Below are 576716 nucleotides of genomic sequence, written 5' to 3' on the forward strand. Positions count from 1 at the left end.
TTAAACTTCTATAATCACTCATTCATTGTAACAGTACAGATTTTGCCTTCTATTTCAACATCCCGAAGTGCATTGCGAACATTTTATGAATTAAAACTTGTAACAGCACTGTAAGGTAGGAAATCAGGAATAGCATCATATGGTTGATGGAAATCAAAACAAAAAGCACAATTTTGCTAGCACTCATGTCTCAAATGACCTGGTACTTCTCTTTAAAAAACTGTATTATATTTCTATGCTCCTTTTGCTTGGTGATGAAGCTGTCCCAGGAGTTTCTGCTTCTTTTCTTGCCAAAACACAGACTAGTGTCCTCAGCTACTTGTGCAATTCTTAATGAGGGTACACTGTAAAATTGGAGTGGTGAAATTACCTGGATTTAAAATAGTCCTAATACCTGTTCCTTCCCTAAATTGTTATCTTAACATGGCTTATTTATTTATTTCCTAGCACAGTGACCATGTGGTTGTGCTGATGCAAATGAATGGGAAATGAACCACAAAGGGACAAGAATAGGCACCTGCTTATTAGAGAGGACACCTCTAACAATCTGTATGGGATTGTATACCATTGCTTTCAATTAGCTTCCTTTACTAAAAGGCACAAGTAAAACCTGTGCCAAACCTGGACTTTGTGGGGGAATGGAAGTTTAAAAGTCTGTCTGTGCTTTATGCATGTAAATGTAATGGATTCCAGTGGATAAGTAAACCTCCCAACTGAGCTCTAATATTACACTTCTCTCACAGCCAGGAAAACAAACTGGATTCCTAGTATAAATACACAGTTAAGGCTTTGTTCGGACTTTCATAACTCCTAGGAGTGAATTGTGGCATACTCTTAAGTAATATATATCATCCCCACTCTTCCAGGTCCTTGGCAATACATGCCTTATGTATGTTCATAGAATTGTAGGGAAGGGACCCACAGGCATCATCAAAGTCCAATCCTTGCCCTGCACAGGACAGCCCCAAAAATCACAACATGTGCCTGAGAGCATTGCCCAAATGCTTCTAGAACTCTGCCAGGCTTGATGCTGTGTCCACTTCCCTGGGGAGCCTGTTCCAGTGCTCAACCACCCTCTGGGTGAAGAATCTTTTCCCAGTACCTAACCTAATCCTCCCCTGACACAATCTCAGGACATTTACTTGGATCCTGTGACTGTTCACCACAAAAAAGAGATCAGTGCCTGCCCCTCTTCCCCTCCTGAGGAAGTTGTAGACTGCAATGAGGTCTCCCCTCAGTTTCCTCCAGGCTGAACAGACCAGCCCTCTGGAGGGCTTCCCCTCCAGACCCTTCATCATCTTCGTTGCCCTCCTTTGGATGTTGTCCAATAGCTTAATATCTTTCTTCTATTGTGGCACCTGAAACTGCACACAATATTTGAGGTGAGGCTGCACCAGTGCAGAGCAGAGTGGGACAATCCCCTCCCTTGCCTGGCTGGCGACGCTTTGCCTGAGACCCCCAAGGACACAGTTGGCCCTCCTGGCTGCCAGGGCACTGCTGACTCGTTGTTACAGTACACTGAGTATCTCTGCTACACATGATTGTGTAGAATGGCTTCTGCTTTGGCTCTGGAAATAGCTTTCATCATGCAGTAAACAGACACAGGTTAATAAGTAGGAATGATCACCACTTTCGTAAGAGGAAAGATAAAGGGTGAAGCTGTTGATGTACTGAAACTGAGCACAGGCATGCTATTAAGTTCAAAGGACCCAGGATTTCAACCAAGAAATCAAAAGCCCTCTTACCTTTTGCAGAACAGAGGAAAGCCAGTGTGAGAGAAAATGTGACAGAACTAGTCACAGAGGTCTCATCATGATTCTTAAAAAATACATGGTCTGAAAATTATTAGCAGAATATTAGGCAATAGTTAAAAAGTCAGAAAAATATTAAATCAGATCAAAATTACATATCAATCAAAGATGTTTGTTTATATGTATTATTGTTATATAACATGAGAATGTGTATTTTATGAAAACTTTGAAGATTTATGTGAAGAAAGTTACTTGTAAACTCTTTAAAAAAATCACAAAATGGAGCAGTGTTGAAATGTCAATTTTGAGATTGGAAAGGTGAGTTTTCTGACTCAGTCTTTTACTGAAGACTTCATTCCAATCCTCAGAAACATCTGTGGGAAGAGCTGTTAAAATCAACTGCACAGAACATCCTCTGTTTTTAGAAAAAAGGCTTTCCTGACATAAAATGATCAGTTCGAAGTGTTCTCACCAACTCTAATCACTGTTGTTGTTCAGCTGTGCCAGCAGCACTGAATGCTTTGCATCCAAGGGAACTTCTTGCTTGTGCTCCAGTATCTCAAAATTTTAAAAGCAAGCAAACAAAATAGGCCAAGAAACTAAGAGAGATAAAGGAACAATGAGAAAAGAGAAATTAAAATAGTCATGGAAAAAGGGATTATGTGCCAGAGAAGGAAAGGTGGGAGAAACTACAACCCCTAGAACAAGTTTTGTTCTAGATTAAGAGTATTAATATTTCCAGTCTGTCTCAGCAAGCCTGCAGTTTTCCTCTCCATCTATGTTTTCACCATTTTCCCTTACCTTTCTCTGATAGACTGGTAGGGAACCAACATGCAAAGCAGACCCGAAAAACTGAATTGACTACTTTTTGCAGATCCAAAGGAAAAAGTAGAATATTTTGGTAGAACCAGATCAGAAATAATTTTGTTTGTAGGTCAGCTGAGGAAGAGCTCACCGTCTGTAAAATCCAAGAAAGCTCGGATGGCTGTGGGCAAAGAATGTCTAAGCTTCCCCACCCCACCCTGCTTTTCCCCAAACTACTGGCAAGAGGTAGGGGGCAAACCACTATGTGAAAGGGTGGGCAAGAATGGGCAGGATGTTGAGTAAGGCTTCTTCACCTTTTACATTAAGTGCATATTGGCAGTTAGACACCCTAAGACCAGGTAGCTGTTTAAGGATCTGAAGTCAACTGCTCCAACTTTTTTTTAAAGACACTATGCCACAGTAGCAAGCCAAAATATATTACAAAGTACAATATGGCTTTTACTGTAGAGCACTGAAGGGCTTATCTACTGCTCAGGTACTCCATTGAGGAAAACAAGAGCACAGTCTGAGAGAAGTTGAGCTTAACAGTTACGAAGACTGTTCTTTGCTCTGAACTTAAATGGATGGAAGTGGCCCTTAATGATTGCACTTAGAGTAAAACAAGTTGAAAGAGATGACATTGCTGCCAGAGGTTACCCTGCATGCATTTTCACAATGAACAAACTAATATTTATCATCTTTGTTATCATACCTTCCACATTGATCCCCATTCGCAGTAGGTAAGGGGACTTGAGAAAGTGATGAGGGAGAACAGTAGGAGAGTGGCTTTAAATATTATAATTTCTGACTATTAAATTGCAGCATCCAAATGTATTAATGGTTTTCTTTAATGATGTAGACCAATAGGCTTATGATTCCTTCTGAAGAACAGTAATATTCAAGGGTATGTCTCTTAATGTGCTTTCATAACACACTTGTTTACTATTCTAGTTTGTTTTATACAATAATGTACTCAGATCAACAGAAGAAGAAAACAGTGCCTGTGATAGTTTGTGGAAGACGAAAGAGCTTGTGTTTCATTTCAGAGTAGCCCTACTGTTTAAAAGCGAATTGTAAGCTGCTTAAAATCTGGCCAGGTGGTATCAACTAGAGTGATCTAGCTGATGAATATAACCTGCAGCTCAACTACTTGATGCCCAAAGTCCAGTTGGTGACAATATAGATGGAACGTGCTGAGAAACTAAGTACTGTGGAATTGCTTGTTAAGGTAATTTGGGCCGAAAAGAACGTGAACTGACCTATAGCCACCTGTTTTGTGTTTCTACAGCCAAATGCTGTGTTCTTCCACAGAACTCATTCCCACACTCAGAGCTGCTGGTATAAAGCCTTGCCAGTAGTTTTCCACTTCATCTGTGATTTCTTTTCTGGAAGGATGAGATGCTTATAAGAAAGCTGAGGCTAAGGAAACGTCACAGCGAAGCATTATGGAAATTCAGTATCACTGAAAAGGAAGGAATAATAAAGAAAGTACAAATGTTGGATGAATGCCCTCCATGCTTCAAAAGGTTAAAGCATAGCTAGAAAAGAGCTGTTTTCCACTCCTGAATTTTTCTTTCATCATTAGATGGGAAGAAGCCTTGCATGCTTTAATATTTTCAACTTTCTACAGAAGTTGTGTGATGCAACTCTTCTTTATACTTAAGGGTTCCAAGTGTCTCTGTCTTATTGCTCCCACTTTCTGTGAATCTTCAGCTTATAACATGCTCAAATTTAGCTAGCCAAGAGGGAGTTGTTTGGAAGACTATCTGAAAATTACGTGGCTCGTGCACCACTCATCAGTGGAGGAGTTATTTGCAAAGGGGTAGTTATTTTATTTCTTGTCTATTTAATTGTGTTAATATATAGTAATGAAATTTTTGTCTGTCAGCCCAAAAGCTCCATTACTTTCAGTTAGAGAAAGGAGTCTGAAGTTCTCAAATGATGTTAAACTCCATTCTTTCAAATGATTCAGTGTAAGATTGATTTAAATGGAAAAAGAAACAGGGCAGAAAGGAAGCCACTCTACACAAAGAATGACTTAGCTGTTGATGTCAGAGCAGGCTATACAATTTGAAATTAAAAAAGTAGTTGATGGGAGGGATGCATTTTTGTGAAAATTTTCATGACAAATGTTCCCATTTTTCACCTGTTTTTCCTTATATTTTTCACAAAAGCTGACATTGTAATAAGCCTCAGCAATTCTAACTGCCAGTGAACATAGGGAACAGAGATTACTTTCAAGAGTGGTCATTGCCAGACACAGGAATTTGAAGAAATGTCAGTGCCATTGCCTACCTTTGAAACATACATGTTCTTCTCCAGATTTTTCTTCTTTTCCTCCCTTATATTTTCACATTGAAGTCCATTAATTATTATCCAGTGTCATACACTTAGCAGACGCCTCATCTTTTTCTTAAGAATATTATAATACCTGAAAATCCTGAGAGTTTTTCTTTAAATGAATATATTTTCACTTGCATTTTCAAAGATGATTTTTTTTAAGAGATTCCATTAACACACACACAAAAACTGTGACAAAAGTGTATAACAGACAATTGCAAGCCAGAATCTTACATGAGTGATGGCCCCTCCTTCTTTCTCAGGACGTGAACAAGAGATGTGTCTTGCTAAAAGGAATCTCCTGGGAAATCTAAGTTAAACCACCTCTGCCTCTTCTGGGACCACTGTATTCCTGCTTATACCACTATAATTACCATGCATGACCCAGCGGCTTAAGTCCCTGCAGCACCTAGGAGAAGCTGCCTGCAATATTGCTGATAGAACTTGTACTTCAGAGTCAAAGACTAACTTTTGTAATTCTGGCCTATTTTTAGCCCTGCTTAGGTTTAAATTATGAACCCATTGTCAAAGTCACTCATTCAAACTCTTTTTCTCAAAATATTGTCAGAATTGGGACTGAGCCTAATAACTCAATAATTCTCTCACACAGCACTTTGCCTTATGTAAGTTTGATTTCTCATTTGTTTGGAGTAACTTAAACTTCTGTTTAAACTTAAACCCTGACTTGGGCTAGGAAGACACTTGACTGATCAGTGAGCCAGAGGTCCTGCCAGGGGGGCGTGGCCACAGTAGATAAGAGAGGCACACATGCAGGCTCCCTCTTGCCCTGGCCTGCCCTCCTGGAATCTGCCAACATCTGACCACTTGGTCGTAATTATATTTTTCACTTCTGTCTTTATTATTTCTTCTCTTAATTGCTCTTCCTTTACTCTTTTCTTCCTCTTGTGGGTAACATAAACACCTGTTTTCTGTATTTCACTTAAATTTTAATATTTCACTTGTAATATTTCACCCACAAGTTGTGGGTTGGTGTTTGCCCAGTAGCTTGCTATTAAGTACAATGCTTTTGTAAAATATTTTCCTTGGTTGTATGTTGTTCCTGTAAACCCTTTTTGTCAAACTCCCTATTTTCTCACCAAATTAAATGATACGTTTTAGAGAAAAGTGTGTAGCTTTTTCTCAGAACATGAACTCAAGGTATGAAAGAACCAAAGGCTTTGCAAGAGGTCATGTGGGCAAAATCTCTTGAAGTCTGAAATGAAAGTGTACACCCAGTAAAGCTTGGAGCTTCTGGACTGGGGTGTAACAATGCTCTAATGCTCATAACTTAATTCCAGCATTACCTTTGTTTTTACACACATTTGTATCTGCACATTATTCTTGTCAGTAGGAAAGTACTTTCAGTGATTTATCCTAAGCTAGGAATACCAGAACATTAGCCTTCCTTCATTACTTGGTCTATGCATTTTCTTTGTACCCTCCATTTAGTGCTTTGCACATTGTTTCTCACTGTAGGGCCTTTGCAGGTTAAAAGGAAGAAGCCATTATGGAGGACTGTAGGGAGGAAGGGGCTAAAGCCAGAAGATTGTCGAGGAGAAAAGAAAATAAGTTGTTTTTAGAATTGTTTTTGCTCAAGAGATTTTTGCAGCTGGGGAAGCCTGGAAAAGATCAGTGTGGGAATCTTTGTACTCTGTGTTTCCTTTGGGTTGTTTCCTGTCAAAAGAAATGAAATTCTCTCAAGGAAGATAACAGAATGTTGTTAAAAACTTAAATGCATGCTTTCCCACAGGCTTGGGGGGAAGGGAGATAAGAGACAGAAAGTTAGAACTGTGAAATCAACCTAGTGAGCCACTTGCGCATGTGTCAGGCCTTTGACATGTAAGGCAGGGCACAGGCCTGCGTGTGCTCTTTCGTCAGCTGCATGATCATTCTGTGACACAGTGCAGTGTATTCAGGGTTCCAACTTCAGAATAAACTTTTCATCAGTACCTTAGCTGTGGTTTCATCCTCTGGGTTTACCTACATGTATATAAATTCTTACAAGGACATAAGACAGAAATCCATATTGAAAACTGAGAAAACAGTATACATACAAACTGAATTTTCTGCCCTCAGTGTTTGCTAAAATTAATAGTGTTTTAAGCATTGGCTTAATTACTGAATGAAAGGTAGTTTGTAAGATGCAGTAGGGTCAATAGAGTCTTTACTTTAAATGTTATAATTAAAATAAATGCTGCTTTTTTACCACTGCCAGAAGTTATCAGAAGAAAGAAGGAGCTTTTTATAAGTAGGGAAATCATTACAAGCTGAATGTCTTTATACACTAGTTTTAGAAGCTGTCCGTAGCTAAATAAATACCAAATACTCTTTTGTAATGCAAGGTAGGTTGTATGGTTCAGCTTTAATAGCTACTAACTCATTTAGCTGGAGGGTGACATGAGGCTAATCAAAGGTCACCCGATTCCTGGTTGATGTTGAATGGGAGTTGACAGCTTTCCAGAGTAGCACACAATTCATAAGGAATTTTTTTTTTCCCACAGGAGCAGTATTCTTCTGGGATTGACACAATGCTGAGTTTCAAAACGATTAATTCAAATCCTTAAAGACTCTGCAAAAGCAGGCAACTTTTCAAGTCTTATCCTGGGGAAGAAGTGTTCACCTGACAAGGAAATTCTGGTTTCAGGCAAATTACTGAATTCCAGCAGCAATATGTTTCATAAACAGCAGCAGGAATCAGGGACCACTCATGCAGCAAAATACAGGCTGTGTAGTTTCAGTTTAAAATGACACAGGCCACATAATCTAATGGAAAAGAAGTATGTATTTTTGCATTCACAGAGACAAAACAGTAGAAAACCTAAGAAATGACAGGGAAAGTATAGGAATATTTGTGTTTAATATTAGGCTCATTGAAGGAAGGCCAAACACAATCCTCAGGCTTTGATTCAATCACTTTGCCACAGAGGGCAGTTGGGACACCTTGAATGTATATGATGGAGACTCAATTTACACTTCCTTACTGGCAGCTTTTAGGTAAATTCCCCTTGGTGAGACCTTAACTGTACCCAACAATATTTTTTAACTTAGAACCTGACTTAAATGTGGCTTCTAACCATGTAAATATTTTCCAGCACTCCAAATATATAACACTGCAAATGCAGCACAGATAGTCAGTGTCCTTTTGTGCAGTCTTCATCAGAACAAACAATTACAGAGGTTTCTTTGCTTTTACAATGACCAAGTTGTGTCACTGCACTGTGGCATGTAAGTGTTACGTTTTCATTTCCAAATCCTGATTATCTGAGAGACAAAAAATGTGTCTGGGCTGGAGATTCAGTGTGCAGACTCTTCTGGAACAGGCTCTTCAGGGAAATGGTCACGGGCCCAAACCCGCCAGAGCTCAAGGAGCATTTGAACAATGCTTTCAGGTACGTGATGGGATTGTTGGGGTGCCAGGGGCCAGGAGCTGGACTCAAGATACTTTTGGGTCCCTTCTAACTCAGAATATTCTATGATTTTATGAAATAAGATATATTTCAAATGTGCACAGTCTTTCCCAAGCACAAAAAACTTCCAGTGAATGAAAAAGGACAGGTTAAAATACCTGCCCTTACTTTTTAAAAGCCCTGTATCTGACAACATCGTCATCATCATGGTTCACATCATAGGCTTCACAAACAAAGATTTGGGAAAGGCTCTACCCACATTTGCTACAAGCGCGCTGGTGGCTAATAAGGTCAATACGAGACAGACAAGTCCGGTTGCAAAAGGCACAGCAGAAAGACTCCTTAGGTGGTATCAGCAAGACACCATTCTTTCTGTGTTGCCTTTTCTCCTCAAGAGTGATCCTGCGAGTGTTCTCAAAGGAAGCAGCAGTGTTATAGATGGCGTGTCTCCAGACCTCCCAATTGGAGGCCAGAGTAGACCAGTTATGTTGATCAATATGGCCAAGGCTGAGATATTGTTTCAGGGAGTCCTTGTATCTTCTCTTCGGGGCTCCTCTCTTGTGGCAGCCGGTGGCAAGTTCACCATAAAGCAAGATCTTAGGGAGGCGGTGGTCCTTCATCCTTGAGACGTGTCCTGCCCAACGCAGCTGTGTTCTCAGCAACATGGCCTCAATACTTGTGACTGCTCCTTGTTCTAGAACAGATGTATTGGTCACAAAATCTGACCGGTGGATGTTTAGGATTGTACGGAGGCAGCGTTGATGGAAGCGTTCTAAGAGTCGCAGGTGGTGGCGGTAGATGACCCATGATTCGGATCCATATAAGAGAGTAGACAGCACTATGGCTCTGTAAACACTGATCTTGGTACTTTTCTTCAAGTGTTTATTTTGCCAAACTCTTTTATGGAGTTTTCCAAAAACACTATATGCCTTTGCTAACCTGTTGTCTATCTCTCCATCAGTCTTACCGTCTGAGGAGATGAGGCTACCAAGGTAATTAAACTGCTGGACTGATTTGAGCTCTGATTGGCCAATGGTGATATGGGGATGATGGAAGATTTCCTGAGGTGCCGGTTGATAGAGAACTTCTGTCTTCTTTAGGCTGACTTCCAGCCCAAAAAGCTCAGCAGCCTCTGCAAAGCAGGATGTTAAGCGTGGCAGAGCTGCTTCTGTGTGGGTGACAAGGGCGGCAGCATCAGCATAAAGCAGCTCACAGACAAGATGATTTAAGATCTTCGTATGGGCCTTCAGTCGCCTTAGATTGAATAGGCTTCCATCAGTACAATATCAAATGTAGATACCATCCTGATCATCGAGGTCTGCCATGGCCCTTTGGAGCATCATGCTGAAAAAGATTGTGAATAGGGTTGGTGCGAGAACGCAGCCTTGTTTCACACCATTAGTTATTAGAAAGGGCTCAGAAAGTGCATTTCCATATCTGACTTGGCCACACTGATCCTTGTGAAGTAAGATGATAATTTTAAGGAACTTGGGGGGACATCCTAAACTTTCCAAAATCTGCCATAGACCTTTTCTGCTCACAGTATCGAAAGCCTTGGTGAGATCAACAAAGGTTGGATAGAGACCTTTGTTCTGTTCCCTACAGTTCTCTTGCCATTGTCTGAGAACAAACACCGTGTCTGTGGTACTCCTGTTGGCTCTGAAACCACATTGGCTTTCAGGTAGAATTCCTTCTGCTATAGCAGGTATTAGTCTGTTCAAAAGTATTCTTGCCAGGATTTTGCCACCAATGGAGAGCAGAGTAATACCACGGTAATTTGAACAGTCTGCTTTATCTCCTTTCTTCTTATACAAGGTGACGATGACTACATCATGAAGGTCTGATGGTAGTTCACCCAGTTCCCAACAGCACCCCACAAATTTAGCATGGAGTGCTTGGCCCCCATGTTTCCAGACTTCAGGTGGAATTCCGTCAACCCCAGCTGCTTTGCCAGTTTTCACCTGTTGTATGGCCTTAAGAGTTTCTCCCATAGTAGGGGCAATATCCAATTCATTCTTCACCAGTTGTTGTGTAATGTACTGAATTGCTGTGTCTTGGACTACACGGTTGGTACTGAAAAGAGTCTGAAAGTGTTCATACCATCGATTCAGAATGGAGGTTTTATCTGTCAGAAGCGTTTGACCATCAGCGCTGAGTAGAGGGCTTTGGATCTGGTATCTGGGATGGTGACTATGATCACTGTGGAGGAGATGGCCACTGTACAGAACACAGTCAGAAATGTTCCTCTGTATCTCCATTTATAGCACCACTCTGGATTTCTGCAGCACTGGATTTGAGAAAATTATTGAACTGAAAAATGGTATGTAAGCTTCACTGCTGCCAATCTCTTACCATTACAACCAGGTTACAGGAACATGGTACTATACCCTCCCACAGGAGAAAGATGACAGAAGATCATTAGAATTTCTAAATACTTGTACCAAGGAGAGAAAAAGAAATCAACTGAAACTAGTACTGATTCAGAAAGGAAAAATGTCACTAAAAAATCTGAGTGAAACTTTCCATTCCATTTTAACAATTTTTTTAAAAGTAATTATCAATAGCTAAAATGTTTCAATTTTTACAGTTTAAAATTTCAACTTTTGAAACTACTGAGGGAAGAACTTGAATGGCAGGCTTGTGAAAATTTATCTGGTAGAATTTTCTGAGTTTTTCTTCATTCTCATCATCCTCTCTTCACTTGTTCTCTATTTTGTGTAATTTCCACTAGCTTTTTTTTGTACAACTACACCTTTCTTTAGTATATACCCTCTCAAATTCTGACATCATCCCTCTTTGGTTTGCCTGATATCCAGAACATTACTTGACTTCAGATGGGCCTCCCTGAAGCCTTCAGTATCATCGTGACTTACATCATTAGTTAGCCACCTCGGAACTTTGGGAAGCACAGAGTATCAGCAACATTATCAGACCAGAAGTTCTTTTTCTTTTGCATTTTCCATTCTTCCCCATCTTCTCTCTTACCTTTTCTTTTGGCTTCTCATTGCTGATGAAGTAGAAATGCTGTTTCAGAAAAGAGAACGTTTCCTCCCTTAAGTATCTGTGCTGGTAGTTAATGTATATTAAAACCAAATTATCTCCAAATAGTTCTCCTTTGCCTTTTCCCTTCCCCTTCCCCGATATATTAGAAAGCTGCACTAAAACAATTTGTAGGCTAGTTTTCAAAGGGCAAAGTCTCACTTAGGACTCTTTTATTCCTGATTAGCCTGACCACACGCTCAATAAAGCACAATTAAAGATCTGCCCAGCAGTGAGAGGGTAGGAACTCAAGGGAGGAAACCATGGCCTGATTTGTTTTCTTTCAACTATTTTTCCATCACAGTAATCAACATTATTAAGGTTATCCTAAGAAAAAAAACAACCACCAAAACCAAAATCAAGTGCATTCTAGCTTTCTTCAGATCTTTAGTTTTCACTGTTGTTCCTAGTTTGGATTTTGTTGCTGTTGGTTTGGTTTTACACTTCAATATTTTTGTTGGGGTGTTTTTTGATATAAAGCTCAAGTCTGTGAGTAGAAGGGAAATGTTTTCTTGCACAAACATGTTGCTATATTCATCCTTTCTAGTGCTATCTCCTCTGAGGTAAATTGATTAAATTTGCAGAGACGTAGTCAATTCCAAACACAGCAGGCAACTGAATTTCTAGACAATGGCATTGTCCTACTTGTCCTCCACCTTTGTAGTCCAGTAGAGTTAAAATAAGAGGAATGAGTGAAATTTAGTTTACTCTCAATTGATTTATGTGCTCTTTAGGCAGTAGCAAGCAATTGTCCCTTTCTATACAGATCTACGTCACCATTTTGACAGGAAAATAGCAAAGAGACCACCAAAATGGACAGTGCAAATTATTAGACATTTAGCATAGGAGAAGCACAGCTTGATTTTCAATAATTTGAGAATATGTGTTATAAGTTAGTAAACTAATATTCCCAGAACCATCAGCTGCTGAGGGTGGAATATATGTAATAGTGTTCTCAATATGGTGGAACTAGTCAGTTAACATACATGTAGTGTGGGAAGTGGCCCTTCACACAAATATTAAGTAAAAAATACACTTTTTACAGTTGCATGTGATGATTAGGTTCACAATAAGATAACAACCCTACTCAAATAAATAACTGAAATCTTTTAAGTCTATTGCCAAAGAATAGTTATGCTAAATATATACCTTAAATATTTGAGACAGGAAGGCAATATAACACAACAAGAATAGGGCAGATGGTTTAGGATCTAGGGAGAGATGAGAGGAGCTGTTGCTTTCTTTAGCTTGCAGCTCAGCTTCCCGAGGTGAGATGTATCCCACCAAGTTACTTGAACAGTACAGACCTTTATTACCCCCATTTCTTGCCCAGGTATCCTTGTACTTTAACACCTAGTGTTATCAATTTAATCTAATCTATCCAAATAAAGTCTAGAGCCTGAAGCAGGGGCTATGTGTTAATTGGCACTTGAGCATCATTTTCTGTAATGCAATTATGCTGGTATTGTCTAGTGGACAGCTCTGGTGACAGATGCAAAGGAACCCTGCTAGCCTGTGGTAGCCAGCTTCTGCATTGCCAGCAGCATGCAAACTAGCTAGCTTGTAGGCAAAGCTCACGCAAAATATAATGATAGCCAGACGCTGTCAAGGGCAGCAGACAGCTGATGATAGCAACACATGGTCCTGTGCTCTGATTTGCCCACAGCAGCCCTCTGGAAAGTTGAGCTGACTGCTGCTGATGCCAGGAGGAAAAAATGGAGTACATGGCATGCAGGTATCTGCAACAGAAAGGTTTCTTTTATAACCATCCCTACTTTGAGCCCTTTGTTTGGGCACCTTGAGCATTGCACAAGCAGACTTTGCAAGCAGGGTATATACTACTTAAAAGTACAAAGCAACTATTTATGGTTATATTGTTTATGAGCTCTACCATGAGGTCTCTGGAGGCCAAGCAAAGGTCTCTCACAAGGCCAAGGGTTGGCCCTTGCTGTGACTTGAGTTGATCCTCAGTGTGGCTAACTTGCCTTAGTCCAACCCTTTGTAATATTTTCTGCTTTTCATGATAATTTTTCCTCTCTAATCTTTAAGACTCCTTTCTCAACAATCCAGCCTCTTCAGTTTTACTTCTTATCTCATATGGCTCTGCTCTACAGACTGTTTCATATCTCTTCTGCACTTCACAACTTCTTTAGCAGCCTAAGCCAAAGTTAGGAAGCTGGGACATATTAGACCTGAGCTGAACCATGGGGTGAGAGGGGGTGTTAAAATGGGCCCACAGAGCAAGTGGGTTACAGATACTCAGCTGACCCTGGACCAGACATACTGAACCTTTTACTCATCTTTCCCTTTAATGCCTTCCCTCCAAGGCCCCCTAATGACAATAGTGGTAAGATGGTACAATGAAACAGACAGCAAAATCCATTTTTACCACTATCACTGAAACTCCATTAACTGCTTTGCTTGGAGTGTATCCTGGCCAGAAGTGCTGCAGTCACTAGCAAGGTATTGTAGCCAATGCACCCTATGACAGCATACAGGAAGCCTAGGGGTGACTTGGTGTTGGATGCCCAAGATTATGTAGGGATGATATGAAAATAGTCTCCTCTTTTTCTCCTGGTATCTCTGAAAATAGTCTCCTCTTTTTCTCTTGGTATCTCTGAAATCTACCTCCTGCAAAGAGCCCTTTCATCAGAGTTCCTCCAGCTGAGCAGAATAGTATGCAGACAAAAAATAGTTCAAATGTTCTTTCCTTTTCTTAGGCAACTGCGTGCCAGGTATGGGAGGATGACCATCTCTACTAACATCCCGCTTACTTAAGCATAAGGTCTTACCAGTGAATAGAGAGAGCAGAGTTCCCTTTGCAGGACTGGAACAAAACCAAGGAAAGCCACGAGTCTTTCTTTGAAATCGTCTTCTGAGATTCTGTGTTAAAGGAGGCCAGAATCCAATTTTCTAACCTCTAATTTTAGATGTGCTAAATGGTATTATAGATAAACATGACTTTTGTTGCATGAACTAGACTTAAATATAATCATAACTTTTGCTTCAAGGCATAAACTGATTATTGAAAGAATGAAGGAAAAAGTTCTTTGCCTCAGTCCATGAGTTGCATAATGCTGTCAGCTAAATATAATTAATTAAGTCTTTGAAGCACCAGATGCTAGTTGTTTCAAGAGATAGAGAATAAAAAGCTACTACTATTTGCCTAACCTTTGTGGGGTTTTTGGTAGCTGGGTTCAGAACAGTTTTCTTTGGTGGTTATTTACCTGAGGAGGTCCAAAATGTTAAAATGCTTGTATTAATCTAGAAGAGTAGAAACATCTCGGCTTCACTTTACAGTCACTGAAGATGATGGAAAATTTGCCAATTACTCCAGTGGCAACAGAATAAGGCTTTTAATGGAAACATGCAAACCATGATAAGAATATCCCAATGTTTAAAATGAAATTCACTGAAAACTCTCAGGTTTTAGAAATAATCTGATCAAATATTAGAAGAGAAGAAGCTATCCAAACTTAAATGTGTATATAACAAGTTCTTCTCCTTTATTTGTTTCCTCAAACATTTAATTTACTGCAAAAACATTATTCAGCACAAGTGAATATAAGGATTTATTTAATATCTAATCATTAAAAATCCCAGTCAAACATCGCAAATTTTGCTAGTTTAAGGCTGAACCATTCAAAAACTTTATGCCTTTTGCCCTATTAACATAATTTTAAAAAAGACAAAAAGTAATGGTATTTGGCGTGTGTGTGTAAACATGACAAAGTACAATAGATGTAAATGTAATGTTTCCAACAAGAACAAAGATGTGAATAGAACAGACAGCAGAACTCCTTTACCGCAGGGAGGCTTCAGTGAGGTGTTGCTGAGTTCCCAGACCTTTACATATCACCTCCATTGCACACAGGAGTTGTCTGGATTGCGTTGCTCTACATTTTGTATACTTTGTGGATTTTGGAACAGTCTAATTTATCTCTTTCCTTCCCTTTCCTTAAGCTGCAAGTAACAATGTCAGAAGGATTTAGATGAGAACATAAGGAGCAGAAATTTTGGGTTCAAATGCATTTTGGCACACTTTGACAGTTTGTTTTTGGGAAGCCATAACTTATTCTCAGCACCTGGGAATTTAAAAATTGCATATGCGCACAATTAGTATTTGACAAATAAAAGATTGCTGAACTAAAAATATTTTTATGCTCTGTCAAGCTCAAAAGTTAGTAGTATAAAAAGCATATTCAACCCTGTTATATCCAGCCTTCTCACCCCCACCACTGACACCCCCACTTTGTTCTACCAGCAATACTACACGTCTCCCAGAGACCAACTGGTATCCAGAAATATTTTCTGAAATATTGCAGCCATATGTGCAGGTGTTTAAAGACATTTTAGTAGGGCAAAAGAAAACTTCACAGATGACCCATGGGCTTTTGTTTGTTCAGCTTTGCTGCACAGAGAAGGCCAGGGGCAACACTGACACCTTCTGATAAGTGATGGGTACATCCATTCCCTTGCTATTGCAGAGAAAGAAGCAGGATGCTCTCTGCATCTGCAGGAGTGGGTGGTTCTCACATCTATTTCTATTCTGTTTCTGTAGTTTCAGGCATCTCCCCAAGTCCTTTCAAGCATTGCATCTTTTCAATATTCAGTTTGATGCAAGTTTTAGCTAAGAAGACACAGCAGAGAAGGAAAACAGGGGGATGAGGGCTGGCAAAGACCTCCACTGGCAGAATCTATCTGTAGGAATAAATGAAACTGTTGGTGACGTCTTCCCATTTTTAGAAGTTCAGTTGCAAAATAATGCCAAGGAATGCCACTTCCTGCAATGTAGGAAATAGATTCAGAAAGTCAACAGGTCATTGGTCACTGCAGGTAAAGACCCTGCAGAAACAGATGTGTTTTTCCTAAAGAATCATTTATAAAGAGACACAGATTTTAACTGCAGAAAGAGACATAGAAGATGGTTAAAGGAACAGATAATAAATACAAAGGCTTGGGCTAAGCAAAGAAAATTTTGCTTAATGCATTTGAGTTGTATCACGTTGCTTATGGGAGAAAACCCAAAACAGAAGATCTGCGTGTTCAAAAATCTAAAAAATTATGTTCACTGAAGTGAGCGTAATGGGATTCTGTTTGCTGCAGGAAATATGGGTAAGACACTGACTTTCCACTCATATTGTCATAGCCACAAGATCCACTTAGTGCTAGTGGATTTGAACCTCCTGTTTGTGTTTGTGTTTTGTCCAGGAAAGCACACACCTGAGATCAGTGTATGATAAGAGTATACATTATAAATTATAGTAAGATCAAGTAACCAGTAGGTGGATTAAGAGTAAATGGCACTTGATATGCTCAGATCAATATCTTGCTCTTGTTCTCCCTGAACACATACATCACAACAGGTCAGGCTGCATGCAGAACTTGGATGCCTGTGAGGATAGCTTCCTTCAGAAGCTGTCTATTCTGCAGGTGGAGAATCAGGGGAAGTGTTAAGGGATGCTGGTCTTCTTTCAGTCAATGCACCAGAAATGCTTTCCAAAGAAAAGTACAGGAAGGGATGATATATGCTGCTTTTCAATCTGCCATTGTATAAGGGCTCAGGTGCAAAGTATATATATATATATTTATATATATATATACGCTCCGTCTATCACACACAAGAAATTACTAACTATTTTTAGGCAACAGTATTTCTAGGATGAGGCTTTGCAATTACGATTCTCAACTGATAATATAGGGCTCAGGAGTCCTAGAGAAGAAGGGTTTTGAATAACAGCAGGTTGCCACAGTCCGAGGGGGGAAGGGAATGGGACCGTGACACAGCACGAACAGGTCCGGAGCAAAGGTAGAGGTGCAAATGGAATGTTTTATTGAGGTGTACAGGGATTTTATGAGTTCAGGCGGGGAAAGGGCTAGAACATGGGGTGGAGCATGAGGCAGAAAATCAGAGGAACAAATCAGAGTAGGGACACAGGTGAAGGGGGAGGAACGTGGGAGGAACCGGGGAAGGAAAGGGCGAATGGTAACTGTCTCCTATCTGCAGCTTCTTCAACCTATCAGAGAGAGAAGCAGGGAAGCAGGCATGCCTGGGCATGCCCGGGAAATACAAATCCCGGGGAAACATACAATGTGTATATTTATAAACACATAAGAACTGTAAAGTCCGTATCATAAAGTCCTTTCAATCGCTGTATATCTTTTTCCATTCCTGAAATCGTTCCCATTCTGATTCCTGGTCCTCCACAGCAGATATCACCTCTTTCTTCAGCTAAATAGCCATAGCAGTCATGATAACTGGAGGGGTCTAGTCAAGTTTAAAAGTAGCACTTGATTAGTGAGGAGAAAAATTAAATGCATGAGAATTTAAAATCAGGTTGTAGAAACTCACTACACCTGTTCATGTTTAGCTCTCTTAGGCTTTTTTTTTTTTGACATCGTTCATATCATTATTTCTCATATTTAGGTGGTACTGAAACACTGATTTTAGTCTGTTTGTGCACATGGTGACTCCAGTATTGCCTAGAATTATGAAAGAACATCCTTCTAAAGAACAGTTACAGTCAAACTCCAGCTGTTCAGCCTTGCTGAGGACTGCCTCAGCAACATCTCCCCAAACTGCAGTAGGAGCAGCAGGGTATACATTCTGGTATTTGCAAATTGTCTCTGTGAAAAAAATCGTTAATATTAATTTCAGGAATTTCAGAGCAAAGCCATTTAACAGAGTAAGTGTTGGGAACCTACCAAATGGACCTGATTTGTGCAGAAGTCTATATCCAGTAACAGTTTTAGTACAGGAAGCTTGTTTTTTATGTGTGTATTCTGCCCCACCTTGGCTTTCATTTTTTCCTATACGGCTTTTATATGATAAAGCCTGAACATGAAAAGTAAGCTTGGTCATTTCAGTTGTTTTTTCTTGCACACTTGCATCACTGACTGCTACAATTACTGCAGCTGTATACAATATCAACAACTTTTTTTTGCACTAATGGCATTATTTTCTTGTTCTTCTAAGGAATGCAGTACCTTATTCTCCTAATGAATCATATATACCAAAAACATGCAGAAAACAGTACTAATTTCTCTAGGGTTTTTCACATAGTCTATTTCATGTAATGGAATGATGAGGATACAGTGTATTCTCTGATGGAAACTTGCATTTTTAGGGTGTGAGAAAACAGTAGCAGAATATAACTAACTCTGTTTAAATTTTAAGCAACACTTTTAAAATTTCCAGAACATTACAGCAACTCTATAAAAAAATTTCCTTATCTAAGCCCAGTATCACAACAAATAAAGAGAAATATAAATGTCGGCAAATAATCTATATAACTATTTAGCTTTTCAGCTTACAAAACATTTTTATTGCTATGAATTAATTCAAAGTGAAAAACAATAGGTGTCCAACATTAACAGATGTAAATCTTTAAATCAAAGCACGCAGCATAACACCCTTTGAAAAATCCAGCTTTTTTTTTTCTGTCCAACAATTAGAATTACAGTGGTTATGATCCAGAGATGCCTGTGACGTTTGGAGGCTAATCTTGCATGGTAATGAAAAATGGCAAATGTAAAAGTTAAGGAAAAAATACAGAGGGGACTAATACCAGGAGAAAGTTCAAAGTCTTATGTTGAACAACACGCAGCAAAAGTTGCCAATCAGGAGAGCACTAGCAAGATGTACACAGCTATTGGATTGGGCAGGAATCCAGTGGGCCAGAACACAATTTCCTTTGCTGGGGGATACAGTAAAATTGTAGTGATGGCAATATGACACAGCTGAGTAAATGTTGGGATAGAGTTCACTATGTAGTATATAGCAGGGTCCTTCCATTTAGCTTCCTACACTTTATGTTTCCCAGAAATGCAATGACATTTGTATGTGACACAGAAGAATTCAGCATCCATTAGTCTGCCATCATAGAATCCCAGGTTGGCAGGATAGAGCAATGCCCCTTCTAAGGTCATATATTTTTCATTCTTCTTTTAATGTTCATAAATGCTTTCATACATTTCTGACACTGACAGAGAAAAACTGCAATCTCAATAAAAGTATTGAACCCTAAAAATTAGACTCAAATTTATGTGGCAGTTTAGAGACATGATGCCTCAGTCCAACAGACACACGTTTTGGAAGCACTGGCAAGCCATTACCTGATTAGGTTTCTCACGATTACAACACACTGCTGCACACCTAGAAAGAGTTCAAAATTACTCAATCTCCTAATTTTTATGATGCATCATGCTTTTTCTTTTGTTGCTGTGCCTCCAATATTCTTATAGTGTAATGTTTCTTTAATTTGAACTTATATTCTAGGTCATCAATTCGGTTGTCCAGTGTTATTGTCCTAAGGATTTACAACCAGATCATTGTTTTTTAAGCACTATTTTTCTCTGCTTTTAGTTTTGCCTCAGCTTTCTGCAATCTGACACTATAATTGCTATTGTGGTCATATAAACTATATCACTCAGTGCAATCCTGTCACAATGAGCAAACCCAGTTTTACTTGGTAAATAAAGTGCATGTTTCCAGATGCTCAGATATTTTACATAATAAAACAAAATGAAATCAGATCAAATCAAACTGGATCAAATAGAATTAGAGGACAACTCTTCTCAGAAGAAGAGGTTCAGTTCTGAAGTATTTCTCTTCCGAGAAAATAATCCTCACTGCATCCGTTCACACCAGGAGTAATGTAAAAAGTTTGAAGGCCAAATCAAATAAGTAGGAGCCTTGGATTTTGACCTTAGCTCTTATCATAAAAACTCTGTCACTACCCCAGTTCTACAGCCCTCAAAACTTATGCCTACCTTGAAATCAGAACAGTGTGCAGGGGTGTCCCTCCAGGGTTGTTGATGCAGTAACTGCTCACAGGACAAAGGACCTGTTTTTTTCACAGCATATCATCTTCCTGCACATGCATAAGTGAGGTGTGCTGCCTTCTTAGCAGGCTTTTTCAGAAGTATCCATAAGACTTAATGCTGGTGGTATCAGAGTACTGGTTATGGCTGGGAGGGAGTTAATTTTCTTCATAGTAGCTTGTATGGGACTATGTTTGAGATTTGTGTCCAAACCAGTGTTAATAACACAGGGATATTTTAGCTATTGGTGAATGGTACCTACACAGGGTTAAGGACTTTTCTGTGTACAGAATATCGAAGTTCTTAATTTTGTCCATGACAGGTGTAAGTAGAGGTGAGACAGAGTCCTCCAATTCTCTTCTGTACTTCTTGCAGCAAGAACATACTTTTTTGAAAAGTACATTAAAAACTTTGCTGCTCTCAGCTGATAAGTAACGTCCAAATGATTATAAAATATCTCTACCTATATGATCCTTAATTCTGCTTGGTGCCCCTAGGTCATATGAAAACACCAAATTATGCAAAAACTGTGTGCTGTAGGGAGATTATGAGTACTAACATACACAAATGATGCTTTATTCAGGCAAAAAAAAAAGTTTTGAATACATAATTTTTGTTTTAAAGGTGGGGGGAAATCACCTCAGTTAAATATTATTTTCTGCATTATGCAAACTGGGCATTGTCATCTTCCTCTTGCCCTTGAACCCATCTCTTCCAACAGCCACATCTGTTTTGAATAGCACCTTTTTCAGCCACCACTGACAAAAGTCCTGTATGCCCACCTGCCCACGGTGACATGACAACAAATTAACCTTTTTTTCTTTTTTCTAGTGACAGGAAAGGGGAATAAGGGAGCAAAGAGAAGAGGAAGAACCTGTAGCAAGCCTGGTTCATGGTTCAAGCCTGAAGGAGCATGGAAGGCTGCCTGTCATGCAAAGCATCTGCAGCAAATCCCCCAGACAACCCTGAGGCAGCAGTAAGGAGGGAGCTGGCTAGAGATGGGATTTTAACAGATGGTTCTGCTGGAGCAGATTAAGCTTCAGAGACTTGATATCTCAAAACAAGAGATGGAACATGAAAATTAATCCAAAACCATAAATGAAATTAATGAAGTTGGAGGAGAAACAGTCATTTATATATAGGGATAGGGTAAATGATGGGGGTTTCATCTGAGAAGCTATGATTAGGTAGATCAGGAACCACAGCAATAAAGCTGAAATGCAGTTAGAACGTGAAAAAGAGTTTTGGCAGAGGAATCACTGAGAATTCTGGTAGTCTTTTGGGTATCACTGCTGATAGACTTTCAGATGGAAGTGACATAAAGATTATGAAATCAAAGTTGTGTCAGATGTGAGCTAGGTGACATTAGAGATGAATGTGAGACATGAAGTGAGGATACTGAAGCTGTGGCTGTCAAACTCTCAAATCAAATGTTATACCCCCAAAATATATGAGAATCAAGTTATCATGACCTTTCTATCATGACATTAGCTCATCTGTTGTATTCTCATTTCCAGAAAGTAGCAGTTTTTATTTTATTTATTCTTCTGTAATAAGTAAATGCTGGACTACTAATCGAATAGAATGCTACTTGATCAAGATTTCTTTGGCATAGTTCTCCTTCCTAGTGTGTCTGAGTGCCTTATTAATAGCTTTCAGCTTGTTTACATTTAAATTTAACTCATATTAGAATTCATGTATTCCATTGATATACTAATCTCATTTTATGTCAATTTGGGAACTGGCTACATCCCTGAATATTCTGTACTCAAAACTATTTAAACATGACAATATCTTATGATCATCTTAACAAATTAATTGCAAAAGGTTAGCAATCTCGTGAGCGGCTGAATTAATTTATCAATATGATTATGTTATAATCCACATTTGTTATAAATATGTACAGAAAGCATAGTGGGAAATTAAAACAAAGACGTGGAGTCAAGCTTCGTTTACAGCAGTAGCTTCAGGTGGTCAGTGTTTAATCAGTACGACCTGAGTGGATTAAGCTGTTAGGACAGTCAGGTTTCATCCACCAGCTGAATGCTGTTTGACCATGAGTAGAGTCAGCTGCAGGACACCACATGCTTTCTAATTCCCTGAGTTCAGGAGAGAATTGCTCTTAGCTCCTGGCTCTGGAGGTGAGCACAGATATTCATACATGATGGAGCTACTGCAGTGGCAGATTCTGTGGTACCAGACTGGCCACTTTTGTCCTCCAGTTGTTCTATCCTTTGTATACTGCAGTAAGGAGTGTGTTACTTGGCTATGTTGCAGGAAAGTAATATGGCAGCCAAGGCTCCCTTTCTGTCTATTATAGAGCAATTAACTACATGGGTGTTTGCATTCATAAGTAGAGAAGAAAAAGTTAGCAAAAGTGTTGTATTGTGCAAGTAATTTATTATCCACAGCTGAATCTGAGGAAAGTACATGGGAGTCTACCTTACCAGCCCCAGCTGGAGAGAATTGCTTTTGTATTTGTTTCTCATCTTGATTTTTCTTAAATTTGAAAGATTTGTTCATTCTGCTTAAAATATCCTATCCAACACCACTGATCTGGTAAAGCAGAAGAGGAGGTCTGTGTGTAATGGCTCATTCCAGGAAGCCTTTCCAGGGGTTGCACTAACGTTGTGCTCTGAGAAGTTTAACATCCTTGCAACTACTTAGTTTTTAAGTCTGATATTCACAAATACCGTAGAAGAAGGACTCAGCCTCTGAGTAACTTTCTACTTTATTTTTAGTCTCTCTGAATCAAGTGAGAGGTGAAAAGTGGGAAAGGAACTTATGCTGGGGGAATATTTTACAAATGTCGATAGGCTGTCAGTAAAGCACAAGAAACCAAAACCGTGAGCTGCTCTGATTCCCTTCACCTCCTCTGGGCCCTTCTGTGTCCCAATCATACACAAAACTCTCACTTAGAAGAAAAGATTTGTGGCAAAATTCCTATGGTTGCTGCAAGGCATTGCCAAAAATATGGGTTCCTTGGAGCCAGGAGGTACTCAATGCACTTTATTAGCCCAGAAACTCAATAGGCAGAGAGTGGTGTGAAAAAACTCACATTATTCTTTGCAATAATTAAGGGTTAATAAGTAATTAAGAGTAATGACAGGTATGAACAAATACATGCTATATTGCTATACATGTCCACTGTTTCAAGGTTATAAGCTAGAGACATAAGTAACCTAACAGCCTGATGGTATTTTTAACAGCTGATTAAAAGTTTATTGAATGATCTATTCATAATTTACTAACTCTATGCAAACTGTTATATGTACTCTTAGATTACAAATCTGATAAAGTTATTAGAGAAAAAACAATTCAGCACTTCCTTTAAAAAACACAAATGCAGTTTAAGTAATTTTAATAAAAATTCAAGTTGTTTTGTTTTGAAGGGAGGGAAAGGAAACAGAGAAGCTATTCTGTTTTGTTGAAGCAACATGTGACATTTACAAAATCCTCTTATTTTAAATAAAAGAGTACTTCAAAACTAGTCTTTGAAATGGAAGGAACATGGTTTTCTAAAGAGATTAAGCTTTTAAGGAGAGATGGGTGGCTCTGGAAGACCTATTGGAAAGGAGTGGGATGAACATGACTTGCTGTATGGCATTGAGACAGCACCACTTCATTTCTGCACTTCAGAAGAGTATTCTTTGTTTTTTTGTTTCGTTCTAGAAGAGGATGATATGAACAGCAGTGTCACTCACTGTTTCACAAACATTTGATAAAATATTTGTCTTTAAAATATCTTACTGTAAGATGTCTTTTTTTTCTTTTTTTCTGACTTACACAAGAGCAGGAAGCAAACAAATTGTTTACTGCTCATCAGTTGTTGACATTTACTGTAGTTGTATATATAAAGAGTGATAACAATAGGAGAGAAAAAAACTTTACATACCAGGACAAGAGAAAGGTCAGATTAATACTATCTGCCATGTGGTTCCTGCTCAAGAAAGAAAGTGAAAAAACTGTAGAAAAAAGGGACAAATGTGATCTATTGTGTCAGAAACACAAGTCTGAAATAGATTTATTGGTATTGTTCAGCATGTAGACAAGCTGTGACAGTGACAAATATACTTTCTGAAGGAAATCTAGAGGTTTGGTTGTTGTAGGCTTTTTTGTAGTCAGGAGGTACCTTGCCTCTGTCCTGTCCTAATTATCTAGTAAATCAACCATTTTAAAGTATCTTCCTGAAAAGTGACTTTCTCTACAATATGATATGGCTGTATGCTTTTAGTATGTAACATGACCACCAAAATATGGTCTTGTGCTTAAACAAGACAATTCAGCAGCAGTTGCAGAAAGGCCTGAACACGTTTAAACAGAGCCCTCTCTCAAAGCACGTAAGGCCAGTCATGCCAGTGCCTGTGCATCTACCATAAGGCACGGCAATTGCAACACAAAGCCCACTTGGTGCTAATGTGACTATAGGGGAAGCATTTCCAAGCACCAGTCTCCCTCAAAAGTGCACTCCCAATGCCTTGGAAGTTTTGCAACCTCTATACTGCTCTGCAGCCCTCTGTGGTTGCTACTGACATTGCTGGTCACAGAGCAGAAAAGATGCCGAAATATTATGCTGTGAATGCATGGGAGGCAATTTCCACAGTGAAAGAGCAGGAGGCTGGCACCAAAATATGTGTCTTATGATGGATATAAAAATGCGTGATACCTGACTAGTGTGTCCAGGTGCAGAGGTACGAGAGGAAGAATTGCAGAGGAAGGAAGGGCAGAAGAAGAGTAGAGGTGGCATAACTGTAAACAGCTTCCTTGCCTTGGCCTGGGGCAAGTAGGGAAAGAGATGAGAGATAAAGCTAATTACCTGAGCTCTCAGGTAGGCATCTCATTTAGGCATCTAGTAGTTACTTTTTAGTCAAGAAGTATAATAGCGCCAGAAGCTCCTCTGTCCTATCTTTTTCATGTGTCATAGCATTAGATGTTTATTAGAGAAATTAGGATCTAATGCTTGTAAGAGTCCAGGGTGACTAGCTTCATCATGGACAATTACCTTTCAGACTTTCATGTCTGGGGTGCATATTGACCATGCACGGAGCTGTATCCCTGCTATTTCTCAGTAAATACCATAAGTGGCAATCCCAGCAGGTCCTTTTGAATGCAGGGTCTCAGTGAGTCATACCAATCAAATCTGTTTAAATCTGCCTCTGGTTTGTGCTTTCAAATATCCTTATGTATTTTCACTGCTAAATGTAGCTGTTCAAACCACAGTTTTAAAAATACAGTAGAATGCTTTGTATCTTCAAAAAGCTGGGGAAAAATAAAATAATGAACAGTCAGTCCCATGATGAGCAGTTTAGATTCATATTACCTGCCTTTTTCTCCAGTCTTTTAAATTCCTTTTTCTCAATTTATTAATGGAATGAAAATCTGTGATTTTTTTTTCAGGTCAGTTCATGAAATGAAGTGGGAATATGCATGTAGCATTTGTATCATATAAATAGTTACCACTTTTCTGCATCCTTTCAGTCTCACAGCTACAATGCAGCAAGTGGACTTATTTTTTACTCTGTTTGTTATTGTACTCAGCTGTGTCATACAAAAACACAATTTCAAATTACATCTTACCGCTATCCATGTACATTGGTTTATCTCTAAATTTTCTAGAGAAAAGGGATCAAAATGTTACTCTAGTCCTCTGGAAGCATAAGAGATTTTATTCTATTTTGCTGAAGTTAATATAACTGCTGCTATGTACTTAAATAAGAACAGGAGTGGACCTCTGGTCATTTCGGGCTCTGGTAGAAAGAGAGATTAAACTCAAGATAAATAATTAAACCAAATTTCAAAGAAAGGTAGAAAATAGAGAGCCCAGATAAACAAGAACTGTGAGAACAGGATTAACACAAGTTAAAAAAAAAAAAAAAAAAAAAAGAAAAACATGGGGTTTATTTTGAATTTAAAATACAGATATGTAGTACACAGGTATTTATTACATAACTGAGCTACCAATAGTTTCCTTGTGAAAATCTTTAGTCAGAAAGAAATGAAACAGTAAGTATAAAATTCTCAGGCATGCCCATTTCTCCCAGTAAGTAACATAAATGAAGACATTGAAGAGAGTGCTAAAGGCCAAGGTCTCATCAATTTAAGCTCATCTCTTTTTTTACTTTTTAGTGGGCTTTTGTTTGGTTTTTTTGTTGGTGGTTTGGATTTTTTTTCTTAATAGTGTGATATTCTGAAAGTTTGGGAAGTGAGATAGTGAGTGTCACCTGGTAAACCAGGCTCAACGCCTTTCACTAATCAATGGTCCATTGCATAGATAAAGAGGATGGTTGTTCCACTGTCCCCTAAACAGAACAGATTAAGAAAGACCAGCATCAGAGTGTGCCATGGGCAGAACTGCATGCTGTGAAAGAACAGAAAGCAAGAACTTAAATCAAGTGATCTGTCACAGAAACACCATTTTCAAATTACCAGTATCATGTCTCTTGTCCTTCCTGTTTCTTTCTCTCTCTGACTTTAAAAAAAATCCCAAACACTCTAATCTTGGATCTCAGACTTTGCACTAAGTCATTTCAGTCTGTTTTTTGGTGGATTTTAATTTTTCAGTGAGAAAAAGTTCTCACTGGAAAATTTCTGTCCAGTGGCAGTCCTAACAGGAAAAGCTTCTTCCTGTAACTCGCGAGTAAGGATTGGAATTGATTAGTGAGGTGACGGCAAGAATTAAGCTTTTTGTTCAGTAGATTTCCTGCAAACTATTCATGTAAGAAGACACAAATTGGGAATCATGCCTTCCCCCATAGACAGATATTTTGCTGCTCCTTGTTCTTATGTGTTTGCAAACAAACACACATGTACACCCTCCTAACACCACACACATTTTATTATCAATCTAAGGAGAGATACATATCGTAGCTTGCATGCCTACTTTCTATGCATAGGAAAATAGTATTTTTTTAATAAAAGGAGATTTAAGACTCCTGATTGGATCAAGTTTCCTTCCTAAATGCATTAAATCCATCTGCACATTTTTCACACTTTTCTGATCAGTTGTCCTCTCTTTTTCTCACTTTCCCTTGGTCTCCAGTTACTATCAGTTACTATCAGAGTGGAATCTAGTGCTGTGCTCTGGTTCTCCACCTCTGGCCAGACTGTAAAGTGTTCACTTCGCTTCAAGATAGCCTCTATTCTATTTCCTATATTTCCTCTATTTGGAAAATAGTCTTTTATCAATACATTTTTCAAACAGTCATGTATGACACAGAAATATAGGAATTATGAGTAGATGCACTGAAGGTAGAATAATAGAAAATAGGGCTGGAAAAGAGGCCAAGAGATCATCTACCCTACAGAAAGACTAGAGCAATCTACCTGTTTCTAGACCTGAGAAAGTCACCTTACTTATTCTAGCCATCTTTCAAGGAGGAAAACAAACAAGCAAACAAACAAAACCAAACCCCAAACCCACAAACAAAACCAATCAACCAAACCAAACAAAAAACCCCCAAAACCTCTATATAGAGCCTTTTACTATTTAACTATTCTGCCTGCTGTAATTAATTTCCTAACTCCTAATCATTTTGCAAATTAAGCCTATTGATTCTTGTTCTGGCTAAAGTGAATATGACAAGACAGTTTATCATCATAATCTTGGAAACTAACCTTCCATGTATTTAAAAATCTATTGTCATGACTTTTTTACTCTAAACTGGATAACTCTGCTCCTTTAGATTTTCTTCAGAAGTCATGTCCTTTAGTCATCTGATCATTCTTTTTCTCTCTGTTTTCCTTCAGCTGGATCTTGTGTTACAAACTTCTCCCACTGCATTCGTATCAGATCCAAATAAGAGGGTTATTCCAAATCTTAAAATACAGATATTTGTACATACTAGTGTGATATTCATAGGTTGGTTCTACTTTTCCTTGTTGTGTTTTTTGGTGGGGTTTTTTTACAAAATAATTTTATTTTTATATTTGCTCACTCTGTCATCAACTTCCCTCTCAGGTTTTAGCCTGATGCTCCCTGTTCTTTGTCTGTAAAGATGATTATTTCTACATAGTATAAAACTTTACATTTATCTTTATTAAATTACAGCTACTTTTCCAGACCACTTCTCCAATTTGTCAAAATTGTTTTGACTTTTAATCCTGTCCCTCAAAGTATTTGCAACCCTTCCCAGTATGGAATGGGTTTTAAAAGTTTTTAAAGCTGTGTTCTCTATGCACTGTACAAGGTCATTAATTTAAGTTCTGAACAGTAACAGCCCCAGAAGGTTCACTTCAGCTTGGAAACATACCACTGACATGACTCCTTAATTACATTTTTCCAAACAGTTATCTGGATGTTTACATTTCCCCCTTTACCAGTTGCCTGCTGTGTATCAGGTGGTTGTCCCAGTTTTACTAAGCTTTGCTTTCCTAATATTTCTGTCTGGATAAACCATGGTACATCTTCACAAGGTAATATTCCTTTTCACTTTTATTTTAGTTGTAAAATCATGGAATTATTCAGTCTGTGGGTCCTCCCCAGTATTTTTTCTAATTGATAAAGTTTAGTTTGCTGATGAGATTAACACATGAACTCAAGAGATAATATTTGATTACAGTGGGGGTTATTTATTTATTTATTTATAAGAAAGGGTGTTAAAACCAGGGAAATGAGAAGGAGCTCCTAAGAAGTTAGATGATCTCTTCTAACCTTCACACTTAATATCCTGCCAGAGTATCAAATTTTTTGTCCCAGTTTTATCTGTCACTCTTCCTGACATGACATTTGTCCCCTTATGCTTGGGAAGTACCAGTTACCTTGTGGGTGCTAGTATAATATAATCATTAGCAATAATATATATATAAAAACACCCGTTATTGGATTGATCATTAATTTATTTTCTGCATGATACCAATAGATTTTAGTGCTTGGTAAATGCAGTCAGGTGAATTCTTCATTTAGACAGTGTCTTTTTTTCATGTTTTAGTTCACAACATTTTATTTGTACAGAGAAAGAAAGACAGAGAGATCTGTCATCTGCAAAACTAAAAAAATTAAATACAGACAACCCTGGAACTGAATTTTCTTGGTTACCCTGTTTGTGGTCAACTGTACCATGAGCATGCCAGATAACAGAATATTTCAGGTTTTTTTGTTAGGAATCATTCCTCTAAAGTATTCTTGTTTTGAGTTTGTTTCCATTCCACATATATATTTCAAATAGAAAATCATAAATAACACTTCATATCTAAAAGCACTGCTGTGTACCAAAGGTGAAATCAAAATGAAACATGGATATATCAGATTCTGATTAGTATTTGTGTCTTACTCAATATTTCTTACAGTAAATCAATCATGTTTGACAATAGATAAGTAGAGGGCCACTGAAATTTGTGGACAAATAATTTTAGAAACATATTCAGCTTGTGGAGAAGCATGAAGCAGTGCAACTACCAGCCAGTATAAATGCAGGGGATTTTTTTTGCTATCTCTCCCTTCACTCTCCGGTATTTGCAACAGGTACTTTATTGTAACATTATAAATTAAGTGAAGGCACTTCTCTACAGAAAAGTCTTTTTGTCTCTATTCATACAGCAAAATTAACACAATGGAGTCAGAACCTAAAATGGAGCCAGTTCTCATCTGGGAATGAGAACTAGTGAAATAACAATAAAGGTAATAATAATATTTTCAATTATTAGTGTCATTAGAAGTTAGACATATTGCACATTCAAGGTTTAGGACTGGAGAAATTCTGCGCCGTAAAAGACTCTGCATAAAAAATGACCCAAATTCAGTGATGAGTCAGACGTGGTTATACAGAATCCAGAAAGTCTAATAGGCTTTGGGTTTGACACATAGCTCAGTTTGCACTGGTTAATTTCACTGCTTAATATAAATCTCCATCTATTTCTTATACACTGATGGTATTGGATGCAAATTATGACTTTTTTTTTATGGAACTCTTATGTTATGCAAAACAATTTAGACTTTTGTTTGTATTTTTTAATTATAATTTTCTCACTGCATCTCAGACTATTTATGTGTACATAAGAATAAGCTTGCTAAAAGAGTTGGATGAGTGAAAGACTGTAAAATATGTCTCAGTCTGAAACACTTTGTTTTCTATAGAAGCTGGACTGATGGAAAGATTCACTGTTAAACTTTGAATGAATTCACTAAGTTTTCTTATCTATTAACAAGATAACTGGTTCCAGCTTTTGCACAGAAATAGCTACTACAGTTTTTTTCTTCCCAGAAAAGTTTCTTCATCATAGTAGTGAAAGGGCTAAATGGCTTTTTTGAACACCTCTGTCCACACACCCAGCATACCTCTGTCTCTCTGTCTAGTGAGACCAATTTTCGTGGTGGTGTGCTTTCAAACCTCAGAAGTATGACCAGAAAGGATGTTTGTGTTATCACTGAATGGTATAGGATATTATATGCCTGTCCACATATTTTAATGGTTTTCCAGTTCCCAGCTGTCTTGTCATTCTTTATACAGTATCACGCCAAAATTGCAGTGGTAATTGTGAATATTGTTACAGTTAGACAGTCTAGTTAGGTATTTTTTAGCCTTCATGTGCTTCCAGAGGATAAAAATCCAAATTAAAATGCCCCTCCAAATAATCCTGCTGTGACAGCTAAGGCAAGCAATACATGAGTAATCCAGTAGCGTAATATACAATGCTAAAATGTACTATAATATTTTGCAAAGATTGTAGCATTTTGTGTTGAAAGGTCTTCCATATGACAGCTCTTTCTTTGCAGTACATGACCTCCTCTATAAAACGTTGGTTTTGAAGAGCCATGGTATAACAAGTCTTTCAGTTCACAAAGAGGGATGGCACAGGCCACAAGGAGCTATATTCCTGTATTTTATAAAAGCAATTTCATTACTGTTATGTATGACCCAACAGGGTGTTCACATTCTGAAACAGTGAAAGCTATCCCTATTTTGCTTGACCTAACAATCTGAAATTTCAGAAGACGTTAAAAGCTGACTGTTTTTTAATTTTACCATTGTCTTAGTGAAAGTGAAAATAAAAGCTGTTTAATAATTCCTAAGAAGTACTGCTTATATTTGCCAAGTTTTAGCCTTTTTCATGGATCAGTGTGCATACTGTTTTTTCTTATATGAAATGAAAAATATTAGTGGCACTAGTTCATATCTGTCAGGGTTAAAAATACTATATTTATATCTCATTATAATCCATTTATCAGCTTCCAGACCCTGAGTGCCCTGGGAATGTCAAAAATCCACATCATGTCTCTGAATGCTGGATTTTGCATTTGGATATCTGGAGTAGCAGGAAAAGTGTACAACCACACGTATTATAGCAAGAAAACTCCCTGTTGACTGCATAGCTGCAGGGGCAGCTCAGAAGAACACATTTTTCCCAAATGCATGGCATAAATTAAAGTCAGCAAGTAAATTCTGTATCTGCTTTTATATTTATTCGGGTTTTTTGGTTTTTTCTTTTTTTTCTTACTTTTCCCAAAGAGAAGTGAAATGTACTTATTGTCTAAAGTACCAAGGTTTGGCTGAATCACAAGTCCCTGTGGCAGAGGATGAACCACTGCCAATGGGTCTTGCACATCCCTGGATCTGAGCTTTGTGAAAGAGGAAAGATTAGAAGAAATGCTTAGACTGGAGGTTGATAACAGTGCCTCAATTACAGCTCAGGATGCATTCATAATTTTCTCAGATCTTAATGCTCAGAAAGAAAGTTTATAGTTTAGAATTCAAAAGGTTTTTTTCTTCTGGAAAGCCAGGATATTTTTTGGGACTATCTGATCCACGTTCATTTGGCTGAGAAGGCACAGTATTTTAGTACTGAAATCATTCAGTTAGTGACAAACAAAATAAAGGTAAATAGTTAAGAAGGTAATTTTTTAGCAAAGTTCTTATTAATACATGCATTAAATAGGAGTATGAATTAAGTTTACATTCATAAGTCTTATTGGTTAGAGTAAGATTAGAATTTAGCCATCTCTATAAGTTATTGAAAGTCATCAAATGTATCTATAGTACAAGAAAACATAAATAATTACACTCACTTTGGGGGGAAAGGAAGCAATACAATGTAGTAACATAGCTAAGAATTTAGAAAAACATGTGCCTTTAGCAATGGAGATGATGAATCACTGAATAAAACTGCCCATATGAAAGAATAGCTTCTCTTTTGGGTGGGTCAAGTGGGGATGCAGTTTCAGAAACTCTGTTTGCAATGCAGCATAAATCCAACTTACTGATCTCAGCACTAGGGTAACTGGATTAAATTCCTGGGCTAGCAACAGAGCAAGTGTCTGACTAGATGATGAATTGGTGCCTTCCAAACTGAGAATCTAAAAATTTAAAAAATCCACAAGTCACATACTCTCCTAGGAAATGAATGCCATTTACCCAGCATGTGTACATGTATCTACAAGTTATCCCCACATGAGTAATGGCTAAGGGTTCCTATTTCAAATGTGTTGTGAGTCAAAAGCCCACTCAAAAATGTTCATTCTCAAATAAGTTGGCTATGTATCTGGTAGATGAACATTTTAAGTGCATGTAAACACTAAAGGACAAATTGTGATTCATAATTCGTCCTACTGAAGATAAGGCACAGTGGCAGCAGATTTTCTACTGCCACTTGATAGTGCTAAAGACTATTGCAAGCCCAGCTATTCATTTGACTAGAATGATATTTTTAGCTTTATGTTATGTATATCTTGCACAGAAGTCCAACACTGTATAAGTGGAACAGGGATGATTATATAACATGAGAGGTAGACGTGAAATACAGTAATGTTTTACACACCACATGGTGATATCTCCAAAAAACAAGACTTACTGTGAAAAACAATGAAGTAAGGAAAAAATATATACATGGAGATATTTTTATGCAGCAGTCAGTGTTTTAAACAAACACACAATGATGTACTTTGAAGTGTCTCAGACATCTCCTCAAAATTTACAGTGCTGACAGCTGTCTTCAGAACACTGCAAAACTACAGAATTTAGAAAGCTTTTTTTATAAATAACTCTAAATCTGAAAACTTACCCATTTTTGTATTCAAAAACTATTTTTCTAGTCTGAAAGATTAGCCCCAAATGAAAAGGAGGATAAGTCTTCAATTCCTCTCATAGAGTATTTTTCACACCACTTACCCATACACATTTCTGGATGACAAAGTCTTACCCTGTGAGTCTGTCAATTCTAATCTATCAGCTGATATACATATATACTTTAAAAAGAGAGATTCAGAAACATTTTTCTGATTTTTTTAAAAACTCTGGTATTGCACTAAAGTTTAGATAAACCTAAATCTCTTAGTCCTGTTCAGGGCCAGGAGTTGGACTTGATAATCCTTGTGGGTATCTCCCAACTTAGTATATTCTGTGATTCTGTGATTCTGTTTTTCAGGGCCAAGATTTATTGCTACGAAATTCTAACTGCCAATTCATTAAAGGGGAAGACCATACAATTTCCAAAGTAAGATATGGTAATATCCATTTTTCACCATACAGCAGGTATTTGTGCTGTATTAAATTTTAGTTAATCGAATTTGGAGCCAAAAAACATTAAACAAACCTTGATACTCCTAAGAGTCCTTATGTCCATTTCACAGTTCATATAGTAGAAAATCACCAATAATAATGTTCAACCTCACTAGACTTTTGGATTCAATTTGTACCATGCTAAAATCACCCTTGAAACTTGATTTTATTTTTGATAAAACTGTATGAACATTTCCAGAAGAATTCTTGTGAACATTTCCATATTCTTATTCCAGAAAAACAGATTTCTTGTAAGTTTGAGGCTCATAAAATATTCCATTTTTTGTGTTGATGTTCAGTGCATGTTCTTAAATGTATAAATCATACAAAGAAAAGAAGACTATTTTCAAAAAGCAAATATCCTTATTTTTATTCCTGGCTATTTTCGTTGGAACCCTCATGGAAAGAAGAATGACCTTCAGTTAGGGATAGTCATTCTTTCAGAATTTCAGAACCAATTGCTGTCCACGATGGACTCGACTTGAGGAGCTGGCAAAAAAAACAAGGAAAGATAGGTCTCTGCGTGTTTCCTGCTCAGTTATTGCAGAAGGTGATAAGCAGTGAAAGAAACAAGTCCCTTACAGATAAGAAAGATTGGTCTTTAGTTGGCAAAGGCAGTCTTGGAGAATGGTTCTCGGTTTCTGGTTTTGTGGAAAAGCTTGTATGTCCTGATGAGTGGCTCCAGACTCCACTGTTTTGCACAGGTAACCAGTGCTTCCACGTGTTTCCATGCCATTCCTTCCAGCACCTTTGGATTTGCAAGCATAGAGGCAGAAGTAACTAGTTGTTACCTGGAGCAGAATGATGGGGACAATAAAATGATAGCGGAAGAGTTGTCTAACTCCATTGTCTATAGCTGGCATAGGAGGCAGGACTGGGGATCCAGCAATGGGGGCACAGAATGTCCCCTTCCAGGTCTAGGTCTCCTGAGGTACTCTGCATCAAGTCCCCTTCAAGAATAATATAGAGATGATAGGAAGGGATACTCAGTGCGAGCGTGTGGTGGTCAGTAAATCATCCCCTCTACAAGTTCATTCATTTTGCCCCTCCTTTTTTCTTCTCTTGTATTTTGAACTGTGTGCATCCTTTTTTTAATCAGCTGCTACTCTAGCTGTGAAGCATGTAAATACTTGCAACCACCTCTGTGGTTTTGAATGAAGACTAAAACGTTCAGAGGCAATGAAACATGGACCTCAAGCAGAGGAGGAGAAATATGCTGTTTGGAGAGCATAGGAGAGTGAGTATGACACAGCATCTCTCCTGGAAAAGGGGAAGGGGATTGGGACAGTTAGCACTGCTGTACTGTGAACTGGTGGCATGGGCTCCGCTTCTCCCTGGAACTTTAGGGATGCCTTTTCCCGCCTTGCTGAAGGAGACACGATATCTGCTGACACAAACCATTGCTGATAGCAGAGAGGCAGAAAAAGGGAGATGATACCACTGTTGACAGGAAATTAGAGTGCTTGGCATTGCCTTTGAAGAATTGCCACTGATGCCTAAAGAGAGGATTTTACGATGCCACTGAGCTAGGTAGTTTGGTCTACAGTCAGAGGGAGCCTGAGCCAGCTCTGACTACTCCCATCAACAACTTACAGTGATGCAAAGTGGCCTCAGTGACTGCACATGGCATATTGGTGAGCACCATAACCCAGCCAAAATGAAATTAAAAACCTGAGTCAGGAATGGGCTTGGATAGGGCACTAAAAATAAAACCAAAGAAAAACCCAACCCCAAGAGAAAATACTGAGATTAGAACCAAGCATTAATCCTATGCACTGGACAAGGGAAAGTTCTGATGTAGATTAAAGCATGTATTTGATCATGTAGAACAAAGCATGACCATGCAGCTGAAGACTGTCAGCAGAGGCAGTGAAGATGAGGTTATTCTAAGGCTGCAAAAGTAGATTTCTGACATTTTGCTTCTTTGGAGAGATTGGTTTTGGAAACTTAATGATGTTCTTAGAAGGTAATTGTTCATAGTAGTGTTGTATGAAAATAAAATATGAGATTTTGTGAAACACTACCTTGTTAATGAGTATGTGCTTATAGCAAGTACTTAGCTCAGTGACCCGTTTTCTAATTAATTTTTCAACAGGCCCAGCAACTACATCCATACTATAGTGATATATTGTAGTGAGAAGTCTTATTGTGCAGGACATTTTTCCAGGGTAATTTTGATAAGAGATGTTATTTGATACATTAAATTAGTTTAACTCCCAGCATAGCAGGAACCCTTCATATCTTGTAGAACTGCTACTGTATTTAGGGTGGTTTTGTCTTCTGCATAAAATGCATGTGAAATGGATACTATTTCTTTTGTGTTTCAGACTATGGCTGGGTACGTATATCCATACCTGCATCAGTTCTACATGTTGCAAGGTTCCATACCTAGCATTGTGATATTCTGATGACAATGTTTAACCACTATGACCCAGAACTCTAGTCCTGTTTGAGTGACAATTTGACCATGGAAGGTTGGCCCACAGGTTCATTCCATAAAAAACCCAATCACAACAGGTGTATTTAATGTATCATCTATATTTCAAACATTACACAGTGTTCATTTCACCTGTCTTTTTCTGCTGTACTAATAAAAGAAAGCTGCTGTTCTGTATTTTACTTAATCAAAAAAATGTGAAACAGTGTGTATCTGACTAATTTCCCTCTGCTTCTTATTTTCTGCTTTGTGTTTTCCACTGCTTTTCTCATCATGATGGTCCCCATGGTGAAACTGCTTATAGACAAAGCACTGAACTTAGTGCTACAAGGATCAGGAATTCCTCAGGGGATAAATGCAAACTGTTGTTCTCATTTTTGTCTCTATTTCCCTGTTTTATTATAAAAATGTATTTTCATACGGAAGTTCAGTACAGGCTTACACGCAGAGATCAGATCGAATTCAATTTGGTTTTGTAGTATTCTGCTTACAACATTTGAATATCAAGTATTTGTTTGAATACTGACTGTTTAAATATAGTCTATATATGTGCAGCATTTTAGAACACTTCTGATCTATCTAACCGCATGTGTAAACCTACTACTAAATTATCATTTTTTCAGCTGCAGATTTTTAGACGGGATGTAATTAACTTTTAAGACAACAGCTATATAAGAGAACAAAACCAAAGGAATTTTGAAATTAACAGAAATACTTCTGACTTTTCACTTTTATCTAGTAACACTTCCTAGAAAATGTTTGCAGGGGGAATTTTCAAGAGGTAATCACAAAGGGGTCTGCTAAGTGACAAAGTGTAATGACTTTGGAACTTTAGGATCTCAATGACTGCAATTAATTTCCAAACATTTTATTAAAATTCCATTAAAATTGACTTGATTTTTATGCTTCATTAGAGGTACAACTAGACTGTTTACTGCCAAAAAGGGGTAATTATGCTACTATTGTTAACAATTTCTCATTCTTTAGTTCTTTGAGATATGGGGAGCTCAAAGTGTTCTTAACTGTAACTCAGAGTCACCAGGCCTTCCTTTCCAGGTAAAAAATGAGAACAGAAGGGAGAACTTCAGAAATAATTGCTACTTTGAAAAGACGAACAAACCAACAAACCAAAAACCAACAAACAGTTCGTAGACCCCAGTGCTAAATACTTCAAAATTTCCACTAAAATTTTTTGGCACCATTGCTCTCTCTAAAGTACATATATTAGTTTATAGGAACTACTTTAAAAGGATGTCCAGGTGTACATTCAGTCCTACATCTTTGTGAGCTGTCTGATATTAACAATATTGTTCCTTTTAATCTGAAAAATAACACCATCTCGAAAACAGAAAAGTAGTCTTGCAATAGCCAACACAAGTCCAGTTTGGGGAAAGCTGAGATCTGCTCTTGGCTCTGTGATTGACTGAGGATTTGTTGCATAAAGTCTTTGTTTTCCAATCTATAATAAAGGAAAATCATTATGTCTGTACCTCACAAGGGTGTTGCAAACCTAAATTCATTCCTATGTGGCAACTGGTACAACATGATGGAAACTCAATATAAATTGTTACACATATTCTGTTACCCCCAGTGGAAGGCTTTCATCCATGAAATTGCTGCCGTACAAGCAGAGCTGGACAAATTACAATAGGGGAAAAAAAGCTTAAAATAAAAAAGTTTTAGCCCTGGAAAGTGAGGCTAAATCATGAATGTTACAAAAACTATGACTAGAATTTTGAAAAATTCGATTCCCTCCAAAAGGAGATGGATAGTCTCCATAGGCATGGAGGCAACTGAAAAGTAACATAGTAGGAAAAAAAAAGATATATGGTATTTACTATTAGTTGTTAGGAAAATATAAATGCTCAGCTGAGGATTATAATCAGCATACATGGGTGAGATAACATCTGTGAAAGGTGTCAGTTTCTCAAAGTTCATGTTTATATAACCCCCTCCACAAGAGCTGCCTCAGCTGAGCCCTTCCCCTGGGGAGAAGGGCTGTGGTATCCATCATAATAAATGTGAAGATTTTTTGGCCCATTTCCATAGAATTTTATTCTTGTTTACATCTGCCAAGGTCTTTCTGCAGATGCTCTCCTAGGTGTGACGCATCTCTTTCTCCTTGATATTGTCTACGCCTCTTATCCATGTTTTGCAGGTGGATGTTTTTGTCCAAACACCTTGCTTCTTTACTGAGATTTGCTTTGAAAGTTATGTAGAGTGAGGTTTGGAGCAGGGGCTGTTTCTGTCAGGGTTATGAGCTATCCATTCAAAGGAGAGAATGTTTTATAAATATAATGTCAATGAATACACTTAGTGGGTTTTCAGGACAGCTAATAAAACTGATTGGCAGGTGAGCTCTACCTCTTCCTTCTATTGCTTGTCAACCTCTCTCGGCTACTGCTTGCTAGACCCTGTGAATCTCATGTATTTCTCTCTCACTTGGAGCCTGCCCTAAAGGTGGATCCACATCCCTGTACTTGTTTTGTCTTTGCAACATTTTGTTGCTGCTGTGCATACCGATGACTTTTTGAGTTCCTTGCATATTGAGATGCATGGCCATCCTTTGGCCACACAGTTTTGGTGAGGGCATACTTTACAATACCTGCAGTAGAAGAGTGGCATTCCATGTAGTGAGCAGCTGTACATTGCCACTGGGGCCACAGATCCTTCAGTGCTGCTGTGATGTGCTGATGGCGGGGTACAGCGGTTCTCTGAAAGCTCTGCATGGAGTCCTACCCACCTCTTGGTGGCCTTTGGTCTATGCAGATGGCATGGGCTATGTTCAGGGTTGTGGTGTCAATATCTGGGTCTAGAGAACAACACAGAGGCTGCAGGGTCTATCCCAACCCTTATCAGCTCCTGAGCTCCTGAGCAACCATGGTAAATTACTTCAGTGGATTTTGTTGTGGACTTGCCTGCATCCCAGGGCTGTGAAACAGTGCTTGCAGTGGTGAACATGTTTACAAGTTGGCTATTTTTGTTTTACTAAAGAGGTTGCCCTCAGCCCCTTGGACCACACTCTTGATTTTGCAACACACCTTTTCAGTGCCATGGGCTGTGTGGAGACAAATGGAGAGACCTAACTCAATTCTCAGTTATGGAGGCAGCTTTAGGGTCCGTTAGGGGTACAATATAGCCTTTTCAACCCATATCACCCACAGTCTAACAGTCAGACCGAGTAGGTGAACCAGATCCTGAAGCCATATCCCTGTTATATTAACTGTCATCTGGATGACTGCATTTATCTGCTGCCACTGGCAAAATTTGTCTGTAGCAGCAGTGTCTGCTCTTCCAAGTAGCAGACCTCTTTATACATCCAGTATTGTTTCCAGTTCCATGACCACATAGCACAGCTGTCCAGGAGTTTTTCCTTTAGGACTCCTCTTTGGTGGTTGCAGAATATATATTTGTTTCCTTCTGAACAGCCGGAAGAAGCACAGGCTGCTTACCAAGATTATGCAGATAGGCATCTGCAACCAACCCTGTACTTTGGGGCTGGAAACTGTATTTATTTGTCAGAAGGTGTTGTTCAGTGCATCCTTCTTCTTGGTTGGACCACTGTTACTTAGGCCCATATAAAACTGTGAACCAGGTTAGACCATTTTCATCAGCAACTTCCACATGTTCTCAGAACTCACCCTGTTGTTCACACCTCCCTGCTGAAACCCATTCACCCAAATACCTTCAGCAGCAACCTTGTCTACCACCTCTAGTGATGGCGGTCAGAGGGAATATCACATCTGGACTGTTTTGGATTCCAGGGTGTTGTGAAGTAGCCTGCAGCATTTGTTTGACTGTACAGGGCATGACCGTAGTGGGAATTGTATATAAATGTGTGAGCAGGAATTTCAAAAACTGAAAGGTAGTTGTAATTAGAAATTTTAGAACTTTTTCTAAAGATGTAATTAACTCTTGAAATAATGTGACGTAATTTATATATTTAAAATCCAATCAAAGAGCTCATCAGCTATGTGTAGAGAACAACTATGTTACATTAGGCATGCAGAGAAGATTCTTTCATTTCAAGGGATAAGTAGAATCACTGGCAGAACTATCAGGAGTTATTGCAATACTAAATGCAATGGAAATAGAAAGAAATTATCCATATGTTGCACGGTAGAAATTAACAAGAGCATTGCATCCAAAATGGTAATTGTCAAGCAGGGAATGGCTGAAAAAGTGAGGTATATTATCCTATTTAAGGTGTATTTTTTAGTGTTATGAGCAAATTCGGTGTCAATGTTGTGATTTGAGTCCCTGTCTCAGCCATACTGTCCTCAAATGCAGTTTGAGTTCCTGCCTCCACCACAGTCCTCAGAGTACTGAACTGTGGCTTGATAGGCACAGGCCAGGCCCAAGTACAGGACAAGAAGCTGCTGGTTTTGATCGGGGTAGGCAAGGCACCCTTCCATCAGGTGATGTGTCGGTTTGCTAGGGTCAAATACCTGTTCAGGTGTGAAGTTCCAGGTAATGGAAGCTGTCAGCCGCTCTAGGAACCTGCCCAAATCCTTCCACACACTCTGCCACCTGGGAACTGAGCATCTTGGGGCACATTTTGATATCTCGTTACCTAAAGTTTGTTTTCTCTTACACAAGGATGACACCAGATTCCACGAACCCCATAGTGTGCCAAGAGTATTAGTTAATATTATTAACAGTATTAAACAGGTTAAGTAAGGATGAGCAAAGACCATGGGAGACTTCATTATAAAACCATTCACATTAATGTCAGACAGGGAGAGGAAGGTGTATTCCCTTATCTTCCCCAGAAGATAGCTCCCCCAGCATTACAAGGCCATCAGTGTAAGGGCAAAGCACGGAGCCATTGTTTATATTAATATATTCCCAAACTCAGCAAAATAAAGCTATAAGCAGCAAAGCCAGCAAACTCCATGTCCCTCACAGGAGCTTTGCTATTCAACAGCTACTATTACTGTAGCATGCAATATATATATATTACTGCCTTTGTCTCATCCCTGTTCAGGTGCCAAAAAGGACTGTTGTGAGTTGACCTTGGCTGGACACCAGGTGCCCACCCAGCCACTATCAGTCCCCTTACTAGCTGGACATAGGAGAGAAAATAAGATGGAAAACAACTCACAGATTGAGATAAGAGAGTTTCCTAAAGCAAAAGCAAAAAGTTTGTCTGCACACAAGCAAAGAGAAAGAAAAGGTTTACTCTCTATTTCCCATTAGCAAGAGATGTTCAGCCACTTCCCAGGAAGCAGGGTTTCAGCATGCGTAGTGGATACTCCAGAAAGCAAACACTGTAAATAATGAATGCCCTTCCTCCTCTTTTTCTTAGCTTTTATATCTGAGCTGACATCATATGGGATGGAATATCCCTTTGGTTAGTTTGGGTCAGCTGGCCTAGCTGTGTCCCCTCCCAAGATCTTACCCACCCCAGCCCCTTCATGGAAGGGGGGAAATGTTGAAAGACAGTGCTGGTGCTGTGCCAGCACTGCTCAGCAGTAGCCAAAGCATTGGTGTGTTATCCACACCTTTGTAGCTACCAATGCAAAGCACAGCACTGTGAGGGCTGCTGTGGGGAAATGAACTCCATCTCAGCCAGACCCAATACATCCAAGTAAACAACATAGAAATAAAAAGAGAAGAAAAGCCCTAACAGTAATAAGGAATGAGAAGGTGTTGTAATTACTGTAATTTAAACACCTGAAGATATCGCTGGATCTTTGAGCTATCCCAAAGTTAATTTTCAACTATCAAAAAGCTACAGAGAAAATAAATATGTACTATTTGCAATATTGTACAGAACATTCTGAAAAGGAAAGAAAAATACCCATGTATAAGTATAGATGTGAGCTATTATTTCAGAAAGGTTTTAAAAAGCATTGCTCTGCAGTAGTTTAATATTCTTATTCTTAATAATACTTGTGAAGGTTGGTTCTTAAAAAATCACAACTTGCAACCAAAAGACCTGATTTTCCTGTCACATTCCACTTATTCAAGCTTCTGCTGTGCTGTGAAATCAAGAAAGAGAACAATTTTTCCCTCATATGAATTATCCTGCCAGGTGAAAAAGCCTTCCTTGGTTATGTTCTACAATGCCAAAAAGTTGAAATGCTCATCTAATAAAGGCAGCACAGAACTAGGCTCTTATAAACTGTTGGCTTTCTCATATTCCATCACCAGTTTTTGCAATACATACTGGAATGTGAATTTCTCATTCTTTGTTTTAAGCCATGGTAGCCCCTATTGAGTTGCAAACTTCCTTTTGGGACTGTTTGAACCTGGCAAGGTTGAGAGATGTCCTCTTCTGTTGTCATCTCTTGTTGACTCCAAAGCCATCTTAAACAGACACATTTTTGTCATACCTGTTTTCAGAGAGCAAAATGTATTCCAATCCCACCAAATTGTTCAATATCAAACACTGGGTTTGAATTTATTTCCTTGATCTATATATTATATTGTTACAAAGAAGAGCCTAGTAAATATCTAATATCTTCCTTTTCTTTATCAAATTCCTTAGAACTCTTAACAATCCACACAGATTTGGGGGGAAATGATCGAAAATATTTACTCTTCTCTTTTCTTTATATTACATACGCAAAGTTAAAAAGTGCAGGTCCAAAATGATTGCATTGACCCATGTGTGTATACACAAAAGCTCACCAGTAAATTTTTGACAATCTTTTCCTCACTTATTTTTCACTTCAGTGAAAGCTTTTACTATTGCAGCATTTATTTAATCTGAGAGACTGATTTTTCTCTCCATTTTTAATTTTTTCACAATTAAAGAATTGTTCATTTAAAAGGTTCTAGTATTTGGAGGATATCAATGATTTCTTATTTATTTTAGCCATTCCTTATTCTAATTTTTAAATTTTATTTATGAACTCTCAATTTTTTTCCTATACAGTAGACATGATGCTGTCAGAGCCATCAATATTCATCACAATTGATTTCAAAGCAGATGACTCATTAAAATAGTAGATAAATTGGGTTTCCATTGTTAGAAACAGATAGGATATTTACTTGTATTCTAATTACAGATTCCTCTTCTCAGGTTATCTGAAAAGCAGGCTGTGATTCCTTCTTTTCCTCTGAACCATGCTGCTTTTCTTACCACAGCAGTTTGCTGCTCATTCACCTCCTGTGTCCTTTTTTTGTGTCCCCTCTCTGATACATGTATCTCTCTTTCTCTCCCTCTCTCTCTCTCTCTTCCTCTCTCTCTCTCTTTTCTGCTGCTGTATTATAACAACTGCAAGAATATCCTGCAACATTAAAAAAGCACAAAAATTGCCCAGTACAGCAAGGTTTTTTTACCATCAATACTTATGTTTGTGTGGAAAACTCCAATAATTCTAGACACAAGTGACTTTTTATTTAACAAAACTGTGGCTTGGTAGGGATTCAGGTTTTAAAATAAATTATATTTTTTTTTCCTAAAAGTAAAAAGCCCAAAAGCAAAGAAATACCTACTTGTTTCTGCTTTTCTTGTCCTTTTTCTTTTATTCTTGGATGAGCCTAGTCAAGGTTATGGATTCATTTCTTGCCTAGCATTTCCTTGCTAAATCTTTTGTCCATACTTTGCTCTTAACTGCAGTCTGACAGTCTCTGAGAGGCTCATATAAATAGGGCCTGGATGTGACTGGTAAGCTGAGGAAATCATGGAAATTTTATCCTTGATATTCAGCTAGCTGAATAAGCTGCAGGAGAAATGACTGTGGAAAATAAAATACATAGAAAACTGACAAAAACAGGTTTACAGGTGAAAGAACTTAACTGGACTTAGGTGTTTGGGATGAACAACCTTCTTATTCTTTCAGAGGAGCTGTGGGGAGATTTCCTGCCTTTGCAGTCTGATTCCTTGGGGATTCATATATCTGCTTCAAAGATACTAGACAGGAATTCTATAACCTGCCTTTACCTCTGTTTTTTTACTGCTGTCACCTGGAAACAAATATGTGTTTTTAAAATGAAAAGGAGTCACAGGTAAGTATGAGAGTAAATACAGTAGAAGGAATAAAATCTGCTTCTGAACTGTTCTAATTATCGTCACAAAGATTTTATGTCAACCTCTTCAGATTCATAAACTGTGAATTGAAAAAAATTTAGATATTGTCTATGGCCATTATAAATACAGGTAGGAGAAGCATTTATTTTGTGTTTATATTGACGTACATGTAATAAACAAAAATGGCATCACAAATGCAATTAATCCTGCATTTCACAAAAGAGAGTCCTTTGTGAGCTGAATGAAGTAGTTACATAAGGTAAGAATAATTTTATGTTTTTTCTCTTAGGTACAACTGTGTTTTCAACCCTTCAGTCATTTGCATAGAAACAGCAGAGACTGCGTTAAATATACAACTCCAACTTTGGAAAATTTTTGTTGCCATGTTCCTACGTTCAGCTTATTAAATATTTTTAAGAATGGTAAAATGGAACGGTAAAATAACCACTGTTAATTAAAAAACATTGTTTATTTCATGTTGTTGTAGCCATGCTGACTTCAGTTTGTGAAGTGACGCTTGTAAACATGAGATAAATTACTATACTAGTGAAAATCAGACAATCTTTCAGACACATAAGCCTTTTCTGAATTCCACTTACAAACCTTCATTTGCTTGTGCTTCAAGTCTATAACACATTTCCTTCTGTGTATAAAATCCATCCTTTATAATGAACTCCTCTAACCTTCCCACCCCCGCCCCCCCCCCCTTTTCTGCAGATATGTGGTGTTCTCTTTGAGCTCTAAAAAATGTTTCTCATTTAAATCAACATCCATCAGTGGTTTGGAACCCCTCTCTGCAGTGGGATTTTGTCCTTTCCTTTTGGTTAGTATTATGTACAGACAAAGAACAGAACAAGGACACCATGTTAGATTTATAACGAAATAATGTCAAAATGGTTAATGCAATTCACCAGTTCAATAAACTGGATTACATTTTAGTAGGACAAAAGATCAACTAAAGTCTATTTATATTCATTGGGTGAAGGCTGTACCAGCAACCACATAATGCATTCCTTGTCTTTGGGCTCATTAGCTGTGCCTATTAGATTTGTTAGGTATCATAACATCCAGATGTTTCTGGACAGCTCAGCTGACATTTTATCCATGTGCAGACTATATATGAATGGATAGCAAGTAAAGAAGTGCAATAGCTAGTGTTGGGTTTCAAGCATTTTCAACACTGTCTGGGTTTGAGGTTGATTTTTTTTTCTCCCTTCAGGTTTCTCAGAATGCATGAAAAGACAGCAAATCACCTTTAGAAAGCATGATTATTCTGTAAGTAAGCTGCACTGAGCAGTTTGCCATCTCTCTTCGTACAGTATCTTTATATGATGAGAAGAATTCACACCCAGGGCACACATTATCTAACAAAAATGTTGTCAACTTTTACCAAGAAACCTCACTAAGCTCAGGCTGAGCTTTCATTTAAGCAGTTGAACCCTTCAGGATTCCTTTTTTGAACTCATTTTAATGCATGACATGTGCTTGTAGACAGGTGATTTTGAATGATATGTTCTTGCCACTCTTCACTGGAAGGATATGTAAGGAGTTTGAGAGTCCTCCCACCATTCCTTCTCTGCTGAATACCATTCAGTTATGGCAATTCTGCTCTCCCTTTCTCTTCAAAAGTATTGAACTTAGTGAAAGGCAATGGGAAGTGCAAATGGGGTATGTTAAGCATAGCATCACCAGCCAGTCAAGGGAGGTGATTTTTCTGCTCTACTCTGCTCTGGTGTGGCCTCGCCTTGAATGCCGTGTGCACTTTTGGGTGCCAAAATAGAAGAAAGATATAAAACTATTAGAGAGTGTTCAAAGCAGGGCCATGAAGGCAGAGGGGACACCGTATGAGGACTGGCTGAGGTCACTTGGTCTGTTCAGCCTGGAGGAGACTGAGGTGAGACCTCATTGCAGTCTACAGCTTCCACTTGAGGGGAAGTGGAGGGTAGGAACTGATCTCTTCACTCTTGTGACCAGTGACAGGACAAAGGAAATGCCATGAACCTGTATTGGGGGAGGTTCATTTTGGGTATCAGGAAAAGGTTCTTCACCCAGAGGGTGTTTGGGCACTGAAACAGGCTCCTCAGACAAGTGGTCAGAGCATCAAGCCAGATAGAGTTCAACAAGTTTTTGGACAATGCTCTCAGGCACATGGTGTGATTCTTGGGGTGTCCTGCACAAGGCCAGGAGTTGGACTTAATGTTCTTTGTGGGTCTCTTCCAAATCAGCATATTCTATGATTCTATGAAGTGCGAAATTTCACCTATACTGGTATTCTTAGTACTGTAGAATAATTGCTATACTCAATACACATTTTAAACCTTGACTCCCTTTCCTATTTTCTTCAAATGTTGCTAATGAGAAAAACTCTGATCCTAAGTCATTAACACAGGAAGAGATTTTGTCATCTTTATCTTCAAGTTCTTCAAGTTTCCTCTATGGGACATATCTGCAATTGTTATGCACCTACACTTTTTTATTGAAACAAGTGGAACTATTCCAGTTTACACCAGTTAAAGAATTAACCCGTTAATTCAATATAAGAGGGAAGAAGCAATTAAGTACTGACAGCAGAATCTGTTTATCATTTTGGGGTTCTTAAAAGTCCTATGCAGGAGCAACTAACTGCCTTCTGAACAGTCTAAAGGAAATATAAGGAAGATGACAGAACCTGTCCACTGATTAATTCAGTGTTCTCCAAAGTAAAAATGATCCTACCTGTTCATTAATAGACAATATTTTGCTGCCAGACATGCCCTAAGACATTTTTGGAAAGACAAAGAATTGCAGTTCCTTCAGACCACAATAAAAGAGCCGGGAAATTCGTAAGAGAGTTCAAGTGAATTTCTTTGAATTCCCAAGCTTTAATTACTGCATTTGCATAAGTTTGTCACCATGTGGGCTCTCCATAGACTGTTTATTTCTTTTTTTCTTCTTGTCAGCTGTCAGAGCCTGGGGAGTGAGCTTTGTTGTACTGATGAGTGCTGCTGTGCTCTGACATTCACATTTTATGAGAATGCATGACTTAGAAATGAGATTTGGTACATCATCATTTAAACATTGTGCTGGGTGTCCATGATCAATATTCACAGTAAATATCATGCAGGTGTCTGGTTTGAATGATAGTGTAAATCCACACACGAACCAAAACCAAAAGCTCAGAATGAGGAAACCAGTGTTGTAACCCCAGCTAAAACAAAATTAACTCATTGCGCTCTCCAAAAGCAGTCAGCCTTGGGCATTCACGGGTGAGCAATGCATTCAGCTAACAATCAGTCTGCTGCTTGGGCAAATAAATAAATTTTGAGATCATCAGCCATTCAGAGCTATAAGAGCAACCAAAGTAACTTTTGCCTAATTTCAAAACATACTCAGATATCATAGTTTTGACTTTTTTACTTGAATGCTAATGTTTTGGCTTTTCAGACTATTGAGGAGTGATTCGCTTTTCTTCACTTCCTTGTTTTCCCCCTGCTAGACCAGCGAATAGAGCATAAAAAGGAAATAATCCAATGGGGGTAAAAACAGAACAGAAAAACCTATAGAAGGAGGTGATATGAAGAAAAAAATTGAATATAAAGAAATACTTTTTCATCTATTGTGTAGGTTTCTTCCCAAATCAAAATTGAATATGCTTCTAAAATATAAATTGAAGCTCCAGCAGAAGTTATAAATATGATTCAAAATTAAATATATAATATGCTTTGTGCTTTATATCATGTAACAAGAACCAAACTTTATGATCATAAAGATGCTTTTTATCTGTGACCCCACAGAAAGTACATAAAAGCTAACATTTGCTCCAACTTGACTCTTGTGGTACTTCTACTCCAAAATAATAACAAAGGCATCTTTTTTTTTCAGTGTAAACTTCTTTGAAACAGAATTGCCATTAGGGCAGAGCAACAGATTTCAGTCAAATAAACAAGATCTTTTTATTTTTATTTGAGATATTTTTGACACTGTCAAGAAGAGTTGAAAATTTTGTAAACTTTTTGATGTCTATTTCTGATCTTGCTCTCTGAAACAGGTTATATCAGCTTGACAAAACATTTTTCTCAGACAGATAAAATATTTCACAGCCTTTGTCCTCCCTTAAATGACTAGAATTACATTGAAGATTATTTTAAGTTTTCAAAAGAAAAACAACTCCTTTTCCAGTATAAATGATTCAGAAATTTCCTATAGATCATATATGGATGGGGGGAAATAAGCCAAACACGTATCATGTAGGTTGTTATTAACATGTGGTCAATGAATGTGGGTTATAAGAGGTCAATATTTCAAACTGCACATCAAATGTGGAACAGATGGTAGTACTACAGACAGCAATATGCAGTGAATTTTATTTTTAGCTATTCTCTTCTGACCACACTTAAGATCAGTCTGTCCTTTGCTGTTCTAAAATCTTCTTGATGTTTTTTGACATTCTAAGTCTCAAACCTTTGGGTGGGGGAGTACAGGCAAACCCATAAAAGCTGACAAAATTAATTACACTTTATTACTCATCTCAAATGTTTAATTAGTCACATTGTACCTGATTAGATAAAAACTCTTCAGCATCCTCTAAGCCTATAAAAATTGGAGTGCAAAGTGACTCTTAACACAGCAGACAATTCCAGTTGCAGTGATTTTTTTGCTCCTTTTATAGAAATCCACTGTCTCTGTACACACTACCTCCCAGTAACCATGGGAACAATGTCCACTGTAATTTCTTAAAGTGGAAGTGCAGCCAAAGTAATTTCATCTATAGGAGAATACATGAACATAGTTATACCCTAATTATCCTATATCATGTCTCACATTGCTTCTTACACTTTAATATTCTGTGTGCCTGAATGAAGAATTAAACCAGTGACCTTTCTTCCACTGGTGATTGTGATACATGAAACTGCAAGTGGGTTCAAGAGTATTGTCTTTTGTAAATGGAAAGTGATGAATCCTCATCACACAAGAGACAGCAAACTTCAGCACCAAATCCAATCCTGCTTTCTATATCTTTTTACCTATGTAATATTGCTGTCATTGGCCTCATGGTAAAGGAAGGGCTTGGTCTGCTGATGGCAAACTGCTGCGAATGGGGGGAGGGTCTGTCCTAGAACCTGCATCTGCTAAGATATGGGCTCGGCTGCACCATTTCAACACTTCCACCTGCTGCTTCTCCACTTTCTTTTTGTGATACTGTCTAGAAAGAAACAGGCATGCCCATCGCTCTCATAGCATCACCAGAAGAGGGGTTTTACTTTCTTCTCAGACAATCGGTGAGCAGCATTCAGTAAATAAAATGTTACAAAAATTCAGCTTGAAGATGCACTTAAATTGGCTCTCAAAGGACCGAAGTCATACACCTTGCTTAATCATAAGCTTCCTCTCAGGTCTCCTTTGGTTTCATTATTTTTCTCTCAGTCCAGTAATGTACAGTGAATGGGGAAAAGAAGTTATTTCCCTGCTGTACTTCCGAGCTTCTTCTTTGGTCCCTTTTTCCCTGTTCCCCCATTTAACTTCTCAGTAATTCCTCTGAGCTTCAAAGTACAGATTCTAGTACATAAGCCAAGGAGATCTTGATGAGAATTGATTTTTAGCCAGCAAATATCACTCCTTAAATGCCCAAAGGCTGTTTAAACTCAGACAGAATGTTAGTAAATGGCAGAAAAATGTGCCCCAACTTACCTTGAAGTACTGTTATCTAGTTTCTGCTCCAGAAGTTAGCACAGATAAATGCACAGCAGGTTTTCTCAAAATCAAAAAAGGCTTTAAAGAACTTCACAGTTGTCTCCTCATAACACGTAGGCACTTATGGTGCTCTCGAAGAACCCTGTAACAATTTATTCTTTTGCTGTATATCAGCATCATATTCTGTACTATTTACAAACCATAAACTGATAGCTTTTTTCCCCCCTCTGCTTCTTTCCCAAACTGTCAGAGTGCTTTTTACTTCTTGTTGCCAGTGAGACATATGTTACTTTGTCTGAACTGCCCTCTAAAAATTAAAATATTCTCATCTCTGGGGACTATTTGAATAAATTTTCAGGAACTTCCTACAATTGGACGGTCATAAGTGAAGTGTTTCCATCTTTAAAAATACAGAATATTCTTGTATGCTGGATTTTCAGCATCAGAAAGATGTGCATAGCCTCCGTCTGCTTTCATTTGGAGCATAAAATCAAGAAAAGATATAAAAGATTTGAAAAAGACTAAGCTGGCACATATAAATCATAGAATCATTGAGAAAGAGAAATATTTCTGCTTAGAGAATATTTCTACAAAAAAAAAAGGAGAGTACCTGAAACATTCCCAGCACCCAGGAACAGCAGAGGTCTTGGGTTTTCCCCCATGGCTGCATAGTGTCCTTTTGGAGGCTGGCCTCCACCACTGTCCATATGTACCTCAGGATACCATGAATAACCCAGAGCAGCATGGCAGGGAGCTGTGCTCTCTCAAACTGTTTCAGTAAGGCAGCTGGAAGGACTCTCACTACTAGGAATACCAGATTCTCTATGTGGTTATTCAGCAATATGGTAAGAGAAAATTTAAGGGTAACAGAATAAATACCTCGCTTAAAATCATAGCACTGAAGTATTGGAACAACCATCAAAAATTAGAATGAAATGTTAACATTTAGCATTTACACTAAAATCTAATCTACATGTGGCTTTTTTTTCCCCTTCTAGATTTGCTCAGGGAAAAAGTCCCCCGGGTAGATGGAGCTCGTTAGCCCTGTAAGGCCATCCATCTAAGAGAAGGTCACTCTATACAAACCTACGTCCTGAGGACCTCACTGCCACCGTCCAAGCTTGCTCGGCCCCGGCAGATGAACCTCAGGATTAAAGGGTGGGCTCAGCTCAGCGCACACTGTGTCTCACCTAAAAAATCCACTACGCAGGCTCGAAGGGTAAAGACCCTTCCCAAATCTTTGTTCGCGAAGACTGGCCATACATACATTTCAGCTTAAAGAGTGAAAGAAGGAGCAAAAGGCTGCCCCTGTACCTCTTAAGTAACAGTTTCAATAACCACAGTTCCCTGGTAGATAACCTTTTGCTTTACACCTTGCTTCATCAGCCATTCATTCTCCTTCTTCCTGCCAGCATCTTCTCCTCTCATTTTATTAGAAACTAATGAAATAGTTACAATGTAACTGTTATTTGCTGTTATTATGTCTTGAAGAATACAGACCTGAAATGACTGGTTCGAAGACAGCTACACGTGTTGTAGGACTGGTATCTTTGCAAGCTTCTTAGAGGGTACACGTGACATTTGATCCTCTTGCTTTCTTTGTGTGGGAGTTTTCATTACTAAAGCCACTAGCCTTTTATGTTTGAACATATGCATATCCCCTAAGCCAAACAACCCCGATGTATTTCCTCTCTAGAGGCAGAGAAATCAGTTTGCAAGGTGTTTTTATTCTTTGTGCTATTTCTTCATTTACTGGTTTAATAACATTCTCTCTCTGCTGGTTGTGCTATTCATTCATGGTTTTCATCCACAGTGGAGTAGGACCCTGCAGAGCAAATCTGTGGAGCACAGAAGACAGCAGGGATTAAGAATAAAAAAATTGAAAAATATTTCTTTTATTCGCTACCTTTTAAATTAGTTATGCAAATGCATTTATTTATTTAATTTGTTTGTTTTCAAGTAGACAAATGTAGAAGGGGGAAATGGTCTAATTCTCTAGATGCTCTTGATATAATTCATGGGGAAAAAAAGATTCTGATTAGATTTTGTTTCATCAAGTAGTTAATAGATACTTCTGCTCTATAATATTTTTGACAAATACAGAAGACCAATTATTCTTTCCTTTGCAGGGCTCATATTTTCCATCTCCGTGGTTTAGGTCGTGCTAACAAGAGACATTTGTTGCATTATTCTTTTTCTTGACTACATGACAATTTTAATTTGAAGATGGATTTTTAACTTCCATTCAAATAAAAGTTTATAATCAATCTTTTGTGTTGCCAGAGTATACGTAACTAAATCTCATTTGTATTATTTCTGTTATCTGTAACTGTATATATAGTTCTTAATGGTTTTCCTCAGCTCTATTTTTCAGAGGCTTAGCCATATTGGTACAAAATAACAGTATCTTAAAAACTGAAATTTATTTATAATGAAGGAAAGCATCAGATTCAGCCAATGAAACCTTTTATTTAGCTCTTTTAATTTTTTTTTACATTTCAATGCTTCATTCTTTGAATATAAATTGATGACACTTTTGAAATGAAAGCCATTTGAATTAAAACCAATCTTATTGAGTAGAAATATATGTAAAAATAATCTCTTTTTTAACCTGTAAATCTTTGTAAAAGAGTGGCAAGTATATTCAAGTGGGTTCTTTGAATTGTTCTGTGCATACATCCATACACAGAAAGGCACTGAGCATTATTGTAGCTCTGCTGCAGGACAGAACACTCCCAAAGTTGCCAAGGATAACAATGGTGCAGGCACCACGCACAGCTGCACTCTGGTGAGGACATTTAACTGGACCAGGAGGCTGGGGTGGGGGAAGTGTTGACAAATGGCACCATCAAGATCTTTTTCCTGGAATGCCCACCAGCTTTGTGGTGAGACAGGACAGTCTGCTGCTCTCTCTAACCTTGCTGTCCTGCCTCCTGTCAAAAAGGGAGATAGATCATTGTCAGGACAAGATTCCAGTTCTGCCATGTAGGAGCTAATTCTCCAGCTGTTTGTGATAGGAAACCTTAATTTACTCTGGTTGAGAGTTTGGGCAGAAATCCTCCTGAGAGGTGTGGGGTTGCATTTATTGGCCAGTTCAAGCATTTTGATAAAATACCCTCAAACTTTATAAAGAAGGGTCAGGGGAGACCCTAAGCCACATCACCAGGCTGAGCATGGCAACATTAGTACTTCAGTCCAGAGATTTGTCTTCAGTGTAGCTGCTGTGCTACAAAACACTGTTCCCTGTAGATGTCCCCAGCTGTCACACGGCCCTTTCTTCTATGTTGCAGGTCAGACCACCTGACAAAAGCAAGCCCACTATCAAGCCCTCTAAAAACATTGCAGGTCTGAGCCTGAGATTAGCTCAGTTGGTTAGAGCATGGGTCTAATAACACCAAGGTTGTGGGTTTGATTCCCATATGGACCATTAATTGAAGAGTTGGGCTTGATGATCCTTGTGGGTCTGTTCCAACTCAGAATATTCTGTGACTTTGAGTTTCATCATCAGCAAAAACAGTGTTCCATCCAAGAATTATTAGTAGCAACCATTTAAGATGGTTGTATATCCTGCGGTTTTTTTATCCCCACCAAAATGATATTTTAAAAACTAACAAGCATGTTTGAAGGAAACAAGTGATGTACATTTCCTCTGTCAATGAGCAGCAAGTATCCAGCTGATCTTTCTGGTAATCTGAACTGACTACCGCCCAGGAGAGTAATTTTTATTAAGTCATCCTGACAAAAAATATTAACCCACAGGCCAGTTTCCAAAGTTGGACATCATGAATCAAGATCTCCATTTTGTTTCCAGGCATCAACAGCACCACTTGAATGCCAGACTACCTGTTTGAGACTCTAAAGTGCTCGGGTTTTGTGCAGGGCATCATGACTTAAGTGTTTATAACGTTTGGAAATTATATTGGATTTTTCCAAAATTAAATTATCTCATTTAACAGGGACAAATCAGATCTGATACTGGTTACCTTTACACTTTTGGCTTGTCAAACTGTATTTATTATCCCTTCTCACAGTTCTGAAGGCAGCTGGTGATGCTGTCACTTCCCCTAGCTGCTAACTGCAGCAGCATGGGACAGAGGAGAGCCATAAAGGATTGGCTAGTAATGTGCTATTTCCTTTCCATTTCATCGAGTACTCAAGTTTCTGTCTAGCTTTAAGTATTGTATTTATTCTGTAAAGTACATGCTTATTTATTCTGTAAAGTACACGCACATGCTTTTTCCTAAATGCTATTGAAATTGATAAGATTTTAACAGGTACATAAGTGTTTTGTTCAGATAAAAAAAACTCCCTTCATAATTAGTTATTTCTCTTTACCCATTCTGTCCAAACATATGCCAACATGTACACATACACAGAAATGGAGGTACTTTTAAGAAATACCAATGTCAGATTGCCCCATTTTCCCAAGAACGCAGAAAATGAGTCTGCAATGGAGGAGAGCAGAAGAGCAGAAAGGGACTGAAGTCTCCAGATCTAGAAGAAAGCATATGAACAGTATAGACCCATTAGCAAAAACGTCCTTGGAAGAGTAAGGCAGGAAATACATTCCTACAAGAGAACAAAACAATGAGGAGAGAGAATATGTAGGCTTCAGGAGACATAAGAAGAGGGAGATGTTTATGGGTTTACCTGTATGTGCTGTACCATAGCATATTTGCCTGCCCACACAGAAACGTGTTCACTAGCAAATCCTGATATCGATGTTACTTTATTAAGAAATGTTCAGGTTTAAGGAAACTATAGACTGAGCTCCCCTTGTTTCTGATAGTGCTGTCTCAAACTAATTCCATCATGAACTCTTGCACACTATTTTTTTAAAATGAATTCCCATTTCTTTAGCAAACATCCTCCTAGAATATTTCTTGGACTAAAATAAAGTTCAGGACACCCAGCAGAGGACATCAAGAGGAAGTGATGATAAAGATTCAGTCCTGCTTCTACCAAGAGGCATTATGATCCAATGAGGTGGGGAAATGAAGCAAGGAAAATGAAAAAAGGGATTAAAGAAGGTGGCTAGAGATTAAGTTAATTCAATACAATGCCAAGACAGCTTTTCCATGAGGTTCCCTAGTGAAAGTAATGTTAGGTAGTTTGAAAGTAAAACGTTCAAGGAATAACAGCAAAAAAACCCAATAAGCATTCTCCTTTCGGAATCATTTTACTCTGAGGTTGATAAGCCATTTTGCTGGCACAGGCAAGTGGAATCTGTACTTCAAGCCAGAGGAAACTTAGAATTTACCTGTCAAATATTTATCTGGCTAAAAGAATAAAAAATACTGAAAAGATTCAAAGTAAGATTCAGATTATTAAGTTATTTTAATTTATAATGATAAAGCAAGGTTTTGAAGCTGTTTCAGTGAATGTCTCCAGAGAGGGTTGGTTACCCACCCTCTTCAAGTCCAGTATTTTCCAGAGGTCAAAGCTCAAAAAGTGTGTGACCATCATGATGAGATTCAGCTGACAGAAATATGTAGCCAGTGGCAATAAGTAGCCTTTGACCTTCAGCTGGCTGTAGCGCAGTGAGTAAGATCTGCTAGCCAGATCTGTCTGTAGAAGTTGATATATATTTTTATGAAGCCTGTTACGTGACTCTAGACATCAGTAGATAGGAAGCTGTAAGCCTTTTGATGTTCCATTATGGGAACATTTGTAAAATATTGTGTTAGTACCAATTTTCATTTCTTAACAGCAGAACAAGCCTTGAATTAGCCTGGAAGAGTGTCCTTGAAGATTTGTATGGAAATCTTGAGTTTGCAATTGGTTATTTTGCTGTTATTGACTAACTGAAATTCAATCTAGATTGTATAATGGTTCAGGTAACCCAGCCACATGGCATCATAAGATTACAGTGTAATTTGGGCTGGAAGGGGCCTCAGGAGGCCTTTACTCGACCCCATGCTCACAAGTTCAGAACAGACTGTCTGGGCTTTACCCAGAGTATGGCCTTCAAAACGTCCAGCTACAGAGACTTCACATCCCCTGTGCTGCCTCCTCTACTTGATTGTCCTCATGGGAAACATGTCTTCTGTCCAGTCTAAACCTCTTCACCTTATGTCTGTTGCCTCTCAACCTCCAGATGTGCACCACTGGAAGAAGCCTGGCTCTGTATCCTTGCTAAGCTGCTTGTAGGTGCTAGGGACTTCTGTGTGGTCCCTGCAAAGAAATTCCGTAGCCAGGTGAATAAACCCCAGTCCCTCATGCTCCATCCCTGACCATCATGGTGTCCCTCCACTGGACTCATTCCAGTTTGTCAATGCCTTTCCCATACTGCAGAGCCCCAAACCGGATGCAGTGGTCTAGATATGGTCTAACAGCTGCTGCTCTAACAGGAAAAAATCAGTGTGCTTGGTCTGCTGGCTGTGCTCCTGCTGACACAGCCCAGGGCACTGTTGACCTTCATTGCTGCCAAGGCTCACTGCTGGCCTGAGCCCAGCTTGCTACCCACCAGCACTCCTGGGACCTCCTCTGCAGAGCAGCTCTCCAGCTATAACATACAAAGACTACACAGGCTACTCCATCCCCATGCTGAACATAGAACTGATGAGGTAACATGTTATTTCTTTCCTTCCTGACTTTACTGGGTGAGTAGTCCTACTTGGAGGTAATGATTTGAGCAAATATTATTCTAGATAATACTCAAGGAACTGGAACTGTGATATGTGGATAAAAGACTGACTTACGAAGATTTTAATCTGTTTTTTAAGATCAAATGTTAAGGATTAAATAAAATATAATCACTCAAGCATATCACTTGGAACCTATCTTGGTGATTTTTAGATCTTTTTTTCACTTTGAAGATCTCTAAATATTTTTTTTTTTTTGAGTGCAGAAAACTCTGAGTAGGGAATTTAAATCCATTGACAGTGGATTTCATTTTCTTAATTATCACTCACAGAGCTCAAGGTTTCAAGGAGCACTGTTTGAAAACCAGTAGTAGATAGTTCAGCAAGCAAATGCTCACCTCAGGCCAATAAGTCAGGAAGCAGCTGGAGTAAAGGCAGAAGTGACAGATTATGTGGGCTCATGGTTTTTTATGCTTTTCTTGACCAGTGAATTTAAGACTGAGCTGTTTAACTTAGATCTCTACTCTTATTTATAAAATTTGACAGCACTCTGCAGAGAATAAATATGCTTCAGTGCTGGATCCAACTACCTAATGAATATAGAGATGGAAATGGGATGTGCAGATGCATCTGTGCACATAATCCATTCACAGCGTTAATGCAGAGAGAAGGCTGTAGCTCTCTATTGCCCCCTCAACTGTCTGAAATCTGTTCCCACTCAGTGTTTTCTGTTATTGAAGATAAGCACCTCCTGAAAGGTAAAACCTGAAGAAAATGATTTCCCAAAAGTAGAGAGAAAAAACCCCAATCCTGCTCTCAGAAAAGTGATGAAACATTGAATGCAACATTGACCTCTCAAAATCATGAAAAAATATTTGAATAAGATCAATGAAAATATTATACCTTGCCATTTTTCCAGCTTTTTTATCTCTGAGCCAAAGTAGAGTATTTTGGTTTAGAATTGCAGAAAAGGAATAATTCAACTGGAAACTTCTTACTATTGCAGGGCCCCAGTCTTTGGCACTCACATGATTTTGAAATTCTTTCTCTGCTTTGTTTACAAGTCAGAGACGCCTCTTTAAAAAGTACATAAGATGATAAATTAATAAGTTATAACTTGTGAATAACAGATATTTTATCAAGAAATACAACATTATGTATGAATACATAGCACAAATACATTTACATATCCAAATAGTCCATAACTTGTTGAAAAGCACAGACTCAGAAATATGATGCATGGAAACAATGTTTTATTAACAGTGAAATAAAAAATAAGCTTAAAATGGGTTTCTCTCCTGAGGGCTGAGTAATCAGATCTTTTTCTCCCTTTCTTGCTCACATCTTTTCTGCACTCACATTTTTGCTTTTCCAGAATCCCTAAGAGAAGAGTCCTGTTGTTGCTTGCAGTCAGATGATACAAGCCTGAATGCAAGAACCCCAAGTTTTTCTGCCTTGAACTGTCTCATTGAAGAGAAACATACAGAGATGGTGCAGACGGTTCTTCAGGCTTCCCTCAAGCAAGAAATATCATAACTTCCCCCCTTCCCCAGGGAAAAAAACCCAAATAACACAAGAAGTATTTGCAGGACTTTTCACAGTTACTGGAGCTTATCACTCTAATTCCCCATTTCAACCAAATGTTCCTCTAGTCTCTACCACTGTAAAGAATAGGCACACAAAAAGATATTGGCCCATACCTAACGTTATTCTTCAAAACTCATGTTCTGCTGCCACGTAACTGTAGGAAAGTCCAGCGTTTAAAAGGTAGTGGAGTGGGGCTTAGAGCCACAGCTTAGGCTCTCTGCTTCTGATCTAGCCACTACAGGTTCCTTTCATAGTTAAAGGAGAGAATCAGACTCTCTAGGGCAGCTTTCACCCTATCCTAAGCCTGATGTCTTAAATGGGCCAGTTGAAGATGTTTTAAACATACTCCTGCGTTTCCTGAGCATGTAGTGAGCCTTTGACACCGTCTCCCACAGCATACTCCTGAACAAGGTGGCAGCCCGTGGCTTGGACAGGGGCACTCTGTGCTGAGTAAGGAACTGGCTCAGGAGGGCCGGGCCCAGAGAGTGGTGGGGAACGGTGCTGAATGCAGTTGGCACTGTGGTGTCTCTCAGGGATCAGTGTTGGGCCCAGTTCTATTTAATATCTTTATTGATGATCTGGATGAGGGGATTGAATGTACCATTGGCAAATTTGCAGATGACACTAAGCTGGGGGGTGGGGGGGGCGTGTTGATCTGCTGGAAGGCAGGAAGGCTCTGCAGAGGGACCTGGACAAGCTGGAGAGATGGTCTGATTCCAACAGGATGAGGTTCAACAAGGCCAAGTGCTGGGTCCTGCACTTTGGCCACAACAACCCCATGCAGCACTACAGGCTGGGGACAGAGTGGCTGGAGAGCAGCCAGGCAGAGAGGGACCTGGGAGTTTGGATTGACAGGAAGCTCAACATGAGCCAGCAGTGTGCCCAGGTGGCCAAGAAGGCCAATGGCATCCTGGCCTGTATCAGGAACAGTGTGGCCAGCAGGACCAGGGAAGTGATTCTTCCCCTGAACTCAGTGCTAGTGAGGCCACACCTTGAGTACTGTGTCCAGTTCTGGGCCCCTCAGTTCAGGAAGGATATTGAGGTGCTGAGTCAGGTCCAGAGAGGAGCAACGAGGCTGGTGAAGGGACTCGAGCCCAAGTCCTATGAGGAGAGGCTGACGGAGCTGGGCTTGTTTAGCCTGGAGAAGAGGAGGCTCAGGGGAGACCTCATCACTCTCTACAACTACCTGAAAGGAGGTTATAGGAAGGTGGGGGTTGGTCTCTTCTCCCAGGCAATAAGCAGTAGGACAAGAGGGCATGGTCTTAAGCTGTGCCAGGGGAGGTTTAGGTTGAATATTAGGAAGAAATTTTTTACAGAGAGGGTGATCAAACATTGGAGTGGCTTGTCCAGGGAGGTGGTGGATTTGCCATCCCTGGAAGTTTTTAAGATGAGACTGGATGTGGCACTTAGTGTCGTGGTCTAGTAACTACAGCCATGTTGGATCAAGGATTGGACTTGATGATCTCAGAGGTCTTTTCCAACCTGGTTGATTCTGATTCTATGATAAGCAGGAGGTATATCACATCTCTTATCAAGCTAAGCAGATGGCTTACCACTGCTTTTTCAAGGCTTCTGAAGTTTGTAGGAAAACAAAAAAAGTTCGTATCTACTGGGACAAGGACTAAATAAGGTGGGTAAATAACTGTGGTAAGATTGACTGGATCAAAAGCGAAACACCTTCATCTGTGCTGGTGACCTCTGTCTCCCTCTGTTGTCACTTTACAGCAGAACAGGAAACCTGGGCCATCCATCCACACTAAAAGAGATGAGATGAATCACACTCTAAACTCACCCGTTTCTCTCAATGACTAGAAAAAGTGAACTGAATCCCCCCTCTCTGGGACAGATAGGAAACACTGCACTAGCAACTGTTGAGGGTTTTCACATCAAGAATAAGAACATCCATCTAAGGAGATTATGACATACAGATTTAGAAGGAGTTATTTGGTGTGAATTATGTTCACATGAACATCCTGATAATATTGACCCCAGAAACTGAACTCCAAGAATTCTAAATGTATTAAAAGAAGTAAGCTGGCTTATATTTGAACTTCAGTATATGCTCCATAGAAAATCTTCAAAGTCAGACAGTGAAAATTATGCAACATTTTTAATGACTTACAAGGAAAGATTATGGGACTTGCTTAATGGAAAATCTTATACCTAAAGAGGAAAATTTAGCATGAAAATTAATGCAGGACTGCTATACAGAAAAAAACCCAGTTACTGAATGTTGGAAAACTGTTGGGAAAAGAAAGTACAGACTTCCTAGGTCATCAAGATTATTCCACCACCATCTTAGTAAGCTATGCCAAAGGAACATTTTTGTAAACTCATTTTAAAGCAAGGCAATTTCGCTGCCAATTGAAAGAAGATCCCAAATCCCCACTTCTCTAATCAAGAGAAAACTTTTCTCAATTTCTACATTAAATTTATTGATGGTCCTCATGCACCCTTCAAGCTAAATGATAATACCCCTCATTTGACTGGCTATAGCTGTCATGCCTGTGCTTTCTTGTGCCATTTTTTTTCTCAGTTATGGACATATTGAGCACTAAAGACCATTTCATTTTGCCTCCATTTTGACTGCATAGTCATTTGCCTTTCCACAAATATTTTTTTCCATTGGTCCTCCAAATGCTCAACAACTGGAAACTAAGCTACAGTGTATAGTTACCTTCAACTCATAACTGCATTTTAATCCTTATCCATCAACACCATGCTGTTGCCCCATATCACCTCTCTTCCTTTCTTCTGTTATTTGTGCAATATCCCTGAAATATGTAACACAGCTTGATTTTTTTGCCGTACTTCATTTTCCCTCTATGTTTTCCTAGCCTCTTAGAAAAAAATTTCCTTGCATTATATTATTAACCATACATATCAGACCCTCTTAGACCACCAAATATCCTCCTTAAATATTCTAACAGAGATGGACTTTTAGCACAGTGACAGTTTCTAAAAGCATTCAGGTAGGCTTTCTTTTCATGGAAATTCAGAACAAAAAATTATTTGAAATCTTAAAAATCACCTTAATATTAATTATTGTCTGCTCACCCAAAAACCTTGTCAAAAGAAAGGAATATGAACCAAAAATGCTAGATTTTGATAGATAGAATGAAATACATATGAACAGAAAACAAACTTAAGAAGGCAATCACGGGATGCATTTAAGGTAAGGCCTGTTGTGAAACAGGACTAATGTGTGACATGGTGAAGCAGGGAATTGGGTTGTAAGGGGTGCACCTTGCCTCTGTGTTGGGGCAGGTCAGAAATTTGATAATTTTTCATTACTTTCATTTCAGGAAGTTCAAGAAATTTTCCATAAGGAAATGATGGAATAACTATGACAATTTTCTAAGTTTCTTTCAATAGTGAAAGAATAATTTTGGTCCAATCAGGTAATACAATTTTATAATTATTTCCTCATTTTTTAAAATTTCACTTAAATTTTAACAATATACATTTTAATATAAGAATTATATCACAACACACACACACACATATATAGGATATTTATTGCAACCTTCCACATCACTGAATCTAGTCTTATCTGATTGAATAAAATTGTACATACATATTTCTGTATGAATAATTTTAAAGTTTTCTTTCCTCATACATTTTTATTGTTATTTTTGTTCCAGTTGAGAATGAAATAAGTTCAGAAATGTCTGAACTTCCCCTCTGAGACAAAGTCTAGTTTTCAACCACCTCTTCACTTACTAACAGTCTCTCAAGGCAAGAAAAATTATCAGAAACACTATTTAAATAAATGGATGGGTATTTAACCAAGAAATTGATAGATTCAGGTTGTAATCAACATAGTGCTTCCATGAAATCCTTTCATGTTCAATAGTATTTGTACAATTAATTATTACTGTTGTAAAAAAGACATTAACACATAAATTGAACACTTAGGATTCAATTTTGCTCCAAGATACTTAAATGATTCCTGTTGTCTTCAACAGGAATTGTATGTGCATAACTGAGGAAAGACTGCTGCTATTAAGAAGCACCATAAACAAGCAAAACAAAAAAAACCCAGATTGTAAATGGATACTTGTATTAATTTTGTTAATTGTTTGCAAACAGCCAAAGCATTGTTTGAAATGATAAATGCTATATTGTTCTACGTGTGTGGATAACTCAGACTCATCAATGTTGCTTGATAATTCTGTCAAGGATTAGTGGTGGGGAAGCCTCAGCTAAATATTGAGTTTCAGTTCAGGTGCTTATTCAAAGTAGTTTTCATCTTCTCTCAGACTATCTCTCTGTGTGTGTACAGAAGTTAGGCTTGAAATCACACGGTTCTCCTCTTTTTTCTGAGAAATAGGAAAACAGGTGAGGAATATCCTGAAGACTGCATCCTTTTAATTCCCTTATATTTTGATTTCATTAAAGTAAAACCAAAAGTCTTATTTCCCTTGGCTTAGGGAAGAGGAGGGTACAATAGAAATAAAATTGAACAGGAACATGTTACCACCCAACACAAAGGTTCATGCTCATCTGGAACAGTATATTACCATTGGTAGCCCATTTTAAATACGAGACATGAGAAAAATGAGATTGGGAGAAAGAAGATTACAGGAGCTTAGGCACAGGAGAGAATAAAAATTTGAGCCCTGTTTTTCTCTGAAAATAAAACACCTAATGAATGGCACACAATAGATTTTTAAAGCTGGAACTTAAGCAAATGTCTTGATAAAAACAGACTGAAGGACTGAGTGGTTTTTGGGGCTCAATTCCATGTATAATCACCTTGACCACCTAAAGTGCCTCAGGGCTTCTAAGGTAGGCACACAGAGCTAGCAGATATGACCAGACACCTACAGGTGGTCAAGGCCCTTTGGGGAAGCAGCTGGAGGCCAGGAAAAATACCTAAGGTTGTCTTGGATGGCACCAGAGGCCTGTGTTTAGGTAAATCAGTCCAATCCTGGCTCTGATCTAGGCCGATCTGTTTTGAGGATACCTTCTATCTATATGGATTTGTCTTCTGCCAGTATTATCACTTAGTGCAATTCCCACAAAATCTTCTAGAGCTGTATAAATCCAAAAAGGCATGCAAGTGTTCTTCAGGTATACAAATATATTTTAGCTGCTCTCATCCCTTGCTTCATGTGTCTGCCCCTGAACATGACCATAAATAACCATACCCCACATCCCCTGTGTTATACAGGTATTACCTAGGCAAAACTAAAGTAGCTCTACCACAAAGTTGTAAGTTAGATATGTTTCCTAATTAGACCAGTGGGTTGATACCTACTATTGCTCTTCCTGTATGTATACGCTGCAGTTGAATTTCCTATGTTATTCCTTAATGGTTTTAATAAATTAGAAAAGTCTGGAAGATCTCTGAATGATATATGTTTCAATAAGACAAAATTAAATTAGGGAGTCATGATTAGATAATTTTCTTAGGTTCATTGTTTGAAATTCTTGATAAATAATTGTTGCCTATATGGTTCAATCCTGATCTAATATAACGACCACAATGAATGTTTTATTAAGAATGTTGAATTCATGAACTACAAAATTGGGTTCATTCCCAGTTACTAGCTGTGGGGACAAATCATGTTGACTAAGTATTACTCAGTGATTCAACAGAACATTGAATAAATATATTTCACACACCAACTTTGACTATTTCAAATGACCATGTGGAGCTGCTAACATGTATTCTTCAAAAGAAAAAAGATTTGCAAAGCTCTAGTAAAATATATGCAACATTTTAATATGATGATAGTAGGTCTATTCTGTCCTACTGTTGCAATCTGACATTGAAGTGGCTTTTGTTCAGTTTTCTATGGAACAACTAGACCAAGTCCTCAGAAGTAACTTTGGTCAATTTTTCCACATGCTTTACATGGATATATCAAAATGAAAAAAATTGACAGCTGTAATCATTTGAACTCTTATGGAAACTATCATATGAAATGCTAGAAAATCAAAATATTAGATCTCCCTTCCATTTCCTAATATAACTTTAGGTCACAAGAATGAACAGAAAGAATAGATTCTCAGAAACCTTGAAATGTAAAAATTCATCATAGGTATAGAATATGCCAATACGTCAAAATCTCTATAGAATATAGAACTGGAAATTATTTCTCCTTCACTCTTCTTTCTCTGTGCAATGCTAGGGGTATCCCTGAGCTGGAATTGACCTATAGATGAATTTTTCAACCCAATATTATATTTAGCCTAGTATTTTATTTAGCCATATATCTGCTTATTAACCAAGGCGCTATATAATCCTTTGTATTGCTTTGAGAGTACACATTTATATTTGTTAGCACAGCATATTATTAATAATCAGTAAGGCTTGCCCGTGTTATAAATGTGCCCTTCTTTCCAGTAAAGGCCCTGGAAGCAGTAGGCCTCACATGGTCGCAGCTGGTTCATATTTGAGATATAAATGTATCTGTAGTTCTGTATTTAGAGACTAGTCAAAGCCATGGGGCATTTGATAGTAGTTGGGCCCTGGCTAGGCTTCAGGTGAAACCAAGGGGAGAAGAAAGCCAGATTGTGTTATGCACCAATCGAGTGATGTAAACTGGTTTGTTTAACACTATACAAGCTGGACTCTCTCACAGCAAAGATGGAGGCTTCGCCTATGAGTGGATGCACTGCATAGGATTTCCCAGTACTGGGAAGAGGTTCTTCAGTCCTTCGCTGTGATCAGGGGCCTCCCCAGCTGATGTGTGGATCTGGATGATAGTAATGTATATAGGGTAACTGGTGATGTATCTCTCAATCACTATAGACACTTTTGTAGTAATGATTAGATGCATTGTTAAGTGTATCCTTTCATAAGCCACTGTTTCTTTTGCAATTCTTTACTGTTTTGCACTACAGTAAACATATTCTTTGAAGTTGGTGTCTGTGTTCCTTCAATCCATTCTCATTCCCAAGGCAAAATAGATTGGCAAAACACTCTGCAACTATAATCTGAATTGCGCCTCATTCTGAACAACGCATGATGAATTAGAAACCTCAAGAAACAAGGATCGTTACAGTTAAATATTATTAAGCAACTTCATTAAATGAAGCATCTAGATTAGAACATGAATACTTTAGAATTCATAAAGCTCGAAAAAAGCTCTGATGTGAGATTTGGACATATTGTAATGGGTTCTAAATTTAATCCATCTTTTTTCTTTACATTTTGGAGAAGGTGAAAAATATATTCTTTAATAAAGTTAAGTTCACCTCTTTGCATATTGAGTATAAACCTGACTAATGAAATTACCTTTCAACTTCAAGCCTCATTGTGGTCTGCTTTTAGATGAAAAATTATGTGTTAAATATCCTTGAAAACTGACTCCCACATAACCGTTTAACCATGTATCAGTCATATATTACATAAGCTGTGGAAGCGTTGTTTAACAATAGTACATTTGTGTGCCAGCAGAGATTTACCACTGAAAGAGAGAGTAGGTCATATGAATATCAGATTGAATTTTCTTCCTTCATATGTTAGGCATTGCAGCACACTATACAGTCAGTGTCTTTGAGTTACAATTTCCCTTTTATAAATTTGGACAATAGCAATCAAATAAATACTATGATCAAAGCACTGGAATGGCTTCACTGGCTGGATTCCTGATTGTCTGGGACAAAATAAAAACACAGGCCAGTCAAAAGAAGAGCCTCAAGAGACATATCAACTCTGACAGCTGAAGACTCAGCAGACAGGTTTTTGAGAAGAGGTGGCCTTGACCTTCTCTAAGTCTCCTGTCAAAATAACTGATTGGGTTTCATATAGACTGTCCATCACATTTAGCCCAGCAGGATGCTGTAGAGTTCAAGGTAGGGAGCCAGTTGGAACAAATGTGCAGTACAGAAAAAGAGAGCATGAAATTGAGGGGTTTAGGGCAGCAATTTAACACTCAGCAACTCCCAGGAACTCTTATCTCAGCAAGCTGTGAAAAATTTAGTTTCTCATTTGTTTCAGCCTTCCAAAGACATCTTGTTTGCAGAAAGAGTTTCCAGATGAGGCTGCCAGGTCCTCATCAGTGCTGGATAGTTTTCAACTGTAAACAGTACGGTATAATACAACAGCTTGTGACTGCACAAACCCTCTTTCTCAGAACGCTTTTACTGTACCAGAAGATTTTCTGTTAGATCAATTTGGACTCACTTCGCCCTCTTGTCCCAGAAGTAAGTGGAACATCTGCAGTAAAGGAAACACTTTTCTCACTCAGCTTGTTGTGAATACTTTTTTGGCATAGTTTATAGTTTTGTCTGTTCTTACTTGCTGAATTCAAATTACTTTGAAACTGTTATACTCTTTTTGTTGTTCTGCAACTTTGCAACTTAGTTTTTTTACCCTCTACAAAAAGACAGTGACTGTAGGCATAAAGAGTTTATAACATTGCTTTCCGATTCTGGCCTGGTCCCATACTAAAAAACATAAAAAGTCTCAATACTAAAAGAGAATTTAAAATCACTAATGTTGTAATTCATATAGACCATATAAAGAAATCTGTAATTAACACAGTAAATACCTGTTTTCTTGAGAAGTAGAGGTCATTTCGAGAAGCAAAAAAAAAAGCAGCTGTAAGTCTGCAGTTCTACTTTTTTCAATATTCCATTGTTTCCTTCAAATAAAAACGTTACAGTCTTACCACATGTTTTATAGCTCAACAAGAGAATAACTTTACAAAATAATTTTCACAATTCCCACACACCCTTCTGTATATGTATGTTCATCTCTGTAGGTAAAGATACCTCATACATTCATGAAGTATATGACAAACCAAACTCAGCTTGCTGTGTCAGACCTAAGGTGAGATGGGTTGCCTAGAACTGTGAAAATAACACACTTTCACACCATACTGACACACCCAACCCTTTTGCCTTCAGTTGTTGAAAAGATGTTAATAGCCATAGAGTACGCTTTCTGATCTCAGAAAGCATCCTTCTTTTGGGTTACAGCACGGGCATTTGCAAACATGGCTAATTTGTGTCACTTTCCATTACTGGCAGTTCTTTACCCTTTCTCAAAAGAAAGACAAGCAACATTTCCAAACTTTCTAACTCATTGAGTAACTAGAAACACAAAGCTGTAGAATGAAGTCAAACAGACTGGGATTTACTGCTTACAGCCCATACTGGTGCCCCTGTCATCACTGCTCTGGCTTTTCCCAATCATCTGTACTCTTGAAATGCTTCTCAGGGATTGCTGATAGGATTTTCAGCTAGATTGTTGAATAAATAACCTCCATTGTTCATTGTAGTGTGTCCATTAGAAAGGGTTGATCAAGATCCAGTAAATCCACTCTGTGAATTATGGTGCCCTGCCATTCCTGTAGTTTTCCTGCTGCTCAGATGTCGGAATAAAATCTCACAGTCTGCATCATTGTCCCTACCTCCTTTGTAACTGTGTGATGTGAGACATTGTTTCAGCAATCTAGTTATCACAATCAGGAAGCACAACAAACCTGAATTTGTAGGGTAAAGTGCTTGTGGTTTCTAAACTCACCAGAAATATATCTGAGGGCTTCAGAAGTTCATTATCTCGGCCTAACAGGTCAGTTATCTCAGATCATTACAGACTTTTCCTACCCCAAAATCCTAACCCAATATTAGTAAACTAAATGTTGCTGCATTAAGAATGTATTTAAAAGATGTGCCACTACAATGTTGAGGGACCCTGAAACCAGCATCATACAAACAGGTGGGATATAGAAAATTAAAGACCAAAAGCATTTACATTACAGAGTCAACACACTAATATCAGAGCTGGAGCAGACTGGAGAGAAATTCAGATTCAAATTAAAGGCTCTTTTGGATAATGTATTCAAAATCAACTAGTCTAATGTTGTCTCAGTACATTTGACATGCACAGATATACAGAAAACCAAACACGCACTGTATGCTGCATTACACACATAAACCAGGAATCCTCTGTTTCCAAATATCTGTTTGGTTTTTTTCTGTGACCCTTTCACTGAAAATCCGAGCAGGATATGTTCTAAAGGTATGAATGTAGGGTAGTCTATGGGACACAAATAAGTTGCTTAGAACCAAATATCACAAAATTATCAATTTCTGAAACTTGTTGAAATATCTAGGAATGAGTACAAAGGACAATGTTAGGCTATAAGAGAAATTTTTCAGTCCTTTGTAAAACACATAAAATACTGTCTTGAAATGTATCACAGAAGACATCTTTAATATCTGAAATGAAAAATTCATGGAATGGGTGGGGGAATGAATGCTGCAGTTCATTGTCAGTCACTCAGACATGATGGTGATAAAGGTCTGTAAGTGTCAAGATAGATACTTAGGACATAATTGTGGGATAATTTAAATTTAGGGAAGAGGTGTGGGACAGTTCTTTTATTCCAAAGTGAATGGCTTACTTCTAATGGAAAGCAACACTAATTAAGATAAAGGACAGGACATTAACACTCAGTATTAACATTATGAGCCACACCAGCAATATGCCTTCCCTCTGATGTGAGATAGTTATTTATGGTGCCTGTGGTGCAGCAGAGCTCTCCCTCGCATACACATCAGGTATCAGGCTCCAGTATACATATCTTCAACAAGGGAATTAAAGAAAACACCAGCTGGGTATGGGTCTATGTGCAGTGGAAACAAACTGACCAGAAAACAACTGGGGAGATTCATCTGTCATTCATGAAGTTAAACAGTCCTTCCTTCATGCCTCACAGCTTTCAGATTTCTCTGGATTTCTCAGATTATGTCTAAAGGGAAAGGGTAGCACCTAACACCACAATCCTGGGGCGAGATCCAAGCATGCCTCAGCCTTGCTCATGTTTGCACAGAGGACCACAGTAGCTGGACCAGGCAGCCACAGCAGCTTTCAGTCAGAGCCCTGGTATAGGTGAGATGGCTAAAGAGTCCGGGAAGCACTACAGCAGTCAGACACCTGAGACAGCTGTGGTCTTCCTGGCCTATCATCCCACTGAAATTTAGGAGCTGAAAAGTCTCCAAGGCTCCATAGACCAGCCAAACCAGATTTTGAATTATAAAGACTGGCAGCTTTTATTAAGACTGATAACGTTTCTAGTGCTTGCTAATATAGCTCAGCTGTTTTCATATATTGGGCTGGCCGAGTGAGGCATAGCCCAGTGAAATTAATGTAGTGGTCCTACAAAACCCAAGCAGTTCATTTCTTTTAAACTCTATTAACAAAGATATTGCCTCTTATTTAACTAGGTATAACATCAAACATAGTGTAACACTTCCACAAATGAAAATTAACATAAAAGCTATACTAATCATAAGGAAAGTATTTTAACAAGATTGAATATCTTTTCCTAGAAACAGTGTGTCCTGCTGGTGTCCCAGATTGTGTCCCAAATGCTGTTTCTCTTCCCCACTTTCAATTTGAAAGATGTTTCACTCATCTCTGCTTGAAAGCTATTCTTTATTCCCTTATGTTCCCATCTACTTCTGTAGCTGTATGTCTTATTCACTGATGGCGAACAAACTTTAGATTTGTTCTCAGATAAAGGGTTTTTGGAAGATAATAAAGCAAAGACGAAACTGTGCGTAATGATGCATGTTGCACTAATATGTCCTTTGAGCACAGTCATCTCAACAGACATGACTTTTCAAATTCCAGGAGCACCAGAGGCAAGCTCAGGTGACCATTTTTATTGAGAATTCTGGTTTTCTTAATCCCACCTCTGATCTGACTCTTTAAGAGGCATATAAGGGCAGACTTGGTATACTTTTTGCTATTTTCAGGTATGTTCTTTGGCATAACAGAGACAAATACAGTCTTAGCTGGAATCTTTTGATATAAAAAATAGCAAATTAATAGCAATATTTTGTACAAGTTTTCTAGTAGAGGCATTAGTGTTCCCATCTGACTGAGCCTAACAGCAACTTTTCTGTACATTGATATATACAACTTGAGATACTGACTTTAATACACACATTTGCTTAGATATAGGGTAGTGAAACTGTTCTTTGACATTTTAAAAAAAACCTGTCCAATTACCAGAAAATATAGACATTCCTATGCTGTCACATCTTTCTATGCTTCACTGTGTTGTTTGATATAATGGTAAACTTTCATGTCCATATTTTCTGGTTGTGTAAAGTTGAATAGATCACTGAAGAACCAGTGCAAAAAAATTAGTCCATAGTTACAAATAGTCAGAGCACAAATATTCAATTGTCTAAAAGGGGTTTTCTAGTTTTATCTGAGCCAGTAGACTTAATACAGGAGCCACTGGTGTATTGTTACAGCCCTTGTTAGAGAGGGAGTGAAATAGATTCTTATTACTGCCCCTTCAAGCCATGATCAACAACCTGCCTATGATAAAATTGCTAATATAGAAGTATTCTCAGAAATACTTTTCCACTGCTCAGATCTCAAAACATATTGGGAAAAATAATTAAAGCAACCGATCAGCCTTTTTTTCCAATCATTTTTCTATTCACTGTACTTATCTGCTCTGTAGCAATGCTCCAGCAGAAGTGATGGAGGTTTCCTACCAGTAGACCTGATAATCTAGTATGTATGAAATGTTTCTGGAAAAGAAACCAACAAAACAGGGTGTTTTTTAGACTGAAATTTTCTCCAGCAGAGAAGAGAATTGAACTTCGGCATCCCACATCTTTAGATGAATGCTTTATCTCCTGGGTGTTATACAAATAATAGGATGGGTTGGAAGAGACAACGATAGCCAAATAAGCACTGGTGGTTTCTCTGAAACAAAGTTCCCAAGTGAATTTAGACACTTTCTTGACATCCTCAAAGAAGAGTCCAGGAAAAGGAGGAAAGTAGGAGCCAACTTTATCACTCAGTGTTGCAGACATGATCTTCAGGATCGTGAGCTCTTTACCTCCCAGCTGACCAAAACCCTTCTTGTACTGAATCCTACACAGAGGCAGTGGGTCTAAACACAGCTCATGCTGAATTTCTTTACTGACAGTCTTTCTTTCTGGTGGGGAAAAGCAAAGGTTTTCTATGTTGTCTGTTGTGGTTATAAGCTGCAGCCAGAAATGGAAGACAGATCAGGTCTCCTCTCCATGGTGACCAGTGCTAGATGCCTCTCCCAGTACTCTTTCGGTTATATTTCAATTCCTAAAGCTGCATCTATCCTCTTGACAAATTACACTGCTATTACTTATGGAGCTAATGTGTGCTTTTATAATACCTGTGAAGAGTAAGTAGTTTATGTTTCAAAACACACTGAAAGTAAGGTAAGCTTAGAGAGTCAAAGTTAATATGTTTTATTGTCATGATTCTATTCTCACATACTTTTTCTGAAATCCATTTCAGACCAGTGACAGATGGAGATGGAGATACAGCTTTTTTTCTCTTCAGATAGAGCCAATGACATAGTCATTCTTTTCTGACTAATGGCATATGAGACTATCTCTGGGGAGGGTGTGATAACATCACACAATTTGAATAAGTAGCATCAAAGATTAATTAATGAAGACAACCGAAATACTTTGTCTTGCCTAACAAATTGCTGTATAAGAAAGAAAATGTACAAAATAACACTCAACATTTACACCAGATCTGGACCAAGTGGAAATGTTTCCATTGACTTGAACAGGTTTTGTATTCAGTCAATTTGCTACTATTTGGTTTTAGTAAAATAATACAGCATGGCAATGATTCCTGTAGGGTTTTTCTTCTCCTTCTATAAATTTTCTAACAAAGAGCTCTTTAAAGCTGTTCAGTGATAATTCTATACCTGTCTGACCTATATTGTCTGTCCTGAATTAGATGACCTTACAGTCTGCATTTCTCACTCACTAAAGTCCACTTCTATGAGCTGAATACATTCAGAAATATACTTTTCATCTCTAGTGGAATGAATTCCAGTTGGTAAGCAAAATTTAAATTTCAGGATTACAATATTTTGCCAATCAAGAAAACAGATAATTTCTCCTATCAATTGTATCTAATTGTGTCTCTCAGCTGAAACGAGGAAAGAAGTCATTCTGAACATTTTGATAACAAGTAATATTAATCAGGAAGGAATAATTACAAAGAAATAGAAGTAAATTAGGTTTGCCTCCTGACAGCACTGAAGTGAAAAATGAGTACATAAAAAAGGGTCCACAGTAGGTATGAGAAGAGTATTTGAGTGGAACACAAGTGCACTTGGAATGTAAAAGAGAAACAATAGTTCAGGGGCAAGTTTCAAGAAATAAATGTGTTTTTTCCAATTTAAATCTGGTTCACTGATGTATAAACCAAGTAGTTACCCAGAAGAGAAGGGCTTCCTGTGATTTTAGAAGAAATTACATTTACTTTGACTTTTCTTTTTTTCAGTAGAGCTTTGTTGGCTTTAACATTTGCCTTCTGTTTCTCAATTTGCCTGGTGTGAAGGTTAAAAATCTGTGTCCTATTTCAAAGATTTTTAGGCTATTTAAGGATTTTAAATTCAGGTGAAATGCTATTGTAGTCCCAGTTAATAATAAATATTACTTCTACAGCTCTACTTATGAGATGACTGCTATCCAAATCATTTATCTAACATTAGCATGTCATTGATGTGTTGACAGAAAAGATGTAAGAGGAATAATCTTGGGTCCCCTGCAGTCAATACATATTTTAACACTGACATCAGTGGAACCATTTCTGCAGACTAGGACAAGATTGTGGAGACTTTATCTGACTTCTTAAAACTAGAGCTGACACTAAAATACTAGAGTTGTTTCTCCAAAAATATCTTGAGTTATCCTTCAAAATGTCATATTTTATTTTATGAATTTCAGCAGTAATTGCAAGTACATTTTGTTCACCATGAAGCTGCATTACTTCGAGAAAGCAAACACCTCCCTCATATAAGATGCATGTCACACCTTCTATAACAAATTGCTATGTTGATTTTTCTATAGAGACTAGGAAAGGTAGGACTTAAAATCCCCAGACAGATGGAAATGGAAGAAAAGTAACTATCTCCCAGGAAAACTGTTAACAGAAAATCTGCATGAAGAGATGAAATTAATTAGGACGAGCTTTACTTCATGCAAGTAACTGCTTTAATTTACACCTTCTAAAGCATATAACCTCACAGTTCAGTCAACAGTATTTGAGTTGGTGATTTCTCATGGAAAATGTTATATGCCTCTTTGAATTTCTATGCATCCATCTTAAAAGTACAATCCCACATATAAAATAATACAAAAGATAGAAAAATGACACCATCATTGTCAGAAAGAAATTTAGAAAAGTGCAGAAGGTAAAAGCTACATTCCAGGGATCAGATCAATTTTCTGCATACTAAAAATCATTTTCAAAATCAGGCTCTATCTCTACTGAAACACTTAGTAAATAAGTTTTCTGAAAGACTACTGCTGCTAAAAATGTCAAAACAATAACTCTGTTTCAAACATTTTAGAGAATTTTAAAAATAATTGCTAATAAAATATGTCTCATGGAATTAAAGAAGGGGAGACTCTTGGGTTAATGCATTCTGAAGTTTGTGACTTCAAAACTTTTAAAGATGAATTTACAAAGCATTTAAAAATAGTACTTAGAAAAATGCGGAATACATTAGACGACCACATTTCCATCAACTTTCGCTGTAATAAGGTTCCATTAACATCAGAAAAAAGCTCATAGATCAATTAGGCATTTTTTTGAAAATAGTACATTTTTTCTCATCAGCAGTTCAAAGCTTGGCAGGATAAAATATTGCCATGCGTATCTTTTCTTATCCTGTAAGAATCTACTTCCAGAAACTATGACCTTCAATCCCTTCTATTCTCATGGCCTCAAGCCACATTTACAGCCTAAACTGAAAGCTGTAAGCCCAGAATAATAATATTCCATCTTCCCTAATTGTTCATTGTCCTTAAAAAAAAAAAAAGGGAAAAAATTCTTGTCTCATTTTTACTTACTACAGAAAAAAAAGTTACTAATAGATTTGAAATATACAGTCAAACATTACCCTAATAAAAATATTATTTACAAAGTTGTTTATGTTAGAAACTGTAGATTTTTCAGTATATTCTGCAGAGACAGAAAAAATCTGGATAATTACTTTCTCTCCTTCTTTTAGCTAGAAAAATATTAAAGAACTAAGTGAAGCAATGTCACTAGCAAACAAGGTTTGACATAACCAGTGTTTTAAATATGCATCCAAATATAACTAAAAAATGTGAGACACATTAGACAAGCAAAAAGCAACATTCAGATGACTTGAATGCTGGTAAATATTCTAATACCATGGATATATGTAATTTGTTGCAAAAGACAGTACTGTTTAACAGTTAATTTTTTTTTCTAAAAAATAAGTATACAACATTACTCCTCACTCTTTCAAACATTCAGAAAATTGTCAAATGATTATAAAAATACATTAATCCAAGATACAGAATTAAATATTAAAGCAACTTACACATTACTCTCTGTATCCATGCTATCACCATTGCCCATCCACTTTTCACTTCATCTAGCTCATTTTACCTTGACAACTCCATTTCTTTCCTATGTGATTAATAGAATTTTAACTTGGGATAATTGAGTTCTGTAATTAACATTCGAGACTCCTGTGCTAACAAGAACTTGAAATACAGGACAAAACTCTTTCTTTCTCTCTGGTAATCATTCTTCTGGCAAATGATAGCCCCAAAAAGAAGAAGGAGGGTAAAAAAAGAAAAAGGAAAGGGGAAGAAAAGTAGAGATACTGGAAATCCTAGCTCTTATCCTGCATAAACTTATTTTGTCTTTTTGAAAAGCTGTGATTTTTTCAGAGTAGTCCTAATTATTTTGTATTATCTTTAAATCTCTGCAGAGACAAAGTTCATTTAGATTTGATAATTTGAGGGTTTTCCTAGATCTAGAAAAGTGTATTTTTTATCTTCTACTATATTTTTTTCATAGAAATAGAAAAGCATTTTAGCAAAAACATTCACTTTTACATTAACTGCAAAAATATTGAGGCAGAGATAATAGTAACAACATTACTATTCCTAAAAAAGGAACCTTTAAATAGAAAGATTAGATTTTAAAATTTTGTTGTAAAGGGAAAAACATTATATATTTTGGGAAGCCCTGTTTTCTGTCAAAACAAAATTAATCCCCTCAAAATTCACTATTCATTTTTGCTAGCCACAGTAATAAACTGTTGGAATAATTTACTACTGCCATAAAAATGCATATGCAAACACTTGAATTGCCTTACTGTTAAGTCTTGGACTTAGATATCATTCGGTCCACAGAATAGTAATATGCAACTCCTCCACAATGGGTACAAGAGTCAGATGCAATCATGTATTCATTTGTGCAGACACACTCTGATTTTGCAGATCAGTGGCTCATGCAAGCAGAAGGGCTTCCTGTAGCTCAGTTATTCAACCATGAGCATCTCACCAGAGATGAGAGGTCCCTCACACACTTGCACTGAGAGTTCACTACGTACTAATACAGAGAAACACTTGAGGTTAAGCCAGGAAAGAAAATGAAAGCAAATCCTTAGCCTGTAGAGTCTGTGATTCCCTATCCCCCTCTTCAATCAGACATCATCTCCTCCAGTTCTTGATAATGCTTTGTTCTATGACCACTTAATTGGATTATTGCATTTAAAAAGACTTAGTGCAGACTTTCAGACACTGTAACAGTATTGTTGCTTTTGGAGGAAGATTGATCTTTGACTTGGGAGCTCCTGCACCACAGACTCTGGATCCCACAGCCTCTGTGGAAATATAATGTTTTCTTTGCCTCTGTCTTCAGCACTGATTATAGGCCAAGGTGCCCTGAGCTGGAGGGCCACGCCTGCAAGAATGACAACTCCCAGTCGACCCTGAAATTGTGCAGGATCTCCAGCTGGATCCCTACAAATCTATGAGACCTGATGCAATTCATCTCAGAATCCTCAAAGTGCTGGTTGATGTCAATGCAAAACCTCTCTCAATGATTTTTGAACAGTCTTGGGAATACAGAGAGGTCCCACCTGACTGGAAACTGGCAAACATTGTCCCAGTTTTCAAGAAGGGCAAGAAGCAGGACCTCAAAAACTACTGTCAGCTTCACTTCAGTGCCTGGCAAAGTCAGGGAGAAGATTATTCTGGGAGGTATTGAAAACCACCTGAAAGACAATGCAGTCACTGGTCACAGTCAGCACAGCTTCGTGAGAGGAAAGTCCTGCTTATCCAACCTGATTTCCTTTTAAGACAAGGTAACCCATCTAGTTGATCAAGGGAAGCCAGGTGATGTCATCTTTTTGGATTTTAGTAAACTTTCGATACTGTCTCTCACAAAATCCTTCTGGACAAAATGTCCACACACAGCTGGATAAACACATCATGTGGTGAGTGAGCAATTGGCTTACAGGTAATTCACTGAGGGTAATAATGAATGAGATAACATGAGACTGGTGACCTGTCATTAGTGGGGTTCCAGGGGTCTCCATCTTGGGCCCTGTGCTCTTCGACATCTTCATAAATGACTTGGATCCAGAGCTGGAAGGGAAACTAAGCAAGTCTGCAGATGACACAGGACTGGGAGGAGCTGTTGACTTCCTCAAAGGCAGGGAGGCCTCAGAGAGAGACCTTGACAAATTAGAGAACTGGGCAGTCACCAACCATATGAAGTTCAACAAGGGAAAGTGCCGGATTCTGCACCTGGGATGGGACTATACTGGATGTATGGGGAATGAGATGTTGGAAAGCAGTGCCATGAAAAAGGATGTGGGGGTCCTGATCAATGGCACACGGTCTGACTCTTGGGGAGGTCCTGTGCAGGCCTACGAGTTGGACTCCATGATCCTTGTGGCTCCGTTCCAGCTCAGCATATTCTGTGATTCCGTGATTCTGTGATATGATACTGTTCAGTAGCCAGGTAGTATCTCCTGGTCCCACCACCTCTTCCTTATGATCTTGATGATGATACAAACAATAAAGTAAAAGTTCCAAAAAAAATCCCTAAAAGGCTTCCAAATCACAGCAAGAAAGTAAAAGACAAATGATTAGCAAATAATTTTGTTGCCAGAAGGAGCATTAGCCAGAGGTGTCTTGGTGTGTAGGACTAAAGAAGCAAGTCCCTACAGCTAGCTCCATGTTACCAGGTGTGACATTTCCATACACACAAATGGCAGTGGGACCATCCATGCACTTCAGCACTGCCCCATGCAAACGGAAATTGCACTCAGTTCTGTAAATGAGGAGTTTCTGTGAAGCACAAATTTTACCCTTTCCTCCAGGTTTGAAGAAGGTTTGCTGCTTTCCTGTCTGCAACTACTGACTGACATGGCTCAACACAAAAGAGCAAGTCTCCTACCCCTTCAAAACCCTTAAACAAGGACCTGCTATAACATTTCTCCCTGGCTGGCAATTATTGGAAATATTCATCTCTGGAAGCATCATAATGTTTGAACAGGTTTCCTTCTCTCTTGGCAATTAACATTCCTTTCCAAGCATAAATACACACCTGAGTCTCAGTCTTTAAAAAATAGATTTGCCAAACCTGCTTTATCAAACTGCCCTTTACCTGGGTGTTATTGTGGCTCTGTAGATGGCTTTCTCACTTTGGGAAAGAAAGAATGTGAGTTCAGTCCCAGAATGCTGTTTGATTACAATGCAGAATTTACATCTCTAAATTAACACACATCACAGACTAAGCAGCACTAATACAAACCCAAACACCTATGGAAGACAACATTGAGGAGGTAACAACCAGGACATTACCTTGACAAAAATTGCTACAGCAGAAATTAACAATTCACTGCTGTATAAACACCTCTGAGATTCAGAGAAAGGAAATTACTGCTTCACAAATTACCATGACTCTGGTAAAGTTACAGGGCTCGTATTGCACTCTTCCACATCAGTTACAAGTAAAGTTAGCAATGTGTCTCATTAAAAATAACAACAACAAAAACAGAGTCAACAAAATTTTGATCTGTAACTATTGTATTACACACAGAGAAATAGTGATTGAGGGTATTTTGGGCTGATTAACCAGACATGTTACTGAGTAGACACACAGGGGAAGGAGGGAGTAATTGTTCCGCCTTACCTTAGCCCAGTGATTAGAAGAACCCTTAAGTCCTGTGGGATGTACTTGGATATGCCTACAGACATACATCTGTAAATCAGTGTTCTGAGAGGAACCATGACGTTCTTCCCAGCCCACAGACTTTCTTAACCATAAGGTATACCCAGCAAGATTTTTTAACAACCTGCTAGGGCTCATCTTTGCAACATGCTGTAGCCATGTGCCTCCCTATGTGTGGGTTTCTACAGAAGCAAAGATACCTTTGAACTTTGATTCCAGTCATATAAAACAGTTATATTCAAATCCCAATGTTGCATTCCCTGGAGACACTTCAAAAATTGTATCTGAAGAATTTGGAGGCTGCACTTACTTTTGTGAATATCTAAAAATAAATACATATAATTATATGTACATGCTGAAATGAAAATAATTTTTGTCACTATTTTTATGCATCTTTATTTACAAAAACAACTTTTCGAAATTTTTAGCTTTATGTTAGGGTGCATGACTACTTCTGAGCTTTCTTTAATCCTGAATAAAGATAGAGCAGTCCATCTTTTGGACCCCATAGACCAGTGTCCTGTCTATTTTACCACTGCTGGAGAAAACAAGGACTCTCAGAGTGACCAAATATACCTTAACTTCCTGACAGCTCAGAGGTGTTGACCAGCATCCTCAAAGGACATCTTTGTGATGATGGAAATGTACTGCAAGACAGGAGGCAGTGGACAGAGCAATCAGTCACTGGTGTAATGTGGTCTTCCAGAATGGGACAGGAGCAATTTTTCTGTGTCACATGCACAGCATGAAGGGGAAAAAAAGAAAAAAAAAAAAAAAAGGACTTTCTTTTGGTTTTGTGTTTGTTTCTTGGGAGTTTTTTTGGAGGAGTTACATTATTTGGTGGTTTGGTTTTGTTTTTGTTTTTTTTGTTTGGGAGGGGTGGTGTTTTCTTGGTTTTGGTTTCAATGACAAAAGGTCTAGATTATCCAATTCCCAAAAAAATATGCTGTTTGTTCTAATTTCTACTGCATTTTCTTCAGTTACTTGATCTATATCTGCTGGATCTCTGATGAATGATGCAGTGTTGAAGGATGCAACTCCCAGCTCTGATGAGAAATTTTTTTCTCACTCTGCCAGACTACCAATACCTTTCTCCTAACAGCTAGTGTTTCAGGGATAAAGTTTTGTATCTTTAAGTAAACAGCAGTTAAAAAAAAATATTGATTAGCTCTGGTGTGTGTGCCACAGCTGCCAGAGTCTCTCAGAGAACCACAGTCCCAGAAGGCTGTCCCTTGAGTAACAAGGCGTCCAGACTGCCTCTGTTATGCCCTGTCACCTCAGTACCATTCAGGACATGTGACTCTGAAGGTACAACACTGTTTTGTTCATGGGACATTTGAGGAGGAACTGTGCCTAGCAGAGCCCTGATCTTCCCTGTGGGCCCCATACTCATAATTTGCAGCAATGAAAATTTCTTGATGGTGTTTGCAGCAGGTTGGCAGGAAGATCATGGTCAGTGAAAGAAGAAAAAGAGAATGTAGGATGACAAAATGGGCTGACAGGCAAAGGGAGGTGCAGCCAGGGGTTAGGGTCTGCGATGAATGAATGAATGGAACGGCCAACGCCTCCCCTTTGTATGTGTAAAAGTGCATGTGCCACCAGAGAGGGGAAACATTGCATACCAACAACTTCACCAACGGGTCATGATATAATTACACATCAGAGCAATGGTGACATCATCAACCAGCCAATGCCAGCAGCTAATTGTGGTGTCTGTGTTTTTCTGCTGCACTACAGCCTGCTTCTTCATAGGCACTACAGCCATGAATTATTCATTATACAGCCACCCCTATTTGATTGTCAAACAGCTTTCACAAAATACAAACCCGAGCTTAAAAGTGGATTTTGCCAGACCTCATTTAAGCTGTCATATAAATCTACCTTTTCAATTTATGAATAAGCAACCCATCAGTTTATCTTTTCTTTTCATGATGTACAAAGCGAAGAAATTGGCATAGGAAAGCTTTTCTTTCCTAATTTTTTTCTGTCTTTGCAAGCTAGTCTCTTAGAAAAGTAAAAAATATCAAAATGGATACATCTTTTGCACTTCTCAAATACTATCTGCCTGCTGAATAAAGATTTTCTGATTTATTATAGAAATGTATTGACACAAGGGAAGAGAAAAGAAAATAATGGGAGACATTTGTATGCTTTAGTAAAGTCAACTTAATTAGCATGTGAACCACACAGATAAGTATCATCACTTCATAATGTACTCAGTCTGGACACCAATCAAACCAAACAAGGCAAGCTTTTCAAGCAAAACCATTTGTCACAAAGTGAATTTAAAAAAAAAGACCAAGGCCAACTGCAGCAAACTGGGCACACTCTGTTATTGTTCACTACAGCCATTGCTGAGGGCAAATGAAACTATCCAGTTTAATCGGCCTCTCACAAAAAATGTACTGATTCTTATAACCACACTGAGCAAATAATGTAATTTATATTACTGTCCTGAATACAAAAGATGTAACAACTTTACAAATTCTAAGCCATAAATCCATTTGCTTCTTTTTACTTATTCTATCTACATATACAAAGGAGAGGTAAAATTTACATTAACATGGAGACTCACCTCATCATTTCTTCTCAGGTCTCTCTCCACAAACCTGTCTACTTTCAGTCTGTGAGATCCTCAGGAAAGACACAATCCTTTGTTATACATCCAGGCATGGCCCAGGATTCTATTGAAAATGAAAAACTTGCTCTCAAGAGATCTGACATCAAGACTTTTTCCTTTTGGTTTTTTTTGTCCAGAAAGAAAGACAAAAAGTAAAAAATATGATTTAAAATATGCTAAAATTTACTTAGTTGTGTCTAAGCATTTAGTTGTGATATTGTTCAAAAAGAAAAGTTTTCATTACCAACACTTTCTACACCATTTTGGGATGCGTTGAAATCTCCTTCCTAACTCAAGCTACAGGAATGTCATATAGAAAGTAACGCTTTAGATGAAGAGTGTTCCCAGTAAATCAGCCAACCAGCCTACTTCTCCCACAGTGCACGCTGCTTACTTCCTTCAGTATAATGATGTTCACTCAAGAAGATATAAATATTGATATTGATCTAAACCCAAACATTAATCTCAGACCAGGAAATGTAAAAGACTTGTTTGACTTCTATGTTGTTCCCAGTAGAGCAATTATTCCAAGACTGATTGTTTCCCACCAAGGAAAAAAACATCGAGTTGAGAGTTCTACAGGGAAAGTGTTTCTTTAGAAATTGTTAATCAGCTTGCAACAACAGGAACAATGGTAACAAAAAGAATAAATACCATAAATATTACATAGTGTTACAAACCCATTATAAGTCTTTTATTTCAGATAAATAAGGGACACTAAATGGGAGGGGATAGTGGAAGTCAGTATTCTAAACTTTGGAAAACATACTTGGGGCTGGTAACAAAATAGCTCCAAAAGGAATAGAACAATGAACAAAGCATTTGCAAAAGAATCAGTAGAACAGAGTGAGAAGCCTCACAGGGCTCTTCATCCCCCCTAAGAGTCTCGCTTGTGACTTTAGTAAGGGAAGTCCCACAGATTTACAAAAATTGAAGAGAAACTGAAGATCTACAAAATAGCTCGAAGGTCAAGGATATTCCATGTTCTTAATTAAACACCTTGATACTTCCTTCAAAACATTCTTGAAATTCCTTCCACTGCAAAGATCACCTACTGCAAGTGTTTAGCTCTGATGTGTGGGAAAGCTCAGACACAGAATAAGTGTTAACTGGCCTTTACACTTCATACCATCTGGCCCTCCCTGAGGAATGCACTTTATTTTTGATACCAGCAATTGTTATGGTCTATTCCTGTCCTATCTGTAAATGAATTAATATAAACCCTTGTGAAATGAAGCAATGTGGTACTAAATCAGGTTTGACCTTTTAATGCTTTCGAAAGTGTTAAGAGTTGGCTGCATTTCTAAATTTTTGGCATTTGTTCAATAATATCCTTTTCTCTTTTTTTGTGCTTTCTTAAGAAACGATCTGGAGTAATTATTCATTTACTGGGACAAAGAGATGACCCAGAGTAAGGTGAGATATTTTAATTGCTTCAGAGAAAAGCAAGTGTTACTGTTAAATTGACATCACTGTAAATATTCATTCACTTGTAAATACATTTTTGTACAATTACTGTTAGCTAAAGACAATAACTTTGTTTTCCAGGTATTGAACAAAGGCACCTGCCTCAGTACAGCATCTAATCCAAGTCCTAGGCCAAAGAGTTCCCTTTTTAAAATACCCTCCAGCATCATCCTTTCTTTACCTCAGGACCTCCCATTAAGAACAATCCAAAGATTGCTTAAGAGAACTGTATTAGATGTCTTGATCATTGCAGAGACCTCACATGTAGAGTTTACAAATGCATTAGTAATGCCTCTTTATAAAGAGAGAAAAGGTTAAAAATAAACAATTAAGACTGAGCTGGTCAGAGAAAAGGAGCAACATACGACTTCATATCAACCTGTGAAATCTTTTGACTTTCAATGTGAAGCCACAAAATAAAAACCATTTATCAGAAGTTGTCTCAATTCTATGCTGTGAAAACCTCTAGAATTTTTTCAGAAGTCTTTGTCTTTCCAAATTTTCCTTCTATTGGGGAGCTATGGCTATTTTCCAGGAGCAATTTCAGGCAGGGTGTCATCCCACCCCATGCCCTGCCAGCATACATCATTTGCTCTAGTGAAGTGGGTCCACGCTGCACAGCCACACATGAGGATAACCCACCCTCAAGCTCACTTGATTTTCAGATCATTTTAGTGCCCACCGAGTTCATATACCAAACATCAGGGGTATAACTTTCCCTTTAAGATGGGTGCAGTGCACAGGGACACGTAGGTGACATGAACACAAACTTCTGTGCCCTGCTGTGCACTGTAAGCTGTTGTAAAGCCCCTGTAGAGGAGCCCAGCATTTGTTGATGAAAGGTGGGTATGGAGTCCAGCACAGACCCACAGCACCACAGAAAGAGCTGCCCTCTTCCGCCTGGTTGGGACAGCAGTTGTTTCTAGAACTCCCCACTGCAACCCATGGAGGGCTCCACACTGGAGCATGTGGATGTGAACTGAAGGAAGCTGCAGCCAGTGGAGACCCCATGCCAGAGCAGGACTTGGGGCCCCATAGGGAACCCACACTGGAGCAGTCTGCTCCCAGAAGGACTATACCTCATGGAAAGGACCTATGCTGAAGCAGTTTTGAAGAACTGCAAGCCTCAGGAAAGACCTATCTTGGAGAAGTTCATGAAGGACTGTGTCCCATAGGAGAGACACCACAGTGAAGAGCACGAGGAGACAAGAAAAAAAATGAACTGACTGCAGCCTCATTCCCTCTTCTCCTGTGCCTCTTGGGAATGAAGTAGAACCAGGGAAGTAGGGAGGAGTGCAGAGAAGGTGGGAGTTTTTAGATTTTTTCTTATTATCCTACTCTGATTAATTGTTGATATATTAAACTGATTTTTCCCAAATCGAGTCTGCTTTGCCCATGATGCTACTTATGAGTAATCTCCCCATCCTTATCTTGAGACTCCCCTGGCTTTTCATTTTATTTTTCTCCCACAGTTCTGTCGAGGGGGCAGAATAATAGAATGGCTTGCTGGGCAACTGGCAGCCAGCACAGAGACATTGTATTCCTGTGGATTGCTTTACATGAGAACAAACCTCCTTTTATGCCTTTTTTTTTTTTTGAGCTGTGATAACTTAAGTGCCCTGTACAGGCAAAGCAACTACAATGACCTGCTTACAATAGCTGTAAGGTTCTTTTCCATCCATTCTAACAAACACACGTGTCTTTAAATTCCTGGTACATAAACACCACTTTTCAAATAAAATATAAGAAAGATTGGATAAAAATGTAACAGAAGTACCATTACATTTGTTGTAATGGCATATTTTTTTTCTTATACCTCCTTTCAATATTATTTTGGCAGTGTTATTTTCAGATTCTCATATATACTTCAGGTTGTTCTCTTCCTATGTGTTTATTGTTTTGCAGGGCTGCATCTGAAATATTTAATGAAAACAAAAAGTACAAACACAGAGCAGAATCTGCATGTTTCTCCAGTGCTACCTGACCTCTGGAATTGCTTCTCTTATCTTCATTAACGACTAAGAGAATAATTAGGATAGCAGAAGAGCATCTGCACCATTAATAGGACATTCCATTACTTTTAATCACAGAAGATAGACCCAGATTGAGGAAGACTTTACTGGAAATAGCTTTCACAGGAGCCAAGGTGCCTCCTCCTCAGAAGGAGATTCCAATTTGCAGATAACTATACACATATAGAGGACAATGATCTGATATGTATCTGAGCTGGATGGGATTGCAAATATATTCCTCAACTGCCTATAGTCTGTGTTGTATTTAATGAGCTTCATCTCAAAGTCCTTGCACCAGTTCAAAGCACTAGTTCTGTAGCTCTCATCAGAATTCAAGCACCATCTTTCTTAATATACCATGGCCTAGATATAGACCTGGTATGTAAGAAGAACATAAGATCAATGAAAAAAGGTTGAAGGGCAGGAATTTTAATGTTTTGATTAAACTCTGCCTGTTTAGTCTTGAATTCTGTTTCAAACTCCTTACAAAACCAGCAAAAACAATACTGAGTTTGGTGGAAATCCCACATATGTGTATCACTGAATAGCCTAGGCCTGAATATAAAATAATGTTCTTCAGAACAAGGGACACTGGAAATACAGAGGAAGAAATGTTTCTGAAAGGTAAGAGCTTCTTGGTTGTTCCACTTTTATTTGTGGTATGATAGAAAATAAAACTTGTTTTTAGCAAAGAGAAAAATATATAATGCAAGAAAAAAAATAATGGTCAAAATAGGGTAGTCTTACAAAGATTTTTAGGTTGTTATATCTTGTCCTTTGATTTTAGAAATAGAATTTACACACAGTTTCTCAGGAGCACTTCACTACAAAGAAGATAGTTTTGTTATCCCAGAAGTTTTTGATTGACCTTTTCTGAATCTGGAACTTGTATACAAAACAACTGTGGTAGCTGACAGGAATCACTCAAAACCTCTCAGTTAATATCTATATTCCCAAGAGTTTGCCAGGAAATATCTAACTACTTCTACTCAGAGAGTCACAGCTTCCTGAATATTTCCAACTATACAGTCATTGAAAAAACACACACATTTTTGACATGGCAGCAACCAGACTGATTTCTTACACATAACTGCAAATCTTTACAGGACAAATACCTACATCTAAGTTAATTGATTTTGGCTCCATTTATGATTAAGGGAGAAAACTAGGTATCTGTAACATCTGTACTGTTGACTTATTTTATTTCTACTCTAGGATAAGTAACAATTTAGAAGTGACAATTTCTCTCCACCAACTACAACAGAAGCATGAGATGTATATATGTCCATTGCTGCCCCCTAACCATTCTACTGGTATATTATTATCCTTTCATGATTTTTTTTCTTGTACTCTTCTTTCAAAAGCTACAGAACACCTGTCCGCTTTATTATTTATCACTCCTCCAAGAGTTTTGTCATTCACCTACACAAACTAATATTTTAAATTATTTTCTTCCAGGATACAGATGAAAGAAAAATGGTTGGCAGCAGAAAATAAGAGCTGATTTCCACAAAGCTCCACTAGAGACACACACATGTGATGATGAATCTTCATTGCCAATGGCATTTGGAGAGCTATCTGTCAGCCAGGCAATAATGCATTAAAAGTATGTCATGTTGATTGTATCACTTTTTTTTTTTTAGTCGAAATGCCAGCCAACGTAAAGTCAAAACCAATTAGGGTTATATTACATTGACACTAATACTTTTACCAATAGATATCAAATTGCTTTAACACAATCTATTTTCAATAACGTGTTTTAATATAAATTGATCATATTATGGTCCTATCATAGTTTAAAATTTATAGGTTGTTTTATATTTTTTTCCTGGGGAAGTTACCAAGGGAATAGACTTATAACATCCTAGGTCATTATTACTGGCAGGATAGAATAAATGACAACCCACAGTGGTTCTGGATACTGGAGTGCATTTAAGAACCTCTGAGATTAGAGCTGTTGACTTACTTGATTACTTTACATATACACTGCATTCACTTGATCCCACAGCATTTTCCTAAGTATCAACTTCCTTTCCCATCAGGGAGATTGCTGCTGGTCTGGGAAGGTCAGGTAGAAAAATCATTCTGGTTCCCACTGTGCTGCTGCTCACACTTACGTCCACCAGGAATTATTGGCCAAGGTCCCTGGGTACTCCCCAGCATTTTTCTCCCTGTAGCTGTCCCATCTTGGGATCTTTCCCCATTTCTAGGATCTTTAGCACCTCCTTTCTAGGTTTCTTTTTCTCCCAGACCATTTTTCTCTAGGGACCCTTCTTTTCAACACCATTTCCTCTTTCCAGAATCCTAAGCCCTTGCTTTTTCTCCTTTATAAATAGTGTATGTGCTTAATAATCTGGCACAATGTGTGACCAGCTCCCTAATTCAGTGGTTCTGTTTCATGTCTTCCTATTAAGTGCAAGCTATTTTCTTCACTTATGACATTCTTTTTTTTCTATTAATAAATAATGCTCCTGACTTCTTTCAGGCCTCTAAAGCTTATCTACTGTTGTATTGTATTAATTAATTAATATTAATGGCCCAGAGAAGTCTTCAGCCAGCTATTTAAGAATACTAGAAATCCATATTTTCATTTTAAAAAGAATCCAAATGTAGTAACCTCTGTTCAGTACTCTTTTTAGTCAATATTGGAGTAGAAAATACTGCATCGCTGTGAAGTAATCTCACACAGATATCCAGCACATTCAGCAGTTTCTCATGTCTGCTAGTTTTCCTCTGAACATCTTGTTCAGTTAGCTGAAACTCAGAACAGCACCTAGTAAGTGGTCTAGAAATTGAACTGTACACTAAGGAAAGACAAAAGAAATTAAAAAAGCTTAGGTCCAGAATCAAAGTAACAAAGAGCTATGTTAATGAGCATTTCCCTGTTGCTAAACAGAGAGTGAAGATGCTGTCACAGGACGGTGCTGGCCTACAGAGGATGACGAACCAAGGGGGTCTCACTACCCTGAGCTGGAAGACCATGCCTGCAAGAATAATCAGCTCCCAGTCAACTCTGAAACTGTGCAGGATCTGTTGCTCCAGCTGGATCCCTACAGATCTGTGGGGATGATGTTACAGGAAGGGTGCTGAATAGCACCTTGGGAGACGTAGTTTCCCAAGTATTCTATCATATATGCAATGAAGTGCCTTGGTGTGATTGGTTGTTAAGGTCATGTGTTGTGACGTGTTACTATTGGAACCCACATATAAGCTGTTGTCTTATTTGAATAAACGGATTTGGTTGCTGGAACCCTGAACTAGCCAGGTCTGTGTGGGCTTATTTATTCATTATATTAATAAAGCCATACAAATCTATGAGACCTGATGGAATTCATCTCAGAATCCTCAAAGTGCTGGTTGATGTCAATGCAAAACCTCTCTCAATGATTTTTGAACAGTCTTAGGAATACAGAGAGGTCCCACCTGACTGGAAACTGGCAAACATTGTCCCAGTTTTCAAGAAGGGCAAGAAGCAGGACCCTGAAAACTACAGGCCTGTCAGCTTCACTTCAGTGCCTGGCAAAGTCAGGGAGAAGATTATTCTGGGAGGTATTGAAAACCACCTGAAAGACAATGCAGTCACTGGTCACAGTCAGCACAGCTTCGTGAGAGGAAAGTCCTGCTTATCCAACCTGATTTCCTTTTAAGACAAGGTAACCCACCTAGTTGATCAAGGGAAGCCAGGTGATGTCATCTTTTTGGATTTTAGTAAACTTTCGATACTGTCTCTCACAAAATCCTTCTGGACAAAATGTCCACACACAGCTGGATAAACACATCATGTGGTGAGTGAGCAATTGGCTTACAGGTAATTCACTGAGGGTAATAATGAATGAGGTAACATGAGACTGGTGACCTGTCATTAGTGGGGTTCCAGGGGTCTCCATCTTGGGCCCTGTGCTCTTCGACATCTTCATAAATGACTTGGATCCAGAGCTGGAAGGGAAACTAAGCAAGTCTGCAGATGACACAGGACTGGGAGGAGCTGTTGACTTTCTCAAAGGCAGGGAGGCCTCAGAGAGAGACCTTGACAAATTAGAGAACTGGGCAGTCACCAACCATATGAAGTTCAACAAGGGAAAGTGCCAGACTCTGCATCTGGAATGGGGCAACTCTGGATGTTCGTACAGACTGTGGAATGAGATGCTGGAAAACAGTACCATGGAAAGGAACCTGGGTTTCCTGGCTGACAGCAAGTTGAATATGAGTCAACCGTGCCCTGGCAGCCAGGAGGGCCAGCTGTGTCCTGGAGGGTGAAGGGCCTTGAGGGGAAGCTGTATGAGGAGCGGCTGAGGTCACTTGGTCTGTCCAATCTGGAGGAGACTGAGGGGAGACCTCATTGCAATATACAACTTCCTTGTGAGGAGGAGAGGCAGGCACTGATCTCTTCTCTCGGATGATCAGTGACAAGATCTGAGGGAATGGCCTGAAGCTGTGTCATGGGAGGTTTAGGTTAGAAATTAGAAAAAGGTTCTTCACCCAGATGGTGGCTGGGTGAACACGGAACAGGCTTCCCAGCACCAAACCTGACAGAGTTCAAGAAGTGTTTGGACAATACTCTTAGGCATATGGTGTGACTCTTGGGGATGGTCCTGTGAAGGGCTAAGGGATGGACTTGTTGATCCTCCCTTCCAAGTCAATATATTCTGTGGTTCTGTGATTCTGTGACTGTGCTTCTGTGATCTCACCTACCCTTGTGGAATCATGGGGAACACTACCCTATATAAGTACCTTGGCTGATAGAAAATAAAGCTGAAACCAAATGAGACTCCACAGACTTTTATATGACTGGCTTTTCATGTTGGTAGCAACTAGGCAAACAGAACAGATGGATTGGTTTGGGAAGAAGTTAGGAAAACTCCAGCGACGTTAAGGGAAAGAGGATTTAGTAGCAAGGCGCAATACAAAATCAGTTTGTATATAGAATGATTATGTAAAGAACCACAAACTGTTTTTCTTACTGAAAAAGAGTAAAACCTCTCTTACTCAAAACTTTAAAAAATTATGAGAGAAATTAATGCTTTAAACTAAATTACACTATTTCTCTACCTGATAATTATGGAATTGGAAATCTCAGAGGATTTTCAGAGTAGACTCCATGGATAATTCATTTTCAAATAGACAAACTAGGTACTAAATACTTATGAATAAGTTTTACTATGTCCATAGAGTCTTTGCTGTGAGACAGCTGGTCTTATAAAACAAGAATTTGGTTTCAAAAAACCAGAAAATTTTCTTCTTTTTTTTTTTTTTGGTCTTTTTAAACAGAAAAACATTCTATAATTAAAGTGATTTAATTACTGAAAGGGTATTTTCTTTACGTATTACTTTTATCACTACAGAAATCAGTCTCAGACAAGCAGAGCTGTTAAAGCCAGGCATGTAGGCAGTCGGGGAAGGAAGCTGTGTGAAAGACAAAAGATTGAAAAAATATTTACATGTTTACAACAGCTAAGTGATGTGTAGCTAACTGATATTGTTAATCTCACATGATCTTACAGAAGTCCTTTACATAACATAGACCTACTTTATCAGATCATCCTAAATTGTCAGTCATCTCCTGAGGCTCACTCAGGTGTTGGGGACTGAAATTGTAAATTCTACATTTGGTTTGGTGTATATTGTATGATTTTATATATATTATGCTTTATTCTTTACGTATGTGAATCCTGTATTTTCATTGGTCAATTTTTGGTGCAGTGTCATGCATATTTATGTTTCTCTTTGTGTGGTCATTATTTGAATGCTCTGCCTTAACTCCACCCTTTGTTCTAGCACCTTCCCTACCTTGCACTATATAAGGCGGGAACCATTTTGTGTTACAGCTCTTTCTATCCTGACTCCACACCTGAACAGTTGTCTTCCCTTGAAGACAATAAAACCTTCTAGCTACCTTCACCCCAAGAGGTTACAGGCTTGGTTTCTTTTCTGTGTCTATTCCCCGCACTCAGGTGTACAGACTATGATGGTAACTTGCCCGTGTGTAGGCAGTTACCAAACAGCTAGACAGAGTTACCAATGTTTAGGTATGTTAGGGTGGGCTTCCTGTTGCCTACATACAACCACTGAAACTTAAATGGGATATATCAGAGTCAGATAGATGAAGGACCTTTGAGAGACATTCACAGCCCTGTGCTGGCAGCTGAAAACCATGAAGACCTCAGCACAGGGTACCTTATGCCAGGACAACTGAATCTTACATCTGATATTCCAAGCTGTTTGTCTAGGTACCACTTTGTAATAAACAAGATATTGTTGCATTATCTAGAAGTCAAATCTAAATTCCATTTGGCCTTACTTGCATAATAAATCTAGGGATGCCATTTCAGGTTTTTTCTCCCTTAAGATTAAATTTTAAGTCAAACACTGTCAAATTTCCATATCAGAGGAAAAAAATCAAGAGGAAATGAGTCCTGTGAGTCAAAAAATATAAAAAGTTGCTCCACATGCAGAGTAAGCACATAGGAGTGTAGTCTGTTGTGCAATTTGATAAAGGAGAAGTTCATTATCAACAATCTATTTATTAATGAAACAGACAGGAAAATCATGAAAGGAAAGTCATATCAGAGATATTGTTCTCCTAAGCAGAATTCTGAATGTGTTTTTCATTAGCACAAGGGTATAGATAATTGTAGATAACAACTTGTAATGTCAGTAGGGACAGATGTTTTCTAAAATGTAAATAAAATGTATTTGAGAAGCTATCATCAACAGGAATTTGTCTTTCCTGAATTAAGCATATTAATGATTTTGCTCATTGTAATTAAGCTTTTCACTATCAACTGCCCCACCATTCAGGCAGAATTCACTCTATTCACATCATAAAAGACTTCTTTAAAAAAAAACCAATTTATTTAATTTGGCAACTTAGTGTACAATAATAGAGTTTAATATTGTTGACTTTGAATTTTAATTCTTTGGGTTTCCTCTTCACTCTCATTGGCAATAACTCTTTGATACCTGGTAGAAAAAGTTACATTTGAATAAATTCTCCAGCAGATTCTATTTTGTCATTTCTAGTAAATTTATTCACCTTTTTTTCCCTAGGGAGTAACCTTATGAGCTAATCTCACCTTTTAAAATTTACTTTGTTCTTTATTTGGCCCCAAAAGTAGATGTTATCTGAGTATTTTTTGTTGGGCAAGTCTTCACAGCTTTCCCCCTAACTTAGGCAGAATTAAGTTAGAAATGTTCATTAATGTACTTGTGCAATTCTAGTTTGTTCTTTTGCAGTAATAACAACAAAAAGATCATTAAATGGAAGAAATAATTTGAAATCTCTGGTCAATCTCTGAAAAAAATAAACTTATCAATATCACACAAGATGGGAAATCGTCATAATCATGAGTCATCTCTTGAGATTAAATCTCATGGTTAAGTACAAAAGATTAGGGCTTTGTGGTTAAGTACAAAAGGCAAAGACCTCCATTTGATCAGGTTCCATTTCAGGCAGGTCTTCCCTACGTGGCTCAGCAAAAAGCAAACTATCTTACTACTTTGTGCCAGTGACTTCCAGTCTCCCATCTGTGAGTACCAGTGTGGGATGATGGACAGAGCTAAACCTAGAGGGGATTCAGAAGCTGCAACTGCCTGGATGGACTGAGGTCCACATGCTCCCCAGTACAACAATAAACATCTGCTCAGAGAAACAGAACAGAGTGTGAAACAAAGTGGAGACTATGTGGCCCCCCTCCATTCTAATCCCAGCAAAATGGGAGAACACTGTGGTACTAAGACCGTACAGTACCTGTCTGATAAGGGAGAATCAAGATGTTCTGCTGCTGAAGCCAACAACCATGTCCAATCCCCTCCTCAGGTGTCAAACCGCGACCACCCCCCCCACCCCCATTAGGTACACCAATCAGAAATAAAAAGTATTTGTGACTAGAGCCACTCAAACTCCACCCAAACATAAAGAAAACTCTACAAAAATAAGTTGGGGATAAGGGGAAAGGGAGAGAAGACCTTCACCAAAACTACTGGGATCAGTCTATGGGCTGAGTTCATCTTCTCCCCCCACTGAGGGATGCCTTGGGTGAGAAATACTCTCAACGCACAGTAAATGCTGCTTTTAGAACTAGAGCTTTCGCTTGTGCTTACCCCATAGCATATCATTACTTCGTATCAGAACTGGTGCTTGCTTAATATATGTATCAGTAGAGTGCATTAAACATAGTTTTGCAGTAGACACTGACAATCTTCAAACCCTATTAATTTGTCACAATTTGTATTAATAAAAAGTGTTATTCCATAAACTGTTAAAATGAGTCCTTGCAGTTGCCGGTGGCAGATGACACCTTGACAAAACTTGCTGAGGGGTCCTGGCTTTTTTGAGTTCCCCCTAACAAGGGAGGTTGAGATACTCTCCGATCTTGTGAATCTGTTGGTGAAGGGTCTTGCGAGACGCTGACAGACTGTTGGGCACCAGTGTCTCAACTTTCCTGTGGGACTGAGGAGCAAAAATCTGAATTCCCACCTTTCATGTGTCAACCAGCCAGACCACAGTGATCTCTGAGCAGGCAAGTGGGAAGCCTTGGGTCAACCTCTCCCCTGCAGAACCAATGCATACAGACCTCCTATGTTAACAGCCCTGAAAACCTAGGCTTGCCCAACAGTCTCCAGCTAGTCTGTCCTCTGAAAGGACTCATGTCATCATCTGTGATTAAAGTAGGTTGTTCAGAGTTCGAAGAGTAAAACTCTTTCTGGAGAACTGAGTTCTTATTGTCTCTGGTCAAGAAGTTACTCCTCACCCAACATCTTATTTCCTTATTAACTGAACTGTGTTCTACTTCTCTACCCCAAAGCAAGTCTTCCTTTATTTTATGACCATGAAGAACTAGCTGTCCAGACCACAGCTGAAAAAACTGTAACATCAGTATATGGGCTGCTGCCTTTTATCCATTCTTCTTTTCATGTCCCTGTCAGTCATTTCCTCTTGGGGTACTTCTCTCTTTTCTTGGCCTACAAGCATTCAAATGTTTTGTCGTGAGAATATGGTCCATTCTTTTTCCAGTTATTGGTTAGCCATTCAGCTTGAGGTGTTTTTACCTGTACAGAAACAATTATTTCAGGAGTGTTTAGTAGAATCTTGGTGGTAGTGCTAAACTCGGATTTTCAGTTGCTGATTATTCATATGTTTGAAAGATGGATGGTTTCAGAGAGTCTGTTATGATCATACACTGGTTTAAAGCCTCTACAGGTGTCTTCAGGATCTACTACCTTTCTCATCCATGCTGTGACAGAAAAATAAACTGTTGACTTCCTCTTCCTGCTTCTGCAGGAATTCCGCTTCTGCTGTCATTTATATCAAATAAAAATAAAAACTTCAAAATCTCTGGGCCTGCTTTAGTCTAACATTAGCATTAAATTACAATGCTTTCCAGATAGCTTTTTAATTTTTACCTCTGGGGATTAAATGTTATTAAGAAATTCATCTTCTTACCAAATATGAATAAATGTGTCTTAACACAGATGTCATATCCTGCATGCCACTTTAACTGCAAGACCCTAAGAGAAAAAAGAAAAAAAAGAAAAGTCGCCTTTCTCAGAACTGCCTGGCTTATCTCTTTTAGAAAAAAGGAGCAAAATGCTAGGACGAATTTAAAGCTTCAGTTCTATCAGTTCATGGTTGAATGCCTGAGCTAGAAGAGTCCACATGCTATAACCTATGTTGCTGGCAGGTCAAAGGACTGTGCTGCCCCAGAGAAGGTGGATGGAAGCAGTCAAGAAAGACATTATTAGTGGGCTAATTCTCCATATTCATCATTGGATGTAAGACTATCCTGACCCTGGTTTTCTGCAGACACCCTCACACTGTGGATCATCACAGGTAAGAGTCTAAGATATATCTATCTGGGGACAGAAATAAATCACATCCTGGAAGAGACCCTAGCATACAATGTGTATGTTCACTGTATTTGTATTACACTAAATCTTTTTTCTTAAGTTGACAACACTGAGATCATAAATTACACATGCAGGAACCCAAATTTTTAGCACAGTATGATTATCATTTCACATGAATTATTATCCTTTCTCTTGTTTGGGGTAATTTATATTCCACTAGCAGTAGACTGGCACATTTTTTTACTGGAACTATTTTAAAGTACACCTGGGGTTTTTTTTATAAGATCCTGCACACTTAATTTACTAAATTTTCATATTTTTATCTTTAAAAAAAATTATTTGCTATTCACTTGGGAGTACTTTTAATTTCACTGCATTGTAGCAATGTATAAGCTGTATTGTCTTTTTTTTTTTTTTCAAAGTTAGATAGCACTTTGCTTTATTAGCTGAACAGAAGTGTATTATTTGCCAAATTTGTGGAATACAAGGCTGGCTGCTGACTGTGTGCTATTTACCCCAGGTAATAATAAGGTGTTCAATCTGCTTTTTCCTGAAGATTGGTACATAACAACCTGCTTCTATGACATGATAATCATGACAAACACATATCCAACAGGAATCTTCCACAACATAGATAAATATACACCTCACTGAAAGAACAGTTTCACGACCATGGTATTGTCCCAGCTTGCTGATGACCTAGGAGCTTCTTCTGATGGCACACTCACCCTATGACTCTATAAGTAAAATGTTAATGTGCCACCTAGTTTGGATACTGTCCTTCAGGCATGTCTGGAACTGTGCTTCCAATTCACTGTTTGGATGGCAATCTTTCCAGGATGGTTGATTTTGGGATAGTCTCAGAATTTTGGGATAGTCTCTAGAATTTGGATGTGCCCTTCTGATGGATACCTGCTAAACTATAGTTTGACAGCTTGTTACAGAAACTGACACTGAAATTAAATTACAGGCTTTCAGTGACAGCTGAATACAACTCCAGACAAACTATCTCAAAAAAAAGTTCTAGGAGAGCTATAACTGAAACAAAGAACTGCACAGAAGAGGATAAAAAGGGCCATCCAGCCTATAGGATGGCTTGCATCTGAGAGGAGCTCCATTAATTTGATAATTTTGTTTTAAAAGGAGAGAATCGGGAAGAATAGAGAAAGATATATTAAAGGACTATCAGATCATTAAAGGCATGGAGATGGTGAATGGGGAACATCTGCTTACTGTTTCTCATAACACTAGGGAATGTCCAGTCAGATGAAGAAACTACAAACAGATTATCATGCAGAGTTATTCATATGTTACTTCAGGTTAGAGTAGACAACTTCACAGCCATCATTACAGGCTTGGAACTTTGCTAAGGGAAATAACCTAATCCAAGGATCAATCAAACAAGTTAGTCCTCTAATGCTGTATAAACTGATCTGCAAGGGACTACAAAATCCTAGATTCCCAGTAGTCAGACAGAATTGGAACCCACTCAAAGTCAACCATATCTCTTAACCAGATTATACTCATGAATTCATTTTTTATTTAAAAAACCAAGAGCATGGAAACTATGCTGAAGGGGAAAAGGCGCACATGGACAATGGTAGCTGCTATTCACTTGTAAACAAGTCCACTCAAGAACAGTTGTGATTTCACGTGATGAGATTCCTTTCATCACGTACTTGTTGCGCTTTTGAAGTACTTGAAATAGTTTGCTGCCTTCTTCATTTTTTAGGATTAATATATGAAGGTTGTTTAAGTACCCTTTAAACCAAACATGGTATAAAATCTAAGTCCTCCCACTCTCCAGTCCATTTAGCTATAAATCACAGTTGTTGTCTGTAAATTCAGTGCACAAGCTGATTACTGGGGTATTAATGATGTGGTTAGATATTACTTGTGTTGCAAAATATGTGATTACTGAAATTCTATAACAAGCTAAAGGAACTGTCTGAGCTGCAAAGAATAGAGTGGTTTAGCCAGCATGATGGATGTATGGAGTTTAATGAAAGAAATTCCCTTTGTGCGTCTGCATTAGAGACTATGCATTAGTCAGAACCAGGCTGCATGATCGTGAAAACAAATTTGACACTCTTTTCTCTGTGTTGTAACTGGCACATATAACCAAAGAATAACTTTTCTGATTGAGATAAGAGGAGAGGAATGAAATAACTTGATTCTGGGATGCAATGCTCTCTCCAAATTGAGTATCAGTAACAGAGAGCACTAGGGTACTGGCAGCTACCCATCTGTACCCTCAGTTATGTATTGAGCAGTAGTGTAAATAAGGATTTTAATCAAAAGAAACAATCAGCTCTCAGTTGTGATGCTGTGACACTGAAATTCTTGCTGGAAGATCTCTCCAACCAAATATCTGAGTGATGCCTTGGAAAAGGATCCTGAAGGGAAGCTGGAGAACAAAGCTATCATCTCAGCTCAGAAGTGACAGGCACTTCATTTACTTTTCCTTCCTCTCTTTTTTCTTCTTTTTTGTTTTATTTCTTATTTCTGGGGGTTTTTTGCTGTTGTTGGGGTTTGAGGGAGATTGATTTATTCTTTTTTTGTTGTTTGTTTTTTCGTCGGTTGTTTGGTTTTTTGTTTCCCCTTCTTTTCTCTCTTTTCTTTTTTTCCGATTCTACAAGCAGTTACCTAGCCTGTGTTTTGCTGGGATAAATTTATTTTCCACTGCAGTGTTTGTCCAATAATTAGCCTGATCTCCAAATGAACTGCCCACTAAATAGCACTCTTGTTTTGACAGAAAGGGAGAATCTGATCATAGCACAGTCTGAGGTATTTTCAAGCTGTGTCTAGAGGAACAGTTCATTCCTTGTCATCTCAATCTGTTTAATGTTGCTTTGTTTCTCTGAAACTTGGTTTGATTCCGGTCAAAACCCAGGACAGAAAATGTACTTCCCAATCCGTTCTCCACTTCTGCAGTGAGCATTGCATGATGCTACTCTTTCATATGCTGCCATGCAGCACATGGGGAGAACCCATGGGGAGATTCCTGAGCCTCTTTGGATCAGCTGGGCAGCATGAACCCACCAGCTGGTCATGGGCTAAAGAGGTGATATCCATTATGGTTTTTGATATTCTCAGGTTTGTCATGAAGCTGCCACATCCAGACAATCCTGAGAACAGAGAGACTCAGAGAACCACAGAAATGCACACAAGCAAATACAAAAGACGTGTCTTGAAGGACATACATTCAAAAGAGGCTACGAAGGATCACAGCTGTAGTTATTCCTGACTTGTGACACTGGGCGGTTTTGTCTGGGGCAGTCTGAGGTTACAATAATAGTAAATATTAATAACATTAATATACATTGCCACATTGTCCAGGGTTTGGCCAGGATAGAGTTATTTTTCTTTGTAGTAGCTTCTTGGTACTGTTCTGCATATGTGACCAAAGCAGTGTTGATAACACAGTTGTTGCTGGAAAGTGCTTACACAGGTGAAGAACTTTTCTGCTTCTCCTGCTGCCCTGCCATCCAGCAGGTTGGGATAGAAGAAGATGGGAGGGAACACAGCTAGGACAGTTGAAACCAACTGACCTTCAGGATATACCACAGCTTACAATACCATGCGTAGCAATAAGAGTTACGTCTGCCTTCCCCGTCTGATACAGCTGATGGAGCTCTGCTGTTCTGGAGACAGCTGAACACCTGCCTGCCCATGGGAAGTAGAGAATGAATTTTTATTTTCCTTTGCTTGCATGTGCAGCTTTTGCTTTTCTATGAGTTTTCTCAGTTTTTCTCTTGTGATTTTTCTCCCCACCTCACTGGAGGGGAGCAAGCAACAGGCTGTGTGGGGCTGAGTTGCCCACTGGCACCACTACTTCTGGTCTCCTTTGATTTTTCACAGCACTACGTGGAGACAGATTTGGGCCAGGTAGAAGATACACACCTTCACATAGAAGGATCCAATTAATATTGCCAGGGGGCAAGAAGCATTTTGAAACACCTGGAAATAGTATTTCAAAATACTTTTTAAAAATAACATTTAAAAATACTACTAATAAAAGCTTTCATCATTATTAAAATTATGCATTTGATAAGATATTAGCACTGAAAATTTTAAGTTGTTTCATAGAACATACCTAATTGCCAACGTTTTTCATTTAGCCTTAAATTTATCTCCCATCTCAAATTTTCTTCTTATTCATGCAGGGGAAAAAAGGCCAGATATTATAGGGTTAAATCACATTTTGTTCCTGTTGTATCACATAATATATTCTCAAATGCTTGGTGACAATGCACATAATTACTTTTTAATTTTTTTTCAACATCCTTTATAAATATTACATGGAAGAGCTCCTGACTATTAAGATTAAAAGCTACTTATTTCAGCATACCTCACTGAAAGGATAAGCTGTCATTTTTATAATAGAATCCAAATCCTGTTTATTTGTTTCAGCTGGTGCCTGCATGAATCAAAGGCATTGGTGGTAATCTGGGATTCATGGGATTGCACTGGAAGTGTTTGACAAAATCTGCTAAAAAAAATCTGATCACATATGAAAATGTAGTAGTAGATTTTCCAGTAGACTTTATGCAGTACAGCTCACCTGCAGACCATAGTCGAGAGGAGCATGGATTCATGCTGTCCCAGATGAGCACGTGGAAGTGAAAATCACCACCCTTGTCCCCCTGTCTGAGTCTGTGTATTGGGTTTGTGCAGCTAGGCTACAGGGGTGGCTTCTGTGAGAAGCTGCTGGAAGTTTCCCCCATATCTGGTAGAGCCAAGACAGCTCCAGGACAGACCAGCCTCTGGCCAAGGCCAAGGAAGGCCAAGCGAATCAGGAACAATAGTAACGCATCTGTGATAACATATTTAAGAAGGGAAAGAAAGTTACTGGGCAGGGGAAATTTGCAGCCAGTGAGAACACATGAACAACAATGCAGACATCAAGGTCAGCGGAGAAGAAGGGGGAGGAGGTGCTCCAGGCGCTGGAACTGAGGCCCCTGCAGCCCGTGGTGTGGACTGTGGTGGAGCAGCTGTGCCCCCACAGCCCATGGAGGACCGTCGGGGTGTAGAGACCCACCTGCAGCCCTGGATGAGACCCACGCTGGAGCAGGTGGATGCCTGAAGGAGGCTGTGATCCTATGGGAGGCCCATGCTGAAGCAGAGTCCTGGCACAGACCTACAGACCCATGGAGAGAGGAGCTCACTCTGGAGCAGGTTTCCAGGTAGGACTTGTGACCCTGTGGGGGCCCATGCTGGAGAAGCCTGGGCCTGAAGGACTTCACCCCACCGAAAAGTGACCCACATTGCAGCAGATTGTGAAGGACTGTTGCCTGTGGGATGGACTCACGATGGAGAAGTTCATGGAGGACTGTGTCCCGTGGGACGGACCCCACGCTGGAGCAGGGGAAGGACTCTTGTCTCTGAGCAGCGGCAGAAACAACCTGTGATGAACTGGCCACAGCCCCCATTCCACATGTCCCTGAGCCACCTGGGGAAGAGGGAGGGGCGAGGGGTGGTGTTTTTAGGATTTATTTTACTTCTCCTTATTCTGCTCTGATTCCATTAGTAATAAATTTAATTAATATCCCAACTTCAAGTCTGTTTTGCTGTGACAGTAATTGGTGAGTGATCTCTCCCAGTCCTTATCTCAACTCACGAACCCCTCACTATAGTGTCTCTCCTCTGTCCAGATGCAAAAGGGAGTGACAGAGCAACTTTAGTGGGTACCTGGTGTCCAGCCAGTGTCAACCTGCTACAATCTGGAAGCTAAGAGGAAAGGGAAATTGAAAACTAGTTTAAAGGTGACTTTGGAACTTGTGCAATTGATTCTGCAGGCTCCAGTTCTGCTTCAGTAGTCCTGCCACAAACTACCTGGTTGTGGTAAAACCTCAGAGCCCTCAAGTTTCAAGTTGTTTCATGAGTTTATTCTCCCTTCCTACACTCCTTCAGTTTACTGCAGCTCTGCTTTCCTCTGCCACCCTTCAGAAGCTCACTGCACTGCAACGTCTGAGGAGGGGACTGTGGCTGCACTGAGGTCTCTGTGCTCCTTTGACCTCTCAGAAACCATCCCATTGTGTGTATTAACTTCCTGGGAGGTTCTGGTTAACCACCCAGGCTCAGGTGTTGAATTTTTAGGCTTTTTTTCCTTATTCTTATTCTTATTCTTATTCTTATTCTTATTCTTATTCTTATTCTTATTCTTATTCTTATTCTTATTCTTATTCTTATTCTTATTCTGTGTTATATCATGACAAGAAAGCAGCTTCAAGACATGCAAATTCTAATATCTAGCTGCCTATGATTCAAGTCCAAGGAAAATATATCTGCTTATAGCCTTGTAGATTTGGGAATTCTTTTTGAAAAAATTTCAAATACAATTTCTTGGAGCATAGCTGTACTTCCTCTCTCGCTACACTTCCCTCCCTGCCCCCCTCTCCTCCACATACTGCAAAGTAATCTTAAAAAAAAAAAAAAAAGAAAAAAGAAAAGCCACCTAGCCTTTTCCCCATACCATTTTCATTTATCTTCTGAGCAAGGCAGTATACAAATGCAGTGCAGTGTCACTCGCCTTTTGAACAGCTTTTCTTCTATTCAGGTTTATTTATCTTGGTTTGCTCTGCCACAGGCCATTCTGTCATTCTTAATTTCAGAAAATAACTCTTATTCCTCTAGATCAAAGAAGAGACACTCCTTATAAAAGCTGGTGTGCTGGTTGCCTTCCTGATCTGTCCTTGTGATCTCGCGCTGACAGCATCTGCAGTGAGTGTGCTTCCTGCTTTCAAGCCTATGGAGCCAGCCTTGTCCCAAGGGGCCTGATGCAGATCTCCACATCCCATAGGAGGTCCAAAGGGTCTGTGTCATCAACAGTATTAGCAACTACTGATGAGCCAGCTGTATTGGTCCCTGCAAAGAGCTGTGGTTCAGCAGCAGCAGTACTGTCTGGGAGGGCAGACAAATACTTGACTCTCATTTTGCAGCCTGTCAGGCACAAATCATGAGGATCAGAAGAACAGCTCTTCAGAACCACTCAAAATTGCCTGCACTTCTCAGACCAGATCTAAATGACAGGAAAAGAGTACAAATCTCCATGTGGATACCAGCAGACAGCTTTCCTGTCTGTTAAAAGTCTTCTGGGAAATACAGTCTTTATAGCTCTCTGTAAATAAGTTTTACTGTAGATGGTAATTTCAAGAAAAATTTTAGTGTTGTACATGCAAAGATTTTTTAAACATAGAATAATTTATCTGACAAACACAGAGATGGAAATGTGGACCAACTTCTTAGTATGCTGTGATATCCTCAGAGGAAGCACACCATTATATAGTTGTATGATGTGGAAACAGCTCTTGAGAGAAACCGGATACTTAGCAAATGACATAGCCTAGGTTCTGGAAATGATAACTAATGCATGAGAATCTGATGTTATGTTCCCTTGACATTATGTTCCCTTGACGTGACATTGACAAGTACCTACTTGTGCATGCTACCAAGCTTATGTCTGCCTGGAAGTGTGATTCTTTACCCAATTCAGCCCATACAGGGGAGGGTAGCTACACTGAAGTTTGAAATTTACTAATGTCAGATCCCTCCTCACACTACTCTTGGCTACTAGACCTTACTAGGCATAGGAAAAATGAAATGATGGATGAGTTGACACTTGTGCACTCAACAAAGAAGGTACAAGAGGAAATTCTGGCTGTTCTCAGCAAAAAAATTCTCTACACTGTGACCCTTGCCATGTCCTTCTGCTTGGGCAATCACTTATATCCAATAACATGTTAGGAGTTGATCCTTGTAACAAATGCATTGAATGAATCTCAGCTACCTCTGACGAAAGTAAGATCTGAGATGTTCACTTATTCCTGAAGAGGCCAACTGTACCACTAACTGGCTCAGCAGAGGACTCTGCTTGGCACATAGTTCTGCTGTGTTTGATAGAAGCAAGCAGATTCATCACAATCCATTCTCATTTTTATTTTTCTGTATCATAGGGCAAATTAAATGTTCCAATTCTTCTATCTCATTTCAAGGATTTTGATTGCCAGGTAGAAGAGAAATGGTTGATTATTCTAAATAATTAAAGAATTTTCTAGTATGAAAAACTTGCATACTTTGCAAATTGAGATTCATAATTCCTGAGTTAAAATGATTTTATTGTTTGACCAAAGCTAGTTTTTTTTTTCATAGAAATATTAGAACTTGACCATATGTGTCATTTTTATAACAGACAAGATAGGTTTGATATTTGCATAAGTTCAACTTCGGACAATAGCTGTATTTACTGTTTACATAATCAGATGTCAAAAATTATGCAATAACTAATTTTTTACTGCCACCTTGTGGTGCTGCGGGCTTTTGATGACAAAAATGAAAGAATGAAAGCTTATGCAAACCAAACAGAAGCAAAGGAGTGTATAATTATACTGATATTTTTTGTCTTTTTATCCTTTTTTCCCCCCCAATATCATCTGTGATGCTGCTTGTAAAGATTTACTTCCAGCTTTTGACTTCCTTAATGTAGCTCTTTGTTGTCATTTGTTTGTAGTATCACCACACACAAGGTACAAACCAAGAACAATCTATCCTGTATCCACGAACAGTATCTGAACGTGGTTTTTTAAGAGATTGGAAAATATCTCAGTGCTAAACCTTGGTTTTTATTAAATTTTTTAGCTGATTGCCAGTATTAGTTCCTCAATTCTTCTAGAATCTAAATTTGGCTTTTTGAATGCTTTGTATATTTTGTACAGGTCCTTTTCTTATTGTGCTATGTTGAAGATACTTTTGGTTGTCAGTCTAGCAGTCATAAATGCCTGAGTGACATGACACTCACAGAAGCAACTGCCTATGGCTTTACTAAGCACTTGAAATGAAGCACTCAAAATGAAGCACTTGCAGCCTATGTGTTTATCTGGAATACGACAGGCTTGGAAAATCTCCCTAGATACATCAAGTGATGTTGCAGACCTGTTTATATTATCTGCTGGCGTTGATTGCTTTTATTTTCCTCTACTGTAGTTCTTGTGGAGAGAATCATGTCATACCCGTACTGTGATCCCTGTTTCAAGGTTGGTATTGGATACATTTCTCATTGCATACATTTTCTTGTTTCTGAGCAATGCTGAGTTACACTTCTACTGCTTCTGATATCTGGGCTTTGTTAAATCCCTACTTACAAGAACATTTCCTGTTGAAGCAGTGCTTCAAGGCTGTAGCTATAGTGTGTGCGTTCTGATGGGGCTCTTTTTTGAATCATGACCCCTTCCCAACAACCCATTGAAAACTGTTGCTGACTAACAGTTCATGAACTCAGACACACCAGCTACATCATGTCCATTGGTAGGAAATTGTGCTTCAGACAGTCTAAGTCCTCACTTCTGCTTTTTTTCCTGTACCATGAATTGGTTTCAAAATCACTGCAAATCCATGGTGGATTTGCAGCTTGCAATGTTTGGTGAGTACGCACCATATGTTAGGTGACACCTCTGGGTTAAATCTATGTGAAATGGCTATGCTAAATGTGGAGGACTAGAGAAGCATGTTGATTTATTTCAACTAACAAAATCATTCATGGAAAGAAAAAAAGGGGGGAGGGAGGAAGGCTGATCAGCAGAAGCTGATAAAAATGACAGTTCTGTTTATTCAGATAGTTATGAATGAGGCTTTAATCCACCCCTCTCACTTTGAGAACAGCCCAGATTAGTGTAAAAGGCATGCCACCGTGGCAGCAGAACAGGTGATGATACAGTGGTAAGTGACCTCCTCTCCTTCACACAAAAAGACTCCCAAAAATTCTGCTTCCCTTTGGGAATTGCTTTAACCCCTACATGTGTGGAGGATGGTTTTACTGTGGCATTTGGACTGGCCCTGTGCTTGGGAACTGCATAAATCTCATTATGCCCTTTCACTTTATATTCTTCATTTACTTCTGCATAATCTATCAGTTCCTCACGATGAGGGCTGCTGCAGAGATTAAAACCCAGTGTCTCTGCTGGGGAACTCTGGCACAACTGCCAACTCTCCCGAAAATTTCTGCATGGCTGCTAAAGTATCCCCAATCTGCTTGCCCTCTTCTCCTTCCCCATGAGCTAGTAAGAGGTCACATCTCCCAGGAGGGTGCCTGCCACACAGAGGGCTGCTGTTTTTCATATGTTTATGAATATTTCTCAACATGCATTGTTCTGACCATAGAGAATGGAAATTCCTATATATGTCTTTGTTTTCCTGTGCTTTTTCTCTTGTTCTTTCAGTAACTCTTTCTTGTTCTCAACAACATCTTCTAGATTTCAGCACTTGACCTGCTACCTGAATTTGGGAGTTAAGGGTCTATAAGAAAAAGTTGGAGCATTTAGAGGTTAGGGACCAGTCAGGATGAATTTCAGTTCTGATTCTGAGGTACTTTTAGAGAGAATTCTTTGGAAACATTTGCACAGGAGAAAGCTGTGGGACTTGACAGGGGAAACCAGGATAGAAGTACAGGACACCAGTCCCAGGTAACATAATCAGTGGATTAAGAGAAGCAAGGAAAAATGGAGATGGGGCAATTGAAATAAAAGATGATAAAAGATTGAGGTATTTTCAATGGATTGGTTTTTATAACCTCTCTTCTCCTTTTGACCATCCCATTTTTTTGCTCATGAAGGTAAAAATACCTCTTAGTGCTTGCTGTGCATAAGAGCTACAAATTGATATAGAATACAGTTGTTTTGGTTTTGGAGATTCCTTTTTGGAGAAAGAGATTTTTTTTTTTGTGGAGGAGTGCCATCAGCTGGAGTAGTGCACCATGAAGAACCTAGATCAGACCTAATATCAGGAACCAGTCTAACAGAGGAAGATCCACCAGTTTATAACATTTCTTTGTATGGAAGACCAGCAAAATATGAACATACCAGCAGCAAAGTCTACCTTTTCCCCTTAAAAAATGAATGAGCTCAAAGGTTTATGAAACAATCTCATGTCTAAGTCAAGATCTATGCTAGCATAATTTAAAGTAACAGAAACCAGTGATTTTCACAGCTGATGATATCTACAAATACGTATTATCAGTTGAAAGAGAAGAAATAGAGAAAAACCTGGAAGAATTATTGTGACTGCAAATATAGAGGAAAAAAAAGGGGATAAGAGAAATTCTCTGAAAAAAAACCCCAACATTTTAATCAGATATTAGGATGTTGAAAACAATATGAAAGAACCACAGCAAATAATTACAACCATAAGATAAGATAGCAGTTTAAATATGTTTGTTTTACCAAAAATCACTATTACAGCCTCATTCTACTGCCTCAGCTGATGGCAAACACAGCATCACAAGTAACAACAAAGTGCCAACGGTGTGAAAAATCTGACCATGGCACTACATAGAACCTTGAAACCATCTTCAAAAAAAGGAAAAGCATGACAGTGACTCCCCACATTGCTTTGTCTGATTAATGAGAAAGTGGTGGGGTGTGAAGCAACACAGAAAACCATTGCACTGACTGTTGGAGTGTTTTTTGAAGAGAAATTTACAAAAGAGGTAGGAGCCAGCTTTCACTTAGGCACAGATAAGTCAAAATTACTGTTTCCACTGCAATTTCTAAGCAGAAAAGTTGGTAGTTTAAGAAAGACTGTTAATAAATTCTACCCCTTCACAAATACACACAAGACACCAGTCAGCAGGAAGCTTGAGAATTTCATGATGGCTTTTCCTGGTCCTCTGGGCATTCAGGAACTCGTTCCTGATGCTGAGGCCACCCAGACCAATCACCTATTGTAGGGCTAAAACCTCGTGGGTCAGCTGTCACTGCACCTCACAACACTAAGCAGGACTGGGCCTACACTATGCACATGGCTGAATGGGCTCTCCCCTCATGCTTTTTTCAGATTTTACCTGCCTTTCACTGCTCTGTAACACTAACTGTCTTCATCAAGATGTAGAAAATTATAAAATTACTATGCAGTTAAGTCACAAGTTTCTGTAGAGAGCTGACAACCCAAGCGGGCAAAATAAAAGGTGGATGAAAAGAACTTTTGTTTTCTTGTGTCATCACTCTGGTTTATGTTTAGTGTCAAGTTATTCTAGACAAGTACAACAATTTCAGGTGTGTTTTGTCCTTGTAAAACCTGAAAAAAATCACAGGGGGGAACAACCCAAGAGCCAACTGGAGTTATATTTAAGCCAGACTGCTGAACTGGAACTGCTGTAGTAGTATCAACAGATAGCTTCCCTCTCAACTGAACATTTGTTCTCAGCTTCTTCATTGCATTTGATACTGTCTACCACAAAATATTTCTGCTGAGTGAGAGAATAATGACAGCCATTGCAAGTATAGTGTAAAAATATACTGAGGCCCTCCAGCAGGGTAGCATAACTTTACTTTAGTTGTGAATACACAACCTTATGCAGTCCATTGTGCAAATGCTTCCCCTAATTTCTCTCAATATGGCACAAAAAAATTAATCATTCTACTGTCTTTGTGTTGTGTCTCTAGACTGCCCCAGTGTGGTAAAAGACAAACTGTACTCAGTGACATACTCCAGCAGGACTGAGCCAGTGTAATATACTGAAGAATGAAACCTGTAGAGTTTAGAAAATTCTGAGTGGCAGAAAAAAATTGGTTTGTTTCTGCATTCTTTACCTAGGGGTGATTTTGCAGTACCTATGGGTGCCTCCTTATGTTGTCTTGGTTCTTTCAAGGTGGAGCAACTCCTGGTGTGCACACTTGCAATGCCTTTATCTACACCACTGCTCAAAATTGAATGGTTCCTCTCCTGGAAAAAACTAGCTGGAAGCTGTGAACTGTCATGTGTAGTATCCTGTCATTAATGGGGAAATAGGGTAAAAAAACATACTCACTTTTCATACTGAATTTTTCCAGTGCTGCCTTAGGAACTTCTGCAGAAGAATGTATTATTTTAGAAATGGCTATGATTCTGCACACAAATGCACCCCAAGAGAGTTAAAGACAAGAAGGTGAAAAGAACTCTGGTCTTGCTTTTGCATTTTTCCCTGTGACAGTGCTGTTTCTGACACAGCTGTATATTCAGAAATCTGTGTCTATACTGGAGTCATGCACATTTCTAGAGAATATAGTTTCAACAGAAGTTGCTGTCAAAGAGCTCCTCAAATATCAGTTTCCTTCAGCTAAAAGATAAAAGGAAAACGGCTTCAAATGATGGAGAAAGATCCCATTCCACGTGGTCACAGGTGCATCCTGAGTTTGCTCTGATACAAACCATTAAGTAAATTCCTGTAAGGGGAGAAGACAGATCTGCATTAGAAGGCATACACTCCACGTGCAGTTCTCAGTGTCTGACAAAGACAGACAGCTGAGCCATGCACTGAAAGTGACATTTTAAAACAAACCAAACCAAACCAATTTTTTTCATAACAGAGGATACCAATTGGATTTTCAGTGGCCCAATAAATGTGTCCATACAATGGCAAACTGGAACAAATCTAAAAGAACTATGAACCTATCAGAATTATTCCATTGGGTTATGATTTAATTATTAATCAGATGAAAGCTCCTAATTCTCATCTTTAAAGCATCAAACACCAGAGTATTGCCTCAGGCTCTGAAAAAAGCCAACATCTGCAATGACATTCCTTAACAGAACTAAACTTTTTACAATAATACTGATGAACTCATACTCAAGCTAAACAACTTTCTCAGTGAGAGTTTGAGATTTGGAAATGTACTCTCAGGGGCAAACTTCACAACTTTGTGATAAGCACAAGTCACTTCTTCTTTGACTTTATCTCTTCTAATTTAAACCTATAGAAATACACATATAAAATTGCAAAGCAAAAACTCCACTCACATGCTTCTCGCTTCTCAAAGTACAAGAAACAGATGTATAAGTACTCTTTTAGTGTCTTCCTGGCATCTGTTCCAAAACTATCGTGATAAGAACAGTACACAAACCACTCTAATGCAGAAAGATGTGAATGAAGCACTTTGAACAGAGTTAGATAAGGACTGCATAATTTAACTGGAAAAGAACCTGGGTATTCTGCACCCATTGGACCTTACCATCTTCTTGTAATACCGATTCTTAATGATACAAGATGTTCTCCTAACTAAGAGAAGATCTAAGATTCCTGTATAATCTCTAACTTGATCATTTAAGAAACTCTTTTGATAAGAGACAGATGCTTGCTTCCAAGGATTTGGGGCTAAAGGTGATTGTTATAACACTGGGTAAATATGTCAATGAAAATTCATATATTTTCATCATTGTGGGGGGTCAGTAACATCTCAAAAGAAGCAAAAAAATCTCTCCTACATTTAGAAAGCAAGATTACTTCAGAAAAAAAAAATACATACAAAATGCATATGGATACCACATATTGCCATGATGCAAATAGTTAAAATCTAATTTGTTTTGACAGTTCTACTGAAAATGAAGGCACAAATATATCTTCTGATGTATTGAAACAGGCTAATAATCAGTTACGAATTTCACTGTGATTGTTATGCGTCAGTTTATGCACTGCTTAATTTCAGAAACATTGTAGGATGAATGAGAATGATTTTATCCAATTAAATGATTGTGATGAACAAGGAGTGATTAAGAGTAATCTGATCTGTCTTCTCAAATGCACTGCAAGTATGCGTCCAGATACACGCATTCTGAGATAGGAAGAATTTGTTTAAATGCGAATTTGTTTTTACGTTAGAAAGGAGATAAAATTAATTAATCTATAATTGTATCTATGGCACCAAACATGTCTTGTGAGCTGTGCTACCTTGTGGGTCACACATCTTAAATTTTGTGTCCCGAAACTTAGCATTTCAAGCTGACAAGAGACTAAGATTCAGATGCTAGCTTGGACCTGGGGCACAGTGCAGGAAACCAGGTGAACATGTCCTTCTGTGTATTCCCTCAACAAAGTATCTAAAACAGGTGTCTGGTTCCCTAGAGATGCATAAAGAAACTAATTTCAGGGTTCTTAAGTGCCTGTACAAAGTCTACTAATTCCAGACTCCCTATCTAGTCAACAGCAAGCATGGCATTTCTGGAGGGTCAGTTGCAGTTTCTGAGATTAAATTGCCGTTTGTTGATGACATCATACTGAAACTAATATGGTTATGTTTCATGCTTGGCCATGTCAAGATGTGCCAGATGATCTGTGCCTTTGGGCCAGATTTCAGAAAAGGATATGACCACCTCAAATGGAAATATGCAATATATGTAAGCTGCCTGTGTATTGAGCAACACATAGAAGACATCTTTAAAAATCCAGACAGAAGCATCAGTATCTTTCTTTTCCAAACAAGGAAGATTCACTCACCACAAAGAAGAAAACAAGCAATAACATATCCAACAGTGGAAAAGCATTAGCTGTGGTATTGTTTGAGCTCTTTGATAGCTCTTTTGGTGATGTTTTTCAACAGAAATTGGGCAGCTGTGCATTTTTAAAAGATTTTCATTACCGAAGAAGTTTCTAAACACATTTATAAATCTGGACATAAGCATCCTCTAGAATGTAGGCTGAAAAGAAATTTGATTTTCTTAGTAGAGGAAACAGCTATCAGATATGATTTGCAAGGGTTACACATTTTATACACTGCACAGAATGAAATTATATAAATTGTCTGGTATCAGCCACTCCAAACTGGAGCAACGAAGTGACAGTATCGTGTATATCATTTTACCTGGACAATACAGAGTGAAAATTGGGATTTTGGTATGTCTCCTCCAAACTTCTAGGAACTTATTCAGAGAAAGAGATTTCCCAGATGATAAGAAATAGATGTTTGTCAAACTACTTGTACTGCCAAATTAGTTTATTGGATCCAGAGTGCAGAGATGCGGTTTACCTCTTCTGCTGAACAGAATAGCTAAAAGCTAATTTAAAAAAAAAAAAATTAGATCAATATTCTGAAACTAGTGAAGCTTGAAATTTTTCCTTGAATCAGGAGTTAAATGTCTGTACAGATGAAGATCACTTACAGGAGTCTTAAAGCAACAGATAAGAATTTGCCTTCCACCTGTAACACTCTTGCCTCCTCACCTGTTTTGGTAACAGTAGTGGTATACATTTCTTCAGCTCCCACTTCTAACTCCAGAATCAAATGATTCACCCTTCCCCTAGTATCTGCGACAATAATCAATATTTCTTTAAAAGTATGCTGTGTAAGACTATCCTAAAAATCTACAGTAGGAGTTTTACCAGCTGATTCTTAACAGCATGCCTGACAGTTGTGTAAAGCTAATACAATGGCAGTGAGCCACTTCTAATAACACTGAGGTTTCTGGCTTAAATCCTCTTTTTCATTAGAGGTCTGTGAAAAAGTAGTTTAAGTCCTCTCTGTTACAAAGAACTGTGAGTGAAACAAGAAGCAATCTAGAGTAGATTGAGTCAAAGTAAAGTTCCCAAAACTAAAGTTCACATTAGCCTTTTGGGACGTGTCAAGAGCTTTGAACATGTGATACCAGTGAGACAAATCTATAATTTGTGGCATGAACTACTTATGGAAACTGATTCTCTCTGCACAGTCCTTCTATTGGTGTCTTGGCATCTGGAAAACATATTACCAAATAAGTTTCTATTCCCCTAGGTTTCACTCTAGTTTTTCTTTTTTTTCCCTAAAAAATAAGTTTTTGCTATAGGAGGGAATTGAAAATGTAATATGAATATTTTCTAAATGAACCCATTTACACGTGTTGACATAGCTGAAGAGTCTTGCCAAATAAGGTCTGTCTCTGATTTGCCTTCTCCTTTCTGCAAACAGTCCTGTGGGAGTTCAGGAGAAGGGAAGATCCTATCTCCTCTTTATCCTCAACCTGTGCATGTGGCTTACTCTAAAAAAAAAAAAAATTTGTCCTTTCCTTTCAGGACAGTCAAGCACTTAGTAACAATAGGCCAAATGTGAGAATGGCTTAGGACATCTTCCTAGGTGTTTTTTAGGTACCTACCTATCCTTCCTCTTTTTCTTCTTGTAACCTAGCAAACTACTGTTTTATCCTCAGGTCATTACTAAGTCCCTTGCAGACATGTCTCTTCCAGAAGAACACAAGCTGACTGATTTAATCTGCACGGACATTTCAAAGAACCAGCAGAAAAGGTACTGCCTAGAGAATCTGAAATATTTAATACTCATGTATGTATTATCAGATGAGTGTTTGGGTTGAATTTCAGTAGACATTGCTCCGAGCATCAATTCAGAGAGACCTACAGGAGAAAAACAAAAAAACTGAAAATGAAAACATGATAATGTGTAACTAAAAAAAAGTTCAGCCTTTCTGAGCAGAAGTGTCCTCACAATGCTAAAAGTTACAGCCTTTCAGAGTGCAGTATTCAGTATCCCTGAAATGTTTCTTCACCCTTCGATACTGAAGGGGAAAAGGAAGCACAAAGACAAAAATGCAGGGCTTTATTCTCCTTGAAGTATATTACAGGAAGGGAGGATGATTATGAATCTAAGATGATTAAATACTAATGGCACAAACTTCACAAGTGATGAAATAGCCAAATAAATTCCCAGAGCTTTAAACCAGACACATTTAGATTAACAGTACTTCTGTGAGACAGTTTGATAAATGTCTTGAATTTAGCAGCACTGCTTTGTCCCCACTTCAGGGACCTTTGACTTTGGTCACTGGCTTAGTAATTGGACTGGTTTACATCTATGCATTGTGAGATGTCATCTCCATCCTCTGGATAACATTCTTTGTAAAAATAATAAGTTTATAGCACAGATTTTCCAGAAAGTAAGACCTATAAGTTGCTGTTTCAACATATCAGTATCAATAGCATTCAAACTGTCAAAGCCAGATCTCCTTTGATAATTTCCAGAGTGAGCACAAATGTTTAGTTCATCTGGACTTCAGGTTAAGCATTTTGAATTCCTGTTGCTATTCATCAAAATTTGATTGCTTTATCATGGCAAAACTGAAATTTTTATTTTAAGTAATAACCTATTCTATAGACAACAATATTGACCTCAACTCAATTATTTACAATGAATGACACTATTTATTTTAGTTATTCAATCCTGATGTTCAAAAGTAAGAATCATTTGGCAGTAAATTACAGTAGTCCTTTCAAAGTAGAGTTGCTCAGACACACAGGTATTAAGCCATGAGACAGTGCTCCAAGAACACCCATGCAACCCACAAAAAATACCTACTGGACAAGTTTTGAGGCCACAAATCATACATCTATATGCTGGGCAGACCAGGTTCATCAATACCAAATACTGCAGAGAAATTTGCCAACAAACATTTTTTGTATTTTTTTCAGCATTTACTCTAATGAATAGTTTGCCAGCACTTGCTACCTCACACTTTCTCCACAAACCAATCTATAATTAGATACAGTTAAAATTTACTAAAAAAATTCAAATTTAAAGCAAAATTTGATTGCAGCAGTTGGAAAGGTAGTTCAAATTATTTTTCTAGATCTTTTTTTCCTATGCTTCTTCTTTCTCTACAGAGAAAAAGATCTGAAGACCTGAAGTTTTACTATCTAAGATCTTACTAAATGTTCGTTTCAGATTTCCAATATTTCTCACTGGTAGAGGCTGCCCCTAGCACATCCCATCCCAATCACTGTCACACCACAATTCTTTTGGCATTTTTCAGAAAACATATGTTTTAGAACTTTTCTAACAATGAAGCAGATATTTCTTTGCCCTTTGATTTATTTCACATAATTGACTTGATAGCCAAAATATTGTTTAACATTTCAATTTGTAAGGAAATCTATTTGACAGCATTCAATGAAATATGTTTAGGTTTTGCTGAGCACAAGTAAACACAAAATTTGCTGGTTTTTTTTTGTTAAGAACCCTTGCAGCAATGCTTCTAAAAAGATTTAGTAGAATTATTTTGTTTGCTTCATTCTTATTTTACAAATGCATATGATATTTCAAAGATTGACAGTGCCATGAAAACCCACATCACCTCATGATGCCTATGTTATGGATACTGAAGTAGGAAATTTTTCAGAGGTATTAGATGAAGTCTTATTTGCTTTAAAAAATAAGTTAGCTCAGGTTTTGTATAAAAACTGAGCTCTGCTTACCACAGCCCTAATGGGAAAAATCCAGCACATGCCTTTAAGCACTTCCTACAATAAATCTATATAAGAAAGGCTTCCTGAATCTGATGTCCTAGTATATAAGCCAAAAGAGAACACACGCTTTTGTTAGTGATCCCGTAATTTATTCAGTACCTTATCCTTCTAACCTTCTTCAAGTCTTAGTCTATACATTGGGTTGATAACCCAACCAAGTGAATCACTTTTATCCATATTTTTGCTTTGTTACTGTTTCTTTAACAGGTAAATAGGACAGTAAGAAGGTTAACAGAAATTCATATTATGTTTCCAATCTTCAAGGTTTTTAAATTTAATTGGTGATTTCAAATGTGGTTCTGACCACGACCTTGATTTTGTCTTTAGACTTTTGCACTGCATGTCAGAGTTTATGTATCCTGACAGATCATCCCTACCTCCATCAACTATTGGATATTGCAGTGCATAGTTTAACTAGCATTTCCTGTCCATGGAAAAGATTTAATAAAATGGTGAATCTGTGTTACTGTCAGAAATAAACTAATTGGTCTATGTTCTTACAATAGAAGGCAGCAAAACTAATCAGATACTTTGGCTGTTTTAGTTGAAGACAAACAAAAGGCACAGCCTCGTGGAGAACAGTGGAATAGGGTGGCCCTTTTCTGAAGTTCTCTGGGGCTGCCCTGCTAGTGAGCAACACACCTTTTATATAGTAATTTTGAATATTTCGTTAGCACCAGCTGCGTAATTTTATTAACAGATTCTTAAACTATGTGTATTGAACTAAGCATGTTTATTAGATGTGAATGTTGATTCTTAATTTCAAAAATGTTTGGTTTCACCAGTTTTCCATTTTTTTCTCTGTATTTAGCTTTTTTCTGTTCTGAATATAAAGAACTTGAACATGTGACCTTTAGATTTCATTGGCTCTCCTTACTGTCAGCAGTTAAAAATCTCTTGCTTGTATTGATATTTTTTGTCCTGTCTTAACTTTTCTTGGATGAACAAGCAACACCTGGTCAGAACGAGGTGTTTTTCAATGTTCAAAACTCTTGCAGTTCTTTTCTTTTTCTTTCATCAGTTTCTCAGCAGCTTTTTAAAGAACGAAAACAAAGTCTGACACATCATTCTGATAGTAGTATCTCTTAAGCTATTTTCAGATATAGCAATGTTTCTCTATTTTTCTTGATACTCCTTAAGAATTATTTTAGCCTTCTAAGGGTCACTTCAGTGCCAGTTATTTTCCTACCACAGTGTCTAAATTCTCTGGACTAGCAGCCTTCTAGGATGCAACTCCTCCTCATGTTACAATAAACACTATGTTTTGCTCCTAGCTGAATGATACTGCATTTGGAAGAATTAAAATGTGTATATTGGGATACTTCAAGTGGCAGTTCAAAGGCTATATTTTGTTTGAAATTGACAGCAAAATACCTGCTGGAGCCAGTGAGCCTGAGCAGATTGCAGTGGGATAGTTCAGCTATTGCCAATTCTAGCATGCTGTCCAGAGTCTGAGAAACCTGCTCCAGCCTGTGAGACCTGGGATATTGTTAGCAGGCAGATGAAAATTAGCCTATCTTACAGCTGTGCAGGGGATAATAGGATCAAATACGTTACTAATTGTTAAAAAGTGTGGCAACACTAATTCCTACAGGAATTCCTAGGAACGACTGAGAAAAAAGAAGAGACTGCAACATAACACATATCCTTGCTGTCACTTTCTGGCCATACCCAGAGCTTGGTAAGAGTAACAAAGTTTTTCAGTACCTCCTTTTAATCCACTACCAAACTGATTTTTGAGCTCAGTCAGCAAATTACTCATTGAAACAATAGCAGCAATGAGTGTGGAAAACAACAAGGGAATAAGAACATCAGAGCAGTAACAAAATAAACCACAGACTGCACAATCACAGTGTAAATACCTGCAAAGGTTTGTCACCAATCTTCTTGGGGCACATTGGTGTGTAATGACACATTGCAACAGACATGGCACTGGTCTGTGCTCTGATTCAGCTCATTTATTATGTATATTTGAGATAACATACGTTTGAGAATTAGTAAAAAAAACCCCTCACATAAGTATTTTTGAGCTAATTTAAGGGCAAAATTCTTCCTCAGATACTTGCTGAATGCTATGGAGGCTCACCTATGGAAAAGCAGGGAATAAAACAAAGCGCATACCTCTCTGGGTGTCCTAGAACAAGGTCAAATGCAGTTGCTGATGGAAAGAAAACTCTTCTTTAACATCCATCTAAGGTGAGTATTCATGGCATTATTGACACTGTGAAGAAAATGGACGATAAATTCACTACGGCAAAAATTTCATCAAAATCATCCCAAAAGTTGTGCGAATGTATTTCATTTGCTATTAACAGTGACTGAGATAGTGATATCCTGTACACATAATGAGAAAATTTCAGTCAGGACAGGACAAATATGGACAAGAAGACAAACCCTACAAGCCCCCCCCCCCCCCAATTTTTGATCAGCCCATACCAATGGTTATGCACTACACCTGTAATATCTCTCCTCCACTGGTAGACGAATTTACTGAACACCTGATGGATGACTAAAATAAATGAAAAACTGCTACTTCCAAAATGTAGTCTGTGGGGTGTGATTATCAATCTTTTCAAAAAGTTCATGTTTCATTTAAAAGCAGATAATCAGATTTCTGTTCGGACATGATATGGAGAATCCTACTCCATACCAGATAGGTGTGGAGCACTCTCATGACAGAATCAAAACTGGTTTTAGCTCCTGGACATTTCTTCCATTCAGACTTTCAAGCAGATAAACCATAATCAAAAATTTTATCAAAAATTGGAGTCTTTCAGATGCTTTTTAAATGCCTCATACATCACTTTATATTTCTGTAATGTGGATAATGACTTTAAATAATCCACTGTGTTGCAAGTGCCCATTAAGTTGCATCATTAATGTGAAAGGATTTTTCTGATATTTTAATGGTTAGGCATGTTGTATCATTGTGTTATATTTGGTTGGTAATAGAAACTTTCACACAGTTAATTACAAAACAGAATTTTCTTTTTATTGTCAGAGAAGCTATGAGTCTGAAAGACTCAGCTATGATAAAAGGCAAATATCAAAGAGGGGAGCCTTGTGGTTTGACCTCTCCAGAACTTACATCTGATCAATATAGAACTGTAGGCACATTAACATTTTATGAAGAGATGCTGGAGTTGTTTATGGAAATTATATTTAGCTACTTTTTGTTTAATATGTTCTTTACAGATTTTTTTCCCACATTCTCTACAATTGTAACAGGGAAAGTTCAGAAGGGTGCTGAAACTGAAACCATACACCGTTGAAAACTCAACAAAACCAATATTTATTACCAAGAGGTGGTCAACAAAACGAAAAAAAACGAGAGAGAAAGGAGGAGAAAAATAAGCCCTCGGTACGACTCTCCCAGTCACCCAGGTGTTGCTTATGAAGTTATCCTACCGACCCAAAATGTCTGGAATTACCCATAGCAGAAGCTGCATTCTCAGAGTGTCAGCAGGCTCACAAGATAGCGGGCGTCACCGCAAAAGGCAACACTGTCCTTTGATGTGAAACTTGCAACTAACCCAGAATGAGCTATCTGCTTTTTATACAATTAATTACTGATGTCTGCCTGGGCAGGTGTGGCCAGCACCGCCCAGCTAGAGGCCTTCAGTCCCACCCCCCGTTATGCAAGTGGCATCTCTTCTGTGCATGTGTGGGTACCTTGGAATTCCCCCCGCGCTTGTGCACTAAACCTCAGGGGTCTTTTCTAAATGAGTCTGGGGGCTTACTTCATCACCGTCCTCTTCATTTCCTTTTTCAAGTGCCCTTGGAAGGCAGTCAGCCAATAGAGAGGTATCAATTAAGTATAGTTTATACAAGATGCTCCCTTCAAGGACGAAGTTCTGTTTTATCAGTGCTTGTTTTCTCATAACTTGGCAGGAAAAGGATAAACTCTCACAGGTGGCTAGGCCAACCACAGACCAAAAAATAGCAGCATCTAATTGAGCATGAATGCAACAATATAATCTACAACTGTTTGATAAACAGTCCAGGTGGAGAGTTGTCAAGCAATCCGTACATTTCTTTCACATATTTGAAATCTGTTATTTACATTGAATGAATGACTTTCACTCATATTTATTCTGTTCTCTGAAAATACATCTGAAAAAATGACATCTCTGTTTCTTGTGGATTAATATTTTTATAAAGAAATTATAAGTGTAATTTTTTTGTTTGCAGAGATGAAATGTTAACAAAATTGAGCATATCCACACCTGATTTTTTAAAGCAAGGATATTTCTGCTCAGTTCCTCAGACATACCCAGATTCTCACTGATGTGTATGAAATACTGTTTCATCTGACTTCAAATGGAAATGGCAGGCATTTCAAGTAAGGAATAAAAAGCCTGTTCACCTCCTTTATAGCTTTCATAACCATTTAGTTAGGTGACCTAAAAAACATTTGAGCGCAGATTATGTGAGGTAGAGCAAGAGAGAAAGAGGTAAAGCATCATAGTAGTCACAGCTACATGACAGAGAAACCAGTCCTGCAGCTGGATCCACCTTTGAATATTACTGAACCTTCAGTAAACAAGAAAAAAAATAAAAAAAGTTTCACGTTTAATCAGCAGTTATGCCCCTATGCCCCCCACAATACTTCCTACAGAACCATCAAAAGACTTCTATTACTTCTTTTCACAGCCTTTCAAACCATTCCTGCTACATCAAGCCCACACCCTACTCCTGTAAAATTTTGCACTTAACAGCTGCAAACACTTCAATCAACTGAAAACCTTCTAACTAGGAAGGAAACCTGCAACGTGATAGGTCTCAGATTTTTCTTCTAATATTTTTGTTGCTGGCAGCATTTTCATGGATACAGATTTGTTTGCTTCTTTGTTTTGTGAATATCATACAACTAGTTATTGCTGAAAGCCTAGAGTTTCTCACCATTTGATGAGGTCCACGCAATGCTTCCAGCACACAGTTGTATCGAGGCTGGGAGCAGGCTGGAATGTGAACCTAGATCTGGATCTGCAGTATCTCTCTTGGCATCATCTCCAGTTACCATAACTCCATCTGAGGACTATGAATAATAGTCATCCCCAAATCTAGCAAACTGGCATGTACATTCCTTTTGAAATAATAAAGTGCTAACTGGAGTTTTAACCTGTGCCTGCCAGAAAGGCAGACCCTCTCTAGTCTAACCTTCTGCTATGTAGATATCACTGTGACAAATACATGAAAAATATGGTTTACACAAAGCACAAAGTACAACTGACTCTGTTTTGTTACTGCCATATCTGGATGAAAAATACTTAATTTAGCTTTGTCCATTGTTCAAGGATTTCATATTTTCCTGGAAACACATTCAGTCATCCCATCTGGGCATCTGGATAGTAAGAAGGAAGTCACTAGGTCAGTTAGGAAAATTCCATCTGAGATCATCCTATATAGGATTACAAAGCTAAACATTTTTGCCTCATTCAGAACATTTTTAATTCACATGGACTGCATATACTAGCATCTTATGGTCAGAAGTCGACAGTCCTTAATTAAGCAGAACATCCCTCTGCCTCCAAAAGTGGATCTGCCTGACCAGAGATTGATAGATTGTCTAAGTGAAGAATTGTCACATCCCTTTCTAGTCAGCATAACTGAGAAATAAAGAGACTAAGATCTTTAAGACTTCTGAAATTATATAAATTATTAGCATTATTAGTGCATCTACAAATACTTAAACATCTTGACATTTAATCCTTTGTTAGAGCATAAGCATAGTATAAAATATTTGGGTTTTTTTTAAAAAAAAAGTGTTACTAAATAACACTGTATTGTCAAATTTGAAAAGTCCAGGGATAAAATCTGAGTTTTCATACTCCTTCTCTACAAATCTTTTCCATGTAAGTATTTATTCCCCACACAAGCGACTGTCTAACCATATATCTCCTGGGCTCCCACTCCTCACCTATAAACACAGTTTGTTTAGCATCCTCCCCTCTTCAGCATCTCTCATTAATTTCACAGAAGGAGTAAGGGAAGTTCCCCTACCAGAATCAGTCATCATTCTCCAGCTCCTCCGGCCCTTGCTGCTGTGTGAGCCAGGCCAGGTCAATAGCCCATCAGAGGAGATGAAGGAAAGAGAGAGCAAAGCCAAACCAGAAAGAGACAGGAGTGCTCTGTTGTTCTCTGCACCAAGGGGAGAAAACTCAGACCTTCTGCAAATCCTGAGGCAGAGACTTTCCCTGCAGAGTGGCTGGATGGAGATAAGTTGTTCAGTTTTGTTTCCCCTTCCCTGATGGCAACCATTTTATCAATGGTTGTCTAGGAGTCCTGCTTGTCTAGATATAAAAAGGAAGGGGAATGCACTGAAAGGAGTGTGCGACAGACATGCCGCTGCAGTGATTAATGTGCTCATCCAAGCTGGTTCCTCACCACCTAGTCAATTAATCAGTGTCCAGTATTTTGGAAGTTATTAAATTTTATACCATTTTAAACATGCTATTACCATAGGCAGGCTTACCTTTGAAGTGTGATGTCACCAATTCTGAGTCTCCTTTCTACCTCATTTTATTTCTTCACTGCCTGCTCAAACATATATTGTTACAACTACTGCTGTGCTGGGTGGGTAATTTCAGTTTCTTGCTATGATCTCTCTAAGGATGAATTCTGGCAAACGCGAAATATGTGAAGGACATTTTATCCTTCATTTTGGTTGTAGTTCAGTAGTAGTTCTGGGAGTTACTTACTCCTGCATGAGGGGCCCAGCTCCAACACACAGAAGGCTATAACCACCCAGCTGTTGCTGGGAGGTAGTTTGTGACCAGCATCTTACTCCTGCCGGAGCTACAGTAAGGTGGAAGCTATTTTCTTTATGCCTGAGAGGAAATGGAGGTCTATGGTTTGATCCTGAAAGAGCTCCAGCAAAAGGGAATTCATATCCATTTCACCATGTGACTGTGAAGGAGGCCGTATGAAAGAAGCGGACTGAAGAACCCCACAAAATATTTTAGTGAGTGAAAGACTTATAACAAAACTCCATAATCTGACCAACTAATTTTCAGCTTTCCAGAGGACTTTACACAGCTTTTCTCAGACTTCACTTTTCCTTCTCTAAGCTTCTGTATTTGGCTATATTCCTATGACAAAATAAATCTTCAGCTTGGTTATTCTTATTAATGATGTCAGCCAGGGCATTTTGCGGCCAGAGATTCTCTGTGCTTGAAACAGTTTTTAGCAGATTTGATAAGAGATGCCAGGCAACAAGCTCTATTTTGAGAAGGAAAACGATCGATCATTACCTCTGCACAAGAGAAGAAGAAGGCTACTTATTTAAGTGAAGGCTATGAATAAGTACAGTACTTTAGCTGAGCAACCTTTTAGAAGTGGCAGAAAACAAAACAGTACGGGGTCATGAAAGCCAAAGTAAGTAGGAAACAACCAGGTCAAACATCACCTAGTAGAGATGACAAGGTTCATAAGACAAGCCTTTGGGACACTGTGCTTCATCTGCAGGTGAGATAAATTGGGGAAGATTCCTACCTCATCCTCTACACAGAACTCCACCAGTCTCATGTAAACTTTAAACTAATATACACATGGGTATGCACACAAATGCATACATACAAATGTATATGGTGAATTCAAACATCATTCTACCTTGTAATGCACCAGTAACTGGAATTAGTCAAGCAGAAGGAAAAGCACACTACCGCTGTTCTGTCATATTTTGTTCTCATCTGTCACTAATGTGAATGACTGAAGGAGTGGGACAATGAAGCTTAGACCTGTATTCCTAATCTCAAAGCATTCTGAACAACATCTTCATCATCTTCAGCATCAGAGAACTTGTACTTTCAAGGACAAAGTAAATTTAAACAACAATATCTTGTCCTTGGGGTGAATAATTGATCAAATGAAGATTAAGTTAGTGCTTTATAAAAGTATGTTGTACTTTAGAGTCAAAATGCCAAACAGAATTTCTTAGTCTTTTGTGCTGAAAGTAAACTCTTCATCATTTGTGTCAAGGATTTAAGCTACATATGGGGCTGTCTTCAGCAGAGGTATCTGAAACTCAATCCAAAATTTGAACTACTTACCTAACACTTATCAAGCTCAATATCAGACACAGTAGTTCTGATTGCTATCTGTATCAGACACAGATAACAACTGTTTAATCCACAAAATAGTAAACTACAAATAAAGATAGGAAGTGCTTTGATTTGATCTTTAGATACCTAGTTGTTCTCATTGTTAAATACCATGAAAAAGGCAACAGCTCCCTGATGAATCATTAGAGAAATCTGGTAACAGTAAAAGAAAAATTTTTAAAAATATATTCAAGTAGGGGAAGGGAGATCTGTTACAAAATCTCATGAAATGTTTAAACCCAAATGTTCAAAGAACATGAATTCAAAATGAAAGTGGTTCAGAAAAGGATAAGCAGAGAGTTTGCCATAAAAAAGTACACACAAAAAAGATTTGGCTTCTACTCAAATCCAGCAGCATAAAAGCTGAGAGATAAACCTGATTGATTTCTGTATCCAGTCTAGGGGAGCAAAGGGAGAAGAGCAGGAAGGTGAAGGTCTCTTAAAAACAAGTCTCTTAAGAGCAAATACAAATGCATTGATTATTAATACCTTTGGCAGGAATTGGAAGGTTTCTGAACTTCCAAGTACTGAGGTTCTAAACCCACCTTCTAACATAGCCAAGAACAGAAAAAAAACCCAGACCCTTACCGGTTTTAAGACCCTGAGAAAGTAATCAATGCATTTAATGTTGCCATCCTTCATTTCTCAGAGCCTCGACTAGACAGTGAAGGCCAAATATTCTGGGTTTGTAAAGCCTAAAACCAGCCTTTCTTTTTTCTACACTACTTGTCCTCACACTTCTGGCATACAATGGTTCAGTGTAAACCTTTAATTTTTAAGGTAATCTTTGTAACACTTCATCTTCTTTGTCCTAATGTGTTTTCTCTACACAGAAGCAATGTTTTCAGAGAGATTGATTATATAAAGTTTTACTTGAAGCCAGCTAACAGAAGATGCATGGTGGCTGGGACACAGGCTTGCCATGTACTAACCCCCAGTTAAATAGCAACCTTGCAGCAGATCTGGAGTAAGTCACAGCTTTCCTATACTGTACCCATCCTGTGGCTACTACAGCCAGCTGTTTGGAATATACTGGATCATTTTGTAAAAGTATCTCCCTTTTATTGTGCTAGAAAGGTTATTAGTGCAAGTGGTCTACTCTGTCTCTGAAGAAAAGGAACAAAATTGCTGTGAAATGCTATGCAATCCATACATATGCAATGTAAAGAAAAAAACAGGAAGTCAGTAAAACTAAAATCAAAAAACATACAGCCGTGGACTCACTGAAACAAAATTGCTTCATTTGGGCCCATTATTTCATGTGCACCAGCACTCATAATCAATGACCTGCCATTTTCTTCCAGGTCTGAGCAGCAGCCACCATGAGAGGAGGGCTATCATAATCTGTGTCCTAGCATAAAACTGTTTGGATTCACCAAAGGCTGCTCTGAATAGAAGAAATCTCCAGAAAGAAAGGAATTTCTGCAGTTGTTATTATCCAAATTTCTGTGCGTTTTTAGTAATCATGTGTTTACATACATCTTAGCTTTCCAAGAGAGGAAAAGGTACAAGATTACCTCTCCTAGGACCTTCATTCTCAGACACTTTGGACAGGAAGCATGTGAGAGCATATAGTCACCACAAGAATACATCTTCATTGAAAACCAAGACGTTGGTGGGACATTGCTGGAAATAAGACTGTGTTACACATGTACTTGAAAATGCTTGGTACTTCACTAAGGTGTCCTGAAAAATTCTAGAGTAATGTATTCAGTTTGAAGGAAATAAGAAGGGGTGATAGACAAAGATCTGGATGTTCGTGGCCACAATAAATTTTAAGCACTTCCATATTTTGCCCGTAGTTCTCAGCCTTGGTCAGTTGCAGGTGAAAACTAGGGTGACATTAAGTACACAGCTAAGATTAGAACAGAAGAGCCAACCTCTGGCTTGCTCAATTAGTGCTTATTTCAATTCTTTTTGAAGTCATTGCAAATCTTTCTGTTGACTAGAACAGCTGAATCAGATGCTTCAGCACTGAAGTGAATCACAGATTAAAATAAAAGTACTGGTATGACAACCTTTTATAAAATGAGTTCCTTCTGGGTAGCAGAATACTGAAGTACTGCTGAGGCTATATCATTCTGTCTGAGAAGTGGCTGGACTGGCTTTGTGTATTCCCTAAGTTACATTCACTTGGACTTATTCCTTCAGTGGTTACCTATAGGTTCATCAGAGACAGAAACTGCAGCATTACTATTTATATACTAGCTGAGGATTAGGCTTTGATTTTCACTGAAGATCCTTGGAAGAGTCAAAAATCTTTATCGGTTCATCACATCTTTGGTCCCTGTAGGACAGAAGCAAAAGTTACTCTATCAGACATAGTCAAACATATGAAGCAAAGTGTTCCAGTGCTTGCTTAGGAAGTGCAAACTCGCTGGGAATATAAATAGTTACTTATTATGCTAAAAAGGCATCAAACAGTTCAGCCTTCTTAACATCATCTATTTGTAGTTATCCTCCTTTAAAAGTAGTAGAGATTTTTTTCAGTTTGCCTCTTGATCCTAGTATCCTTCTACACGATTCCTTGCTGCAGCTGGTGTCCCTTTTACGTGAATCATTCTGTTAGCTGTTTTTTATGAGTTTGCCTTTGTATGCTGTTGCATATATGTTCCCATATTTCCTCCATAATCAGAAAGAATTTGTACCCTTGTCAATATGATTATAGAGGGCTGCCAAGTTGTTTTAACTACTTTCTTCCCTTCAGTCAGTTTCATAAAACACCTTACAAAGCGATAAGCTGAGTTAATCACAATTCACCTACTTGAAATCCATGGTTTTAATAACATTTATTCTGCATTCCTACTATAAGGATTGTGAGTAAATAAACATAGGCTGATGCACACACACTGAAAAATTTAAGACCAAAAAGATGAAGTCCATACATTAAAAAAAACAAAAACAACCCCCATAATTTAAGCAAAGAGGTAATTAATTCAATGCTGAAAGTGAGTCCTACTTACCTCACTCAGTAGCATCTCAGTTATTTACTTGAACAGATAAGCAACTGTAGGCTACAATCTGTGATTAAGGCAGCCTAAAAAGACAAGCGAAAGGTAGGCAATGACGATTTACTGTTCTCAACAAAGAAAACTGGGTTTGGGGAAACCACTTTAATTAATTTGAATTTGGCACTAAAATATCTCTTGTGTTACAATACTTAATATCATGTAGGCATCAATATGAAAATCACTGAGAGGATTTGAAAGGGCAGAAAAAGCAAGGGTTAGATTATTTTGGTGGATTGACCCTGTCTGGATGCCAAATGTCCACCAAAGCCACTCCCTTCCTCGGCCAAGGAGGGGAAACAAAATATGTGAAAGGCTCATGGGTTAAGATAAGGACAGGAAAAGAGCACTCGTCCATTTCTATCATTGGCAAAACATATTTGTCCTGTAGAAATTAGTTTAATTTATTAACAATCAGATCAGAGTAGGGCAATGAGAAATAAAACCAAATCTTAAAATACACCTTCTCCCCACCCCTCCCTTCTTCCAAGGCTCAACTTCACTCCCAATTTTTTCTCCCTGTTACCAACTGCAGGGCAGGGGGATAAGAATGGGGGCTGTGATCAGTTCAGCACACATTATCCCTGTTGCTCCTTTCTCCTCAGCAGGAAGACTCCTCACACTTTTCCTCAACTCCTTCTCACAAGTCTGCTGTTCTTCAAGAACTGACCCAGTGTGAGTCACTCTCACGGGGTGGAGTCCTTCAGGAGCAGACTGCTCTGACATGGGTCCCCCAAGGGGGGGACCTGCCAGCAAACCTACTCCAGCATGGGCTCCTCTCTCCATGGGGTCACAGGTCCTGCCAGGAGCCTGCTCCAGTGCTCGTTTCTTGCAGTATCACAACTTTCTTTGGGCATCCACCTGCTCCAGTGTGGGGTCCTCCATGGGCTGCAGGTGGATGGATCTTTGCTCCACCATGGACCTCCAGGGGCTGCACAGGAACAGCCTGCCCTCACCATGGGCTGCACCACTCCAGGTACCAGTGCTCTGCTCTGGTACCTGGAGCACCTCCTTCCACTCCTTCACCAACCTCAGTGTTTGCAGAGCTGTTTCTCTCACATATTCTCACTCCTCTCTCTGGCTACTGTTGCACAGTTTCTTCCCCCTTCTCTTATCCCAGAGATGCTACCATTGTGGATGGCGAGTTCAGCCTTGGCCAGTGGCAGGTCTGTCTTGGTACCAGCTGGCATTGGCTCTGGATGTGGGGGAAGCTTCTGACAGTTTCTCACAGAAACTGTAACACCCCTGTTACAAAATCCTTGCCATGCAAATCCAACAGATTTATGTAAAAAAAATTACTACTATTAGTATATTTCAATTGTGCATGTGTATGGATATTAAAAATATCTCTGAATGACTTATGGAAACAGTTGCTGGTACTAACTGTGATAGATTCCTCCTAAAATTACTTCCTTTGTCTATAATAAAAAATACTACTAGCTGAGGAAAAAAAGTCTATGGGAAGTCATACCATTAAAAAAAAAATCCAAATACTTTAGAGGAAAAATTAAATATTCTAATAAAAATGTACTTAAAGCATAAAAGATTTGAGGTTGAAATTTAGTAAGCAGAGTTACTTTACAAGAATAAAATTGAGGTTTTGGATTAGAATGATCTGAAAACACTGAACACATTAAACATGACCTTTAAGATTCAATTTTCAGTGTGGGAGTGTGAGGTTAATGAAATAGCTGAAAGATCATATTTGTAAGAAATCTCCCTGCTGGTGGAAGTAATATTAGTATAGCCAAAGCTGTTAACATTCTCCACAGTCAGTGGACTCTAAGGTCTGACATGTTATTTATTTGATTAAGTGTTTTATTTTTGAGCGCCATTTTTTATATTTTCTTTGTTTTCTTCATGTTTTCCACGATTTCAAGTGCAAAAATAAAAAGGTGACCTTTTGGCTAGACCAAAACTCTAGGTCCAAAACCCAGGGAGTATTTGGATTGAGAGAGAACTTGTTGCTTATCATCCTACATTGGAAATGTTCTTGTAAGTACCTGAACTGCAAGACAGGTATTAAAATAGCTATTTTTGTGTATGTTGAAAAAAAGTTTGTCCTTTCTTTAATCACTCAGTGTGTTTCTACATAATATTTGCTCTGTAGTTTGTAGATTTATTTCTTCTCAACAAATAAGCCTCTGGCTTCCAAGCTCAACAAGTAATTTGGTTCACTAATGAAACCATACGGTTAAATAATACCCACAATAAAAGGAAGAGGAATTAAGTACTAAAGACACTAAAAAATAAAATCTCGTTGTGAAGATTAATACAAAAGTTGATGATTCACATTGGGTTTCATAATATTTCCTCAACAGAACTCATATATTATTACCCCAATGTGGAAGATCAGTACCATATAGTAGTCTGAGGGCTGCATCAGGCTAGGACATTTTTTGGTGAGGTCTTTAACCCAGGTCCAGTTGACATAATAGGCCCTCTATTTCCCTTAGAAGAAAATTGCCCACAATGATAACCCATTTTTTCTTCCTCTCGGAAGTGGTTGTAGCAGGGGATGTTGACTCTTGACTGTGATGACACCTCTGGTGTAACTGGACCTTCATTCTCTTCATCCTTTGGCTGTCCTGTGTACAAAGCCTCAGACCTATTGTGCAGAGTTACCTTGTGGGGTGAGGCGGGAGAAGAAAGATTTTGATTGCCACTCTGAGCATGGACTGCCCTCCATTTGCTCCTTTCTTTGCAACTGCTACCTTCTCCTTGCTGGGGAGAAGAGGATCCCCTTGATTTTGAATTATTTCTTGTGGCTGCTTCCATCTCAGGGAAGTCAGAGCTTCGTTCCACAAACCTATTTCCCCTTCTGATTCTCTAATACTCCTTAACCTTTCTACCTCATCCAGTAACTCTACTAGCAAGAGTCAGTCAATCACCTGGTATCATGATACCCTGCTTTCTCATTCCAGTCCTTTGTCTCAAATATGCAGAGACAAGTTGAGTACCATACAGCAAGCTAATGGCTTCAGGTTGCTGAGTGTGCACAGCGCACAGCCCTCATACTCAGTTCCACCTGCTCCACCAGCGTTATTCTTCTATGTATCTCACTTATAACTTAAATCTCATAGCTCAGGTCACAACTCAAAAACATTCGCTGTCTTCTCTTCTGCATAAGAAAGCAGGTATGTTTTGGTGGGCAAAGTCTTTCCATATTTTTGTTGCCCCATGTCCTGAAGGCTATTCTTGTCCCAAGCCAGCTTTGATTTAGCTCTTTCATTTCATTCTTCTTATATACTCCTTTGATCTGACCTCTTATTTTTGGGTTGGCCCAGTTGGGGTGCCTAAGGTGCTCATACCAATCAATACACATCTGTTTGCATTGCCACTCGAAATCTATTTTTCAGGGATCCTCAGTGTAGCACCAGCTTCCTTCTATTCAAGTTTTTCTTTCTAGTTTCTCCCCAGAGTCATCACCTGACCTCTCCATGTTTACACAATTTACTTGAGACTAAGGAGGGTGAGTTTTATGCCTTCCTCTGTCTCAAGCTAGCCTTTTTGTCCCTCAGTGTCCTACTTTTTCTTTAGTTCCTAATTGGATTTTGGTCTCCCACTTCCCAATTCCACTTTTCATCCCTCACTCCCGGTCTCTTTGTCCTTCAGTCTCCTGAACCTTCTTAAAATCCTGATGTGGGCTACTAGGCTACTATTTGCAAGCTCCTTATCCTAATCTACTGCCTCTGGCATACCAAACGTTTCCGGCATTTTTCTGGCTTTTTTTAGTCAAATCTCTTCTTCCTAGTGAGGGGGCACCAGCAGGAGAAGCAGAGTGCATTCATGGAGGAGAGCCTCCCAAACCTCCCCAAGACATTCAAGCAGCAGCAGATCGGTTGAGTTCAGCCCAGACACCTGCGTTGGAGACATACGCAGATGGGAGGTGCTACGCTGGTATCCGCCAGAGCCACTGCTGAGAACGTGCAAAGGGAGATTTTTTCTAAGCCCTGTAAATTTGCCAAATTTACGAAGTTTCTCTCAGGGATAGTGCAAGCTTCATCCTTGACAGAACAACTGGACCTGATCAGCTATCCACACTCTGTGTGCCAAGATTCAGATCATCTTATTACAAAGGCACGGAATTTCCTTACCACAGCAAACATATCCCTCTCCCTTTCATTTCACTCTCAGAAGCTGCAAAAAAAAAGCTAATGTTAAAATTTTACAAAGAAAATACAACATTCCATGCCCAGCAGCTGGTAAGAAAAGCTTAGCCTTCATCGTCTAAGTCTGGTAGAGTTAAAAGAAAACAAAAACAGAGACCTGCAATAGGAAATGTCAAGAAATGTGAATTATGGGCAGTCCTACTGATATCCCCTGTACAAAAGAAACCACAGTAAATTGCCTCAATTTCCCCTCAGTTTTGTTTTTTGTTATTTTGCAGTATTTTTCCTTATATCCCAAACATATGGATATAGCAAAAACTCACTTGGTAGAGCTATTGGTACACTTCTGTCAAGAAAGAGGGATTGTGGCAGTGGACCTGTGCAGGAGCTGATGCTATAAAGTAATGCTAGCTATTGGATACAGTAGAAATACAGAAAAACAGTTATACAGGTATAAAAGAAGGTAAGTAAAGTACTATCATTTCTTTCTGTTCTCTCTTTGTGCATGTTGTTCTGTTGCCTTAAGACTGAGTCACTCTTTGCTCCAGACAGGCCTATTGCCAACAGGGCTATAACAATTCATTAACTAAAAAACTCAGGTGTTATTTCTAGAACAGTAGGAACTTTAATTCTGCTATGGGTTTTATAACAGCTTTTAGGGATAGATTCCAACCACTGCTTTATCATCTATTCCTATCTTTCTTTCCTTTTTTTTTTTTTTTGGATCATTGTGGAAGTTTTCCACTTTTACGACGGCTATCACAGCCATTGAGATAAATTTGATAAGCTGACTGCCCAGGTATAAATAAATATTCTCCCTTTCTTGCTCTTATTTCTCAGATACAATTTTCCTTCTCTAATCTTCACACACTTTTTTTTTTTTAGTTCTTCTCTTCCTCATGCATTCCCAAATGCCAAGAAATTGTTGCCTTCTTATAATACCTTTGAAATCTCTTTGCAGTCATTTCCACTGCAATCCCACTGGTGCCCACTCTCTCTGCTCACATGACACTTTAAGTCAGTGAGCAAATTTTCCAGCTGTGCTATTTAGCATGATGCAAAACAAGCTGATTAGTAACAGCAGCAGCAACAGAAGTAATTAAAAAAGAAATACAAAAGAATTAAAAAACCCCACTCCTTGAACACAGTTTCCCCCTAACACTTAACACTTCTTCCTTTTAGAAAGAAAATCAACATTTTGAAACTAAATGTTTGCCTACAGATATCTGGTGAACTTAAAATTCGTCTTCTGTGTATAAAGCACTAGAAAAGTATAACAGTTACTGGATCTACTAAATTCAAACAGAAATGTGATAGTGCCAATAATATGTATGCAGGTATGTATGTGTGTACATATATGTATAAATTTATGTATCATTTTTTGAAGAGCATTTTTTATTAAATAAAAAATACTGAGTAATCAATCTTTATTTTTATGCGTAGCACATCTTAAAGGATTGTAAAACAAAACAGATAAAAGTCTCAGCGACAGATAAAACAGAACTATGTTAGACAACTATTTTCAGAAGCGTGAAGCCCATATGAATTATGAAAACAGCATTTGATTCAACAGAGAAATATCTTAAACTTTAATTAAATGCATGAGAAGATGTGGCTGACCTAAAGTCATTAGAAACAACAAAAACCAAAAAAGCCAGCCTCCAAACTGCAGAGTATGAGAGCAGAAATTTTTGCTATTTTCAATGAGCCTTACTGAATCCTGTCAATTTGAAACCACAAGAGAAGTCAATTGAAATATTTCTATAAAGAGTAGTGAGATTTGAACTGGGCACTAAATGGAGAAGTGGGCTGTTAGGAGAAATTCTGTAAATTCTCATTCAGAATATATATATAGAAGAGTTTGTAAAAACTAATCATTCTTTCCAGACACTAAAGGTTTAATATCTGGATTCCCAATGATGATACATTTATTTCTGAAGATGGTCTGTACTGTATTAGCTACCTACTCTCGCTATATTTTCTGAGAGGGAAAGTAAAAAGAATGACAGAATGCAGTGAGAAATAAAATGCAATACGCCTTTCGGGGTCTTCTTATTTAAAAAATAAAGGTAGACATGCAAGAAGGAATTGAAATGTAGCTGGAACACTGGGGAAATCTGAGGTCCTAGTTCCTGAAACCTTGATTTCCACAATGTTTTTAACTGGGAAAAGTGTAACTTAAAAAAACTTAACAGTGGGGCAGCTGCCTTCCAGCTGAGTATTCTAGTCAGAGGGTTTGACCTTCTTTCTCCCTGGTCTCCTTTTGGCTCCTTGTACTTATATATTTTAAACTGCTTTGTATGCAGCACCAAGCACCAAATACAAGAAAGTCTGACTGCCTTTTAGCTATTACCCCCTTGTTGAGTTTTGAAGAGAGCTTAAATCCCTCCTGGCCAAATATTTCCCAAAAAATGGATCTCCTCTTCCCTTCCCAAGTATTTGAGATGTATCTACAGCAATGGAACAGGTCTGGTATGCATTTGGACTTAAATATCCATACCCATTACTTGCCAGCATGTTCCCTAGTACCCCAGCATCTTTTGACCAAACTGAGATTTCCCAGGTTTAGGTCTAAGATGATCCAGATGTCCTTTCTAATAGTTAAAATGAATGAGATCACTTTTTTTTTTCCTCTGCAGGAAAGAAATACAATAAAAGAGGTTAGCCAAATAAATGCATGTTGTGAAACAACTTACGCTCTTCTGGGCAAATGGCTGTTCTGGGTCATTTTACTTATTAGTACAGACATAGGCAAAACCCTCCTTTATGACAATCAGTTTAACAAAAATAGGCTATGGCTTTCTAAGCCTATTTCTTAATTCCAAATTCACAGAGACACTGAATCTTGCACAAATATCTCAATCCACATTGAGATAGGATTTTATATTTACCTGGGGCTTCCTCTTGGGAATTGCAATCCAGGCATTTAATTTCACTTATCTAGCATGTAAGACATCTGAGCACATACTCCCACATTTTGAACCCCATTCCCTAAAGAGATGGATGACAAAGCTTCAGGTTTTATATTGCCAAGCTTTCTGAAATGCCCACGTCGCTTTTTAATTCTCAGCCAACATATGCTGCTAGCTAAGCCTGAGTACTTGTAGCTTTGCTTCATTTCTCATCTGCTGTCATTCCTCCTCTTCTAGGTTAATTTCTTCCACCTCTCATTTCACATGCTAGTAGAAGCAGAATATCATCAGGCAGACATCACTGAATATTTGTTTTTATCCCTTCACTTCAGTTGGTTGCTGTTAACAAAATCCTCTCAGGGTAATTTGAGAAGTGTCCTTTTACATCACCTTTATGCTATCATACTCTGGAAATGAACTGTAAGAGAGTAAAAAATAAATTCGTACAAGCTTACTTTTTTGGTTTTCCCCAACAGATTGTGTAACTGCTTGTTTGGCTTGGGGTAGTGTATACAATGCACCCCAAGAAATACTTACATAACAGAAGAAGAAGGACATGTTCTAAAATCATCTGTTAAGGATAGGGAAAATGTGGAGCTGCCTTGGCCTACTTAGTGAATGTGTATTTCTGCATGTAGGAGCTGAGAAATGAAGGGAGCAGGAGGTTAGATATGACAGCCCTATCCCTATCCTGAACTGACTACCCATTAAGACCAACTTGAGTTGCCAGTTTAGGAACAGAGGCCCCCCTGCTTGTTAAAGCTGGTCTACGGGATGAGCTCTGAGGGATATGTATTGGTACTTGGCCAAATTAAATCACACCTTTCTTTGCACTGAGCCTTCTTGCTCTACAGATCACCTTGCAGAGGAGACCTGTCATTTTCAGCACTGGCCTGTCTTCTAAATATTTGTGCCAACTGCTGTATTTCAAGTTCCTTAAAAATCCCAAAGGACCCCATCTAGGTCATCAATGATTCCTTATTTGCAACTGTGGTTGCAAAAACTGCAGTCTCATTTACCAAGTGTTTAACCTTTTAAATCTGTAGCATGGACATATGGAACTTTTATGTGTGGAACTTTTAATTGATCTCAAAACACGTTATGAGGGTCATCTGGCATTTTTTCAGTTTCTTTACAGATAATTGCCCAAAGTGACCTATAAGGACAGTGGCAGAGGTGGAAAAAATACACATCTCCTGAGTTCTCCATTTTCTAGACATTTCCCAGGAAAGGAAGAAAATGAGAAGAGATGAGAGATCTTTAATATCTACCTGAAAGTCACTCAGAGACATGCAAAAAGAAAGCTGTATTTTAATGAGGCCAGGGAAGGCTAAAAGCTCTAATTGTAAATGATGCTTCTTTCAGAATCACAGAGCTCTAAGGCCTGTTACTACACAGCCCTTGAAAATATTTCAGGTTTATGAGCTAGAGCTGAGACTACTTGCTGTTCAGAATAACATTTATTTTTCAGCTAAAGTATTTTGCAGCCACACAGGTAAAAATCTATGCCAAAACTTTATCTCTTCATACTTTGATGATATGTAAAGGTCATTAGAGATACTTTATGTCTCTAGTTAGATGCAATCCAGAATGGCAATAGGTCCCTTAAGCACATAACATTAATGCAAATTGTGCAGTCCTTTCTGGAAATGCATCCTGTGGATTATAGCCAGATAACTGAAAACTTGTCATATTAGTTAGCATAGAGTTCCAGTCAAAAGGCCTTCCACCCAAATTCTCCTTCTCTTCCCCATAATAATTATCTGCCCCAGCCATGAATGTGTTTTTATCTCCTGTGTGTTGCTAACCATCAGAAAAAAGTTCCTGAGTTGAGGAAATGGGGTGGGACTGAGGGAGTGAAGAAACCCATGAATAAGAAATGGGGACTCTGGACCATCTGTTGTTAAAACACAGGACAGATAAATTCAGATTTATGCAGGATAATTTTGAGTTCCATCTCTAAATTGTGCTTGATGCTTCATATTGTTAAGAACAGACTTGGCCTCCTGTATGCAGTTAACGTCCTTAATTTATTTTGGGAATTACACTGTTTCAGAATTGCTAAGCGACTCAGAGTCAGCAGATGATGGAAATTGAATCAGTCCACACTGTCCTCAAAACAGTGAAGTCACTGCTCCATTTTCTCACACCATTATAAAATATCTAAAATATAATTAGGACTTGGGCTTGAGGACTTCTCACATTACTGGAGAAAGAGAGATTTCATAGTTTTTCAAGTAATGCTAGGCATCATTTTACCACTGTTATTACACACATACTGGTGTATGTCTGGTGCTGTAGTTTGTCTCCACTACAGCATAAGAAATCTTGGAAAATATAAATGGATGACTAAAATACTATATTCCATTCTTTGTTTTCTTTCCAGGTAATAGAGTTACTTACTTCTTTGATTTGACAGTAATACATCTTTGATTATGACAGTAATACATTCTGTCTCCATTTGTGATTTTTGAAGCAATGGTATCTTCTGGTCAGTGTCCTCTACCATTTACAGTGTATCCTGAGGACATGCTGGGACCACTACAAACACATACAATTTAAAAATACTTCAGGGATGCTCTCTATACACCCAATATAGTCCTTTGTATTGCTCAGATATTTCTTTCAGCAGGGCAGTCAGAATAACACAAGTTAGAAATTGCAACTCTAAATTGTTCAACAATGATGTTCCTGTGTGTTAAAGAAAACCACCATCAGTCTCTGAAGATTTCAAACACATTCTGAGCCACCAGAATGATGACAAAGAGACATGTTACAAAGAGAGATGAATTCCTATACTGACTTACCAGCACTAATATACAAATTTTTTTACACGAGGACAACCAGGAAAGATTTATGCATCCATTTCATTTTCCTACAAATCAAGTGGTAATATTTGCATCAGAATTCCTACCAAAAGTTAACATTTCTGAAATAGGAACTTTACAAACAATACTAAAGTCAGTTAATCTCAGCTGTATAGGAATATATAAACTGTGCACATATGCATATATGCATATATGCATGTGTCCATTTATGTGCTCTGTGATTAACGTAGTTGAAAATTGCCAAAGAAATTCTATTCACTAAACTAGAAATGACCAAATGCATGCAATATTTTTGATTGCCAAGTAAGACTAATGACAATACTTACCTGGTTTCCAACAAATGAATGATCTGTTTGTTTTTCAGCTGCCAGATGGAGTGGAATAGTCTGTGTCATGCATCTAAGAACAAGAAAAATCTCTAAAAATTGAGATTTGTGTTTGATTGTTTCTGACAAGATCATTTTGTGCCTCCAAATCATGTACATTTGTGATTCCAGCTTTCAACAGAACAACTGTTCATTTCCCCAACTGTCTCCTAAATAAGGCCGTATGATACAATTCTCTGAAAGAACATACCAAACCAGAGCTTTTTACTGATTGAATTCTAGGTCACACTATCTTGTATTTATCTGGTGGTATCTGAGAGTCTCTGAGCATTACCTTAAACCCACAAATAGCTCTGTTGGTTTCTACTAGTACCAGGGCAGTACTGTGTAAATAAGATACTGAGGACTGTCTCCATGAGGTGTTTGAGAACTGCTCACAGTTTGGGGGGGGGCTCACAGTGCTTCCTACTGTGCTTTGATCAGAAAATAGCAGGACCCAAAAGAGTTTGTAAAAGATGGTTTTGAAATTAGTGTTCTTAAGTACGGAAGGAAGCATGGGGTTTAAGTAAGCCCAGCTGGCAGCGCTGCAGAAGGTGCCTTTTACATCTGGCTGGCATCAAGGAGCCACACTGTGATCCCCTGACACAGCTGGACATCATCTCTCTTTGCGTGGAGGAGATGGCACCACACAGGGACTAAAGTGCAAACGGAGTTGCTGCAGTCTGACCCTTTTGCTTGTATAATTAGGGTGATCCGAGGGGAACAATACATTTGAAGTTACAACTGCTGCTCCAGCTACATCCAGCAAATAGTTTCACGCGTCCATGAAGACAGCATGTGTCATGACATTTGAAGTCTAATAAGCAACCTGGGAAGCTCTCCAGAACAAACTGTGTATGTTTATGTGCATATGTATGTATCTACTTTTAATTTGCATTCAAATCATTCTGCTTGTAATTCATTGATATTTCAAATCCCTTTCCCCTCACTTCATAGACCAGCAAGAACTTATTATGTAAAAGAAGTCAAAAACATCTGGTTTTCACTGCTGGAGGTTGAGATGTATACAAAATTCTACTATTATATCCTTATTGATAGATAAGGACATCTGGAGAATTTTCAAAATCCACAAACATGAAGAATTTAATCTATTGAGGATTTTACTGTGGTAGATAACTAAAAACCCACTGAGAATGAATGAAGGAATTAAATGAATAATAATTATTCTAATATAGGTAGAGTTGCGGAGAATTCTTATTTCTTTGTATTACAGGACCAAATATGTCCTGTAATATGAGTTATTTAAACAGAGAAATGAGACCCATGATGTTGAGAAACGCTGGATAGATGTGGATCGCTTAGATTTTAGTGTTTCAAGCACAGATTTAAAGGCAAAGGTTAGTTGGCTTTATAATTAAAGTGAGGCTGAAAGATCTGTCAAAAGAATTTTCATATGCATTTTACATTATTCTATGACATCCAGTGTTAATATTTTAGCTCCAAATGACTGATTCCATTTCTCCTAGTGAAATGTAAACTTTTTTCTATCGAGTATGGATCTGTGTATACACATTTATCAAATACAGATGACTAATTCTATCTCAAAATCACTACCAATCAAAAACATTTCTGAGAATTTTTTTCTCCTTTAACTTGTGAATAAATGGTTTATAATGTCTGCCTTCAGCAATTTTTTTATATGAGAATTATTTCCTACGCCTATGAACTTTGAACATTCTGCTCCTAGAGTTTTCCTTTTGTTTCTGCCTAGCCCCATTCCGTGTGACCATAAAACGGTCCATGCCAAGGTTGACTTAAATTTGTTTCTTTGTGCCATCTGGTGGAGATTATCTGTAAATGCACAATAGCATGTCTGAAGTATTTCCTCCAAGGTTACATCGGCAGGATTTTTCTCTTTTTTTCCTTTTTTTTTTCCCCCCCAAAACAGTAATGGCTCTGGAAGAACTGTAGCTAATGTGAACATTTATGTTTGCCCCACTTTAATAATATGCTACATTTTTATTTCCTGCAAGAATAGAGGAGCAGTAAAGTTAAATTTTCACCTTGAAAAAAACAATTTTAAAGCAGGGTGACAAATCGTTCTGTAGTTTGCAGACAATTCTGTATTTTGAGAGCTGTTACATTTACTTCACAGTCTTTTTCTGTAATACTACTCCAGTGAAACAGCCTTATGGTAAATCAAAAATAGCTAAAGGTTTCAGGAAAACATTACAAAAGTCATCAAACTGCTAGAGTTCTCCTTTGGTAAAAGCAAAACTTTCTGCATTTCTCAGTTGTTTCAGAACCTTCCATGTAGTAAAATGTCAGATAACTAAGTAAATTAATACTAAGTTAATGTAGCTTGCTGAAATATTTTACCTAAAGTCCCTACTGCTTACGCAGAAATAGTTATTCTTCAAGCTACAGTTATCTTTTCTATTTACTGTCACATTTGTATTTATATAAATGTGATTTGCTCCACTTAAGCCAATGACATAGTATATGTTCACCTCTAGTGCTCTCCACAATACTACAGTTTCATTACTTTTATTGGTGGAAGTTATTTTTATTGGTCATAAAGTCCATGAAGCTTATTTTCTAAAGAGAGAAGGGAAAGGGTCAAAATTACTTGCTAAAACACACACACACACACACACACAAAATCCTTCAGGATTTTAAATTTTCCTGGGGAATTTTCCCATTGTTGGTCACTTGAGTGACAATCACAGGTAATGTTGGTAAATAAAATCAAATTCATCCTCTAAGTAAAGTAATAATAAATCAATTTACATTATGATACTTCCAATTTTAAAATTAGAGATGAGAGACTTCAGAATGCAGTTCTCAGTGAACTTAGTTATTTTCCAACAAAGTTTATAATCCTCAACTTTATTAGATGAAAACATCTCTGTTCACAGTATAAGCCTGCTGTGTATCAAATCCCAATTTTTTTCAACATGTTCTGAGCCTATTGTGAGAGAAAGTCGTATTTGTTTAGGATTTAACTTCAGCTTTCAAAGCTTAGATAACTGCTACACTGAAAGTCTCTCACATCTATGCATTCATGTCTGCCAAGAATTACTTTACCAACTGTGTCTAATTTAGCTTTTGTGCTTAATTTCTAGGATTAAATTAAAAACATATGGCCCCTGAGTGCTAAAATGACCATAAATTAGTCTTACATATTGAAATTAACACAGAAAAATATTAAAATGAAACTGAAGTACATTTTTTGCTATATACCATGTCTTTCATAAAAGTTAGCATGATGGTGTGTGCAATTGAGTAATCTTGCACTACGGATCTAGAGACCTAAAAATTCATCTCTCCAGAGAGTCATCTCCTAGGACATAGGGTACTTTTGCACAGAAATACACAGAAAGATTTTATGTACTTAATTGCATATGCCAATAAATCAGACAGGAAGAATATTAATATTTAGATATCTGCTGAAGCTTACAGTGCAGTTTAGGGCATAGGCCCTATGAATTCCATAAGATTTAGGCACTCTTCTTTCTGCGCCCTACATGCTCTCACAGTCTCATCTCTCTCAGCTCCTCATATAGTCAGCAAAGAGATGCTTGTCTCAGCATACAGGAACAATCAGAGGTTTAGAATTTAATTTAAAGAAATGCTGATTTGATTCTCATTCTTTTTTCCTAGAAATTCTCATTGAGAGGAAGGGAATTTCTTCCTCAGACCTTTTTCCTAAGATTTTCACATGAGATAGAGAGATATCCTTACTCTACATGCACTTCTTATGAACAAAGTTGGGACTTGCACAAACAAGAACAGTGGACTTGCACAGACAAGAACAGTTGCCTTTATGAGCAAGTGAGACTTGTGTAAATATGGAGGGATGAAAATCTTCTCCTCATTTAAGCTCCCTTAAAGACATAACCTTGCCTAAGTGAGACACAGGAACTCATTAATTATAAGATAGTTTGGAAAGAGGGCTTAAAGGATTAGGTCAGCAATATGAAACTTCTGTCATTGTATTGTAACAGGTGGACAGTTCATCAATATGTATTTTTTTTTATGAGGAACCTCAAGCACCTTCAAGTGTTTCTGATTTAGCTCTTCTGTCTGTAATGGCTGATAAGTACCCTCCATCTTCTTCATCTCATCCATTCTGCTTCTCATTCCGTGATACAGTAGTCACCAAACCATTCTTCAAGAAAGCTATGCCTGTAAGCATAAAGCAAAGTACGCAGAGAAATCAAGACAATGCAATTGGAGCTGATTTATTGCTGCCTTCAAGGCTTTTGTTCAAGAACTCCTGCTGACTGTGGGGATAATAAACTATCATTAGGTCACTGGAATTATGTCAGAATTAACCCTATGACCTTAAGTTCTGTTTGTCCTCCTACCTGACTCGCACAAAAAAATGTTTTTCTAACAAAAAATTGTTCTATTTTTATGTGAGAAAATCAAATTACATTGCTGAGCCCCTCACTAACGCATCAGCTGCGTGCAAGAGAAAGTCTGTGCCACAGCAAACAAAATCAAGAGGCACTAGCTCAGTTTTGCCCTCAATTATCCCAGATTTCTATGTCAATCTGCACTGTAACTGCACTGTAACTATCCTGTTCCTGTGCGCCTGAGCTCTGAGCCAACTTGCTTAGCTTTTTTCTGTTTGGCCTCTCTCTCCTGGCTCCCTGATCATAGCTGGAGTAGTGCAACTTACCTGTGCTCTGCTCTGCAAAAGGATGGTTTTTTCCTTCCTTTCCTATTCACAGCTAAATGTCAAAAAAAATGGTGCAGGGGACACTGCTGCTTGTCATGGGAGACTGAGGAAAGACATTCAGGGAAGCATCCTGTGCCCTAGGTTGGTGGTTATGGAAGGAGAGGGCACCAATGTCCCACTCATTAGGCTGCAGCTTCCCTCTGGTATCCTACAGAGGAATGGGAACTCAGCCTTGGCCTTCTGAGATTAAGGTCTCAACTCCACCAGGAGGAAGCCCAAATTTACAGAAAAACAAAGGAAGGTATGCAAGAAAGTGGGAAGCCAAGAAAACCTCCACAAATACTACTTTGTCTCCAAGATCAGGAGTCAACAAATTTGCTAGTTCTAGAAATAATATTTTTAAAGCAAAGCATGAGTTATACATGGGCTCTGAACACACTTTGTGTACCTGTAACATCTCTGAATTTATTTTCATATTTAACAAAACAGGATGTAGCACTGCATATATGAATCCCCATTATGATATTTATGCTATACCTATAGCTAAAGATTATTATTAAAAATTTAGGTTTTTGACATCATAAAACTCTGCTGCATTTGAAGTATACCCTGTTAGGCCTGACTCTTTATGATCTTTATGATTAATTTCTGTGATGAAGAAGAACCATATTAATTTTAAAAACAATAAACAAACAAATAAACAAAAACCACAAAAAACAACGAAACCCCCAAAACAAAACCAAAAAACCAACCAACCAAAAAACCAAAACAAAACTCCAAAACCACAAAAAAACCCAAAATAAAACCCCCGAATCAAAAAAAAAAAAAAACTTGAACCACCCATTGCAAAAACCTTCCCAAATTAAGAAAAAATCTACTGAAGCAGATTAAAAGAAACAAGTCCTTCCTTCTCATCAGCCTGGCTTGAACATGCATGTGGTTCTTTTCTAGGATTCGATATATATTTTTCTGTGAAAATTTTGGGGGGTGGGGTTTTTTTTGAAGGGAAGGAGTGTTTGTTTGGGTTTTTCAATTTTTGCCCATGTCTGGTTTGTCTACAGCCACCATATATTTTGCTATGGTCCAAAAATCAGTTTGTGTCAGGTGTGTCTCTTGAACTTGCTCAAAAACTCCTTTGAGTTGTGCTGTAGTGTTAGAAGTGAACTATCATAAGAGGAGATTCCACTCAGCTTAGAAGAAAATATTAGCAGTAAATATTAGCAGGACCTAACCCCTCCAGCTAGATTGAAAACAGCAAAAGTTTTTGTCTCCTTCGTAAGTCAAGAATCATAGAGCCAAAGCAGAGAGAGAAAAAGATAATTGTGTTTTTCAGACTGCACAAGCCCTTCACTTAGTGGAGAAATTCCAGGGTCTCCAAGAAAGTTGCAGTAAGCGTGAAGTATCAACAAGTTCTTTGTAAGCACCCTTATGCAGACCTTTCTGGAAAACAGAAATTCTGTCTTCTGAAAGGTTTCAAGGAATAGACGGGATTTTTTTTTAGAGGTATCAGAATGAAATTTTAAAGGTACTAAAAATAAATGCAAATCAGCTAGAAAATGGGGAAAAAAGTCTCCAAACATTTAAAAACTCTAAGAGGAAGACCAAAAAAATGTGCTGCTTACCTCCAGTGAGTTGTAGCATTTAATGCATTCTTAAGACACACTGAGAAATATTTAGAGCATTTTAAGCAGGTGAGCCAATGTGATTGCACAGGGAAAAAAAATCACACTGCCACATTGTGATTCAATTTTCCAACACAAATACCTTAGTTCTGCTAAGGTATTTCCTCTAACAAGAAATTACGAAAACCACATTTTATTTGCTATAATATCACTGACACAGTACAGTCTGCCAAAGGAGACATGACAACAGGGAGCTTTCAAAAGACTGGTGCTTTAGTCATGCACGAAATTTTTCGCACCGTCTAATTTTCAGCAACTTATTCAAGTACTGAGTGGCAAGTGAGATAAGCTATTCTAGCCCACTGGAGACAGTGTCCAAATCCCAGCATCTAGACTGAGAGGGACCAAGACAACAGCTTTGTTTGAGCAGGTAGTAATGAGAGGCGGTGACAGGGCTGAGCCCCATAGCAGGGCACTGTAAGGGTCAAAGGACCCCCTGGCACCACACAGCAGGAGTGCCTGCATTTCAGGTCACCCTTCCCAGGAAAAGCACAAGAGCTGCCAAGGGAAGTACTTGAGTCCTCACCCCTGAAGGTCTTTAAAAGACATGTAGATGTGACACTGGGAGACATGGCTTGGTGGCAGACTTGGCAGTGCTGGGTTAACAGTTGGACTTGATGATCTTAGAGGTCTTTTCGAACCTAAATGATTCTATGATTCTAAGAGGCTGTGTGAGAAGGCATGCAGCACCATGTGTGTTTGTTAGCTGGCCATGTTTGAGCTGGTTGAGAAGAGAGCGGTGCCATATTTTTCAGAGGCTTCATCTGGAAGCTCTTGCTGGTCAAAGAGAAGTCAGGACAGAAGGATGCAGATCCTGACAAACTCCTCAGCTTCAAGTGATCTTTAGCTACACAAAGTCCTTCACAAAGTCCTTTGGATTTCTCATGTGCCTCAGTTAATTTAGGAAAGTAAATGCTCCATAGCATGAAGCTCTCAAACCTCTCAAAAGCAGATATTTCTAGAAGAGAGAAACCGGGTCACAGGTGTTTTGCATGGCTGAAGAGCTGTGCTGCAGGCTGCCAGCATCCTTCCCAGCACCAGAAATGTCTCATTTCCTTCTGAAAAACCTTGCCGTCATAGAAGGAATAGTGATGCCTCCCCCCATCCTACCCCGTCTACCCACACAAATGCAGCTCGCTCTTTGGCATTTCTCAGCTACCCACATAAGAAAAGTGACAGATTTGAACTCCATCTGTAAGAGACAGACCCAGACCTCAAGCCTTAGGCTACTGGTATGAGATGACAGGCCTCGTTGCTGCAGCATGTGAGATAAATCCTGCTCATCTCTCCCAGGAAAGCTGGTGTACGGCTTCAGATGTAGTTGGGTTCAGGTCTGCAGCAGTAGCCCTGGCTCAGGAGGCCATTGTCTGGAGAGATAGAGAATTTCAGACAAATCCCTGTGCTTGATGTCTGAAACCCTTCTCAGCACGTGTTTTTTCTTGGCAGCCTAGAGAGTGTGGCTTCTGAAACCACCCATGCATTTTATGTAAAGTATATGCCTATATGACTACATATATACGCAATTTATATACATACATGCAAATCAGTTTCCAAACCCTCGACCTCTCACCAAAAAAATAAAACCAAATCCTACCAGCACTTCTCCCATCCTGGGCACTTACTTATTTCTAATTCTAAATCTGACATCAAAACAGATGGTAGAGAATTAGCAACCCTACCAGTTTCCTGAAAATATTGGTTTGTATGACAAGCTAAAGGAAAAACTAATGATCCAGCTCTTCATAGAGAATCAACTAACAAGAATAGTGATGGAAGTCTCAATGAGCAAGAAAGTTTTATTTGGACTTTGTATCCTATTAGACATAGAGAGCTCATCCAGAAGTCAGGAAGGCCCTGGGACATAAGTGTAAGGGTCTAATAAAGCTATCACGATCCCAGCTATGGGGGCAAAAGCTAGAATGATTCATTGAACATGCAAACGCTATTTAAGGGTCTTGGGGGTTTAACATGCTAATGAGTAGGTAGGGTTATTCCAAAAAGGGGTTTCCACAATCTATTAGCATTTCCAGTAACAGGGGTGACATAAGGGGGAAAATGAATTTACATTTCTTGGATCCAGTATTTACATTTGGGGGAAAAAGGATTTGATATCTCCAGAAAACAAGATTATACTGGGGAAGGGTGGTCAGCTTTTCCCGAAAAAAGGATTGACATAGGGAGGGAGAAAACAATGAGATATCTGATAGAATCATGCAAAGTCTCTTCTTCCTGCTGGGGGAGATCAGGACAATCCACACAAAATGAATGTCAATGGATCATGTCTGGTCTTTTAGATGATGGGTTTTTTCTAGTCCCTGTGGCCCAAGGTTTCCTGTTTAATCCTAGCAGTTCCTTTTCTGTTGGTATCCGAATTTCAAACTGCAACATTAAGTGCTGCTATTTCCTCTGCTAGCAGAGCAGCATGTTCAAGACTGCTTTGCAGAGCTGCATGACAAGCCCTACTTGCTTTGCAGAAAGCTCTTTGGCCTGCCTGGGTCTTGGATGACACACCAGAGATCAACTTGACCCTAATTAATAGATGTTGCACTGGATATAAATACAACTTACTGCCAAGGGACTATCGATGATTCTGTGTGTGAAGACATAAATATATTCACTCTTCAGCAGGAAAAAGAGCTAGTAATGTCTTTATCTACAAATATCTATAGATATCTATAGATGTCTTTATCTACAACATACTTCTAAAAGACATGGGACACTTCAGAAGAACTGAATGTTTGAAAGCCTGAACCATACAAGAATGGTTCAATGAAAGCTCTGTGTATTAATATTTTAGACTCAAAATGTGTGAACAGTAAATGAATTTTCATAAATATTAGATTATTCTAAATGCATTCATCATGCAATTCATCTATCATTTGTGCACAACTTAAAGGCAAAGTCCTTCTCAAGATCCTCTTCATATGCCAGAATTAGACTTTGATGTTATTCTGACTTGTCTGACTCACACATTCTTCCTTTTCCTGACACAGACAGCAACCGTTGCAGAATAATGAATTTGAAAAATTCATCCTTTGATGAAAATTCAGAAAAAGAAACAAATTGACACAGTATTAAGCATAAAAATATACAGATAAGAGTGTTTTTTACTTTCACTTTTCTTGGTGGACCTGAAAGTTTAATTAACAAATTTATTATTTTCTGTGATTTGCCAAAACACATAATATGCATTCTCTTCACACTCTTTCACTCTTACCCAAATAACAGATCTTTGCTAAAAAGTAGGGATAGAGTTATATTTTTTTCCAACTTAATCAGCTATTTTGAAATAAAATGTTTTTGACTATAAAAGGACAAGGCTTAAGCGCTTTTCTATCTGAAAATAAGACTTATTTTGACACATAGAAATTTCAGATGTTGATCCAAATAACAGATATCTTCATTTGTTAAGAGCTTGGGTAAATTTCCTTTGACCTCTGGCTATCAGAAAATTTGTGAAATGGGGGTCTACTCAGAGCTGTTTCAACTCTCATTAAGAGTGTGGAAAGAAACAGGCATTTCTGGGACATTATCACAAGTCCAATGAATCACTTTTCTATCTGTTTCTTTCCATTGACTCTAAAAGTTGGCTAGTGTGAATGTAACAAGCTCGGCTGTAAATATCTACATTGGAGGCAGCAAAAATACATAAAATTTAAAAATCTGGATCCATCTCTTTACTAGTTCCTGCCTACCTCTGGATCATGTTGTCTGAGTGGTCTGTATCATCTGAACACAAAGATTTTTTCACTGTGAGCGTGACCAAACACAGTCACATGTTGTCCAGAGAAGTCATTGAGTCTCCGTTCTTGGAGATATTCCAGACTTGACTGGACTCAGTCCTGGGCAACCTGCTTTAGATGACCTTCAGCAGAGGAGTTAGACTAGGTGACTTCAAGAGGTTCCTTGCAACTTAAACCGTTTTGTGGTTTTGGGATCCTCTTCCAAGAGTATCCATATAGAAAAGAATTCTAAATGTAGCAAGTTAGCAGTGCTCCATTACACATTACTGCCAGTGCTGGGGGCCTGTGAAGGGCAATGTATGCTTGAGAGGCAATGGTGCTGGGGAAGCAGGCAGTGAGTACTGCTGTGCCAAAGAGAGAGGCTGAGAATTGAGTAAGAAGAGTAGGAGTTTCTGTCTGCAGCATGAAAGGGGCATGCTGTGAGGTGCAGGGACTTTGGAAGACAGAGGTTGTGTTGTATGTCTAGTGCTTTCTACTCATGGAAGAGCATTGCTTTGTGAGTGCTCTACAATAACGGGGGTAGAGGAGTACAGCTGGCAACATGGGAATCTGGAAGTCTTTTGGGACCATCAGCAAAGAAATTGTTCCTGACTATGACAATCTACAAGAGTTTAGGATCTACACTATCTACATCTTCAGTGAATGTGAGCTTAGACTGTGTATTTAAGTTGAATTGCATAATGATATCGTTGTGTGATTGACGGGGAAGGGGAGAAGTATGACCTTCTAAAAATAAGCATGCTCCAGATGGAGAGAAGGACAGGGCAGGAGCTGCAGCTGGCCTGTCATCTGTTACTGCACCTGGGGCTTTCTCCAAAATGCTGTTTTCATTAGTTTCTCCTCTTTGAAAATCACTTAAAGAGAAGCTCACAGAGAAGCCACCCCAGAAAGGAGACACAGGTCGGTGCAGAGGCATCACATGACATTCATGAATGGACCAACAGCTGCATTCTTGAGATTTAGGCAAGGACTTCCTGAATCAGAGGGTTGAACTCTGAACCTGAAAAGCAAAGCCAGGTCAGCTGGCTTCACAGGGGTCTTTATCCACTGAATGGTGGGGCAAGTTGGATCACCGGAGTAGAATATATTTACAGAAAATTGCTCTTGCTATGCTTACTCATCCTTTCTTCTTTTGTCTATCATACTGCAAACTTGTGGAGGTAGAGGAGGGATGTGTTGTTGCTTCCATGTAACAATTCACTAAGGACAAATGAATCAGATGAGAACTGTGTGAGGTGCCTTATAAATAGAGATGAGTAGGGTCTGAAATAGCTCATCTGAGAAAGTACAGAGAGATACCATCAAAATATTCATGGGTGAATGAATAATACGGTCTGCTTGACATCTTAAAAATGGTATGTTGGGTGTGTGTACTCTGATGCTTGCAAAAAGCCATCCTGTGTGGACATCGATGGAAAAAAAAAGATCAACAAAGTGAAAGTGAGCTTCTGTATGAGAAAGCCTTTCTAACTTCTGAACAAAGCATTTAATACTTATACATAAATACTACACTTCTCGAGACTTTCATCCATACTGAGAGAGAAATGATGCCAAGTTGCTGTCTGGTGTTAAATAGAACGCACACTATAGATGTAAGAAGCAAATAATTCAGTGGAGTACTTGTGGGTTACGCAGAAGTTTGTTTTCAATGTCATCTTCCCTAATAAAAAAGCAAATATAAAGCTAATTTAGTTACACGAGCATTCAATAAACCTTAGCCAGAGCAAACCAAAAGTGTTAGATTGTTCTTCCAGTACGTTATGGTCATATCTGATTCATTCACTAATGTTCTTTTAGGAATCACATGCTTCTATCATTTGAGAAGGTCATAATTCATATGCCAAATGGTTCTGTACTGTTACAAGTCAAGTTTCAAACTAGATGAATAGCTTAGGTACCTCTGGGAGCTGTTGTCTTTATACTGCATGGCTTGTTAGAACATTTTCTATTTGAGGTACAATTAAATTAATATAAAAGTCAACAACCCATTAACAGAGAGAGCAGTTCATCTCATCTGACTTTAGTCACCTAAGTTAGCCATCAGAGCTCTCTGTTCAGTTCATGGAACTCTCTTGGATAGTTCCTGAGGGTGATTCGTCTCATCCTGAGAAAAGAGAAAAGCAACAGGGTTGAGATGAAATGTCTTTTCCAGATGCTCATCTCTCTCCCTCAGCTAAAGAGAAAGCTGATTTAGGGTATCTTGGATGATTAGCTTGAACATCTCTAGCCACTTTTAGCTGTCTATCAGATCAATAGGATACTATGGTTCGTATGTACAACAGCTTTTAGAGATCCTCTTTCTTTACTGTTACTTCATAAGTAACAAATGCTTTAATTTATGGGCAAACCATATATGCACACACATATATATAAATGTTCATATTTACATTTATATGTATATTTAAAGGATAGGTCAAAATATAATGATTCATACTTCTTTGGGTATTCTGCTGTGCTTTGCTTTCATTTTTTGAGACTGGATAATGTTCTCCTTCAATTGGTTTTATGTATAGCAGCTGTCAATTATCCTTCTGTTAACCTGAAGATAAGATCATTCTGCTCTTAACTTTCAGAAATTTACATGGAGAGTGAACAGGATTAACATTTCCACAGCTCCTAATTCTTGAAGAGCACCTTGATTCTTCGAGTGAATTTAAAGGTATGCCACCAGGTTCAGTATCAGGGATAGACAGAGAGAAATGAAGTATTTGATTATTAGAACTGACAATTCACAGTGATTTACCCCTTAATCTTATTTGTCTAGCTTTAATAAGTAATGTTAGTGTGCATGTAGAATAAAGCTCAGTGAGACCAGTCATGGCCAGTAACTGAACAAGTCTGAGCTTGCTAATTCACAGCAAACTAAAATGACTTGTTGCAGATGTTAGCTGTGTAACAATTTTGTTAACAGCACACTGCCACATTCTTCACTGAGAGCACTTCACCCATTTCTTACTGACTTTGTCTACTAATGTTGCCACCACCATGGGGTCATAATATATATATATATATATATATATATATATATATATATATATATATTTGTATTAGCAAAAGTTGTAATCATGAACCAGGGACCCACATTTGACCTGGAGCGTGAAGGCAAATGGAGCCACTCCCTGGGTAAGTGCACACAGATGGGAACCTTTAAGACCTCAGTACAAATGCTGTATTTGCACCTAATGAAGAGTGAAAAACTAAGTCTGGAAGAAATCAAAGAACACATCTGCATAAGCATAATACATAGGAATGCTTTTTATAGTATGAGACACTTTGTGCACATAGACATGCAGACAGGTATGCTGAGAACAGAGAAAGTATAAAGTCAGGGAGAATATATTTTTTACCAGAGTTCTGGAGAAAAACATGGAAAGCTCATCTGTGACCAATGTGTTCAAGTTACTGCATTCAAATGCTACACACGGCAGTGAAGAAGCTCAGAAAAGAGAGATTTATGAATGGATATGTATAGTCAAAAAAAGTGGCCTCCAGTTTCCTACATTGCTGAATGTCGGGTTTTTTACAAAGGAAAAAAGAGAAGGAGTGCTCTGTCTAGTTGTCAGTGCTGAGCTGTGTAAAAGATGAAACAGGAGCCCTGAACTGCAAAGAAAGCCAAGAAAAATAAATGGCAGTGACCACACTCAGTTAGAGTAACTAATATTAGTGTGTGGTGGTTTTGCCCGCCCCCCTGCCTGGGGAGGCTGGAAGTGGTTGGTGCCAGGTGAGTTTCTGAGGGACCAACCAGAGCTGTGTTTCACCCCTGTGAAATTAGCATATTACAACAACCGGGAGGAAGTTGTTGGCAGAAAGAGAATAGAAGCCACAAGGGGTGGCCAAGGGTCCCTGAACCCAGGGGACCCCTGGGCCTCCACGGCCTTAGTTCGCCCAGGGCCGGGGTGGTTTCTTCGCCGTTTCCCTCCACTGCCCTGAAGAGGCGGTGGCATGAGACTTGAGAGGCCAGCGAGGGGCTGGAGCCAGCTCCCCCTCCACCAGCAGGCAGGCATGGCACTGGAACCGAACCAGAGACAGGCCGAGGGGTGGTCCGGAGCCAGAAATCCTGCAACCTGGAGAGAAAGAGTGGACGTCTTACTCTCTGTGAGGAACCTTCACAAAACAGGGAGAAAGGACTCAAAAGCTGACCCCCTGTAACTCATGATGAAGACCTGATGGAGCAAGTTTTCTCTTGCAGCTCTGGAGGAGACCTCACCCGAGGCCAAGCAGCTGGTAGGGGTGCAAAAGACCCCTTCCTCAATACCCCAATGACAGAGAGACTTTAGCTATCGTCCTGGAGGATTCTTCTTCTGGATTGATGTGGAAGGACCCCAGGGGTGGTAGAGATTGTATTAATTCTGTGTATTTATTTGCTTTTTACTTTCTATAGTATTTATTGTGTTAGTAATAAATTTTGATATAATTCCCCATACTGAGTTGTGCCTGTCTGAAAACTTCTCTTACATTGAGGCAAATTGTGGGGAAGCTTGGAAATTGGATTTTTTGGGGTGAAACCACCACATAGTACCTTGCAGAAAGATGTAAATAGTTAAAATAAACACTGTTTTAAGTAGAAGAATTCATCCTTCAAAAATAGAACAGTAAATAATCAGACTGGACTGAAAATTTTAATTTTTTAATTCATTGCCTTAAACTTTTCTTATTAAAAGTACTCCCTAGAGCCAGAAAAATTCTCTACGTAATGTATTCAAAGAGTAAGAAGATTTTGCAGAAAACAGTGATGAATTTAAAAATAAAATCTATTTTCAGGTTCTAATCTTGTGGGGATTAATACCTTGAAAGTAATAAATTTCATGCCATGATACTTGGTCAGATTCAGCAGGAACCTTGATTTGGTAGTTGACTTCTCAGTAACAAAATCATTATTCTGAAGCGACACTAGGGAGCTGGTATCTTACTGTATATGCATCTTCCCCTGTAATTAGTATCTGTTATACACACATTGAGTTTCTCTGGGAAATATGTGTTTGAAATGGGAATTTTGGAAGAATATTGTTGACTTCACCACAGATCCCCTGTTTTGTTTATGAGTGGTATACATAGACCAGAATGTTTTCTAGATAAGGATGAAAGTGCAAATAAATATGCAAAAATTAATACTATTTATTACGGTAATTTTTTGTCTTCAAGTAATTATGGGGCTATTTTCAGTTCAGTGCTTGGGGGTAGTAGATCATACGCTTACGGTTTTGTTTACTGATTTTTTGTTTACTGATTCTGTAAAATGAACTATTGTTTCAATCAAATATACTCTTAGGAAACCTCTGTTCTCCCTCACAACCCTAGCCATAATAAACATCATTCTTGGGCCTCAATCCTGTCCCCTCTGGAACATAGCTCTAAGAATCTGCATTTATCTTTATGATTACATCTGACCATTTTTTATGTTTTCTTTGGAGGGCACATGTTAGTGTTTGCAGACTGTGATTTTACTTTGCACTCAGTTTTTCGTAAATTGTTCTTAAGAATCATGGATGAAATCCTGGTACTTCTCATTCTTTGCAACACCGTGATTAAAGGCAAATTACAAATGAATGTCATTTCTTTCTGCTTAGCATGTGTTAAGAGAGTATTTTTTTCTAGAAACCCAGAAATTCTGTATAATATGCAATAGAGACTCTTCATAGGACCTCTTTCTTCTCCTTCCTGTTAACAAGACAGACACACAATATATTGGTCCATGGACACAAATTTCTAAATATATTCATATGAAAACATATTCATTTTATAAGCACAACAAAAGCTCTGCTCAGCAAAGTGACTGTATTTTGGTTATAGCTCATTTCACAGTTCCTCACAGAGATGGATTGGAAAGCTGATGCAGGGTTCAGTGGGTCAGCACAGATTAACTGTATTGTGTAGACAGCAGAAAATCTGTCCTGGTTAGAACAGCTGGGACCGATTCATCACTGAATGGGTATAGCCCAAACTGTGTATTCTATAGCCCTCCATGCCATTTTCCCAGAAACTGTTGTCAGTAGAGGCCTGCGAGGGGGGGGGGGGGAATGTTCCTGAGCACCCTCATATCCTTTTATGGAATGAGCACCCTCATACCCTTTTATGGAATTCCCCGCTCTGAGGGGAGGACTGAACATTCCCACCTGAACTGGAGAGTATATAAACCTGGAGTTTCGGAACCTTTGGGACCACTCGTGGGATCCAGAGGAGGACCGCAGCTCATTGCTCTCAACCTGCAGCTCTTCACCACCCTTGGCCGGACTACAATTACCACTTTTGGTTGGACTGCAGCAGCTCTCCCACCAGCAGGTTTTTCCCCTCTCCCTTTGTTTTGGACTCAAGGGGGGGGCCCAGGTAGCACCGCTTCGTTTGTGCCCTGGGGTACTGGGTTGTACATTTGGGTTTTGTGGGTTATTGCCTGTTGCTTGTCTGTGTGGTCGTACTTGTTGTATTATTTTATTAAATTGTTATTCTGACTTGTAATCTCTCTTTGAGTTGGCTTGGTTTCCTCTGCTGGTTAACTTTCAAACCAGCACAATTTTTGGCGCCCACTCGTGGGGCAGAGAGAGAGAAGTCAGAATCACAATTTCATTTTAAGCATTTGTCTATTTGGATATAGAAAATCCCTGATTACCATGTTGTTTGATGCATTCACGTGGATGTTGTATCTGAGCATGTTCATATTTCCACAAATGGGGAACTATTTACCTGTTTTGATGCTCTCTTTAAAACCAGGGAGAGGGATCCAAATTGCTTTATTAGTTTACTATATTTATGTCATCATAACATCAGAAGCAATGAGTTTCATTGTAAATGTGTATTCAGTCCTGTTTGCCTGTCCTGGTTTGGGTTGCTACCTCTGGGGCCTCATTAAAAATCGCACCCAGCCCTTTGGGGAAACAGGGGGGAATGGTTGTTTCCAGCCTCTCACCTCCTTCTTCCCCTTCAGACCTGCTACAACAGTTTTTGGAAATATTGAGTTCCCTTTTGATGTTAAGGACAGCATAATGTTATTGTTAGTGTTGTTTTGTCTGCTCTGTACTGTCTACACCATGTTTAGGGTCAGAACAGGGCCTTCTAGGGAGGTTGTTTGGACACCTACCCTGGGAGCAGATAATGCTGAGTGGCACGGGAAGTGGGAGGACATTGGCCAGTATTTGGAGAAGTTTTCTCCTCCAATGATCTGGAAATTCACCCCTGAACAACTGCAGGATCCTGTTAGCATGATAAGACTGGTGAAGGGAAAATGCTCTGGCAGCTCCAGAGATGGTCAGCTCACAGCAACCTGCTGGGCCCTGGCCACTGCCTACCGGACACTACTTGACATGGTACAGTGCTGTCAGGGGGAGGAGAGAAGGAGCAGATCCACAGGTACCACGTCCACCCAAACCACAACTGAGTCAGAGGGAGAAAGAAATGAATCAACCGGCACCGTGTCCACACAAACCATCGAGGAGCCAGAAGAACAACCCAAACCAATAGCAGTCGCCCCTGTCCAGAAAAGGAAATCAAAGACTAAATCAGTCCGTATAGCAAATGATGATGAAGAGGCAGGACCTTCACATCCACCGGAGGAGACAGAGCCAGAAATAATCACTCGGTCCCTATCCCTGGGTGAGCTACGTGAGCTCCGGAGAGAGTTCACACGACAGGCGAATGAGTCCATTCTGACCTGGCTGCTCCGAATCTGGGATGCCGCAGCTAACGATACAATCCTAGATGGGAGTGAAGCCAGACAGCTGGGATCCCTGTCTCGAGATGTAGTCATTGACCAGGGGATTGGAAGGAGGCAGGAAACTCTCAGCCTCTGGCGGCGACTGTTGTCCAGTGTGAGGGAGAGATACCTTTGTAAGGAGGACCTCCACGTACAGCAAGGACAGTGGAACACGATGGAACAAGGTATCCGGTGTTTAAGAGAATTAGCTGTACTGGAGATAATCTTTTCAGAGGATGAAAGATTCCCTAAAAGTCCAGATGCTGTACAGTGCACATCCCAGATGTGGTTAAAGTTTGCACGACTCGGGCCAGAAATGTATTCCCACTACTTAGCAACGCTGCAATGGAGGGAAGGAGAGGACAAGGTGGGCGCGTTGGTCAGTAAACTCAGGATTTATGAAGACACTGTCACCGCTCCACTGCGAGCCCATGTCTCATGTGTGGAAACCAAACTGGCCGAACATGTCCGAAGCCTGGAAGAGAAGATTGAAGAGGGACACCAGAAGCTAAGAGAAGAAATTAAGGAAGGGATCTTCCATATCGCGCCAGGACAAACAAGAGTCTCTGCTATTAGGAGCCAGCGTCCCCCAGCTAAGGAGAGAGAACACACTCCACGTGGCAATCTATGGTTTTACCTCCGTGAGCACGGAGAAGATATGAGGAAGTGGGATGGGAAACCCACCTCTTCCTTAGCAGCCCGGGTACGTGAACTGAAAAGAGGAACAAGTGCCACAAGGAACTCTTCAAGGGTAAATGTTGCTCCAGTCTCTCGTGGGCAAGACTCCAGACGGTACAGGAATGATGATACGTCTGATCCTCTTGAAGGGACCTCCAGGTCATACTCACAAGAAGAGCACAACGAGTACCATGACCGGGATTAGGGGTGCCCTGCCTCTAGCCAGGTAGAGGAGGGGGACAATCGAGTCTATTGGACAGTGTGGATTCGGTGGCCTGGCACACCAGAGCCACAAAGATATAAGGCTTTAGTGGACACCGGCGCACAATGCACTTTAATGCCATCAAGATACGTAGGGGCAGAATCCATCTCTATTTCTGGGGTAACAGGGGGATCCCAACAGCTGACTGTACTGGAAGCTGAAGTGAGCCTGACTGGGAAGGAATGGCACAGACACCCCATCGTGACTGGCCCAGAGGCCCCGTGCATCCTTGGCATAGATTACCTGAGGAGTGGGTATTTCAAAGACCCAAAAGGACTTCGCTGGGCTTTTGGCATAGCTACTGTGGAGACAGAGGAAATCAGACAGTTGAACACCTTGCCTGGTCTCTCAGAGGACCCCTCTGCTGTGGGACTGCTGAAGGTTGAAGAACAATTGGTACCGATAGCCACAGCAACAGTGCACCGTCGGCAATACCGCACCGACCGAGACTCTGTGACCCCTATACATAAGATGATCCGTGACTTGGAGAGCCAGGGGGTGGTCAGCAAGACTCGTTCACCCTTTAATAGCCCTATATGGCCAGTGCGTAAATCCAGCGGAGAGTGGAGGCTGACAGTGGATTACCGTGGACTCAATGAAGTCACACCACCCCTGAGTGCTGCTGTGCCGGACATGCTGGAGCTCCAGTACGAGCTGGAGTCCAAGGCAGCCAAGTGGTACGCCACCATTGACATTGCCAATGCCTTTTTCTCCATTCCTTTGGCAGCGGAGTGCAGACCACAATTTGCTTTCACTTGGAGAGGTGTGCAGTACACTTGGAATCGACTGCCTCAGGGGTGGAAACACAGTCCCAGCATTTGCCATGGGCTGATCCAGACTGCACTGGAAAAGGGCGAGGCTCCAGAACTTTTACATACTGTAGATGGAGATAAAGTCCCTGTGGTGCATATGAGAGGAATGTTAGGGAAGACTGTTTGGATTAGTCCCACCTCAAGCAAAGGCAAACCCATCCGAGGGATTGTTTTTGCTCAAGGACCTGGTTCCACCTGGTGGGTAATGCAAAAAGATGGGGAGACACGTTGTGTACCACAAGGGGACCTAATTTTGAGTGAGAATGGTCTGTAATGTTTCATTGTATATATATATATATGTAAGTGTATATAGTTTTAAGGAGACATAGTTTTTAAGGGGGTTAATTTGGGCATGACATGGACGGCATAGAATAAGGGGTGGATAATGTCCTGGTTAGAACAGCTGGGACCGATTCATCACTGAACGGGTATAGCCCAAACTGTGTATTCTATAGCCCTCCATGCCATTTTCCCAGAAACTGTTGTCAGTAGAGGCCTGTGAGGGGGGGGGGGGGAATGTTCCTGAGCACCCTCATATCCTTTTATGGAATGAGCACCCTCATACCCTTTTATGGAATTCCCCGCTCTGAGGGGAGGACTGAACATTCCCACCTGAACTGGAGAGTATATAAACCTGGAGTTTCGGAACCTTTGGGACCACTCGTGGGATCCAGAGGAGGACCGCAGCTCATTGCTCTCAACCTGCAGCTCTTCACCACCCTTGGCCGGACTACAATTACCACTTTTGGTTGGACTGCAGCAGCTCTCCCACCAGCAGGTTTTTCCCCTCTCCCTTTGTTTTGGACTCAAGGGGGGGCCCAGGTAGCACCGCTTCGTTTGTGCCCTGGGGTACTGGGTTGTACATTTGGGTTTTGTGGGTTATTGCCTGTTGCTTGTCTGTGTGGTCGTACTTGTTGTATTATTTTATTAAATTGTTATTCTGACTTGTAATCTCTCTTTGAGTTGGCTTGGTTTCCTCTGCTGGTTAACTTTCAAACCAGCACAAAATCATACAACTTCTGAGCAACAGTGCCTCAGTGGCAGACAGACAGATAGACAGTTGCCCCACGCTCCAGAAAACCAGATGGGCAGCAACTGCACTTCAAGCCCTTAAAATTCTCAGGCAAATCAAAAAAGAGCCTTTTATCTGCTGAGTTCTGGGTCCATTTTGTCCTTCACTCTCTAAGAGGAAAAAAAAACATTTGCAAAGCTCATGCATAAATATTTTGAAAAGAAAAGATTTATTACAACAGTTTTCTGACCATAACCAGTATTAGATGCTCCAATTATTGGTGTCTGACAACAGATAGATATATATCTATAAGGAATCAAATGGCATTATAATTAAACTGCTTATTATTTTATGAGAAGTCAAGTTAAACACAAAATATTCCTATTAATTGAGAACTTATGTGGGGTTTTTTTTAACAATCTTGAAGTAACTTCTTTATTAAACTGAAAAAACCCAGAATCACTGTTCTGAAGATGTTAAAAGAAATAACATTTTAGATTAAAATTACTTTTATTATGTATGTAATTTTAAAAATACTGTAATATTTCTTTTAAAAACCAATAAAAAATTGTTCATTCGAAATTTGACTTCTACTAAATTCTGATATCATTAGAGAGATACACTGTAACAATAAATACATACTAAAAATGTTGGGACTTTTAAACAAAGAAAGTTTCATAGTCAGAAGATAACATGGGGACTGGGTGAGACTCTACTGGTGCATATGAAAGGCAGCAATCCATAGGTTAAAATCAGTCCTGAGCCCATGTATGGACACATGAAGGAAAGAACAGCATCTTACCTGAATCCAGGAGTACCTGAACCCAGGAGAACTATACCCAGATAGTAGCTTCCTTTTCCCCTCACTGCCTCTAGTAAGTTACAGAAACAATACATGAAAAAAAAAAAAGGACACCTCAGTGCGGAAAATGGCTTTATGCTCTGAATCCATAAGATTTTATAGGGTACTTAACTGCAGGCCAGCAACAGAAACCTGACTTCATGCAGACTTTTACAATATATCCTCATTTCTGGCATGTCTTAGTGATAAACTGAAGAATCCCAGGAATCCACGCATTAGATATTACAAATGCATTTCCTAACACCCAGCCTATCCCCCATGCAAAGCACTGAGAATATAGGAGACAACTTCAGTACTCCAAAAACCACTTGCATACCTGGAATTAATCATACCAACATCCCCTAATTAATATCGGCCTAAACATTCAAATTTCCATATACTTAAGTAAATCTCATTCCCCCTCATCCCACTGTGCCATCTGCATTTAACTAGACCTCTTCATGGTGGTACCACTATGAAGTAATTGATATTCTTATTAGAAGATCTTTACTTCCTTAATTCTCTCCCTGAGGAATTATATCTAGGCATAAACCTGTTTATGTTTTCAATTTATCTCTGTCCAGGTTTTGATTACAGCAGACTTGGGAATTCTTGGCAAACAATTTTGAAAGGTTATTTGCAATTAGCTTTCATAATGTAGCTAATTCTAACAATGAAGTGAAATTCACCTTCCTGACCCTCAAGTGACTTTGAAGAAAAATTACTAACAAAATTCATATTAACTTTTAAAATGCTTGCTCTAGACTGTTGTTCCCAGTTAGGCATTTCTCCAAATTTTTTTCTTTTTTCTTTTTCCTTTTTTCTTTTTTCTTTTTTTTCTTCTATTTTCTGTTATGCAAAACTTATTAGGTTCTTCTGGTGTCACATCACTCTATTGGAGCAAAGAAACAGTTCATTAAGACTGTGTTTGCAATAAAAGGTAGTAAGGATCAGTAGAAGAACTCTTATGAGATACTGGTGACACAGATTTGGATGTCAAACCACTGTGCATATTTTACCTCCTATATATAAATGGAAATACCTATTACTTCTGTACCAAATATGCATTTTTATTTACATATAGGGACTGAAATAGATACAGGCATAGGTATAGGTATAAGCATAGACATAGTAGATTGTATAGACACAGGTATAGATAAGGAAATAGCCACTTCTCAACTTCGTGTTTTACTCCTGTGGTGATCACATTGCTCACATTCTTACATAAAACCCTTACACCTTGTGTCTGGTTGTGCCATCACAGTGTTACAAAATATTTGTATTCTGTTCTTTGTTGTGTTATTTTAACACACTTCTCTATGGAGTCCAGGAAAGCTGATATGCACTGTATCCCAATTAGTCCAGATTTACAACCTCTGTTTTGTCTACAAACTCTAGGATGTGAACCAAAGCCTAGTAAATGGCAATGATCAAGAAAATCACTACACAAATGCCTTTTGATCCAAACTTGTTTAATAATGTGCATGTGTGTTTCCTAGGAGTACTGATGTCCACAAATCACAGATTAGTGGTACCCAACATAGAGATTATTGTAATATATTGATTTCATGGTCATTGCCATGTTTCTTGGTTACAGACCCCATGCTGTGTGACAAGGTTATGTGTAGCTCCTATACCAGCATTTGTCTGTCCTTTAGGAAACCTTTTCACCATAGCGGGCATATGCCAGGCTAGAAAAATATATGAATGTGCCCTAGGAGCTTCAAAAAATCAGGCTCCCTTAGTGTGATCCACAAAGCACCACCACCTTCCTGAAACAGAAGTCAGGTTCTCCCCCTGCAAAACATAGATGCTGACTTTTCAAACTCTTCCAACCTTTCATCTGACACAAGTCCAAAGATAAGACCGACAAACTCTGAGCACTTCTTTGTAACAGCAGTGACTGTTTCTTGATTGTAGATATGAATCAAATACATGGAAAATGCTAGAAAGATAGTTCTTTGTTATCCTGTTTGCTTTGATTGCTTCTCACAACAGCACCAGTGATACAATAACTGATGCAAAGATTGCCTTGGTGCTTAAAAGAGAGAAGAACCTGTCATCTGTCAGAATAATCCCTGACAGCTTCAATATCTGTGTGAAGGAAAAATCTAGTGCAGAAAAAAATAGATGGACAGAGTAGCCAGTCAACCTTTAACTTGAACATATATTATTTTTCCTTCTTTTTTTTTGCCTATTACCATAATGTCAGTCAATCCCTTTTAAAATATCTGGATAAATATTATGACAACAGTAAGCTCAAGAAAATAGTGTGAAATATACTGATGTTAAACATCACTGAATAATCTATTCACATATGAAGTTTGAAAATGTTCACAGAAAATAAATACTTTAGTTATGTTCAGTTACTTATCTATGTCTCTCAGCCTCTCTATATGATTTATTTTCAATCAAACAATGAGGTGTCTAAAGTCAGGAGTTCCAAATAAACTTAATTTAATTTCTTTTTTTTTTCTATATTGGCAAAGAACTTTAGTTTGTTTTCAGTCCCTACAATATCAAACTAAAACCACTAACATTTACCCACTATATGTGCCTGCTTTTGTGCGTGCTAAGACTATATCTTTATTAGCAAATAGTGCAGGCCAGGGGCAGCAGGTTTGTGCAGCACAACAATTGGTGCTACGGGCTGATGCCCATGCCAAATGCACTTCAAGGGGTTTCACTGCAGATCACCTCTAGTCCAGTGCCACAGGCTGGACGCTTGTTAGCTGGAGGTCCTTAGATGAATCCCTGGAATGCACTTTCCATATTGGTTTCATCCAAAAGAAATCCAGTTAGTATGCTTCAAGACAGTTTTACCATGTATATTAAAGCAAGGTATGTGAAGACCATTGCTGGATTGCTTTCAAAAGTGCACTCCTGATGCAAATTCAGAGGCCAACAAATATGTATCTATTGAATTTAGCTGAAGCACTTACGCAGCAATGGTAAATACGGGAAACAGACATTTGAGGAGGAAATATGTCATACAAAGGGGAGATAAACCATATATTTTTATCAAAAAGTGACAAAGCTAACTTAATTCTTTTTGAAGTTTGTTTTTCACTTATTTTAATCACTGTTGGTAAGAAAATCCTCCAGGTTTTCATTTGTGTTTCCCAATTGCCTCAGAATCCTGGGTGGCCTGGTAATTTAATTAAGTGACCTTTAGCTCGCTGTTTTGTAAGTCAATATTATCCCTTAGTGTTTTGTAAATCATATTACTTTGACCTATAGTGCATTCCAGCTATCCAGTGGGACTGTTCTTGCTATCTTTTGTTAAAGGACTCCTTTTCCTGCCAGTTCTCCTCAGGAGAAGGACAATTTAACAATGAACTTCTTTTCTACAAAGCAATTTTGCCATTCACTGTAACTTTCATTGCACTTTGAGCTCTCCTTGTGAACTGTTTTATCTGCTTTCTCTTTCCGTTTTCAGCTGTCTGCTTTTTTCTTTTCTTTGCCTCTCTCTTCATTAATCAGATGTGCTTCTCTTCTGGAACTCTTATCTGTCACTGTGGTTTCCCAGATGTACCTGGGTATGTCTGCTTTTACCTTACTCAGGCCCTGACTTTCCATATTTCACCGCCTTGTAAATGCTAAGAGAAAGACAATGTTAGACTGGAGCTTACCAAGACTGGAAGTGCCTTCCATCAATTACTTCCTGTGGTAGCTTATCCAGTGCCAATGTCTTCACTTAGCATCAGGGTCCCAGACCTTTCCATCCATATCTCAGGTCTGTGGAATCCAAATCATCTGCTCCTTGGGAAGAGCTCATAATTAATATCTTAAAATTCTAATTTTGAATATGGGATTTTATGAAGTACCAGTGGAATTTCGTACTTCTTATTTGTGACTATATTTAACTTTTAATCTGGTTGAAGCTTATGCCCTATTATGTCACTGTTTAAGGGTGAATAATAAAAGTAGAAATTGTATCTGGAAAAACATGAACCGAATAATTTATTAAAATTTACTATGTATTTTTTTCTCTGAAACATGTTTTATAAAGCAGCATCTGTTATGTTTCTTTTCAAGACTACTTTGAATGTTCCCAATTGTTGATAAACACAAATAAAACAATTGTATTTATTTATTTATTGGTTTTGGGCAACTGGAAGATACATTATGGTATTCAGGTAACTGACAAAAGCACAAGGGTAAACTTCACCTTAAGTTTATATAAGTTGTTATTAAATTCTTTCCTGCTCTGCATAAGTTCTTTTCAGCCATATGTGCACATGATAAAATTTGATACCTTATGACAAAGCTTTTGACAAAGCTTTTGACAAAGCTTATTCCTTCATAATAAGCAAAGCTCAGTCTTAATGGCTTTTCATGTTCGAATATAGATATGCAAGAGACTAAGTAATGTGATAAATTGGTCAGTGATAATATGTTTTGTATTTAACCTTGAGCAAAGGAATTAAGATTTATTTTACTTGGTTGACTTATAATTTCTGAACTTGAATGCATTTCCTTCTTTCTACTTTTTACTCTATGTTATATAATATGGTTTATAAAATCAGCACACTTTGTAGATTCAGTGTATGTGTTATATATTTAATTTTTAATACATACAAGCTCTGCGTTTTAAAATATATTAAGTTCATCACTTTCCATGAGAAGTTATGCTTCTGTATCCATAATAGAATTTGTATAAATATAACTACAGAGTTAATAAGAATTCATTCAAAATTCTAAATCAAATGGAGAAACAAATAAGAATAAAACCCGAGTCTTCCACATATGAGAATGCAAAGGTGTAAGCATGACAGAACTGTGGAGGACCAGGATAATTGTTTAGAAGTTAATAGATATATCCAGAGCCCAGTGAAAGAGTCCAAATGATCTGTTATACAGGAAAAGATGTGCCATCAAACATGTAATGTGGTATCTAATATTTGTCCTGTGAAAAGTCCTTTTTGATATGCAAGAGTTATAAATTATAGGTTATTTACAGAAGAAATGTCCATAATAAATTCCTTAGCCATGAATAACAAATAATAAACACTTTCTGTGTTTATTGGGCAGTCTGTCATAGAAAAATTGCTCATAGTTTTTTTTCTTTCCACATCAGTAGGAGCTAACTTGAGCTTCATAAATCTGGAAATGTCACTGCTACATGTGCTTATTCTGAAATTTTCTTCAGGTTGGAACAAAGTGTTATGGTTCAGATTATGCAGTACATACAGCATTATTTTTTTTCTTGGAGTGCAGCATGCAATTTAAATACATGCACTTCTTCAGGCAAACCAGTAAAATTACTGTGGATAGTACAGGACTCAGAATGAATCACAAAGAAATCTTCACCAGGAAGCCCGCAATGTAAAGGTAGAGGTCAGAGTAGTCACCTACTGTTCTGTGTCCAGATTCAGGATTCTTTTTATGAGGTTAGGCTCAGATCATTAAATGGAAGCTCTTCTTATTTTTTCCCCATAATAAATACATGCTTCAGTCTGGAATCCAGTTTGGAATTCAATACATGGTTTAGTATGAAAGTATTCCTGGCCACTTGTAGATCTGTGCCTGTAGTAGCCATGGTGATTTGCTGCCCTGTGGTGCCCATTCTGTCAGACATTCATTTACCCTCATTTTTCTACTCTACACTGAGTACTTGGATGTCTTTTGGATCCAGTTCACTCTCTGTGAAGTAAAGTACAACTGGCAACTTTCTGTGTCTGCAAAAAGGCCACTCATGGAAGAATCATTCTTAAAAAACTTTATATCACACCCAGATAGCAGGCAGCTTCTCAGAGAAGCTAATGTTTTTCTCTGGAAATACTACCACATAATTGCATAGCTGCCCAGTGATTTCAGCACTGTACTGAAATAAGTCATATTACATTTGATTTTGATGTCAGGCCTCAGGCTGCTCTCTTATGAAGCAATCAGCAGATTTGAGGACCAAGCATGTACGTGTCATATTGCACTACTGAACATGAAATAAGATTTTGGATATATCAAGACTTACTCAGTTTTAAGAAGAAAAGGTTAAGGGGAAATGACAAAACAAACGTTTCCACCTTATGTCTTCATATACCTAATGCAAGACAATAGTGAAGACGGAGGCAGACTCTTCTTGGGGATTTGCAGTGGGAGAAGAGGAGGAAATAAACACAAACTGCTCCAAGGGAAATACCAGATAGACATAAGAAAAAAATTATCACCATGACGGTGATAAAACTGTGGAACAGGTTGCCCAGAAAGGCTGGAGATTATCCAACCCTGGGGGGCTTCAAGATTTGAATGAAGAAAGTCCTGAGCAGCAGATCTGCCTTGAGAGGGGTGTTGGCCCAAAGGGCCTGAAAAAGTCCCTTCCAAGCTGTTTTTAGTCTGATCATATGAAACAGAGCTCCTTTAACTGTTTTTGTTGACCAATATTGTTTTAATCCTAGAACAGATTCAGTGAAACCTGTGGTGTGTCTGAGAAATAAAATTATGTTTAGCAAATATGGTAGGAGAAATTATGTAGCACCACTCATTCATCAATAGTAGTGATGCTTTCCTTCTTTATGAAGAATCATCCACCATACTCCTTTTTTTTATAAAGGCAGGTGCAGGCTCTATCCTCAGCAGCCTAATTCCTGAACTGTTCATATGTTAGTCACTCAGCAAAACAGATATTGTATTTTATAACTTTTATTTATAAGTTCACAACAACTTTAATAGAAAAGTGGCAGCATATTATTATGCAGTGTTCCTCAGTACAGATATCATCTAGACACGTGCTTTATGAAAAGGCTTGCAAGTATAAATCCTATTCACTGTGAATAATTATGTATCAAGGTTTTAACTGCAGAGTGGTAGCAAAATATTTTTCCTTTGTGCTCCATACAAGCACACTTTTGATGCTGACACAGACTAGTTATTAAAAATTCCACGAGACAATGTTTCATCTGCTGCAAGAACGGTGCAGAAGAATAACACAAAAGTTGAAGACAGTTTTTTTTTTCCACATAGTGGGATGTTACAATGTAGTAAGCATCATGGCTCCTGATGGCCAAACTGCATCAGAAGCAAAAATGTACCTTTAATCTGTCTGGACAAGTATTATGCAGCAGCTGTTAAATATGTTTTTTTCCCAGACAGCATCACTTTAGGCTGAAAGTCTGGAAAAGCATACAGCTACTCTGGAACTTTCATCAGCACTTGCTGAAGATATGGACCATTTCACTTTGTTAGCTGGTCAAACTAACTAACAATTCTTTGATTGAAAAATGGTTAATCTTTTTAGACTTCCTTGTGATTAAAAACTCATCTACACAAACACAGAAAAGCATAGAGGAATAATGACAGTAACCTAATGAGACAAAGGGACATCCTGTCCTGCTATCTTCTAGGGCTATTACACGTGAGAGATCAGCCCCAGAAGCTCTGGAATGAGATCCAATTCAACTATGGAGGCTCTCTGGATCACTTACAGACTGAAGGAGTCAGTCTGGTGTGTGGGAGCCACACAGGATGCAGAGGAAGAGCAGTTCAGGACTGCACAATATATTTGGTGGGGATTTCAGGGACAAACTAAAAGCAGGAAAAGGAGGGATCAATGGTGGCCTGAACAGGAACAAGTGCAGGGAAATAGAGGGATAGGGGAATAAAAGATTACAAGCGAACACATTGTCAGTCTGGCCATGCTGTCTGTCTGTTTAACACTTTCTCTTGCTATTAAACTCCATTTTGAATTATTTTTGTGGGTGTGGATTTTCTCCATTCTGTGTGGATGTGTGAGTGTGGAGATCTGTGGATATCTAAGTGTCAGCAGTTGGAAATGAGACCATAGATCACACTGGCCATGGTACCAGCAACTAGAGGGACAAGAGTTCATGTTGTATGAGTGTAAATATTACTGCATAATCATTAGTCAGCATCAAGCATAATCTCTCTGGTGAGTAGCATAAATGGCTCAGGAACCGCATATTGGTGCAGCCATAAGTCTGGGCTGGATACTGGAGAGAATAGTCTGCAGATTGGCTACTGGAGAGACTGCAAGGTCGGCACCAGCAATTGGAGATACTGTGGTGCCTGGGAGTCAGCTAACTCCAAGGTCATGAGTCTTGGACGCACTATCATACATATTTAACTGTGTGTCTCTGTGTGCAAGCAAACAGGTTTCCAGGAGATCCAGAGGACTGGACTAAAGGTAGACTGGGCATCTAAGTGCAGTTACTGAAAGGATCCAGGACGCATGTGTATGTGTGCATGTGTAGATTTTAATTCCAGCAACTGAGTGACACTGGGTACCACAGGGGCTCATATACCCAGGTACTAGCAGCTGGGGAGACTGGGATCCAGTGGCAGCAATGTGATGTTCTGTGCGCCTAAGCCGAGCTACCAGAGGGATCCACAGTATGTGTGCGTGTGTGTGTGTGTGTGTGTGTGCGTGTGTGTGTGTATAAATCAAAGCAAGTGAACAAAATATATGTATTTCCCACTAGCAGGTCTTCCTCCCAATCAATCAGAGAGGGGAACTGGACAAGGGTTTTGATGCTGTTTGTGAGAATGTGGTTTTTTTCCTATGTTAATCTGTGTGGTTGACTGCAAGTATACATACTTGTGTACTGTGTCTATGTGTGCACATGTACCTATTCCTAACATAAGCTCAGCCTTGCTACTAGCTGAGCCAATTGACATGGAGCCACAGAAACTTCACTTCTGTTGAGCTACCAGATTTGCCAGCTCCTAGTATTTGTGATGTTTTTCTTAGGGTCTAAAGATTTTTTAATTCTTCAAGCACTTTTTGCTAAGCATGTTACTCATCTGTAACCAGAACCACCTGAAAGAATCACCTGTAAGGATGAATATTTTCCTTGCTCACAGATATAGCTTTTATTTATGACCCAGAGTCTTGAGCTATGACACATATGCACATGTGTATAGCACCTATTGACAATGTGGCCACATCCTCCATAATCTGAGAAATTTGAAACATGCTGTATTGCTAGAGGTGTATAAGTACATCACTAAGTGATGTACTTATAAGTGTTCTACCATGGGGTAACATGCTATTTCATGGTGCTGAAGCTAATTGCAGTAATAATGGACTTCTGACTACATTCAAAAAAGAAGAAAAAAAGATGTGGGTAAAGGGAGGTAAAAGAGGAGATGAACAGTTAGCAAACTTTATGCTAGTCATGAAGTAGATGGGTAGGAAAAAAATTAGGGGATTACACTGTATGACATCACATCACATTGCTTTTTAATGATTACTGACAAATCCCTGATTAGCACTGTCAGCTTTTACAGCAGTCAGGAGTGTCAATTTCCAAATCTCATTGTATTGCCAGTGATAGATATATTGTTAATTTTCACTTAGTAAATGATGTAAAATTCTGGAGACTTTGTAATTTTATTTTTAATGCTTATATAGTTCCTTGAAAAGATGCAGAGTGTCAATGCTGGTTTGTTATAAATCCTATTGGCCAAATGCTAACAGAAAACCTGTAACGGGAAACCAGAAAAAGCTCCCAAAGGTTGTAGAAACAGTTCTGTAGAGGAGTATCTGAAGCACTCCATGGAAGAAAATGTTGACAATGGCTGAGTTTTTAAACCTAGGATTAACAGGAAAAGGTTTCAGCATGAGAATTCTGGAGTTTAAAGAAGGACCAGCTGCTGGAGCTTGTGCCCCAGGTTCTGACCTGGTTATAACACATAGGGTGAATTAGAGAGGCTAAGTTTCCTATTTATTGGCTGTTGAGGTGACTGGAAACTAAATCTAGTGGAAATGGACTTTGGTCTCTATATGTGCTCAAAACCAAATATTTCTGAACTTGAAGGACTACAAGTTCAGAACCAATGGCTAGTACTTTCTAGAGCCTTTAAGTTGTGGAGTTGTGTTTCATACACATGTACACACAGAAAAATGGAGTCTGTACACAAAACCACCTTTCAAGGGTTCTGGACATTAAAAAAAATAATCAGCAATGTCTGAAAAATATGTTTGCTTTTTTGACATTCAGAGTCCATTTATTTGGATGTCAGAATATTGATGTAAGTGACTACCTGTTGATATTGAAGTCTGAAAACACCATCATATCCTGAATAGGCTCTGTATCAACAGGAGATGGAAAATAAAAATCAGAAGGATCACTTGATTTACAGCTTCCTTTTTATTTGTATTTTTTTATGCTTTTGAGCAATGCAGTTAAGTCAGTTGAATGAACTGGTCCACTATTAATGTTAAAGTAGTTTCATATCCCATATTGATCTATGATGTCACCTAAATCTGTGGGTTTTGTTAGATATCAGGGAGTTACAGAGGTTCATGATAGAGCATTTTAAATATATTTGATGATCAAGAATTTCAATATTTGCTTAGTTTTTCATTGGAACTGAGCATGTGAACATGTTTATGCACTGCCTAGATTGTAATCATGGTCTTAAAGACCATTCCTGGCAAGGAGATTTAGAGAAAGAAGTAAACCCATTGGAAGAAAGGGAGTTTGATTCAGTGCTCATTAAAGCCAAGGGAAAGACTCCCAGTAACTCAGGAGAGCTTTGAGTAAATTCCAAGGATTCCTGTTTCTACAGTTCCCCTTGACTCAAACTATTTATGCTTCTGCCTTCTTTCTCTTTTTTCAGTGAAGCCACTGCCATGCCCACTGAATCAGAGTAAGAATGCTATGTTTGTGTGTGTCATGCATGAAAGGCTCCTCTAGCATCTGACGGGTTTTGATTTCACACAGCATAGCTCCCACTGTCACAGGCAGAGCAACAAGTGAACTTCTGTGACATAGAGCGGTTGCACCAGAGTCAATTAGTGAAACACTGAGGAAAACATACTAATCCTTGCTGAAAGCAGCTTTGTTACCTAAAACAGTGGCACTTCCAGGCAGGTGATAAGGAGCTTTATTCATTTGAGAACTCTTTGAGTCCTCCTTGCCTTTCCTGTATGCCCTCTGCATCACCACTGTGTGAATATCATACCCTCAAGAGAAATGCAAAAGGTATACTCAGCTATTCAGAATCCAGCCTTCCCAGGTATTCCCCAGCTACACCATGTGTCAGAGCATAATTGTTTTGGCTTTGGGCCTTCACCATGAGTAGAGGATGTTGAAACATTTTACAACAGTTACACAATCAATTCCTAGCAGTAAAAATAGTGGGACAACTGCTTGCAATTTTGTTCAGCTGAGTGAACCCAGGGTTTCTTTGACGTACCAATATAATCATTGTCTAGCAAGCCCAAAGGGCTGTGATTTACTTTTTATTTATATTGATGTATTTACAATGTGGCACTCTTAAGCACTGTTGTTTACTCAGAACTGCTACATGCATAAATTTCTTGTTCAATTTTTATAGTTCCCTTTCATCAGAAGAAAGATTTCATGTAAATTCAGGGGTCTAACCTTGATATTGCTACCACATCTATATGCAACAGATCAACTGATTTTCCTAAGAGCACCTGAAACCTGTATCATGCTTAAACAAATAAGCAAATGTAAATCCAGCATACAAACAGCTGAAATGAAAATATTTTTCCCTGATATCTTACTCCATTAGGAATCCAGCCATCCATGCCCATTTCCATCTCTGATGTTGCTTCAGTCAGCTAGAAGCTTTTCCTTGAGTTAACTGTCTTTTCCTAGTGTGCTTGGTTTCTCATAAAAGTTAGACTGTCCCAGCTAGCAGTTAGCACAGCTCTACTGTGCTAGAATTCCTTCCAGGGACAAAGGTAAAGCTCAAAGTACAGAAAACAGAACAGAAACTTGAGGCACACTTGCTAACAGTCATTACAAAGCGGTAATCAAGTTTGGACTTCCTGCTAAAAACAGAGCAATCACTAATGTTTTTCATGTGAAATGGAATTTTCCAATGAAAACAGTCTATAGATGTCCCCAATGTCCCGCATTATCAGAAAGAAGACTGCAAAATTTAAGCTATTTGTCTTATATCCTTCATCCCCACCTGGTATTTTGAGGGGAACTACTCCAAAGAATATTAGCAAAACTCCCCAAGAAAGTACATTTCAAACTAATACCTTTGCATCAAATAAGTTTCTCAGTGTTGCATCAAATAAGTTTCTCACATGTCCTTCCTGATAAGTCAAGATACATAACTAATGTACTCATAAATATGAATGCATTAAATCCTATTAATAATTTTTAACAATGTTCATTGTCCCACTGGAGCACACCGTTTTTTATTGCTACTTCCTGTCCTTCAGAACTGATATGGACAGTATTGAGAAGTCACAATGAAGCAAAAGAGACTTTAATATGTTTGGGTACTCAATAAGAAAAAAACTTTATTTCTTCAAAACAGATTCTTAGAAGATACAATTGACATCTGAGATTATGTCAGACAAAGGCAGACTCTGCTGGGGACTAGCAGGAGCTTGTACTCTGGCTGGAGCATAAATGTACAACTTACTCCTCAAAAAGAGGAGGTCACCTTAGAGGGAAGTAAGGATTTTCTCTAGAGTTGTGTAAGACCACAGTACATTACTTTGTGAGTAGCCTTTACTGACATCAGCAAGAATAACAGATTGTCGCTACAATAAAATTCAAGGCTGGTGACACAGGCTCCTTTAAGAAAATATATTTGAAAAATCATAAGCAAAGGGATCACCATGCCATTGTGACTTCCATCTGAGGAAAATAAGCCTTTTTAGACCAGTGTCCTTGTGGTGAGATTAGAGAAATATATATTTTGGGGGACAACCCCCCAGTACTTAATTTTCAGCGAATAATTTTAAGTGCTTAAATATGCCAATGGAATCTTATTCTTGTCTGAGTGAATTTGCAAAAGCATCTGGCAGCAAGTACTGTCAGACAGTGTTCAACTAATCTGTAGATGTTGCATATGGAGTAATTCAGGGAGCCATGTGGTCCAGAGTTTTCTGCAGCCTTATCTCAGTCATTATCCAAAAGCCTATGAAAGTTCCTCTTCTCATAAACAGGGAAACAACAAAATGACAAGAGAGAAACAAAGGGAAATCTTTTGAGCTGTCTACACAGAAATAATTTAGAAGTACTGAGAGAAGGGAAAGAATCATTCTACCTACACTGCAGATCTTACACATAGAAAGACCCCCTTGAGCACCCAGGCATTCCCCTTGTCTAAAGTGGGAAGACTATTCAGCTGAGTAACGATTACAGATGCTGTAGGAGGTACAAGATGGGGACCATTATTTCCAGGTTGTCTCATCTCCTCTGGCTGGTAATCAGTACAGAAACCCAACTGAATGGAAAAGACCAACTCTAAGGCAAAGTTTGGTTTATGGCTTGCACTGTGTGCTCACTCCAGTTCCAGCAAGAAAAGAAAGATATTACTTTGTCGTCCATTAATTATTTATTACTAGCTATCTGCACCTCTGAACTACTCCTGCTGCAGGAGCCACTGGGCATTTATGGCAATTCATCAAACATATATGCTTTCCAATTCCCTCTAAAGCCATAAACAGAGATGCCAACTGCCCAGCTAAGTTAGAGAACCCTTGACTTATCAGAATAGACTTTTCTATTTAGAAGTCCTAATGTACAAACTCTAGGTAAGATAGGCAAAGACAGTGATATATTAAACAAAAGATCAAAAAAAGTCAGAAGTTTGTTTGATGTGACTAGTGAAATAAAAACAGATGGAAACAGGTACAAATACCAACCTTTTAATAAAAATTCTGTTATTGCCAATTCTCACTAGAGCTTCCCCCCTTTAACTTCCTTTGCAGTTGGCAGTCATATGCTTGCATTCTAAACAGCCAAGCACCTCCAACAACCCTTCACACAGAAAAAATTCATAATCATTTTCCTTTCCATCATTTGTTTTCTGTGGGCCTTGATCCTTCAGAAAGTTATGTATATCCACTCAACCCACTATAATCACTGGGGCTTTTATGGAAGTAAAAATACTTGTATTCCAGAAGCAAAAAATGCCACAAGTCTCCCTACAGATGTAGGATTTTTTCGTTCTTCGTTGCTCTCATTTTCTTTCAAAGTGTATTTTTACTTCTAGGTCAAGGGGTTGATGCTATTAAAAGTTGTTCAAGCTTGAAAAGTTCAAACTCTCTAGAAATACAGGTTCAGGTCAGGGGTCTAACCTGAGACCAGCTGACATAAATCAAAATATGTCTACTGAGCTTTGAATTAGGTGATACATGATACATCAATGCTTCAGTTGTCACCTGAAACCCCTTCTGTGTGTCTCGGGTGGGAGAAGTTCCTATAGTTTTCCTAAGTACTAAATCCTTTCTTTTCTGTTAAGATTAAAAGCACGATTTTAGCGAGATAATTCAATTGCAGCATGAGAGACTTTTATTTTGTTCTGTGTAGATTCCTTTCTGGGGGCAAATAAATGAAATGAAAGAGAATCCACAGTGCAGCCTATTTTAAAATACTCATCAGTCTCTCCCATTTGTTAGATGTCTGTATATATGAAACAGAGACATCCAACCAGCAAATAGTCCATGTTGGCTAATTGATCCTACTGAGAAGCGTACACTTACCCAGGCAGAGTTCCAGTTTGACAGAGCTGATAGTTCCTTCAATGCAAGCTCAGGTGAGCATACATAGCAAACTGTTGTACCTTGCAGAATAATTATACATCAAATAACAAACTTGTGACATACATACACAGAGGAGAAATCCAGAAAAATAAACCCAGAAGGAAAAAAAGACTGTATTCGCTGTAACAAGTTGTCAGTGAGACACTTTTATTCTCCTTATTGCCTTTCCCTCACTTGCTGAGGCATACTGACAGGGGAAAAGTTCTAATGACTCTCTTGAGAATGTGTCTTACCACAATCCATAATAATCCATTGCTGTTGTTAAGTTCAGTGTATTTCAGCATTGTAAAGCTCAGAAGAAACAGTGTAATAGAGTAATGAGGTTAAAAGATTGTGTTATTTATTAAAATAATTAACTAGCTAAAGCAGAATTTTCAACAATTTCACAAAAAGAGAATGAACTCAGATTTCAAATTAAGGAAGGAAAAATCAGAAACAAGTTTTCATTCCAAGCTTTGCAGAATATGCATGTTCTAAAACAAATTGGGTCCCTACCAGGCTGAGTATCACATTTACAAGGTCCAGTCAGTGATGCTACAGCATTTCCTAAAATACATTAAAAATATTAAAGATGCCGCAACACCACAGATGTACTTGTGTCCTTTCAAAACACTGTTTCATGCCTCCATATAGGACTGTCCACAACATGACAATGTGCAGGAATTATCTAATACCAGATACCATGTAATCAGTAAAGGAATTAAATAGGCAGATCTTCAAATACAAGAGATAAACAGCCTGTTCAGGTGAGGTAGAAAATTTAGATGAGATCTTTTCATTGGGTTGAACAATGAACTATCTCCTAAATTTCAGGTAAATAAGTCTGTTAAGGAAGATACACAAAGGATTAATGTGAAAGTTCTGAACTACTTTTCCACAGAGTGTGTCATTGCATCAAATGTAAGGATATAATTCCATGAATTCTTTAAAGTCATTTGAATCAATCTGAGTATAAAGATTTTTTTTTTATTATCAGTAAACAAGGCATCTAAAAGAATTTAAAGTTACTGAGATAGAAACAAAATATTAGAGCTTTATGTCATATTAAACTAGGTTTTGTAACAATAAAATATGCCTCAGGCTTGTCATATTAGATATACAACTTTTTATTTGAAAGGACAGATTTAGAAAGCTACATTTAACCACCCTAGATAGCTCATTTTATACTATTATCTGTAGTTTAATACAATATTTTATAGCTATTGGAACACCTAATCAGAAATGGCAAGATAAACATTTCTTTCTATCATTGCATTTCTCCAATATTATAAAGGCCTAGTCTTGTTGATCAAGTAAAGAGACACTATGCAGATGAAAAAGAATGAACAGGCTATGAACAAAAAAGCATTCAAGATTAACCATGAAAGTACAAAACACTGTTGTCATGGTTTGAGATAGCCCCAAAATCCTAATTCCCTAGTCTAAGCCCCCTCCCACACTTCAACCTAATGTGAGATGGGTTTTTCCAGACAAAACACACCAGACCTCAAAGTGGGGGAAAGGGAATATATTACAATGACTGTACAAATAAATATTATAATACATTATAGACACAATCACAACTACCTCTACCATGACATATAGTATTTACAATGGATCAGATCTCTTCTCCCCTCCAAATAAAAGTCCAGGAGGGAAAGAAGGACAGATCCCTTCCAGTCCTTAAGCAGCAGCATCTTCTAAGGCAGCAGTCTACCTTCTTCACATGCATGCAGCAGCCGATAGCTGGATTTCTACCAGCACTCATGAGGGAGGTATCCAAGCTCCCTCGGCCCCATCGCCTCCAACCGAGGCGTCTTCCGTGGGCTTCGTTCACCCCAGACAAGGTCGTTTTACCACGTCATATCACGAGACACAGGGGGTCTTCATGACGGTCTGGTATCTCCAGGAGATTCAAACTCCTTGCAGGGCCTCTGTGCCGTGCTGTCTCAGGCTGCCACCTTGGCAGCAGTGCGAGGGGGGAAAAGCCAAGGTCACCCCCCCCTCTGCATTTCTCTCCGTCCCAGTCCAGCTTCCCAGGACGCTCTGAGCTTCTCAGCTCCTCTCTCTCTCCGGTGCTGCATGTCCAAAACTGCTCTCCAAAATAGGAGTCCATGTCCCTCTTCTCCAAGAGGGGTCTTAAGGGAGTTTTGGGGGGTCTGGAATCAGTTCTTACCCCCAAGAACTCTGTAGAACTCAGCTGCTGACTCTCTTTTCCTCAGCTCTCCTTCCAGGAGTCCCTTCTCTGGTGCTGCATGTCTTTGTTGCTTCTTCTGTTCAGTTCTTATCCGTCCTGGCTCTCTGCCACTGTTTCTCCGGTCAGTGCCGGCTGCTGCTCTGTGCCCATGGAGAAAAACATCTCCCGGCATAACTATAGGCACCTAGCCCAGCTTTATGCTGTTCCAGGTCCCCACAGGCCCCCGCTAGGGCTGGGGGCCAAAGTCCCCCTGTGGGGCTCTGAGCCCCTTCCTCGTGGCTCTACAACATGGCCACCTCTTCTCAACAACCCAAACTACAACTTGTCTCTTCCGATGCTTGTGATACGTTTACATTTTTTGCAGGAGCACCGATTGGACAGAACTTCAAAACTTCCAGGGGTTTCCACCCCTTGGGGGTTACCACTTTTCTTAACCTCTGGGGGGAAAACAAGATCCAAACCACTACAACTGTCCCAAAATATTTTTTACTGAATCCCAATATAATCCCACAGGCTTATAAACCCCCTTCAAAAATACATAGTTTTATTTTAAAATTGTTACAGACATACAATGAAATGTCCTGAAATAAAATATACAGTACTGTGCTTCTGCCAAACTACACTGTGTTCTGTTCTGTGTTGAATATGGATATAAAATTATTCCAACAAAGTCAAATTTACGGGGTTTTCTTCCAAATCCAATCCCTTGGTCACTGTAAGTGCCCAGGGCTTTTTTATGAAGCTGCTGTTAACAGACTACAGACAAACTAAAATGAAGTCATCAACCATACCATACCATGTTTAGTAGCTCCACATATTTGATTCATTCCTATGTTATTGAGATATATCTGTAAATTTTTAGATTGTTCAAATGTTTTAATTTTCCAAAGCCTGCTGTTGGAGAAAGATGCCTATGCTTCATATCCATATGAGCACCATTTACAGTCAAGAGATTTCCATACTAGTGTCATACCCACAGTCACCAGGCAACTGCTGCCAGTCAGGGAGCACAATAAGCAAGAATTGCCCTCTCCAGTCTCTCTGTGAGGATTCATCTCCATATTTCACTGGTACAAACCAGTTCCTTAGAAGCACAGTATCTGGGAGATAATAATGTTTCCTTGTATTATCAATACTTTTCTGGCTTGTACTTCCTTATGTTTGCAATACAGCATAGGGTCTGTGTAAAAGGAAGGAATATTTGTCTTCAAGGTCATTTTGAACTCTTTGTACTTTTTACATTTTGTATATACAGTAAACAAAGGTGGTTAAACAAATGTATAAAAATTCTTGGCCAGATTCTTTTTTATCACTGTGTAGATCAGGAGCAAGCGCACCGACTCAATAAAGTCACAGAAGCCTAAGGAGGAGCATTCCCGCCAGTATGCCATTGTTTTTTTATGAAATTAGAATGTCCTGTGCCTTAATTTAAAAGGTATTTTATTTTTACTGTAGGCAGTACAATGGAAACTGTAGTACAGTTTCCATTGAGGTGTTGTGAGTCATGAAATCATAAGTTATCCATATGAGTGTTCATCATTCATCAAACACTAATAGCTTCTCTTTGATGCCTGAAAGAAAGATAAAAATACAGAATACTGCCTTTTCAAATTCTGAGTATTTCTCTTTTTCAGTGATGCTTCACAAGCTGTGGAGTTTCCATTGCATACAAGAACAGTTACATGAGATCTACAAAAAAGTAACTCTGAAAAGGATTTACAATAATTCAGTAGTGGATAGATAACAGTGGATCTAAACTGACAGTGAGTATGTTTCCTTTTTAAAAATGGACATACCACCAGATGTCAAAGCTGCAGAAATACAGGGTTTAGTGTATAGCAGCCTATCCTTTGATTAAAAATAGGACTTGTTTAATAATGAGGAAACTCACAAGTTGGCTTAACAGGAAACCTGACTTCTGTGACTTCTTAAGTCCTTTGCTGTACTGCCATCAGAAGTCTGTGACATTGATTTAGCAATGCTATCAAAGCACTGACCCATCCTCAACACATCCTACTGTACTCATTTTCTCCAGGCTATTTTAAGCAGCAGCTGACATTGTTCCTCCTGCCTTTCATCTGTTTATCAGTCACGTTCAGGCATCAGTCAGAATTACCCACATCAGCTTTCTACTTGGCTATCACCTATGCTTTCTCTTCATGCTGTCCTGACAGGGTTTCTCAATTTCTTCTGCTTTCCAACACTGCATTAATGCAGCTTCAGCAAAGCAACAGTATACTTTAAAATGGTAGGAAGAAGCTGATGTTTGAAAGTTACAGTATGATCTTTACTATTGTTGAGAGAAAGTGATTTTTTTAGGTCTTGAATTTAAAAGTGTAGGAATCTTTTATTTGTTACGCTGGTCCCAGTTTGAGAAGGGCATAAAGGAGGACTGATAACCAGAACTGCAGGTCAATTGTGATATAATTAATTACAATTATGCAACTTAGAGTTCAGGCTAGTGATCATTCAATTACACTTGCAGGAGATGGAGCACAAATTGATTTTGTCTCAAACAGTTAAGCAGAAAGGTCGTCGTGTCTTTTTTCTTGTTGCGAAAAGAAACTGCAGAGAAACTGTCTCTAAAAAAAATTTAGCAATACTAAGTTTTAAGATGTTTTTAAAGCTGATAAAATATCAGTAATTTAAGCTTTTTAAAGTGAAAACCATAGTGTGTAGAGCCTGTGTCATGAAAAATCAAAGGGCAGCTAGGGTTTCTAGTCTTTCAGTCGGCTGCTTTGGAAAAGCTATAGCTATAGCATTAAATATCACAAACAAAGGAATTTCTGAGAAATAATGTTGTGTTTGACATCGACTATTCTTCAAGAGATGGCTTGCTACTCCAGCTCCATATCCTGGCAAAATACCCAGCATTAAGAGGAACAATTTCTTCTGACTTTGGAAAAACTTTTTAAGACATTACAATGTACTCCTAAAGTGTCACAAGCACTATTCATTAAACTGCTATTCAATGATCCAAGACTTAGTCTTCTGGATTTCCCCCTGAATTGTATGCTGTGCTATTCTTCAGCCCTGATTATCAGCAATTAAAGAAGCTATTCCTCTGAAGCATATATGGTATATATATATGTGGAAATGTCAAGTTACTTGGCAGTTAACAGCTATTGAACATTAATATTCAAATATTTAATTAAGAATTTAGTAGCTTTAAGTTACCTGTATCGGTAGATGAAACATTTTTTAAAAATGTTATATTTATATCAGACAAATTTGAAGCTATAGGAATTATAGACCAGTGGAATGGAAAAATACAAATTACCATGAGGAGGAGATAGATACTTGCTGATGATCAGCCACTGAGTGTCATTATGCTGCCAATGGAAATATATAGTTCAGTCCTTGAATAAAAAAATATACTCTGTGCTTTGAAGCTAGATCTTCTCATCCCATTCACTGGGCTTTGTTTAGCTGGATAATTTGTGTTGCTTTGCTCATGACCAGTATGTTTATTTCCAGATAATAGATGTCAGGTTCGTGGGAGTTTGCAAAACTTGACACTTTCTTAGGTCCAGAAAGTCGAATACCAAGATTCACAAGTATTGAAGAAATAAAGCAAATCACAGTCACCTAGACAAAAATACATCAGAAGCCACCTGCTCTAATCATGTTTTCTTGGGATCAGTCACATTAAATTCTGCGTATGTTGAACAGTGTCCCATCTTCAAAGAGCAGTGATGCTGGTGCCCAAAACCAAGTGGAAGGCCCTGCACCAAGACCTCAACAAATTATAGGACTGGGCATTCACCAACCATATGAAGTTCAACAAAGGGAAGTGCTGGATTCTGCACCTGGGGTAGGGCAACCCTGGATGTTCATACAGACTGGGGGATGAGATGCTGGAAAGCAGTGCCACGGAAACGGACCTGGGGGTCCTGGTCGACAGCAAGTTGAATATGAGTCAGCGGTGAGGGCCAGGAGGGCCAACCATGTCCTGGGGGGCAACAGGCACAGCATCACCAGCCAGTTGAGAGAGGGGATTGTCATGCTCTGCTCTGCAGTGGGGCAGCCTCACCTTGAATATTGTGGCAGTTTTGGTCACTGCAACGTAAGAAACACACTGAGGTATTAAAGAACATCCAAAGGAGGGCATGAGGAAGGTGAGGGGTCTGGAGGGGAAGCCGTATGAGGAGCACCTGAGGACGCTTGGTCTGTTCAGCCTAGGGAAAAGGAGACTGAGGGGAGATCTCATTGTGGACTTCAACATCCTCACTGGGGGAAGTAGAGAGTCAGGCACTGATCTCTTCACTCTTGTGACTGGTGACAGGACTCAAGGAAGCATCCTGAAGCTGAGTCAGGACAGGTTTAGGTTGAATATCAGGAAAAGGTTTTTCACCCAGAGGGTGGTTGGATAGTGGAACAGGCTTCCCAGGGGAATGCTCACAGCATCAAGCCTGACAGAGTTCAAGAAGTGTTTGGACAGTGCTCTCAGGCATAGGGTGTAATTCTTGGGGTGTCCTGTGCAGGGCCAGAAGTTGAGCTTCATGATCCTTGTGAGTCCCTTCAAACTCAGCATATTCTACAATTCTATGATGTAATTTGTTTCAATTAATTTGATTTAAACTGAAACCCCCTTTATACTTAACAGGATCACTTATAGTCACATTAATAGAACTGCAGTTCCCAGGCTTAGCTTGGATTTAAGTTTCTGTAACATTCAGCATCTTGTACTGGAAGTTTATCCTTCTCATATGGCCATGTAGGGCTGATCATCCACTGCTGAAGCTAGCGTTGGACCCAGGTAGTCATTTATATGTCATTTATTTTAAAGTTGCCAAATTGCCTGAGGTAGGTGCCACAGACTGCAGGAAGATATGCAGTAGTTTGTGGGGCTGGACAAATATGAAATCTGCTTTTCTATAATGAGGAGATCTAGACAATCATGGCTAGACTTCGCAAACGAAGATTTGGGAAGGGCTTTACCCACATTTGTTACAAGCGCGCTGGTGGCTAAAAAGGCCAATATGAGACAGGCACGTCCAGTTGCAAAAGGCACAGCAGAAAGACTCCTTAGGTGGTACATTCTGCAAAGCTCAAATCTTTCTGCGTTGTCTTTTCTCCTCGAGAGTGATCCTGCGTGCTTTCTCAAAAGCATCAGCAGAGTTACAGATGATGTGTCTAAAAATTAACCTGATCAAAAGAGTGTGTAACCGGCACCATGTTCTCTAAGGCTGCCTTCCTCATGAAGGCGAACTTCACTGAGAGCAGCAATGTCGATGTTGAGGCGTGACAGTTCATGGGCAATTAGGGTAGAGTGACGTTCAGGACATCTGCTATCCGCCAAATTGAGCATGGTTCTGGTGTTCCAGCATGTTAGAGTTAATGTTGGTACACCTTTGGGGGCAGGTGTATATGCCTTTGTCTTTTGATATTTGTGTGACTGCATTTGTAGAAGATGTCACTACTGGGCTTTGCAAATGTGGGTAAGGCCTTCAAACCTGCGCTGTGGATTTTTTAGGTGAGACACAGTGTGGGCGGAACTGAACCCACCCTTTAATCCTAAGGTTCATCTGCCAGGGCCGAGCGAGCTTGGACGGTGGCAGCGAGGTCCCCAGGATGTAGGTTTAATTAGAGTGACCTTCTCTTAGATGGATGGCTTTACAGGGCTAGTTGAGCTCCATCTGCCCAGGTTTAGAGTTGTCCATCTCCTCTGTGTGCTCCGGACCTTCCCCTCTCATCTCCCATGAGGGCACAGTGCATGCCGGCGAAGCTCCCCCTCTCTCTCTCTCTCCTTTCTGCGCCTGGGGCCGGGCCCCATCGAGTGCCTGAGGCCAGGCTGGGTAGGGGCTGCGCCATGCGCCCATGTGCCGGGCTGGGCAGGGGATCTAGACAATAAAGCAGGGGCAAAAATCACATCTGGCCAAGAATAACGTTTTGTCACTTGGGCTCTTACCTCTCAAAACATATTTCACCAAGGGCAAACACTTGTGTTATTCAGTGTTTCTCAGTTGCAAATAGTCCTCATCTTCTAGCATACAACCTTAACACTAAACATTTTTTCAGTAAGATTGCCTTTAAAATTGGGAAAAAAAAAAAAACACTGAAAGAACAAAAAACCCCAAACCAACCAACCAGAGAGAAAGACAGAGAGAAAACAGGGGTTTGATTTGCTTTTCTTTTAAAGAATTGTCAATACCAGATGGAACTGGAATATTGAAAGGGAAGCAGAATAAATATGACATCTGGCAAAAACTGAGAAAACCTAATTCCCAACCTCTCACATGCACCTTTTTATTTCTATTAGAGAACTGCATACGAGTCCCTCTTGGGATCAGAAAAAGCACACAGCAAGAAAGAAAACCTATCCCAAATTCAGTTCAAATGAAGTTGCAATGAAAAGCTTTTTGTGCTCCCTAGGGCTTCTCTATCTTTGGCCTCACATCATTTGTTAAACAAGAAAATAGATTAAAGATCAAAACTCTGAAACTGGATATATTTTGTTGTTGTGAAACTGATGCAGTTTGGGCTTGTATAAACAAGAATTTTCAATACTTCTTCCTAGCAGCCATGGTATGATTTTTTTTTCATAGAAGCCCATATTGGAACATGATACTGTTTGAGAAATGAAGAATACCATTTTAAAAATTGTTGGTCTCCATCTTATAGTGATTTCAAACTATTAACTGAACTGCCAAGAAAGAAGGAAAGGAAAAGGAAGAGGTACAAAGACTGTGTCAAAGACAGCTACCTTTTTGTAAGATGAAACTTAATGTGTTTGGGATATCTCCATTCTTCATTAACAAGATCAATAAATGGAGTCCAAACTAAGAAGAGCTTAGAAGGTTATCTTTATTGTCCATTCACTACTAAGTAAGAGTTTCTAGTCTAGATCACACCCATCTCCACAATTTAACCTCTTACTTCAGCTTGCATGCTTCACATGGACTTCTGTTATTGAAGTTCAGTAAGCCATTAGCTGTGCTTGCCATAAGTGGTCATGGGAGTTTTGTGAAATTCTTGCAATAATTCTATAGTTACTAGGTAGCAATACAGTCTATGCCACTATACCTATGTAGTAACATAAGTTTTGGGAATATAATTGAGATACCTTCTAAGATTGTGTCTATATTTGAAATTGGGGCTTCTGTGCAATTTTGGCACAATACTTTTTACTAAAATGTCAACAGTTTTGTAATCTTTCATAGTTATCTTGCATATAAAGGTGTGCTCTTTTACATATACTGCTCAGAAAGTTCCTTTCAAACAACCAAAACCAGAAAAAAATTAGTATTTTAACTACTACTCTGAAAGGCGTTTGAAAGTCCACAAAATAAGTGTTGAGGTTTAAAAAAAAAAGTTTGAGATAATACACTCATGGCCTTAACTTTGACTCATTTAAGTTAATCAAGAACATAATATCCATAAAACTAAGAGTAAGTTTGGAAGATGGGAGCTTAAAACACTCTAGACCCGCCAATCAAGCTGTTAGGATCTGGTTAATAAAAAATGCCTTTGTCCAAACTAAGGTGCAAACGAAACTATATGCCAAAGTCATGGTTTTATTTAACAGTAAATATGAGGGGGAGAGAGAGAGAGAGAGACAACGGGGGGGGGGAGGGGGGAACACACGGGGGGGACGGAACAACACGACAAGGGGGATAGAGGAAGAGAGAGAGAGAGATTAAGTAAATAGATAAAGAGAGAGAGATTAAGTAAATAGATAAAGATATCACCACCCCATGGATTCCAACAGCATCCCACTGGGTCTTTCTTCTAGTCTTTTTGGTGGTGAGGGTCCCAAAGTCATGTTTCTGGGGATATTCACGGGGCCTCTCAGCTGTTCCCACAACTTGGGATGGCATGGGTGTTAGTATTTGGTTTTTTCTCACGGCTTACACAGTGGAATTCTGTTGGTTTGTTAATGTCAAATCTTCACTTTCGTTTAGGTCTGTAATTAATGCTTTCCTTTCTCACAGTTTTCAGTGGTGGGAATATTTGTTCAGGTAGTCTATTCACATTTGCCTTATCAGGCCTGGCTCCTGTTGTTGCCATCTGGTCTTATCACAAGTTCCTGTCTTGGTGGCTTATCTTATGGTAATTTCCTTATTTGACAGTGTTTTGAGACAATTTATTGCATTCTTTAGGTCCTTTCACAAGCAGGGGGCTTGGAACTAGGTGATCTTTAGGGTCCCATCCAATCCAAACGATTCTATGATTCTATAATTCTATCAAATGGAAGTTTGTAGTCACACAGAAAACTTTAGTTGCCCAATCAAGTAATGGAATCAGTGCAAGATGCTGTTATTCCCCTACCTCTTTGCATCTGTGCCAAAACTCATACATAAGGATACTTTGCATTAAGACCCTGATGCTAGGTTATGTTGCTACCATATTGCCATCACACTGGGAGAACTATGGAACCAGTTATCACCCAAGACCATTGAAAAATCAGCTACCACTGACTTTGAGTTCATAGTGTAAAGTTCAAGTATGGGCTGTTGTGGGGTACTTGATGTGGAACCTGGAATGTTAAACTAGTGTCTGTGCTTCCCTGGTCTTTGATGGCTTTATTTTCTTCCTGGGTTTGTAGGCAGCAAGCCTGGATAGACCTGTGGTTGCTCTGGTTTACAGTGTGGAGTAGGAGCTGTGTGCAGGCAGTGATCAACTCTCCTTTAAAGGCTGTGCTGTCTTGACAAGATACTACACACATGTGTCTATGAACATGGAATTGCTTAAATAAAAAATTCAAACCAGAAGTGCTCTATTTTGCACTTTCCCTGATGGTTAAAGAGAGCTAAACTGATTACATTGCCACGATGCTTATACTGGGCAATTTCTATAGCAACAGGAAGAGACAGTTGCATTGTTATTCCATGGCAGGATATATTGGAATAGTTAACAAGTCTGAGGGAAAAATGGTTTTCTATATTTATATGCTATATTTATTAAGAAGTCTGAGGAAAAAATCATTGTTCTATATTTACATGCTGTGCTGATTAATAAAGTACTGCCTTTGGTTAGGGTGCTTTTCTTCCCCCCCTTCTTCTACTGTTAAAACAAAAAGTGAATGGCAATTAAATTCTGGAGAGTCACACACATGGATCTCCCCATGGTCTCCATGCTTTTTCTTGTTTGTTTGACTGATAAAGGGGTTCATTTATACCTACTTACACGAGTTGAGCTGTATGTTAAAAAGGAGAGAGTCATCAATTAAGCTGCTGCAAGTGACAGGAAAATATGGGGGCAGGGGACAGCAGAATCATTGTTTTAGCTGAAGCACTAAATAGGAATTTCAAATTTAATTTCTGCCCACTACAACAACTAGGAGATATATTTTCAGCTCTCTAGTTTTCATCTTGAACAATCAGTAACACTGGATACCACAGTAAAATGAACAGACAAACAGGTGGATCAAAGAGTGCCAGCAAACTGCAAGTAATAACTTGCTTTAGTTAGGGGGAAATGATAAACAAAATCAAACTCTTCTTATGTATTTCCCTCTCCTGACATCTGTATTATTAGGTAATTATAGAATCGTAGAATAGTTTGGATTTGGAAGGGACCTTTTAAGATCATCTTGTCCAATCCCCCTTCAGTAAGCGGGGACAGCTTCAACTAGGCCAGCTTGCTCAGAGCCCCGTACAGCCTTGACCTTGAATGATTCCAAAGACGGGGCATCCACCGCCTCTCTGGGCAACCTGTTCAAGTGTTTCACTACCTTCATCACAAAATTTCCTTATATCTAGTCTAAATTTACCTTTTTTTAGTATAACTATTGAAAATCTACAATAAGTCTTCCTGGAGTATTGCTTATTAATATAATAAGTAAATAAACCCACATAGACCCAGCTAGCTGGCTGTGGGTTCAGCAATTAAATCCTCTTTATTCAAATGACACAACAGCTTATATATGGGTTTGAATAGTAACACGTGACTCCCTTGACCAATCACCAGGGGTATCTCACTGCCCATGTATGCTGGAGTACTTCAGGATTTCATTTCCCAGGATACCTCTTCCAGCATCCCTAAAACACAACTCCTACACTGGAGCCTTCTCTTCTCCGAGCTGAACAACTCCAACTCTCTAAGTCTTTCTTCATAGGAGAGGAGGCCAGTACTCCAGGCGGGGTCTCATCAGAGTGGGGTAGAGAGGTGGAATCACCTCCTTTGACCTGCTTATGATGCAGCCCAGGATACAGTTGGCTTTCTGAGCTGCAAGCACACTTTGCCAGCTCATGTCCAGTTTTCATTCACGAGTAAGTTCTTCTCAGCAGGCCTGTTCTTGATCAGTTCATCTCTCAGCCTGCATTGATACTGGAGGTTGCTCCTACCTAGGTGCAGGACCTTACACTTGACCTTGCTGAACATGATGAGGTTCCCATGGACCCATTTCTCAAGCTTGTCCCTGTCCCTCTAGATGACATCCAGTCTCTCAGGTATGTCAACTGCATTGCTCAGCTTGATTCATATGCAAACTTGCTGAGGGTGAGCCCAATCTCTTTGTCTATGCCATTGATGAAGACATTATACAGTACTAGTCCCAGTATGGACCCCTGATGGTGAGTTGGCTGGACTTCAGCTATAACACATCAGGCCAATGCCCAGTGCCTCCATAAAGGACCATAGCCCACCGCATTCATGTGGACATACATTTCAGCAACAGCTTGAGCACTAGGATTAAAAACAAAAAGTGCTGTGCAAATCTTAATATATATTTTGTCATTCTGTAGAGTAGGTGTTATTCTTGTTGCAAAGAGAACACTAATGTTCTATCTTTTATTACCAAGTATAGCTGATGGTCTTTCAAAAGAAGAAATTCAAGGCATCAAAACCACTAAATACATAGATAATAGATAGACACGTGTGCCTCTATGCGCATTTTAAAATAACAAGTTTTCATTTAAGAAGTATTTTTGCACAACAAGGATTCACCCAGTGTGAAAATATATTATTTACACAATATAGTAAATAAGTAGAGACATCCACTCCTTAAGAGGGTCCCAGTTATAGTGGGCAAAAAGCAAGACAGGACAGAGTGCTCAATGACAACAGTTTTCTGCTGTGACTGGTTTGGGGTCTGAGCAGTGGGAAAGACCAACAGCAAGTAGTCCATTTTGGAAAAATGACTGGACTTTGCTCCACTAATTTTGTGCGGAAAAACCATGACCTTGAGCTGCTTTTTACTCCAATTCAGAACAATGAGGGCATCAGAACACTCCAAGCAACTGAGCCAACCTGGAGCTGCCAGAATGCAGGAGTCAGTCAGGGACCTAGGTTTTAGGGCCAGAGGGATTTGCCTACGGTTGCAGACTTTCAACACATTCTGCAGAAGCTGCTGAGAGGATGAGGCTGGTCATGTAAGTAATATAACATATGGGGACAGGCACAGTTATTGTGATCATTACAAGAGAGCATTAAATGATAACAGTAACAAAAAATTAGCCATGTATTTTAGAAATAACTACAGTAAGTTGAAACAGCTGTTCAACCCAATTTTCTCTTATTTTTAGTAATGAGTATGAAATGTAGCTCCCCAGGTGCTTCTGTAAATCCATCTAGTTATGTAAACATAGCCTCTAACACCTATTTTAGACTAGGCTATGTTTTTGGGTCAGGTGTCTGAACCCCAGAAGACCAATTAAAAAAAAAGTCTCCCTCATGCATATTCCCAAATAGATTGTGCTAATAACTCCTAGACAACTGAAAATAATCAGGATGAATTTCAATCACAGCAGAGAAGCTTCAGAGGGCTTTTTTAAAAAAATAAAATTAATCTGCTTAGAAATCGAAACAATTTATCCATGAAAAGAACCAAGGACTTTCTCCCCCAAAACTGTGCTGGGGTCATTGACACGGTCTAAAGAGAGAACTCAGTGTGGACAAATCCTGACTTTATAATCTGAAGAAAACATCCACTGGGAAAAGAAAACTAGCTTTACTTACACCAAACTACTGTCAAGGGCAAAGACTTACCCCATCTCCATATCTGTTGCATACATGTCTTCCTCCTACCCCAATACACAGTTTCTTGTCCAAATGCAGGGTTTTTAACAGTCAAATAGACCATCTCCCCAGCTTTCTATCCTTACCATCCCACCTTAATCTCTTTCTCGAGACACATGCCATCTTCAATCTGCTTATACACCCAACATTTCCTACTTCATGGTACAAATTTCTCTCCTGCACATATATAATCATTTTCCTTGTCCCAGCTTACTCTTTTCCTCAGCATCTCTTTTCAACTAGGACCAGAGGGATAAGCTTTCTACAAAAAAAAGAAAAGTAGAGGGGAAAAAAAAGCAAGTAAGGACCTACCTAAACAAGATCTTGTTTCCAATTTTCATACCTGCACAGCTAAGGAAAAAGAGATAGGAAATGTTTGCCTTTAGTCACAGGTTTCTCACATGTTCAGTCACTGTGTATGGGGGAAACACGTACACTTTGATGACCATCTTTAGCTTCTGAAGTTAAGCCTGTCTAATCAGGAGAAAATCTTCAAGGGCTTGAACCAAGTTTGGTAAACTTGTGCAGATATTCATTCCAAATTCAAGCCACTGCTCCATAGTCAAGTGCAATTACTGAAGTTAGGATTTGGATTGTTATGGATTGATATTTCCAGAGATTTTTGTTGCCTTGTAACAATTAAAAAAAAAATTAAAAAGAAAGAAAAGTTAACTTTTAACAGAAGTGCAGAGTATTTTAGCATTGTTTAAAGTATGTGGTACTTTTCAGACAGGCTTTCTGAGAAATTAGTTCACTGATCTAGACCATCCAGGAATCAGAGGTCATTATCATCTTGTGCTAGTTATGGCAACACTTGTTAGTTTTACTGTATGAATTAAAAAAAAAATGGGCACTGTTATCCCAGAGCAGATGGGGATATATTTGCACAAAAAATGTTTGAATAATACAAAAATAGCCTTTACAGGGAACATACAATTTATAGCAGAATAAAGAATGAATTAGTTGTATTCACACACTTTCCGGCCAAATTCTTATTGTTTTGTAAAGAAGCATAAAAAACAGATATTGAAGTGCAACATTGCTCTCTAAAGCATGACCTGTTTCTAAACTCTAAGGCAAGGAAACAACCAATAATACTGAGAATTTGTTGTATAAACCCATTTATACAATCCAGGGTAAACGTCTACAGTCTAGGACAGCAGGAAATTCTACATGACTGATACACAGAAACAAAATGTTCACAGTGGATCCTAAAAATCCAAAAAAGTTCTTCCAGTTTCACTAGAGACAATAAGAACTTTATTATTGACTATTGTGGCCAGGTTGGAATCCATCACCATCTCCACATACTGACAAACCAAGCTACACTAATTTTGCTGTCTGTGAACCACTGTTTAATTCTCAGTAGTCTGAACGTGAAGGTAGATTAGCATTCTACTAGAAACCTGTGTAAGTAGATCATTGAAGAAATTGTTCAAAACATCAGTGAACATCATCACAGATGGGGGAAAGGGGCAAGCAATGGCTAGGATCAAGTTCACTGCAGCTTCTAGCATTAAGCTGCTTAAAGTAACATGAAAGTCTATTCTGTTAACCAGTAGATGTTGGGTGAAGGGATTGGAAAGTTGTTGCCATGACCACAACTCTTGCACTGCCCTGAAGAGAATTTTGATTTGCTTAACCTAAGACTTGGGTCTTCTGATACTAAAATAAGCAGCTGAGACAGAGTTGCAGAAATTAATAACTGCAAATACTAGAGACTTATTTTCCAGTGAAAATTATGTTGAAGAAGTCAGATTTTTTTCATTTTGAATCCATACATTAAAAACTGGCTTTTGACAGACTACTTTTTAAGGAAAACATAAAAAGTGCATGAGTTTTAAGGCAGATCAGTAGATAATTACACCAGTAAATCATATGCCTACATTTGAGATACTGCTTCTGAGCCACTGCAGTGAAATTAAAAACCTGCTACAGACCATTACGTATAAAGAACTACCTGTAATTTTGTGATTATACTAGAAAAGCATATCAATATATCAATAATGTAGCAAAGCAGAAGATTAAATTTTTCTACACTGAATCTTTTTTTTCAGAAAATAGTTATTATTTCTTCTTGTTACCCTAAATTTAGTAAAGTGTTAAATCTGTGAAGTTACAAGTGTGTTGTCAGGAAGACTTTTCTAGAGGCACAGTCAACCTGCAATCCTGCACTGGAATAAGAGTCTGCATTCAGACCGTTGTCATGAAATGATGGTGAACAGTAATTTGTTTCCATGCCAAGTAGCAGCTTTAATTGCTAATACAGCTGACATCCGACGCAGATACCATCTTCCAAAGAAGGGAGGTTTTAATAGAACAATTTTGGTGTACTGCTGTCAATCTCATTTAGCCCTTTGAGATGCACGCTCGGTAAAACCCTTCCTTCTACACAGATCGGGAGCAAGGCCCAGCTCCAATATGCCCAAGCTATCTAATCTTAGCTTTTTCTGCAGAGGAAACTGCTAAATTATGAGAAAGAGCTCACTAAAAAAGATAGAATTATGGAGATTGGGTTGTTCAGATGATGACTATTAGTACCCCAAATATTCCAATAATGAGCACCAAAATGGTAAAGTATACAATCATAAAGGAAACTACAGATATTTGGGAGATGATGGCAACTTAGGAGCATTGAAGACCTATTCAAGGAGGCAAGGAGGTCTAAAACTTCCTCTCCTGACAGATGGCTGCCTTGCAGCAAAACTTTTTCATAAGCAAAATAATGCATTCAGTTGCTGACTAACCACAGTTCACAATTATGCCTTTTAGCTAATAATCATTGCTTTTAAACAGTATTTATCCTGCTTGCATAGTCTCTTTACACATGGGTAAAGATGCCTGAATAAAGTAACTCAGAGTTATATTATCTAAAGGTACCCTTTCATTAAAAAAAAAAAAAGACTCTTTAGATTTGCCTATTATCGTTTAGATATTCTTTTCTCTTAAACAACTAAATGCACAAGCAATGCCAAGAATTTTTACCTGATTTATCTGGTTTTCAGGTAGGCAGGCTCAAAATCTGTAATTCCAAGGAAAGATGAACAAATAAATGACTATGATTTAATAGTATATTACTTAGAGAATTTGTGCTCATGCAATCACTTCTTGAAGCATTGGACATTATTTCATCCTGTTCAGTGCACAAAACACAGCTGAATTAGCTTACCTTTGCCTGGGGTTCAGAACTCCTAAGTCAATACTTACCAAGGCTCAGCTATCACATTTCATCTATTATGGTATTGTATTTATTCTCTAAGGTTTAGGCTATATAGAAGGAACCTGAACTGTGGGCCAGAAAAAAGTACATTTATAAAGAGTATAGACAGATTTCTACACTTTTCACTTAATTCCACCTTATAGGCATAAGCCTAGGGTAGCATTACAATATGCTTCCCTTCATCCTTATTCAAATTTCTCAGATAACTCTGCATCTGTTTTGTTCACAGTGCAGTAGTGTGAAGCAAACTTAGCTGTGATCCAAGCTTGAAAACATGTGTTTGTGTAAAGTTTTATGTAGAAATTCTTTTTCCAAACACTGATCTCAGTAACAATCACTACTCTACCTGATGCTTCTGCTAATAACAATAATGATCACTGCTAGGTGAAACAGGAGGAAAAAATGTCTGTCTGGGTAATGGATTCCAGTTGGATTTTTTGCCTTTCCTCTTCCAGTATGTTTCTTAGGTACATAGATAAAGTAGAATCATCAAATGATTTGCATTGAAAGGGATCTCAAAGACCATCTAGTTCCAACTCCCCTGCCATAGGCAGGGGTGCTATTTAATAGATGCAGCAGCTCAGGACCATGCTACAGGCCATGTACACAGGGTTCTATTACAGGCCATAACAATTATCCTCATCTTCTCTTCCACAGTTAAGAAACCTACCTTCTCTGTCCTGAGCAAATGCAGTGCATGGGACATCAGGAGTCCCCACAGTACAGGAGCTGCTGAGAATTGCCTTGTCTTCTGCATCACATGCACATGATTCTTCCGTGTTTTCACTGTCCACATTTTCTGCCTGTAGCTCACTAAGGATATACACAGAAAGTGAGGAAATAAAGTTAGTAGAAACAACCTCACCTATGCATAGACTCTTGACTAGGACAGCAACAGCCATTCCTTACACAACCTCTTCATTTTTGTTGTTAACTAAGAAATGGTAATACCCCACATACATACCCCCCCTTCCTCTTGCACAATTATTACATGATGAAATATTTGTTGCAGGTATGTTCATTCTTTAGATGTGCAGATACTGATATCTGTGAAGGACTTCAGCCCTGATGGCTAAAATCTAAACTGATAAACCACCTCTCCATGGTGAGCACTACAAAAATTTACAAATCCCCTGGCAGATTCACAAAAAGCAGGTAGTTCTTGGACAGTAGGATTAAACAGAGCTTAGCAACACGTGTGGGAATAATAAGAGCATGTTGTGGGTGCAAGTTCTCTTCTAATTCCACATCCACTCTTGAGCCTAGCTTCAACGAAGGTCTCAGCATATCATTAAACCTACATGCTGTTAGCACAAAGATTCATAAATCAGCTCAGACGTTCTGACAACTCAGCCCCTCTAATGACAGCATTAAACCATTTTAGCATGCAAACATAACCCACAGCCATGAAGCCAGAGTTGTAAGAAAATTATCACCATGCTAAAAGACTAGCTGGATTGCATTCATATCACTGGTGAGTGTTGGCAACCATAAGAGCAGTCCCAAAGCATCCAATAGCTTACCTGAAGCGTATATGCTTCTGAATTATTTTAATTACCGTTTACTCCCAAAACAATTCTTTCCCCTTTCCTACAAGTACAGTGAACGTGAGGCCAAATATATGGAAGCAAGGGGGAATTCTGCATAGAAGGGGTCTCAGGAAGCATCCAGAACAACCACCTCCCCAAAGCAGACTCAGCTATGAAGCCACACTGTTCAGGTCTCCTCCACTACTCTTCAAGGCCTTCATGGGTGGCAGCTGCATTATCTCCCAGGACAAACTGTTCAACTGCCTGACCATCCTCATGGTGAGAAGTTTTCTCCTTATGTGCAGTTGGAACCCCTATATGTTTAACCTCATGCCCCTTGTCCCTTGGAAAACATTGCTCCTGTTTCTCCCAAATCTTCCATTGGCAACCCTTATGCACCACATATATCTTCATAAAAAAATACCCTCTCCTGCAGAGCAGCAGTGCTGCTGACCTAATGGCAAATTTCCATACAGGTCTGGGTCTGGATCTTTGTGGGAAGGGGGCACCACAGACAACACTTTCTTACACTCCTCAGCAGGGAAACTATGAGAGCACCTGAGGTATGAGAGCAGCCAACTGCTACCTGCTGCTACCTGTCACACTGGTGTGGGAAAAAGACCCAGGGTAAAATTAAAGAAAGCTGGAAAGTTACAAAAATTCTAGTCAGTCTACATGCTGAAGGGGGATAAAATGGAGGATGGAGCAGGGTGGAAAGTTACCCAGTTGTAAAAATATGGAAAATTATAGGGAGTAGATGTGGTTGCTACTCCCTGGATGGAATGAAGTCAGCATGCCCGACTTCCGCACACAACACGTGCTAAGGGGGCCCAAACAGAGGGTGGAGCAGAGTGGAGGCACTGTGGCCAGGTTCTGTTGAAATCCTTGCAAGATACCTTGTAGCTGATAAGCTGCACAGCAGCTGTCAGCCAAGGGAGGAAAAAGATTTCCTAGTGTTGAACCAGCAACTGTGGCAAGATCACAGATGCCCACCTCCAGCCCCAAAGGTTACTTCAGGTGTTAATACTGATGTTATCCATCCCCAAGGCATATGACCTCCCTCGCTGAACATGATTTATGCCTAGAGTCATATGCCTCAAGCTCCACCTAAAGGTAAAAATTAGTATAAAAGTAAGGTAAAAATGGGGAGAAGAGAGGGAAGACTCCATTGTAAGTTCTGGTATCAGTCAATGGGCTGAACCTGTCTTCTTCCCCACAGGGACTCCTATTGGGTAAGAACTGTACTCTATGAGTGCTCATTGATTATCTCAAGCTAGATTTTTGTTGGGAATTAGAGCTCGTTAGTATATTGCTTCAAATACGTTTTTGCAGCCAGATATGGGCAATCTTAAAACCTTATTTTCCATCGTTTTCTATTACGTTAATAAATGAGTTTTATTCTGTAAAAGGATTTCAAGTGTGAGTCCTTCAAGGGCATTAGCAGTTGCTGGCAGCGGGTGGAGAGCCAGGAGTGGGTCCCTCTTATGCTCTTGTCCCTGAATCTTTCTTGGGGCACTGACAGACTAATTAAAAGTGTGGAGACCCAGGACGGGGGGTCTTTCTTTCTGCATGTGATTAAAAATATTAGTCAAACTGCCCTCCAATCCAGTGGACTGTTCTGTGAAGGTTCCCCATAATGAGATGCCAACAGATCAGTCAGGTACAAGGGTCTCAGCTAACCTGGGGCACTGACAGATTAATTAAGCACAAACGGTTTGAGAAAATCTTCCCTTTCACATGACACATTGGGAACTCCTTCGGTGTGGCTCCTTCTTCTTTTTCAAAGTTCGTTGCCATGCCTCTCCTCAGTTACACTTGCAGAAGAATAAGGAGACCCGTGTGCCATTTTGAAAAAACCCTCACCTTTCATGCTGGTCTTCAGCATGCCCATCAGCTGCTTTTTCTTGAAGAAACTCTACCATCTCCTCATGATGTTTGGAGACCACAAGATTAAAGGGGGCATATCCCTCATTAAAGGATAAATAATCCCTGTTAAAAAAGCATAGAGAAATTCTGAATCTGTTTGAAAGAACAGTTTTACCAACATGCCAAGATTACCTGGTTCTGAGCATCACTATTGGCATTATGCTCAAATAACAGCCCCACTACAGTTGTATTAGGAGACAGGACAAGATAGGACAACCAGGTGAAGGGTAGCATTGCGTTTAGCCTTTGCCAGATTCAAGCTGGCAACATGCTCTAGCAGAATAGCCACGCATTCTTCTTGCTGGCACTATGTGCCTGGGAACAGCACAAAAAATGAAAGATTTCCAACATTTACATCTCCCTCTGTCACAACTTGCTCAGCTCTTGAACACTGGGAAAGAAGAGCACCTTCAAAGATTAACTTACATATGCCTGTGCCATGCTGATTACCACACGCATGTTTCTATGGCCCTACTGCGTAAAGAAACCTGTGAGGAACCTCTCCTTTAGCGCACTAAATGACAAACCTCACTTACAAGATCATAACACATTCCACATACCTTCATCAGTGGTGTTCTCTTGAAGGGATCAAAGGCTGTGGCAGGTGCTGGAGCAGCTCTCACCTCACCTGCTCTGGGTTTTTCCCTCTATATATGGCCAGGGCACCTCTGGACACGTGTCCCTGAAATGATGTCCAAGGTGGGGTTGAAGCCCAGCTTTGAGAGTCAAGGGCTGCAGGAGCTCTCAATAGATGCTCACCAATCACTCCCAGCCTGCCATGCTGGAGCTCAGGACAATGTACTTTCCTCCATCAAAAAGGCAGTCTGAATTTCCTGTAGTGTGACAAAATCAAAGGTTCCATCTCACTGTGTAGATGGCTGCTGCTCACTCCCAGCTGTCCCTGTGTCTTTTGAATATCTCCAAGCATGGAGACTCCACAGCCTCTCAGGGCAACCCATACCGGTGCTCTATCAGTAAAGATGGGTTACCTGATGTTCAGAAGGAGACTCCTGTGCTTCATTTTATACCCATTGCCTCTTGTGCTGCCACCTCACAACTTGAAAAAAGCTTTGGACCCTCCCTTCAGGTATTAATACACATTGATGAGATTTCCCCTGAAACTTCTCCAGGCTTAACCATTGCATCTCTCCCAACCTATATTCATGGGAGGCACTCCAGTTGCTTAATCAACTGAATGGTTCCTTGCTGGACTTTCTACAGTACGTTCATGTCCCTCTTGTACTGAGGAGCCCACAACTGGACACGATACTCCCCTCACTGGTTCTCAGCAGAGTTGAAAGTATCACCTCCCTGGACTTGCTGGCAATACTGCAAAACAGCACAAAATAAACACATAATAAGTTCTCTATTCCAAAGAATTCACAGTCTAATTTAGGGATAGAGTAGAAGATCATGGATAAGAGAAGGGAAGGTTAATTAAACTTGGATGAACAGGGTATCAAAAGTAGTTGTTATGGTGACCAAAAAATTTCTGATTGCTTACAACTCACTTCTAATCAAAAAATAAACACATATGGTGTGGCTGGGGGTAGATGTTACTTGAATGTCTCAGAGCTGAATTTGATCTCCAACATGATTCAGCAAAATACCTTCCTGATTGACTTGAGAAGGATGCTACAGGCTCTCTATATATCACATCATCATGCCTTTGCTGTGGAAGCAGAGAAAAGGTGCTTAAGATTTGCACTGTTGTCAGAGTTTCTCACCAAGAGAAGTTGTCTCTCTCCCCGAACTTCGTTTTTCCTTGGCTTGGGGAGGATTTTTTTCCTCCTTTTCTTTTTGCATTGTAACATATATTCACAGCTGTTTCACTTCTTCAGTTGGTATGTCAAAGAGTAGAAGGGGCTTTCACCATTGAGTACATTAAATTCTCAACATATGAAGTAATATTGTAATAAACAAGTTGATATTCTTATAATGGAAAGTTGAGGCCTGGGAATTAGACAGACGGTATAGTGAAGAGAATAACATCCTTTTTTTTGAAGGAGGAGATTACACAGCTTTAGAATTTAATGAAGATAACATGATTAGTTTTGTAGGAAAATTTGGTTATGATTTGCTGCTTGGTTCATTGCAGTTATTTACACTATAATAATCTGGTGTGTGCACATGCACACACAACATTATTGAGAATAAAAAGTCAAGAACTTAATAACTATTAAATGGAAGAATTTAAATTATCTGTGCAAATATAACTCAGGCATAATAGGTATATAACAGAGAACTGTAGAGTAATAACAAAGATTTAGAGTTTTATCGTTATAGACCTCCTCTTCCTTATCTTGCTGTGTCTCCTGCCAACTTGATATCTGTTTCACTGCCCTGAGGACATGGGGAGACTGAAGAGCCTGTTGGGCATCTTTTATGTTTACATTTTCCTGGAAATTTGTCTTCATTTACAGCATACGGCAAAAGGTGCTCAGTTAATGGGCACTCATTCAACATTCAGTTTTACAGCCAGTTTTCAGTAAGCAGTCTCATGCTTTATTTTAATTCACTCAATTTATGTCATTCTCTGAGGACACAAATATTGATTTCCTCATGTTTTCTTTCTGTGGTACTTTTCATTATATTATGTGCATGCTACAAAAAATAATTATTATCATATTTTGTGAAATGACAGGTTAGTACTCTTTCTCTATTTTACAAATATATTAAGATTTTTAAAATATCACTGAGTTTTGTATATCCATTTTTAAATATTTCTCAACGGCTTTCTTTCTGAGATATTTTGCATTGCAGAAAGACTCAAAGCACGGCTGCTACCAAAAAGAAACTGTGTGGCACTGTAATGGCTATGGCCCTTTTTCTGGGTGAAGACATTCGGTAGAGTTACTCATAACCCTTTCCATTTTTCTTTCCTGCATTTCTGAGATTATGCAGGCACAATTTACCACAACTGGTAACATGTAAAGAAGATTCTTTCAGACACTTTCTGGTTCCTTCCATACTCAAATGATCAACCTCTTTTCTGTGGTGCACAGGAAGAATGATAAATTTGGCTTGGGAAAAAACACGGCTGGGTTGCTCTAACCTGCAACCTTTTTTACAAAGATCTACTCTTCCTCATGGCTAAAGTACACTGTGTGTGTGAGGCTGGGCCTTTGTTTTTAATTTTAGGTGGGTTATGTTTCTTGTACAAATTATGACCAGAATTTCCTAGAATGTGTCCTAGAGAAATTCCCATAAGAGAATTATTTACTAAATTCATTTTTTCCAGGGGAATAGAACTTTCAGCATATGAGACATCAAACCAGCTTTTAGTTCTTTGTACAAATTTGATTTACAGGCTTTGAGCCTGGATCTGTAATATTAATTAATAAAAATGAATTTAAAAAAAAAAGAAATCTGCTCAGCAATTATCTGGAGTCCATAGGAACTAAAGGTACTGCCACTAAAATCGGACTATCAGGCCTTGGAAAGCTAATTCCATGCTCTTTAAATCATCTGGAGAAACATAAGCTTTCAAAAGAAAATTTATATTGCAATTCTGAATCTTAAGTATTTCAATAAATATATGACAGAGTTGAAATATATATACATGCAACTCCCCCTGTAGGCATAAACTCTTCTGTTCATTGTTGTTCCCTTTGCAATTTGACATATGGTGCTGAATCAATAAGGCAAACAATTGAACATTATTAGATAAAAACACACCTGGGAGACTTCAAGGCATTGGATGTAACCAGATAGTCAGAACCACAGGGGTATGATAATTTTTCAGTTTTATGTAATCATGTAATTTCTTTAAATTTTACTACTGCGATAAATAACTTTCAGTGTGAATAGAGCTGCCAGTTAATGTCACAATATTTCACCTTCAGGACTTGCAGAGACTAATACACTTCTATGAAAATCTTAAAAGCTTTTATAATTAGAAGGTTGATTCAGTCTAAAATTCATAATCTGCATCTGACAGTCTCCCTGAAGTCAGAGCATTTGCAGTGCCCCTCCCCAGCAGCAGAACTAGAGTAGAGTGTATCAAGTGGCCCAGACTTACTTATTTACCTTATTGAGAAGAACTGGGAGGGGAAATTGGGGAATTAGTTTGCACCCAATGCCCAAGTTACATTCTATTTTCCCAGGAACATTAAGGGAAATTTTGCTGCCATCGAATATGAATGTTGAATATGAAATTCTGTCATAAGATAGGTCTTGAGTGGAAAAGAAAAAATTTTGTAATGCTGTTATAATTTTTAGAAATACGTATACTTTATGCTCTGTATAGTGAAATGTCTTTCACTTTTAGTTAATAGCTTATATTACTTCTAGTGAAACAATGTAGAGACAAAGGCAAAGAACATAAAGGGTAAGGTACTACACAGACCTTCAGGGAGAACAGCAGAGGGTACTGAGAAACAAGGAGTGGTTGATATGTTTCCAGCTAAGCTAGAAGTAATGGTGACAACAAGCTAATCTAGTTGCCTTTGGATCCAAGATGAAAAACAGGAAAAGCTGAGCATCTCAGAGCAGAAGATGACGTTTGCACATTTTAGGTTTTGGACTGTACTCTCAAGAGAAGGATGGTAAATGAGACTCTGGGGTCATGATAAATCAGGAATCTTTTCCTCTCAGTTTATTTCTGCAAATAAAGGCTTTAGATGCAGAAATACAGCAAATATCAAGTAGTTTTGGGTGATTTAATTTACCTCTATGAATTTCATTAATGGGTTCATTACTAAAATATTCTGTATATTCTCTGAAATTTTTTGTTTATTGTAGCTTTCCCACTTAGAAAAAAGTTTGAAAATTCTGTAAAGCATGCCCTACTATACTTGAGAATATAACAAAAGTAGGCACAAGAGATATTTAAGAAGTGTCTTTTATACTGTCTACAGATGTAAGAAAAGCTGATATTCATTAAGATGGCAGGAAAAGTGGTTAAAAGTTGAAGCTAGACAATTTTGAGTAGAAATAAAAGACTCATTTTTCAACAGAAGAGTACTAAACCAGTGCATCCAGAAGTAGTTGGGATATCTATCTTTCAACATCTCCAGTCAGGAAGGAATGCATTTCCCACATCTACTATGGCAACAAAGAAGTTCTGAGTTCATATGGGAGGTTCTCCAACTTGTGCCTTGTCATGAGAGTAAATGGGGAAAGTAACAGAGACCACTGAATCTTTAACTGATCTCAAGAGAATAATTGCGAGAGTTTTACATAATGCTAACAAGGATCTGAGCATTTCCATGTCAAGAAATTGAAAGCTAATACACAAGGATTTGTTTTCTTGGGTAAATTTTGGTATGCAAATTAGCAACTTATTTCCTGTTACTCAGACTAACAATTCGGGAAATATCTGAACTTGAATTTTTTTCCCCTGCAACTTATCAGCCTGCAGCTCTGGAGTCACTGGATGATGTAAGAAAACATGTTTTCCCTGATGTTTGGCCCAAACCAAGAGCAGGCACTCAGGTGTTATTCTCTAGGAGAGGCATGTTTTTACAGCAAGGCAGTAACTCACAGACATTTACCTTTTGAAAAAGTTAACTTATTTTTCTCCTTGTTGATGACCATGCCATATTTGAGTACCGCTTAAGAAATTTCACACAGAGTGGTTGGCCGTTTGTGGGATACAGATTACAGCACAGCAGATCTATATTCACTATAATCTATCTTCACTGTATAAGGAAATTGGACTAGTTTCACTCTTGATCACCTTAGGAAGACAAAGCTATTACAGATTAATGGGTCACTGAGCCCCTGCTATTGCAAACCAACATGACTTACAGTCCTTCTGCACAAGCTATTTGTTCTTCTGTATATGTCTGGGAAATCACTCCTTCAAAATGACACAAACATGAGTAGTGTTTTTAACACCTCTGCAATGATGTCCATCCAAATCCAATCACAATCCCTTATCTTCCTTCCCCAAAAATGAGGTTGATCGAAAGAGCTCTTTTACCCATAGTGTCAATCATTTTCTATCATTTTAGCTGTCACCTTATCACCAGTTGCTTGTTGGGTTTTGACTGACTGCAGCAGGGGTGTTCTGCTGCCCTGGCTGTAGAGACCAAAAACATGGGAGAGCATGAGGTGTGTACTTGGGCATCAGGGCCAGCCATGTTCACTGGAAGAGTCCGTCAGCTGGTCCCAACAATCCTCTGTCCTAAGCCACTACTAGCAGTGCCTTCGCACGCATGAAAGAGGAAAATAATCAGCTCCCCAAGGCTCTGGAATGCAAAGACAGACAATCTTAAAGCCTTTCAAATATATTTTTGTTTTTGTAGTCTCTGACTTTACTGCAATCCAAAAAAAAATAAAAGAGTGCTTTGCTGATAATAATTTGAAAGCTCTGCTTGTAACCCATGCAAAATTATTGACGTAGGTAAGGCAGATGACTAGTTTAGTAGAAATGCAGGAAATCAGACTGTGTTTATGTCATGTCTTTAATGGGACTGAATATTTCCGTTTCATTGATTTTTGTCCTTCACTCTGCCCAGTTGTCATTACAGCATTTAAAAAAGCCCTGAACTCGTGTTTCACTCAAAAGATGTATGGGGTTTGATTAGAATCCACACCAAAAGTGCTGCAAGAATATAGCATCTATTCAATATGCTTGAAATCTAAATGAGAAAAATAGAAAGAAACCTGATTTCAATAGAAGGTTTGATTTTTGCATTTTGGGGGTTCTTTGTCAAAATTAAGCATAGAGAGACTCTGGGAGCACACATGCACAGAAAAGAAAATTCTTATTATTTTTTCTGCTCCGCTAGCAAGACAAATTAGTTCATCTGCAGATCCATGAAGTTAGTTAATGAAGGGTTTCAGAATTAAGAATTAGTCTTTCAGCTCTGGTTCAGGAAATCTACTTACTAAAGTCAAAAGCAGTTTTGATATAACAAAGTCAGATGGTAAAGCCAATCATTAGAGTCTATTTGTTAGGCCTTATTTGAGTACTAATCCTGAGAGAGAGCATACAAGATGGAAAGTTCTCCACAGAGAAAGAGTTACAAGAGTCAGAAGAAACCAAGATAGATCTTTCTGGAGCTGTAAGGTGAAAAAAGCCCATAATGATGTGTGAGGTTAGCTCAGAGAACAGCCCTCAGAATGCACTACCCCAAATAGAAGCAGGCAAAGGTCCAACATGTGAAACAGAGCACATTAATCCATTTAATGAATGGAGCATGGATTCATTTAATGAACCTGATTCAAGAGCTACTTGACTGCAAAATGTATCTTTCTGAAGAAATAACTCAAAATATTTGTGTTTAGCCTTCATATTTTTAACTCTCATGCAGGCTGACTTAATACTTCTTCTCCTGGGAAAAAAACCCTGATATTTTAAGGGTTTCACATCTATATTATTTTCTTTGTAGAAAAATACAATCTGTATCGTAACAACTGGAATTAGAAACTGGGAATTATTTTCTTAATAGGAAAGTCAGTATTGTTAATTTAATGTGTTCAATTTTTTTTTAGACTTCTTTTAAAGACTCTGATAAGAAAAGACTGTATTTTCTCTCTCTTCTAGTGTCTAATATTTTCCCTCAGCAGACACTTTTCTCCTGCTCGTTTATCTTTCTGTAACCAAAATGAGAGCTGAGTTGCTTGCCTCTTCCAAGTGTACATAAAGGTTTTCTTCGATTTTTATGTAAGGCTTTACTTTCTATGCATGTAAAACTGCATGAAATGTGTCTCTTCTGATGCTAACAGAAACAAGACAGAGGTGACATTGCTTTTCAATAATTAATCTGTCATCCAGATTTTATATCCATTCAAAGAGAAAGAACAGAGAAAGAGGAGGTATACTTGGGAAAATGTGCATTTCTGTGTCTGAGCTAGCTCGTGGTAATAGCGAGGAGATGTGAGGAGGTACTCAGAGCAAATTCTGACTCAGGGAGGAGCACAGATTCCTGCAGAGTGTTTGAAAGGGAGTCAATAACATGTAAAAAGCAAAATTATGCTCAGGAGGGAGACCATATAGTGTTCAAAACAATACACACAGGCATTTGAAATGCAGAGTTCCCTTCTCAGTGCATCAAACCATTGTTAAAGCCTTTTAACAGCTGTAACTTTACAACTGTCTTTTGTACGTAAAGAGCAACCATTACCAGCAGTTTTATATCACCTTAGATTACCATATATATACTTTACATTACTTCCTTGCTGTTGTTTCCTTTGGTCATTCTCTTTCCTAATCCCCATCAATCTGAACACGATTCAAGTGTTTGGTCAGTGCATGAAGCTGGGACTGTTGTATCCCCACCATTAACATCCAGTGCTCCTTGGTCATCATGACTCAATAGTTTGGGCTGTTTTAAGGGCATATATGCCACCGTACCTGGAACTGCAGATGGAGAATTTCAGGACCCAGGGATCCTCTGCCAGTCTCGTGTTTCTCCAAAGAGCAGAACTTCTATACTTAGCAATAAAATAAAATAATCATTTTAAATTGCTTTAAATCAATTCATTTTCTGACTTACATGGAAACTTTTCACAATACCTTTATCTTCAGTTTTAGCTCAGTTTAGTTCAGCAATTATATGTTTTCAGTGAGAAAACATGCTTTCAAGAAATGAAAGCTGACACATATGATCTAAGCATAATATTAATGAAGAAAATTCTAAAAAGGATAAAATTTAAAATTTAGACTGTGTTTTCATCACAAGTTTCCTCCGGGAACAAGAAAGACAAAATAATTTGAATGAGAACCTTTCCTTGCCAAAGCTTTCCATCTGCTCTGAAAAGGTGCCTGTGCTGCCACCTGGAGCCCACTTGTGGGTCCGGAACGAGAGAACAAAGCCGGAAAGCAAATCCAGCAGCTGTTCCCTAGTCTCAGTAAAGACAGCACTGTGACAACAAGCAAAACCAGTTGTAGAATTAAGGCAGGTTTTTATCGCATCTGTGTGGTGTTCCACGCAATCCACAGCAAATGCAGTGCAAACACACAGCCAAGTACTAAGAATATATTTTCCTGAGATAGTGGATTCAGCTTGTCTGAGCTTGCTTTGTGTCTCAAGGAAGGAATGAAAGAAACGCAGGGTTTTTTCGTAAGTGGAAATATTTCAAAGCAACGCTTTCAAGCAAACTCAGTCAGGATGGTGCTTTCAGATAAACTCACGTGGCTGCCAGCAGCAGAGGAAACAACTTTACAGACATTACAGATCTCAGCCTGAATGTTACCCTGCTATAAGTGGCTTAGCTTCATTTGACCTGTGTCCCCCTGCGTCACAGTGACATCACGGAGCAGCCAGGTACCACTACGCAACTGGAAGGGCAAGAAATGCCTTCTTAAACCAGTTGGAAGGTAAACCTTGATCAGCAACCAGTGCATAAGGATATTATGAGGAAAAATTTAGAAATTACTTTGCAACAGTATAGTAATCCAATAATACACCCAATATCTGCACTTAGCAATAAGTATCAAAGGCAGAAATTATGAATATACAGATGAAAAGTCCAAGTGTAATAATGAAATACAGTTCATCTGGGTCAATTTCTACTAGAAGTCATAGTAAAGAAGTGATAAGTGGAGGAAATGGATTTATATATATGGATTTATAATTGTGCTGAAATAAGAATTATGCCCCTGTCCCTTGCTTGTACAACATCTAATCATTTCAAACATGGTTCAAATATTCCAGGCTGGTCCTGCAGTGATACAAATATAAAAGCAACCTCTTGACATTCAAAATCCCAGGCAGAGACCATATCTGATATGATGTGGATTTTTCCACACTGTCTGTAATTTTCATGGTTTGCTAAGCAGCAAATATGTATACTGTCAAAGACAGATGTTAAGATAATGCCTTTACAAATGAATGCAGGTTCCCAGTGAAACCTGAAAAATATAATGATATCTTTTGTTAAAGGGTGATTTAATGATAATTTTTCGGAGATGATTATGATCTGCTTTATGATCTGATCTTCATCGACGTCTGCAATGTCGATGTGTTGAGTGACTCAGACCAGAGACTAATTATTCATATACTAACTTTGTCAGTATGAAAAGCAAAAGCTTCTTTCTAATTATTAAAATACTAAACAGTGATTATCAGATTCTAATCAAAATCATGTATGCAGTAGGTAGGCTTTTTAATCTAGAAAACTGCTGAAAAATTGTAGCATTGCTTTAAAACTTCCATTGCTATTTAAAATGTTAATGCTTTAATGGAACTTTTCTGTATAAACAAATTGACCTTTTTCAAATATTTGTCAAATTAACATCTTGGTTCTTTTCTGCTCTTTTCACGAAGCTTTTGGGAGGCTTCACATAAATGCATACATCAGTCAAGTTACCTTTTGCATAACTGAAAAATTTACAGAAATGATCCAGTGCTTTTCCAAATGTTATTTCAATCCTTTTCTAAATGATTCTTTTCAAATCAGTCAGGGACAACACATTAGATCAAGCTAAGAACATCATATGTAGCAAACAAAGGTAACTTTCTTTCAAATGTACATGCTAATAATGTAACCTTAAAAACTACCCGACCAAGACTTCTGATTTGACTTTTACTTTCCCAAAATTTAGCACACAGATACAAAGCCCAGAAGCATGACAGAGAACTTAAGATTGTAGGTGTAATTGAAAGGTGATTAAGTCAAGCTTTTTGGAGCAAATGCAGGAATTAAGCTCTGCAGGGAAGGGCCCTCTTTATGTAAGTGAGCAGCTTTCCCTCAAACAGCGAGGCAACTGGCAACATATACATATGTTTTAGACTATTGCTAATGTACCAGATCATAGAAGGAAGAAGGTGCTCTGATAACAACTAGATCCTAGGAGATGGAATAATTCTATAATCATGTGAATACTGAATGGCTTTTATACTTTGTTGCTAAACACAATCAAAAATAAGTTCCAAACATCGTCTGTAGTCTTTTAGCTTCTACTTAGCATGAAGGCTCAAGTATTCCTCATTGCTCTTTGCTCTCCTTAAAAATCATGCAAAAACCCACCCAGAATCAGGAACTGTTGAGATTGATTTGATTGCAATAAATAACAAAGTGGTGCCAGGTTTCCTCAGAAAGTTTTAATATTGTCTTAATGCTTAGCAGAAATTTGTGAGCAAGTTCTTTGGGCAGGACTGAGTATTTAAAAGGTATGCAAAAAAGAGGAGTGGGGAAATAACCAGAATACATGGGCCAGGTCTAAAATAACTGATGCGCAAGTAAAGTCAGTATTTACTAATGAATGTTTAACTTTCTTCCACATCTGCAATTTTGCAACTTTTCGAGTTAACCTAAATAATAGAACACTATTTATGGAGGTCATAAATTTTTTTTGTACCTTTTCAGAGTACAGTGATAACGACAAAAATTTGATATTTGGAAATGTGAGAACATCAGAACATTCCTTGTTTTCACAAGGAAAGCCCACCTCCTTTTTTCAACTGATTTAACACTGTTTCAAAGACAGCTTTGAAACAGTATGGACATAACTCGTATGGACATAGCTCAGCTGCAGCAATCTGGTCATTATAAGCAGACACCAATCATTTGGACAATCTCACAAAAGTAGAACTTACATAAATTGATGGTAGGGCATTCTTTTTTTTTTTTTTTTTTCCCAGAAACAGAGTGATTTTTGCAATCTATAATGAAGTTTCTTTATACAATTAAATGAAATAGTCTATCTGAATAAATGTTCCTTTCACACCTCTTATGTTGATTTTAACTACCCTTTTGCTTCAGGCAGTCTACAAAGGTAGAGTGACGACAGAAACAAGATATGCAAAAATAGGATTTACAGTATACATTTTGAATGTGATCTCATTGATCACAGAAATCAGAACCTTTAGAGGGTATCTGGTCTAACAGCACTGCTCTAGAAGGGCCACCAAGAGTCCATTGCCCAGGACCATCTCCAGAGAAAACTGATATTGAGATGCCACAATCTCTGAACAACCTGTCCTAGTGCTCTGTCACCCTCACAGTAAACAATGATTCCCGACGTTCAGAGGAAACCTGTCGCGACGAGGGAAGTGAGGGATGCTCAATGTGAGAATCAGCAAACTTCGTTTATTGATAAGTGCTAAAAGCTTAATATATGCCCCATAATTAACTCATGCATATTGTAAAAGCCGAGCTCACCATTGGCTCTGGCTCAAATGTTGATTCCACCTCTCACTCCCTTCCCATGTTGACACAGGTGGCTCTCAGTTGCTTTTGTTTTGTTCCTGTTTACCAGCCAAGTAGCAGGCACAAAGACACTGTAGCTTTGCTACCTCAGATTTCCTCACTGCCTAGTCAGGCCGTGTTCTATACTCCAACAGTTCATCCATAGCTCCAGCTACATCCATATGTCCCCGTCCTGCCAGCCAATCCTCCACAGAAACCTACTGAGTTTATTTTGTGCCAGTTGCCTCTTGTTACTGGACACCACTGAAAAGAGCCTGGCTCCATCCTTTTTGCACCCTTCCTTCAGACATTTGCAAACACTGATAAAATACCCCTGAGCTTCTCATGTCCAGACTGAACAATCTGTCTCAGTTCTCTCAGCCTTTCCTCACAGGGGAGATGCTCCAGTCTCTTAATGATTTTTTTTGGCCCTTTTGTTTGGACTCTCTCCGGGTGCTCAATGTCTCTCTTGTACTGAGGAGTCTAGAACTGGACACACCGATGCTACTGAACCATGAACTAGATTTACTATCAAAGGCAGCTTTTCTAAGAAGAAAATTATTTCCCTTTGTATTGGCAGAAAAGTTTCTGTTTTTACACAAAGCCTTAACCATTAATTGCTCTGCTTTGGTATACAGTAATTCCCAGTAGGTTCTTTGCATTCTTAGGGCACCCAAGCTTACCCAGAAAGCTAGACTGAGAGGGATTTGGTACTACCTACATTGCTATATACAACAGTAATGCATTTCTATACTTGTAACAAAGACAGAATTTCTCTGCAAGCACAGAATGACAGGAGGACTCTTACTGGAAGCACTGTTAGAGGTCACTGAATGGTGTTACACACAGCTCCCTGCTTTCAGAAACAGTATCTTCACATATGATTATTTACCTGGAAGAACTTGGGAGCTGACTGATTAAATGAAAGACTAGGAATTCCACAAACAATGTCTTTGGGATGAACATAAATTGAAAAGGTACATTGCTTTCCATTGTGAGGGGTGCATGTTCTTACAAGAGAACAGCAGGACACTTCCAGCAGCCACAGGATAGAGCACATCTATTTGCTGGGGCTTTTGGTCTTCACAAAGACCAGTCTGTTTACAGACCAGTAAACAAGGCAGAGAACTATAAGCGGAGAGGTTGTCTGCGAGCTCTGTGTGGCTGGCATGCACAAAAGGAGTCTGAAGGTTCTTTGGAAAACAGAGAAATGTCACTTTGGACAGACATTAGCCCATGGCACTGCACTCTATAGAAGAGCCTATCAACTCAAATAAAGAGTGGAATGTACACATATATCACAAGCTATAACCTTGAGGGGAAAAAAAAAATGAACAGATCTGATTCTGTAGATATTTGATGATGGTAACTGAAGGCAGAGGGTGTTTTCAGGATTGACCAGACCTCATGAACCACACACTCCTAAATCCTCACATGGCCAAGAGTACCAAACCACAAATCAGAAACCGGAGAGCCAAGAGGACAAGAAACTCTGGGAATGGCAAGGGAGGACAACTGTTTTGTTGCTAAGTGAAGAAAGGCACTGAAAATTGCCAAGTGCTGCTGAGCTGAACAACTTTCCTCCCGTGGTGACGAAGTTGGGTTACCCCAAATCCACATCAGCCATGCAGCCTGCCCCTTGCTACAGGCCCCACAGGGGAGCAGCCATCAAGAGTTGTATGTAGCTGCAACCTCCTTCTTTCAGAGCAGGAGAAGGACAGAAAGCAGCAATTTCCCATCAAGGTTATTTTAAATTACAGCCTTTGAAAAGAATGAGGCATGGAAACTACTCTCTCAAAAATAAATTTGAAACACTGGATGTTTTTAAAAGTGTGTGGTGTTTGTTTGTAGCTGACTGTTAATTTTTCATAAGAATACTTATATTTGGCATATTTGGTTTGTACTATTATCACTTTCAGGTAAGCACCATGTATCTGAAAATTTACCAAATTCTAGCACATATCAGTAACTCAAAAAACACCATATAATTTGCTCCAAATAAGCCCTTAGGCATGGCTTGTTTTAAATGCTTACCCACACCTACAGTCTCTGATGCAAAAATTTTCTTATATTTATTGATTTATCCAAGAGAAGCTCGAGGTAGAAGCTGAATTCATATGAAATGATCTTACCAACAGGGGCAATATAACGACTTCTATAATGACTTCTACTTGAGAAACAGAAATGATGTCTAGCAAGAATCCCTCCTTCACCTTTGTCCTGATCACACAGAAGGTAAAATCTTAGCACATTTTATAGAGAATGTTGCTACAGATTTATCATTGAACTATGGTTGTTTGATGAAATTATAGTGGAAAAAAGCTAAAAAGGAAAATTAGGATAATACAGAAAAAATAACAAAGCCATAAATTCCTACAGAACTTTGAAAATATTCCTGAAACTTGAGGATCCTGTAAGTACTAGGCAAATTTTTAAGTATAACTCAAAATTGTGTCATTTTATTAGTTCCAAACAGCCTTGCATTCGAAGAAAGGAGGTTTCCTCACTATCCGAATATAGATGCTCCTGTCACTGAAGGTCCCATGAATTTTTCCAGGCGAGCAAACAATATTATTTGGCCAGTGATTCATCTGTTCAGGGGACTTCAGAAGTTCTCAGCGTGGGATGCACATCCTGAAGCAATCAGAAGGTGGCACCTTGTTATCGCGGCTGTGGCAGCGCGGTGCCGGGTTTGTGTCCCGGCGATGCCGCACAGCTCGCGCTGCAGCTGGGAGCCAGTGAGGCTCAGGGAGGGCAAGGGGACGGGCTCTGCTGGAGCCAGTAACAAGGGGAAAAGAGGAGTGCCCTGAAAGGCGAAAGAAAGGCTTCTGGTAATGTGACGGACCTGCTAGGCAGAGACATTCTTTGGAGGCATATAAAACGCATTGTATGTTTATTTGTAATTTGAATGCACAGAAATGAGCCAAGTATTGATAAGAATAAAAATAAGAATAAGAATAAAAATTAATGCTCTTACTAAGGAGAGTTTTTAGACTTTAAACTACTTTCAAGTGCTAAATCCGTATACGTTTATCTTGAATACGTCAGGTTAATTCCACTCCTTCACAAATATGCAGGGATTAGGTTTTGAAACACAGAATACAGAGTATAACCATGAGTGATCAGCGTTTTGAGGACAAAAACACAGGATAGTTTCTGACTTTTATGAAGACAGCCAGAGCTTTTACAAAACCTGTGATGTCATGTTCCCATCCCCTTCTGAATTGCCACCTTGACAATGCAAACATTCCATAACACGACAAGGCTTTCCCTCCCTCTAGCTTTTAGGAGCAGAAGAAGCTACTCCAAACCTTGCCTTAATTGAACTCAGAAGGTTTAGTTAAAAAAAAAAAAAAAAAGTAGTAAATATTTGAAAATGTGCATTGTGTTAATGCCAACTTATGCTTACTGTTCTTCTCAGGTTGAAAAAGAAAGATAGAGAATTACACTTTTTCAGAACCTCTGGAATGAGACAGTTTGAAAATTGTTATGTTAGAGAGAGGTACATTTTATTCTGAACTCTAAAATTTCAGAGAGAGAGCAGAATTCCCACAGGATCCTCAACTCAGTGCAAGACATATTGCAGAAGTGGTTAAATATGATTTACAAATCAGAAATTTATTTCGAAGTGCTTCCAGGATCAAACTGGAGCATGCAAAACTGGAGAAAGAATGGATGAATACAACAATATTTTACTTTTACCACAATAAATGAATCCTGTCCCTGCCTGAACTGGTAGCTGCAAAAGTGGAGACACTAAGGTAACATTCAAATTCTGATATCATGCACAAGGAGCATCGAGTCCTACTTATACTGTAAGTATCCATGTACATCATAAATTACTGACCCACGTATTATACCTTATTCTATTTCTTTTCAGAAAAAAAAAGGGAGATAGAAAAAAATTCAATACAGAAGTTTGAATGCCATCAAAAAACCTGCCAAAATGCTAGGATTCTATTGTTTTTCCTTTCAATTTTGGTCTCTGGCAGGAATTCCTTTGCATGGGCCATAAGCACAAACCTATTCCTTCTCACATGACCTTCATGGTGTAAACACTAACACTCATCAACACCTAGAGAGACAGATTCTAATTCTGCCTGAATTTGCTGGCAAACCTTTCTAGGGGAAGTTAGGATAAAAGCAGCCATAAAGACACTATATTTGGGGTCGTTTAGAAATTGTTAACATGAGTAGTCCCAAAATGGACTTGATCCCTGTTAGCTCACCTGATGCCTCATTCTTCCCTTACTGTCAGTGAGCAAGTGATCCTTATCCTCCCCTTCCTTCCTGCTTTTGCCTTTGTAGGGCTCTCTTGGTCTCTCATTTTCCTGTCTTAGGTCCCAGTTTGTGCAAATGCTATTCTATGCTTTTGTTTCTGAAAGTTTTGTCACTTCTGGCTCTATACTTTCTGTCTTGTTGGAGTCAGGTTTCCTAGAGTGAATACTGCTCCAAAGAGCTCTGTGTGCTGAAATGAGCAATTCTGTGTTTTTTGGGGGGCACAGATGAAACTTTAGGTGGTGGCTGAGCTGTCACGCCTTGGTCCTGTACCAGGCACAACACTTCTTTACAGAACGTATTATCTTTGGATTTGTTTTTTCCAATAAAAAAGGGGTATAAGGAACCATTGGACATTTAAGCAGACTCTGATTCTACTTTGAATAAATTTTAACTTACATAACCCCACAGAATCCCTGAAGAATGACTCAATTGATGAAGAAGACCATTTGGTGGTGCCTATTGAAAGCCTCATGCCACCAATACTGTATGATCATTGAGGGCCACATTTAATCATTGGGATTTTTTAAATAATAATGTTAAAGAACCACTTTTGCAGCAAAGTCACTCCAGATGAACCGTTGCCAAGCAAGACAAATAACTCTTAATGAATACATTTAAATTACATTTGAGGGAAAAGCCAAGACAGAAAATGCCCATTTTTGGGTTCAACATACTTTAAAAACATACTGACTAATGTAGCCAAAGTTTTGACAGAAGTCAACTTCTGTGTTTTATTAGTTTGACCTAAATAACTTTAAACTTGCCTTTAAAATGGGGGGTGGTCAGTATTTTATGGTAGTAATTATCATAATGACTCAATTTGGCACTTCTTAATGGAGCTGTCACACTGCACATGCTGCTTCTATTGCAGCTGAATTACAACAAATCTTGCTGTGTTATTATTTCATTAACTGAAGTTTTAGTAATGATTTAAATGAAAAGGCAAAAACATCATGCTGTTAGTCTTTACTTACAAATGTATGGTCTTTGGTGCTAAATTATAATGATATTTAAAAATTAACTAAATAAACCAGTTTTAATCACAGCCCAGGAGTGATTAAATTTGAAATTGGCCTCTCAGCTCAACAATTGCTATGATCTTGATTGCACAGCAATGCAGTTGGGCACCTAAAGGTCAGGTATCTGAACTATGTTTATGATTAAAAACTCCTTATGAAGCCAAGGAGAAAGAGTTGTTTGACCACATTCCAAGAGCAAAACGTCTTGCTACAGCAACCTGTTTCAGTGTCTCACCACCCTCATAGTAAAGAATTTCTTCCTAATATTTTATCTAAAACTATCCTCCTTGTCCCATAACTACATGTTCTTGTAAATAGCCTTTCTCCAACTTTTTGTAGTCCTGTTTTAGGCACTGGAAGACTGCTATAAAGTCTCCTTGGAGCCTTTGCTTCTTCAGGCTGAACAACCCCAACTCTCTCAGCCTGTCTTCACAGGTGTGCTCCAACCCTCTGATTCAGCTTTGAGGCCTCCTCTGGACTCTATCCAGTAGGTCCAGGACCTTCTTATGTTGGGGACCTCAGAGCTGGATGCAGTACAGTACTCAAAGTGAGGTCTCAGCAGAGCGGAATAGAGGGGCAGAATCACTTCCCTTAACCTGCTGACCATGTTTCTTTTGATGCAGCCCAGGATAAAATTGGCTTTCTGGACTGTGAGAGCACATTGCCAGGTCATGTCTGGCCTCTTTTCCACCAACACTCCAAAGTCCTTCTCCTCAGGGTTACTCTCAATCCATCCTCCACCCAGCCTGTACCATGCTTTGTGATTGCTTGTACCTGTACCCAGCTGCAGGACCTTGCACTTGGCCTTTTTCAACTTCATGAGGTTCCCAGAGGCCCACTGCTCAAGCCTGCCAAGGTCCCTCTGGATGGCATTCCTTCCCTCTGCTTATGTTAACCACACCATACAGTTTGGTGTTGTAGGTAGACTTGCTGACTGTGCACTCAATCCCACTGTCCATGTCCTTGACAAAGTTGTTAAACAGCGCTAGTTCCAATATCAACCCCTGAGGAACACTACTGCATAGCTCCAACATCTTGGTCAGGTAAAATTTCTCCTAAGAATTTCAAGCACAACTGAAGGGTGTGAAAAATTTTTTGAAGCCTTTTTTCTTAAATCATACACAAACCAGTCTGTATTTTAAAGATATTTTTGCTCTGGAGTGTTGTTCCATTTTATTTATCTAATAGTTCAAAAAAACCAGTTCAATCTCTGAGTCTGGAGATAATTCATACAATGAAAAGCTAAATTCTATTAGTTATTTGGTAAGATGATTTATCATCTTACCTACATTATAGTTTTATGCTCTAAAAGAAGAATGAATGCCAGGGGTCTTAAAGAAAAGTAATAGTGAACAATAGGGGGTTTATATTCTCTAAATATCTAGGCCCCACTCAAAGCTGAAGAAAGCCATGGAGAGATTTGGGGGACCTTTTAATCATCTTCACATAGCCAAATCTTTACCACATAGTTTGTTATCATTTGTTCCATCCTTAAGAAATGCAGTGTGCAGTATGAAATTAAAGGGTGCTTTTTAGTCCTTTCTAGGAGCCATATCACATGGAAGTTTTTCATTACTTTTTTTTTCATTACTTTTCCAGTTCTATGTGAATTTTTCAAAATCATGGCAATTTATACACAGAGAGAGTTTCGGTGGAATATATATTTCCTTTTTGGCAGAGAGCTGATAAACTTCCAACTAATTTTTCAAACAAAAATTGGGCCAAAGTACCAAGTCACAGAGCAGTGCTATCCAAATTTCTCATGCCATTTCCTTATCCTTAATAGAATATAAAATTTTGGACCTTTTCTTTCCAGCTGCCATTTGCCTGTCGGTGCTAGAAGGACAGTTTTTGTCTTTGAGCTGACAGGCGAATGGTGTTGTTTGCTGATCTTAGTAGTATCATAATTCCCTGTCTGTGCCACATCATTACTCAGCAGCTGGATAACCCAGATAGTGGAGCCTGCCTTGGTGACACATGTACATCATCTCCTTTGCATATAAAGCAGGGAAGAAATTTGTCACTGGCATCCCAGACTCAGTGATATGAACCAGAAAGGTGGGTGATGGGCCCTGTAACTAGTCTCTTTATATCAGCCTAGTTGAGTCATACGTGGCACATGAGAGAATGGGGAGCCATGTCTCACTCCTGTGTTAGGTTTGGCTGCCTCACATGGCAGACCAGGACTCCAGCTGCAATCCATTCTCCTTTTTATTAAATGATTTTCATCCTCAGCACGTGGTGTTGTCTGATGGCTGAGTAAGTGTCATGAATCAGGACAGCAGGGCTGGATGTTGCCCAGCTAGCCAGTGGTGGTTCATTAGCTAAGACTTGTCACACCAGTGGAGCTGTTTTCTTAGTAGATAAAGAGCACAATTCAATGGTACTCCTTGAACTTCAGTTGATGTGTCATTTCTGGCTCACATCACCAGTGTTTGCTGTCTGACTGGAAGGATCCAGGCTCTCACATGTGGCACAGAACACTGAAAGGTGAAGCTCGCTGCCACATCTGATTTATCTTGTGGTCTCTGAATAGAAGCTAAGTTAGGATCACAGAGGACAGTTAACAGCAAATGGCTGACTGGACATGAAAAATAAATCCGCATGAACAAAAACATTTCCATCTGATACTAACTGATATACATATTCACCCTGACTTTTTTTCTCATGGGCAAAGTTTACTTTTATTTTTTTGCCACAGTGACTCATCATTTACCTTTCTATCTTCTCTGGTAATCTGAGCCAATAAAATTGATGTTACCAATAATAACAAAATAAATACAAACTATGTGCATAAGTGTAAATAAACAAAACATCACAGCAGACTATTTTTTATAGTAATTGATAACTAGCAGAGAAAAAATATAAAGCAATATATTTAGAGAGAACCTTCTTATAGCATTCAGTTGCCATGGAAATACTGCAAGAAACAGGGGGTAAGCTTGAATACTTCCAGCTCCAGTCACCACTTCAGGCTGTGCTGTTTGCACTGTTCCTATGCTAGGTACACACTGCATGTACTGCAGTGAAGCTCTTGAAGACCTCATTAAAAATGTAAAAAATAGTCCTTCATGTGAAGGACATCTCTCCTGGAGGGAAAAAAGAACACAAACCAAATACAAAACCCCAACAAATGAACTGATAAAAAACAATGCTCTCCAAACATTTAATGTATATTTTTATATGTATATGTATATGTGTATCCATATGTATATGTATATGTATATGGAACCGAGGTGATAGAATCTCTTTGCACTGTCAAAATCTGGAGAGCACATACTATAGACAGAGCTGGTCTTACCTTGGGGGCAGTGTGATCTATCCCCACCAGAAATTTATAAACATCTCTAAAATTTTTGTTTCTATCTTGGTGGGGACATACAAAAAAGTAACTTTTCTCTCCTAAGAACACAATATCACAGACAGTACATGCTCAGCCCCACTGGAGAATGCCACCAAAAAAAAAAAAAAATAATTTCTCTCTGTGTTTGTCCTCATGACTAGTGACTAGCCTCATACAGTCATACAGTGACTAGCCTTCAGGGCCAGTCCTTCATTTCACCTCTGGTTCTATCCTGGACATTACCCACAATAGTCCCTTCAGGAAAAGATAAAAGCGTCTATCCACTTTAATTATTTCAGTTAGGCAATCAAATGAAATTTAAATAAACTCGTGTTACAAAATTAGGGTCGTTCACTGCTTAATACATGAAGTCAACAAGACTCAATACATTTTTCTGTATCGGAAAAAATAATAAAAGAAATTATTAATTTAATATAGTGAAAAATAAGCTTACTCCCTCAAAAAGATTTCAATTTCTACTTCAACATGACAGTTTAACTTAGGCTTTTTGGAGTAATTCTCACTGATATCTCACTCATTTGGAGGAATTCTCACTTATTACATAATATTATGATTTTATTTGGGGGCTTTCTGGTCTTTATATAGAAGATGTGAAAGGAAAAAGAACAGAGAAACCTAGGGTAAACTCATTACCATTAAACCCATCCTTGCTGCCCTCTGCTCATTGACCCCCTCCCCTGGAGCTCACTGACATATCAAAATTCTGAATAACTTTTTGATATATTTAAAATACAAAGTTGATTTCCACTTTTCTCATGAAAAGTTCTGAAGTTTCCTGAACCAGTTCACTGACTCAAACCATAAGAGAAAAAGGTTTTATTTTGAACCAGTTATTCCTTTAACAATTTTTTAAAATTATCTGAATGTAAAAACTGATATCTCAGAGAGCTGTAAAATCTCAAATGGCACCTTTAAACTTTTGGGGAAGTGATTTTCTTAGCTTCCCAAGGTGACCCATCAATCACTTTTGTCTATCAAAGTGCTAAGATGAAAGAGACTGAATACATTGCTTTTTTTAGTATATAGCAATCTCCTTTAGATTATTTTTAAGAAATCTTTATTACTGTCTTTGCAGAAGTAGCCATGTGGTAATGAAGGTATTCAGTTTTACAGCTGAGGAAAAAAAAAATCAAATAATTTTAGAAGCATATTTGCAGAACTGTGTTCCTGTGGCATATATCATGCTGTGAATGTAAGAGGATAAGAGTCAGTCTAAAGGTTTTTGAAAATCCCCTGTAAGAAGTCTTTGTGGCTTAAATGATGTTGAGGAATGCAGGCCACCAAACGTTCAGCTGACAAAAGAGACACCACCTGGTATTTGCTTCTGTTACTCTAGGGCAGAGAGCATATGGTTATATACACAGAAGCAGATCAGAATTTAGAGATATGATAGCAAGACTTTGAACACATACAGACCTTTCCCAGAAATTATCAAAACATTCTAGGATAAATTACTAGAAATATATATAACAAACTTGGATTTTTATAACTGCAAATTATTTCATTTTAATTAATACAAGTAGATATTACACAAAAGTGGCTCTTTCTGGAGAAGCACTGTCATTTTTTATTTGTGTATGACAAGGACACATCATTTTTATGTAAAATCTTGTGAAAATTACTGGTTCTGAAAACCAGAATTTTACAGGCACTTTCCCTGTCCATTTCATGAAAATAACAACAAAAATACAGCTTGTGTTTTTGATTACTGTTCTCCCAAGCTTGGCCTACTTAAAGCAGGCAGCTCAAAAACAACCTGGTGAAGACTGTTTTGCTCCATTACCTTTTTAACTGCAAAATCATGGAGGGAGTATGAAACAAAGGATGGAGGGAAGAGGCTGAAAAAATATGGGAGGAATATAAACTAGTCTGCTGAATGCAAACTATATTTTCAGCTGTTCTGTAAATAATTCTCAAAGAAAGATTAATTTCAAACACGTGGAAACCCTTCTAGTGATAACAGATGCTACAAGGCCCTGTGAGCAGCTGACTGCTGGGAAAGTGGTCAATATTGGGGAGAGAAGAGGTAGGAGAAAGAGAGGAGAGAGAGGAACAGGAAAAGGAGATTTGTCTTAAGTAATGGCAGCATTACTCCTCTGAGGTAAATTAGAATATTAAAGTTTCAGAGAGACAGATATGCTGGTTTACCAAGTGCAGGATCACATGGGTTTGAACATGAAGGATCACATGGGTTTGAACATGAAGTTAGAGGAGCGTGTCTTGGGATGCCTCGCTCCAGGAAGCCTCACTCAGCCACAGCAACCAGGAATTCCTCTACTTTTCCACAAAGCATCACACTCTCTTGAACTGAGAGTGATGGCAAATCTGGCAAATTTTGGTAGGAATTAGACTGTTGAAAATTTATCAAAGTGAAGCCTTTAAAGACACAAAAGCTGAAATCTAAAGAGACTTAGCAGATTTAAAGACCCAGAAATATTTCCCACTACAAAGAAATACGGTGGGGAGTTATTTTTCAGTACTAAGAAGCAATTCTCATAGCTATTTATTGTCTTTGCCCTGAGCGAGGTTAAGCACCAAGAATTGCCCTAATCTCAGACCAGGCTTGATTCAAAGCCTCAGTTTCTTACTTGTCTTCCTGTGCATTTTTGCATAAAAAGAAAATGCTGGTTATAACACCTCCAAAATACACCATTTGATAAAGCTACTACCCAAAACATTAGGAATAACTCTAACTTGGAATGCTGTCTGAGAAGGTAAAGCCATAATGTGTATGGTTTTTAGAAAGCCTTCACTCAATTTTGGTCTTTTACAGCTAGAATTGTAAACTGGATAGTGCATTTCTCATTTGCTAAGATTTGGAACTTGCCTTTCTACTTTATATTTTTACATGAAGATATTTCCACTGAAATTTGTTTCCTTCTGCTCTAAACAATTAAGTTCAAAAATATACATATACATCTTCCTAGAAAAGAAGTCCATTTCACACAAATAAGTATTTTCTCTTCTAGCATTGTGCTGTGTGCAATTTTTGCTTTAGACATCTTTCATGAAAGTGTCAAATGGAAAACAGAAAGATTTTGTGCAGAGCTTTACCTATTATACACACTCCCCAAGCTCCCTTTCCAAATGGGGATAATTCTTGTGTGGTGGTCATGTGGATTAACTAGTTGAAATTAGAATAGTAATTTCTTTTGTTTGCCTGTAAATACCTAGCAGCAAACAGGGGTAAATGCATACAGGACAACACCTCAACAGCCAGGAGAAACAGTGAAGAATTAGTATCCTTCAGAAGATTCAGCCTACACAGGAGTAGGAAAGCAGATGAAATTCCAATATGCAGACCCATTGATATGTGTGCAATCTTAGCTCAGCTTTAGCAATCAGCTAAATCAGGGTGAGAGGTGAAGAGACAGCTGAGCTCAGAAGGAGCAAATTTTTTTTAGCAAACTGTTCCTCAGACAACATTCCATGTGTCCTGTTCTGCTAAGATTGGACTAAAAGTTCTTCTCATCCTAGTCTTGCCTGGGATCATTTTCCTGCAGCAGAAAGTAGCAGATGCTTCAGAAAAAGGTATAAAAAGGTGTGTAACAGAAAATTAAACACAAAGCTCCTCTCTGACACAATCATTCTTTCCTCTTTCTGTACAACCTATACCTGACTATACAAAACTGTTCTACACCTTTGTGCCTGTTGATGAGATTGGAGGAATTGAAGGGAGCCGGTGTGACTTCAGCTGCTCTGTACCTTGGCAAAACATTAATCTTTAGTGATGCCTTCTGGATTCCTGATGTCAGTGCATTTGATGCACTGTGGGTTAGACATTCCGACAGACAACCTTGTGCTTTGCCCAACGAGGAAAGCTAACTTTCTTAATACAAACACAGCAGGACCTTCACTGGTCCTGAAAGCAGTTAGAGGATTATTCACTTCAAAATTTTGGGAGGCACTCTTCCGTTCTAAGCGCATTCATTCTGCAGCTTGGGAGGGAAGATTCATCACATTTTCTTCAAGAAGTCTCCAGGGTCAATGCTCACACCTAGGCTGCTTTAATTGACAGACTGAAAGAGGCACTAGTAGTATGTGATTCATCTCACCTATCTCCAGTGCCTACTTTAGCATAAGATAAATGTTGCTCTAAACCTGCCCATTTTTCTCCACTGACTTTAAAGAAGACTAATAACTTAGGGAGCACCAAGTGATTAGCTCAGATGCAGGTGTCAATGTCTGGTCAAGGATGAATTCTAGTCACTGTGACCACTGCTAATGAAGACATATCCAAGATATATTTAAACCTGCAGGAGCTAACCCCTGCTTTGGCATGGTACTCTGCACAGATAGCAAAATGAATACAAGAAGCTGGCTCAACCTGCCTCACTTAGAGTGCTGCAGTAGGGCACAATCTTCTCATAGATAAAAAAGTCAATGCTTGTCAGTCCTGGTACAGCACTGGTACAGCCAAAAGTAAAATGAGAGTAGCCACAAAGTGCTGAGGTAGAGCTAACATATATTGCCTTTCAGCACAGGCAAACTTGATACACTTGGTTCCCAAAACACTTACGACACTGAGTCTGAAGAAACATGAATTCTTTGCACTGACATCAGAGGGGCTCTTTATTCCCCTTTGAAACAGGATTTTCTGATCTTTACATCCAAGATTCTCAAAGTCAGCAGAGGAATTAAGTTAGCATTTTATAACCTACTTCTTAGTAAAGTTGTCCCTTCTCTATCTTACCATTTGACCTTATTAGAAATCAGACCTATAAATCTCTTTAATTACCCTTCTGTTTTGACAACTTTCCGCAGTGACTGACTCCTTATGATATCAGCTAAACTTGATTTAATACTAGTGCTCTACATGCTGCATGCTGCCAAACTGGCATATTTGAATTAATGTATCCTGCATTTATTTACTGCACTTCGGTATAAACACAGATGCAGAAGAATCTGTTCACAGTTTTTCCGTTCTATAAGTATTTTCTCAAATACATACCATGTGCGTGTTCTGGTGAATTTCTATATTTCTTTACTATGATTGCCTTTTCGAGGGGGGATTGTATTCTATATAATTGTAGAAAAATGCCTGATGACTTCTGATTTTTTATGTGTCAGTGTTATGCTTTACTAATATGATATTAAAGATCAGAGTTTGACCTGTAATTTCCCTGGCTGGAATTAATTATTCACTCCTCAATGAAATATTTTTGCAATAAACACCAGCGAATCTGTCTGTCAAATCAGAAACTAATGCTTCTACTGCTCAGAGAGCAGATTCTTCTGCTACTTTGCTCCCTGCTTGGGAGAAAGTACAGAGAAGCAGGGAATAAAGTACTTGAAAAGGATGCAGAGACAGAACTGATGTCAAATTACAATTACTATTCAGGTTTCTTGCCATGTTAATGAATTTTTGAAGATTAGGTGGTTTTCAGTTACACATATTAAAACTCAGTTAAGCTGTTTTAGCTAGTGCATACTTATCCATAGAAAGTTCATAGAACCTAAAAATATCCTGCAGCTTCCTAACTATATACTTTGAATAGCACTGAACTGTATTCTAAACAGCCCTACTAAGCCTTCTGCTTAATCTTAATGCCAAGAACACCAATAGTTTTACTCATATTTAAAATTAAGCAGAGGCACAACCTGTTGCCAGATAAGAAACTTATGGAATGAAAATTGCCTAGGAATAACATCTACCCTCTGAAAAGTGCATTTTGCCATCCTTCTCTTCTGCCTTTTTTTTTTTCTAGAATATTTCAATTTGAGGTCTGAGCTGAAAGATATCACTTCCCGTATTGTAATTTTTTGACAATCAGTTCTGCTCACTGTGTAGCTTTTCTAGTAAATTAGATATTGTGCTTTCAATTGTAAGGTTTGCTTAGGAAAGGAATTGTAATTTAATACGAATTAAAACTTACCTTCATTTCAATCTAGGAAAATAGACGAGGCTATTTCATGAAAAGTGATGGAGCTGAGGAATCTGGTAAACTGGTGCTTCCTGGCAGACAGGAAGCTAAGAAGTCAGATGGATGGATATGTGAAATATCATCTACATTTACACCAACTGAATCTGATTAAAATCCAATCATAACACTTCAGATATTAATTTTTACAAATAATACTTTCCTGTAGCTCTTCCAGCTACAAAATTTGCACCACCAGCATAGTATCTGAATAAAAATTAGATTTATTTCCCTATCATTCAAGATGTGCTAATTCACTATACTTACTCTATCTCATCCCAGCTGCAAAATAAAACAATAACAAAACAGGTGAGCAAGTGTGCACAAGTACTGTTAGTTAGCAAACAGGCCTGAGCTCCTTCTGATGTACCTCAATCTTACCTTCAGAGAGAGGAAACACATCTGAGGTCCCCAGGGTTCAAGTAAAGCTTACTCCAAGTAACTTATTTTATTTAGACTAATAACCTTTTTTTATTAGACCAAATATACTGGAAGAAGAGTGTGTGGCAGTCTTAATCAAAGTATTCCCTTATTATACAGCAGTCATTAGAATTCAGCATTGATCTTACTGCAGCATAACTGAGTTCTTTGAATGGGCAAATGAAAGAGCAGTGAAATGCCATGCACTTTTGTCAGGGACTGATTTATCTGTCATTTCAGTGGCTATCAATTAGCTAAGTATCACTCCTCCACTACAACTGAAGGTAATATAGTGGTAATTCGTTCTATTTTACAGACTATAACTGTCCTGCACATTTGCTGGGGCTGACAGCAGTGAACTCTGGAAATTTATGGATTGAATTTGTCCTGGTTACACAAAAATTCTGGTATCCACCTTTTCTCTTCTCTTTTCCCCAAGTATGCCTACTAATTTGGACTGTGATGGGGAACTTGAGATAATGGCGGTACTATTATCCTAGGAGAAGAATGTATCTACAAGTGCGAAAAACTGGAATGCTGAAGACTCAGTTAATCAAGGAGCAAGCTGACTATGTGCAAAGTAACCACTCAGGTGCTAAAGGCATTCACACCTGCCACCTCAGGCTACAAGCTGGGTGTTGAACAGGTAAGGAGAGAGGCAAATTCCTGCTAGCCTGGATAGTATTTCTTTGTCCTTACACAAATGACTCAGCTGTGGTAACTGCCCTCCGGGGAAGCATCGGGACAATTCACACACAGTCTGAAGATATTCATCTCTGATGTTGGCCATAATGGATCCACCTGTGCTGACATAACTGGCAGCTGTAACATCTTAGGAGGTGTGAAAGACTCACAATCCAGTATTACATCATCCAGCATATAACTCCCTGCCCCAGGGGAGGTACCACTGGTGTTCCCATCAAGTCTAAGCCCAACAAAAGACCATAGGTCTTAACACAGGTTTTTCTTCCCTCACAACTTGGGACTTTTACCACCTCGATGGATCTGGACTGTGACCACCACAATCAAGTCTTGTGAGTCCTTCCAGTCATCTGGGGGGTCTGCAGCACTGCTCCAAATGGCTGTACCAGCACCGCAGCCTCACTCCACTGCTGACTCTCCAACCATTCCTGCCAGGTTTCCTGGGTTTGGGGGAGGTGAACCATGCAGAAGGGTGACCATCTTGTCTCTGTCCTGTGCCACATGTGTTTTTTCTGGGTGGGGGAGGCTGGCCGCCATCTCGGTTTGTTCCAGTGGGCGGGGCTTGGGAATTTCTCCTGATCAGTTGGTTTAACCCAGTTTTATCAGTATTGTTATTGGCATTCCTCTTGGTAAAGAGTTATTTTTTTCACTTACATGTAGGCGCATTTGATATCTTTCTCTCTGTACTGGATAAACCAGGAGTACTGAATCCAAGGAAGGAGACTTCTGTCCGAGGTCTCTGTCCCTCCTAATTGTCTTAAACTGTCCCTCCTAATTGTCTTAAACTGAGATAAACTTACAGTAAACAGTACACAGCACTTCAGAATGAAGTTGCACTTCGGTTAAGTAGAAGAAAGTCAACAGTTCTTGATCTACTTGATAAAAACCCCATATCTAGTAGGCTTCATTGCTATCCTTATTCTCTCTGTGAAGTCATGTTGTCCACACTTAGTTCAGCAGAAGTTAATCCTGTTCTTCCCACCTGTCCATTCAGGCAGTAACTTTGGTTTCCCATGGATGTCCATGTGGAGAAGGTAATTTCTGCTGGTTCATATCTCCCATCTAGTTGAAACACATTCATTTTTCCTGGGAAGAAAAACTCCAGAAACCAGTAGAGTAGAACAACAGGCACCTTTAAGACTCAAATCAAAAAGCTGGTACCTATGACTGTTTTCCTGCCTGCAATCAGATGAACAGTAGTCTTACACACAAGAACTGAGACAATGATAGCCACGTAGTTAAGCCATAAAGGACCACAATTTCTCTGTGAGGACAAATAAACACAGCATTTCTCCTGCAGAAGGCAATTGTATTTTGCAAACACTCATAATTTCCACAAAACTTTGTTGTACTAATAAAGAGAATGTGTACAGTAAAAGTAACATTCCACAATAAATAAATAAATAAATAAATAATTAAACAGAACTCAACTAGACCAAAGTGCTATTTCCCCACCACTTTTGACATGACTGTCCAGATCATTTAGGGTAGTCCAGATTATAAACTTTTTAAAAGATCTTTAGAGTTTTCTTATGAAATATTTGCTATACCACATAGGTAGTAAGATCATGAGGTTTTGGTTTTTTTTTTTCATTTTCAGACAGAAACTCTACATTAGAAAGATTAAACAGAAGATCTCTGGAGTGATGAATTTTCAGTAGTGATTATAGTGAACGGTAGTCCTGTGCATGGACAGAACTTCCCTGTAGATGCATCTTTTTTGCCTCATCTCATCCTAGGGTACTAATTCCTTCAAAATATCTAAAAACATTTCTCACATTAACAAGGCTTACTTTTTTTTTAAAGTCAACCCACTGAAAAATTACAAAGATCAGTACTGAATAAACCTATGTATGGATATCATCCCTCTAATCTGATAGTATTCAAGAGTAGAAGAACTTGCATTTTCATAGCTTAATGAAATTGCAATGACAGCAGAAATCTTCATGTACAAGAAACTATAATTTCTATCCCACAGTATTTAACTCATACTCTCTATATTTAACTCTTGCTTATTTCTTGTCTCCTTATATTCAAAAATTGCCATGCCTTGGTGGAGTTACTTGCCAGCTGGCTCCTATTTTTGCCCTGTACCATTAGTGAAATTACAGAAGCAATATATACTACTTGGAAAAACTACCTTACTGTATTACAAAAAGGAATAATTATTGGGTTTTTAACATAAAAAAAAAAAATTTCCAACACCATTCAATTTTTCTGATCAGACAGGAACGGGATGAAACAGGCTTTGGATGTTTCTTGAAAAAAATCTAGCTGACATGATTTTCTAAGTATCCTCTCTCCACAGGTATAAAAATTGTGTCTGATTTCTTAAGCACATTTGAGTTGCATAGGTATACATGTATATGCTTTATAAAACCCATAGAATTCACTCCGTGCTTTTACAAAAATATAGTGCTGTTACATAATAGAATCCAACAGTATTCTTTAAGTAAATCCAACTTTAAAGTAAGAAAATATGGTTTTGTTTTTGAATTTGGGGGTTTTGTGCCCCCAGGAATAATGAAGGAAAATAAAATAATTTTATTTTCTAGAAGGACACACTTCATTGAACTTTTCTACTTTAGGCTTATAACGTGTAGAAATAGTAGTGCATTTCTTAATCCAAAACCTGCCTGTACAACGAGTTGACCAGGCCTGATGTTTAGTTCCCAGTCCCAATGAATTTTGTTATTGGAAATGGTATCATACAGTAGTTGAGTGATGTTTTAGACCTTGCCCTTGCCTGAAGAGATACAGCTCATTCAGAATTATTGATAACTATACTGCAATTTTTACTGCAGCAGCAGAAACAATGTTTCATTAAATATAGCATACACTGCTTATGTATCTATTGCAAAACAATGCCTAATAATACTCTCTGTTGTAATTGAAACAACTATAGACACCTCCAGCATTTCCTGTATTAACTCTTGTATTATTTTTTTATAGGTGATTTTTTCAAATTTGATGTTTTGAGTTGCAGCAGTTTTGCTTCCTCACCCATGCATAAGAATGAGACTCTAGTGCCCTGATCCACTGCCAAGAGAGCATATTTGAATGCAATATAATTCGGAGGTGGCCTGATTAGCTCATTTGTTTTCTCTTCCATTGTGCTTTTCATTATTTCCTGAAACCCAAAATGCTGCTGTTATTCCTCAGGCTGGGAGTCGACTTTTATTTATGTTTCCATTATGTCATTCTTTCTGTGAGCAGCTAAACAGATTTGTATTGATGAGATGTTTTCCAGCACCCTAGGGAGTCAACCAGTAAGGCTAATTGCCACTTTAATCATTCCCAGCAGAGACGTCTAAGTCAATGACCTGTATCGTTGAGCTGTATTACTTTTTGATGCTATCATTTATTCTGTAACAGGCAGTCGAATAGAGCTGCCCTCTACAGCATCTGCCTATTCACACACTCTTTTGGGGAGTGTAATTTATATTAATTTTGTGCTATATGCTGGTTTACATTTTTTTCAGCCATCTTTTCAGGTTTCTTTCTGTGTTAGGAAGTATAGAAGTTCACCATTCACCCTCCCAGCCACTGAATTCCAGAAAACACACACACAGCCCTGTAACCAGCTGTCTGTCCTCATGACAGTCAACTGTACATTTACTATATATTTTAAATATAAGAATTTGAAATTGAAATAGCTCATACAAAACACAAAGTTCAGTGAAGTTGGTCAGAATCTGCCCAGTATTTTCAGCAGACTTCTGAAGACTTGCAGTACTATATAAACAAGGAGCAGGTGCATCAGTTGCACAATGGGGATTCACAGCAGAGAGATTAGAGATGATGCTGTTCTGACCATGAGAGTCTGGACACAGACATAAGATTACATTTGAAGAGAAAAAATAACTTTTAATAGATGACTGAAAGAGTTGTAGGGCACTGAAACATTTCCAGGAGCATGTGTCCTTCAAGTCTCAGACAGAAGAGATAACATTAAAAGCCAACATAGAAGGAGAATAATGTATCTGAGTCTGACCTGTTGAAACACATGGTAATCACTTCTCCTGTCAGTCAGTCTCAACTTCCCTTTAAATTCAGAGATAGTTTCATATGCAGACAGGTGTCTTAGGAGACATTCTCTTGTAATGTGTCTGTCAATTATAATAATTTATTTATTATTTCAGCCTCTGATATCAATATTAAAGAATATAAATCTACTTTGTCTGCTCTTTAAACCTTGCATGTAAGAGCATAATCAAAAGCATTTTTAAAGAGGAAATAAATGAAAACTCTGATATTTCCAAGTAGTCCGCAGGGGAAAATTATATTTACATAGTTATGTCAGTTTTAAAAGAAAATATAATAAATTTCCTAAATTTAACTGTATGACAGTACTCAGGGAAAAAAAGTGGATATTATATAATCCTGATTCAAATTTGTTTGGTTTAAAAATACTAGAATTTTCTCCTACCAATTGATAAGTATATCCCAGTCTCAGATTTGAAAATTAATCCTTTTATTTGTGCCTTGAGTACATGCCCCAGCAATAGAAAGGCTGCTGTAGACGTTAAGCTGGCATGATGCTTAGCACAGTATTATCAATAGTAAATCCAACTAACTGGCGAAGTACTGCCAGGGCAAGAGAAGCCCAGCTGCCAGGAATAAGAAAGAAATTGCTAAGGCAGCAGGAATGGGAGCCAAGCTGGAGCAGGTGCAACCCCTGCACAAGCTTGACAGCTCATGAAAAAGTGAGAGTATTGAAATAGCCAGCATTTCTAAATAATTAGTACATGCAACTGTGTTACACCAACGTGAGTCAACTCAGATATGTGCAGTTTCCCGTGGAATATCTTTGAACACAGCAGTCTTTCATTCTAGTTTTATTATTTGTCCTAATTCAGGGGGAAATAGCCCAGCATCTCATTCATACTCATATACGTGGTAAGCATCATAGGCAGCCAGATTTCTGCTGCGTTAATTTTGATTTTTGCTTGTACTGCCTGAGTGTAAAGGACTTCCAGTGCAACAGATCTGTGCAGTTAGCTGTGGGGTTGGGGCATTCAATTCTAGTTCTCAGCTGCTGTCCTCAAGACAAGAAGCACAGGTTTGAAAGTAAGCTCCCTGGGTGATGGTGAGAAGGAGCATTTTAGGAGAACTGCCAGCTGACTTAGTTAAGTGAATACAAAAATACTCAGCTTAATGGTCCAGTTGATTCATCTCTTTCTTGTTTGTTTTTTTTTTTAATTCCTCCTTTTTTACCTTGGATCTTCCACTGCTCTGACGTGAGGATGTCTTCTCTCCCACACTCCTCTCCAAAGAACTAATTACTTAGCTTTGGATGAGTTGTGCCCTAGGAAATTTTTAATAAGACATATATTATCATTCCTATGCAGGTGTTTAGTACTTAAAAACCAAAAGGTATGAACTTATCGTAAGAAGTTCACCACTTGTGAAATATTCACATTCAAATTCTGGGTTTTTTATAAATGTCTTCTATCACTCTACTCAACTATTCAGCCAAGGAGCATCCTTGTATTTGCAGATACAGTATTTCCTTGAGACTGTTCATGCCTTTCATGTACAGTGGAAAGCCCTTTTATCAAGCCTAATGCTTTGATGTAGTTCCCTAGATTTTCAGTATCTATGTGTAACAAAACCACTGAAATACAGCGCAACGATGACAAAATGGGCTGTGATGATTGCTCTCCCATCCTCCATTTACACTATGAGAAGACACAAACAGAATAGATATAAGGTACATAGACAAATGTTTGGTTTAGTTCTTAACATTAGAAGTTACAAAGCCTCCCTTTTGTTACACCATCAAAACAATAATTTACCTTTTACTGTTTTTCATATTCTGTACCGTTTTCCTTGGGAGTCAATAGAATTGCACAAGAGTACTTCACTTTCAGGAGATGTCTTCAAATCCATAAAAGCTAAACTAAAAATAATAATGAAGAAATATTGATTTTAGGAGAACATTTACATGTCAATGAGGATAATAGGTCAAGTAGGTCCAATCTGGCTCTTAAACCAGGAATTGGCATATCTCCAGTAGTTTCAGACCCCTTGTTGAGTTTCTTATCCCGCTTGGCCCTCAATTTACATTCTTCACTTAATTCCATTGCTTCAATTTCACATCCCACTCCTCACCTCCCCCTCCAGCTGCGATTTGAAGCATATCTAAGAAGATGCAAACTTAATCAATTTTACAAGTCCATTCCACCCTACTTCCAAGGTAGGGTTTTATCAGTCCCTCTCTGCAGGCCCACCTTACTTTCTGCTCAAACTACGGAAAAGTCTCACTTTTAGTGAGGTGGAGCCATCTGGTGTCTGTCACTGATGTAACATGTTGCTCTAACCTGCTTTTAAAAAGACAAGTTGCTTTAACGCTACAACTTTCTGAAATAATTAATGTTTTTTATTACACACATACTCTCTCAGTTATTTAAAATACTTTTAAATATTCATTGCACTTTTATATCATATTCTTAATGTATGGAATTCAAGACAGCACTTTAAGCTCCTTAAGAACTATGTTAAGTGAAATTTAGACTCAAAAGGACAAGTTGGACAAGGGCCAAGAAAGGGAATTCCCACCTTGCCCTCTAAAATTTTTGAGAAACCCTAATTTACAAATTTCTACAAGACCTCTAACATGTTACTTCCTGAGTGTGAAAGCATCCTTTTCTGGGTAGATCAGAATCTACTCCACAGAACAACCTGGTACATTAACCAGATCCACATCGGTGTATTTATCACATCTAGTCTGCTGAATAGGATGAAAGTGGGTGATGTGGTGCAGCAAGTGCAAACAGACTGTGTCTATGGAGGACACATGCAATGAAAAAACCTGGAGTGTGAAGGCAATGTGCTTTTAGGCTTGAGATGGAGGTGACTTCAGTGAGCTTTGCTAAAATGGGTCTAAGGCATATTCAGGAAGTGAATTTTAGCAACCAGGAATATGTATTAGGTGATTACAAAGTTAAATAGGCCTGTGAGTCATCACAGCAGTATTTTATGACATGCTGTTTAATCATGACAACATTTAATCAAAACCATGAGACACTTTCTCTGAAACAGAAAACTAAAATGAAAACATAAATTTAATTTTTTTTTCTGTATTACAATAAGAAGCACGAGCCACACAGATGGGTAATAGAAATGAAAATATCAAAACTAAGTAGAATTCACTGCATGGAAAAGAAGAAATTTCAATTTTTTATGACATATAAAAGCAAAATGCAATTTTAATAAAGTGGCAAAATAAAAGAGTGATATTCTCAGAGACACAGAACACAAAAAATTCTTGCATCTTTATACTCTTATAATGGGGTCTAAGTTTCTCTGACATGTAACTGATTTTAAATTCTTTGAGGGGAACCTATATTCTTAATTCTTCTTAAATAAAATTGCAGCCTTCTTTGACCCTTTGTTATAACTGGGGCCTTCCCGGCTGAAGTGCAGTCTGCATGATGATGATGGTAATGTATTGGGGTAACTGGTGATGTATCTCTCTCTTAATCACTATAGAGACTTTCGTAGTAATGATTAGATGCATTACTGAGTGTATCCTTTCATAAGCCACTATTTCTTTTGTAGTTCTTTACTGTTTTGCACTATAGTAAATTTATACACTTATCCTTTAAAGTTGATGTCTGTGTTCCTTAACACCAAGCCTGACAGAGTTCAAGAACCATTTGGATAATACTCTCAGGCACATGGTGTGACTCTTGGGGATATTCCTGTGCAGGGCTTAGAATCGGACTCAGTGATCCTTCTGGGTCCCTTCCAACTCAGCATGTTCTGTGATTTTGTGATTCTGTGATTAAGATGAAGTATCTTCCACGTATCCAGTTGAAACTGTTCCATCTTGTGGTAGAAGCCTGAAGTCTCCTTAGGCCTGAAGAATTAACATTACTTGCTTCATTAGTGAATAAAAGGGGGATTGAGCTGTCATCCAAAGGCTGTTCTTCTATTTCATAATGAATATAAACAGATTTCAGGTCAGCAGCCAGAACACAATTCTCTCAGTACAAGCCAGTGACAGACAGAAGATTTTAATTCTGGAAATGCTACATAGCCAAGTGCTCATACACGCACTCTCTCATCAAGGATGATAGTTGTCCTGGGCCTTTACTGGGTTGGGTTTGGCCAGTGTTTTATCACATTATAAAGGAAAACTCAGTACATAGCTGTATTTCACTGAGCTGTTCGATGTGGCCATAAAATGCCATACATAGGGTAAAGTGTAAAGCCATGAATAAAAGGGGTGAAGATAAGAGTAGACTTGCAAAAATAACAGTGGTCAAGTACCTCTTCTGGTAGTCAAACCAAAGACATAAAAAGACAAGCAGAATAAAGAACACAAACCATCATTAGCTTTACTGGTCCATAAAAAGGTGACTGAATCACAGAAACTCTGCAAGAATAATACATGAGATGTCTAAGTGGGTCATTCTGTATATATATCCAAAGAAATGAATGCAAAGATAATGCAAAGAAGATATGTTATGAGATAGCTAAAAAAACTTAACCCCTGTAACATTTTACTTGCTTAGAGACATTCTCGAATATGACCAGCAGGCAAATAGAAATGGTTTTGGAGGTATTTTACCTGCATGACATAGCCAGATGTGGCCAATTAACACTGAAATTTTAAGATCTGGGAAAAAAAAAATTTTTTCTTTGTTTGAACAGTTTGAACCTGACATCGCTTGTCAAAGTCTGAAAAAGACCTGAAGTGTTCATGTTTTGTTAAGTAAAAAAAGAAACCGTAACACATAGTAACTGTTATTCGCTGCCACTCACAACCTGACACCATGTTGTGCTTTTGTTAGTTCATTCAGTAAAGACTCAAATGCAACATTCCTGGTCAGTATTCCCAGTTAGAATAGACTATAACAATGAGATTATTTGTTCTGGTCCAATACTTGGACAGCTAATGAAACAGGCTGATCTTTTGGTTAAAACGTACTTTCTCTAATAGAGAAACCACTTCTGGTAATTGAGAGGAAGAAAATGAAATATTTCTTTCTTCTCATCTGATTTCAGTGCACCACATTTAAAACTAGACTTCTTCAGTCCTGATTATTAATAATAGGACCATTCTATTGCATAATATCTGTTCATTTACTTGAGAAACTTGATCCTTGTAATCAAATACTTCTGAACAGTAGTGTATTAAGCACAAGTGACTGCACTTTTACACCTATGCCGGACAAAGGTCAATAATCACACCAAAGAAAGAGGCACAAGAAGCCTAAATAACAGAACATGCTCATACAGTTTGCTAAGAAAGATTCTTCCTAACCTCTAACAAAGTAAGAGGTTGCGTGAAGGTAAGATACCCTGAAGCATTCCAGAGAAGAACAGAGATTGGTTTTGACACCTCAACTTTGACTTCTAACTACTTTTTAAACATTTATGCTATTTATATCTTCTTAATTTTTCTATAATCTTTCATTATGGTATATGTCTGCTTTAATAGACAAGTAAACCCAGCTGTGATGTACGAACTTCTTTTGTTCTTCATTACTAAATTTTTATCTTCCAATCTTTTGGCATACCGGAGGGACTGTGTCTAGTGAATGCTGGTTGCTACAGGATACCATGATCAGAAAACATATAAGGCCCTTGAATCCATGCTACTGAAATCTTGGAAAGAGCTGAGGAGGAAAGTTTTAACACAGAGCAGCCTGTGTGCCTCAGCCTCACATGCCCTCTGAACCATGGCATTGCTGGTTTCTAAATAACCTTGTCTGTTCTCTTGGCCTTCAGATATCTGTTAGTCTATCCCAAAACAGAATCTTGCAGTAAACTATATTTTCCACTTTGCTTCACATGACACAGCTCCCTCTGGAGCATTGGCCTCCCCTTCTGCATAGCGTGTTGCTCCCAGTCTCCTTTCCAGGAACTCAAGACATCCAAAGATGGAGTGCTTCATGGAGAAGGAACAACACACTGAAGCATTGTACTGCAGGCACTGTTCAAGAACATAAAGAGCTGGAAAGCTGCCAACTCTCAGCATTTCTAATTTGGGACTAAAAACTTTAGACATTATCTAAATCAGCAAGCAGTTCAGTCATCTATATATAGCTTCCATATTTTTGTTGGTAGCTTTAAATGCATCCAGAGTAGCATTGATTTGCAGTATGAATCCGAAAAGAAAAAGATTTAAAATAGGTATCTTACCCAACAGCACCTCAAATCAATTACTGGCATCCTTTCAGGCTGCATTTAGTTATGCTTACTTGAGGTATCAAATGAAAAAGACAAACAGTGTCATAGTGAATGAAGGGCAGGTGCTTTCCATCATTGAGGCTGGTTAAGTCCTCAGTATTATGTACTTCCTTTCTTTAATAAAGTTTGGTTGCTTTTAATCTCTGGCTCTGAAGGACAACCTAAGCCTTACTCAATACTTGCCTTTAGTCCTCCCTGGACAGGGAAAACGCAGGATTACTGCAAAGAACCCATCAGTACTTCTTCTATCTGCCCTGATACTTACATATCTGAAATCCTCCCTGATTAACTTTTCTGAGTTCTTTCCAGAAAAGCAACCAAAGCAAACGCCAGATCCACAGCTTTGCAGTGTTAGAAAGGTTATTTGAATGTTTGAACTATGTCCTAATAAACTCAAGTTTATTCATTTATTTACTATTTTTTTCAAGACAAGGGTTGAAAACCAGTCTTAATACTAGGATAATTCTGAAACACCTTTTCCTTGAAGAATACCACTAATAGGACTAAAACAACAACCCCTATTCATTATTAATTTTATCTATTATGGGCGAGAAAAAAGTGGGGAGATGTCAGACTGAACATATGTGTTTATGGGTGAATTTAGTCTTCAAAGATTAAAGACTAGAGATTGTGTTGTATTTTAGAACACCAAATATTTCTGTGGAAGATTTATCCAGAACTAATTTTCTTGCCTCGTTCATACACTTACTAGCTTCTGAGAATTTGAAGTAGGTCAGCACAAAAAATATCAGCTTTCATTAGTTGTTTGATTTTTAACCTACATTAAGCTTTTCATCCTTTGTGACTTAATTTTACCTAAATCTTGATCCTACTGTGCTATCAACAAAGCAGCTTACCTGTTAGGGAAAAAAAATCAGCTCTGCTTTTATTTGTGTAGAAATCATAAAAAAAATCTTCAGAAAACTAGAACAGAAGAAGCAATATAAGCAAAATAAAAAATATTGCCAAAAGGGAAGGAGAAGAGCACCAATGATGGTTCGGTGACTAATAAATGTTAATAGCTCTGTTAGCACAAAGTCACTAAAAGCATTCTGTAGTCTCTTTTCCCTCTTTTGAAATGTTTTGTTTAGAGAAGAGAACGACAAATTCCAGCATTCATGAATATGACAGAATGAGGGAAACAATGAGCTGGGAATAGCATAATCCAGGAAAACAGCTCACAACTGCAAAAAACCTGCAATTTCTGTCCTGAAATTTCAGTGGGTCTTTGCAATATCAGAAGTTGGTAGACATTGAACTACATAGGGGGTTGTGGGTTTGTTTTTTTTTTTTTTTTTAATGTGAGTCAAAGTCAAGTTTGAGGGTGAAATTACTGAGATTTTTGTTCAGTTTTGTTTTGTTTTGAACTTCCAAGACTGAAAAGCTCATTACATTTCCACTGATCATGGAGACATTTCTTTTCTGCAAGGTATGTTCCAAAGAAAGTCTAGAATATAGGGAAAATATTGTGAAATGGAGGAAGCTTCATTCTCACTGCTAGTATTTTTTTATCACTTTTATGGACTGGGGTTGTTTTTGCAGTATTTTCCTCCACTCACTTTTAAAAGCTAGTGATTTTCTTGTCACTTCTTCCTTGCTTTCTTTTTCCATCTTACTAGCACCAGAATAACTATGACTTCATATATGCTGAAAAAGCTGCTTCTAAGAAAGATGACATAACCAGTAAATATACTCTGTGAATTATCCTTCCTTTCATTCTACAACCAAGGGGAAGAAGGAGAATAAATTACTCAAAACCAAATTGCAAACAAATCTGGATTGAGTTGGGTGATTATTTCTGGTGTTTATAATCATAGGGTTGAATCATGCACTTAGTGAATCATGTTGTCCTTGACCTTTTGTCAAAATCAGGATGCCTCTGAATCTTCACAGATCATTGAGTTGATGAATTAATCTTTTGACCCTACAGTCAAAGCAAAAATCTTGTCAGATCAAGAAAAGTGAAGTTTTCCAGCAGTCTGTTGAAAACAGAGAAGAAACCACCATCTTACCAAAGCCTCAGAAGCTCCTTTTGGATGATTTTGCAGGTCTTTTTCACTATCTCCCACTAACCACACTCTGGAGAATAAGCTGCCTCAGGAAGTACTGAGAACATAATTGTGTGTGTTGGGTGACTCAGAGAAGCTATTCTTATCTCAGGGCACTGACCAAATTACTGGGAATGTTGGCAATCTCCCTGCACTGACGGACTGCAAAGGGACTTTAGAGGAACTGGGTAGCTAATCCATGCCGCTTGGATAGGCATTTCCAACATAGGAAGATCAATCTGGGCTGGGACCTTCTCTGTTTCCTTGAAGTCATCACTTCCAAAATGTTTCAGTGTTGCTTAGTTACCTCACTGTGATCAGACTCCTTTTCTCATTTTCATCCATATAATTCCGGTGATGCTTTTTCACATGTTGTTTTCTACTCATTGTGAGGTTCACTGATACCTAACTGATGCAGAAACTGTGCAGACTAAAACCAAGTTTATGATAGAAAGGAAGAAACAGTGAGAGTCAAAATAGTGTTTTGTTTTCCTTGTAATGATATTTATGACTAGGAACAAACTGAACAGATCCTCATAAACAGCCTAATTTAACTGTTACCTTATGACTTTATTATTAAATCATACACTGAACTGCAAGGATACCCACGGGAAAGGTAATAATGAAGGATGCCACTAGCACAGTGTGTAGAAACTAATACCATCATTCTAAAGAAAGGTTAATTGACCACAAGTTTTGCAATGATTTGGTCACGTAAGGTCTGAACATCATGATTAATTAATCAGTGCAGGGTTTATAATGCCAGGGGATAGGCCTTCATTCACTGGATTATAAGATCTATGCCATCATGCTAAGGGCAACCCTGAATTTACATACAAGCTGGGGAACAAAAGGCTGGAGGGCAGCAATGTGAAAAGGGACCTGAGGGTCCTAGTCTACAGCAAGTTGAATCTGAGTCAGCAGTGCCCTGGCAGCCAGAAGGGCCAACTCTGTCTTGGGGGACATCAGGCAAAGCATCGCCAGCTGGTCAAGGGAGGTGACTGTTCCACTCTGCTCTGCACTGGGGCAGCCTCACCTTGAATATTGTGTGCAGTTTTGGTCACCACAACATAGGAAAGATATTAAGCTATTAGAGAATGTCCAAAGGAGGGCAACGAAGATGGTGAAGGGCCTTGAGGGGAAACTGTGCGAGGAGCAGCTGAGGTCATTTGGTCTGTTCAGCCTGGAGTAGAGAAGACTGAGAAGACTCATTGCAGTTACAACTTCCTTGTGAGGGGAAGAGGAGGGGCAGGCGCTGATTTCTTCTCTGCGGTCACCAATGACACAACCCAAGGGAATGGCCTAAAGTTGTGTCAGTAGAGGTTTAGGTTGGATATTAGAAAAAGATGCTTCACTCAGGGGGTTGTTGGGTACTGGAACAAACTCCCCAGGGAAGTGGTCACAGCACCAAGCCTGACAGAGTTCAAGAAGCATTTGGACAATCCTCTCAGGCACATGGTGTGGTTCTTGGGGCTGAAGTTCAACTGCGATCTGCAGATCATTTTCTACACTGACTTATTGTCAAATACCGAGTACAGATTGTATCCCTGATTTCATTTTCACCTTCATGATTTTACTTGAATGTAGTGATTGATGCATGCTGAGAAAAAGAAGGAAAAATGAAACCCAGGTCTTCACTTGGCAAGTGCAGACACAACCCTTGACATTTATTTGTTTTGCTATAGCACTATAGCACTAAAAGTTTCTGAGCCAGCTCAAATATGCCCTTGCTGTTAGACAGCTAAAGCAGTATTCTGACAAAACAGATACTAAGTGGGAAGAAGAAGGATGAAAATCATGTTTCCATGGTTAGCACAAGGAGCTGTCAGGATTAGAACCCAGTTCTTCCAAGTCTCACCCAGCCCACAGGCTTTATAAGTTTGTATATAGACATGGAAATTCTCACCGTATTGACTAAAGCTAACAAATTATTTCAAGCTTCTCTTTGGTTCTGAGACAATAGCAAATTTAATTTTTCCAGCTGCTGTCAGCACAGGACAGAAGGTACTTCCCATGATTTCTGAAACACGTTAAATGCAAAAGTAGCTTGTTGAAAAAACATTGCAACTTTCCAGTATTTCAAAATCAGGCACTTGAGAAGGTCTAAAGCTAGCCTTGCACATATTCAAATATCTATTCTACTTGTGAAGTCAGTAGCAATGTTCATTTTGTCAAGGTCTGACTATTAATTGTGCGTGAAATGAGATGAGGAATAAAAAGTGAGTTTTGCCAATGAGAGAAAAATGCCATTTAAAGAATCCCCAAGTATAAAATAGGCCCCTGGGGAAATAAGCAAAGAAGAAATAAGCAGCACTTCATGCACTTTGCAAAGACACCTGGATTTTCTCATGACATGCTCTAAAAAGGTGTACAAGTGCCTTACAGCTCTCCCAGGGAAACTCTTTTAGCTCAGAAGCTGCTACAAAAAGCAGTGGGTGTGGGTCCTTCTCCTGTGATGGGCTTTCCTTGGAACCTGAGTATCACAACCTGATTTGAAGGCTTAGTGGCTAATAATGTCAGAGCAAGAGAGAAAATTTGCAAATGGACTTTCAACATGACATTTGAGCAAGTTCTGGAAGTACAGAAATACCCTCAAGTGCCTCACGGAAGGACAGCAACAGCAGCATGAGGCAAAAGAGCTTTCAGATCTATAAGCAGCATATTAAGGGTACAAACTTCTTTTTCAGAATTTATAGTTTATGGAGTTAGGATGATGGAACACTTGTTTTACTTGTTTTAATTAATTTAAAACACTTGTTTTAAATTAGTAGAAAACACAATTGAGCAAGAAAACAAACTTGTATCTTATAACAAACGAATGTCAGGTCTAGTCCAACCTGGGTGGGCCCTTAGAGCCTTAACACAAACTAGCCAAGAGACATAGCAACTTGCCTTCTCCATCCTGTTGTTTCTTTCTCATATAATTGATCTTCTTGTTGCTTTCTGAAGCATGTTATGAAGGGCATGGTCCAAATGCCTCCTACACACTAACAGGCTTGAGTCAATGACCACCTTTCTGAAGAGGCCATTCCAGTGTTTGCCTATGTTCTTGGTAGCAAAATGTTTCCTAATGTCTAGTCTAAATCTCCTCTGGTACAGCTTTGAATCATTCCCATGCTGAATTCCCATTCATCACTGAATCCCAGGGAGAAGAGATTAGCACCTGTCCCTCCACCTCCTAAGGAAGCAGTAGACAGCAATCAAGTCCTCTCAGCCTCCTTTCCTCCAAGATTGACAAATCGAAGTCCTTAGCCACTCCTCAAAAGACAAATCAGATTAGGACAGATCAGGTTGCTCAAAGCTCCATCCAATCTGACCTTGAATGCATCATCTCTGGCTGCCTTTAAACAATCAGGTTCTCACTTGCAACTGTTTTGACTGCAGAGAATTTTAGATTCCCACTTATCTCCCTGTTTTGAGTGCATACATATACATCCTCCCAAGCACATATTCAGGAATGGACATGGACATGGACAAGGCACAGATTCTTTGTTTATGTAGAGGTGTTTCTGAAAAGACACATCTGAGAGTGAATAAGGACTGATTCTTAAGTCCTCATGAGAGAACAACTTGTGCAAACAACAGCAAATACACAGTTTAAAGTTACATGTCTGGTACAACCTTGTTCAGGACAAGGTTGATTCTGAACAGGCTGGCTTTGGTAGAAAAAGCTGTTTGGCTTTGTTAGCATGCAGCTCTGCTGAGGTTAATGTAGCCCTTTCTCAGTCCATTGCCGTGCCCAGACAAATCCTACATGAACCATATTATGTACAGGGTGCAGACGTGAGAGAGCATTCAAAAGAATGAAAATTTTGCCTGACATTCAAGGGTATAAATAGGTATGGGTATAAATCCTTCGTTTTAGTAGGGATCCTTAGAAGGGAACACTAGCAGATAACCATTAGAGTCAGTTAGATAATTTGCACTGATTTTAGCTGAGTTTTTCTGCTATATGCCTTAGTCTAGTGGGTTTTAGTTTCTTGCAGGTTAGTCACAACTGGACTGTGAGGAACAAAACAAGTCCATAGCAAGGATGAGTCAACTGAATTGATTAAAAAGTCATGAAGCTCTGTATCCCTTATGCTTTATGTGTAATTGTTGAGCTTGAGTTATCAATTTCACATTTATTAAAGTATGGGGGCATCTGTGAGAAAAGATTTCAGAGAACTGTTCTTCTCTCCCTTGTCATCTTTTATTTCATTTTATTCTTTTCTTTCATTTTCACTACATTATAAAATGTTACTTCTGTTTTATTGTCAAAATGACTGATCATTCATCTTGCTGCATTGTTCTAACTATCTTTTGAGAAGGTTGCTTTTAGTGAAACTCCTGTTTCCAGCTCAGATCTCATTTCTTAAGAGTGGCTGATATGAACCATAATATGTCACTTAAAAAAATATAGTTCTTTGCTTTTAGGAACATATCACCTTTTTAAAATTTAACTCCCATTGTTCTCAGGGTTTGCTCATGATTTTTGAATGAACAGTAACTTGTACACAGATAAACATGGAATGTCTGCTTTTACCTGTTGTATTTTATTGTTTGTTTATTATTAAAAATATTCATAGAATCATAGAATCAACCAGGTTGGAAAAGACCTCCAAGATCAGCAAGTCCAACCCTTAACTACAGTTCTGAATTGGAAAGAATCAGATTAGAGCTTTTAACAGGAAAAGAGCATGACACACAAAGGTTCAGTGTCTGATACCCCAGAGTGCTGTGCAACCCTTCAGAAGGACCTCGACAGGTTGGAGAGATGAGCAGAGAATGTTCTGAAATTAAAAAAAGCAAATGCAGAGTCCTGTACCTGGGAAATAATGACCCCATGAACCAAAACAGGTTGGGGGCCAACCTGCTGTGAAGCAGCTCTGCAGAGAAGAACCTAAACATCCTGGTGGACAACAAGCTGCCCATGAGCCAGCAGTGTGTCCTTATGACCAAGAAGGCTGATGTTATCCTGGGGTGCATTAGGAAGAGTGTCGTCAGCAGGTCAAGGGAGGTGATCCTGCCTCTCTGCTCAGCCCTAGAGAGGTGCATCTGGAGTACTGCATCCAGCTCTGGGCTCCTCAACACGAGAGACACATGAAGCTCCTGAAGTGGGTCCAGCAGAGGACAACAAAGATTATTAAGGGACCAGAGCATCTCTGTTGCGAGGAGAGACTGAGAGAGCCAGGCCTGTTCAGCCTTGAGAAGAGATGACTGAGAGGGGACCTTGTCAAAGCATCTGAAGGGAGGGTGTCAAGAGGATGGAACCAGGCTCTCCTCAGTGGTGCCAAGCAATGGGACAAGAGTCAGCAGGTAGAAACTGATGCACAGGAAGTTCCACCTGAATATAGTATGTCAGTGACCGCACACTGGAGCAGATTGCCCAGAGAGGTTGTGGAGTCTCCCTCACTAGAGATACTCAAGAACTATCTAGATGCAATCCTGTGCCATGTGCTCTAGGATGACCCTGTTTGAGCAGAGAGGTTGGACCAGATGACCCACTGTGGTCCCTTCCAATCTGGCCTGTTCTGTGATTCTATAAGCTAGGACAAAAAGTCTTCATCATGTAAACTACTCATCTGACATCTCATCGGAGACCTTCTAGAGTTTTAGATAAAGGGGACAAACATGGCGAGGGTAATTCTTCATTCATGAAAAATGGCAGCAACATGACCTCATGACTCTCAAAAGCAGAAAATCTGGTGGTGGGGAGAACTTTAATGCTTGGCGTGTTTGTCCATCCTACACTTACACTAACAAAGTGGTAGTTTTTATTTCCTTGTGGTTTTTTACTTCACATTTTTTCCCTTTGCCCCTCCCTGGGGAAGACTTCCACTTTTTCAGTAGCCAAATGTGAAGACCACTTAACATTATGTCCCTGCACTGAAAGTTTTCTGACAAGATATTCTGTGCTCAGAACTAGACAGTGCAAGAAAACAAGACCCCTATTTAATGAAAGAAGTGAAGGATTTCAATTTTTTTGCTGGCTTCCCCACAGAATGAAATTTCACATTGGAAAGACAGGTTTTGATAACCCCATATAAGTGTTAATTGCCTTATTATTAGACTCTTCTTCTTGCTTGTGGACAGCCTCAGGTCAAAATCCCTACTCTGCTGGATTTCTGCTAAATATTGGGGACTTTTCACAAACCAGAGAATTTCATATCATATTCTCCCCAAGAAGTGTCAACTACCACCTGGACAGTGAAGGTATCTCACCCCAGGGAAGAGGTGATGAGGTATTTTAGGAGGCTAGCGAAAAAAACCAAACAAACCAACCAAAAATGACAACAAAGAAGAAAACAAACAAAAAACACACCAAAACCCTGAAAATTTTTCTGATATTTGTGAAAAAAATGTCATACTTCTCCAAAGGGAAAATAACATATGACCTGATGAATATGCATTCCTATAGCCTTTAGCAATTTTAAGACAAGTTAAATTTTAGTCCTTCCTGCTTGGAAGTGTTAATTTCATTCTGTAATTATTAATTTAGGGAAAAGGAGATAGATCATGTTTGACTGGATATATCAAATTCATTCTAGCATCCAGGTTTGTCTCCTTTGTGTTTAACAACCCTACATTAGCAATGATTAGTCACTTTTATGAAGTCTTGCCAGCGCTCTAAATGTATCATACACAGTAGGGAGAACAATTCCAATGATTAGGAAAACTGAAACATCAAAAAACAGTGCAGCTGCAGAGACAAGGTCATGGAGAGAGAGCGATGCTCTCCTTTCATCCAAGGAAGCTGATGGTAAAACTGTTGCAACTTTTCTGCCTTTTTTCTGGGTGCTTTGAATACTCGGCTCTTGTAAGTTTTCTAAGAGAAGTTTCTGCTACATCTCCAAAGTTCAACAGCACATATATCTGTCAAGATAAATGCTTTTGAACTATTATTATGCAACATCTATAATAATAATAATCTTTGGGCATTTACAAGACTTTAAGAGACTGAAAAAACCCACTATGGCTTCAGAATTCTTTATGGCTCGCTCCTCAACATAACTTCAATAAGACTGTACCTTTCTTTATTGTATGCATATATGACAGTAATTAAAAGCAAATATTATCATAAGGAAGGAAAGAAAGGGCAACACAAATGATGGTAAAACACTGTATAAAGTGCTTGAGAAAGAGCCTAAAAAATAGGAAGGGCATATGAGTACATGAACAATAGGAATTCCTAATACATGAAACCACTCCAACTCAGAGCCTGAAAACATGTGACAAAAGGGGGAAAAGATGTGCAAGGTAGTAGACAAGGATAAGTGAATTAATAAGACAAAGTTCAGGATCACTGCTGAAGTGGAGGCACTTTTTAAATGTATTTGAGTTTGTCTGTGCAAATTTATTACATTTTAAACCTATGCACTGTCTTCTGCAAAGAGGCTTCCTCTCCAAGATGCTTCTGCTTCAAGGGGCTGAATACTAGCCAGCTCTGCTCTGCCTAGGCTGTGCTCTCTCTCTCTCTCAGATTTACATCAGCGACAAGGCAGGAGCTACACACTTTTCCCCATGGTCCCATGGCTGATAATAGAGGTCTAATGATAGGGCAAACACCTTGTATACTTTGTAATACTATAATTGGAGGAAACAACGGCATTGCAAGACATCCTTATGTTTTGAAAAATATTCTTAATGATTGTTTAATATAATCTTCACAACTACAACAGACAGAAAGACTACACCATGGCTGATACATACAAAAATATGTACAGAAATATCTATGGAGTAGAGGGGGTACAAGTAAGTATCATATTATTCTTGGCTGAAAAAAAGTATTTCCTTGCAAAGGGCTGCTTTAAGGTATATTTGTCTATGAATGATAGTAAGGATGTCTGATCAAGAAGATATGTTGACATAAGACTTAATTTTAATGAGCAGGAATCATAGGTTCAGCCTTCATTTGAAGTTACAGAACAACAATGCAGTGAGTAATGTAATCATGATGATTATCTCCTGTCTAATACCCCTCACCAACAGACAAGTGAAAATACTATAATACAAATACAACCATCAAATTTTAAAATCCTCTCCCTCCACAGATTACAAATCCAAATACTTCCAGCATATCACTACCTACCCCACACTCTTTTGATTCTGGGTTAGTTAGTAAAAAGGGCTTATTTATAGAGGTGAATCTGTAAAGAGTCTTTAAAAGGCAAGGTATTTCATTTGTAATGGACAATATGGAATAATTTATCATAGAAAACAGGACCATTTCCTATAGCTCTATGAAAAAATTTTCAGTCTCAGTTTTATCTCAAAATCTCTGATTGCACCCCTTTAAAAAGTTTCTGCCATGACTGTCATCATCTGGATCTCCAGACAAAAGACCTGGCACTGACAAATGCTGTTGACTTATAAGAGACTGTAAAATTTCATATTAGAGTACTTTTAATGAAGAAGGTGAATGTGGTTCTGTATTTCTTACATCCTATGATTGATCAAACTGATTTTAAACCTGAATTAATTACAATTAACTTTATTGTGCTTTTTTTAAAGTCATAACTGAATTTAGATGAAAATGTAGAAATCGCCTTTGAAGAAACACTGTTCATACAATACCAGAATATTGCTGTAGTTAGGAGGTAAGAGACAACATTCTTATCTTTTGTTGTCTCTTTAGGCCTTGATATGCTTCTTTTAAAGCAAATAGTCAGTCACTTACTGGTACCCATAGGCTGGGCTCAAGCCCTTTACAGATACCTTAGAAACAGGCATAGCAGACAAGTCCCATAATTGTGATCCATCTTCTTACCCCTTCACACAAAGTATTTCTTTTACCACTATCATATTTTAGAAGCCACATCTACAGCTATATGTAACTGTATAGGTAACTGGAAATAAGAATATTTTTTATTCTTTTCTACTCTTTGACTTCTTGTCTATAGCTCAGGATTTCCCTTCAGTGTATGGAAAACAAGTTATGAATCATATAACACTTGCACTAGGTAAATCCAGATAGTATGAAGAATCAGGCAAGGTCTTTGTGTTCTGCCTGGCTTATCTCATTTTTCTTCTTGCAGCATCACAAATATGATATACAGGCAACTGACAGCCTGAGAAATGTCCTGAATGTCTGACCAAAAACCTGGGGCAAAGATCTTCACCTCACACTCTTAGAGGAATAAACAGTCCATCTGCACAGAGGCTCGTGGACACCTCTTGACATATTAACGGAGATGAGTAGATCATTGTTAGTGTAAAACTGACTGTTGGCTACTTTCCACACCCTGAACAAAGGAGCCAGGGCCAGATGTCTCAGGATTGTTAACCCTCATAGTACTTCTGCTGTTTCAAAGTGCTCCCTCTTTTTATTAAATGCAAGGAGAGGTGATGGGAGCAGGTAATACAAATTCTTCTTCAGAGTGAAGAGAAACAAAGAGACTGAAAATCCAGGGTAGCTTTGGGGTCTCCCTCTGCTTCTCTCTCTCTAGTGAGAAGTACCCTGCCTCTTTCTCCTCCCTGCTGCTGTCTTCACTCCTGTAATCCTACTGGTAAAAGTGGTAGAGCTGACAAAAGAGTGGAGATGCCTGTTGGTCCCATCTGTGACAAACAACCCAGCACTTTAAGCTGCAAACCACAGGCATTACAGTTCCTCTTGCTGTCTGAATCTCTTTCAGACACAGACTAGCACACTTCTCATACACAAGTGTACCATCAGTATACAAAGAAGATTATCTGAACCCTAGTTCAGATGCAATTTGCTTGCATTCTAGCAAAATCAGCTTTGCAAACAAGAGATCAATAAAAACATAGTCACTCCATCTAACATTAGCAGAATTGTCTGGAAGTAAGTTGTGTTTCAGTTGGTAAGCACTAAATGAAACAGGAAAAGAAATAATAATATGAGTCCTGAACTTTACTCAAATCAGGAGGTATGTCTGTGCTTGCTTATTTCTGTGTGTGTTTTTCTTAGTTATTTAGACTTCTGCTGAGCAAGAAATAAGGGAGAAAAGTGTGACTTTATGGACGGTTCCCATTGAAGTATTTTGTGCAAAGCATGTATTAGGTTTCACCAGGGTAAACTGTGCAATATCTACTTTGATTCACTTAGCAACCTTTCTACCATCTGGCTTAGAAGCACCTAGCTCTTGCAGTTTCCAGCAGCTTCACAGGAGACGCTCAGCAGTTCTACAACTTAGTCCTCATCTGTTACTTGGACATGGAGAAAGAGTTGGGGAGCAAGTAGCTGAGACACCTGCAGACTGTCAACCAGCTTGCCATCCAAAACAGTGTCAGTGCCAAGGCACAACAGCTAGAGCAGTGACTATAAGGATTTATACTGTAGTGACTGAAGCCTAAATCTTATAAGCATTTAGATAATCTTATAAATCTTAGACTATAACAGTCCCCTGATGAGCAATTTCCCTCTTGGGTCAAAGGAAACAAGCTCTTTAACTTTCAGACTAACAGTGTGATGAAATAATGTAGTACTGTAGTAATGCAGTACTTTCCATTTCACATGCATAACTTTCAAATGCTAATTTATATTTGATCTACTGATCAGATACTAAAAAAATATCTCCAGGTTATTCTAAACTTTTCTATTTTCATCTTAAATAATGAGTATATCAGAGCACAACATCACAGAGGGGGAGAAATTTGGTGGCTGTTACTGATTAATCATTAATTATTAGAGAGGACTCTGGGATGGATAAGTTTATGGACCCTAAGTGAATTAACTGCATCTCATAGGAGGGTGAAGCATGGTTTAGAGAGGGTGTTATAAAAGTGCCTTGTAACAAACAGACAAACAAAGGCTTTGAAGATAAATGGGATAAGGAAGGACAAGCATATTAGTGGAGAGTGCTAATTCTAAAGACTAATACCAGGCACCTCATCCTTTCTTTGTGAAGCTTTGAGTTCCTTCTTCAAACTTAGGCACATCCTTAGGAGTTACTTTTTGCTCTGTTTAATAAAATACAAGCAGTGACTTAGGCTAAATGTGTGAGCAATTCTGCATCTTGGGAGGTTTCTGCCAATATGAAGACAGCAGATTTGTTCAGTATTTGTGGTACTAACATCACAAAATGGAGAGTTACAGAAATGAGTTACACCTCTCTAGTTTCATTATAAGTCTTCCGGTTCATACGAGAATTTCTTCATTTCCTGAGCTGTCGGTAAGCTCAGACTGGAAGCTGAAATTGAGGGAGGTTTCTGGCTCCCTCTGCATTTCTTTGGCCAGGAAAGCTGTGTGGTCAGAGAATGGATCTTGGGTGCGGGTCCCCGGCAGCGCTGCCCAGGGACAGCAGAGGCTGCTCTTTTTGCCCGGCCTCCCGGCAGAGCTGTCCCGGAGCACAACATCGCATCCCGGAGGGAATACTAGTGCAATGCTCAGCCCAGGTTTGCTGCCAAACCAGCACAAGGTGGCAGCATTTTAGCGCACTTCTGTCAGCTCCAAACTTGCGTAATTTGGGCGGATCTAGATGAGATGTGATCCGAGGACCACATTAAAGGGCTATAAGAACACTCACTGAATAGACCTTATACACTATGGAGAGCTGACTACAGGGTGTGCTGAGCTACTACATAGAAACAGACCGAGGAAATCTTTATTCATCTTAGCACATTGTGGGCTCCAAGAAGAAAGTTGTCCTTTGCAATACACAGTTTCAACAGGTGATACCCACTAGTTCTCTGTTTCCAAATTGGTGTTTCCCTGTGAAAGTGTGACTCCACTTTCCTGGGGATGATGTGTTTCAGTGTGGTATGACTGGCAGAAATTCCGAGATGTGCTGGATTTCTCTCTGCTTTGTGGAAGGTGATAATGATACCCACTCCTCTGGGTATACCTTGTGCAGAGCAAGTGTTTAGAGTCTGAGCTAACCCCAAGAAAAGGTTGATGGTGGATAACCCAAGCTACCCCTTAGTTGAGTTCAGTGGCAGACTTATAGGGAAATATCCTGTATTGAATGGAAAACATCAAAAACAGGTAAATCTAGAATCTTGCCTGATAACCTTTGCCAGCAGTTAAAGCCTTGTCTTTATTAAAAATCATGTATTGTTTCCTATGTGGCCTTTTCTAACTATTAATTATTTCAGCCACTGAGTCTACTATTGTGTTTCACTACTGGGTTGAAAAGCTTTTTATGACAGCATAAGTACCATCATGAGGGTGGCTTTTTGTTGTTTTTTTTTTTAATTAAATTAAGCAGGCTGAACATTTTAAGTCTGTTAGGAAGAAAAAAAATACCTTTTTTCAGTACTTTTAGTTAGTTTGCAGCTATTTTCTGAATGCTTTCCAGTTTCTCAACACGTTGTGGCCACCCAGAGTGAATGTGTTGTTCTGTTACTGATCTCAGCAGCATCACACAGAGGTAAAATGTCACTTCCCTGCTGCTCATCATTAATCCCAGGTTTGTAGAGTTAAAGAACTCTGCCCCAATAGCCCTTAATACAGACATCTCATACCTCAGCACAACTTAACAACACCAAATTTAGTGTCTGTGCTATGCTCTTTCATAAGATGAGCAGCATTTCTTTTTTCAGGCTGATTTTTTAATTTTTGTTCATTATTCTGGTAGTATTGAAAAACTATATTTGCTGAGGGTAGGCCCTACGGGGAAATTTTTACAATCCTGCAGGATTTGAAGGGAAAACTGTGTGAGAAAGAACACTAGCGCTACAATTCTCGATATTTTTGATATTAAGTTAGATTTCCATAGTAACAATATTAGGTGTCTTTGCTTTCTCTTTAGCAGCAGAGAATTTTTAGAGATAAATCCACTATTTCTGAGTCATTTTATGCCATACTAGAGATAACAGTAACCTTTTAAATTTACACAGAAGTCATGGTAGTTCATGTGCTCCTATCACGTTCATGTGCTCCTATGGCGGGGCTGATAAGGAGGGCTTTAAACTTGGTTTGAAGGGGGGAAGAGGTAGAAACCGGACTCTCCAGAAAGGAGCCCAAGGGTGGACAGCCCAAGTTAAGAGTCAAATCAGTAGCCCAGCTGAAGTGCATGTACACCAATGCACGCAGCATGGATAAAAACAAGAAGAGCTGGAAGCCATCCTGCAGCAGGAAGGCTGTGATGCAGTCGCTATCACGGAAACGTGGTGGGATGAGTCGCATGACTGGAGTGCTACCATGGGTGGCTACAGGCTCTTCAGAAGGGACAGGCAGGGTAGGAGAGGTGGAGGGGTAGCTTTATATGTTAGACAGTCTCTTGACTCTGTAGAAGTTGAAGTCAGTAACGATAAGGTTGAGTGCCTGTGGATCAGAATCAGGGGAAGGCCAACGAGGCTGATATCCTGGTGGGAGTATGTTACAGACCACCCAATCAGGATGACGAGGTGATGAATTATTCTACAAGCAGCTGGCAGATGTCTCAAAATCGCCAGCCCTTGTTCTCGTAGGCGACTTTAACCTGCCGAATGTCTGCTGGGAACTCAACACAGCAGAGAAGGGGCAGTCTAGGAGATTCCTAGAGTGTATAGAGGACAATTTCCTGCTCCAGCTGGTAAATGAGCCTACCAGGGATGGGGCCCTGCTAGACCTCCTGTTCACAAACAGAGAGGGGCTGGTGGGAGATGTGGTGGTCGGTGGACGTCTGGGACACAGTGATCATGAAATAATAGAATTTTCAATACTCAGGGATGCAAGGAGGGCTGTCAATAAAACCTCTACGCTGGAATTCCAGAGGGCAGATTTCGGCCTATTCAGAAGACTAGTTCAAAGTGTATCCTGGGAAACAACCCTTGAAAACAAAGGGGTCCAGGAGGGATGGATGTACTTCAAGAAGCAAGTTTTGAAAGCACAGGAGCAGGCTGTCCCAGTTTGCCGAAAGGCAAGCTGGTGGGAAGACGATCGGTCTGGCTGAACAGGGAGATTTTGAAAGAAATTAGGGTAAAGAAGAGAGCGCCTACCGATTATGGGAAAAAGGGCTGGCTACTCAGGAAGAATTTAAGAATATAGTTAGGTCATGTAGAAAGAAAATTAGAGAGACAAAGGCATAACTTGAACTGAATTTTGCCACTTCTGTGAAGGATAACAAAAAGTCCTTCTACAGATACATCAATAGCAAAAGGAGGGGCAAGGAAAACCTCCATTCTTTACTGGACATGGGTGGGAATATAGTTATCAAAGATGAGGAAAAGGCTGAGGTATTTAACACCTTCTTTGTCTCAGTTTTCAGCAGTAAGACAGGTTGTCCTGAGGACAGCTGGATTCTGGAGCTTGTAGAAAGAGATAAGAATCTGCACAGCCCCCTATAATCCAAAAGGAAACAGTTAGTGACCTACTGAGCTGCTTGGATCCTCACAAGTCTATGGGACCAGATGGGATCCACCCAAGGGTGATGAGGGAGCTGGCGGAAGAGCTCACCAAGCCTCTCTCCATCATCTACCAACAGTCCTGGCTCACTGGGGAGGTCCCAGATGATTGGAAGTTGGCAAATGTCATGCCATTCCACAAAAAGGGCCGGAAGGAGGACCCGGGAAACTACAGGCCCGTCAGCCTGACCTCAGTGCCTGGCAAGATTATGGAGCAAATCATCCTAAGTGCAATCACACAACACCTACAGGAGGGACAAGAGATCAGACCCAGCCAGCACAGGTTTAGGAGGGGCAGCTCCTATCTGACCAACCTGATCTCCTTTTAGGATCAGGTGACCCAACTAGTGGATGAGGGGAAGGCTGTGGATGTGGTCTACCTGGACTTCAGCAAAGCCTTTGACACCGTCTCCCACAGCATACTCCTGAAAAAACTGGCAGCTCACGGCTTGGACAGAGGCACTCTCTGCTGGGTTAGGAACTGGCTGGAGGGCCGGGCCCAGAGACTGGTGGTGAACGGTGCTGCATCCAGTTGGCGGCCAGTCACTTGTGGTGTCCCCCAGGGATCAGTGTTGGGCCTGGTTCTGTTTAATATATTTATTGATGATTTAAATGAGGGGATTGAGTCCATCATCAGCAAATTTGCAGATGACACTATGCTGGGGGGGAGTGTTAATCAGCTGGAAGGCAGGAGGGCTCTGCAGAGGAACCTGGATAGGTTGGAGAGTTGAGCTGATTCCAACGGGATGAGGTTCAACAAGGCCAAGTGCCGGGTCCTGCACTTTGGCCACAACAACCCCATGCAGCACTACAGGCTGGGGGCAGAGTGGCTGGAGAGCAGCCAGGCAGAAAGGGACCTGGGAGTTTGGATTGACAAGAAGCTGAACATGAGCCAGCAGTGTGCCCAGGTGGCCAAGAAGGCCAATGGCATCCTGGCCTATGTCAGGAACAGTGTAGCCAACAGGTTCAAGGAAGTGATTCTTCCCCTGTACTCAGCACTGGTGAGGCCACACCTCGAGTACTGTGTCCAGTTCTGGGCCCCTCAGTTCAGGAAGGATATTGAGGTGCTGGAGACTTATTCTGTGATTACTAATCAGGCAAAAATCAATAATAAAAGTAACAATAACATGTTCTTCCTATTTCTAGTTCGCTGTAGTCAATCTGAACCACGAGCACTGAATGTTGTACCCCATTCCGAGTAATATATGACCTTCACTTGGGCTTAGGTTTTGGCATCTTATATAGGGGGCTTAATTTACCTTTCTTTCTTTTGTAGATCTTTCAGTGCAAGTGTAAGGAAAATAGAAAGACCAAATTTCTCAGGATCAGATCAGCAATTTCCTGAGAAAGTCAACAACTATTTTTAGTCAACAACTATTTTTAAGTTATTCCTTGTCTACTATCCCACTGTTGATTTGATTTTTGTCATTCCCAGGTAGTCAATAGAAAGGCTGGAACATTTCTAGATGTGTGTTCCCCCTGAGGAAAGCATCTGTTATTGAAATTTGTCTTACAGTTGGTTAGATGCCTCAGTTAATAAAAGACTCTCATAAGTTGCCTGGTTTGAAAGAAATTACCTGTTTTAAAGAGTTTACATTCAAAAGAGGGAGAGAAATCTGGAAGAAAAAAAGCCAAGTGGCTCAGCCAAGATTATACAGAAAGGCCATGGTAGAACTAGGACTATGCTATACTCCATTCTGCACACTTTGGCTATCTGCGATGTTACACATCTTAGGTGTTTTGCAATTTTACAACACTGCATTGTGCTGAGGTCTGTGATGTCCCAGTGACCACAGCAACAGGAAAACAATGACCTGAAGAAAAAGAAGCAGAACTATTATATCTATGCTTTCAAATTAATATCAGCTCCAGAATTTTCTCTGATTTCACCCAAAGATCTATTTATCTATCTTGATTTTCTCATATAATCAGATCCATTGCAATTTATACTAGTGCTTAACTATATTCTTGGTCTATATTAATCTATCTTATAGATCTGTTTGTGAGATGTGTGTTATTGGGAATATCTCATTCCATTGATTCCAAGTACAGCACATTGCACAGCTAAGACATGGGCTGTTACACAATTCTAGTACAAAAATGGCATGCAAGAAAAAAACCAAACAAGTTCTATTCCTTTCTCTACTTCCCTCTTCAGCTTTAGGCATTCACAACATGACTTCAGTGCCTGCATCTTGAGAGGATCAAATGTCATAGTCCTAAAATCTCAGGCTTTAGCCAGAACAGCTAAGAACATCCTCTCCCACATGAACTGTAATTTCACAGTAAGAGCTTTCATAAGTAGGCGCATTCATATGTAGTCTCCAACACACTGTACAAACAACCTAAATTTCTTCATCTAAGATAATAATTGAGAGGGCATATATGTGAGTCAAGCGATCAGCTCCTGAACATGGTTGATGGCTATGATGAATTCTAGGTGGAAGAATGTATTTCTCCTGTAGGCACAGTAATTGCCTGTGCCTCTGAGATGGTGGGAGGTTGGGGTACAATCCTTTTTTTGAAATAGCTTGTGCTGTGATATTATCAAATAAAATTGTCAATAATCCCAAGTTATTTCATCATACACCCTGAAGCTAGGCATGAGTTTTAAAACCAGCCTGTGTAAACATGTGGACAGTTTGTAATGCAGCTGTTACAATAAGACCCTGAATACCTAGCCTAAGGTTATGAACACAAAGGACACATCACTGAACAGCTGAGCTGTAACAAAGTATTTTTGAGGATATTGCTTGTAAGGTACATAACTGGTCAAGGCAGAACAGCAATAATAGACCCAGGGAAAATACAGGAACATTTCAAATTTTCAGCAGAGATAGCTTAGCAGTGCCTTTCTGCAGTTCTGCTTGTTCCTCTACACTGCAACATAGCATTGCAGGAATAACCTTAATGTGGAGAGTCATAGAATCACAGAATGAATTTGGTCTGAAGGGATCTTAAAGATCATCTAGTTCCAACCCCCTGACCATAGGCGGGGACACCTTCCACCAGACCAGGTTGCTCAAAGCCCCATCCAAACTGGCCTTGAACACTTCCAGGGCTAAGGCATCCATCACTTCTCTGGACAACCTGTTCCAGTGCTTCACCACACTCATAATAAATAATTTTATTTCTAATATCTAATCTAAACCTACCTTCTGCCAGCTTGAAGCCAATCCCCCTTGTCCTACAGGCCCTTGTAAAATATTCCTCTCCATCTCTTTTGTAGGTCCCCTTTAGGTACTGGAAGGCTGCTACAAAGTCTCCCCAGAGCCTTCGCTTCTCCAGACTGAACAATACCATATGTTTGTTTCCATTCTACATCTGTAAAATGGGATACCTGGTTTTCCTACCTTTATGAAGATAATAACTGATAATAGTGCAGGACAAATTTTGTAGAGAGAATGTTGTCTGACCCTATAATAATGGAAGCCTCTCATATAACTTGACAGGGAATTAAATTGCTGCACAGCAAAATTCAGCCTCCCTCTGGAGAGTTAACATGCTTAGAAATGTCAATTCTGCTTACTGCTAACCTTGTGAGAAACTGGAAATCTCATATGATGGAGAAGTTGACTCTCTTCCAAGTTCTGGAAACTAGTTCCAGACATTAATTTTTTACATGGTGCATAATTTAGACCAAATTAAGTCAGCCTGTGAGTTTATTCAAACCTTGTGAATATTTAGGTAATATAAGAAACATAAGGTACATCAGCAGTGTGTGTTTAAAAGCATGTTTGAATACTGATAAACATGTTCCAATAGTGTTGCAATCATAAAAATGGCTCTGAAAAAGGAGACAATGCCCTCTACAAAAACCTCTCCCTTATTCTCAAGAGTGCAGATGGGGAAATGTGAGGCACAGAAGATTAGTATCAGTGAAAGCAAGTTTAATTTTCAATGGCAGATGGGTTTTTTTATATCATAGTAGTGAACATCTTAATTTCAAACACAATTTCAGCCTTCTCCTGCTCTGAAAATGAAAATAAAATACAGAAGAAGAAAGTGAAAAAAAGATGCCCACATTTTTCACTGTTTTGCTTTCCAAATACTCTGAGATAAATTTTTGAAGATGAACTTTATGTGTGCCAAAGACTATTGCCCTTTTCGGAAAAGTTTTCGTGTTTTACCCAAGGATCTCAGGATGTTATCTGCTGAGCTTTCCTAGTACATGATAATCCCCTGGTTCTTTGCCAACACTGTGTCCATTTTTCCAGATCTGAATGGCATGGTTGGATTTGTAGTTGTGGTGTGTAAGGGTTCACATACATCCGTGTTCATCTCAGACTGGTAGTGAACATTTCTTCCCTCACTAAATATACAAAGTAGTCCACACCAAAAGATATAACTGGGCACTTTTACTTCCACTGAATTTTCAGATAAAGGAAATCACAGACGCTAGCTAGGGCCAGAGACATATTTTCCCAAAGGGTCTCTTTTACTTCTCTAGGTAAATCAACCTTTCTAGCCTACAGTTTTCCTTTCTGGGTAACTCACCACCTCATGGAAATGTAGATGCCAGCCTTGCTTTGGGATAACCCCCTAATGGAGCAGCAGGAGAAAGACAACACCAAAGAGATCTTCAGGGCCTGAATCTAAGATGTATGCCCTAGGAGAAAAATCATTTGTCAGTTCAAGTGCTGTCGCACTCAAAATCACTAGCTATTCCACACCAAGCTTCTTCCACACAAGGAGGGAAGATACAGTACAGAAACAAATAGAACACCTCTGTCTCATATTTTTGTAATGTGTTCTGTTTTCATTACAAGACTGATAGTACAAAAATAGCAATTCCTGAGACTTGCTCAAGTTAAAAACAAACTAATCTGCCCAGTTTATGTATACAGTTTACTAACATTCCTGTGAGCAACAGCTTTGCTTTTTCAATAATCAGCTAGGAAGTGATGATTGAAAAGCAATAACTTTTTACAGATCCTTTCCACAAGGAAGCCATACATTAATAGTGCAGGTTGTTTGTTGGGTTTGGGTTTGTTTTTTTTTTGTTACTGCTCCTTCCTACAGAAATTTCCCTAATCAAAATGCAGTGTACATTAAAAACTGAAGAATTTGCTTAATGGAAAAGGTACAGAATGTTGGAGAGCTCCATGACAGAAAGATTTTTGATCTTCCCTTTCATCAAAAACAGGTTCAATGCAGCAGGAAATCTGTGGCACTCTCTTTCTCATTTTAAAATGTGTGAGTAGTTTCATTAAAAGTTTCACCTACCAGATGAATTGAAAGGAGGATTTTCTTGGGATTGTACCAACTGCAGAAGACTGCTGGAATGCTTCAGGAGAGAACTGTGTTGCTCCACATATATTTTCTTAATTAAAAGTTCACTGCAATCACTGACATTAAAGCAAATAGTGTTGAATTCTTGTTCTGTTTCAGAGTATGGGTAGATGGGGTTTACTCCTGCTGTTTCACAGTTTCAGATTTTCCCAGAGCTTTCAGATGGCTCCAGTGGGCATTTCTAAATTGTCCCTTTGAGGCATTTCTCAAGATCAGCTTTTTTTCCAAACTGACAGCAAGTCTGGAAAAAAGTCCCCACTGGGGAACTCCAGGGCATCATCTGGAAGAGAATGGTCCCTGAGTGACCAAGTGTTTAATGGGTTGTTTACATACCACTAGATGTATCTGGATGAGCCTTGGGCTCCCAAGGTGAGTCTAAGGCTGCCTGCAACAGCTCTATGAGTCCCAGTCTGGGTAAAGGACTGGTGAATGCAGAAGCAAGCTGCACTCCCAGCTGTTGCTGGCACCATTTCATAGGGGCAGTGTTTGCAGAGGTAAGACTTACCCAATCATCCCAACCCATGACTTAGTGAGGGTCACATCCAATTGGGTCAGACTCATGAACATCCACAGGTCTGAGCAGAGAGCGAAAACCTGGTAGTGACCCACACATGGGCCAATCTTAAGGGTGCTCATATATGGTTGACATAAAACTTTTAGAAATTGCCAAGTCCCTGGAGCAAAGGAAAAGCTTTACTCTGTGTAAGGCAAGGCAAATGTTCTTTTTTGCCAAGACGCTATGGGCTGCTGAAATATGTGAGGCTCTAGCTAAGCGTCAATATGCAATGCTGACTGAACCTATCACAAGCAAAAACATGCTCTCCTTACTTAAATTTTGCTAGCTGAAAGACACACAATCTGAGTCAGCTACAAAACAAAAATGGCTGGGCAGGTCTCATTTTCACTGGAAAAAAATTAGTCACCGAAAATGTGGTGATGAAGGTCAGAATAACATCTGTATCAGCTTCTTCTGTAATTAATTAACTCTTTTTTTCTTAATCAAAAGTGTGATGGATACATTGCACTGTAAATGCATTGCATATAATTCCTGTCCTAAAAAACATCCCATGTAATTATAATTCTGTTTAGATAATCAGAGCAGTATCTGGAAAAAAAATATCTTTGTCTATATTGATTAATAGCTCTGCTTCACCTTTCCTGGAAAAAGAGTTTTTTAAATAGTGGAGTTGAGTATCTGAAAAAGTGACTAGAAATTCTCAGAGAATCCAAGAGTCAAAATTGCCAACTCAAATATTCTGAGTGCAAATATTAACTGTAATTGTCCAGTGAATTCTCTGATTTTTTTAGCTGCAGAAAATAGATATATGAGCAGATACAGTGCAGATACAGTATTTAAATAATCCTTTCATTAGGGTATAGAGAATATCTTATGTTTTATTCCAGGTTTTCATTCTGTCTCATTACCAAAACCTTTGCACCATAAGAATTGTATTTAACCTCTCCAAATCTAATTAGTTTTTTTTCCAAATCCAATCCCATAATATTTTGCATAGAATTTAGCTAATTTGCTACTCAGAAACACTTGGCATGTCTGGCTGTGATATATTTGTTTGGAGCCCTTTCAAATGTGTAAATCATTGGACTTTTAATATAGGCCTAAATGTCGACAGAGGGGTTCAGAGACAGATTGCACACGACCAATTTGATCTGCAAATGTTTGCTTTATTTATTTAAGCTGCCCTTTTTATACTTTTTCTATACCCCAGCACGTGATCACTTTTACATTATTGGTTATGTGATAGTGTCCACTATCTAAACATGCTCTACTAACACACTTCTAATTGGATTATTGCAGGTGTCCACATGAGGTGAAGACATTGTTTACCTCTTGGGACTCTTCCTTAATTTTGGCACAGATTTCCCTTTGTTTCAGCCTCAGAACCTGAAGCCAGGATGACTGTGGACTTTTTACACTGTCTGTGCCTGGCCATGTCAAGGTAAGGCCTACAGAAATGCAGGATAAGCTGCTCACACAATCCTGCTCTCTCCACACCTAGAGAATTAAATAAGTTTCTCTGTGTTTGCCACATACACACACACACACTGACATAATGCACATTCTTATTCTTTCTTTTTACAACTCCTTTTTGTATGTCCTATTCCTTCCCTTTGTTGATGATTACTGGTAATTGAAATGAAGGTCTATCATTGTGTCTATCAGTCAACATGCAACCTGACATCTTCTGTATCCACAGCACTCTGTTGGACAGCAGAAACCTTCACATCAGTACTTTAAAACAAAAATTGCAACATTTTTGTGAATTGCACATATAGGAAATATGCAGCTCAATGGTCCCATCAGTAAGCTGGAAAGAGATTGAGTCATAATTCACAGTCTGCCTCCAGGTTTCTCCTACATTCAGCATGTGTGAATGCAGTACATGTCTCCTGGGTTTCAGACAACATTTTATAGAAAAAAAAAAAAGATGGGGTAGTTGATTATCTCATTTCTAGACTCCCCTGCACAAGGGACTGGATGGGTGTATTGGAAGTGTTACCTTTAGGCAATTGCTCATGGATTGATAAGGTTCTATGGAATCTCTCTCTCAGGTTTCTCTTAGTAAAAACCAATTATTCACTTCATTGTCTTTAGCAATTACATCCTCTTGTGCACAGAGCTATGTGGCAGGCGCTGCAGTTCAAAAAGGCCAGAACTTTAGATATGTAACTTATGAAGCACTTTTGGCACGAAGATAATAAATGTTTAGTGCTTTGGGTGCACACTGTATGTTATGTGACCTGCATCCCTGTGAGGAGGAGCAGCCCAGGTTTCAGACTTCAGAAGCTGAAAGTCTCAGCACATTCTGGGCTGACCTATTGTCAGAAAGACTTTCTGCCCAATACATCCCTTTCTCAACTTGACTCCCTAGCTTATTGAGTGTTTAATTTATCTTTCAATTATTTATTTATTAAGTATTTTGAGACCCAGGAATGAAAAGATTCAGTAACCAGTAGATAATACCATCCCTATGAGATAAAGAATTCAGGATTGCAACATACTCTTAGGTGTTATTTATTTATTTATACTCTGTTGAGCTGAATCTGATAGAGTTAATTTCTTCACCCTCCTCTCTGACAGCATGCTCATCTGTATCTTGCCAGTCTGATGTGGATGAGCTCAGAAATTCAAGTGATGACCTGAAACACCTTGACCAACAAGCTGCTGGTGATAAAACATGGAACTGTGTTCTGGCACACACTCAGGCCATTGCAACAAACAGGACAATGGCCACTGCACCAGGAGAATGGGCTGGAAACCACCCTTCCAAATGATGTGTTGCTTTAAAATCACCCATTTATACCACAAGTTCAAACACCTTGAGGAGCATCACATGCTGCAGCAGGATTGAATGTCCTGGTATGTATCAGGGTATCTTGCTATAAAAGCACCCTGTGTCTTCCCTCCCCTCATAAGCATGCAGCAAAGCAGAAAGAGGGCAGCCAGTTCTTTGTAATGGTGATGCTTTTAAGATGACCGGGTGATGTGAAAGAAAAGAAAACATAACACAGGGGATCCAATGGATGAGTGATCAAAGCTTTCCAGGGCTTTGATCAGCTTCCTGCTGCCAGCCTTCTGAGTATCAGTATGAACCTTTCACATTTCCACCTTCCCAAAAGACCTCAGAAAATGCATTAGTTACAATTTTACGTAACTCGCAGGAGGATCATGCAAGTTCTATGTGCATGAATCTTATATACCCTGATAGTTCTGTAAATAACTTGCCCTGTGGAAAAGTTGGGCATCTGGTAACATTGTAAAGTAAAAATAAACCATTTGTTGACAAAGTACTAACACACACTATGTAGTATTTTGCATTCTGAAGGGAATTCATTCTTCAGAAGAAAAATTGCTGATGTTTTTCAAGGCTGGGAATGTCAAGGCTGTGTTGTTGGTTTTTTAAACATAAAGCAGGTATAACACTGTATTCATAACTCACACTCCCACTGTAGCAGTACCACCAAAACAACAGCATCATCCTTCCACCATCACCACAGGAGAAGGGAGACATTTGACACCTGTTTTGGCAGTCATGTGGACAGTAGAGTTGCTCAAAACTAGTGAGAGATCTGAGTCATTTATTTCTGGGTTTTCCAATTTGATTATTTTTCAAAAGACAACAAAAGCAGTAAAAGTAGAAATTGCTTTACTGTAAATGAATGATTTTTTGTGGTGCTTCACTGAAATATTCTTTTCAAAAAGACTTTGTCACCTCCAGGAAATATTGTGCTGGTTCCCTTGTGCCAACAAGGCAGATGCCTTACGTAGGACATCAGGACTAAAATTTCAATACAGCACTTCATTTACATATCAGTCACTGAAATATTAATATGGGAGCTTTTCTGCTGAATTGCTCTTCAACAGCTCTGTGAAATCTTGTTCATTAAGACCACCCTCTCTGTCACAGTGAGGTGTTGTAGTCACAGTGGTTTTCCATGATGTAGTCATTTGTTTCCCTCTTAAACAGGAGTATCAACTGATAGCCTTGATCAGCAGGACTGTAAGATGAGGACAGAAATGTAGGAGGCGTACCCCAGGGATGCAGAGTGAGGCATTCTGGGTCTTGTAGTCTTCAGAAGTACACTGACACACAATATGTGTTCTACTGTGATTGGGTCTAGGTGAACTACATGCCCCCCAAAGGGTATATAAGGGGACATTTTCCTTTAAATAAAAGATTTGGCTGCTTGCCATCCTAGCTGCTGGGTAGTGTCTTATTATATTATATTAATAAACCATACAGAAATAGTTCTGATTTCCTGGTATAAATGTTATTTCAAATGTGGATATTGTCTCACACTGGAACACAACTCACATCTTACCAACATAAGGGAAGACTGCAGGCGAAGGCTCAACCTTGAGGAGAATCCTAATAGTAGAAATTATTAATAACTTATGAGGGCTTTCCATCAGATGATTTTGACGTCTAGTTCTTCTGCAAATCATCCTTCCGTTTTTCTTGGGAATTTAGTTTTGAAAGCCACCGCCAACTGCTTTTTTAGATTCTGATTCATTACCCATGAAAATTAAAGTCTTACTTGCAGGCTATTGTTTTATGATTCATTAAATATTGAAGTTGGAATGCATGATCTTCCTTTTACAGACAGTAAAAACTTGTTTAAAATGCTAGTGTCCTTTAGCTTGTATAGGTGCTTAAGGGCTTTTTTTTAACATTTATAATTACTCTGAGATGTCAAAAAAATGGCACTTTATGAACTACTAGTTTTCATACATGCCATTCTAAATAAATGTAAATTATGGCATGTAAAATATTTTCTTTATAATAACAGTACTGTACAGATAATTTTGATTGAAATTTGAGTTATGATCATCCCATCATACAAGAATGTGCAAGTGTTTAATTCATGTGACTATTCTAATAATAATAAAAAAGAGAGTGAAGCAACATGTAGTGGAAGATAGAGAAGTATTACTATTCATTTGGTTATAAATGAATTTGAAAGATTAAAAAAAATAGTTGACTATTGAAATCACTAGAATAACATCAATATATAAAATGTTGCATACTGATTTGATAAAACCTGAGGTCTACACTGGGAGTTCATGCTCCTTTTGAGTAGTTTTGGCAACCTAAATAATAACACTCTAAATGTTTGCAGCAACCTACACTTCGACTAGAACTTAGAGTAGTTCTCTTTCCATGTAGATTACCCCCATGATCCTAATGGCTTTACTTCAGTTTGCAAATTAAAAGCAACCTGCCCCCCACAATGAATACAAATGAGCATTTCTCATTTTGTCCTTATTTTTCTCCTCCTGCTGGTGCCTCTAAGTATATTGGGGGACATTTGGAGTTCTTAATGCTTCTTTGCTGCAGCAGCCACACAACACTAGCAAAAGGATAGTGAAGGAGTGCACTAGCTGTCAAGAATAGAACCACAGAAAAAAAGCAAGGACAAGAGTTTTCCTCATCTTTGCCCAGATATATTTTCTTGCCTAGAAAGTATAATAGTTTCCATAACAGTCAACTTTCCACAACCCAGTAACGGGAAGATTTTTCCAATCGTGTGTCTGTTGTGATTATTTTAATTTGATCTATCTGTCAGAGACATGATGTTACTGATATAATTTTATGAAACTACAAGGAATATATAGCTACTCTGTTTAAAAGTGACCAACTGTGCACAACCTTGGCATGGAGATAGGTTTATGTTGTTGATTTACTGTAATGGGTTCCTCCTGGGTTTGGTAATTAATATCTCCTGAGTTAAGTGCCTCATGTCATTGCACTAATAAATCTCATCCTGTGCAGAAAGAAGTTGCATTTCCTGAGATGAACATGCTACTGAATTTATATGTACAGAAAGCAGTACCTCTATTCCCTTTCAGGGAAGTAAATCATTCAGTAACATATTCTGTCTTTACTAAGGTTTATCTGACAGCTCTTTTTAGATTGACAGAACCTTAGTTAAATTCCATGCAGCCAAAACCTGCATGTTATCATATAATATACTTTTTCTCTGTCACTTAAATCCAAATGTAAAATGTTTTCCAGATATTACAAGCATTCGTATTCTTAATATTGGTCTTGTCTGAAATCCAGTCTGTTTTCAAGCAGCACTTGACAATAAATTACCTGAGAACACAGACTGCTGCTGTGTATACATAACCCCTAGAAATTAGCAGGAAATTTCTAAAGGGAAGTTGCTAATTCTGCTCTCTCACTCCAGGTAACTTACATGGCTGCAGAATGTTCCCATCGGTCACCACATCAAGAACATGGTAATTTGCAGTAGACCAAATGGCTGCTAAAAATAGCTTCCTCCTGCTCTCTGTGAGAAGGACTTGGAAATTCTGCAGCAGTATTGCTCTTGCTCCAGCCGGATGAGAATGAGGTGACTGTACTCTCTCTCCTTCCCAGAGGTGGCTTCCTACTCTGCCCTTTCAGTGAATTTTTCAATGAGCAGAAGTAGCAGTGCTGCACAATGCCATTGCTATGGATTGCTCTAAAAAAAAACCAAAACATACTTGGCTGGAAGTAACATAAAGCCTTCTGAAACTTTTTCATACTCTCCTTTTTTTCATATGCAATAGGGCATATGTGCTGCCATATGTGAACTATTGCTTACATGACAACAAAAGCTGCTAATGGATGGGAAGTTTTCCTCAGTCCCCTTAACTATCTCAACCACAGCCTCACTTCAACAAAGTTGCCCTATGTGTGAATCCAAATACCTGGATGAGGCCCTTTTCTGCTTTGGCTTTGTGTATTCCAGATTTTTGCACCTACCACAACACAGTGTGCTGGAGAAGCAAAATCCATGTAGGGAGCACCAGGAGGCTTTCCAAGGTTTGTTTGCATATAGTATTTCTATTAAATGTTATTATTTTATATCCTTCACTTTAAAGTCAAGTTATTTTCCTTTTGCATGTATACCTAAAGTTATAACCCAAAGAAAGCAAAAGGAGCTCTTTTAATCTTAAGAAAACAATGTTCAAGTCTTTTTCATTAATCTTCTTAAAAAACTTACTCATTAAATCAAAATATGCCAACCAAGCTTTTTCATTCGAAAACATCTGAACAGTTCTACCTGCTATAACATATTGAAAAGCAACTGGATTACCATGTGTATTTTCAGTAAAACCTGGAAAGGCTGAGAGTCTTTTTCTGCCAGTGCTAAAATGCCCTTGCTATGTCTAGAAATATTTTTGACAATTCTCTGATCTAACTTGAAGATGTCCTATGTTACATCTCATCTCACTAGCTAAAGAGAACTAACCTTTCTGAGCTAAGCGAACATGGCTTTCTTATACTTGTCATCTGCAAGAAGAAGGAACCCTCAGCAGGAAATTTTTGTGCTTCAGAGGACTCAGTTTCACCGACTTGAAACTAATCATATGCAAAGTCAGTTGGGAAAGATAATTTTAATAGAAAAACAAAAAGAGTGATAATTGAAATGAGGTTGAAAACGTTTAATAAGTTTATAAGATCTCACATGGAGAAAAGGCTACATATAGCATATAATAATTCAACCTCATCTAGCAGGAAAGTAAAAATTGTAAAGGATAAGATGTGCCTTGGATGGTGAGAATAATTAATAGAAGTTATATGGAATCAGAAAAACAACAGGTAGAGGAAGGAAGTAGTAGGTCAAAGCCTACAGAATATGCAGAAACAAGAAGATATCTAGGAGACAGGAGCAGCCAGCTGTGGCAGCATTTGGGCAGAAATGATATGAGGTCAGTAATGTGGAAAGACAGCATTAAACAAATGTTCTGGATCTGCAGATGGAGGAAATCATTGTGATATATCCCCCAACAATAACAATCAAGGATGCAAATCACAAGGCGATAATGTTAAACATTTTAAAATTAGGCATGCCTGAATAACTTCTGTTGATAAGTCTTAAAAGACTAAACTGAGAAGATGTGCCAACACCAATGCTCAGTTTTAATATTTTTGGATAACAAGAAATTTCTGACTGAAATAAAAAAGGCACTGTTAACATTTTTTTTAAGGATTTATAGTTCAATCATGTGGGTATAAGCTCAGGCAAATAATGAAGAGCTGATATAGTAATCAGTTAATACAGAATTAAGGAAAGGAGCAAATCAAATTAGGCTTGATTTAAGGAAAAATTCTCAAAGAATATTATTGGTTTGTTGTTTGGGGTTTTTTTCCCTGAGAATCTAAGGCCTAGCTGAGAATGTCGTTGTTAATTTAATACAGTTAACGTCTCCTTAATGCTGTTCAGAAAGGTTTTGACTTTGTTCTATATGGTGTTTTCACTAAGCTAAAAAAAAGAAAAAAAATCACATTGCATACTTTCGAAGTATTTCAAAGTAGCTAACTGAATTGCTGTCAGAGTAAACAGCCTTTGCCATCATTGAACAGATGTGTTTCTAATAAGGACCCTCGGGGATCATTTATATCGAACATTTTTTCCCACTGACCTTGCAGCAAATGCAAAATGTAAAAAGGAAAAGGCTAGAAGCTGAAGCCAGCTGAGTTGATACTGATTCCCCTGATGTAGAACATGAATCCACATTCAAGCTTTAATGACCCAAATGGGGATTGTAACTATAAGCAGGGAGTGCAAATTTTAATCAATTTATTACGGCTAAAATCAGATGAGGAAACAAGATTACATATCCTTTTCACTTTGACCAAAATTATTTTGCAAATGCCATGTCAGACCAGCTACTGCTTACCTTGATCCCCTGTGTGTCCTGATCACAGTGTGTAAACGAGGAACTACTATGTTGAACTGATCCTTTATGCATATCAGAAGTGGGCATGATTTTGTATTAACATTTACACTTTATACCAATGGTTCTGCTTTCTGATCAAGATATAATGCTGGCCACAGTTCAGAGAGCTGAGTGAAGCTGACCACACTCCTCCAACCCAAGAGTTGTTCATGCTGATCAAAGCAGAAGGGAGACGTCAGGTTCTCTCCTGAACATAATCTAATGCTAATAGAAACAAAAAGAGAAAAAAAAAAGAAACAAACAAACAAACAAACAAAAAAACCCAACAAACCCTGTTCTGTGACAGAGTTCTGGTCATACTGAAAAAAGCCCAAAATAACTAAGATATGAAAAGTGTCACACTTTGTTTGCATTAGGAAGGATACTTCTATTAGAGTCCTCAAGATGCCATTATGCCTCCTCGATACTGACAAAAGCGGAAGAAGACTCAAAGTAACACAGAAGTGCTAACTCTTGCTTTGTCTTGAAAAGCAAACAGTGGGCTTGAACTTACCAGGAAAAATCTAGGTGACTTTATTCCATCTCTTAAACCTATCCACTTCCTTCGTGAATGTCATTTCTTTTTCTGCTCTAGCCTTTGGCCTACAACCATCTGCGGGATGCACAGTGATGCTATTAGACAGCTCAGCAGGAATTGGTCACACCTTCTGCAGGGGCATCTCCTGCGACGCATCAATTCGTTCCACCAACAAAATGGTTCATTTCTTGTGGTGTCCTATTTTACCTTGTTCTGTCTTTCTCCATTGTCATTTATTTCCTGATGGATTTAGAGGTTTCAAAAAGTCACTTGTAAAGTGTAATATATCACATACATATGCTAGCGATGTCTGCATCAACACAGTACATCTCCAAGTGTATTTCATATGTTTACTCCTCCTATCTGGGAATGGAAGCTTGAAGAGTTATCACTATGCTTCTGGGAATTTCCATATGTCTTCTTTCTCTAGCAACAATACTTTATTCAGGTGCAATGCATATATATTACTTATTTAGCAGTCATCTATAATTTCATGTGAGACAGGTAGGGTTTTAGATAAATAGACCAGTCATAAAAGTAAACAGCTGAGATTTTCTTTTCTTCCATTTGTTGTCAGCAATAACAAATTTACAACAACAATATTCGTGCTATACCATGCAACACATTAATTTGGAACATTTTAACACTGAGTGCTGTCATCCTCCTCTCCCTTCCTATTCCTCAATAAAAATAAGTTCATAAAAGCCCTGGCCCACATCCAAAGCACCTCAGATCCAGCTTTGAGGATGCCTCATTTTTAGCTGCCTGTATTTGGGAAGAAAAGAGGACGGAATGAGTCTTTCTAAACTAAGTTTCCCATTGCCCTTTAAAGTGGAAAGAGGTGGGTACTTCTAAAGGCTTCCTCAGTTATGGTGTTGACAGCTTGTAGAGCTCAATCCTTTAGAGCTGCAGGAGTCACTGAACCAGCCGTGTCAGAGGCCTCCATCCAGACAGACCTGCTGATGGTAGATGCAGCTCTCCAGGTCACAGGTTGCCAGGAGTGCCTGATGCTTCTTTGTGAGGCTGGGGCTGACAAACAGTTCTTTTGTAGAGGGTATGCTGCGGTTGAAGGGCTGTGTCACCAGGTGAAGGAGCTACTGGAAGAAGTAAAAAGGCTTCAAGCGAACAAGCAAGAGAGGGGCCGATTATTTTCAGAGACACTACAGTCTCAAGACTCTAAGGAGTCTTGACCATCTGTTGCAGTGGAGAAGCAGGTGGACTCAGAACCCTGCAGGGTAATTAGTCAAAGGACTGTTCATCAAGCGTCTGTTAAAGATGAAGGCTGGAAGCAGGTCACTGCAGGTACCAGGAGGAAGGTTCCTCTCCTTCTCAAAATTTGACAGGTAGGACTGGTGTCTTCTACAACAGAAGTCCAGACAATTGATGAGGTGGGCAAAAGTCCTTCTGGGGTAGTGGGGCCTCCTAAAACACCATCACCTGCACTCAACATCTCAACCTCCACTGTTAAAAGGAAAAGAAAGGTAGTCATAATCTCATAATCTGAGACTTCGTTCTAAGGGGAACAGAGGACCTGATACACAGATCAGATGCAACTCACAGGGAAGTCTGCAGTCTCCCAGGGGCTCGGATAAGGGACATTACTGGAAAAGACTCTAGTCTAGTAAGGCCCTCTGATTACTAGCCACTGTTGGTTGTTCAAACTAGCAGAAACAAAATAGCGATGAGAAGTCTGAGGATAATCAAATGAGACTTCAGGGGCCTGGGACAATTGGCAGAGGAATCAGGAGCACAGGTAGTGATTTCCTCAATCCTTCCAGTAACAAGAAATAATACTGATAAGAATAGGCAGATCCATCAGGTCAATAAGTGCCTCTGAGGTTGGTGTAATTGGAAAAATTTGGGGATTTTTGAGCATGGCATGATTTACTCAATACCTGGTCTACTGACACCTGACAGGATGCACCTACATCAGAGGGGGAAAAAAGTTCTAGCACAGGAGCTAGCAGGGTTTGTTGATAGAGTTTTAAGCTAGCTTGGAAAGGGGGAAAGGGACAAAACCAGGCTCGCCAGTGATGAGCAATGGGATGGTGTGCCAAAACTTGAGGAAATGAGCACTAGTGGGATTCCTCAATCCGCTTCAGGAGTTGTTGGCTGCAAGGTACCATGCCTGAAATGTTTCTACACCAATGTGCACAGCATGAGGAACAAACAAGAAGATCTTGAAGCTTTGGCCCAGTCCCAGAGATGTGACATCACTGGCAAAAGTGAAACCTTGTGGGATGAGACCTGTAACTGGAGTGCCGTGTTGGATGATTACAGGCTCTTCAGGAGGGAGAGGCAGGGCAGAAGAGGTGAAGGGGTGGCACTGTATGTAACAGAAGGGTTAGAATGTATGGAGCTCACAGCTGGCAATGTTGAGAGCCTCTGGGTAAGAATCAAGAGGCAAACAAGTAAAGTGGATCTCATCGTGGGAGTCTGCTATAGACCTCCTGGACAGGATGATGACCAGCAAATTATTCTTTGAGGAACTAAGGGACACTTCCAAGTCAACTGCCCTTGTTTTTATGGGAGACCTCACCAGAAATTAACTTGGAGCATCACACAGCTGGTACAGCTTGGGCCAAAAGATTCCTAAAAAGCCTGGATAACAACTTTACAGAACAGCTCCTAAGGGAACTGCCTCGGAAGGATGCCCTTCTTGGTCTGCTGCCTGTCAACAGAGTGGATCTTGTGAGCGATGTGGAGCCTGGTGGCTGTCTTGGCCACAGTGACCAGGAGGTGATTCAGTTTAAAATCTCTGTTGACAGCAGGAAAAGTGCCAACAAACCTCAAGTCTGGACATGCAGAGAGCAGACTTCAGGCTGCTCAGGGAATTAGTAAGTAAGGTCTTCTGGGAAAATACTTTTGCAGGTGCTGCGGTCCATCAGTGCTGGTCACTTTTTAAACATCACCTCCTAAGGGCACAGGAGCAGGCAATTCCTAAATATCAGAAATCAAGCAGGTGAGGCAGAAGGCCAGCTTGGCTGAGCAGGGATCTTCTCTTGGAAATAAGGCAAAAAAAAGGAAGATGTATCCCCAGTGGAAGCAAGTGACATGGGAAGAATTCAGAGATTTTGCTTGCCACCGTAGGGAGAAAATTCGTGTGGCCAAAACCCAGCTGGAGTTGAAGCTGGACAGAATTGCAGGGTACAATAAAAAAAGAGTTTTTTCAAATACAATGATGGCATCTCATCTAATAGAGCTGGAACAGGGTTCCCTTTCAAATTGCAATGAAATTTTGAATGGTACACTGTAGTTTTGCTTACTTTATATGGATAATTACTATCATCTTCAAAATTATAAAAATTTTACCTCTTCAGCCTCTACTTTGTGTATAGAAATCTTTAAGGCATAAATCATAAGTTTCTGCCATGTCACATACCTACATTTTTAAAATAATTCATCCAAAGTTGAAGACATGTCCAAAGGTAAAATATAAAATACAGAAAAAATAGCCTCAAAAAAACCTGAAAAAAAAGACAAAAATATTAAAGATTAATTGTAAATGTAAGTTGTTCTCACAGTGAACTATCCATTGCCTCTGAAAATTCAAACATATGAGGAGATTATTTATAAATGATAGCATACCAGAGGTCTCTATTTTATCTAAATCAAAACAATCTGTCTTTTCTCTAACCACTAGGATAACTGTTTCTAGATTAGTTAAAACCTGCATTGCTGGAAATTTTCATTATTGTTAGAGATTAATCAGTATAATCAAGATTTTTATCAGGGTCTGTGATTCTCACAGAAGACCAGCCATACTGACTCAACTGATATTTAGTGGTTCTGAATGGGTTTCTCTTCTAGGAAATTCTGCCCTCTTTAACTTGCATATCCTTTTAGCAACCACAGCATCCTTCAATAGAAGTCCCCTTGCTTGCAAAGAACCTGCTCATTCTTCTGAGGACTGTGTCACTAAAATTATACCTCTCCTTATCCATTTTCAAGCTAGCAACTATTTTCTGAGGAGGCACACATCCATGTATGAAAATGCAAATTTAGCAGACAGTAATTTTTTTTTTTTATTTCTGCACTTATTTATCACCTTAACACGTTTCTGTGTTGTCGGCCTTGCAGGTGTTGTTTGCCAGTCGTCAGTGTGACCCCAGTGAAGAGACTTATAGCATCTGATTAGACCTGACATTAACTGCTTTTAGCTGGAGACACTCTGGAGCACAAAATGCACATTTTCTTCCAAGGAAATTTTTAAGGCTGCCTCTAATTTTTTAACATAAGAGCAGTAACACCATTTCCTATGAAACCAATTAGGAATTTAACACATAGGAATGTATAGGAAGAAGAAGAAATTTAAAAGCTGAAGGGTCCTGGAACCTTAACAGCTGGCCTATAATAAAATCATGCTGTGCAATTTGAGAAAGGCCAATCCTGTGTATAACAGTGAAATGAGGGGCCTCAAGAGAAAGCCAGTGTGATCCAAAAACTGTCCTTGATCCATCCCTGTATCTGTATTTCTTGGTGAATCTTCCCCATGAATGCTGATGGGCATTGAACTTAATGCCAGTCAGGACACAGCAGGTCAAATCATTTAGGTGTTTAAAGCGTGATAAAGGAGAATTCCCTAGTATGTTATGACATTTAAATTCAAAGAATTATGCGGGAGCTAAATCCAAAACAGACTCTGTTTTGGAGAAGTCTTACTTTAATTGCTTGTGTCCAAAATTACACTCCTGAAAACTTCAGGTCATTCCTTAAGAGTTTTAATTCCTTAAGCATTCTCTGTGGAGGTTCAGGACTGCCTGAGTGGATTACACCTCTTGGTAAAGGTCACTGCCACACCTGCTTCTCCTATTCCACCCTGGTAACAGCCAGTTCAGTCACAGTTTGAGAAAGCTGGGTTCATTTTTCTCCTTTGCCTGAGAATTTTCAAATCTGCATCCCAGGAAAGCACCCTGACCCTCTTCTCCACCTAATTGAGAGCTGGGAGTTGAAAGACATCTGTGTCCCTTTTAATCAGAGTACAAAAGGGAACATTTCTCCTGTGCCTATTTGTTAGGGTATTCCCCTGGGTGGGAGGAGGCCTCAGGTGTTGTCTCTCCTCCAAGGACTGTTTAGACACTGCGGCTTAGGAGTGGTGCACGTGAAATATATAAACAGACTGTAGAAGAATGTCTAGAGCCTGGGTCTTTGCTTGTCCCAAGGGAGTACTCTAACTGCATAAACATGCTGACAGGTAAACTCTTTCCAGGATTTTCATGCTTTCATGCATATAACAGCAGGTACCATGGGAAATGTCCCTAAGGAGCCAGGTCGTTTAGCAAAGCAGGTACAAACCTCTAATGGATAGACATGACCCCTACTCTCCTAAATCACAGATAAAGATGGGAAGAATTATTTTGTTGCAAGGAAAGGAATGGTGCCAACATTACTATAGCTATGTTAATTTGAAATAAATATTAAAAAAATAAAGGTATGACTCACGCTCATATTTAAACTAAAGTAATGGGGACCTGTAGAGGGGTGAGGGAAGAAGGACAGGCTGCTGCAGAGTTGCCCTTGTGCCACAGCAGTCCTGAGGACAGAATCAAGCTGGAGACAACTGTGACTTCCCTTCCTCCTTTTCAGTAGCTCTCAATAGCAGCTCCCAGCCTCACTGACCTGGCATAGAACTCCACTTACCATGGAAGGACCCTGGGACATCAAATTGCACAGGACCCAGAAGCCATCCTATAGGCCAGATGTTGCAGACATCTGAAGTGACACTCATGACTGCAACACCACCAACACGAGATCCATGTTGCAAGCTGGCTTACACCACTGCCCTGAAGAGCACTTCTCCAAAATGGTTCAGATATGGAATTTGACCGTGTTTTTACCTACAGAGATCGGTGCCTTTAATGCAGGTCATTTCTGATGTTATGGCTGGATGTCCCAAGAGACTCTGGAATGCTTTATTACCAAATGCAATGTCATTTGTTCTTTATTTCTTTCTAAGAAATAAAACTTATTCTAACTGCAGAAGGATGGTATTTATTCTAACTGCAAAGGGATGGTATTAGCTGCTCTCAAAAAAAATGCTGTAAGACTTCTATGCTTCGATTCATGGTGGTAGAATCTGCAATTTATAATGGCACAGGTGAAATGAAAGGGTCCCTATATAAAAATAATATACTTTCATTCTTTTTAAAACTGATCAGGATGAAAGAACTATTATATAGTATATAATGTACATCACTGAAAAAAGTGTTGCATGATGCAAATCAGCAACTACTTTTTCATTATGTAGGGAAATGATTTTTTCCTTTCTTTCAGTAACTTCAATTGTGCAGTACTTGATGAACGCCCACAAGCAAAAGTTACTGCTAACCAGAACAGAAACAAAAACTTTTAAAGAAATATTAATTCTTTGATTCCCAGTAGGGTTCAAAAATGTCAGTACTTGTACAACAAACAAGGATAAAATTACAGGCATTTTCCATAGTATTATAAAGCTGATATCTAAAATACCATACAGATTTTAGAAAGTCACAGCTGTGGAGTTTGTACATGTATGGGAGACAGATGGAAATGATCAACTGTAACATCTCCAAAGGGGCTTTTGTGGTGCCTCAGACCAGTGAATCATGAAATGAGAAATGTTTGTGTGACAGAGCCCAGGAGCTCATAGTAGAAGAAAGCAAACACCATCGGCTAAGTATATTCCAGCCTAACATAGAGCGAGACACACTGTAGTCACTTGACTGATACTTTTTTTTTAAAGAGAGCTCCAAAGAGCTTGGTAGTCTTACAGTTCACAATTCTTCCTACAAAACTGTGTCCAAGCAGTTTCAGTAACTGCAGGGGTAATATTAGATGCAAATGCAAAGACTGAAATGCTGCAGCTGTTATTACATATAATATAATCAGTCATGCAGGTGTTTTGACATGTGCCTTTGAGCTGCAAAACGATAACATATAATAGGCTCAAAGTGAGTAATAGGTTGAAAAACATCATGCTTATATATTCTATTTTATGAAACCAAACAGGTCCTCAAAGTTGCATCTTGTTTTGCTGTTAAAAGTCTTTTCTGTACATTTATTTTATACTTACAATGTTACTGATTTTGTATTTTAGATGCATATATCTAAGTATTTCTCTCTAAAAGCATTTAATATCTCTCAAGGTCTTCAGCTTCCTCCTTCACTTGGAAAGCACCTTGCTGAGGTCCTGATAATGTAATAAACATTGAGAACCTATCTACAGTTTTGTCAGCTCACAGAATAAACCTGAGGTCTCAGAATTACTTTCCTTTTTTGTCACCTAGTGGCCACAAACGTTTCTGTTTCAATGTATTTTTTCTAATTGTTACAACATTATTTTTGTTCTCCAGGCAGGGGAGACCAATCCATGGTGGCCATGAGCAATTTTAAATTTAAGGTTAAACTCTATCCGTAACTGGGATGAGTTGCGCTTCTTGCTTGGTTATGCGCGTGGTGAGCAACAGCTGGGCCGGCACTGCGTTCGGGACCATTTTTGACTGTCAGGAGGAAGCTCTCATGAGCCACACTGAGCTGATTTGGCTTATCCATTGCAAAGTGTTCCTGATTCATTTGGTTTAAACAGGAAGAAACTAACACTGGGATGCACACATGTGGGATGCACGCACTCACTGCATGGGTGGTTTTGACATTGTTATCTCCTGAAGTAGTGTGTTAAGTCAATGATGTAGAGCAACTTCAGTAGTTAGACCTTGTGCTTCACTGAGATATGCTTCATTATTGGTAGGATGATTTTGAATAAATCTGTAGAACAATCATGTTTTCTGCTGAAGGAAATGTACAGTTCGGTGTCACCCAAATTTTCTCTGTCAACAATTCATATAATTTATATAATCATTACCTAACCTTTTTCTAATATCAAAAAACTTGTTCAAGCAGTTTCTGATAATTTTGCCATTTCAGTATTCTTTACTATTTGGGAATTTTTTGCTTAATTTCCATTTCCACAGAAAAGAAGCAGTGGGATTTCTTATAAAATTGTAAACTATATCTTTCAGTCCAAACTAATAGCAGCAGAAGCATAAGACAAGGGCTCACCAGATACTTCGTTCAATGATAATGGTCAGACTACTCTTACAAAACAGATACATACATAGCAAAGCAACAAAAATTAAAATCTAGATATGAGAGATAAGAGTTTTCCTCTAGCTGATGATAATTCTTGTAATTTACTTTAATTTTTGCACATCATATAGCAAACGTTGTGTTTTGGTCCAGCAATTATTTGTATACATTCTACAAATAGAAGAGATCCGTGCCAGATTTCAAGCACCTTCCACAGTTTGAGTGGAACAAATAGTAATAAATTTATATCACTGGAAGAAACTGCTTGGTTTTGGATGACAAAATTTTATCTAAAAAAAAAAAATTAAAATTTTGTACAAAATCAAGTGCAATTCGCCAAATCTGCTTGTTTTATTATGCAAGAATTTTATAGAACATACAATTTTCTTCTGTAATCTAGTTCTTTCCATACTTTCACAAGCTTTATGTTTCATTTTTCCTTTGGGAAGTAGGAGTAATCTGCTTCCCTTTTTTTCTCTGGATGTTTCTACTAGATAGTTAATGTTCATGCCACCAATTCACAGTTGTAATATCTAAAGAACACTCTCCCATCAGAGAAGAAAGTGGCAATCTTCCCATTTGCATCAATGCAACTGGGAGAGGGTCTACTGAAGTCACTGTTTTCTTGGCTGAGCATTTTCATCCTTTCAGTTGCCCTGAGTTACTTCTATGTCAAGGATCTATAGCAAAGCTTGATCTGAATTTTGTTATGTTTTTCAGTTCCATGGTAACAGGTGAGCTGATTGCTTATTTTAAGGAATTGCCATTTTGTAGATTCTAGAAATTTTCCTCATTTCTAATCTAGGTATTTTGGAAGCATAATTGAGGAATTCACTGTACCGGGGGAAAAAGATTCAAATCAACTAGTGTAAAAAGCCTATCAACACCATATGTAGTTGACTCCTGTCTGTTCATTGAGCAGTACAGCTTCTGCACTATGACTGGAAGCCCTTACTTGAACCCTCCAAAGGTGTAACTCACTGCCTTGATTATTTAAAAACTAATTACTCATAATAGTCTTGGGGCAGCTGTCAGTTAGTTGACAATTTTTTGAGTTTGTTTAGATATTTTTCCTGTGAATTTGCACAAACAATGAACTCTTTCAAACTTTGATGCTTGAGTGCCTCAAGAAGCAATCAGAGGCACCGTAAAATTCCTTTCCTTTAATCCAGCAGTTTACTTAGTTTTGCTTAGAGAAAGGTTTTTGGTGAGCACTCATCATTTTGTTTCAATGTAATATCAATTTTTATCATTTCACTGTCATTGGAAACATGATGTCACAAGTTACTGGGTTATGGATGTTCAAAGCTGGTCCTTTTTTTCCTCAAAGAAATGTATAATCATTCCTTCATTTGATATAAGCACATCACTCCTATTATGCTAATGGGTGGTTCTAAGTATATATGTTATTAACCCCTTCATTTTCTGTGTCAGCTAATATTCTCTCAGTGCAAAGAGTTCCATTTCTTAAATTCCTCAAACTATTCTTCATCCATTGTCACATTTGCAGACTCCATTTGCCTGCTCATCACTCTTCACAAATTATCATATCTGATTTGTTCCAAGAGTACCCTTAACAAGAAAAGTGAAGCCAAAGTTATTTGATACAATAAAAGAATTTTGCTAAAGGCAAACTGCTTCAAGAACAAATCCTTTCGTAGTAAGTAAAAAAAACTCAACAGCTTACATCAAGCTTCTTGTATTATCATATTGGGAACCTGTCAGCCTACATTTTTGTACAAGCATGTTTGAAAATCTTCTCCATCTGTCGTGGTGTTCTAAAGATAGATGAATTAGTAATAAAACCTTATTTGATTAAATAATTAAGTTCTTGTCAGCCATAATTAAACACTAGCTCTTAATAGAACTCTAATTATTTCTGCTTAGATTTCTCAGGTCACATAGCTACTCTTGTTTCTAAAATATGCAGCAACTCTTAATCTAATTTAGGCTTATGTTTTGTTCACTCTATTGTTCTAGACTGATTCATCATAGTCCATGGAGCTGAAGACCATAAATGCTAAGCATCCCATTCCTGCATCATTTTGGGATCCTTCTCTACTGCCAGAGAAATCTCACAGAACAAAAGAACCAAGATGTTCCCATGCTTTTAAACATGTATAGTGTCCACGACAGAAGGTAAGTTTGACCTTCCAACACCTCCCCAACATTGTGTCCCATTTGGTTCCTTCCTTTCTAATATGCTTCATACAAGTCTTTTACAGTGAGCACTCATCAGATTCTGATCTAATTAAAAGTGAAATAACCCTATAAATGTGAGGGGTAGGAGGTGAGGACATCTTTCCATAAGATAAGCTGATAAGAGGGAGACTGGGTTTTTTCCCACCATGCGGATTTCACCTTCAGCTGAACTGAGCAAAACAAGGTCCCCGTGCCCACTTATACAGAGCGTATAACTATCAGATCATCACTGGATAAGAGCAGAGACCAGGTTTTCTCTCCTCACATTAATGAGACTTTTGGCTACAAAGATTATTAGAGGGATGAAACACCTCTCCTGTAAGGAAATGCTGAGAGAGTTGGGGTTGCTCATCCTGGAGAAAGGAAGGCTCTGGAATGACCTTATTGCAGCCCTTCAGTACCTAAAGGAGTCCTACAAGAGAGGTGGAAAGGTACTTTTTACAAGGGCAAGAGGTGATAGGACAAGAAGGAATGGCTTCAAACAGGCAGAAGGTAGGTTTACATAAGATATTAGGAAGAAATTTACTGTGAGGGTGGTGAGGCACTGGAACAGGTTGCCCAGAGAAGTTGTGCATGCCCCATCCCTGGAACTGTTCAAGACCGTTTTGGATGGGGCCCTGAGCAACCTGGTCTAGTGGAAGGTGTCCCTGTGAGTGGTTGGAACTTGATAATCATTAAGGTCTCTTCCAACCCAAGCCATTCCAAGATTCTCTGGTATGTTTAAATTAGATGCTTTTATGTTCATGCATGTAACAGACTCCTTTCAGCTTTAATCAAACCTCCCTTACAGATAAGTATGCTTTCAGACTGTCTGATAGAGTCAGACATAGATGGAAATCCAAAAAAAAAAAAAAAAAGGAAAACACTAACTTTTCATCTGCCATTTGAAAAAGACTTTCTTTTTTTTTTCCACATAGACTAGCAGTTTGGAAAATACTTTCTGAAAAAAAATAAAGATCATTTCCAAAACAAAACCAAGGTCCTGTTTCATCTTAGTCTGGATATTACTCAGCTCCAAAACGATGCCAAAAAAGGTAATCAGTCACTGAAAAAAAACAATTGTCTGTGAGTAAAATCTCTCTCTTAATAAATTAAGATTGTACAGTCTGTACAAAGTGAATCTAATACATTCATTCCACTTGTGTCCTAATTAAAAAAAAAAAAAAAAATCACAAAATAGAAAGTGGGTTTATGTTATTTATTTGGACAGACTTCAGGTCTCAAAGGTGGATTTTGGGAACTTTCAAGACCATATAATATCAAAACAAAGTAATGTTGCTCATGATTGAGTGGCCTTTTATATAAAAAATGACACAGCATTGTCTTACTTCATCAGCTTTCTTCTAATCATCCTCTTATATATAAAAAGAAATTAATCTAAAAAGTTGAAAGGAAAAGCTTTTACACAAGTTACACTGTTTATTTCTGCAAATTGGCCTGATAAGCTATTTCAAGAAATTCTTTCAATCAGTTTTAGAAAGAGTCAAATGGGATAAAGGGCACAGTTTCATGGATCATACCCCAGATAAAAATAAGTATGTAGAGACTTGCATTTCTATCTGATTGCATTCTGTCAGTTTGAACAGCAAGGAGATTTTGGCTCATCCTTCAGTGGATGGAATAGATGGAATATAATACAGATGGAATATAAAATCAGGAAGCCAAAGCAGAAAGAATCTTGCAGTTAAAGCACAGACAAATAGAGGTACCAAAATGTGTTCCCTCAACTACAAAACCTCTTTTGTTGATTGTGTTACAGTTACGGTGAATCATGACACAATCCCAGGAAGCAAGTAGAGCAGGTATGAGTTTAAAGTTGTATTTTAGACTCTCCTATAGCTGAAAAGGTGCACAGTGCAAAGCTTCACACTCCTCCTACTGCATTTTATTCTGACAGGGTTGTGAAACTGTAGGCCAGGATCATCTGCATCTTGTAGATGTTTGTCCATCTACAAGAGTAACTGGCAGTTTTCTTTACAGGGTGATGTCATGAGCTAATCAGTAAATACAAAAATTACCATAATAACACGACCAGATAATTCCATGTACTATTTCTTCTGCTTCTCCCATAAACTTAATAAACAATTGTGGTTTTTACTTATGAACATTGCATGAATATTACACTAGAAATACTGTTCAGGCTTTGAATATCCATCTTTAGTATGCATCAAAGGAATTTTTAGCCCACTATGCTTATTCTTTCAGTCTGGGCAGCACAGATTAAATCACATGCTCTTACATGACACATAAATTATAGGACAGTGATATGCAGAGTATATGGTGAAAGTCTAATCTCTAGGAGTAAGAAATGGCCATCAAATAAATTACTAAGAAGTAAGGACAAATTTCCATAAGCTGAAGTGATGGGCTTCTCTTATAATTTGACTTCCAATAAGAGAATTTATTTTTGTACAGTATGCTTTTCCAGTAGTCATTCCTCTAATTTGAGTCTGAATGCTGATCCAGCATTCAGAAGGAAAGGTGGAAAATATTGTTGACTTCAGTAAGTAGTTGTCTTTCATCATGTACAGATAGCTAGAACTGGAGCTTTGGTGAGCTCCTCTTACAGGCTCTAATGCTCACTGCTGCAAGTCCGAGAGCTCCAGAAGGGCAGGTCAGTGAGTCAGGCAAGCTCCTACCCACCATGTACTAGACCCAGGATGAAAAAAACCTGACATCAGAATAGTGAGTACCTGATGTGTTTCAAGAGTTTCAGAAGTTTGATTAGCTGAACTAAACCACTTACTTCAGGAAGGAAAACGAGTGTTTTGATTCATGCATGCAGGCTTGGGAGGACTTTGCTTGTATTTATTGAATTATATCAACAAAACAAGATTCAGTCAAGACCCACTGCATAACATTTATGTTTTTGGTATTTTGGGTATTTTGGCTTCATTGCCTTTTGCTCCACCTTACCTCTTCCACTACTTGTAAATATTGAATGATTTTCCATTCATTTTGCTACAATGAAGTGGTAGCAAAGTTTGCCAAGTTTGTTATTTTCCTCTGTCTTTTCTAAATATATTGAAATATGACTCCTGACAGTAGGAAGAACTGTCATTTAGGAAGAGAAAACTCTTATAGAGGATGGAAGAATTGTATTCTCTTTTATTTTGTCCTTCCCCTTCATTTTAATCATTGTTTTCTCTTCTTTTCCTGTGGAGATACACACAAAACTTTTGTGCAGTAGCTTCAGGGACCCATCCACCCCTGGGTTAGACCAGCACCAGAGCCAGACGAGGAGGCAGAGAAAATTGTAAAAGACGGCAGAGAACAAAGCCAAAGTAGGAATCAATTGAAAGGAGAAAGGTCCAAGTTTCTTTCATAAACATAGTCTAGATCATGTTTCTGTTAGAAAGATCACATTAGGAGAAAGACCTGTGGACTTGGGTATTCTTAATGGAAAAGCACACCTATGTCAAAAGTTAAAATTACAGTGAGGCACTAGAAAAGGTTGCCAAGAGAAGTAGTGAATGTCCCACCCCTGGAAGTGTTTAAGGTCAGATTGGATGGAGTTCTGAGCAACCTGGTCTTGTGGAAGGTGTCCTTGTTCTCAGCAGAGAGGTTGGAATTATACGATCTTTAAGGTTATGACCCATCCCACAAGGCAGAAGTAACTTTTCGTTCTCTGCTAAATAAATCCCTTCAGCTGAATTAAAGTAAATCAATACTAGATGATCAATGTTTACATATATATATGGTTTATTTTAGAGCTGTTTGATTGCAAAGGAAAGCAAACCCAGGCCATTCTACGCTATGATTCTACGATATATTTAAAAACTGATGCATAAGTCCAACCTCATGGGATGGTTTGACAGGTACTGCCCTGTGAGTGTTTGCAGAAGGTCATGAAGAGTTCAGCTGTACTGCCCCAGTGCCACATTATTTTTCTGTTCCTAGGGAAAAACTGTGTTCTAGAAGTAAAATTTCATGACAAGATGCCTAAATTGACAGAAGAGAAAATGGTGCATGAAGGTGCTTTTGAACAGCAGAGTGCTACCTATACTGCAGAACTATAAGGACACATACTCTAGGACTTGTGTTTGAGCCAAAATAGGATGGGCTGCAACCAAGACCTGTATGAGATGAATGCTGAGATCATAGGCTACTCACTGTTCAAACCAACAGATTTATCAGACAGACAGCTGTCACTCAGCCTGGGGATAGCACTGAACAACTCATGGCAGCAATGCCAAAGCTCTTCAGAGATCATCTCCTCAAACAAAGTCTAGGGACACCTGCACAAATTGCCATCCTGATTATTATCAGAAGCTGAGGAGGTTATCAAGATCTGAGAAACCCTCTTGCCGCTCCTCTTCCATGGGCTCAGATGTAAAAGCAGAGGAGACGCTTTGCAAAGTCATAGTGGCAGTTAATTTTCTTTTCTGACCAATCAGCCACCCTTGTGATACAAAGCTGCTTCATTGACAAGTGAAATTATTTTATGAACAGTTTTCTGGACAAGAGTAGATTTGAATGAAATAAACATATTTTCCAGTAAGTTATACAGCAGAAAAGACACTTGCAATTTATAAAATCTATATCTGTATTTCCCAGGCAACAGAGTCTTCCAGTTGATCCCCAGATACCTACTTGATGTTCCTGTAAGTGTTATATGACCAAAATATGAGAAAGGAAATACATTAGTCTTATATAAATAGAGGCTATATTCTGGTTTTGACGTTATATTGAGGTAAATCAGGAGCCAACTCAGTGAAGAAAATTGCTCTCAGATACACTGATATTAACCTGAAAGCAGAGCACAGTCCTTGAAATGCAGTTATATAATATCTAGAGAAGATATTCTGGTGGAATAAATGATCTCTGCAATGCTACCAAATAATTAAGCTTAAGTCAAAGCCCAAACCTAGAGCTCATTGCTGCATATTAATTTAGTTAAAGAGATTATTCATGCTTCAGATGTTACCTTTTCCTTTGGGAAAAGCAGGTATGTCCTTAAGGAAATTTTGACTGGATTTCACTTGCTTATTTTAAATTTAAAATCCTCAAGAGAAGCAAAGAGAACTATATGGCTGATAAGCATTTGAGACCAAGGGGGAAACATCACAACGTATCATCAATATTTTTAGTTCTCCATGAATGATTTACATTGCCCTGCACTATCAGATATCTTCAAAAGAACATGTCAAAATTGGAGAGCAGTGCATTTGGTTCATGTAAAGTTAGATTTGCTGCAAGAAGTCCTACGAATTCAAAGCTCTGAGACCAAGTTCTGATTCCTGATGTCGGCACACACTTGCAGCCTGGCTTTGAAAAGTTTCTGAGAGTTTGGGGTATTTTCTATATATGACCTGCCTGTAGAGAAGTCTCCACTGAGCTCTGCTGCTAAGTAATAAAACAGAGCACAGGTCTTTGAGAGCAACTGGTACAAATGTCTGGTTTTTTCAAATCTCCGTGGCTTTAGCTCAGGGGACCTCAGCCTCTGCCATCAGGGGGCTGTCACACCATCCCAACTCAAGGGATGGTGAGCACTCAAATCTCCCAAAGAAAACTTGAACCACTGATTTCCAGGGTAGTCTGGGCAATGAATTCCCCCCGCCTCCCTTTTTTTTTTTGGTAACTTTCCATATTGGAGCAAGTTAAGAATACTGAATGGCAAAATACTGTCTTTTTATAGCAAAATCTATTCTTAGCTGCTTGGTGAGAGGACAACTGAAATTCAATAATACGCCCAAAATCACTGAGTACATCACAAAGACTGATTCAAAAGATCTTAGTAAACAGCATACTGATGCCTTGCCCTTGACGTGTTCTTCCCTATTGCAGTGCAGACTGAATCAAGGATATTCTCACCCATGGATCATCATTCCTCATGATAGTCACTGCAAAGTGGTGAGTGTGGAACCTACCAAAGAATATTGAAATAGACCAGGAATGCATAGTGATGAAGGCATGAGCATGCTACATTTTACAGAATCCATGCAACAAGAACACTTGGTTACCAAAGTGTTGTGAAACTACTTAGTATGTAGTTTTATTTGTGTTTTCCTTTTATCCAGTCTTGACTGAGTCACTGAAGAGCTGCAGGTAAACTCCAATCTTTGTGCATCGAAATAATAACAAGCATCATCATCTCTTCTGCCCTGCTGTGAGCTCAGAGATCCTCTGCTTCCAGAGATGACCAGTCAGGGGTGAGCAAATGCACTCAGCCCAGGACTGGAAGTATGAGCTTTCCTTCCGCTGGGTACAGTGGTTCCATGGAACATTTTCTCTAAATGCACGTGTGTCTATGCGTGTATGTAAAATATACAATGCAAATAGTATAATCCAGTATAATCCTCAGCCCTCCTTCATTCCTGCAGGACTTTTGAATAATTGATAAAAATGGAAGGAAAATGTGGCAATCTGAGAACAAATAAACTATTTATTATTTTAAAAATGTAGAGAAAAATAGCTTTAATATTCAGCACTTAATGAATTGAAGACACTTTTCTACTCAGTTCTTATGGAGATGAAACATTTTTTCTTTGCAGCTAAATGGAAGTCCTTCATTCTCTTTAGAAAGTTGTAGTATAGAATGAAAAGATAACACCAGTATGACAAGATAACACCAGTATGAGTTATGCTGACATTTGTCATAATCTGGCTCTCATATGAGAAAGCCTTAGTTACAGCAGCATTTAACAAGTTAAATTTACTCTCTATAGAAAAAAGTTTGCCTAGAGTGTATTCAGCAAGGAAGAATTCACAACTGATGCCCCTTCTAATTAAAAGATAAAACGTTGCCAGGGCAGACTGATCTTAAAGTTGCTGTGTCATTAGAGAAAAATAGTCTGGTTATTTTTAAAATGACTCATGAAAACTTTCTCCTATTATTTACTTCTGTTTCAGGAAATTTTTAAGGAACAAAATATTTTCAGAACATTCAGTAAATTTGATTAATAGACCTGGGGATTTTTCTCTGATGCTTATCTTCTCCTATAGCTATAGCCACTGATACAGCAGTACACTGTTCTGCATCCCACTTCACCATTAGCCTTAACCTTCACTGGTGTAGCCACTGAAAGTGACATCAGGACTGGGACTGCAGATCCAGATCACCACCCAAACATTCGACTTTTGCCGCTTTGTGGTGACTATCAGTAAAAGGTAGTAACTAGCCCATGTCTACACCAGTAATATAGGTGAAGTAAATCCATTAGTACAGGCAACCTGAGCACGCTAGTATGACCAATGAATTATGCAACAAATGAAAGTGAATATTTAGATTACTGTCACTCATGGATTTTTTAAAAATAACTTATGAATACATTTTTTTTCTTTCAGGATTTGGTAATTTCTCATGATGCTATTCAAGAGTGATGCACCTTCTAAATGGACCTATGTGGTTATGCATAGATGCCTTGACAAAAGATCTCACTACTTTTGGGAATGAGAATAGTTTGTCTCCTTGTGTTCCAGAGCTGCAGTCAAGTAGCAAATTCTGAATCTTGCTGCAAGGTCAAGAACTACCCCTGTGTCTTTATGAATGCTCTTGAGCAAATCTATAATACTCTTTTACTAAACTGCAATCCCCTCCAGAGTTTTGCATTTGCTCCAGCTAGGACTTGTCATCATATTCCATCGGCTACTTTCTGCTCTTGTAAAAATCAAGTTCCCAAATGTTCACTCATCTTTAATCACAATAAATTGGTCACGTATTTAATTGGTTTTACAAACTAAGATCTCTTTCTGAAAAATAAACTACTATCCAGAAGGACAGTGTCCATGATAAGACAAGGACTTTCCAACCTGTGGCTTTCAACTGTTTTATTAAAGGCATAAATTCCTAGCATAGGAAGAGCAAAAATTGAGTAAAAAATATAAAATTAGGTGCACTTCTATTAATACAATTGGAAAAGCAAAAATCTTTACATTAGTAAGTTGAGGCTGAGACTTTCCAGCATAGCAGGTTCAGTCTGGTGTTTCTTAGTGGTGGCTAGAAGAATTTTGTTTCAGAAACAGCACCTAGACATGATGTTTCTCTAAGTCCTTTATTTTGCCAAATTCTAACTGGGTGAACAATAATCCCTCTCAGCTGCAAAGTAAGAAAGTAATGTTGTGTTTCCAATTGAATGATTCAGTCCCAGATAGAGAATGGAGACCACAGTAATGTCACACATTTACACCTACAGGGAATTCAACTACAGTAATTTGTTTCACTCTTTTACCAAGGACAGTTTGGGACAGTTAGATTTATGAAGCCATAATAAAATTTTGACCATGTCAGTGGTACAAATTACATTCATTTCACTTCCTTGTTCTTTCTCCCTTACTTGTTTTTAGTGCTGTTCAAAATATCTTCCTATGTATCTGCACGTAACTGTAAAAGGAACATATTGAGTTAAATGAATGTTTTATAATGTAATTTATAATACTCTCATACTTTCAAATTATAATAACGTTTCCTCAGAGACTTTACTTAAGTCTCTGAATAAATGAAAGAGATATTATATTTTCCATCTCCTTCTTGAAATATTCAGTAGCTTACTTCCAAAAGCCCAGCACCCTGTGGAATATTCATACCATAGTAGCTCTGTCCCTCCCTGAATTCCCTGCCCTTCTGTTTTGCTTCCTTAATTGTTGCAATGACCACTCTCTGTAGGTGGGAATTTGCTATCTTCTGACTGAAGAACATTGACACTAGACAAGCAGAGCAATGCTGGTGTCAATTCTGCAGGAAGGTGTTCATCCTGCCAGCACACCACAGAAATACCAGTCCTGACTTCTGTATTATAGAGCTGCTCACACTTCCTGTTGTCTTCCATGAGGGAAGGGAAAACATCAGTTGTGCCCCACACCATGGGATGAAGTGTGTATCCAGATGTGGAACAGCTGTTTCCTGACTATGTCTACTTTCTGTGTCTTAAACCTGTGATGGCAGATCTACCCCATATTATTATGAACCCACAAGGATAATAAGTACTCTAGCTTGCCTGACTCTGAGATCTCTTTCAGATGGAAGGACAGCAATAATGCACGGCCTGATCAAAGTGAAGGGATGCCTTTGGCCCATACTATGCTACTGCATATACCACCTCCACCTGAGGAGGATGAAGAAATTGTCTCTGCTTTTCACCTGGGGCTGAGTTTTGTGTGCCTCTTTATTCAGGCTCTTGAACTCTCCCATAGTCTGGGACATCAGCTGCCTGCAGAGCGGAGCCCTTTGTCCCACAGGTATCACCTGTACCATTTTCTCCATTGGGCTGTTATCAAAGCTGAAGAGGATGGAGGTGGCTCTTTAGCCATGGGGTGCACCTCACTGGAAGAAAGATCAAATGTATGTGAAAATATGAGCCTGATGTTAGAGGTGTAAAAGCAGGTAATTTTTACATGATGGATTCTCATGACACTTCCGTGGCTTGAGAGTCAAATCCCTCTTCTTCTAACCAAACTGCCAGCAATGCATATTTTTTTGGCACATTCAGGATGGCAAAGGGTGATCCAAGGCCAAATACAAGAGTAGTTGATGAATAAAGAAGAAAGGCTGAGGAGATTCATCATGGAAGAGAAAAGCCTGACTTGCTTTGGGTGATATTTTTTGCAAAAGAAAAATTGAACAGGTCTTTCTGCATTCAGAATGAAGTAGAAAGGAGATATAAACATACAGAGAATTTTTCAAATGTCTTCAGTAGTTCAGAAGGTAATTCACAGTTTGCCTATGTTGTCTCAGGCTCTTAGTGCATCCCCCCTTGTGGATTGTGGTTAGAAAAATATATAAGCACTACTTTATGAAGTACAAACACCAAGAAAATTGGGTTGTCTTCTTTCTATGAGTGCTGTGGGAAGGAGTTACAGTTTTTGTAACTATAAAAATATGCTGAATAGTTTCATTCAGCTTTTCAAGATATGCCAGGTGCTTATCAGATATGTGTGGTGAGATATTATTTGGTTCATCATCATCCTGGATAGCAATTTCTTAGTTTCTTCTGAGTGTCTTGCTTCAGGTGAGAGAGAAGACTTCTGTTTATTCTGTGAAACCCTTCAGTTTGAAGGAAAATAATCTCATTCTGCATCACTTTGACCTCTCTGTGAACCAACCACTGCATATTTTATTTTTTCATATTTTATAAGTGTTCTGTGACTGTTTCCTTTCACTGTACCTTCACTTTTGGTCACATTGTCTCTCAACACGCATGTCAAGTTCAAACCTGTGGAGCAGTGCCTGAGGCAAGCCAGCCACAGACACTCAAAGATTTTCCCAGCTGAAAAAAGTTTCAGTTCTTCTCACCATAAGCCATTTTCATCTTATTCAAACATCTAATGCAGCAGAGCTCAGCAACGAACAAAGTTCAGAAAAAAATGGTGTTGAGGCTTTATATAATTGGTGGGATGAGAAAGAGCCATTGGTGTCCATTAAGAGATCAGCTGGGAATGCAGCCTTGGACTTGGGCAATGTCCTGTCCTTGTTCTTGACACGCCCTTACCTTTGGCTGTGGAGGGAGGGGGACACAGAGCAGAACAACTTGCTGGGGAGTCCCCCAAAGCTACAAGACCCACAGGATGTTTCTGTGAACACAACTACAAACAAGACTGCCCCTTCCTTTAGAGCTGGTCCACAATTCAAAGCAAACAAAGCCCAGGTGTTACCTTTTGAAATACTACAGACACTGTTAGGTTATTTGCTCTAAAAATATAGATATGAATTCTGACAATGAGATGAAGCTTCAATTGAATAGGAGTATATTACTTTTGCTTCATCTAAGTGCAAAAATTATTAATTAAATTTTATATGCAAGATGCAGAGATTTGATCTGTCACAGAGACACAGAAAGTCAGAAAAGAATGGCAAATGTTATGAGTTATAACCTCACCTACAAAATGAGGTAGCATTATCTTCAAAATGAAGTGTCCTGCTCTGGAAAATTGTATCCAGACAACATGCATGCTTAAACGTGAAGCAATTTTATTTTATGGTATTTCTGGGCATAATCCTTTTTTTATAAAGATCACCTGAATTTTCATTAGCTTCATCTGTGATTAGTTTTTAGAAATAGCTACCACGATGTCATGTTCTGAAAGCTTGAAAAGGTCTCTTCAAATTACATCTGACAGGCTTTGGGTATCGGAGTAAGAGCACTCTGATCCTGTGGATTCAGAGAGCTGCACAGCTCCATCCCTCCAGGCAGGTGTTTCTGCTCTTTCCAGCTGAACTGCAGACAGATGGAATTTGACAGTGTTTCCCCTTCAGTTGCTTCCTAAGGAAAATTAGCTAGCTTTGTCTTTTAGTTGATGTAGGCAAAAATGGCAAACAATTGACAGCCAAGGGTATTTTCCCACACTAAATCCACAGATCTGAAATCGAACACTACTGAAACAAAAGCAATAATAAGGAAATAAATTCCCATGCGCCTGTGAAATTAGAATGTTTTGTAAAAATGACTGATTTTTTAATCTCTGTGATTAATGTCAGATGCAAAATTAATCATGGTATTGGTACAAAAGATGAAGCTAATAACAGGGAACACATAGGGCCTTTTTGCTAATATTGCTGTGCCTCAGCTGGACAAGAAAAGAGAATAATTGTAACTGTACAAATGGTGAGTTCACTAAGCTGTAGCATGTGGATGAAATGAGTGAGTTATACAAAGTTCTTCTTACAGTAAGTCCAGCTTTCTTAAGGATTCCATGGATTTATAGTAAGAAGACCACGAGGGAAAACATTGCAGAATTGAATCTGCAAACTCAGGGAACAAAGATATCAGTAATACTTTCGTGTGTAAGAAATTCACTACTTGGCATATCTACATTAAATAGTCTCAGCATATAGTAGTGTAACGTGACGGAAAATGAATATTCAGGCTGGCTTAAGAGACTGCTAAAATAACTTTTATGCCAGCCCTTCCTTTGCCATGGTATGCAGTAATACCATTTCTGCTTTCTGCAGTCACAGAATAACATACCTCCTGCAAAATTTCTCTCCTGACTTTACAGAGTGGAGAAAGCAAAGTTTGCATTCTCTTGAGTTTGGGAGCATGTCTATTTGCTTTTACCAGTGTCCCATTGCGTTTCTTGCTCTTGATCCAATTTCTTTAACTCACATCAAAGGAAAATAGTAGCTCAGCCTTATTATCACAAGTGTCTATTAATCTAAACTCCATAGGGGCAAAGCTGGCAAGCACAATGATGCTTACAATTTTGTTTTCTGAGGTCTAACAGTAGATCTCAGATTTAGGATAGCATGCAGTTTTGCAGGAGTATTTTAATGTGATAGTACCTGACCATACAACTATTAAGAAGAAAATACTCTAAAAAACTGACCTCCAAAAAATAAAACCACTTAAGACATGCTGGTTTTTTTCAATCCAACTTAGCATACATTTTTTAAAGCCTTTAAGTTCAAAACAAGACAAAAGGGGAAAAAACCCGGATGGTTATACAGGTACATTTCTGAAATGGTGCTTATGATATACTCATCAGTACCTGTGAGGGCATACATAATGAGATCCAGTCAGAACAGGACTAATAGTTTATTGCTTATGTCACTTCATGTGTTTCAGAAATTCCACTGAGTCTCCTGAAGTCACAGAAGATTTCCCAGGCCTTCAGCAAAGAAAACCAAACCACCATATGCAGTTGCACAGGTCTTCCTCTTTGTCAGAAATCAAGGGGTTAATAAGCTGCAAGGGTCTCTATTGACAGCTTTCTGCAGATCTAAATATCATTAGAAATCCACTTGATGTCTGGTTTCTTGATGGATTGCATAAAAATCATTCCCTTAAGAGTGACTTTCTGCTTGCCGGCCCCTTCCACATACTGTGCAATACATACGGGTTGGGGAGTAAGATCATTACAAAGGTAATTTCTTTCTGCAGCATAATAAAAATTTTATTGGATCAATATCTGCTGAAGTATTGAAAGCAGTCATAAATTTTTATGGCATTAACAGAATTCAGTGATTTGTCACTCAAATGGGTCCAGATGATCAGGGCCTGTGAAACTCTTATTTGACAGTAGCTGAAGCTATTGAAATAATGCAGGTAAATTTGGGAAAAAAAGTTGGGTAGTTTTGTCTCAAATCATAATTTGTACATCAATAAAACCAGAGAATAACTTTCTGCAAAAGAGTGACAGGTTTGTTTCCTGGCTGCCACATTACCCCATGGCTTGTTCCTTTCTGAGTCAAATTCTGGTAAATACAGCTTGCTACCGAATGAAATGCAATACTCTCTGCTCCCCTGGAAACACAGATTCTCCTCAGCCTTGCAAAAATTGGAAGTACTGACCATCAAGTAAATTATTTCTCTTTCTCATGAAAAAGCTAAGGGAAAGAAAATATTAACTAGATTTTCCCTCAGTTTGCTTCTTGGGGGTTATTTTGAGCTACCCATTAATTTCTTAGCCATTTTTGTCTTAGGCTTTTAAATGGATTTGTGATTTACCAATCAGCCAAGACACAGTGTAAAACTAGATAGCTTTTATTTATCTAAACTGCTTACCTTTGGCTCCACAACATTTTCCTTTAGGTAATTTTTTTCCTTTTTTTTCGATTGGGGGGGGGGTTGCTATTGTTTTTGTAATAGCAAACTCTGCTATGATGAGCAGGAAAGAATAATTTTTTTTTAAAAAAACCCTCTATCAAAGTCTAATTAAATTATTCAAGCAAGGTTTTTTGTTTGCTTGTTTTTTTTCTGAACCTAAGTAAATATATTTTTTTAATAGAAGACAATTATAACAATTGCTCATCTTTAAAAAAGCAGCAAATTATTCCCAGATTATTTGGTATCATTTCCATTAAAATTTTGGAAATAGTCCTGCTTTTTAAAATGATGATACCCCTTCATGCCTCTGCTACACTTAAGCTTTTTGTTTCTCTGACCAGAAGGAAACATGACAGAACACAAAATCTGAGGACGTTTCATGAGACTGTCATTTGTCTTCATGCCACAGAAGGGAAACAGTGCCAGAGCCCATTTTGTAACCCAGTTTCTATTAGCTCTGTTGGTACTAGCATGACCAAGAGTTGAATTCATTCCTGAACACACAAACAAAAAAAGACAATATGACCTTTGCTGTCCATCCTAACAAGCCTAATCTGCACCAGCCCTCCAGAGCATCACATCAAAATTGTGCATCACATCACGCAGGATCCTATGTGAGCTTATGCATTCCCGGATGTCATCAATTCTCCTCACCCTTGATATCCACATTCCAGGCAGTTAATCAAGGTGTTTCTCTGGCCAGGTGACCCCATCTGCTAAAACAGCCTTGGAAGTTGTCAATCCATCATTTTGCTCCGGACCAATGTCTCTTCACCACAGTACTGCTGAGCTCTATAGAGAATTTATACCACCATAACATGATACTTATGCACAGGCATGTGTATGAACAGAAAGCATAAAGGTTTTCAGTTCATAATACAAAAGTAAAATGTTCTAATCTTATTTAGGTTGCACTGTTAATTGTTTTCTACTCTAAAACACGTGCATAAGAAAACTAAATCTGGAAATGCATGCTTCAAAATCTCAGGAAGACAGTGACATGATCAACACAAGGTTTGTTATGACATGAGAACTGACATGAGAACTATAAACCAAAGGATGTTCTCTAATTTTTATCTGGTTATCTGAGACCAAAGCCTCCTTGTTGATCTCAAAGGTCATTTTTGTACAGATTAGACTGAAATTATATGCCGAATTTTGCACATGATATGAGTTGAATGTGAAATTAGATGTGAAAGGCAGATAAATCACTTTATTATCTTCTTCTATATATAGAAACAAAAAGCCTTAGAAGGATTGGTTTGCTTCATTTACTAAGCAAGTCTGCATGAACTAAAGCTACTCTGAGGGTAGTATTAAGTAAATAAATCTAGTTGAAGAGAATGACCACCTTTATACCTTTATACCATTGGCACAAGAAATAATCTCCAGAAAAAAACAAGGGAAAAGGTTTTGTTTCATCTTTTCAGAAAACCGTTTTCCTTTGGGAGAAATTTTTTTCCTCTTTTCTCAAAAGTACATTGCTAGTGCTCTTGAAAGTGTAAGTCAATTATCATGAATCAATTTATTTGTTGAAACGATACTATCATCAGGTTTTGTATATTTCATTACATCTTGTGGTTTTGAACACCAATTTATTAAACTCATTAGATCTACAGATAAAATTAATTTGAAAGCATGAAAAATCAATATTTAAAAAGTTTCTGAAATCCATTCTAATTTGTATACTGAGAGAAAATATTCTTATAGCTGCATTTGAGAGGGGTATCTTTAAATCTTTTCAAAATATTTCATTATCTTTATTAAATTGGGAAGACAACCATTTAAAGGCAGAACAGTAGACTAATTCCTAATACAATGCACTGAAGCATATGAAAATAAATATGCTGTGCTGAATCTTACTTTACATAACATGTGTCATAAAAAAAGTAATGTCCAGTCTTTTGTGAACTTTTGTTACTTTCTAAAACTCAGAGGAATAGCCGAATCAGGTTAAAATAACTCCACTTTCTCAAATCAAATATAGATAGAGATATAGGAGACATAAGCATTGAGTAATTAATGAAATGCCTTCCTACTTTTTCTATTTTATTATGATGGCTTTTCAGGTGAGAGCTAAATTTATTATAAAAAATGTATTTTTATATAGTTTATAATTTAACCAGTGTGTTTTGTCAGAAGCTTCAGCACAGATTGTTGTATTCTAAAGAAACTAATATAAAGGAATAACTCTTAGCAAATAGAACTATAAGCAATCTTCAGTCACTTAGTATCTCTGCTTTATCCCCATTGCAGTTGCCTTTAAAAGAACAACAAAAATTTATTTATGGAGCGTCAACAGTTTAACTGAGATTGGGAAACTATAATGTGCCATAAAACCTGTACCTCTATTAATCTCATGACTCCTAAAAACCAAGAGACTTATTAATTCTATTTCCCAGGAACATCTTTTGAAAGTATTTTGTATCTCCTGACTACCAGGAGTCAGAGGAGAATGACCTTTTTGTGGAAGTTGTTTACCCCCTTTGTTCATGTATTTCTGTTCTGTGTAAGTTCACGTTTCCGTGCTGGTTGTTTAGTCTCCTTTACATCATCTCGAAGCTGGAAAACTTTGCATGTTAAGGACATGCAAAGTTTTCCTGAGCCAGACACAGAACACTGTATTGCAAATCATATGAACAAATAATCCTTCAGTGAACATCTAGCACAGAGAAAACAGTTCCATCAACCAAAATACCCCAGTGATTTCCACCACAGACACAGTAACCCCCACTCCTTCAGACCATATCTATTACCTCAGAATTGATCATAAAAAAGTACACCTTCAAACAACCATGTAGATGTCAGCCATGTTGATAAACAGACATCAGTGAAACACAATATCACAACATTCTTATAAACAAACTCAGAAAGTATGTGCTGGAGGAGTGAGAGCTGGGCAAAAGGCAGATCCCAGAGGGATCAGTGGCATGGGGTCTAGTTGGAGGCCTGTCACTAGTGGTTCCCCCAAGGTTCAATGCTGGACCAAGTATTGTTTAACTTATCCATCAGTGACTTGGATGAAGGGGCAGAAGCCTCCTCAGCACATTCACTGATGACGCAAAGCTGGGAGGAGTGGCCGATACCCCAGAGTGCTGTGCAGCCCTTCAGAAGGACCTCGACAGGTTGGAGAAATGGGCAGAGAAGAACCTTCTAAAAATCAATAAGGGTCCTGCCCATGGGAAAGAATGACCCCAAGCAGCAGTACAGGTTGGGGGTCAACCTGCTGGGAAGTATCTCTGTGGAGAAGGATCTAGGGGTCCTGGTGGACAGCAAGCTGTCCATGAGCCAGCAGTGTGTCCTTGTGGACAAGGCGGCCAAGAGCCAGTGACTATGCACTGGAAGAGATTGCCCAGAAAGATTTTCCTCACTGGAGATATTCAAGAATCATTTGGATGCAATCCTGTGCAATGTGCTCTAGGGTGACTCTGCTTGAGCAGCGAGGTTGGACCAGATGACCTACTGTGGTCGCTTCCAACCTTACCTTTTCTGTCATTCTGTGAAACTAGCAGCTATTTAACGCATGAGAACCAGTATTCTGCATGCAATGTCATTTCCCATGAAAAGAATCAAGATACCAAAGCAATATCTTCAAGCCACCATAATATTTCTCTAGCAAAAAGAGTTCATATTATCAAATTAATCTCCTTGTTCCTCATATTCAAATGCAACACAAAGTATTTTCCAAAGATAAGTTTAGGAGCTAAGATTACTACCTATTGTCATGTAAGAGTCAATGACAAGAAAAAAAGACAAATATGGAATTCTTTTTCTCCCAAGTCCCATCTTTAAACTACATAATACATAGCATGCCTATGAGACTACTCAAATATACTATAAAATACAGGACTAGTGGTTTACCTGGTCCATGCTAACACCTGTTCAGAAGTACAAGATACTGCATCATAAGAGGATGGTAGGACATTTCTGGGCATTTTGCACAATTTATAATGCTTTTAGTACTGTTTTGGTTCCAAGGCAGGTGACCAAGGAAAAGTAGCTATTCATGGGTGTGTTTGTTTTCCTTTTCACAGATGATGATTGCTCAGTGTGATCAGCTTTTTCCCAATGCAAAGTCTTTATGCAACAGATTCTTAAACCTCTGCTGAAGGATGTGTAATTGCTGTTGAAGAGATTCCTGCAGCTTTAGGCTTTGAGAGAGGCCAGATATATTCATAGAATATGAGTAGAATCACAGAATGGTTTGGATTGGAAGGGACCTTTAAAGATCGTCTAGTTCCAACTCACCTGCCATGAGCTGAGGGATTTTCCACCAGACCAGGTTGGTCAATAATCTTTGTTTTCTTGCAGTGAAATAAATTAGATCTACAGGACTGTGAGTATAATGGTACTGCCTAGCAGGGTATCAGCTCCTGAAGGGAGGACTTACTCCACAGCTCTCCCCCCAAGCACAGGGTCCTCCCCCAGACTGGATATCTGCAGCACAGCTACCTGTGGGCTGCCATCCCTCAGGCTGCGCCAGGCACCAGCTAGCTAAGCAGTCTATGGCACGGTCCAAAACAGGGACCAGTTTCAGGGAGCTTAATAGCTATTAAACAGTCATGGGCCAGTGCTGGTTCACACTTTATCCCAATTTCATTACACTAAACATAGCCTGTGTACCATCTGTGCCGATACAACAAAATATTTTGGTGTCTGTTTTGATTAATAATCTTTCCACTCCACCTAATGCTGATGTATAGATCTGCTTTACTTCCTACAGATTAGTACAGGAAATTCTAATTGTAGGTTGTTTGGAGGGCTGAGTGACTAGAGGCAGCAAGGCTCTGGTGAAGAACAACAATGTGGTTAGGAACGAGATTATGAACAACAAGCAAGAGAAGGAAGAAAATGGGACAGTGCCTGAGAGGAAGGCTGGAGATGAACGTGAAAAAAAAGTAAAAGGTCAAAGTAAGGAAAAGAATGAAGTTGAAAAGGAATCAAAGAGAACCAAAAAAGAATAAAAAAGCAGAGGAGAAGGTAGCTGAGGGGGAATGGGTCGTAAATAAAACAAGTCTTGAAGCACAGCAAGATAAAAATAATGTGTTCAAAAGACCTGGACCTGCAGAGCTTCTCTGAGTTGAATTTCATGTTTCCAGGCCCTGAGGTGGGAATAGCCCAGGTTAAGAGAGAAAGGGAACATTGTGCTATTCATCTGTGATACTGTTCAGATATATTTGCTGGCAACATTCCTCTATCCTTCATTTTAAGATTATTCATTCCCATCCTTCTCACTGATAGCCATAAAACACCAGCAGCAGTACAGGCAGTGTGTTTTGCTGCATGCAGGCACCATACCAAAACAGTGGTCCTGTGTTCAGTGGGGAAACAGCATGGCCACATAAAGCCCACTTTGAATTAGGGCTCCACGTTTGTACTGCTTCCCTGGCCAACCTCATCTATGTAGAGTGGTATCTCTGGTGCATAAACTTCAAGCACCACAGCCCACCAGTTTTCACAGGAACATACACTTTCTACATGAAATTATGTGCTACTTACTGTTTTCTGAAACAATACAGGAAGTATGTGGTGACACAAAGAGAGGCTTTCCTTCTACTACACAGTACATGGTCTTTTCAGTCCGTGAAGTTCACAGGTAAATCCTATGTGTTAGGACTGAACCAAGGATTCATTGCTGTATGCCCTCATCTGGTGCTTTTACTTCCTGCATTGCTTGCTTGAGTTTCTGATTAATTATCAAAATTGTCTGCAGGCATGAGTCATGTCCTTTAACACAATCTGATTAACCCTTCAAAAAAGTCTATAAAGATTTTTCATTAAGCAAATTTTTCTAATTAGGTCACAGCTTTTTTTTTTCTCTACATGATGTGTCATGAAAAGGTGTCCAATTAGTTTAAAACCCTCCATACTTAAGAAGTGTCCTACCTCCTATGCTGATTTTCATGCAAGTTGTAATACATATATAAAGCAAATCATAGTGATACAGATGTTTTGCATAAGTTTTCCTTAAATGTGTATGTGCTTTTTCACACTTCTGGATGTGACATCACCTTTGAGGTCACACAGGCCCTTGCCATTGCATAACATGCTCTGTAGGCCTAAAATCTTATGAAGAGCAGCTTCTCTTAATTGTTCATTTATTGAATAATAAAAGTACTATATTATGGCATATACGACTGAAGATTTTGCTACAGCTATGGGACTAGTGAAAATCAGGAGCTGTAGGTCAGGAAGAAACAAGCAGGTCTGAAGTTCAGAGTCATACCTGAAGCTTTCTCCATAAGTGGAGTATTTCCAAATGCCAGCTCTGGATTAAAAGAAAATGTACTACCAACTGGTAAATGTACATCCTCCCATTTCTGAAGGATAGGTGTATATTATAAAAGGAAGCCTGTCTTTATGATAGAGTTAACTGGAAATGTTTCCTAACAAGCTAAAATACCTATACAGCACAAAGGCAACTCATCAGCAAGGGTCCCAAAAGCAGGCAAAGTAGCTAGTTAGCTTGCAGGAACCCTTGCCAGAGGAGCTGTACTGATTCTGACTCCATCATTAAAGTATTTGGAATTACTTCATGTGCCTTTGTACAGGTGGATTCAGTCGTAATACCAGCTAAGGTCTTGCAGTGCAGTTTGACTTCAACCACTCATAGGATTCAGCCACCCAACCTGCCACTGTAAGGGATATTCATTGTATCACTGCACTGGTCTGCATGAACCTACCCATAAGGATCACCTCCTGTGACAGCAGAGTCCAGCCACAGGATTTCAGATGATAGACTGAATGACCTCAGAAAGACCTGCATCTAAAAGTCTTCATGCACCACAATGAGATCACTTTACTCCCTGATAGGTTACAGGAAAAGAGTGTTTTTGAGACGGAGTTCTCAACAGTTTCACATGGGTCCTTGGTCCTACTTGAACATTAATTGAGGCAACATTTCTATTTTTCTTACTGGTTCCTAACTACATATATGCGTATAATATTCAGGTTGTGATAATGAATTATTTAATGAAGTTTCTATAATTATGATGGGAGGAGCCATACTAGATCTGTACTTCTTTAATACCTTGGTTTTGGGCAGATTTTTGCCCTTTCCTGAAGTATTGAAGATTGACGACAAAGACAGGATAGAGGAAAAAAAGTGTACAGCTACTCCTCAATATTAAGGCCTCAGAAGTTTTTGCCTGGTGTGTCTTGTTTATTACTGTCAGATTTGAGATTAGAAGATAATTTTCCATCAATTTGGATTATCAGGGACTATTTTTGGCTTTCTCTAATGAAAGACAAAGGCATGACCCATTTCTAAGGCTTGTTTGATTTCACCCCACAAATGCCACATGATCTTCCCTCTGTTTTTTTTCATGTAAAACGAAATAGCTGTGGCTTTTAAACTTTAAATCTCAATTTTCCCCAGGCTACTGCGAGTGTTTTGTGGCCTCTGCTGAGCAGGGATATTAGGAAGGGATGTTCTGCAGAGGTTTTGGTCTGAACATCTGCTGCATAGTTGTCTGTGACAGGAAGAGAAATTCAGGCTTGTGTGTGATGGTTTGTAGTAAACTGTCTTCTTCCAAGTGCCTTGTGTGATGCACTTCCATCATAAAGAGAGGGGGCACACAGGCCAGCATGTGAGCATTTGGCCAAGAGCAATTATTTTAACAAAACAAAGTTGAGTGGTGTCTGGCTCATTAGAGATCACACTTTGGGTATGCACTTGAAGAACCTTTGTCATAAAAGGACAAAATACATCTCAGACATCCAGCAGAGGTGACACCTGCATGAAAACTGTGACTTGTAAACTATTTGTCTGTCCTGGTCTCCATGACCCCGAGGCAGGTTCAAGCAAACCTCTTCAGGTTTATTAAACGTGCAGTCCCTGCCTCTCAGTGTTGGCTTCCCGCCTTTACAGCAGGAGCTAGCAGCAGCAGGTAGAGCTTTGGGGCAACTCTCTCAAGTGTGCAGACAAGGCAAATAAAGGAAGGGCTGTGGGAGGCCTTACTGCGCTCAGAAAGCAGCAAGTTTACAGTAATGCAGCTGTTGTCGTGGAATATTATCTTCTTTCCCTTTCTTCCCATTTTCTTAGTGCCGCTTATTTCTTCTTGCCTCAAAAAGGACTCTTCTTCCCAATCACATTTTCTTCAGAGAAAGGATAAGAATAAATTGGAGGAGAGGCAGAGGAAGGCAGCAAGAAAATGCCTGTGAGCCATGGGAGAGCTGGGAGGAGTCATACTGCATCCTTCTCCCACAGTTGTCCCTGTTTGTGATAATGTGACAATCCATCAGGTCTGCATGTTATTTTTCTGGGTGCTTCCTATTCATTAAGGTTGAAATTTGAATCTGGAATTATCATGGACAAGTTGATCAGGAAAGGCTTCATAATTATACCATAAACATAACAGCAGACAAGAGTAAAAAAGTGCATATTTTATTAACTGATAACCTGAGGCTACCTGACTCCCTATAAGATAATAAGTGAATGAGTGGAATAAGCCCCAGCAAGCACAACAAAGAGACTCATTAGACAGGGAAAATAGTCATTATCAAGCTACTGAAAAGTTGTCTTGCCACTGAATCTTGTAATGAAGTGTTCAAACTTTTAAATTAATTGAAAAGAAAAAGTCATGCAAAGAGCAAGCAGTCTGCCAAATTCCTGAATTGTTGAATGTGCAAATGCGAACATAAAATATATTATTTATCCATCTTTCACCTTTCCTTTATCACTTAATTTTTCTTGTGCCTTCTTTGTGCTCTTCTCCTCCCACCGGCTCAAACTAGTATTATGATTACACAGAGGCTGTTGCTTTGAAAGCCTGGTGATGAATGTCCCATGACTCCCAGGGACTCTTGTACCCAGTGGAGTTACACTGACCAGGCTGCATAACCTGCAAGCCAGGCACATGTCAAAGGGGAGGGCAGAGAGTGACATACCAATGGGAAAACCACCATGTCATCCTTCAGCGCTGATCCCCTAGTCCAACTGAAACTGCCCCATTTCAGAGTAACATGTTATAATACTGTAACATGTTATAAATAAACCAATAACTTAATCCTTCCCTCAGGAGAATCGCATAAATATGTTCAGCAGTAATTTATCCTTAGGCAAAAGAGTCATTTAAATCAATATGAACAAACCTGAGTAACGTTTAGTCTCTTACGAGAACATTAACATAACAACAACAAAACAACTACAAATAATTTAGATTATAATTAAGGCCATTAAGGAAATGTGCACTGTATTAAAGCACATCTGTACACTTACACCTACAAGCTGCTGGTTTTCTTTTTTCTGTAAGGAATATAACATTTACCCACCCCTTGTATAACACCTGCTGCTAGAGTTTATGCAAGGGCAGCCAGGGGGCTGACTGTTGATGATATCTTTGTCCCTAATGGAGAAGCAAGAAGTACACCATTCTAGCTTGCTGCTGTCAGAAGAAGGGGCATATCTAGATTTAGATACATATCTTCCTGTCAAAACAAAAGCTGTCTTCTTGCAAAAAGTAATCTTTCTTTCCTAAGCAAATATTATTTCATTTTCTATCAACCTATAGCACTGTGAAAAATGTTTCATTAAGACAGACTGTGAGTTGTTACTTTCCCTGTGCCAAAGCAAAGACAGTTATGCAGCCCGATTCCACAGAGGACAGATGTGAGCTAAGCATGGATAATGCTGATACACATACTACATATAAGCTTGAATAATTTCAGAAGGGAATTTCATAAACAAGGTCAGTTGCCACCTTGGCTAGCAGACACATGTGCCCTGAGTGCTAATGGGATGATGATTACTGTGTGCAAGTGCAGAGTACAAGCAAGCTATGCCACCACTCAGCAAACGTGAGTTATAATGTCTGGGGCATTACTGTACATGAAGGTAGTCTTGATGTTTTTGAAATCAGGACAATAAGCAGATAACAGGAATGAACCTGATCTCAATATGCCGATACTCTGTTCCCTTGCTTTGCTCTGCTGAAGCAAAGGAAACTGGAGAAATATTTTTAGTGTTAGTTCACCTCTGGGGCTTAGTGGTCCTGCTCCCTGGACTGTAAAAGAGGCAGATCTTGAAAACAAAGAGAAAACAGGTATTTTGACAACTGCAGAAATTATTTTTATCCAGCCTTGGTTTTAACAATATTAAGAAGAAAATACTAATCTCATTTGATGCCCAAATTTGGCTGATGATCAAGGAATATCTGATTTCTTCCACTGGCCAAAAAATTCATAGTACTTTCTTGATTTTCCTGAAAGGGCTGTTCTGATGGATTGTACTTCATTGTCCAGGGATGTCCTCATCACTGGTATAAGGAAAGTGCATTCCCTTATCCATTCAGGCAGTAGGGAAAAACTGCCCATTTCAGGAAGCTCCAGATTTCTAATGACCAGCTAATTCTGTTTTGCTTTACTATGTGGTTGTGGTTTGACCTTCATCATTTCCCTAATCAAATACCTTGTGTCCTTGGGACTGGAAAGTGAAGCTTCTGTTGAGAAGTCCAGGTAGGTGATGGGAGCACCTCCAGGTCAGCAACCAAGTGTTATTTACATCTTCTGCAGATGCAGAACCAAACCCAAAAGTATTAAATAACTGTTGGAAGAAAAGAGGATAGCAAACCTGAATTTGGCTCAGAAACCAAGTATGTACCCTCACAACAATGTGAAAAACAAGAGGATCTTTTCTGTTATTCAAAAGGACTCAGGACAGTGAGGGCTGCAGTCCTAACCAAAATGAAACTCTAGTTGCACAACAGAGCTGCATGTGCTGGGTCCTGACACAATCTTTGGGCAGCTAGAAGTAACCTTAGGTCCTGAATCTGGTAAACAGCAGTGTGAAACTGGGCACTAATGGACTGTTAACCCCCTCACTACTCAACACAAACATTGACAGTATTGATTTTATAGGAGTTCACTTTGTGTACATGGTTTTTTGCTCACAGCATTAGGATGCATGGGACTTGGGACTTGATTAGTTATGAATTTCTTTTTAACAGTGATTTTAGCTCTAACTAACTATTATCTCTTAAGCTTTGAAATTGACACCATTTTTGGTTCTTTGACTTTCATTAGAACAGCATGTTTTGCTGGCATCACAATGCAATTTTCAAAAGTTCTGGTTTTGTGAGAAGTAGAATACACCCTCATTAACTTCTGGATGTGCTCAGTCAGTGCATTTTGCTTGAAGCATGAAAAGAATACAAACCATTACCAGCTTTGCTGCAGAGAAAGCAAGCAACCTACTCTTCCATATTCAATATAGAGCATTAACACAACAATTGATAAAAATAAAAACTGATAAAAATAAACAATTCTCAAAAATTCATACAGAGTTACGCTTACTCATTTTGAGAAGCTACTTTTTTAGCAGGAATACAATGAGAGTCACTCTTAACTGTTTTTCTAGATTAGGTAGGTCATCATGGTATTATTTAAAAAAATCTTCACATATTCAAAATTCTATTTCTTTTTTATTTCTATTTTTTCCCAAGTAGAACTGTAATAATTGGATTCCTTCATTACTCCTTCTACATCACTCTAGGTTGAACAAACTCAGGTGATTAAAAGCAAATGGAGCAAGTAATGGATAAAGCATAAATATCAGCACAAATGAACACTTTCACTGTACAGTGCATCCCTCCCACCATTGCAGGAAAGTTTGAAGTCTGCTGTTGTACAGCTATGAAATTTGGTGCCTGAGACAATTATTCTTCAAAGACTGAGTGGTTTTGATTTATTCACAATGGGCAACAGCACCCACAAGCACACTAAGGGCCTTTCCAGGTGAGAAAATAGGAGCTTTTCAATGTTTAAGGTACTACATTTGAAAAGAGTTTAACATGTACAAAAATTCTTCTTAATTCACCCTTTACTAATACGGTGAATAGTTTCTCCTTTTGATAGTGTTCGGTCTCTTCATATGAAAACCTCACTCAGACCTGAGCACAGGTTTTAATTCCTATATTTCAGGCAAAGCATGCCTTCCTAAATGCTTTGTCACATGTTCATTTATGACAATAACTAAGACAATTTAAAAATTATGGGTTCAGGTTATCCCCTGGAGATCTGGCAGGTCCCTGCCAATTTGCAATGGATGCTTTAGAGAAGGGGAAGCTGCAGTAGCAGCAACTGGCGTAGATACCACCACCGTAAGAGGGTCTCTAGGGCACTCCAGATGCTGTATTCCCCACTAGTCACAGCCATGAGTGGGCAAATTAGGAAGTTTCATAGTGGCAAGGTGGGAGTAACAAAAATGTCACACATCCTGCCTCTCTCTGTAAACAATTTTCTTTTTTTTTTGCGCTACTCTTTGTGTTATGCTCAGCTGCTCTGGTCCCAGAGGTGGCCAGAAAAAGGATCAGGTCTGCAGTGAGGAGGATGTTGGTGAAAGAAAACATAAGAATACTTTGATACAAGTCTGCTTTTTTGCTATTTCTTTCTCATTCTTCAATTTCTGTTCATCTCCACTGGATACAACGGACAGTACTGCTATCTCAGTATTTATTGCTGTCTCACCTACTCCACCAAAAAAAAAAAAAAAGTTTTCCAAAAAAAAAGCCCAAGTCTCAATTTACCCCTAATTTCTGAACTGTAGAAAATGACTGCTTAGGGATTTAGTCTGTTCTTTTGATTGACTAGCAGGATCTTTCCAGGACACATGCCAACTTCTCTTTATCTGCATTCTCCTATTTGTTAGAACCCTGTGACCTTGGATGCTACAGGACTGAGAGTACTTCTGTGGAAACTTCACCTTTTTCAAGTACTTTACCATCTCTGGATATCAAATAACATAACAGAGCACCAAAAATAGCTCGTGTTCCAAATCAGAGCCAGCATTTACCAAGGACTGAACACAACGAAGCATTTTCTTTTGATCCAGTACCCACAAAAGCAATGAGTAACAGTATAGGGGAGTCCTTGCTGCTTAAAAGGTTATTTAGTCTGTATTTATCTATTTGATGTTCTCCCATCGGAAATGATAGAAACACTAATGAGTGTGGATTTTCAGCTGCAAGAAATTCAAGTTCTGTTCTTGGGGAAGCAGATTAAAAGTCATCTCCAAAAGCTCAGAACATTGCATGTCATAAATTTATTCCTCGTCAAAGAGGTATTTCTATATAAAAGAATAAAATACTTGGGTGCCTAAAGGTCTTAATATGCCCAGAAGCACCTCAGGGCTAAATGCTTTTGTCTCTGAAGCACTGAAAAAATACATTTATTCAGTGATCACTAAATATAAAGATCATAAACATTACCAGGAGCAGGCAACTGAAGCCCAGGTCTCGTTAATTCCAAATGAGTGCCCAAACCACAAGCATGAAAACTGTGCTCCTTGCTTCTTGCATCCATGCACATGATGTATGATAATCCACCACACATGAAGCAACTGAGCAGGAGGAGAGAGGGGTTATAATATGACTGTTACAGAATGCTTTTGGAAGGTGGTAAACATGAGGGCAAATCCTAATGCAGAAGCAAACATAATGGAAATTCAGTCTTCTGTATCCCAGTGTCATGCCTGACCTACCAGCTCATAAAGCAGCATCACCAGAAAAAGGCCTAGGAACCTATTTCATGATATCTTATAAATCTTTAGTGATAGCAAGTACCAGAATAAAGGCCCATACGTACTTAGATCCAATTCTCTTCACACATTTCCTCCTTCCCAGCTAATGCAAGTCTGCACTCCTGTGCTGGCTCCCCTGGGCTCCTCTTCAGCTTGAGGAGTGCTGCACAGGACAGGGACCCCAGTTCTGTAGGGACAACGGATGCTGACGCAGGGCCAAGTGCCTAAAATACATATGATGCAACACAAAGTACTGCCATGTCCATTCTTCTTAATGAATAGAGTTCTCAGGCATAGATCCCTGATGCCCAGATATTTCACCATCTTAACAATTCAAGAAGTACTTCTGCGAATTGGCAATTGCAAAGGAATTTGTCCTCACGGAAAGAAGTAAGTTACTTCACATTTATTGGGGGTGCCACATAAAAGGGTTGAGGATATAATGTGTTAGTGGGAGCTTGTTGCTGTAGAGTAGATTTGTATATCTCAAAGTCTTTATTTTAGGGTTTTCAGTGGAGATCAAAAATGCTTAGTCACAGAGTTATTTATTCCATTTTCAGGGAAAATGCACAAAAGTAAGAACCTTCAGTGCTGCTACCTCTGCAGCCCAAGATCAATTTTAAGAATAAATAACTTTCCAAATTTATTATTGCACAGAGAGTTTTCACAATTTTGGCTCCAATGAAGCTAGTGGTTTTTTTGAAAACTCATCAACATTGATCATCTTCCATCGCAAGAGAAAGCAAAGAAAATCTAGACTTTGAGAGTTTTTTCTTTAATATCACCATGGAATGAAAAAATTCAGTTTTCTTTCCATGATCGGAATTATCCATCACTTTTTTCTATATTCAGCTTTTTATTATTGTTTATAATGTGATTTTAGAGGAAAACATCTGGAAAAAAAAGCATAGACGAACATTATTTAAACAGGCATCTGTTTTTTCCTATCTTAAGTACATTTATGATTCTGAAGAGATATATATAGGTCTATTTTGAATATTTGTATAGATAGTTATACTGTTAATGTTCAAGTAGTAAATGCACACGATCATATTGAGTACTTTATAGCAGTCAGTATGTAGAAGTAGAGGAAATTATGTTTGATTTGGGCAACATTTCCTGCCCATCGAGATAAGCAAGATGGTTATATGCCAGGTTAAGTAAAGTAAACATGTTTCCTTAGACTATTTTGCTCTCTTCACTGTTTTCAAATTGGTTTACTAAATATAAGTGAGAACAGAGTCCCTTGTTCTGATCAACAAAGAGTGTGAGACAGATGGCAAGAAGACTCAGTTTTTTACAAGTGCCCAGCTGAGCCCTGCCTTGTTTTCCATACCACAGTGGGGATTCCAGAACATCTGTGAAGTTGCCAGTTTCTTCAGCATTCCTGAACAACTCTGGAGCGTGGCATAGAGATTCCAAGTATCTGCACATGGGTCCTACCCAGCAGCCAAGCCAAGGGAAGGACTGAGACTGTAATTCAAACAAATGCACAATCGTAGCAAAGACCTCTCACTGGCAGCAAGCCCAGTGCTGGTCACCCTGCAACAAGAGGGATGTTTCCAGGGCAGCCGCAATCCCAGCTTCAATGTGATGAAGCGTGGCATCAGATTACCACCTCCTGTGAGCTCTTGTGGCACTCCAGGAGAGAAAGCAAGAAAGGCTGAAGATCATTTTCCATTTTTTCATCCCATATCTGTTTCTCATTTTTTCTCTCTTTTCTTTTTACTTCTCAGATTAAACTTCTCCAACATGCCAGGTAGGCAGCTTTTATTGCTATGTCACTGAAAGTTTGCTGGTTCAGGTTTCTGAATCAAGCTTATGTCTCTTTCTGAGAGGAGTATTATTAGCCCTTGTGATAATGGAAGGATAAATCTTCATGGGGAAAGGAATATAAAATATTTTCAACAATGTTTCTTTTTTTGTTCCTCAAAAATTAATGAAACATATTACTTTTAATTAAAAAAAGAAAAGTCATTAGCACTCAGGATTCATAGCCGTACCAATGAAGGTAACTTAATATATCTGTTAGGACTTAGCTTCTGTCTGTTACATTTCTTCCCAATTCTTCTGCAGAGGATTAGAAGAAGAATTAGAATATATGTTATTGCTCTTAATTTTACTTTGTTTTCCCTTCTGTTTTTTATTGTCTGGAGCAAGTGAGCCTAAGAACCATCAAAAGAGAAATAACCAAGGAGGTAATCCTCTTCTAGAACATGTGAGTGCGACCAACAAAATTTAATTGAGTTTTGCTGAACTTTGTGAAGGAAAACTTCAGTGTTGTCTTTGGCCCTCACAAAATATCCTAGCATGCCCTCTGTCATGACCATTGTGTCTTAGGTCACATCACCATGTATACTCTGTATATGATTGGATTTCAGTTAATGATCATGCATTTAATAGCAAAAAATTCAAATATATTCACGCACTGGAAGTCAGCTGAACCTCTTGACACTATAATGGCACTTTTAAGAAAATTATGTTTTATAGTCTTCTGTTGTATTAATAAATTCTGGTGTTCTGTGGTTGATCCGAGATGATACACAGGCAGTAAGTCATTTAGCTAAACAAATCATGTTATGTGTTCTAAATTATTAAGTATTAAAGCAATAAGTGTTTTGGATTTCCCACTTGTACAGTAAGTAATTTCCAACCAGCTATGAAGTCAAAGATTAAACACTCAAACTAAGCTTATACTAATAAGGTCAGCTTAGAGGTAGGACACTGTAAAGGTCCTGCCAGATTAGCTGTTAGCCCTTGTGTACAGCATTGCAATGTGCAGGCACTGGAAAGCAGTACTGGGGACATTCTAGTGCCTGAAGCCCAAGTGAGAAAATCAGGCCCCTGCTGCATGTACAAATGCATCAAGAGCAATCATCATTCTACAGTTTTTCTCTGTTTTAGGCTTCCTTCCAAATTTATTACAGGCCATTAACCATTCATATGCAAAGTTAAGAAACATAAAATACTGTCAGGTACAACTAAGAGGATAACACCTGGGAGCTGAATCTAAAGAGGGAACCTTGGCTGGCTGACCTCAGACATTTAAAGACAGAACTCAGATCTTTATAGCGTCTCTGATAAACCAGAAGCACATGTATTCACAAGGCAATTATTAAGAACAACACTGATTACTTGGTATTGTGTCTTAATGTTCCTCACAGCCAGTTTTAGGAATTAAAACTAATTCCTTGTCAATTTTTTAAAACTAAGGACTTGCATTTTTTAACTCGAGCAAACAGTTCAGCACCATTAGTCCCAAAGGAATGAAGAAGATGAGATAATTTTCTACAGGTGCTTGTGAACTTGAAAGACTAACAAGCCTGAAAAGTATTCAAATGCTCTGACATGTCCATAGCACTTCCAAGTTGCCTTCTCCAGCAGCTGGATTTTGTGAATCCCAATTCATGTACCCTCAAAGTTGGGTTTCTAAGCACTGCTAGGTGGCTTCAGTGTTAAAAGATGCTGTGACATGTCACATCACAACACCCAGATCCTCCTTATGGATACTCTGAAATTTGTGTCACATCCTTCAAGTGGTTCGATGGCTCTACCCTTGCAACCCAAAATCCCTATGTAGGAATGCCTCTCTCCATGCTGGCTGGCAGAGTTCCTTCCATCAACCTCTATTCTTTGTGTTGAGCTGCTCCCATCCCCTCTGTGTTCTGGGCATTGCTTTCACAGACCTAAGCTTGTTAATAACCTTAAGACGTGCTTATTGTGAAACAGTCATGCATGTCATTGTCCCATTAGTTACAGAATCACAGAATATGCTGAGTTGGAAGGGACCCATAAGGGTCATCGAGTACAACCCTTAGCCCTGCACAGCGCCATCCCCAAGAGTCACACCAGCTTAGGAGCCTATCTGGCTGCAGAATCACAGCAGGGCTGAATAGACCATAGTATGTCTTGTAAAATATGGGAAGATTTCTTGTTGATTAAGAGAGAATATAATGAACATGGGAATTGCTGTTCATTTTGCCTTTTGTTTTTGTGAACTAATTTGTGCTGACTGGTCCAATATGGACGTAGTAAGAAGTTTTCTCTTTGCTCCATCTTAGAAGTAGGCACCATTAGGGGAGAGATGCTGAGGCTGTAGAAGCACAAGTACAACCTACTCAGCTTTGTCTCTTCCATAAAGAATCAACAAATATTAATGTTGTTTCCCAAAAAAGGAATTCAGCTGCTACAAGGTACAAGGGACATTTGAAAGGGCGTTATGAGAAGTGAGAGAAGAAAACTGAGGCAGGACTGCATTCAGAATATTTTTAGGTATTCAAGGACAAGTTAGGAGCCTAAATAGATCCTTGGATCTGGGCCCTCGAGTGCTGAAAACAAAGGTGAGGAAGAAGATAGGATTGTAAGTGGGCAAGTTGATTAAAGAAGCCTTATTCTGATGCAGAATATGCAAGAGCATGCTTGCAGGCAGTGGGATGGGAGCCAACAGAGTTGAAGGTGAGCCTGGGATAATGAGAACAGAAATAAGGGAGAAAAGAGAGCTTGAAACAGCAGGTACTGAAGAGATGACAGGCAGATAATAGTTCACAGACCTCAGAACTGAAGACAGGCCATAACAGGGAAGGGGAAATTAATGGTGGGTCAGCAAAAGGACGGGGACGGGCAGAAACACTAGTAAGACCCATTTTTGTAAGAGATGCTGAAGAAGTATGAGATGGAGGCAATACAGTCAAGCAGCAATGATAGGAATATTGTCAATGAAAACTACAAGGAGTAACTCATGTCAGACAAGATATTTCCTCACAACTGTATCACTGTAAAATCTCTTTCATCATCATTAGAAATAATAGTGGAAAAAAATTCACCTCTGAATATCTGCAATCAAATCATTCTTCAAGGACACATGTATAAAGACATTAACCTACACAAAGAATTGCAAAGTTTTCTTTCCATTTGAAAATAATGAAATTGACTGAAATACAAAAATTACTCCTTACTGCCAACGCATGCAGATTTTTCTAGAATACTTCTGGTCTTCTAATTGTTACACATTTTTATTTCATTTCTGAATTAAATTTTAGTTGCATAAAGGGGAAGGAGCACCTGCATTCACAAAAAAAAGGAAGGGACCATCTAGACTGTATAAGTCAATATGGCCTGTCCATCAGACAGGATTGTGACAAAGGAGAGCAGAAGAAAGACTAAGGTGTTTTATGGTTTTTTCCCTCTATAAGTAAAAACTACACCTGAAAGCCCATTAAATGAAACTACTTTTGAAAAGTCTTACAGGCAAACTGGTTAAACTATTCATAGCCAAATTCTAATAACAAAATTTTCAAAAAGTCTAGTATTTGAGAAAAGGGTACATTTTATCTTAAAGAATGATGTGGATTTTCGGGCAGCATTGTTTAGTCACTTCTGGGGAGGAAGAAGAAGGGATAAAGTAGATGCCTTCCTGGATTATCACACACAGAATCATTGGCTCCTGCCTAATGTCCTAGGTTCCCAAGTCAGGGCTATGACCACAAGGAAGGATGTGTTATGGAGGATTTCATGGGGCTTCACTCAGTCAGCCACACACCAGGTTATTGGGAAGCAGCCTGGGAAAGCACATCATGTCGAAGTGATAGCAGTGATCAAGCAGCACCCTTTCCACTGCAGAGGAGGTTGTTTTCCTTTGCTCCTGGCTCCCTGGTCCTGGGGCTTCTTCCCCAGCAAAACAAACCTCCTGGAACACAGAAACCTCCTTCAAGCCATCCCAGTGCTCTGCAGGGCCTTGGCTTCCTGCTCATGGCTATCTCATCTTCCAGACTGAATGGTCACATTTCTTCTAATTTGAAGAAACTCGAGTGATGTAGAAATTCTCTGACCCTGATGAAACACCAGTAACCTGGATTAACTTTGCTGCATATATTTTATAGGTGAGTGCAACAAGTAATACAGTCCCATTGATTGCCCACACACAGGTCCAACAGTGGTTCAAAAGGATTTCAGAAGTATAGAGATGCAGCTGTGCAAGCGACTTACTGTATACACCCCTTACCTTATTAAGGGGTGGGGGGGCTTCAGCCTACCTCAGATTTTAGGACAGGAGCAAAACCGTTGCTGTTTTTTCCATGAAGAAAGGAAGACCCTCATATGCCTGTAAGATCTATCTGATATTTCAGGTTTCAGAAGACAGCCTTGTTTTCACGCTTTATTATTTGTCATTCAGAAATTGATGCCGGTAGCTCTTCAATTACAGGATACCACGACAAAATTTTTGTGCTTAGGTATGTTTTGAACAGTATTCTTTTAGATTGTATTCTGATCAGAGGTGAGCTGAAGACCTGTATTACCACCCACTAAAAACAAGGGCTTCTTTGTCTTTCGAATTACATGCTGAACAAAAGCAGTCTCCTGCAAAGTGAGACATCACCATCCCAGTCAGTTTTCTCAGGCTCAAGTTTTCACACTGAAGTTTGCATAAGATTTAATTGTTTGCTATTGGTTTAGCCTTTCTATATGTTACTCTTTTATCTATTCCCTATTTTCTTCCTTCCAGACTTTCTTTCTCTGTAAGTCTTTCATGAAATTCTTCTAAAGATTGCCCCTTCCTTCTGTCACAAATTCATGTTATTCTATTCGGTATTGTCTTTCTGCAGGAAATTCCTGTCAAAATACCTTAAGGCCAATTGTCAAAAACTCTTGGTCATACTGGGAGATGACTAGTCAGTAGATGACTCACTGGGTCAGTTTTGATAAACCCGCAACCTACTTCTCTTCATTTAGTCTAAATATGACAAACTCAATAACATATGGATCGGTCTGTCCCGAGCAATTCACTGTGGCATGGAGTTATGCCACTCTTACCAAGATGAAGTTGATTTGATAAACACATTGCTAACAGGGCAGCTCCAGTCAGGGAAATGACCTCAGGCTCTGGGGACAATATTGTCCCCTGAGCATGTCACTGCACCAGGGCTCAGTGCAGTGGTGCAGCCTCCTGCCTGAGAGACTCCTCCTGATGCTTGCCAGGGGTGACTGCTCAGTGCTTCATCACACCAGCCAGGTGTCCCAAATCATCATTCAAATTCAGTGGTTCGCAGGCTTATAATTTACTCAGGCACTTCAGAAAACCTGATGTCCTCATCTTTGCCCATCAGTATTCACGCTGTGATGATTGTTAAGTGCCTTTAAAAACATTCAGTTCTCCTTTCTTCATATTCGATATCTTTAAGGACAGGAAATTGCCCACTGACTTCGGATACAAATTTTACTTTCTTTCAACACAGAAAATTATACTGATACAAAAAAATAGGAGTTTCTTCTTCCCTCATCCCCCAAGAATCACCTACTTCCATGCATAGAGGCATTTAAAGCTCTCAGTTAGATGGATGTCAGTTTAATTTTTTTTCTTATCAAAAAAACAAAAAATTTTGACATTTCTTCCCTCATGAAATATTAATGGACCTTTTCTGTATTTTTACCAAAAAGGATAAATATTAATTTTTTTTTTAAGAAAACATTTTACATGGAAGATCTGAACACAAACTGCTAAACCTGGTAAAATTATGAATATTAGCCACTTAAAGCGTAAATTAGATTTTGTCAGATCCAGTTACAGCTTCAAATTAGACCATGACAATTAAATCAGCTTCCAGAAGCTAAACAGAAATATAACTCTTGAAGGTCACGAGCCTGAAGAAAGCAGGGTTTACACACAGAATATTCATGTTACTACCAGGAAAGACTGAGAATCTTAAAAAGCAGAGTTCCCTTGGCTGTGAAAATAAAGTGAAATTATAGAATTATAGAATTATAGAATCATAGAATCATAGAATCAGCCGGGTTGGAACGGACCTCTGAGATCAAGTCCAACCCTTGATCCACTACCACTGTGGTTACTAGACCATGGCACTGTGCCACATCCAGTCTCATCTTAAAAACCTCCAGGGATGGAGAATCCACCACTTCCCTGGGCAGCCCATTCCAATGCCTGATCACCCTCTCTGTAAAGAAATTCCTCCTAATATCTAACCTAAACCTCCCCTGGCAGAGCTTAAGCTCTTGTCTTACTGATAGCTGCCTGGGAGAAGAGACCAACCCCCACCTGGCTACAACCTCCTTTCAGGTAGTTGTAGAGAGTGAGGAGGTCTCCCCTGAGCCTCCTCTTCTCCAGGCTGAACAACCTCAGCTCCCTCAGCCTCTCCTCATAGGACTTGTGCTCAAGTCCCTTCACCAGCCTCATTGCTCCTCTCTAGACCTGCTCCAGCACCTCAATATCCTTCCTGAACTGAGGGGCCCAGACTGGACTCAAGGTGTGGCCTCACCAGCACTGAGTACAGGGGAAGAATCACTTCCTTGGACCTGTTGGCCACGCTGTTCCTGATACAGGCCAGGATGCCATTGGCCTTCTTGGCCACCTGGGCACACTGCTGGCTCATGTTCAGCTTCCTGTCAATCCAAACTCCCAGGTCCCTCTCTTCCTGGCTGCTCTCCAGCCACTCTGTCCCCAGCCTGTAGCACTGCATGGGGTTGTTGTGGACCCCATGTGCACCCCAAAGTGCAGGACCCGGCACTTGGCCTTGTTGAACCTCATCCCGTTGGAATCAGCTCAACTGTCCAACCTAACCAGGTCCCTCTGCAGAGCCCTCCTGCCTTCCAGTTGATCAACATTTCCCCCCAGCTTAGTGTCATCTGCAAATCTGCTGATGATGGATTCAACCCCCTCATCTAAATCATCAATAAAGCGATATTAAACAAAACCGGGCCCAACACTAATCCCTGGGGGATGTCACCGGTGACCGGCCACCAACTGGATACAGCACCATTCACCACCACTCTCTGGGCCTGGCCCTCCAGCCAGTTCCTAACCCAGCACAGAGTGCCCCTGTCCAAGCCGTGGGCTGCCAGCTTTTTCAGGAGTATGCTGTGGGAGACGGTGTCAAAGGCTTTGCTGAAGTCCAGGTAGACCACATCCACAGCCTTCCCCTCATCCACCAGGTGGGTCACCTGATCCTAAAAGGAGATCAGGTTGGTCAGACAGGACCTACCCTTCCTAAACTCGTGCTGCCTGGGTCTGATCCCTTGTCCATCCTGTAGGTGCTGTGTGATTGCACTTAAAATCACAGCAACAGAAAACAAAACCACAAAAAAAAACCAAACAAAAAAAACCCCCCAACATGTGAAGAATGTAGCAGTTCTAACATAAACCATGGATTAAAACACTGGAGGTCGAATCCTGGCTCCTGTCAGATTGGATGTTGATTCTGCATCTGCACCACAAGGTAGGGGAAAAAAAGCATCTGCCTGATGCTTTGAATTGTTCTCTTTCAAGTTGTGTTTTGTTTGCTTCTGCTTTGATCTTTGCATCAATCGCATGTTAATGGAAGCTGCTTCTCTATTGTTTCATTTCATTATCAGCAGTACCCAGCAGGGTTCCACAGAGAGGGAGAGAGTAAGGCTAGCAGCTGGGCACCGCCACTTACTGGTCTCAGAGAAGCCTTTGAGGCTGCTGTAGCCATGTGGAGTAAAGACAAGCATTTCACAACTCCAACTCTTACTGTAGAGAAAGAGGCCTGAGGAGACTATGGAGGACCAACATATGACAGCGCTACTTCAAAAAATATAGACCAAGAGTGCGAGTCCCAGCACAGTGCCCACACAAGAAAGCCTCTTTTGAGGGTGTGAAGCAGCGTAGGAGCTGTGCTATTGTCTCAAACCACCTTGAACGGAAAAAATGCAAGAAATGCAAGAAATGCTGGGAGTCCTAGCTGCCCTTATCCAGAGCCATGGGGGCTCCCCAGGACAGAGGGCATAGAGCCACACACCAGCTTTTCTCAGGCCTGGCAACATGGGAGAGGTGGGCAGCAGCCACAGGCAGGCAGTGCTGCAGGGCTGCACCTCTGGGCCACTGGCAGCAGGCTGGGGTGAGGCGCTGGTGCCCACACACAGGTGGATGTGCTGTTTGAGGGCAGATGTCAGGAATGGGATAGAGACGAGTGAAACAGCCTCCTTGCATTTGAAAGAGGAGGAATGGAATGGAAGGAAGCTGAAAAGGTTCAGTTAAGCCTATACATCAAGAAGTCTTTAGACAATAAATGTAATTGGTGCAATGATTTTTCCAGGAGAGCAATTTCAGCCTAGTTGCCAAAGATCATGCAAAAGTGGTATGGGGCCATTTTCTTACAGTTTAAGGTAATGGGCAAGATGGCTCAAGAAGGTTTTGTGCCCGCATGAGCAGCAGCTTGGTCTCTGAAAGTCACTGAGAGTTTTCTATACACTTCTACAGATCCCAGCCCTACTGTAATAACCTTCATTAATAACATTGGCTAAAATGTCCCAATCCCTATTTAATCTTTACATGATAATGAGCCTAAATAGGCGATCTGGTATTTACCCAAAGCTCCCACTGATTTCAGTGGCAGCTGGGATTGCTCAGCAGCTCTGAAAATCAGGCTAGTTATATTTAGCTATTTAAATATGGAATTCGGAACCTAATTTTAAATGTTCCAATTGGAAAATTTTGGCCCTAATATTCAATATCAATTCATTTTCCATCACTTTCAGCAAAATTTTAAGGAAAAAATTAGAATATTATGAACAAATGGTGAAATTATATTGTTATTCTCAAAAGATGACATATATCTCTGATGACTTTATAAAATAGCTGGAGCTTCCAAACCAGTGCATTCAAATTAACTTTAACCATATACAGTGTTAATCTTAAGGAAAAAAAATAATCTAGCATGCAAAAGTTTTATTTACCCAGGTTTAAATTCAGAAAATTTTATTTTATTTTCTGGAGAATAAAAGTTTGACCAGAGCTCCAGACAGTGGAGGTATATCCATTAGCTTTCAAAAAGGAAATACATCTTTATGATTTATTTTTCTCGGGAGTTATGATACCGATCATACTGTAATGCATGTTCTTGGTGTAATGCATGTTCTTGGTGTAATGCATCTGGTGACTTAACTGTACTATACTTCAGAGAATACTTTTAATACTTTTCAACTGAATTGTTGAGGGCCACTTTTTTACCTCTGTGGCTTCACAGAGATTTCATATAAAGGCCCTGAAAGAGAGATACTTTACATTAAATTAATTAGCTCTGCAGCAGTGCAATTTTCATTTTGTTCTCTCATGTTTCACAAACTGAGGATAAAAAAAAACTATGCCTTTTCTTGATTTTTTCTTAATAAATGAATATAAAGTATGGCAACTTCCTAAAAAGTGGTCCCAGTGAAGAAACACCTTATTTATTTGGCTGGAACACCTCAAATTACCTAATAGACATATGACTCCCTCAAAAGCCTCTGTGTGAATTTTAGGAGCAAGCTATGACAGTGCAGAAACAGTTTACCATCACTCGAGTTTCTGCCAGAGGTTCCCACTGTGCCATCTGATGGGACTGAGTACAAAGACCTACCAGCTGGGCCTGCAGCCTTAGTGACTGTGCATGGACCTTGTCTGTTTTATTCTTCATGAGTATGAACCATTTTTGCTTTACTCGCTGTGTGCATGGATCTTAACTGCTTTATTGAGAAGTCGTGTAGGTAAACTTAAGCTTATCATCCCTGGTAATCAAACCCAGACCGCCCAATGGCCAAATGGGAGAGGGGTGCCCATGCTCTCTGCTCTGCTCTGCTCTGCTCTGCTGGGGCAGCTAGGCTGGGTAACCTCCAACAGAAGATGGTAACAAGCAGCTACCAGGTAGTAAAGTTTTAAACCACCACAGATGCTTCGTAAGTAAACTTATTTTATCGAATAATTTAATAAAAGAACAATCGCCATCAAAAGAGCAATCAGAAGCCTTATACCTTTTTTCTTTGGTCTTTCTTCCTCTTTAAAATTTGCTATTCCCTCTATAAAGACTGTTGCTTCTTTTTATTTTATTTTTTGTCTCTTTCCTGTTTTTCTTTCGTGGTGTCTAATCAGTCAGAAATTCTTTGCCTCTAGATTCTTCAGCTTTCCCCCCTCTCTTTCAAACAGATTTCCATTTCTTTATGTGATCCCGGTTTCATCATTGCTCTTATTAATCTAAGTTTAGATTACTGTAGGGCTTCCTTATGCAATGAGCATGAAAGCTACTCTCCATGGATTTCTTTAAAAGTCATAAATTTATAGGTAAGATTACTCTGCTACCCTGGATGTAAACCCCTGTGTATCTTTGTAAACAGAGTGCTGATCAGAGCTTTCCATGAAGCCCTGAATATATGCTCAGTCACTCAGTAGCAGTCATGCAAGTGGTGCACGTGTCTAGAAGGGAAGAGCTAAACGTGGCTGAAGATGAGGTGGGAATTGAAAGAGAGAGGGAAGGAGATAGTATGTATGTTGAGAGCCTTGGTTGCCTCTTCAAAGTAGCAGGAAAGCCCAAAGGCTGTCTTGTGAGATGGAAAGAGAGTAAAGCATAGACAGAATTAATTAGGCAAAGACACATTACAGCTATGTATCCAAAATGCAAGGATCTTTACCCAAACTAAACAGAGGTCAAAGATCTGTAGTTGTTCGCCAGTTACCACCAATTACCAGGTTCACATTTCCAAGGTCACATTTTAAAAAAATACTTAATATTTTTTCTGTGATGGGGCTGTCAGAGAGGAGTTTATTTTTTATCTTAACCTAAGTTAATTCTTCCATATAGAGGGATTTTTTCCAAAGCTGAGCTTTTTATTAGATACACTATGATTTTTGACATACAAAATACTTTTCATTGTGTTTTTCTAACTGCTTCTCCCCCTCACTGCCTTTCTTATGTTTTCTCCCTTGGAATTGTACAGGACCGCTGACACTAATTTGTTTAACAAAGAGGGAGAGCTCTGTCCTCTCTGCTTAGCATATTTAAGAGGTAATCTCCATACATATTTGGAACAGGAAATAAATTTATACAAAAACAGTTTATGCTGTTAAACTGAAAGAGGTACAGAAATCATGCTTGCATTTTGCATGGAGAACATAAAAAACAACCTGGAAAAGGCATATGACTGTTTCCCAATCACACTGAATATGGGATTACCAACAGCAGAAAACTCATCCCTATATGAGCATTTCATCTGTTACACCTTTTCTCATGGAAGGAAATTCATTATTTTTGATTACTTGTTTTTTGTTCAAGTATATATTTAGTGAATATGTATTAACATGTAGTACTTAATGAAAAAAGCAGAATTCATGTGAAGCTGCTCTACTTTCATGCTCTACTCTCATGAAATAACATGTATATGTTATTTTTATGGGAACTAGACAAAGTACTCACACAGTATGGGATGGTTTGCACTGTACGTCCATATGATCACAATACTCTGGAAAGGAGAATATACTCTTGAAAGGGACAAGTCTTCTAGCTGCTCACAGAAATGAAATAGATAGCTGAGTTGCAAATACTCAAGCTCTAGAACTATTCAAAGACCTCAATTTTTCCTTTTCTATTTACGGAGAGTCAAAAGTCATCAACTTAACTACTCCCTACAGTTTTTTCTGCCTTCTCCAACTTGCCAGACACCAGTGAAATGCCAGTAGTGTAAGTGATAAGAGCATTCATGTCCTCAACCATAGGCCAAGACTACAAACTCAGCCTATGTGTTCTCCAGATGTGCTGATTACAGTCGCAATACTTCAGTTGTTTTCGAATCACAATGCACTGCAAGTGCAGTAAGCACTGCTTTGCCACTCAGTCGCCTCTGCACCCCCACTGGCATCAATCAAAGCTTTATTCCCATCTCCAACACAGAGATGAATGAAGGAGAGATGACAAAACACTTCCATTTGATATGGTTGTGCCAGTCACGCATGTAAAGCTTAGTCTCACTTCTCCAGCATTGTCTGTAGAGGCATACAGTAAGCAATGCCAGATTTGGTGAGCTGGTCATTAGCTCAGAGTCTCTCTCGATTCAAGTCTGATCAGGTTCTGAAAGAGCACATGTGGGCATGATAATAGCCTGGAATGGTATCTGAAAGTGCAAAAGCATCTGTTGTTAAACAGTATCCCTGCAGCCCAGAAGGTTCAACAGGGTTTTATCCCAGTGGAAAAAAAACTTACTAGGTATAGAGAAAGATATGTGTGTGCAAAGATGACCAAAATTTATTTTCCGGACATGATCACCAGAAATGTTTAGCTCAATTTCTGCTTCGTATGCAATCTGTAAACTTTTCCATTTGCAGAGAAGACTCTTAAACCAAGAGAGCAGAAATGTTAACTGCAACACCAAAACACCAAAAAAAATTTTCTTAATGACAAATCACTTTAGACTGTTCATCCTTTTATTGATCAGCAAGAAAAATACAGAAAAATTCAAATTGCAGCCCTTAATGCCAAAGCAGCAGAAGCTCTAGGTTGTGTCCTGCCTTTCTTTACTGCCTACCCAGTAGAGTTTCTGACAATTTTCTTAAACACCTTCAGACACATTTTAGCACAGCCAGAGCAGAGCTAGGACAGCACCATCCTTTCAAAGCTTTCTAGCCAGCAGCAAAGTTTCATCCCATCAGCTGTTCCTCTCTGGAACAAAAAGCGTTTTTGCTGACATGCCAAATGCTGGCTGCGGTGGCTGCTGCCTGACGTCCGCACAATGGGATTGATTGTGTGTGGTGAAATTGGTTTGAATGTAAGCAGATAGGAATAAAGATGCACAAGAATACTAGTGTTAGGCTTTCTGCTATTGAAAGAGCAGCTAGTGACGAGCAGCTGTGGTTATCTAAAAACACTCGTGCATGGAAGAACAATTTTTCTTCCAAAATCTGTAAGAAACTCTAATGATGAATCATAGGCAGGCTATAAATAAAACATGACTATGGATTTGCAGACCCAGAAACATTCTCATTAAAGAATGTTGTTTTTAGGACCAAATTGCCTTTTTTTTTTTTTTTAAATCTATCAGGATCATTTTGGAATAATTACTTCCATGATGTCAAATCCTTTGTAAATGCATAGTGGAATTTGTAGCATGACATGTGACAAGCATTAAGGTTAAGCAAATGAGCCTGGCTAAATATCTGCTAATCAGCATGACTCACCAGCCAGATATACATTCCCAAGTTTACATCCTCTTTCTATAGATAATAAATGAGGAAAGCAAAGAACTGTCAGTCTTCAACCTTCCTTGTGCTGAAGAGATGAATGGCTTCCTGTGTCTCATCTTCCAGACTGAAAAGTCAAAGCTACTTTCTGTGTCTGGTGAGCCAGAAAGTTTTGGGAAAAAGTTAACTACACACTGATGACTATTTTTAATAGTTAATGGTAGTTATAGTTAGCAATAGCACCCATTCTTCACAGAATCACAGAATCATCAAAACTGGAAGATGATTCTTCAAGATCAAGATCATCTAGTCCAACCATCAACCCAGCACCACCATAATCACCCCTCAGCCATATTCCCAAGTATCACTTCCAAATACCTCTCAAACACTTCCAGAGATGGTGACTCCACCACTTCCAGAGGCAACTTATTTCAATGCCTAACAATTCTTTCCATGAAAAAATGTTTCCTAATATCTAATCTGAAATTCCACTGGTGCAACTTGAGGCCATTTCCTCCTGTCCTGTCACTGGTTACTTGGGAGAAGAGACCGACTCCTACCTCATTGTAACCTCCTTTCAGGTAGTTAATAATGAGGTCACCCCCAGCCTTCTCTTCTTCAGTCTAAACAACCCCAGCTCCCCCAGCCACTTGTAATAAGACTAGTGATCCAAATCCTTCCCCACCTTTGTTGCCCTTCTTTGGACACGGTCCAGCACTTCACCTTTTTGAAGTGAGGGACCCAAACCTGACACAGGATTTGAGGTGCAGTCAGTGCCAAGTAGAGAGGGACAATCAATTCCCTAGTTCTGCTGGTCACACTACTCTTGATGCAAGCCAGGATGTCACTGGTCTTCTTGGCCAGTTGGGCACACTACAGGCTCATATCCAGACAGCTCTAAACCATCAGCTCAGGTCCTTTTTCATCAGGCAGCTTTCCATCTAGTGCCCCCAGCCTGTAGTTCTGCATGGGGTTGTTGCAATGCAAGTGCAGAATCCAGCACTTTGCCTTAATGAACCTCATGCAGTTGTCCCCAGCCCATCGATCCAGCCTGTCCAGATCCCTTTGCTGAGCCTTCCTACCCTCCAGAAGATCAACACTCCTGCATAGCCTGCAAACTTACTGAGAGTGCCCTCGATCTCCTCATCCAGATCATTGATCAAGATATTAAACAGGATTGGCCCTAACACTGAGCCTTGGGGAGCCCCACTAGTGACTGGCCTCCAACTGGATTTAGTTCCATTCACCAGCACTTTCTGGGCCCAGGCATCCAACCAATTTTTCACCCAGCAAAGGGTACACCTGTCCAAGTCATGGGCTGCCAGTTTCTCCAGGAGAATGTTGTGAGGGATGGTGTCAAAGGCTTTACTGAGGTCTAGTTAACAACATCCACAGCCTTTTGTTCATCTACTAAGCAGGTCACTTTGTCATAGAAGGAGATCAAGTTGGCCAAGCAGGACCTGCCTTTTGTAAACTCATGTTTGCTGGACCTGATCCATCGGTTGTCCTGCATGTGCTTTGTGATGATACTCAGGATGGCCTGCTCCATGACACGCCTGTAGTTCCCCACATCATTCTTTGGACCCTTCTTGTAGATGGGCATCACAGTTGCCAATTTCTAATTAACTGGAACTTAGCCAGTTAAGTGGTACAGCTGGCAATTTATTGAAAGTAGGTTGACAAACTCTTTCACCAGCTCCTCAATTGCTATTGGGTGCATCTTGCTACATAACACAAAATTATCCATCAAAGAAACAAGGACTCAGAACTAATTTAATAATATTTTGAAGACAGGCCTTTATTAGTGTCTTCTACCATAATTTGCATAGACATTTTATTGCCCTGAAGGTGCTTCCAAAGTCTCCAAGAAAGTAAGCAGATACTGCTGTGTATTATCATAGAATCATAGAATCATAGAATCAGCTGGATTGGAAGGGACCTCCGAGGTCATCAAGTCCAACCCTTGATCCACTACCACTGTGGTTAATAGACCATGGCACTAAGTGCCACATCCAGTCTCTTTTTAAAAATCTCCAGGGATGGAGAATCCACTACTTCCCTGGGCAGCCCATTCCAATGTCTGATCACCCTCTCTGTAAAGAAATTCTTTCTAATCTCTAACCTAAATCTCCCCTGGTACAACTTGAGACCATGCCCTCTTGTCTTGCTGACAGTTGCCTGGGAAAAGAGACCAACCCCCACCTGGCTACAACCTCCTTTCAGGGAGTTGTAGAGAGTGATGAGGTCTCCCCCGAGCCTCCTCTTCTCCAGGCTGAACAACCTCAGCTCCCTCAGCCTCTCCTCACAGGACTTGTGCTATTCAGGTCTCACTGCAGCACAGGACGGTTGCAAATAATCAGATATGTGCTCAGATATCATGTTTCATTTAAAAGTACAAATTTAAGCCTGAAAATAAAGTTCAGTTCTCAGTTTTTTTGATAGTTCAGTCACGACATGTAGCAGTAAAAGCACACCAGTTTATCAAATCATCAGCCTTTCCTAGTTTTTGCAGGTAAGCACAGGTATGTTTTCTCTCAGATACATTCTGTAATGTCATACTCCACCTTTTACCTTTTCTTTGTTCCAAAGATGGCATTATCTATTAAAAAAGACAATAAGGCGTTGTTAAACTGATTTGAAAATGTGGATACCTGCAGAAAGTTTAATATATAAACTATTTATATTTAATTTGCCATTTCACCAAATGTGCAGATACACATGTTTAATCAGATAAGAAATATTTAAACTGGGCTCTTTCTGTTATTACTGTTTTGAGGGGATTAGAAAAAGTGAAATATTTTTCAACACTTCATATGTCAACAATTAAATGAGACTGATTGAACCTGTCAGCAATTAAACTTCCATTAAAGCAAAGGTGTTTTGTATTGATACATTTGCTTTCTTTGTTTTCAAACATCATAGCCTTGCTATGCTTCCTTTCAAAGGGAATGGACAGTTTCTGTTTTGAAATGAATGGTGTAACTATCTTTAAAGTTTTCTCCATAGATAAAATTGGCTTCTTTCCAGTTCTCCTGCACCATAAGACTGTCGGGTAGGCCTCCTCCTGTGTAAGCAGTGTAATCCCTGTGCCACAGCAGGTAATACATCCTCAGCTACAACCTTTCCTTCTTGCCTGGAGTATCTCTGTTGAGAAGAGTTTGCAGCTCAGGAGCTGTAACCAGTGTGTGAGCTGAATGCTTAAGCCCCTGTGAGGGATAAAAAGGCAAGGGATATGCTTATTCTGTACCTGGGCAGTCTTCCTACCATATTAGAGAAATTTTGTGTCCTCAGCAGCCTTTCCCAACTGACATAGACTTTTTCGTACTGCAGGACTCTGTTGTCTGTCAGTGCTAATGACTGGGTGCTTGGGCAGTAATTGCAATTTTGTCTTAGTCAGCTATTAAATTATTAAACTGTTTATGAAAACTGCTTTACTGGGGTTTGAATGTCTCTTCCTGTTCTTCTTTTCTATTTATTCAAACATAACATAACTCACAGAGTTTTCTACTTTACTGAAAAGTTGATGTTTCTTCATCTCTTTCCCTCTCTCTCTGACTATTTGCACCTACTACCAGAAGCTGATGGCATAAAACCGCTTATGTTGTCATCTGAAACATAAGTGAGATATATAGCGTACACTCTCTGAGTAAAAAAAATCTGGGTTTTGCTCCATTGGGATCCTATACAGCACTCAGATTCAATCTACTTGCTTGCCATATGGACAAGCCCTGCTTAAAGAGATGCCATCTGTCAGGCTATATGCAGACATGCTCATACTTTCTATTTTAAGCTTTTTCTCCCAATTTTTAATTTATTTTTTTTTGGCATTGGATTGGTCACCTGATCAGTTATAGTAGGTTTTATGAATTAGTCAGACACTGGGTGTGTTTTACCAGCAATCCTGTGGCATGTTGATGGCAGAAACACTTCTCTGAAGGTGCAGTCAGTTATCACTCTCCATCTCCTCACCACCCTGAGTCAGCCGGTGGCCCTGGGTGCCCAGCCCCAGGGGTTCAGAGCAGAGCAGAGACAGCTGATGCATTTGGCTCCTAACAATGCTGGGAGGGCTGTGAGGTCTCCCCATGATGTGCCCTGAGGTGTCCGCAGGAGGTAGATCCCCAAAGTCACACACTGCCTGCTGGCACCCACACAGCTTGGATACTGGGACTCACTAAGTCCAGGATAACAATCAACTCTCCTGATTTCGGTGAATCAGTAGAAGACCAGATCAGTGGTCTAGGTTCAGAATTTGTTGCACAAGCCAAAGTAAGTATTTTGTAGGTGGACAAGTCATTGAAATAAATAAAGTGACCATGAGTAATCCACAGCACAGATGAGTTCAGAGTCCTGAAGACACAAAGCGTAACACTTCTGAGTTTTCCCTTAAGTGAAATCCTAGCACTGACCTCTATTGTGAAACTCCCAATGATAAAAGTAGCCAATATTTTATCTGCTATTTCAAAGCTTACCAGAAAAAATACTGCTCTCTTACTGCTATAAAAATATCATTCAACTCAGCTTCCAGATGCCCCATGACAGAATTTCCATTAAACAGAGTTTAGGACATTAATAGAGTTTAAGACGAGCCTTTCATGCTTTTTCATGTTGTTATTTTTAGAAAATAGGCTGTGAACTGGGACATTTCATTTTCTCAGTCAGTCTTAGAGAAGGCAGTAAATGAAAAAATTGATGATCACGACTCAAAGACAATTAAATGGTAAAAGATAGGATTTTGCTTGATAGACATGTTTTGCTTCCATCAGCACAAAGACAAAAGACAGGATATCTGTGTAAAGAAAGAAAAACTAGGTTTGAGAGACACAGCAGCATAACAAAGATCTCCAGGAACAAACACATACACTAAGCAAGAATGGCAACTTGTTCAAAATCTCCAGTCAGATTTCTTCAGTAAGAATTAAAAAAAAAAAATTAAATAAAAACGCATTCATACTTGTCTCTAATTAGAAATTGTCTGAAAGCATCCATATTGCAATGAATTTTTAAGTCACTCAATTCTGAACATGTTCAGATAATCTGGAGGACAGCAATGCTTCTAGAATAATCATGGATAAACAACAGGATATCAATTTTCCTTTTTGGATGAACACAGGTTTCTTGATGACGTAGCTGAGATCTTTAGGAATTTATATGAAACAGAAACAAAATATCCAAAGGGAAGCTTAAATGCCAAAATGCACTTAAGATCTTTTGAGTAAAAAGATGGCTTTCTGGATCTCCTAAACTGAGTAAAATCTTTAGGTAATCTAACATTTTGAATATTACTAGAAAAAGAAAGCCTGTTCTTTATTTTGTATGTCAGGTCTGTGATTATCCAGATTCTATGTGTGAAATTTTTTTTTGCCTCAAATATTTGGACTTTTCAACCATCAGTCTATAATTTTAAAACATTTTAAGGAATCAAACAATTTCTTAATAATTTGGCAGTTTTTCTGTAATTTAGGGGGGGAAATTTAAAATTATGTGCAAGTGCATATATTGACTTTGTTTTCATCTCTTTGAACTTTTGTGTTTGCAGTATCATGTGAAATCTTTCAAAAGCACATAAACCAGAGATCTAGCACTATAGCATTCAGATGTTTTGAGAAACACATCTCATCATCTTTATACAAAAAATTCCAAGAGAGATCATTCATGTCACTAAAAAGCATGGAGAGTTTGTGATTGGTTCCGATGATCAATATGGTATCAAAATATTACCAACATATAAGATTCTGGTGTCATATTTATAAGAGTAAAAAGTAGCAAGACACTGACAAATGTTATGCACAGCTTCATAAATTAAAACATGATAATTTTGCCTTGCTAGAATAATGATGATGATGAATAGAATTAAGTGCATGATTAAGAATCAATTTCCTTAAACTTGAGAAATCTCAGGCAGGCACTTAAGCTTCCACCCAGTGGCAACTGCACCTGGAGTCACGGACAGTGCAAAGAAACCAGCCTGTGCACAAACTGGGTGACCATGTGCCCTGCCATGCCTCAACCTGGCAAGGACAGATGGACAAGTTCCTCCCAGGTGACTGAGAGAGAGTGCTACCAGACCCTAGAGGATTCTGAATTCTCATTTCAGAGACAGATCTGGTATTATTACAATTTTTTAGGATGGAATTTTTTAAAGCATATTTGGGGCACAGTTGCCCTGTCTGCATATCTTCATCCCAATGCAGTCACTCCATCTTGATACCTGGCTCATAATTTTGTACCTGAAATATTTCAAATAAATTAAGACATTTCTAAAACATTCCACAATGTGAAATCTCACAGGTTGCAGAAAGACAGTTACCCAGGTGACAGGGAGTTCATAGAGAAGAGATTAATAAATTTTAGTCTTAAACCATGTTCCTGGATTCCCTAGTCTTTTGAGATGCCCCCACCTGTTGCCATGGTTTCCAGTGCCAGTTCCATCTTGGTCTCATATTTCTGTTTTTCAAACATATATTTTTTATAACAGGGTTATGTCTCCTTGTTCTGAACACAGCTGGGGGGTTCAGAGAGTCTCTTGGACTCCTCCCCAGCCACACTCAGCTAACTAATTTGGCCCTAACAAGCCTTCTGCACACAACAGTGGCTATATTTTTAACAGTGGCTGTATTTTTAGCATTGTTGTTCATGCTGAAATACATTGCTGAAAAATCAAATTTCACATCAGGACAGCTCTGTCTGAAGCAGAATGAAAAATTCATTGGCCCTTGCCAAAAATATGCACCTATCCTGGGCCCACCATGCTACTTCCTTCATCACAGAATCCATGAAAACCAGCATAGAACAGAATGGTTTCTTTCTCCTTCAGAATTACTTCATCCTATAATTCAATATAAACTTACAGTGAGCCAAACTATCTTTTTTGCCTTAAGAATTTTCTGCATAAATTTCACAAGGAATTAGACAAGATGAATATCAAGGTTTATTGGCAGAGCTCAGCCTATGAATTCTCACTGAACAGATCATAAATATTCCTGCTCATCGAGATGATCTCTGATTCCCATAGTTACAAACATTCAGTATAAGCAAGGTCAAAATTTAGCTGAGTTCTTTTTTCAGTTTCTTTTTTGAAAAACATTATAAAGTAGAAATTCGATTACAAGTCTCATAAATATGTTATTTACCTGCTGACAGGTAGCCTAGTCAGGATTTGCTATATTGCATTAGGATATTATGAATTCAGGAATTAGTGCTACAGAAATATCACCAGCTAGAAACTCACAATATCATGAGGTAGTCTTCAGATGTTTTTCCTTTTTTTAAAAAATACATGAGTGAAAGAATAAAAATTAACTACATGGAAGAAATAAAAGTCTTGTAAAAAAAAAAAAGCTAAACTACTGTTGGTCCAGGTAATGTGCATTTCCACACCAGTTTCCTGTTCAGGACAAACAAGTCTGATGTCCATTCAAGCCTAGATTAATTTACAACTTCATATGGGATGTTTTACAGAAACTAGGAGGGCAAATAAATACAAATAAGTACAAATGGACCAGGTTTGTAAACCTGAAGAAAGGGAAATAGAAAGGTACAGGGGAGATCAGAATTTGCTTTGAAGACTACATCTTTTCAAGTATAAATTTTAAAAAAAGTGTTTATAAACTAATTGTTTGACATCAAACTTTCAGAAATGCCAGTGTACCTATCTGATATGTTCACATTTAAAATAAAACTGATTTCAGATGTACATAGTGATCTTCTGTGCAGCTGAAATCACTCATTTGCACATAAAGACTGTAAAGCTCTAGGGGTGGGACCAAAAGTTTATATGAATTCATCACTGGAGTGAATGAGGAAGGCTGTAGTCTTCTGAACAAATAATCATGTGAGTAGGCCAAAGGAACAGAGAATAAAAAAACAGAAAAAAAATCATGCCATGTTCTGAATGCCTGTCAAAACCAGGCATTTTTCCAGGGCATGTTCACTTATCTGGTGGAGAGGATATGTTTGATTGACAGGACTGAAAGAAGAAGGCTGAAGTGTTGTTGATACTTTTTGCAGTAAAACATCTGTATTAAATTACGTGTTTCTTTCTTTTTGTCAACAAGTTGGCAGGGCACACACAAGTTGTCAGCTCTGTAATAACAGCACCACTTTAAATTGCAATTGGAAAAGCCTAGTATGAAGACTTGTTTTTGTGAATAGGTATCTCTAACAAAAGAAAATATAACCAGTCACGAAGAGAACCAATGGCTAACGTGTGTCGAAATTATATTTAAGCTGTATAATATTCAATTTCTGGCTCTGTCCAGATATTAGCTGGCAAGGAGGCATATCCACAGTCTGAGTCATAAACTCCTGCACTTCAAGTACCAGGAATCCCATTCCTACAATGTTTTCAAGCAGGCGTTCTGTTCCCTGCTGCCTGGCTGGTTAATGATGGAAACAGCACACGCACCATATGCTTGCTATGGCACTTCAGAATAGCTCTGTTGGTCCTGGCCCAAAACAAGGAATGAAAAGCCATGATAAAAATGTTAAAGAGCTACCAAAAAGCTTGTTTTAAAGGAAGCCTGACTTCAGGTTGATTTACCTTTACAGAACGTTGTTGAGCTGGGTCTCGTGCAGTCAATTTATGTATCCTATTCAGATGCTTTTTTCCATTTTTCCTCTGCCCTGCTGCCTACGGAACTACTTTTTGATCCCAGGAGTACCCAGTTGCAACCAAACTTAACCTAAAGAATCCCATTTTTGACAATTATGTTCTCAAATAGCATCTGCAAGACCACATTATTAAGCTACAGTCCTGTGCACTAAATACCTCCCTTGCACCTGACACCTATCAGGGAGCACTCTCTGCTGTTCTCAAACCATCATACCAGGGTTAACACTTAAGAGAAAGGCAGAGTGAGAGGTTTTGCTCATTCCCAGTGAGAAAAGGATAAGGAAGCTAATGAGGAATGCAGCCCTGCCAGTATTGTGGGAGTCCTGGTAGAAAGTGGAATAGGGAGAGCTGAAGAGTGAGCACCAAGGATGAACACTGCTTTTGCCATGTAGCCATGGTGACTATAGAGAAGGTGACTGCTGTGACACAAACCAAGGTTACTGCACCTGTTTCTGAACAGGAAACCTGCTCCATCCTCATTGGCAAAGAGGAGTTAAAGAGAAGGATGGTCTGAACTAAATGGTCTGTCAGAACATTTTAATCAGAAATTTTTTTCCTGGGTAAGTAGTATACACACCCACCATGAAATGTTTTTAGTATATGTCAGTACTGACAGCCTTTCATTTAGGAAAAAAATGATGTGATATAGAAAAGCCCATTTTTAACATTTCTGAAAAGCTGTTTTAAAGTAAGAATTAATATAATCATACTTCCTTGAAAAGGTGAAATCTGAAATGAAATATTTTGTCTCCCCAAATCAAAACTAAACAATCCAGATGATTTATTACAGTTTTTGGAATGGTTGTTGCTCCTCTGCTACTTCAGAGCTAGTGACACAATCAGAAAACTAGAATTTTTAATGTAAAATGCATTCCAAATTCAATTATTCATCCAACAATGCAAATCTGACAGCCACTTGAGTTGTTGCATGCATTAGCATAGGTTTTCACATATTCCACACATACATCTGGAAATATTTTGATATTGCCAAAGCTATTTTGCCTTCTGATAGACTATTCTAATCTTTCCTCATGAAATATCTGGGAAAAGGAAATATTGTCATTATCTGAATTTTCACATTAGCTATGTCTCCTGTGTATTAGATACCACAAGTGGAATTTTGCTGTATTTTCCAAAGCAACAGTATACACTTGGGGTCTCTTTTTTCCCCTAGAAAAGGCACATGAAGTTAATTTATAATAATATAGGGGGAGTGTGGCTCTGGTTTTAGCCTTGGCTAAAACCAAGCACCCACCTAGATACTTGCTTACTCCATCCCCTTGATGCTGTGGGGGAGAAAATAAAAAGAAAAGGAAAAAAAGAGCTCATCAGTTAAAAGACAGGGAGGTCATTTACCAGTTATTGTCAAAACAGACTCAACTTCGTGAAAATTAACTTAACTTGTAAAAAAAACCCTGCTAATTCTGGTAATAGAAAACAAAAATGCAAACATTTTGAAAACATTTTTCTTTCCCCTTTTTTCAGACTTAGGTTCTCTCTACCCTCCTCTCCCTTGCTGCGAGCACTATGGGGCTTGGTTATTTTGGTCACTACCCAGCAGTTTCTCTCTGTTGTTCCTTCTGATACTTTTTTTTTTGCCACAGTATAGGTCCTCCATGGGCTGCAAGGGATATCTGCTCTGGCACCTGGAGCACCTGGAGCTGGGACCAGCTGCATAGCCTCTGGTGTCTTCTCACAGAGGACACCTCTGGAGCCCCCCTGGTGCCAACACTTTGATACATCCAGTACAGTGACTCATTTAAATATGAGCTGTCATACTGATGAAATTCAGCTCACTTAACTTTCACCATTTAGTAGTTTGATTACAGAAGATGCTTCTCTTTATCATGAGTATCTTCAGACAACAATCCACCCCATTTTATGAAATGTTTCAGGATGGTACAGTCCACCACAGAAATCACCCTTCTTCAACTTTGTTTGAGATGAGCCCCCTCCCTCAGCACAGCTATTTATCCAGACTCTCCCTCTCACCAGGAGTGAACATACCAAGAGCAGTTCTAGCCTCTAAAGATGGAAATTGTCTTACTTCAGTTGCAGAATTATCTTATTTTTATCCATCAAAAGCTCAGACACATAATGAAAGCTTGTCATCTGATCTCCTCTACAGCTGATAGAGGAGAGTCAGGTAATAGGAAGGGCAATTCAACTCACATACTTTAAACCCCTGTCTTTAGACAGAAGGCATCACCCTCCTGAAGTATGAACACTTTTCCTTATCTGTAGTGACACTTCTTCTCCAGATAATCTCATCCTTAAATTTCAAGACTATATGCTGAAATTAATGCACGACTATCATTCTATATCAGTCTTGTAGTCTACCTGAATGATGTTATTTACAGAAGGGTCTGACAGGTGAAGAAGAAAAGTATTAAGTAGAAAAAAAATTTAGAAATGGAAAGCCAACTAAAGAACCTGTACTGTGCAGGCTGTAGACTCCCAGCAAGCTATCCTGTCCTGCAAGTCCCTGCCATCAGACAGGACAGATGAGAGTAGCCACTCTCCAAACCTGAGGTTTTGTGCTAAACACAAAACCTCATCCCAGAGAACCCGAATAATTTACAAACTGTAGCTCTGTCTTTCCTTAATCACTAGTCTTTATATGTAACAACTAAATTTTTTTGGCAGTCTAGAATTTAAATATTCTACATTCTCTCACAGTCAGTTGAATATGCTTGAGTGATGCTAGAATCTCTAAATAAAATTATTGGCATGTATCTGTGACAAGAGCACCTGGAAGACCTTTGCAAGGGATCCGCTCCCAAAAAAAGATATAAAATCTATGGCTGAGGCTCTTTCTCCCTCTACATATATATTCTACTGCCATATTTAATAACCTAAAGCTTCAATGAGGGAGGGTGTTAAATACTCCAAAGTTTTCTTGTCAGTGAACACTACGGCCCTCCTTTGTGTTAGCCCAATACCCAACAACACAGCTTTCACACTTTCAGAGCAAAGTGTTGAGTTGCTGCAATTTCAATTACGGTTGATAATGATAAATGCAATGTGCTTGTTCTAAAGTATTCCATTCTTTCTGAAGAGATAAATCCACAAAGCCTGCCATCCCAATGTCTGCTCAGTTAATTTTCACTCATTTCTGTATTTCAAGGCAAGTTCTTATGAATTGGCTTTCAATATGTTTACTTAGACTGTATCTTGAACAACAAATTATTTTTTAGTAAAGTTTCTGTTATTCTGTTATTCTGTTATTCTGTTTAATACTGCACTTTGTAAATTCTGTCTCTTATAATTAGCAAGAGTTACAATTTTCACAACTCAAATTTTATTGCATTTCTCTACGCCTAAATACCCTCCCACCTGTAAGATACCAGCAGGTTTTTTTCCTATTGTTCTATAATTATCTCTCTCACTGTACACCTGAGGTTATGTAGCATGTTTAAACTACAATAAGATTTACCCACCTAGCTGCCCCAGCTAATAAAGTTTTGATGTTTCTCCTGTGCTATTATCCTAATCAAACATGAAGACTATCAATCTATTTTAAACAATAAAAAAAATGAAAACTAATTCAGCAGGTGTGTAATTTCTAAAGGTTTACGCAATTTATCTACTGCAATTTATTCTCTGCACTCTCTTGTGGTTGTCACTGGCTGCCCCAGCGGGGAAATTAGTGTTCGCTCCCTCACAGATATCCGCTTCTGAAAAAAACCCACGGGCTCTACCCACATTAAAAATACCTTCTATTCGACAGCCAAAGAATGTGTCACTTCTCAAAATCTTGGCTTATGCATTTGTTTTTTCAGGTTATATAAAATACTGCTCCCTACAGAGATTGCCCAGGATGGTTCTTGTGCCTTAGTGCTATGGGCTGCTGGACTGTACAAGTCATGAGTGTTAACATAGTGAACGCTTTTTTCCCATCTGATTCTGTGTCAACCAGAGACCTGCAGGACTGTACAAATGAAGGGTGGAGGCCCAGCGGCTGATTTTCTCTTTTTTCCTTCTCATGGTGTTCCTTCTTGATTCACTCCATGGTTTTCAGTGAGATGCACAATCTCTTTTTATTTCTTATTACACAGCATTTCTGTAGGCTGATAAACAGCTGTTGGATATTTTCTATGCCAAAGCAGATCATAGCAGTGATGGGGAGAGTGTAATTCTTACAAAATAAATGAAACATTATGTAAATAAAACACTTCTAAAGCCTCCAGGCTGCAAGGTGTTATCCAAATAAGTATCACCCACACCCTCATGTGCTGCTAAAAAAAATCAGGGTTAAGTGTCAGTTTAGATGTGCATTTCAATGAGGGCTAATAGTTCCACAGTAGATGACTCATGCAAAAGCATTTGTTTGGGGATAAGGCAAGAAACACGTGAATTTTGCCTCCAAGAGAGATGTGTTTGGAGGGATTATTTTTCACATGAGCCTGATGCTTGATTAAAAGGATTTAGAAATTCTCTGCATGTTTGAAAAACTTATCCAAGCAGCTTAAAGCTTTTTTTTTTCCAAAGAGTTTTTCCCAAATACAATTAAAATAAGGTGGCAAAACTTGTAGCCCTTAGAAGATGAGGCATAGGATCCAATATTTTTCCTTTAGATCTGCATGTTGTTATGTGTTCTTTCTTAAATCCTTCAGTTTTCCTTTTTTGTTTTCAGTTCTCACTGAATGGCTTACTCATTCTCATGTAAAGATTTTACTTCTTTAATGCATGTAAACCCTATATATTTCAATAATAAGTGATCAGGCAATGTGGCACCAGAGTGGGCTGCAGTGATTGCCCCACTTTGAAAAGAGTTTTGTAATATAGGTGCCATGAAAGAATTTAGATACATATCCTGGAAATATGGGTCAAGCATTTAAACATATTTAAACATGTGGGTCTTGGTATTGTTTATTAGGTGCCAATAACATGAACTGTTTTAGACATTGAAAGCATAATGAAGAAACCCCATGCTCTCAAAGACTAGTAAGAGAAGATCCAGTCAGGAGGAGTTTCTGAGTGCTGATTATCAGCTGAGTAACAACTGCAAAAAAAGCCTTTTTTTCCTTTCCTTTCCTGACTAACACAAGCTGGTCATCATGATGATGGAAGACTTAAATATACTTAAATATATTTACCAAAAGATGGCCATGGTACAGATAACCTTCAAAGGGGGTTGATAATTCTATCATTTTCAAAGCAATCTAAAGCAAAATAGTGTTCATTTCTATGAGTCACACAGAGTGTAACCATGAGGTATAGTAAAAATGAAATTATGTAAGTGAAAGAGCACAGAGGTCATACTAAGGAAGGAGATTATACCTGATGTCATGAGCTAAAAGGAAAAGCAACCCTATGTTCAGCCTGATCACACACGGGCTGCTATCAATCAAAGAAGAGGACAGGAGAAACCCTCACTCAGTAGAAAAAGACTGCAACAATTAATCAGCAGGGAAAGATTTTGTTATTGATATTTTGGTGGGAATGTATTGGACAGAGACCTGAAACAGCTCTTCATGGCATTTTGCTCTACTGTCACAAACATCTGCAAGGCTTTGTTTCCAGGAGGCCACTGTCATTGAGAGCAGATAGTAGTGAGACTGTTAGCATTTTCCCCTCAAAAAATAGAAGCCAGCCAGCCAGCTTCCTTTTGCTCAGGAAGTATTTAGATTTCTGCAAAATGTGCTTCTTCTCACCTAGGTGGAAAGCAGCTTTGCAGAAAAGGACCTGGGGGTCATGGTGGACACCGTGAACACCAAGTTGAACATGAGCCAGCCTTCCTGAAAATGTGGTTAATGTGTCCTAGGGTTCATAAGTAGAAATGCTGCTACCAGGCTGAAGGAGGTAATTGTTCCCTTTTACTCAGCACTGGTGAGGCCAAGCCTGGAGTGCTGGGTTCAGTTTTGGGCTCCTCAATACACAAGACACATGGATCTACTGGAGAGAGTCCAACAATAAGCTACAAAGTCAATTAAGGGACTGAAGCATCTGCCCTAAGAGGAGAGGCTGAGAGTGCTGGGTCTGTTTAGCCTGAAGAAGATAAAGCTCGGGAGGCTCATCAATCTGTATAGATACCTGAAGGGAGGGTGCAAAGAGGATGGAGCCAGTCTCTTTTCAGTGGTACCCAGTGACAGGACAAGAAGCAATGCACATAAAGTGGACCACAGCAGGTTTCCTCTGAGTATCCAGAAAAACTTTTTTTACTGCGAGGGTAACAGAGCACTGGCACAGCTTGCCCAGAGATTGTAGAGTCTGCATCCTCAGAGATATCAAAAGCCATATGGAGATGATCCCAGACAACTGGCTCTTGGTGGCCATGCTTGAGCAGGCCATTGGACAAAATGACCTCCAGAGGCTCCTTCCAGCCCCGTTCATTGTGTGATTCTATGAAGATGTGAGGTAAAAAGAATTCAAAGCACTGATTTCTTCATTTTATAGAAGTGGGAAGTTGTTTTCCATCCAGCACCGGTAATTAGATTTTGACTTTTTACCTTCTGACATAGGACTTCAGCACGACATATCTGCCCCTCCCTCCATCTGGACACAAGACCTTCTGTAGCAAAAACTTCACCCAACACTTGAACAACCCTGGAATGACAAACAACTGACAACTAAATAGCTTCGCCCAAATTCCATCTTACTTCATAACAGCAAGACTGCTATTTATGGGGAATTAAAAATATCCTTTTCCATAACATTTTCTGCAGGAAAAAAAAATAGAATTTTCTGACTGAAAAGCCTCCAGATTTCCATGGAAAGACAGAGCAACCTAAGGGAGGGAGGTGTGACTATCTGAAGTAATCAATTTTGATAGGGGTATTAAATATTACGGCACAGGTTTGAAATACAAAGGAGAAGTGAGGCCCTAGGTCGCAGTATGACTGCAGTTTTTGCATACTAGTCTGGGCTCCCTGGTGCTGCTACATCAGCTTGAGGGCTCAAAGAAAAACACCATAATTTTCCAGGTTGCTTGTAGAAGAACAGAAACTAAAAGAAACTTTTAGTCTGTTCTGATGTTTGCTACTCCTGGGAGAAGAAAGCACTTCATTCTGAGTTAGAAAATATGACTGGAACTAAGCAGCTTCACCCTGAAGTTCTTCAGAACAATTACTACTGGATATTGTTAGATAGTGACCTCAATTTCCAGAAGAAGGAAAAACAGTGTAGAAGATATGTGCAGTGTTGTATTGATCTTGCAAATTTGAATTTTTCTTCTCATCTCTTCATTTACATTGCCCATGTCTGCTGGTGTCATGAGTCCCAGCTGAGGATCCTGCTGGCTATGCCAGTTTGTATCAGGTGAGTTATTTAGATCACTTAAAGAATCACTGCTAAGTCGTGCTTTTATAACACTTTTGCTAATCTCTCTGACAAAGTCCAATGGCAAGCTTCACGCTATTACTTACTACATGGAAGAAAGAAACAAATGAAAATTGAGTCATAATCAAACTAGAATGATTTACACAGAGACTAGAGATGCAAAAGAGCAAGGAAATACTTCCTGTTGACTCAAGAGGTTTAGAGTGGACCCCCTTGCTTTCTAAACTCCTTCTCAGAGAGGAGCCTAGGTGTGGCTGAATCCAATCCTAGTCCCAGACTTGGTCAACGGTTTATGTCTAAATGATTATATATGCAAAGTTTATAACAATTAATATTGAATAACTAAACAGATATGCAATATTTCAGCAGCATTAATTCATCATGCTATCAGTCACTTACTGAGGATCTGTTGCAAGTAAGTGGTCTCTTCTTCTAGGTTAAGGAACATCCCTTAGCCTCAGATAAGGAATCTCAAACTTTGGGAGGCATCCCTACTCAGGAGGAGAGTCACAGGTGTGCAGTGCAGCTGCAATTTAGGGAGAATGCAAATTGGTCTCATCCAAATATCTGTCATTAGTAAAAGGTCTCTCTGCCTTGCAGAGCAACCTTGAGAGGTGTCCCAGCTCAAGGGGAGATCACCACCATGCAGCCACACTGCCTAGCAGGGAAAGCCCAAAGGCAGCTCACTTAGGCTGCTGTATTTATGGAATAAAGTGATTGGCTCATAGTCAAATAGCATATTACAGGAAAGGTATGAATGATGCTCCTTTTACCCACAACTTACTTTGTTCCTTGATATATGAGTCCTGAAAAAGTATCCTCCTATCCATGTGTTAGTGGCATGATCAGCATTCCAAGCTCATATGCTTCAATGCTCACCGGGCCACTCTGCCTCTTTGTGGATTTTCTGGAGAGGTTCTTGATCCAGCCACAGAACAGGTCTTTACCTCCTTTGGAGTTTGTACCAAACTACTGCTGGTTTGGTTAAGGGGTCGAGTGCATCCATCACAGTTGGTGCTTCACTAATACTCAGTCACAGTCCTGTCCATCTTTAAGGAAAATTGACACTACAGACTGGATTTAATTCACTCAGTGAAGACAGAAAAAAAGTCGTAAATCCTTCATAACAGCCTTTTTGCACTTTTAACTCGGTTTTAGCACTACAAATAATTACTGCATGAATCAGCTAAGGGATTTTTTTGTATCGGATCTTAATGAGAAACTTGCAATTAAAATAGATTCATGAGCATTTAGAAATGTACACAAATCGCATACACAAATTTAACTACCTCTCCCTTGACATCCAAGCCTGGGTTTCTAAACTGGCACCAACGACCTACTTCAAACACTTCAGTAGCACTTGATTGCCTCCTTCCCTCCAGTAAAAGTACTAAACCTAAAGTTTTTAATAACATTAGCTTCAACTAGACATCATAAATTTTTTGCATTGCATTTTATCTATTTAAAACCACTTAAAATTAACTAACCAAAGACTTTCGGCAGTAGAATTCTAATGAGCAATACCAACTCCTTCCATGTCAATTATTATTTAACTTATGGGTTATTTTATTTGGTTTTAAAAGCTTAGCTGGCTGGCAAGTTCATTTAACAACATTTCAAATCAAACCATTTTATTTCAGTTCGAATTAATTACATTTGAGACAACATATCTAACATTATAGAGGGGAAAAGCCCAGATACAGCAATTAAAGGAAGTTTCTTTATTAGATCAAAATAACTTCATTCCATTCTCTGTCAAAAGGAGATATTTTCTCATTTGCTCTAAGATGCTTTCATTTGGTATAGTTAAAAAAACCCAGTGAGTTCATATCTTGCTGTTACTACCTGAAGCAATGTAATGCTTAATATGGTCTGCCTGTATAGAGGTGATGTAGTTTTGTGTTCTCTTTTTGGAAAGGAAAAATATTTCTGACCATGTTGCAAAATATCAAAAGACACCTGCCCAATCTAATTTAATGATATGATTCTTTATTGCCAATGGCCATGTTGTTGAATAGCAAAGCAAACTCTATCAATGGAGTGGTTCAACTGCCTTATTTTACCATGAGAAATGTTTTTTATCTTGAAGCATTTGTCCTCAGCATAGCTGAAGTCTGACAACACTGATGGTTATAGTAAGTAAACCTTCCACTGATTAAAGCACCTACTATATCTGAATCAATAGTTTGGAATTTGTGAGGCTTTACTTTGGTTAAAACCTTTTGAATGAGAGAGCCACGTAGACTATTTTGAGGTTCTCCAGCCAGCACCATGACCTCTCTCCGACCACCAAACCAGACAGGCATTTGTGGGCTAGATGAACACCTGAACACTGATATCCCCCATTACATAGGCACAGTATTCTTGCTTTGAATGGGGCAAAACACATAGATTTTTTTTAAAGTACTAGAAATTACCCATTCATTTTTACTGCTTATTTAAAGGATCAGGCACCCTGTGGGTCTATTTTCCTGCTCTGTGGATAGCTTGGGAAGGTTCAAGAATTTCTATACTCAACTTCAAAACTCAAAGCAGTGGCAAAAGTCTGTCAGCATAGTTCAAGATAATGGTTTTGGGACGCCAAAGGCTTCAGCATTCAAAAGCTGTTGAATGAAGCAGGTACTAGAGCAATAGGATGACCATTCAAGCCTGCTTACTGCCTTCTCCTACCACATCAGCTATATTGAATAATCAGGCAATTCTCTCCTAATGGGACTTTTTTTCTGTCAAATCTAATCATATTTGCAGGTATCGGAAATCAGGAAGGGATCTAGCTGGCTGTGGGAATTGGTAAAAAAGTTTGATAACGAGCTATCCTTACTATCCAGCTGATTAGGTGAATGAAAAAAAAATCACTGTAAATTATCGAATTCCACAGATTTTGGTGCAGAGTATAGTCATCTATATAAATAAAATTACATTTTTATGCTTCATTTTAAATTATTTCTGACTTAGGCGTTGTCATTCTACCTGACACACTAAAGTCCCCTCTGCATAAACTCTTCCACAGAGGCCACATTTTAATTACAGCAACACATTTGATACTCCTAGAGGAAACCATATAATCACGTTTTATTAGCTGACATGCAACATTCAGTTTCAAAGAAGATTCAATTCTGTATAAAAGAGGGTACAATGACAAAATATTAAAGATCTGACACATCTCATCATGCACCACACTGCAGCAAGTGATTTATTAATTACTGTACAGAAAGTTTGTATCTGCTACAGGTCATCTCTATTATCCATCTGTTTCTACAAATGATGACCTACGGAGATTACAAAACCAACTACTTCCATATTAGTATTATTTAAAAGAATGATTCTTTTTATTCTGCACATTTTTCAGGTCATTTTGCATTTTCTCAATACATTCCCTTCAATTTTGCTACTAAAATAAAAACTTTTAAATTGAGAACTTGCCACTTGTTTGGAAAGTTTCCACCCATAGGAAAATGTCTTTTCAGTTTTTAAAACATAGGTTCTTACATAGGAGCAATAGATTTCAGTAGAAAGATTTTTTTCCTCACATTGTCTTGCTCTTTTGCCTGCACAGACTTTTTTCTCTTCATTACCTCAGACTTTTTGATTTTATTTATTTTGAGGCAATTCTCCTTTTATCTTTAAGACCGCTGTCCTCCATATGTGTCTGGAAAAACTCATCTACTCCTATCAAACCCCACAGGAACTTTAACTCAGTTCCGTATAATTTTGAGCTTTTCTTTGTGTTTCTTTCTCACTTTCTTCAGCTTTCATTATTTTCTTTTCTGTCCCCATGACTTGTTTATTCTATAAGTAAGTCTTTCCAACAGCTTGTCATTGTTTAGCAAATGCTATTTTGGTGCACTTTATTTTTGACATTACTGATTCTGTAAGTTTTGGTTCACCTCTGCAGTTGTGTATAATTGAGAATCCACAAGGAGAGCTCTCTCTGAACCCCTTTCTGAGGGCTATACCACCCTTGAACAGCCAAGGGTTTGATCTTCATAAAAAGACCAGGCAATATAGTTTGCTCAAGAGAAAAACAAAGGTGGATGATCTGATTAAGTTGCTCCCTCCTCTATTAGACTCATCACCTAGGATCCAAAACAACCATTTGCATATAGAAACCCTTCGGCTTTACTTTAATCAAATAAGGGCTGCTTTTGCCATTTGTTTCAACGCTAGAAAGTATTTTATTCCTTGAAAATGCAGGAGTGTTCATCTGTGTCATCCTGCAAGGGTGGCCTGCAGTCAATTTCTATCCATTGGTTAAGACAAGTGCTGTCACTCATTTGGGAATGCTCATTTCCAGCTTGTCATACAAATGAGCCAAGGGTGAAAGGAAAATACTGGAAAAAATACAGTAGCATAATAGAAAACAATGACGCATGACCTAAAGAGATCAAAATATATAGAATAAAATTGAAAAATCCTTTCAAAAATATATAGAATAAAATTGAAAAATCCTTTCAGAGTAGTTGCAATTAACTGAACTTAATTGCTGTATGGGAACACCAGACATCAGTCTTGTGTTAATAATATTGGCTTTCAGTCAGCATCAGGAAGGACATTTTAGCTTATTATTTGCCTCAAATGGATGAATGATACATATTAACCCTCTAAATTTGTTTTAGGAGATTAAGATTAGTATTACAATAATGTCTGCATTAGCCTATTATATGCCATCTATTCCTCTGCTTGAATACTGATAAACCTGGAACCATATATGAATTCAAGGCACCTCAAATTGAGGCAAAAACTCATTTGTTCTCAGTTGCACCAGTCCATATGTCACTCAGAAAAAAGGAAATCATATTTAAAAAATTTTTGTTAGGACTGCATTTAAAAACTCTGTGCCTACAATTAGTTTTTTTACTCTACTCCCAAGACACCTCTGTACCAATGAAAATCTTCTCTCATGTGGTGGCACTGCCAGTGCAGAAGTGTTTCTAGTTAAAGAAGTAAGAAAGGAATTTGTATTTATAAGAAAGAGGATTCAGTTATGAACATAGGAAAACCAGTAATTTAAGTATCATGGATCAGTACTTTACAAATATATATATATGTGTTAAAAACAGACTTAATGATGGCTTTTGGAGCTATTCTTCTAGTGACTACTGCTTTGATTGTCACTCATCTTGTTTCTGATAGATGAGGCACATCAGAAACCTCTTATGTTGTTAGAAATAAGTTTGATGATGGCCATGAAGACAGCTAACTTGTTGGAGAGTACTCTGCTTGGACACTTTTTTTCCAGAAGAAAGAAAAAAGATGGAAAGTGAGCCCTAGGGCAGTGACACTCTCACACTTTGAACAAATGAGTGATGTGAGACAAACTGCTCAAATCACTTTTTGAGAAAGAAGGACTTACCAAGAAGTGTTCTTCCACAATCTCAGGATTTTAGATCTCCTTGAAGAAAAGCCAAATTTCACCAAACATTTCAGAAGCATCTTCAACAAAAGACCACACAACCAGCAGATAAATATTTGCAGATTATGCTGGAATGTAATGAAATTCACAAAAAAGACATATATCCCTGGTGAGTTTTCCTGATTGGTACATAAAATACGTGAGGAAATGTTGTATTTCAGGAATCCAAACTTATAACGTTATCCTGGAAGAAAACACACAGTCTAAAAAAATCTTATATGTCATCAATAACTATTTATTAACTGAAACATACAGGTAAATATACAGACCCTCTCTCTTTGTTGCAGCGTAATATGTTGTCTCAATATTTTCAGTGTTTTCTGATAACTCCTACTTCTGAAATCATAGGATAACCAGAATCTCTATTTAATATCTACCCTTCCTAGCTGCAAAGAAAACCTAGAAAATCCATGAGTACTTAAATAGTTAGGAAGTAATAAGAAATTAGTGCATTTATTATTTTTAAATCCTCATTTTTAAGCTATCATTAAAATGGTTGGGATTCTGATCAATGAATTCTGAATATTTGGCTAAGTTAACCCCAGAGCTTAGATATACCTCCATGTAGCAACGGACAACAATGATTTAAGACGTCATTACTTCTCTCTGCCATATGTTTTATTCCAGCAGGACAGCAGGCAGTAGAAAAGATATCTGATCACCTCTTTAGCAAAGTCAGGCATCTCAGAGGACAGCTCAGGCCACCAGGCTTCACAGAAATGATTGACAAGTGTTTGCATGGCCACAGACTGCACTGCAGGCACAGGAAGTGCCATCAAAGGGACAGGAACAAGCTGATACAGGCTGGCAGTGTCAGAAAGCAACCCTTCCCTTTGCTCTGTTGATGCGGTTGTAAGCCCAAAGAGAAGCATGAAAGTATGCACAGAAATAAAGAACCAGAATTCGCATGAGGTTTGTTTATCCTCATGCTGACCTCCTCATGATTAGGTTGAGTAAGGATATAAAAAACAATATTCAGACGACAGCTCATTTATGAAAATAATGTGGTCCTCCAGCTGATGAGATCCCTATTTACTGCTAGGTACTGTACCATCATAACTACATGGTAGTAAACAAGTCTGCATCTCTGAATGCTGATAAAGGAAGCAGTGGAAATTTTAGCATCTGAATCTGTGCTGAGCAATGTCACTGCTCCAAGCTGCACTTCAGCACTGAATAAGAAAGCTACTTCTGCTATCCAAAAGACGTCTTTCTCTTCTTGTTCCAAACATTCAAAAAAGTTTATTTGAGAACATTTAATACATCTTTAGGTATTTATATTATATTCAGCCAGCTTGGTAAGACTGATTTCCCAGTGCCTCAGGATAAGTGACATTTCACTCTAGCAACACTCTATGTAAGAGCTAAAAATAAGACACTGAAAGATACAGATAGACTGACATCCATGATAGAATCAGTTGCTTATAGTGGGCATGAGAAACTGTTTGCCATTATCTGCATGTCTTCAGCACTGCTGCTATAAGCAGTCAGTGGCTGATTGTTTTGAAATATTTCCCATGAATGTAATTAACTGTAATGACGGTTGATAAGGTTGGACATCTAGCTGTCACCATATAAAAGTCAGACATCTGGTCTGAGGTGTACATTTCTGCTTTCTAAATTCAATAACCTGACATCTGAAAGCAAGTCATCTCAGTTAGCTTCAGCTCTTATCTTAGGGATGGTATGAATCACCACAGAAGGTGCCTGTGTCTTTCCACTGCCTCCAAGGAAAGTCTTATTAAGTGGACTAGTTATTACACATTCTTTCTTATTCTCCTAGTTTTATTTAATTAATGATTATGGATTGGTTTTCTTGCTTGTTTTTGAATGTTTAAGCTTTGTGACTTGCTTTGGCTTTGTTTTGGGTTTGTTTGGTGGTTTTGGTTTTATTTGGGGTTTTTTTCTGAAAGGAACATGTTTATGGTGGCCTTTACTTTGGAAATTCACAGTTAAATTTTGCTGAAATTGAATACAATTATGTCCTTCAATAATGGGAAGCACTTTCTCTAATAGGTAGAAATAAAATGTAACTTTAGAGGCCAATGAAAATACAGGAACTAAAAAATGGCTGTAATTCGTTGAATTTCATTACTGTCAGAACACTATTATCATCTACGTATTACTAGTATTTTGATTTTAGATCAAGACTAAATAAAACTTACTAAGGGAACGAGGAGGCATGAAAGAAATTGTTGACTGTAACAATCAGATTAAGAGTGAGATGAAAAATAATATAAAAATTAGGATAGCAAAGTTCAAAATAAGAATTTCAAACTCTCTTATGTCCTGTCGTATAGAAGAATAGGTCTGCAACACTGTTATATTTCAAGAACTGTAACTTAACCATGAGAAACAGCCCAAGTCTGACATGTTTAAAATGCAGAATCATCATTTCATAGCATGACTTGAAATTTTGCTAAACCACAGAAGCAATCTGTCATATTCCATTTTGTCATAGATGTTTTTGCTTTGACTTCATAAGCATGCTGAATGTTTGAAGAGCAATGAAGGGGAAGATTTACTTTATAGATACTCCAAGTTACACTTGACTTAGTACATTCTTCAAACCCATGTATTTTCACTAGGTTGCAAGCATAGGCTATACAAGAAACTCCCCCAATTCCTTCCTCACCTTCTCCTTAACTCTCATAAATGCTTCTTTTCACCCTAACAAACTTAGGATTTCCTCTTCCAGATAAATTGCTACAGCTTATATATGTGTTTAGCAAACCTAGCAAAAGGGTCAGCAGCTGAGTAACTGTCATTAATGTATGCCATGCAAAAGGGAGTGTAAGTACAGAAATAAAAGTGAATACCTTTGTCCATGCCCATAATATGAAGAAGGTTGTGAGAAGAGGGCTCTGCAGACCCCAAGTGGAAAACAGCCCCTTTGACCAGGGCAGTTGGCCTGTGCAGTGACCATCACAGTGACTATAGCTCTGCTTGCCCACATCTTATGGATGCTCCATCCTACAAACCTTAGCCCTGACAGGCTGTGGCTTGTGTCCTCTTCAGACTGAAACAGCTTCCAGTTATGGATAATGGTACCTAGTTGAAAACTGGACACACGGAGTTCAGTGCTGTATTGGGTCTGGCTGAGCTGGAGTTCATTTCCCCATAGCAGCCCTCACAGTGCTGTGCTTTGCAATGGTAGCCAGAAGGGTATTGATAACACACCGGTGTTGTGGCTGCTGCTGAGCACAGCACCAGCACTGTAGCATCCCTTCCTCAATCGAGAGCAAGATCCTGGGAGGGGACCCAAGTAGGCCCAAACTGACCAAAGGGATATTCCAGACCATATGACATCAGCTCAGATGCAAAAGCTAAGGCAAGGAGCAGGAAGGCAGGCATTCATTGTCTGATGGCTGCCTGCTGAGGAACTGTTATGCACACTTAAGCCCTGCTTCTCAGGAGTGGCCGACCATCGCTGCTCATGGGAAGTAGAGAATAAATCCCGCTGTCTTTCGCTTCTGCCTGTGCAAGCTTCTGCTTTTGCTTTAAAGAAATTGCCTTATCCCAACTCACAACTTGTTTTTCTACCTTACACTGTCCCCTTTAAGTGAAGGGGAGGGGAGTGACAGAGAGGCTGGGCGAGCACCTGGCGTCCAGCCAAGGTCAACCCCCCACAAGTGCAAGAGAACAAATTTTCCCAATTGGAATTTCACTGGACAGATAAACTTGATAGAAAAATAACCTCCTGAAATCTCCTGGAATATTATTTGTGATCTCTCCAACAGCACTCTGTATGATGTGTCTTTGCAAACCAATAGTTGCTGTGAGCTATAAAATAAAACTTTTTGAATTTTTCAGAAGTTAAAAGCTATTTATTTTACTAAGTCTAGTTTTGCCTATTTTTTTTTGTGGTTATGATTCTATAAGCCTTGAAAAGTTCAGCTAATTTTTTTTCAACCAGATAACCGTAATTTTTCTTTTGAAGCACACTGGCTTGTTGTGACTTATCAATGAAATAATGTGTGATACTCCTTCAAAACACAAAATTTTGACATGGACTGTTTATCATTACAGTCTGTCTTCTGCCTAATAGTACCCAGATGAGTGAGGTTTCCCAATCTAGATATGAAAAAATGAGGCTTTTCTGTGGCTTTGCTTCTTTACGTGGTCCCAATAGTCTTGCTGTAAAATGAGAAACTGTACATCTAGTAAGAAGCTCGATTTTAAGTCCAACTTTTTCCACTTCCAAATAAATTCAAATAACATTAGTTTGTGGTTTCCTAAATCAACTGGCTACAGAAACTATACTGTTATCTAAGGTGTTCCCATGCTAACATCTGGAAGATAGTGAAGCTGAGGACTCCTGGGAATGGTTTCACAAGAGAGAAGCTGATCAATTCTTTGCTGATTTTCTGTAAGTTTGCATTTGACCTAGGACTAACCTAGCACTAATATTTCTTTTCCCTCTGAAATTTACATAGAAGTTTTGCTCATGACACCTTAAAGCAATTTACAAAGGAGACCAGAATCAGTACCTCTGTTTTAATAGGTATAGAAAATTAAAGCATAAGTTACCTGGGCTGTGTAACTGAGCAGCTCAAGGCTTATCAAAGCTTATCCACTTCCCGAGTATTTGAGATCTGATTAGCCAAACCTGAAAAACAGAATTAGCAATGTTAACCCTTGGCTAGAAATACAGACCTCTCACCTAGGGCACTGTATCTGTCCATAGTCTGCACAAAGCCCATTGCCATGCTTGATAAAGCAGCTTAACTGGCTGGCACTAAGGATGGCTGTGGCTGGGAGAGTCAATACTTCCAGCTAAGGAGGCAGAAGCTCGATTAAAAGCAGTAACTTCACAACTATTTTATTTCCCAACACAGTCAGTGAAGAAAAGACAGACAGGGGAGCCTAGGCTGCAGGCTACCTTTTCAGATGGATTTAACTGCTTCAACTTAGCCTTCTGGTGCCATCTGAGATGCCCTTGGGTATCTGCCTTGCCTCTAGCAGCCACTACAGGTGACCTGAGGTCCTCTGCAGATCCTGCGACATATCTGACAGCCTCATGGAGATGTCTAGCTTCCTCAAAGGCATTGTAAATGACATCTGAATCATGCCTTGGGTTTCCTTTGGAGATAACTGAATCATTCTCTGGGCTCCACTAAGTGCTGACTAGCTCTAAATCAACCAGCGTGGGAGTCCTAGCACTCCACTCATATGAAAATGTCACATGAAACCTAACTTTATGCTGCCTTGTCTAGCCTCTCAATGCTCTGTTATCTTTACTAAGCTGCATACTTGGAGTTTGCTTAATTTATTCTACTGTTCTGACGGTTAACAGTCAAATACAGTTTCTTTACTTTGAAAGAAATTTCAAGCTCCTTGCAAATATTTCTTCCAAAAGTTAATAGGACCTGTTAGAAGGTATCAGAAGGTGTGCCAATAGCCTGCTAGGATTTCACTTACAAAGTCTCCATATTTTCTTCTCAGATAAAGGCTCTCTCTCCTGGTCTATTAGTTCAGAAGGTCTACATATTCTGCTGAGCTATAAAAGTCTGCTTTTCAATCCTAATTCTTTTAATTTCCCCCATTCTTTTTCAAATTAAAATGTGAAAATCTTCATAGTGACTGTAGGAGGCTGTATTTTTTTCTGTTTCACAAGCAGTAAGTTTGTGTGGCTTTTTTCCATCCCTTGGTTCCTGGGTCAGGATACTACTACCTACACCAGTGCCCAAGTCTTTGTTTGAAACATATCACCATTTCTGCCCATCCTGATATGAAGGCTTAGCTCCATGGTAGAGTACTTAACAGAGGAACTGGGATTGTTTCACTGCAGTTGGACAACCAGGGCTGAGGCAGAGTCTCAGAGTTGTTGATACTGATGGTCTCTCCCACCTTTGTCCTTTCCTGACAAATTCTGCAAAGGTTAGCAAGTTTTTTAATTTGTTTTCATCTAAGTCATTTACTCTCCTTAATTTGGAAGCAATGTGTGCCAGTTTCAGCTGGGTAGAGTTAATTTTCCTCACAGTGTAGCCACAGTGTACGGGGCTATGTTTTGGATTTGTGCTGAACACAGGGTTGATAACATAGAGATGTTTTTGTTATAGCTGAGCAGTGATTGCACAGAGCCAAGGCCTTTTCTTCTTTTCATATTGCCACACTGGCAAGTAAGTTGGGGGTCTGTGGCAGGGTGGGAGGAGACACAGCCAGGACAGGTGACCCAAACTGACCAAAGGGATATTCCATATCATATGACATCATGCTCAGTCTACAAAGCTGGGAGGAAGAAGGAGGAAGGGGCTGCAGACACATTTGGAGTGATGGCATTTGTTCTTCTCAAGTAACTGTCATGTGTGATGGGGCCCTGCTCTCCTGGAGGTGGCTGAAAATCTGTCTGCCCATGGGAAGTAGTGAATTAATTCCTTGCTTTTCTTTGCTTGTGTGTGCGGCTTTTGCTTTCCCTATTAAACTGTCTTTACCTCAACCCATGAGTTTTCCACCTTTTGCCCTTCAGATTCTCTCCCCAGTCCCTCTGGTGGGGGAGCGAGTGAGCAGCTCCGTGGTGCTTGGCTGCTGACTGTGGTTAAACCATGACGTGTTTTCTTCCCTGACTGCCCTTACTGTCTGTTAGCAGTAGAAGACCTGGAAACAGATGATCGTGCAAGCAGTGTGTTGTTGGCATAGGTGCTATTCCCCAAGCCCCCTAAGAATTTATACACCTAAGCACATCTGAGAATCTAGGACTTACACTCAGTCCTCGTTCTCTGATTCTGAATCTTGAGATTATATCAGGATCACAGATTTCATTTAGGGAAAAAAAAGGGGGGGAAAAAAAGAGCAAATACGCAAAAAGTGGTTTAGTCAGGTTCAAGGAAAAGAGTTCTGACACATAATCCCCATGTAATCAATCAAAGAAAGGGCAAAGTCAGGTCTAACTTCCAGCTAGAGAGAGCACCAAAAGGGGAGGAGGCACCATCCTGCCTCTCCTCCTGCATCCAGCTCCTCCATATGGGTAGCATTTCTGAAAACAAAAATGGACCCTTATAATTGGGAAAGCATTCTCCCTGCCCAACCTTTTCAGTTCCAAAGTTATAGCCCTAGAGTGGAGATAGCCAGAAACACTAAGACAGGGATGAAGTGTTCAAAAAAAGGGGGGCAAAATTCTTACAGCAACAGCAGCAGCTGAGGAAGGAAAACCCTTAGCTGAAATGAGACTGTCTCACTTGAAGTTGGTGATGCTCCCCATGCTCGATACCTCATGGGACTCTCTGAGTGCTGGAGAAGCTGCCATTCCCTTGGCTTTTGCACCTCTCTGAGGTCCCTAAATTTAGGGAAATAGACAGTAACTGAATGGTGGGCAGACATTCCAGTCATTTCTAAGAGCCCGAATCCTACAACATGGCTCAGGCAGGAAGCACAAAAGGGATATCCTGCCAGCATGAAGTATTCACGCTTGGCAGCAGGGATGTTACAATGTTACAAGGCCAAACACAATCCTTGGGGGTCCAGAAGCACTCTCTCAACAGAAAGGTCTGTATGTGGAAAGAAAAGGACCAGCATTTGGGTTCAGAACTAAAAGGCACTTCAAAGTTGCTCTTGTCTCTCTGTAGGGAGAGAGCATCTCTACTACACCTCTCATGGTGGAAACAGGCACCTTTTTCTCTGTAAGGGGCAGCTCTGCTACGCAGAGCCCCTGCGGCCACTTGACATGCTCCTGAGCTGAATTACAAGGTCTGGAGAGGACCAAAGAGGTTTTGACTCAGAAGGAGATTTTAAACTTAACTAAGAAATTAGCAGTGCTTGCCCCCCAGCATAAGCAAATCTCCTTTCCCCTCTTGAGTACCAGATATTCCCTTCTACCAATTCTCCTACTTCAGGGGACAGACAGAGCATATTATAACCACCTCTGTACTCTATAAAGGTTTGGTGGATTGACCTGGGCAAAATGCGAAGTGCCCACCAATGCCTCTCTGTCACAACCCTCCTCAATTGGGCTGGGGAGAGAAGTAAAACAAATCCTAAAAAATCCTTCCCTCTAGCCCTCCCCTCCTTCCTGGGCTTAACTTTATTTCTGATTCTCTACTTCCTCCCCCACAGTGGCGCAGGGAGATGGGGAATAGGGGTTATGATCAGTTCATCACATGTTGTTTCTGCCACTGTTTCCTCCTCAGTAGAGGAGACCTTCTTCACTGACCTTGGTTTCTGCATAGTTGTTTCTCTCAGATATTGTCACTCCTCTCTTCTCTGGGTGTAATTTCTTCTGTGCATTAATATTTTTTCCTTCCTTTTTTTTCCTTAAATACGTTATCACAGAGGCGTTACTACCATCTCTGATTGGCTTGGCCTTGGCCAGTGGTGGGTCCATCTTGGAGCCACCTGGCACTGGCTCTGTTGGATTTGGGGGAAGCTTCTGGCAGCTTTTCACAGAAGCTAATGCTGTAGCCCCTCCACTACCAGAACCATGCCACGCAATCCCAATAAAACAGGGAAAGGGTTGTATGGATGTTTTGGGACAGAGTGAGATCCGAAGGTTATGAGGGAAGCAGAGCACATACTGTTGTGACTATACACCTGATCTACGTCTCCCTGCCTTCAAATGAAGGAGGGAAGAATTTGGAGAAATCCCTCTAGATACAACTTGCAACCCATCATCCTTAAGTTTAGGCTTAAAAATGAATATTCAGAAAACTTCCACTATTTCATATATTTTTTATAAGATGAGTAGGTTGGATTTCTGGGAACAATGTGACTTCAGTTAGAGGTCTTTAATTCCAGCATACACATTTTTTCCTTTAAAATCATTTACAGACATACTCCTTGTGATTTTTGGACCTATAGCCCACAGCATAGTTTTTATTTTTCCTTCACCAAAGAGATTGGAAAGATCTATATCCGTGGCTGGAGATGGGAATGTAGAGTTTAGCAGTAGGTTGAGTTTCCTGTGACATACCCTGTATAAGCCCTGTCATTGTTCATAATTTTTTCTCAACACAATTTGCAAGAGAAATGACAGTAATCTACATTTCCCCTGAAACTATTATTATTCTGCTATGGCACTAAAATTCATCTGCCCTCAAGAAATGTTTGAATAGGAACGTCCATACATAATACATGTTTTCAATTTATTATTAATGCACTTCAATCTGAATCACAAATTCAACATGATATCTGACTTTCTTCAAACTCGTTCGGTTCTGTGTCAGCTCTTAGAATATGTTCATCACCATAGCATCTGAGTAACAGACCTATAATGCATTAAGTGGTGGACTTAAAAATCAGTCACACACTGTTTAGCTTCTCAGTTTTGCCCCAGAGGTAGAAGCCTGGGCCATGTGGAAAATTCAGTTTTGATGTGATTTTTATTTAGTTTGGTCTGATGCATGTTTTCTTTTAAAATATTTGTATTTGAGCCAGTCAAAGCAATGGCTTTTACCATCACAGTATGTGAAGGTCAGCTTAGTGATGGTCCTTAGTTTCTGCACAATTAGTTTCATGGTCTTGGCTCAGCTACGAAGAAAGGGCCATGCCCAGTACAGACAAGCCTCACCTCTGTAATAAAGCACCAGTTGTCACTGGGCAGTCACCAGTTTTGGTCTTGATCTCAGCATGTAAGTACATTTTGTAGATATTCTGGGCACATGTTCAAAAAAAAGATTTAAGTCTAGCAAGTAGCTACAAGTCCTAAGACCTAACCTTATCTGTACACTGAGCTGTGACAGTGGTACCCTCTGCCTGGCTGCAGTGTAGGACTGGTGGAGCAGTGAGTCAACCACGTGCAGCTCACATGTTAGAGTTTAGCCTTAGGTTAACCAACGCCATGAGATACTGGAGGAAATCCCCAGGTAAGGGATCCTGCAGTAATGACACAGTGTCCCAAATCTGATCACTCCATACACAACCCCAGGAGAGATGCCAGGCTTTGTTAGGATATTGCCTGCACCTCTCTTTTAGACAGCAGTGCACCATTTGATGGGGACACAGCAACTACCAGACTGCATCAGGCTTTCTCACCATGAAAAATGGTTTCTAAAGCTCCTTGGGTTCCTTCCCATGGAGAGGAGTTTTAATAATCCAGTTACTACATGGTGAGGAAAATGATTGTGCCACAGGGCATGCAGAGCCAGCAGGACCATTAAGGTTAGATCTGCATGCTGATCACTGGGGTTTCAACCAGCCGCTTTGGGAAGCTGAGAAATGGGAAAATGAAGCCAGAACCAAGTCAGATGCCACATACTGTCATTTTCCTTTGCAGAAATCTAAGGAGCTATAGCAAAGTGTGTATTTTAGAAGTGGTTAGCTCTTTGAAGGATTACCGATGTAAATATTCCATTTATGACTGTCATCTTGATATCCAGCTCCTGTATGTAGTTCAAAAGGCAACCCTCAGTATAGTTTCTCAGGCAGTCAGTAAAATACTAAAAATCCCACAAGTCAAGTTATGATTTGCTACAGAAGCACAGACATTATGAGCTATACACCAGCTGGAAGAAGTCCATAAAGTACATCAAAGCATCCCTTTTGAAGTTGAGAACATGAATGGCAAGCTAGTAATGCGATGATACTGCTGAACAACTTCGCATCCAACCATGGCAAATGTGAGATGCTTTACTTGAAAGGAACAATCTAGCCAAAATCTTTCAACCCTATGAAAAGAAAAGAAAATCTTTCATGTGAGTAAGCATTTCAGAAGAATTAGTCTGAGCCAATAATCATCATTCTGACATTCATAAAACTCACTTTACTGAAGACATCAGTGCATATTACAATACTAATGAAGCTATAAGAACTGGGGAACAGGCTGAGTCTGCCACCTCCCAGCAAGTCAGAAGCAAACCTGGAAAGACAACTCAAGCACTCTGACTTGCAGGCTTCCTGTGTATCAGACCACATCTCTCTTTTTAAAGAGCTGTGTTGCCATCTCTGCAGAATATCCCTGGGTGTTGCAAAGTGTGCTGCAAGCCCCAGAAACCAAAGAGAGGACAGCAGTTTGTACCCCAAAAGTCTGATTGCTTCCTGTGCAGGTGAGCCCACCAAAGGGCAGCCGGGTTGTGTCTTCCTCCAGGACAGATACCTCCCATGATCAAGTCCTCCTCAGGTCTCCATAACCTGAACCAAAATCTCATCTGGGGCAAGGTATCATGAACAGAAAGGAAGTCAAACTAAGAAGGGAAGAAAGAAGTAAAAAATGCTATCCGTAAGATAATAATACATTTACCACAGAGGACTGTGAAGGACCATACAGAAAAGCAGGTCTTAGGCAACACATACTTGATAAATATTGGATAAGGAGTAAATTTTAAGAGGCTGCATTCCACTAACAGGGTTTAATGCAGAAGTGCACTCTGAACAAGGTGAAGAAAGCACAGCTTTTAGCTGCTGTAAAAATGTTTATAAGGAAAGGGATGGATCAGTGATCACAGCAGCAAGCCTTATGCACTGAGAGTTTCCCTTATAACTGTCTGTAAGTTACATGCTTTCCATGCCTGTGAATCCCTTGTGCCAGCCAGCCAGCCATTCCCCAAAATAGGCCAGCCTGCTGATCACTTCTTTTCTCTGAGCTATATTTCTGTTCATGAAAGCCAGCTGTCACTCAGGTGTTCCTATTAAATTTGTAGTTCAGAGCGATGTGAGAGTTTTAAAAATTTACCAGTGTTCCATTTGTGTGAAATAGCTCTGATATTCTAAGGAATTATATTTTAGTTTATAAATATTTGATTAATGTGGTTGCTGAAATATTACTTTATCAGTTTTTCTTTATGATATACCCATATCAAGAGCTTAAGATCAAAACATAGAGAGGTTGCAAGGACCTGCTTTAGAGAGCATAATCTGGGGGCAAGAAAGCTCAGGGAAAGATGAGGGGATGGGGACTCAAGGAAACCGGTGACCCACTTCCATGTGCCCAGAGACATCTTACTGTCCTCAAGATTTGACAACTGTGCCTCCATCCACAAATCTGAGCACATGAAGCCATCATTGCAAAACTGGGCAAGGGCTGCAACCTCCTGGCTGCTGATCTACCCAAGACAAGGAAAGCAGCTAGCACAGCCAAAGCATCTGTGCAGGAAGCTGTGTGGATTTACTGCTGGTGGTGCTGGAAAATTAGATCCCTTTGGTCTTTAGGCACCACTAAGCAGTGTTTTGGAGGCTCTAAGTGTTCGATGTAAGTTCTGATGGTGGAGTGGGCAAGTCAGGTAAGTATCCAAGTCCTTTCATACACTGAGCTAAAGGTGAGACCAGAAAGGGGTATGAAACAACACCCCAGGGCAATGGGTTTCATAAACAGTGGATAAAGGTATGAGATTTCCCTAGGAAAAATCTTGTTGGGCAAAACCACACATACAATTATGCCAATGAATAACCCAAAGGTGTCCAGTCTTCAGAGTCATTAAACATTTAATGCTGCTATCTTCAGGTTAATTTATGCTTGGTTGTTTGGGGTTTCTTTCCTCATGTTTGATTATTACTAAGCAGAAGTGACACATGCCCTTGAAAGGGACATTCAGTTTGACGCTGCCAGAATTTCCTGAACTGATTAAACATTTCCAGCAGATTTTTGTGAATGATCAGAAGGAGCTGAGTCACCCTATTGAAGATTTAGGAAAGGAAACAATTTTTAAGCAATATCTCACAGAAATATCTTACAAGATCTTAATCTGCTCAAAGGCCATTATCTTAAGGTCTAGATTTTGATCATAAAGGTGTCTTACTAAGGCATTTAAAGACATGGTTTAAGCACATCTGAAGTCAATGAGTCTTTCAAAAGTGCATGCATTCAAGTGTACCCACCTATTCTGCTAGGAAGGGATCACTTTTAAGAATGAAGATTTTAGACATTAGCCCTGAGATTCATCTTGATGGTCTGCAATCATGACCAAGCATTTCTGGCAGAAACATGCACGGTGAAAAGCACTTACACATTCAATCTCAGAAACAGTTTGCCTCAAGTCAGAGAGAGTTAAATGATGGACGTGCCAAAACTTAAAGAACAAGGATGAAGCAGACAGCTTCTAGATTGGCTGTGAAAAACTGATGAAAAACATGGGGTCAGGACTGCTGGGAACAAAAGAAAAAATCCACAGTGGAAAAATGTAGAGGTTACAAGATCAAAATTGCTGGTGCCTTCACTACCATGTTGCCCAGGTGAGGAATGATGCCAAAGACTCTAAATAAAGAACTGAGTGTCTTGGGGTTGATTTTCCTGCCCAGATTGCCAGCATTAAGAACAATTACTAGACAAAGGCTTTCAGTGGATCTGTGATTAAAATTCAAGCAAGAGTTCAGAAGCTGAAGTTTTATGACAGCAGAAGACAATGAGGATGACAGAAGAAGTGACAGTGAGAGGGTCTAAAATGTACTTGCATTATGCCAGTCCCCTGAACAGGCTAATCAATGGATGCTGACTGGTTTTATTAGATCTTGTGAGTGCCAGATAGACCCTTTAACACCAACATGTGCTCTGCAGATAAACTCTAAGCTCTTCATGGAGAACTGGGTAACTTTTACAACACTGTGAGGAAAATTGCAGATCAGCATTCTCTAGGAGTGTACCTCATGGGTACTTGAACATACAGATAATGAAGGTCTTTGCTGACCATATTAATACTGAGACACTTTCTAGGAGAGCTGTATTACCACAAAATGACCAAAGCCTTGTCGTTTCCAAAAGGTAGGACTGACTCCTGCACTTCCAGACAGGTGTGAGTGGGAAGCCTGAAAGAATCTCAGTGGTCACAGACTCCTGTATTTCAAGTGCAGCAAACAAGGACCAGCACAAGACTCTACTGTCTTACGAAAACTGTGCCAGAGCTCAGACAAAAAGTGAGTACAGCTAAGGATGAGGCTTGGAAGAAGGAAACTGAAGCAATCAACATCCCCATTAAATTCTACCTTGGGCATGTTCTCAGCCCCTTGCATCACTGAGAGGCAGTTCTCAGTAGTGGAATTTCTTTGATTTTTTTTTCTAGGAACAGGATGGTGAAACATTCCTAAATGCTTACAGAAAAAAATGCATTTTAAAAGGCTGTGTGAGGGTCATTCAGGATTGAAAAATTTCAGAGGGGAACCAGAGACATTTTAGATTGACCTCAGATGAACTGTGGCATTATGGAATGTCTAAAGGTTTGTCACATATGCCAAAGTACAAGACAAGACAAGTGAAATAGCCCATGTTGGTGGTACAGAAAAGGCAAAAGCTTGCTGCCTGGAGCAAAGTAAGCATCAGTTTGTTTAATCTGGTGGAAAAAAATACTCCTTGTTTAGATATATTTTTTTAAACTGGCAGAAACTCCTTTCTAGATCTGAACACATGCTTTCAAATATTTTACGTGAGTCATCACTTATTTTTAATGCATTTATTAGTCATACCCATAACCATTTTTTATATTGGCTTTAAACAAACACTTCTGTCATTGAATCTTGCTGACATCTCCATTTAACTTGAATGAAACCCATGATTGTGCAGACTATGATATGAATTCAGTGCACTATTTTAATCATCACAATAAGAACAAGCAAGGTTTAGGACAGTGAATATTTACTGCACTGGCCTTTAAAGCAAAATGCAAAGTTGTGGATGCATGTGACAGTAGAAAAACAAACTTTGAATTCCCACATAGTAATTTTTATTACAGAAATGCTAGTCTAGTAAGGGATGTGATTATTCTAATTAATCATGAATGACTGTGAGGAACTGGACTTTATTAATTGCCTTAAAAACATTGCTATTATAGCTAGCTATGCAAACTTCCTGCCAGAAGAGTAAAGTTAAAGGTTAAGGAGAGGAGCCTATAGCCCATAAAGTGTTAACTTTTTGGGTTCAGGAGCAACTCTTTGAGTGTGTGATGCTTCTCTAGGTGTGTGATGCATATCTACAGAAGATCAGCAGTGATTCTCTGGGCATGTGATGCTTATCTCCTATAAGCAGAGTCAAAAGGGGCCCTTTATACAGGGCACCTGTATAAAGGACACCTATCACTAATGCCTCCCTTTCAAAAGCAGGGGCGCCTCCAAAGCGGCCCACCCCTCCCCAAGCCTAAAAAACTTTGCAAAAAACCAGCGACCAAAACATCAGCGACAGACAACAACCAAGTTAGCCGGAGACCCCTGAATGGTGACTAAAAAGCTTTCATTCTTTTATTTTTCTCTCTTTTCTGTTACACATTTCCTTGGGGGCTTTTTTCTCTTTCTTTCTCTCTCTCTTCCTTTATACATTTTCTTGGGTGATATCTTTATGCTTTTACATTGCTATATTACAACCAAAATGGCTACATACCTGTTTTGCTTTGCAACCAAATTGTTCTAAAATAAACCATATATATATATATATATATATATATATATATATATATATATATATATGTAAACACTGATCATCTAGTTTCGATTTACTTTAATTCATTCCAAGGGATTCATTAATGAAACAAAATTTACTCCTGCTTGGCAAAGTGGGTCATAACAACGAAACATAGATCACTTGCAGGCCCCATGGACTCCACACTCATACTAAGCCATATTCATATCTGTTTTCTTATGTTAGATAGTTTTCCCAAATGCTACCAATATGAACATTTTTGGAGCAGGAGTAATCCTACAAGAAGAGAAGAAAAATAATTAGGTCCAGAAGGTATGCCTAAGTTTTCATTCCCATATTTTAATACATTTTTTTTAATATATATATAATTTTTTCCCCAGATCCATTCCAGGAAATCATTTTCTGTATTTGTTATATCCTCAAAAGCATTAAGAAAGGTTAAACTTTCAAGATGAATTTTTAGTCCTGAATTATTAGGTTGTCATTTACTCCTGTACTGTTTTTCACTTTCAGTGTTGGGCAGATAATCTAGATTTCCTTTCATAGTTACATTTCTAGGACAATAATCTTCTCAGGGGCAGACTTTGGATTAGTGGATTGCAGCAAAATTTCAAGACTCAGCATGTTATTTTTCTCTTGCATCTTTGCTGTTTTTCCTGCTCTGCACAGATATTCACTCTTCAAAGACGCCTGCTCTTGACACACTACATATTAACCAGTGGCTTCTGATGTCTGCATATGACTGCATACACTGCATATGTCTGCATATGACATATGTCTGCATATGACTGCATACTGATGTCTGCATATGCATATGTCTGCATACACTAATGTTTTTTCCATCAATTCTATTTTTCTTAATCATCAGGTTCAATTTCCTATTACAAGTAATAGATATTTACTTCACCCAATGCATTAGTACTCTTCATACATTTGCAATTTCAAAAGACAATTTCACTGTCTCAGCATGGTTTGAAAATGTGAAACCAGATGCCATTTTGATGCTTTTCGAGAAAAAGAGCAAAAATGTGCTTGAGACCAACCCTGAAGGCCAGTGTGCACTTTCATGTGAGTTTTCTGGAAAAGTCATATTTCTAAAGTTATCTTGCTGCTGGTGAGGAATATATGAAATGTGGGCAGAAGCTCAAAGGCTGCGTATAAAGCAATATGCAATGTTCACAGGCCCTCAGCCTGACTGATTGTATCAAGCCATTTATACCCTTCTCCTGGTGGCCAAGAGTTACATTTGTGTAAGTTTTCCATGCTGAGAGGCAGAGACACAAAACCACATAAACTGAAGAGTTTTCTCCTTGTACTTCCCCTCTTTTTTCTTAGTCGTTCTTCCTGCAATTCAACTTTGCTTTGACCATGAGTATGATGCAACAATCTGTGTCTTCTCACACCTGCAGTTAGAGGCCAAAGAAGGAAAGGAACCAGGGGCATCTCATTCAAAGGCAGGGATGCTGTCTCAGTGGACCTTAATCTGATGTATGTTACAAGTGGTCTGCAAGTTTTATAGTTAATGGGCCAGTGCCAACTCTCTATACTGGCCATGAGTCATGAGGATTTCCATTTATCAAACTATAAATGAACTCCTGATGTAGCCAATTTGCATGACATAATGTTTATAAAGTTCTGAGAACAAGCTTCTCTGAGACTTGGGTAAGGTCAACATAAAAGAAAATCTTTCTGATCTTTTTCATAGGTGGAGGGGTGGGGCTTTTTCTCTCTTGACCCCAGAATATATAGGCAGGTTTGTTGATATTGTTCCACGGGAACAACCCCATATGGCTGATTTGGCTTTTCGTTCTGCTCTGTCAAGTGCCCTCCTCATTTTTCATCCCTACTGTACAGTGGATACATCCAGTCACTGTGCATTGGGCAAGCACAGTGTGCTGTCATGGTTCTCATACCACTTTCATCAGCAAATATCAATTCCTGAGTTTGAAACTGTGCTCCCAATCCTATATGGCAGGAAGAAACATCCTCCCTAAAAGAAGGATTGGCTATGATGTGAATAGAACATATGAGACATTCTGTATTCATGTCAATTAGGAGTGTTTGAACAGCCTTTATACCATTTGGGGTTGGTTGAATATTTTAATGACTACTGGGTTTTTTTTGTAAACATGTTTGTGTGTATCACAGATTTGCAGCAGAAGAGCTCATGTCTCTGCAGCACTCAATGTCTGCTCGGATTCATCCTGTGCACAGGGTCAGTGTGACAAGCTGGAGCATGTTCACCTCTGCACAGTTAAACAGGACTGACGTATCGGGCACTGTGCTGCTCCTCTTCTGAATGGTGCATGTGTCCCAACCAAGGAGTCAAGGCTACCATGTCAGAAGCAGCTTACTCAGAAGTTAAGCAGAGGCAGCAAATGTGTATTAAGGACAGATGAACACAGGCTCAATGCAAAAGACTAACACATATGGAATCTGAACATAACTCTGTTGAAATGGAAGTTCAACAAAGACTTTTTATGTAACGTACTACTTTCAGATTGCCATTATAACCTGTTAAAACTAGTTTATGTTAATAGCACCTTACAATGGCTGTTTGATACACAAGGGGGGAAAGCCAAAAAGTTAAGAACCCTTAACTCTGAACAGGAACCACACAACACAGCTCTTGCCATAATCTCTTTACTACTGCCCAGTAATTCATTATGTTATTGCTTCTCCATATGCTAGAAGTTAAGAATTAGTTCTGGGGAAATCTGTATCTTTCCAGTGTATAGCAGTTTCTGTACTCCACAAGAGAAAGTAATATTTTTTTTTCTAGTTTTTACTTAGATGGGAAAAAATTAACTCAGTGTGGTCAAGAGGACAAAAATACAGTATCAGTCATTTGGGTTGACTATTGAAAAGGGTTACTTTTGTTATTACTGTATTTTGGTTGTTTATAAACAGTAAATAGGATTCTTTCTGATGAAAGACTGAGGAGACAAAAACTAAGGAAGTGAACTAATGGACATCCATTAAACCATATGAATTTTTCTTCCTTATTTTTTTCTGGGATTTCCTTGTTAACATCATTTTTGGACAACCATTATATTAAACAGTGTTCCAAAGCCACAGAGTACTGCTTTGCAAGTATAACTTTTCTTCATCCTTGTTCCTTTTTCTCCAGAAAAAAAAAAAAGAGAGTGCTGATAAATAAATTTGTAATCCAGGTCCACAGAGAAGGGCTTCCAAATGCAAAACAAGTTTGACTGAATTAAAGCTGGTGGCAGGTTGTAAAGTGCCCGTACACTAAGGGAAAAGAGTCTGTGTGGACGCTGCTCTAGAGCTAACATGTTGAGAGAGCATGTCCTGACCACTAAATGCCTTTCCCTGGAGGGAGAGGTGTCCTGCCACAGCTTTGCTGGCTTGGTGCACTGAGCACTCTAATTCCAGCTGCCAGGCAGAGTTGTGGTTCCCCGTGCTTTCCAGGCAGCTGTGTATTATGTGATGGAAACCCTTGGCACAACACAATAGCCCAGATAGCTCTAAAAATTCAGTGCTAAGCTCTGAAACGTGCAGTCCACCTACATATGTATTGTTCACTGCAATCACACTCACAAGCACTACTTGCAGCATTATCTGATGAGAAAGACAAAATTCCCTCTTTTGGGGGGGGACTGAGGGGACAGGTTTGGGGTTTTTTGCATGCTAGCGCATCATGACTGAGGAATTAGTGGTCTTTGGAACTGCTGAGCCCTGGCAGCGCCTCAGCACTCAAAGCCCCTCTGCAGCCTTCTCACCTGCAGCTCAGTGTGTGGCAACGTCAGAGGGTTATCAGTTGTTCTCCCAAGTGACTTGTGATCAAAAAGACCAGGTGCTTCTTCACAGTAGATATGTTTGATGTGGGGAAGGGCTTTTTTCAAGGCTGAAAGTACCATTTACCCAAGTCCCAGCTTCCCCCTGCAGAGTATCTTATACACAAAGCACCTTTTAAAAGCTCCTGGGATTCTTTCTTGAACGTTTGACAATATCTGTTGTCCATGAAACCCACTACTGAGATCCACAATGCCAATAAAAGCACAGAATTTCTCCTTTATTTTTTGTTTGAATCCTTTGAGAGGGGGAGATGATCACTTGTATCATCTTAGTATTGTGACCTGTTTGAAGTTATGCAGAAACACTGGTGGCCTTGTAATCCTGATGAGGCTAAAGATCATATGCAGCTGTGAAACTGTGAGCCAGCACTGGCATTTCAATGTCAGCTGCTGTGCTTTTGATGTCCCCTTGAAACTGCCTCGAGTTTGTCTTGAAAGAGAAAATAGTGTTGCAAAAAAGGACAAAAAATAATTTTCTATGTAGAAGCTAAGTTTGATAATTGAGACTAATCGGAAGTAAAAACATCCAAGCAAAACAAACAAGCCCATTTATCACCTTAAACACAGCAATAAGCAGCTTCTGGGAGTGTATGGAAATTGGAAAAACTCATGGTTTGAGATAAAGACAGTTTAATAATTAAAATAAACCCCAACAAAATAGGAAAACAAACCCAAGAAAAAGAAGTCACTAAAAAAACCCCCAAAATACTGCTCATCACCAGCTAATTGATGCCCAGACAGACTCGATGCAACAGAAGCCCTGGCAACCTTCCTGCCTCACAAGCTTTTGCTGCCAAATATAATGACATATAGTATTATTGGACATTCCTTTAGCAGTTGGGGTCAGCTGTCCCAGCTGTGGCCCCTCCCAACTTTTTGTGCACACTGAGCCTGCTCACTGGTGGGGTAGTCTGAGAAGCAGAAATGGCCTTGACCCTGCGTAAGCACTGTTTAGCAATAGCTAAAACATAGGTGTGCTGTCAACACTCTTTTGTTTGCAAATCCAAAAACATATCCTACCTGAGCTGCTATTAAGAAAATAAACACAATCCCAGTCAAAAACAGTATAATCCCTTACACAAAATGAATAATAACAGCTGCATCTCTAAGAGTCAAGAGTCCTCACTGAGCCCATGTAGCCATCTAGCAAACATTGACCACATTGTTTTGGGCTGGTTGTGGTGACGAACATATTTGGCATTGCCTTCATGGTGACAGTGCACTACACAGAGCATCAGGGAAGGAATAAATTTCCTTAGGACCAGAAATGGAGAGTGGTTTCTCATTTTTCAGTTGCTGAGGATGTATGTGGTACAAGATGAGGCAGGAAGGAGAGAAGCTGGTGGCTGAAGTGATGCTCAGGAAAGGGGGATCTTCCCATAACTAGGGCACCCAAGGAACAAATGTTTCTTTGTGCATCCATCCTAGGGGATGCTCTGTGCTTTCCCTTAGTGTGTAGGAGCCCAGTCAAGCCCTAAAAGAGAAAACAACGGGACTGAGGGAGGAGCAAGGTAGAACTTTGTGGCAAAGGGGCTGATGTCTCTGGCTGTGAGCAGGAGGGGCCATGCAGTGGGTGGTGATGCTGTACCACACGGGGCTGCCCCATCCTTGTGCCCAGGCCCTGGCACAGCTCTTCCCCACTGACCTGCCCCTCTGCAGCTGCACAGGGAATACAGCACCAGCTCACTCCAGTCCACATCCTGAGCCCCAGCAAATGTGGACCAGCAGGATCTGGCCGCTGAGACTGATTTGGGATATACTGTCTCAAGACCTCGCAGCATAGTCCACATCCAACGGATCCCTTGGATCTTGGTGCAGGTAGGCCAATGTGTGGAGCAGGGACCATTTAATGCACATCTATTCTCAGGCCCACCTGAACCTGCATGATGACACTCCAAATCCACCCACCTACTCAACGGGCAATTAAAATCACCTACAGCCGAGCTCCCAAAGGCATACTCCTGCAGAGAGATTTGGAGATCCCCTGCCTCCCATCGCCTTGCTTTAAACAGAGCACGCGATACTGTTAAACACCAAGATGCGGCATTATTCAAATATTTTTGTGATGATGAGACTACTCTGTGAAGCTATGGGGGCAAAGGGGAACTGGGAGAGGGCTGCGACATGTTTGGCACAGGTTGCACAGCTCTGCTTCCCTGCCAGCAGCTCTATAAGCAAAGTCCACCACACAGGAGAAAACATCCTCATGGAGAAGGGGACATAGACACATGCTGCAGCAGCACAGTGGCTGTCACATAACACTGGTTCTTGGGCAGGCAGCACAAGACTGGCTAAAACTTCTGTCAGGAATTGGAAAGCTTAATCTCAAGGTTTGGATACTGTTACACTTACCCTACACACTGCTGCTGTGTCCCAACCAAGGTGGCCAGCTGGTTGCAGGGATGAAATCAGATCCAGAATCCGGAAAGGTGTCGGCAATGCTGCTGACAGTGCAGGTGTAACACCAGAGCTGTGCCCTGCAGAGGACAACCACACCGCTCAGTGGGCTGGGCTGGGCTTTTTTGGGAGGCAAGGAATTAAATCCCAGTGCCGGCTATAGACAGATGCTTGCACCTCTCAGCATTGTGTGTTGAAACTTTTATGGAGAATCAGACAGCTGCAGTTCCAACTCCCTTCCTTTAGCTTAGACATGGTAGCAACAGCCCCACTGAGGCAAAGCCAGGCACACAAATTTCCCTAAGGACCTGTTGTGAACTGCAGATGGTTAACCTGGAGCACCTCTATTGCTAAGCATATGCTTGCCTGCCCTGCCAGTTGGCACAAAACACCTTACCTGAAAACTTGGGTAAGCATATAACACAGTTTGTCTAGTATTTTTAAATAGATGCAGGCAATGTAGGAATGATTGAATAAAAAAATTACCTGTTATTGCCTAAAGATTCAAATACAGATAAGTGAAACAGGCTTCCCAGTAATAAGGACAATAGAAGTCTAGAAATTATGTCCTATTTGAAGGGTACTGAGGACTATGAAAAAAACTTAATGCAGAGCTTTTGTCTAGGACTAGAATATAAAAACTTCCCTTAAAGTAAATTCTTATAGTTACCTTTGAGAGATGTTTAATGCCTACATTAATTTAGCTAATGCACCTATTTTCATTATATTTATATTTGATCTGAAGGAAATTCAGTATTATGGTAAGCCTTAAAAAAGGGCAGAAAGAGTCACGTCAATATTAGTCATAATTTTTGACAGATTATGATATATTCATCACTCCAATCATTCTGCTCAGTACTATTATATTGATTGGGAAATGAATAGTTCAGTGAATATACGGTTGGAAAATCTAATTTCTGAATTTGGTTTCTAAGCAATCATCTCCATCTGGTTTTTTGGCATGTCCCTCTGAAGTGGCCCAGGCACTGGCCATATTCCAGTTGCAAACTGCTCCTGATTGACAGCTGTGTTGCTTTTTAGACAGCATTTTGTGGTTCCAAAATTTAACATTCCCAACAGTGTTGGCTATACAAAAGTTGCTGCAGAGAACTGCAAATTCATTCCAAGATGAGCTGGACCCAACTGCAAAAGGCGATATCTCCATCAAGTTTTAGTCAGCTTCAAAAGGAGACTCAGTTCTGCACTCCTCTACCCTTGTGATTAAGGTACAAATTCACTTACCTTTTCCCTTTCCAGCAGCTCTCATGCAGGCTGCAGCTGCACCGTAACGAGGAGACAGGCAAAGGAGGCATGAGAATAAGTCCTGAATACAGGATGTGAAGGCACATGCAAAGAAAACAAGGGAATAATCTACACAGTGGGTTCAGTAGACTGCAGAAGGGAGGGAAAAAGCAAACAGGTAAACATGAGCTCTGCTTAAAGCTCTTCCAAGAAGTGTTTCTGAAGTATGCCTGGAGCACACATAACAGGATTGTTTCAGCCAGGGATGTATTTCTTGCAAAAACAAAAAAAGAGAAGCAAGCTCAGGAGTCAGTGTGGGGACATGTCCATCCCACATACACCTAATCACGAGCCATCTCCCGGGCAGGCTCCCATTGCACACTCCCTTCCTCTTCTGAGAAGAACGCAAGTGCTTCTTGCACTTGCAAGAAAACTAAAATAAACTATTTCTGAGGCAGTGGATGAGAAATGTCCATGAAACAGCCTTGGCATCCTACATCTGCAAGACTGAGCAAAACACCGGAGGGTCACTGGAGCAGGGGTGTGTTGCTTCTGCACTGAACCTCTGCCCCTATGCCAGGAGGGAGACAGATCCGGATACTTTTTTTGTCAACAGGCACTCACAGAGATCAATTTGACCCATACTGAAAGAGGTATCTAAGATATCGGTAACATCAGTTTCTAGACATGAACAATCCGTCTTCTTTAGCTCTGGAAAAACCCAAGCAGCTTGCTAAGAGTATGCACCAACATTCACATGGCAGAGGTGCTGCCAAACACCCTGCAGTTTTAAAAGATGTGTAGATGTGGCTCTTAAGGCCATGGTCTAGTGCCGGACTTGGACTTGCAGTGTTAACAGTTGGACTCAAGACTTAAAGGCCTTTTCCAACATAAACAATTCTATGATTCTATGATGTAGGTGATAAATGTCCTGGAAATGCCCATGATATAAGCCAGTTGCTTCCCAAGACCTAGTCTGCTTAAGTGAGTCAAGGTAAGTTTTGAAACTGATGTCAGTGAGGTCATTTGACACTAGGAACTTGTTCAGATAATGTCCTGCACTGAGGAAACTCTTCAATAATTACAGATGCAACTATCAAGTTTAAGTTCTTCTCTGAGCACAGTCCTATGCTCTTAAGCTTTACAATTGCTCCATTATTCACAGATTTAAAGGATAACTGTCTAGGGTTAAGTACAAGTTATAAACAGCAGTAACTAAATAAATTTTGTTGCTATGATTTTGAAACAAAAGAAGAGTTTCAGCACTGGAAGAGTTACAATCAATGTCAAGACACTGACATAGCAAAAGCTGTGTGTTTTTATTTCTGTCAGGTCACAGTTTCATGCGGCAGATTTTTTGTAAGAGTTCAAGAAAACCACGTCTTTCAGTGCTCCCTCTACCCCTCTTTCCAGTGTTCTAGTTCAGAAGAAATCTGATTTTTCATGCTAGCAAAATGCAAAAAGTACCTTTAAACAATGGCATCGTTTTAAGACTTTCAGAGCGTCAAACTTTATTGTACCACCAACATTCACAGGCATGAAGAAAATAAGATTTTCATAAAACCTTGATGCTGCATTTAGTCACAAAGCAAGGAAATCCCCGTAAGGAACAGAAAATCCATTCTATATTTAGCATAAGCCTAACACCATAATGTCGCTGTGGTTAACTATTATTCAGATTGATGGAGTTTTGCATTGTTTCACTGCAAAGGCCAAGCTTCTTTAAGAAGTCTGATCTTGCTACTTTTGCAAATAAACTGTCTTAAGGTCAAGGGGAACAACTTCCACTTTCTTCTTTTGGTAGTTCATTCTCTCATGCAAGTATAATGCTGCTCTGAGGAGGCCAACACAAAATCATCTGCTTTCTGTATTTTAAAGAAAAGGTGCCCATACCATTCTACAAAACAAAGATAGGTTACAGCCATCTATCACAGCCTCAGTATTTCCCAGGGTGTGTCTTTTTCTTCATAATACAATTCATGTTTACAGTCCTACAGGAGTCTTAGAATCATAGAGTTGTTAAGGTTGGAAAAGACCTCTAAGGCCTTGGACTCCAACCATTAACCCAGCACTCCCATGTTCACTGCTAAACTGTATTCCCAAGTGCCATATCTATATGCCTTTTAAATAACTCCAGGGATGGTGATTACACGACTTCCCTGGGCAGCCTGTTCCAATTCCAACTCAAAATAGTGTTCTCTGACTTGCCCTAGTATCTTATGTCCAAGTTCCATTTGAGGAGAAAACCAAGAGCTTCATAAGATAGCAAAATGCAGCAATGCTCTAACCAGATGTAGAATATAAAAGGAACACATCCTAAAAGTTTCAGAATAGCCTAGCTGCGGCCCTGGTTTAAACTGATCTCCAGTCTTCCTTCTGCAAATAATACAGGAGATGTTAAATGAAATGCAAAACATTTTGGTGCCAAATTTTCAAGAAGTGTCCACCTCCAACTTCTTTTTTTTAAACATGCTAGAATATTGCCATCTGTGAATGTGAAGCTGTGAAAGTAGGAATCTGAAATCTGTCAGCTGTTCGTCAACATGTTCGTAAGAAAAAAAATACAAGTGACAGAAGGCTGGGTTTTGGGGAGGGGGTTGCTCAGACACCTCTGCAATTTTGACATGTCCCAGGGATATTCAGTAAAGTAGGAGGAAAATGTTCACAATGGTACACCAGCTAGGTACCCAACGCCCAACACTAACAGCTCAGTGTTTGCTCCTGAGCCAACTCTCAACTTCAAACCCCACAATTTTTAAAATAACTTGTCTGCTTGGAAATCAAATAAATAACAAGTCTTTCCAAGGGGAAAATAATGTATTATAAAAATATTAATATTTCTGATAACTTTAACTTTATAGAAACCTTTCTCTTTTTTTGCAATTTTTTCCCAATTAATATTCAAAGGCTCTATTATGCAATTGTTCAAGCCACTGCTTGTAATACAACATATTAATATATTCATTTTCTCTTTTTAGTGGCAGTTTTCCATTCCAATTTCCTTTATCTGACTTCTTCATGATTTTTTCTGATCATAAAATGCTCTCCTCTTTCAATTGGTTAATTTATTCATGACTCCTAAAATTCATATTTTACATTAAATATGCTGGCAAGTTTGCTCAAGTCAGATTGATCCCTTCCTATAATTTTCAGTAACCCATATGAACAAAGGTTTCCTTAAATTTCCTTCTCTTTTAACAGCTTTATTTTAATCCTGATCTTTTGTAAGAGAACTTTTAGTAACAGTAATTGTTTCACACATGAAAAAGCCTCCTGACACAGAGGATTATATTAATTATCATTAGCTGCATGCTTCTTAGCAGTTCTGGAACCAGTTTACAGAATACACCTATAATACTCATAATGCAGTGTCTCAAAACACTGGAACAGCAATGTTTTCTCAGTGCTGAATGAGGCCTCATAGGAACAATAACTGCATTCAAAGTCCAAAGGTCCCATAATCTGCTCATCTCCAAATTACATCACAGATTTTGATCTCGACACAAAACCTGCTGTTGCACTAACTTATCTTTCAAAAGGATGCCAATTTTTGACATCTTGATTTTACAATTTTAAAAGATGAATGAGCAACAGCCTTAACTGTCTTAACGGATGTATTACTTAAAAATTCACTGCTTATTTTCTAGTTTTGACTTCTAACCTTAAGTCTTACTTATACAAGGATTAAATAAGTTTTTGGACTCCTAAATCAAGCACAGAAATGCCCACAACCACTCCTTGGTAGGTATCTAACACCCAGAATACCCACACAGCATCTTCCTGCTTGAACCAAAAGTCCTTTCTCCAGGTGCAATTTTGCTTCTGCAGAGCCAAAGGCCTCTTGGAGTTTGGACAGAGATGCTCTGCGTATGCACATCTCATTGTGACGGCACCCTTTACAAAAGATCATTGCATCTACTTTTCTTTAAAGGACGGCCAAAAGAAGAAGTGAATGAGAATGTGTAGCACATCCTTTACATTGTATTTGAGACATATGAACTGCACTACCCTGAAGAGTGAGGTTTAGGTTCAAAGCCTTCCTCAGCCTGAGAAATTTAAACCTTGGTGGAGCACCTCTCACGAAAATGCACTTTCACCCCTTCTTGGGCCCAGAAGCAGAGGAAGAACAGGAGGGGGCTAGTCTTTGAGGGTTGGTAGTTAAGACAACTCATTCTCTTAGAACAGTCAGAGTTGGGTTGTAGTCCCAAGACACATGAATAAGTTACCAGACTCGCCATTGGCTTGTCCTCCAAGTGTGTTTTAAAAGAAAGCATTTAAATGTGGGCTTGGTTCTCTAGGGGAAAAATAAGTAACTGCAACCAGGATATTTGGGGCTGAAAGTCCTGCGTTGGTGGAGGTCCATCCAGGCTCCTTATCATTCAGAGACAGTAGATGTCAGACACCATCTGGCCATCAGTGTTTTCTACAGTCTTGGTAAACACAATGCACCACTTCGTATGCATCTCATCTGGGGCTCATCATCATCCATATGTAAAACAGAGGAAAACTGAGGAAAACCAGACACCTCTCTCTGGATGTCTTGGGGAAACATCACACCTGTGTGACTGGAGCAGACTGTGAGCCTTGTCCTGGCTAATCACTACATCTCTTCTTCCTGTGGGTACTACTCAAAAGGACACAGAACTTTTTAACCCTTCGGGTACAGAGAGCTTTCCTGATATATCATTATAACTCATTTTCCAATACTTGAACACCTCTTGATCCTGTTTTCTGGAATCTTTCTTACATTTCAGCACATTTGCCAAAATACTGCATTACAGTTTCTCTGATCCTACGTACAGTCGCACTAGCTACCTCACCCCTCTCAGACACTGCTTGTGTGTTTGGGGATTTCACAGGTTGCCCCAAATACAGTATTAGATTAGAATTTTTAAGCAACCATTTTTCACCCCTTTTTTTAGGTTGACTTCACACCAGGATACAATAAAACTCCCATTAGACTTAAAACATCTAACCCAATTGCAACTTCCGCATGAGGCGTAGCGTCATTAACATGATAGATTTTGAATTGTTTCAGAAGGCAGCTCATGCTAGTTTTTGAATCTGATCCTCATGCACCCCAGGAAGCTGGTTTGAGAACTGGGATGGCCAGTAGCAGGCAGGGGACCAATAAAGCTAAAGAAAGCGCATGAGCCACTTCGGAAGATATGTTCCAAGTTCCTCCCCAGGTCTTTTGCCTTTTATTCTCCAATTCAGGTATTACATTTCCACTGGTTTCCACCAGGATTGTGCATGCACCTTGACATGTTCACAGAAGTTCCACAATACAGAGTTTCACAACTGGGACAGGTCCCTACAATTGGGACACCAGGGTGACAAAACAGAATCTGGAGAACTTCCCACTGAATAGGATGGAGAGAACATATTTATCACATCATAGCACTGCAATGTCTCATAAACATAGAATAGACTAGATCCATTTACCACAAGAATCACAGAAAGTAACTTATCAAAGAATATATATTTTATGTAAAATATACATTTGTAGGATATAATTTTAATACAACTTTTATACTTATTGATGCTGGGTTTGCAACACTTTGAATTAAAAAAAACCCCAAAATAGTCTTGCTGCCAGAATTTTATTTCTGATAATACTTATAGTTTGAGGTAACAATGAAAGAAGACTGTGTGCTGTGAACAAAGTCAGTGATGTTTATCCGCAGTCACATTTTTGTTATCAAAGTGAAAAGTAAACTTAAGACTTGGCATGTACACTAGAATTCATAACAATTTAGGTCATCGTAAACTGAGAAAGCAAGGACTTAGGCAAATCTACTCTGTTCAAATTTGTGACCTTTGCAAAATATGCCATTAGTATGACAGAAGTCAAGACAGATGTAGACTACATCACTATCATTATTAAGTGTGTGTCTTTATATGATCCACAGCACAACTTACTGCAGAAACCAGGAAGAATAAACACAGGGGTGTGGGTCTTTGCATGGAGCCTTAGCAATGATGACATGAATTCAGCTTTCCTTGATATAGATATAAACTGATATTCCATGCACACACATTTTATATTTACAGCTGACTCATCAACAGTGACTAGTCACCCCTTCCTCTGGCAGCAGTAATTATGAGCAGTCTTTAATCTTCTTTAACAAGCTCTACTTCGCACGTAAAGTCTCAGTGACCTCCTCAAGGTGTGAGTTGTTTATCAGGGCCCATTCAGCAGCAGCAGTCTCTTTCCAGTACAGTCCTTGGTATGGCTAAATTCCATTGTCCCTTTTTCAGCAGTCAAAAATCCATGATAAATTCTGTACAACACTGTAGTTAATATAACAGCAGCACCAAATATTGTATTAATTAATTTGCTAAAAGCTGTTTGCAATTATCTCTCTATTGACAATATTTTACCAAAAGTAAATCAATGTACATCTCTAAATATCAGAAATGTATACTTTGATAAATACATTATTGTACAAGAATTCTGACATGCAGATCATGCTATTGGGCTAGACTATATACAGAAGAACATGTTACATGGTCAACAATATTTCTTTTCCTAACAAAAAATAAAACATGACAATAAGGTATTATTCAACAATTTCAATGATCTCTTAAGACTTCAGTCATTATGGTCTTCCCCATATAGTTCTAAAATTCTATGGTTTAGAGTAATTTTTCCTCACCAGCCCAGAACCTCAAATATGCCATTGCATTTGTCCTGTTGCATAAACAGAGGTTAATATTGAATGAAAAAGACACTAGAGGAGATACAGTTTCAAAATTGTAATGAATGCTGGTTGCTAGGAGGAAGACTGATGCCATAGGCAACTGGTCAGCGCTGTAAAGCCGCTACTAAATCCCACTTGAAAAATCTTCAGAGTGCATACGTGAGTTAGACTAGACGATACTAACTTGCACTTGAAAAATAGATATATTTCTATCTATACACATATGTATAGTCCATATGAAAAAAAAAAGAAAAGGAGAAAAAATGTTCTTAGTTAAACTTAAAGAGGGGGCCATTTTAACAGTATCTTTATGCTTTATGAAGACAGATGGAGAATACAGGAGACAGGTTGCAAAACAGACAGACAAACAACAAATAGGACAAAGCTCAAAAAACATTGAAGAAATTTTTGAAGGTATGAGCCAGAGGTACAAGGCTGGTCAAAAACCTGTCTTGAGAACCACTACCCTCTTACAATGGTACAAAAAAGCCCCCAACAACTGTTTCAATTTTACTTGGTACTCAGCCTCTGAAAATGTTGAAGAACCCTGGAGTAGAGAAATTACTACAGTACCAAGCAGCACTTGCTAGTTTAAAATTGCAAGTCTGGATGGCGTTTACCTTTCTTGCATGTTTTGTGCCTTCCCCAAGCCATTAAGAAAGAGATCTGGCTTCTGCTTGCGTGTAACCAGTAATGACAACCTCTTTGCAGTTATCTGTGTGCAAACAACCGGAGACATTCAGAACTCTGATACAGCAATCCAGTACCGAAATAAGTTAATCACAAAATAAAGCCATTTATAAACAAGTAGATAGTTAAAAAACAAAGAAAAAGGTTAAACAAAGAAAAACAATCCCACATGCAGACCAGTTTATCAGTGCTTTCATTTCAGCAGAATGGTAACAATGTGAGAACACACATCCACAGCCCTCTGTGGTCTCCACAATCAGCAACACTGCTTGTCAGGTGATGGAGACAGGATGGTCCATGCAAATGAGCAGACCCTTCAAAGCAGACATCTTCAGAATGGATTAGAGTCACAAGAAATGGAGGTTTAATGGAGTGACTGATAATTAGTTGGAAGCACATTATTTTAAGTGAATCTCCCTGAAAATATGCTTATTTATTGAATATATTTGACAACAGCATCCACTAACTGTCCTTTTATTGCCACAGGAAAGTAGGACAATATAGTAGATAAAAGGAGAAATGCTACTTAAGTAATCTTTAAAAGCCAAGACAAAAATCTTCAGCTACCCAGGTGGCTTTTCTTACTATTAACAGTTGTATCATGCACGAGTTAGACAGTATTTGTGGAGCCTGTGGTTAATGCTACACTTATTTTCGGTATGTGGTAAACAGTATTTGATTTAACACTATATAGCCGATTGATGCCATCTGGTTTACAAGATGGAAGGGATGGGAGACCGAGAGCGCCTTAGAGGACAAGGTGAGCTGTAGGGTGATGTTACTGGAGACAGTCGCAGAGAATTGCCTGTCAAGCCAGCTATGTTGTTTAAGCTTCGAGATTTTTCATAGCCTTGTATGAGAAAATGCAGAGACATCAGTTGAAGTCAGCCAAAAAACCAGACAAACAATACAGTGTAATGTAATCCAAGGAGCTATTGGGGATTCAGAGGGAATCTGCCTGCAAAAGAACTCAATGCTGACACACATTACTACCAAAAGATACTAATAAATAAAATTATTTACAAGCTAATGCTTCTATTTTTTCCCCCAAAAGTTAAACAGACCACCACAAAAAGGTCTGACCTGCTCTTCCACATTCCTTCTTGCACTTATTATCAGTTTGTGGGCTTGAGCAGAGAGTGCAAGTTAAGGGATCCCAATAAGGTTACTCGGTGAGCTATCTGGCTAAGCATAATCAAAAACCCATTAAGACAGACTATAGAAACTGTTAGAATTATATAATCTCTGCTAAACTCAATTCCTAATAAAGGACAATTTTTCTTTAAAATAAAGAAACCAGAAACCAGGTAAATTGTATACAGTATGTGTAAATCACTTTTGCAGAGGACTGAATGATAACTGAGAAAGAAACTCCATCTTCAGAAATATCAACCCTTTGACTTTGTGTCTAATTTTAAAGTCCAATAAGATAGCAGAGTTTGACATATTTGCAAATGCCTCCCGAATGGCAAATTTAAAACACTGTGTTTCTTTTCCAGCTGACTCAAATGAAATAAATGGTATTAATCCACATAAGCAAGTAGTAAATAATTAATCATTAAATGAGGTGACCACATAATGCTTCACAATTTGAAGGGAACATTGCATTTGCAGACATTTCTTTTCACATGCACTGTGAGCTCCAGCTACTTACATTTTGCTACTTATTGTTTTCATTTTATAGAAGTTATGCTGTAAAACAATGAAAAAGCATTGCTATTCACTGCATCACTATCTTCATACTTGAGTATTTTCAATACCACCTGAAAAACTCCACTTACTAAGAAAAGAATCTCAGTCTGGAAAGAGATATTGAAGGAAATACAAAAAAGATAAAGCCAGAAAGGACCTTGCACCTCAAGTCCATGGATACATGCTTCACTGCAAGTATTAGAAGTCTCACTGATTTCAGTGGCACTACTTATTTCCTTGAAGATAAGTATGCATCTAAGCATTTGTCAGGTTACGATGTTCTGGTACAAACTGCTTACAGTGAAATACTGAGATTTTTCTCACAGAAACTATAAAATACCAATGACAATAAAGCTAAACATCACATGCAATGTCATTAGACTCTTTTTTCCTGATTGAAATGGTTACTGGTTCAAAGTCCAGATCTTCAGATAACAGAGTTACAAGACAGCATCTTCCAGAAAAATCATATCTTAGGTTCTCCCTTAACAACAATTAACATATTTCTTACCTACTGAGAACTGTATGCTGTAAAACTATAATTAAACGAATGTATAACCTCATGTCTGCTAAAACACTGTGCAATGTTCTCTCCAGATTGCAAGGGCAGACTAGTCTGTGATGCTACACAGACTTCTGATACATTTCAGAAATAGCCTCCAGTTTCTGAGTTTCTATCAGTATTTACACAAATTAGAAAGAATCACAGTTGAAAGGGGAATCAAGGGGAAGCACAATGCTAGTATATATATTTAACACCCCTGTAAACATAAAGCTTATTAAAAAATAAAAAAAAAAATCAGGTAGCTTTTTTACATAGAAATTAGGAAAGTAATTTTTAAGATAATTTTCCTGCTACTTTTCTAATGATAAAGGGAAAGAACTGATAGAGGAATATGATAAAGATCATAAAGAAAATAGGTACTCCTAAAAATGAAAACCAGATACACAAGATGAACAGAGACAGAAACATAATCCAAAATCACAACTTTTCAGGTATTTTAGTGGATCAGCTCTGAATCAGCATCATTTTAGAGATGGAGATAAGATGTCAATGAAAAAAAGCTCAAGAATAAATTATCATTGAACACAATCAAGAACCAACCAAGGAACAAACCACACAAGAAGGATGTACAGAAAGAAAGAAAGAAAGAGAGAAAAAAGAAAGGGGGGGGGAAGAAGTAGTAGACTTGATGTGTGAATTAAATTCAAGTATTCAAACCCAATACTTGAAGATGTTTTCTGATTACACACAAACTTCCCTACTCTGTATAAAATATACTTCAAAGCCAGTGGCTAAAACATTTCAGCCTTGACTAAGATTACCATCAGAGCCAGACAAAGAGCACATTTCTCATCAAAAAACTGTCCATTCTGAACTCAAGCCCCAGTTTTCTATTAAAACTATGACATAATTTCCTTTTAGATCTGGATTTACAAATTAAATGTTCCGGTAAAAAATATATTTTATTGTTATATAAATATGTCTCTAGGAGCTGATGGGTAACTTTTTCTATTATTTCCGATCTCTTCTAGTTATGGTTACTGCCATAATTTGCTGAGTGAAGTCCAGAACCTGATCTTGCAAGATGCCATGGCAATGTGACTTATCCAGGTGTTCTTGACCTCCTTAAAGACTGGACTCTTACCACTAGAGATACTTTAAACAATCCTAGTTGTTGAGAAGACAGTGTGAAATATATGCTCAGTGGAAAGCGTAGTAAATCTGTGCAAAAACATGTTTGCAACCAAGTTCCATTTAATCTAAACATTATATATAGAAGTCTGTAAAATGCAGGAGCATAGAGACAGTCATACTCTTCATGAATACCATCCACATGCAACTCTGGTTGCATATCTGCCTTCACAGGTTTAACCTAGTGAGCTCATGCTTTTGAAGTGCAAAAATAGCATTTGCAGAACAGCCCAAGAGAATTCCTTCAGGGTATATAGCTAGCTGGGACACCTATGTTCTCTATACACCAAATAAGTTTAAAAAAAAAAAAAAAAGCCAGAAAAATCTGAGCCAAAAATGCTTGTCCACTGCCCCATGGCTACTTCACGTGAACTCTGAGGTAAATAACTACACATCAGCACTCAGGAACGTGGAATCTGTTAGAATTATACAATTTCAGAAGAATGTAATTTGTCAAGAAATGAAAGGAATTCTTATCTAAGGAAATGGCAAGACTGCTACTGGCATTGCTGATTTTAGGGCTATGTCCTGATGTTAGTTTTGCAGCCAGCTGTGGCCTGATGGGCTAGCAACATAGTCATGGGAGAGGTACAAATAAGAAACAGGAGTTTTGCAAACTTTCCCTGGGACCCATCCTACTGAACAGGGAGCAATCAGACTTAAAGAGGCTGAATAAGTAGATAGGTATTTTTAGCACCTTGCAAGTCAAGCATTATTTACTGTAGTTGAATTCCGGTTGGGATAGGAAGTCACCTTTTAGTATCAGTGGTGTATTGCAAAGAAGAAACATTTTTTGGCATTGTAAGCTCAAACTTTTATTCAAAAGAAATCTAAATAGCATCTCATAATATGCTTTTTTGTGTTCAGAACAAAAATGTTGCTTACTTCTGACATTTTAAAGTGTATTCAGCTGCAAATTTTGCTAAGTTATTAAGAGCAGACCAAAGTTATTACATGACTAATTTGTCTTTTAGAATGACAAATGATATTGAGTGATGAGTGGTTGAATGAGCAAGGTCTAAATTGCAGGCTTTTCCATTAGAGATAACAGACAAATAAAGACAAGTGAAATGAGGGTCCAACATCAAGCACATTTTTTGAAGACTAAAGGGGATAAGTGTTTCTAAAAGGAAAGTAGGAAAAGAATGACTAGGAGTAAAGAAAAAAAGATACATTGTGAGTACAGTCTTTCCTCTAAGAGCATTGTGCACATCATTTTACTCTAAGATTGTTTTTCACAAGCACATTGCTGAGTAACCTTTTATGATCTAATGAAAGAAGTTCATACCTTTCCTGATCCCTCCATCAGTAGCACACGTGTAATCACCTGTTGTCAGTAGGAAACATGTTCCCCCTCTTCTGTTTTTGTCTCTTGTACTAGAACGTCTGATGGGAGGGAGCCTTTCACCAGGTGAGAGTGGCTGCTCACTTCCTGCACTGTCTTCACCTGATAACACTGGTTAAAGCACCATGCCCATTTACAGACAATAATGAATGAGGAAATGAGACATCACAAAGAGCTTATGCTGAATGCCAGATATTCCCATCACTCAAAAAATAGTTATAAAGTAAATCATTAGAAGAAAACAATTCTGCAATTAATCATTAATCAGTACAAAATGGCAAAAGATTTTTGTTTTATTCAAGAACAATGATCTTTCAACTTTCCTGTTCTTCTTCTAAAACTCATATAAGGTTATATTAAACTAACATGAAATAAGAAATAGTCAAATCAAGGCTCAGTTAGTTGCCCACTATGGACTGTAACTTCAGAGTACAGTCAGTCTTGGATATTTCAAACATGTATTTACTATTTTGGCTATCCTTTTTGCTAAACAAGAGGTCATGTTAGCAATTTTTGCTTAGAATATGATGTTTGGCATGTTTTAAAGATAACTCCTCACCCAGGAGGGCTAAATTTTCAACATTTGGCACTATGGGCTGTTTAATAACACACTTAGCTTTCATTTCTTTATATAAAACACTTGCACTGCTTGTCATTATAAGTACCCAACACTAAATGCTGTCTTTGGTTTCTACTTTATTTTGTCAAACAGCAAACTTTGTACCTTTCCTGATTTGTCACTCCCAAAGAACTTTCTTTTAAAATTATCTACTATTTCAAATTCAGTAAAAACATAACTTGAGCTTTACCTTTGCATTTAAATCTGAGCATGTTTTTTTTATGAACTGGGAATGCAAAGGGTGAAATTCAGCCTTGAAGTTTTGCACAGAATTCCTAGTGACTCTAATAGCATTCTCTACCAGAAATAAAGCTACAGTGCATGATGTGAGTGGTGGCACTACTGAAGAGAAAGTTAAGACTTTAAAATGTCTCCTTTTTGCATATTTGCTTTCTCTCTAATTTCAAGGACTATTGTAAATCAAGAATCCTTTGTAAATAAAGCTGCAGACACAAAGAAGTGTCTCTTTGTTGTGATCACACTGAGCCTTCTCTCCATTCAGAATACCTTTAGTAGGATCTAATGGCATGAAAAAGCCGTTATCATTAACACTTTAAAGATTTTATCTCAAAGTGGGTATCAGTCAAAGTACTGTAAAACTAACTATATTTCACTCTCAGTGTGTGTCCTTTCAGGGGTTTCTGTCCTCTTAAATATATTTTGTGTTCAAAAAGCTGTGTTAACTTCGTGAACAGCAACTCAGAGAGTGAAACTGAGCTTCTTTGAACATAAATGCTATTCAGTAACAGAGCAACAGACCAAAGAAGGATATTTTTCAGAGACCGATTTTATAGACTCTTCTTTTTAAAAAATAAATTTCAATTACTGAACGACACCAGTCATGGGTGGTTTTGCTCTTATTATTCTTTAGCAGTGTTCCAACAGGAGTCCAATGACTGGTATGTTAGCTTTATAAACAGATTGTGCTTGGCTTAAGAATAAATACACTTAAGAAACAAAAAAAATATTCTTGCTGCTAAAAAATTTGTTTTAATTATACTGAGAGGTAAAATTTAATTGCACAGATATGGAATATGGAGCAGTGGCTTGGAGGGGCTGAGGCTGTCATTTGATACGCATTTTCACTGAGATAAGCACAAAATACTTCTTATTTATCATTTGGAACTCTAACAAATAAGGTAATAGAAATCACAAAAATCAACAGCAATAGCGATGATGTTGCTAAGGGCTGTCATTTTCTTTTTTTTTTTTTTGACAAACTTTACATCATCTATGCTATTATCATTTAATTAATAGTAAATATCATGCAATGTTAACAGATGAAGGAGGTTCTTTTAGGCAGGGAAGCAGAATGCCAAATGGAAAGAAAACTAGAAAGAGAATTTCTTCCTATTTCCTTTGAGTGCTGGGCTTTGGATGTAAAGCACCTGCTCCTTTTAAATGACTGCTTCTTTGTAGGATCTTGCTTAACAGGCCACGATGTGGCACAGGCAAAGCTGACACAAGAGACAGACACTGAGGCAAAACACCATGGAGTCCAACAGGGTGGGACACGGTGGCTGCTCAAATAGTCACAGTCATGCAGAAAAACAAGAAACATCCATACGACGCAACAAACAACAGGCAAAAGAAAAGGTTGATATCATCAGCAGGAAAGCATTCTCAACAGAGCAAGCAAAACTGTATAGACCAGCTACATAGAGGTTTGGGAACATCACTATACCTACTTTGTCCTCTATGAGACTGACACACGCAAACGTTGGAGGGGAGAAGGGTGGGAGCTATGTCTTCTCCGGGCAGAAAGGCTGGCTGCTTTCTGACTCCTACCAAACATACTGGTCTATAAAGTGTTTTCAGAGGACATGCATTTCCACTGGGGTCCTACCTGATGATCTGTTGTGCTCCATCAGCTGGTTGTCCTTGCCCAGGCAGATGTCACCCTGTGTGCTATTGCAGGCCATGTTCAAGTCTGTCTTGCAGAAGGTGGGTGAGCTGGCTTGAGGAGCAGGAGGGATGTGCTTCTTCCGCTTCCTCGGTAGTTTCTGCTTTGCCATGGCCAGGGAGTAGTACATCCCAAAATTGTTAACTATCACAGGCACAGGCATGGCTATGGTGAGCACCCCTGCCAACGCACACAGGGCTCCCACCAGCATGCCTGACCAGGTCCGTGGATACATATCCCCATATCCCAAGGTGGTCATGGTGACGACAGCCCACCAGAAGCCAATAGGGATATTTTTGAACTGTGTGTGTTCGCTTGCTGATGGGTCATTAGGTTGGGCCCCTACCCGCTCTGCGTAGTAGATCATAGTGGCAAATATCAAAACACCGAGTGCCAGGAATATTATCAGCAGCAGAAATTCATTGGTGCTGGCTCGCAGCGTATGGCCCAGCACCCTGAGGCCCACGAAGTGCCGAGTGAGCTTGAAGATCCGCAGGATCCTGACAAACCTTACCACCCTGAGGAAACCAAGCACGTCCTTAGCAGCTTTGGAGGAGAGCCCGCTCAGGCCCACTTCTAGATAAAAGGGCAGGATTGCCACAAAGTCAATGATATTCAAGAGGTTTTTGATGAATTCAAGTTTGTTGGGGGAAAAAACAACACGTACTAAAAATTCAAATGTAAACCATACCACGCAGACTCCTTCCACATACGTCAGGGCAGGATCTGTCTCAATCTCATACTGTAGCACAGTTTCTGTCCCATTGATGACCTGCTCAGTTTTATTTATAATAGTATTGAAAGCCTCATGTGTTTCCAGGCAGAAGGTTGTGATTGAAACTAGGATGAAGAATAAAGAGGCAAAAGCAATGAACTGAAACAAAAAGAGATAAAAGAGACATCAGAACCACAAAGCTCTTCACGTTAATACTAATAATACCAGTGTTTATTACAAAACTTTTACTTATTCATCCTCAAATGACTGACAAACTCATATGCATAAAAATTTACATCTAGGCCAGAGGAGAGCAGCAGACAGCTCTCACACACAGGCCAGGAGTCTGGGAGTAGGAAAAGTCTTGGTGATGGACACCAAGACAAGATGCAACTCATTAAGAAAGTGGCAACAAATTCTTTAATCTGTGCTAAATTGTCTAAATTCCATTCAGTTGTCAGGGTACCTTATAAACAGACCCCATACACACCAACTACAGCAAGGATATCCACCTCTCACACAGTGGAAAACGGGGCCAACCCTAATGGTCTTGAAATTATGGTTAAAAATTCACATCCATGCTGAAGGGCACCTCAGAGGGACCAAGAAGCAGATCCAAACTCCGGGTTTCCTTTGGATTTTCAATGATACACAAATACAGAATATTTACTGATAGAAAACGCCTTCTATGTTACAGATAGAGCTGGTTGCACAGCCTGTTATGTTTGCAATGCTCCATCACTCATCCTCTTAGGAAGTGCTAAAAGCAAACCTAGCAGAAACTCACACACTGTGGTGGTAGAGGTACAACAGGGTGTTAGGATATACAATTCTGCTAGCAAAGTTACAAACCCAAGACAATTTGAACAAAAAGGGAAATACAAATTCAGTTCCATAGAGGCATGTGAACTAACAAAATACAGGTAAATAACCTGGAGACAGCTGTTACAGAGTATTTTTTAAGACTTAAAAAACATACACTGCTTGATCTTCAACTCAGTCATCATAGTCAAACACTGAAGAAAAGAGAACATCCAAGACAGGATCTCAAAAATTAACAATGAGGCAAACAGCTAGAGGCGGAGACAGATTTTCTTATAACCAGTAAAACACACAAATGAAAAGGTAGTTTGAAGTCAGTTGTTCCTTTGCTACAATGGTTAATTTCTTTGTAGTGACATTACAATACCACCATATTATCTAGCACTCTAACTGTAATGGTGTGGTACCTGAGCAGATGATGTATTTAAATCCTTCCTTGAGCCAGGGCTTATAACATGTTATCAATATGTTTGTTATTTTGAATTTTCAGCTTAACAGACATTTTATAGTCAATATTATCCTGGAAAAAAAAGCCTTCTGAAGACCTGAAGATTTTTGAAGGCAAAGGGAGCCCAAAGACACAAAAAGATGCCTAAGCAGGTTTTTAAAAATATCTAGTGCCTATATGCTACCACACCAAAATCTTGAACCTTGTTGGAAAAAATCTAGTTACAAGGCAGAACAACATGGCATAAGCAGGAATGCCTCTGTTCTGTCACTTTAGTCCAAGATACAACATTGTGGCAAAACTGATTTTGTGTACTTTGTGTATCAATCACTTAATTCAGTATTAGCACTCAGATTTAGTGTTATGTGCCACAGGAGCTCATTTGGGCTGGTACAATACTGAATAGTTGCATTTTTCTAACACAGAACATTGGTTAGACAACAAAATGTTGTGTCTACAAGCAGTAGAGAGAATAGCTTTTACTCCGGGAAACAAGTTTAAATTTGCAATGCAAGCCTGGCAAATTTATTACATTCAGACTCACAAGATGCATCTACCAAAAATCCCATACATCTACCTCTATCAGAGATTTGCAGCTTATTTATGGCTTCCTTTCCTCAATCAATGAAAAAAAATCACACCATGCCCTACAATTATAAACACACTAAACCTGTTATCTTTTAAAGAAGACTGACTCAGGGACTGAACTGAACACTTATCATCCAGTCTGAACTTCTAACCACAAGCTAAGCAAACAATTTTACCCTATTCAATTTTTACTGAACAGGCTTTTCTGACTTTGCCTTAACTACAAAATTGCTTCATGTTCATAGCTCACAGCACCTGACAACAACATACACAGAAAAAGCCTCAGTCTTGTGTGAGACAACTAGAGTCAGCAAATACGACAAGATTTATATAACCTAAGTGAATTAATCTCAGCAGATCTTTCCAAAATCTCTCCATAAGATGGATAGAGAATTTATCAGATTCTAAGCCACTGGTGAGCTAAGAATGACCCTTGGGTGGCCCCTAGAGCATCCTCCAGAATCCTTCGACACAGTCAAGGATGGAAAAAGCAAACAAATCTGTGGAGGTTAAGAATCACTGAAGCTAAGTCAGCACTGTAGTTTGCAATTTGGGAGGTAACTTTTGACAGATAAAATATTGGGCAATCTCCTCAACAGCAACACACTGATGACTTCAGACAACCCTTAACATTTTTTTGCCTGAAAATAAAACTACATTCAGCCTAGCCAAAGTAAAATTTACCAACAACTATATAATTTTCCAACTACTAGATATTATAAGGATTAACTGTGCATTCAACAGTGCAGTGAATCTAACAGTATGTAAATAAGTAGCATTGGTTTCTGTATTTCAGAAAGAAGAGTCCATTCTGGTTCAGAACCTTTCTAAAGAAGATGCCAAATACCAAGAGATTAACTACAGGCAGAAGTGCCTAACAAGCTATTTATTACTGTTTTGCTTAACATTGACACTGTGAAAGGCCACAGTGCACTTGGCACTCAGCACTTGGCAAAGCAGATTGAAATTTTCAGCTGTCATGTCCCAAATCTTCTGAGTATCTTACTCCATTATCCTAAAGACAGTCATCCTCCAGAGGTTAGAACAAAGACAAGGCAACCTGGTGACAGACTTTTGATAATCCTGCAATAACCATCCATAGAAAGGTAAAACAACGAGATGTACACATTTTGCCATGCATATGCATGGCATCACTGATTTTGAGCAAAGACATCCATTCCTTTTATCTCTTGTTGCATTTGCTTTTATTGTCAACTCCTTGGATCAGAATAGAGCTTGCGTAGCACCTAGCATGATGACACCTCAGACACAAAAGACCTACAATGTTATTGCAATAATCTGAGGGTCAGAGAACATGCAAGAAGAAAATGCAATGATCAATGCAAGAAGGAACATTTTATCAGTCAAACAGTAGGGGTTTACTTTATATTAACAAAGATTATTCATTAGTATTATGTTATGTAATACCAGGCAACGTGTTGAAAAGACTCTAGCATGTTTTTCACAAACATCTGTAATGACAGAAATGAAACGAAGTCATGTGCTATCCTCACTTTATGCTTTCCTTCTCCTTCATCCGAATTCCAGCTCCTCTAAGGTTATGAGCCTCTAAAAATACATCCATTTTTGTTCACGTGGGCAAGCACCACCTTTCAGACATAGTAAGTACAGATCTTCACTCCCAGGTTCTCTGGTGGACATGAGCAACAAGTTCTATTCCTCAGTCCTGCAACAGTCCCTCAGTCCACAATTATCGGTGTATCATACCCAACTTTTTGTTTGTTTCTTTTTTATTTTATGAAGCACAAAAATCTAAAAGGAGTTAATAATTATTTCAGAAAGGTTACAACTAGAGACAGTTTTCTGCTTGAATCATTAGTACCTTTCACTGTGAGTTCTGAAAACTTAGGTCTTGACTAGCTGCAAAACAAGTTCAGCTTTGGTGTACAGCAAAAGAGTTTATTTACTCCATTTTTTAAATGAAAGATTGCAGCCCAAGCACATGGCTTGAAACTCTTCAGAAAAAAAGGTGAAGAAAAATTTTCAAATAAGATCCAAATAATCATGATCCTTTTTGCATTTCTTAAAAGTTGTTTGTTTGGCTTTTTCAATAGTTGTTTCTGGTTTGTTTCAATCAATGAGATAAAATAATCTTTCTTCATTTAGGTTTTCTTTTTTACCCCCTGAGGGACAACAGTTTTCTAAGCCACAGAATAGTTGTAGACACACTCCGGGGCCACTGTTTTCAAAACTGAAATTAACACAAATTTAATAATTAAAAATTTCAGTACATTTTTGCCACAAAAGAGCAGTTAAAAGTCACAAAAATGTTCACTGTGTAATACACAGCACGTAGAACATTCCTCATTAAGCAGTTAAAGCTCTCAATAGGCTGCTGATTCCCTGTGCTCACAGTTTGAAGGCAGTGTGCACCCTATTTTGTTCTTGTGTGTCAGCATCACGTTTCAGACATTGGTAGAGATTCCGTCCCCCAGCTTGTCTAGTTGATGGGGTCCCCAGTCAAGCTCTGTTGCTAAATTCTACTAATGTTTACAGTAAGTGGATTAATCATTTACAACTTGATTTTAATGAAGTACATAAATCTAAAGTGAGTGTGAGATGCCTGCAGATAACTTGTTGGAAGCAGAAAACTTTATGGTTCCTACTTCAAATTCAGTGTCTCACAGAGAACAGAGTAGCTCAGAGTTTAAAGCAATTTCAACATTGACAACCAATTCTAGAACAGAAAATTGAGCAGTGTGTGGATTAGCAGAATTTCTAGGAGTCCAAAGATCATGTTTTACCTTGTATGTAGCTCCCTGAATGTCTTTAAAAAACTAATGTCACTAAAAATTGTGGCTGCAAATGACCTGACAACAGTCTCACAGGCCATGCCTGGACTTAGCAGTAGGAAAAGCCACCTGGTTAGTGGATACTGTGGCTCACAGCTAACCCACATGCCAAAGTTTCCTTTCCAAGCAAATCCAGATATGGGACTAGTTGCAGAACTTGCTTTTGTCAGGGCATGGAGTCAGGGTCTTACTGCAGTCATGCTAAGGCTTAACAAGCTTTAGATACAGCCTAGGCAAAACAGCAGAGCTAGAAATTAATCCTCACACTCAGGTGTAGGTGTGTTATAGATATTCCTAAAATCAGACTCATACAACTCCATATTTAAAATACGCTTCATCTGTCCATCTCACACCCTTAAAACAGGCTATTTCCACACCTTATTTAGTATTCCAGCACTCATCACAATCAGTGAAGAGGTTAATGCACAGCAAAGTGTTAGTCACACTTGCTTATTGTTTCACATTTAAGTTTTGAATACAATCTCTCACAATATTTCAGTGTTTTCCCAGAAAAAGTGTGTATCCTGTCTATATACAACTTGTTCTGGGGTTGGATCTCAACACCTCCTCCTTCAACTCCCCTCACTGCGTAATGTATATTTCCTAATGTGAGCATTCAATAGCAGCTTATAAGGTTCATTTAGTTTATTGGAATTTCATTCCAGGACACAGAAGTCTTGCCCTTGATACACCTGACAGCAGAAAAAGAAAACAACTGAATATTTAGTAAGCCCTTGGAAATAAAACGTTTAATATTCTCTAATGCAGGTACAGAACTGCCTTTAAAGAAAAAAATTATAATGTTGCTTTAAATAAATATCTTTGCAGGCACATTATGAGATTGATACATCCATGCTGCTAGAATTTAAAACAATTTTTAGAAATCAATACTCCTCCCCACCACCTTGTGGACTAAAAATACAAGAACAGAACATCACAGAAAAGAGACCATGGGGTTTTTTTTCTTAAAGAAACTAGCTTTGACAACTTGCTCACTATTATAACCAAAATCCTGCTTTCATTAAAAAAGATAAGAGTTAACTGAACAACTTAACTTTTCCTGACCAAAACAAAAGTGGAGGAGTTTCCAGTCATGAGTTCCTTGCTTTCCTACCAGATCATTCATGCTAAGCAGAACTCTCGAAATAGAGTAATTTTTCTGTAGGATAACAGACTACGTAAAAGGAAAGTAGTATTTTTTTTAATTACAATACTCACTTTGAAAAGAAAAAAAAATTCCATACTTTAAAGATTTAAAAGTTATTTCCAGTGATGTCTGTTCACATTTGTTAAAGCCTCATCTTTTCATAATTCAGAATGCGATACAAATTATTTGAAAAAATAACAGATTCAGTTTCTTCCTCTTACTAACCCTCTGACCACAAAAAGCAAGCTGATTATGCATTAAACACATCCAATCTCATTGACTGCAAGAATTTAGTCATATAAACTGTATTTTACATATTTTCTACACATGTACTTTAAGACTCATTGATCAAGAGTACTTCTTAGAATAAATCAGTTAAAAGTGGTTACACCAAAAATTATATATTCCCATCACAAACGTTATAAGCTGATATTGATTTTTTTCTCTCTCAAGGAAATAAAAGTCTTTGTTTCTGTAAATCTTCCATATATTTGTCCCATAATATTCTCCAGAGGCCTTTTTTATTCTTACAGGCATTCCAACTGCCAGTTGCTTTATGAAATCCCCTTAGTTCTGCATGGAGACTGAGTGAGACCCAGTCAAACAAGGAACAAAGCCAAAATCACATACTGTTTCCAATTAGTCCCAACTAACTTGCAATGCTGATTTTTTAATCTAGTTTTATAGCTGCTTAGTCATATAAAACCAAAGTCTTAAAAAATCCACAAAAACTCTAATAAATTTGCGGAATTTGAGCATTCAACGACAATATGGTTCAACTATGAATGTTACTTAAGCAGAAAAAAACCCTGCATTTGTAAAGTACATGGCATGCTTCACTCAAAGTAGCAACTAACATTGTAATGAAATAACAGAATTAAATACCACTTCCAGCTTTCAAGAGAGTTGTCTCTGCATTTAGATTTGACAGATTGTCCTTGTTTCTGATTTTAACACGATGGATGTTTTTCCCTCTGTTAAATTCCATCTGGCTATCAGGAGACTGTTAAAATCATAATGTGATTTCAGAATGAGCTCTTGTGATGAACTTAACTCTCTGTATATTTTAATGTTCTGTGGGGTAGAATCTGAATATTAATGTGTATTTTACCTAAACCCAAATATCTCACCAAACATATTATCAGTGTCTTCATGGCTCTATTTCTCAAATTTGCTATTCTTCCCTAGATATAAGCTCCTTTTGGGAAATTATCATATCACACACACACAAAAAAAAGGAAAAGTCACACATGTTTTTATGGTATGACGCATTTTCAGTGCACTGTATCTGGATATATTTAGCAAGAAAACAAATATCATCAGTAGCTACTAACCAAACTACTGGCATTTAAAATATAAACTGAAGGCAAATATACTATCAGTTTACTTCATCGCTCACAAATCATAATCTCTCACATTATCACTCTCCAAAGATTAAGGAATGGATACAGACATAGCATTTTAATAAATATTCAAGGAACAAACAAAAACACGATACATGAAGTATCAGGCACTAAGACCAATTTAATGTCTCTAAAAATCTGTAACTCATCCTCCTTCTGGGGGATAAGATGGAATGTCAGCATTAAAGTAGTTTTTAATGTCTTCATAGAGATTTAACGGCCCAACGTTAGCATCCTAATCTTGAAACTCTGGCCATTATAATTTCTCAACCAACATCAAGCCACAGTTAGTACAGTTCCCCCCCAATATTTTTGTTTTCATCCTATGAAAGATGTCTACTCTTTTCAAATCCACACTACAGTTCTTCCTCATTTGTACTCTCTCATGCTAACAATATTTGGCATTCAATTTAGTGGCTAGCATGCTGCTGTTACAATTCTATGCACAGTCATAACTGAAAGAAAAAAATCTGTATGTCAATACAGTTTTATTGATATACTGTTTAAGAACAGCCTATAGCTAATATCATATGTGTAGATTTATAGTGCAGTAGTATTTACAGCTGAGAGTGACTACCATCTGTATGTAGTAGTAAAAACACCAATGTTTTCTTGCTTGCTCATTCTTTTCCCATTTGTTATAGTTTTACAAAGTAGTTGTCTTTCATTACCAGCTGGAGCACAAATAAAAATGTTACTAATGCCACTTTTCTTATTCAGAAATCGAGGTCCAAAACTAACTCACTCCAACTAAGCCGTTCAGTAAATCAGCAGTCTAAAAGCAGTTTGACCCAAATACATATCTGACTCTGATGCCTAAAGATTTTTAGCTTCTTGTAGATTTTAATATAGCTGTATAATTTTCTTTCACTTTAGACAGATACTAAAACCCTTCTCACTGTTTGTGCTACATTCCTGAATTTCTGTTTAACAGTCTTTTGAAGGAAAGACATTTTAGCAAGGACATCCTGTTTGGGATGTACACCTGGACTGGAATAATAAGATATACATACTGTAGTTAAAACAAGATGGAGGGCCCAGAACCCTTATAAAGGCTCCAACTCGGCAGTTCTGAGAGTGGTACGAGGAGCGAAAATGGTTTTTGGGTTGGATGTACTCACTAGATATGGTAATTAGTTAAAGTTATAAAAAGTGTGAGAATTCTCTGTGTGTGTGTGTGTGTGTGTGTGCACCTATGTACTCCGTGCACCTGAAAGCTTTCATTAAGGAACTGCTCTAGACATTATCTATATTAATATTGTTTGGAGAGTTTTTTCTTCCATTTTATGTATCAACTCAACAAATCTTAGTCACATGTACATTTTAAAGCAAATCATAAAGAAAACCAGAGTTACAAATCATGCTGCATTTTAATTGCATTTAATTGATATATATCTTCCCAAAGAATTCGAAACCGATTTACAAAGCTACCCTAATTTAGACACATTCTCCTGCTCAGCAACTGGAAAGAAGACTTGACAATGCATTTCAGTGGTGGGACCACACCTCACACAGTGGGAGTCTCAGGGACAGGGTTGATCTGCTGCCCAGGACATCCCCTTGTACTCCATCCCTGACTGCCTCCCATCCAAAACGGTTACTAATTTCCTAAATGTCCAGTGTTGATTCCCACTAGGCATATCAAAATCATATGACTTTTTTGTTCCACACAGCAGCTAAGTAAAACATGTCATACTGACTCACAACATACATCCCACAGCATGCTTTTGCCTCTTGAAGACTCAGCAGAATTGCTTGAACAGCAATTATGCTGCCTCCAGAAGCCTCCTTTTCCATCCACTTGAATTTACGAAGCTTGTTTCACTTGTGATTTTTCTGAGCTGTGATATTGCAGCAACGTTTTCGGTTTAACAGCCAGCTGTGTGCATTTTTTTAACTAGACTTGGCATTTATATTCTAGCAATCATTTTTTTAAAAAGGCATCAGCAAGGTTCACTTTGCCCTTGCCCTATTGAAAAGGTCTGCATGACTATGTGGCTTGATAAACAAACCACTGCCACTCATTCATTAAACACTGCTATAAATCAAACAGGCAAAATATTTCTAGCAGCTGCAAAAATGGAATGGATGTTTTTCTAGAGTCAAAGCAAAGGTGAGAAAAAGAGGAATTTGCAGCCTGTACTCTGAGTCTGGTATTAGACACGTAGAGGTCTTGTTTCTAAAAGAGCATACTCCACATTGAAGCTAAAATTCTCTGAAGGGAAGAAGGAGGCAGATTTTGAAGTACCCATTTCAGACAATCCCAAATTGACATATTGAGTCCAATTAGCCTCTCTGTCTGTTTTGTTGCCCTTCTCTGGTCTACCTACTGTTCACATCATTACAGCAGAGATGACGGTCTAGGACCTGGCAACCTGAAATACTACACAGGCAGTATTTTTTTTCTGCACTTGATTTATCATGAGAAGGTTTCGTTTGGCTCAATGGGTCAAAACTGGAAAAAAATCATCAGTATAATACTATTTATTATTAATAGACTTTCACAGCCATGCAGGCAAATGGAGAGAGACATTCTTAAGACAAATTAATGAAAATTCTATTATAATGTAGTTTGCTTAGTACATAAATCTCATGTCCATTAAAATTACAGAAACATTTTCATCCCTGTCATCTCCATCTCACTTAAGCACTCAAGCTCATTTATGTCTGCTTTTTCTCTCACTGAAAACAAGTCTGATGACCTAATCTAAAATTACACTTGGGTGAATTTAGAAGAGATTTTGAGGCCTGACGTCCATTAAGATTTGTCATAGAGCCCATCTTACCTTTCACCAGAGAAGCCTTATAACCAATCCATCTAATCTCCTCTTTTTGCCATCCCAAAGCTAATCAAAACATCCTGGAATTATTTTTCAGACCTGTGTCTTTCCTGTACAACACAATAGGACTTCTCCTGCAAGTGTTGAAATGAAAATTACCAAGGTACTTAAAAACTGAAGGGACAGAGCCATTTCCAAGATACTCACAAGTGTATGCAGAGCCCTCAAACAGCTGATTACCAGGTCTGTTTTGACTGGAAGCCCTTTCTTCCATATACTATTTAAGCAGCATTGGTTTAAATTTAATACCTACACCACAGTAATAAAACAGAGGTGGTATTAACTGGTACCTTTGTTTCATGATTGCAAACTAGTTACGGGAAAGAAAAAACATAATGAATAGAATACCTAGACTGTGGCATTGCCTAACCCTTAGTCGTTGGGTATGGTAGTCTTAATGATGAGCTTCCAATGGAGAACGTTTTGTGGAGTAATCTAGATTTAATAAAAGCAAGTGATGAACACAGAAATTTCATCCTATGGCTTTTACAGAAACTGTCACAGTTGCAATCCCATAGACAAAACTCCTCTGTCATTTGTGCTAGCAGGATAGCCAACAGCAGGGGTAATTTAACTAACTCATGGCAGAGCACACAGTGCTGAGACTTGGCAGTCTCAAACTCCCTGGTTCTCACTTGAAAATACTCTAGGTAGTACAGATTTTTTTTTCCCCAGGTGTCCATAGTTTGCTTCTCTCTGCATTTCCAACTTCAGTGTGTCCCTGCCCTGGTACTCTCTCCCCTGTCCTTCATTCCCTTTCTCAGCCCCAGCTCTGCTCCTCAAGTTTACTGTTGGATCCCAGACTTTCTTCCTCTCTGCTTCTGAGCAACCTGTTCTTACCTTATTTGTCTATCTATGTCCTATATCCCAAACCATGCTTTATTTTCATTTGCAGCTCTCTTTGAAGAGCTGATGCACCCCTTCTCTTCCAGGGTCCTCCTCCAGCCTCAGCCTTCATTTCACATGCTACCCTGGCTATTTGTCCCAGGTGGTCTGCTCAGGCAACCTGTTTATCTCTTACTCTCATCTCTGTATATTTCTACCTCCCTACTCTTTTCTGGACCTCCAAACCCCTCTTCTTTGACATAAACCACAACCACCTCCCTGTTTTCCATCTCCAAAAGCAACTTCATCTTCCTTCTGCTCCAGTGCTGATACCACTCCATGGTCTCCTGGTCCAGCCACTCACTTAAGTATCTTTTCAGCTCCTCTCACAACCTCATCAGGATTTTTATGCCAGTGTACACTCCCTGTGCAGTTTCTGTGACTTTTATATTTGTATCTAAAGTGCACGTGCCTACAAACTCATCTGCTTTTTCCAACCGAATTACTGGCCTGATGAAAGATATTATTTCTTCTTCCAAACCTGGCCTCATTTTGAGACTGAAGGCTTCCTCTCCTCCATCAACTAGATTCCACAAAAAATGGAAGGGAGCGTAGGATAAATCTACTACCTAATAAAATGAAAACAGTTCCTCTTCAGAGAACTATTTATGCCTTTCTATAGTAAAATCACTTGATTATCTATAAAAAAACCAGTATCTCAGCTTTAGCCTTTTCCTACACCAGACGGGACAGTGTCCTTGCAATTCCTCCATGATCTCACACGACCATCTGAAAAGTCTTTTAATATTTAAAAAAAATAAATCTTTGAGATACCTAAATGAATGAACTATGCACTTTAACATTCTAGTACAGCTCAAAGAGTGATGCACTGGGAGAAGAATTTTAGGTCAGAAGGGTGTTTTTATGAGAGAGGGAACAGTAAGGCTGCTGAAACCCCTGTGCTTGATATATGTGAGTATGTTTCAAGTTCACAACACAATCACATAGATCAAAGCTAAATTTAGAGTCAGTGAATTATTCATTGCAACAGTAGTCACTTAGGCTTATCTGGACTCTGAGGAACTGAGCACATCACCCCAGACAACACTTGTTCATAGACACATGGTTTTTCAGATCTATTTTTTGGCTCCACAGTACAAAAAAACTGCATTGGTCAACCAGTTGCCCAGAATCTTGCTGAAGGTTTTTCTAAAGATAAGTAAAGAACTATATGTAGCTTGCTTCCAGTTTTTAATACATTAAAATTCCATTTACCCTTGTCTCCAGGGATACAGAAGTGACAATTCAATCGAACTGAAGTAAATGTAAAAAAGAGAAAAGCCACCAGTACAGCAGTTATTAGGATACTCAGACAACTGTGACATTCAGATTTCATTCTGTTCAAAGCAGACACTCGAACTGAGATGAAAGATAGTTCAAGTCCCTCCTCTAGATCCTGGGAGGAGCACGTTTAAGTATATGAAGAACATTACATAAATTTATGAGAGGGATTAGATGACACTGGGCCTGTGATAGGAGACAATTGGACTCAAAGACCCAAAAGGCTGCCCCAGTCCTCTGTTCCCATGAATGTTTCCAAATCCAATTTACATATTTATTTAATACATAGATTATGTTCCATTGCTGTTGTAAGCATTAGCACCGAAGCTGCATATAGCACCACTTCCTATTATTTAGCTTAAACATTCCCTTAGAGCTTTATCACCAGTTTGCCCTAGGGACCGACACTATTAGTTATACTCAGGGCTGGACTAATCAGTAAAAGGACAAATATCAGCAATGTTGTGCATCATCCTGCTGAAAATTTCTTTATTCAAGAGCTTGTTATTGATGAGCAGGAGCTTGCTAGCAGCAGAGGGGAACCATACAGGACTTGCCTTGTGACCTCAGGGAAACTGAGGAATGAATTCCTCTGTCAGACCTGTCAATCCACCATAGCATATATTTCTTCAGAACCAGGTGCTGACATGGACAAGAGCATTCATCCCAATCCAGTAGGCTTAAGAAGAAGCTTCCCTAACACGCTGGGGAAAGCTACTGTCTGTTTTCTGCACTTTCGCTTTTTATGACAACTCTTGTCTCTTTCAGAGGTATAACAGTTATTCAGAAAATATATTTATCCTTTTCCTTGTGATTCTAAACCCTACTTATTTTTTAACTTACATTATTAGCTTACTTATGAAAAATCAATACTAGAATATAGACAGTGGAACCATTCCAGGATCTTTTTAATTACATTCTCCACACAAAGGGGTGTGGGAAGAAATATGAAATTAGTACAGAGTGTCCTAGATGTCTAAAATTCACCTACAGTAGAGCAGCCAGCAAAAAAAAAATACTTATTATCATTTGTGTCAGAGTGAACATGCCATTGAGTTTGGCTGGGTTAGCTGTTTTACTGTGCAACCATGGTTTTGGGCTATCTGAAGGAAAATAACTGCACTGGTTATAGTCTGGGCTGGTATCTTTCCAGTGATTCTAATAGCAGTGAAAAACAACATCTGCAGCATGGAGTGGAAACTTTGCATTAAGGGAACACAATTCTCTAGAAAGCATTTCTGTGGTGAAACCAGAGTCAGGAAATCAGGCAGGAAAGGGGATCTTTGACATAAGGTCTTTCTGATGATTGTGCACAGAGTGGAGGATTCTGGGAGAATGAACTGCCATTGCTGCCACTGCCAGGCAGACTATGCTCACTAGAGACAATTTGCGAATGTAATCTGCAAAAGGAGTGGCACGCAATGCTGCACTGAGGCACATTTTGCAGTTTCCATTTCCAGTTTAAGGTCTACATGGGATATTTACTGCTTGCACATTCTTTTCAAGTCTGGGTTTCATCTGCCTGCATACTTCTCTTAAATAAGGAGCGGGCTACTTGTACATGGAATTACAAGTGTTGTCGCTGCTGAAATATGCATGGGACATACGAGCAGAAGTCAGTCACTGCTGGTGTTTATAAGGCAAAACAAAAAAATTAGCAGGATGCCAGTGTTCTTAACAGTCTCCTAAATTCTAAGAAAAAACAGTTACACTCAAGCACTTCTTAGCCATTATGACTCTCTGTCCCTTAAGATGTTCAGAACTATAAAAACTGCATTAAAACATCAGCTGTGGGGGTTTTTGGGGCGTGACAGATGATGTTCATTAAAATATAAACTTATCACTTGCAGTGTTCAGGATTACTTTGCCAAGCAAGAGTAGAAACACATTAATAGACTCTATGTGACAAACCAGGAAGACTGTGGGAAACAGAAGCAAACTTAAATGCATCAAAGGGTTCTTTCTAGTTTGCAGCACATGGCAGAGAGAGGTTTTCTTCCTGCTTCATTTCAGGAATAAAAGGCTGCTTCTTCCTTCAGTAAAGGAGACGCTAAAATATAAATGTTATCCCAGCCAGTCAGGTATTTCCCCTGCCCTCAACACATGAACAGCTGAGAACAAAATCATTTGTGTGCAAGATTTACCATGTTTATAATTATGTTTGCAATATATGCTATTTCCAGTTCAAATACAGGTTGCTTGTAAATCACTGTGTTTGACCTGCAGTTTTACATCCTGCTTCTCTGCTGCATGTTTCTCAGTGCAATTATGAATTTGGTCCTTAGGGAGACACAGGGTGAGGTGAGTGTGATGACTCCCATGAGGTACCAAGGTTGAGAGCAGCATCTCCACCTAACAAATGGAAGAACATTGCAACAAAGGGCATTTTTAGCATTGCAATAAAAAACATTCATCTGATTTCACAACAGCAGTAGTGACTTCCGTCTGTGAACCCAGTCCTCCTCTCCTCTAGAGGAAAACAATGAAAAGAGAAGTTACTTGCTAAATTAAAATCAATAATAAAGAGATTCACCTGTTATTACCACAGTATTTTTCATCCACCCAGCTCAAATACTTTGGAAAGATCCATGATATCATCTGTACTGTCTGGGCTTGGACTTTGGATCCCAAGTGCCTATAGTGCTTCCTAATTCTGAGCTCAATCGTATCCCACCATAGCAAGAGCCACAACACTGCTACAGATGTTCCAGTTCCATAAAAGGACTATTTCTAGCTTCCTTATATACAACAGAGATGAAAATCATCAAAGTTCAGATAAAAATAACCTGTCTCCCACATCTCCTAAGTAGTCTGGTTGCTCCCCAGACCTTCAGACCTCTCATTTCTCTGTCACATTCATTTCATCTAGAAATGAAAAATTCTTAAACTGTGAATGACATCCACTTATAAGTTAGGGTGTTTGGATAAGTCATTGTGCTTTGGTTCAATTTTTTTCTCTTGGTCCTTCACCTTAATTCCCGTGAAGCTGAACTCTCGATGCCAGGACACACTTTCTCTGTTGATACCACACACACTGGATACAAAAGCAGTGCCTGGTAAGAGCCATTAGCAACTCCAGTACATTTGCACATTACTGCAAACATTTGGAAGGACAGCACACTGCATGGCATGCAGGGTCTTTTCATGCCACATTCTTGTGCGGAGACAAAGCTTTTGTCTCAGGCCATACAACAGATGCCCTCTAAACCTAAGACATGAATAAGACATTTCTAGTAGTATCTTCCTTTGTGTCGAATGTGGACATTGATATGTTATCCCATTTATGCACCACAGACTTAATGCATGAATAAGGCACTTATATCTTCTAATAATTCAGTGGCAGTGGGTCTTCCAAGAACACTGAAAACTGTCAAACTTCTTCCTCCGATAAGTCTCAATATATTTCTGGGTGGGAGGACATAAAGAGGTTTTATACAACCTCTGGAAAGGTTCCAGTTTGAAAAATCATAATGACTGGTCAACTCCCTTAGTTGTAGCACATCACTTGCATGCTGTTACTTTAATTTCTAGAATAATGCAATTCAAGTGGTGAAAAGCTACTATTACCTGGACAAAAACTGTGACTTTTCACTGGGGATTCCCGTCTCTTCAGGAGGGAATTTAATTTCTGCTTTTTCCTATCTCACCCCGACAAAAAAGGTTTCCCACCAAAACAACCAGTAGCTGAGGCTCCAGATGCTTACAGGGAAGATGAAAGATATGGTAAAGTCTCTAAGGAGTCAACATGTGCCCACACTACAGCCTTGGACTGATGTGGAATCCACCTTTCCCTGCCTTCCAAAGGGCTAAACAGACTTCAACCCCTCAATATTTCATGAAACTAAATTTTTGTTTTCCAGTCAGCCATAACCATTATCTCAGTTCCTACTGAGTAAAATTTTCTAACTGTAACACTCCAACATGTTCTCACTCATTCTTTTAATCTCCATCTATTCTTTCTACATCAAGCACCATCTGAAGTGACAGACAGGTAGACAATGCAGAAGCGTTTTCAAATCCAACTGGGAAACACACTTGAAAGAAAAGTATCAAAACCATCAAAAAACACACACAAAATATAACGGCACACAATTAATTAACCTGTCAAGAGAGAAGCAGACATAATTGTTCTGATGAGCTTTTTAGATTGTCAGTTGCTTCCTCTTGCCAGGTGCAGCTGCAGTGATAGCCAGGGGGGAGCTCACAAAAATACTATACAGCCAATCCAGAACAAAAACTGGCCTTCAGACAACTGGCCAGGAACTCACTGAATAGAAGAGCTTCACTCCAGAAGAAATCAGATAAAGCCAGGGTGGGCTTTTTGTATGGGTTTGGTTTTTGGTTTGTTTTTTGGTTTGTTTGTTTGTTTTAATTTTCCATTTTGCACAGCTGGCACCAATACTATTTCTATTAAAAAAAACCAAAATCCAAAAAAAAAAACCAAAACCAAATAAAATAACAAAAAACCAAACAAAACCAACAACAACAACACCAACAGCAACAACAAAACCACACACAAAAAAAAGAGTAGCTGGAGCTCAACTGGAGCCTTATATATGGAGCTTTTCAGGCTCAATCCAGTTTTTACACTCTGTTTCAACTGACCCTCTTGAGCTTTCACCTTCATTTCTGTATGGGATTTAAAGCAAACTTTACGTTACTGCTTCCAGAACTCATGTCTTACTTTCTTAGCTTTCTGTAATTTTTTTTTCATTTGATCAACATTTCAACTGTTTCTTTGATTATATAATATCCTAGTGCAGATCACTCTTACCCACACTGACAGCCATAGCTTTCTTTTTTGGCCCAACTTGTAAAAATTTTCTGGAATTCAGAAAATCCTCTATGTTAGATGGGGTTAAATCACTATCAAGATTAAAGGGGTTTGTTGACTCTTTGCCATTACACAAGTTTCCTTATTCTGGGGCCTTTCTTGTTCATAAGTTCCTTGTAGCTTATTCATAAAGTAAATAAGTAGGAAATGGACAATCCTTCAGGTACAAATAATTACAGTGTCAGGATGGGAGGTTCTCTGAAATAGCAGATAGTTATTCACGTACTACTCACCCTTTTTTTGTTTGGTTGGGGTTTTTTTCAGATTTCAGCCATAAAATTTCAGCTGAATCTCAATAGGCATCCTGGGAAATAAATACACTCTGTGAGCAAAACTCCATCTTAGCTGTCCTGACACATACTTCAGTGGGGGACATAACCCTGTTTTTTACAAAAGTACTCTCAAACCTGTTTCACAGTGGTAGTCTGCTAACAGAAGCAATATTTTTTGCTTCCCAAATTCTTGCTATCCATAATTTCAGAACCTAGCTTTTAGAATATGTTCCCAGGCTACAATGCATAAGTCTACATTTAAAAGATAAAGGAATTTTTATTTCCTATGTCACTAGTAGGGATTTCATTAAGTGTTTTGACTACTAGCATGCTATCAAGTGATAGCATGTGCTTCAGATATGATGAGCAACAGTGTGAAAATATAAGTTTCACAGCTTCATATTCATTAACAGTTTGTTTCAAATGCCTGAAAAATTATGTGAGAGATGACCAGAAAAATACTCAAAAGTCTATTATTAAATCCCTTTCTATCTACCACTGGCTAATGATCCAAATACTCAGATGCTGGAAATTGATGATGAAGAAACGTAGGAAGGTTTTTGTGCACTTGTAGATAGACCTGTGCCCACTCTAGAAGAACCAACTGCTGCTATATTATCTTATCCATTTTCACAAATCCATAAACACACTGGATAACGAAAACAGGATAACAGAAAGTCACTACCTGTACTGGTTGAGTTAAAGTATTTTTTGTTTTATTTTACTACATGAAGACATGGTTGTATTTGTTTTCTGCAGTTCTGTGTTACTGAAATAGGCACGAGAGGCTACAGAGGCCACAATGTGACATTGCCATAACTGGTTTGACGCATGAGGTTCTTGCACTTCCCAAAGGAGAATACAGGGTAGGTGGAAAGCTTCCCTTATGAGCCAAAATTCTGTGTAAATAGAGCCAGATCCTAAAATGTTTTGGTGTTTTTTTGGTTGTAGAAATGACGGTGCATAAATTGGCTCATGCAACATATAGTCGATTTACAATTATGAATGGATGCACACAGACACCAGAAGCAGTCCATTCAGGCTCATGAAATATCATAGGAGGCAATAAGGTAAGTCACATGCAAAAGCAAAAGAACATTTGCCGGTACAATGTGCATTTACAGGACGCACCAGGGAGGCAGCAGTCCATTAGGTAAGATTTAACGTAGTACACATGCATCTGTCTATGTGATAGAGCAGCAACAGCCTGCACAGACCAAGACATATTTTCCTCATTTCATTTGAATCCAGACTGCCGGCAATGCTCCTGGTATCAATGACACTCTTCCAAAAATATAAGCTGAATCAGGCTTGTACTCATTTATTGGCTGATCATCACTCTACAAGACCTGCTTACAAACGCAGCTACACTAGTCTAATAACAAAATAATTTAGTATGATGCAATGGAGTTTCATGCTGTCAGAACTGAGAAGAGAAACACACTAAATGTCATAGAATAGGAGAAAGGAGAGAGTAAGCCAAAAAAAGTAACCTAGTCTGGCAGTGTCAGACCTGTCAATGTGACGAGACAGAGTTTTCAATGAGGCATGTGCTTAAGATTCTTGCTAACACAGGAATAAACACGTTGATTTTGGTAATGTGACACTGTATCAATGTGTCTGTGTATGCATAACCTCACTCAATGTGCATAGACTGCTGCCGTACTGTTCTGCAGCTACTAGGCTAATAAATTTATAGAGAAGGAATAAAACAAAATCTAAAATCCACTGCTTGGAACAGGGACCTTAAGAGCTTTCTTTTATTCCAACTAAATCTGGAAAGGCTCATGTAATTTGAAAACGTCCAACAAATATATTCAACTCAGGCTTGTAAGATACACAGACATGCAGCAAGATACTGGTCTAGGAATCATTAATTAGTATGCTCATACACATTTACCGCAGAAGTAAGATTGAAATGAAGTTCAACATGGTGACAGGGTGACAGGGAGAAAGATCCAGTTCACACAGGTTCCTGCTAAATATCTCCACTAAGCAAATGGCATGATAAAACTGTTTATTATTAAATCCAGATGATATGCATCAAGCCATTGGAAACTTCATATATCAAATAAGCCAAATTTAAAGTACTCAGTTGTCACTGTAAACCAAGGCACGTCTAGATAGGTTGGTGTAACAGAAAAGGTTGGTAAAATAAAACTTACCCAGCTGTCTTTCCCCAAGGCACTTTTAAGACTGTGACACTGGGGTTTTTTAGGGTTACTAGCTGGAATGACTTATAGAAGACTGCAAACAGTTGTTGCTTTCCAAACTTCAGTTTCATAAAGTGAATCCTAATTTCTAAGAATAGTGCTAATAATTATGCCACATAATGTAGCTCAGTACAAACAAAAAAATAAATACAGCCTTATTCAACCTCTGGTGATATTCTTATCTTACATGTAACACAAGTCAATGAAATGCCAGCAGCAGAAATGTTTTGAATTAAAGGCATTCATCTGATTAGAAGCTTCATTTTGATCTTCAGCATGAATTTACTCTAAACCTCAGGCTAGATTTGAGAGCCGCTTATCATATGTGGGCTAACTAGCTCACAGAGGAGACAGGAGGAATTCCCAGGTTAGGAGTGAAAGGAAGGCTCACACACTTGATACAGAAAAATATTTTTTCATTTCAGTGCCCTATAATTTTTTTAATACATTATCTGAAAATAGGGCAGTTTGATTTATTTCAAAGGCTTGCTACCACGACACAGTAGTGAAGAAGAACTTCTTTAGAGTTACCTGTTTCTCCAATACATGTAATTTGGACAGTTGGTCTAAATCACAGATAAAAAACACAACAAGGTTTAAATTTTATGAAGCTCTTCGTGTCCTGAGTGTGTAAGTGTTCTTGTGTGTGTTTGAACAGTTTGTGCAGTTCTAACATATTTTACATTTTCAGCCCACATTGTGACTAAAGAGAAAACTCCAAGAAATTATAATAACCCATTCTATGTTTTGACTACTGTAATAGAGATTTACTTACAATCACTGGAATAGGAAATAAATCCCAGGCTTCAAAAGTTTATTTATTTTCTCAGCTTGGTAGACTGAGAAAGAAGGAAGAACCCATCAGGATCTCCAAAAGCAACGCTACATATTGGAATGAAACAGAAACGTAGGATGCAGTCTACCTGAGGCAACATGTCTACAAGTGGGAGCTGCAGGGTACCTTTAAATGAGCTGTTCTTAGCCCAGCAGTGTAGAAATGCACCACAAATAACTGTAATCCATTTTCTTAGAGCTGACCTTCAGTTAGATGGTTATTTACACTGTTTGCCCTGGGAGAAGCATCCCGATTTCTCAAGCAGACAGCCCAGCTGGGGGAAAATGGGGCATGGACAAAACATATGTTCTGATCATTAGTACTTATTTAACATAATCAGTCATTCACACATGTTTTGGCAGTCACTTGTGCCACAATCAAAATGAGGTTTTCCATAAAAATATGCCACATCACACAGAAGGACTAGGATGGGACATTAAGTTTAGACTCAGTCCAGTAACTGTGCGTAGATGAGATCAGATGCCTGTAGCACTGCACAGGCATGTCAGCAGGTGGTAAGTTATTACTGAAAATCTGTGAGGAAGGAGCTTATGACAATTACTATAACTCAAAAACATTAAATAAAACAAGTTTTCCTTCTCTCAGTGTAATAGCTTTGGGAATTGCTCTTGTACACTTGGTTACAAAGGACAGAGGGAAAGAGCTGCTGTTTAGAAAACAGGATTTCTTCCTGGCAAATATACATTAACTGAAAATATGCCATTGCTACTGGCTGCTCTGTAACTTCCACAGCATACTAATTCCTCTACTTAGGACGTTTTAAGAGTACATCTAAAGAGAGACCATATTTTCCCTAGGAACAATTAAAAAATCATCATATCTTTAACCTGACTGTGGGATAAGCAATTAATTTGTTTGTTCTTCTAATGAAAAGGTAAATAAGCATGCCATAAATATTTAATCTGCACTCTTTCTCTCTTGCCAATATGTGGTTGGGTTTCTCATAGCAACGACAGCCGTGCCATTGTCAACAACAGGCCACTTGAGTAACTGCAAGCCTGGACTAATTCCACTGATTTTAACAGCCCTACATCTGTCCATCATAGCTGTTCTGCTGGTACCAGCTGGAAAGGCTTGCTCACTGCGGTTCAGCAAGGCAAGGGTCAGCAAACTAGTCCCTAGTGGGAGGTCCTAGTCCCTCCTACCTTCCCTGGCTCACCTCCATTCGGATGCTTCTTCTGCAGGGATGCAGGAACAAGTGGAGATAAACACTGATAGCTACACATGCTCCAGAAACCACTGAGCAGGAACAGTTCTGCGACAGTGAAAAACAGGGGGAACAGAAACCCATGTTGGTTCAGCAATTTCAGAAGTCCAGATTCAAAGCAGTGTGTCAGGAGTGGCATCTGACCCACCATCAGCTCACTGTGATGATATTAAATCTTTTAACTCGTTGCTCCTACTGAATTCTTCCTTTTGGTCATCAGTCATGCTAAGTCCCTGATTTCATTTTGCAGATAATCAGGCCATTTACTGGTGAACCAATTTTCTGCCCATGACCTTCTCCTTAATATCCAGTTGGCCTTGGTCAAACTCCCAATTAAAGATTCTTCCTTCATTAATAAACTGTTTATATACCACTTTTTCAGCTATTATTGTGCTATTATGCACATCAGTCAAGAGGTCAGCAGTTGCTAAATGCAGGTTTCATGCTCCACACTAGGTAGCTATTTGTTTCTCTAGCTGTCTATAAATTTCACAGCAACTAATAATGCATGAAAGCAGCTAAATGTGAGGAAAATTATAACAATACAAACTATAATGAACTTTTTATTGCAGTTTACATTGCCAGTGTCTGGAAGTCTGGAAATATTACTGAACAAATCCCTACTATTTCAAATAATTGCACGTAACATGGTGCTGCAAAATAAACTGCCTAGGTAAACTTCATAGAGCATTCCAGAAGACAAAGATTTAATCAGAAATCAATCAGCATGTATGTCCTTTGAATTTAACAATGAGGAACTGTCAGTGCAGCTGAAAATCTCCCAAGTTAGATTTTACCCTAGTTACTAGCCTTTTAGAAGAATACAAAATATGATCTTAAAAATCCCTGTAACCAATTGACTACATGTGTCAACTTGCCTTGAAAGATTAACTAAATTATGTAGAAAGGGGGAAACAGCTGGTAGGATTGTCAGGATTTAGAACTCTTTGATGTGTGCTCCATAAGTGCTGAGACAGGGCACTTGAAACCACATATAATACTATGAAAATGTGCTTTGAAATGCTTTGCAAATATACAGTGCTACATAGCTGCTATTACAATGACTGTATCTAAAATGTGCATGCACACATCATCTTTGAATGGGGAATGTTATGAAATCCTTGACCATGCTGGAAGTTATCTCAAAGAAGTGTTCTTAAAGGATATTTTCTTACATCTTGTAAGTTCCTGTTATTGTAGGACCAATCAATCTCATCAAAGTTAGTGGAAAATAAGTTTGTGTTGAAAATCTAGCACTTGCCTATTTTTTCAAATTGACACCTATATGCCAGTTTCTTCCTAGCTAATAACCTCCACTTTTCTCAGGTTCCTAGGTTAATTAGGCCAAATTCAGAAGTATGAGACACTACACATGACTTGTAGTCCCCAAACCCATCAAAACTATGATCTAAAAGACCTTCCTCATCTGTCCTCAGAGCTTGGAGGTATCCAAAATTACCAGCTGACTCCTTATACTGTCTTCATAATTTTCTGAGCATCGGGAAATATACATGTTCTCCTTACTCAGAGCTGCATTTGGGGACTTTTATGGTCTCTGTTCTCTTTAAGCTGACTTGGGCTCCAAAAATAGATATTCTCTGGCATTTACAGTAAAGTCTGCATAGAATTCTAGCCTCTCTCAACAGAGAGAGCGAGGCAATTTTAAGCTACCACTCAGCTGGCCCATGAAGATGTCTCCTTTAGAACTGGACCACAGGACATGAAAGTGGGCATAATCTGCGGATTATGAAAGATGACTGAATGACTCTGTGCACACCAACACTTGAGTAGATGCTTCCCATCTTCTTCTCTAATGCACTTGGGATACTAATACCATTTAAACAACTTGTAGCTACTTCATACACAGAGAGCGGATTTCTTAAAAAGGTAGATCTGATAGCGACAGCAGTTCTACTTAGAACTGTTAGGCTTCAGTTACCCTAGTTTTGAGGAGAGGGAGACGGGACGTACATATGTAAAATTCACACAATGTGAGGAAAGTCTGAAATACTGAATATGAGATTTTACATTGAAGAGAAAATTAAAAATGTTTATGGACCCCTAAAATTTCACTAAAAAAAAAAAAAAAAAACCTAAAAAAAACCCCACACCACCCAAAACTGAAACCAAAGTGAGATTACTTCCCCTCTGAAATAATTTCATTATGACTAGACTGCATCACATTCTTCAGACATCCTTTAAAGTCCATTAATTTTTTTTATTTTCAAATCAAAATGTTTGTCTCAGAGCCTCAAACACAACAGAATAATTTCTGCTTGTTGCATTTCAGGACATTAGCAGCAATAAGAAATAGCTAAGAAAGAAATTTCTGCTCAGTCAAGCATTAACAGGAACTGTAATATAAGGGCAGGTTTTAAAATATTTTTTCCCAGTGTATTGTTAAAGCCGGATCAGAAGAAATTTTTAGCAAGAGAATAACATTGCAATTTTATCAGGAAACAAAGTGGGCCATCTTAATTTGACCTTGAGATACACTCTACTTGGTTGAATTACTGGCCATTTCTTTCTATTTAAAAGCAGGTATATAACCTAGGGTAGAGAAATAATCAGTTAATAGTAGGTCTACAAATGAACCTCTATACTAGAGCGATAAAGCACTCTAATGAACAAAACCTCTTACTTTAAGTACAAACTGAGAAATATTTTGCTCTACAGAAAAGAGCAAAGGAAAGCTTAAGAGAAAAATATATCTTTGATATAGCATGATATAAAGAGTGCTTATAACCCCAGGGACCATGATATTACCAGTTACACTAGCAAAACTCTATTTACTGAGGCAAACCTAGATTTGCTTGCTATTTTTCAAGCTAGACATTACGATTCAGAGAACATGAGTTTTGAAGGTCTCTCCAGAGACCTACCAACAAGACTGGATTTTCAGAGATCGCTTCGTCAGAAACTTGAAGGTGTCTCAATGCACACACTCATGTGGAACCTTTCAGAAGACTTCAGGGCTGAGAGTGGGATCTTTGGGATCACAAGTCACTGCAACATAACAGACTTTTTTTACAAACATTAGCAAACAATCACAGCACACTTCTTCATCTTTGTTTTAAAAATTAAGAAACTGACACTTAATGAGGTCAAATGAGTTTACTCACAGGAGGCTGGAGTAATAGTTTCTTTCCCGTCCCTTGCTGTGGCTCCACAGCTGGGAGTAGTACCTCCCTAGTCACTTCTATCACTTTTCAGAAGAATGTCTCTAACTTACTAAAACTGCCATTACATTTTCTGGTTTACCCAAATCCAGTCTAATCAGGCTACTTCCCACTCTAGCTACTGAACTACTATCCTCCCTTGTGTTCCCCAGGTAAAATGCCACTCAATTCAAAGATAAGAAAAGGAATTACAGACCATACAATTTCTTTTATGAGGAAAAAGACGCTAAAATCACTTTCTTTTTCAAAGAGATTCTTCATGCTTTCTCCATCATAGCAATGCTTTAAAAATACACAGGGCTACATAGCTGCTACTACAATTACTGTATCTAAAAATAAGCTATTCAGATATCATAGAAAGACTCATTTAGAAGAAAGAAAACATAAATCATAATACTCTAGATCTATAAAAAACACACCCTTGAATGCTTTTATGAACTTATTTCATAAAATACATACACATAACTGTGATACACAGAGACTAAGTCAGCATGTTAATACTCCCCTTCCAAGTATCTGATAAATAAGTCAATAATAATATTCAAAACAAATCTCCTATTTCCTAGATGTGCTATCATTGCTACATTTTCCTAAATTAGATATATTTTACTGCGACATATTTTGCATTTCTTGTTTCAGTTAACTAGGACTTTATACATATGTAACAAAGGCAAAAATAAACAGATGAATAAAAAAGTTTCACTGTTTTAATATATCCACAACAGATAGATGATTATTTTGTTGCTTGGTGAACTTTGCCTATGCAGGAAATAGCAGACAGGTATAAACTAACATGAGCAGATTTATAACCACTGAATGTAGGTATTAGCTGAAATAATGGCTCTATGGAGTGAAAAATTAATTTTTTTAATTGTTGACCTTTAGAATTGCTGATAACTACATCTATTTATACTTCCAGGTTATCAGCATATAAAGAGAAAACTGACTTGTTGCCTGGTAAAGAGACTCTATGTTCTCTTTTTTGTTCTGGAACAAAAGAAAGAAAATAATAATAATGAAAATTCAAAAGAAGCAAGCATTGCATTGTAGATAGCTCTTTAAATCTTCAAAGCTAAGAAATTATTAGTAATTAGGAATAAGAAGCATTTAAATAATGAAACTCAAGTAAAAAATAAAAAATTTTTGCCAACCTTTGAAGGCATTAGTTAACCTCATTCTCTAACATTTAAATACGGTTTTCATATAATTAAGAAGTATCTGATACTTTCTCTTTTATTTTTACATGCTCAGCCTACACATACACAGACTGCATTTTCCTGTGGAATTGTCAATGCAAGACAAAGCAAGGCAAAAGAAAAATCTAATAAATACTGCTTGCCTTGAAAGAGGAAAATCAAAGCAAAATTCATTACCTGATTAACTCCTTTCCTTATTGCTTCAAAAGTAAGAGTACAAAAGAAAACAAACACTGTTTTCTCACGTGATTCCATCAGTAAGCCTCCTAAGGGGAAAGGATGTCTGACTTACGAACTAACACCACAGGAGTTCTGAGAATTCGTGAAGCATTTGGTTGCTTTACTCTCCTTGTCCTTCATCCCTAAACATCACACAATAATGTTAAAAAACTGCTCGAGTCTTGACAGGCAGGTTTACATGTGAATTAAACTGCTATGGCTTTCATTTCTTGTTTTTTACATACTAAAAGGGGATTAATTATCAACATCCTTAATGGTGCTAAAATGTGTTTAGAAATAATACTTGCAAGTATCAGGCAGAAGACAACAGTAAGTATGCATCTTTTCAGTGTTTCTTCTTTTGCAATGTTAAAATGCTTACCACAGAGATCTAGGAGTGACTTCAATTTAGGGAAATATTTTTTTAGTGCAGTGATGCCATGTTGTTTGCTTTGAGTTTTAAATTTGCTTTAAGATATTGAAAAGTTCTTAAGTTCAGTGGCATTAATTTTCATTTTAACTGCAAAGTTAAATTCCCATACATTTATAATTCCATGAAATTTCTTTCTCTTTCCAGGAAGGCTTATCTTTACCTCCCTTGTATAGACTGTCCCCACCTGCTTACAAATATTTAACAGTAATTAACAGACATAAAAAGACCAGATGCCTTCCTTTCTGCAGATCAAAAAATAAGCAAAATGTGCTTGCCCTTTGAGACACCATTCACCAAAAATGCTTTTCGAGCATGCTAAATGAACTAAGATCAGAAGTGTTCAGCCCAAATTTCACATGAAGAGCTATGATATTTGGCAGCATGCTTCATTATCCTATTTATTATTACCTTCCTTAGGGTTTGTGAGGTTGAAAGTGGCATTTCTGACTGACCACCAAAACCAAGCAGGAACCAATGGAAAGGAAGGAATCCATCAAACCTCTTACCATACAATGCTAAAACAATATTCCTTCCCTTGTATCATCTGCCCTCACTCAGTAAGAAGGCTGGGGAGTCTCTATACTTCACTGTTCAAAGCTCAGAAGATGATCAATACAAAACCCTCCCTGACCTTCTCAGTATTTTCCACCTCTGCAAGTCAAAAGGGCAAATTTATTTGTTGCCAGACTGGCTATTTCTCCTCACCTTCAGGCACCTCCTTCTTAAAATATAAGAAGGTTGGGGGAGGAGGGTAGGGAGAAGAGGGAAACAGTAACTGTTTTCCTAACTTTCAACATATCCCAATAAATCCGTTTTTTACACGCTCCTGTCCAGAATTATATTCTTCTTGCAGGTCTTCTCAATGACATAAGGATGGTTGACAGCTCAAGAGTTAAAAGACAGTGAAGAGTTAAAAGAAGGTCAGAGAAACCAACAAGGAAAACTGCAGCAAAAAGGGCACTGTCACAGAGCAGGAAGGTCTAACTAACAGTTAGACTGTCCATGACTATCATTTTGAAAGTTCATGAAATGAGCAGTCACCATCATGAGCAGCGAAAAGCACGTCCCACGAGACAAGTACACAGGAGGTGAAGCACAGTGCAGCCCATAAAACACCTACATGAATACCCACGATCTGGCCCTCAGAGTGCATTACTATGGCTGAGCAAGACAGTTTAGCAGTAAGGTTTACACCTCACAGTAGTTGCTGCACGGAAGTCAGATCACCACTCTGGGAACATACTCTTAACTAAGGGGCTGAAACTGAAGTTGTTAGATGGACAACTAAGTGGAATAAAAAACTAAAAGGAGGCAGGAAAACATTTTTGCCATTGACTAAGAAAGTTACATATAAGATACAATTTAGAGAGAGTTTCAAATTACAGCAGATGGTGATTGCACAATTTCAGTCCTACTTGACTCTTTTGTGGATATATCATTTATCTATTGCTCCATTTGCCATGTAAACAAAGAATAAAGGAAGAAATTTAAATACTTGCTTCGATTGCATTTTCATTTTGGTATTGAAATGGTTGCTTTTCATAATTTTATACTCCAGTTGACTCACTATTCATTATGAAATAATACAACTACGAAATAATGAGTTATACAAAACATACATTTCTGCAATGGCCTCCTAAGACGCGTTCTTGGGGCTAGCTATAAAATCACCTTTCTGTTTAGAAAACTTTAGCAGAATTATACTTAAAGTTGAATACTTTGTTCTAAACTGTTTGTTAATGCATCAATATACACACAATCACACAGATTAAAAAGTTATGTCTCCATTCTTTCCCCATACCCTCTTTATGGAAAATCTGTAACATGTATTTGAAGTGACAATACGTATACTGTCTTAGACTAAATAATTTCAAATTACCGTCTCTATATAGACATGCATACAGGCATATTTCCCACTTCCAAGAAAACTTTTTATACATGTTTAGTATAATATTTGTAATCCTAAAACAGTATCCCTTTCTATATGAAACAATTTTCTCTTTGCTTCTACTGTTTTAGGTTAAAAGAAAGCAAAGAAAGAAGAAACGCTGCTGGCTGATCTGAAGTTACCAAAGAACACTGACTAGGAGGGACCCTTAATTTCACCTACTAGGGAGTTCCTATGTACCTTCTGCAACCCAAACAATCAAAATCAGTTTTCCTTCCTAACACCTGATATCATAACACGGAAAAAAGTCTGATAGTTGATTATGGGGAAGAAAAGAGACAGGAAATTGCACAATTTTCTTCGTTTCCTTCTGATAATGTGGAAAGAACTGAATCCGCAGGGAAGGGCGCATTCACCATCCCCTCACCTTGGACATCGGCTCAAAGCCATGGTTTATTTTTAAACACTTTAATAATAGAAGGCTGAAATAACCTTCTGAGGTCTCAGTGGGTCATATCCAGCATGCACATCTGACAGCATGATAACTCACACTGTGTGCACAGCTAGTCACAGTCAGAAATACTTTGAAATAAACTCTATTGAAGTCACCAGCCAAGTGCTAGGTGGGTTTTGAAGGCATCCCCTCAGGCTGCAGCTTCTCACTCCTCCTCTGCCCAAAGCACCAGCTCAGTGAGTGGACTCTGAAGCAGCTGCAGCCAAAGCACGGTGACTATTAATTGCAAACTGAAAAAGCCATTACAAGTACCAGGGGAAGAGGAAAATCTCAGAAGTCTCAGCAATGGGGAGACGCTAAACAGAAACACAAAATGGCTTTACATTACATTATTTCCTCTCATAAAGAACAAAGAGAGCCGGTACCACTGATTGCAAAATGAAAAACTGCAAGAAAAAATCCAGTTTTTGCTCATATCATTGCTAATAACTTGGTTTGCACAAGATACACAGCCCAATATATTCTGTGAACATAGGAAGGGTTGCTAAAACAATATCCATATCTACAGCCACAAAGAAGGGCAATTCAGAGTTAGGGCTCCTCTGCTGTTTTATACATCATCTTTCACACCAGTTAACTTGCAGCTAGTTACCTCTGTAGAGAAAAAAGCATTATCAAGGAATCACTCTTTCTCCACGTATGACATATGGTTTCTCAGATGATCCTCGGAATTTGCCTCTGTCTTCCTGAGATACACTGGTTTTTTGACTTAAATTTTCCCAGCTCACGCACTTTTTAAGTCATTCATTTCCAAACCCAATTCATAGCACAGCTGCACAAAGCTTTGTGGCAAAACTGCAAAGATAGCAAAGAGGGAGGGAAAATGATGGGTCCATGACAAAGCAAGACTGCCACAGGCCAGTATCCCACATATGGCTTTGTCTGATAAAACCTTGGCTGTAGCTGGTTAATGAAATGTCTGAATTTTGGTGATGAAATCTTGTCTCTTTTCCCACCCCAGGCCTTTGCACTTAAAGGTGGCAAATAACAGCAACCTCAGGGCAAACAGGAGTTGCTGCATTAGGAACCTGCCCCTCTCTCACTGCAGCCAACTTGTATAATTTCTATGGCTTTCCGTAGCAAAAGACATCCTGAAATACCCAGTGATCAACAAAAAACTGATCAGCCATATTTCAGCAATATTTACTAGAATAATAAATCTACCCCCGAATGATTAGTACTCAGTGTGAGTGTACTCAAAATATTGAGTGTTATATTCCCTGTATGTAGATGGGATGTAAACGTATTTGCCCATATAACAAGCACACACAGACAGTGAGAAATAGTAATTGTCAAAAGGAATATGAAAGAAAAGGGTTCACGAACAAACAAATGTAACCAGACTCTTCTTCCCACCAGGACAAACTAGATATGATTGTGATCAGGTGTCACAGAGGTCTTAGCTCTGATTTAATACAGTGAAAGCATCATTATCTTCCCAGGCTCTAAGTTGAAGAGATGGAAGGACATAAAGTCACAAACCAAATCACCCTGAAAACCACACAGGGCATCACAGGGCAATTTACAAAAGACAATTCTCTTTCCCATTGCTTTATGCATCTTTCCTTAGATATCTTTCCTTAGGTCTAGATGTGGGAAGATAATGAATACTCACACAGCTTTTGGGTTTCAGTACTAGCTGTCAACAATCAACACATTCAAACTGGAGGCCTTCAAATGGAAAATGGTCATCTAAGGCTGCACCTTTTTCATCCTACTTCACACCACTTCCTGCATCTAAGATAACAACTCAGAGGTTGTTGACTCCCCTTAGCTACAAAACTGAAAAAGGGACAAAGGAGAGGAAGATTATATTTTTTCCTTGCTAATCAAATTCATTAAAGCCTCAAACTGACTTTTCATTGATGAATAAAGAGGGAATATTTAAAAAATCCATCTCAAATAGCTTATTCCAGCAATGGAAAGTGACAGCATATGCCTACATATAATCACATGGGAAATAATAATAGTACGTCCCAGTGCACTGCATAGCATAAGAAAGCCAACTGCCCAGGGGATATGTCAAGAATGATTTATTGTATAGAGGGCTCTCTCTCCATGTGTCACCGCCTGATTTCTTCAATGGAATCACCAAACCCTCAGAGTAAAAATAGCTACAGTTTCTTTCCCTTACCTTTTCTTTTGTCGTTTCAAAATAAATTAAATGGTCTTTTAAAAGAAATATAGGATTTTCCTCAGAAGTCAAAAATTGGAGGAAGGTGTTTGAAAATACTTTGCTTCTAACTTATATTCACATACACAAGCAGATAAAATATTTAGATTCTACTGAAAATACCAATATTTTTATTTGGAAAATACATTGCTAATTCAGAAACTGACTGATGGCTTTTCTTGTCTCTTCCTGTAGATGTTTTCTCATGTAACTTTCTCAATATTTCCCAGCTTTTGCAATGTGATTGTTTTGCTTCTGTGTATCTACTGTACTATTTCAAACCAGTCAGATGTATAGATCATGTATGCATAGAGAGTAATCACAAAGTTATTATCTTCTCACAAGACTACTCTCTTCTTTCTTACTATCTTCTTTTACTTCGTTTCCCACATCCTCCACTGCAACTTCCCTGCAAAGTTTAAAGGAATCAATACCTACCGGTTAAGAAATTGCAAAACAGACAACATGATTAGTGGTAACATCTGGCTTTCACTGTAAGAATTGCTTCTGGGAGGAAGTGGGTAGTCAGAACTCTGACAAAGATTTAGCAACACCATCTGCAATATGAGCTTTATCCAATGCACAGGAGCGAGCAGCTTATGCAAAAATTACCCTGTTCAGTTGTCTGACAGATGAGTGGATATTGTGTTTTCAAATGTCCAGTTGTAGTAACACTCCAGAATTATCAGAATTCTTCCAAAGGCAAAAGTAGTGCTCCTGAAAAGGGCCTTGACTGTTCCTACTACATCTTCCCGTGTTCTACCAGCTACAAAGCCCTTAATGACACAATCCTGCTTCTCATTTCTAGACTTACTGAAATTTAGAGAAAAATACAAGTCCTTATCAGATTTCCAGGTAACTTTTGAAGATCAGTGAGCTGTAACTGTGGCCTGGTAAGGTTTGGGAAAAATTTAACAAAAGTACTATGAAGCAAGACCACCCATTACATAAAAATTAAGAGATGGTACATCATTATGGTGAAACAGAATAGTCTTCAACAAGACAATCTTAGCACACTCAAAGTGGGTCTGTATGAAATACATCCATTGGTAGCATTGAGTGGCATAGATGACAAGTGCTTTAAACAGCTCTGTTTTCACTGATTTTCTTCTTACTGTCAGGGGAAATGAGGACAGAAATTACACAAAGACTCATAAAATGACACAACATTGATCACATTTTGACCTAGTCAATATAGATGAATATAAATGTTCAATTCTTAATACCACACAGCATTTTTAAATAGGATAAATTTTATATTCTTGTTGATGATCTGCCTACACTATGCCATAGATACAAGCAAACCATTGCTATTGTTTCCTTGACAGCATCAAAATCGTCATCAAAGAAGTTCTTGGTAAACAGGCAACGGAAAATCTGATGAGACAAGAAGCACATGTTAAGCATGTGTCCAAGTCAAAGGGAAGGAGCAATAGTGCTCCTTTATTAAGTGAGACAGGTAAACACATGACAAGTTGCAGTCCAAGTGCCACACAGTGAGCACACAAGGTATGTGCCGTAGCACAGAGCATAGCTTATGCACGTGGGAACTGGAGAGCTTCATGACTCTCAGAACAGAATTTAAAGGCTTGTTCAGCAAGGGAGGAGGTGTGATGTACCAGAAAATCTAAAGGCAGAAGAAGCACAGCAAATAGAGGAATACACTATTATGGCCTTATTCAGAGGCAGCACAGAGACATTGCTCCTTGTGTGTGAAACATGTTGAAAAGTAGAAGTGGGAATTTTTACATAAGCACCCACATCTAGAGTACTTCTAACATTACTTTAACAGTATGTATGACGCACTGTGATTGGGTAGTGACAGATTTATTTAAGCAATAACAAGTACTTCCATTCTCTGTGCTAAAGCACTGAAAAGAAAAAACATTCATTCAGGTTTACTGATGAGCTAGAACTGTGCAGGGTAGAGGACTTCATGTCTTATGTTTTCAGTTTGCTTACAGAAAAAATACTGCATTCATTTTTCATCAGCCAATTTGCATAAAGAACAACAAAAGCATAAAAAATAATCATGCATTATATTTTCAAAATCTTGTGGCCACAACTCTCTTGCAAATTTCATAACCTGAGTTGTTTTCCACCCGTATTAGATAAACAAGACAAGGACAATTATATAAATTGCATTAGAGAAACCTCTAGAACAAACTATACCTTCTGAGCTAATGCCTTTTAATCACAGGTCTGCATCGGCAACTAGGAAAAGTCATCCAGCTGGAGATAATGACTGGGGTATGTGTCAGGAGACAGTCCCCAAAAGTCACCTTGCCTCCTGGATCACAGAAGCTGAGCTGAAGACACTGAGAAAACCTTCCCTGAGCCCCTTAAAAACATGTGAGATGCTGAGGCCAGTAGCAATTCATTTCTGCCAGGTTCGTCATGCTCTGCAGCTCCACAACAATCAGTTTGGGGTATGCTTTGCCTCCCCTCCATATCCCCAAATAACCTGAAAAGGTTACTTGAAAGCCCGAAAATAAAAGATGCATGCAGCTCTCCTAAACATGTGTACGTCACAGAGATTATGCCAAGGGCTAGCACTATAAATGTACCACAGTCAGGATGCAATCAGGCACAGGTTTGCTTTATTCTTAACAAGAACGTCACCACTCCATGCAAATGTGAATCTATGATGAAGAGAGAGGTAGTTTGTGCAGCATTAGTTATGCTTAATAAGTCATTTCCTCCTCTTTTTAAGAAGCTTGGGAAAGACACATGTTCATCTCGTTATTTGACTGCTGCTAAGTAGACATTAAGGACATGTAAATACTCATAAATACTGCAGTTATCTGTTCCTCCAAATACAATTATGAACTGTCATCAGTTCAGTACAACCTACAATTCAACTACTACTAAGTTCTTTCTCTATATAACTACCAGGACTCATTCAAATACAAAGACGTGTAAACCCAGATCATTACCCAAATGATTTCTAGGCTTTAAATTCAGGTTTTTCTGGTTTTTTTGCATTTAAAAGGACTTTTAATTTCCCTGATAAATATGAAATATTTCACATAAGGAAGAAAAATAAGCCTATATAAAAGTGATATTTCTTCAGACACAAGCAAATGCACAAATATTGTAGTTTTACAACTCCTTCCATTACACAGGAAGATGGAAATTAACACATTATATTAATAAAGTACATGTGGAAGTAAAAAGAGGAAATGGCCAATTTTTAAGAAGGTGATTGTAACATTTGTCTTATTCAGAAAAAGCAAAGCAAAACTCTCTATTAATTACTTAATGCACATCCTAAATATATGAAATTAAAAGATTCCTGTCTTCTGCTATTAACTCAGTTGTGGTAGTACAGAGCCTTCAATTGCAATGAGAATTTCACGAACACTAAAGCGACAAGTCCCTGCCCCAGAGAGTTTCTAGCATAATTTGAATCCATGAAATCAGTAATGGCTTAATTGCTTCAAAATTTTAGATGAATATATCTATTTGATGAAATTATGGAAGAAATTTCTGAAAAAGCTTAGGGAAAATGCTATTTAATTAATTCATTATAAGAATATAGCTTTGAGCATAGTTATTTCTACTTGCATCAACTTGGATAGCCAACAACCCTTAATTAGTTGCAATTTTCACAGAGCATGATTTGCAGGGACAGTTGAATCATTTTGTATTACAGTAATTAATCTGTTAATCCCTGTAGCTTTATGTACTCATACAAAAGGGAAGTAGATTGCATGGATTATTTGAAAATAAAACAGTTGCGCAATAGTTGATTCTTTCCCTCTCTCTAAAATACATTAAAATTACATATATAAGTATATACACATAATAATTTGTGTTATAAATAAATATATGCATTACATAGAATTTATAAACACACACACATAACCACTCAGTCATTGATAAAGACAACGTTCCCTGCAGTTTAAATGAGCTTACACATTCAGAAACAAGAATGTGGGTTCTCCATGCTCATTCAGAAAAAATATTCCTAGTCCTTGTGTACATGAAGGTTGGCACTGCGGAAAGTTGCCCTACTCCCAGCTACTTAAAAGTCAGCTTTTTCTGCAGTCAGGTAAAGCAAGGCTTTGCATAGTGCTCTAACACAGCACTTAACCAACAGGTCCTGCCAACCAGTTTCCTCCTTTTCAACCTTATACCTCACCAATCGAATGATACAAGAGTAAATCTGGAAGAATTACTCTCTCCTTTATTCTTACGGCTCATTTTACGTGGAATCCAAAAAGAAGACAACTAGCATGCACAGCATTAGGCAGGCATTAACAATTAGATGTAGATGCCTGTACCACAGGTATCTAAATCTAGGTTCCCTTTAGTGTAGAGAAATAAGCATTCTTAAAAGACATGGCACCTCAGCCCAAAGATTTTCTACTGCCATTGCAGAATAGTCCTGGAACATGTAAACTTTGACATGCTCAGTTCTACAGAAAAAAGCTGAGAGCAGTCAGAAGCTTTGCTGGAGATGTTCTTCTCTGTATGTGAAAGTTACATAAAGACAAGTGCAAGAGAAGCATACATGAAAGAAGAAATAAAACGATTCCAAGGAAAAAACTCATAGATAAACTCACACCCACAGAAATACTGGAAAGAGCAAAGCACAATCTAGGTCCAGGGTGGTTTAATTTCAGCAGCTGCAGAGGTTCTTCTTTGTCTCCTCAAAGGAAAATGCAGTACAAATGCCAGTAACCACCAAGCAACATACCTACCAGAAGGAACTGAGGATTATGTGGATGATAAAGAATTTGGACGCACTAGCATTTCCTTTCATTTTTTTAGTAGATGGACCTTCTGGGGCTTACTCTGTCCAAACAGGATCAGACAAGTGCAACAAGGAGGATGATTCTGTAATTGTCCTCCCATCAAGTAATAAAGACAGGAACTATTTTGCCTTTTCATCCTCCCTTGGGACTACTCTACACAGCCACAGCATCTGGGTGATAAGCACTCTGAGTGCTGATATTAACATTAGCTTTCTTATTTTTATGAACCATGTTGCCAAGAGACGCTCTTGTGCAATTTTTATACTAAGGTTACAACTTTTGTTCTTTCACTTTTTTGTGAATTATGTGAGTTCTCACTTGTCGCTGCACCCATGCAACAAAGTTCAGTGCTGACCTTGAACTTCTCCCAAGCCAGTGAGCTAACCAGCTTTCATTTGAAGCCTCTCTGCTTGATGTGAGTTTAAAGAAAAAAAAATCAGTAAGACATTTTAATAAAGCACTAGTTTTAAGAATTAATTTACTGAAACTTTTAATTTAATCCATTTAGCATGACCAATGCAGGCAGAAACACAGGCAGACATCACACATTACAATTCAGGGTGAAATACTCAAAATCTGTAGGTAACCATGGAATGGCTTCTGCATTGATTTATTAGTCTGCAAATAAATGCCTGAAGGTCAGATATACTTCTCTTATGTCATCATGAAGAGCAGAAGTACACATAGGAGCTCAGAGACCCAACTTGGTTTCTGGTTGGAGACACCACATGGCTATTTCAAAAAGAAACAGAAAATACTTGTTGTTAACACACGGAAGTACTCACAGTCCTGGTTTTTTTCCACAGCAAGTTTTATAGTGGGGCAAGGGAGGAAATTATTTTCCAATTCCTGCAGTATATTGCCTAGAGAGTAAAAACATTGTCACTAAACTCAACTAAGATTACTCAGTCTATGTGTATTTTGTTAGCGATTTTTCTCCCTGGCCAAGAAATAGCTGGACCCATGGAAATCACATGTTCCTATGTCTTCTACTGGGAACATCAGTCAAAACTGACATTTTCATGGGCTGTAAAACTATCACTGCACTATTTTCCCAAATTGATTGTATATATTTCTGCTGCATCAATTCCTACGTCTTTTCAGACTGACCGATACTTGGTTTTGTACTAGGACTTCGCTCCAAAATACCAATGGTTTTTCAAAAGGCCTGAGACTGGATGAGCCTGCAGAGAGATGGACACGTACACTAATAAATCTTCAATGAAATAATTCCTAAAAATTCATCTTTAAAGTGTTTTCTTAGGAACAAATCCAACTGAAATGCAAACTATAAAGCCTGTAATCATACATTTTAACAGGTCTTTTCAACTCATTGTCAGTGTTTAGATATTTAGATGTGAAATCTGTCATGGAATTTACATAGTCTATAGGCATATCTGAGGGTGAACTAAATATTTGGCATGGCAGACAGCCTCAGAAACATTAAAATGGTTATTTGCACGTAACTTTTACAGCTCATTAAATAAAATCTACAGAAAAGAGTGAAAGTCACAGCTTTCATGTATAGCCCAAGCCAGAGCCTTGGAGCAGAATTCATGCTAAAAGTAGCACTACCCTGCCAATCCTCGCTTTCTTATTAGAAAGATTTTCTAGCTAGCAGAAATCCCCAACCATGGTGTGTTTTTGCTTTAAGGTCAGACTTTCACAGGCAACATCTCACTCTGAGTCTAACTTTAGCCAAGGGTTACCTTCCTTGAGTGCTAGTCAATCTTTGGTTATTTATCACAAGGGTTGTATCTGTCCTCCAGCACTTACTGTCCTTATGTAATGTAGACAATTAACATTTGCTTAAGGGACTTCAAAAGAGCATTTAGTTGTCCCCCGCCACAACAGACTGCAGTTCAGCTAAGTATCAGCCCCAGAAAAGCTGCATAAAAGTAAAACCTAATTAAAACATTTTTCCAGAGAAAAAAAATAATCTAGCTTGGTTTATAGGCCTAACGGTGCTTTAAAGAATTCCTTCCCATCTGCATAAAAGGTTCCTCCACATCACATGGCTGAAGCTGGTAATTGGAGCTGGTAATTTTTCTGATTTCATGGGTCCAGGAATTTGCTTAAACTTGTCCTAAAACTGTACTGTGGTCAAGACCAGGATACAAAACACTTCTCTCCCTTTCCTCCTCCAGAAGGTTTACCCAAGAAGGAAAGTCAGGCATGCAAAGCTTTAAGTCCTGGGAGGATCTGGTAGATCCAGGATCTCCTAAGGCACGAATTCTTTAGTCTCAATATAGCCTGAGGCACCCACTCAGCTCTACAGGAAGAATGATTTACATCTTGCCCACAGTTGTAATTACTGTACTCCCAGCACACAGCCCCATCTTTTTTTTCCTGTGCAGCAATTTCAGCTTCTCTAGAATCTTATGGTACCTATATTTTAAAAGGGTTTTGTGTTCTCATCCATAAAATAAAAAAGTAAACCAGCGGAAAGGCTCCCACTACAAAAAAAGTTTCTAAAAACAAAACCAAGAAAATCAAGGAATTTGGTAGTTTTTCGCAGTACCCAGAAGTGCAGTAGTGCAACAGTTACCTTAGGAACAGCCGCGATCTGTAAAATATTTATAATGTTGTACTTTATGTGAACAATGCAGTTACAAGAGAAGAAACAGAAAATAAATAGTGTAAAACAAAGATGATGGGAAGTCCCTGAAAAGGTAGTTAGTAGAAGTTGGAATGACAAGCAGGTAACTAAGGATCTAGCAGATAACCAGTGTGGAGAACAGGCAGCTAAAGCAATGGAAAAAAGACTAATTGCTGCAGACAGGCTTCATTTTGAATGAACGGGGTCTGCACCTCAGGTGGAAAACATGTCAAGTTCTTCCAACTAAGGTGTCATGTACACACCTGAGTGAATGTCCTTCTATCCTGGATAGGTCTGCAGTTAGAGGCACATGGGGGGACAGGATGGATTTGCGTCAAAGAGCCTGAAGTACCTCAACCACCAAGCTCAAATCAGAACAAAATAGGAAAGGAGATACTAGAGGTTGTATTTTTCACAATATAGATTCAGGTAGGGCTAATACATATCCTTGACTGTTTGAATATAGATCTGGTTGTGCATAATATATGGAAAAAATCAGTACCTTAGGGGAAACCCAAGTACTTTTGCCAAACATCATTCTTAACTAGGGATATCTTCAGGAAAGTAACATGCTAGATGAGGAAAGTCAGATGAGGAACCAAGAGTAGAATTACTCTTCTATAACCTACAGACAGAGCTGAGTATCTCAGGAGAGCAATCTGTCATTCTATGGAAGTTCTTTTCACTGAGTGCAGCGAGAGTGCAGACACTAGCTAAATACAGACAAGAAATGTTTAGATGGATTAGGCTAGGCAAAGAGAATGGTTTACTCATTGACCATTTCCATCACCAGTTACTCTATTCTATCCTGTCACTCATATCGCTGGCTGGGATCAGCATTTCAACAGTATGAAGAGTAACACATATCAGTTGTCCACGCACAACAGTGGACAATTTATACCACTGCAAGAAGAACTTGTGCATGGTCCCCAACCACAATCCACATAAAATGAGGAACTGGGAATTAAAAACCTACAGGAGAAGTATCTGCTTTTCTTAATTATGTTTCTAACCTGCATGTATGTGCAACATCACCATCACATTACCACTGCCATAAGATGTTTACAAGATGTTTATTCATGTGACATTCCAATGAACATACCTGCCTCTGCCAAATAAACAAGTGTATAGCTTCAGGACAGCTCTTGGAAGTTGCAATGAACTATCAGAAAGTCTAAAGGACAAAAGTCATCATATTTTGTTTTCTGGGAAGCACAATTAAAGTCAGTAAGTTCTTCAGACTTTCCTCTACATGATTAAGCATTGTTTTCCACTCAAATCTCTAATAGCCTGTTCATGCTTGTCCTAGAGGTTAAGTACAACTCAATCACACCCTGTCTGGGACTCCCCTGGGACCCCTATTCAATATGAGCAGAGGACATTCTCAGGGAAGTTCTGAGAGGTTTCACGTGTTTCAGAGGTACCATAAACAATTCAGTTTGTCTCCTAAGATGAATTCTTCACCCTGAAGTATCCAGAAGAGCTGGTAACTCCCAAGCTCTCTTTGAAGCTCAGGATGAACCTGTCACTGTAGTTCTGGATGAGTAGGCAAAAGATGTTTTAAAAGCCTGACATAAATTGCTAAGAATAATCCCACTCTCATTCATAAAAAAATTCTTGCATTCTATTTCCAATAGCTGTCGCCCAGATATCTGCCTCTTAATTTTTGTGTTTAAATATTAGGTGGGAAAAACTTTAAGAGAAAGCTGAAAATCCTCCCCTGATTTTTTTCTGAATTTCTCTAGAGATGCATCAAAAACTGTGACTACAGGCAAGTGCCTATGAGTTTAGATTATCCTTCAATTAACTTTCCATGCGTATTCATACTAGATGGCGCATGTGGGTTTCAAATCTTTCTGCCTGGATAGTCTTCTAAAGTTTTACGTAGCACAATATAAAATCAGTGAGATTTCACCTACATTTAAGAACTACCATTTTTAAGGACAAAGCATTTTAACTTGCATGATTTTCCACTTCAGTTGTTGCTTTCAAAAGAAAATTGGTATAAGAAACCGCATATTTACTAGCTAATAAAAACTACTCTAGTCAGAAAAAGACTTTTATATGAGGACAAAGATTTTTATGTGCAAATAATACTTTTCTTCCAGGAAATATACCTTTTCAAATTCCTATTCTATAGATTATAGGGGTGTGGGCTGTATAACCTAAAACTCATCCAAAGCTACAGCCAGGCATGAGGAAGGCATCATTTTTTGTATAAAGGTAGAATATAGAACCACAGAATCATTTAAGTTGGAAAAGACCTGTAAGATCATCAAGACCTACCTCTAACCAGTACTGCTAAATCCACCACTAAACCATGTCCCTAAGTGCCACAGCTACACATCTTTTAAATATCTCTAGGAATGGTGACTCAACCACTTCTCTGGGCAACCTGTTCCAGCGCTTGACAACCCATTCCTTGAAAAAACTTTTCCTAATATTCAACATAAAACTCCCCTGGCACAACTTGAGGCCACTTCCTCTAGTTCTATCACTTTTTACCAGGGAGAAGAGACCAACCTCCACCTGGCTACGACCTTCTTTCAGGTAGCTGTAGAGAGCAATAAGGTCTCCCCTGAATAACCTTTTCTCCAGACTAAACAACCCCAGCTCCCTCAGCCACTCCTCACCAGCTTTGTTTCCTTTCTCTGGACGTGCTCCAGCACCTCAGTGTCTTTCTTGTAGCGGGGGGGGGGGGGGGGGGGGGGGGGGGGGTGTGTCAAAAACTAAACAGAGTACTCAAGGTGCAGCCTCACCAGTACCAAGTACAGGGGGCAAAAGGCGGAACAAATTTGGTTACTACTTGTTTTTGAAACCTATCAAGGGATTTTGTATTCAGAAGGCCTGCATTTTGAAAGGTTGCTCATCCCTCTGTCTTATGCAATACCTTGCAATCAAGTCCCTTGAGTTCTTGCAAACCTGAAAAGAAATGTTAACAGAGTTTCCTTTCTGGATCTGAAATAACTTCCTCCTTTCCCGTGCTTTACATATCCATATTTCTTGGTATAGCAAAATTAGTAACTACAACAATATGTTAGGGATAAAATTTTCAAATATACAGTGTTTGTCTAACTCAATAAAAGCTTATCATTTAATTAAAAGGTGGTTAATCCTGGTACTTTCCCTATTTTTTCCTAGATGAAGAACTAATTTGGTTTCAGATTTTTGTGTTTTACTAAAGCTGGTATATTGATTCTGTGGAATGGGTCCTTGAGCGTTTCAGTAAAATATTTTTTCTTGGCTGTATTTTACTCCTGTAAAACCTTTTGCCAAAATATCTTTTTTTTCTTACTAAATTAAAAGAATTTCTCTTAGAGAAGAATGTGCGACCCTTTTTCCAGACTCAAATTTGAGGTTATAACGAACCACAAGGCTTTTTAAAAGTCTTAAATAAAACGTAAACTAGTCTGGGCAATTTATGGCTTAAAATCTGGAGTGTAACAATTTGTTCCCAGGGAAGTTACTCACGACAAAGACAGTATCTTCCTGATGGCTGATTTTCCACCAGAAAAACATACACAATACTTATTTTCTTTTCATAAGGCAATAAATCCTTAGAGACACTTTAGTAAGTAACATGCATCTCATTAATTCATTATTCACTTATTTTTAGTTGTTTGTTTCATTTGCACAGACTAGCTCTTAAATATTTCACTCTGGGACAATAAATGTTCTAATCCAGAGTAAATAAAACGCAATGGTATGCTCAGTCCTAATGGGATGGATATTTTAAAACATAAAGTTGTTTTTCAGTAGAAAAAAAAATGATTAATTGAAGACAGTTGTTGTATTGAAGAATATTTACTTTTCCCCTTTCACTTTAATGTGAAATTAAACCAGATTCAAATTTCATGGCCAAACACTTTCTTTTAATCATCTCAACCAAAGTACCTCCAAAGAACTTCAGTTCTCTATTTCCTGAAACAATAGGAGAACTCTAAAAGCATTTCCAAAATCAAACAGATATGATGGCCAGGAAGGACAGGCTATACATCAAAAACCTGTCAAAGGTAGTTAACTCAGGGGTTTCCAAATGAGCTTCCTGAATTCAAGTAATCATGATTTCTTAATTTTATGTGAAAATCTATAATAATTTAATTTTTTTTTAGATTACGACTGAAAATTATTGCTGTTGCATATTTCTTGTAGAAATTCAAAAATCTTCCAGAGTTAGAATAAACTAAATAGAGACTTTCAAAGTGGTCTCTATTGTATGACATGAACATGAGATTCATTTCTAGTTTTTGTATAAGTTATGACTTATAAAAGTTATGACATAAAAATGAGCTATTCAGTAGTGTGCTTTATGCTGTAGATAAAAAATTAAGTAGTGTGGTAATCAAGTTAATTTAAATACGGTAAATTCTCATACCGAAATAAGTTCCGGTTGTTTCCATCTAACACACACACAGGTCTCTAAAAACCCTGCAGCCTTGAATTAGCTGAGCTTTCTTGTATACCTCTATCATGCCATTTTACAGACACGGAAACAAGGACATGCCAAAAGACTAAATTATGTCCTAAAGCTTCTTTCAGTGATGGAAATAAAGACCATGTCTGACTCTTATTTCTCTGTTTTACTTATGAGCCATTTCCTTTTTCTTCTAAAATAATTTTTCATAAATATAAATACCAGCATTTTCAAAATGTTCTGCCTTATCTCTCCTTCACTGTTAACATTCCAGTTGACCACTAACTTTAGCATTTCTCTGTTTTGGGAGACAGAAGTAAAACCCAACATAACTATTTGATGAGAAAATTGAGCCTGAAGTGCAGTAGCCTCATCAAAACCTGATGATTCAGTGATAAAGGCTTTGGAATCAAATTGTCTCAGTATGCAGAAGGAAAGAATAATTTATGAACATAAATTCAAGTATTTTAACATAGCTTGTATTCGCAGATTTGACATTACTCTATGTCTTTACTGGCTGATTAGTCAGCAATAGCTAGATCTGGAGGTAATTAGTACCTGTCAAATCTATCAAATTTCACCTACAACTTATGTGTAAAGTTTAATCAATCAATATAAATTTATTTAGACTATTTTGCCTTATCATAAAAATCCTTTGCAGTAATATTTGTAACCAGTTTATTACCTCTATATTTTCGTAAAGTACTCTGCAAGAAATGTAAATGTCAAAAAGCACTTATTTAAAGCCATTACACTTAACTACCTGACTCTATATGGATAAAGGCATTGCAGTAGGGTCTTTTTTTTTTTGAGGTCAGGTTTAAGAATAGATTCATTTTATTTTGGTAGAGATGAGACCTCAGTCTTCAAATCCAGAACACTTCCACTTTTGGCCTGACAGCACTAAAATCAGAGGCAAAGGTTGGTCTGTGTATTAAATGAGGCAGGGTGTTCTCACTGAAAACACAGAAACAATATGAGGGGGATGAGGAGGAGGAAGAGAAGGAGGAGGAGGAGGAGAAGGAGGAGGAGGAGTATCATCATCATTACTATCATTGTGTTTGCTGGTTTTGTCATTAAATCTGTAACAGTGATATTTAGTATATTATCACTTCATATGGTCCAGAGAGGGTTTAAACTACGCCAAGTTTAAACCTTTATGTGTCTGCATCATTCTAGAGTTATTTTGTTGGACTGGAGGATCATGACACATGGACTTAAGACTCCACCCTTACAAATTAGTCTTATGTTTTTTAAAGAAACATGTTTATTTGCTGTATGGAAATAAAATCTTTTTCATAGATTAATTTAAATATTGGAAGACTGTTTATGTGTAATTTTTCTTTCAGCTACAGCAGCATATAAAAATGCTACCCACAGACCAAAACACCAGTAAATTATGTACCATATAGACATTTGAGAACAGAAGCTTGTTGTGATAAACAGTGGAGACCAGGTCACAGTCAAGCAAAGCAGCAACAATGAATCAAAAAGCCTGCATTTCTACTTGGCCAAAAAGCTCAATACCAAGAAACATTATTTAACAACTCCACTGATACTTAGATCATCAAATCTCTTAAGTGCTAAAGGAGACGCTCGAAATAAATAAAACTGATTGAGCAATTATATGCACTGCAATGAGCAAGCAGAAGGGGGGAGGAGAATTTGCGTGGGCTCCTTGAGCTTTTGCATGCCCTGACTTTTGAAGTGTGCAAGCCTCATGACTTTCTTCTGCAATCACACAGAGCAGTAACTCTGAGCATCCCTCTAGGGTTTGTGCATCCCTTTGAAGCATCAGAGACCTTTTTTGTGCATGGCACTATTAACAGTTATCTCTGAATGTTGTTATGAATTTCAGTGCATCTCCAAAACTGAAAACTGAAAGTAAGTTATATGCTGCTATGCACAGGCTTTTTTAGAACCACCTGTTGAGCTCCAACAAATTTCATCTTACAGATCGACATGATGACAAGAGCTTATCCCTTCACTAATCTGAGCGTGTTAAGAGTTGCTGGTCAGGTATGTGCTAAGTTTTTCTCTCCAGCTCAGCACAAGTGTTGGAGAGGCTCTCCTTGAAAAGCATCTGTGAAAATATTCTCACAAGAGAGTATTAAAGCTCAGCAGAGAGTAGATATTTTTTTAGGAAAGCGTTCCTCACAGTTGATATCTTAAGCTGTGTAGTATTTTGTGGTAGTTGTTTTGTCATTTTTCCTGCTGCTAACAAAAACACATTTTAAATAGATAAGCTTGACACAGGAAAAAAAAAAGTTTGTTTCCCCACTTTACCTCTACTATCTGACAATATATCACGAATTTTCAGTCAAAAGCTTGCAGTTAAATTCTGTATGGATTCAGGAGACAGGGCAGAAAGTCACTCTTCCCCTCACCTGAAAGGATTTTAGTTTAGCCTACACAGCTTGTATCAAAGGTTTTCAAACTTGAGATATCACTTATTGGCTTAGGCAGATTTTACAAGCCACTTTGAAGAGGGTTTCATATCACTACTTATATGCTTTCCATAGTTGGAAACCCTGATCCTACACTAACAAAGGAAACTGAAAATAGTATTTGTTACTTTTCCAGTCTAAAAATAGCAACCTCTTATTTACTATCACAAAGTTCAAACTTCTTTTAAAAAATGTAGGTTCCTCAAATATTTATATTTGCATCTTTGCAACTACTTTGAATTTTTGTATGTATACATTAAATTTTTAAATTTCATGCATATAATAATTTGTTTCTCATGTAAGCATAAACCTTTTAAAATACAGTTCCCCTTTGCTAGGGAAATGAATCTGCTTAATAAAATTCCCCTTCTGTGCACTGAAAATTAGTTTAGTACTTACTGGTAGGGAGTGGTTTTGACATAAATATAAGCAACTGAAAAAAATGGATTTTCAGTGAAAAAATAACAGACGACCTAACTACAGGCTACAGCTACATGTTTCTTTGGTTCTCACTGCGTTCAGAGAAGTAGAAGTGATTCTCTGTGCTCTTGGAAACTATAGTCTTGCTGGGGAATGAAACGAAGGCATTAAAAAAGGCTGCAATAAGAAAATACTGAAAAAAAAATAAGGCATTGTTAACCAGAACAAGGGGAAGAGCTAATTATGGAACATGTTTGAGTCAGTCATCAGTCCTTCTATATTTTGTCTGTCTATTCAATGTCTTTTTTTTCCTAATTGAAAAAATATATATTGCTGGGTTTAAGAGAGGGATGGAGAAGCTGTGAGAATGAGAACTGACATCTAATTGACTTACAGGAACTGAATTGCACAGGAAAGACAGAAGACAGCAACTCTTCCTTCCAAGTCAAAGAAGTCTGTTCTCATGACTTTTCCAGCTTGACAGTACATATCATAGCTGTGATGGGAGTAAATGAGAGCAAGTATGCTAGTACTTACACTGGTTTTTTTCTTCCCTCCAAATTCCCAAATCTGGAAGGTCTTCACATGGTAGAGTCACAGGTGCAATGCAAGAACTATTCAATTGTATTTATTTTGTTGGTTTTGTTTTTGTTTTTTCTTTGTTTGCTCCCTTTCCACTTCTCCTCAGGCAAAAATAAATCATTAATCATTAGAGAATATCATATGTATTGATGTCAAAATCCAAGCTTCAGTTTTCTGGCTCTTGAGAGAAAACAGAATTCCATCATTAGGAACATCCATGGAAACAGTATACATGAAGTTTGAGACAAAACAGAAATTTAAAGGCAGTTTCCAAGTTACTTTCTGCAAAAGTTAACACAAGTTTGAATATATAGAGAAATACTCTATCTTCTCTCTCAGAATTAAGTACAAACTCTCTCCACAAACTGTCCATTAAAGAGTATAAATATGATAAATTATCACACCATTATTTTCAACATGCCATGCACAGCTCAAGGGAAGAGATAAAATGTCTGTCTCAGCTTTAATTACAGTGGATTCATTTCCACAAAACTGTTTTCCATTTTTCCCCTTGCTTATTTTATCTCAGCAGAAAATGCACAACTAAAAATTTCTTAAACCAAATGTGTCATGTTACAGAAAGATTTAAGAAATCAATAATTTCCCAGGTGAAAATTAAGAGGGAAAAGAATAAGAACAAATAAACTCAACACAAAAGAAGAAGATGCTCCATTGAAACAGAACACTACAGGTTAATTTTAAATACTATAAAAGTACAGGAAATATAATTTTTTCCTAACTATACATGTGGCAAAATCACTTGGAATGAAGGTACATGCATATCTGGCACACAAGGACAGCTAACCACATTAGTAGAATGGTGCACACGTCTATTTCAGATGTTTCTTCCACCTTTTTATCCTAAATCCCTTGCAAACAGCAAGTGAAAAAGGCTTTGAACAGACTAGAGATACTCTGGACATTTTATGAAGATCCTACAAATGATGATTTACAAAAATCATCATGTGCGTGTTTGGGTTGAAGGTTCTCCATGAACCAACCAGGGAAAATCACTAGGAGTTTGGCTCTTTTCTCATGTCAAGATTAGAGGGCTACATCCTTGAAACAAACTGAATAAGCAAAGACAATACTGCATTTGAGCCTGAGCATGAATTTAAGCCCCAAGCTAGCATGACTAAAGAGACTTCAAAGCATAGGCATTTCAGTACGGACATAGCAGCCATAGACTACTTAAAAAAAATGTATCGCACCCAATTACATGGTGTGGACCATTTAAAGTCAGAGTCAAGGCATCAACAGAAGAATACAGGTGGTCTTGATCCCTGATGCTGATCTCCTGAGTTTGGAAAGTAGTAAAAAAGTTTGCAAAAAATACAGCAAAAGAAAACATAGCTGACTTGTAGCCTTCTGCCTCCTAGTAAAGGTAAAAGATGGGGGGGGGGGGGGAAAGTAGATTTTTCAAGGTGGATTAAGAAGAATCAGAGGAAAGGCGTGGCATCAAAACATAAATAATGCTTGGGGAAAAGTCTGTAGCTGTTTGCTGGTGTGTGGTACAGAACTGTCTACAGTGTACAGACTGGAAGTGCTCTGTGTTGATACCTGACCGTGTGCACCATAACAAATCATTTGTTGAGTTCTGCTCCAGAAGCCCAACTCCACAGACCCTGCACTGGTGTCAGTGTAGTTCCAAACTCCTTAATACAAAATCTGTTATCTTGGGTAAGTGAGATCAAGCTGGAATAAAAGTGAGCAAACTGGAATGAAAAACATTTTCACTTCTGATGTGTTGTGTAACTGATGAAGTAAGGCTAAAAACACATTAAACATTAAAATTACTGTTCCCTGCACCCATCATCCAAGACATGTAGCCAGAAACTGTTCAAATAAAGGTTCTTCTACTGCTTCAAAATTGAATAGAGGTGTTTTTTTCCTGAAGTACTATGTGGCACAGTAACTAATAAAAATGACAAAACTGCACAAAACCTCTTACTGGTTAATTTATTGCTTCTGGGGAAAATCCACACAGAACAAACATTTTTATATACAAGATTATTTTCTATTTATATTTAGATTTTGACTAAATATACTAATCACACTTTAAATGGCCTGTGATAAAGAGCATGATGTATCATATTGTGTCACTATCAACACAGACAAGTAAACCTCCCAAGTACATAAAATTTAGCCCTTGCTTGTCTCCTGCCCTGTGTAAGCCCTGTGATGCAGCAGTGTTGAGGCAGCATCATTCTTCTGTGATGATTCTAATATACAGAACATGAGAAAAACTGGAGTTTCAATATTTTTTTAATCAAGACTCACAGTAAATCAATAATTTTGACTGAAAATTTCGAACATTACAGCAAACTAACTCCTGTGAAAAAAACAAAATCCTTTCACTGTAGGAGCTGTTTCAGTTGGCAATCACTACAGTATTACTCTACACTGGTCAATATGAAATATTACCCTGCTTGGTTTAGACTACTGCTAACTTAGCTGTAACATAAAAATACAGAGATAAATTCACAAAAAAGCACCTGAACAGCAAAGAGGTTAGAATCATAGAATCATTTAGGTTGGAAAAGATCTCTATGATCTCAAGTCTAACCATTACCCTAACCCTGCTGAGTTCACCACCAAACCATATCCCGAAGTGCCACATCTACATGTCTTTTAAATACCTCCAGGGATGCTGATTCAACCACTTTTCTTGGGCAGCTGCTTCCAACGCTTGACAACACTTTTGGCGAAGAAATTTTTCCTAATATCCAATCACTACCTCTCCTGGCCCAACTTGAAGTCATTTCCTCTTGTTCTATCATTTGTTACTTGCAAGCAGATGCTGACCCCCACCTGGCTACAACCTCCTTTCAGGCAGTTCCCCGCAAGCCTCCTTTTCTCCAGGCTAAACAAGCCCAGCTCCCAGAGCCACTCCTCATCAGACTGGTGCTCCACACCCTTCACCAGCTTTTTTGCCCTTCTCTGGACACGCTCCAGCACCTCAACGTCCTTTTTGTAGTGAGGGGCCCAAAACTGGACACAGGACTCGAAGTCCAGCCTCACCAGTACGGTCCTGTACTCTGGTACAGGGGGACAATCATTTCCCTAGTCCTACTGGCCACACTGTTTTTGATACAAGTCAGGATGTCACTGGCCTTCTTGGCCACCTGGGCACTCTGCAGGCTCATATTCAGCTGCTGTCAACCAGCAACCCCGGTCCTTTCCACTGTGCCAGTTCCCAGCCATTCTACCCCAGTCCTATTGCACTTTCTGAGGTTGTTGTGACCCAAGTGCAGAACCTGGCACTGCTTCTCAAACCTCATGAAACTGGCCTCAGCCCATCAATTCAATCTGTCCAGACCCTCTGCAGAGCCTTCTTACCCTCCAGGGATCAATACTCCCACCCAACTTAGCGTCATCTGAGAATTTACTGAGTGTGCACTTGATCCCCTTGTCCAGATCATCAATAAAGATATTAAACAGGACTGGCCCCAATATCGAGCCCTGGGGAACATAACAACCTGGGGAACATTCACAACCAGCTGGATGTACCTCCATTCCCACCACTCTGTGAGCTTGGCTACCCAGCCAGTTTTCTACCCAGTGAATGGTGCATCCATCCAAGCCATGAACAGCAAGCTTCTCCTGGAGAATGCTGTGGGAAATGGTGTCAAAGGCTTTACCGAAGTCCAGGTAGACAATATCCACAACCTTTCCCTCATGAATTCAGTGGGTCACTCTGTCATAGAAGGAGATCAGGTTCGTCAAGCAGGACCTGCCTTTCAGGTTCGTCAAGCAGGACCCATGCTGGCTGGGCCTGATGACCTGGTTGTCCCGCACATACTGTGTGATGGCACTCAAGATGATCTCTTCCATGACCTTCCCTGGCACTGAAGTCACTCTGACAAGCCTGTCATTCCTCAGATCATCCTTCCAGCCCCTCTTGTAGATGGACATCACAGTTGCTAACTTGTACTGATTGTACAACAATTTGCAACTATCCTTAGGATTTTTTAAAATATATTTAGCTGGAATTTTCTCATACATAATCTCTTAATAACTGAACAAAAATATTCTATTTTGTTTCTAAACTACATTATATTGCAAAGCAGAAAACAGTTTTGTCATCCTGTCTCAGATTAGTCATTACTCTTTCCTTCTATTCAGGACACAGGATGTTTTCATTACTTATTTCCAAGTCTGTCAGTTGCAGAATTTTAGAGCTATATTGTTGGAAAAGCAATAACCAGGTTGTTCAACTTTTCTCCCAAATATAGCACTGACATTCACAGTGCACATGGTATAAAGGCCACCATGGTCAGTGGCAATGTTTGAAACAATTTACATCATCAGTTTAGTTCTTCACTGCTGAATGTTTATTTGGGAGCACAGCACCAGAAGCAAGGCATGCAAATTGCCCAGCCAAGGTACACTACTTTTGTCTGAAAGTCAATTGCTACAACAAACGCAAAAGGAAGAAGTTGAGCCTATGACCAGACAATCTTTCCAGCCCTGCTGAAGCTCGACCTAGCCTGGTGGTTGATATTCAGCTGAGCTCTTCTGCTTTTTATTCGGACAGTGCCCATTTCTGACAGATGGCAGTTTACATAATGATGACAAATGTGAGTGAGCAGCTGTCATCAGTGCTCGTCATTTATGTATTATGCAGTATTAGCAGCCAAACATTTCCCTTTTGAAGGGGGGGGGAAATATTTTCAAATCACCAAAACCAACAATATCACTCTCCCTGGCATAAAAATAGCAATAGGAAATAATAACCATGAAGTAGTGACAGGAAAGTTAGGAAAGATATATCCTTGACTATCCTGGAAGCTACCAGAGTGGCTCAGTTTTACCAGTCTTCTGCAAGCTGCTTGTTAGTTGTCCTCTCCTACAACTGATCGGTCCCATAGGAAAAAAAACCTGTGTAAACATCCTTATTTTATTTCAAAGCAAAGCTTTTCATCTTAGCTCTGAATACTTCATAAAGCATTTTGTAGGACCTGAATGACAAATAGATAATTCTTCCTTGCAACTAGTATCCTTCAGTCATAATAACCTCCATCCTGGTGACAGCACACAGGTAACTGTTAACGTCATCTCTGACATCTGCAGGAAAGAGGATCTGCCTTTTCCCTTAGCAGTGGAGGAAATGGTTTATCATTCAGGCTCCCTCCTAACAGACACATTTAGCATTTGCTACAGCTCTGCAATTACGTGGAGGTCAATGCACTGGCACTACTTTGGCTCATCTTTTTAGTTTTTGACTCTCCTACACCAAGAAGAAGAGGAACTATAAAACTAACCACTAAACATTAATTTGCTAATACTTACTATTTCTATTTCTCTTTAAATATCGGTTCTTTTCAATAGGTCAGCTACATGGCTGCAAACTCTTCATGTAAATCAAAGTAATTTACCAGATCAATTCTCGAACTGAAACAGGAGCCAGGCCTAAAAGAGTTAACTGAGATATCCTGGTCGCCTAAGAAACCCCAATACCTGTTTTGCTAGAAGAACATTTTAGGAGCACTGGTTAATATCATGTTCTGTTCTGCTCACTGGACCAAAGAGTCCAGAGACTATTATAGAAAGAATAGGAGTAGTACACACAGAGTAATAAATTAGGTAAACTAGACGTTTGAACAAGGTCTAGAAGGCCCAGAGTCACGATTTTGCAAGCTTGAAGAATTCACTTCATCTAATTAAAGAGGTCAAATTGAGGAATACATCCAGGGTGATCACCAGAGGGATGAAGGCTTGAGGAGGAGACCCCCACAGTAGAAGACTGCACATGTCTGGAAAGACTCCACTCAGAGACTAGCCTAGTTATTAATATGTATGTTAAATGATGCAACCATGTATCTAAAGCGTATAAAATGGCTTGGTTTTGCACTTTCAAGTCGAGTAGGTTCATCCAGCATGAGCTGGCTTGCTCCTAATGTTGAAAAAACAAATACCTTCCTGCGTAAAGATACAAAAGTCTCTGAGCAGTTCTTCATACCGGATTTTTCGGATTCACCACCTTAGTGCTTTTTTCTACACTACCAGATACCCTTGCACTTTTGGGCTAATACTGTGAAACTGGGTTGGTGCAGCATCTTTCAAAATCAAGACAATTTTTAAAGAATTTTGCATCAAATTTTGTCCAGCTGTAAAAAAAAAAAGCACAGCTCCTATCTGTATGTAAAGTAAATAAACTTAGGCAACAGACAAATAACACACCTGTCATCTGCTGCATATCTTTCCCAGTTCATTCTCTTTAAATCAAAAAAGTCACTGGAGTTTCATATTCTGTCTCTCAGAAAATAAAATATGGAATTTCAACAAACTAACATTTCAAGCCAAAATGGGTTCTGACTAAATGCAACCTGCAAAATTTAAAGTGGTGCCAATATGCTTCACATATTTCTCTCATTTTCTCCTTTCATCATCCATTAGCATGCAACATGAAACTCTACTTTCTAATTATACTTATATTTCTCAACAAACAGTTGTTTCTGTTATCAAGTTCCATGAAAAAGTGTTTTCTTTTAGCAGAGAGAAAAGTGTTTTGACCGACATTTATAGCCATTAATTTTTTTTGTTCAAAAGTTGGTCTGATTCCAGATGGCAGATTTCCCAACTGAAAATCACAACGAAGAACAGGTGTACTTGAAAGCACAGTCAGCGAAGTGAAGCAATTGTAGTCCATCTACTCAGGTACACACTGTGTAGTACCTAGCCCACCCACATAGCCATTAACTCATTTGTCCATTAAAATGCAGGAACTTAATAAACTATAATTTTTCATAATTCATAAGCAAACAAATTCCATCTGTTTTACCTTCAGAGTCAGTGTTGATTAGGGGGCATGAATGTAATGAAGTAATACTCAGTGGTACTCTACTGGTATAAACACATACCAAGAAACACATAACAGCTTATCTTGCAATGCTATGACACAACATTTAATCCTCACAACCACCCTTGCATGAAAGGTAGGCACAAAGCATGCAGGAGAGAAGAGGGGGGAAAAAAAAGGAATAGTTCAAATGGGAATATATAGTAACTTTATATCCTTCTAATTGTAATGCTCAACTTTCTTGCTAGATCTGTCTTCAAGGGAGGCAAGCCCAGGCCCATTTGTACAGCCTTTTATTTAGACTATACAAATTGGAAGAAATTCAGGTTGAATGAGTTTCCTGTTCCAAATACAGTTCAACAATACATTATCTCTTCAACAGGCTGTCACAAAACCTTCTCTTCTCTCCTTCAACTGCTATATGTGTAAACATACACATTTTATTACACACAAGTCTCAAACTATCCTGAGCTTTTCTTAAGCGTGCAGTAAATAGTGTTTCAAATCCTCAATTTCAAGTGAGGAGCTATGGATATGGTACATATTTTCGGTGTGTTTTGGTTTACCCCTTCTTCTGATATACAGTGATAACACACTAGGATACTATTGGACATTTTAGGATTTACAGAAATAAACCACCGACTCATGACAAATCTTCAGCTGGTATAAACTGTCTCTTCCACTGATTTCTGCCCCTGTCCACAGCCATAAATTGCTCAGGTGCCCTTGGCTGTCCTACTGCATGTGTTCTGCTCCAAGGGACTGTTTTGGAATTCGATTACCAGTCACTAGCATTTCCATTTTTTAAAAAAGGCAGTTATTAAGTTGATGGTCCCTTACAGAAGATCTCCTGGCCATCTCAGAACTACAGCTGCAGAATAATTGCCTGGTTTCAGCAACTGTACTAAATAAACGTTGGCAGCTGCTGAAGGCTTTCCTTTTCTCTGCCTCCAACTACAATGCATACAGATTATTTCTTCTGTTCTAGATACCATGCATGTGATATGACATCTGGAGAACTTGTACTGGCACATTCAATTAACTTTCCTGATATCTTGCCACAGAAAAGAGAACTCTGATTAACAAAATAAAATGAGAGTAAGCTCATGGAAGCTAAGCAGATTGACGAAAGAGAGAGACGGAGGGACAAAGAGAGGAAAGAAAAACTTTTTTTAAAAAAGTGAGGGCAGAGTGCAACAGAATCAAGAGTCCTTGGGGAGAAAAAGAAAAAAGACATAAAACAGTATTTTAAAACTGCATCATAATAATTTGAACATATGCCTGTCAACAAGCAGTAAAAGTATTTCTAGTGTAGTGACAAAGTAATTTCTCAGACAAAAATGATCATGAATTCCTCCTAACATGCCTTTAGACTTTAAGGAAAATCTGCATGTCAGCAATTTTTACCTAGCCTAAGGCTTGCCTCCTCCAGATCAAACAACATGATCCATCACAACAGCACTCTGCACCACAGGTAGGAAGAATTCTTTTCTTTGAGTTGTCTAGATGATCTACATAATTTAATTCACAGCAATTGTTATCAACCTACTACCTCTGTTTTTACCATTTCTCATCTGAATAAGGGCTTACACAGCCAAAGCCTTTCCTATTTCTTCCCTCTATGTCTTCTGATCTAAGAAAATATATTATTTCTACCTGTAAATTATGCTTTTCTTCCATCTTTACTCTAGCAGAACTACAATAGCCTGACTACAAGAACTAGGACAAACATCTCATATAGGATGGCTCTCTTCTCTTCAGCTAGTCGCTGTGAAAAAGCCCATTTGACAACATCCCAGGTTTCTGCTTCTGCCCTTAGTTCAGAAGGTTACAGAACATTACAGTTCTCAGCAGCAAAAAAAGTTCAAACTATAGTTTCATTTTGAAATTCAGCATTATAATTTCAGAACTCCCATTTTTAAATTCTTTGTAAATTTCCCCAAAACTAAAGAAATGTGCTTAATTCACATCTTCACAAAGGGAACCTCCAGCTGATGAAGTCTGCCCTCAGCAATGAGTGTTACTAAATTGATGGGAATAATTTTAGAAGGTTTTTGGGAAATGAAATGCTGATTCAGCCATACGAAAACATACGAAAACAAAACACACACAAATAAAAGCAATAAACAAAATTAAAAAATCTAAGTCTTACATGTTTGCTACATGGTTACTTTTCATCTCACAGAATTAAATTTGCATGAACTTTACAACACTAGCTGCCTACTGCTCAGGAAAAACTGTTAAATATGTAGTAGGATGATATGCTTTGTGAGCTTTATACACTTAGATATTCAATTTTTTATATGAAGGTTTTAGGATTTTCATGTATTTGACAGTTTTTGGCACCTCAGTTCCTTGCCAATACCTCTCACAAAAGGCATTATCATATCACATGGAAAGCAGACAAAGGCAGTTGGTCAATCTCCTCTCGTTCCAATTCAGGCAGAAACACAGCTGAAAACGTCGGAATTCATGTCAGACACCAGAGCAAAAGGCAACTAAAGAAACCATTTCCTTAAAAGAGAATAAATATGGTAAAATAAAAAATAAAAACCACATAAGGAAATGAAAGCTGAGAAGAAAACATAACAGCTGCACCCTATGTAATGGCAAGAAAAGTTTAAAATATCTCAACAAACACATAAATCTGTATGTTTGAATAAAAGACCTATTGATGAAAAGATGCAATATTTGTGCACTACCTCAAAACAAAGTAAAGTGGCAAATGTTTAAAAAATACTGACTATTAAACCATTTTAATATATAGAGATTTATCCTTTTTGGAGAGAGATCCATCTCAGGACTAAAAATCTGTTTTTAAGAATACATTTCATGAGTGACTGGAATGTAGCTGTTGGAACAACAGTTGAAGTATATACCTGTTGGGTTTGTATTTTGTTTTCTTTACATGTAAAAGCTAACAAAAATGCTTCATCTTTCAACTTATTACTGCCTGATAAATACATTGATATAAAAAGTGAAAATACAAAAGGAAAAATACAAATATTCCACACTGATGGAAAAAGTATCTTTTGCATCGTGTTTGTAGGTATTTCCTACATGTGAAAGCTGGGTTTTTTTAGCTGGACACCCATGGACTGTAACTAGTTGGTTCAATTACTAGCAATCTCATCACCCAATTCCATTCATAAATGTACCAAGTTCTACCTTAAATAATTTTTTCATCTTTGTTGTTGGCTAGCCTAAGCTAGCCTAAAAGTGGATTTTTCCACTAGAGTCCACAACAAAGCTGAAACGCATAAAAACAGTGGTCAAACAAAGGAAGACAGAGACATAGAGTATCTCTGTGCAACTGAGTATTTTTCCTGAGCATTACTCCCTTTTAAGCACTCCCATACATGGCTGTCCTCTTCTTGAAAGATCCCCAACTACTCTCAGAGGAGCAGATAGTCAAGTAACGGCTAGTTTTGTTGACTTCCTTATAAACAGAAACTTTTCATTCTCCCCTCAGCACTTATACACAAGCATATACCATCTTGACCAGCCACAAGGGAATATCCTGAAGTGTAAGGGCAGCCACAAGGGAATATCCTGAAGTGTAAGGGCAGCTTTCAATCTGCTTGTTGTACCTCTGCTCATAGGAGTCATTTGCTGTAATCCCAAATCCTGGTAAGAAAGGTATATTCAAACAGCAAGCAGTTTAAAGCACCAGATTTTCAGGCTCAGGAATCACACTGGTTATAATCCAAGGCAATGTTTCATGTTATCTAATCATATATTCTGCTGAAGAGAGAGGATTTTTACTTTACAGACAAAGCCTACAGACTTCTTACAGTACAACAGCTGCAGAAGCTAATGCCCTCCTGCCTTAACTGTGGGACAGTCTGAGTGTACACATTATTCTCAAGGAGGAATCACCTCAAGGCACTTACGTCCCATTAGGGCACCAAAAAATTATTTATATAAAGGCTCATGCCCCTCTGCAAATGTGCAGGCTTGAAACTATAAGACCATGATACTGCCACCTAATTCTCCTTTTTCCTCTTTAATTAATTACCAAGCCATGATTCATACTTATCTGAGAAGGAAATACATAAATTTTATTCATAATGCTATTGGAGATACAGAAGAGCCATTTTACAAATAAATATTTTTCTTTTAGCAGAGAACATGAACTGGTTAAATCAGCAAACCATGTGTTTAAATATCTTATTAACAGAACTGTTTATTTTCCACAAAACCAGCCTCAAATTTGACATTTATGTGGGATGAAACAAAGGCTGTTTCTCTTAACCTAAGCACTTAGAGAGGAAAAGCCCTCAGAGTAGCCTTTTATTCCTTCACTATAATGCAAAGCCTTCCAGAGGAAAGATGATGCTGGGAAGGCTGGGGCTGCTGGCTGTGGTGAGGCAAGACAGCAATCCGTGGGAAGCACGCAAGCTCTGAACCCAAGCCAAAGCCATCAAGAGCTTTCTATCAGAAGAAAATAATTAAAACCAAATCTTGTCAGTAATATAGCTCGTCTATGGTATTTCTGAGCAGCATGTAGCTATATCCTGAAAATCAGGACTTAGAAGCACTGACATATCCATAATTGTTCGAGAACAAAAGTAGCACTGTGATAGCTAAATAAGCTTTGAAGAAGTGCTTTAGCAGTTTAGGAACAAGGGTAGAGAATAGTGGTAGAGTTAATAATGTCACACAAAAAAAAAGTTGTCCGGACAATATGATTTTTCTGAAGGTCACAGAGGACACCAAACACAAGACAATAAGAGACCAGAGCTTTGGAAACAGATATTTGCAGTCTCCGAGTCCAGTCTGCTTCAAATTGTTACAATTTTCTACGTAACAGGGAAATGGTTCAGCACTGAAGAAACTATAAACAAAACCACTTATTAATCCAAGAGGGATTTCTACTGCTAGTGTGCTGTGCTCATAGTTCACCAAGATTTATTGAAACATTTGCCACTGTGAAACAGATTTCACATGCGTTGCTCAGTGTAGGCAATTATGAACCCATGAAGGCTACACAAGCTCTAAGAGAGAAAAATGCTCTCACCCTTTGGTATGGCAGGAAAGATTAATAAGCTTCTTCCCCACATTGTGAAGTAAACATCAGGATTTTTTGTTTTCTGCACTGTATTTCTTCCTTGCTGAAAGTAAAATACCCCACTATCCCACTGGCTGAAAACTAAAACAGCTGCTTATCTTGTACTTTTTTAACGTGAGGGCCCATTCTGTGCTATCAAGTTTTTCTGCCAAGTGACACTGTAAAAGTACGTTGCTTTATAAACGCATATTAATTTTATTTGCTGAGCTAAAGACTTCTAACAGACAGCAGAAGAGAGTATGAGCAATAAGAAGGCGCTGCTTCCCCTGAAACAGAAATTTACCTTTCTTCCAGTATAGTTAGTGTTCAATTTTTTAATCAAATGAGTGATAATATCATCAAAATGCAACACTAGTAAACCACAACAAATGGAATATTAAGAATATTGTTTCTCCATCTGGTCTTAGAAAAATCTAGAAGATCTGTATCTTAATGCTTTAAGCCTCTCCATATAAAAAATTTGACACAGGCACATCACAATGATTCAAGCTAAGTTTAGGGCTGACCCAGCTCAACCATGCATCAGTTTAAATGAAAGATGACAAAAGCCAGACTCTTCTCATATGTGCCCAAAGACAGGACAAAAGGAACTGGCACAAATCAGAATATAGGAAATTATATTTAAACACAGGAAAAATGCATTTTAATGAAATGATCATCAAGCCTTGGCACAGGTTGCCCAGAGAGGTTCTGGAGTCTCCATCCTTTGATATACTAAAACTGGATACAGTACTGAGCAACCAGTTCCACGCTGCCCTGCTTAAGCATGGTTTTGGACTAGAGGATCTCCAGAAGCCCCTTCCTACCTCAACCATTCTGTAATTCAACTGGAATTCATTGGGATCACTGATTACCTAGTATTTATAACTTTTAGTATGTGTGTCATGACCTCGGCTCTCCTTCTAACCTAAACAAGGAAGCCAATAAACAAGCATTTGGGCTTGACTCTGACTCAGAAGCACCTTCATGCTCATGACTGTAAATAGGGCTGTGTTATGGGAAATGAAATGTGGATTAAACATCTTTCTATGTTAGAAGAAAATAAAAATGTAATCAGTATGTACCATTGTACCATCAAGTTACACAAGTAACTATCCAGATAAGATGAAAGAGCACAAAATCAAAATCTTAATCAAGTCTAGAAAATATTTCCATGAGTTGTGACGGTGACATTTAACAGGAAGTTGATACTAAACCTAGAAATGTTCAGAGTCCCATCAACAGCACTACATTTTGGCTTCCGTCCCACATTAAATTAATTTATAAAGCTGTGCAGATATCCCCAGCAGAACTTCATTCCAAGCTCTTAAGCAACTGTCTCTGATGCACTTTAATTTGGAATCATATAAAATAACCATTTCATGTCTCTTCACAAAATGAATATACTCTTCTGAGCCAGTTTTCCACTGAATAGTCAAAAGAATAAATACTTTTCAATGTCTGATCCACAAGCAAAAACCTGGTCATGTGAATGTTTATTAAGAGTAAAGCCATGGTATTCTTGCATAGAAAACTGCGGCTTTTTCCTACTTTATAAAGGTTAGTGATACTGAGGGGAAAAAATCCTGAAATAAATCAAGAAACAGTAATAACTTTCTGATGCATTCAGTAAGGAAAAGGTGAACTTCTATTGCGGTATAAACAAAGAGTTGCTCCACTGAACTACACCACTATTCATTAAACCCACTTCACAGCAATTTACAAGATGGGTGATAAATGACTATGGATCAGAAATCACAAAGCAGTTTAATAAGCTGAAACATTATTGGCATGCAATACAATTTGGCACATTTCCTCCTTTGAAAACTGCAGCTCTGAGCCATGAAGAACTGCAACAACAAGAAGCCAGAATATCATTTAGTTCTTCTTTTGGAATAAAAGAAGTCTCACATGACAGAAGTTTTATTTATTGCATGTAGGATAAAGACAATCAGTTGATACTTCTCTTAACTCCAGAGCTGTGAATGGAGCTAGATCCACAATTTCCCTTCTCAAATGTTTCCTTCTCAAACCTCTCAGTGCTGAAAAAAGTGAAATCTGTTCCAAATATATACATCTAATCCAGACCAAAAAATACAACTACTACGAATCAGAAAGTTATGCTGCACACAGAACACAAGCAAATAAACATGTGACCCCTCCTGCAATTTCACTGTAGGTAGTATTCTTTTCACATGTTACACAGGCCTAAAACTAATTTTAGAAATGGGCCTATGGGAATCTCATGTAGTTCAACAAGACCAAGTGCAAGATGATGCACTTGGGATGGAGCACCTCTCCTATCAGGAAAGGCTAAGAGGACTGGACTTGTTCAGCATGGAAAAGAGGCTTCCAGATGACCTAAATGCATCCCTCCAATACCTGAAGGGAGCCTACAAAAAAGATAGAGAGAGATAATACAAGGATGTAGTGACAGGACATCCTGCTTCAAACTGAAAGACAGTAGGTTTAGACTAGGTATTAGGAAAAAATTCTTTACTGTGAGGGTGGTGAGGCACTAGAACAGGTTGCCCAGAGACACTGCAGATGCCCCACCCCTGAAAGTGTTTAAGGCCAGGTTGGACGGGACTCTGAGCAACCTGGTGTAGTGAAAGGTGTCTCTGTCCATGGCAGGAGCCTTGGTACTGGATGATCTTTAAGGTCCCATCCAACACAAACCATTCTATGATTCTGTGATGTTGGGAAGACCAGACCATTTGCCTCTAAATCAACAGGAGGCATTTGGTGCTCCTGTGATTGGACCAAACTCCACTACTTGTCTGCTAATAGAAATGTAACAGGCTCTGTGCTTGACAACAGTGATTAATAACAAAAATTTACAAAAAGGGCTTCTCGAAGACTTTTACCCATCCCAATACTCCCTTCAGCTTTAATATGTCAGATGTTCTTACTTTGCCTCATCAACCTCTGTGGCATCCCATCTGACCAGCAACACATTCAAATGTCACAGTTTTAATTTTCAGTTGTGCCCTGAGACACTTGGCACTTCACATTTAACATTTCCACAAGGCAAAAGGACTCTGGTGTGATTGATCAAATATATTACATCATACAAACTTACCTATGTCTCTCTGTTCCACTGGCACTTCATCTGTTATTAAAAAAAAAAAAAAGAAAGATAATTTGGAAATCTCCAGATGTCTGATCTGTTATGGTAGAAGTTTAATTAGACCTAAAACTAACTTGAAAGTGTCAGCAAAATCTTTTCTGAAGAGCATTTAGGTATACTCCACTTAATAATAACATGACATGAAGTAAGTAATGAAATTATGACCGTAGGAGTGAAAATTGTTTTAAAAGAAAGATTATTACTCATACTGAATACCACATGTTTAAGTGACTGGCATTGCATTAATAATTATAGTAGTTATCACTCTTCATTGAAGAGAAAATATATTCAGATTACTAGCTCTATTATAACATAGCAAAAGAAAGACAGATTTAACAAATGTTATTGTGGGTCTGGCATAGTCATTTGCCAAATTCTATTCCCATTACTAGTATCTATCTTGTCTTGAAGTCACCGAAAATCTGGCTAAGAAAATTGTTATTCATACAAACATATTTTGTTGATAGAAAGCCAAATAGATATAAACAGAGAATTAAAAAGAAATGTATTTTTGCGTCTTTTTGTTTTTCTCACCTTATTCTGTTTCAAATATCATAGACATTAAGAAAAATTAAAAGTATAATCTAGTTTCCATTTTTTACGACAAGTAGACCCTCTATGTAGAAGAGACGGACACAAAAAAAAAAAATAACTGTTTCAAGTTCTGTTTATTATCAGTAATAACTAAGCTAAAAGTGACTCTACCTTGGCAGACTTCTTCAAATAACCATCTCCCATGATCAACATCCTGGTTTCCCTGGGACTGAAAGATCTCTCTAGTGCTTCTCACACTTGCCCATTAGACGGCTTGGTACTCTTTAAATAGGTGTAATGCCAGTAGGTCATGATCAAAAGAATGACTGCCTTGGTTATATGCTGGAACTATATAGAAAGCAAAACACCATTTCTGCTAAGAAAATTAATACAAATCTATTAAAAAAAAAAAAGGTATTGATTGCACCCAGTGCAATTTTACATTCACTGATGCAAGACCAGATTCTTCCAAAAAGAGTGCGAGTTTATCATCATACTAGAAATGCTATGAAGCATAGTATGTCCATCACTTCTAACAAATCTGTCTGGAACTGCTTGTTACTCCTTGGCTGGACAGAAGGAAGAGCAGAGGGGCCCCATTTTGCCCTTTCAACCACCCATATACATTTTCCAGCTACCCTTCATGCTCTTTCCTCACCACAGGTACTACAGCTCCTCCTCTGAAGAAGTAAGTCCCCTCAACACAGAACACAACCATGAGGTTCATTTTTCTCTAAAAGGCCTCCCATGATGGATATTCCGGAGATGCAGTCCAAAATGTCCTTGTATGGGTCGTAGCTCACCTCCATCACTAGTGTATATTCAAATGGATTCATCCAGATTTACGTGGTCAATTAATGAGTTTTAAGGCAGACGAATCAGTGAAGAAAACAGGACATAAAGATCATGTTTCAAATCCCCAGGCAGAAGACCCCAAGCTGAATGATCACACTGTCCACTTGTGCACAGCTGCCAAAATATTCCCAGCACTGCTCAAACTGTGGGCTCATTTGAGAAATTAGCATATCCAGTCACATAGTTATCAGGGAGGGTTTGGTATTTTCAGGGTTTCTCTCTCCACACTTTTGATTGAATTATTTGCAGCTTTGACCATTCAAAGACCTTGTTAATTTCAAATATTCAAGACATATGCTTTCATTAGTTTTTCTTTCTCCCTTTAGCAGAATTGGTCTGAAAGGAATTTTTCTCTGCCATTGATAGTACTGGGGAAACAAGCTTTATATCTCTCAGATTAAAACCTTCCAGCAACATCAGGAATACAGTACTCCTGGTAAAACATCTGCTGGACACAGTTAATCTTGATAGTCCTGTGAGAAAAAACATTAATAATAAAATGAGCCTACACTGTAGGCATATGTGTCTGCTGACATTCCTGTGCAAAAGGGCTTCACCTCAGCCTCCATCGATCTTCATTACCATGTCAAACAGATCACTGACCTAACTCATACTACAGTGACTGGGAAACACTGAGTGCAGTGCACATATGTTTGGACTGCAAAAAATTCTGTTAACACTAGAATAAAATTTTAAAGTAATTAAGGATTAGGATTTTTCAATAGCTATTCCTTCACACAACAAACCCTTTATATCATAATTTTGCAAAACGGTTCCTTGTACAGGGAGCACACTTAAGAGCAGTGTATTCCTATTGTATAAGTCTGCCAACAAGTTGTACAAACTCTTTCTCCTCAAAAGCTTATTTACCTGCAACCAGTAGCTACTCTTGCAAAGAACAGTTCTGGTCTAAATTTCTGTCTAGGTCAGAACTTTTTCATCCTGGTAAGCAATTTATTTGAAACAGCATTCTCCTGCTTTGGGTTTTCAAAGTGAAACAGTCATTCAAACTTTGGAAGTGGGATTTGGACTGATAAGCTTCATCAACGGAGCCAAGTCAAAACTGAGTGCTGTGTAAAAGACTTCATAATACATGCACAGAGAAAGCATGTAGATGGAGTTCCCAGTTCTCCCATGTATGGGAAAGGGAAGTCCCTCATTTTAGGTCTACAATGTTCTCTACAAGAGGAGAAAGACTCATACAAGTCTGCAAGTTGACAACACACCAGACAGGTGGGACTTGACAGCAGAATCTCACACCACTGGCACTAGATAACTTGGCCCCTGCAGGGTGGCTGACATTCACAGGGCAGGGACAAGCCTGCAAACCTGTACAACAGCCCAGTGACACCTGGACACCACCACTTATACAAACATCTGACAGTGTAAAGAAGATGCATCATGGTATAAATTCTAGGAGCATGTAACAATAAGTTTTGAGTAGGCATTCCAAATAGCAGAGCAAAAGCAACTAATTTCCTTGCAGAAATACCTTTTCGAGTGTTTTTTGGGTTTGCTGTGTTGCTTTTTTTTATAGTGGTACCTCCAAGGATGATACTTCCTTCTTTAAGAGAAAAGCCCTTCCCTTGCCTGCATGCAGTCATACTCCATTAATTCAGAACAGCTGCTGTTACAAAGGCATTAACTGCTGTGATTTCTCATATTAAAACTTCTGACATTCTTCTCCACTCACTTGTTTTGGTATCAGTAAAATTCAAAAGTAATCTACATTGATACTTATCTATTCTATAGCTTGTCTACAAAGAAATTCTGTTCCATTTCTGCTAGTAATTGGGCCATTTTTGCTGAAATTAACTTATTAATTCATCAGAACAAAGCTCACCTTAGTAATTTATGCACATTAATAACTGTCTATACCCATGTTGCTTTCTTATGAATCAATTAAGTCCAATGTCCAAACTTTAAAATGAGCAGAAGAGACACATTTCTGCATAATGAACTCTGATAAAAAGCCAACAGATGTTCATAAAGACTCACTATCTCTATGTACACAGGCTTTTAATAGAAGATGTTCATGTTTATATAAGAAATCTCATCTACTACATTTTTCTAAAATTTGCCTCTACTGGAGCCTGAGATTTAATGAACTGACCAAGACCGCCAACCACGTCAGGTTTTGGGTTCTTTTTTTAACAACTTGCACATCTCTTGCTGAAACGCTTCATCATGACTTCCACTTTTCCTTTCACAGGACAACTCTTACTCTGAAATTATTGAACCCTCTCTTGACAACCGCGCAGAAGTTGTCTGAAGTGCACGTGACTCAGACGTACTAAAACACTTTCTTGGACTTGAGAAGTCTGTCAGTTGTGCTTTGGGTGTTTGACACCCAGGATGTTTTGCCCTTTAATGCTGCCACTGTAAAACTCCTACAGAGAGCTCTAAATTCTGCCTGTTTTCTTCTCACTTCCCCAGAAAGCCTTACGTGTCTAACCGGAGCAGTCACTTGAGGAATAAAAATAATGGACTTCTCAGTTTGAAGAACACACTGAAATGCTAAATGTTCATAGAGATCAGTCCATAATGGATATTTTTCTGGGTTTATTCAGGGTTTTGGTGTTTTCACCTCAAAATCAAAAGATTTAAACTTATCATCATTTTTTTCTGTTTTTTAGTGAAATTTCTACTGAATGACATTTCGGAATTAACTGCTGATTAAAAAAAAAAATCAGCACCTTAAAAATGTTGCACCTTCCCATTATTTCTCCTTCCCCATATCTAAATTATGAATAGTTTATGATATCTAATTTATGAATAGTTTCTATCTCCTCTAAGCTGCAGTTTGGACAAATTTATTACTAGCCAAGTAATAAATACTACCCAGCATTTCAGCTGCTTTTCATGCATTTGCATGGAGTTCCACATATGAAACACATTCACTACAGGAAAACATTACAGCCCTGACTCAGAAAAGCATGTAAGCGCATTAAAAAGGCATTTTCCTGCATAAGCACTAACAAGAAAAGGCACAACATCAGAAGGCATGAAAAATTCAGAAGAAGAAACAGTTGAATGAATATAAAATATATGGAAGATAAAGTCTGTTTGAGTTCAATGTTTTGGAGGGTATTCCAGATGGTTTCTGTTATTATTTTCAAATTTTTCAAAACTTATTTTCAGATCTTATTTCAGGTAAAAATCTTGCTACCATTTTCCATGAGAAGAAGATAGGTCTCTCAATAAAAATGAAGTATTTTTGGCACAAGCATAGACTATAAATGTTTCTATTTTCCCTGCACTTATTTAGATCCCTCACAGGATTATTTATAAACTGGTAGAAGTCTTTCATATGGAGTGTAGATACAGAGATACAAATTGGCTGGCATCTTCTCTTACGTAGGACAGGCTTGTAAACCTTGATTTGTGTGACAGAAATCATAAATGATGACTCTCAATTTGATGTGACGAAAACCACAGGATCTGGCACCTCCAGATCACCTTTCAGATCACCTTTCAGATTCTACTTGGGAAAAAGCCCAAAGCTTGCTTCGTGATTAGAAGCTCTGGAGCAGGAATTCATGACAGCACATAGAGACTGTAAGCAAAAATGTTCCAATTTCCAAGCCAACTCTTCCTTGTGAACTACTGCTCTCTTCCAGTTGTTACACAGTTACTTAAATACCAACACAAATAGCTCCAGCCTACACTGCCTAACTTGTTCATTCTCTGAGCTCACAACACTTCTCATAGGAGTCATAGAGAACTATTTTTGTCAGTTTGTGCTTTTAGCAGGTACACACCATGATAACATGGAGTAAGAATGCCTAAAAAAAACAAATAAAAGTTAATCAGGACAACACAAAACCCTAACCTATAATTTGAGACCACTCTTGTTCTATAATCCACTGGCAAATGTACATTTCACAAATTTCTGTGATTAGAAATATATAATCTCCTAAATATTAAAAACTTCTACCCCTTTTTAAAACTCTTACAAAGTCGTCTTGCAATTAAAACAAAACATAAAACAAGCATGGATGGGAATAAAGTATGGATGATCTCATCCAAGACAATTATTTGTTATTCTCTAACTCTCTAGCTACAGGAGTACAATTTGAACTTTAAATCCTGAAGACTGTTGGCAACTCCACAGAATTTGGAAAGACTCAAGGAGACAGGAGAAAATTAAGGTTTGATGTTTCATGCTTATGGCTTCAGCTCTATCACCAGAATCTGTTCTGACTAAACAAAAGCACTGAAACAAAATTAAACCAAAACCTATACTAAATCCTTCTACATCCAATTTAATCCTGTTATGTTTTAGTCTCCTTGGTATGGACACTGGAAAAGCTTACCTTTTTCTTTGTAGCAGCCTATTTGAGGTCCCCTATATCTTTCCGCTTTATCCTGTTCCCTAACCACGAACAACCTTAGGTTGTGTTCTTTCCCATAGGCCATCATTTCTAAATTTCTCACTACTTTAGTGATCTGGACAGTCTCCATTACTCCACAACTCCATATCTTTGCTCCATAATAAAAACAAACACACTTAGAAGAACAGAGGTTATGAAGAAAAGGTAGACTTGCATACCTAGAAGACTTGATCACAGTAAGTCATTACCTTCCCCGGTTTTCCATCTTTCCCAAATCATAATCTTGTCAGTCATCAATTCAGAGCAGTTTAGGGGCACTTGAGAATTTGACAACCAATGAAAAGATGATACTCAAGAGCAATTTATGCATCAAATGATTTATGCAGACAATGCAACAAGTCTGGCCCACCCACTCACACCAATACTCTGGGATGAAAAGCAGCATCAACTATTCCTGCTCCTCAATGGCAGCTACCAACTTGTCGTGAGGTGGAACTTTGCTGTTGGCCCTCGAGAGCCTCTAAGAAGGGGTGCAACAGGAGAAGAAAGGCAATAATGCACTGGCAAAGCTGTTTCTGTAATCTCAGGAGGGAGGAATACTGTGGTGTGTTTAGAGCCCAGGTTAATATAAAAAGGTATGTGTTAGTTTTCTTTTTTTTTTTTTCTGTCAACTATTATTGAAAGGGAGTCACTAGGAAATAATTATACAGCTGTTCAACTGCAATTGAAAATACCATGTTTTACATAAAAATGAAAAAACCTCATAAACCACATTAACAAAAGTCACATAAGCTCTATAGTATTGTCTTTGTAATGTTAGAATTTCACAATTTAATGAGTGAAAACATTATCTTTAGGGTACCAGTCTACTGAATACTTAGTAATAAATAATAATAGTCCTTAAACTACAATCTTTTCAAGTTAATGGACTTCACGTTTTTTACAAGATTACATAAATAAACAGAAAAGTAAGATTTTTTTTTTTAACTTGTTGATCAGTTAAAGGGTTAACAATGTTGGCACTCATACGGTCAGCAACTGGCTTCAGCATCCACTGAGGTAAATGAGACAGTTCATGACTCTTTACATTACTGTTTACTTTGCCTGGCTCCTGATTAAAAGAAACACTACTTTGTATCCAGAATTAAACCTAAGCTCTGTAGCAGCCGAACTTCAGAAGTCTGTATGTCCTCAGAGGTCAAAATCATGGAACAAATTTCTCTGCTAAGTCAGATCCTGCAGTGTTCATAAACATTTAAAAATGTAATAAATCCTACTTTATTTGGTAACAAACCTAATTAAAGAAATACATCAGTATAAGGTTAATGCACTACATAAGCATCCACCAGCCAGTAAAGCAGCAAAACTTCTGGTTCTCACAATCCTTCTCATTTGCTGGAAGCTGTAATACAAGTATGAAACAAAATATGTTGAAGTGATTTCAAGCAGCCACACACTGTACAAACAAGTTAGGTTCCCACTGGCAAGAACTGTTGATTTGAAATTTAAAGCAAAGGTGGAGAGTTTTCTTCATATTGATGACATTTCCAATGACATTTAGACAATCAATCTCTTCATAGTGAACTAAGAAGATGGCTTTCTCTGAAACTGGTGAAGTCATTAGCTGCAGTTAAGAGAATAAAGTTGGCTTCCAGCTCCTGAAAAAACAAAACTACAACAGTGGGCTGTCTTTCAGAAGCACTTTTTCCATACTGCTTTATTTATTCTGGCAACATTTTCAGGGCAGCTCTTGGCCTTTGACAGAAAGTCTGTATTTGTACTTTAGCCTCTTTGACACTGCTGAACACTACATTGCAGTAAACTGTCCATACAGACCAGTGCATACATTAGTCAATCTCATCAAAAACTCATCTTGGACAGTTACAAATCACTGTGATGCCCATGGCAGTGTTGAGAAGCTAGCTTAATATGTAATGAGGAAGCCAAGGTGGTCTTTACAGCATCACCATATTACTCTTCATTTAATCACTGAATCTGTTCCTTTCATCTTCTCAATAACTTTCAAAGTTACAAGAATATTTTCACTTTCCACAGAGGTAGAATAGATATAATTCAAAGAAAGGAAAACCCTTTCAGCACAAAATAATACACAGTAGTCCCAAATGAAAGCGATTCACAGTCCACATTGGGATCCTTGTTTTTGATTACACCAGATTGCCTCTTCTATAGATACTGAATTCATTGCAAAGTTTTCAAGGAAATATAAGGACATGACGAACTAGTAACTACCCATCAACATGTCTAAATCATGCAATGGAGTTTGGTGAACTAACTGTGGAGGTAGCAACAGCCCTCATTGCCTAGAGGTCTCACCCAGCACTACAATCTTGCGTCTTAAATATTCATACAGGATGGTGTTACTGCTAAATGCTGAATTTCAGCATTCCCTAATTCAGGCTGCTAACTGTACAATTTTCATAGATGCCTTTTACGGTGATTTCTACATTTAAAGGCTATATCTTGTGCCTGAGACTATTTCACTCAAGAAAGCATGGGTCTACTACCTACAACAACAAAAAGATCTTCCAAAGGTTTGGGGTTTCTGTTCCCCAAGAAGACACAGAAGGAGTAAATTATATAAAAGCTGCAACTGCATAACCTCCTGGCCCATGCAACACAGAGGGCTGTATTCATTTCCTCAAAATGAACAGGGGATATACAGCAGTGGAAAGGAAACATTTAATGAAGAAGGGGACAATAGTTTCTTCTATCAAAAATAAAACCAGCAAAACTAGAGTTTACAGTTATTGAATTTGTCCAGCTTCATAAAGTAAAAAACTCAACAGAGTTGATGCTGCATAGGCACGTACTGCCTTGCACTTGAACATCACTTCAGCACTGCTGAGCAGGTGTGTGCCTACTGCAGCCTCCTCTCAGGCTTCCTGTTGAGCCCCTGCTTTACTTTCCCTTTGAACAGAGACTATTTACATACCTTTAAAAATTAAAATGTGCTGTCATCCATTTCGATTGTGATTGCCATCTATTCTTTCAAGTAGGAAAACAGCTTTTATGGTTGCTGGTGTTCTGGTCTGTTTCTTATTCTATCACCAAAAAGGCCTGAAAGATAAAAGGTTGCACCTGCATGGAGTTCCCCAGGTCTACCCAGGTAGCAGTCCATGACAGTTCTGTCAGTACTGCCCTCACTGCCTCACATGGCAGAGGACAAACAGACCTCACCCAGCAATCCTCCTGCATGCAATCCACCACAAAAACACAGGCCTGTTACTTACTACAAGAACTTCTCTGCTGATTCTGAACACATCCCAGCCTCATGTAAATCCTCCTGTGTGGTGCAACCATCCCAGCCTCTGCTCCCCAGCTTAGAAGTGCAGAATCTGGGGTGTGCTAAGGGGAATGGAAATCACTAATATTGAAGTAACAGATTTAGAGGTCTGCCTCAACAGGGTTCTTGCAACCAGAGCACATCCCAAAGCTCTGCTGTGCGTTTGAGGGGCATGGTAAAAAAGGAGGGAATTCAGCACAAATATAAAGAATGAAAAAACATCACTTGGTAATTGTGTGATGTTATAAATTGCAATAAAGTATGCTGGCAGCTGTCACAGTTCTTCCACATTAACAAGACAGGTTAGAATGGAATTAAGATGATTTTACTGACTTGAAGAAAAAACACCAAAACATTCAAGCTCTACAAAAATACGCTAGTCTTTGATGAGGTCACAAACTTGACAGTGAGTTGCATTAGGAACTCATTACTCTCCCTAGTGCAGTAACAACTAGGGAAGCCCAGAACTGATAGCTCCTGCCATGCTATCCAAAATGTACAAAAGCCAAATACATGCATACATATGGCAACAACAGTCTGCACATGTATGGAATTTATAGTTGGAAGAGATCGAGGCAAGGATTGAAAAAAGAAAATTATTAAACACAGGCAGTGAGCGTCTCAGAAGCAAGTAGCTGAGTAGCTAAGTCTTGGTTCAATCTGATTTCACTCAAATACTTTAATTCCAAGAAAAGTATTGCATACTGAAAGCAAGTGTACCTCAGACATCTCAAGCATTTAGGACCAAAACTGACAGCTCCAGGCAGGAACCAGTGGTTTCCTAGAATATCAGTGTCAGAATACCTTAATGCCACAAGTGGCCTTTACGGAAATCACAGAGAAATTGCACCAGTTTAGCTAAACTGGTTTGCATATTGACATATTTACATCAGAGCTGGCCTCTAGTGCATTCTGTTAAGTGTGAGAAAATCAATTTGGAAGCCAAACTAAGCTAAATGAGTACTGGGCACTCTTTAACTGATATAACCATGGTCACACAAGCTTGTTACACAGTTTTAGGCAAATCAGCTTTAGCAAACAATTCAGTTAGATCAGTGCCAATTTTATACCAACTTTTTTTTCACTGTGCACATTGCTTAGTTCTCAGTAGTACAGCTAATGTGAAATTAACAAATGCATCTCAATGAAGTAGAGAGCACAAATGCCTATTTCAGTCACACATACACCAGAATTAGATTTAAAACATTCAAAAGAGAATTTACTGTGTCCAAATGAATGCATCTCTCTCAGCTATTTTTAATCATTCAGGTCCATATCTCTAATTATTAAGAACATGAGGAACTTAGATTCTTAATTTTAGGTGCACTGAAGAATTTAGGTAGCTGAAGAATTATATGTCACAACATTTGAGAACTTTTCAAGCAGAAATTGTGTAGAGGATGCTGTAATAGGGATGTAACACATTTGCAGTTAGAATTAAAAAGTTCTTCCTGCAGTTTTAACATCATAAGTCTAACCATGTTCAAAAAGAAAAGACTATTGTTCATTATATTTAACAGTTCTGAATTGTGAGCCTATAGAGGTTTATGGGGTTTTTTAACATTACTCACTAAAATGGCAAAAAGAGGGGGTATGGACTCTGCCCACTTATCCTGTATTACAGGATGAGATATCTGAACTCATGAGATGCACCACTAGCTCTAAAGGTGTAAAGACCCACACTTATGGAATGCAGCCTTGCTGATGAATCTTCTACAGAGGAGCAATGGGTTACTTAAATTTAGAAAGTCTTCAAGTGATAAGAAAAATAAAGAGGAAAAAAATGAAGCAGAAAAACAAGTAAATCAGAAAAAAACATGAAATAGCCCAAAGAAAATTAGTTTGTTCCAAAAATTAACAAATTCATGAAATAAGGATGATGATTCAAGTATTTGAATTTTTTAAAAAAAGAAAGCTAAGAAAAATCTAAATTTAGTGCAGAAGTAGAACTGTCCCCAGCTGTGTCTAGGCAGAGTTTTCCTTTCTACGCAATTATCAATAAGGCATTCTAAAGTCAACCTGTGATGAAAGGTGTCAGAAAATCATCACTTACATATACCACTTTTCATGTTTGGTTGTTCCATTCCTTCCTGTTTGTTCCAAAATAATTCAAATTTTCATAAAGTAGCCTGATTATGAATACAGACAAAGCAGTTTATCAAGGCTGACAGTTTAATTGCTATCATTTGTAATTCAGGAAAAGGGGTATCACAAATCTCTAAGCTTCATTTTCACTTTTTATTGTTCTTCTCCTGGAGTCTTCATCTTAATTGCATGGATACATAATAAATCTAAACTCAGTACTAAAAATGTATCCTAAAGGTCAAGCAACGTGGCCTTTTATGTTAAGTCACTTGTCCTTCTGCTCTTTTTTTCTGACATTTTTTATATCAATCTAACAATTGCTAATAGCATTAACAGTGCCATCTTTAAAGACAGAAAACTGATGACACAGTTCACAGACAAAAAGTATCCTAATAAGGCTTTGAGAAACCTTGCATAATAGCTGATTCTTTGACTTTTTTGAACAAAGAGAACATTTTAAAGTTATGGGAGGCTAAGAAAAAGAGGTGAGCTGCAGTCCACTGTGGGATACTCTTCTGCAAAAGTTACCTTTATGTGATCTCAGATAGCACTTGGTTTAAGTGTTTGGGGGGAGAACCACAGGATATAGTGTTAAGAATGGCTAATGTTTTGCTCTGCAGAAGAAAGATGAAGATGGCTATAAATAATAGTTGGAACTTTTAAGAACAAAATCAATTTGTTTACATTTCCTGGTGCAGAGACTCCCATTCTTAGTAAAGGAAAATATGAATTAATTAAAACCTTAAAAATTTAATAAACATGCTTCCTAAGCTCATATTCCTCCTTTGATCTCATGCCACATTTTTCTTTCGTCAAAGGTAATATTGAGAAGAAAATGTTCAGGACATTCTCCCCTCCCCCCCCCTTTTTAAAATTTTCTCTGTAGAGTGAAAAACACTGTGTTTTCTATCAGCTGTTATATGGAACACAGGAATACGATGGCCTCTGGAGTCACAGATGAGCTAAAACAAATTGCTTTTAGTGGTTTTAGAGGCTATTTGAAGCTTTGTGGAGTCCTTTTTTTTTGGTGGTTAATTTGTAATATGGTAATAAGAAATGTTTTTGTTATATGTACTGTTTATGATTTATAATCCACTTTTATGCTCATAGCAAGAAAGAAAAGATGGTTTGCAGCACCATTCACTTGATGTACCTCCAATTCAGATATTGCTTAAAGAAGTCATGCTTGTAAGTCATCTAGAACTGGAAATCCTTTGCTTGGCTCTAGGAGACTTACATTGTTTTCAAGGGGAATTTCAGAGTGCACTGCTTCTGCTATGGATTAGTACCACACAAAAACTAGAATCATTGTCCCTAGTATCAGTGTTCTTCCTACAACAGTCCTAAAACAGGTTTTGAGATGGAGAAAAAGCCTTCATTTGAGTAGGCCAGGTCAGAATGTATTGGATAGTCCCCTCAGGATAATTTTATTCAAGGCTATTTTGTAAAAAATAATGAGTTTGGAATTAAAAAAAAAATCTCTATGCTGCTTAGTGGTTTTCCTGAATTTCAAATATTAAACATCTATCTTATTAGTCTCTTTTCTTTTTACATGACCTATTTTTCACTTTCCTATGAACTAAATTAAAAAACAACTTAGTTTTCAGTTTTCTTGAAAATCACCATAAAAAATATACTTAATATTAGTGCATACAGGTACATACTTAAATTGTTTTGCCTAACACAGTTACACCTTATATGTTTCCAAGCATTAAACTCCAAAATCTTCTATCTAAAAAGCTACAATTACTGCAGAACAAGCACCATTTTTGATAGACATGAGCACAGTGTCAGGATTGTGAGCTAGAGACTCCTCAGAAAAATAAAAAGCAAGGACATATATAAGATCCCACTCTGAAGCTTACAGAGGTACACAGTATTTTTGCCATTCAGATAAAGCTTCAGAGATATTCATGGTAAACTGAAATATTTTATATATTGCTTTTCAAAATTAAAGAACCAAGTACATCGCTGCACCTATAAAGACCGTAGCTCTATAGGAATGGGCACTGAGGTTTCTCCCTTCCCTTCCCCCTACCAATACTTTATTCTAATCAGCTGAAGAATTCCCAAGACTATAATAAATGCAAATATTTCACTCTACAAAACTATTAACATGTATTATTTCTTCCCTAGGCAGCAGAATAAAACAAATCCAGAAGCAACTTTAACCAACACAATCTACATTTCAGGGTATCACCAGTTCCTATTTTCCAAAGCCCTACTTAATTTGTAGCCTTCAAATGGAACACATCTCCCCAACAGGCCTTTTCTTTTCTCACCCCAACCTTTCTTTTTATTTAATTGTCATTTCAAATGCATCATTTTTCTTCAGCATCACTGGATTACATTTTTCATCTAAGATCCCCCCTCCTCAAGATCTTAATGTATTTTTTTCAAACTGGTTTCCTATTTATAGGTGCCCTCCAATCCTCTAGCACATTTATCAATCTGACAATGTTCACTTTGCCCAGTATTCCCTGTATATTCTAAGAAATCCTTTCCTGATTCAGAAACTGCCAGACTAATGCAGGAAGTAGAGTGTCCTTTTAAGCACAAATACCCTTGATTCAACAGAACAGTACTAGGAACACCAATCTTTATGAAAACAAAGGTATTTAGCTTCATAAGTCTTGAAACTACTAATTAGGGTTTTCACTCTAATAAATACCACAGGAGTGAAGGAGGACCTTCCTAACATTTAGTGCCAAACTCAGTTTAAAAACCACTGTGGATCACTACCATGGCTACCAGCTCATAGCTTTTTCAGGGCCAAACTAGTCATCTGTGCCAGCAATTTGCAAGGACCACTAGGAATACACAGAACTATTTTTTCAGATTAAACTCCTGTAATAAAAGGTTACACAGTGAAACATGAAGCAAGATCTGTCCTCCACTCCCGGTTCAGAACCAGCCTATCATCAGCACTGTGCACGTACATAAGAGAAAGCATATGCAACAGACTAAGCTATAATTACATAATCTTCTCTTGCCAAATACTTTATGGTTGGTGTATTGCTTGGGAATGTGCATTCAATTCTAAATAAAATGTTGCATATTGTTTTAAGTTTTGACATTACTTTGTATTAGGAATCAATGTTGAAATGCAGTCCTGCATTACACAAGGCTATTAACAACACACCAGGGAAAAATTTTTCAAACCTCAAAAACCTCAGAAGAAATCCCCAAACATAGCCTTTCTCTGTCATCACAATAGGCAATGATCACTTCAGGTAGAAAAAGAAACTGAGCTCACTTGTTATCCTGCATCTTGTTTGTTCCAAAGCAATTAACTGAATGCAGAAATTGCTTGCCTGTCCATGGTCACAGCAGACTTAACACTTGGCAACTGCCATCTTCTGGAATTAATTCAGCCAAGATCATCACATGCTTTAAGCACATCCTCAAATCCTGGCTAGATGTAACTAAATGTTTTGTTTGTTTGGGTTTTTTTTTCTCCAACAGAAAAACACAGCAGTTAAACTACTAGTGAATTTCCTAGAAGAATTCAGTATAGCTGCCCTGATATAAGAATTCAGTATAGCTTCCTCTTGTGAGGGAAGGGGGGGGGAATAAAGTTACATCATTAGTACCCCAGGAATCTTCAAAACACTTCAACAGTTCTGATGGCACTGCTCTTGCTCTCCATGGCTTCCACCTTAGAGAACAATTCATGTTTCTGATCAATAAGTAAAATGTTTGGGTTTGTTTCACAATAAAGCATTAAGCAACATGTTACGCATCACGTTCATGAAAATGCAACCCCCTAAAAAGAGCTCTATAGGGAGAATTGACAACTAGAGATCTCATACAAGAGAAACAGGACACAAAGACGGGTGTTATTTCAGAATTAAGGATTAATTAAGGATTAATTTCCTTTGAAAAAACCTCATACCAAAATTTACGGTAACTCAATTACAATCCTGCCATGTGCTTAGCCAATACTAATCTATATAGTTAAACACAACTAATTAACATATTATAAACCAGCAAAGAATAGCAACTAGCTTTCACTAATTAATACAAATGCTCCTGAAATACAAAATTAAGTGCCACCATAAGTATTGAGGACACTGGCCATTCTTTTGGAATCTTGCCTTCTTTTTATTTTTTTTTAAGTCTGATAAAATGCATCCCCTAGAAAGCTGCTACAGAACACAATCAAGAATCAACATGAGATCATTCAACATATTTACGATAGTCATCTAATATACTGCAGATCAAATTGACAGCAGAGACAACTGCAAAGACTGACCAACATTTCTCACTTCAAGACTTTACATTCTGTTGTGCTAGAATTTAACTGCATGGGTCGAATACCAAAGGTCTTGGCAGATATTCAACAATCTGTATTGAATTCTGGAAACCTTTTACTTAATAAAGGTAACAGTAAGTTTTGGAGAGAAACTTTGACAAACCAATATGTGCCAAACCCCACCTTAATCTGTGATCTTAGGTGTCTTTTCTACTATTCTACAATTTTAATTCAAATTCCTTGTGTTTACATTGAATAAAGCAACTTTTACTAGTACGACTGAAGAGTCTTCTTCCATGCAGACCCTGCCTCAGTTCGCAAAATGGTCACTGTTTTCTTACTGAATTCAAAGTGTTCTTCTTTCCATATTCTTCAAATGTGGGATACGCCTTCTCTGAATACAGTCTTCCACCTCTGCTCTGCAAACACTATTATCAACATATCGAGGATTTCCTCTCATACTCATTACTGCATATATACAAATTATTACACAGTCCCACTTTACTTCCACCATAGATCCACTGAATGTAAAAAAAAGAAAAGAAAAAGAAATTAAAAAAACGGCCATGAGATGATTATGTATGCTTAAATTTTCTGACACAGAAACCAGCAAACTATCCCCAATCTCCTTTAAAAAGTACCTAAGGTCACATTTGACAGTAACCAACTAAATTACAGTTCCTTTTTTTTTACTGCATTATTTGAGCACTGCATTATTTTTTTAAAAATTTATTTATTTTTACTTTCTAAGGTAAAAGAACATTTGTATCTTACCAGTTTGAAGACAAGGGTGAACCACAGAAGACAAACCTGATCTCTAAAACTCCCTGCTAGCACTTTAGCCCCTGATCCCTCTTCACCCTCCTAGCCTGACCAAATGACTACATCATGACACAATCCCTACACCACTGACAGCTTACATTGTTCTATGATTTTCTGCATCTTCTGCTTAAATGTTGATTTCATGGTTTTATGCTTCTCTTTAGTCAATATTCCTCACAAAAAGCAGACACATATGAACTTAAACTGATCCTCTATTCCTTCCAAAAATAGAACTAAATTTAAAAAAGAGACAGATAAATGAATAATAAAACAGGCTGCAATACTTCAAAGATGAAACATCATTGTGTGTGTTACCAACACAACCTGATGTAAACGACTGCCAAATCTCATTGTATTGAACATATCCCCTCACTAAAGCTGAAGAAGGGAAAACAGAACCCTGGGGAGACATGATTTTCTTAAAATGTCTTATTAAATATTATAAAGAATGTATATCTTTTGAAAATTAAAAAAAATCACTAGGATTCTGTTGGTATTCTAGGTAACTTACCAGAACTTTGTCTTCTTTGTAGGTTTTTGAGCCATTCTGCATAACTCTATAAAAGCAATATATTTATATAATTACTTATATTTCAAAAAAAAAAACGTAAAAGCGATAGAATTACTTACATTAGGATGTCTGAAATAAAGTCATAGAAAGAACAGTTTCCTTGCTTAAGTTTTATAGGCTTTCCATAAAATGAACATGATAAAACGTTGATTTGCTTTAGAGTAATTATTTTTTAAATTACATAATGCATAATGCACGTCATAATGGAGTCATGCCTGCACAAAACACTGTAAAACAATTTCAATCTCAATGTAGCATTTGTTGCAGGAAAGGCAGAGCTCTCAGGTGTGGACGGATTTCCTTACATCAGTCAAACCTCGATCTGGTCACAACAGTCCTTCAGCCTCTTATTGTTTTTCTAACCTATTCCTGAGCTCAAATTACTTTACCAGAGTTCCGCTTCCTGAGACTACAAGTATAAGCGTAAATGTAAGTACTTTCTCTTGACAAGATGTCCTAAGCTGCAAGAATTTCCAAGTGAAAAGAACTTTACCTTGTTTTGCTTTGGTTTGTTGTTTTTCTAAAAGCTAAAAACCTGACCAATCCTTCACCTAAGAACTCTGAACCAGATGGTCATTTATAGTAACATTAGACCAAAGGATAAAGATTTTGAAAACAATTAAAACTTCACAGGACTTTAAAAATAAGGCTCCAATTTAGACAGAGAGATCCAAAACCTTCAGTGAGAAAAAGCTCTGAGTTCACAACCATCTGACAGCAATAAATCTTCACTCAAAGGAGATTTAGTAATATGACAAGTGCAGGAAAAGCTTTAATTGGCCCTGAGAGTCACTGATGAGATAATTCACAGAAAATAAGATATCTTAAGTTATGTAACTCCTTCAGGTTTCTCCCATTTTTAGTGAGATAAAATTTATAAGGAATGGAACAGTACTTCTGTTATTAAACATGATTAACAAAATACTGTTAAACCAATATAGTAATATATATGCATATCCAGTAAGATTGATCTGTCATAGCCTAAAAGAGCAAGATATTCATACACTCCAGGACTTACAGTTGGAAACCGAATTAAACAAGTATAAGTAAGAACATTGAATTAAGCCATTAAATTTAGGATGCAGCCTTCTTCATTAAAATCTTCAAGGACAAATAGAAAAAAAGGAAAATAAAATCTTCCTGACCATCATAATTACAGGTCAGGAACACTAGTATATTGTTTAGAAATGTATGTGTGTGTCTGAGTGCATGTACATATATCTATACACACATACAAAAATATTTGCATGCACATTTATATATATGGATAAAAACACCAAGATTGAAAGCACTAAGGCCATAAACATTCTCCTCTCCTGTCTCAGACTCACATTTCACCCCTGTTTCTGCAGTGCACAGTTGTCGCACTATACTTGTCTGAACAGTACAATTGCAATGAAAAATTTAGGTCACACATTTTTCTTTAGCCTCCTCTTTGGCCAAGACTTTCCAACCCAGAGACAAGACCTGGGTTTCTGGAGGCAGCATGTTACTCACAGTGTGATTAGGAAACCGTAGCAATTACCTTTTTATTTCAAAACTACAATGCCAGTAAACAAACAAAAACAAGATTTGCAAAGTTTGTTCGTTATAATTACGAACACACACCTCCTGATCTGTATTTGCAAGGAGTGCACAAACAGCAGCAGCAAAGTCAGGAGTTTAATATTTCTTCACGTTATTTTAGAAAATTAGCTATTGATAGTTGAATAAAAGCAGGTATCATTTCAAAGAGGATTGCTTTCATCTCACGAATCTGCCAGGACTGCAGTGCAAAAGAGGTTGCTCTAGTGAAATACAAACCCAATATAAACTACATCTGCACTTCTCTAGAGACTAATGGGTCATTTCTGCTACCAAACGATGATTTAAAATGTCTTTAAATTGTTGAGAATACAAAGTCATTGAAATTTTGCAGGGTTTTCATTTCAGTAAATGATGCATGCCATCACCATTTCAAAGAAAAGCTGCTAACACAGCCACTAAAGGTAATATTAACAGAAGAGAGATACCTATAGTTATCACTGTGCTTCAAGCCATAGCAGAATGGTTCATTTTACTATAAAAGCATTGGAAAGGGCATTGATTCAGAAGCACTAGAATAGCTAGTCATTGGCTCAGTGACAGTGCAAGATACCGAATGACACGTACCTCAGCTGAAGAGTGAAGAAACAGCCAACTAAGAGCCAATTCTGAAAGCCTTCAGAAATAGTTTTAAGAGACAGTTAGAGCTATCACAGCTCCTGAATAGAGGGTGGAGACTGTACCTACTTCCAACAGTTGTTTCAAAAACGTCATTAACCTAGTCATTAGGGCAGTAATTTTGAAAAGATCAAAAGATCAAAGCTCCCTTCTCACATATTAAGGAAGGGGCAACTGGAGCAAGAAGTGTAAGTAGAGAAACCTGCAGTTTATAAAAACCCAGCATCTTCCATCCTTAAAGCAATGAACATCACTCAAAATAAAGACACATGCAACATAAATTGTCTTTGCCACTTTTAAGGTTTGGCTGTCTATATTGTGACAAACCAAAATAATGTAAATACATTCTTTGTTTCAGTCCCTAACAGCTCACTGCCCCCCAAGATTAATTTTCCCTTTTATTATTTTTTTCATTTTTGATTCCCCGAGTTCATTTTTTCTGCTATCAAGGCACCAACCTCAATAACAAAATGACTAATCAAGGAGACCCCGTAGCTGCAATGCATCAAACCAATTTTGTTGACCATTCACAGGTCACTGCAACATCAGCTTCACATGCCTGTGACAAATGACAAACATAGCCATTTCTTTTCCAAGCTGCACAGGTACATCACGTAGGCAATCAGGAAAATAACTCTGTCCTGTTGTCAAAAGACTCGATTCTCAAATTTGAAACTATATTCAAATAGTCTCAAATATAGCCAGTAATAAAATTTACTGGCTAAAGGATTAAGATGCCTAATTTGTTTAAATCAATTTGTTTAACATGAAGTATTACCAGACGATGAACAGATAGTAAATTTTACACCAGTACTGATGTTCAATACCTAAATTGAAATTCTATCCTGCTTGACTTCTCATTCATTATATGCCTTTTACTATATACACTTTCGTTTTTAAACCATGAAAAGAGGAAACATCATCACTATTAAGTAAATGGACTTAATTTTCCACTGTAAGAGAAAAGAAGGTTGGAAGACCACAACTCATTTCTTTAGAATAGAATAGATTTCTTCAGTTGGAAGGGACCTACAACAATCACCTATTCCAACTGCTTGACCACTTCAGGGCTGAGTCAATAGTTAAATCATGGTATTAAGGGCATTGGCCAAATTCCTCTTCAACGCTGACAGGTTTGGGACATCGACCACTTCTATAGGAAGCCTGTTCCAGTGTGTGACCAGCTTCTTGGTAAAGAAATGCTTCCGAATGTCCAGTCTAGACCTCTCCTGACACAGCTTTGAACCATTCTGACACATCCTGTTACTGGATACCAGGCAGAAGAGATCAGCACCTCTCTCTCCACTTCCTCTCCCCAGGAAGCTGCAGAGAGACAGAACTCCATCTCCTCTGAGTTTTTATACTTTTTAAAAATAATTTTGCAGACTAAGGGAAGGATGTTCAAGGTGAAGTTCAGATGTGCTTGTGCATCAATTATACCCTAAAATTCAAACGAGAATCTGAGAGTAGGTATCAGACCTAGAATTGCAAATGCAAGAAAAGTCTTTGCCCAAATGTGATCAGAAATCAGAAAGACAAATAAGGTTCTTCTCCAAACCACATCTAGATTAAACTTAGAATTCTGAAAAAGTCCTGTCATTAAAAAAACTTCTGTAATATTTTGGGATGATATTAAAAAAAAAAAATAAAATCTAAGTTAACTCTTTCAGATCTTAACAATTATCCTGTGAAAACAAAGATAGTCCTGAAACCAAATATTAAAAATAACTGTCATTTATATTAGTAGAAGTTTACCAAATGACAGTGAAGAATATTGCTTGCTTGAAAACCACAGAGAATTTTTTAATACCCATGTAAAAATAAGGGCTAATGAGGCCATCTCCTTTGATATTGCCTAAGAACTAAAGGAAGTTTCTACACAGGCATTTGTATACTTTAAAAACATCTTTATATTGTCCTGTAATACTTTTTATCTCTAAATAAATTAAAATTCTGTTATGGCACAGGCTTTTTAAAATATTATTTACCAAATACTTGACTACCCTCAATCTTATAGTGTAGTTCACAGCATATAAAAGCTTAACGTATTTTCTAAATGTTTATGATCTGAGAAATTACAACAGAAATATTATCAGAAGACATTATTCTTCCCCCTACTTAACAGCATCCACCAGCAGGATGCTTTTGGGGCTGGTTAAGCTCTCCCACCCAGTGCTGGGGCAGCACCAATGAAGTCCCTTTGCAAAATCGTTAGGAACTCAGCCTGTGCTCCTCATTATTGCAACAAGAAGTACCCAGCAGTTCATAGCACTGTTCCATAGCCATCTCACTCTACTAAATTTCACCTCCTCCAATGAAATTTTCTCAGCCATTAATTGAGATTCAGCATTTGATTTCTGTGTCTCTAAAATCCCACGTACTATCAGACCCATTGTATGGGAGTAGTCTTGTGCTTTTATCAAAACAAGCATATTAGCACGGCGGAAGTAATTCCTAGAGAAAAATTATTTCTCTTAGGATAAGTATTCAACAATTAAAAAGAAGCTTACTGCTATATAGCTAGTAATCTACAAATTATCCAAACCAAATGCATGAACTTCAAGGGATACTTGCCTTTTTCCAACAACTAGGCACAGTAAAAAAATATAATACTGTATGCTATATATTAATCAAAATGTAAACATGTAAGAAACTATACTTGTTTCAGAAATAAGTCTAGATGATATTATGTGTATTTAATGCATATTAATGAACTTTACCACACTATTCTGCACTAGGCTAAGAGACTGAGCATTTTGCAGGAATATACCAAAGACACGATATCTAAGGTTCACCTAGAAACATTAAGAAAACTACAAAACACTGTCTGTAATAAGAAAGGACTGAATTATTACATCACTGGAATAATTAACATACTGGTAAAAAGACCAAAATCACAGCAACATCTCAGAATTTTCAATTTAAGGGCAGCAGGGGGAATAACAACACATTGTTATAATACATAATTGGATAATTTCATTTTTAAGCTTCAAACCACCACTTCAGTCAAGAAATCTGTAAAGCAAATCACAAATCACAGGAAATTGCATTTCATGTGATTAGATTCTATTTTTAACACTAGTGATTTACAGATGGAAGTGGAGTTTTTCCTTCAAAAGCGCTTTAGTCATCATAAAGTATCAACAAAGATGTTAATTAAACACATTAGTAAAACTAAAAAAAAAACCCAAAGCCATGTGATTTCATGTTCATTCTCTACAGCTATTTCTACAGCACTCTGACAAAATTACCATTTAGTTATATCAGTATACACATATGAATGTCAGTATAGGGAAAAAAATGTACCAGGTCGTCACTACGACTTGAATCCCTGTTATCATGTTGATAAATTGAATACTTTGTTTACTGCTTTAAATTATTTCTGTTTTGTGAAATATTCTCATGTTCCAGCCCTTGCACCAGGGAAAAGGCTCTTTGGAAATAAGAATACACGTAAGTAAGAGTGGATGTAGTTCCCCTATTTCCTCTTCATATAAAGTTCTTTAATAGCCTTGCTTAGCATTTCTTTAAAAACAAATTTTTATTTCTATGCAATTACTAATTTATACTAGAAAGATGTGTACTTGTGAAAGAATGAGTGAGTGTAAAGGAACTGTATTACTATAAGAAATACCAAGTAAAGCAATAACTGATAGTTTGATATTCCAGCTATTACCACACCTGTCTTTTATTTGCCTAACTACTTTATCCACAATGAAAAAAAAAAAGACCAAAACAAACAAAAAAAAATACACAAAACAAGGCAAACCACCTGCAGAAATCCCCACAAGTTTCTACAATGAGTCAGTAAGTTTATGTAAATCATGCTACCAGAAGTGAGGTGTAAAAAAGCATTTAATAAAGAGAATAAAAGGGAATATACTATCCCCATTGGGTGCTAGATACAGAGAGCACAAACTCTTTCTTTCCAGTTGTGACTGAAAGAAACCATATTTCCTCAAGATGAGCCAAGAGTCTGAAGCACAGAACAAGCAGGAGTCATCTCTGGAGAAACGAACAGAGCTGAAAGCAGCACTTGATAATGAGAAGAACTTGTTTCTACCATCTTAAAACTACTGGAAAGCACTTTATAGAAGATTATTAAAATATTAAAAATTTACAGAGGGATGCCTTTTCTCTCATCTTGTGCCTCAACTGCAAGGCAACTTCATAGGAAGAGAACAGTCCCTTTTTGCCGCTGATCACTGAGGGAGAAAAAGATAGGCAAGTTTTACACAAACTTCTCTTAAAATATCTCAGAAGTTCCTACAGTACAGGATACTGATACTGATCAAGGATTTGGAATTTGAGTTCTGAACTTCTTTGATTATGACTCAACCCAAATTGACTACATCAAACAAAAATGTTGACTTCTTCACAGATTATTGATTGACACATTTACTTTGGACTAACTACCAGACATCTCAAGAATAAAAGGATCTTGAAAATACTAGTTTACTTGCATCACTTTTTTCATATCCTGAATGCATTACATGACATGTATAATAACATGATACCTCATCTGATGGTAGCACTGAAACCTATACAATACTCATCCAAAAACTTGAGCTATTCTTCCCATCACCATCTTAATCAGTTTGAAGACAAATTCTCATTCTCAAAGTAAAACATGTAAGAATTTTACCACTGTAAACAAACATGACAGATACCATATTCTATGTTACCTACATAAAGGTAGAGAACTTGGTCTGCCAAATTTCTCAATCAAAAATACTTCTCACATTGTTATCATCTTGGGCTGTGTATAGTCAGCTAATTTCCATTTCCAGTTACACCAAAGCAAATTCAGTCTAAGTCCATTAACCAAATTATTTCAGAGCCACTGAAAGACAAATCTGGCTGCAGACACGTGCACATGCCTAACAGCATCTATTTCTGAAATGATAGGACAGATAATCTCTGTGGCATTTATGTCAGAGCCATGACAAAATCCTTTTCCCAGATGAATAAGTGACAGTGAGAAGGCTGTTTTCAATGGGAAGAGGAAGCCAAGAGCTGGCTTGTTTCCATGGAAACACTAGCAGCATCAGGCAGAACAGCTGTAGAGGAAAAGGCATAAGCTCAGAAGGCAGAAATCTTGCTGATTTTACCTCACTGATATCAATACCATCAGAGACCATCTATACTTCACGTAGATCACGGTAGTTTACATTGTATACATCATATATTAAGCTAGAATTTCCAATTAAGACTTTTAAAAGCCAGTATGCCAGAATTAATAAAAATTACTTATCATGTGATTTAGTCAGCCCATGTACACATGAAGCTACAGAGTGTATGAATATCTGTAACAATGATGCATTATGATTTTTGTCATTAGGAACACATCTTCTCGAACACATCTTCTCATGTCTTTAAAAAGGACAGCTCCCATAGTCTAAATGCTTCAAGCAGAATGACTGGTTTTCACCACTTTAATCTAATGGACTATTTTCCCACTTACAAATAAATTCAGCACTTTGATTACCAAAATGGCAAAAGCAACACCTTCCTTGCAGCTTCTGTATCAACCTTTGCAATTTTCTTTGTATCATTTTCAGACAGAAGATGTCTGCCTACCTAATAATTAAATGGTAAAAGCTAAAGTGTATTTGCTTTCCTTGTTGAATACAAGACAAAGATTTCCACATATATTAGAAGGCTTTCTATTACTTAAGAAAGCAAACAACCTTTGCTATTCATTATTAATCTACAAACATATATTCTGAGATTAGTGTATCTTCACCACTCCATTCACAGTATTTCAGACTACTGCAGCAGTGTTGTTTCCACCAAAAATAAAACCTGTCTTGCATCAGAACAGGCAAAGCCCTAAAAATATAACTCACTTTTGTCATTTACCATAGTGCACGGCAGGCTTCCTAAATCAAGGCCTTTCTTGACACGTATCAAAACAAGTATCTAGGTACCTGGACAAAACATAAAGGTAAGTAAGCCAACAAATAAAGACATAAGTTACCTTTTATAAGAATTTTCTTCAGTATAATTTCTGTGTCTTTAGCCTTTCAAGAGGGTCTATAAAATTATATTTTTCCCCTCTCACTCATTTCAGCTGATTCTTCACCTCACTGAACACTCAAAGCTGGAAAAGCTGCTACAGGACACTGAAAGGAATCTCTGACAATTTAGCATCACACAAAGTCGTAGATGGGAACTTTGTACTTCCCTCCAACAATACTGCCCACTGCTCAAATCCAGCTCCTCATGTCACAATGAAGCAGCATCCGTATTTTTAAGAACACTTGCAAAGTGTTCTTGCCTGGACTGCAAGGCTTTTGTGGTTTTATTTGCATTGCAGTGAATACTTACTTATACGAAACTTGACAAATGCTTCATAATTAGGTTTTATATTTCCCAAGTAATTAAGGATCTTTCCCAGAGATAAAGACCATATAGCAAAGGGGTTGTGTAATTTGCCTTCAGCTGCTGCAAATGGCAGTGCCACTCCGAATACCCTGGGCCATGCTGACTCCTGCGCTGCTGAACCACTCAACTTCGCAGGTGCTGTCTTCTTATCCGTGAACAGATTTACAGTCTTCTCAAACAGTTAAGGATATATACCTACAAACTTGGTGAATCCCAGGGCCGTTTTTGCATTCCTGAACTAAGATTAGGAGTAACACATAATCCTTAGGAAAAATCAGTGACAAATACTAATTACTTCTTTAAACAACATCATGTTTCACATATTATTCAAAAGTAAAAAGGCCTTAAAGGCTTAATTACTTTGAAATACGAAATCTGAGAGAAGCACTTTCTAGTTCCTGCTGGACATCTGCAGACACTCTTTTAAACTCAGTGCTTAATGTTGCCTCTTGTACTTTCGTACAAACTATTTGGATGTATCTTTGCATTTTTACTAAAGCTGGCACTTCTGAGCCATCAAAGGACACCAGAATCACTTACAGATATTAACTAGCAAAACTAACAGTGCACATTTGAGTCAGATAAGGATCAGGTGTCTGTTTCAGACATGTTGAAACCAACGCACAGAAAGATTTAGTTGCCCAGCGCTTCTCCTCCTATGACAGTATCCTATGTAGCTTCCCATATCTACATAACAGCATTCTGTCAAATAGAATGTGAATGATCAGTCTATTAATCCCGGAGAGAAAGGAGTACCGCTGTACTCTTTAATTTCATTTCACAGTCTGTGAAATCCAAAACAATGAAATGAAAACAGAAATAACATTCAAACCTAACTCCTGAACTTGGGAAACAAAGAAAAGTGTTGCAGGTTTCAAAGTAATCATATTTACACGGATTACATTTTATATTTACAAACTCCACGTTTAGTTGATGTCACTATCTGCATATCAAATTGCATGCACTAAAAGTTGATTTTTTTTTTTTAGAATTGCAAATACAGTAAACCTTCTTGTCAATAAACTAGTTCCACTATTTATATAACATCACTGGATGGTCTTGCTAGAATAATCTTGTGCGTGCACTATCCCTGAAGAGGTTACCATGGCAACTTATATTTGAATTTCTATAAATTTCTATTTTTAGAGATCACAGTTTAGGATAAAGAAAATCACAAATATTAAGTACCATTTCATTAATAGAAAACATCCCATTTTTATCACCATCATACCTCCTGAAAAAGACACTGCTGAACTTAAATCACACAGTAAACCTAAAAAAAAAAATAATTATCACAGTTCTTAGGAAAGTTTACCACTAAGCAGCCTCACCATAATCTAAGTGGTGTACGAGTCAGTAGTTAACACTAGGAGACAAAGATTGAAGCTCACAGTTTTGTCTTGATTTCAGTGAGGCCAGGATTTCACTTGAATGTTTTTAAAGTTAGTCATCATCTCAAATGACATAAGACAACAGGGTATTTGCCAGAATACTCAGAAGATAATAGGGGTTTTTTTCAGGTGTGGAAAAATGTTGAATTCACAGTAATGTCTCAGTTCCAAACTAAGGTTACCACCACCTTAAATTACCGTGTTCAAGAATGCTTACTAAGTGCATGCAAGTCCTTAAATACAAATTCACCTGAACGCTTTAAAACTTGCCAAAAATTCTCAGTTGTCTCCCTAGCTGAAAGACCAAGCACAGAGTAGCAGCCTTGAGAAAATGAAAACATTGATTTAGATCCTGTTGTTACGGTTCTGACACCACCTTAGTCTGGCTGCCTGGGGTTGAAATCAGAATAAAATGTTTAAAACTAGTCTTTAAGTTATAAAAAGGTAAATACTCTATCTTCTAAGAGATTAACACTGCCATATTGCAATTTGCTATTATAGTGTTAATTACAGTATTCATTTTGCAAACTTGAAATATCTTCACCCAAGCCACTGACAGTTCAGGACGATCTAGTACAAATGGAAAATCTGGAAAGCGAGTGCCTACAGGTTCTGCCAAAGTCTGGACTGAAAACCCAGCTATACCTCCAGGACACAACTACAATCAGCACGCCTTTCTGTTTCTCCTGGTATCTTCCATTCAATATTTACTCTGTACTTCTCAGTTCTCCAGCAAAGTTGAGTGGAAAGATCCTCCATCGTAAAAGCTGCAGTTTTGACCCTGTCAGCAACTTTCCACAAAACAGTGGGTGAAAGACAAGCTGCAGGGCAATCATCACACGCATTACAGTTTTGTCAGGTAACTGACAGCCAAATTTTCTTTAGGATTCAGACAGCTAAGACGCGAGCAATGTGGGTATGTCACTCATGAGCAAAGTAGCTCTTCTTCAGAACCCATCCTTCATTAAAAACATATTTTAAGAATCAGCTGGAGCCAGCTGCCAAGGGAAAACATATTGGTGGACAACATTCAAAAACATAACATTGGAACTTCGCAAGTGATAGTAATAGCTGCAAGGACTTTTACTTTCTGTTTAACTTACCTCACTAAGCTCATAGGATGAGTTGCCAGAAACTGCATCGTGCCATGGGGTACAATTCCATAAGTCACTAAACCACACACTTATATGCACACCTATGAGACTGCCAGTGAAATCAGTGGAACCGATCAGGAGATGACACCCACCATAACTGCACTTTCTGCAAGATGAGGTTTAGCTCTGAGTACTTCATGGGAATCCTGATAAATATGCTGCAAAACACTCATTACCATTTTATAATCGAACATTTCCAATTACAAGTTCTTTGTCTTGTATTCCAGGGAGGATTTGCTGGTGGTTGCTTTTCTTGTTGTTAAATTTGAGACATCACTGAATATACCTTTCAAAGGAATTACAACCGTTTGTTTGGTCCAAAGTAAGTTAGACAGCAAACCTGCATCACCCCTGACAACGGCAACTAAAAGACAGAACTAAAATCCAAATCATCCAAGTAGAAAGTAGTCAGCATCAAAATGTAAAATGTCTATCTAAATAACAGAAAGTCAGTATGATCACTTCCTGTCTCATCCCCATACCCTCAAGTCACAGAGCCAGTGACGGTCACCCTGAGAAATCAATGGAGGAAGAGCCAGGGTGACCCCCTGTCACACTTACTTTGTTGAACCAGGATTACCTACCAGTGTAGACAGAGCAAAGTTGAGAAAGGGCTGAGGTCACTCTCCCGTGTCGCTGCCACCACCTTACCTCAAACCCAAGATCTCGGGCCAGCTGCCCTGGCCCCAAAGGCCCCTTCATGCGGGTGCTCAGGGAGGATGATGGCACCTTGGGGCTCTTCCTCTTCACACACACACACAAACAGGTTCCCCAGCGAATACACCTCCACACCCCCACCCAGGGCAGGGGGGTGACCGTGGCTCCCTTGCAGGCTCCCCAGGGCACAGCTCCCACCTCACCCCATATGCACTCCCATGGGGAAGACGCTGGCAGAGAGGGAGCGCCATGCTGCCTGACATCACCTGCAGATGTAGAGGAGAAAAGCACCACTAACTCACGGGGACTGTTGTCCCCGCTATGCAGTGGCCCACCAAAAGCATCACTCTGCACTCACACCCCGAGCAGGGCGAGCTTCCCCTTGATGCCTCACTTGCCCACCTCCCTCTCCAGGGGACTCCGGCAGCCTGCCGGCCTCCCCAGTCCCCGGGCGGGAGCGCCGGCCGGCGGCGCTTACCCTGGCGGCTCGAGAGGAGTAGGGGTCCTCGAAGAGCGCCCAGACACGGGGCTGCAGCCGCCGCCAGCGCCCGCCCTTGCCCTCGGCGGCCGCCCCCACGTCCTCGATGCCCAGTCTCTTGGCGGCCAGGTCGTCGTCGTCGCCGTCGGGGGGCGGCTCGCCCGTCAGCAGGTCGGGTGCCTCGAAGATGTCGAGGGCCTCCTCGGCGTCACGGTGCTGGCGGTAGGTCATCCAGCAGCAGGGCTCCACGTCGGTCTCATCGATGCCCCAAAAGGCCAGCTCCTCCTCAAAGAGGGGCCCGCAGACGTCGGCGGGGCAGTGCAGCTTGCCGGTGCGGTAGTAGTTGAGCACATAGGCGAAGACCCCTGGGTGCCGGTCGAAGAAAAACTCGCTGGTGCTGCCGCTGCCCCGGGGGCTGCAGCCGCTGCCGGGCTCCGGGCAGCCGCCCGCCGGCGGCGGCGGCGGCGGGTTGGGGGGCGGCGGCGGCGGCCGCTCTTCGCCGCCCGGGGACTCGCTCTGGGACTCGCAGGCTAGCAGAGCCAGGCGGGTCCCCGGCAGAGTCTTCAGGGTGCTGCGGTAGGTCTCGTGCCGCGTGCCCCCCACGTTGAGGATCACCCTCTCGTTGTCCTCGAGCTTCCCCATCGCTCCGGGTGGGACATGACTGGGGAGAGCGCGGGAGGCTGCGGCGGGGATTGGGTGGGGGCGCCGGTCGCTGGGCGGGGGGCAGCCGGTCGCCGGCAGGTCCGCGGGAGACGAGCTTCTGCCTTAAACGCAAATAGAAAAAATAGAGGAGAAGCCCCCCAGGCACCACGTAGGGGGGCTATTCCCCGCCTTTGCGACCTGCCCCAGCCCCCTCCATCCCCGAAACCTCCCGCCGACCCGCACTCCGGGAGAGCCCTGCTGGCCAGCCCCGCCACCCACCGCCGGGCAGCTCCGCACGCTCCTCTGAGGAGGGGTCTGCCGCCTGCCCGCCCCGGGCACTGCTCCGGGCTGTCTCCCGCTTCCCCTGGAAGCAGGCTACGGAAATGGCACTGCTGCTGCTTCTCCCGCGTACGGATCCGCCACCGTCACCACCCCCTTCTCCCTCGCGGGGCTGCGTGAACCGAGCTGATGGAACAGAAAGTGTGCGGTTAATTATTTAATGGGCATCTATCTTTTATTGTCCTAACAGCTTAACGAGGGGGAAAAAAAGGAAGGCTTAGCTATTTTCCTCTTCCCCCGCCCCCACCGCAGAAGGGAGGAAGGGGTTGCTTTTTGGGGAGAAATACCAAGCACTCCACAAGCGCAGGCAGCAAACAAACCCCGGGAGAGGCTGGCTGTGCGGAGCTCGGCTCGCTACTTTCTCAGACAAATCACGAAGCCGAGCGCGCATCTCGGGGAATGGCAGGTGGGATCAGCGCCGCCAGCCCCGCGGGTCCCTCCCGCCGCCCCGCCGTTACCTTTGCCGGAGGAGCGACGGCGGCTTCTCTTCCCAGGTGGACTCCGGCCCCAGTCGCTCTCCGTGCCGCCCAGCCAGGCGAGACTACTTGTTGTGGTTCGGCTGTTTCTCCGCGTTCAGGTGGCTGTTTTACCTCCCTCCATGCTCAACTCCGACAGGCGAAACAGCAGTTCCCGCTGCCCGCGCGGAGATCCCGCTCCCCTCATTTTACAGGGGGGAATGCGGCCGTTCCACGTCGGGTCTGGGAGAGGGGACCGCCGGCGGAGCGCAGAGTCACGACCAGCGAGCAGGGGCACCTCGGGGATCGGGACGGCCGTAATTCCAGCACCGCTCCAGGAAGACGAACCCAAAGGTGAAATCGCACCTCATTTCGGGCCGAAGCTCCTCCCGGGGCGGGGGCAGGGGCCAGCGCAGCCAGCCGTCCACACCTCCCCGGCCCCTGCTTCCAGCCCTGTGGGGCGCAGGGAAGCGAAAGGGAAAGCGAAGACCGCATCTTTGCCAGAGAGGCAACACCACCTCCGCTCCTGGAACATGGACATTTGGTTCACTTAAGTAAAACATGCGGGAAGGGATCGGGGCTGAGAATAGCTATTTTTCGGAGGAATACAGAAAAAGCAGCACTAGCTACAGGTGACTGCGGAGAGGAGCTGCTCAGCCCCCAAGAGAGGGAGGCTGACCGCGACAACGGGGAGCGCTCCGGCTTGGGGGCGCCCCCAGAGCCAGCTCCGGTGCGAGCTGGCAGCGGGGGGCCTGGGGGTCCGGCTCAAGGAGAGGGGATCCAACTTTCATATCAGCTGGGAAAAACTGATAAAGAGCAGTGAGTGCTCTCTCATGCTTCTTAACTGCATAGGTCTGAGGTTGGGAGCGGAGGGGGGGGGGGGGGAAGGAATGGAAGTTGAGAGTCCCCAGTAATATATCAGGGAAACCAATGCCTATGCACTATAATACATGAGTGAGTCCAATGTGTCTGCCCACAAGCCAGCAGAGTTAATTTCTACTGCCTACACTGATGCCTGGTTTCAGTTGTGTTGGTAAAAGGGAAAGAAGCTTCCAGCCTCAAAGAGAAGATATACAACATGAGAGATAATCCCTCTTGCCACTTCCTCAAAAGGAGAAAAAAAAAATCTTCTTCCCCACCAAGGGTATTCCCTGGCTGACACAGGGAAATGAGTGGAATAATGGTGTTTGAAACTTTCCGCATCAGAGCCTTCAGCTGGGCACTTGCTGGTGTCTGGAGGGCAAAGCTCTGCTGAAAGCAATGCTCAAAGGACACTCTGTTTAGACCAGATTGCTTTAACCCAGATCTGTCTATATGTAGCATCTATGATGTAAACACAGATTCCCAAAGCAGAAGCAACTTTAAGAAATGGGTTTCATAAGCTTTCTCCAGATGTACATTTTGAAGTTCCTTAAAAAAGGGGCAAAATATACCCTGCCAAAACAGATATAATCAATTAGTGAAAACCCAGGGAACCAAAATTAATATTCAATTACATAGTTGTAAATACAGTAGAAAGGACTCTGCCATCCTAATGCCACCTATGGCCACTCATGCCATACTAGATTTTCTTTGCAGACGGGATTTTTCTCGAAAGGGGACGTAGAGAAGGAGGGAGTAAGACAAAGTCAATATTCATTGTCTTCTCTCCGACCTAAAAGAGGTTTCTGGAGAAATGTAACATATTAAAGCTCTGCAGCATTCATCCAATATGGAAAACCATGGGGTGGCAGTAGCTGCCAAAACACTACTCAAACTGTATCATCACAGAATACCAGGACTTCCTGCAGAACTGTCACTGCCTGCTCAAGTCCCACAGCTGTGCTCAAGTTACAAGACAAGCACCGCCCTCCAGAAAAAAGCCACGCAAACCACCACAAATAAAAACAATAACAAAGTCAACACCAAAACCCAGACCCCCCTCCAAAAAAAAAAAAAAAAAACACAAAACACAACCACTCAACATCCTAAGAAACCTAAGACTAACAAGGATGTCATCTCATAATCAAAATCATTACAGTCATACTGTAATGCCTTTGCCATGAAAGAGGCATGTATTATGAGCAACCAGTTTTACCCTTTGGAACTTGTGAAGCACACAGGGGGTTTATTGCATGGATAAGAGTAAGCCACAGAAATAATTTTTCCACTTGGTAAGAGAAGGAATGGTCTCTTTCAGAATATAATAGTCCTTCAGTCATACCAAATTTTCATATTCTATAACTTGTCTGTTACTAAATATAATGCTATTAATTTCTCTGTGTGTCATTCTTCCTTGTAGTTTCAGCATGTGGCAGACTCCTCAGTAAAGGATGAAATTATGTTAGATGTTGACTTTCCAGAGCTGAAATTTTCTTGAATGACAATATTCTACACAGACATAATGACATTTATGAATTAATTTTCTCCCTACAAGAGCCTGACCTGAATTTTTGCACTCCTCAGTGCTTCCAGTATGAGTGAAAGCACAAGATATATGTAACAGAGAGAAATGTGTCTGCTGAATGAGTTTTACCATGAAATATGTCTGCAAATGAAAAAAAAAAAACAACAACACAACAAACCCAAAATCTATTTACACATACTCTCAAACAAATTAATTTAAAAGCAAATGGAAACATTTCTGTAGCTCAGGATTTGGGACTTTTGACTTTCTTTGAACAATGCACAACTAATTTTCCCTGCTGGATCATAAGTCCTTTATAAAGGGAAAGGTCTCATGTCATTGTTGTAACCAACAAAGAAATAAAATTAAATATGAAGATCGCTATGAGAAACCCAAGCCAAATGAGCATTTTACTAGCAGCAATCATTCTTCTTGCAGGCTTGCATACTGCAATGCAAAGTCATTGAGCTAACAGCTGTCTAACAATAGGAGTAAATGGAAGAAAGGACTTGAGCAAAAGAAAACCAAATGCAGTGCACCCCTGTTAAAGTCACGCTCCACGCTCTGAATCACTTTCTGGAGGAGCTCTGTTCCTGTTAACTAATGAGTTCCTGGGAAGGTGATCCTAGCCAGATAACATCTGCCTTCCTGAGGAGGGCATGAGAGGCTGAAGCCACCGGAGTTTCCTAGTGCAGATCACCATTCATATTTTTCATATGATATTGTAATTGGGAAACAAAAAATAATCAATTTTATAATGGAAAATTATAATTGAACATAGTGCAACACAGACAAATATGACCTATTTACATCAATGTAATGATTATTAATTAACCAATTATTTTAAATATCCACTGTCATGAACATTTTTTAAGCTTCTACTTCTTTCATTTACTTTTCTATTTTCCCTTATTATTTATAATCATCTCTACTATTTACAATTACATACACTATTTCATTACAGATCTTGCAGAACATGACAGCCACATTATATTGAAGTACATTAATGATAAACTATAATCCTAATCTTAAATTGCAAAAAAACCCCAAATTAATAGAGTAAGTAAATGTCTCTGAAATACAACTGTAAGGAGCCATGGTGTTCATTTGGATGAGGCTCAAAAAAAAGCCAGCAGAAAGTTGTCATTATTTTTAAATTCCAGTGCACGACTGCATTTTTAGTTAATGCAGTTGAGATACAGGCTTGGTTTGATCAATAACACAGCATTGTTGAAAAAGGTCTTATTGTAGAGAAATATAAATAAAACTAAGATTGGACAAAACAGATGTACAAAATGTGACAAGGTGCCATGAAATCAGCATATTCTTAGTCCCACAGTAGCAGGCAGGAGTCCCCATATGAGAGGCTGTATATAGACAGATGGGCTTCATCTGCCTTCCCCCACCCCAGATTTCAGTCCTTATGAAATTCAGCCATATATGGTATCTCTCATAAAAACTGGAAAAGATCCTTGTGTTTTATTTATCAAGGAAACTAAAAAAGAGAAGACAAGACTGAGGTCTCTTGAGAAGACATGGTAGAAAAAACAGTGTGAGCGCTAATACAATGCCTAATTAGTAATCCCCAGTACAACCCATGCTAATGGTTAAGTCTTTGCCTTCCCTGGTGATGGGGATGGAATTGTAAGTGTATGTACATTAAAATAGGCTTTGGGTTTCTCTCTTCGAAAGAAGAGGAAAGGTTGGTGTGCTTGAGGGTGAAATCCCCCAGCTCAGGACAGTTTTGGCTGTGATGCTGCAAGAACACACATACAATGCAAGTGGAGCCCTTCTCAATGGATCGCCCCTCCAACAGCTTCATAAACTTTCAGATCCAAAGTACCTGCTCTTACAGGTACCTGCTCTCTGAAGTACGTGCTCTCACCTGCTTTTCCCTTAGAAACTGTTTCAGTCACCCTTCATGTTTGATTCCAATGTTCCTCTAAATCAGGAGCAGATCACACATGGCCTTTGCCTCAATGTCAACCACACCGTAATCTTCCAGGCACTGCCTTTTTCCTTCATGACCCTGAGGTGCCTGTTGGCTCCCACAAATTACCAATGCCAGAGGTGTAGCAATGCAAGATGGTGGAACGAAGGATTACTCACCTATTTTTGCTGTAATTCAAGTAGCTTTGTCAGTGCTGATTCCGTTTGTGGGATGCAGATTTTCTCAAGAGCTTTAGGATTTTATATTCTGCTATAAAAGGAGGTATTGCCTCAGGCTGTGTCTATACTACATTTTTAGTTGCCCCAATGCTGAAATAGTTGCATTTTTGATCGATCCTGAAAAACTTGCTTCACTTCCAGTTAAAGTCAGTGATGTGTTTTTCTCATTCACAACTTGCCAGCACATGATGCCACTTCTGAGGGTTGTCACCTCCCAGCAAGCTAGTGCCTTTGTAAAGAAGACTCATTATTAAACCGTGAGAACCTGTACTGAGCTCCTCAACAGCAGTTTACTCTGTAGTTCAAGTAAAATGTAAATATATGGATCTCAGCTTCTTCCAGGTGCTTTGTACTTACAGAGACTGGAAAAAAAGTCTTGGAATGTCCTAGTCAAGCATTACAGAGTCCCAAGAGACAGGGAAATGAATGCAGTACCTCCAAACAGCTCTTGGGTTCAAGCTTCCTCATTCAAAAGGGACAAAACTTTCAATTTGTATTCAAAAGTGCCGAGAGATGGAAATGGGGAAATGCCCAGCACATATCTTGTTTTACAGCAGAGCTGAGCTAGCCTTTACTGACTTGGCTTCTGCTTCCTGGCAGTCTCATGAAAATTTGGAAATGCCTGTTCCTAAAATTTCTGTGACTTTTATTTTTTTATCCATCTTGTTCATTTGACTGAAGTTTTTGGACAACACATTAAAAATAAAACTTCAGTGTCAGTATAATGAGGGCCTCATTGGTTGCAAGTCTTAAGCACTCCCATAATATAAAGAATCAACAGTCACCTAGAAGATGCAGGACAATTTGTTTTCTTCAGCTAAAAAAGAGCATGCCATGAAGAACCTAAACCTGTTCTAAACAGAATGCCCTTATTATTTACTTTAGCAGTCTCTTCAGAAAAGAACCAAACCCAAAACAATCAACAACAAAAAAACCCTAAACAAAACAAAAACATCTACAACACAGTTTGCTCTGGAACATCTGCCATTTTCATTCATTGGCCAAAGACGTATTAAGAAATACCCAATTTACATGGGGACTGTACATATACCAATAAGCAACCTTGCAAAGACATTTAGAGCACTATTTAGTTTCAAAGTCTCTAAAGTGCATCAAACTGATTTGGATATAATTTGCCTCCCAGGGGGAAAAAAAATTAAGAGACCTTTACACTTTTACTTTGGTAAATTACGTTATCTATCATTCAGCACACACTCAATCTACTACCTCAATTAATATTAAACTGTTATTGAATAGCTAGTTTTGTGTTTTTAAAGATTAGGTCTTTTCCAGTACCTTTTTACTAATCTTCTCCTAGAATCAGTTCAACTCTGCTTACATAATCCACATATGATGGGATTTATCTGAGGAAGTCAGGAAATCCTCCCTCAGACGCCATCAAAATCATTGGAAACACACTAAAAGGACTACAGCGGTTTTCAGAGAATGGTATTATTACACCTAGCTTCTGTGTTTCACCAAAGTTTAACTGGAAACCTACCTCATCTATCATTTTCTCCTTAGCAAACTCACTCTTTTCATTAATTTTTTAGGAAGAGACCATAATTACACATACCCCAAGGAGGCAAGGATATGCTTTTAAAGATTATCTTTGGAAGATGTTTACACTGATGATCTTTGAGGCATCCCTGAAGCAACAGCAATTTAACTGATTATCAGTGTATAGAAGATACTTTGTAACAACAGTTAATTTTCTACTGTTTATTCAAAGTTTAATAATCATTTTTTGCAATGGTTTTGTCTTCCCACTGTGAGGAGCTATAGTTCACCTGTCAGAAGGGCAACTCCTAGAGCTCAAGGTGCAGAAGTCTCCCACAGAGTCTCACTGACTGAGGAAGGCAGATTTGAAATCAGATGCCTGAGCTATGCAGGAAGCAAAGAGGTTTCTTCACAGTGTCTGCAGTCTCACATAGCAGACCCAATCTCAGTATATGCAAGCTTGATTAATTTTGACTGCCTCCATTCAGCTGCAGTCAAATTTTTGCTCTCTGGATTTTTTTCATGCTACTTTGCAGACAAGATTGCCCAAATCTGGACTGAGCTGTCTACTGCCATGGAAACAGAACAGTATTCTCAAGAGATAAACACTGCATCTCCTCTGCTTGTGCTTCAGTCTTGCTTGCCAAAGTTAGAGGTGCTGGCACAGATTTCTGCTATGACCCGTAAACTGGACCATTACCCTACCTGGCAGGGGACAGCCAGACAGGAAATATCAGATCCATCGCAGGTAGCATCATCAGCATTTGCTCTTCAGAGAGAAGGGGCCAGCAAGCCTTAAAGAGCTGTGCAAGGTCGTGCTGAGGTAGAGAAGTCTGAAGAAACAGCCTAACTAACTCTCAGTTCGAAGCCCTTCTCAGTATAAGGAAAATAATACAAGGTTGTAAAACTGCCGGTTTCTCCATGTTTTTGAATAAGTCAGCTCATATACTTAGTCACAGAGTAAAACCACATTGGTCACATTGACTGTTACACTTAGTTGTCAAAGAACGTGCCATGTCCATGCTGATCTTGTAAACATCTCAGCAACATTTGATACCCTTGAGATCTTTTCCCAATCTGTTTTGAACTGCAGTGCTCTAGTAGCTCTAAGTCTTCCTTAAAGGAAAAAAAAAAAGGACTGGTCTGGAGCAAGGGGGAAGGTGTGGGCTTAGGGACTACTGTTGAAGCAGATGCTGTTGAGCACACTACCTGAGTCAGGGACAGGAGGTACAACACAGCCAACAAAACGCCAGCCCCAGCCACCTACCTGTCCTGTGCATGTGGGTGTAAATGGAGATGTAGAGAGATATGTTTGGACTGGAGGAATGGGGCCACTGAGGCATCAGCAGTCTTGTCTGAGGCCTTGCATATCTCTTGTAGTAGGGACTCAGAACAGAGACAAGTGTTAGGTCCTGACCTGATCTGCCCAACAATAGAAACCGTATTGGGGATTAATCTGTAACATCTATGTCCCACAGGAAAAGTGAATATTCTCCTCACTCTTCTTAGTCACTTTGGCTATGGTGATTTCCCTAAACTTTTACATATCCAGAATGGGAATGACACATGCCTTAAAGGTCTGGAAGGCTCTATTTTTTTCTGCAGAGAATAAGCATGCAGCCTAAAGAGTGTGACAACAGAGATACCTAAAGGTCTGCACAACAGAGGTACCTAAAGCAGCTGCCTAAACTTAAGCAGCACACTCCCGCCTGGCACTAACCAAGACCCTGCCACAACCACTTACAACAATGTTTCTTGAGAATGGGTTGCTGTAACACCTTCATCCCCTTACAATTTGAAAGCATGCAGGCTAAAATGACCTGAGAGTTTAATACCCCTTTTAAGAAGATCTTTTCACTTCAAAATCACACTACATATGCCACAGCATGAGTACGAGCTTCCTATCAACTTCCTGCAGGAATTCAAGGTGTCAGTTTTGTAACTTTCACCCTTCTACTTAGCTTGCAATTTGGCAGTTAACAGGACTGGCAGAGAGACAGAAGTCAATCTCCCATCACTGTATTTAAGTATGCAACACCATTTCAGTATGTAAGACAGCTGCTGGCAAGGCATGCACAGGTAAGTCCCTTAATGTCCCTTAATGTCACTGTGTTCTGCTCAGGATCTCATCCTGAGCTCTCATCTCATGCTTTTCTCAAGATGGAGGTTAACAACACCACGAACAGAAAACCAACAAAATCTTTCCTCCTTTTTCACAAATGTTTTTTCACAAATGTTGACTGTCAAAATGGAAGAAGCATTCCCATATCATGTAACAATCATTTTTTATAAAATTTTAGGCAGCTGGAAAGTATCACATGGGAGATTCAAAGGACTTTTTCTAAAAAAGAAGGGATTCTAAAGATCTGCTTAAGAATCACCTAAACAAAGGAAATCCTCATAACATTTTAAATCCCTACCTATCTAGAGACCTACCTTAGCATTCCAGCTAAACTGTGAAGAGATGATTTTCTCTGACTTCTCAATAATCTTCTCATTCTACAAATTGTTAGCATAGATATTTGTTGAGCAAGATGCAATCTGAGCTGTTTGCTGTTACATTAAATGTTAGCTGTTTGTATCATTAACATAATATTCCCTGTCTCCCATCTTCACCTCTTCCCTCCCTCGTACCTTTTCCAAGTCATATTTTACATTTTCTGAGGCAAGGATTGTATCCAAATATAATAGGTTGCATTGTGCTCGACTCGGCCCATGACACATCTTTTAGGCTCTTCAAAGCTAGAAAGCACATTAATGAAACAGTAACTGACATGTCCCAGCTCAAAAAGTTTCAGCATCAAAAGGAGAGGCACAGTGGAAGACAGAATGCTAAAAGAGATGCTCTGAGAGTAGAGCTGCCATCTTAAGTGTACATTTAAGCTTCTCCCACTACTGTGACTTAAAGATGGCTACTCCTCCACTAATTTAAAATCTAGCAGTATCATAATTAATGTGAATATTATGCTAATCTTGAGAGAAAAAAAAAGACCACTGCTTATCAGGTTAATTTACATTTTTTAATAACTTCTTGGCTTAGGCTTTTAATATTAATTTTGAAAATTGCACAGGAGGTTCCACATGTCAGCTCCTGTCCTACAGCCATCCAGCCCCTCCCTTAGGCAAAATGCATTCAAGAATAAAGATGGGCAAGAAGGCCAATTGTCAATCATTTCTCCTAAAGGAAGAGCATCACCGTGTCCTGTTTTGGCAACAGGACAATCAGCTTTATGGTACAGAGATGACATAAGGCCTTTCCAGCAGCACAAAGATATGACACCAGCCCTCACTTAAATTTTATTAGATCACTAAACTGACACCTACCATGCCAATTTTTGTTTGATGCTTCTGAACACTTTTTTTACCAGGACAGATATTAGAAATCAGCAATTAAAACTGTCTAAACTGAGTATTGCTGTGTTGTCATCATTCTGCGTTGTTTTTTTAAGTATCAGAACCATCTTTTTGCACCTTTAAACTACTCATAGATATGAGTTATAAATTAACAGCCTACATTCACTGCTGCTGTCAAATAGTCTCTACAGCTCAGGAGCACAAGTCAATCTAACAAGCTATAAAAAAATACTGTCTTCAAAGTCAAAGTGCAAAGGAATTAATACAACTACAGTTTTTACTACTCCTTTCATTTTAGTGAGAGAAAAATGCAATTAAAACAAAAAGAATAGTAACAAGTTAGTGATCTTGACATAATCCTGACTAGTGTCTAAAGCAACCTCGTGGACTGCTTATTCAAGGTGAAAGGCAGTTCATAGTTTTATGTATTATTTATGGTAGTTAAATCACTGGGGACAAGAAAGAAGGCACTTCAGACATTAATACAGTAGTAAGTTGACAGGGGGGCTAAGGAAAAATCTTACCTGGTAACTGCAGTCTTCCACTATGTTTACTGAACAAAACCTTTCAGTTCACCAGGCTAGACACAGGCTAAGTTAAGGAAAAGAATTAAAAACAGAGGAGCAGGAAATAATAGACATGCTACACCTTCAATATGGAAGAGAAGTAAGGTTTTGCTTTGGAATTACAGTAAACTGTAGACTGAAGGTGGTTTACCTGCATTTCTACGCATCACACAGCAGCAGGGATTACTACACATCTCAAATATATGCTTCAGCTTAGACAAAAATTTTCCATATGATATAAAAAATAAGCAATGATAAAACCTATTCTAATAAATACCTGCATACATAATTATATTACATTACATTTCTTAAATGCATAACAGACCATTTACATACAGTGTCTGAAAAAAGCTGCTGTTAAATACCTTACTTTTTGGTTCAGATTCCCTTTACCCTCTCCCGTGCTCTTAAAAAAAAAATAATTAAAAAAATAATAATTGTTTGATTCTTCTTTATTTTCCATTTTAAGACTCCATGTTGATGCCGTGAATTTCACTGACGTATATCCTACGAAGCAAAACTAGGAAGGATAGTTAAATAATACTTCTAGTCTCAGGTAAAGCTGACGTGAGCCTGTTACCTACCCAAAAAACCCATAAGCACAAGAATCCCACACAACTGAGACACTCGAGGCCAGGTTTTCCAGTAGGACCATATCCCCATACCTCGAAGTGTGGCAGAACTTCACTGTTTCACTTCAAGTGAAATGATGCAAGAAAAATCAGTTCTTGAGAAGAAAATCTGTGAGTTAAAATAAATCACAACGTCAGCAATATTTAATAAAATCAGATTGTTGTGAAAGGAAAGAGAGAGGAAAGAGAGAGGAGAGGAAAGAGATAATAGAGGAAAGAAGGAAGAGATGAAAGACACACTGATACAAAAATAAGATCTATAATGTAAGTACCTCATGGGCAAGACCTTAACCAGAGCATTGTGCCTAGTGTAGGGCATTGCATTCAACACAAGAAAGGCACCAACTGGCAGTTAGGGGACAAAAATGAGAATGGTCTTCAATCTGTCCACTTAATGTAATTTTTGTAACAGGCATACTTAGCAAACTTCAGATCAAAGGGGATGTAGTAATAATTTTCAAAGCTGTTACATAAGGAAAGCATGGGATAGCAGAAACAGTAATCAGCTTAAACCATAGAGAGATATTCAGGTCAATCAGTAGGCAACTTCTCCTAATATGAAGCACAGTGGAGCAAGAGAACAGATTAGCTGGAATGTGGTGAAGTCTCCATTACAGAGGAGAAAGCAGCACACACTTTTTTTTCCAGATAATATAGGATAATGGAGTAGATAACCTTGTGAATTCTCTTCCAGACTTGTTTCTTCTGACTTTATGTGAAGCAAGAGTATTTATACTGAACAATACACCTACCCAGTACAGGGTAGGCTTTGCTTCATGGCTGGTATTCCAGAAGGAAGAGGGAAGAGTCAGAAGATATGAAGGAACACAAAATATTAATTACTAGGAATGTCATACCACCTACTATTTGCTTTTATCTGCCCCATCTCCTATCCTTTCCCCAGAGATTGTCTTGTTGGATGTTACGTCATATTTTGATTTATTTCAGAACATTCTCTAGCATTATGGCTGTTACTGAAGAAGCTCATTTCCAAGAAGGATGTTCCCAAAAGAAAAGACTTCGGAGGTATATCAAGATAAAACTGGAAGGAGAACTTAGAAATCACATAGTCTCAAATAACGGACAAGGAATCAGAAAAGAAACACAAGTAATATGGAAAGTTAATTATCTGGCACTGACAACTGATTCCCTTCTCACTGTGCTGGTTTTAATAAATAAACAAACTAATTCTGAGTGCTTATTTCCCCATGGTTACTTGGATCTATGCAACAACAGTATCTAGAACAGATATTTCTCAAAAGCATATTAAATCTATAAAAAGCAGAGTATAATTTGGTTGAAACTGTTTTGCTATATCAGGGACTTCCAAAATGATGATTCTAAAGGAAAAACAAAAACATTGGTTTGACTTTTGTTGCTACTCCCCTTAGTCATGAAACACTGAGAAAGGAGAAGTCAAGAATGTCTAGTGGATGAAAGCAACTGCAACTGCAACTGAAACTTGTGGTTAATCACTAGCATCTGCAAGGCAAATGCTACTGTCAAAAGAAATTACTTCAGGGGAATAATTTTACCAGTGTGAGTGCAGGATTTAATTCATGCCAAGACAAATCATAGGATCCCATAATTAGACATAGGAGTCATTAAGTGTTCACTTACTCAACACCGGTTGTAAGAAAAAGGAATATTGTTCTAAGATACATCCCTGAAGCTGCTATTCAGCTTCCACTGATATTAACCTATGCTTTCCTGTAGCAGAATCCTTTTCCCATGTGAAGTATAAAACTGTGTAAAGCAGGTAAAGTCCATGGCATGTTCCTCCTAAAGCAAGTTTTGTGACCCCTAATCTGGGCAACCCAGGGTGCTGAGGACCTCAGCCTTAGTCCCAAGCAACCACTAGGGTTAGGGTTCAGAGGTTCACAAAGTCTACAGCTCCAGGGACACTGGGGCTTCAAAAGACATGTCAAAGAGAGCAAAGAACTACACCAACATTTCTCCCTGTACACCTTTCTAATCTGGGCCACTCATGTTGCAGGGGTCCTCAGCCTCAATTTCAAGATGCCCCTAGCACTAGGGTAGGCTGCGGTTGACTGCACTGGAACAGATTGCCCACAGAGGTTGTGGACTCTCCCTCACTGGAGATATTCAAGAACGGTCTGGACACAATCCTGTGCAATGCGCTCTGGGATGACCCTGACTGAAGAGAGAGGTTGGAACAGATGACACACTGTGGTCCCTTCCACCCTTACCCACTCTGTAGCTGCTGACAACCACCCTAGAAATGAGATAGATAAAAACAGGACACCAGAATACCAGCAGTTATCTTTGGAATAGAGCCCTTTTGAACCTTAATTAATCAGATCTTGCCAAGTTTAATTCCCAATTTACAACCAAATGTGAGATGTGGCATAAAACAGAAATATGGGGAAGAGGCTGAAGTGTTCAAGGCCAGGTTGGATGGGGTTTTGAGCAACCTGGTCTAGTGGAAGGTGTCCCTGCCCATGGCAGGGGTATTGGAACCAGGTGATCTTTAAGGTCCCATCCAACCCTAACCATTCTATGATTCAAAGCCCCACAAATCCCCGGTACAAAAGAGGTCTTCGCAATCCCCTGCTGTTTCATCTCCATTTTAAGTCTTCTGCCTGTCTTTCATTATAAAGTTATTATAAAGAGCAGCTTTTCCATGAGAAGGACAGTCCTTGTCTTCTACCTTGGCACACTGGTAGGTAGCTATTAATGTATGCAAGGAGTCTTCTTCCCACAATCCCCACAACAAGGGCTACAAAAGGAGTCCACCATCTCAGCAGTTACCAAAGCGCCCAGTAGCAAAGCAAGCAGACATCATTGCTGGGACCAAAGCAGGCAACTTTGCCCCTGCCAACCACGAGGTTAGACCTTCTCATCAGTGCTTATGCCTCCTGACTTCCACTGTCCATGAGGAGAACCTTTCATGTCTCTGTCTACTTGGAAGGAGTCCACCAAAGAGGTCCTTTGAGACTTCTCGAAAGGGCAGTTCGAAAGTAGTGTCAGGCTTCCACAGGGAGAATCCTCATTTGTTAAATACCTAGACAGCACACCCTCTAAATACCATTTTTCCTACATTTTTCAGAGTCTGTCAGGTTCCTATTTTCTCCTAAAATTGGGAGAGAAAATAACAGCAAAAGGTCAGAAGAGCTAAAAAAAAAAAAAAATACACCAGCCAGCAAAAGATGTTAAAATATTAAACATCTTTCATAAGAATGCAGCCTGCAAAAAACCAAAGCACAAAGAAATGGCTGTTACTTTTCTTATCTTGAAGCTGCTTCTCTGGGGATGCTGGACACACAAAATTCTGCCAGTGGCAACAAACACAGAAGTTTCTGTGCACAACTCCAATTAATTCCATCCAAAATGTAACACATGAGTGAGGAGGAAAAAAAAACAGCCAGAAAACAAGTAGTCAGATTCTATAAATTCCAGGTAAACAGAACAAATGCTCTAATAAACATTAAGAAATCTGTGACAAACAGATTTAATTTTTTTCCCTCGAAGGTGCTTTATCATCTTTAAACCTTGAGTTCCTCACAATCAAAAATGAGTGCCAAAAAAGTATAGGAGCCACAAAACAAAATATTTCATAAGGTCATTACGCAGGTAATGTCTTACCACATTTCTTTCCTAAGTACCTTCCAGTTTGTTTAATGTTTAGAAATGTTCCCTGTGGAAAAAATAGCCTAAGTAGACCTGGAAGGAAATACTACTCATCTCTTTAATCACTGGAAATGTCTTAGGCTTATGAGAGTAGTTCTGACTCAGCTTCTCAAAGACAAGATGGTTAAGAGGATGAAGTACTGAACTATCTCAGTGTCTAAATTGCTGAGTATGAAGAAGGATAAATTACAGTAATATCCAGGAAAAAAATGCATGTGATTTCCACCTTTCCTTTTTCTGCCACAGAAACTTACCTGTTTTGTTCAATGTGTCAGAAATCAATTCTAGGCTTTCTTTTTTTTACTATCTAGTGCTAGCAAGCTCAAAACCAAAGCAAACCACAAACCAAAAAAGCCAAAATAAAAAAACCATCCCATAAGCAAAAAAAAGCCACCCAAAACCAAAAAACAAACAAACAAACAAACAAACAACAAAACCCACAAAAACCAACCAACACAAACAAACCAAACCACCAAAGCGACCCACATCTAAAAGTAACAGCACCTTCCTACAAACACATCGGTAGATATATTTTTAATTTTTTATTGTTCTGGTCACAAAGACCCATACAATTGATCAGCTGGCAGTAACTCTTATGGAAGACAAATGAGTTTTTGAGTGTGAATCAGTAAACACCTCCTCTCAGCAACAAAGCTATCCCAGGTGAGGATGCTGTACTTCCATTAGCAGAGTGAAGCTACCGAAGGTTCTGCTCTGTGTGCCTGTGTTCTGCTTTTTCCAAGTGCTCTTACACATTCCAGCTTACAGTGTCAGTGCATATTCATTTTATGAAGTACTTACAGACACTGAGAATAAGGAGTTATATCACTTCACTTAATTTCTACTTGTCTTCTGGGAGCCTGCACATCTAATAGGACAAAATACGTTCACAGCATAATGCACTTCTGATGTTCTCAACTGCAGCAAGTTGCTAAAACTTTTTAGCAGAAGTGTAAATCATGGTGGCATGAAGACTATTAGTTCTATTAAGCAGTGAGTTTCAGGGAAGAAGCCAGCCAGCTTCTCTGAGAACCCCACTTTAACTAAGAACATTCTAATTTGGAAAACGTGGGCAATTCTGAGAAAGGTAGCAAATGTAGAAAAAGTTTGGTTTGAAACACAAAGGCAGTAAACTCCAGCAGACATCTCCAGAAAGTTTTAAAGCTACAAAGTATTGATGACAGAACAGAATTCAGGTTCATAAAATGTTCAAAAGTAAATAAGAGCAAGTCAGAATGCAAATAATCAGGGCATTGAGACCACTTTTAATGACAAGTCAGACACCACAGACCCTTGTCTGAATACACTTCATGTGTTATTTTACTGACTGCAAGCATGGTGGTCAAGCCTCAGGTAGAAGCTGGTTTGAATTGTTTGCTGCCATCTGAAATTTAGACAATGAAAAGCAGTGGGTGGATAAAAGTGACTTTCGTGAAAGCTGTTAAAAATTCACCATAGTTACCATACCTGATGTTTTGAGGTAGCTGATCATAGAATTATTAAGGCTGGAAAATACCTTCAAGATCACTGAGTTCAACCTTTGACCAAGCATCACCATGCCAACTAAACCATAGCATTAAATGCCACGTCCAGTCATTTCTCAAACACTTCCAGGAATGGTGACTCCACTATCTCCCTGGGCAGCCCATTCCAATGCTTAATCACCCTTTCAGTGAATATTTTTTTCCTGATGTCCAACCTGAACCTCCCCTGGCACAGCCTGAGGCTGTTTCCACTTGTTGCTGATTGCCTGGGAGAACAGACCAACCCCCACCTTGCTACAATCTCCTTTCAGGTAGTTGTAGAGAGGGATAAGGTCTCCTCTGAGCCTCCCTTTCTCCAGGCTAAACGACCCCGTTCCCTGAGCTGCTAATCATATGACTTACTCGACAGACCCTTCACGAGCTTCACTGCTCTCTAGACATGCTCCAATACCTCAACATCTTTCTTGAAGTGAGGGGCCCAAAACTGAAGACAGGATTTGAGACATGGCCTCACCAGTGCCGAGTACAGAGGGACAATCATTTCCCTAGTCCTGGTGGCCACACTATTTCTGATACAGGCCAGGATGCCATTGGCCTTCTTGGCCACCTGGGCACGCTGCTGAATCATGTTCAGCTAGGTGTTGAGCAGCACCTCCAGGTCCTTTCCAGCCAGTCTACCCCCAGCCTGCAGCTCTGCATGGGGTTGCTGTGACCCAGATGCGGGACCCAGCACTTGGCCTTACTGAACCTCATACCACTGGCCTTGCCCCATGGATCCAGCCTGTCCAGATCCCTCTCCAGAGCCTTCCTACCCTCCAACAGATCAACACTCCTGCACAGTTTGCAACCTTACTTAGGGGGCATTCAACCCCTTCATTCAGATCATTGATAATCAAAAGATATGAAACAGGACAGGCCCCAATACCAAGCCCAGGGGAACACCACTCATGACTGGCCAGCAGCTGGATGTAACTCCATTCACCACCACTCTCTGGGCCCAGCAATCCAGCTGGTTTTTAACCCAGCAAAGAGTGCACCCATCCAAGCCATAGGCTGCCAGCTTCCCCATGAGCATGCTGTGGGAGGCAGTATTGAAAGCTTTACTGAAGTCCAGGTAGACAGCATCTACAGCCTTTACTGCATAAACCAGGCAGGTTCCTGGTCATAAAAGGAAATCAGGTTGGTCAAGCAGGACCTGCATAATCAACCCTGTAGTTAAAAGAAATTATATACTTAGCAGGTTTCACATAATTATAGAGTACCTGCTTGTATTTCCAGGCAATTTCTGACCTTTAGAATTTATCTTAGATTACCCTGTTAGGGATCTGCCTTCAGATTAAAAAAAATTATGCATGACTACTAAAGCTACATCAACAATATTGTTATAACGGCACCTCATTTCTGTGATAAGAACAAAATAAAGAGCAAGTAATTCACAGCAGATGTGACCTACACAGCTTTGGCTGATAAGCAGGCCCACTTAGGATATGTCCACTTGTCATGAATTTTTCCATTCCATAGGAAAATGTGGAATAATCTTCCTAAAAGCTTCACAATAAAATTAAGCATTGCAAAAAGAAAATACCTCACTTCACCATCACTTTCATTCATTAAATTGAGCTACAGTTCTATTTGTGGGTACAATTCTTCTAAGTGAGGAAGTCTAAATAGAGCAAGTGATTCTTAAAACAATTAATAAAAATCACTTGGTATTTTTCAGTTATTTGAACTGACACATTACCAAGCAGATCCCTGTACAACCAGATGAAGCTGCCCTTCTCAGAATCACCAGTTCCAGAAACACTAATTAAAAAAATCTTTCCATCAAGAGAAAGTCTGGCAGGAATTGTGAACAAGAAAATTGTAATGAGCCACATCAGAATTCCTGCTTAGAATAACCATTGATAAAATCTCCCTTTCCCTGTAAACCAATACACACAGACTTTTGCAGCCCCAAAAGAATCCTCCAAAATCTCTCATTTGAAGATTCAGAGCAGAAACTGAAATTCTTGTTACAACTGAGGGTACGAACAACCAAAAAATAAAATCGCACAAGCTATTAGAACAAGGAAGTACTATATCTAGAATATACCCATCATTGACAGAGGGACCAAAGTCCCTCATTTCAGCATCCATTCCAGTACTGCCCCTTAATTCCTATGAAATACAAACTCTGTCTCAGAGGAAGGTTGTGTTAACCACAGACTATAAATTCAAAACCAGGCAGACAAGCTCTAAGGAACTAATATATTTAATTGTATAGGTTTAAGAAATGCAGTTCAACATACAGTTAAATTTTAGTGACAGGTCTATTGAAACCAAAGGCTATCTCTCTCTCACTGTGTAATTAACAATACTTTTTTATTTCTTAACACTAATAATTTTACAGAATTAACGAGATGTATTACATTGAAAAAAGCATCTGTCTGAATATTCGAAGTAGCAAGGAATATTTTATGATTTAATTTTTGTGGTGACAGGTGGCTGTTTTGGGGTTTTTTAAATACTTTTCTGTTTTATACTTTCAGAGTAGATATTAAATGCGATATGTCCATTCGACAAAATATATAATTGTTAAGTTTTACTTAAAAAAAATCCTAGGGATATAAAGAAAACAGGTATTTAAATATAATTATTTGTTTAGAAAACCACTTAGCAAAATATAGGAAAGGAAGATATCCATTATAAAATTCATGTGTGCTTTATAAAACCTTTGGGATTCAATGCTCAGCTTTGGATTCCTGACCAAAATGACAAAGTAAGATCAGTCAAGATGGTCCATAGGCCAAGGGGCTACTTGCTGTGAACGTCTCTGCACTTTCACTACTGCAAACACCCTCAAAACTGGAAAGTATGACCTGCTCTCTTTCAAGCTAACTGCTACCATAAGAAACAACAAGACAAAGAATGTTATAAGAAACTTTCTGAAGAAAAGTTACCATTGGTACTTTATACAGTCGAACCTAAAACTTTCCACAATGCATCATAAAACAAAATCTTCTCTTGCATATACACCTTCATGCATTTTAGTATTCTAATTCCCAGTTATTTTAAAATATGCCACTTTATTCTAATATCAAAAAGATGGCTTTTGGTATAAGAAACAGCCTTTATTATTTCCAGTGAAATGAAACGAACAGTATTTGTATTAGCAGAGTGGTTAGCATAGCTGAACAGACACTCCAAGAAATTTGCCATATATTATTCTTAAAGTATCTAAAGTTTTCAGTTCCTGACATCAGTTTAACACACTAATTATAAAGCAATGCACATCAAGATTAAATCCTCCCTTATTTAGTTACTCCTTGTTTAGAAAATGTTTCTTCTTCATTTTTGTCATCTTCCACTCTATCTTCCACTCTAAATACCCCAAGAGTTCCTTAAGATATTAACAAAATCATCATCACACACGATTCCAAAACTTAATCCTTCATAGTAATCTTCAAACTCAGAATAGGACACTTCAGTGGGGTTGCTGCAGGTCTCTCCTAATGTTTCTAGAAATGACGATTTAATTTCTTCTTCTGCAGCTTTGCCTATGAAAGCATATTTTTCCATTAAATACATTTTAAAGAACAGTGAATATGTAGCATTTAATATACTTCAGGCAAGAAACTTTCAAATTTTAGCTTTCAAATATTTTTTTTCATGAGCAAAGTCAAGATTCTGATTTCAGAATTAAGTTATTGGCTCACTTAATACGAGCTGTAGAAATCACCTTACTTTGACAGCATGATAGCATTAAATATCAACAGAAACATGGTCAGTCAATTGCAATGAATTAATGACATCAGGAAGATTTTTTTCTTCAAGGGAATGCAAAAGTTGAATAATGCATTTGTAAACTAAAGTTTTGGTATTTCAGAAGTTATCTTGTAAGAAAGCATGCATTTAATGTAACACAAGTTCAAAGTTCTAGGAAAACTTTAGGATGCAAATTAGCATTTGAAAAGTGCTCTGCAATTTATGTGTCCTAGTGACTTTATAAAGATAATACTCAAAATGATTTTGTGCCATTGAGAAAAAAATGCAAAAAACATGCCACTATAGCATTGGAAAAATTCACATGTTGTATCCCTATACCAGCATGGGTCTTCATATGTTACCAATAAAATCACTGGCAATACAAAAAAAATCCTCTTTTCTACAGGTAAAACCAAAGGGGTCACGACAGTATGTAGACTTTCATAGTGACTAGTTTGGTACATGAAGATATTATTTTAGAAACTGCCATACAAATACCTAAATTCCTATTTTTTCAATGGTAGATTTTAAACATTTTTGAGAATCCTGAAAAAATAATGAATAATGAATGAATAATGAAGAAACCAGCACTTCCTCTGTAAAGGATGACAAACCTGTCCCAGAAATAAATGAAGTTCCTTCTGAATAAATTATTCAAGTGTAGAGTACACTCTGTGTCAGTTGGAATCCTTGTGTATTTTGATGGAAAACAGTCATGTGAAAATAGAGTATCCTCCTAAGTGAAAATTATTAATATCATATTTGTCACTGATAACTTACAGATGAAAGCTGAGAATTAACTGCTTACATGTAGTCCTACACCAGCAGGGAAAAGAATTACTCTGCATATATGCAGTGTGTGCAGCTTGATAAAGAGCAGTATTAAAATTGTATATATGAACTCCATTACTATTTATAGTCATGTTCTGGATACGTTGTAAGTCATCAGACAAAAAAAGTTCTTCTTAACAGTTCAAGTCTAAGCCAATATGAAAACAGTCTGTATTTCCAACCAGTTTCTGTATCTGGTACTTCTGCTAACGACTTCAGTAGTTACAGATTTCTTTTGTTAGTTCCTGTGAATTACCTGCCAATACTAGAGGATGTTTCTTTGCACAGTAACATTTCCTGACATCCACCATAGGCACACTCCCAGTTTTGTTGAAATCTAGTTTCATATAAGCCTATAGGGAAAAAAAGAGTTAAAGCATGAGCATATAAGGAAAAAAAAAGTGGAAAGATGAAAAGATCAAATACACTTAACTACTTGTCTTACACTAACAGATCTTGTGCAGTGGATTATGCCAATTTACCTATTTTATATAAGCCAACAGATACCAGAAAATTATTCCAGAGTATGCAGTTTCACGATTATTTTATCTCAACAGCTTTCACATCAAATGTAGTCCCCTCATCAAGTAAAAAAATTTTTCTCTCCATAATTTTTAGCTCATCCTTAGAATCAGAAGTTAAGCTGCTTCCCTTCTGCCTCCTCCAATTACTAAGATTCCTGCATCATTCTGACAGAGCCTCTTCAGCACTGCTAACAGCAGCTTCATTTTCATTTCAGTTTACTCAAATACACATGCTCAATATAAAAGGCTAGAAGAGTCAGATCTCTCCATGATTGAAAGTATGAAATATGTTATTTTTCTTGATCTTGATATCCAGTCACTACTACTTGGCTGGTTTGTAACCAGTGTTTGATACTGCAAACAGCTCCACATTGCATTATAGACACATAACGAGTGGTACTTCAAATACAACAAGTCTCATAAATGACTCTAATTGTAGGTCTTAAAGGAGACAAGTATTATTGCCTCCTATTTCAGGCAATGTGGGAAAAAAGTTACACTGATATAATCATCTGCCAAAATAAGGAAACAGACTTCTGGAACAGATCGTTTCAGGGTGGCAGATGCTTTATACACTGGACTGAACTATAAGAAAACTACACATACATAAAATCAAAATAATAAAGAAATTAATTCTAGAGTTTAAAATTAACTAATTCAACAATGGAACAGCATGCAGTCCTCTAATTTACTTTTATTTTGATAAACTGATCTGAAACTTTAAAAAGTCAATTTCCAGATACGCAACTCGGAAAAAAACAGAACTCAACAACCAGGACATGATAAGTAACTAACTCCAAAGTTAGACTGCAAAATATTTGCATTTAGAATATCTGCAATAAAACTTACTTTTCTTACAAAGGCTTTCCTATATTCATTCATTTCTCCAAATATGGCACGAGTAAATTCTCCATAGTCGACCTTATCACTCTTGCTATCATCAAGAATAAGCCATAAGGATTCAAAGTCCTGCAATTTAAAAATATTTTGCCAAAGTTCTTCAGTATGTCCTAAAATAAAACATTCGCTATAATGGAAAATTACAAAATTGTCACCACAAAATCCCCAAACTTCTAAATCCAAACTCGTTTAAAGATTTGTAAAAATAATGCATGTCAGTCACTGATGACCATAATTCACATTATTTGCAGTTCTGATAGCTGTGGGCTATTTGCAAAACCTAACATAGAAAACAAAGGAAAAACAGAAGAAAATAGCATAAACTATTTTTTAAAGCCAAAGGAGAAAAAATTGACTGCAATCACACTTGCTTCTTCATGTCATGATGTAAGAAGATTGCATGCTTTTAAATATATTATTTTTTATTTTTAAGAATTTCACACAAAACTGAATGCACAAATGCCAATATACCACAAGAGGAAAAAAAAAGCCAAATCAAAAACACCACTGAAAGAAAATGTGCAAAAATCAGCTATTAAACTACAGATTTAAGCAAAGAAAAGAAAGCAATACCATAAATTAAGAAAGATAATACCCATGATTACAGTTTCAGCTAGACTTACCCCTTCAGGCATTTCCAAATGGAATACTCTTAGAGCTTCTTTAAAGGCTGCCTGAGAGAGAAAACCATTTCTGCTCTTGTCTACTTGTCGGAAATACTTTCCTAAGCCCGTTATAACCCGAACTCCTCTTTTACTTAGTGTCCCTCTGAATATACCTGAGGATTTAGAGAAATAAGGGACACAATGTTTACCCGAAGTTGGCCCCTTGCTATGGAGGTAATATAGAAGTAAAGAACACCACACCTACTTATGATAGTGCTGGTTAAAATGACATATCTATGCATCCAGGCTCCCTGATCTTTGATGAAAGAATACCAGTCCAAAATGAAACTATCAGTTACTTAACATTTGAGTGGAAACCACATAAAGCAGCAGCATGAACTTTTAAAGAGACCACAGAAGGAAAGGAATAATGGCTATTGCCCTCTATATGCTCAGATTATAAAGCTATTTACTTCTGCTAGAACAGATTACATACCATGATTCAAGACACAAAGCAACTTTGGAACAATACAAACACTCCATTATGAAACAGAGTTGCTTCTTTATTGTGCAAACATGTTAAAAACATGTGGAAACAAGGACAAATATGAGTAATTATGCAAAATCGTTCCAGAATTATATGCAGAGAATTATTTCTAGGGTAAAACCAACTGCCTTATCAAAATCTTCAGGTAGGAGGTTTACTTTAGGGATGCCCAAGTTACTCAGCATATTCTGTTAATAGAAGTCAACTGCTATTACCTTCAAATTACTTGTATCTACAATTATAAAGCAAAATAGGGGCATGGTGTATCAGGATGCTCTGCTCTGGAATGTGGACAAGCAACCTGAACAATTCCCTATTTGCAAAGCTATCAGTGGTGGACTGAGAGAGGATATGTCTTGCAGCTTTTGGTGTTGAATTATGTTAAAACCAGTCTGACACATCAACCCCAAACTAACATCCTGATAATAAGGTAAAGATTGGGCAGATAAACTGCTAAACTGATCTGGTGACACATGACTGGCAGTCAATCACTTTATACTATAAAAGTCCAGTCCATTTGCATACAGTAGGTTCTTCTAACATGACCCTTCTTGAAGTGTGTGTGGAGATTCCTCCCTTGGATGGGGACACCCCTCAAGGTTACCCTCAAGGCTGAGTGAAAGAGATCTGCCCATGGTCATTTGTATGAGTGTTACATCAATCTCAGTAATAGTTTCTTTCTATTTTGCTAGCTTTAATATAATCGCTTTGATATAGTGCACTATCCTATCCTAGTAGTTTTAGTTTCCACACTGTGTAGCAAATAATTCTGATTAAGATCTTTTGTCTAATCATTTCTCATAATAAATAATTCATTTTATATAATTATACTCGGTTTGCCATCTTTAATCCTGCAGGACAAAGTTGTACAAAGGTTCAGTCACACCTCTGTAATTCCTTAGACTTAGAACCATTGACAAAGTCTGGGGCTGAGATTGGATCCAGACACACCCAGGCTCCTCTCTGAGAAGCAGTTTAGAAAGCAAGGGGTTCCTTTCTGCACCTCCTGACTTAACAGGAGGGCTTCTCTAACAAACTTTGTCTGAAGCTCCCACTCCCACCTGTGACATAAGGTGAAAGAAAGAAGTTTTTTCCAGTGAAGATGATACTCAGATGGATGTTAAAAGGTGCCTTAAAGTATACACATGTAACCTTCTTCCAGGCCACACCAGGAAACTTTGAGGTAGTCAGATAATTGAGAAATCAATTTGTGTCTACTATGCAAGGAGAAAAAATGGAATAACTAAAAGATTAAAAAAAACCCTAATTTTTATTCCAAAAATTTTTTGTGAAAGTAAATGTCCAAGCACATTCTAGTGACCAAAGAGTGCCTACATAAAACAGGTTTAGCAAATGACAGCAAACATTCATGATTATTCTCTACCTTCTCCACAATCTTTATCCAGACTGTTTATTCAAAGAGACAGCAGAAAACATTCTTATGACTAATTTGTGCTAGTATCAGATTCCAGTAATATTCTGATAAATGTTTAACTTTTGTTTAATTTCATTTATACAAATAAAATCTTTATAACATCACTATTGTTCATTGCCCTGAGCTGTAAAGACACAGAGATACAGAAATTAAAATAAAATGGGTTCTGGTAGACACAAACCTTGAATCTTCTTGAAAACTTTGCTGTCCGCTTGCTTGGAACATTGTTCTTGAATTCCACAGAAGAAGCCCTAAAGAAATCAAAATTAATCTTGATTGGTGAAATTACACATAATATTACTATATTCAAAACAGCTGTATTAAAAAAAAAACCCAAAAAATACTGAACTGTAATTCATTACCACCCTTATAAATACAGTATTCGATGCTTGAGTTTGCGAGGGCACCCAAAACAGTCCTTGCTGAACAGATGCAGATATGCAGAAATTCCTTTCTCACAATATTCCATTATCAGTTCCTCTACTAATTCATTAATTATGGATAATTCCTCCCGTGCATAAAATTTGCAGAAATTTATTTCAAGATAATCCTAATCTTCAGCTCATGCTACTGGAAGAGTTTGTTAAAACAACTACATTTAATCACCAACAGGATAATAACATGATAGTTACAAATCTTTCTTTAGAAGACAAACATAAAGGGTGTAAACCAAAAGCTGGATCAGCATATTTAGGAATTCTGGTTAAATTTTGTGGGTTTTTTCTTGGCAGGTTCCCGTCTGAGAAGGGTTTCCTAATAAGCCTTCATCAAAAATTATTATAAAGGTTGATCCAAACATACTATGGAAGAACCTACTGGAAGAAAAAAACCCACAAAACCCACAAACAACAAAGTCCTATAATTATTTTAATCAGAATAGAAAAGAAAATGGAAAAGCACTACTGTGAAATCAGAGCTGCTTGCTCACTAGTGCTTTGCCATGGCATACTCCTTCTGCTTTCTGGGGCCAAAGACTTACCTCTCTGCTCTCTATTCAGACTTGCCTATATCAAATCACCTAAACTGGAAAGTCAACAACCACTTACAGAGGACAATGTATTCTCTAAAACACATGTCTAAATCAAAAGATTCATGCTTTGTGATAGCAGGACACAGGTGCTCCTGGAAACCTGCAACAGATCTTTTGGACTGTAGCTGAGCAGGATTCTCTCTCAGTACAGTAATGAAGGTTAGAGGAGTCAATTCAAGAGTTTTGCACCAGAGAATAGAGCTATGGTGGGTTGACCTTGGCTGGACACCAAGTGCCCACCCAGCCGCCCTATCACTTCCCTCTCCAACTGGACAGGGGAGAGAATAAGATGGAAAACAACTTGTGCATATGGCTAAGGCAGTTTATTAAAGCAGAAGCTAGGCAAAAGCTTGCATGTGGAAAAGTGAAGCGAAAGACAGCAGCATTTATTCTCTACTTCCCATGAGCAGCGATGGTCGGCCACTCCCAAGAAGCAGGGCTTCAGTACGCGTGAGGGTTTCTCAGCAGGCGAGAAATCTCTCATTGGAGACAATGAATGCCTGCCTTCCTGCTCCTTGCCTTAGCTTTTATATCTGAGCTGATGTCATATGGTCTGGTATGACATCATATCTGATATGACGTCATATCCCTTTGGTCAGTTTGGGCCTACTTGGGTCCCCTCCCAGGATCTTGCTCTAGATTGAGGAAGGGATGTTACAGTGTGGTGCTGTGCTCAGCAGCAGCCACACCACCGGTGTGTTATCAACACCCTTCTAGCTGCCAATGCAAAGCACAGCACTATGAGGGCTGCTATGGGGAAATGAACTCCAGCTCAGCCAGACCCAATACAAGAGCGTTCAATAACACCCGCATACAGAAGAAAAAGACAGACTTCACTGTCTGAAATTTAGTCACTAATGGAAAAAACACAGAGAGAGTATAAAATAAGAAACAAGCTATTCCACCACAGGTAGCAAGAAAAGCCAAAATTATAGCCCAGTGAGCAGTCCCTCTGGAACCTTCAGAGATAACACTGGATCAACTCTAAATTTCACAAGTATAAGATTATCAACAAATGAAACAAAAACCTGTTTACCTGAATGATAGGCTTCTGAGATGTAAATTTCTTACATAAACTATCTTAAATTAAACTATATGGTGTTTTACCTCATGGAGGGAACAATTAGCACTAAGCATCATACAACTAAATATTTCTATAACCAATTGAATTTGAATTTACTGTTCTATGCACTGTTAGCTCACTATGGCTCCTTTGCAAAGCTTTCAGTATAAAGGGACATTAAAATGAATATTACCGTAACTGAGAATAAGCTTCATGTGTCTAAATACTTACATAATAGTGTAGTTGTGCTAACAAAAGTAGTCTTTAGATACGGAACATATTTAATTGAGATTTTGTTATTGCTCCTCCTAATCAAGCAGGGATCAAAGCATTTGATATATGAAGAGAGGCTGGGAGAGATGGAACTGTTTAGCCTGGAGAAGAGAAGGCTTGAGGGATCTTATCAGTGTGCATAAACACCTGACAGGAGGGAGTACAGAAGACTGAGACAGGCTCTGCTCAGTGGTGCCTGATGACAGGACAAGAGACAATAGGTACAAACTGAAACACAAGAGGTTCCCTATTAACAATCAGGAAACACTTTGTACCATGAGGGTGACTGAACACTGAATAGGTTGCCCACAGAGGTTGCAAAGTCTCCATCCTTGGAGGTATTTAAAAACCCAACTGGATGCAGCCTTGAGCAATCTGCTGCAGTAAATCATGCTCTGAACAGTAGGGATGGACTAGAGACCCTCTTGAGGCCCCTTTCTATGATTCCATGATTTTATGAAAATTTCTACCCTGTAACATCTGCTATCAGCTGACACTCCTCACCAAAATCTGAGTAATCAAACCCTGACTGTATTTCCAACACTGTTAAATAACTTCTGTGATCAGGCAGGCACAGCAGTGTGATAGATTTTATACCAAGATGTTATTTGTACTAAGAAGCAGTATACTCACAATAAAAGCCAGAAACTGCAGAGAAAGATACTTCATTCTCTAGACAGATGACTTCTGTATAGGTATTGGTATGAGACACAAAGTCAAAAATACCATTTACCTAACCATTTGAAAAAATTCTAAAAAAATTCTCGTCTTTCAGACTCTGGGACAACATAATGTAGTAAAAACTATTTTGAAAGAGTAAGTGCAGAAAACTTGCAGTCTTCAACATCTAACAATCCCTGGAAGAATTAGGAGAGGAATGAAAAAGAAAATGAAAAACCAGAGATAAACCTCCAATTCTTCTCCTGTGTGTGTTCAAACACTTACATTCATGACTGATATAAGTTTTTAACATACATGTCACAAAAGATTCAATAATAATGTTGATCATAAAAAAAGCATTTTTGCCCAAATGTAGTATTTTAGTTCATCACATAAGAAAATTTTCAGTATATGATTAGTATTTAAAAACATGTAACTTCGAACATAGCAAATAGGACAGATTCAAAATTTAATTAATTCTTTTATCCTTATCATTCTAGAAAGTTACTGAACTATGCAAAGTCCACTAACATCTATTACTAATTTAAACAGTCTAAATACAGATTCTGTTTTTAGCAGTGTAAGTAATAAGGTATTAGAAGCTCTTATTAAAAAAATCTTTTTGCTTAAGGAATGGAAGGTAATTTGAAAACCAGTTACCAGCACTTACTTTAGAAAATCCATAGCTGTTTCATCAATACTTATCACCGAAGGGTAAAGACAGGGTTCTGCTTAACGCTTTGTGGAAGGTTATCAACACTTCGGAAAGTCAGATTAGCTCCCTGTTGGTAAAGCATACAGTGATTTAAAAATAGGTCATAGGTCCTGTGCACTTCAACATCTTCATAAATTACTTGGACACACTTGACTGGAAGGGATACTAAGCAAGTTTGCAGACAACACAAAACTGGGAGGAGCTGTTGACCCCCTTGAAGGCAGGGAGGCCCTGCAGAGAGACCTCAACAATCAGAGGGCTGGGCAATCACCAACCATATGAAGTTCAACAAGGGCAAGTGCTGGATTCTGCACCTGGGAAGAGGCAACCTCAGATGTTCGTACAGACCGGGGAATGAGATGCTGGAAAGCAGTGCCATGGAAAGAAACCTGAGGGTCCTGGTCAAAAGCAGTGCTCTGGCAGCCAGGAGGGCCAACCATGTTCTGGGGGGCATCAGGCAAAGCATCGTTCAGCCAGTGAGGTCAGGGGATCACATAGGTGACCATATCTATCTTTGCCTATAATTGTGGGGATCATCCCTCTCTCTGCTCTGCACTGGTGCAGCCTCACCTTGAATATTGTGTGCAGTTTTGGGCACCTCAGTGTAAGAAAGATATTAAGGTATTAGAGAGTGTCCAAAGAAGGGTATGAAGACGGTGAAGGGCCTTGAGGGGAAGCCATATGAGGAGCGACTGAGGTCACTTTGTTCAGCCTGGAGGAGACTGAGGGGAGACCTCACTGCAGTCTACAGCTTCCTCATGAGGGGAAGAGGAAAGGCAGGCACGGATCTCTTCTCTGTGGTGACCAGTAACAGGACCTGTGGAAATGGCCTGAAATTGTGTCAGGGGAGGTTTAGGTTGAATATTAGGAAGAGGTTCTTCACCCAGAGGGTGGCTGGGTGCTGGAACAGGTTCCCTGGGGAAGTGGTCACAGCACCAAGCCTGACAGAGTGCAAGAAGCATTTGGATGATACTCTCAGGCACATGGTGTGACTCTTGGGGATGGTCCTGTGCAGGGCCAGGATTTGGACTTGATCCTCGTGGGTCCCTTCCAACTCAGCATATTCTGTGATTCTGTGAATTTCGTAAAGTACATCATCCAAGACTTTCAAGCATTTGTTATAAGCATTTATGAAATGATGACAAAGTGTAGCTGGGGTGAGTTAACCTTCTAAACAGAACCCTTCTAATACTAAATAAAAACAGCTGAGCTTCAGGTTCCAAGATGACACATTATCCTCTACATGCAGGTTTGTCTAGTAAGAGGGCATACTGTTGCCTAACCTACAGCTGAAAAATTTGAGGCTACAGATTGTTGTTCCCTCAGACAGGCTCTGCTTTTCAATTTTTCTTCTCCCTTCAGCTTTATAAGATCCAAAACTCACTGGACCAGAGAAGAGAGCATAGTAGCATAGAGTTCTACTATCCTATGTAGTCTCCTCTGAGTATTACTAATTCCCCTTCCTTCCAAGTTGGGGACAGAGGACACACCTGACATATTCTTCAAAGTTAAAGATGCTTTTTGGTTTGGAAGAAGAGGGGAGGGGAGAGAAACAAAAGCAGCAAACTAAATGCAAAGAATGCTCAGAATAATTTAAAAAATTGCAGTAGTTTTAACTGTAATAACTGTAATAATTTCAGAACTCAAGAATTCAGAAGGAGGAGACAGAGACACTGTTATTGTGCAAGTGTTTAAACTATCTGGACTTTGTGAAAGGTCTGTATATCTTTAATATCAGCTCAGAAAGCAAGATTGTAGATATGGAGATTCACAGATATAACATCATTCCAATTATACATCTTTATTCAGAACCCATTTCCATCTGCAGATTACAAAAATACAAATGACAATAAAAAGAGAAAATCTCTAACAAGTAGCTTCTATCTCTATATCACAAATTTATCTATTTCATTTTGGAAATTCTTAGACTGTCACTACATGCAAGCAGTTAGGATAAGTCATATGATAGGACAAAGGATACTAAAAACTAATGTCATCTTCTTTTACTTTCAATACTTTATACAAGCATGGTTTTTGCTCTGAACTTCAGATTTGCAGGAGGATGTGAAGAACTCAGTGAAAACAGTCTGTACTTGAAAACTGGCTCAAGTATTTATAAACCACAAACATTTAACTCAGTACAGAAGTACAGCGGTACAGAAGATGCAATATGATTTGTAGTCAGTCATCAGATCAGCTGGCAGATGAAGTTTACCATTGTTTAAGATGCTTGCTCTAAACAGCTGGCAGTGTACATTTGAAACTGTAGGTTAAAAACAATTAACCTGCAACTTCTTCATGTATAAAAAATAATTAATCATTGCCTCGAGTTAAAAATGCCAGCAGACCTTGCAAAGATTATTTATTTTAACAAATACTTTGGTCTACTTTCTCTTCAGGACTCTCCTTCCCAAGCAGATAATTTTGCCCACAAAAGGTCCACACTCCCTGCAGTCTTGTGCCCTCTAGGGGGAAAATCACAAACTACACCTTAATCTGAAGCCTAAATTGGAATCAATAAAACACGGGACAGCAAAATAATCCAGACTCCTAGAAGTCTTTAATTCAAAAATGTTATTGAAGGGAAAGACTTTTGGTCTTCCCAGAAGGCTAGATAACAATTTTCAATTCGAATACCTAAATATTACTTCCAAGTCACCAACAAAATTGCCTTACATTCAGGAGAATACTTACAACATAGAGGTCACCAAGATCATACGCTTTTCCCTTCCTTTGCCCACGCTGATGTTGATAAACTCCCTTCTGAATGAAAGGCAAGGCGTTTGTTCTGTGAAATAATTCAAAACTGGTATTCAAACAATTAAATTTATTTAGGTTTCTTAGATACAGTGAAAGATGTTTCCTAAAACCTTTTTAAAAAGTAATTTATCCTACCTGTTTCTTCCAAACTGTCGAAATTCATACACAGTGAGGGATCTGTCATATGCAAAAAAAAATCCAATCAACTCTCTACAAGCATCACGGCCATTTCTAGAAGGGAAATTAAAAAGCACCTTTATGTTTTTCGTCTATATAAATCCAATTCACCCCAAACATAAATAACACTTATTTTGGAATCAGAATGGTTTGGGTTGGATGGGACCTTAAAGTTCCAATCCTCCTGCCTTGGGCAGGGACACCTTCCACTACAGCAGGTTGCTCAGAGCCCCATCCAACCAGGCCTTGGACACTTTCAGGGATCAAGTATTCATCACTTCTCCGGGCAATCTGTTCCAGTGCCTCACCACTCTCACAGTAAAGAGTTTCTTCCTAATATCTAATCTAAACCTGGCTTCTTTTAGTTTAAAGCCATTTCCCTTTCTCCTACCAATACATGCACTTCTAAAAAGTCCCTCTCCAGCTTTCTTGCAGCCTTCCTTTAGGCACTGGAAGGCTGCAATAAAGCAGCCTGGTGCCTTCCCTTCTGCAGACTGAACAATCCCAACTCTCTCAACCTGTTCTGATAGTAGAGGTGCTCCAGCCCTCTGCTCATCTTCATGACACATCCTTCCTGTGCTGGGGACCCCAGAGCTGCATGCAGTACTCCAGGTGGGGTCTCACGAAAGAGGAGTAGAGGGGGAGAATTATCTCCCTTGACTTGCTGGCCACACTGCTTTTGATGCAACCCAGGACATGGTTGCCTTTCTGAGCTGCAAGCACATATTGACGAGTTCTGTAGCTTCTCATCCACCAGCACCTCCAAGTTCTTCTCCTCAAGGTTGCTCTCAATACCCATTTTATTTCCAAAGTTGAGTACTGCACAATTTTTTTTAAGAGGTTATTTGACTATTTTCTCTAACTCACTATGGAATTCAACTTGTGGATTCAATCACATATTTTAATGCAATATTCCATTTCTATAATGTTAAAAACACTTTTCAAGGCTTCATGTTTTAGTATACAATATAATTTTCACTCATTAACTAAAGGATGTACACCATTCATTGTGGTATATGAAACTTTGTAGCTGAATCCTCAGCTATGTCTAGTGAGTATACAGCTCAGAGCTTCAGAAAAGCATCACTTTCAAAGCTGAAAAATATGTTTATGCCACAGCTACTGGAATCAGAACACTTTCAAAGATGTCCTAAAGTTTAATACATAAAGAGCTACAAATAAGTTGCAAAACCACATCTACAATTGTGACATTTACAAAAATAAGCTTTAATCAACTGGGATGCTATAGCTAAAAGCACTGTTTTAAACACTCCCTGTGCTAACTGTCCTCAACCGAGCTACAGGCATGATGGTAACATAACATGACTTACAGATCTCAACACTACAGTGGGACTGTAAAGCCAATTCATCAGCTATGTCAAAATTTGTATTATACACGTATGCATACATCTGCAACCACAGCACGTACTTTTTTCCTCAGTATAGGCAACAGAAACATTCGGTGCAAGTAATTAGTTCAAGAGAATAAATATCATCATTTATAAATTCACAGAATTGAAAAGCTTCACAAAATTTGTGATTACCTCGATATAATCCTACTATCAAAGCGTAGCTTGTTAGAGAGCATGTTTTCAGTTAATCCTGATTTGGTCCTTATTCTGTGAAAATAATGCAGCATGTTAACAATATCTATAGGCTCACAGATAAATGTTACATAAAAATCAACCATTTCAAAACAGCAAAAAACATGAAATACGGTATCCTTGGCAACTGGTCGAGGAGACGATCCCTTGTAGTTGAATTAGAAAGCAACTCAGAGTTGTAATATGTTCTGTTATTATATAATATGAGAGTACATTCACAGAAGGCATAAATATGAATGGGATATTTTGTTTACACACACTTTTATAAGAATTAAACCTCTGCCACTCACCATACTTCCATGAATCAATGTTGTCTTGCAAAAATATCTAGACTGAGGCTTCTTTACCCACCTAAATGTTTTATATTGGCCCTATTACTAGTTCCAGAAATGAAGATTTGTCCATGTGATGGGTGTAAGAGATTGAGAGACTGGTTTTGTTGTCTTTCTTCTTCGTTTAAGATTACAAAGATGGCATTTGATGAGAAAGACTTTAGAATATGATGTTAAAATGCACAAGCAGAGATGCTTGCCTGAATGTTGAAAAAAATTAACAGAACAAAACTCAGATCTGCAGATTCATTGCATTTTACAGATCACAGTGTTTTTTCATTTTTTCTTAAGTCCTTGCAGCTACTGTTTCAATGCTCACAGTCCAGGAATGTAATTTAAATGCCAATTAGGGTTAATTATTGCAGCAGAAATCAAAACATGACAGAAAAGTAAGATTATATTGTGACAATCTACATTAGCATTTACAGATGCATATTTATGCAATTTATGCACCTCCGGATATGACAGGATTCCAAGCATCGAACTTGCTTGGAAAAGGTTGGCAAAACCTTGTGATGAATAATACCAATATAAGCTTAAAAATGTTCTCCCAGGTTTTATAAATTCTATGAATCAATCATTATACACAAAGAATCCACATAAAAAGGTCCCACTAGGCAATAAGAAGCACAAGAAGGCTATAAAAAAGGCCTCACATGAAGCTGGTGGATCCTAGCCAGAAATAAAACACCTGGAAAGGCAAACAAACTTCACAGAGCCAAAACAAAAACCAAAACCAGCAGAAAATGTATTTCTATAAACTTACTTCATTTCATGCAGTATTCTTTTTCTAAAATGCACTGGTGCTGTCCCAAGTCCCAGAAGTCCTTGAGCTTCCTTGCAAACATCAGAACATGTAGACTGCTCTGGGTCGCTTATAACAGCTCTGACCACAAAAAGCAGGGAGAAGCCCTCTGACTATTAGTATGTTTCAGTTTCAGGTCTTACATATTTTTACTCAGGAAAGAAAACACCGAAGAATAACACAGCAATAAAATCTTGGAGTTATCCATTAAGCTTGCGTAAATTTCTGGACTTCATTTTTTGTTTGTTTTTATGAATTCTTAAGTTTATTACTTAAAATCAAATATATTCTGGCAGTGCCTTACTATCTAGTAACTTTACATGTATATATGTATTATTTAAAGTATATTTTATATTTTGATAAAATAAATCTTAGTATTATGAAGGTTTGTGGGTTTTTTCATGATTTCCACTGTTTCGGTAAATATTCCACCAGTGATATTCTTCATACACGGCTCCCACCAAGATCAGTGACAGCAGTTTCTAATAGTGGTCAGTGACATCATCAAAGAATCATAGAATGGCTTGGGTTGGAAGAGACCTTAAAGACCATTTAGTTCCAACTCCCCTGCTGTGGGCAAGGACACCTTTCATTAGACAAGGTTGCTCAGAGCCCCATTCAATCTGTCATCCAACAAAAACATTGGCACTTCCTTTCCTTCCTCAAAGCCCTGACTACAGAGTTGACAGGATCTCAAAGTCCCATCAAGCAGAAAAGAAATAGATTAACTGGTTTTTGAAGATTTTGATATTTTCTCTATCTGTTCAGCAAGTAAACAAAAGACCTTTTAAAAATAAATGAGATGCTTGTTATGTTATTGAAATGGTTATCAGAAGGAAAAAAAATTTTGCACAGCTATTATGGTTTTCTAAACCTGCTCTCTGATCTATACAGATCCATCTTTGCACACATCAGTTACACTGATTTAAGTGCAAAATTGGCTCTACTAAAAGAAAAAAAATTCAAAACACCTTTGTGTTTCCTTTAATAGGGTTTTTTTCATTCAACAGTTTTGAACTACTCTTCTCCAATTATCTGATACCAATTTGTTTGGCAGTACTGGCACAGTTATACTTGTAACATAAACAGAGAGATTTTTTAAATTAAAACTTCATCCTGATGCAACTGTAGCACTATGAATATTGGTTTGACATCATCAGTAGAAGGGTTCAGAATAGAAAGAATACATGGGAAAAATAAGGTAAAGCAGCTGAAGTAGGTTAAACACAGAACGAGCATTCTTGATCTAAGATGCACAAAGCTGTACATTTAATGCTACATAGTCGTACTGAAACACTTCAACATAACCAATGTATTTTTAAGATCATCTCTTGTAACAATCTTTAAAGAGGTATGACACAGGCCAAGCATTTATTTAAAAACTGGGGGCTTCTACACTGAATAGTTGCCTAATTTTAATCCTGCTACAATGACACGTGTAATTTATCATTATGTTTCATGACAATCTTGTTTCCCTCAGGCAACCTTCCTTTATCTCAGCTTTTAAGTAGCATAAAAGCATTAACAGACTTTTAAACAATATAGGTAATTTAACAGCCATGGTAACTAAAACAAAGAAAAAAAAATGGTGAGCACGACAACATTTCAACCTCAAAGACTTAAGATCTGATGGCCTAAAATACCAGTGCAGATGACTACAGAGACTGTAAAATAGGCATAGAATGCAACATACTGTAGACGTACCCACAGATAATTCTTAGCAAGAATAAACTAAAATGAAACTATATTAAACTGGCTTGCATCTTTCTATATTGTCTTAACTAGACAGCTTGCATAAAGCCCTGAATTATTAAACTATGCTTAAAATAGGGGGATCTTTCCATACAGAAGCAATGCTTTCTTGTAGCTAAAGGGATAACAATGAATTTAGGAGAGCCTTACTGTACAATTTTGATCAACTTGATTTATCATTGTGTCTTTTTTCCTACCTGCCCAACACTGGTATAATACTCCTTTATGCCTGAAAGATGTTGTGTCAGTATTATTAAAGGAGTATTAATAAAGCTAAGATTCTAAGAAAAGACAATAAAAACCGAAGAAGTGTAATTTGTAACATCAGGCATCCATATATTTTGTTGCGGTACAGGAGGGTTATTTCTGTGAGCTACTGCTATTGCAAATCCCTTAAAATAGGTTCAAGTATAAAATTAAAAATTATTCTCAGAAAAAAGATTAACATACCCACAGCACTTTATAGTGATCTCTTAAGTTACATTAAAAAGACTTTTCATTTAAAGAATTTTTGCAAGCAATACTACTACATATGACTGCATAAGACTTGGAACAAGATGACCAAAACACCTCTTAAGCAAGAAAAGCCACACACAGATCTAAATTCTTGTATAGGGAAAAATGCAATTTTACATCATAAACTCACTTACCTACATAACTGATCCACCATCACTTGTTCTACTACAGCCTGTTTTCTCCTCTCTGCAGCAACATCCTCCTGCAATGAAAAATTGAGTGCAAATGAAATATATAACATCAGACACTTCAAATAATAAATTACTCTTTAACCATCAGAGGTCACAATCTTACCAATGTCACAATTAGTATTTTTTCCATCTTTTTTAAATAGAGTTCTACTAGCATAACAAATATGCATTAATATTCTCTGCTACACACTAAATTTTTCTATGCATATTAGTTGTCAATAAATGAGAATTCTACTATTTCAACTGACCGACAGTATCCTTATTTCTGTATTGTTTCTGAGACATTATGTAAGTACAACAGAGCCTGAGGAAAATCACACTATTTCAGATTTCATGGTTGACACAGATTCCAACTCTGAGAACGAAACTTTACCTCCAGCAATATTTAGTCAAAAACATTCTTTTAAGACTTAGTCTCAGTGCAAGATTTTTCTCTCCTGCATGCCACAATAATTTTCTGCTGAGACAGGCCAATCTGAAAAGCCTTTCAGGAAATATCATCCTAAGGGGGAAGGGGATTTAACATGAACTTATTATTTTTATTAAAGTAACACTGAATCATAACCTTGTGCCGCTCACTGTAAAGTGTGCAGATGTTGATCAACACCCCTCACACAGAAAGAAACCGAAGTACAAGAGGATGTCCCAGAATAGTATAGAGGCCACCAGCAACAACCAGACCTCAGCACCTCTCTTTGTTTTATCTTCCAGATTTCTAAACTTTTTCACTGAACTTAAATTTGCCTTTTTTTTCCAAAGGACAATTTTTATATATAAGAAAACAGAGATTATTGTTACTTAGGGGGTTTATGCAACCTTTCTGATATTTTTTTTAGGTATTCTGAAACTAAAGAATTAAGATGTTTTTCCAATTGGTAATTTTTTCTGCACAATTTTTGTGTGCAAACCAAATTCTAGAGAGATCAAGTCTTTCTATGGATGTAGAAGAACTGAAAGGTGGTTCCCAGACACCAGGTAACCACAACAGATAATTCCCAATTCCACAGAGATATTATGGGTAAAATTCACATCATTCAAAATAAATACTGCTTGGCACTAGTCAAAAACCCCCCAAATCTAAAAAACCCAAATAACTAACGTAACACCAGACCAGCTGTTGGTTATCCCAAACTGATTTTAGGCCTTAAAAGATTTCTGAATTACAGGTGATAGGGGGCTTTTTAGTTTGTTTTCGTATTTCATTTCTGTAGCTATCAGAACTACAGGGTGCTTTATTCTGAGTTATTGATTCTGCCCATTAACTGCCACAACAGATGTATTAAAAGGCATGATGTAAAGGAGGACATAGGGATAATAAAGAGCAGTGTTTGTTAAAACAGAACATATTCCATGGACCTTGGCTTATAGGCCCAAACCAGTTAGCATGCTGAAAAGAATGTGATTTAAAAAAAAAGGAAAAAAAAAAAAAAAAGAAAGCTTCCACCTTGAATTTCAATGAATACTAGGTCACTAAATATACTTTTCCATGGAACATCCTCCATTCAGCTCTTAGACAAAAGCTCTACTATGAATTTACAAAAATGTAGAAGGCAAACACTGAACTTGCAGCAGCTCTCACTGTTTAGAAAGTAGTAACTGTTGTTCCCTAAATATGACAATTCAGAGAAAACCATCCTTTTTCAAAGGTTATTGAATTACTTATTTTCAAAAGTAATTGCCATCTATTGGCAATTACACATGTACTATAAACTTTCATCTCAAACTATAGAAAATTAGGAGAAATTCTACTTTAACATTTGACTTTTTGGTAATGATTACAGTAAAAGGACATGTTAACATTGTGTATTCTTAAGCAAAATTTTAAAGCACTTTAAAATCAAATGGAAGCAATTGAAGCAACATTTACACAATGGAATTAATATGCACGCAGTCACTTTTGCTGATTTTTTCCATTATTCTTACCGCTATCAGAAGCATGAACCTGGGAGAACCTAAAAGATGCTCCTAGAAAAAGTGAGTCAACCTATGTAACCATGAGTGCTAATCAATAACAAAAGGGCTTCTGAAGGTCCCATTAACACCTTGCTCAGACACCTCCTGACTTCCTTTTAGAGCATACCAGCTGCTATTTTGTGGTCCTGCACTGCTCCCTTTCTCAGAATTTTCATCTTATTTGATTTGATACTAAGTAGTAGAACTTCAAGACTTTTTTCCATTATCTTCAGCCTATAGTACAGATTTTCAAATTTATTTTAAAAATAGAGCTTCTTCAAGTTCTTCATAAAAGTACTTTCTCAAAAGATTTTCTTATCATGAAAATGAATAGTGACCCCAGTAGTGAAACATCTGCATTCACTTTGACAAGACTAGAAATCAAGTAAAGGCTTGCAATGGTGCAAATTTCAGTGCATAGTCATGAGCAAACAAAATAAATTAAAATTATTATTTACTTTAAAACATCAAATTTCTCCTAGATTAATATCCATAAGAAAGTTAGAATGTATAACTCTGCTCAACAATACTTTCAAAAAACAGCTATGAAAGCTATCACTTTGCATATGCAAATACTGAATCATGCAAGATCAAATCAAGGTTTCATCATTGTAAATGATCTAAATTCAAGAGCTAACCTTAGATGGGCAAGAAATCCTAATGGCTCAGTCCTAAAAAGAGTAGAATGTATGTCTATGTAAGGAATTAAAGAAACATATTGGGGACCCATATAAAAAAGTTTTAATTCCCTTCTGTGCATGCTAGTGAGGCCATACTTGTTCCATTTTTCAGAGCTCCCCCCTTCCCAAGATCAACAGGGATGAGAGAAACCTGGAAAGGATCTGACAGAGGACCAGAGCCAAAGCAATTGAAAGGAGAGTCTAACGGAGCTTGGGTTTGTTTAGTTTGCAAAAACAGCAGCTATGAGGCATTCCGAAAACATCCTGCGACAAAAGAGAAGTTACAAAGAAGACATAACCAAACTTTTTTTGACAGTAGCCAGCAGTATAACAGGAAGTGAAGGTTAAACACTGAGCCTTGGCAGGCTTGGTACAGGCAATAGGAAGAACTTCTCAAGGAGAGCAGTGTATGACATGAAGACGTTGGCTAGAGATGCTGTAGAAGCACCATCCCTGGACCTTGAAGACTTGGTCAAAGTCATTGCTGACTTAATCTAATATTAGCAGCAGAGCTGATGGAATCATGGAATCCATGGATCATGGAACACAGGCTCAGCTAAAAGCTACAGATCAGAGGAAATCATAGAATATCCTGAGCTGGAAGAGACCCACAAGGATCATCAAAGTCCAGCTCCTGGCACTGAATGTAACACTATGTTCAGGTTCAGTCAAATCACTCAGTTATTCTTAGTTGTATGAACATATCTGTATTTATTATTCATAATTTTCATTCTCAGTTATACATTACGGCATAAAACAAAAGCATTGCAGATAAGATTTAAAAAATGTTCCCTGGGTTGCTCAGTTCAGCTCCCATTGAAAGAAATAATTTCAATGGGTGCAATTACATATTAGAACCAAATCACCAAAGGCATAACTTCTGCTGAATATCTGGGAAGTCATTCTCCATATCCAGATTGTTAACAGCATAACACCAGTCAAAACTTACAGCTTCCAATTTCCTTATACTGTGCTGCATATTATAGGGCTTGTTTGTGTAGCATTGTTGCAGGAGAGCTTTCTCATCAAGAGCTACAGATCATCATTATGTCCATCTTCAAGCTGTTTACTCTACACAAAAAATACAATATTTTCATAAATCAAATTTAACGAATTATCAGAAAAACAAACAAAAAACCCCCCACATCTTTTCCTCAACAATTCATTTAAAAGTCCTTCTCTTTCTTCTTTAAAGTCTCTACTACTTCTACTTCATGTTAATTAAAAAAGAATTTTTTAAGCATAGCTTTCAACGGAAACTGAACTTATAAATCTTGCTCTCTAATCTTTCCTTCTCTCTTTTGAATACTTACCAGCTTTCATTTATGCTGAAATAAATTTAAAAAAAAAGCTCAAAAGGAGTGTATTCCTACAAGCTTTATGAAAAACAGCAACAAGTCAGAGAAAGCAGATTGTAGTACCTCTGAGAAGACAAGAGCTCATCCTTTTTCTGTTCTGTTCAAGAATAGCAAAGAGAAAGTAGTGGATTTGCTGTTAGGCATATAGTTCAAAGTTCACCACTGCAGTGAGGCTGCTTTGTGACCAGCAAAGAAGTTAAATATAGTCTACACAGGAAAACCCAAAGCATGCTGCTGAATGGTTCTAAGAGACTTGTAAACCAGTCCCAGGGTATTATAGAAATATCTCCTACAGGAAGGATATGAAGAAAATGGACAAAGGAGACTGTTTACAGAAGTCAGGAAGGAGGTAACAAGGGAATGGAATCGAAAGAGTAGGTTTGTTAGCAGTGCTCCTCAACAAGCAGCTTCTTTCCAGAAAAGAAAAATTATTACAACTTCCACTAATCAATTAAAATAAGTGTATTGAAATCTAAAGAGGTTTTGATTCATTAATCTAACCAGGTAGTGATAATGTCTAACACAAAAAAATTGTTCTGATAGACATTATATTAAAATCTGTGATAAGAACTGGCACACATACTTTTAGTGCTTAGCAAGAATCTTTCAGGAACCTAAAATCACCAGAAAAGGCCAGTCCTGCTTTTTCTCTCCCAGTATACGCTTGTCGTCCATTTTTTCATTTTCAGATTAACTCGGCTGCTCTCATCTGCCACCAAACATAAAACTAAACCACAATATAACAGATCCTTTTTTCATTCACTTCTTATTCATGAAATATTTATAGGGTTTTGCAGGTTCTCCAATTTTTTCTGAACACTAGAAGCCTGACTCTGAGAGGACAAAGCTCTTTTAAAGCTATCAACAATATGTGTAAAATGATAACAACAATATGTGAAACATAATCTTTGTCCTACGTAAGACCTTCCCTTTTCATTCCACTGAACGTTAAGCAAATAAAATCAGTAAACTCATTGTTATTCACCACAAACCTTTTCTCTGAAAAGCAATGAGCACAGTATGTTCCCTGAACATCTGCATACTTAACTTTTCATTAAGATTCTTAAATGGTCATCTACCCTCACAGCAGAGTTTAGCATTTGGCCAGTCCTCATAGCTGTTGCTTATTTATGTTTCCTGCTTCCTTACACCTACAGTGATGTATCTTTCCCTGTTCAACCACCTTCTCTGCTATATCTTCCTGAACAAGAGGAAAGTTGGTTTTTTTCACTCCTTTGTTTTCCAGTTTCTCTCCACTGATCTTCCCTTCTTTGCATCTTAGTTTTAATTTAAAAACACAAAACAAACCTGGCAGAATTAATACAGCTTGCAGTCCAACTGTAGCACATCTTATACAACATCGAAGCAAAAAGTATAGATAATATCTTTCATTATTTTAACCCCATATTCCTTTCCATTTTCAATGTTAATAGTTCCCTCAGGGACAGATTACATCTTTCATTTCTCCTTTTTTAAGTGCTATATACAGTCACAATTTAATAGAATAATAATTATAATACTCCTATATTTAAAAAATAAAAAAGCTTGAATTAATTTTACCAAGATCTTCCCGCTGTCTCTCATCTTCTTAGGCTGTAAATTCTTTTTTACAGTCATGCTAATCCTCATGCTCAGGCTAGAGGTGCACTATGAAGGCAATGTGTTACTTTTCTACCAGAGAATACAAATATAGTTAAATTGTCAGAGCACCTCAGTTTCTTGCTCTGGAACAACTGAAACAAGCTTCCTATGTTTTATTTCCTCTTCAACATTAAATACTGAAATTACACGTTTCTATTTCTTTACAGTAAAAACATGGAAGACGTTAATGACGCACACATGCAAACTTCTCCAAAAGTGTAATTAAATACTAATGTGCATTTGCTGTTTAAAAATGCAATTACTACTTTGCCAGCTACCTTTATTGAAGCATCTGAACACTGGAGGTGGTCCTTCCTCTTTTCTGCAATTCTCTGAGGATATTGCTCATATTCTTCCTTCATATCTGGTTCACACTGACAATGCTTCAGTTTGTATCCATCTGTTGGGGATGACAGATTTTCTGGTCTTGTCTTCTGCTCCAAAACAGAATATCAAAGCAAAGAGTAATCAATATAGAAGTCTCTTATTGATCTATTGAATGAGAACAGCATTATTTTAATTCCTATCCAATATAACTTCAGAAACTTCTTGACACGATGCTTCAAATTAGGAAGAAATGCAAACATTTGCATTTGAATATGCATGACTGCATATTCAAGCTTAATTTTCATTAGAGTTTTTCAAATTCTAACACCATTTTTAAATATAAAAACACAGTCAAGTAGTTTTACTTAATTTTTTCCTTAAAGAAAGAAGCCAAATTCAGTGGTTCCACCCTATAACATGATTCTACAGATCACTGAAATTGAAAGTCTGACATTTGATTCTGGATGGCTGAAAATGGGCAAATGGATGTTTTTCAGTCAGAAGTTCTAATATTCTTGTATGGCAGATGAGTATGAGCACTGGGACTTTGTTCCCTAGAACAAGAGCAGCCCATTTAGGGCTCCACACAATGGAGGCTGGGATCAGTAGAAACAGCAGCAGCGTCAGAAGGCCAAGACGCCATTCTTTTTTCTTTCCCTCAGTAATTAACACCTTCAATGTTTAAGTTATATTCCTCTTTTGGGAAGATTACTTACACAGTTATTGAAGAAGCTGGAATGTATCTTGCTAAAGGAAACCTCAGTCAGGGCCCCAGAAGCAAGCAATGCAGAAATAAAGGCTGCTCAGAGGAATATATTAAAGTATTCTAGAACAGCTTGAAAATCTTCTCAACAAAACAGAAGTGGGGAGAAAGTTAGGCAAAAAAGAGAGACAGAGAGCAAAAAAGGGTAAGTGAACAGAAGGTACATTCCAGCACATTGAGCACTCGGTATTTAAGACAAAATGAAGGCAGAAAGAAAGCAAAAAGGTAAAGGAAAGCAGAGAAGAAAAGGAGAAAGACCCCGAGAAACAGACAAAGCCATGCCAATCTTCCATTAGCACTCCTGCAGCTAGACAGAACTGTATGTATGAACTTTGTTTTTAAAAAAATGGTAAAGCAAGCAGTGAAATTTTAAGTATCCAGACCTAAAAGGCTATAGCAACTCAGGTATGTTTGCACTTCACATTTACAATGCAGTAGAGAGAAAAACAATCTATACGTAGTTCCATGTTTACAGTTACATCTTAAGACATGCAAAAATACCTATTTGGGCACACATTCTAAAAAGTAACACATTTTTAGTCCCTTATTTAAAAAGGACCAAAAAACACTTAGCCATTTGAGTTTTTATTTAAATGCGATTTTTTTTTTCAAGTTGAGAAACTATTTGGCTTTACAGGGAAACACACAAATTTGTGATCTTGGCAGATTCACATTGAACTCCAGCCAATTCGGAGTCCTGCCCTGCAAGTAACTATATTATTTGTTTGAAGGGGTGCAGGTTATGTACAAATTTATTTAAAATCGATTTTCCCTCTAGTTACATTTCTGGGGGTTTTTTTAAACACTCATTAGAATATATCTTAAGTTTACATACATTAAATATTTTTAAAATAATGGATTTTTAATAGGTTTATTTTTTAATTCTTCCAAAAAGAGAGAAAATTGTTATTTCCTGCATCCTGTGCTGGTTTTGGCTGAGGCAGAGTTAATTGTCTTTACAGTGGTTTATGGAACTATGTTTCGGATTTATGCTGAACACTGATGATAATGCAGAGACGTTTTCGTTATTGCTAAACAGAGCTTACATGGAGCCAAGGCCCTTTCTGCTTCTTGCACCACCACACCAATGAGGCTGGGGGTGCATGGGAAATTGGGAGTGGACACAGATGGGACAGCTGACCCCACCTGACCATAGGGATATTCCAACTATATGGCATCACGTTCAGCATATAAAATACGTAGAAGGAGGAAGGGGGGGATGTTTGCAGTGATGGTGTTTGTCTTCCCAAGTAACTGTCACACGTGATGGGGTCCTCCTCTCCTGGAGATGGCTCAACATCTGCCTGCCCATGGGAAGCAGTGAATTAATTCCTTGTTGTGCTCTGGTTTTGTGCTTTTGCATTCCATATTCAACTGTCTTTATCTCAAACCAGGAGTGTTTTTTCACTTTTACTGTTCCAATCTCTCCTCAGTCCCACTGGTGGGGCAGTGAGCGAGTGGTACTTAGTTGCTGGTTGGGATTAAACCATGACACACTCGAATCAAAAACATATTACTACTTGTGAGACTTTTGCCATGATTATATATGGTGCATGATTATAACAAAAAATAACCACGTAGGTATCATTCTTTCTGAATTAAAGTTCTATGTATTGAATATACAATCAGAAAATATATACAAATAGAATAATGTTTGTACTTCAGCATTTTCCCTTTAATTATCACATATGAAACACTCAAAATACTAATGGACTGACTGCAGATTAAAAAGTTTCTCCAATAAGCTAGCTCTTGTCACATAAAAGACATTAAAACATACTACATTTTCAGAGCATATACCATGGTATTGAACTGCTAATGTTTTCTGTCAGTCTATATTTTTTCAGCTACTTTACCTCCATGTTGTTATGACAAAATTGTCTAGACACCTGTTTAAACGAAAACAAATTAATATGTATCATGATCAAACAAAAACCTGTCATATTCATTTTTTCAAATTTAATTTAAATATAAGAGTTTAAATGAAAATTTTTCCTTCATTCAGGGAACTGTAATGACTGAATAACCAGATTAATTTTTCAAATTTTTACAGCAGAGATTGATCCTGAACAATGCTTTACTGTACTATAAACCAAAATGTTAGCATCTGGGCTACTGATTATCCTTATAAAGAATCTAATATTAGTGGTGAATAAGTTTCTTAGTCATCCAACGGGAAAAAATGCTAACGTGATCAGGAAATTGTAACAAATAAAAGAGCTATGACAAACTGAACATAATTCCAAAGTTTATGTCACAGTTCTGGTTTAGACAACAGCCTTCAGAAAAATCCTATGAAATGTCTTCAAGTAACTCCAAAAGTTTTCTTTTCACCAGAAGTAACAATTCTTCCATAGAAGCAATACTCAGTGCTTGTAAACATGGTGTCTGTCTTCAATCACACACTCACTGACTGCTACCAATCTTATCTTAATTTTTTCTGAAGTTCCACTTTGTTTGAAGAGACAAACCAAAGTTACCTACTATCTCAAAAGTATTATATTTTTCAGTTCCTTTGACAAATTGTTAATAAAAGCAGCTATTAATACATATCTTAAAAATAATTACAACAAAAGGATAAGTGTATCAACCAACAAGGAACAGCTAAGGTATGTAAGAAAAGAGGTTTTTTGAAATATCCTAGAGGCTTCTCATTAAAAAGTACTCTGACAAAAATGTTTTGACCAACAGTAGCTGGAGAAATGAGTTTAACCAGAAGGAAAAAAGAGAGAACTTGTATTAAAAAAAAAAAAAAAGGTATGTATGCTTTTCTAAATTGCTACTAAAGGAGCGTATTATAAAGATACTTGTAGTGACAGACTGACATGTTGATGCTGTGCACATGGCGTTTGTAATGATGTTCTCCAATCTGAAGATGAATCTAGCTGGCATGTATGAGGACAGCTTCCACTGTACGGTATGTAAGAGTCCCCATCCTAAAATTACAGGAAAAAAACGACATAAGCAATCATAATTGTTTTACATTCAGAGTGGTATTTTTACCAACTCCTGCAACACATGAATTCTAAAAACTATTCAGCACAAAATTAACTTATAATTACCTCTTCATCAGAATCTCCCAGCTTCCCTAGATCCAGGCATGGTACCCTGCAGGAAGTTAAAACGATTTTAATAGCAATACGATCTCTTATTTTAATAATGAGGAAGAACGTCTTTACTGTGCAGGTGACCACACACTGGAACAGATTGTCCAGAGAGGTTGTGGAGTCTCCCTCACTGGAGATATTCCAGAACCATCTGGACATAATCCTGTGCCATGTGCTCCAGGATGACCCTGCTTGAGCAGGGAGGTTGGACCAGATGGACCAGGGGGTTGGATCCACTGTGGTCCCTTCCAACCTTACCCATTCTGTGATTCTGTGATTACAACTCCACTGTTAAGCTCAACCAAACGTAAATCAACTTAATTCCAATGTAAAGAATGCATCAAATATTCTACTCCAAAAACGAATCACAGAAAAAAACCTATGATAACAAATTTCATGGAACAGTGAGTTGCACATCAATACAAATGCAAATGCATTGTGTTAATAAAGCACAATTAAATAAAAGGATCAGAAACAGAAGCAGACTTACTCTGGTGGGCGGGGACTGTGACTAGTCCGTGCATCTGGTCTCCAGCCCTAGAAAAATGACACATGATTACATACCTAGGGGATAAGGATTAAAATACATAGTTCTCTCTTTCAATTTCCCCTTAAATATTTAAAACCAATGGCTCTAACTATCTGTCTGACATACTTGATGAAGTTGCTACAAACAGGAAGAACTCACTGAAAGCTGATTCTTACAGATCATCAGACTGAATGACTAAGTATTCATCATCATGACAGAAAGATTCCCAGCCATTAAGAATCCAGATAGCATCCACATCAGCTATTAATAATACATTAAAATAATCCCTGTTCCTGAGGCTTTGTACCATCACAGCTCACAGGGCTTTAGGTCACATTGTCCTTGTTGCCTGGGAACCTACCCTTAAACCAAAACCACAATACCAACAACAAGCTGGCTCACAAGGAGCTAGCTCAGACACCCAAGAACCCCTGATATTTGTTGTAACTGTTTCTTCTCAGCTTTAGTGTAGAAGTACATGATGATGACTAGGCAGCTCACACTGTTTATTTTGCTGTGTACCTCACAGATCTCCAAACTCAACTGAGCAAGATACACAGCAAGAAAAAAAGACTCGAGCCAAAGCTTCATCCACCTATCCCCCTATGACTTTCTGAAAACAGCTCACAGCAAATCCCCAGGGAAGGCAGCTTGGCGGCGGCAAGCACATAGTAACAACTCCCCAAACTGGCCTCCCAGTCGGAAAAAAATGTGGGTCGGGAATGTTCAGAACCAGGGCCAAAATCTCTTTTCAAACCTTTGAGCTCAGAGATCTCAGCATCACAGCCTCAACTGATCAGACATGCTATTTCCAGCAGTGCCCAAACATCTTTCACGATTTGAGAGCAGCCACATAACTCACAAAACTGTAACTCCATTCTTTCCATACACCCTTGTGGCCTGCTCCCAAAAAAGAAGTTCAGCAACACTACTCTACTGCCTTCAAAACATTATTCAGCATATTCAGGTTTAAAAGACAGTTTCTATGCAGTACGGTCGCACGAAATGACACCGCCACCGTGTGGTCACGTACATAAAACCGTTAAGGGATCAAACACAATTTAATCTTCATCCTTCGACTAAATGCAATGCATTAAATCTCAAGTTCGTATTTTTTTGTACCATCACAACTGTGATGAGTTAAAGAACAGATCACATTCTAAATGTTACAGCCTTAATGCAATTCCTTTTCCAGAAGTCATCAAATCAGGAAGAAAGCAAACAAAAATCATCCTGAAGACTGGGGTGAAGCACATGGTTTCAATCTAACTTCCATTTAAGATTTATTTTTTTCAAACTACCAAGAATCACATGGACTAGGGAGTCTAAATTTGGAAACTTAGATGCGCAAGAAAGAAGAAAGAAAGGGATGAGAGATTTAGAGAAAAATTGACATTTCTTTTCTTTTACAACCTACACTAAATGCCTCAAATGTTCTTGTTGTACACAGGCATTTAGATTTCAAAAACCTGGTTAAAAGTTAACATTATAAAACTGATAACATTTACAAAAGGTCCTTTTTCATTCCAAATGAAAGTGACAAGAAAAAATAGCAACTTGGCAGTCAAACTCCAAGAATTCCTAATGGGGTCATGCAACAAATAAGGAAGTTAAATGGGTGCTTGGGGGCTGAGAGAGGATTAGCAATTAACTTTAGTTCACAGACATAAAGTACACAGTATCTGTGAGAAAAATCAACTGTTAATAACAATATTAATATTTACCTCAGCTATAAGAAAAGCAATGGCCTTCAGAATCCAAGATCCTATTTGTACTGACTTTCAAAAGTTAGCCTGAAAGTTTCTGCTACAGTGATCTTGCAGGGGTTGCATACCTGCCTTATCTCAAAGCATATTAGGAATACCAGGAAAACAAAATTTCCCTTCATTCTGAATGCAGAGCACTCATTCATTTTACCTGTCAATCTAAAATCATGCCTTTTCAAATTATATTTTGGGGTTCCTTTACTGACAACTTGCAAATCAAAAACACACACCTGTTACCAGCTTCACCAATAGCCTGAGACAGCACACAGTACGGATTCAAGCCTCTGTTGCTCTTAATTGCAAGTACTAGTTCATTCTTAAAATCTCCACATCCCAATTAAGTACTTAGAGTATCAACTATTTCAGGACAACTGTTTTTATTGGAATTTTTCACCTTCATTTGAGAAGTTGTCATACTAAACTATCCCTTTCTGACAAAAATTTCTTTAAAAGTTTTCTTTTCTATAGAATGGATTATAACCTCAAACTAAGAATCTTCTGAAGTAGGATTAAAATATTTGTTAAAATGTCAAAGTAAGGAAGGAAAACAACCACAAGCCTTCCATTAACATACCTGACATTTCTTTCTCCTCAATGCCAGCTCAGCCTGCCTTCGAGGGGATGCAGCAACTCCTTTCACTTCCAAATCCATGCAAGTTCAATGATAGCTTTCAGAACAAACTGAAAAACAGGAAAGACTACTGAGAAAAGTATATTTTTTATATAAGTACTTCTGGAAAAAAACCCACGTTATTACATTAGAAAGAATTTGGGTATTGTCTTCAGCAAGCTATGAAATGTTGCTGGCTTCCCTTTTTCACCACTTCTTAATTTCAGTCTTTCCTTACTAATGCTTAACCAGCTTCCTGTTCAAATGTATGTCTTTGTCTCAATCTTAACTCCCTCTTTCCCTTACACTTCTTGATAGCCTCTCATATGAGCATTACTAATTTTCTACCCCTTTGCAACATCAAACCTTTTGTACTCCTCACTTACAACTGCTGGCTCTCCTTCGCACCATGCCCTGGGAACAGGTAATTTCAGGAAGACAAAAGGGCCCTCCCGACACACAGCAAGCCTCCGAGAGCTCCAGAAAGACATTCATCTTCAAGCCATCTCCTGCTCTGCTGGCTTCTCCTTCCACCCAGCCCGTTTTGAACCTAAAGCCCACCATTTAGTTCCCAGCAATCGGACGCTCCATTTCCAAACCATCCCCCACAGAAGGTGACCGCATTTCTAACTACACACAGTGTTTCAATCCCCAAGCGCCCACTCCGCGCCACGGCTGCGAGGCCTCCTCGGATGGGCACAGCCGCTCGCTCCCCGCACAGACTTCCAGCCATTCCCCCCAGGGCATGCGGGACGCCCTCGCACGGCCTCCAGCCTCTCCTGAAATGGAGTATCCTCCCACCTGAAGGCACAGAGGGGAGAGAGCAGTGTTGTAGTTAATGGTTCACACGCCGAAATAACTTTTATCACGAACAAGAACGCTGTAAGAGGCGAAATAAACACCATGGGCTCGGCAGCTCCAAGGAAACGATGCGTTTTCCCAGGAGAGGCGCGGGGCACCGGGCGGCTCCCGGCGGGCTGTGTCTCAGCGGAGCCGTCCCACCGCGCACGGCCGGCGGAGCGGGCCCGGGCCCGCACGTCTCCAGGGTGCCCGCGCCCCACCTGCCGCCGAGGGCGGGGGCCGATCCCAGCCACGCTTCGGGGGCACATCGCCGCAATGGGGAAGCGGAATTCCCGATTGCTCCTACGCCCTGCCCGGGGCACGGCTGCGTGCCCGGCTCTCCCTGCCCGCCCTGCCCCGGCGGCCCCCGCAGCCTCGCCGGGGAAGCCGGGCGCGTACACACCGCACGGAGTCGTGTCCTTCACAAACCCCGGCAGCCGGAATCGGAGACTTCAAAATTGCAGCGAAAGGGCTCACGCTGCCCTGGGTCCGAAATACAGCGATTACCCCAAAGTAGCCCAAACCTTTTCGGATAAGGGCTCCAAGTATCAGCAGCATCCGAAGACTAGGGGACGTGAAAGCCACCACAGCGATGATTCGGTCACTGCCGCGGGCAGGGAAATCCTGCGGGAAAGGACACCAGCACAGCGCCTGGAAGGCAGCAGGACTGACCTGCATTCTGCAAACACTTCGGCAGCACAGCACGCCTGGCTCCCATTCCCTCATTCCCCTTGATCAACGGCTTTGAAATTAGTTTCAGTTCACTTTATTAGGCATCTCAGAGAAAAAGCCTGTATGCAACAATGACTTTTTCAAACAGTTCCAGGTGTCCTGAATGACCAGACCAACATCAGGTATTTTTAAAAATTCAATTGTGTCCAAGTACTACTTCTGATTCGTCCGTTCTGTCTTGGGGAAAAATCTGTGCCCCCTTAAGAAACCCTGGCTTTGTACTCCATCAGTTTTCCAAAGTTAGGCAAAATCTCACTTACTGCAAAACTATTAGTACACTGACGCTAAGGATGTATTTCTGGCTGCTGCTGCTTCCAAGCCTGTGTGATTCAGTTTTAGGACCAAAGACATACCATGTTTATACACCAGAATGAACAATTAATTCCATTCCAGTGAGTGACACAGTAATGGATTTAGTCCCTTTAAGTACAGTACATTTCCTCCAGAAAAACAAATCCACATGCTATTTTCCTGTAAGAATAAGGATGGCAAAAGAGTTCAGGCATTATAACTGGCCTACTTAAAAGCTACACAATTATAACACAGAAAATTTAATAGCTTTGTACTGTCAAACGTACCTCTAAGGCAATGCCCGTCATTAAAGGCTGGCAGTACCACAGGCGTGTGTGTTAAGTGAACAAAAAAATAGTAAAAAATGAAGGTATGGACAAAAATTATTCTGGCAAAGGAAAACAAACGTTTTTCTTAACAATGACCTAAAAAGGCCACTATCGAGCTGGCATAATGTATTGGAAAAAGAACCCCCCATACCCACAGTTCTTCAATGATACGTAGCAATACATCTGTTAATTCTGATGTAAGAAAAATTGTATTGCAATGAATCAAAAGGCGAGATTCTTTTGTGTTAAATGTGAAATGGTGATGTAGTACTAATGGGTTAATCAGTTACTAGACAGCTGCTGAGTTTAACCAGTGACAGGTACGGAAGGAATTAAGTGATCCAGTATAATTCATTAGGGTTTAAATTGACATACAAAACTACACATAATTACTCAGGAGACTGCAAACTCAGATATAATTATTTTTACATAGTGTCCATAGCTAAATTTCTCTCTCCAAATAAACTTAACTATGAATTGATCTCAAAGATTTAATCCATACTGCTTTCCGTACCACCCTAGAGAAATGTTTTCCACAAAGTGCTAAATTCACCAGTGCATGCTCTTTAATGAACTCAAGAAAGTCACAGTTCAAGTGGCATCATGCTTACTAGTTATAAAATATTTATGAAACACCTCTACTTTACAGTCTCAATTACAAGACGTTCTAATATTTCAGTGAAGCATCAGATGTAATTACAGTGCATTATACAGATTACAGAAATATTCTGATAGGGAAAAATAAATAAATTATGTAAACATCCTGAGTAAAATTCTGCTGCCACTGAAGTCAGTTACAGAATTGTCGTAGATATGAGCACAGGCAGTATTTCACTGCTCTTTTTAAAGCATATAGCAGTGCATGTTAAGTTGATTTAAAACAGTTTAAAGTGCATACAACGTTATAAAAAAATGCAAAAGCTTTTAAAGTTTTACATATGCAGATTCCATTAATATCTATTGCGTCTCCTCGGTCCCATCACTTCTGATTCAGTGGCATCTTTGTTTATCATTTCTTGGTCTTCTAAGACATCTGGCTCCAACTGATGTATTTCACATTCATGGTGTAATTCATGCTCTTCTATTTTGTAATCATTACTATAATCTTCAAGCAAATCTTCGTAACAATCATCTTCTCCCTTGTCCATTTCTTTCTCTTGAGAATGTTCAGCAAATGACTGAATGAGATCTTCAAGTTTCTCATTACAGATGTGGCCAAGATCTTGGAATACATAAAAAATAATCAAAATGAATCTTTACTGGAAAGGCTCTAAATTTCAGGGTCAGTTTAGAAGTAGAATGTTTTTTCTGTTTGTTTTTTTCTCTTTTATGAAGACTCATATAATGCAAAAATTCCCCAGATTTCTAGCGAACCATTCTTAACATTTTTTTACTTGGGCTACTATGCAGCTCTTGGAAGTCTTCAGTTGAAACTAATATACAATTTGCTGTTTAGTGTTTTATGCAAGCATTACCCACAGCCTCAGAGGTCCTCATTTGGGAATCCTCAGACTAAAGTTAGTGCAATAAACAGACCGCTTAGGAACTGACATTCAAAAAGCCTGTTTTAACAAAGGAGAATGCGACTGTATGGTCCATCCCAGTTCAATGTCTTTTAGCACCTATTCTTAAAAAAATAATGTATCAAAAATTTGAAATTGGATATACCTGAAACAGGAAGAATGGTACTCCTCCAGAATAAAACTAATTCCACACAAATTACCTAAGGTGCAGGAACTGAATATTATTGTAGTAAGATCTATTTATTCTTTTAAAATATAAAATACTTAGTTATCTACCCATCTGAAAATTAAAGTACCTTTCATCTTGTTTTCTGATTTATCCAATCCACTTTCTTTCATCAGTCGTCTAATTGACTGGAGCTGTGTCATTATTTCATCTTTCTGCTCACAAGCTAAAGCATTAACACTAGAAAAAAAGACAAATGTTAACAGCCGAAAGATTATCTTGGAAGTGAGTGCTTGATAAAAATGCACAAGACTGAAATACTTCCTTCCGTGGATAAATACCATAGTTAACTTCGTGACACATTTAGGTCAAGCTTTCCTTGAAGAACTGTCTCTTGAGAAGTGGGGAGCCCATCACGTACACCTACTGAATAATCTAGTCACTGAATTCTAACTTTGGAGTCCCAATGGCCAAGGCTGAGTAATGACTACTGAAAGAAACAATTAACCAAAGTTATTTTTAGTACAACAATGCCTAATACAGAACTTTTCAGTTTAGAGGCTCTTCTCATTTAATTCAGACTTTCTTTACTCTCCTGGCCATCACTACTAGGAACTGGTTAGGCAAATTGTCAATGGATTTGCTGTTTAACAGTTTCAGCACATATTAAGTTCGGAAATACACTAAAGGAACAGTCATGAAATTCTGCATGTTTTAACACCTGAGTTTCATGAAGGATGTCAGTCCACAAAATGGACTGCATGGATATTTTTATTTCTAGGAGATGAGTAAGGCTCTAGCTTCTTAAGAAAGGAACTTCTCTAAAACTACAAGGAGTATATATTACTGATTCCCTTGTCACACTACAACAGAGAAGTTATATTTCACTGAAATACACACACACTTTACAGGTTCATTTCCAAACACAAAAATAAGCAGCTACACCTTGGTAACTAATTTTTTCTTCTACTTGCATCTAAAGGAAGAAACTCTTTCTGCTACCAGAAATGTAATTCTCACAACGGCTTTCAAATGCTACTGAAATTAAGTATATTTTCAGTATTAGTCTCCTTGGTCAATATTAAAGTGTAACTCATTAAGCCACAGTAACACAATCGTAAGTCTGAACTTTTGCATTAATGTTTGGTGAACAAGAGATGGGAGGTATCTGTAGAAAAGATCGCAAACTGCAGAAGAGGTATTATTTGCAAAAGGCTACAGAAGCAGTAATTAATTAAAGAAGGTTCCTAAGAACTGTTCCTTACCATATATATATGGATCATTTTAAGAATTTTGTTAGCATTTTGGCAAATTTCAATTTACAGAAAACTACACTGAGAAGTTTCAGAAACACTCACCAGTTTGAAAGTGGATCCAACTGAGTCAGTAAAGAATTTAACATTTTCTCTGTCTGTGCTAGATGCCGCTCCAGTTCTAAAAGCTGATGCTCTAATAAAAAAAAAAGGAAAAAAATTTTTAAAAAAGAAGGGAAGTAGGGAGAGGAGAAAAAAGGGAAAGAGGGGGGCAGGAGACAGAACTTTGTTAGAAATGTCTTTACAATACCAGAAAGATATTTATTTACATTTTGATTGGGCAGATGCAAAAACAGGAAGTTTGTTTATCTGAAAAATTATAGAATGTGAACAGGGAGTGGTGGGGGTAAGAACAGAAGCCTTAATATGTGTGAGCAAAATCCTTCCCACCAATAACCTATCTCCAATAGTCCCCAAACATGAGGACACCTTTATAGAAACTGAATGAGAATGTGCAGCTCACCTTCCCAGTCACAAAAACGATGTAGTTCCAAAACTTCCTGAGGTGTAAGTACTGTATTTATACCTAATATACAGTCATGAATTTCTCCACTCACACCTCACAAATATATTTAACGCTGAATGCACTAGAATCAAGAAGAGTGATTCTTCCTAAAGCTGTACTGAACTTTGAAGAAAGAAGAATCCAACACACAAGGATGGTGACTAGGCAGTGTAACAAATCACTGCTGAACCTGATTACAGACCTGGTGGATGGAGACACCAAAAGAGGCTGACAGTTGTTTCACTCACTAAAAATGGGTCTGTACAAGGGGGGCAAACATATGAAAACAGCTCAACTTTGATGTGCCATCAAATAATTATAACGTATTAAACTGAAGAAAACCCAACAGATCTTAAGTGAGAAAAACATCAGACATTAAACAGAGAATCATACTATCTTACTATAGCTGTTTTAAAGAGTATTACCATCTGCAGTATTTAAACAAACCTCAAACAAGTGTCTCAAATATATAGAATAACAAAGTGGGGTTTTGTAGGTTGCTAACTGCTCTTAAGTAACTTAAAAGATTGTTCTTATTCAGCTGGACTGCATCAACAAAAATGTAGCTTTGGTCCAGCAGGCAATAAGTGTATGAAAATATGTATTCTTACCCGTTTCCTTTGCCTTGTCTTCTGTACTTTTTTCCTTTTTGGAATGACTTTCTTCATGTGATTTCATCTTTAATAAATACAGTGTTAAAAACCTTCATCATTATTTGTGTATTAAGAACAAAAATGCATTTAAAAATTTACTGAAAGTAAACAGCAACCACAAAATGTACTACAGTAATGAAACTTTTCTTCTGTGATGCCTGCTTCCTATCTTAAACTAACACTTCTGATTTTATGCAATGACAACATGACTAACAAAAGCTTTAAAAGAAAGCAGTTGCTATTTCAACTTCGGTTTTCCCAAAGGAACAGAAGAAATCTTCTAGGTTACTGCATCCGTTCTCCTACCGTTAACTAGGAGAAAAACTTCTTTCTTACAGTATAAACACGTTATTATAAAATATTTATGTTTTAATCCAACAAGCCCAAGTGTAAAGAGTTGTAACCACCCAAAATAAGATTTTCATAATTTTTAAATACTAAACTGGGCATCCTCTACACTCATTTTGCTAAGCTGTGGTATTTCTCTCATATGTGAAATAAGAAACTGACTGCGGAAATGAAGATGCCATCTCCAGTCCTATTCCTGTTCATTTCCCCTGAAGGCAAGCAACAATATTGCAGGTGCACTCTCAGTACTGCAAGTGCTGTAGTATCTCTTCCTATAAATAACGCATATCAAGACTGATGTTTTTTTAAAAACAACTCATCATGTGTTCTCCTTTTTTAATTTACAAATGGTAGAAAAGGCATCCCATTACATGAATAAAACGTAGGTTACAGATGCACGATCAAATGAGAAGTCCAAATAAAAGGTTCGGTCTAGTCGCTATTCTATCTCTGCTAATCAGAGACAATTGCTCTGCAGGAATTGTCCGCTTCCTTCCCATACTCAGTGTCATTATGAAGAATGAAAAAGAAATGAAGTACTGATGAGGCTTAAGTTACAGCCTCAGGTAGCAGCACTGTTTAGGTTCTCAGATTCTTATTTGAGGCTGCAGGGTGGGTAAGATTCTCACTTCTTCAAGTGTCTAAAAATAGGTAAGTCAGAAGCCTTCACAAGTAAGAATGAGATACACTAAAATTTTAACTTTGGACTTCACATTCAAAGCCAAAGAGAGCAAGAAATGGCTTTCTGACACCCACATACATGGTCTCAGACTTGGAAAAACAAGCAAGCCAAGCAGTTACATTTCCTTCTAATTTCAATAATTTAATGCTTTTCTTATGGCTTACCTTAAGAAGTTTGTATGCTGCAAACATTCCCACTCCAAGAGCATACAATGGCATGAGGGTGAATGCTAACTCTCTACCATTCCCTCTTGTTGTCTCACTTTTTATCTCTTTTTCCATTGCATTTCTCATCTGTTGAATACTCTGGTAAGTATTACTGTCAGACTTTCCTGGATTCCGATGAACTTGATAAACTGTCTGAGGACTACCTTAAAAATTAAATTGAGAGAAAAACAACAAAGTAAGAAAGGAAATTAGGAGTCCACAAATGCAATTAAATTGTTTTCCTCTTGTGTAATCATCTTTGTTCATCACTCTTTTAAGATAGTGTGGGCAGCCCTGCATCCAAATAAAAAAATTAAAAATCACTCTTACATTAACAGGATGCACAGTTGAATCTAGGTAGCAAAGACTCTCAAACCAAGCTTGGTTTCTATAATATACAAGTTTTAAGCTTTTTCCTTCACAGCAACGTTGGCAAACCTTCAGCAAACCACAGAAAGGTAGATGTAAAACAGAAACAATTTAAGTCTTGAAAGTAAAGCAAATTCAGAGAAACTACTGATAGTGCTGAAAACAGTTAGAAATGAATATTTCTCCTCTAACAAAAGAAAGGAGTTATTTACAAACTGAATTGTCTGGTTGCAGAAAAAAAATTTGTTGAAATACACATGGTGTGTTGCTGCTTTCACTATTTTGACAGTAAATTCAATGTTATGAGGATATTCCCACAGGCTTAGAAGTACTGTACCTCTGCAAATCAAATATTTAGCGTGAAAAGATTACACAATAGCAAAGATGCAGCCTTGGAAGTCTGCAGTATTTTTGCATGTAATTTGCCTGCCAGAACAAGGAGCGGATGAAAGCACAGCTAGCATCATTGTTAAATTTAGGCATTAGGTTATTTGGTAGTTAAATCAGGAGTTCATGGGACATGCACATAAGAAACAGTACTATCAGCTGAAGAATGCAGATGCTTGCAGAGGCAGACAGCAGGTGTTTGAGAGACTGTGAAGTTTTACACTAATGTCTCAACTGACTGCCTACACTTACACTTTCAAATTTAACTGAATATGGGTTTAACAAGATTCACATTCTATAAAAACTCCCAAACTAAAGACCATTGTACAAATCACTTGTCAATTAATATTGTAACAGTGGCATTTGAAGAACTCACAATAACAGAATTCAAGTGTCCAAGATACAGCCACAATCAGGTAGAGAAAAAAATTAAGTTACACCTACCAGTGAAACAACTATTTGGCTACAGCTTCTGCCAACTATGAGAGAAAAAAAAGTAATCTAATTCTGATAACCTAAGCTGGTACTTTGTGGTAAGAGAACTCGAACACTGTTTAGAACTGTCTAAAATGAGTTAGCCAGGAAAGTTATAAATTTCCACTCATTTTTTTTTCCCCTAAGTTCTGTTTGTTTTTAATGTAAAGGAGAAGCGTTACTAAAATACCTAATATAACAGATGAAAAAAATTTCTATAAGTCATACAAATGAACGTGGCAAGGGAAACACCTTGTGGGCACCAAGGAAGAATGCTGAATCCTAACGGAGTCCAGTGCCTTGCACCAAGTTTATTCCACAGAAGAAACAGCAAAGTGACTTACTAGTCAAACAGGACAAGAGCCCAGACAGGTGAGAATAGATCTGTCTTAGTGCTGGGCCAGTACACCAGCAGAATCACAAGCATGTGAAGTGTTGCTTTATTTTAAGGATTGTTTTCAATCATACCCGGACAGATTTGATATGACTGTGCATATATTTTCCTAACAGTAAGACTTGGCTTCCTTACTGCACCTCTAACACGGGCAGGGAGTTTTTCCCTGTGACACCTCCCAGCTCCCCATCGGTCCGACTGTGCCCCTGCGGGCGCTTCTCGTCATACTGCATTTAAAAGCAGTTTTCTTAAGACAGCACAGACAAAAATCCAAGCATTGATGAACCAGAAAAGCAGACCACAGGAGGGGGTGGGGGATGTTTAAGGCGCACACAGGCCAGCTGGGAGCTGTCTGACCAGGCCTCCCCTTCCACAGGCCGTGTACAACCCCCGGCGCCTCCCGCCAGACGAGGGCACAGCCCCCTGGGTTCCCGGAGTTCCCTTCCTGCCGCCCGAGGCCGGGGCGGCTCCTGCCCGGAGCCCCGACGGCGGCGCGGCCCCGGGCACGGCCGCGGCTCCTACCTCTGCCGTGCTGCCGGGGATCGTAGTGGCCCGGAGCGGCCCTGCCGCCCCGCGGAGACCGGCCCGGCCGCCCGCCGCCTCCTCCCCCGAATATCCTGGGCATGACGACGAAGACGCAGAGCACCAGCACGGCCGAGACCACCACCTGCTGCACGGCCGACAGCACCATGGCCGCGTCCTGCCGTCTTTCCGCGGCCGAGCCGCTCCCGGCGCCCGGGACAGCCGCGCACAGCGACCCCCGGCGGCTCCCCGAGGCGGTCCAGCCGAACATGTCCACATTCACCCAAGGAATTTCTCCTTCGGAACAAGCCGACGTCCGGCAGGAGAACTGCTCCACAAGAGTCAGGCTCTCCAACTAAAGCAAGGATATGAACTGCACTATTGAGACTGAGGGGATTTCTGGTGGCGAGGATGAATCTTTGCTTGTGGTAGCTGAAACAAATTGCTCTAGAAAATTTTTTTGCTGGAAAGAAGATGCACAAAATGCAGATGTTTGACGTTTAGTCCTCTTCGCACCACAAGAGTCAGCAATGGGCAGCTAAAGGATGAGCACCCTGAACACGCTTGGGAACATGCGTGTACTCGGATACTGATGGCTTTGGTGGGGTTTAAGCTGGATTGGCAGATATGGAGGTGTGATTTAAGAAGGGAAGAAATTCGTGAAAAACACCACACCCAGTTTTAATAATCAGGAATAGGAAAACCAGAAAAAAGTTATGACTACAAGTATGCACGTAGAAATATGGTGAGCAAAAACTAAAGGCCTTGGGGAGAAACGATTATCAGCAGCCAGTGGACTGTAAGATCCACAAAGAAACTAAGAGCAAACTGAAGCACATGAACACTTGTAAACATAGACAATAAACCAAAGCATCTTTTATTAAGACATCAAATTAAATACTTTTATGGTAGAAGAAACTTGCTGAAAAACAGTCATGACTGGAAGACAAACACAAAATTCATTCACATTCCAGAATCAGAAGCTGTAAGAAGGAGGAGGCAGCAGAATGACTTACTGCCCAAGTATTGGCATGTTTACCTCATGAAGCATCTTTGTAAAATGTTGTGATGTGTATTTAAAGCTTTATCATAGGAGGACCAAATATTTATTCGTTTCCAGAGGCTCACTTAAAACAACTTAAAATATTTATACAGTCAAATTTATAGTATCTGTGTATTTGTACTTTGAATTAATTTCTATTAATGAAATAGAAATCCTTAATGACCTGTTCAACAAAAAAAAAACCCCAAACAAACAACAACAACAAAAAAAAACAAAACAACAAAAAAACCACAAAAAACAACAACAAAAACCACACCAAAGTTTCATGTTTAATTAACGTGACAGTAATTCCTTACCTGAAAATAAAAGTGCATTACAAACATATTTTCAGTTGCTAGCAAGTGCTCGTATGAAGTTAATTTTAAACAGTGAAAGGAGGAAAAACTTGTCCAACAAAATTAGTTCATATTTTTGTGCTGCAACAGGAAAAGTCAATTAAAATAAAATAGGTACTTGCCTAAACAGGGGAAAGCATTTCCTTATGAAACTCCAGTGTATGTGCTTTACTGCTGACTGGTTTTATCTGATTGTTTAAGATCTGGCTGTAACTTAACACTGCGCAACAATTTCACCTTTCATGTTTTGCAGACTTGGGATGCAGCTTTGGCACATACTGCAAGGGCACAGACAATAAATGCATTTTTGAACATAACGTATGCTTAAGTAAGAAAATCAATGCCATCCTAATTTCACACCTGTTGGAGAGAATATTTGGGTTAGAAGTCATGAAGCATAAAATGTTGCTGCTGCCATTAAACTGTGGTATGATGCGGTCAGATTCTAAATTTTCACAGTGCAGAACTGTACTAAGGTTTGTGGTCATTACATTCAGGTAAGAGTTACCTTTGGTAAAATGCCCTGTATAGTGCCTGCCAGATAAATCAGCAGAAGCTGTAAATAATACAGAGTTGCATATGTGATCAGCAGCAAATAACAGCTTACTGTCTTTTATAAGTTCAAAAAATTACTGTGCTGCGTTACCCCTGCACTGGTTCACCTCAGTATCTTGTATAATAATCTGCTCTTCTTGTCCACAATAATTGACTCAGTGAAAGCCTCATTCCTCATTTTATTGTATCAGTACTACATGAACTTTATAAAATAATATTTTCCAGTTCTCTAGTCGCCAAGCCACACAGTTCAGAATTCTTTAAGTCTGGAGATGCTGTTGAAAGTAATCAGAGTCACTGCAGAATGTCTGTGGGTATTCCTCAGTAGAAATGTTGGCAGAAGACAAAATCCAGCCAAAATAAATTGTATTCTTTACAAATCTCATAATAAAGAAAAAGAAAAAAAAGTTCATCGGCAACAAAATTTATTATTTCTGATTTTTCAGTGGTAATTCTGAGACACTTAATTCTGCTGAGACTTTAAAGCCTTCCTTTGAACACTTAATATTTCAAATTTAAGTATGCATTCCCGTGCTCAAAAAATAAGCTTTGCAGTAGAATTAGTTTCATCTATGAGCAAACACATAATATTTCACTGATCTAAAACATGATAATTTCAATGTCAAGTAGATCTTGTCTAGTAAAAGCAACTCCTAAATTTCTTATCTCAGTGTTCAAAGATGCTTAGACTGCTCTCTGTGTAAATGACAGATGAAAATACTGCACAGTGTATTTAGAGAGAAACTGTTACCAGACACAATGGTAGCTGTGAGATTCTTTTTTAGTAGACTTTGGATTGTGAAACGAGAATACTTAAAGTTACCAGAATCATTTACAGACCATTTTCTTTGCAGCTCTTTTTATATCTTTTCTCACTTTTTTCTCTGCAAGTGTTAATTCTTGTTTCCTCCCCCTGGTTCTGCCTGTAACAAACTCAAAAGCAATACTGAAGGGTTTAAGTTTTGCTGTTTATTGGGTAGTTAATCTTTAGAACACTAGAACTAGACAGTATCTTAGGACGGTATTTCTTTTTCTGTGACACAATAACCTAGAAAAATTACTTAGCAAGGTATTTTTTACATTTTAATAATTGCAATTCAACCTTGTCTATATAGAATTCTGGAGGGTTTTCACATTTCTCTTGGAGTGATGTTCACTTCTAAAGTTTCTTTCCTCTTTTTAATATTGCTTGCTCCTTTCTTGTTATATGTAGTTTAGTCATGTCAAAAAGTTCATACATTTCAGGCAATATTTCAGGGAAAATTACAAAGGAAACTAATCACTGAAAAACAAGCAGAGTACATGAGTTAAACAATGAAAGTTTAAAAGTACCCATGTCATTAGAATTGATAAAGATCCAGGAGCTATTATGTTCTTGAAGGCTCAGACACCAAATTGAAAATGGGTAACATTTGTTAATCAAACGGATAGGCAGTGTAGACCTGTTAAAAGAGCCACAACACTGTCATCTCAAAATGGTGGAAATCTCAAAAATGTATGTGTAGGCCCCTGAAATGCTTAGTCCTTAATCCAGGAGTCAGATAACACCACATGAAACATTAGGATCCTTTCAAAAAAAAAAGGTTATGTTTGAAGAACACAACTGCTTCTTGCAGTTATAATTGAAGAAGTGGAACTTCTGGGGATGTTTGAGTCAGTTTGTGCATCTGAGGCCTGTACCCTTTGTATTGGAGAGATACTGAGATATTGAGTAAAGACACTATATCTGTATGTTTTCTAGAAGTGGGATGTATGATTATCCAGATCTTCTAGTATACAATTAAACAGTTTTTACCTGAATTCAGTACAGTTTGGTTAGTCACGTGCAGAAGGTACAAGAAGAATCTCTCAAGAAAAAGCAGATGGCCAAACTGTAAGTAATAATAAACCATCTTCTTTCAAGTCTGGCAGATAACACTTGTTAGTCTAAAAATATGCAGTGCCAAAGCTTTCAGACTTGAATTTACAGGAGTACTCAGCCAGATCACTTCAAAGTTACAGTAAAAGTATCTCCGGTCCAGTCACATACCTCCACTGTTAACTGTGAGGGTGTTTACAGCCTTGTTATTACAAAATAATGGTAAGATTTTTTAGCTTTTAATAATTACAAAGTAGTTTATTACTAAATAATTTTTGTGGAAATCCAATACCACCACCATCCTTTCACATAATCTGTTTTCTGCCCTGAGGTGACGTGTAATAGAAGCAGCAATGCATGTCAGAGTATTAGTTTATTCACAGGTCTGGAAGGCCAATCCTGTGCTGCCTAATCCTGTGCACAGACTAAAAAAACCCAGCAGATCCATCCCATTTGTTCAGCTGAACCTAGTATAAGTCAAGGTCAAACATTCTCTCCCCAACACAAGTAACAATAGTCTGTGGGGAAGTTGATGATTTGAGGACAAAATTAAGTGTAATTTTATAGATTCCCAGGCATCTTGGATATCTGTAATAGACTGTAATCCACCAGTTTTTAATCCTCTGTCTGAATAGAACATTAGGGAAAAATTAAGAATCTGACATTTTATTTTTCCAGGCATTTTAAACTGAAAGCAGGTGAGAGGTGAGAAAGTGGAATGTAAACATGGGGCATTTTTCAAAATCATGGGGCTGTACAGCTTCCTGTTCATACGCAGCTCATTGTGCTGAATTTCACTTGAGATCTATGCAAGGACAAGCGATGCTTGTATTGTCCAGGCAAATGTATTGTGATATCCAAATCCCAAAACCTAATTTTCAAGATCCACTGCTTAATTCTGGCAAAAGATAATTACTCTCTTTTGGAAAACATCATAGATGCTCAAGGGCAGGCTGGACTTCTGCTTTAATTATAGATAGAATCACTAGATGGAGCCAGAGTCAGCGCTGCAGGAAAGCATTTTATAACCTGGAGTACCCTGGACACGTCAAAATTTCCTATTGCATGAAGATCTCAGTTCATTTTTCAAGCACAAATTTTCAACCACATGTATATGTAACTACAAGATCACTGAACTGTTAAATTAATGGTTCAGTTTTAGTGTGATTTTTTGTGTAAATTGCATGTAGTTATAAATATTCATGGTTTTACAGTAAGTCTAGCTGACCAAAAGCTTCAGATTCTCACAGACTGCATGGGTATTATTAGAAAAGAGAAAAGAGAGAAGAGAGGAAGGGAGGGAAGGGGAGAGGAGGGGGAAGGAGAGGAGGAGGGAGAGAAAACATAATTTCTAGTTTCAAGGTAATTTTCAGTAGGAGAAATGCTCACAAGCAGTTTCTGGTACAGAAACAGGTCAAGTGATTAGAGCTCTCTGCGCTGCAAGTGTGATGACCACCTTGGACTGGGGTTGTGACAGGATGTGTGCTTCACCTCCTGCTTCTCTTTAATTGCCAAGGAGAGATGAGTTTGAGGTGCTTCTTAAGGCCTCATGCATGTTTTCATCAAGGACATGACAGGACCAAAGCACCTTGCACACAGCTTGCTGTGCCCATGGAGAAAGGTAGAGTGGCCAGTCTACTCCCACTGACCACTTTGGCTTGCTCTTTTTGAAGCAGTTTAGAAAATGATGGTGATCTTATTGGAAGAACTTTAAAGCACAGGAAAGTATTGTAAATGAAAAGCAGATGCTAGTACATGTTCAGTTTCCTCTCTGTCCAGCTCTCTTGTGCCTCTGAGGGCTGTTCCTAAGTAAGGGCTGTGTTAAACCTGTCCAGCAAGAATAATTGTAGGCAAACTTTTTATTCTCCCCCAGAAGATCCAAAACCACCAGAAGCCCACACACCCACTTTTTTGCCTCCCATCCTAATGAAATAGGTCAACAAATCATGACAGGACTAAGAGGAGAGTGTGGAGAGTTAGTAATGCATGGACATCCATAAACACATCCACACAGAAAAATATTTAATTATATGCCTGCTATTAATAGCCTAAATAGGTATAGCTGTGATGGTGGTTGAGGACTACAGCTCCCTCAGCCTATCTGAATTAGGTGTATGGATTGTGACAAGACTCTCTGAAGCAAATCAAGGGTATTATTTGAGAGGGAAAAGCCATCATGCAAATAGGGAAGGCAAGACCAGAATGATACTTTCCACAAGTGTTCAGCAAGATAAGGCTTGACCTGCAAAACTGAGCAGGGAATGAGACCCATTAACATATTTTACAGTCTATTTGCAAGGAATTTTCTCTGTAAACCTGCCTAAAACCATGTTACAAAGACTTTAACCTATGCTCTTGCATGTTTGTACAATTTGGTTTAGGTTTGAAATAAAAAAAAAACCAGCTCATAGAACAGTTGGTGAGACAATACAAATTCCAACACATACCATCCTACAGCCCCCATCAGTCTTGGAATGTTATACTAGGAATGCTAACTGCTCTCCAGGAGCACAGAAAGCTCCTCTAGTGATTTCAGGTTAGCAGGTAATGGCAAATAGCTAAGGAAGGACAGTATCAACACATACTCAAGCTTGGGATTTCCAAATTGTATTTCTGTTACACATCAAACCAGGTGAGAAGGTCTGTTCTGCAGCAAGCTGCTGTTCAGGAACCTTCTTTTTTCTCCTGCTGGAGTGCAGATTTTTCTAATTCTGCTTATTCCTTGAGTAATTTTGACATGGAAGCAATGTCCTGCAACGTAATTTTAACTAGGCTGATATGACTAAGCAATACTACTGGAAAATCAGCTGAACAGCAGATTTGTATTTTGTCAAAGCTACAATTTTATGGTTAATGCAGGTTTTAAGAAAGCTGTTCTGCAGCATCTCTTCAGATAAGACCTACAATCACACAATGGTTTGGCAGTCAACCAGGATGGAGCACACAAAGAAAAGGCAGAAGTATACTTGGAGTGTTGCTCCATGCTAATATGCATGGCAGATGCCTGTTTCATGCTTTACCCTTTGACAGGTAGCTATGATGTCAGATAGAGCTGTACTTGATGAAGCAATTTATATTCACTTCCTGCTATTTTGACACTTTCAAGTGCTTCCACACCCAGAGGACAACCTCTGAAGAACTGCTTGCTCGTATCATCTCCACCTAAGAGATTTTCCATATAAAAACTTATTAAAAAATTGAAGAATTATGAAAATAACGTTTTTATTTGCAGCATTGTTTTTATTGAGTTTCTTCACTTGCTTTCATGCTTATCTACAATATTCCTTGCTTGACACAGAGGATGCAAAGTTCATTAGAGACTGTGTGAGAGCTCACAACACATTTCAATCTAAAGTGAATCCAGCAGCGATATGGTTCGCATGATGAGATGGTGCTTGTGATCTGCTTGAAATTACTATAGATTGGGCTGCTGATTTAGCCCATCTTATTCTTCATTTGCATTGTGCTATTCTTTCCTTTCAGTTAATGATTTCTATACTATATGTGTTCTTCTTTGCAGGAAATAGAAAAAACATTTTCCCAGTATTGTTCAGTTTTAATAATGTGAAGGGAATTTCTTATTTAGCAAAAGATTGCTACTCTCAACTTCAGCCAGAGCAAAGGGCTGTATTGCAAAAAACAGTGTTTGGTTCAGTTCAGCTTTATCTACCTCTTTGTAAGAGAGATAGTAATCTGCTTTATGTCAGGTCAGGTTTCATACAGGGAAGCTGTTTGGTATTAAAAAGTGCCAGAGCAGCCAATCTGCAGAACAGGATTTGTTGGAAATCTGTCATCTCCTGTTGTTTCTTCCAATCTAGAACATGTTGAATAAAGGGATTTGCCAAGACATCCATTTAGATACCTGATCTTTATTTGCTGTAGCAGGGTTTGAAGAGTAGGAATAGTAGTATCTGGGCTGGAAAGCAGAGCTTCCTGCAAATACAATGGATATCAGAACAAGCTATGGGGTAGGTCTCAGCTTGTTCAGTGGAATACATAAAGAAAAGGGTGTATAGCTAGCTGAGAGATGTAACCCCAGTCAGTTCATGTCATTTCTCCACTCCCTCCAGCAGTGTTGCATAGCTGAAAAGGACCAAGTGCACAATATGAATCATTTCTATAAATGGAAGTTCATAGTAAAGGGGTAAAATTCAGAGTACCAGTGTTTTAATGTCTTGCCATTTTAAAAACAATGTTTAATTAAAAAAGCTACCACACAAGAACAAACTTACTTGCTTAGACCAAAGATCCAGCACACCTGGCATAACAGCAGAACAAATATAGATAAACCTCTTGAATCAAAGGTGTTCCATGATAGTTAAAAGCTCTTAATGGATTTTTTTGGACTGCAGCTCTAAATATTTTAACAAGTCAGATACAATAGGACATTACGAACTACCACTGAATGATACTCACATTTCTTTCCTCTTCTGATCTCTTTCCAGAAAATACAGAGCAGGAGAAGCTGATAAGTATGTATAAAATTGCTCTTAATTGCTTTTCTATAAGTATGTCTAAGTTTGATGGGTCTTAACACCTGTTTCTTCACTGACTTTTAGATTATGTCAGCTGGTATCTAGACTGGGATACACAGCCCCAGCCCCAGCCACTGTGGCTCTGCATCCCCAGTCCTCCTGTGCCAAAATACGTTCCACCTGTTGAGCATCCATGTCCCTCTTGCGACCAATACTTAGTGTTTTAATTTTAAGGCCACTGTTTCTGGTACTGAGTGCTAGTGCTGTTCTTTTAGTACAACAGTGATTTCCACACACATTTTTTTATTAGTAATGGTCAATTAAGATACTGATAGCGATCCTACTGCTGTATTACTGTTAGACAATTGCACACATTTAAAAAAACCACTTGGTCATCTCTCCATTATCCCTGTGATGTTTATCCAGCGTAGGAAAGGCTGACTCCTTACTCAAGGCAAGATATAAGTGGCTATGCATAAAGTTAATATTAATTTATTGGCAATAGCTGCAACATGTTCCCATGTCTGTACGAGCCTCTTAGCTCTGGCTCCCGGCTAGCTCACTGCTAGAGGGACCACATACACTATCTATTACTATATGTGCCAACAAGCCTCCTGGAAACCTGGCCATCACAAAGACATGTCTGAAGTGGCACACTGTATCCAAAAGAGGTAATAACTCATCTCCATTAACCTTCAGTTATCTCAGACACAATTTTCTCCAGATAACAGATATTTAACTGTATGTATTACTTTTTATGAACAGAAGAAAAGTTTGTCCTTTACTATATTTAGCCTACGTGTGTCAGTGTCCATTAAAGTTACACTATTGTCAATTGTACTGTTCTGTTCTTCTCCTCTCAGAGTTAAGCTTTGTTCTCCGTAGCTAGAAGAATACCAGGGAAGTTGACGGAGCAAGGATTAAGGTGGGGTGCCAATGAGGAGAGCTTAATTTTAGGATGTGAGATGGTGACAAAATCCTGACCTTTCACAAAGGGGAAGATGGAGGGAGCAGGGAGGAAAACAGGAAACAGAAGATGAAATGGGTCCAGGACAGATTCTGATTTAGAAATGGAAGATCTCAGCCTCATTTTAAAAGCCCAAACCTTTGATGGATTCAGTTTAAGAGCTATTTAGCCCTCGACCCCTACTGTTCCATTTATACTGTTCCATATATAATATACATTTGTTAGTAAGGGAAACAAAGCTATCTTTCAATCTTAGAGATAATAACCAATATTAGCAATGCATAATTGTGCTATCAATATTTAAAGCTGTTTCTCCTCCTTTATCTTTGTCCTAATGTTTTAAGACCACAGTGACTGAAATTCTAAGCCACATTGCAGCTCTGAACACTCATGGCATCTCACAATAAAATGAGCCCCAGCTGAGGTTCTTGTTAATATATCCCTTTGGATGTATTAGAATGAAACGACACTGAATGACTGATGTAAAGAAGGGATGAAAGAAAGAAGGAAAGAGGGAGAAAGGGAGGAGGAAAGAAAGAAGGAAGGGAAAGGAAGAAAAAGAAAGAAAAAGAAGCAGCAGCTTTATTTTAGAACAATTTGGTTGCAATGGAAAGGAGGTAGATAGCTGTTTGGGTTATCTGTAGAAATAAAACAATATAAAAGTATAAAAACATCACCAAGAAATATGTAAGAAAAAGAAAGAAAGAAACAGCAACAGCCTTAACAGCACCTATTTTCATCAAAAGCAGAAAATTTAACCAAAACTCTTCTGCAATCCGTAGTTATTGCTATGAAAGGGATGACTGGGGCCAAACAAACCATAACAAGAAAGCCCAAAGGACATGAGAGAAGCTTGCCCGCCACAATTAAAGAAAGAAGAAAACCAGACAGAGGCACGGCTGCCACAGCTTTGATGTGAACTTGTAGCTTAATTTCCTTATTCTCATAGCAACGTTCTCGAAATGATTCGTTTCCTCTGACTAATGCCATATTCAGTTACCATGCCTAAGATAAGTCCAGCCCACAAGCCTCCAAAGCAAAACGCTGCTGGTGGAGCTAAAACCACCTCGTACAGCTGCAACACTCTGCCTCAAAGCTGGAAGACCAGATGCTGAAACGCATGACTGTAAGGAAAGGGTTAATCACATTTGCAGTATATGCCTTACTAAGCGCTCGGTGGCGGAGCTTGCAGAAAACTTCACGGGCGCCTGTGCCCAAACCGCAAAAAGGAACTAAGTCTCCGTTCTGGCCCTGCGGGGGCAGGCTCGACACAGATACTCTCTGCAACGTTCCATTGCGGTGTGTTATACAGCGGAGTGAATGACTGCACAAGGAGTGGGGTCACACACAGGACACTTGGTTTAGGGGGCACTTGCCTCGTACGGCTCCCGGAGGAGACTCGACAACGCCCGAATCGGGACCCGAACGTGCGCACTGCCCAAACCCCCCCTACCCTCGCAGCTCGTGCTACTGAGGCACTGAAACCACGCCTCCCCTCCTCCCATGCTAATGAGGGACTGGATAAAAGATACTTGGGGAGAGGCCGAGCTGTTTTACCACCGCTTGGAAGGCCGAGGTGTGGTGCTGGATCCACGGCAGTGACTTACTGCTTGTACCATCTATCTTCTCCCTCTCTCTCAATGACAAGCAGATTTTCTGCTTGTGTTCTGGCTTTACTGCTCTTCTGTCATTTCTCTGACTCCTATGAACCATCGACGTTGCCTGATATTGAAGATCCAAAGTTTATTGAGGAATGTGTGGAAACCCATAACAGATTCCGGTCTGGAGTGGATCCACCAGCCAGCAACATGCTCTACATGGTAAGGGGATCTTCATAACTTATGTCCCAAGTGTGTAGCATTGTGGTGGTGTTTATGATTCTCAAAGATTATTTTCTGATCAAATGCAAAAAATAAGAAAATAAAAGGAAAAAAGCCAACCTCCTGGGGACATGAGTGACTACTTTTTAAAGCAGAGGAAAAAAGCTCTAATTATCAGGTGGCTTTATGTGATCGGGTGTGTGTATGGTTTTGCCAGGACTTAAAATTCCTCATTCGAAACCCAGGATTTCAGCTCAACGTAACGTTTTGTGCTGTGAAAAGCCTCCTCGTTCTGAGACACCTCACGCAGCTCAACAGCCCGAGGTGTGATTTATGTACAGACCTGAGCACACCCTTTCATGCTTCAGTCGGCAAGGACAGAGACTGTGTTGCCAAACAAGGCTTTCTCTGCAAGGCTCTTACCTGCTGACCCAACAGAGCTGTTCCTTGGTGCTGGGGCTGCAGGGAAAGCCCAAAAGCAACAGGAGCAAGCGCTAGGGGCGTCAGGTTCCAGGCTGCTCTGCCCCCTCCTTGCTCCCTGGACACATAAGGGAGTGATATCTGCAGCTACCATGCGAAAGACAGTCTTTCTTTTTGGGATAAGCTCCACAGGTCTCTCAAGTGGACCATAGCCATTATCGTAATTCCAATCTTTTGTTTGTTTCTTTTCCATACCATCTCACATGATCACCACCAGAATAGGACATAACCACAACTGTAATTAACAACATCCCAATTGACATTAAAAAAAAAAAAAGTTCATTTTCCATTTCTGGTTGTCTAACACTAAAAGACAAGTGCCCACTAGGGAGAGCTGAGTGAGCAGCGGTCAAGCTTGGATTTCACACCTGACAGGAAATAATTTAGTTTCTCTTCTAGATGCATCTTTTACTTCAGCTTTCTTCAGCTGGGCATGCTGAACTTCCAGTACATGTTGCTTTGGATTCTTTATTTTCTGCATTTCTTCACTGGCCCTACACCAACAAATGTTGCTAGGATGTGTTAGAAGAGCAGTATTCATCTTTTTAAATTGGGTTTACTTTCTCCTTTTGAAAAAGAACTGAAATCTGGGGGGGAAAAAAACCAGCTTAAGAAACAAATAAATAAATTACATCTAAAACAAAAACTAAATCATGGTAAGTTTCTTTTGAAACATGGCAAAACCACTAGTCTTTAATATGACCTCTCCCAGGAACAATTTAATGTGAAGAAAGCAGTATGAGACATGATAAAATCTATAATGAAAGTAAAAGCATTGGAATAGAAAACAGCGTATCTCTTCACTTTTAGTGGCCTTTTGCACTTCAAAAAGGAGGAAAAGGAGATGGCTCCTTTATGTCACGGGGAACTTCTGTTTGCTGTAGATAACTGCCCACTTAGATATGTAAAAAGTAAGACCATGAATTCAGGGCATTTCCATGTTTTGGAAAACTAGTTTTTAAAAGAAAATACAAGACAGAAATTCCTTTAACTGCAAGTAACAAAGCCCAACCATCAATATTTGTAATACATGTATTATAAAATGAGAATGTTGATCTGAAATTTTTTTTACCTGACAAATGTGAGTCCTTTCTCATGTACCCAAAGCACAGCTTAGGTCTATTCTGAGGCTCCTCAAAATCAGTACAAAGAGTCTCACCAGTTTCATCAGGACTTGACGACAGTCTCCTTTGACTTACTGCTGCCTTGCACCACTTATCATATGTTATACATTCAGTTTTTCCTCCCTAAATCAGCAAGCAGCTCATTACAAAACCAAAGCTGAGAAGCAGTTTGTGAGTGAAAATAATTGTAAGTACCGCTTCCTTAAACAGCAGTGAGACATTCTTGTGCTGTGCATTTTTCTCCATGCTGTTTAGTCCAATCTTTTTGCATAAGTGCAGTATTATAAGCAAATAAGGATAACTACAGTTAAACTGAAGATCATTCTGAACTATCAGTTTCTGTACACTGCTTTTCAACTGTCAGCCAAGTTAAGCATTCACACAAAAATGGAAAGTATATTTAAACTTATTAACTTACCTTTATATACGTATACCTTTATGGAACTTTAAACTTTTTATAGGACGAAGGGGAAAAGAGATGTGTAGGCTCTTAAAAAACAGAATGTGAAAAAAAAGACCATGAAGCACTAAGGTGCATCCAACACTATCATACATCTTTCATCATGATCTTGAAAGTTATCATCTAAGGAAACACCAACTGCTCACTTGAAATAAAAGTCCCTGCCCCAAGTTTACTTTTAATATTTGATATACTGATTTCCTAGGCAAATTATTTATGTGTTAGCTTGTGGTTAGTATTTGGTTTGCATGGCAAGGTTTTGGTAGCAAGGAGGCTACAGGGTGGCGTCTGTGAAAAGCTGCCAGAAGCTTCACCCTTGTCCAACAGAGCCAATGCCAGCCAGCTCCAAGAGTGACCTGCCACTGGCCAAGGTCAAGCCCATCAGCCACTGTGGCTGTGCCTCTGGGAGAATACATTTAAGAAGGGAAAAAGCTGTTGTGCACAAGCAATTGCAGCCAGAGAAGAGAGGAGTGTGAATATGTGAGGAGAACAACAACCCCACAGACACTAAGGTCAGTGGAGAAGGAGGGCAAGAAAATCCTCCAGGTGCGAGAGCAGAGATTCCCCTGCAGTCCATGGTGCAGACCATGGTGAGACAGCTGTGCTCCTGCAGCCCATGGAGGTCCACAGTGGAGCAGAGATCCACCTGCAGCCCCTGGAGGACCCCACACTGGAGCAGGTGGATGTCTGGAGTCAGTGAGCCAGTGGGAAGCCCACCCTAGAACAGGGTCCTGGCAAGACCTGTGGCCCCATGGAGACAAGAGCCCGCACTGGAGCAGCTTTGCTGGCAGGACTTGTGACCCCGCAGGGGACCTACACTGGAGCAGTCTGTTTCTGAAGGACTGCAGCCTGTGAGAAGGACCAACACCGGGGCAGTTCATGAAGAATTGCAGCCCATGGGAAGGATTCACATTGGAGAAGTTTGTGGAGAGCTGTTTTCTGTGGGAGAGACCCTGTGCTGTAGCAGGGGAAGAGTGTGAGGAGTCCTTCCCCTGAGGAGGAAGGAGTGAGAGAGACAACATGCAACAAGCGGATTGCAATGCCCATTTCCTGTCCCCCTGTGCTGCTGGGGGGGGGAGGGGAGAGGAAAATCAGAAGTGAAGTGAAGCCCTGGAAGAAGGGAGGGGTAGGGAGAAGGTGTTTCAAGATTTGGTTTTATTTCTCATTACCCTACTCTGATTTGATGTATAATAAGTTCATTTCATTTCCCCAAGTTGGATCTGTTTTGCCCATGGTGGTAACTGGTGAGTGATCTCTCCCTATTCTTACTTTGACCTATGAGCCTTTTGTTGTATTTTCTCTCCCCTGCCCAGCTGAGGAGGGCATTGACAGAGTGACATTGGTGGGCACTTGACATCCAGCCAGGGTCAACCCGACACAGTGGGAAAATACACCCCCCACAAATGTTAGCCATTGGAAGAAGTGGGAGACATAGGTTACAGAATATTTTCAAATCTCTGTAGATGCATTTTGTGGTGATCCTGTGATTTTTAAATACTGATTGGTAGCACAAACAATACACGTTGTTTCAGACTTATCTATGGTACAAAGAAAGTTATTTATGTAAAACATAGCGATAAAAATCTAACAACCTACCTTTGTTAAATTTCTACAAAAAAAAAATCTACCAATTACAAATTTACAGTCTACCTTTTCCCTTGTCATGGCTACTGATCAATTCAAAACAATTACAATTCCATCATTTGCAGAAGCAAGTGAGATATTTTAAGTAATTCAGAAAAGGACAAATTAAAAGAATGTTATTTAAAAAAAACTTCAAAATAGTTCAGCAGTGCTGGACAGCTTTATTTTGAAACACAAAGTATATCTAGAACTACAGGCACGCATTTGTGGTACTGTATCTTCCAGGAGGTACAATGGTGTAATCACTTAACCAAGTTGTGTGCACAAGAAAACCCAGCAAGAGCAGACACCACCTCCAGTGCAAACAAAAGACATTTATGTGACTCAATTGCCTAAATAATCATTTTCTGTAGGATTGAATAGCAAGTGAATGAGTCATTCCACAAATATGAATTCAGCACTAACATTTGAAGCTGCCAAACACAAAGATACTAACCAAGGAGTTGAGTTTAAACTGTCCCCAAAATCCCAGTGTGCTTGTGAAGTGATCTACAAGCAGTGGCCTTAATACATGAGGCTACACAAGACTCCTGCCTGGTTGGTATGGTAAGCATAACCCTCACTCTCCAGATTTCATATAAATTCACTCTTTAATTTATATTAATGTTCTCTCATGGCTGGCACAACCCTGAAATGCACATTGTGCCACTAACACTGTATTTGACTGACATACAGCTCTTAGTGTCCAACAAACCAGTCAGCCAAGATTACACACCACCCCAAAAACTTCCTCAAGTTTAATGAGTAACTAAGTGCAAATCCAAAAGAACTGAAGCCCAATTTACCATGTACTCTGTAAGTCTCAGCAGAAGCAAAGAACAAATGAACCAAAAGCACGTATGTACTAAGACATAGCTTTCCTGGAAGTTGCTCTGAATTACTGCATTGCAAATAAAGTGCTAATTAACCAAGATTTTAAATCTCTTTATTTTGCAGAGTTGGGATCCAGATTTGGCAAAGACTGCGAAAGGTTGGGCAAAGAAGTGCTTATTTAAACATAATATATACCTCAAAGAGCCAGGGAAAGCTCACCCAGATTTCCCGTATTGGAGAAAACCTCTGGACTGGCTCACTTTCTGCCTTTACTGTGAAAGGAGCCATCAGCTCATGGTACAGCGAGGTCAGATTCTACACTTATAACACCAATACAACAAAGAAAAAAAAAAAAAAAAAAAAAAAAAAATGGCAGAAACATATGCGGCCACTATACACAGGTAGGCATTGCATTTCTCCATCTAAACCATGAACCAGCTTTGCCATTTTGACACAGAAACTCTGCATTTCTGTTCAAGATTCAATGAACTTCTTCAAGCTGTAGTCTTACTTTATGTTTGTGTGCACAAGATGTTCTTATGTTCCCATTTATGAGAGAAGAAGAGTCACTGTATTATTATTTAAATATGGAAGTTGTTGGGTTTTTTTCAGAAAGAAAACAATACAGCCATCAAGCAGTCAGGTTTAGCCAAGCAGTGGCCAAAAACAGGCAGTGGCTATGGACTTCAGTGCTTGGTGGGATGAGGTCCCAGCTCTGGCAGGCAGCCTCAACTTGCCAAGGGCTGGGGAAATACCATCACAAAAAGAGATGTCTGCAGTTCTGCAAGTATCATATGCACATTTTTCTCAACCACTATTACCAAAGAAAGAAGCAGAGTGAGGGAGAGGAGTGCCACTGCATGCAACCCCGCAGTCACTACCCACAGCTATGTGAGAGCAGGACAGCAGCAGCTCTAGGGTTAGATTTTCACCTGAGGCTATTTAATATTTTCTACAAGGATACACATCTGCATTTAGGACTTGAATAGATGAAGTGAAGCTGGTGGGCTTTCTGAACGATACACGCAGGTACTTGTATGCAGAGAAGATATTTAGATGCAGAACCTGTGAGAGGTGACAGCACATTGCTTTTTGACCCTGCTCACAAGGACATGGCAAGAGTCAGCATCTTGAAACTGCAGTGAAATGCACTTTATCTGGCAGTAGAGCACAGTGATGTTTGTAGAGGAGCAGTCCAGGCAGTTTCGTGGGGGAGAATGAAAAAGTAAGGTTATTCCCACTTGAAGTCAGTGGTGATAGTGACTGTAGCTAGAAGATGTGTGTGTCTACCAGCTTTGGGAGGTATCCTTGGGTCTTTACTTTTAGGGAACTCCTCATTCCTCTTCCTCCTTCCCATACGGAGAAGAGAATTTTCCCTGGGCGCAATTACTGCAGTTACCACAACTACATCTCCAGCATATGTCCCAGCCAGTGGCTGCTTGGGATGGGGAAGTTTGTGTGATTCAGTCCTTCACAGTTCTTGGGGATGCAGTTGTCTATGGCTGGTGTCAGGAGCAGCCTCTGGTCTGCCACTGCACTGAGAACATCCTCAAGAGCCTGAGCATTGTCCCCAGCAAAGAGGCACAAGCAGAAAGAGCCATGCCCCTCTTCGAGGCAGGGGCACGAATGTGTTTATCTCCTATGCTGTTAGGGTCTTTGACATCGTCAGTCATCGCTGCTGTTGTATCACCCTCAGGTACCACTGCACCCTTGTCTCCACTCTGCTGCTGTCGTGGGATTTATTTTTCCGGAGCTGCAGCATTTGACTGTACTCTAATCTTGGAGCTGGATGTAGGATGCTGGATTGCACAAAAGGGTTTCTGGTAGACAGAGGATCACTAAATGATGTAATGCCCCTGCCTCTATGTTACCTCAGTCATGGCTGTGATGCTAAAAGGCGGGACTGCAGTCTGGACACAATCTTTTCCCTGCTCCTCCTGTAACACCAGTGCCTTCTGGCAATTTGCCTATATGTCCTTGCAGGATTTAGTACAGCAACAATCAGCCCTCATAGAAGCTGTAGCAGATCATGCAGCCTTTTCTGCACAGGTTTGAACTGTTCTCCCTCGGCAGAAAAGGCAGAAAGCTAATGGATTAGCTTGAAGCCAGTGAGGTGAACTTCACCTTCTCCTTTGCAAGAAAGGAAAACAACCTGTTACAGCCAGTTATTCCTGTTTTCAGCATTGTTTTAACAAATATGTGGCAAATTGAGTGTGAAAACAATCAGTCATTTTTCAGACCAAACCATAGGTTTGAGATCCATCACTGCTGCTTTTCCCCATGAAGCCTGCCCAAGGAGTGCTCCTCAGCCCATTTGGATGTTGTAAAGCGGAGGGCAGGTCTTCTCCTAATGCTTCAGACGCTGAATCAAAGCTTTTGTCACCAGTGTACCTGTCTGTCTTTGCAGGTTGTTTGGGCTACAAGCTACAAGGTTGGCTGTGCCGTCCACTTCTGTCCCAGAGTGGCATACAGCTCCATAACCAACGCTGGACACTTCATCTGCAACTATGGGCCACCGTAAGGTTTTTCGCTATGAATATTTCACAGGGTCCCTTCCATCCCACAACATGCAACTTTATTAGATTATCTATTTCCTTCGTGAAAGGAAATGGTTCCCAAAATGGAGAGAGCTACACCTCTGTCCAACCATCTTTTTTTTATTTGCTGGATGTATTGAAGCCAGAAAAGCAGTGGAACTGGTAAAGAGGGTAAAATATTAGCTGCTGACATGAAAATACTGAAGTGATCATCTGAAAATGAGTCCTCTTCTCCTGAGTCCCAGGATAGCCACAGATGGTTACCAAGGTGCAAGCCTGAAGTCTGAAGATACTCCCACACATGCCTGCATAATTAAGCCTCTAGGTTGATGGTTTGATAAATTTTGAAGTTTTCAATGCTTGCAGCTGTGATCTTAGCAACTGAGGGCTGCTCATGAGGCTTGGGCTGCTCAAAATTTGATCTAGAGGTCCTTCATACACAGTCTTTACCCTTTTCCAGCTAATTAATGCCACCACCAGTCTAAATACAGCTTTAAAAGCTTTACATGCATAGAGTGTTGGGCCAAGACCAGGCCAGCCCTTGATCTCAAACTTTGGCATTCCTTTTGCCTTTGCTTCATCCTTGGAAGAAATATACTGCTGACCAGATCCCTTGAAGTGACATAGCAACTGCTTTTCCAGAAGCCCCACACCCAAATGTGTTGTGCAGAGGACCAAAATCAGTCTGGATTGTTTGCCCTGTGTTGAGAGGGACCCTGTGGGGAAGAAGAGTGATGCCCTCACCAGCACCCAGCAAAGCAGGCAGGGTGCTCTCTGGGAAGACAAGGGGCTCTAGAGAGGGTTTTAAAGCTGGGCCCTTCCCTGCTGAGTGAGGACACTGCAAACGGGCCATTATATGCTAGCAAGTGGAGTAATGTCACATCCAGCTCTTGCTTTTGAGAAGCAGCAGCTTCAGTTCTTTCTTTATGTGATCCTGAATTCTTTTCAGCTCTGCCAAGGGCCCAAGCAAGATGCATAAACAATTTCAGTTCCTAAAATGCAATGAAAACCTCACTTTGCTGAAAGTAATTGAGGTCTTACCATGAAATTTAGCACTGCTGAGATTGCATGCTTAAAAAATTCTTCTGCCTGTGTTTAAGGGAAGTTTGAGGCATGCTGTAAATCTTGTTTTGGCCATGCTGCCAGCAAAGTGAATCATTGAGCTGTGTTTGGTGCAGTATCAGACATATGGGCAAGTAAAATCGAGCCAAGAGACTGGGCAGGGGTTGTTGGTGCCAGTCATGCCAGTGGCAGAGGGAGGAAGCAGGAGGGAGACCCAAATCGCTCCTGAAGTATTTACAAAGAAGTGGAGGAAATCACTACCTGTGGGAGATTCTCTGACACCAGAGATTTCCTCTTCAACATTGAATACACACGTACACACACAGTAACTGAAGGTGCTCTTGTTTCTATAGCTAGAGCCAGCTTTGAGACCTCATAGTTTCCATGCACACTAGTTACCCAAGTTTGAGCCTGCTTAATTCCCATGCTTCCAATACTGTCTCCAGGTTCCTGAGCAACAGGGTTCCCCATTACATTTAACCTCTTAGGCACAGGGCACTCAGACAGGCACCTGTCTTAGGCACAGGGCACTCAGACAGGACTGTCCAAAAACCATCACTCTATCAACACAAGTGAAGGAAAAATCAGGTTAAAATCTAATTAGTGGTAGGTTCTGCTCCCAAGGGCTGTTTGAGAGCAGTGTTACTTTGCTTCACAGTGGGAATTACCCAACGCAGCCGTACAAGACCGGAGCAGCGTGCAGTGACTGCGGTGGTGATCAGTGTACCAACCATCTCTGTCGTAAGTAGAGGACAACCAGTCCTTCTCCCTAAGCAGAAAGAGCACACAAAAGATACCGACAGGAAGCAGGCACAGCACTCTCCTGTTCTTAAATATAGACTGGAGTCAGAAGCCAAGTGGGCAGTGATGCTCAGAGAGGAGGGAGGAGGGTGGAAAGAGCCTGTTTTCTACCCTGGTGAGTGACAGGGTGGGGTCTGCTTTCCATGTGCTACAGGCTATAATACGGAAGATATGGGGGCTGCAGTTTAAGGTGTTATCACCTCCACTCACACCAAAGTTACTGCTTGCAGAACTAGGAAGCAGATAATGGGACGCGTGTCTTGTCCTGGGGGCTCTGGGTTATTATCTGATGCATGAGCTGTGGCTTGAGCTGGTGCAGGTTCAAGCAAGCCTTTCCCCTGCCATGCTGCTGCAGGTGGGGAGAGCATCCACAGCACTGCCAAAGCTGCTCGCTCCAGTGAGCATCAGCCAGGCCATCTACTTTCCCCTAAGCACCAGGACGGAACAAGGCTGACATGCAAGAGCCCTTCATGGGGATGTGATGCTCAGCCTGAGTCTGACAGCCTACCTGATTCACCTGCACGTGGCTTTTTAACGGCTGCATGGTGTCAGGTGGGAAGGAGACCACCTGAAATTCCTGTAAGGACAAGGCACTGTTCTATGGACATCTACTTGGGGGTTGCTGAGAGTATGGTCATGCTTTTCCCCAGCACTCGATCTTTGATGAACTAAAGGAGTGGGAAGGTGGTGTTAAAATACCAGCCGCAGGAACATGAGGGAGTCCCGGATTCACAAGGCTGTTTAATGTTAGCTGCAGGCTGAGGATCTTAAACATAAAGTACGGGGCAGAAGCCAAAGTAATCTTGGGAAGCACACCTAGGGGAGTGAGTTGTCTCTGCATCAACCACTGGTAGGAGGAGAAGTCAACACGGTGTGATCAAGCACTCCTCAGCAAAGTCTCTGTAGGGACTCTCTCCAGAGAGGGCTCTCCTAGAGTCAGTGGGTCTTTGCTTCTTCCTGGAAAGCAATGCATCTCCCATACCTGTATTTGTGAGGCCATTGTGAGGCTCACGCTTCATTCCCTTTTGGTTAGAGTCAAATAGTTTCTAACTTAAAAGTCTGCTTACGTTCACTTGTTTTCTCTCTCCAGAAAATGCGGAGCGCGACAAAGTCGTTGGTAAGTACCGCTAGAATTACTGCTTCCATTTGTTGCCCTTGGTGCAGTAATACTTGAAAACAAGTGAATTGTATTGTTCACAGGTGATCCCACGTGGCGTCCAGACTGGGACAGACCTGCATGTGACGAGTTCTGCATCTCTGTTATTGCTCTAAGGTCATTATTCCTTATACTGACAATTCTGGCCACCTGGCTCATACCCAAATACTGGTCTCTAGCACCTGGTAGTGGGTGACACATGTAGAAGATCACACGAGCACTTGGCTTGGCTCAACTTATCCCTTCCCTTCACATAAGTTACTGGTAGCATAAAGATTGGTAGAGACACTGTTTGCCTCCATGACTGATTTAGAAATACAGAAATACCATCTTCGTTGCAGGCAGCAGCTACAAGAGCTGATAAACAGCTTTCTCATTGCTCAGAACCAGTTAAAAAGTTAAAATGGCTTTAGATGTTAAAATGGCTTTAAAAGTTAAAAAGTTAACTTTCTGAAGTGGAGCAGTGTGTGGGATCTGGTGGGTAAGGGAGCATGCTGTCCAGGCAGCACACTAAGGTCCCGGCAGCTGCCCAACACACTTTCTTTAGGAAGGGCTGGGGGTGTCTAGTGCAGGAGCCTGGCCCCAGCCCCCAGCCAAGGTCCAGGGAAAGCACTCACCTCTCTCATTCCTATTGCACTCTTTCCTTGGATGCTCCTACAGCAAGGTGCAGAGTATCCTGTATCATTTAAATCTTTTTTAAAGAATTTTTGGATCCCTGTGAGCTCTGGCATTTGTATCCTGTGGCAGGCAGTGTGTTTCCCAGTCTCAGTGTACTTGAGCCATTGGTACTTCTCTTTGCTTAGAATTTGTTTTTAAACACACATCATCTATGCCAAGACAGTTTCAGCTATGTTTACGTGTTATGTATCACTGCAATCTTACCTGGTTGGTTTTTTTTCCTGAGCTTAGGGGTTTTAGTGCTGTTTCAATAAATTGTTATTTCCTGCTTCCCGTGTATGGCAATTGTGTATTTGCAACATGAGCTAAAGTTTAACTGCTGGTGCACAAAATAACACCACAATCATCTCCAACTTACACAACACTGAGAAACAAAATGCTGGGAAAGATAGAACTCCAGATAAAATCACACTGTACCCATAGTTAAGACTTTGGTTCAACAGCTACTAAAGAATGAGTCTCCTGGAACTTGCACATCTGAAGCAAGCACAAAGCTGTGGAAATAACTGCTATGTTCAGCTGGGTGTGACCTCTGCCACCTGCAGTTGCTCGGCTCAAGCAAAGCCTTGAAGGAGCAGAGCTGCACAAACTCTCAGCTAGACTGCAGTAATTTGGAAGCCTCTGCACCATGTCCCTCTGCAGGGCACGGACTCACTGCTATAAAGGAAGTTCCCTTTCACCTCTTTGTTTCTGGGATACTGTCACCACAGTACCTTTCAGTGTTTCTGCATACCTCCTCCTGATCCCACTATTGGCATGGATTTTTACTGAACAACACTGGAATTGGAACTCAACATTTCTCATGCTACTCCTCCAGGTAGTTACCTGCTTGCACTACAGTCATTTTGGCATCACAGCATTCCCTGAATAAATCACTCACGCAGTCTGTGCACTCTTGTGTAAAACCCAAGCCTCAGGCTCCATGTACTGCAATGTCCCATCAAAAACGGGCCAGCAAGTGGCACATGGGCAGCAGGATTTACTCTCTGTACGCTATCTTGCACAGGGTTCCTACAGCAGCATGGAGCCCACCACAGTGTCTGCTCCTGTGAAGCCCTGTGCGGTTAGATCCTACTACCAGGAATGCAGGAGAGGGAAGCGTGTGCACTGCTGTGTCCAGGGAGCTTAAAATGAGGTCAGCAGGAATTCCCCCCTGCTTAGTTTAATCTATGCTCAGTCTCCAGGAGAAGAAACAAGGCAGAGACCTTACAGTTCAAAACAGTCACAGGACTGACATTTAACGATACACTTCAGCAGCTCTTAGGAAATACTATAGAAAAAGCTTCCTTAAAAAACCTGGAAATCATGGGGGCTTAGGGGAATTAAACACCCAAACTTTACAATGTGGCATCTTTCATTCAAAAAAAAAAGCCTGAAGGTCAAAAAGTCAAAGGTAAACAAATAGCTTTGTCATCTTAAGGACATCCGAAAATCCAGGTATTTAGCTCTGGATGATCAAACCACTTTGAACTGTCCACACTTAGGCATATGCCCATGAATTCCATATGATAAATGCAAAACACTGATATAAATCAGTTTATGGAGATAATTCGCAATAGTTCAAGCTGTTCTGAAAATACAAAAAAACCTTTTTTACCCTTCCAAATCCACTACATTTTCTGTTTGCTTTTTATACAAGTTTTACAACTGAATACCCATACTCTCAGAAAACAGGTGCAAAAAGCACCAACAGTGACACCATGCAGCCAGTTACTATTCAGATGTGGACTCTTAGGCAGACAAATCCTTTAGTTTAACTTTCCTACAGGAATGAGTAAACTTTCTTGATTTTCCAGTCTAACTAAATAAATGTCCAACCAACAATCCTTGAAATCCACAATAAACAAAAAATATGAAACAAAATCTTACGCCCTTCCACTCCATAACAATAGGACGAGACTGCCTGAAGACTGCTAAGAATTCTACAGATAGGGATTTGATGTAAAAGCTACGTTTGACGTAAAAGCTAAAAATTTAGAACTCAGTTGTGAGTCCTGAATTAAAAAAGCACACTTCCACAGAAAGTATAATTTAAATCCAGGCTGCCACCAAGGTGGGCTATGTTTTCCTGCACTGCAACTCAGGCAACCAAGCATTTAGCTGATGCAGCTGGAAAACACTTTTTTGTAGGATACTTTCACAGCCAGATCAGGTTCCTGAAATGATATGCCAGCCTGCAAGACCACTATGGGACAACCAGCCCTACAACTTGTTTTTAACTTTTTAAACAACAGGAACGCTCATGCCGCTCCATCATGAGAGGGGCCTCATGCAGTTCAGATTAGAGCCAAGGACTCTCCCTTCCCTAAGACACTTATGGTCCTTTGCTGGGTACAGTCAGTCTCCCCCTTACTGGGTTCTCTGCAGACTCCTCTGTTGAAGCACATTCGTGGGGGCACGCTCTCAGAACTGGCATTTAAACATACTGCAGTGTGTCCTGTTGAAATTAGTCCTTGCACTCTGTGAAAAGTCTGAACTACCTCACAAACTCTGAACGTCAGTCTCCCCTTTGCACTGTCAACTGCCAAACGCCAGTTGGGGTTTCTAAAGAAGCTATCTAACCACATATATTCAAAATTTTTATTTATATGTGTAAGGAAAAAAAATTGGCTATGCTTTCACCTACTAGTTTGAAATAAAAGGTCACGCACCTGAAAGCAGTGAGTGGCACCGTTCTAGCATAATCATTTCCCCTGCACGTGCAGGTGATCAACATTCTAAAACCTGGTAAAAACACTCTAACAGAGTCAGGAAATTAATGTGGCTCTACCTCATTACATTTGTTTCTTTAATCTCAAACATATGAAATAAGCAACAGCTGCTCTGCCGGTCCACTTTATTTCATCACATTTTGCATTTTCAGGAAACTGAAAACCCTCTAAATTTCCTTTAAAATAGGGGAAGGACCTCAAAAAAAAAAAAAGAGGAACACACTTTTTTAAGACATTCTTGCAAGCAAGAAATAAATTAAAAATACATTTAGAGGTAGATAAAATGATTTTATGCTTTCCCTGCAGCACACACCCTGTGTAAAGACACTTTGTACCACATTCTGTCTAAAATACCATAAGGATAATGCTAATAAGTGACAGTTTATTAATGGTATTAATGGTAATCAATGAAGGTTATGGTTTGTCTAATTCTTATATGAAGCTGTGAGGTTTTTTCCTGGAAAACAACATGTAGGTTGGGCAGCAGACTATTAATTAAAGGATTTAAGAACAATGTATTAAAATAGTTTATTAACATCAAGACAAGACACACACAAATAATCAGCTTTTACAGAAACAAAAGCATAATACAGTAAAAAATCTTGCCCGTTTAGCAAAAGTTATCACCACAACTGAGGCTGTCTGGTAGTCTTTCACAGAAGAATTACCTTGAACTTTCACCTTATTAGAGTTCTCTGACCCTAAAGTTTAACACTCCACATCAAACTCCTAAATGTTTCTATTATGAAACCTTCCCTTTAGGCAGATGGGATATTATCCAACTCTCTTACTTTCTGAAACACTATAGTGGCACAGATTTTCTTCACCAACCTTGGCAAGTCTGCACAGCTGCTTTAGGTCCACTAATTAAACTGTACTTGTGAAAATAGAATGATCTTTCTACCTAGTCTTTTCTTGTCCAGATAATACCGACAGCAAAAAGTCTCCAATCTTGCAAGGGTGAAAATGTTCATTACTGGAGGAGAAAAGTGAGTATCTTGGATGGTGAATTACTTCTTTTTTTTTTTTCTTTTCATCTGCTGCCATTTTTAACTTCACTTCTTCCTCAGGAAGCGCTCCTAATTTCTTTTTCTTTGCATTCTTTACCTTTTCCTTGATGGCTTCGATATCAATTTTTTTCTCAGTGGAGGCTACATAGTAAGAAATATAAAGGTAACAGACATGAATTTTACTTCTTAAAAATTTTAACAGTCTATGAGATACTTCATATATAAGCATAGTAAACTGCATCTTGTGGCATTGGTTAGGACTCATGTTTACTAATGTTTTTATAGATTGTTCATCTAAGCATTTTTGTTGAAACTCATATTATCTACAAATCTTATTCAGCAGAATTCAAAGGAGAACAGTCATATAAAAAATCCCATACAACTGCATTTGGACACAGATGCCACAATACAAACTATTATCCCCCACTCCTCAGAACACTACTGTACTCCTCTGAAATTAATACATACACACTGTCTTAAACACAGGTCTATTGGCATGATTGATCTCACATAAGAAGAGAGAAAATAACCGAGTGCTTATATCTAGAAGATCTTTCATAGTATTTTGTCTTTCTGCAAGTAACTAAAGTGGTAAGATCCCAAACATGCCTGTAACATGCCTGTCCATAGCAATCCATTACTGACCACTGTTGGAAATAGGATGGGGAAGGGTGGGCTGGGGGCATATGGTGCAGATCTTTGACCCCTGCATGCAGACCTTTATAAGAGACTGCTACAGAATACTGAAGTGAAACACTTAATGCTGAGCAACATGAATAACCTACTCTTACGTTCACCTAAGTGACGGTATTTTCTCTTTTGAGCACGAGTCATGAATTTGGATCTAACTCTCCTATCTCATACAGTTAATTCCTACATCTAACAGTAGGTACCATATGTCTTTGGATCTCAGTTCTTCTCCTCATACAAACTAGTGCTGTCATCTATTCTTGGAAGACTGAAGGATTTTAGCTCAAAACACACATCAACTAGAAAAGCACCATATTTGAGAGACAGTGCAGTCAACAACAGGCTCATTGGAAATTTACTGCCGCCACAAAGAAAATAGTACTGTATCAATGCTGCAGAACACATGCTTTTCAAGAAACACAGACTTTTAAGCTCATAAGAAATTGTGTAATATATAGTGTAATAATATATAGGTAGTATAGCCAATACAAAACATACATAGTATATCTAATCATGAATATGCAGCATAATCAATGAATCCAAAAAACTGAAGACTTGTTTCTCTAGTGCATTAAGAAAATCATCTGAGAACATAAGCTCTTCCTCTGCATACAGTGGTTTTTGCTTTAACTTTTAAAAAAATCTATTTACCCTATCTTGTACCAGTACTTACCTGTGGCAAAAGTTTCCAAGTAAATACTGCTTTTGGGTTTCTTTTTAGAAAAGCCACTTGAAGGTAAAAGTTATGACAGCTTCACTATAAGACTGAAAGCCAGAAATTGATGTAGCCAGGACAGCAAATCGAGACTGGGCATTCTACAGAAAATTGTAGTTTTACAGGTATAGAATTATTGGCTGCATGATCTTTCTACTGTGTCTGGCAACTCTAGGCATGGCTCTGACCATAGGACTTTTTTGTGTGACCTTTTTTTTTTCCTAGGCTGTATCTGCAAAGTCACTTAGCCTAGGAATTGACAATAGAAGGTTTTAGAACAGGAAAAAAAAGGTTACCTTTCTTTGTTTTTACAGCTGTTTTTTCCTTTGGTGGGATAAAAGCTTTATTTCTTTCTTCTTGTCTTTTCTTGATTGCATCTGCTTGCTTTGCCTAAAGTTAGCAATAAAAACGTCAAGTAGCAGTAGAGCAGGGCAAAAAGGACCGAAAAAAAAAATCAAATTCCAGGTCAGAAGTCAAATGCTTTTTAACTGGACAGTGGACCAGTACAGTTTTACCTTTATCTCTTCCATTTTCTTGCGTTTCTTCTGTCTTTCTTTCAAGAAGTATTCACCACTTGCCAATTCTTTATCAATCTATGTACGACAATTACCAAGAAGCCTTAAGTAATTATGGATTATAAGCCAGATGTTTAGTATCAGGAAATCAAGATCTTGACAGAAAAAGCCTCCCAACCTCTTCTTAGAAAGAACAAATTTCAAGTCGTACTATATTCCTGCATAACCAAATAAAGTTTCAACTGACCTGGCTTTCTGGCTGTGGAGGTGGGAACGGTGTGTATTCCTTCTTAGTATTTTTCTTCTTCGGCTCCTTGCGTTTTTTCAAGTTCTTCCGCTTAAACTTAGGTAAAAATCTTTCCCAGCTTTGTGTCCTCAGTTCAGGATCTTTTGCTAATTCCCTTTTGATCATCAAAGTCTTCAGTAGTTTCAGAACGTCATAAAGAAGTTATTAAAAGCAGTATTACAGTAACAGTCAAGAGATTCAAAATACAAATTTTACTAGACTGTCTTACGGTGAATATGCTACATCCAAACCTTCATCTCTCACTTCAGTGAGAGCAGTGGGGCTTAATTATGAACAGCAGAACCAGAAAGATTCATATGTCTCAAAATGGAGACAGAATGCACTGGAGAAGGTGCCTCAGTGTAAATAAGCAAGTATTAAGCAAACAATCGAAGGGCAAAAAGTTTATACACACTTCCTTTAGTGTTTTCTCAGATACTGTTAATGGTATTATGGCAATAATCCTAATAAAATGGAGGATGCCAAAGTCAGGGTTTTTTTAAAGCAGTACACTGCAGAAATTCTCAAATATAGATTACCACATAGAAACAGGTAAATTATTAACACACAATTATCTGGGAAGAAATAGTATTTTCTTGTAAACAAAGCCACACAGTGGACTATGCTAACCTTGATGTTATATATGGGATGTATATTCTTCATTGTGTCCAGAACAACTTTTCTGACCTGTATTTAATACAAAATGAAGAACAGAAAACTCAGCAAGTATTTCATATTCTAATAATTTAAAATACCAGCTATATTATCTTGCTTCCTCTCCCTGCCTCTGTTTCCCCAAAGTAGCGAGATATAAAATCATAGAAACATTAAGGTTGGAAAAGACCTCCAAGATCATCGATTCCAGCCTTTAAAAAGCTAATGCACAGGGTTAACTAGAAGGCACAGCACTTTAGAAATATAAATAATATTGCCATGTTTCTAAGAGACTCCAGCAGACCCCAAAAAATATATTACTGTCATGTTCCCATGGATCTTATGGTGTCATGAGGAACTTGCTTTTGACAAGCATTCTTCTATACAGGTATTAAAACATATACAAGTATTTTTTCTTCCAAGACAGAATGACCTCAGAGTCTAAAAAATTCAGCAGCTAAAACGATAAGATTACAGATTCCTGTAGCTTACTAACACATAGCTGAAAAGTCAGTGAAATACTTGAGGCTGCCAGATTTTGCCTAACACCTGCCCTTGAGCTGGGCGCAGAAGTTTGCGTTTGCTACACAAACAGCTCATCTACCTCCCCTTACCTCTTTTAGCCCACTAAAGGGTCCAAGAGCCGAAACAGTGTTGCCTTGCACCATAATATAACAGTTTGTTAACAGTTCCAGAGCCTATACCAAAAAAAGAAATTAATTATGAAGACCTGACACAAATTTGGGTGTAAGAATTGTCTGGTTACTACACTTAGAGGAAATACCTTCAGAGTAGATCCTTTTGGCCCAAGAAGCCGTGCTCTTTTTTATAAAAGTCTCTCTCTTCCTCACCAGAGAGCCTATCTTAATGATGTCACACGCAACATCATCCTGAAGGATACGAACTGCCTAAAAAGAAAAGATGCAGTCAATGTCATCTGAATGCAAGTGTATTATTCATAAGAGTCAAGAGAATACTTCAGTTTATTCTTCTCACTTTGCTTTCAGATATATTTACTTTAAATATGTATTTTATTTTACTTGACTCACTTGAAAATCCCAGATTTTCAAAATGTACTCCTTTATAGGACAGAATTTGAGTAGGATATATAATGGACTTTAAGATAGAATATAAGCATTACGATAGATACAAACTTCCAGGATTTATTACAGACCTGCTCAAATGGAACACTTCTTGCCAGAAGTTTTATTAAATCTCTAGCTCTGATGATTGCATATGGATCAAAAGTCTTCTTAGTGGTAGTGACAGTCATGCTTCCTTCAATTAGATCCAGCGCTGCATTCACATACTGCAGTATTTGAAAAGAAACAGTGCATCAGTCTCTAAATGGGAACCTCACAATTCAGCTTTTGCAATAAGCAGTTAACAATCAGAATGCCATATTCTGAATGCAGATCTGTTTTCCAAAATTTCTTAAGTGACTTTTAGCTTAAGGAAATTCACACACACAGACAAAAACCAGACTGATATATGTCACAAGGCCCAAAGCATCTCCCTCATCTCCCTGAATTAAGTGCTGAACAAAGCTGTCAGGGTCTGGATGAGAAGATCAGCAGAGAGCTTTGCTAACAGCATCTGCAAAGGACTGCAAGTCAGCTACACAGTTCTTCAGTGATTTTGCCAACAAAAAATGACACTGCTAATTCTAAACGCAAGCACAGTAGAAACTTACAAATACAGTATGAGAAAAGCAACTTCCACTATTTTAATAAGCTTAGTTAAGACATGTGTGTCTCGAAAGATAAAGTGCAGCATCACAATTATTAAGAATTCATACGTGTTCACCCAAGGCTTTCTGGACGAGTGGCCAGCACTCTTTCAAGTACGCTTCTCTATACTTCGGGAATAATGTTGCAAAACTGCTTTCTTCCAGCAGCCCTTTGGGATTATCCTCTCTTGTAAAAGCTGGCTCTTTCCATCCATCTGGCACAGTGAGAAGTTCCGATTCATCAGCTGTTATAGGTATAACAAAAAACCAACAACAACAAAAAAAAAGCTGTTGAGTTTTTTTTTCCTCCTATTGCATCAGTGACTATTACACATCTCCTCCCCGTTTAACTACAAAAGACAGGGTATCTGAAAGCAGAGGGACAAAGAAGTTTGGTTTAATATTCTCTAGAATCTGGTTTGCATCTCTACTGGCCATAATGAAGTTGCTGCTTTAAGCTACTTATGCTTAAACAAACAAACAAACAAACAAATCCACCGCTGAGATATGCGCTGTTGCTAAAACATTATTATATATATATATATATATATATAAGGCTACTATACAAGTATATTACACAAGCACAAGGCACAGACTGAGGCAAGGAACCCGAGTACCTTGAGGGCGGGCGCACCACCACAAGCCCCAAGCACCCAACAGCAGCCTCTACCCTCCCCAGCGCCGCACGGAGAGGATCTGCAGCCCTAGGGCTTCCCGACGCGCCGGCCGCCAGCCCCGCACGGACCCGGACCCCATCCACACCTGGCACCGCTTTCTTCTTGTTCTTCTTTTGTTTTTCTGTCTGCCTCGGCCCCGGCTCGGCCTCCTCGGTGGCAGTCGCCATATCCGCCCGCGCGCCGGAAGGGGCGGGGGAAGTGATGCACGGCGGGAGGGGCCGGGCCGGGCTGGGCCCTCCTCTGAGGGTCGCTGGGAATGTCTGACCGAAAGGGCGCCTTGCTGCTTGTGCGCACGGGGCGTTCCCGCAGATTCCCGTCTGCGTGACTTTGTCCCGCTCGCAGCACGGTCTATCTCACGCTGGGTTTGGTGACTGGTTTCCCTGCTGGAGACCTCCCTCCCTTCCTCAGGGTGGGTTGGCAGCCGCTTTTGGACTCTGTGCCTCTATTCTGATTACAGGAACGGTCTCCCAAGATTAATGCTGTGATTGAGGTGAGAGGCATCTACCAGGTGTCTTCTTTCCTTCCTCTTCTTTCGTGTGAAACATCTTTTCCAGCCACATTTTTCGGTTTTGAGTTCTCTGTCGTTACTCTGCAACATAATGGGAAAAACTCCCTGCCTCGTCGAAATGTATGCTGAAGTACAAGCACATAAATAGCTGAAGTACTTAACGAAAAGGAATTCCTGATTAATATTTCAGTTGAATAACGTAATTTAAGATTCTCTGGGAAATGCTCTGCATCCTCTTCCCTCTCCCTGCCTGTAACTGAGAATTTGTTTAATAAAAGCAAGAATGTTGCCTCCTTCTTTCTCTTTTATGGAGACCATAAAAAGCCAATGGAGTGAAGTACTGGAGGAGACCTTTAAGAGCAAGAACACTGTGAGGCAGCACAGTGTTATCTTTGGCAGGTGTTTATCAGACCTGTCTATAAAAACCTACTCTCTACGATGTTTTATAGTGATGAGAAAGATATTTATATCATCTAATCCATACATAATGAAAATATTAATTAAAAAAATCAGTTTTGACCCGGCCACACACTTTCCTTTGGACCTGTCACCTGTCTTTCCTAGCGTGCTCCAACTCCCAGCCTTTCGCCCACCCCATCTCCCACAGCAAACAGAACTCCAGGATCCCTTATGCCTGGACGCTTGCCATCCAGCTGATGCACAGTTTTAGCCATTTATTTTAATTTCTGTCTGTCCGTATCCTTCAAACAGGGAGCCCGCTGTGGGAGCGCTTTCCCACAGAAGGGAAAAAAGCGGGGAGGGGACCCCGCGGCAGAGGGTCCTGCCGGGTCCCTCCGGACCTCTGAGGAGGTTGGTTACTCATTCCCGATCCCGCTAGATGGCACTGGCCGCCACGCTAAGTGAGCATCCCAGACGGAGCTGCCGTCCGCCCAGTGGCTTCTGGAGGGCGGCGACGGGAGGGATGGAGGCGATGGGAACGTGCTCCCTCTTTCCCACGCGGCACTGCACTGGGTGGAGTCCTGCTCCTGTTTCACCCGATGCCGAGCTTTGGATGCCGAACGCCATTGACAGAAAGATTCAGTGCCTCTGGACGAGCACAGGGAGGCAAATTTGCTTCTCTCAGTTCTCGGATACAGAAGTCTTCTGGGCCTGCCTGCTTAGCTGGTATCCCTCAGTGCTGCAGAGCTTGTGAGCACAGGACAAGGGGCCTGCCCGGGTGTAGGCACCTGGTCGATGCGAAGGAAGGACCAGGGGTCCTGGGAGGCATTTCTCCTCAGAGGGAATGCAACAAAGTGCATGAAGTGCTCGCTGCATTTCTCACCTGAACAGTGGCCACGTTTTGTGAAAGCACAGCAGAGCAGATTTGGGAAGAATTTGAGGAAGGATAATTAGGTTAGTCCAGCACTTGTTTAGTGTCTGACTCCTTCTATGAGTAAGATGCAACCCACCAAAAAAAAATCACAGGAGTGGACTGTGGAAGGGGTGTGCCAACATTGTTTGGCAGTGGGAATCAGCCTCCTGACAGGACAAGAGGGGAGAGGTAGAGAGACTGCAGTCCATGGAATTTCAAGAGTGTGAATTAAAATTACAGGCTGCAGCAAGAGAGAAGAGGGAGCCCAAGGGAGAGGCGCAGAGGAGGAGGTGGCACAGCCAAAGCAGTGAGTGAGACAGTGTGCTCTCTGAACAAGCAGTTTTGAAGGTCACAGGAAAGGACTCTGGTGAAATATATTTTTTTTCCTCCAACCTGTCAGCCTGTTGGGTAGTGCACTTGCTCCATGCGTACACCTCTTGTATCTCACCCTCTATCTCACACTTCTGCAGTGGCAATGACAGCCTACTGATGTACCCACTCCTCTCCTGCATCCCAGCCCCTGCTCCAGCTGCTGCTACATGGGGATCGGGGAGCCCCCCAAGCCTCTGTGCTAGAGGAGAAGTGCACAGTGTATGGTGTAAGAGGACAAGGGGCCTTATGGAACCCAACTTCTCCTTTTCAAAGGATGAACAGCCCTCTCCGGTTCAGCGCTGCACTGAAGTGTGTCTTTGCATAATTGAGACAGGTCCACTGAAAATAACAGAAAATAGAGGCAGTAATGCTAACAGGCTTGGAAGCTGTGATTCAGGAAGAGTCTCAGGTCCTCACCTTTCTGATTCTTTGAAGGAGACAGCGATTTCTCATCTTTTTCTCTTACCTCAGTATCTGTAGTCTGGTTGGATACAGGGAAGCCACTTCCCTAAATTCTTGGTTAGGAACAAGGTGCTCCCACAGACCTATTCCACTCCTCCAGGCAGCCTTCTCAGTCTCCAGACAACAGCATGTTTATATAAGTTTTATTAGTCACTGCTCAAATGCAATAACCAGCCACTGGTCATCTGGCAGGGTTAGGAAGCTGAATACAGCTAGCTGGGGGGACAGTGGCTGATGAGAGGACAGGGACTGAAGCTGGTGCCCAGGTGACTTCAGCTGAGCTGCACTGTGATGGGGATGCTGCAGTTCCACAGGAGCTGGGTCCTCTGCATGCTCTGCAAGCTGAGCTCCCAGGCAGAAGGGACAGCGTGAGTGCCGGCGCAGTGGTGGGCACAGTTACCACACAGCATTTGGGATGCAGTGCCACTGAGATTCCCTGCCCTCAACTGCCCTATCCCCCAGGGTCTGCATGCCCTCCCAGCTGTGTCAGTAACAAGAGACAGTGTTTTCCAAAAGCAGCTTTCACTGGCAGCACATACCAGGTTCAGTGTTCTAACAGCCCAGTGTGAGATGGAGAGACCCAAGTGCAAAGGGCTCCTGCATAATACAGATCCCAGCCTAGCAAGACCCCTACAACTGCTGGACTCATTGCTGGGCTTGGGGGGACCTGGAGCAGCTCTGTGTGTGTGTAGTTTTTTCCTCTTGAAAACAAGGCAAAGGAATGAAACAGCACAGCCACACAGCCTCCCTTAATTGCATTTCAGGCAATAGGATAAAAAGGGCAGTGCGCTGCTGTTAGAATGAAGGTGCCTCTTTATTATGCAGCAAAGTAATTATTTCCTAGTCAGTAGATAGGACTCCAGCCACTTGGCACTTTCTTATGTGCTATTTTCCAATCCAAAAGAGCAACTTGGGATTTTGTGATAATTCAAGCAATCAGATGAGCTCATGCACATGGCATTCATTCACTAGGAATGCCACGCAGATCCCATTCAGCCTCAGCACTCATAAATCCATGTGACACTTTTATCTATTTATAAACTTTTAACAGCAGGTTATGATTGTTATGCAAGCCGTTTTCCAGGGATTAATAAGCAGCTTGTGTTGATGGTAGCAAGAAGGGCCATTAACTACTTTAGGACAGTCATCAATCTGTAATAAATGCTCAGCATCTGAATCATTTCTATGTAATTAAATAATCAATACTGCCTTTTGATTGAAATAACTAGAGAATTGTATTTCAACTTTATCTTTGCTTGCAGTGTTTTTAATTCTTTTAGTTTACAACAGGGCAGGAACAGACACACGGGCAAGCAAGAGCTTCTTCTGGTGTAACAGGCTCTTAAATTATCAACTATTTCATATAAAACCTCTCAAGTGATCAAATATCATTCAAACTGGCCACCAAAACCAATTCATTAGATTGGATGGAGAAAAAAATAATCCTGTGTTCTCCTTTTTCTGTTAATATAGAGTGCTTTCATTATTGGAACAAAATTAGGTCATTGAGTGACTGACACTGGGAGGTAGCCTGGCAAAATGAAAATAACCAAACAGAAGCTCCTCCTGCCCAGCCACCCCTTTTGTTTCATTCCCTGTCTGGCTAACATGACTTCTGTGCCCTCAGGTGGATAGGGTTGCAGTCTTCATTTCTCTTTCCCTTCTCCCCTTCTCCTCTGGGCACTAGTGTGAGTCAGTTCTCTGGTTTTGTTTTGTTATGTCTTTGCTGTCAAATCCAGTGATCTGCAGAGGTGCTGATAGATGATGGTATCAGTGCCCCTCACAAACCTGGTCAGGCAGGAACCACACTGCAATGGTGCTGCTGCCTTCTCCATGGAGAGGGGAAATGGCCAAGCAGGCAGAGTTCATCAGAAGTGAGAACAAACAAGTAAGTGGGAGTCAAAAACATGAATTTCAAAAGAAAGAAAGACTTACTGTATCGCCACAGGAATATATGCTAATTCCCATCCCTTTAGGGTGTCTTTTAACCAGATAATAAATCTGCACCTTACCAAAAGGACATGATGGACAAATAACAACTCACCTTCACTGTTAGCGGGGTTAAAACCTAGGGGAAAAGCTAACACACAGTCAGGTTCTTATTTTTGAGATTGGAAAGACGGGAAGAAAATTTTGCAAGAAATAGGGAGGAGTATCACTGATGCAATAGTAAAGCTTTTAGAGGTGGCTACCATAAAGACCCTTGTGAAGTTAAACATGAAAAGATAAAGAAGAGGGAACAGTGTTCATCATAAATTCAGCTCAGCTAAGGGATAGCTGAGTCTGTGAGAGGGCAAGAGTCCCTTTGAAAGAGATGGGAGAGGAGAGTACATGCTGAACTCTTAAGAATAACAAGGAGCTGGAAAATGAGAGAACTGCAAATCATAAAAGCATCTGAAAGGGCTAGCTGGAAAAGCAAAACAATGATAATTTGTGGCAGAAGGAAGAACCCAGGGTAGGAAGAAAGAATCTATGGGTAAAAAGATGGTATCTTTGTCTGAGAAATGCCTTGATTGAATAAAATTGCTGTCAATTTGAGGACAAGAAAGGGATGAGAGCCAAACTGTGAAAGGAATTAAGTATCATTACGAAATCAAAGCAGCAGGTTTAGATCAAAAGGTCTTTGGAGCAGGAAATGTGCCTGATCACGTGTTCATACGGTGACTGACAGAATGAGGATTTTGTCTTGACTTGAGCCTCTGGGAGTTGTCAGAAAACAAACACCATGCCAAGGCAAGCTGCACCAGGACCTCTGAGATATATACAGAAGAATAAAAATGGGAGAGTTAAGGCAAGTGCTCCCGAGGGGTAGATGCATCGGAAGCTGGGGAGGATGGAGGCAGGAGGCTGAGGAAGGCAGTGGGAAGTGCCTAAATCACAATATTGGTCCAAAGCCTCAGAGGGGAGAAGAGTCAAGTGGGGATGAGAACGTGATTGGTTCCATCAGCTTCAGAAAGTCTCCCAAATAGTGTGGAGGGCAATCACGAATTCCCAAAGGCCCAGCAGGGACAGCTAAGAGAGATTTCTCCAGCTATTGCAGTATCCATCCTATTTGGGTAATGCCTAACATGGGCTGTGCCTGCCAGGGCATAGCTGGCCTAATGGCTCTTGGCTCCCCAAAGGAAGAGGTGTCCCTTGTCACCTGCAGATAGCTGTCTCAGTAGAGCACCACGTGGGGACCAGAGGCCCAGAGGCTCAGGTCTGCTGCAGCACTGCAAAATCCCCTCTGCCTCTGCCTCTCCCAGCCCTGCCACAGTGGGTGCCTGGGGAGCCATGCAGAAAGGGGCTGCTTCTCTCTGAATCAGGGCAGGAGAAGCACCCAAGTCCCATCCTCCCTGACAAAGCCCTGTGGCATGGCCTGGCCAGAAGAGCAGAAGAGGAGCTGCTGTGCAGCTCCCTGTAACCTTGCAAAGAGCAGACCATTTCTCAAACACATAAAATGCCCTGGTGCTGTGGATTGAAGGTGAAAATTCCCCAGAAAAGGTTGTTAAAATAATTTTAAAGTCCCACCTGAGCAAACAGAGTTTGAACATGGTTTTTATTTATGAATTTGCAACAATGCTCATGTGCCTTATTCTGAAACACAGATAAACCACTCATGCAGTCTGTTTTTCTCTTGTACTAGAATCTGGATGTTATTATGCAGATTTCCACTATAGCAATATTACAGCAGAATAAATAGCTCTGCTATACACGAAGGGGAATCCTATTACATCTTCAGTAACTCTCAGTAAGCATTATCGCCATTATACCAATTGAAGAGACAGAAGACAATTTTTAATTAAAAATATTTATAGCAGGCATAATATCAACTGCCAGTTTCACTATCCAGTGAATGCATTTTGCAGCTGGTACTAATTCTCTCTTATTTCTACGAGGTTAGCCAATATCAGCTGTTCATTAAGCAGAGGACATTTCAGGAATAACCATATATATGCTGTAACTAACTGAGAAGTTCTTCCTTTGACAGATTTTAGGAAATCAAGATTGCTTGGCTATGTTATTCTGGGACTTCATATAGAGAGGTCATTTCCCAGTGATCTGAGTGGGCTGCATCATCAGTTTTATTCAAATCTACAAAACCGCTTTCCAGCAGATTAGAACATTTTAATTAGCAATATATCTTTTGTCTTCTATCTGCAGTGGAGTAGGGGGTGGGAAATTGATTTCAGCACACCCTTTCTTTTACTGTGAGGGCAGCTTAATCAGAAGGTGTCAGCAGAACCACAGGCAAATTAATTTTGAGATACAGAGATTTTTACAGCCAGCCACATGGCTGCTTCTTGCACTGAGTCGCTCTGGGCTGTGTGGGTGAGCTCACTGCTGCTGACAGTGCCAGACGCTCCAGGGGGCAAAGTCTGATAAGGCTCTCGTGGGTGAAAGGCACGATAACAATCAGCTGGCTCACCCTGAGACACTCTCACATTTTCTGCGCCACAGAGCACGTAAGACCTCAGTTCTTGCCCTTGTTAGATGTATGTATCAGTAAATGTGCTTATGCATAGCTGTAGATGATGGACAGCTGGCCCTAGAAGCTGTAAGAGGAGCCTATAAGCCTGCATCTTCTGCTGAAGCTGTAACTCAGGCTCAAAGGAAACTAGTAGACAGAAGGGATAAGCTACAGAGGAACCCTATTCCCATGTATCTCCCACGCTCCTACCTCTCTGTACCACAGGGTGTTGTCTGAAAAATGGATCTGGAACATTGCCTCCACCAGTTTTGTGCCCACGGGGAGCTCTTTCCCCATAAACACAGAGATTCAGCACAATCAGTTTGTCCTTGGTTCACATTGGTGTGACTCAGAGGGATCATGGCATGCTGAGGGCTCCAGCCCATAAAATCTAATACAAAACTTCTTGTTTCCTCTATTCACCCCAGGATAGCTGGCAGCCCAGCCAGTCAGGAAATCCCCTGGCGATTTATCAAAGTAGCAGCTGGGAACTGACAAACCAAGCGGTTCATCATAACCTGGCATGTGACTTTGCTTAAATCCCTTATGGTTATTGTTTTTCACTTTAAAATATTAACAATGGGTTTCAAAACCCAGCATTCAGTAAGCTGTGTTTCATAATTGGAAAGATCAAACCCCATTTGAGTCTGGGAAGCCATTTACAACATGCATGTCCTTCCGCGTGCAACGCACTTCACAGCGATTTCCCCTGGTCCGTATCCCCCATGGCAGCAGAGGAGCCCAGGGGACACAGCTGGAAAGGCAAGTGATGTGAAGTTGTGGAGACAGGCATCTCTGAGGGAAGCAGAGGCTCTCTGAGGGAAGCAGAGGCTCTCCTGTGGAGGTGATTCAGAAGAAGAGTTGAATGTAGGGATGTGCTCTGAGTCATTTCCAGGGAGCTTCCCTCCCTCTGCTGCCTGCAGACCAACCTGTGAAGAGCAGCTGCTGTCCCTTAATTAGCCTTTGTGAATATTCTGCTTTAATCCATCTTTAAAGCTCACAAAAGCTGATCTTGCTAGGCAACCACCGTGCCAGTTATCAACACCTTCAAGAAGATAAGCTCTTCCAGCAACGTATGGGAATGTCCAAGCTGTTACATCCATTTTCTTTTACCTACAGGGAAATATGTATTTCAGTCAACCAAGGAACAAACTCTTTTTTCTTGTGCAGATGGCCATAAAGGCTTCCAGAGCACTTTGAACTGAGTGTATGGAATGCAGCAGTCCCAGATCTGAATTTCTCAATAGTCATAATGTCCTAGGCTAGCTCTGATTTTAGCTGTTCCCGTTAGTATTTCATGGAGGTGAGCAGTGTGCATTTGAGCTATGTGCCCTTAGACTCCTAATGGTAGCAAGCAAAGTTTCAGTGAAAAAAATTATACTAATTAACCCTCTAGAAAGGCAGTCTCTGAACAACTGAAGCAGCAGAGTGTGAAGCATTCATTCTCATCTTTTTCCTTAGCTGTTCATGAAATGGTGTATGGAAAAGCATAATGCTACTTCCCAAAAATGCTTTATCTGGGTTTAAGTAGAGTGTAGGTTGAATAACAGTGAGTGTGCAACAGTTCTGGCAAAAGAGAGTCAAGCAGTGTATTCAACTCTACAGTGATCTTGAGGACCTGGGTATCCGTTTCCAGAGTTGCTACTAAGCTTGGAAAACCACTTTCCTTTCCTACACTGTAAATTTTCAAGGGTGCAAACTTTCTCTAAGTAAGTGTTTGTGCGGGAGGGTAATTTGAGATGATCTTGTGTGAGGTACAACTGCAACACAGACTGCTGGCTGCTCAATGCTGAGTTTGTCATAAAGTTGTCCTTCCAATGTGGAAGGAAATACAATGGAGCTGGTGGGTGGCAAAGTATCTGTTAAAACAGCCATTTCAATTAAAATGTAATAGACCAAAGTTTGATTGACAAAATTTCATTTTTGCATGCCACCGGGTGAAAGAAAAGAGCCCATCTGTTCTCCAAGCATTGCACATTGTTAAGCAAACTACTCGCTGCTTGGCACATCAGAACATTAGAAGAAAAAAATTTTTTGAGAAGCCAACTATAGATGAGCATGAATACAAGATGAGTCATTGACGTTTACCCAAAAGCAACATAAAAATGATGGTTCTTGCCAGGAAGTTATGCCAGGGTATTCTCACAGGCTTGGCTCGCCAGGATGGGCAGAGAGAGAAAGCGGCAGGGAATAGGGGCGCATTCTTCCACTGCCGAGGCTGGCGAGGGCTGCTTGGCTGCTCACTGCAGGGAGAATGCATGTGTTTGTCTTAACAGACAAGGGGCACCATTATCACATACCTCAGCAGGGTTGTAGATGTCAACCAAATAATTGGTTTTATTTAGAATATGACATCCAACTAGTGAATAAAGCATTTTGGGTGTCCTGGAAAGATTTTATATACAAACCAGCTGGAATCCCATTGACAGGAACAGCCTCTTCCTTTCCCTCTTCCTCCTCTCCATTACTTTGAGTCAGACAGAGCTGAAAGTGACTAAGAGGAGGTCCAAGAAGCCTGTGCCTTTGAGCAATAAAGTCTACTGGTGCTAAACATCTGATGCTTGTTCATTAAGAGAGACCTGGGCGAGCATTCCATCATTGAGTATTTAATACATGAATGGGTAACGAGAAAACATATTTGTGGCCCATTCAAAAGGCTGTCATACAAGGAGACTCCAAGTCTGAGCAGGTTGGGAAAGCTGCAGGGTGCTTTGGAATTCTCTCAAATGAACTCACACTTGTAAAGCACAAAGTTGCTCTTGCAGATTCCAAGGAAAAGTGAAAAGTACAGTGAGCAGTCAGTCATGGGACTAGTGCCAGGCTCCAGTCTTCCTTTAGCACAATCACTAGGTTATAGGGAAGAGGGGACATTATGCAACTTCCCATGCACAGCATCACAGCTGCACCCATCCCAATGTTAGTCCCATCACTCCACAGCTGCATGAGTTATGTGCTAGGATTTTCCAGAAACTCAGAGAAAGACAACGCATCCTGGTAGCTCTAGTGCCTCTGTCTCATGGCCAATGCCAGGTAGATGCATCTTCTTACTGTGGGAATCTACCATTTGTTCAAGGAAAATTATTCAATGTAAATATATTCAAAACAAGAACTGAAAACGACTGACGACTTCTAATAGCTGGATATTGAAGTGGTTTCAAATGAGACGAAAAGGGCAGAAATGTTCAGTAAAGTGCTTTTTCTCTACTTTTGGAAGATGTGGATACTCGCCTGTAACAGGAGCAGATCATGTATTCTGCATCCCAAATACCCAAAAGAGCTGAGTGAGAAGGGAATGATTTTTCAGTAGCTTCTTAAGTACCAGGAGAATTACAGAAAATTTGAAGCAAGATTGTGATATGCTAATTAAACAGGAGAAGTAGGAGATCACTGGTTGAAAGCTATAGACTGGCTGGCTGATTTTCATCCTGAGTGAAACTATAGAGAAGCTTGATGTGCAGTTCCGTGATCGAGAAGATGTACATTTAATCACTGACACCATTTTTCATAAGAACAAACTGGCTTTATTTAACATATTTCTTCTAGTTTAGAAGTTTGGCTGAAAAAAGGCAATTGTGGACACATGACAGACTGCTAATCCATACTCGTTGTAACAAGCTAGCTGGCTGTTATCTCAGAAAAACTCCATCAATATCAACAAAAACTCCACACTACATAAAACAGGACAGAGCCAGTGACTTAAGCCCTCGGTGACTAACAGTGAGGAACAGTCATGAAATGAACTACCGTGTTTCTGACTCAGTGTGGAACCCAGGCAGTGGTTTTGGTCAGCACCTGAAAGCAATTCAAGAACACCACAAAGCTGATGTATGGAATGTGCCCAGGAAATATGCTATGACATGACAGTCATGCAGAATGAGCTGGGGCACCTGCTCAGCTCAAGTCATCCCAACAAGAAGGATGGTATCACAAAGCAGTGCGAAGCCACACATCTGGGGAGGAAGTGTGCTGGCTGGACCTATGTGGTGGAAAATTGAATGAGGGAAAGGAATGACTCTGTAGTGTTTGGGAATTAAAGGAGGACAAGCAATGCAATTGAAGTGCTCAGAACAATGCTGTGGCAAAAAAAAATTATATGCATATACGGACAAGAAAATAGTAACACAGGGATGTAAATACTTAAATGCAACATTGGTGAGGTGATCCTAGGCACCTGTGCCAAGTTAGTGACTGCATTTCTTACAAAATAAAATTAACTTGCATAAGAGACCCATCAAAGAATTGGAGCACAGGAAAATTGCCAAAAGCTCTGTGAAAAAATGTCATTTGCTCATCAAAATCTGTAGATAAAGCTTCTATCTGGTCTCAAAATACCTACTATTAAGAAGGCAGTAATTCAGATAAAGGATGCAGTGGTAATATTCACATTATCAACAGATAGTAATTATCAGGTTTATGTAGCAGTAATAAGAAATGTATTTTTTACACAAATACATTTTTTCACAAAGAAGGGTGATTAACAAAGGGTTGAGATATATATTGTTTCTCCACTTCTTGATGGCATCAGCTGAAGATTTGGTGCCTTTCTGGGTGATTATGCTTTAGTCTAACACATGTTATTTAGCTTAATATATGAACACTCAAAATTTAATGATCTATTACTTGCAGGTGATTGTGCTAAATCTAATAGTTCTTTCTTGCCTTAAGATCAATGACCCTCCCAGTTCTCTCCCCACATTGCTCTGCACATTAAGGATTGCACCATGGAAACCACAAATAAAATAGAAGATATAAAAAATGGTAAATCACTGTGGTTAAGAGCACTTTTTATTTAGGATTTCAGACATTTTTCAGATCAGGAGAGAGGAAACAAAAGGAGTCAGTAAGAAAGACAAGGCATGCCAATAGCAGTAGTAAGTGCTCGGATTATTAAGATCATGGACACCCAGCAAGCTCACCAGGACCAAAGGCCACTGCCAGTCTTGGGTCAGATGGCCCCATTTCAGCATGTGCTGGGCTGAGACATTCTGCCTAAGCGTTCTCAAAGCCTTTTACTCTCGGTTTGGGCTGTGTGCTGATTCTGTTATCAGGTTTAAGAGCAGGAACTATGGTCCTGCCAAAATTAGATAAAGGTTACAAAAAAAGGGCACCATCAGACACTGATATCAGAGTGCTTGCTTGCGCTCTTACACTGTTGGAAATCATCAGCAAATTAGGAATAAAAGGAACAAGCGGGCAGCATGTTCCCAGCTGAACTGCTATAAATGTCACAGCGTTTGTATTGACACCACAGACTGCTTCATCACCAAAAAAAAAGGGAGGGGGGAGAGAGGAAAAAAGATAATATTGTAAAGAGGATTGTTTTTCAAATGAGAAAAGTCAAATGTACTTAGTTAAATCTACCCTGCAGGAATCTCATAATCACTATAATTGAACTGAATGATGGTCAAAAGATGACAGACTAAGCAGTAACTCTACATCCCTGATAAAAAATACTTAAAACATATTAAATGTCTTATACCAAAGAATAAATGGGAATGAGATAAAGATGTGGAAGGGTTTGAACTGTTTATTTAGATTAGACAATCCTTAGAATTGAATGAAAAATAACAGGGGAAAAAAGTAGTGAAGAGAAAGGTACTGTATTGCTTTGGGGTTCATGCTCTCTATTATCTTGAGGATCTCCCTATTTAGTCCTAGTAAACAAGCAACATTTCCCATTAAGTCACAAAACCCAGCAGTTTCTGTCTTGCTGCTCCCTCAATATCAGGGCGGGTAGTACACCAGGAATTGTAAGTGATGGTTATTTTAGCTCATCATTTCTAAAGGAAAAATTAAGTTTTAAAAGTTCTCCTTCTGTAACTTGGTTGAAACATGGTTTTCTACAGACAGCCTTATCCAAAATATTCACAAGCATCTGCTGTTTCTCAAACCAAGGCAAAATTCTCCTCATTTCAGCTATGATCTGTTCAACATTAGAGACAGGTTTGCAAAGATCTTGGTGCCCCAGGTAAAACTCCAGGAGAGCATCATGTTTCAGAGTAGACGCTGGGTGATGCACAGAGACTCCGGAGTCATTGAGACTGCAAAATCAAGAGGAATAAACACCATGGGAAATAGTGGCAGCTCAGATGAAATTGTGCTCTTGAGAGCTAGCAGCATGCTGCAATCACTTGAAAGTCTTCAGAGTACTTCAGCATCTCTTGGCCTTTTTTGAACAAAGAAGCAGGATGGGGCTGGTTTCAGCATACAGCAATGTAACACAGAAAAGGGAACCCAGTTGCTAAAGGGATTTTATGAAATCTCAGTGAGGCAACACCTGCCCCTTTGACAGAGCTCTGCATGGTTAGAATGACTCCTGAGATGTTTTGAATATTGCAATGCATCATTTATTCCTTTTCACCCAGGAGGAAACTTCTCTCATTGTAATTTATGAGACTATGTTTGATAATAAGCAGCCTGTGACATCTCTGTGGGGAGTGAGGAATCTTAGAGCAGATACCACCTCATGAATAATTCCTATAGCACACAAGCAAGAGGGGCAAGAACATTTCACGTATCCTTTCAATCACCCCTTCCACAGGGACCACAGCTCTTATCTCTGCCTTGAAGAAGTAAAGTCAGGGCATACATTTCAATGGGACAAGACTTGGGTCAGGAACATTATCATACCAGTTCCTTAAGCACAGAGAAGAAAGCATGACTATGCCTGCCCACTCCTACAGCAAGAACATTTCATCTCGCCAGTTTGGCTGCCCTGCCTAACCAGTGAGTTGTGCTTCAGATTTGGTCTTCATACTTATTCCACTTGCATCAGAGGGCTAAAGGGTAATTCTTTTTTCCTCAGAGTTTCTGCCCACTCAGATCAATGACTTCTAGTTGTATGAGACAGTGAGAGGCGTCTTCAGAGAGCATTGCATATGAATAGACTCATCTCAACCAAAATGTTTATAAACAGTTGCTTTAACTGCAATATAAATTAGCAGCAAGACACTTTCCTTTAAATAACTTATTTTAATCTGGTTCTGTGTTTCTTCTCCTTGATCCTTTTGCAAGGGAGAGGTAGACCTTGCTGATTACTAGCCACAAAGATGTGTTGATTTGGAGTGGCATATGGTCTTTGCAAAGAATTTGGCAATTGTTTTTGCTATCCAGGAGCACGCATGGTGAACATATTTAAGCCGTTACACAACTTAACATACCCTACTTAGGTTCTTCATTCTGTATAACAGAGAACAGCAAATGAAAACCTCAAAAGCCAACTCTTTTTTGCATCCTTCTGTTTCTGGATGGAAAATGAGATTTAATAAAAGTGCAGAAATTAAATCTGTGGTAAATTGGTTTCATATGTATCAGTTACTCTTCTCAAACTACATTTTGTACTGGCAATTAATGGCTTAGTTGCTGAAAACTTAATTTTTTTAGTCAAGGATTTTAAGCAACTAAAGCAAAACAAAGTGGATATTTCTTCTGTATCTGGAGAAGACACTGCTGCTGCTGAAAGCTGGCACATCTCCTTGGTGAAACCCTGGTTCAAGATGGTCAGCTGTGAGTGTCCTTCTTCTAGAGTTCCAACTATCTCAAGGTTTGAGACCAAACAAATATTTTTTGAATATTATCTACCAGTTCACATTATTTTAATACCCTACAGTAGCCTTTAAATAGACCATCATGATTGTGAATTAAATTTCAAATATATACATATTTTAAGGGGGAAAAAAGGTAAAGTTAAAAATAGTATGTGAGTTGGTCAATATGTACATTGAAAATTATATTGAATATTTGATAAGAAATATGTTATATTTGTTTAAATAATAAATAATATTTAATTTTATTTATTATCCCTCCCTAGTTTGGATTACAGTGCTGTGTAGCTCCACTGCATCTGCCTGAAGCTTTGTAAGAAGATTCATGATTCACTGTGCTCAGGGAATGAAGGAGGACAGGGATTGGCTAGCAGAGAGTTGAACACGCAGTTATAATAATAGTAGGGACCATGTGGAGGATGCTGAATGAGTAGGATGTGGATATTTATCACATTATGGGGGGCAGCAACTTTTCCAGTTGTCCCACTTCTGCAGGGGAGTGAGGCATTTCAGGGCAATGATCCCCCTTCCTGTGAGGTGCTGGTGCACTTCAGGGGATGCTAACTGCATCCAAGGCTACTACTACCCACTGAGAGGCCTTATGGCCTCTGAGTCACCATGCCAGAAGATACCAATTCATATATTTATGAAATTCAGGACAGACTCACAGCTTTAGTACTGAGAAATTATATGATATTGTATTACCCTTTTGGTCTTGACATTTACAGTCCCCTTTCACTGGACTTCAGGTTATAACTGTGCTACAGCTGTAACAGCATTTTATTCTGACAGTCATTTACTCTCAGCTGTAACCACAGTTACAAGCGGGAGTTAGACCTATACACTACAGGAGAGGATGTTTTCTTTCAAGCAATCTCTGGGAAAACTCTTGAAATGAACCTCCACATTTTGTACACATGGTTAGTGTAATCTTTAATTCTGCTAAAAAGCAATGGAAATAGGGTTAGTTTTATTCCTTCTAAGCTTCCAATCCAAATGCAAGAGTAAAATAATAGATAAAAAGATAAAAGCCCCATCCAGGTCAGTTTATATGCATCAGTGTTCTATCTGAGGAGGTTTTTTAGGTGTCCCTCCTTTTAAAACTATCAGTTATCTTTACTGCCACATTCACTTAACCTCCCCCTAAACACCAGCTTCAAAGCCTCAGTGCTTTCTAGGCACCACTGATCTTTCAAATACAAAAAAATATTGCTTTTTGCTAAAAGATGTGCTTTGTTCCTTTTGTTGGGTAAGCAGAATGTCCCAGCAGCCTCAGCACTTCATCATTAACTGCTGACCATAATTCACACCCAGCTTGGGAGAGAACTAGAGGAAAAAGAAAAATGGTTTTGCCTCCCTGCCCCTGACCCCATGCCACCACATTATTTGTCACAAAATTGCTACGCTGTTCATGAGCATAAGTCAGTATCATTCAGAAATCAAACGTCAAAGGAAACAATAAAAGTCCCAGGATTTTATGAATGGGAGGGATTGTCCTGCACTGCCAAACTTGGATCAATGCAAAACTGGCAGGGGACACCACTGCAATGCAATAAATGCTGCCATCTGTTAACTTTGAGTTCCTGAAGCATGTAAAAGGCACCAGTGAAAATCAGCCCTGCCTCGACACGAGGTACTCAGGCATCTCTTTCCCACCCTCAAGGGCAGCAGGCAAAGCCAGTGTGTAGTGACAGTGGTGACGCTTTGCCTCGCTGGTGTCACTCCAGGGAAAGACACCTGGGGTGCCGGGACTGTTGTGAGGCATCCCCGTTGTGAAAAGCAGTGGTGGAAAGACCTCTGAAGGTGGTTTGACGCTTGCAAAAGTCAGTGCCTTGGTGGCATCTGGGCTCTATTTTTCTGCCTGGGTCCAATACCCAGCACACTAGAAAGAGCTTTGTGTATTTTCGTGTACATAAAGCCACTATTTTTACTACAGCAGCTCACCCCAGTTTGGGGTGGTTCAGGAGAGCATGCTGGGCAAGGGGGCTGCTTCTTGCCTCCCTGCAAGCACTGATCTATCTCCAAGTGCAGGGGACATGTTTCTCAGGTCCTGTCACCCCTCAGAAGAATCTCGCCCATTCCCCTCCTGCGTGGGGTGTGAGGGCTGCCTGCCAGCAATCGCCATGGGAACAAATGACTTCCCACATCACCATGCTGCTGGCTGCTTGGCTGATGGGTGTTTGTATTGTTCCTGCACACTCGGGCATGATGCGTTTGGGATAATTTATACCCAAGATACCTGCAGCTGAGGTCTTAAACATGGACACACTCCAACAGATAACAGGCCATTGTTCTCTGCTGTGCAGAGAAATCTGTGAATCCTAATGACAGAAACAGAAAGGAAGAGGAAACACCCACATGCAAAAGCACTCTGCTCAAAAACTACTCAATTATTTTTAGTGTAGAGTACTACTCATGTTTGCAGACCTGGGTTTTTTCCCAACCTGAGTTCATGCAGAGGGGAGGATAAATGTCCGTTATAGCTCATCATTTAAATTTTCTTAACATTCAGATAACGGATTTCCAAGTGCAAAGACTGGGTAGACGGTACTGGCTACGTGTGCAACACTGCTGGAAACAGTCCTTGTGTGCTTATTTTGAAAATCTGGCCCCTTGGGGGCTATGATAATTTCCCTCATTACTTTAGCTGGGCCTCTCTAATGCCCTTCCTCTCCCAGGTGCATGGTGGCTAGGAACTGCAGCCATGTGCCCCACAAACACATTGGGAGCTGCTGACCATACCACAGATTCACTGGGAAACTGCAGGAGGGACCATCTGTGCCTGATTATGGACCTGCAATCCATAATACAAACATTGATCCCACAGCAGGGACAAGCATGCAGATGAACCTCTCAAAAGATTTAATTATGTAGAAGTTATTTCTATTTTGAAATTTTACAGCATTTCCATTTTGAAAATTATCTAGTAGGAAAAAATGCTTGTTTTGTCTATTTGTGTCAAAATATTTGTGTCCCTGCTACCCTGTTCCTTAGTTCACTTCGTATTTATGGGAAACAGTGCACACATCATGATGCTGTACATGTTCTGAGAAGCATTTTCCTCAATACCAGATCCAGTGATCCTGATTAAACTGAGATGTGCCTGTGTTTCCACTGAACGTGAATAATGGCAGCTAGGTCCTTACCTTTGAGCTTGTCAAACCAAAGTGATTAAAAATATGCAGTTAGCGTGAAGCTAAACAGAACAGCCTTATAAGCTGATTTTTAGCTTAGCTGGTTTTCACCTAGCAAGAACTTCACCAGGAAGAAAATAAGGCTAATCAGACAAGCAAAAGAAAAAAAAAAAAGGCAGTTCACATTTATTTGCCAATTAGGTCTCAAAACACTGAGCAATGACCGGCAGGAGCCTGGAACCCAGTTATCTTTGCTAAGTGATCACTTATATGGTGCTATGGCCCAGCAATTATTTACTATATTATCAGATAACCATGTTTGATCAGAGCTATTAACTAATTTAGGTAATTCACATGCAGTCTCTATCCTGTATGACAGAGTGAAGAGATTTACAGCACCTTTGTTTGACCAGGGACACTGCAGTTCAAAATCACAGAGGGAAATGCCGATGTTGTAGACTGCTGGTCTTTTACTGTGTGGGCGAGCATTTAGAAATGCCTTTTCTCCTCCATCATGCTGTGGTTGAGGTGGTTTCCTTTTGCAGCCCAGTTCCATGAGGAGATGGGTCATATGGGTTAAGAGAGATGAGCCACTGGCCAAAGCCCTCCTCACTCGACACAAACCCACTGGTCTGCTGTGGGCTCATAGCTGGAAGGAGGCACAGTGGGGGTGATGGATACTGAACTGCCTGCAGGCTGTCACTGGTGGGGATGTGTCTAAGCCATGAGGGCTGAACAGGGGATGCCTCAGATGCCTTCTGGACACGGGCTGTGGTGGTTCTCTTTCCTCTTGTCTTTTCCACAGCAGCCAATGATCAGCGCAGAGCCACGGCTTGCCCACACCATGGGGAGCCCTCCAGAGGTTTTCCCAAAAAGCAGTTTTAAAGGTCAGCATTACTGCCTGATGCTGGTATATCTAAAAGTCACCTCCAGAAGAAAATTGGGGTTTTTGATCCCCCTCCCAGTGCCACAGCCATTGAATGGGAATGCCAACTCTTCCTGCAGCAGGACTCCCATGGACACTGTCTTGCCACACGAGCAGGGACGTCCAGCTTTACGGTGACTGTTTCCATCGAGCTCCAGCTGCTACTTCTCCGCTGCAGGCACCACACTAGGGACCAGGAACACTGGCAACCAGTGAGGCACTAGGAGACCACTGGGAGGAGGAACGACTACATCAGTCCAGAGATGGGCAGTCAGAGCTCTCAGCCTCCAAGCTGCACAGCCTCTGGCAAACTTTGAGACACGGGGAAAGGCTCACAAGATGCATCAGCCCACCTGCACAATAAGATCTATCCTGGTACTTCTGGGGAAGGAAGGTGAAGCAGCAGCTGCAAGGAAACCATGTGGCTGTAAGTACCTTCCCAAGGCCCTTTCAGTCCCCATTTGCTAGTAAAACCAAACACTAGTGTGATTTTGAAATCTAACCACTGAGAGCAGTACCAAAGCAGAGACCATTGGCTTTTTTGACTTGAACATGGGAGAATGAGTGATGGATTTGAGCCGTACCTGAAATGGTCCTGCTGGGTACTCCCCTGATCCCAAACCCTGCAAGGGAAGAGGCCAACCTCCCCTTTCCTTTCCTTTTTGTGGGAGCTGTGTTCCTTCACCAACTTGTTCGTGTGATCTCTCCTAGTTTTGTCTGTCTGATTTCATGTGTTACTTTTAGCATCTATAGAGGAATGATAACATGTGACAAAACTGTGCAGGACAGGCAGCAAGAGCTTGGATCAGACAGATGGTGTATCTTGCCAAAACAGGCAGCACAGATTCCCAGCCACTGCAGAGGGAAGGGTGTGATGCTGTGGCACTCCAGGCTGGTTGGAAGCTCTGCTGTGAGCCCAAATTTATCTGAGCTCTCACAGCAACATTACCACAGCTTTATTCTAGTCAGAAAACGGTGGCCACAACAGTTTGTGTCTTAGGTGAAGTGTGCCACACAACACCATAGAGGACAAGCAGTGCTAGCTCAGCCTCCCTGAATGACTCTTGTCCTGGTTCCTAAGGTTTCTTAGGACAATAGTCTGTCAGGTAGTCTGCATCTCAAACCATAAAAATCCACTAGAAAACAGAGGATTGCATAATTTCCCTAACATAAAATGCTCTGCCTTTTTCTTTTTGTGCACATCTTGAAGATGTAGAACAGGGGCCAGATTTTTAAGTCACAAAATGATAATATAGATACAAATGTGTAGCCAAAGCCAAGGCTGTGAACAGGCCAGAGAGCAAAATATTTGACTCAGGCAAGTGGGTGCAAGGGCTTCTGGCCCTGAGTGGCTCTGGTGTGGGTTAGAGGATCACAGGGTGACTCAGGTAGGAAGGGACATCAGCAGGTTGGGCTGTAGCCCTGCTTCCCACTCAGAGCAGAAGCAGCCCATTTTCCATCTGTCTTTGCCTTTCCCTAGTTCTACTCCATCACAGCTGACCCTAAGGAGCAGATTGTCTTGCAGCAGACTCAGCTGAGTCTCTGCATTGATGTATCCCGTCTGGTGCTGCTGCTTCCCTCTCTGGGCAGAGAGAAGCAGCACTAGGCTGGGGGGTGGGGGGATACGTCATGCGGTGAGCTACTGCCTCAAGCACTTCATCATGAGCATGACCTGAAACTACTTTGCAAAAACCCTGCTGTTGCTACAGTCTTAGAAATGGAGATCAGTTTTATTAAATATTAAACAATCTATATCCTTACTGATTAAATTTGAATATATATTTACACACAGGTTTGTAGAATTCCTATTTCCATAAGGCTGCCTGCAGTGTTCAATGCGGGGACCAAGAGATCAACAGGCAAATGGAAGCAAAAGGAGGCCCTTTATTTGGATGTGGCACTGACAGAGAGCTTGTCTCTGAATTAGTAACGGTGAACTGCCACTACAGGAACCTGTTTTGTTACTCAGACATGTTACAAGTCAGCAGACAGCCACATTTTTCTGACTCATCAGATAATATTAATTAATGACTTGGGAGCACACCAAAAATCCCTCCTTCCTTGAAAGGCTGTGGTTGTCTCCTCCCCCTCCCCCCACCTTTACAAAAAAATCACGTCAGAAAAGCTGTACATTTTAAATATGGAGAATGACCAAAATGGCTCACACCTGTATTTCTTGCAGGGCAGCACCCTGCCTGCAGTAGGGACCAGTACCAGCTCCATCCCCAAAAACGTGCAAACTCCCCAGAGGGAAGGATGCAAACCTAATAAGAAACATAAAAGGTAATACCAATCATTTCCCCCCCTCTTTTTCTTTTGATGATCAGTTTTGTCTGTTACCAAAACTGCCTGTGACACAACAAATGCCCATCTCTGTGGGCTGCTTTATCTCTCTGCCAGCCAGGCTAGCAATGCTGAGCAGTGGGATTTAAAGTATATACATTCAAAATGTCTTTGTTTCTCTCAAACAAAGGAATGAGGCAACTCCATAAACCCCAACATTATCCTCCCTCACAGCTGGTAGCCATGGTCCCTTTTTTCCCCAGGGGTCCAGCCACCTTTGCTTATGCCGCATCTGCATCCTCAATGGGGCCAGCATCAGTTAAAATGCGGTTCCTGAGAGCCAGGTTTACAGACTGATTCCCAGCACATGTATTTCTCTGTCCTAGCAAACAGAACCACTGGCACTATATTCTTTTGGAATCCTTTATCCCTTACGTAATGTCCAGTTTCTCATTTAAATAATCTGTGTTGATTTGAAACCAATTTTTCCCACATCCCCTAAATATTAATCCTCAAAGGATCGTATTTACGCAAAATGTAAATAGTTCTTTCACAATTTTGTTTGGACAGAACAACTGCCACCAAGATAATCGTGTGGTCTCCAGGGTACCATGAATAGTGCTTTCATACTTTTCTGTCACTGGGGTGTAATTAAAAGATCTCTTTTTTTGTCTTGAGTCATTACTGGATAAATAAAGCCTCCTTGTGAATTACCTCAGCCTCCTTCAACACAAACATGAACACAGAGCAAAGCCGTGTTTCTGAATTCTGTTTTAACAAATATAACCTTTAGAGCTTAGCCATGTCTTTACAGACACAGGTGCTGAATTACATCTTTACTTTGTTTCTTACACTCCTATACTCTTTTGTGAAGCATGAAGGAATATTAAATGCATTTTCCATGATTCCTAGAGGACATTTAATTGAATGGTAGTCCTGGTGAAATAATCCCACCTTCATCATGTATGCATCTAACTCCAAGTGAAATATTAACAAGTCTTAGAAAGTTACAGATGAATAAAAGTTAAAATATTTATCTCCTGCAAATGCCCTCACAGTACATGAAACCATTTCCAGAAGAAAGTTTGATGAGAACAATCTTTAGTGACTTGCAAATGTGCAGATCTGTGTCCTGTGCAAAGTCATACCTCAAAAATACATTCATTATTACTTCTCTTTTTATCTAAGGGCTTCTCAGAATAGACTTTATTGGGATGGTGTTTTTGTTTTTGTTTGCCTCTGCTATTCTTCTTGCTTTCACATTTCAGTGGCTGGAACATACAAATGCCCATCCCAGCATTTTCTTCTTCCCCTGAACGCAAGGGGCCTAATGCATGTTTGCTTTGGACTAATGACTCATACGCATTCAAACTCAAAGCAGGTACTATCGTTGCATTACAAAGGATATATGAGTGATCAACATAAAGCCGGTTGCTGTAACAGGGACACTGAAAGGACCAGAAGCAAGGAGGCCAGCTGGAAGACAGGCTGAGAATGAAATCACACCTCCATAAGTTTCATATTCAGAAATATGAACAGCTTCTTGTACAGAGCTCAGAATTTAAAAGCTGGTAAATTACAGAATGCACACAGGCAGCTATTTACTTTGTCCCTTAGCCTTGTTAATTCCACAGTATACCCTTGCTTAGCACTAATTTAGTCTAAAATTTCAAAAACATTTAAGTGGTTAGGCTAGAAAAAGTTCACTAAGTAAATTGGCTTGCTTATGAATTGATAAGAGCACAGAATTATATTTTTATCTTTTATCTATATTTAATTTTTTAAATAACAGTATTTATTTTAAGTTCCCTATAGGTCATCTTTATCAGAGGAAAGAAGATTTGATGAAAAACTCCAGATCTTTATCTGTCTTCCTCACAGGGCAGCCATGGCTTTTGCCTCTTTCCCACTGATGACCTGTAGTGGGGAGTGTTGCTTTGAAATACAAACAAGGAAATGAGGCACCTTTTACGAAAAGGGAAGAAGAAAAAGAAACAAAAACAAGGAAACGGAAGCATCATCGAAACTACATCTGCCTGCCTATGACAGGACTGAGGAACCCAAGCCAGACTGGCTACTGCCCTAACAAAACAAATTTGATTTGTGTCTTTTTCTGGCAAAAGATTCAGTCTCAGCCCCCACATGTCTGTAGACTAAATTTGCCTCAAATTCTGACTTTAGGATATGAGTGTTTTGAACATGTGAGGATTTAAGCTTCTTAAAGGAACAGAAGTGGAGGTATGAGCCAAGTCTTTGGGGTTATTTCTAAGGCAAGCATGGAAACAGGGTCTGAAGGTTTCTCAGCTGAATTTGTCTGTGCTTACTGGTGCTTAAAATTATTCTTGTTTATACACAGAGGGCTTATATTAACTGCGTGTTTGTCCATGGTAAATCTGAAAACAAAGTTTGACTTTAACAATGAAGTTGATAGCACTGAAATACTGAATATAAACCCTGTAAATAGAAAATCCCTTT

General features: G+C 39.0%; 5 protein-coding genes across 17 annotated transcripts; 1 reads left to right on the forward strand and 4 right to left on the reverse strand.

Moving 5' to 3' along the window:
- Positions 1-211326: 211326 nt before the first annotated feature.
- Positions 211327-464260, reverse strand: KCNC2 (potassium voltage-gated channel subfamily C member 2). 13 transcript variants are annotated; one of them, XM_032688010.1, is made up of 6 exons: positions 463766-464248; positions 462327-463090; positions 371111-372041; positions 368589-368756; positions 363843-363937; positions 361686-362812 (listed from the first exon to the last, which is right to left on the reverse strand). In XM_032688010.1, the coding sequence occupies exons 2-5, from the start codon at positions 462966-462968 to the stop codon at positions 363876-363878; spliced, it is 1803 nt and encodes a 600-aa protein (XP_032543901.1). In that variant the 5' UTR covers positions 462969-463090; positions 463766-464248; the 3' UTR covers positions 361686-362812; positions 363843-363875. The 13 variants fall into 13 exon arrangements, 12 of the variants coding, with proteins under 12 accessions (XP_032543902.1, XP_032543901.1, XP_032543899.1 ...); XR_004357104.1 differs by having other exon boundaries at positions 362783-362812; positions 363843-364762; positions 463766-464256; XM_032688011.1 differs by lacking the exons at positions 361686-362812; positions 363843-363937 and adding an exon at positions 211327-211373 and having other exon boundaries at positions 463766-464254.
- Positions 464261-481739: 17479 nt separating this feature from the next.
- Positions 481740-513723, reverse strand: CAPS2 (calcyphosine 2). Its single transcript, XM_032688191.1, is given in 21 exon segments — positions 481740-483040; positions 484336-484432; positions 485453-485572; positions 486127-486281; positions 488272-488325; positions 488328-488341; positions 491787-491823; positions 491826-491898; positions 494526-494619; positions 494727-494822; positions 496313-496387; positions 497471-497590; positions 499912-499979; positions 503551-503640; positions 503643-503672; positions 505879-506034; positions 509516-509626; positions 509753-509798; positions 510288-510334; positions 512667-512773; positions 513504-513723. Coding segments are annotated over 20 exon segments (1737 nt in total). The 5' UTR covers positions 512745-512773; positions 513504-513723; the 3' UTR covers positions 481740-482864.
- A 574-nt stretch (positions 513724-514297) lies between these two features.
- On the reverse strand, positions 514298-522722 carry CCDC107 (coiled-coil domain containing 107). The gene is made up of 6 exons (XM_032688193.1): positions 522437-522722; positions 520249-520454; positions 519013-519079; positions 517942-518032; positions 516714-516823; positions 514298-516116 (listed from the first exon to the last, which is right to left on the reverse strand). The coding sequence occupies exons 1-6, from the start codon at positions 522705-522707 to the stop codon at positions 515845-515847; spliced, it is 1017 nt and encodes a 338-aa protein (XP_032544084.1). The 5' UTR covers positions 522708-522722; the 3' UTR covers positions 514298-515844.
- A 10285-nt stretch (positions 522723-533007) lies between these two features.
- Positions 533008-544534, forward strand: GLIPR1 (GLI pathogenesis related 1). Its single transcript, XM_032688194.1, is given in 8 exon segments — positions 533008-533509; positions 538154-538257; positions 538259-538376; positions 538411-538431; positions 540438-540547; positions 542288-542370; positions 543521-543547; positions 543631-544534. Coding segments are annotated over 8 exon segments (795 nt in total). The 5' UTR covers positions 533008-533329; the 3' UTR covers positions 543783-544534.
- Positions 544535-547478: 2944 nt separating this feature from the next.
- Positions 547479-553434, reverse strand: KRR1 (KRR1 small subunit processome component homolog). Its single transcript, XM_032689243.1, is given in 11 exon segments — positions 547479-548126; positions 549687-549780; positions 549906-549983; positions 550153-550323; positions 550822-550878; positions 551460-551543; positions 551630-551669; positions 551671-551753; positions 552020-552154; positions 552644-552819; positions 553337-553434. Coding segments are annotated over 11 exon segments (1251 nt in total). The 5' UTR covers positions 553419-553434; the 3' UTR covers positions 547479-547875.
- Between the last annotated feature and the right edge of the window lie 23282 nt (positions 553435-576716).

This window comes from Chiroxiphia lanceolata, chromosome 5 (assembly GCF_009829145.1).
Source record: "Chiroxiphia lanceolata isolate bChiLan1 chromosome 5, bChiLan1.pri, whole genome shotgun sequence".
Lineage (NCBI taxonomy): Eukaryota > Metazoa > Chordata > Aves > Passeriformes > Pipridae > Chiroxiphia > Chiroxiphia lanceolata.

What these genes read in the sequence shown, in the direction of transcription:
- KCNC2 (XM_032688006.1), bottom strand. Translation starts at nt 462,968, where the DNA reads ATGGGGAAGCTCGAGGACAACGAGAGGGTGATCCTCAACGTGGGGGGC. An exon ending in ACTCCTCTCGAGCCGCCAGG is followed by an intron (nt 372,042 to 462,326) that starts GTAAGCGCCGCC and finishes TTTTTGTTTCAG; the next exon opens with TTCATTGCTTTTGCCTCTTT. An exon ending in GGAGCACAACAGATCATCAG is followed by an intron (nt 368,757 to 371,110) that starts GTAGGACCCCAG and finishes TGCTTTAACCAG; the next exon opens with TGTTATCAGGTGAAGACAGT.
- CCDC107 (XM_032688193.1), bottom strand. Translation starts at nt 522,707, where the DNA reads ATGTTCGGCTGGACCGCCTCGGGGAGCCGCCGGGGGTCGCTGTGCGCG. An exon ending in CAGCATACAAACTTCTTAAG is followed by an intron (nt 519,080 to 520,248) that starts GTAAGCCATAAG and finishes TATTTATTAAAG; the next exon opens with ATGAAATCACATGAAGAAAG. An exon ending in ATCAGAAAACAAGATGAAAG is followed by an intron (nt 516,117 to 516,713) that starts GTACTTTAATTT and finishes ATGTATTCCAAG; the next exon opens with ATCTTGGCCACATCTGTAAT.